The 458534-nt window shown below is 38.0% G+C and overlaps 9 protein-coding genes across 28 annotated transcripts in view; 5 read left to right on the top strand and 4 right to left on the bottom strand.

Annotated features, from left to right (window-relative positions):
• The window catches only part of ABHD12B (abhydrolase domain containing 12B), a 22368-nt gene extending 17452 nt beyond the window's left edge, over positions 1-4916 (bottom strand). Inside the window, 3 exon segments of the mRNA XM_081049047.1 lie at positions 320-353; positions 356-510; positions 4736-4916. Of these exon segments, the coding sequence (XP_080905173.1) occupies positions 320-353; positions 356-510; positions 4736-4797 (251 nt within the window). The 5' untranslated portion in view covers positions 4798-4916.
• Positions 4917-37581: 32665 nt separating this feature from the next.
• On the top strand, positions 37582-130027 carry NIN (ninein). 8 transcript variants are annotated; one of them, XR_013993279.1, is made up of 31 exons: positions 37582-37758; positions 46462-46665; positions 57718-57799; positions 68739-68908; positions 82217-82256; positions 83886-84076; positions 87926-88072; positions 88541-88708; positions 89310-89446; positions 89768-89908; positions 90150-90324; positions 94117-94227; positions 94612-94701; positions 96376-96514; positions 98793-98914; positions 100047-100552; positions 101489-103615; positions 104889-105014; positions 105127-105196; positions 106749-106964; positions 107939-108052; positions 110994-111116; positions 111852-111965; positions 112739-112885; positions 114143-114322; positions 115423-115572; positions 118201-118302; positions 121098-121158; positions 122397-122597; positions 126913-127026; positions 129145-130027. XR_013993279.1 is itself a non-coding variant. In XM_081047321.1 (31 exons), exons 3-31 carry the CDS (start codon positions 46483-46485, stop codon positions 129352-129354), a joined length of 6396 nt encoding a protein of 2131 aa, XP_080903447.1. In that variant the 5' UTR covers positions 37692-37758; positions 38233-38286; positions 46462-46482; the 3' UTR covers positions 129355-129751. The 8 variants fall into 8 exon arrangements, 6 of the variants coding, with proteins under 6 accessions (XP_080903445.1, XP_080903448.1, XP_080903449.1 ...); XM_081047321.1 differs by lacking the exon at positions 121098-121158 and adding an exon at positions 38233-38286 and having other exon boundaries at positions 37692-37758; positions 129145-129751; XM_081047320.1 differs by lacking the exons at positions 37582-37758; positions 121098-121158 and adding exons at positions 38031-38081; positions 38233-38286 and having other exon boundaries at positions 129145-129751.
• A 13534-nt stretch (positions 130028-143561) lies between these two features.
• Positions 143562-144207, bottom strand: LOC308497887 (histone H3.3A-like; the record flags this gene model as incomplete). Its single annotated transcript, XM_081048971.1, has 1 exon — positions 143562-144207. A coding segment is annotated over one exon (381 nt), but the record flags the coding sequence as incomplete, so codon positions are not given.
• Positions 144208-150223: 6016 nt separating this feature from the next.
• Positions 150224-176553, top strand: SAV1 (salvador family WW domain containing protein 1). Its single transcript, XM_081050058.1, has 5 exons — positions 150224-150673; positions 152821-153264; positions 165825-166095; positions 169072-169215; positions 175151-176553. The coding sequence occupies exons 1-5, from the start codon at positions 150580-150582 to the stop codon at positions 175350-175352; spliced, it is 1155 nt and encodes a 384-aa protein (XP_080906184.1). The 5' UTR covers positions 150224-150579; the 3' UTR covers positions 175353-176553.
• Positions 176554-176672: 119 nt separating this feature from the next.
• ATL1 (atlastin GTPase 1) lies at positions 176673-249365 on the bottom strand. Of its 3 annotated transcripts, XM_081050055.1 has the most exons (15): positions 249100-249240; positions 234388-234556; positions 213587-213834; positions 211488-211622; positions 210929-211033; positions 209143-209193; positions 206944-207000; positions 194059-194151; positions 192881-193019; positions 188048-188175; positions 186840-186896; positions 183304-183375; positions 181592-182023; positions 180130-180144; positions 177121-177988 (listed from the first exon to the last, which is right to left on the bottom strand). In XM_081050055.1, exons 2-15 carry the CDS (start codon positions 234419-234421, stop codon positions 177878-177880), a joined length of 1677 nt encoding a protein of 558 aa, XP_080906181.1. In that variant the 5' UTR covers positions 234422-234556; positions 249100-249240; the 3' UTR covers positions 177121-177877. The 3 variants fall into 3 exon arrangements, with proteins under 3 accessions (XP_080906182.1, XP_080906183.1, XP_080906181.1); XM_081050056.1 differs by lacking the exon at positions 180130-180144 and having other exon boundaries at positions 176673-177988; positions 249100-249365; XM_081050057.1 differs by lacking the exons at positions 180130-180144; positions 249100-249240 and having other exon boundaries at positions 176673-177988; positions 234388-234654.
• Positions 249279-340301, top strand: MAP4K5 (mitogen-activated protein kinase kinase kinase kinase 5). 4 transcript variants are annotated; one of them, XM_081050054.1, is made up of 33 exons: positions 249366-249556; positions 249780-249995; positions 268284-268341; positions 282775-282865; positions 283314-283378; positions 285715-285770; positions 292988-293035; positions 293121-293163; positions 293922-293994; positions 297793-297924; positions 299358-299420; positions 301262-301343; positions 302246-302362; positions 306439-306517; positions 311142-311200; positions 312102-312169; positions 313614-313656; positions 314268-314421; positions 315315-315412; positions 315570-315611; positions 316496-316580; positions 319146-319225; positions 319515-319575; positions 322009-322123; positions 322493-322551; positions 324587-324690; positions 325104-325281; positions 328201-328269; positions 330742-330834; positions 331200-331237; positions 333223-333293; positions 335539-335594; positions 338037-339679. In XM_081050054.1, the coding sequence occupies exons 2-32, from the start codon at positions 249888-249890 to the stop codon at positions 335582-335584; spliced, it is 2478 nt and encodes an 825-aa protein (XP_080906180.1). In that variant the 5' UTR covers positions 249366-249556; positions 249780-249887; the 3' UTR covers positions 335585-335594; positions 338037-339679. The 4 variants fall into 4 exon arrangements, with proteins under 4 accessions (XP_080906178.1, XP_080906179.1, XP_080906180.1 ...); XM_081050052.1 differs by lacking the exon at positions 331200-331237 and having other exon boundaries at positions 249279-249556; positions 338037-340301; XM_081050053.1 differs by lacking the exon at positions 331200-331237 and having other exon boundaries at positions 249337-249507; positions 338037-340301.
• Positions 340302-355876: 15575 nt separating this feature from the next.
• CDKL1 (cyclin dependent kinase like 1) lies at positions 355877-405724 on the top strand. Of its 2 annotated transcripts, none has more exons than XM_081047647.1 (10): positions 355877-356014; positions 356738-357038; positions 379611-379732; positions 391707-391779; positions 394437-394527; positions 395104-395304; positions 397388-397470; positions 400345-400401; positions 401548-401703; positions 403417-405724. In XM_081047647.1, the coding sequence occupies exons 2-10, from the start codon at positions 356871-356873 to the stop codon at positions 403522-403524; spliced, it is 1059 nt and encodes a 352-aa protein (XP_080903773.1). In that variant the 5' UTR covers positions 355877-356014; positions 356738-356870; the 3' UTR covers positions 403525-405724. The 2 variants fall into 2 exon arrangements, with proteins under 2 accessions (XP_080903773.1, XP_080903772.1); XM_081047646.1 differs by lacking the exon at positions 355877-356014 and adding an exon at positions 356061-356166.
• DMAC2L (distal membrane arm assembly component 2 like) lies at positions 395440-416571 on the bottom strand (the record flags this gene model as incomplete). 3 transcript variants are annotated; one of them, XM_081047651.1, is made up of 6 exons in its annotated part: positions 395440-396046; positions 397593-397633; positions 408105-408276; positions 408888-409096; positions 410018-410129; positions 416451-416506. In XM_081047651.1, the coding sequence occupies 5 exons, from the start codon at positions 410119-410121 to the stop codon at positions 396030-396032; spliced, it is 543 nt and encodes a 180-aa protein (XP_080903777.1). In that variant the 3' UTR covers positions 395440-396029. The 3 variants fall into 3 exon arrangements, with proteins under 3 accessions (XP_080903777.1, XP_080903776.1, XP_080903775.1); XM_081047650.1 differs by lacking the exons at positions 395440-396046; positions 397593-397633 and adding exons at positions 405325-406930; positions 412640-412707 and having other exon boundaries at positions 416451-416520; XM_081047649.1 differs by lacking the exons at positions 395440-396046; positions 397593-397633 and adding an exon at positions 405325-406930 and having other exon boundaries at positions 416451-416571.
• Positions 416572-416581: 10 nt separating this feature from the next.
• L2HGDH (L-2-hydroxyglutarate dehydrogenase) lies at positions 416582-454754 on the top strand. Of its 5 annotated transcripts, none has more exons than XM_081047643.1 (12): positions 416582-416813; positions 419616-419731; positions 420404-420555; positions 426307-426438; positions 434488-434650; positions 436672-436706; positions 442201-442368; positions 443275-443432; positions 444601-444732; positions 451562-451582; positions 452688-452793; positions 454189-454754. In XM_081047643.1, exons 1-12 carry the CDS (start codon positions 416674-416676, stop codon positions 454195-454197), a joined length of 1332 nt encoding a protein of 443 aa, XP_080903769.1. In that variant the 5' UTR covers positions 416582-416673; the 3' UTR covers positions 454198-454754. The 5 variants fall into 5 exon arrangements, with proteins under 5 accessions (XP_080903769.1, XP_080903767.1, XP_080903770.1 ...); XM_081047641.1 differs by having other exon boundaries at positions 452688-452900; XM_081047644.1 differs by lacking the exon at positions 451562-451582.
• Positions 454755-458534: the final 3780 nt, after the last annotated feature.

Raw genomic sequence — 458534 nt, 5'->3', positions numbered from 1 at the left:
ATGCAGGACATTGACTAACACAGGACTCAGTAGAAAAAAACATGGGAATGTAGAGTCCTACCATCGGCGTCTCTCCCTCGCTCTCTCTTTCAAGGGATAAAGGTAATAAGAGGAAGTAAAAAAGCAGAGAGTACAGTCAGACATCCATATTAATAGCTGATTTGAAGACTGAGCTAAATTGACACGCTACCTACAAGGCCGAGTCTTTCTATCTCCAACAGATTGCCAGGACTCATGTTAGACCCCAAGTCACATTAAATAGGTTTCAGACTGTTTAACTCTAGCAACGATTTTATAACTGACGTCATTTTTGTTATACCACAACTTTAAGGATAGTGAATTCTTTACTTGGGAAAAAATATATAGGCAAATTCATACGTACAAAAATTAAAAAAAATCAGCATGTCCATCAGAGGAGGGAAAATGTGTTCTTTTAGTGATTTACTACAAAAGCTGTTGTACTGAGCAGCAATTTTTCTTCTGAGTGTTGCACAGCAGTGTGGAATAGATCTGCAAGATATTGTGAAACAAGGGATTCAGAATTAGTCAAGGTTTTGTCTTGGTTTATTTTTCTATCTTAGGTCCAAATCAAATTTCTGAGACTAATGCAGGGAATTCCAGGTAACTTGGCATTTAAGCATGTACAGAACTATTTGTGGGCAGGTCAGGACTGGGCAGGGCACTAAAGGACAACCAGGTGAGGACAGCAACGAAAGCAGGGCCCTAACCAGCTGCTGAAAAAGCCTAAGTGGGACCGGACAGGAGGGGAGGGAATGTGGGTGCATCAGAGTCAGGCTTGTCCCTCATGGCAGCCCATAGAAGGCCAAGGCTGGACCCCAAAGGCATCAGGAAACAGGATTCAATTTCACAGTTGCCAGTTTTTAATCATCACAATTCAGTGTTGTATGTATGTATGTATTAATATTATTATTATTCTAAAGCAGTGAGCAAATAGTCATCAGATTCCCACTCTTTTGGCTGGGTCTTAGGAAGAAATGAGCCAATGAGAGAAAACCCCCACTTCTGCTGTGACATCCTTGTTGAGAGGGACCGTGGAGCAGGGGGGGCAGGGGAGGACCTTGAGGGTGGCTCCAGCAGGTTGGGGCCTGGTAAGGGAGTGGGACATAGTGGGGCCATGCATATCTTGTTTATCCCACTGTTCCCTGTGACACAAATCACCCAAACTGAGAGGCATCAGCAGACAAGTTATGATTTGTCCATGAGGGATCACTAATAGAACCTCTGTCTCCATCTCTCTCCGTATCTCTCATGAGGGCTGACTGTCTCCTACCTTTGAGAAAAGAGTCACCACTTCCTGCTTCCAATTTTTGTCCACATCATCCATTAAATAAATCCCTTTCTCTACTGTGAGCAGTCAATGTGAAGACAGCTCAGTGTCATCAAATCGTGAGTTTAGGGAACTGGAGAGCATTTCTGATGGACTGTTTCCCCTGCCCCGGTTCTCTGCTAGACCAGAAGCATTTTAGAAGATAGTTATGATTACCTGTACTTTGCCAATGAGGAGACTGAAGCTTTAAGTAATTTTCCCAAGGTCACAAGCCAGTGAATGCAGAGCCATGTGTACCACAGAGTTCTCTGATCGACTCCAGTGAGCTCTCACACTCGGTAAGTTCAACTTGCCATCCATGAAGCAAAACTTCACCCCAAGAACAAGACTGATTTCTGGCAAACTACAGCTCTTTGAGAAAAGGCTGTTTCTCTCCTTCTGTACCCTTGCCCGCTCAGTCCCTCCTCCCACTTTCTCCCCGCTTCCTGCTCCTGTATTCGCAGAAGCTTTCAGATATCGAAGTATCGAAACAAGACCTCTAAAAAAATTTCTCCCTCCAAGTGTTAATAACTTAAAACTCAGAGCGCTTATATATGTTTGGAAGAGGCATGAAGAGAGAAGATAATGAATCTCAGATGAATTTCCAGCAATTCTGCAGGGAGTGGAAAAGATGCGGTGCCTAGGGGTGATGAAGAGCTCTTGAAATACATCAGATATGGAGAACTGCCTACTCATGAAATCAGCAAGAAAGAAATGAAAATGGCTGTTGCATAATACTTTAAAATAGCCTCCATGCAGGTGGGAGAAAGGAGAGGACATTGTTGTTCTGATTTTAGAGATAAAATTTCAAAACCCAGAGAAGCCACTTGGAGCCACAGATCAAGCCAAACCGGGCAGAACTGAACACACTCTGAATTCTTCTGCTTCCTTCCAGTTAGCCAGCTCCAGCTTTCTTTCTCCTAACTCTCTGAACTCAGGCTACCCTACCTGTTAGGCTCCCGCTAAGTTATCTTTTGAAGGTAGCAGGGTGCTTGGGAGGCAGAGGCAATAGAAGGAAATACGTTTCTGTTTTTAAAGAATAATTCATACAGGACCTTCTCTCAAATAGCTCAAGGTACTTCTGTGAGAAGAGCTATGGGAAGAGAACAGAGTGACCGGACCCCTTGGAGCATCAATAATGCACAGCGGCTTCTTTTAACTAGGGCCTTATCAGTTTGACTCTCCCTAGATCAGAAGGGGATCACAAGTCACCAGTGGCTAATAGACCGCATTTGAGCAGAGGATGCAGTTGCAGCCCGCTCCCTGCTAACAGCCAGCCCCAGCACACAGCCACTTGGTGGGGGCTCCGGTGTTCCTTTGCCTGCTCTTTGGTCAGCTATGGCTGTGACAGTACGGCATCTCACAGGGGCCACAGAACCTAACTGGATGGTTCCTATTGGAGAAACCTGGAGGAGTCTGAGCTGCTGCAGAGCAAATCATTCATGCTTCATGCTGAGAGGTGTCTACAAAGCAGCTTTGGGAAGCCCACATCTAACCACATTTGGCAAGATAGCTGTTCCAAATAGTGAGACAGGCTGTTCACCACCCTCTGTGCTCATTCGTTCAGTATTAATCACCACGTAACATCTGTATCATCCCCTCGTCTTTCCTCCCAGCCGAATCTTCCCCTTCCTTCACATCCACTCAAGTGTCTCTCCTTTGTCAAAGCCTCTGTAGACAGATCTTCCCATGGTGACCTTTCTTCTCTTTTCACCCCTCCCACTAATTATAACCAGGGCCTCAGTTTGGCCCTTAATTGTTCTCTGATTGTTTTCCCACCATTATCCCTGTCTTCCCAACTCTATCCCAGGCCTCCGATGACAGGAACCACATGGCATATAATGCTGCTTTTACCTTCCACCGGGTCTAGCACAGGGATAAGCTCCATAAATATTTGCTGAGCAACAGGTTGAAGCTGAAAGAAAGGGCACACAGCAAGCCCTCCATGAATGTGTGCTGATCGAAACGAACCTGGCTGCAAGAAACAAAAAGGACCCAGGATGCTGGATGTCAGTCTGCGCCTCATCCTCAGCACATCTTAAATTAGATCAGTAATTTTCTGCTCAGATGAAGGGATGCGCTAGTATTTTACTTGTTCAGGAAGCATCTCCTCAGGCTTAATTTTTAGTAATTAGTAAGGCAAATAATAGAGGGTCCCCAACTCCTCATCTCCCATTCTGTTATCAAAAAAGTTCTCGAAAAGCATGAACTGCAGCTTTGATTGTTTGTCAAATAAATGTTAAATAATCAGTCACTAGCTCTACAGAGAGCATAAAAGAGAAAGGCAGTAAATGCCAGCTTTTCAACTGGCTGTATCAGGAAGGTAAGGCTCGTGAATGTGAAACTTGAAAAGTGCAGTCAGTCAGGATATCTGACTGGTAGTCAGATCCGACCCAGAATAGGGGTGCTCCCTGCCCTGAGCTACAGCCAGAAGAGAAAAGAAAGATTGGTGTTTGTCTTCAACACTCAGACATTTTGAAGTGAAATCTCCTGTATCTGGATGTGATTCTTGGATATCTTGTAATCAGCAAAAATTAAACAAAACCAAAGGCATAGCAAGAAGAAAGGTAACCAAAATGCCAACACCTTCCCACACCAGCAAAACAAAACAAGATAACCCAAGTTCCTGGGCCCATGGTCTCCAACCAATACCTGGCTTCATTGTAAACAAGACTGGGAATGTATTGCTTCTCAATTCAGGTAGTTTTTAGACCACTGTTTAAGCCAAGGATTCGTGAGAGGAAGAAAATTGAAAAAGCCACTGCCATAGACATTTCAGATTTAAAGGAGGTAAGAGCTTGACACAGGTGATGCCAGGTTATGGTTTCGAGGTACTAGTATTATTCACCTTCAGCATGAATAAGGGGTTTCTTCTTTACATACACGCCAGAGAGCTCACACTCAGGGCACTGGCTTTCCCATCCTTTTCATCTACCCGCGAGGCCTTTGATCTAAAAGGACGCCATCCAAGACTATGACATTGATTATTATTGTCAATAATTTTCAAATCCGCCCTGCATCTGAGTGAAATCATGGAGGCAGATAAAAGATTCTTACAGGAACCTGAACCATCTTTCTGGAATCTCTATTTCAGAAACCCCAAAGGAATAAAAGTTCCTAAAAAGTCAAACCCATGTGTCTGGCTGGCCAGGGTAGAGGTTGAGGCTGAGGATAAAGATTTGTCCCAAGAGACCCGGGGTTCACAGAGCTCTGGGTCCTCCGAAGCCCGTCTCCCCCGCGTCAGAGCCACAGTGCCCGTCCTGGGGCCCCACGGTGGGCCACTGCGCCCTGGTCCTGGCCCGGCCATTCCCTCCCCTTGCCGCGTCCTCCCCTCCCTCTGCCGCAGCCCGAGCTGTCGCTGCGCTCCCGGGGTGGACGGGGCGCCCGGCCGCCGGCGGCATCCCTCACCTCAGGTTCCGTAGGACCATGTCCCACCAGGCGGCCACGCAGTCCTGCTCGTCCGTCTCCATCCCTCGCCGTGTCCCGAACCGCCACCAAAAGCGCTGCCGCCGAGAGCCACCGTCCGCGCCCCGCCGCCCGTGGCGCCCAGCCCGCCCACCAGCCCCGCGAGGCGGCCGCCCAGGGCGGGGACCGCGGAGCCCGCTGGCGGGGGCGGCGGGAGCGACCCGACCCCAGGGGCGTGGGGGCCGCTCGCGGCGCGTCCCCGGACACACACACACACAGGGGTGTAACAGAAACGGCTTTCCCACGCCTGTAGCTCTCTCTGCAGAGTTTTATTTTGTTCCTTTTTATACATGCGTGTTATGTGTGTGCCATCACCCTGCGAGATGAAGTAGAAGATATTTCCTACTACGCTAGGAGTAAAACACGAGTTTGAAAGTCACAGCTGTAGAGATCTTCCTGCAAAATACAAGCTTTCCGCTGCTTTGACTCTCATTTTTCCTTCTCTCCCTTTTTTCTTTTTCTGAAGCGTCCCCATCCCCAGTCACCGCTTCTCTCCCATAGGCGCACACACACCTGTCGTCATTACTGTACAAAGTATTTCTTTGACTCCTTTCCGTTGAGTAATGGTTTATCTGTCCACGGGGTTATGAACTACACAATTATCAATGCGTCCAAAATTAACACGTTTTTGGTGTGTTGTTTGTTGAGCAGCATGTCACAGACCCCACCCTTGAATCAGGAGTTTACACCTTGAAAGGTTTAGCAGGATACAGGCTTATATAATGCCATGTCACCTAGGAGCAGAACTGACCTCCATCAGAGCTGCTCCAGGGATCTCACCGGGCAAAGTGTGGGGACAAAGGAGGAAGAAAGGGAATGGAGCTCCATTCCGGTGCTATTTGATGCCGGCATCAAGACTTCACACTGGAGGCAAGCTGCAACCTTGGGAAAATGGGGGTTTTCATGGTGCCTTTGCTGTTTGGCTTTGCCAGCTGAGCAGAGGACACAGCAGGAGACTGCCAACCCACAGAAAGTGCACAGGGACCCATCTGGGTGGGGCTAGTAGGCCAGTCTGGAGGAAAGCACCACCCCCTTTCAAGAAAGGACCGTACTCTTCAAGGACTAGGCCATTTCATACAACTGGTCAAGCAAGGGACAGTTCTGTCCACTCCTGTCTGAAACTCCCCGTGGGTTTTCACGGGGCCACACCTGCATGATGAGAAGGTTAAGGTCGGACTCCAGGAGACGGCAGATTCCAGCCCATGAAGTGGCTCTGGGATCTCATAGAACTTTAATCAAGGAAGCTCTGGATGAGAGGCTGGGCCATGCCATGTGGAAGCAGGAGGATCAGAGATGGGGAGCAGCCGGGAGGAGAGAGCAGCAGCTGCATTTGGTCCCACATTTTATTTCCATCTGTTTATTCAGGTGGAGAGGGTAGAGGATCACGTGCTGATTTGAGCAGACAGAGTTGTAAGCCCCAAGTCTAAGGAAATGTTAGAAGTGCTCAGTGCAATCTCTGCAGTTGGAAACCACTATGTCTCCCCTTTTTTTTAAGACTGTATAAGTTAAAATTCTAGGAGAAAACTTTTTCCAACATTAAGAGCCCCTTTTCAAATGGCACATCCTGGAAATCAGAGAGCAGTATCCTCGATATCATTTAGGAGAATCTGAAAAACAAATGATTCATTCGTTTATTCAGCATCTTTTCACTGAGCAACTTTTCGGTGCCGGGTGTCATGTTGGGTACTAGAAGGATAAAAAGCTGGATCCTGCCTGGTGGAGAGATTTATCCAAGGATAAATTATGAAAACAGAATAGAAATTGAAGCGTGTCCTAAGGGCAGAAATCAGATCTGCCAGGGCCTGGATGTGGGAAGAGGGCCATGAAGGAACATTCTACGGTGATGGAAATAGTCTATATCTCAAGTGTGCTGGTGATTACCAGACTGTAAAATTTCACCAAAATTCAGAGAATTGGAAAACTTTCAAGGGTGAATTTGGGGTGGCCAGTTAGTTGGTTAGAGCATGGTGCTAATAACCCCAAGGTTTCCGGTTTGATCCCTGCATGGGCCACTGTGAGCTGAGCACTCCTTAAAAAAATAAAAAAATAAAAAGTAAGTGAATTTGACTGAATGTGAATTATACTGCAACAGCCTGACTTTTGGAAAGTGATCTAAGAACTGTACAGATAAACAATAGAAGCAAACATGTCCTATGCGATGTCATCGTAGAAATGTCAAGACGAAGCTCCACTAACGTCAGAAATGAAAAGATAGATGTTATTTTGCACTTCAAGTAGAAAAAAGATATCTCAATTAGAAATAGATTAATTTTACCACCTATAATTATTCTGGAAAAAGGGAATGGGGTATAAGCGCAACTGTCTCTCAACTACCACACAGCTGTGGAGGTAAATAAAGCATTTGAGGAATGAAGAAGGAGCAAACAGCAAATGACTGATTTTTTTTTTACTATTTGGAGAAAATTTTATCTTGAAAAGAAAGTCCCCATGCATTCTCCTCCCCTTTTTTTAATAACAGCTTTATTGAGACATAATTCATGTACCATGACATTCACCCTTATAATTTAGTGGTTTTCACCTATTCAGAGTTGTGCATTTATCACCACTATTTAATTTTAGAACGTTTTCATCACAGCAAAAGGAAGCCCCATACCCTTTGCTGGATCATACAGTAATGTTTTTCCTTTTGGTTTTCTATTTATTTTTAATTTAAAAATTTTTTTCAATTACAGCTGATATTCAATATTATATTCGTTTCAGGTAGGTCATGTGGTCATTTGATGTGTAATTTTTTGAGGAACGAGGCTGCCGCACTGCACAATCCAGCCAACCCGAGCACTCTGGAAATTACTACTTTGCATTCTCCCTCACTGATCTTTTTTACCCTTTCTCAGCTTTCCATACACAAACAAGGAATTTTTTAAAAACCTGATGCTGTTGAAATTGAAATGAAACATTAAAGGGAAGTTTCAGGAGAGTCCCAGATGGTGAAGAGTGAGTAAGGTAACTAACTCAGCACATTTATCTTTCCTGTTGTTAAGGTTTGGCATTGTCTTTGCCTGTATCTGATCTAATTTAAGACAATGTATGATAGTTGCAAGATTGGATGTTGGGGTATTCTTGGGTGCTTAAACTTGAGAGCGTTAATATGAGCTTTCTTCTGGCAAAAGGTGATTTCTTGGAGAAGAGATGGTGCTAAGAGAGTTGAATCTGGAAGTGCTAGGGAGGACCTTCTTCCTTCCAAAGAACTTCACACATTCAGGAGCCGGTGCCCCCTGGTTCCATGGCAAGAGGTAGGCCTGGGTTTTTCCCTGTATCTGTGGAAGGATGGAGCCAGGATTAAAGCCCAGGATCTTTGCATGCTCCTTTTCAAATTTCTCCGGTCCTTCCTTAAAGGTCAGCTGTTCTGTGGGCTTTCTTCACAGCCCTGCTTTTCTTCTTATGTTATATCAGTGTTTCTAAAACCATGTCCAATTATTTGGGAAGCTTTGGGCTAACCACAGTAAAACATGTTCCTTTGGCCAGGATCTCATGTCTCAGAATTGTTACTTGGCTAATGTTCTTTGAGACTCTCCAAGAAGGAGGTATAGAATGAAACTTTTCACTAAATTCACCTCCTCTCCTTTCTCTTCCAAACATGCTTCCCTTGCAAGATTCCCTACCTTGAAAAACAGCATCATCAGACTCCAAGTGTCCCAAACCACAAACTTGGGATTCACCCTCGATTCATCTGCTTCCTGTCAGCCCAGAAGTCCTTCTGGACAGAATTATGGCTGTTTCTTGATACGATATTTATTTATTTAACAAATATTTACTGAGGGCATTTTGTAGTATCTGGCTTGAGATGCTTACACTCTAATTGTAAGCACAGAACCTACACAGATGAAAAGCTAATAACCTTAGCAGTATCACCAGATAATAAACAAGTGTGTATTACAGATAATATAATGCTGCAGGCTCAGCGAGAAACATCTCTGTGGGCTGAAGAGGTCAGGCAAGGAGCCCAGGGAAATATTGTTCTGTTGCTTAGAAACAGCACTGGGGATGGAAGAGAATTTTAAATGACTATCCAAAAGGACCCCTAGAATGTTAAAACTGGAAGATATATAAGCAATCATTTGCCAATACTCTCAATTTACATAGAGGAAACTGAGACCCAAAGAGACCAAATGGTGGATGATAAGCTGCATTCATACAGTATTGAGTGGACACTGCATGCCAGGCACACCATGGGCTTCACTTGTTCAAAAGAACAAGCAAGGTGAGACTAATTCTCCAAGGGCAACTGGTATCTAGTAAGAAACTGACCTGTGTCAAACATCCCCAGGGGCTGGGCCATGAGGATAAGGTGGTGGGACCAACTGGTAGTTATAAACTGGATTACTAGTCCTTTGTCTCACCATTCAGAATAGAAGAATCAAAATAGTTAATCACAGGTTAGTTATTTTTGCTTTGTGAGTAATCAGGGTGGAAGTATTTACCCACCACCTACAGTGTCCAGTCACCCCATCAGATATCCAGGTGGGAGATACCTGAAGAAGTCTTCACAGTGTCCAGTCCAGGACACAGCCTGAATTTTTGTGAAGTGGAAACACGACGTTTGGTTTGGGGACCATATAGACAGTCTCACCATCTTGACTTCTACTGGAGTTATTTTTTCTAAACACCCCTCTAACAAATTCAGAGTAAGGGCTCTTTCACAGTCCAGAGACCAGCCTTAGGGAAAACAATGACATGGTTTTTTTACTCTGAAGGAAGTCAAACAGGAAAAGCTAAAAGATTAGGCGAGAATAGATAAAAATATCTTCCTGAAAATGAAATCACACACATGGAGAAATTGGAGAAGACAGGAAAAATGTCACAGCCATAGAGAAAGTAAACAGGAACTGGCTTTTCAGTCCGAGGAGACTAAAGGTTCCCAATTCTGGGCTCTCTGGAGAACTGACATTAATTTGAAGTAATCGATTCCTCCTTGTTTGTTAGAACCACCAAAGGTGTTCCTAAAAATAGCCTCGTTTTCTTAGTTCCCCTGTTCATGACCCAAGTGTTTGTGTGCTCCCAGCATAGCTTGAAATCAGTGTATTTTTTCATCTTTGCCTTTATTTTCTAAACAAGCAGGGAGAGACCCCGGACCTCGATGGCGGCACACTGTCTGAATGATGCTGGGTAGCCCGAGGCAGGTCTTCTCTATCCTCACCCCTCCTGGATTTGCTTACATGGAACAACCTGCCCCGAGAGAAGAGTTTTATAACAACAATGTGTAGTGAGTGTGAGGTGAGATCATAGATATGAAAACTCTTCTTTGAAGTTAAAAAAAAAATTTCAGCCTACATGTGCACAGTATTGATATTATTTCTTACTGAATGTGTTTGATGTGATCTTTGTCAGGCACCTAGCCATTTTTATTTAAAAAGACAGTCATCAGCATTATGGCTTATAGACTAACACAGAAGTTTAATTATCAGTAAATACTAATACATACACTAATGTACCAAGGAGGCCATGCAGCCACTCTCTTCTACTTCATCACCAACCAAAAGGAATTAATAATTGACATCAGTAAGAGACTCCCTCCCTTCCTTACAGTGAGAGACAAAGGAATGTGTGAGGGTGGGGGCGGGGATGCTCTTTCTTCCCTCGCCAGCATGCTACGTGTCAAAGAGGACAGCAGCTCCCAAAGGAGCCCTCCCAACGCAGCCATCACAAATTACTTAGCAAACACCAGCTCATTAATGCAGAGGTGCGTATTGAGCAGCTTTGTGAGGTGACCTGCCATACAGTTTTTAAGCAGAAGGGCTATAGTCTTTACTATGCAATCCTATAGTCTTGCACTATATGAATCACAAGAATCCTTGTTGTTTGGTGTTACCTGTCAAGTTTGGGAGACAATTTCATGCATGCAGGCTATGTGTAGCCCCAGCACCCAGCATAATGCCTGACACAAAGAAGCAGGTGCTCAATGAATATTTTGTAAGATGAATGACTAATTAAAAAACTTGAATCTGTACAGCAGCCAGTCCAGTGACACAAAATTCCAATCTCCACATCACATACATTCTCTACAGGCCTCTCTGGCATTCTCTGATTCATACCTGTAAAATTCTGGACTGCACAATGATGGGACAGAGGAAAGTAGGACAAGCAAAAGTGCTGGGAGGGCTACCATGGAGGCCTGCTGCGGGGTCTACTGGCCAGTTCTCACCTTCTCCACCCAGAGCCAAGTTCCAAGCTTAATACAGCCATCCTGCCCTGTGTAAAGTGGGATCCTGCCTCACTCTATCTTTGACCCATCTGAAGATTAGACAGGAATTCCTGCTCTTGTGCAATCCCACTCAACAAGCATTCATCAAATACCAGCTCTATATGTTATGCCATGCTAGGCACTGTGGAGGAGAGTGGAAATATAAGATCTGACTCCTGATCGCAAGAACTAATATTATAATTAGGGAGAGTCTGCACTATTCTTCATTGATCCTACAAACATATTGAGCATATGTCCTAAGTACTGTTCTAGGTGCTGGAAATTCAATATCAACCAAGACAAATACCTTCCCTGCTCATATGATGCTGACATTCTAGATGGGCAAGACCAAAATAACAATCATACAAAAAAACACATCATACAAATTCAAATAAGTGCTATTAACATGAAATCAGGTCATAGAGAAACTATTTTATCTGAGATCTTCATGACAAGACTTGAGAGCAGAGGAAATAGCAAGTTCAAAGTCACCCAGGTGGGAATGCAAGACCCAGCAGGAAGCACAGGGAATGAGGGGGTGTGAGACACAGGTGAGGTTGGAGAAGTAGGCAGGGGCCAGGTCAGGCTACTCAAAAGTGTGGTCCGTGGACCTGTATCAGCATCTCCTGGGAGTTTGTTAACAATTACCCCCGCTCTCCATTTCTCTTCATTTACAGCCATAGGACCATCAGATTTCAGGTGGCAGCCATCTGCCTCCTATGAAGACCACTTCTCAAAGTCTCCCTTGCAGGTATTGTGGCAATGTGACATAAAGGAAGTAATATATGTGACTTCTCGGAAGTGTCCCCAAAGGGACATCCTTTCCTTCCTCCTGCTGTCTGGAATACAAGTCTAAAGGCTACTTCTCCAGCAGCTATCTGGTACCGTGAGAGGTCTTTGAGGATGGAAGCCACTCACAGCCAAACAATAAACAGAGGAGCCTGTGTGCCTGCGCCTCTGGAAGGCCTGACCAGCCCTGGACTGACTGCCCCTCAATTTCCTGAACATAAGAAAAAAGATTTCCATTAGCATTAAGTCACTGACATTCCAGGTTTTTCTATTACTTACAGCTGAACTTAATTCCAACTGATTCACACTCTATAATATGTCATTCTTTTAATAGAACTACACATTTCCCTATCTTTAATAAAACCAACAATCCAAGCAGATAGGCTATATTTATTTTGTAGCTTTAAATAACTCCTTCCCAACCCCCCCTCCACCCCTCCACCCCCACATAAACACATACTCTTCTGTGGACGCACATACGGCAATCAGAGCAGCACGGCCCTGACTGGAAGATGACACAGCAGAGGTCAATGGCAAAGGCAGAGACACAAAGTGAAAGGTGGGCCTGGGCTCCAGGCCTTCTGCTGCCTCCCTCCTAAGGGAGGGAGGCCCTTAGAGAAATGGACCCCTCCGGGCTGAGTTGCCAAGCCTGAGTCTTGGTGACGTTGCCCCCCACTATGCTGAGACTTCTCAAATTGTTAACCAATCACAGATCTCTTGCTCTGTTGAAGAGACTTCAGCCTGGACTCATTAAACTCGAGCCCATAATTTGAAACACTGAAGGACTGACCAACTGATTCCTTTAAGTGGCCCCTCCATTCAATCAGATAGTTACCCCAAAGCTTCTTCCGTACAGAAATACTGGATCCCCTGCTGCCCAGGTTCTCAGATGCCTTTGCAGATGTTGACAGGCATCTTGACTGTTAGGGTTAAATGTCTACAGATGCACCGAACGTAGAAAAACACTAGAAATATAGGGAAGACTGCTCAGAGCAAGTTGAACGGCCCAGAAATACTGGTGTTGTATCTCTGTATCCTATAATTTCTGCCTTACCCTTCACTGTGATAAAGCTGGTCTTGACCCACTTCACAGGAGCCTCAGACAGGTGACTGCAGGAGTTACAAAACATGGTGACCATTCCACCAAGTGCTCCACTTTCAGTAATACTGGCTGCCCACTCAGACCATGCACTTCACGATTTTCCTTTGGGAGTAGACCTGGGGTTCAGTCTCAGAGAATCTGCCCGCGAGGCTCCGAGGTAGGCACTGAATTGGAGCAGAGTTCTTGAATTGCTTTGGGGGAAGTGAAGCCTGAGCCTTGTCCCTCAGAGCTATTTCTGGATGAAACAGTGAGCACTCAGGAACCACAGAAGCCTGCCTAGTGGGTGACTTTGGGAAGTGACACTAAGGCTGCCACTGCAGTTAGAAAGATTCTGGGATGATTATTAGGAGCAAGTGGCTGTCTTCTCCACAGTGTTGAGGAGCCTGCTGCAGCCTTTCTGCCCTAAGGGAACAGCCCCTTGATCTATTCAGCATGAAAGCCACTTTCCAAATTCCACCTAGGACAACACTATATTCTGTGTGGTCTCAGTTTCTCTGAAGCAAGAAGGGAATCAGAGACACTACCTGAATGAGCAAGAAACAGGAAGAACTGGCAATTAATATAAACCCACAGCGGCAGCCTAGTTACACATCAAAGTGAGGATCCAATCTGCTCACTGAAAAGGTACCAGGTGAGCACAAGGAAATTGCGCTTTGATGTGTGTGTGTTTGAGCCATGTACCAAAAATCATCTCACATCAGAGACTCTGTGCGAACTTTCAATCATCCTGAATAAAGGACTTTTACTGAATGCTATAAAATAAAATCCAATGCACATCAATAAATAAGTCATGTGGTTTCTCTGAAAGGGAGTCTTGTTAGCCGGACTTACATCGATGATGAAATCATAATCACTCTCTCTAAGGATTAAATTTATCCCTTCAGCAAAGGCACAATGAACTGCAAGAGGGAAAGAGGAAGGGAGGGAGGGAGGAAGGAAGGGAGAAAGAGGGAGGGAGGGAGGAAGGGAGAAGGAGGGAGGGAGAGAGAGGGAGAGAGGTGATATAACGATGTCTTCTAAAATGAAAGACTTGGTGAAAACTCACCTGGGTTATACAGCTCTTATGAACAATAGAAAACACTGCTTTAATTCCATACCATTTATTGTCATGGGAGCCAGTAGACTGGAGGGAGGTTTCCACCCTTTTATTTGCAAAGCAGAAAATTGACAAGTTCTATGTTGTGGCTTTTATATCAGACACGCGGGGGCAGCCGTGAGCCAATGAGGAGCGTAAACAATACCTTTGAGCCAGAAAGTTTGACTCCAGTCATTGAGATGTCAGCTAGCTAGCTCTGTTTAAAATGACTTAAACCAAACAGAAACATTTTTAAACCTTTTAAAAATTAAATATTATTAGTATTTACTCTTCTAGCATATGCTTTGTTATTTCCCAGATGTTTTTGCTTTTCCTATTGGCAATTCCCTTTTCTAATCCATTTAGGAGTTTGATCATTTTAAAGCTGATGAACCTCTTCCTGATCAATCCAAGTGGAAGCGTGTGGAGAGGAGCAAGATATTCCAACCCCACAGGCACAAACACAAGCTCTGCGGTGCAGAGGTCACAGGGACCACCTTTGTGGAGAACCCACAGTGGGCCGGAGCTGCCAATAACATTGTGAGAGCAATTGGTGTCCCTGGGCTCCTTTTGAGCTGGCGGAAGCAGCAGCACTTCCTCTTCCTCCCCAAAGACGGATTCGGTTCATCCCTGCCTATCTGACAGCTGAAAAACAGCATAGGGCGGGCTGTCCTGGTTTTGCTCTCACTGCTCGCAGAAGATTTTGTAAACAAAGGTACCCCAGTCTGTCCTTTAAACCCTCCAAACGACAGGGCAGTAAGAGAGAGCTGGAAGCAAAGGGCTGGAGCTGGTGATTAAGGGGCTGTTTACTGAGGGCAGGCTGGTCTGCCCCAAGCGGGTGTTGGGCAGTGCTGCCCAGGGGGATGGAGGGCTGGGCTCACTCCCCATGTGGCCTAGGAACAGTGCCTCTTGCTGCACCTGACAAGAGGCCTTTGTTAGGATGTCAGGCCACTTATATTTCTAGACTCGGTCAGGGCTGTCCTCCAGCTCTGGGCTTCCCCTCACTCAGCTGTTGTTTCTGCTTTTTGAAGCCCTAGCCTACAGGTGTTACGCTTCCCTTTGCCTTTGTTTTTGGCAGTGACAAGTTGGAAAAGTGATGATTGTTTTAAAGGGATGAGATGTGGAAGGCTGCCCCTGGGGTTGAAAATCCTCCTCTGTTCTCCCCAGCCCAGCCCTGCAGCAGCATGCCAACCCCTGTCCCATCATGGACGTCCAATCCAGGCTTTTTAAAATCAAACAGTTCCAGCCTGAGGCTAGGTGGCCTCATGTTACTGAGCACCCTGAAATGCTAGACCCTCCTTACTGCTCTCGCTGAGTGTGGGACCTGTCACCTGGCACTGACCTGTGGAGTAACCAATGGAGAGGGCAGAGCCGGAATCAAACACCAAAGCCCCCTTCCATGCTGCTCCTACACCACAGGCCTTCGCTGATTAAAAAAGGGTTCCTTGTATATAGAAGGCGCCAAAAAATGTATACACGTTTTAAGAAAGGAAAAAACTGTATTAATATATACTGATAACAAAAGATGAATACAAGTCACGTTTGATTTCTGCAATTACAAGAGGTGCTCCAAGTGGTTACCATCAGCGTCCAGACTCTTCCGATTACGGCAAACTACTGCTTGAGCAACGTTGACCAAAGTCTTAACATCGCTTAAATTGTGTATACATTTTTTTGGCACCCCCAGTATATTATATTTTAAATAGTTTCTTTCTTGCTGTATATAAAATGTGTGTTTCTTGTGTTATTTCCATGCGGTTTGTCTCTCTGGACAAATCGCAGCATAATTTCATGTTTCTGGGTTTTTTGAGCATGTTTGCAGCCCTGCTGGACATGTGACTGCCAGCATTGCCTGTGTGTATTTTAAAATCTGCATAAAAGCAGAGATTGCCTATGGTGAGTAGGACTGCGAGATGAGGCAGTTTTGCTTTCTTACTTTCTACCCTCCTGTTTAATCTTTTTCCAACAAAGGAATTATTTTGTAATGTTTTAGAATAAAGGAATGAGGACAGCCTCATTGAAGTCAGGGCCATTGCTCTGTTGGCCATGCCCTCAGCCAGGACTCCACACAATAGGGTTTTCTCTTCTGTCCTCAAAAATACACTTACATTCTTGCTCCTACTGGTGTAGTTCTCTTTGCTAAGAGAATATTAAATGGTTATGCTGACCTTGGATACCTGTTTCCTGAGGAACAGGCTGAGGGCTTCCTTCCTTTGCCCAGCATCCTGCCCTCCCCCCTTCCCCCCCACCTCACACACACTACTTTCTTCCTCTTTTTCAGAAGCATGATGCTATCAGGCCCGGGAGTTGGCCAGGAAAGAATTCAATGCAGACAGGACCACTCAGAAAAACAGTAAGATAAGTCCTCATATGATCCAATACTTTAAAAAGCAAATTGTCAGGAGAGTAAAAGAGAACTGGCTCCTCTTTCTTTTAACACTTTGTCCTTTGATTTGTATTCTCTCTTTAATCTATTCAGCCTCTAAACACCTGCTGACCACCCACCCTGTGCCTGGCTCTAGGTGGGTCCTGAGTTGTAAAGGGAGGTAGCCACAGTTCCCACCGGGGACCACACATCCTTGTGAAGGACACAGCTCAGTGGTGAGCTTCCTGTGAGCCGAGCAGGCAGGGGCTATAGCCCAGGCCCACCCGGCCCCACCAGCCCAGATTAGGGAAGGTTCTCAGGAGGAGATGCCTGAGCAGAGAGAGTCTAAGGCCTGCTTGGGCAAGCAGAGAACAGGAGAAAGGAAACATGAAATAATAAAAAGGTTCTTCTGCTACTGAGCTTTTCTATGCCTCATGGCCGGGTTCTGAACATTTCGCATGTATCATATCACTTAGTTCATACAACCCTGTGGAAAGTGCTCTCTTATGGCTCCCTTTATAAAGTTGAGGTCCCTGAGGCATGGACAGGCATGCATTTGTCCCTGAGGCAAGGCCATGCATTTAGGAGTGGTGGAGCCAAGGTTTGAACTGAAGCAATCTCGCTCCAGAGCCCTCACTTCATACCCCTTGATTGTCCTGCAGTTTGGGTAACTTGAAAAGTGAGGGGTGACTAGAATATAGTAGGGCAGGAGCTGGGTTGGAAAGGCGGGAAAAAACCATATGATGCTAAGGAGCCTGAATGTTATCCTGAAGACCATGAGAGGATTGAAAACAGAGGAGTGGCATGATCAGATTTGGGTTTTACATAGAGCCGTGCATCTGAGATGGTCAAGGTGAGTGGAGAGGGCAGATGAATCTGAGCTCTGCTAAGGAGACAAGGCTGGGTCCATGATGGAGTGTGGAGAGAGAAGGCCAATGCTTGGCACCCAGCTTAGGTTACTGGGCCGAGGGTGGTTCCTCTCAGGCATGCTGGGAACACTGCAATAAGAGCAGGCTTAGAAAAAAAGGGGAGGAGTCAATTCAGGTGCATGTGGGGACATAAAGACCCTCATTAGGTCAGTGGCAGAAAGAATGGGAAAGAGGAGGCAAGTGCCAGAGATCATTTTAAAGAAATGTTCTTTTTTGAAAACTGAAATACGATTGACATATAACATTAGGTAAGTTTAAGATGTACATGTTGATTTGACACATTTGTATATTGTAATACGATTGCCATGAGAGCGTTAGTTAGCGCCTCTATCACTTCACATGATTGTTTCTTACAGCAGGTGTTCTTAATTCAGATAGAACTCAGGGGATCTGTAAACTTGTGTGGAAAGAACATGATAGCTTTACTTTCACTTTTCTCTTAACAAAAACTATCATATTCTTTGATTATGAATGCAAAAAAAATGCTACAGTAAAATTAGCAATATCTATGGTTTTGTCTCCAACAGAAATCACAGATTTTTTCATACCACATTTCAGTTGTAGATATCTCTGAGTATCATTTGTGTTCATCACTACTTTAAAATTGCTATAATCAGACCTGGCACTGGATCTGAGTATTTGATATTATGTTAGTGCATTTTTACATTGTTATATCAAAACTTTTTATAATTTTGGAAATTGTATTTTCAAAAAATGATATCCTTCATATTTTGTGCATTATAAAGCATTATTTTGAGAAGTAATCTGAAGTCTTCACCATATTGTCAGGAAGATTAATGATATTTAAAAAACTTTATATGGTGATGGAAGAACTGACTCTGGGTGATGAACACACAATGGGATTTATAGATGATGTAATACAGAATTGTACACCTGAAATCTATGTAGTTTTACTAACAATTGTCACCCCAATAAATTACACACACACACAAAAAAAACCGTAAGAACATTTGACGTTAAGGCAAAGTAAGCAATGTTTGTTAATGGTTGGAGGTGAGGAGTGAGGGGGAAGGAGGAAAATACAGAAACTCCATGAATACCTGACTGGGTGACGGGGTGGTTGATGGTGACACCTCCACCAGGGAGAACACAGAACGAGCAGAGGTTTGGAGAGGACCAAGATGAGGATCTCTTCTGGTGAAGATGCTGGGTGAGAAGCTCGTAGGACAAGCAGCTGGAGGTGTCAAGTGGAAAGATGGAAATATGGCTACAAAGGTCAGGAACAATCATGGAACGGAAACCTCATTTCAGACTCAGTGGCATAGACTCATTACAGAACAGACATATCCGGGAAGAGCATGTTAGATGGGAAGATAAGAGGTCTGAGCTGGAGCCTGGGGGACTGAGGGAACTCAGGGAACTGAGGAGAGAGGGAGGGTAGCAAAGGAGACCAAGATCAAATGGTCAGAGAGGAGGGAGGAGAAGGGGCCTTCAGTGACCAGGGCAGAAAGGATGCAGGTGAGAGTGGTGTCGACACTGTAATATGCAGCAGGGAGGCCAGACTGCATGAGGACCAGAAAGAAGCCGTGGATTCTGGCAGTGGTGACTCTAGGGGACAGTGCCCAAAAGCTGCAAGAAACCAGATCTCAGTGAATTAAGGAATGAGGAAATAGAGATGGTCTATGGACTTCTTTCAAGACATTGTGTGGGGAAGGGGAGGGGAGGGGAGGAGTCAGGAAGCCTCTAAAAAAAGAGTTAGGCAGGGAGTGGCGGGCCAGAATCAAGGAATGACATTTTTAATGTTTGTGGTTTGACAGGGAAGAGAAGGTCATGGCCATCCAATGGTGGGGAGGTCAGTGGAGAGAGGCACTGAGGAGGTAGGTGGGATGTGAGGCCAGCAGCCGTCAGGGCATAGGTGGGGGGAAAGAGTAGGTCCGTCTGGTCCCCTTCCCTGAGGGAAGGCATGAAGTATAACAGAACATACAGCTAAGTGCGGATGAGAGGAGAAGAAAACTGAATGCCTTCCCGCATTCCTGTTTCCTCCAGACAGAAGTAGACTCAGGGCTTGTGGGCCTGAAATGTGCAGTTTGGAAGAAGGGCCTGCTTAGGAAAAAGAACACAAAATTTACCGAATCAAAATTAGAGATAAAGTGAATATTATTTAGAATGAGAAAAGAAATTGTACAAGTCATAAGTTTATAAAAAGCTGACAAATACAACAAACCCTATAAAATTCAGAGAGCACTATGATTTATATTCATCAGCTGGCACACACAATGCTATTTTTCCTGCACATATTTGGCTATAAACTCTGGTCATCTCTAAAATGACAATAATTTTTGGTAATATTTTCTAAAGAGGGAATAGGAGGATAATTCAAGATTTCTTCCAATGTGGCTAGCCGAAGTGTGTTTCTTGATATTGATGGGGTGGTACATAAAGCTTACAACTACACACACACCTGCTTGCCATTTGCAGTGCTGCTGTAAGGTTCTGCTCTGCAAGCAGGAATTATCATTCTAATGTGATTCCCACTAAAAAAAAAGAAAAGAAATGTATGATGTATATCTTAGTCAGCTTTGGCTGCTATAAGAGCGTGGCATGGACTGGGTGGCTTGAACAACGGGTATTGATTTCTCACAGTTGGAGGCAGGAAAATCCAAAATCAGGGTGCCCGCAGGGTTGGGATCCAGGGAAGACCCCTTCCTGGTTTGCAGGCAGCTACCTTCTCCTTGTGTACTCACATGGCTGAGAGAAAAAGAGCAAGCTCACTGGTCTCTTCTTATAAGGCCACTAATTCCATCATAAGGACCCCACCCCCATTTCATGGCCTCATCTAAACCTAATCACCACGCCAAGGCCCCATTTCCAAATATCATCACATGACAGGGTAAGGCTTCAACATATGAATTTGAGGGGCAAACATTCAGTCAGTAATGCAGTAATAACTACTAGTGCTGTGTTGTCTGGTATGTTTCTGACAGGGAAAGACTTCTGTTTTGACTATGTCCTGAGAACCAAATCCTTTACCTACCATTCAGTATACCAGAGGATTACAAGAGCGTTGCACAGACTATCTTGTGGCTCTGTGCATGCAAACACTGCCTTCCCTTTTCCCTGTGCCTCTGCTGCCAGGCTCTGTGGAAACATCCTCCCGCCTTGTTCCGCCCTGCACTTGCGGTATAGAGGGCAGTCGGAGTCCCGGGAGCTGCTTCCGTGCTGGGATGGCCAGCAGTCACTGAAATCGATCTGGAAGTGACCAAACCACATCGATGTTCCCCACTGAACCCAAACTAAATGTGTCTCCAACTTCTTCGTTAGGGCCCCACATGCCCACAGCCACTTCCTTGCTCCCTAACACAAGGGGAACAGACGGCATCTTAACCCTTTGCAATGAAAATATATCACTTTTGCAAATTTGACGAAAGCACCCCATGAACACATTGCTAGGGCCTCTCTCAGGACCTGGAAGCGATAGGCTCCTCCAAGCAAGGGGCTTCCCCTTCTAGGTGAATCTATGTCTGCCTCAGGACATGGGCTGTGAGTGTGAGGATGGGGACAATGAGACAGTCATTTAAAATAAAATAGTTCACACGTTGGTAGTGCTTACAAGGGGAAATGCTATGTGTGTGTTCAGCCATTTAATCCTCATAACAACCCTATGATGTTGGTACTATGAAATCCTTCATTTTACAGAGAGAGAAACTGAGTCACAGAGAGGGTAGGGTCCCACATATAGTAAGTGCCAGGCCTGGGATTGGAACCCAGGCAATCTGGCTCATGCTTGCCCCTAGTACACGGAGCACAGCACACCTCACAGCTGCTACCACCACTACAGGACTCTGCAGTCCCACCAATAAGACTTAGTATATGTTTTACTGATTTGTCTATTTTCTGTACCCTCCTACTAAAATATGGACTCTATGAGGGCGGAGCTGTTTATTTTGTTCACTGCTATATCCTCAGCACCTAAAACAGTGCTTGGCACATAGTGTGTGGGAAATATTTTGTGATTACCTCAAAGTCATTAATGCTCTTCTAAACTTTTTAATTACTCCAAGAAGTCATCTATTTGGAAAACTGCAAAAGAAAATGAAAACAAGAGAAAACACCTACAAAAAATGGGGAAAGTTTGGCCCACATGAAATGCAGCGGGGAGACATGAACTTTATATATTTTGAATAAGGTAGAGAGCTCTGTCCTAAGTGTCTGTGATTCGTGTCATCCAGCCCCACATGTCTCAGATCAGGTGGATTATATAGGGAATCAACTAGAAATAATTGAAGAATTTTAGGTGGTCTTGAGTGCCCAGCTGACGTTTGAAATTCAAAATGTATATTAGCACCTGACTGTATGGTTATGTGTTATGTAATTCTCTCCCATAATGCTCAAGGGCCAAAAAAAACCAGACAGATGGGTGAATCCCAGATTAAGGATTTGTTGGTTGGCTGTGCTAGCAAGTCAAAGGAGTAAGGGGGTTGTATCTGATGATGATAGCATCCTTAAGCCCAAGAGGGCTAGGGGCTGTTAGATGGGGAGATTGAAGGCCAGTGCCTTCTGAAGACTGAAGACAGGTCAGGTGAAGGTACAGGCACGGGAGGGGTGTTAAGTTGAGGTCAGAGTGGAATTTCAAAGTTCAAGATTTCAGAGATGAAGCAGTTCTAGGTGATGACAAGGTCTTGTAACAGGATAGGACATATTGATGGCAAGTGAATAGAGCTCTCAGATGAGTCATAGGACATGAGAAATTTATGTGGGTTATTATGAGATATTATGTAGGTTAGGCATGAATGTATAAGTTTATCAGCTTGAGCCATGATTTGTAAATTATAAAGCCAGCTTTAAATATTACGTGATATTTACATATCACCTCCAGTGGTTTGTTTTGCTTAAAAATACTGTATTTATAATGATTCAAAAATAAAGATCCTCCCCAAAGTAACAAACCAGGATACTAGCATCCTCTCAATTCAGCAGATTCATGAAGTTGGGGGCTGTGAGTTTTGCTTGTTGAAGGTTTGATTCTGTTCACACACACCAAAGAAGTGTCACTTTATAGTACCAGATTAAAGTCCCTTTTGAGACGATACTGAAGAATCCCTATTTGGTGCTACTAAAGATAATGAAAGATCTTTAGTCTCCAGAAGTTCACATTCTAAAGCTACAAGACACTCAGTAAATGCATAAATATAATATTAAACAGTGGTAGGATAGAAAAAAGCACTTAGATCTCCCAGACACCCAGTTCATGCAGTGCTCCAATTACAAATATAGCCAGCTGATTTTCAGAGATACAAAAAACTTTACCAGGTATTGTCCAGTGGCTTAAAAAAACAAAAAGATAATAGAAGCTTGAAATTGGAGGTAATGTCCAATGAGGAGTAAGATTTCAACTTCTTTCCCTGTCAGGGGGCAGCTGGGGATAGGCAAGGAAATGGTTTGTTTTGCAGATTTTTTTCATCCAGTATTTAGCCTGAAACATAAAAGAAAGGTATCAGAAATCCAAGATCAACTGTAGCCAGCAAGTAAATTGATGATATTCTTTTTTAAGGATAGTCACGATAAAAGAACCGATCTGTGTGTTTCATTAAATTCACCTGAAACGATAAGAAACCTTACAGAAGTCTTTCAAAGTAGAGGTTGTGTAAAAGGCTTTCAACCTTGCAAACTTTCTAACCAGGGAGTAACTGAGCAATGTCTCCTTTCCCTGCTTTGGAAGGCAGGTTGACCGGCACCTGGGTAGTGAGTCTTGTGGAAGTCGGAAGCGATGGAACCCATGTGCTAGGTCTTACATGTGAAGTAATTTTTAGACATTTCAGAGAACTATGGAAATGCTTTTGCCTTTTCCATTTTACCCTGCTGAGTTTTCCGTATCTCCAAGACAGATGGAGCACATGTAACAAAGCCAACCAAATGCAGAGGATGCGATCTGGGATATTAAAAATAAAATCTTTTCCAAATCTTCACAAGCTCCTTTAAAAACATTTCCACTCAAGTGTTAAGGCAGCTAACAGAGGTGTCTAAAAATGGAAAAAAGGAAAAGAGGTGCCCCAAGCGTTCCTTTTTCAAAAGCAGTCAGCATTAATATTTACTTCTCAGAGAGGGCTCTTTCTACAATGAGCAAATATGACCAAATTTAGTCATATGTGGATTAAACATGATTGTATCCCAGAGGGCTCTCCATTAAGAATCTTTAAATATAAAAATGTTGAATCAAATCCAGGAATAAGACAAATAGCCAAATGCAATTAATACCCAGGTGTGATATTAATGTTTCCAAGGATTCCAAATAAATATTTAGTACCATTAAATTATTCAGGGAAATCAGTTAAGAAAATATGGTTAGGTAGATTTTAACACTGTATTCTTTAGCCTTACTCTTTATTGTAGCTCTTTAGTATAGAAACATTGTAGCTTATATTTTATATCTTCATAATACTTAAAAACAGGAACCTATCAATTGTGGCTCCTGGGTGTAAATTTTTTTATGTACAAATAATTTATTCTGAGCCAAATGTAATTTCAGATTTTCTGGGGGTAGATTAACCTCACAAAATTATGTGGAGCTATCACTATTCTATTGCCATCTTCCCAAGAATACATCAATATTCAATTAAATGTAAATAAAATTCATTTTTATCGCCTTCTTTTTCCCATTGGGACATCTAAGTAAATTGTTTTAAACGTATTACTGATGGAAATTAAATGTAAATTCCTTATTTTTTAATTTATGGAGCCTCCGTGCCCTGAACACTGATGAAGGTTCTGGGGACACAGCCATGAACAAGATGAACAAGGCCCAGTCAGGCTAATAGGTAAACAAGCAGAACAAAGAACACCATTTCAGATAGCGTTGTGTGCTGTGAAGGAAAGGAAATCTGCTAATGGCATAGAGGGTGGCCGAGAGAGGGCGAGGGGCAGGGGCCAGAGTGATTGGGAAATTGGAGAAGGTGATATTTGGACCAAGACCAGAGGAGGAGAAGGAGCCAGCTATGCAAAGAGCCTGGGGGAAAGCATCGCAGGCAAAGGGGAATGGCTGATGCAGGAAGGAGCTTGGTGTGTTCATATAATAGAAAGAAGGCCCAGAGGCTGGACGGGAGGGAGGTGGGGGTGGGGAGTGAGTGAGAGATGAGACCCAGCTGTTAGGCAGGGCAAGATTATGTAGTAAAAATTTGGGGTTTATTCTAAGAGTGAGAAGAAGTGACAGGAACTGACTGCATTCTTTAAAAGATCACTCCAGTGAGGCAAAGGGATGGGGCAGTGGAAGCTGCGAGACCAGTTAGATTGAGGTAGGAGTCCAGGGGAGACAGTGGTGGCTGGAAGAAGGATGGTGGCCGTGGCCAGCGTGGGGGTGGTGAGAAGTGTTCAATTTCAAAATGTATTTTACAAATACAACCTGAGGACTTGCTGGTAGTTACTTGCATTTCCCAAACTGTTCAGTTCTCTTTTGAGCTACATATCTAAAGCATGTCTGAAACAATCTCAGATCCAAGTTCCTTTCTCTTATCTCCCTACTCACATGCACATCTGTGCACCCCTTTTAGACTTCAGAAAAATGCCCTCAACCCTTTCAAATCCCAGTTGATCCAAATGGTTAACCCAGCATGCCAAGTGCATTTCAGCTGCTCCTCTGTCTACGGACCCGAGCTGTGACTCTCCAGACAGCCTTTCCTATGTCCTGTTGTCACCTTACAATGCGCACTCTCCTACACTGCCAGAGAAGTCCCTAAACGGTCATTTCTTATTTTGTGCAAAACTCTTCACATGACCGTGATGTCTGCACCCTCCGGGGGTCTGTCCTAGAATGCTACAGCAACCCCAATAACATTACCAAAACCTCGCTTGACTCGAAGGCCCTCACTTGCCTCAGCTACTTCACAGAGGACAGAACCCTCAGCAGCGCCATCTTACCATTGAGGAAACCAGGGTACAGATACGGTCTGTGAACTGTGAAACGATACCCAGCTAAGATCTAAGTCAGGTGAAGATCAACTGGTCGCTGGTCGCTGGTCGCTGCTGCCCCAAGAGCGCCCCCCACCCCTCTTGGTTAAGCGTCATAGCTAGAACATGACTCTGGAGCCACATTGCCTGGAATCAAACCCAAGTGTCACCACATTTGAGTCGCATGACCTTGAACAAGACACTTAACCTCTCTATGCCTCTGTTTCCTCCTCTGTAAAAGAGAAAGAATAATAAGACGTGCCTCATGAGATGAGAATTAATGGAGTTACTGTATATATCAAGTGCTTAGAATGACACCTGGTATCGAGCAAGTGCTGTGTAAGTATTGTTACCACCATCATCACTCTCTTGTGACCCGCACTGAGGCATCATCCTCATTTCATATTTGTACAACAGAAATTCAGCTCTATGATCATTGAGGCAGTACTGAAAGCCCCCGAGGTAGGTGTCTAGGTGGATGGGTTGTTAGGGGTGTCCCTAGCAAGGTCATTACAAAAACACTTTGGTATGGGAGGGCAAAGTGATGAGACGAGTGTCAGAAATACTAAGCAGACACTTAATAAGTTGTGATTGATTGACTCTGAATAATGCATTGACATGAAGACATTTTTAAAGCATTATTTGGATTAAATTACCATTCTGAAGCTCATCTCGCTAACCAATGGACAGAGGGGAACCTGTTCTTTCTAGTAACTGTTCAGTTACTCAGTTAAGGGTCTGCATCTCCAGTTCTTGCCTTCACTTTATTGCTGTTAGTTACTACAGCATTTAGGGTGTTTACCAGTTAAAATAGACTAGGTTTATTCATTGGAACAATAGTAAACAACTTTCAGCTGCTTAAAATGATAAAGTTTATTTCTAAGTCAATCATGGAAGGGACAAGGCCCTACTTATTATAGTCACTGAGAACTAGGTTGGCAGAGTCTCCATCTCAACATGCCTCCCTGATTGAACAGGCAGGGAGAGGGCGCATGGCAAACCACATGTTGGCCCCTGAAGCTTCTGCCCAGAAATGACCCACCACGCCGCTCGCATTTCTTTAGTCAAAGTAAGTCATGTATCCATGAATAGGCTTTAAAAAAACAGCATGTACAATGTTTCTGCAGGGAAGTGCCCCAAATCCTTGGGGACAAGCTACCACAAGAAATTAACTGAAAGAAAAACCATCTAAAAGCAGCATGAACAATTAAGGTGTTATTTTCTCACACAACAAATCTGGAGGTGGATCCAGAAAGAACAGTGGTATTTCCTCCCGTGCGTCACATATTACTGAGAAAAATCTTTCCAGAAGCCTGAGCCTATTTTGGTTCCCATTGGCCAGAGGGAAATCATACGGCCATGACTGAGGCAGTAAGTGGCAAAAGGCATAAGATAACCACCTGGGATGAGAAAAGGCCTATTTTCCCTTTTCACAAACAACTCTGATTTCTGTAAGAAATATGCCACTGAACATAAGAAATCAGGAAAATGTAACCTAGTTTCACCTATTATGGCAAGCTCCTTTATTCAGCGTAAGTAAAGAGGAACCACAATGTCCCTTCATGAAAAGCCTTCATTTGTGCTTACGTAATTATTCACAGTAAAATAACTATGGGCAAATAAAGCGAGCAAAACAGGTATTTAATAGGGAAGGATCATTTACCTAAGGGTCAGGGAAATAGAAACTACCTTGGATTGATATTGCATCTGTCTCAAAAGAGCTGACCAAAAGAATTCACCACTCCCTTCTTTGTGATGCCCACCCCCCCCATGATAGCCTAAACATTCTTTCTTCATCATTTTACCCACCACACTTTATTGCCTTTATCTGTGCACCTGTCTGTCTCCACCTGGAAGACTGTAAGCTCCTTGAAAGACAGGTCTGTTTCATCTATTTGTTCTTGGGCATGATAAAAATAATAGTGGGTAACATCAGTTGATCAGTTACTGTGTACCAGAGCCCATTCTAAGTTTTAAATGAATTAATTCTTGTAATACTCAAAACTGTCATATGAGACATGTGCTATTATTACCTATGTTTTATAGATGAAGAGACAGAGGGTCAAAAGGTTAAGTCACTTGACCAAATGCACACAACTAATAAGTGAGAGAGTTAGATTTCACATGCAGGCAGCCTAGCTGGGTTATGCCTAGCACATTTGCTGGACACATTTATTTATATGCAGAATTTATTTATATGTAGAATCTAAAATCCAGTATGAGGGTAGATGTCATGTATGTTTCCCTTGCTCAGTATGTTATCTCTAACTCCTAGAACAGTTCCTGGCACACAGTAGATTCTCAAGTATTCCTGGAAGTAGGCGGGGGAGGAAGGAGAGAAGGAGAGAGGGAGACTGAATGCGTAAACACAGCTAATGTCCTCCTTCTCTTGTGCCTTATGTTTTCTACTTTCCCTTCCTCTGTTATTTCCATGGGTAATCTGGCTTTTGAAATCTACAACATTTTATTTTAGGATAGGAGGAAGTGTTAGTTTCTAGGTACTAAATTTTCTCTAAGTATTGAGTATATGAGTAACATGGTTACAGAGTAGCTAGGACTCTGCTGCCCTATAATTCTTTTGGCTTTTGAAACAATGTGTCTTGTGTAAAGTAGACTTTTCCTCAAACTGAAACTCTTTTTAAGAATCTGGACTTGTGCTTTCTCTTCTGTGTGCTGCCTGAAATGTTGACCAAATGCAGGGATGATCAGTCCCACATGCACATATTGATTCATTTTTTTTTTTTAAATCAATGCAAGGCCATAAGCAAATCAACAGCAATAATTAATGGCCGGGAAATTACTACTGTCCGTTGATGGATTTATTTCTCCAGCAATCCTTTCACCAGCAATGTGTTACATTAGACAGGTAATAACGTTGCAAACACTAAAAGTATTATTTTTCTTCTTTATTTCAGCACCATTGTCATAGGACTCTGCTTTCATAGATTGCTCCAAAGAGCCAGATTTAGTGTATCAGATCTAATCTTTGGACCATATAGATACCCAACTCTAGTTTTAAATGGCAACGTAAAATCATAATGAAAGTGAAACATTGCACTTTGTCACAAATAAATTTCAAGAGTTCTTATACCTGATAGGTGTCCAAATTTCTGTGGTTGATTTTGTTGTTTTGATACCTAAGCAGAAACCTAATTTTAAAAAGTGTCTCTCTTTGGTCTAACTTCGAACTAGAACTCGAGTCTCTAAATAGCCCGATTTGTTGTTGTTATTGTTGTTCTTCTCAAACTTCAATCAAATTTCTTTGAGTTATTAGAGATTGTTTTTCAGATGTCTCCTTCAATTTCAGAACAGCCAAAAATGAGCTCATTGGTTTCTCTGGCTTTTACCTCCTGGCTTCTCTCTGTTGGTTAATGGCACCATCATTCACGCTCTGACCCAGTCCAACACATTAGCCACTTTTGATTGCTCTCACTTTCCCACCTACATTCAGTTAGTTGACAAGTCCGTTTATTAATTCTCTAGATCCATTCTTTCCTTTTCTTTCTCATGCCCCGTAAGTACCCTAGTCAGTCTCTCTTTATTCTTACCCAGAATATTGCAATGACCCCCACATTGGCTTTCATTATATATTTCCTTTCCCTCCAATCCATCCTTTATATTTCCATTGAATTATTTTCTAAAGGAGAGGTGTATCATGTTTCTCCTCTGCTCAGAAACCCACAATGGGTAACTGTTGCCAATTTTTAAAAAGCCTAGATTCTTTAACAATATTTAAGACTCTTCTTCAGTGAATCCCAGCCTACCTTAGCAGCTTTGTCTCCTATCACTCCCCACCATCACCTTTATTATCCCTGCACATATATTTCCCCCAGATTTATAATGGCATTCCTCAATTCCTTCTGCCTGGCAAAATCCAAAGTACCCTTGAAGGCCAAGTTCAGATGCCCTTCCTTTTATGGAAAAGTCCTTGCTTTTCAGGTGAAATGAATCACTCTTTCTTTGCTCTCATAGCATTTTGTTTATATTCTTATTATGCCCCTTGTCTTAGGTCAGGTTCCCAGAAGATGGTCCCCGAGAGGAGGATTTGTAGGGAAGTGTTTTATTGAGGAAATCTTCCAGAAGAGACCAGCAAGTGAATGAGGGAAGTAGGTGAGGGAAGGGGAAGACACTGAGCAAGGGTGAATTGAGGCATAGTCCTAGAGGGAGTAGCTCAGCCAGATTCTCTAGGGGAATCAGTTTATGTTCTGCTGCACCGTAGGGGAGCTGGGCTTCCTTACTCCATGCTGAACAGTCACTGGCTAGGAGCACCTCTGTCTCTGCATATGTACATAGCACCCAAGGGCAGCCACTGAGGAAGAATCCTAGGTGAAGGCTGTTGGAAGCCAAAGCATATCAGAGCTGATGGAGGGGCACATGGAGACGGTAAAGGGATCCCCCAGCCTCTGGGAGGAGGCAGTTGTCAGCTGCACTCCTCAGTATAGCCTGCTTTGTTTCCACCAAAGCATCTCCCACCCACTGGATGGTGAACCTCTGAGGAGCAAAGACCCCTTCCTAGTCACCCTTATGTTGATAAGGCATGGAAGCTATTACTTCACACCTGACAAGTGCTTAAATAGCACTTTCTGGTTCAAATGACATACCCCTTTCCTAGGTCTTATGTGACATTTTGCTGCTATGAATCACATTGCAGAGATTTTGTTCCCTAGCTGGTTATAGTTCAATAATAACAGAGATGGCTTCTGGGGCTTCAACACCTATGGTTCAACTTTTCACCTTGCACTTTTCTTCCTGGGGCAACAACTTGCTCAGCACATCTCTTCCTAAATTCCAAGACAGGCTGTTTGCTCTGTTCAGTCAACGCTGCCAACCCAAGAAACATTTTTGAAAGATCACAGTCAACATCATTGCCAAGAGAAGAAGTTCTTGGCAGACGAAGAACCTAGTTCAATATGAGATGGCAGATGGTGATTTTAACTTCAGCTAAATTTCTGCTGAAAAAAAGTGTTTGAACTGCAGATGAGAAAAGCTTCTGTGACAAATTTCCAAGTGTTAGAAGCTTCAGAGGGAAATGGCAAGTGTTGATACCCCACCCCCAAACACATGCACACATACCATAGAACTACTGTCGGTATCTGATGGCTAATATTCCCACAGAGATGCCTCCACTCTTTATTGATTGGATTTTTACTAACACGAAAGTACATTAACCGAGTCCAGTAAAAGCAAATACTATTTAATTCTGTGCAGTGTTTTTTCAAAGGCTGTGTTCCCTTAGCATCTGCTGGGAGCTTTTTTTGGTATCTGAAGGTAACTTTCTTTCCTCCATTATCAAGCCACCAGTAACTCCATTATTAAGCCACTTAATAATCAGTGTGTCTCCCCTCCCTAAATACTTTCAAATTACAGGGGGTATATGTGAAATATAAATTGATGGTTCTTGGCCTGGGTGCCCTTGGCTCCCTGACTTCCTGGTGCAGGAAATTGACAGCCCAGCTCTCCTGAGTGGAGTCAGGGCAAACTCTGAGATGTGGTGTATGCCCCAGAGCTCCACTCAGGATTCGGCTGAGGCTGGGGCTTTGTGTGACATGGTACCCTTGCTGGCTTCATCTCCTGCTTTCTCTGTGTTGCCCTCCCCGACCCCTTTCTCCACCACACCCCCTTGCAGGTTTCTCCTCGGAGCGTCTCTACAATAGAACTCTTGCACACAGGTGCTCATCTCAGGGTCTGCTTGTAGGGAACTGACCTAAAACTCTGGACAATGAAAAATTCAAGGTGTTTTATGCTAATAGAGAGAAGGGTCATTAGTTCTGGAGCATGGCATGTACACGTAACTACTTTATCAATCAAGATCTCAGATGGAAATAGTCGATGAACTCCAATGAGGTTTTGGGGGAATAGTTAACAAAGGGACTAATGACAAAGGGGTGGGCCAGGTGCAGAGAAACAAGGATAGTCCCTGCCGGGAAGCTGACGTTAGGGGTTTATTACTCATCCTCAGTCTCAGTGGCAAGAGGAGAGCTGGTGACAGAATTGTGTAGGAAGGGCTGTGTGACAAACTGTGATCTTAAGGGACGCAGCCAGGCTACAGAGACGCGATAGGGAGCAAGCTGGGCGAATAAACACCCGGACACCATGCTTCTTCCTCCTTACAATCTTTTGCCGGTGACCCCATAACCTGGACCTAATGGACACCAGGGTGCAAGGGAACCCCTAAAAGCAGCACATCAAGGTTTGCAGCTTTGGGCATAGAACAGGTGGAGAAGGGCATAGAGGGCATCTGGGGGGACAAACAGAAGCTAACCAGCACATCCACCTAACTATTCTCTCTCTCTCTCTCTCTCTCTCTCTCTCTCTCACACACACACACACACACACACACACACACACACACACAGTTGGACCTGTGGCCAATGACACATAAATAGGCACTAATTTTTCCCTTTGCTGATCTTATTTCCTTTTACATTGTTTGCACTTTGGGGGTCCCAGAGGTTGGCTGCATGATGTGGGGAAGATTCCTCAATAATCACGAATCAGACCAAATACATTTTTATTAAAGTCTGAGTATGGCAACTGGACATCTCAGCATTAGCTCCCAAACCTGGGCTTCTAAGAGGGCATTTTATGTGGACTGAAATAGGACTCCCAGAGCTGCCATGAGGTTAATCATGACTTTGACCTCAGTACAACAGTATCTCGGTTTTCTTTTTTTTCTTTTCTTTTCTTTTTTTTTTTTTTTGGTATCTTGGTTTCCAAACGTCTCCGTTGACGAACAGTTTGGTTTAGGAATGCTGTAAACCCAGAAGTACATGCTTCGGTTTTCGAACACGACGCAGAGGTCGAACATGTCACACGACTTCTGCTGAGTGCAAGACCCTGAGGTCTAGCTGTCGGCTGTTTTCAAACATTTCAGAACTTGTGGATTATGTTCAAAAACCGAGGTACCACTGTATTTTGGTACAAAGAGGCCTAAATTATATCCTTGGTGAACCATGCCATTCTCTCCCAACTGAAAATGAAATGCAAACAAAAGATGTATGTTGCTTTTTGTAATGACGTATCTAATTGCTTTCCCATCAATCTAGGTGGGAAGATGCCCTCATTATTTAGTTTGCTCCCAGATGTCCTCGCTATCAGAAGCAATGCTCTTCCTTTCGGTCTCATTTTCTGTTTTTGAAATGGTCATTTTCCCTGAATTCAGCTTTGGCTTGGTTCAGAAAGCAGTAGAAAGCATGTAGAGTGGAAGACAAAAAGTCACTTTGTTATTTCAAGGTTTTTGAGATTAACCGTGGGTCTTCAGGATGCCGGCAGGAGCTGATGTGGGTGGCATGAAGGACAGAAGATGGAGAAGCAGCACTCCCACACATCCCTGGGGGACAGGCAGAACCCCGCAGCACTGCCTTCTTATCCTCCAGCCTCGTTTCTGCTGGGTAGCCTGCAGACTCAGGTACAGCTGAGTAGAAAGCAAGTCGGCTGTGGGACAAGCATTAACAAGTGGCTAACAGGGTTGTCATTTCTAAGTATTAAGATAGTATAGATTGGGCTATTTTCTTCTCAAATTTTATTTTTAGAAATATTTTGGGGCATGCAAAGGTTTTAGAGGGTGGTCATTTAAAACAATATTTTTAAACACTTTCATTTCGAGGCAGCTATTGGCACCACACATGAACCTTCCTCTTAGAAAGCAACTGCTGAAACGAATGGGCCCAGCCTAGGGGTCTGACTCAGTTGTGTCCTCATCTCCATCAAGGCGCCAAACCCTCCTGAACCCAGGTTCCTTGTAACAATAGGCAAGAAGATGAAGGCGGAATCCTCTTCTTGTTCTAACATTGCACTACAACCACTGGTCACATGGGGCTAGTCTGAATTGAGATGTACTGCAAGTACAAATAAATTACACAGCAGATTTCAAAGACTTCCCTGAAATACTAATGTAAATTATCTCATTAATAATTTTTATATTGATTACACGTTGAACTGATAGGACTTGGAGGGTATATTGGGTTAAATAAAATATTAAAAATTACTTTCTGAAAGGTAGCTCCTAGAAATTTTTGAATTACACATGCGACTCACATTATATTTCCATTGGACAGGATTGTTTGATTTACTTATTTTAAGAAATATTTTTAATATGTTTCTGGGTTCCCATTTCTTTTGTGTGTGCATCAAATTCTAGAAAACTTAAAGTAGTCTTGTCTGGGGGGGGAAATGTTACATCATTTTGTAGTCAAAGCTCTTTTTTTCTAAAAAAGGGTAAAGATTTCATGTCATGTTGGCTAATGTTGAAGAGAGTGTAAGGGGAAGGAACACCAATGTTTCTTAAACTAGAATTTCATTTCCGTCTACTTTGAATGAAGCTGTGGTGCCAATCTTTATGCACTTACAGTCTTTAGAACAGAACATTTCCAGATTCCAGCACATGAAAAACGATACTTCTAAATGATCAGCCCCCCAGCCCCCACACACATAGGCCACAGCTCTTCCCCATATGAGCAGCAACTATTTGGAAAGCACCTAAATGTCCAGCCCAGGAACTCCAAAAATCACATGTTCAATAACTGCTGGGTCAAATAAAGAACAGTAGACAGAGACAGGGCATCAAATATGCCTTTGGACTGATGATCTGGGCAGAAGGAGAAGCAGAGGGAAGATTCCGAGGCACATATGAGGTCTGAAAATTAAGTTCACAAACTTTCCACCGTGTAAATGGACATATGAGCAGAGCTTGGAAGGAGGGTTGGTTGTCTGGGGACATTGACAATATATACATTTGCATGGATCAAGTAGGGCCCCGCGTGTTCAGAAGATCTAGGATCTGATATGAAAAGCAATGACCTGATTGAAGCCATGTTTTCAGGAAATCATCGCTCTCTGCCATGCGATACATGTGTGCACCCCCCAGCTGGAGCATCTGATTAGAATCCAATGCCATGTCACATTGTACCCTTACTCTCTTGTGCGTGTATATTTTTGCTTCCCCAAGGGAGAATGATACATTCCTCAAAGATAAGAGTGGAAGTTGATGTTCCCTTTGAGCACCTCATGACTTTCAGGACAGTAGTGGGCACGGAGTATGTGCTCCATGCTTACTTAAAAAAAAAAAAAAATTAAATTGTGCAGAATCCCTGTTTCCTCTTCTTTCATGTATTTCATGAGGGAAAATGAAGACAGAGAATCCTAATTATGAAAAAGGGCCCTTCAGGGGCAAAAGTATGAATCAGTTTGCCTTCTGTCTCTTTCTCATTTCTTTTCTGTGTTTTTCTCCTTTTTTCCTGGCAACTTCCCGGGTCCTCACCACCAGCATTTTGTTATCGAAACTCCTAGTCTTGGACTTACATGTCTGGAACCCCAAATTTCCCCTTCCTCCTTTCACCATCCATTGCCTCAGGGCCGTAGGGGAGAGTATGATGTCTCTTTCACCCTGACAGTCCCTGAGTTGGACCATAACTGATAATCTGCTTTAGCCCGTTGGCCCTCCCTGGTACAGCTTTACAACTGACCTGAAGATTGTTCGGATTAGTTTAAGTGGTCAGAGAAAAGTAAGAGACATTTATTAAAGAAGTGTGGAAGGACCTGGGAGATAGTACAGAGTGACAGGAGAGTTTTCTTTTTTACTATTCTGTAAATGAGAAATAACTTATACCCAACTGTGACTTTGGGGAAGGTAGACTCAGTTTGGGTAAAGCTATAGCCTTTCCCTGACCAGAAAAAAAGAAAAAAGATAATTCTGTAGATGGCAGAAAATTTACAAAGCCTGGCTTTGCTTTTCTCTCTCTCCTTTTATTTTTAAATTTATTTTTGTTGTCCTGACTCTACACTAGTCGTTACAAAGTTACTTTCAGGAAGAAGCAAAGAATAACTTTCTCTTCCTTGGGTTACTCTTTAGTTAACTTCTTAGAGCTTTCAACGACCTGAAAAAGCCAGGCCAATATTGAAAAATGTAGGAGAAAGCCACTTGAAAATGTCATCTACAAATACTTTAAGGATCCTGGGTCCCTCAACAAGGCTCTTTATTAAATGAGAGTTAATATCAGAGGCAGATAAACCGCAACAGACAAGAATGAAATGTGGTTTGTAAAGGGTATTAACACAAGGTAAACATTTATATTTCATTTTCTTTATATTGGTGATAATGTAGAATTGGAGCTTGGCTGTTATTTCTGCTTTTATCTTCATTTTTGTTTAACAGAGAAAGCTCAAGAGATAGGTTCTAAGGTAAGACTTTGCTTTCTTCTAGCGACTCCAGTGGACTAACTTTTCACCCTGTGCAGCCTAAATTGCTGTTAAATTATCTATTTCAGTGGGATTGCTCTTACAAAGCTACACCTTGAAGTAACAATGCTCCACACTTCCCCTCCTTTGTAGGGAGGCTGGAGATTGACTGTAATTTCCGGTTCCTAGTCCCAGCATTAACTCCTCCCCATCCCCTGTTCTCAAGAAAGAGTATCTTATGTTTTTCAAATTATATAACCGTCACCAGTTCTGAACTTTCTCCACAGGGAGTGAGTGAATGCTGCTTCCAACATCGCTACATCCCATGAATCACTACTTTAATGAGCAGTCTCATCCTTAAGAATACTTGCAGGTCAAAAAGGGATGTTTGGAGAGAAACCTAGTCAGGTGAGGCTTCCATGGCAGAGATTAGGTGAAACAAAAACATTTCTTTATTCTTACCTTCTACGACTTGGCTGTTTTAGTCCCTAGCACACATTATTCTCTTATTTATAAAATGACACCTATGTAAGTATTCTGGTAACAAGTTTGCTATTCGCTTAACAAACAGTGCGTATGTGCATTGTATACTGATTACTGGTCTGAACAACCATGCGTAAAGAACATGAGTGTGGATGTACAGACAGAACGTGAACCTCTCCTCTTTCTTATTCTCCAGGCACACTGTGTTGAAGGAAAAAGCGTGAGTTCTGAAATAAGACATCTGCTTTATTAAAAAAAAATACAAAACCAACTTTTTATTTTGAAATAACTGTAGATTCACATTAAGTTGTAAGAAATCATATAGAGAGATCCCTTATAGACACTTTACCCAGTTTTCCCCAATGATAACATTCTGCATAACTGTAGTACGCTATCACAATCAGGAAACTGACATTAATACAATCCTAGGGCCTATTCAAATGTCACCAATTTTACATGCACTCATTTGTGTGTTTACTTAGTTCTAGGTAATTTTATCACATATGTGATCTGCATTTGAATCCCAGCTCTCCCAAGTACTGGCTGTGTGATCCTGAGCAAGGTCTTTAATATCTCTAGGGCCCAGTTTCCTCATCTGTAAAATGGGTATAATATCTGCCTGAAAATGTGGTGCAAGGATTAGGTAAGATCATTTTGTGGAATTTCCAGCACAGGTGGATTCTCAAATGCTAGTTTCCTACCTGTCTGTCTCTTGTTCTCTCAGTAGCAAGGGAGCTCTCTCCAGTTTCTTGCTAGAAAAAAAAATAAAACAGACTTGTGGGTTATAATAAATCAGGTTCTCCTTCTTCAAAGGAAACACATTTAACCCTGCAGCTCAGAGAGTTGTGCCCCAGCCCACAGCTGCTCCCGCCTTTGGGGCTGGTCTTGAAATCCTGTTTGCATCCAGATCAGAAGTGTAGGGATGGAGGAGTGAGAAAGCGGAGACTTGGCGGGGGGAGGGGAGGAGGAGGGAGAGGCTGTGGGGCAGGAGGGAGGAGGGAGGAGGAAAGAGGCGGTAAATGCAGTAGGCTGGAGAACTACCAACTCCAAAGAGTTTCTGTCCTGTGTGGCTAGTGATCGAGGGTTGGATGAACCCGCGGAAGGCTGGATAGGGGATGGGAGCCTATGAAGACCTGGTGGGCAGGTACAGAAGGCAGTCTAGACCGCGTAGGAGGGTTGCAGCCCTTCACAGGGTTCGGAGTCCTTGCTAGAGCCCTTCGGCCCCCTAGACCCTTCTTCCAATGACAGCCAATGGGCGCTCGAGAGCTAAGAAATCCAGGGCAAGAGAGGCACCTGAATCCCCACCTCGGAGTCCCGCTGGCTGGACGCGGGGCCTGTCCTCCACACCTAGAAGTGGGCGGCCGGGTGTGCTGGGTGCAGCGGGGGGTGTGCGGGCGTGACTGGAAGGAAAGGGAAGCGGGCCGGCAGGGGGCCCACGGGTGGACGCGCCAGGCGCGGCCCGGCTGCGACCCCGGGGCGCAGGCCTCCTCCACCTGCACCTCCTAGAGGCCGGGCGTTTCCAAGTTCAAATCTCCGAGACGACCGCCCCAGTGTCACGCGGCAGCCAGGGGGACCGGGCTCCTGCGGGCTCCGGCGACCCGAGCAGTCGGGGCCTGGGACGCAGCCCGGGTGGCGGCGGCGTGGCGGGGACCGGCCCGGCGGGGACGGGCCCGGGGAGCGCTGGGCGCTCCTCCCTCGGCGGCCCCCGAGGCTCGGGCGGGAGGAGGAGCCGCGCTCCGGCCGGCGCCGCCCTGGCTCCTCCTCCCAGCGCGGGCCGGGCCCTTCCAACCCGGCGTCCCAAGCCGCGGGTGGCCGCTGCCGAGCCCGGAGCCGAGCGCGCTGGGCGCGGCCGTCCGGCTGCCGCCGCCGCCGCCTGCGAGCCCTGAGTGCGCCCGCGGCCATGGGCCCCGCGGCGGCGCCGGGCGCGTGAGCCCCGGGAGGCGGTAAGCGAGGGTCCCAAACCCGGGACCTCCACCCCGCGGCCTGGGGGAGGCCTTGTTCTGCCCCCACGCCGTCGGCGGGGCCCTGCGTGGACACGGCCCGGGCCGGGCTGGGTCTCCCCATCGGGGCCCGGGGCTAGGGCGGGGGATGTCCCCGCAGGCCGGGTGCAGCGGGCGGGAGCGAGGAAGCGGGGGCCGGGCCGGGCCGGTCCCGGGGGAGCCGGCGGGGAGGGGGCGGGGCGGGCCGTGGCGTCGCGGGCTGCGCGGGAGGGGGCGGGCCGACGGCGGAGGGGACGCGCGCGGCAGCCCCCGGGAGCCTGGCGTTGGTAAAAGCTGGCCCCTTACATATGGAAATGACGCTCGCGCGGGGCCCCATTCTCGTCCTTTTGAAGGACGCCCTCCCCGAGCCTCGGCGCCGCCTGCGAAGTGTTGTCCGGCTTCTTGCGCCCTAACAAAGCGTCCGTCTTCGCTCTGCAGGGCCGTGGAGGCGGGCGGCCGGCTGTGCGGGCGCCGCGGAGAGGCCGGCAGGAGGTAGGCGAGGACGGCGGGGTCCGAAAGGACGTGCTGCCGGGCGGCACCGTTGGGGTGACTGAGGTCTCCGCGGGCGGCGCTGCGCAGGCGGATGCGGGACGCGTGGGCATCTCAGGTTGCGGGGGACGTCGGCCTCGCGCCCGCCCTCGGGCCTCAGCTCTCCTCCGCGTCCAGCGCGCCCTGGGTCCGGGAGCCTCCGCCACCCGCGTGGTCCCAGCCCACTGCCCCCAGCTGAAAGCGGCCACTGTGTGTTGGTCCAGGAGCAGACTGGAGTCCCGGGGGGAGCAGAAAGGGTGGTGGTGGTGTTGCTGGTGCCACCCAGGCAGACTTGTGATTGAGAAGCTCGAGAGAAACCTGTGTGGGCAAACTCAGGTGTTAGCCCGGGCTGCCTAGCGGACAGTTACCCTTAAAGTGGGGATTTTCGAAGGTGTGTGGGATCGATGCATGTAGAGAGACTTTCCCAGGGCAGTTACTCCTAAGAAAGGAAAAAGAACAAAATGCTACTCGTTTGTTGCCTGAAAGCCTCGATCGCCACACCAGCAGACAAGTGTGGAGGGTTGCAAGAGAATCTTCCAGGGTCCCAGGGGCTGGGCTTCTGCAGCTACCAAACCGGTCCCTGACAAAAGGACAAAGCTGATGGAAACAGTTTACAGCTGAAAGCTCTGTCTGCGAAGTTGAGAGAGAGAGAGAGACAGAGAGACAGAGAGACAGAGAGACAGAGAGACAGAGAGAAAGGCGATTTCCTGGCCTCAGCGCTACAAATCAGATGGGAGCTGGAGAGATTGTTCTACCATGTACCTTGTGTCTAATTATGAGATCTTCTGCTTTCTTTACTTCCCTGGAAACCTCCTGGTGTTGAGCTTGCCATAGAACTCCTCTGAATTTATTAGATCAAAATAGATTGCATAGTTGTCTTTGTGACTAACGTGGTAGCCTTTTAGGATTAGAATCCTAATAAAATCCGCTGTGGCACATGGGGTAAGCGCGGGAGACCACGAAACATTCTCAGTTGGGCTCCCTTACCTGCATTAACATAAATTTTTATGTTACGTGTTTCTTGAGGCTTGACAATCAGCATGCAAGGTAATGTATTTTTTCTGTGTCAGCTTAATTTTATTTTGAGTCTTCTCTAGGGGCTAACACTGGTGACTGACCTGGAATATTGGCAGATCTTGCTCTGCAGCTGAAGGGGGCTGTGACAATTCCCGGGCTGAGTGTAAAAGTAAGATTCCAGGCTGGCTGCAAAACCAGTTTATTGTGATCTCTTCAGCTGTTCTCAGTATCCCTAGAGAGGTCATGTGAACTGCTGGGGAGTAGGGAGTTTGTTTGTAGATTTGTTTATTTTCACGAATTCTCTGGTGATTCTTTAGAGGAAAGCATTCTGAACCGCAGTGGAGATAATAAATGGATGTTCCGGATGAGTTGAACATGGGGCAAAGGAAGGAAAAGGCTTTATAGGGGACAACAGAAAGGAAGCCACCACAGGCATGGTCTTTGCATTAAAATGTCAATCAGTCATTTTAATAGGCATTTGCTCAGAATAGCATGTGTCATAAGAAGATGTCACTTATTCTTATTCTTTTTAAATTCTTTTTTCATTTTAGATATGTGATGACCCTTAATATCACAAGATGTTAACTGTCACAGGGGGGAGAACAGGGCTCCAATGAATTCTGAACAGCCAATCTTAATTTAATAGACAATATTCTTATCATAAGTCAAATGTTGTTCAAGTAAATTGTTTTAAATGCCACTGCAAATAACTTTTTAAACTAACATTTCACCAATCTCGATGCTTCCACTTTCTGTTGATAATGAAAATACGTTTTATCAGGCTTACATTGATAAAGGGTTGGTGAGTCAAATAAGCCTTTTCAGAAGGTTTATTTTTATAGATGTCAACTCATTTGTAAGCCAATAAATTATGTGGTTTGAATTCTGGCTATTGAACTTACATCTGTTGGGCAGGGGCTAATAAAGAGATTTACTAAAGCTTTCAAAAAGATTTTTTTATCCTATTCACAAATAAAATAGAAATTTAAAATGATGATGGGAATATGCAAGTGAGCAAGTTTGTTTGAAATTAGGATGCTTCTTTATTGCAACTTATATCAGCAATTAACCATTTATTCCAGTTTTGGGATGAAAACATTATGAAGTATTTATCCTCTACTGCTCGCTCACTTCAAAAACAAAGTTGAGAAAAATCTATTGCTTATCTATGGAAAAAGAGAAGCTCTTCACTTTTACCCCAGGTAACTGTTCTCATATCTGCAGGCATTCTGCATTAATTTGAGTTAATAAGGCTCAAGAAGTGAAAGTTGTTACAAGCAGGCTCTTTTAAGAAAGTAACAAACAGGCAGCTGTTGTTTGCTTCTGTAACGTTACACAGTAGCTGATTACAGGTTATTGTATCTACAATGTGCTAAACTAAAGATTTTGTTCCTCCAGCTATCCCAAGTTAACAACTTGATTGGGTAGCCTACCTAGCTATCAGGTTTAACAAATCTTGGCTTTTCTACATCATTCAGGATAGTAAAATACTAAAGCTTATTTATGTTTTAGAATAAATACTGACAGGATACCCTTAGTTAAGTTAAATTTTATAGTGTAGTTAGCAAAGGTTATTTCCTTTCAATTTAATGTAACTTTTTGTTTTCCTATGTAGTGGCATTTAAGATTTTGTGTTGTATTTTTATACCATGATTTTATTCTTGGTGATGTTCTTATGCTTTTGGTATCCAGCTAGAAGTGAGGTGCTCTCTCAGCAGGGAGGAGACCGTCTGACAGTAACCAGTTTGAGCAGCAGTAGTTTTTGGCAGAAATAGTCTATATAAATATGTAGATGGGGACAATTGTTTTTTCTATTAAGTTTTTACTAAATTTAAATATATCCTTGTCACTGTTTCATTTTATACTGAAATTAGTCCAAAATGGTAGGACTGGAAATCTTTGCAGCAAATTAAAGTGCAAAAAAAAGAAAAAGAAACACTGTAATTTGATCATGGGCATTAGGAGGCTCTGATCTGCCAAACTGAAAGCTAAAGGCGTGAATGAAAAAGCTTTGCCAAACCAGGGTTATGCATGTTTATCAGTTTAGTTGTAAAGTAACTAAATTAGTCACTTGGTGGTCACTGCCTGGTCTGTGGACCCCCAACAGCTATGTCTGAACGCAGATCCAAAAGCATCTATTATAATACCCAACGAACGAGGCTGAGCCAAGAGGGACATCCAGACATTCCTCGTTGCTGTTCAGCTGCTGGACCATCTGGAGGGGAAATAAAAGGCCTGGGCGAGGGGCTCTGGCATTGTGCTCGTTTATTATTTGGTTTTCCCTGGCCAGGCTTTGTCCCCTTTTCACTCCCTCGGGCCCAGAACAGACGTCCCCTTTGGCCGGGGTACCATTCTTACAAGCTCCTTTCTATATCTTGGATGCTGGAAAGTTCATAAGTTCACGTATCCACTTCATGCTCGCCCTATGTTGGGGACTTCATTATTCCAGCTGCACCTCCACCTATCTCTTTTCTCGTCCCAGTTGGCACTGTGATTTCATCATCCAGGGTTGCCCAGGGCAGCGCAATTCCACAGATCTGTAATGGACATCCCTGTCACGGTCTGCACATTTTGGCAGCCTTGTTTTCAGTTATTTGGAAGGAAAAGTCTCCCAATAGTTCTCGTTATGAGTGGTTACTGGATGGTAACTGTCTTGATTAATGGCTCTGTGCACCTGCCTCGTTAGAACTCCAAAATATTGCTCACACACTGGCCTTTTTATTCTCCAGGATTGGTAAAGGCTCTGACAGTTGGATGGGGAAGGTAGATAGTGAAGAGAGGCCCTGGTTTGTGGCAGGCTGTATAAAACTGGGATTGTTCTTTGCCCTCTGAAGGAAGATTTATCATTCCAAACCCAACTTTATCTCTGAGTAAGATTCCTGTCACCGATGGGTGTCAGCAAGGCTTTGACTCTGGAAAACATTGAATTGCACAGATTAGACATAATTAAGTGTTTGGGGGAATATTTAATAACTGACAATTCCTGGACTGGACCCATTGTTGAAGATATGGGGCTTTTCATTATCATTTTTATATAAAAATTTCTTCCCTAAATCCCACAGCTGCTTTAGTAAAAAGAGATTGCTTGTTCTATGTTTCCCTAGTGCCTTGTGGCTAATAATTATTCAATATATGGATGAAGGGAGGTAGGGTGGAAGGAACCCCACCACTCCCCATTCCAATCTGTAGGAGTTTGTGGGCCATCAAGTGTTCCATGGTGGTTTCCAGTACGTGGTAGAAGTGATTGACACATAAAGGTGGAGACAAGCGATATGCCAGTGTTATTATTTCATCGGTCCCATTCCTGTGTTCTGTGTCTATGTACAGCACTGAAAGACAGTGCAGCTTACAGTCAGAGCAGGGTTCAAGTCTTGGCTCCACCTTCCTATCAGCTGTATCCTTAGACAAGTTGCTTGCTTTTTCCAAGCCCCAATTTCCACATCTTAAATGGGAATATGATACCTACTTGAAAGAATTAGGAGGATTAAATGAGATCATGTGTGTACTCAGTGTAGGCCACACTTACAGTAAATGCTCAGAAGTGAACATACATATTCTCCTGAACTTTTAATATTTCATTCTTTCTGCTTTCCTGTGACATTACATTTATCAGTAATCTGCCTTTAAAGATTGAGGAAGCATTGAACGTTAGCTGATGCTGTTACCATCCCCTGTCTGTTTTTGCTCTCTGCGTTCTGGCATTCCACAGCTCCTGTTCTGTGTCTTTCAAGGCAGCTGTATGGCTGATTGACTTGTGTAAGTTACCTCTCCTCAGTTTTTACTCCTTCTTTGTAAGTCACAGGTATTTTCTTGGTGGTTTTCTCAAGTCCCTTCGTATTTCAGCTTTCTCGGGGATTGGCTACTCTCACTTGCTTACTACATGTAACCCTCCCAGATGGTTATTATTCTTTTGATTCTATAAACCAGGGGACTAGGGAGAGAGTTTTGGTACAGATTCTCCTCCAAAGTCACATCTCATAGCAAGCAAACAACAAAAAAAGAAAAACAAAAAATGCAGCTGACGTTTGTGATGTCATCGGCTCGCTTCCTGACTCCTTGAACCAAACCTCAGACAGCCCTGCGTGGTGCAGTTCGGCAGTGAGTGCTGGCTTTCTACTTCTGCACGGTTATGTGTAGGACGGAAAATGCCTTTGAAAAGTGGTTGCATGGGGAGGTAGAAGTGTGTTTTCTGAAGAAATAAGCATTTCAAAGTCTTCATACGCTCATTTCTATAGCTCTCTTTCAGGTTAAGTTTCCACTCAAGAAATCTCCATACGCTCAGTCAGTCCATGATGGTGACTGTGTCCCGGTGTGAAGAACACACTCCACTATGCATTTGGGGGTAGCTCTAAAAGAAATGGAGGTTGTGGACCTCACCCTTAAAGAAATGTCTGGCAAGTAGGGAGAAAACATTCTTGCACATGGAATTACTGATGAACATTTGGGAAATAAATATCAATCAGTGGAAGTTCATTCTGTGCCAGAAAAGTTCTGAGAGTGTGTCACCATATGTAACATCTTTTGGATAGTTCCTTCCGAATGATCATTTGTTCTGCAGGGGTAGGGCTGCTTTTCCCCTTCAGTCAAAAGAATGCTTTCCTAATCGCGGTGTCTTGGGAAAGAGGGAAACGGAATAGAGATAAAAGAAAGCCGCTGTAAAATGAAAGAGGGTTGAGTTAGTGAGAATCCAATGGCCTCCCAAAGAGCAGGGCATGTGAGCTTATCGATTCAAAACCATGGATAAGATTGGTATTTCTCAGTACACTGTTAGTTTTATGGCTTCCTTTCATTGGTTTAGATGGACAAATTCCCTCCGCCCCCTTAAAAATAATTTTACAAAGGGGAAGTGTTAGAATTCTTTCAGTTTTGAGGTGTTGTTTTTTTTTTAATATTCAAAATCAGCAAAAGCAAAAGCAGAATAGTCTGGCTTTTATGAAGTTGGTCAGACTCCAGCCCAGGGGACTGTTAAACGCAGAGAGCGAGTCCGAGCTATGACAACCATGCAAATCCCAGGGCACCTTGGGGATTGTCCACAGATCTTAGGTGACAATTAACAGGCAGCCTGGTCTTGTCTAAATTCCTGACTTTGGTGGCGTTGCTTATCACCTTGGTGTTTCTGTCCTGATGCTTTGATGTTTGCATAGCACTCTCAACTTATTTTGGTAACATTTGCATAGTGATTAGTTAACCAAACAGACCAACTCTGGGAAGGTAGCCAGCACCAGCAGCACCTTGGTAATAGAAAAACTGATAATTAGGAGAAGAGATCCTCTGAGACCAGGGGTCTGGACCACCAGCTTCAGCTCTGGTGCCATTTCATGTTAATGAGGGGCCCCAGGGAAAATCCCACTGGATGGTGGACTATTTGAATTGATCTTCTGAGCCCCCCTGGTCCTGCTGACACCGTGGCTCTTCTTTAGCTTGTCATGTTTTAAACAGTTGTCTATGGAAAGCAAGCTACACAACCTGGAGCAGCACTGGATTGTTGTGGAAGGCTCTCTTCTTCCCCGTTCTGGCTGTGTTCAACATCGTGCGTTGCGTGTTTCCCATGTTGCAATGGTCTGCTCCACGCAACATCAGCTCAGAGTTTTCTGATCCAGGGCTGGGTTTAGCGAAAGGTACAGCTTTCACACGTAGAATGGTGGTTGCTAGGGCCTGGGGGAGGGAGAAGTGGGGAGCTGCTGTGCAGTGGGTGTAGAGTCTGTCATGCAAGATGAAAAAGTTCCAGAGATCTGCGGTACAACAATGCACATATAGTGAATGATACTATACCGTCCAGTTAAAACTTTGTTCATAGGATGGATTTCATGTTATGGGGTTTTTATTACAATTAAAAAAATTATATTGGCAAGATAAATACATTGGTTGTTTTAAAGGTGCTGCTTTTTATAGTCTAGGGCTGGTTCTGAGAGCCATGCCTCAGATGGCTGAGGTCACCCTCTCAAGGGCATATGTCGTGTTTGGCTTCCATTGCATCATGGTGAAGGTACTTGCAATGTGCAGGTTTCAGGCTGTCATTGGAAAACCCAACCCATTAAAAATGAATTACTGTACAAGCAAAACACCAGATTCATTCTTAAAGTATGATGTACCTAGTATTTTATGATGTATATTTTTAGCAATAAATAATTCTGAGAGTTATTGATGACTCCACGTTTTTATGGATCCCATGGAAATTGGAAAAACAGAAGAGTTTGGGTGGTCAGAGAGATAGAAGACAGAATAACCAGGTGAACAGAGTGAGACGGCCTAGATGGTAGAGTTCCCTGAGAATCTTTATGATTCATATGGTCTGCGGCTCCTTCAAACCTCACTGTCTGAAAGGTTGGAGGAGTGTTTTCCCCTTTCTCTAGGCAACTAAGCATTACCTAAACCTCCCTGGGACTAAAGCCAGCCTCAGGGAGTACTCTTCCTGTCACACCTGTAATTGCACCAATGAAGTTAATTGAGTTGCTTTTTGAGGAACGTGGAAAAGACATTCAGTCTCATGTAAACAGGGAGGTGGTTTTGTACAGACTGTCCATTTCCTCTTGCTGCAACCCTCTGGTCTAACAACAAAGTGGGGCATCTAGGCTGCAGGGTGAGAAACTAAGCAGCTCCTCCAAGCTGGCATATTGCAGCATCTGGGCAGGTAGTCTGGAGCTCACAGACTGGCATGGAAACTCTGGCCCTGCAGGCTATTGCTGCTAACAGGACATTTGAAAGGACAGGAGGTCAGAAGTGGTCTTCACCATCTGTAAGTCCTGCTCCAGATGAGCTGATAGAAAGAGAACCGCTGGCTCTCAGTCTGGAGTCTGATAGACTGGTTGGGTGCCTTTCTGCCTAGAGACTCCCTTCTGGTAACATTACCCCGCGTGGATGTTACCCCCATGTGGATGCATGGGGCAGCTCCACTGGCCAGCGCTGGGCCTGGAGAGACCTGTGGTCTTGCTGAGGGGTGTGCAGTGTTACCTCTTCTGCTGGCCCTTAGCAAGATCTTGATTGATCCGCATGAGGGGGCCAAGGCATACAGAGCATTCCCAAGGCGCTGGCATGGGTGGGGGTGGCGGTAGTGTGCCAAGCAGTGGCAGCAGAAGGGCTCCAGGGGCTGCCACAACTTCTCCTTGTTTCTGTCTCACACAGGTGAGCGCTGTGGGCTATGGGATGGATGAGGTGGAGCAGGACCAGCATGAGGCCCGACTCAAGGAGCTGTTTGACAGTTTTGACACGACGGGCACTGGGTCCCTGGGACAGGAAGAACTCACCGACCTTTGTCACATGTTGAGCTTGGAGGAAGTGGCCCCAGTGCTGCAAGAGACGCTGCTTCAGGACAATCTCTTGGGCAGGGTAAGTAAGGTCTGGGGAAGAGCATCGGCAGTGGGAAGTGGGGGCGGTTTTTGTCTTTCTGTTGGGGCGCTGGGGGTGGGGCAAACCACACATATTGTAACTTGTTTCTAACATCCTGGCTGTCTGTGCCCTTGGCTCTTAATGTGATAAACAGACGAGATGTAATGGGTGTGCCACAGCAGTGCTGTTCGCTCAGGTGGTGAGGCTGCTGTAATTTGTGCACTGAGCATCTTAGATAAAGAGAGAACAATAGGTAACAAGGGGATGTTTTCCAACTTTTTTCTTTGTGGATCATTTTATGGATGCCGCTTTTATCATTGAGACAGCAGGGGGGAGGCAGATTTCCATTGAAGAGAAGGGAAATGCAGTAAGAAAACTGCCATTCACAGGAAAAGCAGATTGCTGTTGTGACTTTTACTTCCAATAAAGCTATTTCTTCTTCTGTGGGTTGTTTCTCAGGCGAAGTATTAATTAAACCCTTCACCCAGGAAATGAGGCTGGAGGGTAAGTAAATACAGTGTAGGTTCATTTAAAACCCAGCACGACTTGCTGCCAGCAGGGAGATGTGTGTGTGTGCTGGTGTTAACTTCTGCATTTGACAACAAATAGTCATGTTCTCCCCATAGATCAAGTCACAGACATGAGTAAGAAGTCAGAAGGGAGGGATCCTTTCCCTCCACTTGCTGTTAGTGGGGAAGATGTTTGGTCCGTTACGACTTGTCTCATAATTATAATTAAGAGCATCATTTGTACGGCTGTGGGTTCAGTCTTGCTGTTGATTTTTTGAATGGCTGAGAGATAAAAATGGGCAACCCTTTTTGAGTTCTGTTGGTGTCATTGCTGACACTTTGTAAACACTGGTTCCTATCATGTGGTGTAAATTGAGGAAGTAGTCATGAAGCTCAACTTTATTCCAGTGATTGAAATTCCTTTTCTTCATTTCATTTTCACTGTCTCTTAGCTGACAAGTTGAGTGAGTGGCCTTAGGTGCAGTAGGTACGATGTGTCAGCTCTCAGTGACATGAGACAGACAGGAGTAGCGATCATCCTGCAATGAATGCACAAAGGATGATGCTTTCAAGGGCGTGGCACTACGAATGTGGTGATAGACAGGGCTCACACTTAATGAAAAAATGAGTTTGCAAAAGTGGGATTATTCTTGGTCACTTTGGGGGCATTAGCTGCTTGTGAATACATGTGGTCCCTAAAATAGGTTAAAAATCTTGCTTTGAGGGGCGGCCGGATGGCTCAATTGGTGAGAGCGCGAGCTCTGAACAACAGGGTTGCCAGTTCGATTCCCACATGGGCCAGTGAGCTGCGCCCTCCATAACTAGGTTGCAAACCACAAGCTGCCACTGAGCTGCTGAAGGGCGGCCAGATGGCTCAGTTGGTTAGAGCACCAGCTCTCCACAACAAGGTTGCCGGTTCAATTCCCTCATGGGATGGTGGCTGCACCCCCAACAATTAAAGATTGAAAACAGACTTGGAGCTGAGCTGTGGCCTCCACAACTAGGTTGAAGGACAACGACTTGGAGCTGATGGGCCCTGGAGAAACACACTGTTCCCCAATATTTCCCAATTAAAAAAAAAAATCTTTCTTTGAAAGCAGTAGGAATGGGAGATTTGAGGATTAAACAAGTAATGCACTCAAGTGGTTTTTAGCTCTGCCTCTATCTCAGAGTCTTTGGGGAACCAAGAGTACTGTTTTGCCCTGTGGTCCTCGGAGAGCTCAGGACTTTTGGCGTCTAAGGAATCGTCTGCAAGAGTGGATCTCTTGTAATGCTTATTAAAGCCTGAGAAGTCAAAATACAACTTAAGGTTTTGTTGAGAGATTGTGTTAAGGTCAGTGTAAATAGGGGACTCGCTGCTGTAGACGGACAGCATCTTGGCAGCAGAGTAGCAGTTTGTGCCCCGGATGTTGCACATTGTTGCCCTCATTTGGCAAACTGAAATGAGGAGCGGCTATCGATTGATTTGTTAACGACTTGGCAATACCAGCCTGCTTTTCACGTTGGCTATTTGCCTGTGCATAATGAATAGCTAAGGGGTCTATAGCGTGATATTTACTTAGTGTGCACAGTACGAAAGTTAAATAGATGTATGCATGTTGGTTTCATGTGGAAGGTCCCTGGCGATTATCTTGAGAGCAAGGTTGACATGAATTAATACGCTACTGTTAAATTGGATTTTTTTATGAAACTGAATTATTCTCCTCAGGTGATCCCATAATCTTGGCCATCTGCTGTTAAGGTACTCTACGTGGCCTATAATTTTGAATTACAAGGGGAAAAAGTTCCTTAAAATTCATAGACGCGATCCAAGTGCTATCACCTCCTTGATATATTGAGTAGGGTCATAAGTTATAAAATTACAAGTTGTTTTTAATGGCAGTCGTCTTTCTTCTCTTTAGATAGTATTTATAAAAACCTTATAAGGGTTAGCAGTTTGGTTTAGTAAAACAGAAAGAAATAGCAGCACGACAAATCTAAATATATTCATCTATTCTTTAATTTAACAAATATGTATTATGTGTGTTTGTCCCGCATGCCAGGCATTCTACTAGTCTTATGGTATGGGTGCAACTTATTTATGTTTATTGTAAAGTTTTCCATTGAATTGGCTTTTAGGTACATTAGTATCCATCAACTTCTTGAATGCTTATGGTTTTAATTTTATCTTTTAAATCTTAATGAGTATAGTTTTTAAGTAAAATAAAACTTCCAAGTTTACCATTGGAATTAAGCTGAATTAATCATTTTCCTTGAAAAACAAGTAAGAAGATAAAAAGCGTTGTACCTCTCAACTAAGAACATGAATAGTCTGTATATTTTTTATTTTAGAATCCATCTTTAATAACTTCTTGTTCTTTTCTCTTGAAGCCTAATGTTTCTTTTGACAGCTGTTAAGGAAAGTAACTTAAGTTGACTTGCCATTTTTATGCATTTTCATAATAGGCCATTTACCCCCAAATTATGTTTAAATTCATCTGTCCAATCTTGAAGCCATATTCCCCTGAGCATGGGGTTACTGTGTAGGTGTTTGAAATGCCTAAAGATTGTGGATCACTGATTTGAAGGAAAGAGAACGTTGTCGATAGGTGTTTCCAACTAGTTTATCAAGAGAGCTCCATCCATATCTTTGTCACAGTTAAGCATCTGCCAGGTGGTGAGACCCCCAAGACAAGGGACTTTTCAAGACACTGAAGAACTTATAGTCTGGTCATGTAATGTACCTGGCAGATAAATAGTACTGGGAGCTAATACTACAGACATTTAAGAAAGGGAACCATGTTAGCTTTTACATTAAACCAAGTTTTCATCCAAGCAATGGATATATCTATTGTAAGTGCTGCCTGTTTTTTGTGTCTTTTAAATGAAGTTTCCATATGCCTCTCTATCCCTTTTATTAGAAATCAGGACATAAATAATGATAATTTACCTTGGTTTTATGGAAGCCTTTGGTGATATCCAGCTTGAAAATGCATTTTCCTTTTTTTTTAAATGGAATATACCAGCTTTGAGACAAAACATCGCCCTGAGTTTCTGTTGAGTTTCCTTGCTATACTCTTTAATATGAATCTGGAGGCTGAAGGGCCCCATGTCCTGGTCACTCTTTAGCATCAGAACAAGCTACCTGGTAGTAGAACTCACCATTGGCTTCCAAAGAGTGCGGTGGGTATGTGGATTTTGGTCATCGAAGGCACTTTGAAATTTTTTAGTATGAAAATTTGATAGCTGTACAAACATATAATTTAGTTCACTTTTCCCCCCTTTCATTTTAAAGTGCTTGAGGTTCTTTTGTAAATGTCAAGATTAATTTTATATGGAGAATTTGCTTTTTTGTTGTTTCTAATTCATTAAAAGCTTTTAAAGATTTCTTTCTCTTACACACACTTTAACCATTTGAAAAGCCAATCAGAAATACAGAAGCAAAAAAAAAAAAAGAAATACAGAAGCACTTTTTGGCAGTGATTATTTGATCTTGTTCTCTGTGTACAAAATTGCGCTTGATCATCAAATAGTGCCTATTTATAACTACCCCATGTCCATGCTTCTGTTTCATACTATTGATCCAAGGCTTTTTGAGTGCATTGGAGGGAATGGTGGAAACATTTCTCATTGCATCTCTTAAATGTCTGAACCTTCACTAACCACTGTAGAGTAACCTAAAATGATAAAGGATGTTTTCTGATTCCTACGTTGCTCTTGTGACTCAGGGTATCTCTCCATCACTTCCTTCCTTTTCAACATTCTCATCTGGGGTTGAATTGAACTCTTAAGGGTCTCTGGTTCCCATTTATAGACAAACAGACATTCTGAGTAAGAGGCTACGAGACTTGTTTCTATTCTGTATGAACACTTCCTTGTCAAATTCAATGCGGAATTATTTTTGGTTTTGCATCCTGTGAACCTTGAGTCTCTCAGAGGTGTTTAGTTTGACAGAAAGCAAGGGCTGAGGGAAGAGCTGTTGGGAAGGCCTTCTACTTTCAACAAGAGTTGGGAACAAGCACTAAATGATTCTTCTTTTCTACCTACTTTATTTCAGTAATGATCATCTCTTTCACCAGAGAAAGTATGCTCAGGAATGCTCACTAGATTCCCATAATATTTCACTGATACTTTTATGAGTAGCTTTTTGTCTGGACAAGGGGACTTAAAATTTTCAGTGTCCATCACAGATTTTAGATTTACCTGTTCATCTGTATGACAGAGAAACATGGAACCCAGAACTTCGAAAAGTGTAGTGACTTGTCCAAGGTCAGGCAACTCATTTGAAGCAGCACTAGAATGAAAACCTAGATTTCTCAATCCCTGAATGTGAATGCATGCCTCCATAGCCTCCTCAGACTCCACATATGCAAAAATGAATCTCATTGTGTCTCCTCCCTTCAACTCACCCCTACCTCCACATCGAGACAGTGTACTATAGGAGCACAGTCTTCAAAGTCAGACCTGGATTTACATACTGACTCTTGCCGCTTTTTAGCCATATAGGCATTTTATCTTAAATATTCTGAGCCTTAGTTTCTTCATCAGTATAATGGGAAAAATAATATCCTCCTTGTAAGATTGTGATGAGGGTTGACTTAGATTGTGTATATCAAAGACATTGTAGAACCAGTACGGTTAACTGCTGTGTTCTATACCTCCCTCCATCTCTTACATACCTAGAATGGGGCTTTAGTACACAATGACTTCCCACTAAAAATTTTCAGAGAAATCTCATTAGAGAATGGATTTGCTAGAAACTCTTATGTGGTGGTGATTTGCATCTATTTCTGTCCATAGGCAGGGCTCCTTGGATCAGTCTTGAGTACAACTTCATACAGTTGCTTTAGGTATTTAAAACCTGCCTTTGAAAATGGCCTTTGCCCGTCTACGTTGTCTGCAGTAAATGACTAGTAAGCTACAATAACCTGAATGCTTTATTTAGAAAACAACATTTCATAATCATATCTTTCATTATGACATAGTTATAATCCAAGTCATTTATCTTTGCATAATGCCATAAACATTATTTTCCTCTACACTGACCTTGTGATGAGTCCATATTTCTATACCCATTTCAACTAACACAATGTTTTGAGTGTTCCCTCATTGATTTCTCTTTGTATTACTAGATACAAACCTCCTAAGAGTGATGATAGTCACGTGGGCCTTTGTCTTGTTTAACAAGCTCACTTTGTTGCATGCTGGCTTGAGCTTTCTCATCTTGGGTCTGTTTGAAGTGCTGCCTGCACACATACGGAAACTATATTCATTTGATCTCCAAGACTGCACGAGATGATTTTATGCAATGCTAGTTTCCTTATTCTACTTCCTGTTGCAGGTTTTTTTGTGGTTTAAAATAGTGTTTCTTGTGTGTGCTTAAATTCTTTTTTCAGAAAGGCAAATTGTGTCTATAAAAAAACATTCATATGAAATTTGGAGAGCAAAAGTGGTGAGGTAAATTTCTATTACGCGGTGGTAACACATGACAAAAAATAACAGACTTGACTAGTCTTCCTGTTAATTTAGTTTAAATGTCATGTGTGTTTTCAGTCAGTCATGTAATTTCCCCCATTGCTGTAAACTGCCCTTTGAGGCATACAAGATATAGGAATGCCTTATAAAATGAATGGCAGCAATTATTATTCAAATGAGGAGATACCAGCCAGGGTACACACAGCTGGGAAGCTTGTTACCTGGTGAGATTTAATTGCATTGTATATCTGTGAAGACGTCTAAATTTTAACATAGTACAATAGTAAAACTCCCTTGGGGGGGGAAATCGTACTTAAAAATTCCAGTTACTGAACTTCGTGAGCCCACGGATGCTCATTTCTTCACAATAAAGGGCATTTATTAACATTTTGGTTCTGCCTTGTGCCCTCAGGGGCTTTTCCGCCACATCAGTATTCATGAGCATTGATGAAAAATAGCAGTCACCTGCCTCTGTTAGAGCACTCTCTTCTTGAAGCATGTGGAATTTACTGTTGTTTAAAGTGGAGGGTCTACTGTCTCTGTGTCCTTGCAAGAAGGAAAATAAAGATCAACTTAAGACTTAAAGTTGCTCCAATATTTTTCTTAATTGAGATGGCGTTGGTTAATAACATTATGTAAGCTTCAGTTGTACAGCATTGTAATTCACTGTGTGTACACACTATTGCATGCTCACCACCAAGAGTCCAGTTTCCATCTGTTTACCACATAATTGACCCCTTTTCTCATTCTGCTGTTTCCCCACGGCTCCAGTTGTTTTGATCAGCTTGCCAGCTTTTTGGGGTTTTAGATTTTTTTTGTCAGGGAGGGAGGGGTTACCTAGATAGACAATGTTGGATTATAAAGAACCTCTGAGTTAGTAATCATGTTTAGTCCTTTTAGAGTCTTCTAAAATGTGGCTGATTTAATACCTTATACGTCCATTTTGGAAATCTTTAAGCTCTGCTTGTGAATATCTTGGAGAAGTCAAATGTCATCAGATGTCGCTATTTTCCTGCCTGCTGGCCCAGTAAGATATGCTTATTTTTCAGAGGCCCCTACCAGCTTGTTTCTGTCTCAGAATACTTAACCAGATTCTACCTAGTGGTTGCTAATAAAAATTCCTCTTTCATTTCCCATTCTACCCTCCCACATTCTAGAATCTAGAATATAGCAGAGGTTATGTATCTTCTTGATGTTATATTCCCTGAAGTCCCAGTGGACTGCTTTATGCCTAGTGGCTTTGTGTAAAGTTGAGGATTTGACTTGGAGCAGCAGAGGGATTTCCCTGAAAGGTTAGAGCAGGAGTAGAGCAGGCCTGGGGCAGGCAGAGTTACTAGACTTTAATGTATCCAGTTAGAAGGCCTGGGTTCTCCAAGTAACCCCATCACTTCAAGATGTGTGGCCTTGGGCCGAGTACAGGTCTTCTCTGAGCCTCTCTCATCAGTTCTAAGGATGGATGCCTGTCCTTAGAGCAGCACACGGACATTGTGAGAACCAAATGACCAAATGTCCAGGAAAGAATGAACCTACACTAACACCCCTGTTCATCTCGTATTTTCCAGGACCCACATTAATAAAATTTTCTAATAACTTGATCTCTTACCCCAATTAGTGGGAATCTTTTTTAAAAAACCGGTTAACCATTGGGAATTAAAAAAAAATTTATTAACGTTTTGCCCTACCAAAGAGTATATTAAACATTACAGGGTTGTTCTTAATTATTTAAATCTTTTTTTCTATCACTTATCCTTCTAGAAGAGTGATACCCTCAGGATTTATTTAGCAGCACATAGATCCTTGCCCCAGCATTAAATAACCTTAGACTTTTAGGTTTTTGAGGGCATGTGCCTTTTTTATGTAGTTTATATAGTTTTAAAAAAACAGTTTGTTAAAATGTAAAATATATTATACTTTATGTTGTTAAAATGTAAAATATATTTTATTATGTTTGTTTGAGGGGGGATAGTCAATGTCTTTCCTCAATCTCACTATGTCGATAGTTACTTCTTATACTTACCTTAGAGCACCCCTGCCTTTTTTGGGGGGGGTGGGTATTGGGGAACAGTGTGTTTCTCCAGGGCCCATCAGCTCCAAGTCGTTGTCCTTCAATGTAGTTGTGGAGGGTGCAGCTCACTGGCCCATGTGGGAATCGAACCGGCAACCCTGTTGTTAAGAGCTCGCATTCTAACCAACTGAGCCATCTGGCCATCCACCCCCGTCTTTTGTTTGTTGCTTCTAATCTGTGGCAGGTTGGGAAGCAGGCCGATGAAGCTTATAATAAATCAAGTAGAGCGAGGGTAAATAGCTCCTGAGTTGCTTCGGCGGCATCTTCTATGAGTAGAGCGTGTGGGTTTTATGATGCCTTCCTCAGCTTTGGGTACCACTTGTTTCCTGATTGTCTGCTGTATTCTAGAGCACTGAGGTGCAGAAATAAGCAACCTCCACATAAATGAGGATAATACTATCTTATTTAGTATTTAGTATTATCTGAGGATAATATTAAAGTTGGTGTGTTTGTATGAGGCCTAAGTATCACTTGAATACAGTATAATAAAGCCTTGGAAGCTGATTAAAAGTAACTTCCCAATTATAGCTGTTTTTGTCATTTTTCCGGGGGAGTAAAACTGAGGTACAGAGATCCCAGGATGATTTTCATGGCTAATAGTCACTGAATTGAACTGTTAGGATGAAATTCAGAAGGGCACTTTCCAATTACCGCTATCAAAACATATCTTTAGAAGACCCTGCAGAGACCCACAGAGACAAGTATAAAAGATGTGAAAGTCTCAAGGCAAACACCTCCCTTTTGAAACAGAAGCCTCTCTCTGTTCAACTCATAATTGGCAAGAAGAGACTTAGGTTTCACTCAGGCCATCTCTATTAATATCCTAAGAGAGGAAAAACCCAGAGTTGGGGTCCCTTCACAAAGCAGACTGACTCAGTTTCTCCAATGCCGGGCAACTGCACAGATCCTGGGGGCACCGTGCTGTCACCACCCCCCAGTCCTGCTTGGTTGTCTTGGTTACTCTCATGGACAGTTGCTTTGCCTGAGAACACGGCCCTGTTTCTGCATAAAAGTGATGGGACCGGTCAAGCCTGCTATTATACCTGTTAGTAGTATTCACGTCCACTTGCTGAGTACCTAATAAGTGCCAGGAAGTTCTACATACTTTACATAACTCTCATTTTGTCTCCCCAACGCTGCTCCGAGGGGAGTGCTATTATAAATAACATAAAGTGCACGCAGTGCTCTCAGCACAGCATCTGCCTCCCTCCCTGTGACATTTCCTGAGACTGTGCTCAGTGGCAGCAGGGATCCTTGTCACTCTCCTTCACAGCTGTATTACCAGGGCCGAGGATTAGTGCCTGGTGCATAGCAGCTGCTCAATAAATATTTGTTGAATGAACCATAAATATTAGTTGTTAGATAGTCCCATTTCCACACACGAGCAGACCAAAGCTCAGAGCGGTGTAGTAATTTAGCCAATTCACAGAAGGAAGTGAGTGACTGAGCCAGAGTCAGAACCTGGACCCAGCTGGTTACCGCGCACAGCCTGTGCTCCTAACCCTTCTGCAGCCCTCCCTGAGAGGGAGGCCTGATTCTGGCAGGAAGTAGTAAATGCCTGCAAGTGCCCCTAATGGGGAGTGCCCTTGGGCATGTGATGTCTGCAGACGGCTGGTTGGGAACTGGAGCTGGGATGGCACAGAGCCTGAAGCCCACCTCTGACTCTGGGACACGGCCCTCCGCCCTCCCCCAGGCTTCTCAGTGATTTGTCATCTGTGAAATCTAATTAGCACAGCCTACATTTCTACAATCTTTTAACCCTTTCATTAATAGCACGGCCCTGGCTTTTTAGTGGATGCCCAGACTCCCTTGACAGATTTCCACTCTGACTCTGTAGATTATGCTGATTTTTAGTCTACATGATCTTAAGGAATATGATTTTGGAGTATGACTCAATCAATCAAAACTAATTGTAATAGAGAAATCACATATACTTGGGGAGAGTGTTGTCAATTGCAAGCATCTACAATTTTATGACATAGGAATCTCAATGGTTTCCTCTCCTTTGATTTGCATGGGTAACACAGTATATGACTTTTTCCTTCCATTGTTTAGATAACTCTTGAGGTTTGTTGCTTTTCCACATTTAATTGAAAGTGTTTTATATCTGTTGCACATGTTTAAACTTCTAGGCCATGTTTTATAAAGATATCCAAAGAGACCCATAAGAGTGTAAATTAAAGATTTACCAACTTTGTATTTATATATGGGCTTCTATATAAATAGATGCCATGTTATCAAAGTAGAATAATGGTGAGAAGAAATATCATCTCTCCCTTCTGCCGCATGGTGAGATCACATAAATTTATGTTATAGAAAAATATACGTGGCCAGAAAGAAAACCATTTTACCCTTTTAACCAGTGATATCCCAATTCTAACTATTTATTTAAAGAAAACTCAGGTTCTTTCCTACTTCAGTCAAGGTAACTGTGTTTTTAAGAATTCAGGAAAATGCTTTCCAAGGTCCTTTTATCCTTTGTGTTTGCTATTGATTTTTGCTTATTTATAGAATCATAGGGGCCTTGGGAGATAAATATTATATGCCTTCCCCAGGCAAAACTATATTTAAGTCATCCTCAAAAGATAACTTACTCCTTTCTAGACTGTGTTAAGAGATAAAAGCATCTTTAGGACATCATTACAATAGATCATTTACTTGGGAAGTTTCGCCTAATATCTAACCTAACATCTTTCTCTTCTGGTCTTATTCAGAAATATAAGAATTCAAAACATATCTTTTTATGAGTTTATAAAGAAGGTTTTGCTATATAGCTTTTCCCCTCAGGGTTGAATAAATATTGATATTAGTATTTATGATACTGGCGTGTCAAAAATAATCAGCCCCCTTTCCCTTTAGTGCTTTAGAGAAATGAAGAAAAAAGGGAACAAAAGCAGGTTATGACTTACTGCTTTGAAGCTCTCAGGATGCTAACAATGGTTCTGGTACCTTAGATGTAGATGGATTTGTTTCCTTAAGACTGTGGAAACAATTTTGAATTTATTTTGAATTGCTTATTTTTAGGTGCATTTTGACCAATTTAAAGAAGCATTAATACTTATCTTGTCTAGAAGTCTATCCAACGAGGAACACTTTCAGGAACCAGGTAAGGACACTCACTTGTCTTCTCTACCTTCCCCTATAAAAGTTGTGCAGGGAAGAATTTGGGGACCTTGAAGCATGTCTGTGAAAGACTTGGGGCATCTGCCTTTCATGGACTGAGCAGTTATTTTCAGTGACTTGTCTTTTGATATTATCATAAAAGCCCTGCAGCTGTTGAACACTAAAATGAGACTTCCCTCCGACAACAGCGAATTATGGAAGAAATAATTGGATTGTTCCTAGGCAATATGTCAGGTGGTATGGCAATAACTCACTCCTGAAATGAGCAGAGTGAAGCTGAATGATACTTCCTTCATTCTTATTTCCTGTGTACATTGAAGGATATGAATTGGGAATTTTGCCTGAAAAAAGAAGGGTGGCTTATCTAGAGATAATTTTATTTAGTCCTGTTGAGTGGATAACCCTCTGCTGTAGACATTATCACATTATAATTGTTTATCTCCCCCTCTCAAGTGATAGGTCCTTGAGGACCAGCTGGTTCATGTCTTTTTGTATTTCCAGGGCCTAGTAGAATGCTTAACACATAGTAAGTATTCGGTGAATGTTATGACTTTCATATACTTTATTGATTTTAGTTAAAGGCACTATAGATTATAAAATGCATCACTATTTTTATATATCTCTAAGAAGAAAAATTGTTGCCAGTTATAATAGTAAAATACCATTGATTGTAAGACACATCCTAATTTCAGTGTTCAAATCTAGGGGTGAGTGTGTGTGTGTGTGTGTGTGTGTGTGTGTGTGAGAATTGATGAAATATGATACTTGATGAAATATGGTAAATATTTAAGGGGAAGTCTAAAGAGTGTTGACATTTGTATTATAATACAGCCCAGTTTTATCAAATCAGTGGTCATTGGGCTGGGGTTAGGGGTTGACTGTAAAGAGGCATGAGGAGATTTTGGGAGTGATGAAACTTAAATGTCTTGATTGTGGTGGCAGTTACAGATTTCATGAGTTTTTCCAACCCATAAAATTGTGCACTAAAAGGGTGAAATATACTCTATATAAATTATACCTTAATGAACCTGACTTAAAAAAAAAACACACATAAAAAATATAGTGCAGTTTCTGAGACTGAAGAAAATCACTACCATTTTGTTGCAACAAGGAGTCATTCAGTGTGACCTATTTAGATGAAGCACAGATGGGAACTCATTTCTTATCCTCACTAGTGATCCAGTTCTTCGTCGCACCTTCTGAAATGCTCCAGATTTGTGTCATGTGTGTGAACACTGTGTTCAGCACTGTTTTGGATTCCGGATTGAGTCTCCTCTTTTTTTGCATATGGTGACCACCCTTAAGAAGGTTCTTGTCAACTCCAAGACTTGCCAGGGCCCTCTGGAAGCCGATAATGAGCCTGGGAAGAAGGTTATTGCCTCCTCAAGATTTTCTAGTCTAACAGTAAAATTTCTGTAGGTGACCTCTGCTGGAACGTGGAATTTTGTTCTTAAGGGGTCTCACATTTTATTGATATTTTTCCTTGTGGAAGGTTGTTTGCCATCTTAATAACAATAGTGCAAGAGCTAGGGACCCTGAATAGAACTATGGTGACGTTACCATAACATTTTAGTTAATATGAGCATAGGTCCCAAACATAAGTTCCGTGTTCTTCTGTAGGCTGATAATGTGCTTTTGTGCAGGTTTGGAGGGCGCAGCCCTGCCACTAGGTAGTCCACATAACCCTTCTGCTGCCCTTTCTTCAAATCCTGCACCGTCATGGGCCAGAAAATTGTCATAATAAAGATATTTATGGTGACTACACATGTGAAGAGTGAGCCCTAGATTTGTGCAGTGTGGGGACATAAATAATGGGACGAGGGCATAGACAATGGCTGGCTGAGCTTGGTAACAGCTAGGAGGTAACATTTATGATTCTGGCTCCAGATGGTGTTTCAGAGTCACGTGTGTGCCTTGCTGCTGTACAGGCCGAAACCATAATTTGGATAAGTCTTCCAGGACAACACACAGAAGGGACTTTTATAGTTTCTCTGTGTGTTCCATCCTTTGCATAGGCTGGAGCAAACCTTTGTTATAGAGCTGCTCCAAATCCATGTGACGAAGCAGCAACATACTTATCGAGAGCATTTCATCTAGCCTTTTTGTCACTTCCCTGATGTTTGGTCTGGCAGGATAAAATCTAGGATTGAGTCTGTGCCTTAAGCGTATTTTATCTCACAGGAGGCAGTGAGTCAGCGGTCCCTCCCACATTCCCAGCTTTGTTCCCGAGCATCTCTGCTTTTTCTATCTTTTGCCCATCTCTGTCTGGCCCTTCCAGTTGTGTCTGGGGATCACACAGTTCTTTCTACTCAAATGTTCTCCCACCTACTCTAAAATGTGACGCCACCCCCACAGGCTGATTGGCGTGGCTCATGAGAGACAGACAGAAGGGTCAGGATTCAAATGCAGCATATCAAGAGGCCACCCGAGTTCACCCCCTCCTTCCACTTTATGAAAATAACTATCCTTTACGGCATAGACCATATCGTTGTCGGGCTACAGAGAATGCTGCCATTTTAACCATGAGCAAATTGAGGCCTCAAGAGGGTCAGACCTTACTTGACGTCTCACAGATAGTGGCAGAGAGGATGCTGACGCTGTATCGCCAAGGGATGTAACTCCAGGAGCCTGTAGTTTAAGGATGTCAGCCCTCAGATGGAGAGCTGGGGCCACCCCGGTCCTCATCAGTGCAGGCTGGCCAGAAAGATTCTGACAAGTGGCCAGAGGCAACTGGAAGGAGTGAATAAGAGCAAGTTCCACCTGATCGTTAGTGACAGGGAAGCCTGTGTCCTCAGCATTTGGCTGTTCGGTACTCAATTTATCTTCTACCATAAGGGCCAGGCCTGTGGTATTTGTGTCTTGACTTTTGAAATCAATGGTCCTACTGGACTTTGAGAGAAAAGATTATCCTTAAACTATGAAAGGTGACTGAAAACATAGGAAGGCCATAGTGCATAGCCTTAGAAACGGAATGGATCCTGAGGTGATATTTTATAACATCTAAGATTTTCATACATTAAAAATTCCAGATACTATACAAGACCATAATATAGAAAAGCCAGCTTGATATGGCGGAAAGAGCCTTGAGCCAGGAGTTATGAAATACTGTCTCTGCCCTTCTCATTGGGTGGCCTTATATGTCACAACCTCTGTGGCCTTTGTTTACCCTGTATGTAAAGGTGGTTGCACAGGAAAATACCTAAAATCCACTCAGCTCAAAGATTTGATTGTGTTGTGTCCTAATATTGAAATGACATTATCTACTTTTATGAAAAAACTTAGCTTTCTGTTTCCGTAAGATTTTTACCTAACATAAATTGACACTGTAAAGTTTTGCTTCCTAAGGACAAATGCCCAGTATATGACATGCTGTCATATTCTCCTAATAAAAGGCAGTTATGTGTAAATAATACATAAACAAAGTTATAATAGGATTTGAGAGGAGATGGAATTAACACATTATTTCTGTAGTCTTGGTTTCCACCATTTATACCTTCTCTGAGGTACAGTTTCTTTATTTTTAAAATTGGAGGGTATGGACTAGACTATTTTCAGCATCTTTTTGACTCTAATATTTATGATTGTAAATCTTAGCAGAGAGTGTTTTCTTTAAAAAGCAAAAATAACAACAATGACAATAACAACAATATAATGAGAAATACTGAGATTCAGATAAGGGTAGAAACATGGATTTGGGTTGTAGGGAATCTTTTGTCAATTCTAAACTGATTAACATTGCCATTGGCCTAACTCCCTCATATCTACATGTACAATTTAGTTTTTAAATTACTTTCTTGGAATAAGTGAAGAATGACAACTTAATTATTAGTCATTTATTCAATTTGCTATGGCCTTGGATTGTGAAATTTTTGTACGTAATAGAAATGGTGGCCCAAGCTCTAAGCTACATGGCATCAGCATGCTGTCTGAATCTGTTCTCCAGAGATTTTGTCCTCATTTGATGCACCTTGCATTAAATTTCTACTCTATAGTTGCATAACACAGGTAGCCCTTTCTTTCCCTGTTATGGTTTGTTTATCTGGTGAGGGAGAACTAGGGTTTGGAAAAGCTAAATCATTAGGAAGATCAGTTTTGGTGGTTTTGGTGCAGATGATTGGTTTCTGTTAATTTGTTTGTTTGTAATAAGCATTCCTAACTCCAGGAACCACCCTAATTTTGATTATTTTCCTGATGTTTTGAAGAAGCTATAAGTACCTATAATAAACAGCACCTTTTCATTCACTCAGCAAATGTGCATTGAAGTGGGTCTGAGGGCGTCTGGCTAGGTCTTGAATTGCGGTGATGGAAGATTTCTGTTTGTAGCTGTATTCAGAAGCTGTGGGCCAGGCACTCCTGTTTTTAGGAGATATTATACACAGATGGCCCAACAGGTGTGTTCTGTTGTCCTCTCTTTGGTTGAGTAAGATAAGTAAGAACTTAGTCTCCTTTTCCCTTCGTAGCTATGAGATGTTGACAGTGAGGACCAGAACATTTCTCCCTAAATTAAAAGCATAATAAAACCACCACCACTATCACCACCACCAACAAAAGCAGGTGTGGGGAGTCAGTTCATGAAGTCAAGAGGAATTGGGAACGCTCACACCCACTGGTGGTCAGGTAAAAAGATAGGACTTCCCTGGAATGATATACAACAATAGGCACCAAAAACTCTAAAAATACCTTTGGCTAATCCGGGTTACCCTCAGATCTTATGCTATAGAAATAATTATGGATGTTCACAAAGATGTGTGTATATGGATAGTCATTTAAAACTGAAATATATATATATGTGTACACATATATATACGTACATATACATATGTATATAAAGCATAAATATTTGACAATGTATTAGGCAAATTATGATGTATCTTTGTAATCAAAGATTAAGCAGTTATGAAACTGTGCTATAGAAGAATACTTATTGTTAGGAAGATTTTACTAAGGGTAAAAAGGCAATTTTAACAAAAATATGTGTATGTGCAAAAAATATAGTCATATTATTTAAAATTAAATAAATAGGGCTGGTGAGAATTTTTATAATGTGAAACAGTTTACTTGGGAGTTCTGCTGATGTTGTAAGTTTATTTCAACTTCAGTGTATGAGAACGTTTCCAAATGGGGGATGAAAAGATGATGGTTTACTACAGGGAGTCTTAGAGAATTGGTGTGTCCCTCTCACATCAGCCCCTTGCTGAAGAGAAAAGAGATAATAAGGAAAAGAAAATGAGGGCAAGAATGAGATGGAGGCAACTCTAGTTTCTGAAATGATGGACTGGAAAATGCCATTATGCTTTTGCCACAGTATGCTTTTACCTACTGCAAAAAATGAGGTCGAGGAAATTTGCTTTGGAATTATGCAAAGCAAAAGACTTTGAGACTTTTTTTGGGGACTATGAGACTCTCCCTGACTCTGCTCCCCTGGGGCCCCACGTGGGTGCCTCTCACTGGTGAGCTGGCTCCTCCCAGGAGAAGGCTGGAGAAATAATCATATCATCATTATCAACTCAAACTTTTTCCTCTTGATTGATCTTCAACTGCTTTAGGGCTTAGACCTATCAGTCCTGGGGGTTGCCTTCCACCACACCCTAGTGGGGTGATAACCTCCCTCCCAGGCAAGGCTGTTTTGAGCTACCCTTATTACCTTTGTGTCGGAGCTGTGTTCCAGCAAGATGCATCATTCAGACTGGTAGGAGCTGATGTGGAGACTCCAAAAATTTTGTCATTGCATCCAGGGACAACCTGAAAACTCCAACTGGACACGTGCATCAAGAGAGGAGTAGTTGGGTAGCACTGTGACATGGGCCCTGAAGCAGCTGCCTTGGGAGAGCTGTGTGCACACATGCATGGGGCGATGGCCCACCTGCCAACACATCCCGCAGAGGCAGGGAGCTTACTGGGAGGCAGAAGGAATGGCATGCTGGAGGGCTTTCCTGATGTCTGTTGTTGTTCATTCTCATGGCCTCTCTTCTCCCCTCCCTTCCTTGGGACATCCCCCTCCTCACCCCTTTGTTTCACCACTCCAACTCACCTCTACCCTCCTCTCCTCCTTGCCCCCTGCCCTCCCCCCAGCACAAGCCTCTAGGTCTCTGACCATCTTCTGTCCCTACCCCCTTCTCTCTTGGTCTCAGTCTCTCTCTTTGTCTCCCCTTTGATTCTTTCTCTCCCTTTTCTCTTTTGTAGTATCAGGTGTGGGTTTGCACTTTCACAGTGTAATGCCGGTGAAACGGTGCAGGTTGGAGCAGACGAGAGGGCGGGGGGGATGGTGGGCTGGTGGTGTTCACTTACTGCATGGCTTCCTTTCCCCAGGGAAGCTTCTGGGCTGCTTGTCCTGAGGTTTGCATGAGCTTCATTTTAGACTCCGTCTTATTTTCACATAGATTTCATGAATCCTGTGAGCTTGGCAGAAATGTAGTTTGGAAAGCCTTGGATTGGCAGTACCCTTGTTCTGAGGTCCTTGGGAAGGAGGTGCTGTCCAGGGAATGATTTCCTGGGCTGACTAAATGGGGCAGGAGAGGAAGCAGAAAGCAGGGCTCTGCATGAGTGATCCCAAAATAAAAATACCAGAATAAAAGCAGGGCTTTCTTTTTCATCCTAGAGATATCCTCAGGTCACTTTTAGGAACAGGGAAATTTGATTTAAAAAATGATAAAATATTCCTCTTATCTCACAACAGGTACAACATAATGCTTTGCCTATGGCAGGCATTCAGTAAATATGAGTAAAATGAATCGGTGCAATACTGGGGTGCCTCTTTAAAATTCTCCTTTAACTTCCCATGTATGTGCCGTGGATGCCACTTCCTTCCAGTTCGTAAGCTTGTGTTTTTGCAAAGAAAGCGTTGATCGAGTAGTGTAGGCTTTCTGGTAACTATTTCAGCTTCCTCTTGGGTCTTCATTGCTTTGTCTTTGGCCATCAGGAGAGCACAACCTTCCAAGTGGGAATCTCTTTCACACTAGTGGCTAAGGTCAGTTCCAGAAAGTACTGCTCAGTTAGAGTTAGGGAAGGGAAGGGAGTTGGGAGAGCGATGGGATGGGTGCGTGTCAGTTGTTTTCCCCGTCAGCAGCTGGCTTATCCCCTGAGTGGTCATTCTCACTTGACAGTGTATTTCAATTTTCCTTTTATTATAAGTGCAAAACCTTCCGATCACAAGGCAGACATGTGTACAGTGATTCCTTCTGATTCTGGAAGGTGAACATTATTACAGAAGGAGTTCCTCTTGGGACAGATGAGATATGGAGTAAAGAATGTGGTGCCTGAGTATCCAGATTTTGTTTAATTTCTAAGGCCAGAAGGAATGGTTTTTCTGTTTTTTTTATCTTTTGAACTCTGATTAGATTTTTCTTTTTTTGCCCACCTGCTCTGCACAGACTGTTAGTTGCTTCTGTATTACTCCAGCAGTCTTTAGGAAATTGAACAAACCAAGTATTTGGTTTATGGAATAAAGCCTAGATCATCCAAACTAGGTCAGATAGGACTGACTCAAAGTCACCTTACTATTCATAATAAGATCTCCAGGGATGGGGTCCAAGACATTTCTCGGCAGGAGTCTTGTCTGTTTTCCTTCAAACCCCAATTTTTATTTTTATGTAGTGATGACAAATAGGAGAAATGGAAAATGGGAAAGAAGGGAAAATGACCCAGAAGATTGACAATCCAGGTAGAATCATAAATATATATTCAAGGAAAGCACAGCAGTGCTTTATATTTTGTTTCACGGGCATTTCATCTCTGTCCTTGGAGCTCATGATTGCAGCAGTTACTTACGCTATAGGAAGCTGTATTATTTATGTAAATTATTTTATTTCTTTAAGATTTTCATTAAAATATAGCTAACATACGATATTATATTAGTTTCAGGTGTACACCATAATTATTCAACATTTATATACCTAAAGAAGTGATCACCATGATAAGTCCAGCAACCATCTGACACCGTACTATGCTATCACAATATTATTGACTATATTCCCTATGCTGTGCGTTATATCCCTGTGATTTATTTGTTTTATACCTGGAAATTTGGACCTCTCTTACTCTTTCACCTCCCCTCCCCTTTTTGAATTGTTCTCTTTTATTTCTTAATAAATCAAAGGACTCTATATTATCTGGCATAGATAAAATTGTTCCAGTATGAAACCCTGAAATATATAAGTTACATCTGGATGAACTCATAAAGTAAATAAACTTTGCCCCAGGCTGCGGTTTTGCAAATCTTGTTGGGCATGGTAGGGAAAGGGGTAAGGCATTCTTTAATCTGGGTGTATAAGAGTGTCTTAAAATCCCCACGGAGACCTCCTGCTTGGTGGACTGCTGCTGTAGATTTCTAAAGGCCTGGCTGAGATTGATAAGGAGAATCGTAGAGTTTTCAGATACATAACACAACTATGGCTGTTGACCATGTATGTTTTCTCTGGACCTCCTTTTGCTGTCTTTTCCCCCCCCTTCTCATCATGCAAGTACAATGATGCTGATACTCTAAATAGGAGAGGGATATATGAGTGTGTAAGTCAAAGAAGTACTTATTTTTAATTGGTGTGATTAATCTAATTCTTTATTGCTTTCATGGATGGTTTGGGAAATTCAGTATGATGAAACCTTATTTACCCCATTTATCCTGTGTGTGTGTTTAGTGTCTCTGTTCCAAAAAGATGATGCAGTTTAATCAGTTTCTCTAGAAATTGACTTTGTCACATATGTACATTCTGTAAAAGATGTTAAAGTTTGCTCAAAATTACTTATGATAATAAAATAAGTAAAGGTTTTTTAAAGTTCCTGGCAATGCAAAAATAAGTAAGTAAATAAATCAACCAAAACCCCATAGGGTTCCTAATGGTTCACAATCTATTACCTTCCGTTGCTTAGAAAAAGAGCTATTTCAAATCTACCACTGTTCCCTACACAGCATGGGGTATTTAGCGGTAAATAGCTAGAGAACCATTTCATCCACAGGTGGGTTTAGGATTAAATCACAGTGGGGTTTTTTAAATGGTTACTTTGTTCCGCTACTTTTTTTTTTTTCCTTGAAAAAGTGCAGCATGCATTAAGAGCTCCTCTGCCACTTCCATCTCCAAACCAAGACTGAGTTCTCACTCTGGGAAAATCCCATGTTCCATTTTCTGATGTTACAGGTTTTCCTTTTAATCTTTTCCAAGCCCCCATCATCACTAATGGTGTATCTCATTGTCTGCCAGTAAAATTTAAGAATATGTCATAAATTAAGGATGGTTCTGCATTGCCTCTTGTCTGACTAGCATCTGTGAGTGTCAGCTGCCAACAAGTAGCTCGGGTGTCTGGGCCGCTCCTGAATACTCACAAGCTGACACACTCTCTTCTGATAAAAGGTACTTTCCAATGTGCATGTGATTTTCAATATAAATTTTGTATACTTAAATGCTTCCTGTAAGAGAATCACTCGACCTAATACAATGACTTGGCTGGGACTTTAAAAAAACTGGATATAGATATCGCTAGACATTAGAGAGCAAGCATAAATACTTCACTCTGAACTTTGCTGAGCATTTTCAGGATGCTTCTGACCACATCGGTGAAATCTGAGCTTATACCAGAGGAAGGGCAGTGGGGGGGAGGGTGGCAGAGTTAGTCAAATACGGTCACCCCTCCTCCCAGAGAAACTATAAAGTAATGGCTAACCTCTAACATGGTTTCATTGATGACAAAGGAAAGGTTTGTTCTTTTAGTTCTACACCCTCATTTTGCTGGTATGTGTATATATCTCATCTAAAAATCGACATGACTGAGTTCAGACATATCTTGTTAGGCTGTCCTGTTCAAACAGAACACATATGTTCTCCAGAGAGATACTATATCTGTGTGGAGGATAAGAATCAAAGCATTGCCAGTCTTTTGTAGCTTAATGAAATATTTTATTCTCCTAATTCTGTACAAGATACTTAAAAAAATATCTGTATCTAAGATGATATTTATTCTCCTTATTCTGTGCAAGTTACTAAAAAACGCATCTCAGATTGACATTCGCTTAGAGTGAAGTATTTATTTTATTGCTTTAAAGCTATCCATTGTAGGAAAGGGGAGTGTGTAGTGGTGGTGGTGATCGTGGTGGTGGTGGAAACCTTGGTGGCGTTGGTGGTGGTGGTGACTGTTGAACCTGCGACATGTTATGTCAGAATGCTGAAGTCCTTCTTTAAGGTCAAGAGATGACTCTCTCCTTCTGCACAATTCTTTTTATTTTTTGCCACACTGAAGCTGATGAAGAAGAAAACATAATATACCATATCTATTAATGCAGTTTCACATTTGCTATTTTATTCCACAGCTTTTAATTTTATAATGAGCTCTGATGCCAGGTTGCATATAAGCGATGAGTTGTCATTAATTGATTAGGATCCACTGTGTCAGTTTCTTTGTTCTGCCCTCCTGATTGTCTGATAGATCAGAAAGTGGGGTGGTTAACAAAGGAGTCACTGAGGTACGCGAGGGGTGTGTTTTAGACTAATCGGTGTGAGTACTGAATTTACAGTGCTGATGCGGTGTTTGTTTTATCATGATGTTCCAAGCCTTCCTCCAACGTGTCTCTCCATTAGTATGATCGTCCCTCTCCCTTTATTTACCTTTCTCTGCAAAACACCAGCTTAATAAACAGAAGAGTACATATGACCCCTCGCTTTGTCTGTATTTTTAAGTCCGATCCCTCCCTGCCGGCATTGTATCTGTCCCATCACGTACAGAGATATATACTCGGGGTGCTGTAAATCATTCCGAATTAGAAAGAAGCTGTGCTCTGCATCTGACCTGGTGGCTCACATACGCCCACCCCAACTGGCAAATGGTGGTGGTTTATTTTGGGACCGGTATAAGAGGCTGCATCTGACGGCTGTGCATGTCAGCTAAGGGCCGAGACTGTAATGTAATGTGGCCTCAACTCTTTTCTCCTTGCCCAGACTGCTCACTAGAAGCTCAGCCCAAATATGTTAGAGGTGGGAAGCGTTATGGACGAAGGTCCTTACCTGAGTTTCAAGAATCCGTGGAGGAGTTTGCAGAGGTGACAGTGATTGAGCCACTAGATGAAGAAGCACGGCCTTCACACATCCCGACGGGTGACCGCAGCGAGGTAAGGAATCAGAAAGGCACATCTATCTGGACCGCAGGATACCAGCATCTCTGCGGTGCAGAAAAGAGAACTGAGGGGGGTTTATGGCTTTTCTCAGTTGCCCACTACTTGCTGATCTTATTACTTGCTTTTTGGATACATATAGCTACTTTTTTTTTTAATTATTTGAATGTTTTGATCTTTGTTTCAACTTTGGGAGAGCTGACATTTCTGTGTATGATTTATGCTTATATGTTTTTGGATTCAGTTATTTTCAGATTATCTGCGGTCTGCCACTTCTAGCTCTTCTTAGAAATAGATCTCTCCTCGACGGCCCTGTCATTTTTAGTTGTGTAAAAAGCTAACCAACCCTACCTTCAAACTATAAAACAGCATCCATGACAGGTAGAAAATGAAAGTAGTGTATTTAGGTATTTTGAGAGTCGGCATCCTAACTTTTGCAGTGGGGTAAAGCAGCTTTAAACCTTAGTTCTTGTTGTAGTACTCAGCAGTTGCCACAATTCTTCTTACTGGTTCTGTGGCACCTAGGCACGTCGGGCTCTCTAGCAGAGATTCACCTCTCTCATCTCCCTTCTTTTCATTTTACACGTTGTCGTAATGTACAATAAAGGAGAAGCAGTAACATTTTCTTTACTCTTTCTTTACAACTCATTTACCAGCATGCCACTTATAGAACATGATTGATAATGCCATGCTGAGTAAGCTGTAAATATTTCTTACACATCCCAGTTCAGCATAGTATACTTCAGATACTTACATAAGCTAGAAAAGAGGGCCTCAACTTTCTTAAAGTAATCTGTAGATGGTAGGTTGGATCTAGAGCCGTAGATTGGAGGTGGCCTGCGCACGCATGTATGTGTGTTCATTGCTCTCTGACATAGACGTTCCGCTTACTGAAATCTACAGGAAGCTTGCTCCAATAATATCCCCAGAAATCAGACATCTGGCACCCTCAACTTTCCATAAAACCCCCCAAATTCAAAGGTAACTGGAAAGAGCCCAAGATCAGAGCATAAATGAAACTGGTCATAAGTACTACAATTTAGAAGACACAAGACTGATCTGCTGATCAGAAGAACTTTGCACCATTTTTTAAAAAACACTGTACCTGTCCTCACACCAGAAGTGAAGGAGCAGTGGCAGAAATATGAGCCTGAAGAGAGGAAGAAAAGCAACTAGAGAAGAGAGAGAAACCACAAAAATGGTGTAAGAGTAGTATGGCTAAGAAGTGAGAGCTGAAAAGAGACAACAAGAAGTGAGAAGGAAAACACTGCCTAGAACGCCATAGCACTGGGGCTAGTCGGTCTGAGGCAAAGGCTACTTCCCATCTTAGTTCAGCCAGTTTCAGACCCTTTCTTGGATCCCTTTGAGAGTTTAGATAGGGCCCTTTCCTCAGTAAAACACATACATGCCCATGCATAAAAATTTTACATATACAATTTCAAGGAGTCAACTATTTGCATACTTTGGTTATTGTAGTGTTCATAATATTTATCTTGCTCTAAGGAAAGGTATAATTTTATTACATAAAGTCTATTTTATAACCCTGAATAGTGTGGAATGTATCTGAGACATTTCTCTGTGAAGGACAAAAAAAGGTTAAAACATGTCTCAATACTCTCAGAAGTAAGCTTTTGTTATTTGAGGTACAACTTTTAAGTCTGGTATCTACCTTCTCCAACTATTTTTAGTACCCGAGTCATTATATGGTCCTAAGAAATTAAATGATGACTTAATTTTGGATGAGATAGTTTCTAGTTACCACCTGGGGATACTCGGAAAGTTCTTGGGCGGAGCTAGTTTTGTTGCTGGCAGTATACTTCTTATACCTTGTTTTATCTTATCTACTGACTTCCAGTGAAGATTTACAGTAAAAAAGTGAGACTTTGTTTTCATGTGTAAATGAAAATAAGAGTTGAAGTCTGAGTCTGGGCAAAATCTTGCTGTTTGTGTCTTAGCAAAAGAGTATGTTGGGAGAATCATTTTCACCCCTGATGTACTTGAGTTTTCCTAACACCCCTGAAACCTCTCAGGTGTGACCTTTTGGCGCTAACTATAGATGCTTTTGTGTTCTACTACCCACCATTAGTAGAACAGCTAATAGAGGTGTGGAGAGGGTCATTTCTCTCTGTCTGTTCCCCACAAGGATTTTTCTGATTCAATGATAATAGTCTGTTATATCCCACCCCAAACAGCCTACAGGAGTACCGAGTACCACCATTTACTCTGTTTTTTTAAATTGCTGAATGTGTGACTCAAACCAAATCTTATCCAGCTGCTCCTTGCTTAAAAATTGTTTCATGAACTGAATTGACCTGTCCGTTTTCAAATCGGGTCACTAATTTAAAATACTAATAGCTCCACGTGTGATGTTTTTGATGTTCCCGTTGGCAGTAAGAAGGGCCAATCCCAGCTTTGTGCTGTAACTGTGATCGTAGGTCATACTCATGGATACGTATGGTCTGGTGACATAGTTTCATCAATATGTCAGTCTTACTGCATGCTGTTGTGTCAAGATAGCAGTCCTGATCAGTTTCCATAGTAACCTCCGGAAGTTGGGGCCAACCTCCTTTAGTTGGCCAACAGAAGAAGTTCGTGCTCCAGGCAGCATGGGCTTATATGCTAGAAATACACTTATCCCTTCTATGGAAGCTGTTTAGGGCTCCTCAGAGTGCGGGGTAATTTCCCCGATTCTAGGGTATCCCCCAAATGGGGACTGGGGGGAGGAAAAAATTCTCAGTGACCCATGGGGTTTATTTATTATTAACCTTTAAAGAGTTCAGAATCTGTCAGGAGTTCTTTATTGTACTGTTGGCTACCTTTTCTCCTTTTTGGTTGCCTAAGGCCCTTTTGTCTGCTGCCCTTGCGTGTTAAGAATTTATTTCTTGGGTGTGTTAGTTACCAGTGGTTCATAATTCATCTCATTGCCACTGGGCAGTATTGAAGGAGGAAGAGGAGCTGGGCCTCTCCCCGGTGTGAATATTTCATAAGGAGCAGTCAGATGGAGAGCTAGAGACAGGCCTTCTTGTTTTTTTTTTTTTTTTTTTTTTTTTTTAAGATTTTATTGGGGAACAGTGTGTACTTCCAGGCCTTTTTTCCAAGTCAAGTTGTTGTCCTTTCAATCTTAGTTGTGGAGGGTGCTGTTCAGCTTCAAGTTGTTGTCCTTTCAGTCTTAGTTGTGGACGGCGCAGCTCAGTTCCAGGTCCAGTTGCCGTTTTCTAGTTGCGGGGGGCACAGCCCACCATCCCTTGTGGGAGTCGAAGTGGCAACCTTGTGGTTTAGAGGACACCAACTCCAACCAACTGAGCCATCTGGGAGCTCAGTGGCAGCTCAGCTCAAGGTGCCATGTTCAATCATAGTTGCAGGGGGTGGAGCCCACCAGGAATCAAACTGGCAACCTTGTGATTGAGAGCCCGTGCTCCAACCAACTGAGCCATTCGGGAGGCAGCTCAGTTCAAGGTGCCATGTTCAATCTTAGTTTCAGGGGGCGGAGCCCACCATCCCTTGCAGGACTCGAGGAGTTGAACTGGCAACCTTGTGGTTGAGAGCCCACTGGCCCATGTGGGAATCGAACCGGAAGCCTTTAGAGTAAGGAGCACAGAGCTCCAACCTCCTGAGCCACCGGGCCGGCCCCTTCTTGGTTTTGATTGTGGGTTTCCTCTGACTCCTGGATCCTGGCTCAGGGGAAGGTGAAATCCTGGCTTGCCTTTGGATTGCAGTTTCTCCTGCTCTCAGACATGCCTGATTTTTCCTAAAGTGGACATTAGAGAGTTTTGATGAAGACAAAAAGGACCTGTACCTGTTATGGGAAATTAAATGGAGGGGAAATCCTGCTACCCAACAGGAGACTAATTTTAGCTCTAGTGTGAATCAAATGATTATTTCTTTTTCACCTGAGGACTTGTGGAGGGATGTGCAATGGAATGGAACCATGTCACAGCGCCTATAAAAGCTGTCCTCAGGGCGGCTTGCTTCCTTCTAGGGACTCATCCTGTAAGGATATGTGAGCAGTCATCTGAAGGGATAAAACAATCCTTTCTACCTCCTCCTTTTCTCTAGGGCTATTCCGTAATAGGGGAGTTGCTACGGATTCATTCCGAGGCTCTGCGGTTAGTAGTTCAAAATGTTTTTCTGTGTCTTTCTTTAGAAGGCCTTCTCCATGCATATAACAAAAATTATAGGTAATTCTTAGTAGTTATACTTCTTTACAGTCTACTTGTAACGCTACCCTTTCCCTCCCACCCAGGAAAACACAGAAAGGCAGGCAAGTGAGAGTGATGCTATTATAGAGATTGCTTTCAAGCAACTAAATTTATTTTTAATGGAAGTCCCATGTGAAACTTCAGGCTTCATCAGTTACAATGCCTTGGAACTCCTCTCATGATGGACTGTTCACGGTATACCAAGGTGACCTGGTGCCTTGGGTGAGACCCCCCCCATTGTTACTATGGGGTAACAAATGCTCCACCACCCTGGGATTCATTCCCTGAATAAATTATATGAGAATAAACCTTGTGATGAGGTGTTTTTTTTTTTATCATGTTCTACTTTTGTTTCAGTTCATATATGTTAAAGCCCTAACATAAATTGTAAACATTTTAATTATCTCCGTCCTACTCACTCCCTCCCAGCTTTCTCCAGGCAATTTTATTCTTAGCTGCTGAAACAGAAAATATCTAACCTAGCTTTTAAGCATGCCTCCCCTACCGAGTTTAGTTCACAAGCCCAAGCCATTCCATGGGGGAAAGACCACTGTAATCTTGCTAAATTTTCAGCACTGAATTGTGAATTACAGAACTTCATTTGGAAACTGTAAAGCAGAATATGCTAATTCACAAGTGACAGGTAGGTCTCCCTCTCCGGCTGAAATGTACATGCACCTTCCAATTTAGTATGTTTATCTGCAAATGGACCCCTTGGGAATCTGACCTCTCATTCTAGAGGGTATTGAAAGGAAAGTAGTGATTTTTTTCTTTTTTTTTCACGGGATCATTTTCACTCAAGGCAATTCAATTGGGCATTCTATTCTGAATTAATCCAGACTAACAAAGGGCACATTCTCGATTCCAACGAAAGGTGTGACTAATGAGAAAGTTTTGGTTGTCATTGTTTTTGCTTTAGTTCATTAAGAAACAGAAGTGAGTTTTTAGATTCCAAAGATTACATTTCCCCCTTTTTGTATGCATATATACAATGGCTGCTGAACTGACCTTGAATTTTTTGCTCACGGTTCTTTTAAGGCTAGGTGGAAGGGGGTGAAAAAAACAAAACTAATTCTCAATTCTACTCTGCATTACTGAGACCTGGTAGGAATGGTTGTTCAATTAATACAATTGGGGCAGGGCCCCTTTGCTTTCTGCCCTCATTGAAAACAGGGGACACCTTGTTAACTGTTTTCCTCCACAGGGAATAAATCGAGTCTAGTAAGATTCTTATCAAGAGCAAGAGGCTTTAAACAATTCTTTCTTCAACTGCAGACAATAATAGGGTAAGCCAAAACCGTGCAGTTTAACTGAGGACCTGAGAGAAAAGTTAAAGCCAATTGCTTCATTCGCCCAAGAATAGAGGAGCAAATCAAGTCTTTGCATTTGGACTATGGGAGTGGGAGGATGGGAGATGGTGGTGGTTTAAACACTTTTAAAAGATTGCTGATTTTACTACCCTACATAAAATCATATTCGCATAACTTTGCAGTTTAACTTCATGAATTCATTTACATTGTATAGAGTAAATATTGAATTCTGGAGCAAACTTCTTACTAACTGAGAAGTTTTGCTAAGAGCTTTTGCAGTTGAAATGTACCTATGTTCCCATCACTCCCATGACATATTTTGTTCTAGTCTTTGACAAAGTAGGTAAGCAGTTTCATTACTATTGCCGTTTATTTCCATCAAACAATATGACATCATCAGGATACATTTTTTATTAATGGAATTCCAGTGTTTCCCTTTATATTTTTTAAGTCTTATTAGATTATCTGGCTGTTCCCAGAGACGAAACAGTCATTTAAGATGCAATTGTAGATCCCTTGAAAGTGATATAGAAAGGCCCCTTCAAAGCCAGTAAGAGGTCTCTCATTCTAACACAGACTGCAGCTTCTAGTCTTGAAGGCTTTCAGGCTTTGCTGTTCTGGTAAGTCTTCCTGATTTGATCCCAGAGGGAATTCCCCAGGAGTCCGCCCCCACCCCGACCTTCTTTCAGGTCACAATTTCTAATATTTATTTTCTAACTAGAAAATAAAGCAGACAAATCAAAAATGAACAAGTTAATTTTAATGATAACAGTAACACTTTCCAAATATACCAGTAAGTGTTTTCCAATGGAAAAGCAGTATTCCCTATCTTTCAGGAATAGCTTGATGAGCAAGATACCATGAGCAGATAGATAGATATAGATATAGATATAGATATATAGATATATAGATATATATAGGTATATATCTATATATCTATATATATATCCCTTTTCTTTAAGGACTTTAAAATCCAGTGAACCAAAACCAGTCCCCAACCTTGGTAGGAGAGGCTTAAGGCTCAGACTCTTTTAAATTCAGCATTTCTTCACATTGGCAGTATACTGAATGCTTTTTGGCAATGTAGCACACTCATCTAAAAGTGTGTACGTTAAAAAAATTATACATTAATTCCTGTTACCCCCCCAATACTTTATTGTAACTTGTAATTGCTTTTAAAGATAAAGGGACTGATTTGCATTCTACTTGAGACAGCCCTGTTACTGAGCCGCTTGTTGTTGGGTTCAGAACAGCCTGGGAGCTGGGCGGGCAGGCCCTCCGTGGCCCACTTTGCCTTGAAAGGCGGGATAGCGGGAAATGAACCAATCTCCCAGGAAGCGTGTCCCTGTGGAAACAGTCACCAGCCCTCCTGGGCACACTTAATTTCCAGTACCTGGCCAGGTGTGTGGGTATTATAAATATTGAAGACTGTTAAATAAGCCATAGATGCTGTATTTTTAAAAGTCCTACAGTTTCAATCATAAGCATTCTCTTAAACTGACTTGGGTTTTTTTTTTTTTTTTTAGGGACTTCCTTTGCTTAGCTAAGGGTGCTGCACTTGTAAAATAGACATTATAGCTCAGTTTGTTTGGGAAGCTTTGTTATTCTAGTAAATTTTCTTCCTCTTCTCTTTGGGATTGCAAGGCTTTCCCCTTTAAAAAAAAAAAGAAAAGAAAAAAATCTGCTTACGGCTGCTGAGATCAACTCAGCAACCTCTGCTGGGAAAGAATAGCCCCGTGTGTGCCCCCATAATCGTTTTAATTAGCCGTACATTCTGCAGGGCACAAGGTCTGCGCTGGAGCAGATGGCTGGTGGGGGCTGTGACTGGGCTATTATGGGCAGGGGCCGGGCCAGGCCCGCAGGCTGCAGATGCTGGCCTGGCCTCGGGGCTGGAAGCCCAGAAGCCAAGAGGCTCAAGCCATCTGCTCTGCAGTCCAGCAAAGCAGGTGTCCCTGCAAAGAAAGCATTCCTGAAAGCAGCCTGTGTGGCCCACGTGTGCGGGGCACCCTTGTCCAGCTCTAGGACAACCAGAGAGCTAGCCACAATGGCCAGCATAACATTGAGATGCACAGCCCACATGGTGGGTGTGGGGTTCCTTTGTCTGCCTGAGGGGGTGAGGGCTGCCTTCTGTAGCAGCCATTTTGGGGCCAGTCAACCTCCGACCCTCTTCCCTCTGCCTGCTCTCAATGGGGCTGTTGGCCAGCACACTTGGCATAGTAATGTGGGAGTGCAGGTCACTCCTGCCAGCTGTCGCCACCCAGGGGACACTGTCCACCATGGGGAGGGCCCCTGGAGAGGATCTGCCCCTCAGTTGAATCAAAAGTTGATTGCTTCATCACAACTACCATGCTCAAAGCTGTCCTCTCTACAAGTCTCTTCTGGATTTGTTCTTAAAGCTGACACTGGTCTGTCTTCTGTTTCTTTCCTGTGTCTGTCCTTGTCCTAGTTTTGGACACCCAGGTAGTAGGAATAGTAATTATGTTAAAAATATGTATTATGCTTACTTAACGGACACTTAGCACTTAATTTGTAGCAGTTACTATTTTAAATGTTTTCCAAATATTAGCACACCCTCTTGGGTAGGCATTGCTGTTCGCTTACCCATAAGGAAACTGAGGCACATTGGGAGTTAAATAACTTGGCCAAGGTTGCACATCTGGTAAGTGGTGGAGCTGAAATTGAACTTGGCAGTCTGGCTCTGGAGTCCAAACCCTTAACCACACCGTTGTTCAGGCTGAAATACTAACAATAGCTAATAATTCCTAAGTGCCTGGCACATGCTTTCATGTCTCCATGAGGTAGGTATCTCCACTTTACAGATGAAGTAAGGCACTGAGGGGCCCCACAAAGTGGCAGAGTCAGACCTCACCCACACAGCTCTGCCAAACCCTCGTGCTCATGCATGCCACCATTTTGCCTCCAGCGTTGGGAGGAGAAGCGGACTTCCCTCAGAATGATTTTTAAAAATTTATTAATATCCATTCTTTCTCCAGTGAGAGGCTACGTAAGATTTCAAGGGACGAAATTAAAAATCTGTTTTTGTGAATTAGTATTGAGCACACATCCTAGCAATTGTCCCTCCCTTTCTCCCCTACTTTCCCAGAGATTTTTGTGATTATCTCCCTTCCAGTGCTCATGGCTGATCTGTGGCTAGAGGCCACCTGCCAGGCTTTCTCTGTGCTGGGTAAACCATCAGCAATTAAATGACCTTGTTCCAGAGTGATGCCTCCTTTTATTGGTGGTGTTCCAGTAGCTGAATGATCTAATCCCCCAACCTTCTAACCTGCCTTCCCCTTCCTCTCCCCCTGCTTTTTAATTGGAACTACTGGCTCCAGGCAGTGAGAATGAAAATCAATGAGCTGTGAATGAATTAAATCCTCCCCCACCCTCCAACTGCAATTTAATAACAAATATTCAGCCACCATGTGCTCACCTCCCTCTTTATCTGGATGGCAAACTTCATCTACAATTGAGGTGGTCTTAGAATTGAAAATGTAGCAATTAGCGTAAGCTTGCTTCTCCTTCTAGCAGGGCCGGTCCTATCTGGATCTGTGTTTCTTACACAGGGGCATGGGAGAAATGCTTGGGAAATTGGTATCCCTAGAGATTTTAAAACAAGTTATCTCTATTCCCACCACCCTTTCCCTTGTTTGTGTGAAATCATCTAAGCTGCTGGTGCTGCCTGGGATTTAGGAGCCTGAAGCGAGTGGGTTAGGTTGTCTCAAGAATGCCTCTTTTGGATGGTCGTAGTCACAGTCCCCTGTGTAGGTCTCCGATGAGGGTCCCTGATCTTTCTTTCCACATTCCGCTAAGCTGAGGAGGCATTGGCATTAGCAGCTCTCACCCGCCTGAACAGCACTGGGCTTCCCTCCAAGCCTTGCCTCTCCGTACCAGGCCACAGTGCTGGAGGACATTGCAGTGGTACGTACCTGTAAGGCGGAGAGAGAAGTTTTCCTTTCTCCGCACTCCCAGGTCACAGGAAATTCATGTAGTGAGAATTTGAGGGCAGGTGGGCAAAAGAAATAGTGAAGTTGGACCTATTTATATTGCATAAACAACATTTATAGCAGTAAAGGAAATAAAATTGTTTCCCATATTCCCTTAACCAACTGTATCTATTTTATTATCTCTATTTCTTTCCAGTCTTTTTCTAATTGTATACATATTTCTGTTAGTGGTAATCATAGAGTAGATAGGATTTATTTTTTATTTTTTTTATTGGGGAACAGTGTGTATTCTCCAGGGCCCATCAGCTCCAAGTCATTGTCTTTCAATATAGTTGTGGAGGGGGCAATTGCTGTTTTCAACCTTTACTTGCAGGGGAAGCAGCCTACCATCCCATGTGGGAATTGAACCAGCAACCTTGTTGAGAGCTCACGCTCTAACCAACTGAACCATCCGGCCACCCAGGATTTTTGTTACATGGTCTTTCATTGAAGGTTTATAAGATGTTTTTCCATAGGCCTACATGGTTTTGTAATTATGCTTTTAATGACTACATTATGATGTGTCATTATACTTTTATACCCCATTGTTGAATACTTAAATTGTTTTCAATACTCATAAAAATGCTAAATGTACATATTTATGCATATATATTTATTCTTTCTTTGATTTTATTGCCATCGGAAATCAGATGAAATTATTCGTTCAAAGACCATAAATATTTAATGGGTTTTGATACATTAAGCCATTTTCTTTACTAAAAGGGTAATACTCATTTACATTGCTACCAGTAACACATAAACAGGTCTATTTTAAATCATAACCTTAATGGTAATAGGATTCATATCTTAAATACTTTGCTAATTTAAAGGGAACAAAGTGATTTTTTGGTTTTCATTTATACTTCTTTGATTGCTGTTGAAATGAATCTTTCCCATATTTGTTTAATTGTGTTGCCTCTTGAGCAAATTGCCTGTTTATATTCTTTGCATATTTCCTGGAGACTTGGCATTTTCCTTATAAATTTATATGAATAACTGATAAATCCCTAGGGCCACCCAAATTAATGCTTTAAGTTTAAACATAGTAATGAAAAAAATTGCAAACATAAATATAATACTTGCTACATAAACACATGTCCAATAAAAACAATATGTTTTATAGTGTTTATTATGTGCCAGGCATAATTCTAAGCATTTTAGCCAGCTCTGTGAAATATATATTACTTTATTCCCATTTTATAGATGGAGAAACTGAGGTTAAGAAACTGTCCACACCCAACCTGGTAGGTAAGCCAGGATTTGGAGCCTGGCAGTCTGCCTCCCATTTCTGTGCTGTAACCCCCACACTCAATCTCTTATTAATTAGGGGTGCGAATTAGGAAAAGAGGGCAGCAGGGAAGTACTGCTCTGGGGAGTGAACCAGACACCCTCAGCCAGTCCCAGGAACTCGGGAGATGTTGGCTACAGTATATTGTGGCCTCCTATTCCTCTTAACTAATTGCTCACTATTATAAAATGAATTGAGAAGTGAGCAAATGTAAGAAATAAACTTTTATGTAGCAAGATACAGACCTTGTTGCTTTAGGAATTGTTACCAATAAATTTTTGAAGGTGTGTGTTTGCATTTTTCTAACTGTCTCTCAGCAGGGGCTCCCTTTATTGTTCAGTGGTACGGAGACCAGTGACACGTGTTCTCTGGCCTTTTCTCCTGTCAGCTTGTGCTGTGAAAAATCATCCCCTGCTTGTAATTTGGTAGGTTTTATTTTGACCAGATGGTTCTTAGATCACAGTAACCTATTTTGTTTGTTTTAGGTGGACTTAATGGATTTCATTTTAGGGTGTTTCCAACTTACATGTTGAATAATGAGCTTCCACATTTGGGGTGCCAAAGTAGTATGAGCATTTAAATTATTTGCTCTGTTGGATGAGGAAATAAAGATGAAGGAACAAACAGGCAAGATGCTTTTATTAGCGGGGCTTTATTGATTTAAGACTTTCTATATAAAAACAGTTGACTTCTACCCAAAAACAATAATGTAAGAAAATCTATGGAGGAATATTTAGTGTACTGCTCCCTCCCCACCCCCAGCATGCCTTATACAGCCACCAGGTTGGAGATATGTCTTTATGTGGAAATATGGGCAAATAAAATTGTAATCACAAACAAACAAGCAAAAATCATACTGTGCACTAATTCAGTTCCCACAGATACCATGTATTAGTAACTTTACCGTGTATTAGTAACTTTCAGTTGTAATCTGAGATGTAGTGAATTTATATATTTTGAGTTACGGCCTTTTATGTTTTGTCTGTATGGTAAGAAGAATCCATCTCAGCATTGTCAGTTTGTGGTTTCAGGTTAGTGTGGCACAATTCGGTGAACTCTCTCACTTGGTGCTATCTTCAGTATCTAAGTAAAATATAGAACCGTGAAACCCTGGTAGATGGTGGTTCTTCAGTTATAAGGAGAGGACTAGCATAAGTGAGTGTGGAGAAGAATAGCGTAGAGGAGCTTAGGTTGCCTGAGAGAAGTACTTCAACTCATATCAACTTGAAGAAAATACTGAAAGTTGACGTCTAATCTAAGAATTTTAGGCGGCACACTGTCTGCCATGAGGAATCTAAGGTCTGGAGACAGGAAGTAATGAGGCTCATTTTCCTGTTGAGTTTACTTCAGGATTCTAAGAAATCAGTTCAGCCATCACAGAGAATGGGTTGGTTATTAGTTGTCAAAGGTAGCTTCACTCATAAAATTGGCTCTTTTTGAGATAGCAGCTGGATTTTGAATGGGGAGATACACCTTTTCTCAACAGGGTTTCCTGTGATGGTTGTCAAACCTTCCAACAGGAGTGATTAGGAAGCTTGCTTGTGGGGCCAAAGGCCACTGCGGACCCATTTGTTGCCACTGGTTGAAGCAGACGTGTGCCTGCTTAGCCAGTGGAGCAAGACATGGATTTTGGCTCTGACTTGTGTCATTGGCTGGGTGCTTTTGTGCACTAACACAAGCCACAACTATATGCTGTGATTTGGAAAAGACCCAGTAGTAACATAGCATGATAAGGGGGCACAATGGCCCAGATAAATTTCACTGCTTTTAATGTAATTTTCCAGTAATGTATATTTTATGTAACTTGAGCTTTCTAGCCTACCTGTTTTGGGTTGCATCTCTATGACTTCACTTTGCTCTTTTTTGCTTCCATGGTTCAGCAAACAGGAATGCTCGTTTCTTTTCACTTGGCTATCCTCTGCTCATCCTTCAGGTCTCAGTGTAGACATTCTTTCAGAAAGTCTATTCTGATCTCTGCAGGATCCCATTTAGATACCCTCATAAGCATCTCGAACTTCCCCATCTTAGCACTTAATACACTATAATATTGTACTTCCTTTTTTGTTTTGTCTGCATGTCTCCGTTAGCATTTAAACTTCTCGAGGCAAGAAATATGTTTGTCTTGTTCATACTTGTGTCCCAATGATATAGTGTGATGCCTGGCAGCCAATAAACATTTATTGAAGAGCGAATTTGTGAATGCATGCATACAAACCCTTGTTGGTTGATGGATTCTGAATGTTTGCTCTGGCTTGGTTTTATTGGTTCTGATAGGTTTCGCTGTTGAGTAAGTGACCTCACCAATGTGAAAGGCAAATCCTTGGTGAAATACTGCAGAAGGCTCTATGTAGTATTTCTTAGGGGTCTCCTGTCGATTGGCTGCTTGACTGATGAGAAAGCACGAGCGGGTCCTGAACTGTGTGACTCACTCAGATGATGATGTCAGAGCAGAGAGTGATCTGGTCTTGGAAAAACTGAGCAAATTCTAAAGCACACTAATCTTTTTCTCTTGCCTTCCATAGCACTGGAAGACGCCACACAGTGAGGAGTATGAAGCGGAAGGTAGGAATGGAGTGTGTCGGGGCTTATCTGGAGGGAGGGACAGCCATTCACAGGGCACACTCCACACCCGCCTAGCTCCATCTCTTAGCCTTCTTCTTATAGCCTCGCATGCTGGGGGCCAGCTACGAAGTAACTTTAAGAACAACAGCAACAAAAAAATTCATTCCCAATTGATAGCTCCTAGTTTTAAAACCCTAACATTTAACATCATGCAAGATATGGTAACTGAGATGTAGATTTTCACTTATGGGTCAATTACTCTCTTATATTGACTTTGAAGTTAATCTGTGAACAGTCCTAAATTAATTCGTGACTATCTCTTGACAAATTTTCTATGTATTAAAGAAGCATCAAAACATGTTGATCCTCTGGCCAGCAGATGGCACTGTGGTTCAGTTGACAGACCCTCAGCTGGCTTCACAGCCCACCCTGGGTTAACTGTACTTAAGTCTATTTGTAACTTGTTCTCTAGGTCTCCAACCTGGAAAGACACAGCAGTAATGGGCTTAATTTCATCAATAAATAGCTGGGGTAGCACTAAATGCTCTTCCCAGGCACACAAAATTGTAACAGTAATTATCTCATGTTTAAGGAATAATTTTACAGAATCTCTGGTAGGTAAGTGGAAAATTGAACTAGAACTGAGAACTTTTAATGGAAGATAAATCAATTTTGATTTTAAAACACATAGTTTGATCCTCAAGTCTTCAAATAGACCTTATCCTTAACGTATAGATAATTAGTAACTTGCAGTTTATGACCATTTATTCTTTCACACTGGATTGTTCTCAGGTCAGGATATTCATATGTGCAAAGATTAGAGAGCAGGCTAATCTTGAGACTTTTCTGATTATTTTATAACATTTATCGTGAAATTATTTTCTTTTTTTTTTAAGGTTTTTTTTTTTTTTATTGGGGTACAGTGTGTATTTCCAGGATGTTGTTTTTTTTTTCCAAGTCAAGTTGTTGTCCTTTCAGTCTTATTTGTGGAGGGCGCAGCTCAGCTCCAGGTCCAGTTGCTGTTGCTAGTTGCAGGGGGCACTGCCCACCATCCCTTGCCGGACTTGAGGAATTGAACTGGCAACTTTGTGGTTGAGAGCCCACTGGCCCATGTGGGAATCGAACCGGCAGCCTTCGGAGTTAGGAGCACGGAGCTCCAACCGCCTGAGCCACTGGGCTGGCCCTATTTTCTTTTCAATGAAAGCAGTCCTTGTGCTCAGACTAGAAAGAAAGTAGAGATAACAAAGTCTGGTAGCTCTAATGGAGGCATATTAAGCTCTTTGGAATGCCTCTCAACCAGCCTTCTCTTCCGATCACACCAAAGCCTAAGCCTGTGCATGTTTTCAGTTGGAATAAAACAAGACTAAAATCTTGGCATGACCGCATAGGAGCTATTTCTTACACGGGTATGACTGCCAGTGAACAAATAAGTGCCTGTTCACTCTAGTAGCAGCCTAAGAACCTATGGTTCCATTTCATTTGAACTTCAGAATCATATCAAAATGGAATCAACATTTATAGTCTTTGTCTTACAGTATTTACTTTCAAAAAGCACATTTTTCTTTGAGAATAGGTCTCTCTGTCTTTGCAATCCCTTTGGAGACAACGCACTATGTGCTTTTATTTCAGGCCAGTTAAAATTTTGGAATCCAGATGATTTGAATGCCTCCCAAAGTGGGTCTTCCCCTCCCCACGACTGGATAGAAGAGAAACTGCAGGAGGTTTGTGAAGATTTGGGGATTACCCGTGATGGTCACCTGAACCGAAAGAAGCTGGTCTCCATCTGCGAGCAGTATGGTTTGCAGAATGTCGATGGAGAGGTAAGCCTGGTATCCTATTTTTATTCAGGAATAATAATTATGATAAAAGATAAACTGGCCACAGGCTGGGAACAGCCATATATTGGCCTCCTGCAGCATGTTCTAGAGACTCCATTCTCTTTTTCTCCTAGGAAGTCAGCCATGAAATTCTGTCTTTGAGGAGCTCATGTGTTTTAAAATAGAAAAATGGACAATAGCTGGCACTTACTAGTGCTAAGCACTTTGCCCCCCATTATTATCACATTAGCTCAGTGCAGCCATGATGCCAGATACATTTGTAGAGGTGGCGTTCCAAATAGGAATGTGGGAAAGGTATAGAGGAAGGATTAAGCAGGGAATTCAGTAGATTTGAGTTGGAAGAATATTTTGAAGGCCAGGAAGATGAGTTTTAAGTTTTTAAGAGAAGATCTCAATATCATCCTTGGGTTTTTCAGAAAACTGACTAATATATAGGAAAAACTGACTTTCTGAGGATGGTCTGGGCTTCTTTTATGGGGCATATTGTATAAAGAGAGCCTCTGGTTAGGAGACCATCCAGGAGCCATCACAACATTCCAGTCGTGAGGAAATGGAAAAGGGTAGGTTGGTGGTTTCGAAGATACGCAGAAGAGTCTTGAAGGAGCCCCCCAAAGATTCTTGCTTGGTACAATTCTGAGCTTTACATTTTCTGAAAAATTAAGTGGGGAACAGGCAGGACCGGGCACATGAATAGTCGTGAAATGTAAGAATATAAATGATTCCAAGATATGTCTTTCAAAGAGCCGAAAATAAGGGACTTAGAGGTTAGGGCTACAGTTGCAGCTTTGGGAATCTTTGATTATAATGATATTTGAAACCATGCTTTCTTTTTGCTCAGGGGATAAGTGGTATTATTTTCCTAAACCAGAAAGAGATTTATCATCAAAAGCTTCCAAGTAGCCTGGCTTGCAGAAACATTTTTTTACCCCTTCTTCCTTGTATGTGTGACCGTTATATAGCTTTTGACTACTTTTCATGGCTTGGTGTTCATTTGTTCTTCAGTGGTGGCTGTGGAATCATAAAATTGAATGCGTCCTCCTAAATTATAAACCCATGCACTATGTAGAACCTTGGGTTGTTTTTGCCAAGAAATATTGCACAAACTTGGATTATTTATCTAAGAACGACTCTTGGAATAAACTATAATCGTTTGCGGGGAGTTTCATCTTTTGTGGTGGAGTTTCCAGGACCTGGGAAAAGAAGTAACACATTTAGTTATTTTCCTCTGATCTAAAGATGAGTAAAGGATTGCTTATGGAATATAGCTTTTATTTAGTGTCCCCCAACACCCCCCCAAAATCATGAAATATTATAGTACTTTGTATTATTAGCTCTGGACCACAGAAGAGCTGAAAGTTCAAGATGATCTCATCAAGATACGTTTTGGAATCTTAGAATTTTACAACTGAAAGCAATTTTAGATTTAGTCACCCTCTCATTTCGTAGATAAAGAGAGTGAGCTCACTGCTGCTTGTTGCCGTTCCCATGAAGGGGGAGCTGGAGTCGCTGTGTTAGACCTGTAACTAGTACTCTGCTTTCCAAAAGCAAGGACATCTGTAGGGCAGGGATGGCAAACTGTCACCCTAGTTGCCAAATATAACCCAAAGGCTATTTTATGTGGCCTGTCCAATGTTTAAAAAATCGAACTTCTTGCTGCACCTTTGAAAATCAGGACATTTTTCTGAAAATCAGAAGATTTGGCTCCATTTTGCTGGCAGCGAGAAGTGCCTCGCTCCTTTGGACACGACAGCGCACTCATGCATTCAGTTCACTGCCTTAAGTGGCACTACTTTCTAAGGTCTCAGGACCATCCTGCCCCATGTGTTTACATCACCTTCCTGGCCTCTCTGGATATTTGGGTTCATGGTCCCTATTCTAGTGCACTATTTTGCAACTTTCTTATTGGGAAATCAACCATCCAAAGACCTGGCTGGTGTATCATGGGGAGTAAGAATGTCCTCACGGTTCTGGGTTTGGCTCCTGCACGGGCTGCAGTGGTGCCCCTGTCGCTTATTTGACTTACATTCCTTTCAGCCCAACCCTGCTCATCCACCCTCTTCTGCGTCCACTTCCTTTTCATTCACCACTTGCCTGCAACCCCACATGCAATAACTGGGAAGACCCGCTCGCTCTCCCGTTTTGAGTGGATGAGGTGATGGGTGTGTAGGTGGTCTGGAAGCTGTGCATTGATTTGGCCAGGGTCACAAGCCCAAGCCGTGTGGCGCTAAGAGAGCCAAGACATGCTTATTAACTGCAGTCAGTCCACCTGGATTTTCCTGTGACTTCTGGTTTAATGCTCCTGAAAGCCTAGTCCTCGGTGGGAGTGTTTTTTTGGTTGATAAGACCAAGACACTAAGGGATCTTGACGTCAGAATCTTGCCCACAGTACCTTTTCATTAGTTTCATGACACAATTCTCTACTAGAAACTGTTGCTTCTGCCAAAGATTTCCATTCTTTAGAATGGTTTTCTTGTTTTAGAGTCCTCTGCAGAGGAAGGGGTATAAACATAAGAATAGAGACAGATGTTTCCTATTGGATATGAATTGGGGGAAAAACATTTGAGATACAGGAAATGCCTCAAGCACTTCACACAGAATAAAACCAACAATTCTGAGGTGACACGAATCCTAGCAATACTCCAGACTTACAAAATGAATATTGAAAATTTGATGATGTCTTATAAAGAGGTCTTTCTTAGAATGGACCAAATTAATTGTAAGCTCTAATGCAACAAGCGTTGATGTGTTGTTTATTCTACTTCCTTGTTACTTAGCAACATGGGCATCACCTGAGAGCTTGCTAGAAATGTAGAATCTCAGGCCCCATTCCCAGATTTAACTGTATCAGAGTCTGCATTTTAACAAGACCGTTGGGTGATTTCTGTCTTGTACATTGGAGACACGTCCCTATAGAACAATTTTAGCCCCCCAAATAAAGAGGAATCTGACTGCCAGGAGGAAGGAGGTCTTTGCCTTCCCTCCCTGTTTTGTGGTGTCAATGATTCATCTGCTTTAATTCCCCTTTCCATTCCTCTCTTGAGCTAAGGAACAAACCATCTCCTAGGCAAGCCTCTAGAAGGGACTGTGTAGTCCAGTCTCCCCTTCCCCAATTATATGATGAGGACTACTTGGTTACTGTCAAAGGGCACAAAATAGCCAGGCAAAATTCCTTTCTCTTGACATCTTTTGGAACCCTCTCTTGCATGCACACAAAATCCTTTTTATCTAAGTTTGGTTTCTCCTGTACTAAAGCATTAAAACAAATAAAAACCCAAAACATACAGTATTATTCCAAGTAACATTCTAAATCCCAAGTCATGGGTTTCAGACCCACACTCTTAGATCATTGCGATCTGTCCAGACTAAGTTCTGCTGTGCTAACACACCAGTTTCAAAAATTCAATATAAACACAATATGGTAGAGTCACCACAGTATAATGGCTCAATTAATGTCTAACGAATTTTTACTGTTACAACACTGGGAAACTGTATCTTTATATTTTTAAGTAATGTTTTACTCTGTGAGAATAATGTGTAGTAACATTAGAGATTACATGTTCGAATGTGAGTAAAAGAGAAAAACAGTTAATTGCTAGATTGTGTAAAGATTATGAAGATGTTGAAAATGGACTTTTGTTCAGTTTGTGTGAGATGGAAGGACGTATTACTGGAAAGGAAAATAAATTCAGTGAAATGAGAATAAAGGGACATGTTATATTTCTGGAGTCCTGGCGATCAACAGTGGTGCCAGTTTCTATTGGCCAGAAGTGTACTTTGGGCCTTGTGTTATTTTTAGTGAAATATTTTAAATATATGGTTACCCTTCTCTAGATGCTTGAGGAAGTCTTCCACAATCTTGATCCTGATGGTACAATGAGTGTAGAAGATTTTTTCTATGGCTTGTTCAAAAATGGAAAATCCCTTACCCCATCAGCATCTACTCCATATAGACAATTGAAAAGGCACCTCTCCATGCAGGTAAGAAATAAATAAGAAGTGGTTTCTTTAGGAGTAGAAGTTAACCCATTTGAATAATTTCTAATGACTTAATCTGTTGTTTCAAGAAAAATACTAAGGAGAAAGAGAAGCAAAAAAAAAGAAAGAAAGACCAAACCATTGGGAAGGAAACGTTGGGTTTTGAGAAATAACCATAGAGAGTGGGAAGACTATTAATAATGCTGGTTAATGTTAGCTGAAGAAGAACCCTAGTGTTAAGTAGAGACACATCTCATTAATGTCAATCAACTCTCTACCAGATCAATCGTTGATAAACTTTGCATTCTTGACTCAACTTGGGAAAAAACGAGATCAAAGGGACTGCATGTCATTTTTCTAGCAGTGTAAGTTAGAGAAATGTGCCTCTGCTCTTTGTGGTCAGGACTGACTAATTTTAGTCTTGACCAAAATCTTGTTGAAATGCCTGCTCAAATCTCTTTCTACTTCCAGTCTTTCGATGAGAGTGGACGACGTACCACAACCCCATCAGCGATGATGAGTACCATTGGCTTTCGGGTCTTCTCCTGCCTGGATGATGGGATGGGCTATGCATCAGTAGAGAGAATACTCGACACCTGGCAGGAAGAGGGCATTGAGAACAGCCAGGAAATTCTGAAGGTGCGGCAGCTAAAGAGGGAGAAAAATGAGAAATTGGGGAAGAGTTGAAAAATTCCAGTTTTTTTCCCCCAGAAAACGTTTATTTCTTTTTTTTTAATTAAAGTTTATTGGGGTGATAATTGTTAGTAAAGTTACATAGATTTCAGGTATACAATTCTGTATTACATCAATTATAATTCCAGGTTTTTTGTTTTGGTTTTTATTGAAACTGTGACTTGATTTGATTTCTCCTTAATGATTCTTCTATTCACAAGATCTCAAAGATAAGAAGTAACTTTTCCTACCCCCTTTAACCAGGAGTCTACTTTCTTTTTTTTTTTTTAACCCCTGAATTACTGACAAACGAAATGCTCTTAACTGATCTCTAGTTGGTAAAGATTAGAATTATACCATTGCATTTATTTAAAGTTCCAGATAGCATTTCCTTAAAGAAAACCTAGTTATATTCTGGATTGAAGAGTGCTCCTTAGCAATCACTAAAGAAATGTAATCATCCATATTCTAGACTGTAAAATTCAGTTTTCTAGGTTTGTTAGCCTTCCCATTTTCTGCTTTCAGAGGATAGAACTTGTGATTGTCTTGAACTTGTTCTGATTTCTAGGCCTTGGATTTCAGCCTTGATGGAAACATCAACTTGACAGAATTGACACTGGCTCTTGAAAATGAACTTTTGGTCACCAAGAATGGCATTCACCAGGCAGCTCTGGCCAGCTTTAAAGCTGAGATCCGGCAATTGCTGTGAGTTGGGGGGAAGGATCACCTGCTCCATTCCCTTTTCTACTTGTCCAGCAGGTCATTCAGATGCCTGTGACATACATTCCTTTATTCTCTATGCAAATGTGGTTAATCTCCTATCATCCCTTTACTGTGAAAATGAGGTAGAGCTTAGATTTGCATGTAGGTTTTTAAAGGAAGCTGTGGAATGTCTGTGTTGGAAGGGTTTTGGTTGTCTTGGTTTTGTGTTTGTATTGAAGCAAGTCAGATGAGAGCTTTTTGGGAGGGGAGTCTGCATGTTGCTGAGAGACGTTTCCCTTTAACTTGATTTATTTCTGATTCTAGGGAGCGAGTTGATCAAGTGGTCAGAGAAAAAGAGAAGCTACGGTCAGATCTGGACAAAGCTGAGAAGCTGAAGTCTCTAATGGCCTCAGAGGTGGACGATCATCATGCAGCCATAGAGCGACGGAATGAGCACAATCTCAGGTGCAACTGTAGCACCAGGCCCCTCCTTTTCCACCACCTTGGCCCAGGCCAGTGGGGCTCAGCCTGCCGGCCTGCTTGGCCACACGTGTCTGCAGTGACTTGGCTGTGGCTAAGCTAAAGGAAAGCAGGATACACTAGATACATTCTCAAGTTGCTTCCCATCTCTGTGACTCTGTGTTTCCATTTTTTGGTGGATCTCTGAAGGATCTGATGGCAGCTTATCGGTCTTTCCTCCTCACAGGAAATTGGACGAAGAGTACAAGGAGCGCATAGCAGCCTTAAAGCACGAACTCCGAAAGGAGAGAGAGCAGATCATGCAACAGGTGGGCAAACAGCGTTTGGAACTTGAGCAGGAAATTGAAAAGGCAAAAACAGAAGAGAACTATATCCGGGACCGCCTTGCCCTCTCTTTAAAGGTAATCACCCTAGTAGCTCTGTGGTCTGTGTCCTGCTGGGGATACCATATGGGAAAGTGCGGCTCTGTAAGAGGGCAGGTCTGCACAGGGCTCAGTCCGAGGGCTCCTGACAGTTTACCCACCTGGGGCATGACCAGAATTGACACTGGGATCTAGATTCCAGGAGTACCCAGACTTCTGGTTTGTCAACAGTGTTGATTAGTGTGTCTTATTCTTCCCCCGCTGAAGTTGCACTGGGTTCTCAGGGCTGTTTGGCACCTGGTTGGTGCCTTCTCCCTCTCTGCCCTTCCCATACCCCTTACTGTTAGCAGATGGCCTTGTTCCTGCCACACTGCCCATCAGCTTTGCTCCTCCGCTTCCAAATGTGCCTTTTCCCTTTTACATCCTCCTCTCCTTTCCTATGCCTCAGTAAAGGACGTGGTCCTTCTCTTTGTTGGACTGTTACACCAGATAATATGTACAGTGTCGTCTAGTGATGGGGTGGGGGGTGGGGTTTCTGGACTCAGACTGCCTGGTTCCACTCTGGATACCACTACTTACTGGAAAACCTTGTTCAAGTTACCCAAACCTGTTTTCTAGTGTACAAAACGGGCACTATCATAACGCCTACCCCATGGCACTGATAGGGGGATTAAATGAGATACTACTTACACAGTATCTGGAATGTAACAATACGTATGGAATATTCACTATCATTGAGGTTGTGAAAGGTTCCCAAAACTCCACATATCAAAAACTGAGCTAATCCTCGCTCCCTAACTGCTTCCTCTCCTGAATTTTCTCCATAGTGGATATCACCAAATGCGGTAAGTCATAGAAGCTAAAATCCTCAGTCATCCTCACTCATCAGCCCTTACGTCCTGTTCATGCTCTGAAATGCCTCTCAGATTTACCCACTTCCTCTCCATTTCCACAGGCTCTAAATAGGTTCAAAATTCTCGTCACAATTTCGCAGTGGTCTTAATGTGCAGCCTTTCTTCTATCTATCCAATCTCCATAGAGCCACCAGTCACCTTACTAAAGAACATTACAGTCACACTGTTACCCTCTGTAAAAGTGCAGTGTGGTAGCCCTGAAGGCCCTGAAACGGGGCTTGTCCTTTCTGAGCCCAGGAACTGGCAGCAACCCCCAGTGCCATGCCCCCAACCCCCTGCACCATCAGTCCTCTCAGTTCCGTAGAGGGCTTTCATACTCCTTCACTGCATTCTCCAACACTGCAAGCCAAATTACTTTTTTGTTCCCATGTCACTTTCTTCTTGCCAGAAATAGGGTATTTTCTATTGCGTCACAGGGAATTGTATCCATATCTGTCTCCCTCCCCTCAGTCCAGACTGCGTTCCCTGCGGTCAGTAACAGCATCTGATTCCTCAGGCCCAGAGTACCTGCACAGGCTCGACACACTGAGATTGCTCCTCAGTGTTTTGACATCTAAATTTAGACATACCTTGAAAGGTGAGAGTTGTATTAGGTTGGTGCAAAAGTAATTGCGGTTTTTGCAATTATTTTTAACCTTTTAAACCGCAATTACTTTTGCGCCGATCTAATAGACTTGGCATTTGGTGGGGGGTAGTATTTTTTTTAATGCTTCAAGCACATACTTTTTTACTCCATATTGCTGTGTGAGGGTGTGAACTGGAATGTATTAAAATATATTGGCTCTATATTCTTTTGGCAAAACGCTCTTTGAAAAGAATGTTCTTCCAATCATCCTTTAACATTGGAATAGAAAACATGTCAAATGGCGCGTCTGTGTGATTTTATTTCATTTCTTTTTTAACAAATGTCAGTGGAAAGCTCTCTAACAAGTATTATATGCACAGAAAAAAACGCCCACATTTTGTGGACTTCAGTTGATGTGTTATTTTATTATTAGAATAATTTAAACATACCAATTATGAAAAACCTATAATATGTAGCTTTTACATCTCTAAACCAAAATAAAATTGTAAATTAAATATAAACTAAACTGTAACATCACTAAATGAAAATTGATTTTATTCTACTTTCTATAGTTTTTCTGACTTCTCTTTTGCTGTCATCTGAACAAGTTGTTCTGTAGCCAGTTTTCTTTCATTTGACAATATGTCGAGAATGTTTTTTTGTGTCATTGAATTTTCCACTGCAATGCTGTCCAATAGAAATATAATGCAAGCCATATATGTAATTTCAAATTTTCTTTTTGTTTTGTTTAAATTAAAGTTTATTGGGATGACAATTGTTAGTAGTTACATAGATTTCAGATGTACGATTCTGTAATACATTATATATCACATTGTGTGTTCACAACCCAGTCCTCTATCACCATATATTAGATCCTGTTTACCCTCTTCTAGAGACCCCCTCTCCCTTACCCTCTGGTAACCCCTAAACTATTATCTATGTCTATGAGTTGTTTTTCCTTCATTTGTTTGTCTTGTTCTTTTGTTGTTTTCAGTTTTATATACCCCATATCAGTGAAATCATATGGTTCTCTACTTTTTCTGTCTGACATATTCTGCTTAGCATTATAATCTCAAAATCCATCCATGTTGTCACAAATGATACTATTACATCTTTTCTTACTGCCAAATAGTATTCCATTGTGAATATATACAACTTCTTTATCCATTCATCTATCAAAGGACATTTTAGTTGTTTCCATGTCTTGGCCACCGTAAGTAAAGCTGCAATGAACATTGGAGCACACATGTCTTTATGGATAGATGTTTTCAGATTTTTGGGGTAGATACCCAGGAGAGGGATTGCTGGGTCATATGGTAACTCTATTCGTAATTTTTTGAGGAAACTCCACACTGCCTTCCATAGCGGCTGCACCAGTCTGCATTCCCACCAACAGTGTATGAGGGTTCCTTTTTCTCCACAGCCTCTCCAACACTTGTTACTATTTGTCTTGTTGATGATAGCCATTCTTGCTGGGGTGAGGTGATACTTCCTTGTGGTTTTTATTTGCATTTCTCTAATGGTTACTGATGTTGAGCATTTTTTCATATGCCTATTTGCCATTTGTATATCCTCTTTGGAGAAATGTCTCTTCAGGTCGTCTGCCCATTTTTCAATTGGGTTGTTTGTTTTTTTGTTGTTGAGTTTCATGAGTTCCTTGTATATTTTGGATATTAGCTCCTTTTTGGAGGCACCATTTGGAAAAATCTTCTCCCATTCAGTTGGTTGCCTCGTTATTTTGTCGATGGTTTCTTTTGCTGTGCAGAAGCTTTTAAGTTTGATATAGTCTCATTCATTTATTTTAACTTTTACTTCCATTTCCTTTGGAGTCATTCATAAAATGCTCTTTGAACCCAAGATTCCTAAGTTTAGTACCTATGTTTTCTTACAAAATTTTCAAATAGCGACATTAAAAGGTAAAAAGAAACAGGTCAAATTAATTTTAAATCACTTTATTTAATCCAGTATCTCTAAACATTATCATTTTGACATGTAATCAATATACAAAAATTATTATTGAGCTATTTTATGTTTTTCTATGAATTCAGAAATCTGGTATTTTCTACTTCCAGCACATCTCAGTTTGCTGTACATATTTCAAGTGCTCAGTATCCATGTGTGACCACTAGTGGCTGCATATGGGACCGCACAGATTGGTAAGATCAAAAAAAGGAGGCAGACTTTCGGGTTATAAGATAAATACCAATTTTTTTATATTTACTTTTGTCTCATCTGAAATGTGCAAAATGAACAAATTTTCTCAATCTAGAGCACTGATTTATGCCTCCTATAAAATGGTACAACGGTTTGCTTATTTTTTAATCTGCACCTATTTTCCCCAAATTTTTTCAGGAAAACAGTCGTCTAGAAAATGAGCTTCTGGAAAATGCAGAGAAGTTGGCAGAATATGAGAATCTGACAAATAAGCTTCAGCGGAATTTGGAAAATGTGTTAGCAGAAAAGGTAAATCTGTGTAAATTTGATTTCCTAATATGCAGCCCCAAGTGTAGTTTGCTCAGAAGAGCAGAAGCAAGGCCACCAAGATGGTTTCTATTAGGGAATTATTTAGGGGGCTAACAGAAGTGGTCATTTTTTGCTGGGATATAATTTAAGAGGTTGGATGTGAGGGAAACACTGCATGGCACTGGGAAATGATCCTGGCCTTAGTTGAACACATTGCTCTAGTATGTTCTTCCCATCATCCTGTTGGTGCGTTTTCTGCTAAAATGTCACATTCTAGCCATACTCAAGAGACTGGGTGAACCCCAGAAACTGGGGTCTTTGGTATGTTATAAGTCAAAGAAGGACACTGGGAAAAATGACAGCTTTGCCCATTTCCTTTTCTAGTTTGGTGATCTTGATCCCAGCAGTGCTGAATTCTTTCTGCAAGAAGAGAGGCTGACACAGATGAGAAATGAATATGAGCAGCAGTGCAGGGTGAGTGGCTGAACAGAATTTCATAAGTGAAGGAGTGCCTGGGGGCAAATCCTGCTTCACCGTTTCCTAGGTGTGTGACCATGAGCAAGTCACTTATCTGTGGGTGCCCCAATTCCTCATCTATAAGATGGTAAAAATAAAGGGTTGTTGTGAAGAGTCAATGAGTGAATATATGTAGACAGAGTGCTTAGAACTGAGCCTGGGACGTAGTATGCACTTAACCCAAATGCTAGTTATTAATATTATTTGTAGTATCCTGAAATATTAGGGAATCATACAAACTGCGTTTAAGTCTGCTTTATCTAGGTTGGAAATTGCCAGGGCTTAGAGGAAAATACAGGTATTTTTATTCCGAGTGGAGGAATGTGTGTTAGTATTGATGTGCTTACACAAAATTAGCCTTTCCTGATTGATCATTAAAGACCTAATCTGATGTAATTTGCTTTTCTCCTGTGAGGTTTTGTTTTTCTGAATACATTCATTATTTTATTTACAAAATGCAAATGAGACAGAAACCACTCAAATCTTTAGCTAGTAAATCATTACAAATTCCTAGGAGAAGAAAAAAAAAGTTGTATAAATAATGGGAATCTGATTATTTTTTTTAAATAACTCTCCTAAGCTTAGGAATTTGATTTTTTTTTTCTTAAACCACAAACACTTATTTATTTTAACAAGGTAAGCATAAAGAGTTCTAACTGCACAGGTGAACATTGCATTTGTGCAGAAATGAGGGAAACATCACCTCCTTATGCGGTTGCTCATAAAGTTGTTCAAAAAGAAACTCCCACTCCTCCTAGCTGTACTCTGTCCCGTGATCCCAGCCCTAGGCAATTGATAATCTTTCTGTATCTATAGATTTGCCTGTTCTTTGTATTCCATGGAATCATACAATATATAATGTTTTCGAGGTTCATCCGTGTTGTAGCATGTATTAGTACTTCATTTCTTTCGGTTGCTGCATAATATTCCATTGTATAACTATATCATATTTTATTTATCCATTCATTAGTTGATGGACATTTGAATTGTTTTGAATGTTATGAATAACACTGCTGTGATCATTTGTATGCAAGTTTTTGTGTGGACATATGCTTTCATTCCTCTTGGGTATATACCTATGAGTGGAATTGCTAGGTTACATGATCACTGTATGTTTGACTTTTTGAGGAACTGCCAAACATTTTCCAGGGGGTTTGCACCATTTAACATTCCCACCAGTATGAGAGTTCTGATTTCTCCCCATCCTTGCCAGTAATTGTTATTGTTTGTCTTTTTTATTGTAGTCATCCTAGCAGATATGAAGTGGTATCTCATTATGGTTTTGATTTGCATTTTCCTGATGGCTAATGATGTTGAGTACTTTTTCATTTGCTTATTGATATATCTTCTTTGGAGAAATGTCTATTCAGATCCTTTGCCTAATACTTAGTAGGTTGTCTTTTTATTATTAAGTTGTAATAGTTCTTTATATATTCTAATTACATGTTCCTTATCAGATACATAATTTGCAAAAATTCTCCCATTCTGTGAGTTCTCTGTTTACTTTCTTGACGATATCCTTTGAAGCACAGAAGTTTTTAATTTTGATGATGTCCAATTTATCTTTTTTTTCTTTTGTTGCTTGTGATTTTTCTGTCACATATAAGACTTGTGTTGTTTTTTAAAATCCAGGTATTACAAGACCAAGTGGATGAACTCCAGTCTGAGCTGGAAGAATATCGTATACAAGGCAAAGTTTTCAGACTTCCCTTAAAGAACTCACTGTCAGAAGAACTTGATGTTAACAGTGGTTGCCTTGAACCTGACCAGGGTAAGCCATTCAGATCCTATCTTTTCAGAATCTCTGCATTGACTTTTCTTTTTAGAACCATGATTGAATGTAAAATTGAAAAACTTCGGCAACTGAAAATAAAAAAGACTTTGGCAATACTATTTTCTTGAGCCGTTTCACTTGTGGTCTGTTTTTTCATTTGTCCTTGAAGTCTTTATGAGAATATTTCCATCTGATTTTTATATGCATCAACAAAGTAAAGGAAAAATCAAACCACAAGGATATTTGATTTGTTTCAAAAAAAACTATGCACAAGTCTGAGAATCCAGGCCTTGGGAGTGTTAGAATTTGGCTGAGCTATTGCTGAATCCTCCCTTTCCAGCCTCCCTTTTGCCTAGCTGGTATGGTGATGGTTTTGGAGAGGAGGCCAGCTAGAAACCACAGAATTTGGTTTTCTTATGCAGGTTGTGCTAACTGTCTGCATTGCCTCTGCAAAACAACAAATCAGATAAATCAGTGTTGCTTGCCTGTGCCTTTGAGGAAGATTTTGAGTGGCAAGTTAGGAAGGCAGAGTTGTTTGGGAATCCTCCTACATTCATTGTCAGCTCTTTTGCTCCCTCCTGTTCGCAAGCCTCTTTCCTTCAATGTGTTTGAATTTCAGAAAGGGCTCCTAATAAGTTTTTTTTCTTTTTTTTTAAGTAAAGCAAATATCCTTGTGGTTTGATTTTTTTCCATTCCTGTGTTGATTCTCCAGTTGTAAATAGTTTTGTCCATTGTTACTTGTTACAGGAATACAGGTTCTTGAAAGGGTTGTTTAGTCTTCTCCTCACGTATTCTAGAATAAATAGGGGGTTGGGGAGGGGACAAGGAGAGGCCTTAAGACCTTTGCTCTGAGTCTGTGGCCTCATTGTAGTGTAAGGATGGAGCTCAACTGATGATATGATACATTTCAGAAGTTTTTCTGAACTTTTCCATAGGTGACCAAGTGTTGGGGGGGTTCTCCTCATGAGTACGTAAAGCTGTACCATCTTGGGGTGGTTTACACCCCAAGTATCACTTCTTAGTTGGGGCTATGCCATGACATCTGAAGCAAAATCTCAATGCAAAACTGTCAATTCCAGATGCTAGACTTACGCCTTTCTCCCATCTGCCTATGTACCCCCACATGAAAACCTTCCTGAGTCCCCTGCCGTAAGAGATTTCTACATGACAATTTGTCTGTGTACTAGCTCAGCCCCCAACTTAACCCTTTACATTTCAGTGTCTTTCTCAGTCATCATCGTGAGCAATAGCAAAAGTGAACTCTTGGATGAGTTGAGAAATTTTCCCCAAACTGCCAATATCTGTGTTCCTGACCTATGCCCTGTTTGTTTTGTTGGCTGAAAAATAGTATCGACTAGGTATTTTGTCACCAAAAAGGATTTATTCAGGGAAAAGAAAGGGTTGCAGCCCAGTGCATGCAGACCTGGCAAGCCATGTACACACGCTGGCCTGCATGCCAAGATGGAGGGTTATTCACATAAAGGAAAAAGGAAGTCAAGGGAAGTCAAGTTGAACCACAGAACTTTACTGTAAACATGGAGTTCTTCCTGTAGTGTTCTTGCTATTATGTAGGGTGCGAGAACTCCTCCGTAAGCCCTAGCTCCTCCCATAGACCCTCCCAACTTATGTTCATTTTAAAGTCCCAGTCAGTCTTTATCAGTTTTAAAAAAAAATATTAGCTGATAGTTTAAGATGGGGCTCCACCTGCACTACAAGAAGTTAATATTACAGTACTCAGTCGTCTGTGATGTTGAGTGGTGGATTGGATATGTTGAGTGGTGGATTGTGATGTTGAGTGGTGGATTGGATATATTGGATATGAAATGAACACCTCAAGGCATAGCAGCAAGTATGCTGGTCATTCATTCTCCTGCCACATTGCCCCTCTGCTAATTTTTGCTATTCAGTATTTGTTGGATGAATAGAAGGCTAGTTGGTTAGACCAAACTACCTCACTCCAGGGCATTTTCATTAGGAGGAGATCACATTTAAGGAACAATTTCCACATCTACCCCCCCACCTACCATTCGAAAAAATGCATTCTGTTAAGGTTTGGTGCACTGCCCGTCCATGAAAGAATCTGTTCACCTTCATTTTTGCTTGTTTTCCCAAGTGCTTGAAAACAAGAGACTTCTCTTGGCTTCTGTTGTTTCCTAGTACAGCTCATCTTGGCAATTTAGCCTGAAAATTATTCCTTTGTTAAACTAGATGTCCCTCCTCAGATGCCAGTTGTGTTATTGAAGGATCAGGGTCAACAGATGTCATGTGTTTTCAGGGCTTGGTTCTGAAGAATGCAACCCACTGAATATGAGCATTGAGGCGGAGCTGGTCATCGAGCAGATGAAAGAACGTCATCACCGGGACTTGTGCCACCTAAGACTGGAGCTTGAAGATAAAGTAAGTCCTTCATATCAATCCTGTTCTCTAATTTCTTTAAGCTCTACAAGCGTTTGTATGTAGGACATTCAAAGTTCTTTTTTGTCATACAGCAGCACTGTCAATACATTTCTTCTTGTGTCTTGGTGGCTGCCAGGAGCCCACTTTCTCAGGATGGTGTCACAGACCAAGCACGAGGCCTTTTCCTCATAGAATTTCTCCAAAATGTAATATGTTTTCTAGCAAACATGGAACCTGATGCCCATTACATTATTTCCAACTTGTTAAAAAAAAAAAAAAAAAGTCTTAACATGAAAAAAAGCCTTTGGATGTAATATTACCTTCTAAATTAGGTACAAGTTCTGAGTCTTCGCCTCCCAAACCCTTCACCTTCTAGCTTCAACTTATTTTTCCATTTTTCTCATTTACCATTTCCTTGAGTTAACTTATTCTGTAGCCAAAGCAGGCAGTTTGCTGTTCTTCATCAGAATGTCCTCTTTGGCTCATGCTGTTACATGCTGTATCATTACTTCCTTCTACCTCTTGAAAGTCTACTTACCCTTCAGAGTTTGTATCAAATATTACCTCTTCCATGAACCAATTCCTGAATTCCCCCACCAAATGTGATTATTCCCTCCTTTGAATCCCCTGGTTATTGTACCTCTTTTTTCTATGCTTTCTATATTTTTTATTCTGCCTTGTAGCATACATGTTTGTATTTGTCATAACCATGTCTTGACTGGTTTCTCCTTAAAGCAGGGACAAGTCTTACCCAACTTTGTGTCCCCACCAGGCCTGCAAACTAAACTGCCTTAAAGGTGTTCAATCAATATATGAGTTTAATTAAGTATGTTAAGACCCTAAGTTTGCAGTTGGAAAGGATGCCTGGGAAGACAAATGCTATCTCTGTGAAGGTTTAGTCAGTTTTCATAGAGTTGTTCAGAAATTAATAAGATTCAGCCAAGTTAAAATAAGGGAAAGCAAACCCTGCCTGACTTAAATATATCTTATTTAATGCGTTTCTGAATTGTTACTTTAAAACAAAATGGGAAAACTGAGGAAGATCTTGTAGCAAAAAAGCACTTCTGCCCCCATCGCATTTCCACGGCCTTGAATTGAATAACACCGTGGTGGTTTTGCTTTCTGACTCTAGGTGCACCATTATGAAAAGCAGCTAGGTGAAACCAAGGCTGCCTCTGAAAAGGAGCAGGAGAACATGAAGCAAAAGTATGAGAATGAAGTGCACATCTTGGAAAAACAAATAAGTGACCTTAAAAATCAAATTGCAGAACTTCAGGGCCAGGCATTGGTGCTCAAGGAGTCACAACATATGACTACCTGCAGACACGAAGAGGAGAAACAACAACTGCAAATGAGGTGGGATGAAGAAAAGACTCTCCTGCAGGAGAAGCTGAGGCTAGAGCATGAGGCAGAGCTCAAGGAGAAACTGGAGCGGGCGGAGGAAAACTTTAACCGAGAGAGGGAAGGACTTATTCACAGTGGTGCCTGGACGGAAGAGAAGGTGAGAGGCTTGACTCAGGAACTAGAGCAATTTCACCAGGAGCAGCTGAAAAGCCTAGTGGAGAAGCACACTCTTGAGAAAGAGGAGTTACGCAAAGAGCTCTGGGAAAAACACCAAAGGGAACTTCAAGAGGGAAGGTAAGAAAACGGGGGAAATGGAGCAACCTGGGGTGCTGTCCCTCAGGAGCGTCAGAAGTTTCAGTCAGTTAAGGAGACTGATGAATCAGAGGCATAATAACCCATTGATTGACTGGATTTGGGTTTTTTAGTTTTTGAACCCGTTTTGCCATTTTGCTGACATAGGACTACCCTGGGGTTATTGAAACTTTTTTTTTTTAAGCATAAAGTATGTCTTGTATCTGACTTGTATCTTTTAAGGTTACACATGAGCATAAGATTATCGTCAATGTGGTTCCTTCCTAGTTCAATCCTGTTGTTTTCTGAGAAAGACTATTTATAAACTAGATTCTAGGTAAAGGAAGGTTTCCTCCCAGAGTTATGAAACACTACTTTGTGCTTGCCTTACTCACATGAAATCTCAGGTACATTTGAGGGCCTTGGCACTTCATACTCTGTTGAATTCAGTGTTACTTCATTAAATAAGAAGCAAAAACATGATGAATTTGTTAATATGTGCGGTTTATATGATTACTATCCTCCAATGTATACTTAATTAAAATGACAGAATTTTATACATTTCCCAAGTGAGAGGTTACATTAATATGCATTGGATCATTTAATGTGAAATATCTGTTTAAGTTTTTGATTAAAAAGTCCAAAAGCAAATACATCCTAGAGTGGGCCAGATAATTTGGTTTCCAATTTTTCCTTCTAAATGCGAAAAAAGGTTAAGTGCTAAGTCTTTTAGATGAATTATGGCTGCCATTCTTGGCTCTCAGAAATGAAATCCCTTCTCAGTATAAATAATCACGTAAGGATTAAGCGAAAACCATCTTTATTTAGAAAGTATTTAAATTGTTGACTTGCAGCTTCTTCTGTGCATGGGAAATGTTTTTTTGTTTGCTTCTGGAATTGATGGCAGTTTTAGTAATACTGTATGTTGACCACATTTAGGGAAAAAATGGAAATTGAGTGTAATAGAAGAACCTGTCAGATAGAAGCCCAGTTTCAGGAGGATTGTCAGAAAGTCACTGAGAGATGTGGAAATGCTCTGCGAAGCCTGGAGGGGCACTACCGCAAAGAGCTTCAGGAGCTCCTGGAACAGCAGCACGAAGAGAGAGCCCAGTGGGAGTTTGAGAAAGATGAGCTGACCCAGGAGTGTGCAGAAGCCCAGGAGCAGCTTAAAGAGACTCTCCAAAGAGAGAAAGCAACTTCTCTGGTCCTGACCCAGGAGAGAGAGATGCTGGAGAACACATATAAAGAACATTTGAATAGCATGGTTGTTGAGAGAGAGCAGCTACTCAAAGACCTGGAAGATCTAAGAAATATGTCTGAAAGTCAGCAAAGCCTACTGTCCAACCAAGTACTTGAGCTGAAAAGCAGTCACGACAGAGAGCTGAAGGACCGCGAGCAGGTCCTGTGCCAGACAGGCCTCTCGGAGCAGCTGGCCAACCAGCGGTGTCAAAGGCTAGAAATGGAACGTGACCAGGAGAGGCAGGAAATGATGTCCAAGCTTCTGGTCCTGGAGAACATCCACAAAGTGACCTGTGAGAAAGCAGATCAAGACAGAGCCAAGATGAGCACAGAAATCTCGCGGCTTCAGAATAAAATTAAGGAAATGCAGCAGGTGGCATCTTCTCCCTCCAGACTTCAGAATGGCTGCCAGGAAATAGGAGGGGAGGAGGCAGAAGGAAGTGGAGCCATGTCCCTGCTCCAGCAAGGAGAGCGGCTGTTGGAAGAGAATGGAGATGTCCTCTTAAGCCTGCAGAGAGCTCACGAACGAGCAGTGAAGGAAAATGTGAAAATGGCTGCTGAAATTTCTAGATTGCAACAGAGGCTGCAAAAATTAGAGCCAGGATCAGTTATGTCTTCTTGTTTAGAGAAGTCAGCTACTGGATTTTTTGGAAATTCTGTGGAACAAACAGAGCCATTTTTACTGCAAAAACGAATGAAGCAAATAGAAGGTGTCCTGAGTGATCTGCAAGATGATGAGGTTCAGGATCTGGAAAGTACAGGAACGAGCTCTGTTCAGAGACAGGAGGTCAAAATAGAGGAGTCTGAAGCATCAATAGAGAGTTTTTCTGAGCTTGAAAATAGTGAGGAGACCAGGACTGAAACCTGGGACCTAAAGAATCAGGTTTGTCAACTTCAGGAACAACTAAGGATCTTACATGCAGACTGCGATCGAGCTTCTGAAAAGAAACGAGACCTCCTGTTTGATGTTTCTGTGCTCAAAAAGAAACTAAATGTGCTTGAGAGAATCCCTGAGACTTCTCCCAAGTACAAATTGTTATATGAAGATGCTAGTAGAGAAAACGACTGTCTCCAGGAAGAGCTGAGAGTGGTGGAGACACGCTACGATGAAGCACTAGAAAACAACAAAGAACTCACTTCAGAAGTTTTGAGATTACAGGCTGAGCTAAAGAAAGTTGAAGAAGTGACCGAAACATTCCTTAGCCTCGAAAAGAGTTATGATGAGGTCAGAAGAGAAAACGAGGATCTGCATGTTCTGGTTTTGAGACTTGAGGGCAAGATTGGGAAGCTGCAAGAAAGAGCAGTGGTCCGGTGTGACTGCTTCTCCTTGTGGGAGACCCACGTAGAGAACTTGGACGATGAACCTGATGAAAAGGCAGTTGAACTAAATCAGACACTGGACGCATGTGTGCCGAAGGTGATGAATGTACACCATATTATAGAAGGACATTATCAAGAAAACCAGTACCTTGAGCAGAATACACAGACCCTGGAAAAAGTAAAAGCACATGAAATTGCCTGGCTACACAGAACAATCCGGACACATCGAGAAAAGCCTGGAGAACAGAACCAAGTTATACTGGAGGAAAACACTGCTCTCCTAAGCCTGCAAGACAGACATTTTCAGCGTCAAGCCATGATAGCAGAGTTAGAACTGGAGAAAAAAAAGCTGCAGGAGCTGACTAGGAAGTTGAGGGAGAGAGTCACTAATTTAGTTAAGCAAAAGGATATACCTTCTCAAGGAGGAAAGGAGGAAGAGCTGAAGGCAATGATGCATGATTTGCAAAGCACGTGCAGTGAGATGCAGCAAAAAGTTGAACTTCTGAGGTAACGTATGTACCTTCTAACCTTCACGGAATCCCACAGAGCACCTGGCCAAATCTAACTTCCGCTGCTTGCTGTACCTAGAGAAACTAACCTGTTAGTCTTCAAGGAGAGAGCAGTACTTTAGACTTCCTTGTGCTTCTGTGTCGTATTAACAAATAGAGTAACCCTGCCTAAGAGGCATTCCCTTCCTCTGTAGGAAATAAATGTCATTTATCTGGGGTGTGTAAGTTCATAATGGAGTGTTTGCTGTTTAACCACATGCATCATCAATGTATGTCAAGTCTTTAGCTGTTCTAGCACTTCATTTGGATAGATTTTTCTTTTTGCTAAATGTTAGTTATTTTCCTTATTTTGATGAAACACGTTATGTGAGAATGAATGCTTTTCTGTATTATTAACTTGCTTGGTAGAAAACTCTCTTCTTATACTAATATAGGACAAATGTGTTTTGTGGCTTAGATTTTCACTTACATCACTTGAAGTACATGCCAATATTCTGTAAACAATGGAAGTTATCCTAGGACATATAATTTTATTGAGGAGCTATCAGATTCTAATAAATATGCTTAAAAATAGAGATAAAAATGAACTACTTGAACCAATGCTCACTTGACTTTATAAAATATGATTGCAATAATCTTCTAGCAAATTTGGTTTTTTAAAAAAACTTTTAAAATGTTAGATCTTGTTTGAAATATCTTAATGAAATAAAACAAAATAATTTAATTCTGGATGTATTTTTTCCTCTTCTTACTTCACACCATTTTTAGTTCTAAAAATCAGAATATAATGAGATGGAAAAAATCCCAAAGTAACCGTTAGTGTGTATATTTCACTGTGGCCCTTCTATTTATGTAGTGAATTTCCTTGCTCTAGGTACCCTGAGGCCTAAAACTAAAACTAATACAACTTAATAATATGGCTTTGGTCTCTTTGAAGCAGGTAGGACTTGAGACTGAGACAAATGAAGTTATTTGCTCAAACCAGTATGCTTACCACTGAGAAAATCAGCAACCAGAGTGGGCATTGTGTCTCCATGCTCAAGTGTTCTGGCTGTACTTCCCTAACGTCTTTTCGTGAAATTCTTACTTCACAAAAGAAACAAGTCAATATGCCATAACTTGATTTCCAAGTACTAAGAGACTACTAATTTAGACTTCTCTTTTTAACTGGCATGGAATACTTGTTTCATTGGAAGTTACTAGAAAGTATTTTCCAAAGATGCCAGATGACTGCCTTGTTGTAATTATTTTTTTTTATATCTCTGCTTCAGATATGAATCTGAGAAGCTTCAAGAAGAAAATTCTATTTTGAGAAATGAAATTACCACTTTAAATGAAGAAGATAGCATTTCTAACCTGCAACTGGAGAAATTAAATGGCTCTCAGGAAGAAATGTGGTAAGACATAGTATATTTAAATATTCTTAAGGCATGTTTGCAAGAACTAAAACTATTTCACCTCAACTTTTAAACCCTGACTCTTAAGTTATATATTTCATTGTCCCTTTAGGCAAAAAATAGAAACTATAAAAGAGGAAAAAGCTGCAGTTCAGAAGATGGTTGAAAATCTAAAGAAACAGGTAAGGAGATACTAAATATTTCCCAGTGTTTCTTAATTCTGAAATTTTTATTTATTTTGAATTTATAAATTTCTAGGACATGCTACTGGAACGACATGTACCTAGTGATGGTGAGATTATAAACCTGGAGTTACAAATGGAAACTCACCTCATGCTGACTCTAAACTAGGTTTCTATTTTTTGTGAGTAGGTGAATTTTTGGTGACTAGAAACTAGGTTCTATTTTTTGTGGATGTAGATGTAATAGTGTATATGTTATTTCTAGACTCTGAGTGCTTAATACAAACTTTATAATCAGTGGGAATAGTGAGGTAATACCTCTAAAACCAAACCCATGTAATACTAGCTCTGTCCCTCGTGTAGTTTCAATTGTTAGCTCCTTCCTCTTTGCTCACCATGACTAAAAGCAGAAAGTTAAAAACAAAATTTCACAGATATAGAATACCAGTTAGTCAGTATATCTTTTCACAGCATTGTGATTTATTCAGATAGCTATGCCATTCAATGCCTAATTTGTATAATCTCACAGCATGCTGTTGTGCAGGGGAAGGCCATTTAAGAATCTGTTTGAAATGGTCAAAAGACAAGAACATCCTGGGAAGAAAGTACTTTGAGTATTTGAAATAGATAAGGTGTTAACATCCAAAATATATTTTCTACACTTACAAACAAATGGTAAAAGACAGCTGAGAAATTAATAATTGATATGAATGGTCAAGTCACAGAAAAGAAGAACAAATGAAAAGATGGTTAGCCTCATTAGTGATTAGGAAGTGAAAATTAAATGAGGTTTCTTTTTTTCCACCTGTCGGATTAGCAAATATTAAAGATTGCCATCATCTAATACTTAAAAAGGGGGTGAGGAAATGAATGTACTCAGCTCTTGTTGATAGGACTGTAAATTGGTAGCACTGTGAGGAAGACATTTTGGGGATATCTATCAAAACAGTAATGTATATACATACCTGGTAACCCAGCAGCCCCACTTCTACAACAACAGAAAAAGAAGATCCTAAATACAAAATGCTACCATGTGTAAATGAATTTTCCAAAAGATTGTTTTAGTTTCTTCATAATTAGGTTCAATGCATTATGGAATGTCTTGACACATGGGATACCCTACAGCCACTAAAAAGTATAGCACGTGGTGATTTCTAAAATGCACTGACTTGGAAATATGAGTCTGTAAGATATTGTACATGGAAAAAGCAGGCTGTCCAAACATCTGAAATAATTCAAACATTTGTTATAAAGAAGAAAAAACATATCTGTGTACATATGGGTTTTCTCTATGCCCAGAAAACCATCTGGAGGGAGGCATATGTATCCAGCTGTGAGCAGTGGCTACTGGTGTGGAGTGGGATTGGACTGTCTATCACTTCTTCATTGATTGAATTTGTAATAAATACTGTGTATTAGTTCTGTTATTAAGTGTGTATGTGTGTGTGTATAACTGTCTATACATAGAGGGGAAAGCAATTAGTTTCTAAATCTATTTTTTTGGCAGAAGTAAGGTAACTAGTTTTTAGAAACTTATCTCAATTTTAATTAGATTTCAGAATTGAAAACCAAAAACCAACAGTTGGATTTGGAAAATACAGAACTTAGCCAAAAGAATTCTCAAAATCAGAAAGAATTGCAAGAACTTAATCAGCGGCTGGCAGAAGTGCTATGCCAGAAGGATGAAGAGCCAGGACACAGCACATCCGAGGGATGGGAAGCAGAAAAGTCTCATCTGAAAGAAGAACTGGAACACTGTAAAGTACAGGTATAGTTTGTAGCCACCATGAGCCTTTCTGGAGGAGATCCCAAGAAATAAAAGAAATGCTTGTGTTAAATTTCTTACACATAAAGTCTTAATAATTAAAACAGTGTGGTACCAGCACATGAATGGACAGATAAGTGAAACAGAAAGTCTAGAATTAGACCCAAGTATAAATGGAAACAGTATATATCGAAAGTAGCCGCTCAAATCACTGGGGTAAAGATGGACTTTTTAATAAGTGGTGTCTGGACAACCAGGTAGACATTTGGAAATAGATAAAATTAGATCCATATCATACAGATAAACTCTGATTGGATTGGGAGTCTAAATATAAAAAAAATTGTGCAAGTCCTAGAAGAAAACATGGGTGAATTCATCTTTAGCCTTGGTGTAGAGAAAGGCTGTAAGGCTGTCTAACTACGACTCATAAACCAGAGGAAAAAAAAAAAAGGTAAAAAAGTTGAATTTTTAAAATTTGCATGGCAAAAAACAAATAAATATCTATGGATCCATACTGATATGAAAAACTGAATAAGTAAATAAATGAAAGAGAAACACTGTCTTCTTTATAGAATTCCAATTAATGTGGAAAGAAAGAAGGAAATAGAAAATCATTATAAGGCAAGCACCAGAGTAATAATTGTTGACAAAAATCCACTGATAGACACTAAAATTAATATGCGAAACTTGAAGGAGAAACATGATTTGCACAGTCTCAAAATATGTCCCCCAAAGAGAAAGATAGCGATTTTACAGTAGAAAAACCTGCAAAAACTACCCAAGAAATCATGTGCATGCCATTTGTGTGGGAAGTCTTTTAAAAAGATAGTTTTAGTTTGTTCCATTGAGTATAAACATGAATGGTCATAAAACCTTGTCATTGAATTTATACCTTAACGCTGCCTTCTGTGAAGGCAGTAAGTTTCCCCAGACGAAATGAATATGTATATTATTTGACTTTTAAATTTTTTCCTTAGTCCTCTACTTTAGTGTCTTCCCTGGAGGCAGAACTTTCCAAAGTTAAAATACAGACTCGTATTGTGGAACAGGAAAATCTCCGTCTCAAAGATGAACTGGAGAAACTGAAACAAGTAAGACTGCTCAAGAAGGGTCCAGGGGAGGCGGGGCTCACAGGCCAGTGTGGACCTGGTGGTCTGGCTTTTCTAGCCACCAAATGTCCTTTCACTGAATCCTGTCAACTAGCTTGTTGCTTAGTAAAGTTGAGGACTCACAGTACAAGTCTATTTATAAAGGCTCCCACTGTTAAGTCTCTAAATAAATATTGTTCTAGTTATGTAACTGTGTTGTAGACTGAAATTCTGTGACTATAAATGAATCATAACTACTTCAGTTTCAGAAATTTGTTGTTCTACTTTCTTCGACCAGGTGATAAAGCATTGTAAGTTTGTCTAAAAGGAAGGTGGCTTTCATGCTTATAACTTTAATAACTATTCACCCAGATTCGTGAGACACAGGTGAAGCGGGTCCTTCTTGTCCCTTTTTCTTATAGCCAGTGTGAAGCGTCTATCTAAGATATAAGAGTAAGTTCTAGAGTATTATCAGGGAAGCAGTCTCACTTATGAATTTGGCTTTAAGAAGCCTATTTCAAATTTTCAAAGACTGAATTTGAAGTATCAAGGAGGGATCACTTTAAAGTTATATTCTTAACATTGTCCTATTTTATTCTTTATTCTGAATTTTCCCCTGAGTGAGTACAGGACTCTCAGTTTGATTTATAATAGAAGTTAGTTCCATGTTATTTATTTGCATCACCAAAGCATTACTTTAATATTATGAGTTCCTTAGATTATACAGCTCTTTCTCATATCTGTTCAGCCTGTGAGCGTAAAGGTGTGCCCCCCTGAGTGCTGAAATATTGAATCTGGACCACCAGATGTTATGTTTGTGCTGCTCTCTAACCGCCTCCTATCAGTCTAGATTTCCTAATAGGCTTATGAGACTCGCAGGAAATGTGTGTCTCTCATAATGTCTAGGACAGTACGGGTACCTAATGGGTGATTTAAAAGAACCTTTTCAGGTCACATGCTGATCAACAGTAACACTCTCTTAGGAGGGGTTTTCAACACCCCACTGACACCAATGGACAGGTCCTCCAGACAGAAAATCAATACGGAAACAGTGGCCTTAAATGGCACATTCGACCAGTTGGATTTAATTGATATTTTTAGAGCATTTCAAGTCACATGCTGCTGTGCAAAGTCCATCTGTTCTGCCATAACAGAAGCTGTCTGTCCATATAAACATTCCGGAAGTTAAAAAACTCATGGGGCACTTCTTTGGTGTATCAGTATCCCAAAGCTGTTGTTACCAACTTCATCTTAATTGGGCCTACTTTTCTCCGTAACCTTTTGAAAGTCTGTCTGTTGGTTCAGCCTTTAAGATGATAATGATGGGTTCCAAATCCATAGCATGTGAAATGTGTGCTTTGTGACTTTGCTAATAAGCTAGAGATCAGAAGAAAAGGGGCAGAGCTGGGAGGAAAGGAGCACGATGAGGACATCATTTGCACATTTTTATTGCATACTTTTGGTAGAGGTGTTGATATAAATCATGAGATAGAAAAACAGTGAGCCCTGTCTGTCTTTGGCAGAAGTTGTTTCCTGGCACTCTTTTGGCTCACGAGAGTAGGATAGTGTCAGCCCATTGTGGCTGCCATAAAGCTTTGACCTAGAAAGCATGTGCTGCTCTATATGACATAATGACTCCTCTTCACTTTTACTTGTATTAGCTGTTGCACTGAAAAGAAACACAAATAGCATCAGCAGAAGTCACATGCCAATTTGTAGGCACCCAAAATGGTACCAGGCTTTGTGAGGGTCTGGGGGTGGGAAGCAAGGTTGTGAGCAAAGGAGAAAGGTTCTTTATTAAACCAGTGCCCAGGTACTTTAAAATACATTTCCTGCATCCTTCTGACGTGTTTAGATTGGTAAGGTAGGCTGGATTTGTTGCCAGTTGAAGGCAATATTCCACCCTTAAAGGCTATTTTGTCATACTATTCCTAGAGCTAAAGGTAGGGTAAAAATAAGTTTAAAAAAATAAATAAACAAATAGGGAAATAGAAAGATGGCCATAAAATTATAATGATAATAAAGAATTGAAGAATTGAAAGCCAAGTGAAGCAAAAGGAAATTAAAAATGTATGAACTGTGGGAGAGTTAAGAAGTGTTAACAGTCTCTTTAAAGTAGAGGTTGGGAGAGGTGAGGGTTGCTCTCCCACCCTGGGACATTTAGCAGTGTCTGGGGACATTTCTGGTTTTCCTACCTGGTGTGGGGTGGGAGGCTGCTCCTGGAATCTAATAAGTAAAGCCAGAAATGCTGTTAACTACTCTAAGTGCACAGGACGGCCTCCCACAACAAAGAATTATCTGCCCCAAAATGTCAGTAGTGCCGAGGTTGATGCTGAAAAGGAACCTGCAAAGTCCTTGGTTTGCTTCATAAAGTGGACAGCAAGAAGCCAGCGTGTCCGCACCAGCAATCTTTTACTGAGCAAGTCAGTTTAGGTGTCTTCCAAGGGAAGGGTACATGGACCACGCTGAAGAAACACTGCTTGTTTTACCTTTAAACATACCCTTGGGTTGATACATTGTACTTGCTTCATGCCAATTCTATAGTCTTGACTGAGATTTTTGAGAAAAAGATTTTTTTTTCTCATTAAAAAGGCATGAGGAAAATCTACTGTTATAAGTACACAAGTGAAATTGATGACAGGATGGCAGCATGTTATTTATTTGACCCTGAAGGTAAAACAGAAAATTGGGACCATTATTTAACAATGTCTGTCTGGTTGAGTACATCTGAGCACACATTTCATCAGTCCATTAAAGAATGGATAGGAGCACACAAGGAACGTTCTGTTAAAGTTAATTATAGTCCACTAGGGTTTCTATATCCTCTGAAATATCTACAGATGGGGAAATAGCAGTAGCCATGAAAATGCCCTGTTTATAAATACCTCTTTATAAATATAGCCATGAGAGGTGATGGGAGGGCTTGTTTGTTTATCTCTTACAGCTGCACAGATGTCCTGATCTCTCTGACTGCCAGCAAAAAATTTCTAGTGTTCTAAGCTACAATGAAAAACTGCTGCAAGAAAAGGAAGCTCTAAGTGAAGAATTAAATAGCTGTGTTGATAAGGTAGTAAAAATAAGACTTCTTCCCGTCAATGTACAATGTGTACCATAATGACGATTTCTCTATGCACAGTGCCATATCGGCCGTCCGTGTTAGCCTGATTGTTCCAAAGTCTCCTGAAACAGGAGGCATTATGTGACCTTAGAGTTCAGCTGGCATTATGTGACCTTAGATTTCCTGAAGCCATTATTTTAACAGAAGTCTAAATTAGTTGTTTAATAGTTATGTTATTAAATACAGTAATACAAAGTTTGTCTCATTTTACTATGTAACCATAGTACTTAATATATAATATTATTAAAATATATCACTATTTTACTTATATATAATATAAATAATATTATTGTATTTAATAATCTGAGATCTATACATAGACAAACACTTTTTTGCTATGGTATTTTCCCTAGCAAATCCAAAAACACTGCTTTTACCCTACCTGCCTTAATAGGTAGTTCATATTTTCCTATTATCATAATACTCTTGAGATTTATAATTGCCTTCCGGTTCCACCATCTCTCACCCACAAAATATGAGGCAATGAGAAAGAAAGATTAGAGACTCCTCAAAATTAAAGTTAGAACAGGGCTAGTCAGTCAGGAAAACATCTTTCTTTTACCTTGCTCTGTTCCCCCATGTGAATGGATGGTACTTGATTTTTCAATATAAGTGGAGGCATAGAAATCGAGGCTTAGATATGTTTGCAAAAATGCCATTACATCTTTTCTTTTCCTGAAACAGTTGGCAAAATCAAGTCTTTTAGAGCACAGAATTGCTACCATGAAGCAAGAACAGAAGTCTTGGGAACACCAGAGTGAAAGCTTAAAGGTGCAGTTAGTAGCTTCACAGGAAAAGGTATGTGGACAATTCTTGTTTCAGCTGCATGGTTAGTATTTTCCTGTATCTTCCAACAGAACTCTCAGTGAAAAGAATATTCTGGATGAACGTATGGCTCAGAATGATTCAATTTGGCTAATATTTGGTACATCCTTGTAGTGTAGTGAAATAATTTGAATATTTCTCTCAAAGTTCATTATTATAAGATTATCTCATCATTATGAGATTACTTATTGATGAAAGCTTGAGAATAGTGTATGAAAAGGACTACTTGTTCCTAATTTAGGAATAGGATTTCTAAGGCAGGTTCATGCCCGATTATAGTTGTCTATCAACATTCCTTTTAAAAATTCAGTTTTTTAATTGAAATAATTGAGATGTTAGTATGGAGTGGGGTTCTACAAATGCATATTTTTATTTTTAACTAAGAGGTCCTTTACAAACCAGCACCAGAGCCTAAAACATAATTTCTATAAAATTAGGTAACCATCTTTTGTGATGCCAGCTGGTACTCATTGGTTCTGTAAGGTGTCACTTGATAATACACTAGATGACTATATCAGCGATATCTTACTCCAGGCATAGCTCATCATTATCCTAAATATAATTTAATATCCTGTAAATATACATAATATATTGGGTTTCCACAGTGACTGGACAGAGCCAGATGTAATAAGCAGAAACAGAATGGACATGGATGTTCTCCTGTCCTAGCTCGTTCATATCTGGACATGCTGTAGGTGACACCACAAGGCTTTGGATCACAGTGTAAGACTGTTTTCATGATGCAGGTTCAGAGTTTAGAGGAAACCCTGCAGGATGTAAACCTGCAAATGTCCCAGATTAAATCCGACCTACGAGTGACTCAGCAGGAAAAGGAGGCTTTAAAACAAGAAGTAATGTCATTACATAAGCAACTTCAAAATGCAGGTGACAAGGTAATTTTCTTTTTTTCTAATTGAGGTATAACTTTATACAGTAAAGTGTACACATTTTAAGTCTATAACTTGATTAAATACATGTATGTGTGGAATAGGGTAGTTTACATACCTGTGTATGTATGTTTGTGTTTGTGTAACGACCACTCCAAGTAGAGAACATTTCCACTTCCCAGCAGGTTCTCTGTGTCCCTTCTGGTTGTTAAGCCCAAGGATCCCCTTCTCTACCCTCTGCCACCATAGGTTAGGGGTGCTCATTTCTGAACTTCACATAAATGGAACCATAGTGGCAAGGTAACTTTTTGTATTGCACAAGTCAAAAGACCAGGTTGAGTTATTTTGTTGCAGTAAAACAAAAATATTTTGATGTTGTAGAAAGTGTGTCTCATCTTAATATATCACAATGCTGCTTCATCTGTACATAAAGAAAGAACAATGTAAGCCTTGGGGTAGATGTTAAGATTTTGTTCTCCCATAAAAGTAGGCATTCATTCAGTTATTTTATCTCCTGGTGATACTTTTTAACGGTGATTTTTAAAAAATAAAATAGTTGTTTCCATTTAAAAAAAATTACTTCTGGGCTGACATTTTTCTCAAAATGGGATTGTACCTTTTTTCCTTTTTCATGTTTTGGCTTAAAGGCAAAAGGCTTATCTAGTTGTGTTACCTTTTTTACTTTTTAAAGCATTTTTCAGGATCCAAAAAATCACTTTGATAGATTAAAACACGTTCCTGTGTTCAGGCCTCAATTACTTGGACAATATGTGCTTTGGAGTCTAAAAAAAGGATATGATTACATATGTGAAAATGGAAGTAGAGTTTAGCTTGTGAAACTTTTCAAGTTAGCCGTGCATTTCAGAGTTCCTTCTGTGTCCTCTGTTAACCAAAGAGCAGTTGTCTGGGTTCAAAGAATAACTTCATAAGAATGAGGCAGTTTGTAAGGCCACCAATCTCTATGCACCTAGGTCCTGTGTGGAACTGGGACTTGCCCTACAATCACCTTTGCTGTTAGACTTGATGGGGCTATTTTGCCAAAGACGGTTTTAAACAGAGAATTTGCAAACCTTTTTTTAATCAAACCCCAATAATACCAGGTTTTCTAAAAATATTTATATGTACATACACTTACTCCCATTAGAAGACAAAGGCGAAGGTTAACATGTGCTTTCTAAGAATTGCTGCCATTAAATAAATATGACACTCAAAAAACAGAAATCAGCTTGTTTTTAAGGCTTAACTCTGCAATTCTCTCTTAAGAACTGGGCCCCAGAAGTAGCCACCCATCCCTCAAGATTCCATAACCAGCAGCAAAGCCTCTCTTGGGACAAGTTGGATCATCTGAGGAATGAGGAACAACAGCTGCTTTGGCAAGAGAATGAGAGATTCCAAAATGTGGTGCAGAACACCAAAGCGGAACTCACACACTCCCGGGAGAAGGTAACTCAGAAAGTGGCACATGGTGGTATATATTTGGAAATGCTTAGTTTGATATGGAAATGAATGTTTGAGATGATTGAAATGGTTCTAGGATATGGATTTCAGTATTCTGCTATGGCAGACGGATTTTAAGACAGTATAATTCATCATTTACTTTCATTTAATTTTATCCTGGTGTGTTTGTACAGTATATTTCATTTTCTATAAGCAGTTCTGTATTAACAGCTGTGAGTTTAATCCTCATTTTCAAACTATAGACTCATGGGAATTATGTTAACCATATATTTGTCATTCAAATAGGCTAGACACCAAGACTAGTGGTACCAAAATGGCAAAACTAGACTCAAATCTGGTTGGTCTAACTCCTTGTAACCTTTTTAAAGGTTATTTCAAGGTTTAGAGATTAGAATGGCCTTTAGGATTAGACTTCAATCTTCCTAGGTTCAAATGGTCTTTAAAGATCCTCTCTTCCAACCACTAAGCTGGTGTTTAAATTCTTTACCTCTGCTAACTATAGTGGCCACCTATGGTTGACCTATACTTACACACCTCTTTCAAGGAGGAACTCTCTGAAATGCTGCAGATACTCATTCTGGCTCCTACGCGGTGCCAGAAACTCTGCCCTCCCTCAAGTTGCAGTGCTGAACAATAGACATGGTTGCTGTCTGCAGGAACTTAGCTGAGGTGAATACATTGCTTCAGGGGTGAACAGCCCAAGACACAGTCGATGGACATGTCACCTCATTCACTCCTTAATAGGCACTGGCTATTACGCTCATGTCAGAGCAGAAGGACCTAGGCCTGTGTCTGTTTCCTTGACTCCTAGCGGGTTGGTAGAGCCAGGAGTCCCCTTCTTCCTTGTCTGTTCCTTACAGTGTTGGGTTTTTAGACATACCAGACTAAAAGTAGACTAACCTAGAAAGGGTCTTTTGAAATCCCCAAAAGTAATCTTCAAGAACTGGTAGACTTGGCTGAAAAAAAAAAGTATTTTTAATACAATAACCATGCACTAAAGAAAACCTTTCCATATGCTCATCATTTGTTTCTCCTGGCTCTGTGATCATATTAGCATTTCTTCCTCTTACATTGGTTCTCCTTAGGTCCGTCAACTGGAATCCAACCTTCTTACCCCCAAGCACCAAAAACATCTAAACTCCTCAGGTACGTTGAAGCCCTCAGAGCAGGAGAAGTTGAGCTTAAAGAGAGAATGTGAAGAGTTTCAAAAGGAACGGTCTCCTACTAACAGGAAGGTGAGTTTTTAAGAGTTTGTACCACGTGTCTATGTTCTGACTATGTTGTGTCCCTAAGTGTGAGTTTCTTCTCCTGTGTGTTTCCAAGGAAATAACTACAGTGGCATAGTTTGGTTATTCCTTATGTCTATGCTTTTGTCGTCTTGTGAAAGCAGTATCGTACTTCTTTTTTATTGCATGATGGTTGAAAAGGAGCAATTAATTTTAAGCTGTCATAAAGAAGACGGCTGATCATCTATCTTCAGTAGTATTAGAGAGCCTGTGTAATTTAGTAAAATCTATAGGGCCTGAATATTAGGAACATCTTAACAAGATCTGTATTATCTGTTGCTGTATAACAAATTAAAACAACCAACATTTGTTGTCTTACGATTTCTGTGGGTCAGGAATTCAGAAGCAGCTTAGCTGAGTGGTTCTAGCTCAGGGTCTCTCATGAGGTTGCAGTCCAGATATCAGCTGGTGTTGTCTTCAACTGAAGGCTTCACTGGAACTAGAAGGTCCACTTCCAGCTTCATTCATATAACTGTTAGGAGGAGGCTTCGTTTCCTTGCTGACTGATTGCCAGAGGCCTCAGCTCCTTACCACCAGGGCCTTTTCTCAGGACGGGGCAGTGAGTGATAGGAGGGAGAGATCGCAATAGACCAAGATGGAAGCTGTACTACCTTTTCTAAGCTATTAATAATTGCAGAGATGACATACCATCATTTCTGCTGTATTCTACTGGTCGCACAGACTAATAACCCTGGTATTGTGTGGGAGGGGATCATGCGAGGGTGTGAGACCAAGAGGTGAAGATTTTGGGGAACCATCTAGGAGACTGGCTACTGCCTGTTTAGACCTCTGTAGCACAGTTCTGTGTGCTTTCTATACTTTGTGCCATGAAGTTAGAGTTCTAGACCAGTTTTGCTCTGCGAGTTTGAGTTTTCACTGGTACCTTCCTCTTCTGGAAATTATGGTATGTTTACAAATCTGGGGAGAATGATGAACGGTCATTTATTTTGTTATAAAAATTTCATTAAATGTTTTTTTAAGTTTTTTTAAGTTTAAGTTTTTTTAAGTGAAAGTGATGATGACCTTTGGCAGTAAGAAGACTGGGTGTGCTCTAAAGCTGAAATGTCATTTAATTTTAGGTACATTCAAGTAAACTTTTCAAGAAAGGTAGTGGGTTTCATCCAGCTGCTCACTAAGGGAAAAGTCTAATGATAGGTTTTCAAATAACAATGAATTCACATATACCTGGAGAGATTACATTCCATTTAACAGTTCTTGCTACTCTCTTCAGCTCTTTTTGATAGAGGTGAAAATCAGCGTTCTAGAAAAGTGTCATATGTTTTCTACTTAGCAATATTGTGAATCACAGTGTTCTTTAGCTCATTAGATTCTTTCTATAATAAGGAGAACTCCAAAAATGGAGACTCATGGAACATTTTGATGGTTTCCAGGTGGAAGGGGGCTAGGGAGATGGGTGAGGGGTAGGGATTATAAAAATTGGTTGTTACAAAATAGTCATAAGAGTGTAGGGTGTAGCATAAGGAATATAATCAATAACATTATAATAACTATGTATGGTATCAGGTGGGTACTAGATTTATCGACGTGATAAATGGGGGTTAGGGGCAGGGTGAAAAAGGTAAAGGCATTGAGAAGTACAAATTGGTAGTTAAAAAATAGTCATGGGGATGTAAGGTAAAACATAGGGAATATTTTTTACTAATAAAATGTACTGCAAAATATTAGAGTAATGGAAAAGTATTATTTCATGAAATTTTTCTTTCAGTGATATGTACTTAAAACTGATTATGCATATATATGTACATGTCGGTGTGGATTTATTCTCTGGGTTGCAAGAAACAACGTATTTCATACAGTGAGTGGCATTGAAGTTTGAAAGCCACCTGCCTTAAGGAATCTGTTCTGTGTGAGGCGCGGTGATTAAAACTAGACTACTTAAATGTAATCAATGCACTGAATATCTTTTTAAATAATTTTTTAACTTTTCAATTACAGTTGACATACGATATTAGTTCCAGGTATACAACATAGTGATTAGACATTTATATAATTTATGAAGTGATCACCCCAATAATTGTAGTACCCATCTGACACCATACATAGTTATTACAATATTTTGACTGTATTCCCTATGCTATAGTTTACATCCCTGTGACTGTTTTTGTAACTGGCAAATTGTACTTCTTAATCCCTCCCCCTTTTTCACCCATTTCACCCCTCCCATCTGGCAACCAGCAAAATGTTCTCTGGATCTGAGTCTGTTTCTGTTTTGCTTGTTTGTTTATTTTGTCTTTTAGATTCCACATGTAGGTGAAATCATATGGTATTTGTCTTTCTCTGTCTGACTTATTTCACTTAGCAAAATGTCTTTTAGGTCCTTACGTGCTGTCACAAGTGGCAAGATTTCATTCTTTTTTATGCCTGAGTAATATTCCAATCAGTGCACAAATTATATTGTTTTGTTTTGTTTTTGAAGAATGAACTCAACTTTCTTCCAAGAGCTGAGATTTCTGACTAGTGTGAACTTGTCCAAATAAAGTAGACAAACTCAGGTGGGTTTGTTTGTTTGTTTGGTTGGTTTGTTTCTTTAAAGGGAATTTTCTGTTTTTTTAACAGGTCAATCAGATGAATTCGCTTGAACGAGAATTAGAAACAATTCATTTGGAAACCGAAGGCCTGAAAAAGAAACAAGTAAAACTGGATGAGCAGCTAATGGAGGTAAGCTTTTAAGCAAATGGCCTTAGCTATGAAGACTATTTTAATCCATGAATGAGCCATTTGTTGGGAGAGACTAGCACAGCGTTGAATTTGTATTATGGAAAAAGTGAAAATCTACGTACATTGCCAAGCTGAATTCTTTGGTCTATCTTACTAAGTTTAATAGACATTTTAGCTTAATTACACAGTCACAGGAATTCATAATTCTTCACGGAGAAAGAAACAATGTTGATTATCCTAAAATGTAAGGACCTGTACCTCAGCAAATTCAAGTGGCAGGAACTGTGTCTGCAACTGGTGCAGAGCTCTCTCCTCATTGCTATGGTTGTGACAGTTTCCTGATACCTCCCTCCCATGTGGCAGTGTTTTGTAGCTATGGATTGCTCTCTAACAACTTCTTTGGTGAGGAGAAAATCCATGCAGGGAATTTGAGAGCATTAGCATGTAGAAGTTTAACTTTCAAGTGTTGCCACTGTTCATTACTATGTTAGTAACTCAGCACTGCCTTGTGAGAGGTACATCTGTTAAATATAAAAACGGATTTGTAAAATGGATCAGCTTGGACACTGGGGGTCTGTTTACTGGATTGCTTTCTGAATACTAAGAACAATTAAAGGCTGTGAAACAACTTGTGTACAAATTCTCCTTAATAAGTTATAATTTCATTGAGATACTTTGCTTTGGATAGATGAAAGAATTAATTCAGTGTTAAGTGAACTGTAAAATTTATATAAGGTAAAAAGGCATGGGTAGAAAAATGTCTTTTTGTGTTCTTAAAAAGTACTATGTATACAAATATTTTTAAGCCAGAATTATAGGAAGGGAGAGATTTAAATATTTTCTTGTGAATCTGGACACACACAAAGGTAACTTGAAGTAGAAGCTTGGATTTTAACTGGGAAATATGGGCAAACATATTGCATTGACATGTAAATAACCACTGAGGTTTCTGTTACTTTTAGGTTGTCTGATTTATCCATAAATAGGGAGTTTAGTGAAACTATAAATAGGAAATCCAAACCATTTGTTTTCTCTGGCAGCATATAATAAATGTGTTCAAAACCCTGAGCTGTGGGCTGTGTTTAGATGTAGATATGCTTTTCTGATGAAATAATTATATACTGCAATGAATAAGACATCTGAATCCGGGCCTGCTGTGTCTAATACCAAATTGAAAAGTAGCGGGGTATGTACTTAATCCCGGCTAGATCCTCTCCAAACACTCTGCCAACAGGCCAGTTCTCCCACCTGCTCTCGCTGGCCTTGGAAGCTCCCTTATCTCCCAGGCCTACTTTGCATTATTAGCTGTCATAAGCAATTTTCCCTCATTATTTTTCTCTCTGATCTCCTAGTAAATATTTGCTAATGGATGAGGGAAATTGAGTGTTCTTGGCACTAGAGCTAAATAAAGAAAAAGCATGAGTTTTCCATTGGAACACTGAAAAGAGCATCTTATACATTACCTATTCTAACAAAACTTTCTTTAGGAAATGAGGCTGAGCTATTAACTCTGTATCGACATATACAAATTAAATTCTTTAGCAGTTTTATTGAAGTATAATTCACATACGATACAATTCACTTATTGAAAATGTACAATTCAGTGGTTTTGGTATATTATATTCATTTTTAAAATTACGTATACATATGTACATGAAATTTGCCATTTTAATAATTTTTAAGTGTACAGTTCAGTGGCATTAATTATATTCACAATGTTCTATAATCATCACCACTTACTTCTAAAACTTTTTCATCACCCCAGACAGAAATTCTAACTATTAAGCAATAACTCCCTTTTCCTCCTCCCACCAGCTCTACAAATTGGATTTTTATTTATGTTATGATATCTATAGATTAGGCCAATTTGAGAGATATACGGTGGTTTTCACGCCATTTTTTGTACCCAGCTCACCTGAGGGATATGTACATTCCTCTCATTCTGAGGAGGATTCTCATGGGGTTTGGGTGAATGGCAAAAGGCAGACAGGAAGATGTTCCTTCATCAGAATCTTTGGGATCAAGGAATTTCTGAAGCTTTCTAGGTGATTCTCATCTTGTGTATACACTCCCTTGGGTGAAGGAGTCTCTCCTCATCCCTATATGCCAGTTTAAAAGCCACTGATCAAAAAAAAAAATAAATAAATAAAAAATAAAAAATAAAAAAAAGCCACTGATCAAATACAATACATACTCCTACCCCAATGTAACTAAAGATCCCAAATCATTAGACAAGGGAATGGAAGAATTTGACTCCCACCCCAGGGCTTATTCAACTATATAAAGCAATGTTCTATAAACAATTCATTTTGAACCTTTAAAAAAAAAGATTACAGACTATATCAGCAGTTCTTCAGTCTGCTGTGTACCTATGATAGCCAACAGTTCAGATACTTGAACAATAAAATTTTTATAGTTTACATTCTGCATCTCCAAATGGCAAGGATTTTAACATCAGATCCATTCCATGCTGGACCTGGAATCTTATAAATAATTATACTGGGATGAGTGGAGGTAAAGGTGGCAGGCTCACAAACCAACCAAATTACTGTACATAAGGAAGAGGTTGTAGGATTAGAGCTATAAGATATTTTAATATCTGTAAAACGTATATACAGAGACATGTAAATGTTGCCCTTTTGTAAATTCTTCCTAGAGCACACACATTCAGGTATATAATATACCCAGTTTGTACTGTTCTTTCTCTTTTTATAACTCATCCTTTTCTTCTTTATATAACCTCTGTAATTTTCTTTTGTTTGTTTTTGTTTTATCTGTGGCTAACCTGTACCTAGAACTCTGTGGTTGGAAGTTGCAGAGAAGGGTGCAGTTCTCTGCCTGAGATAGTGTGTGAAGGTAGAACACTCTCTTTCAATGAATGTCATAGCATGGAGACATCTCATTAAACCCTTTGTTTATGTAATCATTCCTACTGACTATAACAGTTAATAAGTACTTAAGGTAAGAGCCAGTATTCATTTTCATTTTGCTTGAAGTGTGAAATGTGTCTCTGTTCACATTTATATCAGGATTTTCCTCAGTATTTAAAACTCGGTATTTGAAGACGTGTGAAGAAAAACGTCCCACTGTTATAAAAATCATGGCATCATAATTCTCCATACACTTTATTCCTGAAAATAAAGTGATGGGTTTTTTTGAATCTATAACAAATATTTCAAAATGGGTAACGGCCCACCTCAGAAATTTAGATTTAAGGAAATGGATAGTGGCTCTGACGTTTCATGACAACATTTAATTAGAGTTGTGTCTTAGAGGACCGTTTTCCCTTCTCACAAGCCGGGAGATACTCCTTGAGTTTAGTACTTGGACATGTGTGTTGCATGCCTTCCAGTGTCTGCTAATGTGTCGACAGATGTGAACTGGCATGCTTCACTGGCCAGATGCAGGGCAGTCTCCTTTTTCCTCGCCCCAATATGATTGACGTGTGATACACATACCATTTTCTCATTGTCTTGAAGAAATACTTCTATTCCATGTACTTCAGTTCCCAGAGATTCTGGGATATCACCTTCTACCCCAGAATTGCCTTAATTGTGCTATTTAAAAGTATAACATTGATAAACTAAGATAGGTTAAAATAATTTTAGATGCAAGATGAAATTCTTTGAAAAAAATTGCTAACTTGGAAAATATGTAGTCATTGAACATGTGCTTTTAAGAGTCTTTATGAATAGTCAGTAAAGTGGCAAGCCCTAAAGCACAACCACGTTCTCCCCTTTGCCTACTCCAACCCTGGTTGTTGTTTTTTAAAGAGGGATAACTAAATGTTCTAGTGTAAGAAGAAAATGGAGTAGAATTCAAACATATCATGTACATCCTGTCCCTCATACCCGATGGTCACTCAAGAGTGAGTTAAGTCTGAACCATCCAAGAAGGCCTTCTTATTTATTAATGATATTATCTCCTAAGCAAAAGGATTCTTCCCATTTACTTCTTACTCAGGCTCAGGGCCCACCCTGTTTTCCAGTTATCAGTGGGTCAGTAGGCTTGCTTGCACTCTGATTGACACGTCCAAGAGCAGCTGTGTGATTGCAGGCAGTGCCGCTGACCAGGGCTTTGCCCTTTTCCTCCAGATGCAGTATGTGAGGTCCACGGGGACGCTTAGCCCATCCCCTCCTGCTTGGGACCTGCGGCTGCTCCAGCAGCAAGCCTGTGCCGTGGTGCCCAGGGAGCAGTTTCTGCAGCTTCAGCACCAGCTGCTGCAGGCAGAAAGGATAAACCAGCGCCTGCAGGAGGAACTTGAAAACAGGACCTCGGAAACCAACACACCACAGGTATGAGGCTCTTTTTCCTTCTCATTGTAAGCTCAGATCACCTAATTTAATTTTACCTGTTTATTTGAAGTTCTACCAGTTGGAAGGTGGGGATAAAGAATGTAACTCTTCCGTCAGAGAGTTACACCTCACCTGTATTACAAATCCACAGAATGACAGTGCCTGTTTTATTTTTGGTTTTTTTGCAGTGCTGTTTTTGAGCTCTCAACTTCTAAGCCAGGTCATTGTATATTCTGGGTCTACTTTGCACATTTGTAATTGATGACAAAGTAGCAGGATCGCTTGAGCATAGTGCACATTTGACCTAACATTCTTGTCTGATGCCAAAAATATTACAGAATTCAAGTGCAGCTCTAGGATGTGCATTACTAACAAAGCATCCTGGGTTTTCCTGTACCAGAGGGGGCAGCCTGCTGATTTCCATGGAATTCACAAGTAGGGACTTTTCCCAACCAGGTAGAATGTGTAGTCAGTGACTCTGTGTAGTTGACATAGTTCGCTTAACTTAGAGTTTTTCAAACTACATGATTAAAAAAGGTGTATTTTTAAGAAAATAAAAATTTGCCTCCCCTTCTTTTTGAGTTAGCATTATCTCAGCTCGCTACCAGACACAATCTTATATTATCTAGGTTTTCAAATAGTTATTTCTCTTCAGTGCTTCATTCATAATCATCCATTTTCATAAGGATGAACTTATTACTTATTTTCCCATAGGCTAGCATACTACTTGTCAAGAGGTCAAATTATAAGAAAGAAAACACATGGGTCCCTTTCCTTATTCCTGAGGAAGTACAAGAGCACTAAGTACAGCTCATCTATAGAATTGTGAATTTATCTTGTACAACCTCCCCAGATCCCACTGCTGTAATGTGTAATCCTGAACTTTTGATCTGGTGATCTTACATCTTATGTAATAAACAAATTCATTCTTTCTCATTTCTCCTGGAAGAATGTGGGCATCTTTTTCTTATGGTTCTGATCCCTACCTCGTACAGTTCACATATTGGTATTATGATATATCGGGGTTGCCCCCAAAATGTGTACAAGTGGACACTTTGGTCAACGTTGCTCAAGCAGTAGTTCACCATAATCAGAAGTGTCTGGACGCTGATGGTAACCACTTTGAGCACCTCTTGTAATTGCAGAAGTCAAACGTGACTTGTATCATCTTTTGTTGTTGGTATATATTGAGTATTACAATTTTAATAGTTTTTTCCTTTCTTAAAATGAGTACACATTTTTTTGGGACCCTCTGTATATCATAGAATGTATTAAACACAATAAATCATGAAACAAACAAAAGAAATAATAATCATCCTTTTCCAGAGTCTCTGAACTCTTTGGTCTTACCCATTTAGTTTATTCAGAATTACAACTAAAATAAAAAATACTCCTTAGTTTGTAGAATTCTAAATTAATTCTTTCTGGTTTGGATGCTCCTCTGTTGTCTAATGCCTTGCTTGTCAACTGACATTTGATAAGCAATTTCCCAACTTGTTCTGTAATCCCCTCAAAGTGGCTTTGCAAAGTCACGTTAACATTGTAATCATACATTAGAGCAGTTCTCTTTTCCTCTACTAGGAGATAGCTACACTTTATCATGATGTACACCTGTCATCTATTCTTTCCAACAACTCTTAAAAAAAAAGTCTCTTGTGCTTTAATATCTGTTTTTAGAAGCTTCCTGCATTCCACTTCAATTTTCAAATATTAAAATTAAATTCTTGAATTAAAATTGTGAAGGTGGGGTATTGACAGAAGGTGGGGTGTTTCCACCCTTCATTACAGAATTGCATTATAAAACCTTGACCTCAATTTTTTTTTTAACTTTTTATTTAAGTGTGTTTTTCCAGGAGCCATCAGCTCCAAGTCAAGTAGTTGCTTCAGTCTAGTTGTGGAGGGCGCAGCTCACAGTGGCCCAAGTGGGGATTGAACCGGCAACCTTGTTGTTAAAAGCACCACGCTGTAACCAACTGAGCTAACCAGCCGCCCCCTTTGACCTCAATTTTTAATGGACATTTCAAACCAAATGATTAGGCTAAGATTCTACTCATTGCTTTCTCATACACACTATTTTCAAAGCATGTTCTTCTGAACCCACCCACCAATATTTAAAAAAAAAAAAAATCCCAGCACTCCAATTACTTCAGGATTAGGTAGCCAAAAATGTTTAGATTTCTGTACTAAAAAAAATACCCTCCAGTCAGATGGCAGGCTGGACTGCTTATTGCTCTCACTAGAATGACACTATGGGTTCTCCTGTTCCTGGTAGCTGAGCTGACACTCATTTTAAGCTTATTAGAATCTGCACGTTGTCTCTGTGTGTGGAGTGATGTGATTTCTTCTGCCTTTGTGTTGCTTTGCTTGCATATGTGGTGTCAATGTGTGTGCCTAAAAATTGTTTGCATTATCAATGTGTGAACTGAGACTCCCCCCAAAAATATAATCTGGACATCAGGGTGAAGTGTACCACTTGCCTTCTTTCTCTAGGCCTTGCTACCGGAGCAGCGAGCAGTGCATGCAGATTCCTGCAGAAGGATTGGGCACCTGTGAAAACTGGGCTGCTATGGATGACATGTCTTACCATGGCAGACACTCAAATGCACACCCCCACACACCCCCACGCACCACAGAGACATAAGCTCAAAAATATTTTGGAATCAAGTGCTCTTTTGAATTATGAGGATGATGATGATGATGATGCCTTTGCAGTATTATGTCTCCTATTTATTTATGTAGAAATGACAGGTTTTGTGAATAAAATTCACAAATTTCAGCTTGTTACAAATAATTTTATTTATACCATTTAAAGAGTGTGGATTTGAGATTCTTGAAAGGATGTATTCTATATATTTTCTAATTCCATATGTTGTAATTATTTTTAATGAAAGGTACTACTTTTATATATGGAATTTGAAGAAAAATCACGGTTATTTATACTGTTTTGTATATGTACGATACATTTTTGACAGGAAAAAGGAAAATTTTGATGAAACAATAAAATGAATTTTAAATGTATGACTGCCTCTGTTTTTCCTCTTTCCCCACTCTTTTACCACACTCCATGTTCTTTGAATTAATTACCTGTTATTGTGCAATTTTTTTGTTTTGCTTTTTTTTTTTTTTAAAGGCAAGTGGAAATCAGGCATTTTCCATTTATGTTTGAACTTTAAAAAGCCATTATATCTTAAAATATAGGATTTTTAAATGCAAGATGTCTAGGGCCTGATTTCTTGAAATTTACTTTCTGCATTAGACTTTCGCCTACTTCAGTTTTTGTCTTCAAATTAGTCACATTATTGTTTCCTTTATGTTTGAATAAATGCTATTATTTAATAATGAAAAAATATTGGCTTTCAACTCATTTTTGGTCATTCTGCGTGCTTTGTAAAGGATGCCTTTTTGAGAATATTTTAAAAGTCATGATATGCCATCAGCCATTAACACCTTAGTTTTGCTTAAACATTTAAAGAACCATTTCAAATGTGAAATTCCTTACATGGATGTTTTGGTGAACTGTGGGAGGGGCAGTGAGTTTCACTCGAAATCTTTCTCTAGGCCCCTCTACTCTCCCAAACCCCCATATTCTTTAGTCTGTCACTGTTGTGTGAGGAGAGGAAGAGAAGCGAGGCCTCTTTCTGCCCTATTGTTTTATCTAGGAGTTTTTTGTGGGGAGAATATTTGTAATTTTAAATCTGTTCTCATGATAAACCTGTCCTCCAATCCAGATTTTTGCTTCACATCGACAAGTCAAACTGAAAAATAGATAAATAGAATAATTGGCAGGAAGAGGCTGATTATCATAAAGAAACAAACACTAACACCTTTACAGTAACATGCCACTTCAAAGGAAAATCAGATATACATATTGCAAGCTGATTGGGAATTTTAGGCGATCCTGAATAAACTCAGTTTTTGTTTCATTGTTGAGAGTCCCACAGTATAGCAAGACCCAAATCATAGTTGGAAGGTTGATAACCATCTTTTAATTTAATTTGGATACCTAGATTTTACTAGAAGTACACACAGGTATTAAGTTACGGGTTTTAAGAATTTTGCTTTATCTCAGGGGAAGGTGGTAACGCAGGTAAGATTCTTTTTTCTTTTATCTTTGATTTTTTTTCTCTGATAGGGTTACTTTTCTAACATGTACAACCCATGCAGAACTCCCATTTCATCAGAAATCCACCATTCCTGTTATAGAGGCAAACATTTGCTGTCCTTTCTGTAGGGACCTTATGGGGAAAATAAACTACTAGTGTTTTCAGTGTGGCATGATTTTTAATTGATAATGCTTTTTTTTTCTTCCTTTCAGGGAAACCAGGAACAACTGGTAACTGTCATGGAGGAACGAATGATAGAAGTTGAACAGAAATTAAAACTGGTGAAAAGGCTTCTCCAAGAGAAAGTGAATCAGCTCAAAGAACAAGTGAGCCTCCCAGGTCATCTTTACCCACCTACCTTACATTCTACTTTTAACTCCAATTCCACATTCCTTTATTGCCATTAACCTTTGTTATCTAACAAAGACAAATTCTACTATGAATGCATAGGAGAAGTTAGGATTCACTCTCCCTCATACCACTTCAAAAATATGAATTCTGTATTCTACATTATTTCTTCCAAAGCTCTTTAAAGGCATATGTTTTGTCCACAATTTTTTAAATGTATATTTGTTAATAGTGACTCATAGTTTTGTTTTTTTGTGGGGTTTCTTTTTTTGGGGGGGGGGCTCAAGACAGGAAATATCGCTAGTATATTTTTATTGGTAAAAAAATTGGAAGATAATAAATAAACTTTTGCTTTCCTTTTTGTAACACCTATGACAACCTCAAAAAGTACCTTATGGCTATAACCAGACTCAAACGGCTATGCTTTGAATTAGAATTCAGACCCTGAATTCCAAGACCACTAAGCAGCTTGAACTTTCTCACCTGCTGGTGTCAGGTATCATCTCTTAGAAATTATATGTGCATTGACTGAAGAGACATGCAAAAAGGATTACTTTCTAAGGCAGTTTTATAGCTTCTCTGGAAACTGAGATTGAGACTATTTGGTGGGGATGGGAGGGAGGAAATTGTCCACCTTGGATTTCTAGATGCATAAAATTTAAGAATAATCGCAAGAGAGGGTCTTAATACAGAGGTAGTATTTGTTTAATCCTTCATTATTCATTATTCAATACATAATTTCTATGTGCTAGGTACTGTTAGAGATACAGCAGTGAACAAATTCTGTGCCCATATGGAGTGTAGTTTATCAACTAAGTATCAAGCATTTGGCCAGGTAGTAGTTTCAAAAATAAAGGAAATGGGGTCTACTTTATTTTCAGTAGAGGGGAACATAGAGAAGAAATACTTGATCCAACCCAGGTAGTTGAAGGAAAGTTTCCTGAAAGCCTCTTAAACCTAGTATCGCGGGTTGCGTAAGATTTTAACAGGTGAAGAAATGTGGGAAGAGCATTCTGGGCAATGGGAACATCATGAGGACAACATATGGGGTGTGGACATCTACAAACACTTTGGATTTAGTGGTTTGGAATAACACTGTCCTGGGAGAAGCAGAAGAAACGAGAGATAGGGAGGAGGGAGGAGCTGGCAGTAGAGGGCCTTACACCCCAAGCCAAGGAGTTTGAATTTCATTCTGTAGGTGATAAAGAGCCATCAAAGAAAAGGAGAGAGGGAGGGAGGGAAAGTTGTATGCAGGGAGAGAAAGAGAGTAGGTTAGTATGTTACACTTGCCAGTCATCTCGATTCTGGCCTTCAGTGTTATAGTCTTATCATTATCCTATGAAATGCTAATAAATTATTTAGCCACTCTTTAGTTGTTTATCTCTTTAAGTCTTTATCTTTTGAGGTGCCCTGTTTGAAATTGGGTATAAAATGAGGATTTACAGGTATAAGGAGAGAAGGGGGGAGTAGAAGATATTAACAGGAGCAATAATAAAATTACCCCAAGGCTGCTGCCAAGTTTTACCACCTTAGCATACACTATATAGCTTACCCATAAAGATTAGAATATATCTTCTAAGACAAGGCTCTATGCAAAAGAGGAGGAGTTAAGGAAAAGTCACTGCCCAAATCTTATCTCTTTGTTATAATACATGAGCCAAACTTCAAAATAATTGGTTGTAGTTATGAATGGGAAGCTCAAGCATCTGTTAAGAACAGAGTTAAACACAGTTCACACCCTATATCTCAGAAATTTAAGTCGTAAAAGTATTTTGATATTTTTAGAGAATGAATAGAAGAATAATACCTAATTTATTTAGGTGGGAAAAAATATTTTCATCTTTGAATCGTCAAATACCTATTTGTTCTTTTTAGCAGTGACTTCTACCAACGTCTTATGCAGAGAAACAGCTTGGAATAAGTGGATTTGCTCCACTTGTATCTCTGATGCCAGTCTGATGTTAAAGCTATATTGTGAAATAAAAGAATATAATTGATAGAAGCCATTTGCTTTTACAAACAACTATCCTTATGTCAGATTTTAACTGAAAAGAATTACAGAAATGGAGTCAAGATGTTTCTGGTTCTGTTTCTAGCTCTGCAAGAACACTAAAGCAGACGCCATGGTGAAGGATTTGTATGTTGAAAATGCCCAGTTGCTGAAAGCTCTGGAAATGACTGAACAGCGACAAAAAACAGCAGAGAAGAAAAATTACCTCCTAGAAGAGAAGATTGCCAGCCTCAGCAATATAGTCAGGAATCTGACACCAGCACCACTGATTTCCACACCTCCCTTGAGATCATAGCAAAGCCAAAGGATACAGTCATATTGTGCACTTTACTGAAATGGATGGAACATTTCAGTAGGCTCTCTCAACCTTTTTTTGTATTTATTTATTTAAAAAACTTTTAATGGCATAAAGTTAAGCGTAACCTAAAACTGCCAGCAATAGATTTGGAGTCTCCGTTCATTGTAATGAGTTTTACTAAATAGACTCTAATGGGAGTTGCAAACAAACATTCACATTTCACTGTTTCAATTACTCCCAAGTTTTGAATTTTAAAATATTCTAATAGCCACCAAGAAGGTAGATTTTGAAAACAATTCAAGAACCTTAAAACCTCAATTTTGAATGATTTTTTAAAAATCATTACTATATACAAATCAATCTGTAAATTCAAGATATTTTAAGTTTGAGATCTAATTTTGTTGTTTTGATCTTTATTTTAAACCCAATGTATGCCTTCCTCACATTTAAATATGGGAAATTCATTCCGTTTCTAATAATTTGGTTCTTTGAACTATTTGGTAGTCTTTCTATCTGGTAACAGAAACTGGGCTCAATAACTACTGAGGTCAGAAAAGCCAGAGTCTATAGAACTCTACCTTCTAATACCTGTGACAGTATTAGCACTCTTGATGTGTTATAGATACAAAGCTGATTTACTCAACTGCACTGTTAACTACCCTGTTTCCCCAAAATAAGACCTAGCCGGACCATCAGCTCTAATGCGTCTTTTGGAGCAAAAATTAATATAAGGCCCAGTATTATTATATTATGTATATTATATTATATTATATTATATTATATTATATTATATTATAATATATTATATTATATTATATTATATTATATCATATTATATGAGACCTGGTGCTATATTATATTAAAATAAGACCAGGTCTTACATTAATTCTTGCTCCAAAAGACACATTAGAGCTGATGGTCTGGGTAGGTTTTATTTTCTGGGAAACACGGTAATGTTAAAACTTTTCTTTCTTTTAAGAGCCCGTTTTTTCCTCCTTATAAGTTTCCCTTGGGAGTTTGTCTTCTAAAAAATGGATAAAGCCTCATTCTTAAAGCATTCGAACTATAGGGAAAGCACTGTACAAACCACCTCGGAGTAAACAGCTACTCTTAGAAGAGATAAGCACACCCTGTGGGTTTCTTTCTCCTTAAGTCTTGGAGTTCATGAACTTACATTTGGGGTTGCCTCAAGAACTCAGGGAACAATACTTTAAACTGTCTTCCTGAATTACTGGGCCTCTTTCAGAATTTGAAATGTATAAACCATGTGACCTTATTTATTTGTCTTATTTTTAGAGCCATAGTAGGATTTTTATTTCTACACTTTTAGTAAATGTAATCTGAAAAAAGGCCTTGATTATAAAGTTAAAAACCTCTTCTAACTTATGGAAGAGTTATTATTTTCTTGTTTGTCTGTTTAAGTAGGTCAATTTTCACACTTCCTGTTCCTTTACACCTCAGATCTGATAATAAGAGTTGCTTACTGTGAGAAGCATTGGTGTGCCAGCTGAGGTAAAGGAATACCAAATAGGATTTCTTAATCAGTCTCCATGCCCTAACTTTATAGAACACTTAGCATTTTAGATTGGATAACTACTTATCCCCCAACTAAAATCTTAGGTTGTAGCCTACATCAGCCAGCAGTTGATGGAGGACTTCTTAGGTGTAGGATAATTACAAAGCTCATGACAGCCACCTATTTGTTTTTGTGGGAGAGCAATTAGATTTTAAACACTCGCTTTGATGTATCCCAGGAAGGCCAAAACCCATCAATTTACAAGAGGTATGAGAGCAAAATCAAACACTACTTTATGCGCAGGAACAAAAGATGAAGCAAACTGCCTAAGAAGTCATATAATGTCAGAAACTCAATCTCAACAAAATAATTTGCGCCAAGGAACTTGAGACTTCCTCAGGGCCTCCCCATCTACTATTAGTCCCTCTTGCCAACACCGGCATCCTCGCTACCAGAGCCCTGACAAAGCATGGTTGTTTGTGGGACTGGGCGTTCACATTCATGAAGCAAAACCTTTTCATTTTTGGACAGCTCTTATCAGAAAGTCCTGATTTCCCCCTGGAAAAAAATTACTTAATCCTTCCCTATAATTACACTTCAAAGCATTTGATATCTGCTATCATGCCTTCCCTCATCTTTCTTTTCCAGTGCAAACGTTACGAGTAAATGCAACTACTTCTATGGCATTGAATTTAACAGAGAATCCTTTTCACTTAAAACTGTGGATCGGCTTAGGCTAAGCTAAGTATCTGTGGTATACTTACATGATATGCTTCAAGTTACTCAAGGTTCTTGCCATCAGAACTGAACACCAAGCATATTTCTCAAATAGCTTAGCCGGTGATCACATGTATTGTATTTCTTTTTTTGTTTTTTTTTACATTATAAAATGTATAGGTTAATTTGTTTATTTCTTATAAATCTGTATTTATGTGTATATAAAATGTACAATGAATGTGAATATGACTTTATGGAAAGTTTTAGACTACATTTAGGATCTCTTTATCCAAAAATCAAAATTCTGTTCAAATGAAATTTAACTTAACCAATATCTAGGTGCTTAATTTCTTGCTTTATTGCACTGATAAGATTGGGAAAAAAGATCAACATGAGAAACATAGTTACCTTAAATTTATACATTTGTGCAGCAGTTTATTTTTGTAAAGCAGTTTAGAGTGGGAATTTAACTGGCAATGTATAATATAGCTTATAGCTTTAAAAAGGCCTTTTAAAGAGATTAAACTTAAAATTAAATGTTTAGAATTTGCTTTCAGACTTTCTAATAGCAGTCTTTAAAATCACAAGTTATATATCGTTTATAGGCATTTATAGCTGCTTGTTTATTAAAAGCACTGGTTAAACTTCCTTTTGATTGCCTAAGAACAGTTATTTAAATTGTCTTAAAAGATGGGATCTTCGTTGCAAGGAAAGAGAAGCAAGTTTGCCTTTGTGATAATACATTGCGCTAAGATAAGAATAGGGAAATGTGGATAGTAAAACCTACATTGTTCTATTTGGCTTTGCTTTTTAGAAGCCTGGGCTCTTAAACTCAAATTCGTGAAGGGAGAGAAGTAGAAAGAGAGGGGTAGAACCACCACAGTATTTTTATTTATTTTTCTAAAACTCTTAATCAACCCAGATTTTAAAAACTTTTAAATGCAAATCCTTCCCAGATGCTTCAAATGCATTGCTTATATATTTAATCTTAAGCATATTTTACATAAATAGATCACCAAGTCATACACTTCCAAGGTATAGGAGGAGCTGTTACAGGTCTAGTATTTCAATAAAGTACCAATCCCCAGGGCAGGTATTATTATGAGGAACTTTTGTTTAAAGAATGAGTAATACTTTATGGCGGATTTTAACATGTGGAAATGAATTTTTTATTTTTGTGATTTCTTTTTTTCCGAGTGAAGGAAAAGAGAAATGTGTTGCTGTTATCAGCATCTTAAAAGTATTTCCAATCAAGGCAAGGCTAAGTACTTTGAATATTATTAAGTCAGTACTGATTTTGAATTAATTATCATTGGAATGATATACAAGTTAGCCAAAAACCAAGTCAAAACCTAATAACCAAAGCATTCCATATTTAAAACATATACCTAATATCATATTGAAACCTATTTGAACATCGCAGCACTATACAGTTTTGGTTTTATGGCATATGGACAGCTGTTTAATAATAAATCCAAGTTAGCTTTTCGTTTCTCAGCTTTTTTGAAAGATAGTTAATTTATTCTAATGGGAAGACATTATCACCACGTCATGTAAGGGAACGTGGTTTTGTGAAGGAAAGCCTGAGTTCATGTAAAGCCATCTCAAAAATAAATAAATAAATAAATAAATAAGCCATCTCTAGGATTCTTCTCAGATAAAGATTAATATGTATATGTTTATATCGACTTTGTATATTTCAAAAGGATATCTTTTTTAAAAATCAGTATGTCACAAAGGAGAACTATAAAACTGAATTAGTGAAATGGTGTAAACTAAAGAGTAAGCAACCATGTATAATAGACCTGTATACCTTTATGTTAAAATAATACTTAATTCTGAGAAATCATTACATGAGATGTGTTTTACTCGTTATGGCAAAGTAAATGATCCTGAACCATCCTTACAGTCAGATGCGTGTTTACCAATCATTTTTCTTTTCATTTTTCTTTTCATTTTAGCTATTCTATCCTAGAAAGATTTTAATGTGAGCTTAAAATGTAAATAAATAAATTTGCAAACATCGCTCTTGTTTTCTATATACCATGAACAATTTCAGTATTTTCATTGGTAGTAAGAGTGAAAGCATCAAAATATTGCACTAAAAATTCTGCAAATGTATAATCTTAGCCCCCACTCCAGACCTAATGAATCAGATTGTGCATTTTAAAAAGATGGTCAGTATATGATGGAGAGCCTTGGTACTCCATTTCTGTCACACTTTGATAACTTTCACACCAGCCAGTTTGGGGTTCCTGTCCTTATTGTGGTTCATAATTTATTTCTAGAATCCTGACCTAACCCTAAGCCAGACCCTGCTTGGGATTTTGAGTGCTTCAGAGGTGGCTTTATTTCCCTTTGCTGTCTTTATGGATGACTCAGACTTTTTTAGTTATGTTGCTTATGAATAATGAGTTATGTGCAGTTATCGGCACAAAAAGTTAACCTGAAAGCACATTTAAGTTAATATGCTGAATACTGAAATATGAAGTAGAAGTGTTGGCCAAACTAGACCCATCTTCTTGATCTTTGTTTTATTTATTTTCAAAGTTTTTATACCAACTTCACACTAGCTTTATGAGGCAAGAACTATTATTATCCCCATTTTACAGATGAGAAAACTGCAACATAGCAAAGTTGTGACTTACTCAAGGCCATTCAGCTTGCTAAGGATGGGACTCAGGACTCAAGCCCCAGGTTTATTTGTATTAATATGTTGTATAACTCTCGTATCAATTTCTGCTGGCAAACAACATTTAATCAGTGTAGACTGAATAACTGCTATGTGCACTGCACTCTAAAGAAAAATATAAAACATTCGTGGTTTTCTATTCATGATCTGATTGGTGTAGAATAGTAAGATTTATGCATAAAACTTTAGAAAACAATACATTCAGACATAAAATTATCAGGTTTTGTTGATGGACTCTGTTATGGGCACTAAGAAGATTAGTGTCCTCAGGTATTTTAATGTAGAAAATGAGGAAGTTTTTTAATCTAGCATTAAAGATAATTCTGTATTTCATTGAGATTAATGTAACCTGTTTGTTTTTTAGTCTCTTTTATTCATTTTGCATTGAAAAGTCATATTTTCTCTTTACTATATACCTGATATACATTTTCCCATATCACTGTTTAATTTTGTCCAGAAGACCGGAATTTTCACCTAAATTATGCAAAATGTCTATCATCTGTTGATAGAAAACTTCAATTTAGACAAAATGGCATAAATCACAAGAGTGCTTTTTTATTCCTTGTTTGGTTTTGTCTCATTTGTAATTCAGAAAAAAATGGCTAATTTTGACAAAAGGATATCTTTTTTAAAAATCAGTATGTCACAAAGAAGGAGAACTATAAAACTGAATTAGTGAAATGGTGTAAAGAGTAAGCAACCATGTATAATAGACCTGTATACCTTTATGTTAAAATAATACTTAATTCTGAGAAATCATTACATGAGATGTGTTTTACTCGTTATGGCAAAGTAAATGATCCTGAACCATCCTTACAGTCAGATGCGTGTTTACCAATCATTTTTCTTTCTTGTTTGGAGATTTATCTATCTTCAAGATCTCAAGCAATCAATATGCACCAGCCTCGTGCCAGGCATTAAGATGCCATCCAGTATTAAAAGGCTATAGTGGAGCAGGCCAACATAGCAGCACAGGAAGACCCTGAACTCATCTCCTCCCACGGACACCAAATGTACAGCTATATAAGAAACAATTCCTTCTTAAAATGACCTGAAAACGAGCTGAACAGCTCCTTCACAGTCAACAGTAAAAGGGCCACATCAAGATGGGTAGAAGCAGAGACATGCTCTCACCAAAAACTCCACCCCTGGTGCAGCAACTAACAATCTGGAGCTTCTTCCTGAGGAGGAATTTGTACCCCACATCAGGCACCCCATCACTTGGGCCTGCAATGGAGAGGTGAACCCTCAAAATGTTTGAAAACCAATGGGGCTCTCATCTAGGAGTCTCAAAGGGCTATAAAGAACTGAGATACTTCTTTTAAAGGGCTCAGGTGTAGACTCACTTGCCCTGAAATCCAGTCCAAAAACAGAAGTTTGAAAGTGCCTAGACTATATGTGAAGGAAATTCATTTACTAATTTTAAAGTATCTGCCTTGGGGGAGGCCTGTTGACTCAGTTGGTTAGAGCGCAGTGCTCATAACAACAAGGTTGTTGTTGTTATGCATGAGCCAGTGAGCTACACCCTCTACAACTAGATTGAAACAACTTGGAGCTGACAGGTCCTGGTAAAACCCACTTAATAAAAATAAATAAAAAAACTGAAAATAAAAAAATAAAGCATCTGCCGGAGGGGTCTGTTAAAATTCTCTCTGGGGACAGGTGTGCTGCTGTACACCATTTTTGTGCTCTCCCCTACCTTGATAGCACCCACAGGTGTGCCTCTGCCCAGCACTCCCCCGCTGCCCTGCAAAAGCCGGTAACTGCACTCCGGCCCTGCACTATCCCATGGCACCATGAAAACCAGGAGGAACATGAGTCCACAGAGGGGATGCTCCTTGGTCTTCTGGGTGTGGTGGCCAGGGTGGCTTCTGTTCCTGGTTCCCACAGAACTGTAACAATTGGAGAGACAGTTCTTGGCAGGTTGCCACCACCAGGGCTCTACACAGACAGCCGACTAAAACATACCCCCGTCTTTCTGTGAAAAAGGCCTATTTACTTGCTCTGGAGCTTCAGCCTGAGGGGCAGACATCTGATTTGCCACACATCGAGAGGCTACGGAGGTGCTCTCAGGGAATGTAAGCTGGGGGACACCAGCATTGTGCTTTGCCTCAGCCTCACTACACTCACCAGTACCTCCCAGAAAGGAGCTTAAATACTCATCTGAAGCCCTAATTTTTTAACTGACACTGAGGGGCACCTCCGGATCACCTGGTCTGGAGGCCAGCAGGGTTTATGATTGCAGCCCAGAGGACTGTATATATTCACATACTGGCTTCCAACCAGCCTGAAACTAGGTGCTAACTGAGATCCCGCCCTTTGAATCACTGGCCGGTGTTGGCACAACTTCAACAACTAGGACCTATCAAGAATAAATCAGGCTGTTTAGACAATCACAAAAGTTCAAGGGACAACCAAGAGCTATGGCAAGGTTGAAAGACAAGATTCATCTCCTACAGAAATCCACTCTTTCAAAACTGGGAGAGGTAGCTGTTTCACCTAATAAGTAGGAAAAAAAAAATACAGAGTCAAGAAAAATTAGGAAACAAAGGAATATGTTCCAAATGAAAGAAGATAAAACCTCAGGGGAAAAAATACCTTAATGAAAAGAAGTAAGTAACCTGATAAAGAATTCAAAGTAATGGTTATAAAGATGCTCACTGAACTTGGAAAAAGAATGGATAAACAGTGCAAACTTCAACAAAGAAATAGAGAATGTAAAAAAGTACTAAAGAAGTCACAGAGGTGGAGAATACAATAATTGAACTGAAAAAATACAAGAGAGGTGTTTAAAATCAGACTAGATGAAGCAGAAGAAAGGATCAGTAATCTATAAGAGGGCACTCAAACAGCAGCAAAGAGAATAAAGAATTTAACACAGTGAATATAGCCTAAGAGACCTATGGGGGGGAAAATAAAAAAGAGACCTATGGGACAACATCAAGTGGGATAACTGCAATGTCAATGTCCCAGAAAAGAGAAAGCAGAAAAATTATTTGAGGAAACAATGGCTGAAAATTTCCCTAAACTGAGGAAGACAGACATGCAGATCCAGGAAGCCCAGAGAGTTCCAAACGAGATGAACCCAAAAAGAGCCACCCTAAGACACATTATAATTAATATTTCAAAAGTTAGAGATAAAAAGAGAATCTTAAAAGCAGCAAGAGGGGAAAAAAACAGGTACAAGGGAAACACTGTAGGATGATCAGATTTTTCAGCAGAAACTTTGCATATCAGAAGGGAGTGGCACAATATGTTCAAAGTGTTGAAAGGAAAAATTTTCCAACTAACAATATTCTACCCAGCAAGGTTATCATTCAGAAATGAAGGATACATAGTTTTCCAGAAAAGCTAAAGGAATACATCAACTGCTAAACTGACCTTACAAGAGATGTTAAAGGGACTTCTTTAAACTGAAAAAAAAAAAAAAGGCCACTCATTAGGAACAAGGAAACATATAAGAGAATAAAATAAATCTCACTGGTAGAGGTAAATATATAGTAAAGGTATTGGATTAATCACTTATAAATCTAGTATGGTTAAAATATAAAAGTAGTAAAAATAACAACAATAATCAGTTAAGGGATACTGATACAAAATAAACAGATGCATAATGTGACTTCAAAATCATAAAATGTGGGGAGGGGCAGTAAAAATGTAGAGTTTCATGCATTCAACTTAAGTTGCTGTAAACTTAAAATAGATTGTTATATAGATAGGCTGTTATATGTGAATCTCATGGTAACCACAAAGAAAAACCTATAGTAGATACACAAAATATAATAAGAAAGGAATGTAAGTATAACACATAAGAAAATAATCAAACTACAAAAGAGAGCAACAGAAGAAAAAAGGAAAATAGAGGAACTACGAAATAGTCAGAAAACAATTAACAAATAGCAATGAGTATATATCTATCAATAATTCCTTTAGATGTAAATGTATGCTCTAATCAAAAGACAAAGTGGCCAAGTGGATTTAAAAAAAAAACAAGACCCATCTACATGTTGCCTACAAGAGACTCACTTCAGATGTAAAGCAAATATTAACACATAAAGGGAGAAACTGACATCAATATAATAATGTCAGGGGATTTAATATCCCACTTACATCAATGGATACATCACCGAAACAGAAAATCAATAAGGAAACATCAGCCTTAAATGACACATTACACCAGATAGCCTTAATAGATATATAGAAAACATTTATCCAAACACAGAATATACATTCCTCTCAAGAGCACATTGAACATTTTCCTCCAGGATAGATCATATGTTAGGCCACAAAACAAGGCTCAATTAATTTAAGAAGACTAAAATATCAAGTATCTTTTTTTACTACAATGGTATGAAACTAGAAATCAATTACAAGAATAAAACTGGAAAAATCACAAATATGTGAAGATCAAACAATATGCTAATGAACAACCAATGAGTCAAAGAAGAAATCAAATGAGAAATTAAAAAAAAGAGAGAGACAAATGAAAATAGAAACACAACTTACCAAAATCTCTGAGATGCAGCAAAAGCAGTTTTAACAGGGAAGTTCGTAGCATTACAGGCCTGCCTTAAGAAATAAGAAACTCTAATAAATGATCTAACATTACACTTAAAGGAACTAAAAACGAACCAACAAAGCCTGAAGTTAGTAGAAAGAAAGAGGTAACAAAGATCAGAGTGGAAATAAATGAAAGAGACTAAAAAGACAGTAGAAAAGATCCATAAAACTAAGACCTGGCTCTTTGAAAAAGACAAACAAAATTGATAAACCTTTAGCTAGACTCACCAAGAAAAAAATAGAGGGCTCAAATAATAAAATCAAAAATGAAAGAGGAGACGTTACAACTGATACCACAGAAATACAAAGGATAAGAGACTCATATGAACAATTATATGCCAAGAAATTGGACAACCTAGCAGAAATGGATAAATTCCTAGAAACATACAATCTTCCAACACTGAATCATGAAAAACTAGAAAATCTGAATAGACCAATAACTAGTAAAGAGATTGAATAAGTAATCAACAAACTAAAGTCCATGACCAGATGAATTATACTAAACATTTAAAGAAGATTTAATACCTGTTTATCTCAAACTCTTCCAAAAATTTGAAGAGGGAATGCTTCCAAACTCATTTCATGAGGCCAGCATTACCTTGATACCAAAATCAGACAAAGACGCTACAAGAAAAGAAAATTACAACCCCAAATCCCTGATGAACATAGATGCAAAATCCTCAGCAAAATATTAGCAAACCAAATTCAACAATACTTTAAAAGGATCATACACCATGATCAAGTGGGATTTTTTCAAAAGTTGCAAGAATGATTCAACATCTGCAAATCAATTAATGTGATATACCACATTAACAAAATAAAGGACAAAAATTATATCTCAATAGACGCAGAAAAAGCATTTGACAAAATTCAATGTGCATTGTGATAAAAACTCTCAAAAAATTGTTTTCAGTTTTTGGTCATTATTAATAGAGCTTCTATGAACATTCACGTGCATGCCTTTGTATGAACATGTGCTTTCATTTCTCTTGGTTAAATACTCAGGAAAGCAATGACTGGGTAATGTGGCACATATGTTATTAACTTTTTAACTGCCCAACTGTTTTCCAAAGTAGTTGTACCATTTTACGGTCTCACCATCCTTACCCATACTTGTTTTGTTCAGTTGTTTCTTGTTAGCCATTCTAATAGGTATGTAGTGGTATCTCATTGTGGTTTTAATTAGTCTTTCCCCAATAACTAATGATGTTAATTTTTTTTCTTGTGCTTTTTGGCCATTCTTTTATTTAGTACTTGTTCAAATATTTGTCAAATATTATTGGGTTTATTGTTGAGTTTTGAGGGTTCATCATACTTAGTAAAAATCTTTTAAAAGAAAATGTATTGGGGCCGGCCCGGTGGCTCAGGTGGTTAGAGCTCCATTCTCCTAACTCCGAAGGCTGCTGGTTCGATTCCCACATGGGCCAGTGGGCTCTCAAAAAAAAAAAAAAAAAGTATTTATATGACTTTAACATTTTAAATGTATTGAGACTCATTTTATGGCCCAGAACATGGTCTGTTTTGGTAAATGTTCCATGAAAAGAATATGCATTCTGCTGCTATTGACTGGAAGGTGCTATAATACTTCAGATTTGTTGATAAAGTTCAAGTTTGTGGTAGACAAACTAATGGTCCCTCAAAGATGTCTATGTCTTGATCCTCAAAATTTGTGACTATATTACTTTCCATGGCAAAGGGACTCTGCAGACATAATTGAGTTAAGGATACTGAGATGGGGAAGAGTATGTTGGATTGTTTGAGTGGGTCCAATTTAATCACATGAGTCCTTAATAACTGACAATTTTCCCAGTGGTAATCAGAGGAAGATGTGACTATGGAAAAAAAGGGTCAGAGAAATTCAACATTGCTTGCTTTGAAGATGAAAGCAGACAGCCATGAGCCAAAACATTTGTTGAGAGGTTTTATCATACTGCATGTTGAATTTTGTCAAATGCTTTTTCTGAATCTATTGAAGTAGAGGACATAGTCTGCACCCTAGAAATGTTTACAGACTACTTATATGAAAAAGGACATGAACATTAAAAAGTAGAGATTAAACAGACATTCTCATGCACTGCTGCTGGGAAACTGAGTAATCTATTGGCAAACTCTTTGCATTAGTTTCCTGCTGTAAAAAATTGCTACAAATCTAGTGGCATAAAACAACACAAATTTATTACATTTCCAGAGGTTAGAAGTTCAAAATCAGTCTCACTGGGCTAAAGTCCAGTTGTTGGCAGGGCTGGTTACTTCCAGAGGATCTGAGGGGAGAATTTCCTTGACTTTTTCAGCTTCTGGAGGCTACTACCTGCATTCCTTAATTCATGGCTCCTTCCTCATATCACTCATACCTCTTGCTTCTATCATCACATCCCTTATTTCTAGTCTTATAAGGACCCGTGTGATTACATTGGGCTCACTTGGAAAATCCAAGAAAATTTCCCCATCTTGAGATTCTTAACTTAATCACATATGCAAAGTCCCTTTTATTGTGTTAACATATTCACAAGTTCTGGGAACTAGGATGTGGACATCTTCGGGGTGCCATTATCTAGCGTACCCGACTCTTTGACGCAGGGATTCTTCTTCTAAGCCTTTAATCCAGAGGAAATGTACATAGGGATATCCACCTGAGGGGTCACTGACTTGATCGTGGAAGAATGAACTTCATATCCATAACAAAAGCTACAGTACTTCTCCTTTATCTGGACTATTATATCCATGGATCTTCATATTACACTCAGTAACATCAGTAGTTCAAGCATTAGTTATTATTAATAATATTACCATTAGAATCCAACAAGGGGTTAGGGTTTATGTGGAAAGCAGTTTTTATATGTGTGTGTATATTTATATGAGAAATGATGTGTGTGTGTATGGGGTGAGAGAAATGGAGTCAGTAAAGAATGTAAGTTGAAATTCCTTTTTTTCTCCTGCATTCTCAGTCATTGTATCCTAAATTGGAAATAGCATCAAAGTTGTCACTGGAAAGATCAATGCTACTATAATTAAGAAAACTGTCTTGATTGCCAGATATGATCATTCAGTTCTATTAACTCATCATGTCTGAGATAATCGGGCCCTGACATACAAGTCTATACATACTCTAAATGTGGAGGAGACTGTTATGGAAATTCTGAACATCAATTTGTTTAGAGGCCTAATAGCACTGTGACTTTAACAGTGGAGCACATCAGTAAAATACAACATTTGTATGTTACTACTGAGTGATTTAGAATAGAAGTTCCAAATAGTACTTCTCAATAAAGTTCTGGGAATTCAGAGGCTTCTGAGTAATAATACATGACTCAGAAAGAAGAACTCTATTATTTTTATGCCTTTTATTTATATTATTCTTTCCTCTTCCTTTTCTACTGATTTCTGGGACATTCCCTTCATCTTTTTCAATGGCCCATCGTTTATTTTTACTACATTCCAAGTCTTCTGACTTGCTGCCTTCACATTACTTAACTTCCTTAATTCTATCACTTCCACCTCTACTTCAACTACTGGCTAATTTGGTCATACCTGGTAATTTACCATTTAAAACTCTTGAAATTCCTCTCTGACCACAACCTCCTGTTCATGCTCTTTCGATTTCCTCACTCCACTGAATCTGTTCTTTGTCTGCATTGTTATTTCAACTTCCGCAGTCCTGATCACCATGAGATAAACAGCATCACCAGCCAAAGACAAAGGATTGTGATATTTAGTGTCCTGTTCAGACCTGCCTTGACCAAAAGCATTTTGGTTAAGTTTTTAAAGATATTAAATTCTTTAAAGTGAAAAATGTTAAAGATGTATTGACATGGGAAAACACTAGGCAAAATCTGATTTCTTTAAAAAACTTAATTCCCACAATTGTTTAGGCTTTTCTATATTAAAATGTATTTAATGCTTACCACCAGTCCATTGCCAATTACTCCTCCAATCCTGAGTTTTAAATTTTGACTAATCTCTGGTTTGTTGAATTTCATCCTCAAGTATGTCTTTTCAGAAAGGGCCTGCAATGCTGTATTCCCCCAAGTTTTTTCAGGTTTCATCACCTCTCTTTTTTCCTTGAATCTTTAGCTTTTATCATCTTCTTAATTTGTTCCTAATTGTACAGATTTCTTAAATTCCATCTTTTCCTAGGTACTTCCTTGTAGAGTCCTCTTAAATCCAGTTCCAATCTGGATTGAGTTCCAGTTGTACAGCTGTGGTATTGAAACTTAAATTCATTGCTCTCCTGAGTTAGATTCACTATTTCTTTAATCTGTTTTCCTGCTTTTGTATTGTTTGTTCTTTGTGTATAAGAGAGTTTATTCTCTCATTTTGTTAGAATTTATCTTCTGATAACTTACTAGAGGAGGAAATATGGGAAGTATGCTTTCTGAGTTCCTTCATGTCCTTGCTTTTCATTAATATTTTGTTTTTGTTTTTTTTATTTTGTTTTTTTTTGTTTTTTTTTTTTGTTTTTTTTAAGTTTAATGTATTTTAATAGCAAACTTACAGGAACAGTCCAGAAGACAGACAACATTAAAAACATGTACTTGCATGTAGGACAACTCAGTTAGAAAAGTATAGCGAATGGATGGAATCTACTGTATGATAAAAATGCTACAAACACCATTTAGATGCCATCAATAAGAAATTTACTTGTTTTAAAAAAATCCAAATGCTGGCATTGTCCAAAAAAATTTAACAGGTTTATTTATAATTGTTATAAAGTTAAACTGCTGAAACTTGTTCACTGAAACTTTTGACTTGCATTAATGCTTTGTCCCCGCATTTATATTAAAAATTCACACACAAATGAAAATGGAAAAACTGCCAATACCTGATTTCTGTCCCCTATTTTTCCACTTGCAATCATATACTTAGGTACCTTTTGACCCCATGGAAAAAAAAATAACTAACATTCAGAACTACCAATAACAGGAAGAAGAGAATTTTTTTTGTTGTTGTTGTTAAAGAATGAAATGTTTCCCATCATAGTGGATTCTTAAGCACATTCTCCACGTATGCGGCGTGCTAGCTGGATGTCTTTTGGCATAATTGTTACACGTTTGGCATGGATAGCACACAGGTTGGTATCTTCAAAAAGGCCAACCAGATAGGCCTCACTTGCCTCCTGCAAAGCACCAATAGCTGCACTCTGAAAGCGCAGATCTGTTTTGAAGTCCTGAGCAATTTCTCGCACCAGACGCTGGAGGGGAAGTTTGCGAATCAGAAGTTCAGTGGACTTCTGATAACGTCTAATTTCACGGAGTGCCACGGTACCAGGCCTGTAACGATGAGGTTTCTTCACCCCTCCAGTAGAGGGCGCACTCTTGCGAGCGGCTTTTGTAGCCAGTTGCTTCCTGGGGGCTTTACCACCGGTAGTTCATTAATATTTTGGGTGGATATGGAATGCAACAATGAACCTGATTTTCCCTCATTTATTGGAAGGCATTCTTTCATTGTCTTATAGCAGGCCTTGATGATGAAAAATCTGATGCTAGACTCATTCTCATTCCTTTATAATTGGACTTTACTTTCACTTAAAGGGAAGCTTTTAGGAACTTCCCTTTATCCTTGCTGTTCTGAAATTTTACAATGTCCTATTAAGACATGGATCTTTTTTCATTTGAGGGGCACTTGAGACACTCTTTGAATTGAGAAATTTTTTACCTTCATTTTTGAAAAATATCTTGTATTACTTTTTGATGATGTCCTCTCCATTTTCTCTACCATCTCTTTCTGAAATTCATATTTTCAGGATATTGGGCCTCGTATAGAGACTATTTCTCTTATTTTCCTGTCTCTGTCTTTCTGTTCTGTTGTCTGAAAGATTTGCTCAACTTTACCGTCCTTTCTCCTGAATATTTTATTTGGCAACTTGTATCTTTAATTTCCAGGAACTCTTTACTGCTTTCTGATCGTATCTTTTTCATAGCATCCTTTTGTTGATTTATGGATGCAATGTCTACTCTCACATATCTCTGTTGATGGTAGTAAGTATTGTTGCTTAAAGTATTCATCTATCTTCTGAATTATTTCTTTGGGTTCTGTTTTTCTGTTTATCTTCTATATCTCATGTTGCATTTTTTCCTAAACTTTCTAGTGATCCTTGGTTGCAAATTTATATTTAAGAATAACACATTAAAAAAAAAAAAACAATACTTGGGAGTCTGTGTGAGGGATCAGGATTGCCTGGCAGACTTCCCTATGAGATGAGTTTGTTGTTCTGTGGCAGGACCTACAAATGTTAGAATGATAAGATCTTTGTTTTAGGACCAATTTCTCCAGAAATGAGCCCTTACATCCCTTTTCTGGGGGATAGGTGCCTAGATGCCTGAAATTCTGGGGGCAGGGATTGAATAGTGGAGTTTTGACTTTTAATTAATGCCTATTTTCAACTCCACATTTCTTTCCTACCTTCCTTAGTTAAACCAGATACTTGAGAGCCCCTAGCCTCTCCTAGGTCTTTATGTGCTTTCACGTAGTTTAGGCTGTGGCTTCCTCAGTCCTGCTTCATTTATTCTCTTTACCTCCTTTCCACCTCATCTCAATCCTGTCACTCTAGTTGAATTCATTGAGGTCATATCAACCGATGGCCCATATTTTGTTCTCATAATAATTATGAGCTCATTCCCCTTTTAGTCTTTCATTGTCAATGAAATGGGCTTCCAGGAGGAAGAAGAGGTATATTTACATGGCCAGTTTCCATATAAAACAGGACAGTTCTTTGCTTTCCCTTAATCCTTTGCATTCTGGTTCTAACCACAAGAATTCTACTTAAACTGCTCTCTTGAAAATATTTCAAACAAATGTATTTTTTCATTCCCTCCAACCCCATAAATCATGTTTACCTTGCATCCTAAGGCTGAAATCTTATTGTCCCAGAGAAAAAGGTCAGTAGAACCTTCAAGAAAGCAGTTCATAGGATAGGGAAGAGATGATAGAGAGTATATTTCCAGAAGACATGACCTGGAAGCAGCGCATTTTGGCAGGGAGAAGAAAGACTGCACAGAGCGAGTAGTAGGTCCCATGCTGCAGTGAGATGGTAGTGTTACAAGACTTGTGAAATCCCAACAGCTATTGAAGAAGGGGGAATATTTTGTCTCAATTTCCACTTGGGACTCTTCAAGATCATCTTTGCAGGGGCCCTTTGCATTGGCATGGAATAGCTACAGCAGAAGAGAAATAGTGGCCTGGCTTATTTAGGCGGATGGAGTAGAGATGGGGTTCCTGAGTATCCTTTGACTCCCGTGTGGTGTGGAAGGGATACAAGTGTTTCCACATTAAATATACATCAGTAAGCCCCTCCCCCCATAATGAGAGCCCTAAGTAAATTTTTACTGAGTTGTTTTTTTTTTAAATCTTACTATAAGCCAAGTAAAAATGGAAAATTGCAAAGAGTAGTTCAAAATAAAGTTGAGTGGCTGAAGGTAAGAAATTTTGGAAGATAAAATTTTCTAGGGCTAGAGAGGCAAAGACACAGAAAGGCCTAGAAGGACAGCCAACTAAAGTCAAAGGCTAGCATTGCCAAGAATAAAAGACTCATTTTGGCTAGTTATCAAGGCTTCAGAGGACCTCTAAATCCAGGCAATTAACAGCACATAGGAAGAAGAGCTAAAGCTTAGGGAAACCAAATTTCCCAGCTTAACTACTTTTGAACAGACTTATGATACTAATTCTTTACATTATTTGGGTGGGGCGGGGGAGGAGAGAGGGGAGATGATTCATAGTGAAGATTGGTAACCAAACTTAGTTGCTAATATTATATTAAGCATTTATATTTTCAGAGCTGTGTATACATCACGCATCCTTATCCTTCAAAGGAAACAACTAAAGCGTCTGCCTAAAAGGACACTCAGGAATGTATCCTCCCAGATTTTAAGAGCAAAATTTTGGAGGCTTGAAGAGCCCTAGATTCTAGCATAAGTATTATTTCTTCCTGAGATAAAGTTTATTTTGCTACATGACCAAGAAGAGTGTGTTGGAGAGTAGAAGTTCCTCTCCTTTTTATTTATTTAGAAGAAGCTCCATACATAGGGTATATTTACATTTGGTTCTTTCTTGGACAATCCTTTATTTGGTAATTCTTTTAAATTTTACACGATTCTAGCAAGAAAAAGTAAAAACAGTGCAAGAACCTTAGCTCTCTTTGAAAGTAGTAATCAGGCATGAAATTTTATTTTATACTAATGATGACTATATAATACTAATATGTTAACACTTGCTTTAACGGTTTTTTAAATGAAAACATAGCAATAAAGATAAATATTTTTAAAGAAGGGAAATAACCTATATGCTTGTTATCCTACTAGGGTAACTTTTTTATTTTTGTGTATTTCTTTTTACCTATATGGTACAACACTGTAGGCTGAAAGGCACTTTGGAATTCAACTAGTCCAATTTCCTCATTTTCAGATGAGAAAATTAAGGCCCAGAGAGCTATGAGGTTAGCTCAGATTAACACCTTATTGCCTCCTTTAAAATAAATTATGCTAAATTAAAAAAAAAATAGTTGTTGATAAGACATGAGTAACTCCCTGTTACTTTTCTCCACTGAGAATGCAACTGCAAGGGAAAAAATATATATCTCTATTCTGCAATATATATATATATATATATATATATATATATATATATATATATATATACACACACACACACACACACACACACACACACACACACACACACATATATAGTATTAGCCTACCAAGAGCAATGTCTGGAGAACTATAGCTGCAAAATCTGGAGTTTTAATAAAAACTCCCAGAAATCCGGGAATGTCTAGAAAACAGATGTGAATTCAAAGCGTCTATAGGTAAGGATTTGGATTCCAAGTTCATGTATTGCTATGCTATGCATTGCTACTGCTGATGCAGATTGTTGATTCTGGAATGCACACTGTTTGATAAAAAGGCAAATTATAGCTCTTAAAAAGAGCACCTAATTGAGGCTTTCTCTCTGCTGTAATTCAAATTAAAATAGCATTGAAAAAAGGAGTACTTTGTGGGGAACATGGATGGCTTTCAAAACAACTGTGTTAGAAACACTCTGGACTCGCATTAGTAGAATTCTTAAAGTGCCAAAGCAGAAAGAGGCCCAAAATGCAAATAGAAAACTCCAGTTCTGCGACTAGCCTGCCACTAACCAGAAATATAAGTGAAATATTTAATTTTTCTAGTTTTGTTTCCACATCAATGAGGTTAGCCTACCTGGTTTCAGAATTCTTTTCCAATTATAAAATTCTATGTTTCTTTCCCCCATGAATGTGAAAGGTATCCTGTATTTCAGTTTGTGGGAAAATCCCAGGTGTGAAGAGCTGGCTTTATTAACAAGGTTAGGACCTAATATCCTTTTGTTCTCTTATCCTTCTGAGGTTAGCCCTGGGCAGAAACCTGGCACGTAGCTGCATCCTCTTCCCTCCTAATCTCCTGCCTTCATACTCTAACTGTAATGAGACCCTATTTCTCTTCATCTATTTCATTACTCTTTCTTCTCCAGGCACACCAGCACCAGTTTACCAGTACTGGTCCTTGTATCTGAACCACAGAAACAAGTAACTGCTTTTCTACTGTTCCTTTCAGAGTACAATTTATTGTATTCTGTGGAGCTCCATTCTGTCCTACCAAGATTGGCGGGAGTGAGAATGATCCTTGAGTTCTCTCATGCTCTGTATTCAATCCGTCAGCAAATCCTGTTGGGTGTTTTTGTCTGTCCAAAACCTGACCACTTCTCATTATTCCCACTGCAGCTACCCTGGTTCAGGCCAGCAATCGCTTCTGACTGATCTTCCTTTCACCCTTGTTCCCATTGAGTTTATTCTCAACACAGTATCCAAAGCGATCCTTTTAAAACGTTAAGTTAGATGGTACTCAAAGTGCAACTCCTTACAACGCATGACCCCCTTGAGGTTCCCTAGCCGTTGTTACCCATCTGACTTGATTTCCCACTACACTCTTCCTCCGCTCCAGCTACATAGACCTTCTTGACCCACTATCTGCTAGGAACATGGTGACGTGCAGTGACTTTGCGCTTGCCTGGAATACCCTTCCTCCAGAGAGTTGCTTTGCCCATTTCCTCAGTTGGTCATTTAACGCCAGTGTCTCCTTCTCTGGTCATTCTATTACACTAAAGTCGCAAGCCCTCTTTTTATTTTCATCTCAGCACTTATCACTATGTAAAGAAGTATGTTTTCCTTTTTTTCCTTTTTTGTAGTCTCTCTTCCCCCCAAGAGGAAGTATTTGTGTCTGTTTTGATTGTTACATCCCAATCAGTGGTACAGCACCTGGTACAGTAGCTGCTCAATAAATTGTTGGTTATTGAACGAATTGTGAGAACTCTGTACCAAGGGAGCGTAAGAGCCTGCAAAGGTGGAGACAGACACTAGGTAAAATGCCGTTTATTCATGGCAAACAGGTTTCTGACCATCATCCTAGTATTGTGTAGTAAAACATTCCTTGCCTGTTAGTTGTTTTATATCTCTTGATAAGATGATTTTGATCTCAGGGAAAGCTTTCTCCAAAATTAAGGACTTAATTTGGTCACTAAGGGCCGGATCCCACCGTGTTTTCCAAATGTCACCCTGTACATTTGGCAGCTCTCCTAATTTATATAGGTCTGTTTTAGATTAAAAATTGCAGGTCTCGACCTTTAGTGCTCAAGACCCTCAAAATTCTAAGACTGTAATGTCTAACTCCAAGAGGAAGTTTGTGGCTACTACGTATAATACTGGTAATGATTACATAACATATGCTTATATCAAATTTATCTGAAATAAGAGGTAGTAGAAACTCCATTTTGGTATTTTCCGCCCCGTTTCTTCCCCTTAATGAGAAAGACACACTGCCTGGTACACAGGAGATTATAGATTTATATTTGTTTGATTAGTATGGGACAGATGAATGTTTTCAACAAAGAGGCATCTAGACTTTTTTTGGTGCAGCACCAGCCTGGGGGCTGTGGTCCAACTCCGTTCTCATTCTGCGTTAGGAAGGACCTGACTTTACCGGCGCAAGAAACTCCAAGAGGGACGTCTGCGCTCACGATGAAGACGGGAACACGAGGGCGAGCGGCACCAGCTCCCTCAGCGTCCTGGTGAATCACTCCGTGGGACGAGGGAGCTCCACTGCGGGGGCTCACGACGACCTCCCGCGCTCAGTCTGGTCACCCTCGGACTTGTCCTTTCCCATCCTCGGGACGTGCCCCTCACTGAGGTGTCAGTCGACCGCTGCTCCTCGGGGCGGCTGTGGGAGCAGCCCGTTAGCTGAGACTCAGGCCCGCAGTCCCGCAGCCGGAGCCGCGCCCCGGAGCTGGGGTGGGGGAGGGGCGGCGCGGCGCGGCGCCTGCGCGGCGTCGAGCTTCCCAGAATTCCCAGCGGCCGCGGGGAAAGTTTACGGGACGTAGGCGGCGGCGGCGGCGGCGGCGGCGGTAGCGGAAAGGTTACTAGGCGGCCCGAGGCGGACCGTGGCCCCGGCCCGGCGTCCCTGGCCTCTCCTCACGGAGTCCTCGGGCAGCGTTGCGGAGCGAGCAGACTTCCGGGAAGGAACTGACCAGCGACTGAGCGGCGACCGGCGCGCATAGCGCCCCGAACATGCGGCAGTTCCTGCGGGCGACCCCGGGCTGCGGAGAGGCGGCGGCGGCGGCGGTGGTGGGGAGGAGGCGCCGGCGCCGGCGGAGGTGGCGGCGGGGACGGCCGGCGCCCAGCGCGGAGCCCTAGGCAGGCTGCTTGGCGCGGCCTGGAGCCTCGTCGACCAGGATGCTGTCCCGAAAGAAAACCAAAACCGAAGTGTCCAAGCCCGCCGAGGTGCAGGGGAAGTACGTGAAGAAGGAGACTTCGCCTCTGCTGCGGAGTGAGTGTCAGGGCGGGTACACCCCGTCCCTGCCCCGAGCGGCCGCGGCTCCCCGCGCCTTTTCCTTCCTCCTGGTCGCTGAGAAATACGCTTGTTGTCATTTTCATTTCATTATGTCTGAAGTCGTGTTTGTGCTTTGAAACTGACAGATAGTAAGAAACTTAGATCAGTCCCCTTCCTCCTTATCCCCACCCCCCAAAAAATGACAAACTTCCCTGTTCTCTTAAGGCAGAGTGTTCGTTTTACTGGAAGAAAGAGGCTCTTTGGGGGTGAAAACACTTAAATGTCTGATCCCCTGATGCTACAGGAGTGAAAGTAATTAGACCGGGGCACATTTTTCCTCTTCCAGCTACGTCGAGATATGCCTTGTGTTTGCAAACATTGTGGGTATCACTCGCCGGTGCTTGAAGTTGTGCAAACTCGGGGGGAGAAAGAATTCCTTAGCCCAGCTGCTGGATGCAGAGCTCGAGGAGGCGAAAGCCGACCGCCTCGATTGTAGCTGCTGTCCGGAGCCGTTTCACTCTTCCGTCTCCGAGGAGAGGAACCCAAGTCGTGTGTGTTTGGTGTTCTCCTATATTCACGAGAATTGCTTCAGATAAAAAAAACCCACAAGGACAAAGCACTCAAAATGATTTCTGTCATATTTTAGGAGAAATTACCAAAAAGTTTGTGTGGTTTTAACTTTAATAGGATATATTTTGAAGGTTTTATTCTCGCTGTGTGTTCAGAATATCTGTGAGGTTAAGGAGCTCATATGTCGGTGCTCATACTGCATGCTGGCCCTTTGTGTAAAATTTCCTTCTTGGAAGCTTGTGGTAACCTTGTGACTTAAGCATTACCTCATTATAGTTGGGAAAGCTGTTCATAGAGTTCGTAGTATTTGTCCAAGATCACACAGAAAGGGGTGGAGAGCATGTTTTTCCATTATAACCAACCACATCATCAGCCTTCCAGATTTATCCTGTATTTCCAGTGCTTTCTTATAGCACAGCAAACTGGATCAGATGGGTACATCAGTAACCTGAAACTTGATTTTTTTAAACCTTTTTTTTTAACAATTCATTTTTGAGTTAAACATTCGTGTTTGAAAGGCTAAGTTTATGGTAGCTTGCAGTTTGCTGCAAATAAAGTTTATTAAATATTGCTTGAAATCATAAAATATGTTTGCTATACTTTTAAGCAAATAACGTGATACAGCATTTTGTTTTAGTTTCATTAGTGTTTAAATGACTAGTTTCATTAGTTTAGTGTTGAGCCTTGTTTATTTGGATATTAATTTCTGTCTAGAGTTTGCTTCTGAAGCTTAATATGAAATGCCCTCAAAATTTGACGGTCTCCAAATCTAGTTTTCTTCAGGTTTTAGGGTTACTTTGCCTTCTAACCAGGAATGTCAAAGCTATTTAAGTATTCCGAAGTACTATATCCTGAAGAGCCATTGTTCTACTGTTATCTTCTGTTTTGAATTATAATTATTCTTAAAGGAGCCATAGTTTCAGGCTTGGCGGTTTTGTTTTTTTTTTTTTAACAAATTCAACTTTTGTGTGACCGTGAAATTTTTTTATTTTTATAGCTATATTTTTGGCTTTCCAGCTTTTGATTACTGTACTAGTGCTACGTCCAGGAGTAGAAAGACCAGGTTAATAATTTTAAAATGTTTTTAAAGAATTCACCTTTATATGTTTGGGAATAGCATATGTTCTATTTTTATTTTTGAAATTGTGTTTGTTTTGAAGAAGGATTTTTAGGAATTTTGAAAATGACGTTAAATCAATAAAACAAGCTATAATCTTGAATTATGCTGGTAACTATCCATTTGTTAGACTGTTTTCTATTTTTACACTTTATTCTTATTTCATTAATATGTGTTTCATAGTTAAGCGTATGGATATTTCATGTTATGTATGGTCGTAAGAATACATTTGATTCTACACATTTATAATGAAATTATAAATTTCATTTGAATGGAAATATGTTAATCAGCCTCAATTTTAAAATATCCAAGTACTATCTGAAATCACAATTTTAATTGTGTTTTCTTAAGTCCGTTGAAATTTTGCATTTGGGGGTGATAAATGTAAACGGACGACTTTGAAAAAGTGTGTTTGTTACTTATTGAAGTGATCATTTTATTCTTTGTTTCATTATAGATCTCATGCCTTCATTCATCCGGCATGGTCCGACAATTCCAAGACGAACTGATATCTGTCTTCCAGACTCAAGCCCTAATGCCTTTTCAGCTTCTGGAGATGGAATAGTTTCAAGAAACCAGAGTTTCCTTAGAACTCCAATTCAAAGAACACCCCATGAAGTAATGAGAAGAGAAAGCAACAGATTATCTGCACCTTCTTATCTTGCCAGGAGTCTAGCAGATGTCCCTCGGGAAGATGGCTCCTCTCAGTCATTTTTAACAGAAGTTAATTTTGCTGTTGAAAATGGAGACTCTGGTTCCCGATATTATTATTCAGATAATTATTTTGATGGTCAGAGAAGACGCCCACTTGGAGATCGTACACATGAAGACTACAGATATTATGAATACAGTCACGATCTCTTCCAAAGAATGCCACAGAATCAGGGGAGGCATGCTTCAGGTAACTTATAATTAGAACTACTACATTAGTTTAGGTTTATTAACAGTTAATTTAAAAGATGCTTTTTTTCTACATTTTTTTGGGAATCCAACAGATATTCCTAGAGAAATACTTCTCCATTTTGCCAGTCCTGCCAAGCCAGCTTTCAAATAATTATTAACCTACACTAAGTGAAAGAATTTTGTGTCCATTTATTTTATTAACTAATTCTGTAAAAACTTGGTACTTACCTGCAGGTTATCATGACTGTTAACACAGTGAACCTTGAAAACCTAGATAATTTAATATCTACAGCTGGATTGAATCTAGGTTTAGGTTTTGTAGAATGGGTTAGGGTTTCAGAGGAACTGGACTTAAACCTGGGAAAGGGAAGGCAGAGAGGAAGCATTGTGCGTGGTAGGTAATACCATGGCAACTGCAACCTTACTTAGCTAGAACCTGCACTGCTTCTATTAAAACTGTTCTCATAGTTCAATAATTAGTTCCCAAGTTGGTCAAAAAGCCTTATTGTGAAATGGTTAATTGTGTGTTAAGCATGTCTTTTTATTCTTTTTTGGAATACTCAAAAATATTAGATATATAATTTTTTAAAATCTGCTTTCTATATTTGCTGACTTGGGGATACTTGTACAACAATCAGAAGAGACGGGAGGAATGTACAGTTCTGCTTTAGTCCTAAAGTACTGGAATAAACCAAATAAACTGAAGCAAGCTGAAAATTAAACTTTTTCATTTGATTCTTTTTTTTCCTATAAGTTGTAGGCTTTAAATTTTGGTAAGCTAAAAATATAAAATACATGAGACCTTTACCTTTTAGCCCACAACATTTCAAATAAGGTGACTTAAAAACAGTTTGGAGCATGAGTATTTTAAGTGTAGAAGACATTTTTTTAATTTATTATGAATCATATGTCTAGCATTTTCCCTGACCTTCTCAGTACTCCTCTCTGTTATCTTATTTTGGGGAACAAAACCAATATATGCAAAATAATCACAGAACAGTTTGTATATTTTGTGGTATTCTTAGTATAAGTGCAGTAGGGGGTCAGAAGAGGTAGAGTAGGTAGAATATTTAGAGAATGATTTGTGGGACTTCAGCTGTGCTTTAAGCTTGGACTTTAGATTAATGGGGGCTGACAAAGAGCATTTTAGGTGGAAAATTGGAAGAGCCCAGTGAAAACAGACATGATGTAAATCCAAGGAACTGTATAGTTCTGCCTACTGTGAAGAACTAAGATGTAAGATGGCATGGAGATTTGTGGTCCAACAACAGGTTGTAGTATTTAAACGTGAGTCAAGCACAAACTATTGCAAATTTAAAAAAGACAAGTCATTTTATGAAAGTACCATTTAGAGATTAGTCTACTAGTAAGGATATGTTCCTAGAGAAAAGAAGACTGTAGGTACCAGGTACCAATGAGTATTGGAAAGGAAAGGGCAAATCTATGATATTTTTGAAGGAAAATGAGAATTATGGGTTTGGGAGAGTAAATCACTAAAGTTTTGAAAACTGAGAAACAGTGTGGAATGGTTGGTAAGATCAGCTTATTTTGTGAAAGTCGACATGAATCTCACTGGGACATCGAAGAGGAGAGCTTTTCTAGGGTGTCTTTTTAAAAAAACTTTTAGGTTAAAAGATTTGATGATTGCCTGCTGAAGTGTTTATTTTGTCTATTTCAAATGTCATGTGGTTTTAAACCTAGAAATAATTTGTTATCTAACCAAAATTGTAAGTTTTCAAAATAAAGCTCATTTATATGTTTTTAGAGTAGTATCTCCTTATTATAGGAAATTTGCAAAATGCAGAAAAGTAAAGTACCCATGATAGCAGAGATTCTTAATATTTTAGTTGTTTCCTTAACTTTTTCCATGACATTCTTTTTTCACATTGTTACTGAAATCTGTAGTTTTTTTATCCCTGATTTTTATTTACTTGAATGAGTTTTTTTATGTAATGTGCTGTTAACGAGTAGTTTCAGTGACTCTCCTCTTCCATTTGGTGCATGTTTGTTGGTTAATATTTTGAATGTTAATGAGGACCTGACTCAGGCTGGGTACATTTGGAAAGGGGAGAAGTGGGACACATCTACATTGATGGGACTTGGCTATTAATGGGGTTTGAGGGATGAGGGAAAGAGGAGTCATATAGAATTAGCACAGTACTTAGCTATATAGGAGGAACTCCAAAAACAAATGGTTGAATAAGTGAATGAATCCAGAGATTTTAAGTTTGGGATTTTAAGACAGGTTTGGTAGCTGAAGGGTAGCAGGAATAATAGCTTATAACAATCTGGTAATACTAATTATTGTTCTTTGCACTCACCTTTCCTATGTATATTTATATTGCAAACACCACTGATAGTTTATAACACTTTTCTGCCTGAATGGAGTAAGTATGAAGAATTAATAATACCCAGTTAAAATATTGTTTTAAAATTCTGATTCGCGGGAGCGGCCAGTTTGCTCAGTTGGTTAGAGTGTGCGGTGCTCTTAACAAGGTTGCCGGTTCGATTCCCACATGGGCCACTGTGAGCTGTGCCCTCCACAACTAGATTGAAACAGCTACTTGACTTGGAGCTGATGGGTCCTGGAAAAACACACTTAAAATAAATAAAAGTTAAAATAAATAAATAATAAATAAAATTCTGATTCGCAAAATATTGCAAAAATACTTTAAGAACTAAATTTCTACTGATCCTCTCTTAAGAGCTGTCTAACAGTTTTTGTAAGTTTAATGACTTTAAAACAATTTTCCAATCATGATTTAGAAATAAATAAAAGTTAATTGGATACTTTTTCAAATTAAAGAATATCATTTTTAAAAAGATTTGCATTTATTATAGAGTTACACATGCTTGAGAAATTTCACTTAACATTAATTTATGTCAGAGCAATAAGATTTAATGTTTAATTTACCTTTTAGAAAAATACTTCTTTGAAGGAGTCTCTTAGGTGGCAGGGAAGAATTAATGACCAAAAAGAAAAGCCTAAGAACTGTCTTTTCCAGAAGGAAAAAAAAAATCTGAATATGAGACAATAGCTGGGAGCTTCTTGAATTCACCGTGAAGAGACTTGAAACTTACTCTATTTTCAAGATTTGTTTTAGCTAGAACTTGAATGAATTGAAAGGAGAAAGTAAGTTTGTGGGATGGTAAGAATGTGCTATAGACAGATTTATTTTCACTAACTTTAAATTTTGATTGCTGTTACTAATGTAATAAGCATAAAAAGGTATGAAAGGAAATAGTTTTGTAATGAGTTAATGAGAGTAGTAATTCCTGCCAATTAGTTATTACTTAGATTTTACGGAAACACCTATCTCAAGGGTTAACTTCATCTTACTGTATTTAGCAGAAGCACAAAACCAAATTGTATATTATCATTAAGGGTTCTGGGACTTAGCAAGTTCTGCGTTTAGCTGTGAAATTTGACCTTGAACATTTTGGCCAACATAACAGGCACTTACTGTATGTGCCAAAGGAAGGAATCCTGCTGTTAACAGGAAGTCTTTAGTTAGAATACTAAAGGCAGGTTGAATTCCTTTCTCTTGCACTTAAATAATTTAGTTTTATACAGTTTTTAGTACAAGCTTTTAAAGACAACTAAAGACATCAGATTATAAAACTCAAAATGGGGCAGCCGGTTAGCTCAGTTGGTTAGAGCGCTGTGCTCTTAACAAGGCTGCCGGTTCGTTCCCCACATGGGCCACTGTGAGCTGCGCCCTCCACAACTAGATTGAAACAACTACTTGACTTGGAGCTGATGGGTCCTGGAAAAACACACTTAAAAAAATAAATTAAAAAGTTTAAAAAAAACAAAGCTCAAAATGGAAAGTGTCAGGCTTAAAAAGAAAAAACCACTGGAGTTGTGTTTACTCCAGGATATGCATAAATATTTAGTTAACCAGAATCATCTTTTGAGGAAGGGTTAATATTCTTTAGGCACACAACTTTATTTTTAATTATTTTGCCGAGGAGGCAATTGGCTTTATTCAATATTTAGATCTGTCAACATCTCGATTATAACATGGGCTATAAGGTTTAGTATTTATTACCCTGGAGCTCATAGACCTTTATTAGAGTTCCAAATTTTCATTCTCTAGCCACTGCAAAATTAGGAAACGAGAATTTTTTAGCTTTTGTGTGTAAGGTCAGATCTCATAGATACCTGCGTAGTTATATGAGATTAAGTTCTTTGTAGGCATATCTAGGAAAGGTTGGTAGAGAGACAAAATACTTTTTCCGTGTCTTTGGGAAATCATATAAGCTTATGAATGTTTTACTTTATTTTATGTAAATAGAAGGTGTGCAGTTAGTTCCTGCAAATGGAAGTTATTATGAGGATTATGAGTGCCACTCGTTCTTTACTGGGGCTAATTAGAATTACGGAAAACTGATTTTTTTTCCTTGTAGCTCAGAAACAAGTTCTCATTTTTCTTGATTGAATTCAAAATTGGTAGCTTGCTTTTTCTTTTATTAGTGGCAATCATATTTTTCTTTGAAGAATTACAGATCTTTTGTTGGTAAGATTACATGGTTAGTAATATTGTCACTTGATCTTACATCATATGTGTGGCCTTTGGTAAAGTAACTTAATGGGACCTTGGTTTCCTCATCTGTAAATTGGTAGTGATTCTACTACCTCATAGAGCTCTTTTGAATATGAAATAGTACATATGGAAAAGGCTGGGAACAGAGTAGACACTCATAATTGTTAGCGTGTTGCCCTTAGTAAGATTGTTAATGTGCTTTTCTGTTTTTCCCAGTTTTGGCCTTTGAGTAGTGGAGTTCAATTTTCTAGCTGAACTTAAAGTGGAGGTCTGGTGTGTTAAAGCTTGATACAGCTTTTATTTTTTTTTTAGTATGCGAGATACTTTATTACTGTAATAACTTAAATTTTAGATCAGTGGTTTCCAGTCCTTTGTACAGTACATTCGTCTCTCAGTAGGTTTTATAAAATCCCAACTAATGGTTTGAAAAAAATTGAGTGTACATGGCACTTTCTGAAAGTACAGGTAGAATGTGTCATGAAACTAAAAAACTATTTGTGAATATCTTTAAAAAGGTAAAACCATGATTCCTAATAAATGGCATTGGTAAAACCAATGAGTCTATATGGAACTTTGTGGATTTCATTGCTCCCTTATCAAATTGTCAAGGTTTTGTTGCTAGAAATGAGATTTTACAGAGAGGTCTTTGTGTTTCCTCTAAATATGAATTTCATGTTTATCATGCGTTACATCTGGTGTTTGGTACCTAATGTTTAAATGTAGAAATGTGTGTTTCTAGATTTAGATAAGTTCAGTATATAGAATTTTGGATTTTCTCAGCAGATAAATTTGTCACGAACTTTAATATTCTCTAAGCCTGTACAGTTTTTGATTACTGATAGTTTTTGTTTTTAATAATGCTGTATTTAGAAATCTATACATTTCTGGGGCCCTCTGTTAAGCTCAGTGTTATGGTTTTTAAAAATAACTCTATATGAGTACATTGCGTTGACTGTGTGTGTATTTATTTAAAATTGATTTTAAAATTGCTATCCTTGGTTGTGGCTCGTAGTACAACAATTTTAGTGATGAAAGTATGAGAAAGTATAAAGCCATTGCATGCATACACAATGTGATTTTAAAGTTATTTGCTATGTTCATGTCTTTAGTACATTGGCTTATTTCTTCTCTTTTTAAGTATTTTCTCTTTAAGTACTTCAGTTGCAGTTTGACTGAAGCCAAGGTCGGTTTCACCAAAAGGCTTTGTTCTGTTCTATAGTCGCCATCTGTTTTAGAAATGTATCCCTTAGTTCCCAAAGGGTACTAAGCAAGAGTATTTTGTTTTCTTTCTTGCATTTTCTTTTATGTCAGAATACTTTATAGGTGGTGTAGTGTACATTCTGTTACATCAGTTCCAGAGACACATAATGACAGATTTCTCTTGTGATGTTTAAATTGATCATGGGATTAGATGTCAGCCCCATTCATCCATCATGAAATTCTCCTTCAGACTTTTATCTGTTGATTTGGCAGCCATTAATGATCATTAGCTAGATCCAACATTTCATTAAGTGTTGCAAGTGTTGATACTCTAATTCTGTCATTTCTTCTTTAGTAGTTGCAATTCTGTATTGAAGAACTTTCCCTTATCAATTGATTGATGTTCATAGAATAAATGCTAGATCTTTCCTTTTATTTACTATTGTTTCAGAATGATGAATTGGTACCCAAGCCACCCTTCAAAGGTAACCAGTGAGTTTTTATTTTAATATCTTTATGGACTCAGGGATTTAAAAAAAAATTAAACTCTTAAGGTTTATTTAGATTTCACCAGTTTTTTCATTAATGTCCGTTTTCTGTTCCAGGATCCAATCTGGAATACCACATTGAACTTGGTTGCCATGTCTCCTTAGGGTTCTTTGGTTTATGTCAATTTCATAGTCTTTTCTTGTTTCTCATGACCTTGATAGTTTTGAGGAATATTTGTCATATATTTTATAGACCGTTCTTCTAATTGGATTTTGTCTGATGGTTTTTTTCCCCTCCTGATTTGACTGGGCTTATTGGTTTCTGGAAAGAAGGCACTGAGATGCAGCATCCTCATGGTCACATCTGTATGACGTTAGTGATGTTAGCCTGCATCACTTGGTTAAGATTTGCCAGGTTTCTGCACTGTAACCAACACTGTGTGTTTGTTCTTCCAGTTTTTGTCTTCACCTTTTTATTGTCTTACCATCTCTTCTTTTGGGTTCTTGCTCTTCTTCTTTGTGGTCTTCAGAGAGTTGATTTCTTCATTCTTTATTCTCTTAATTTATGTAAGAGTATTTAGTTGCATTTTTTTCTCTGCTTTGGGGCAACATTTTTCTGCACAGTCTCTTTAATAAATTTTGTACTTTTGCTTCTTCAATTTTTCTTACTAAATTAATGTTATGCTGTTCTTATTACACATTATTGAATAAATTGGGTTTTCCTGTGACAGTTATTTGAAATCGCCTTCTGTGGTTGCTGGAGAGGTAGGAGGTTGTGGAGGGAAAAAGAGAAATTACCAGGGTAGAATTTTGGGCTAGCCAGTTTTTCATGGTGCTCTGTTTTTATTTCTGCTGCTTTCTTTACTGATTTTGTTGTATTTCAGCTGCTTTGGGCAGCTCTCATATGTATATTAGATCTAGGAATTATACCACTCTCCTTTTTTTAATTGAAGTTTTTATTGAAATAGTTGTAGATTCATATGCTGTTGCAAGAAGTAATGCAGAGATCCCCATACAGTTTAGTTAGTTTCCCTATTGGTAACATTGTGCAAAACTATAGGATAATATCACAACTGGCTATTAACATTGATACAGTCCACCCATCATGTTCGGAGGATTTTCCGTTTTACTTGAACTCATTTATGTGTGTGTGTTCAATTTTATATTTTGTCACATGTAAGTTACGTGTGCACTATACATAGTTAAGACATTGAACGGTTCCATCACCACAAGAATCCTTTCTGTTGCTCTCTTATAACCACACCCATCTCCCTTCCCAACCTGGGTAACTACTCATCTTTTCCCCACTTCTAAGATTTTGTCATTTTAAAAGTATTATATAAATGGAATCATATAGCGTATAACCTTTTGCAAAGATTGGCTTATTTTACTCAACATAATTCCCTGGAGATTCATACAAGTTGTTATATGTATCACTAGTTTCTCTTTTTCATTTGTCGAGTAGTATTCCATGGTATGTATGTACCACAGTTTGTTTAACCCACTCATTTGTTGAAGGTCTGGGCAGTTTCCAGTCTTGGGCTATTATGAATAAAGTTGCTATAAACATTTGTGTATAGATTTTTTTTTTAAAGATTTTATTGGGGAAGGAGAACAGGACTTTATTGGGGGAACAGTGTGTACTTCCAGGTCTTTTTTCCAAGTCAAGTTGTTGTCCTTTCAATCTTAGTTGTGGAGGGTGCCGTTCATCTTCAAGTTGTTGTCCTTTCAGTCTTAGTTGTGGAGGGCGCAGCTCAGCTCCAGGTCCAGTTGCCATTGCTAGTTGCAGGGGGCGCAGCCCACCATCCCTTGCGGGAGTCGAACCGGCAACCTTGTTGTTGAGAGGATGCGCTCCAACCATCTGAGCCATCTGGGAGCTCAGCGGCAGCTCAGCTCAAGATCCCTGTTCAATCTTAGTTACAGGGGGCGCTGCCCACTATCCCTTGTGGGAGTCGAGTTGTTGAACGGGCAACCTTGTGATTGAGAGCCCACTGGTCCATGTGGGAATCGAACCAGCAGCCTTTGGAGTTAGGAGCATCGAGCTCTAACCGCTGAGCCACCGGGCCGGCCCTGTGTATAGATTTTTGTGTGAACGTGTATTTTCATTTCTCTGGGACAAATGCCTAAGAGTGAAGTTGGCTGGGTTGTATGACAATTTCATGTTTAGTTATATAAGAAACTGCCAAATTGTGTTCCAGAGTGATTGTTTTTTTACCTTCTTTCCTAACAGCAATTTATAAGTGATGCAGCCTCTGCATCCTCACTACCATTTGGTATTATCACTGTTATTTTAGCCATTACGTTACATGTGTAGTGATCGTCATCATAGTTTTCATTTGATTTTTCCTGGTAGCTAATGATGTTAAACATCTTTTTGTATACTTATTTGTCATCTTTATATCCTCTTCGGTGATAATCTCTGTGTCTTTTACCCATTTTCTAATTAGATTGTTTTCATTGTTGAGTTTTGAGTATTCTTTATATATTCTAGATACTGGCCCTTGGTTGGATATGTGGTTTGCAAATATTTTCTCCCAGTCTGTAGCTTGTCTTTTCATCCTCTTCAAATGGACTTTCACAGGATAAAAATTTTTAACTTTGCTAAGATCCAATTCATATTTATTTCCTTTTATGGATTGTGCTTTTAGTATCAAGTCTAAGCACTCTTGGCCAGACCCTAGATCTCAAAGATTTTCTCCTGGATATCCTTTTAAACAGTTTTGTAGTTTTATGTTTTATATTTACATGTACTCAATTTGAATCAATTCTTCTATAAGATGTGAATTTTAGGTCAAGGTTTATTTTTTTTGACTATGGATGTCTAGTTGCACCAGCACCATTTGTTGAAAAGGCTATTTACTTCATTGAATTCCTTTTGCACTTTTTGTCTAAAATCGGTTGTGCACTTAGATTTGTATGAGTCTGTTTCTTGGTTCTCTGCTGTGCCATTGATCTGTGTATCTTTCCTCCACTAACACCACTGTCTTTCCTCCACTGTTTTCATACTGTAGTTTATTTAATGAACACTTACTATGTGCTCTGTTCTTCAGACACTGTTTTAGAGGTTTGTGAGCAAAACGAAGATATCTGTCTTGCGTGCATCTTCCATTCTTGTTGGATAAGAAAGATGATAAGCACACAACAATTATATAATAAGTTTGAAGGTTAAATGACACCAAAAAAAGAATAGGGTAAGTGAAATCTGGGAAGAGGTATTATAGATTGCAGTACCTAGTCAGAGTAAGCGTCATTGAAATACTTAAGAAGATACTTGAAGAGGGTGAGGGAGTGAGCCAAAGAGATATTTGAAAGAAGAATGTTCTGGGGAGAATGAACAGCCAATGCCTGCCATGTTTGAGAATGGCAAGGAGGCCAATGTAGCTGACACTGAGTGAACTGCAGGGATGTAAAAGGAGCAGCTTGGGTCAGAAAGGAATGGATAGCTGATTATCATAGGGCCTCCTAGCAATTATCTCTTGATAAAGCAACAAGGAAAAACACAGACTGAGCTCAGCTTGTCAACTAAACTATAGACTTGTAAACTAAATAAATCTTTTTTTTCTCAACTAAATAAGTCTTGTTTTAAGCTACTGAGTTTTGGGATGATTAAACACTACTACTGTTCTTGTGTGAGAGTAAAACTACACAGCCAGATTATTTTTTTTCCCAAATAACATACAGTAAACTTAATTTATGAGTTTTAATATATGTGTAGATCCATGTAATGCCAGCATAGTCAGTTTATAGGACATTTCCATCACCCCACAAAATTCCCTCATTGCTGCCCCCTTGTAGTCAACCCTGACTCCCCCCTAGTTCCTGGCAACCACAGTTTTCTGTCCTAGTAGTTCCTTGCTTGTGTAGTAATTTCATATTAATCGAATCATACCATTTATATCATAGCCATTTGAGACTGGCTCCTTTCACTCAGCACAGTGTCTTTGAGATTTTTGGTGTTGCATAGATCAATAATTGTTTCCTTTTTACTCCAGAGTAGATTCCACTGTATGGTTGTACTGCAGTTTATCAGTTCTCTTAAAGGGCATGTGGTGTATTTCTACTTTGAAGCAATTAGGAATACAGCCACTGTAAATGTCCCCGTATAGGTTTTTGTGTAAAGATGAATTTTCATTTCTCTAGGTTAAATATTTGGGAATAGAATTGCTGCGTCATATGTAAAGCATATGTTTAACTTTGTAAGACACTGCAGAACTGTTTTCTAGAGTGGCTGTAGCATTTTGCGTTCCCACCAGCGGTATATGAGAATTCCAGTTTTTCACATCCTCATCAGAATTTGTGTTTTCACAGGTTTTTTTTTTTTTTTCAGTTTGGCCATTCTCATAGATGTATACTGTCATTTGATTATGGTTTTAATTTGCATTTTCATGATGGTTAATATGATACTGAGCATTTTTTTATGTGCTCATTTACCATCTATGTATCTTCTTTGGTGAAGTGCCTATTCAAATCTTGCCCATTTAAAAAAAAAAACTGAGTTGTTTTCTTAGTGTTGAGTTTTGAGAGTTCTTTATATACTCTAGATTAAAGTCCTTTGTGTGGTATGCGATTTGCGAATATTTTCTCCCAGTCTATAGCTTGATTTTCTTTCTCTTAACATTGTCTTTCATATAGCAAAAGTTTTTAATTTGGATAAAGTCTTGTTTATCAGTATTTTTCTTATATTGGTTGCACTTTCAGTATCTTGGTTAAGAAGTCTTTTCCTGAGAAAAGGTCACAAAAATTTATCCTACGTTTTCTTTTAAAAGTTGTATAGTTTTATGTTTTACATTTGATATATGATCCATCTTGAGTTCTTTTTTATATAAGGTGGGAGGTATAGATTGTGATTAATTTTTTTACATATAGATGTCCCAATATCATTTGTTCCAATATCATTTGTTGATAAAACTATCCTTTCTCCATTGAATTGCCTTTTCACTTTGTCAAAAATTAATTAACCACATATGTGTAGGTGTATTTCTGGATTCTCTATTCCACTGATCTGTTTGTCTTTTTGACAATACCACAGTCTTGATTATTATATCTTTAGAGTAAGCCTTAAATTAAGGTAGCATGCATGAGTCCTCCGACTTTATTCCTTTTAAAAATTGTTTTGGCTCCTCTAGTTCTTTTGCCTTTTCATGTACATTTTAGAGTCAGCTTGTCTATAACTACAAAAACTTCTGCTGGAATTCAATTGGGATTACCTTAAACCTAAAGATCATTTCAGGAAGAATTGACATCTTAACTATTTTGAGTCTTCCAGTCGATTAACATGATAGGGCTTCTTTCATTTTTTTCATCAGTGTTTTGTAGTTTTCAGCATACAGATCCTGCACGTAGTATTTTGTTAGGTTTATTTGTAAATGTTTGATTTTTTTGGAGCTATTACAAGTGTATATAAGAACTTAAATGTTTCCAATTGTTAGTATATAGATATTTAATTGAGTTTTGTATGTTAAATGTATACCCTGCTACCTTGATAAACTTACTTAGTTCTGGGTCACAGCCAGATTATTTTTAGAAATTATAAATTGGAAATAGTTTATTTATGCTGTTTTAGCTGAAATGTCAAACTTAAATCTTGAATGAGGTGAAATATTCTTTTCCTTTAGCAGTATATATACTTAAGTAGTTTTGCTAGTAGTTAAATGTTTGTATGGCCTGATGATGGAGGCATCAACCAAAAACACCTAATTTCAAAGAGGGAGACTACTTCCTCCCTCTTTTTGTAATTAAATAATAGTAATACGGGCTAATTTTACTTACAATGATAAAATCGTGAATTTTAATACAAGAGTACATACTCAAGATAGTTAATTTTTTTTTTTTAAAAGATTTTATTGGGGAAGGGGAACAGGACTTTATTGGGGAACAGTGTGTACTTCCAGGACTTTTTTCCAAGTCAAGTTGTTGTCCTTTCAATCTTAGTTGTGGAGGGTGCCGTTCAGCTTCAAGTTGTTGTCCTTTCAGTCTTAGTTGTGGAGGGTGCAGCTCAGCTTCAAGTTGTTGTCCTTTCAGTCTTAGTTGTGGAGGGCACAGCTCAGCTCCAGGTCCAGTTGCCATTGCTAGTTGCAGCCGGCAGAGCCCACCATCCCTTGGGATGGAGTCGAACCGGCAACCTTGTGGTTGAGAGCCCACTGGCCCATGTGGGAATCGAACCGGCAGCCTTCGGAGTTAGGAGCACGGAGCTCTAACTGCCTGAGCCACCGGGCCGTCCCCAAGATAGTTAATTTTATAGCTGTTTCTCAGGTAGCATTTTTTTTTAAATAACTTTTTTTGAATAATTGTTTTGTTTCTTCCCTTTTTCTCTTTCTCTTCAGGTATTGGGAGAGTTGCTGCTACATCTTTGGGAAATTTAACTAACCATGGTTCCGAAGATTTACCCCTTCCTCCTGGCTGGTCTGTGGACTGGACAATGAGAGGGAGAAAATACTATATAGATCACAACACAAATACAACTCATTGGAGCCATCCTCTTGAGCGAGAAGGACTTCCTCCAGGATGGGAGCGAGTTGAGTCGTCAGAATTTGGAACCTATTATGTAGATCATACAAATAAGAAGGCTCAATATAGGCATCCCTGTGCTCCTAGGTATCGACCTGTTTTTTTTTAACAACTTTTTGTTTTGAGATTGTCTAATGTTAGATTTTGAGGTCATATTTCCATCAAAGAAAAAGGCATTCTGAAGTTTGATATTTGAAAGCTTTATTTTTCAAACTTTATGATACTTTTCTCTGAACATATATTTAGTAATGAATGACTTTATAATGGGCGGAAAAATCTTTACGGAACCTCTAAAACAGGGTCAGTATTCTTATGATCAGATTCTGCTTTAATATGCCAGAGTGTTTTTGTTGTAGATACCCAGAAATTGAAATAAATAAAACATCTGCCTCTTTACATTTAAATTCCTATAAATAATACAGACCTACCTCCTAATATGTCAAAATATACTTTTGAATTGTAACATCTTGCTGTTTTTGTTCACTTTTAGATATTTTGTGTTCTGTTTCTTTCTGTTGCCAGGCAGGAAAATGAAAATTGGAACTGCACAAAACATCCCAGATCTATTTAATAAATGTAGCCAGTAATCCTTTGGGCTATTTTGATTGATGCTGGGCTTATCAGTAGACCTTGCTTATGGCCAGACTTCTAGCCCTCTGAATACTGTAGCCAGTTGTCACATGTGGCTATTGAGCACTTGAAATGTGATTAATTTAAATTGAGATGTGCCGTAAATGTGAAGCACACATTGGATTTGAAAGTACATAAAAAGCTAATATTAATTTAGTAATGAAGTTGCAAGTATTTCCAATTAACTACATTTGAGCTTTCAAAACTGAACCGTAAGATTAAAAATGGGTAGAATACCATCAGCATGTAAATTGATATTATTTAGTATCATCTAGCATAGCACAGATATTTGATTATAGCAGACATTTGCGTTTTTAGGATCATTAAACTTATGAAAATACGTTTTAATATTACCTAGGAAACAAAGTTTTATGATTATGTTTTAATCATTTTACATATTTGGATTTATTCAAATTTGAAAAGCAGTTTTTTCCAGTGATTCTATTTAGTGGCACTTAGTATTTATTGAACAACTGTGAGGTTGTCATCCCTGCAAAAGAATGAAACCAACTGCTCTGCCTGTGTTGGGCTCTGGTCCCTTCACCTACTGTGTACCATCTCAGGCATGCTGATGCCACCCCGGGGCTCCATTTTCAGGCTTGTGACATGGGGATAAAACTCAGAGCCTCCCACCCCACCCGGCCATGATCCCCACCCGACCATGATCCCCACCCAAGGGCAAGGATGAGTCCCAGTTATGTCTGCTCTGTCCCCAGTGCCCAACACAGAGATGGGTACATAGTGGGAGTGTAGCAGATGATGAATGACTGAATGACGGGGAAAAAAATGTGGTTCCAGTTTCACCAGGTGGCAGAGGACTTTGTGGTCCAGACAGCCAGATTTGAGAGTATATTCAGCTTGCTTTTCTGTTCATCATCAACCTTACGTTATTATAGAATTTTTATAGTTTACAAAGCATTTTCATAATTAATTAATTTGCTTTTCTCAGCAACTCGGTAGACATTAAACAGGAGAGAATAAACACCTTCCTTAAGCTCACGTAGGTAGGTAGTATTAATAGCTATTTGTCTATATAATGCTAATGCTCATACAGAACACTTGACTTATATTAGCTCATTGAATCCTGAGGACATTCATCTTTGGTATGAATTTATTCCATTTTACAAAGAAAGAGGCTGAGGCTTAGAGAAGTGAAGCAGTTTGCCTATATTCATACTATTTCTAAGTAGCCAAACTGAGCGTACTCCCTAACCCCCACCCCCACCCCAGGTATATCTGACGTTGAAATCTGTTTTTCCCCATCCTCCAGTTGTACTGTCAAGGAATATTTCACTTTGTACCTACTTATAAAAGAAGGTAAAATTCAGTGCCATTTGCACACTGATTTTTAAATTGTTAACCACAGTTTTTACACTTAAAAGCCCAGTTCAGTATTGTAATGTCCTTTCCTGATAAACTAAGAATTTCTTTTTTTTTAAACTTTTATTGAAATGTGTTTTTCTAGGACCCATCAGCTCCAAGTCAAGTAGTTGTTTCCATCTAGTTGTGGAGGGCGCAGCTCACAGTGGCCCATGTGGGGATCGAATCGGCAACTGTGGTGTTATGAGCATCGCGCTCTAACCAACTGAGCTAACTGGCCACCCCCTAAACACATAAATTTTAATGTTGGGAGGCAGACCCTTCCTGTTTTGTCTCTAAGACTGGAATAAACCATTTTGGCCTCCCAGAATTCGATCTTTATCTTTCAGGAGGTTCGGTGCTCTCCTTACCTTTTTCCCATGTTAACAGCCCCCTCCCTGCTTTGCTATTCTCTCCCTTGCCCCAACACATACAGGCCATTAGAATTACTTAAAAGTATGGTCGTTTTTTAAAAGTCTGATTTAAAATAGGTTCTAATCAGCTCTAACTCCCATATGCCCTCTTAAGGTGATAAAAGCAAGAAGGAAATATTACAGTTAATGTGGATATTTCAAGCACAATCACTCCTACTGCACTACATGTTCCAAACTCTCTTTTCAACCGAATGGAGGAAGAAAATATCCATTGTTATTTTGAGAGAAATTCAACCTTTCCAACATAAATTTACAGCTAATTACTTGTAATTATTGGAATTTGTCGTTCTAGTTTTACGCCTCTGTATAAAGGTTACAACTTAGCTCCAAGTTTTTAGTCTTCTTTGAAGTCATCCTTGAAAAGAGTAAATACCAGCAGAAGAAATTTCTTAAAAATATGTAAAGATTTAACTTAGGTTAAATCCATCACTAGGGCCTTACTAGTTTCCAAGAGAAGTTGGGTTTTAATTCCCCTATAGCATGATTTTTAAAAAGCTAGTCCTTTATGTTTTTTTATGTGGTAGAAGGAACTCAGTTTGGGCAAGAGGCTCATTGAGAAATGCTTACGTATTATTCTTTCTGATTTCTTGTTTAGATTTAGGGCCTTTATCCTAATGAATGACTATTCTTTTTTTCATAGCGTACCTCGGTATGATCAACCTCCTCCTGTCACGTACCAGCCACAGCAAACTGAAAGAAATCAGTCCCTTCTGGTACCTGCAAATCCATATCATACGGCAGAAATTCCTGACTGGCTTCAGGTTTATGCTCGAGCTCCTGTGAAGTAAGTGAATTTACAGCACAAATTTTTGTTGAGGGGTGAGTGGAGCACTGAATGGAATCTCGGATCTGCTTAACCCACCCAGCACCATTTTGTTTTTCTCTTAATAATGTTGGGTTTCTAAATAAAATTGTATTTGAAGAAAGGATATCACAGTTTATAAAGTTTGAAAATCATTAATTAGAAATATGTTCTGCAAACATTTATTAAATCTTTACTTTGTGTGCAGACGTACTTACTATGTTATGGGGAGATTGAGTTGTAAATAAGTGGTACGATACCTTGTGATAAACATAAGGACCCAGGTGAGACCTAGGTACATGCGTGAAAGAAAGCAGGACACGGGGTTGAGGAAGTTGTATGGGTAGTGGCTGCAGGTTCTGGGATAAGATCTAAGTACATTGATGCTTTTTAGCTGTGTAACCCTGGGTAGGGTGTCTAACTTTGTTTTGTCTTCTGTAAATTGGGGATGGTAATAGTATCTATTCTTGATATATTAAGACTTCAGTAAAATAATGCATCTAACGTATTTATCACAGTGCTTTGCACATTGAAAGAGCTTAGTACATGATTAGTGTTATTTTGGGGGGTAGGAGTATAAAACTGGTTAAGATCGCTCAGGAAGGAAGCGGAGTGTGATTTCTGGCTCCATCACCGACTTACTGAATGACCTCGTGCAATTACCGAACTTAGATTTAAGTGTTTTTCCTCTACTGAAACCTGGGGGGTAATAATCCTACCTATTTTTCTTGGTGTGGTGAGGCTTAAAAGTGATCACGCATTTTAAAGCACATGGCACAGTGGCTGCTGTGCGTAAGCCCTTAGGAATGGTTTCTTAAAATGAGAGGAGCAAGGAAAGCTGCACTGAAGAGGAAATACATGTGTTAGTTTTTAAAGATGGCTGAGTTTGCCAGGCTCGTGAGCTGAGGATATTTATTGGGTGCCATCACAGGCACAGTTGTTGGAATGTTATCATGACTAAATGAAATCTTTGCCTCAAAGAACTTCTTTCTTCTGGGAAAACAGAAGTAGGTAGTCAGATCAATAACCCAACGTAATAAAGATTGGCAACTTGTATACAAAAATGCTGATTTCAGAACAGGGGGTGTTTGAAAGTAAATAGTTACTTTTTGATTATCCAGTGCTTACTGTGCTAAACTTTGAGGTATGTTATCTCATAATCTGCCCCAAACCCATTTTACAGGTGAACAGAAGGAGGCTTTCTCTTTGCTGAGATCTCAAGCTATTAAGTGGTAGATTTCGAACCTTTATCTAACTTCTCAGATTTTGCTCCCAACTTTTGTCATTGATCATTTCTTATTTTAATAATAATTATCATTTACTTAGCAGCTGTTAAATTCCTGGTACTTGTTAGGCATTTTACCTGTAGTAATTATTTCATATACTTTTAACAACTATTTAAGGTAAGATTCAGTTGTTGGTATGTAGCCTTACTCTTTTATTTCCCTTTTGTATTTCAGAAACCAAAATTATCAGCATAAAATAGCCCAAAGAAAAGTTTTAGAGTGTTAAAGATGATTGGACAATGAACTTGGAACAAAATAATTAAATCTTTGATATTCAAATAAAAGGAATGTAAAGCTTTCATATATACTTTTTTGAAATAGTAACTTTTCTGTAATTATAAAGGATGATCACTGAAATAAAATGTCCGGGGGTTAAGTCAACTCTGATCTAACTTTTTACCATCTTACTATGTGTTTACTAGCCGCATGCATGCTTGTGTGTGTGTGTGTGTGTGTGTGTGTGTGTGTGTGCGCGTGCGCACGCACGCATAGGCCTTTAGCCTAGGTATTTAAAAAATTTTTTTTTCTTGCTTAGAGCCATTTGTGTTTATTAGCTTCTTTTCACTTTTAATTTGAATAGTTGGTATGTTACCTAAAGTATACATCTCATTATATTTGACTGTGATTCTGCTCATTTAGGCCAGTTTAGCATTCTAATAATTATTGGTCATTTACTATGAGTTATTAATTTTTGGCCAACATAAACACTCCCACCATTCTTCTCAGTCTGTAAATTCACAGCTGTTGATCTGTGGCTGATGCAGAGAGACAAGATGATCCTTGAGGACTGTAGTCTAAAAATGTCAGTTATTTTTTCCCCCTAAGTCCAATTTATGTAATTTTCAAGAACTTTTCATTATAGATACCATTCTGCAAGGTATAAACAGTGCTTGGGTCATGTTTGGTTTTAGTTTAACTTGAAATGAGGTACACATATATCCATAGAAGTTTATCATGGTTTGGTGTCTTGGCTAACCTACAGAAGCTTCTTTATCTGATAATATCCGTATATTATAGGAATGGGATAAGGAATGTGATAGCAGATGGACATTTCTTCCCTTTTCCCCCTCTTCTTTCACTCGATACCACTTGACCCACTAGTCTGTATACTCTTGTATGCTGATCCTAAGTCAACTATATGTGTTTGTATTTGTATTTTCCTTAAGTCTGGAAGAGTATGTGCCCCACTGTTAACCTTTGTTATTTTGGGGAGTTGATGAGATTGAGAAGGATTATTCTCTCTGCTTTATGTTATTTCTACTCTAGTCATTGTTAGAAAAAAATAACAAAAATCTTTTTTAGAGAAAAATGATTGTATTAGGTTGATGCAAAAGTAATTGCAGTTTTTGCAGTTATTTTTAACCTTTTAAACTGCAATTACTGTTGCATCAACCTAATATTTAAATGGAATTGCTTGCTTCTTATGAAAAGAAAGACTCCCAAAGATTATAGCCCGTTTCATATCTGGTTCTATGAGTTAGCTATAAAACTTTAGGAAACTAGAGACTGTTTTTTTGTTTTGCTTTATTTCAAATAGATCAGAACTCTCACAGAATGGGCCAGCCTGGAAAACAAGAGAGCAAGTACTTCTTTACAGCTTAAAAACTTAAGAGGTCTAGAAACCTTTTTGCTTTTTAGTTGCTCCTAAATTTTTATCCCTGAAGAGTATGGAAATAGTTAATATTGTTCTAGCAACAAAGGGTGAGCTGTTATCTATGAATTAGATAATGGAGAACCAATTACTTATCAAAAAGTTTTAGCCAAAAATTAGCCTGTTTCTTCCAGTTGTTTAGCAATTGACAATCTTCCAAATTCCTGAAATTGTATTCTATGTCTAGCAGTAACTTACCAAAATAATGTTTGCACATAATTCCAGAACTTGACTTAGAAACAGATTATGTTCTAAATTATTTATTAATTTTGTAAAGTTAATGTTTCTAAGTCTTCTCACAAAAGCCTATAATGCATCATATAAATGTAATTAAGTCGAACTATTGGATAAAATTATAAGATTTAATCTTTACCAGGAAAAAGACTGTCAGGAACATACTTACTTTCTAATATTCCTCACATATACCTCAAAGCCAGTCACCAACGGCACTGTGGCGTGGACTTTATTCCTATGGCGTGGACTTTATTCCTATGGCTTGGTGATCTTGCAGTGTCACCATTAACCCAGCTCCGAGTGTGGGTGGAAAGAAAGAGCAGGCACACTGTTATCAGGGGCAGATGCAAGGGACTTAGGCTGCACTATGATACCTGGAGGTGGGAAAAGCAGCACTGGGCTCCTAACGGCAGCATCCACTGGAATGTGAACGTGTGTTTTTTTGGTAGCATTACAGCAGTTGCTGTTGGCATATATGGGTTATTGTAAGTAATGTTTGACTAGAATACTGCCCTAGGAAAAACAGCAAAAGAGATGCTTATAGCATAGGCCACTGAAATGGTTTACAGCCAGTTTCTGAAAGATTTACTTGTGTATTTAGAGTATAACTGGCTAAAAGTTAAGCTTAGGGAAGCAGATTATTTGGCTAGTTAAGAAGGAAAGAATGGAAATTACATACTTTTTGTTGAAGAAAAAAGCACAGGCATATTTGGATGTATTACAGGCAGAAGGGAAATAACTATATAGAAACGCCAGGGGCAAGAATTTGGAAAGGAAATTGGCACATTGCATAATTTTCTCATTTATGCTTTTCCTTAGAGTGCATTTTCTTCTTCCCAAAGGATTTTTCTCTATTCTGATTTTGTTGCTTGTATCATAATCCTATTCTTGCTAAATGCTGCGATTGGGAAGTCAGAAAATTATCTGAAGCTTTTTCTCTTTTCCCTTTTTCAAGAAACTTGAATGCTTATATAGAATATTTATGTCTTAAAAACCAAGTATATTTACCCATTTATTCTTCTCTTTTTTCTTGCTAGAACGTACACAAATGATAAATGAACTTTAATGTTCTTATAGTTCACCACCTGGCATAAATTTAAGCATTTTGAATCAGTAGACATTGCTGAAATGCCCTAAGCTATGGAATTCAGACTCTGGAAGATTAAGATTTTGTTTGTTAGGAATTATGGAATTGTTTCAAATAAGTAAAATTTTAAGCTACATGAATGGCAGAGGTTCTAGAAAACACCTTACAACTGTTTGTTCATGGAGGCTCATTGAGTATTTCTTACGGTATTTCCCCAATTTATGTTGGCGAGTAATTGGAGTTTCCCACTGAAGAGAATGTAGCTTTCTACCAAGTATATCTATTAGTAAATTTGCAGCACTCATTAAGTCATTAAATGAGTAAAATCGGGATCTAACAAAATATATTTACCTTGTGGTTTTGCACATTGTGCTCCTGGAATTTGTGGTGCATACAACACCGAAGTTATACAGAAATGTATGTCAGTGTACCAAGGAAAGTATGTGGCTCATACTAGCTACTCAGTATTTGTTTGCTGTTGTTTTTTAAAAAGCCTTTTAAAATTTATATTAGACAGATGATCTTTTTGGAATAAGATGATCAATTAATTACCAAAGGACCATTGGGTAGGAAATATTATAAACAATCATTAAAAATAAATTTACTAGAATTTATAATCAAAGCTCATTATTATGTCTGCTCGGCAATATAAGTTGAGAAGTAAACCTTCAATATCATATCGGTATATGCCCTGCTTTAGTTCAAGTTCTTTGTTTAGTCTTAGTCGGTATTAACATTTAAAACTATTATATTAATCAAGTATCTTGATCCACAGTTCTCTGCCTCTGATCTTTTCGTTACAACTTGACAAGAGATATATAATCTCTTTGGGTTTCAGTTTTTTCATCTGTAAAATGAGAAATTGGATTGGAGTGCTGTCTTCAGGCATCTTTCGATTCAGAGTGTAAATTACTGCTTCAGTAGTTTATGTCACTTTCATCTCAGTATGTGATCTACGTACCGTTGCAGGCCTTCTGAGATACATACATAATCTTAACATGAGTCCTTCCCGCATTGTGGAGTCTTCTACAGTCTCCTTATTCTCTCATTTTGAGAACAGTTTGATCTTTCCTTTCTGCTTGAGTTTTTCTGTTTGGGTGTTTTTTGTTTTTTGTTTTTTTAAATACTGTATACTCAACATCAGGAAGACGCAACCCATGATGAATGGTGGTTCCTCTTCATTCCTCTTTCTGTTTAGTTCCTTGTTTGGTGTAGTGAACAGCATTCCTCAAAAAGCTCTATCAACACTAATGACACAAATGACTTTGCCCATTTTTATGTATTGTTTGTGGGTACAACGTGGTCTAAAGTGTCCTTAAGTTCCTGAAAATTAACTTTGGATGTACTTATGAATAGCATAAATGTTCTTTAGAAATTATAGAACTACAGTGGTTTGAAATCTGTGCTTATCATTGTCTAATGTTAATATTAGAATAATTGATACTTAAGATTAAGATGAAATGAAATAATGTTAGCAGCTTTCTCTTCTCCTTAAATAGTATATTTAAACAGCAGTTAATAACTCAGTTATTTTTAATTATAGCTTATGGTTTGTTTGGTTTTAATAGAGTTGCAATTTATAAAAAATAGACTGGTTTATTGCCCTAACTACATTTATGTGTGTATTCTGAACATATGTATGATTGTGTTTTAAAACAGATATGACCACATTCTGAAGTGGGAACTCTTCCAGCTAGCTGACCTGGATACATACCAGGGAATGCTAACGTTGCTTTTCATGAAAGAAATGGAACAGATTGTCAAAATGTATGAAGCTTACAGACAGGCTCTCCTGACAGAGTTGGAAAACCGCAAACAGAGGCAGCAGTGGTATGCCCAGCAACATGGCAAGAATTTTTAAGTTAATTTTTTTAAAAATAAAATTTAAGTTTTATAAGGGCTTTAAAATATTTTCACAGATAAAAAACTGCAAACAAGTACTTTTGTTAATAAAGGCAGCTTACTCTTTGGAAATAATATTCTAATTTTACATGTATTTTGTTATTAAAAATACTCTTTTATTGAGCAAAAAAAAAATGAGTATCATTGTAAGAGCCAATATGGCAAACACTTCTAAATGCTGCATGTTAGGAAACTGCTTTGAATAGTCTCAATGGAGACAAATGCAGCAAGAAATCTCATAACTAGATAATAAATAGGAAATGATCACTTGGTAGACACTTACAGTAGCAGTACCTTTCTTTACAAAACAGAGTGAGAGATAACCTATGCAGTATTTTAAAAAAGATGTTTACTGCTTTAGTGTGGAACATTGTCTGGAATCAGATAATTTAAATATTATTGTGTACTGTTCAAAACATAAAATGGCATTTGGGACCTTTATTGGGATAAATTTTTATATATAATTTATGGGGTTTCCCTCCCCCCAAAATATATAGAACCCCTTAAAAATGTGTTAAAGTATTTTTTGATATGAAAGGGTGAAGGGCCTGTAATCTTTCAGGAATAAATTGAGGCATAAGGTCTTAGTCTGTGTGGGAAAGGTGTGCACAGCACTCAAAGTTGCTAACGTCACTTCCTCACTTTCGGCCAGTGTTCTCACGGTGTTGAGGAGCATGACTGATAAGACAGGGGCGGGTTCCCAATAGCATAGCATGCTGCCGTCCTAACAGACTGCCACAAATGACAATCAGGGATTCAGTAAGAAATCTTGGGTCAATAAATTGATTTTACATATCTTTTCTAAGAGTTTGTGACAGAACTTTAAAACCCAATATTTCCTTCCAAATTATTTTTCCTTTTGGTTTAAGTAGTTAAGATATTGTTCATAATTAGCGCAGTACATTTGATTGCAGATACATTTATGGCACTTCTGGCCTATAAAACTCTAGAATTCCGTGAATTTCAACATTAGTTGAAGTAGCCTTTCAGTTATATTTACATGTGTTGTAAATATGTAAATATATTTTTACTTTACGTAATCTTCCAAAATACAAAGCACTCCCAGTTGTAACAGTGAGTTTGACTTGTTGATAAAATGTTGAAAATGTTAAATGTTTGATTTTATACAAGCTTATTAAATATATTTTTGTGGAAACTACATGTGTCTTGTTTGAGTTCATGTTTTATACTTAGTGCTATCAAAACTGGTTTTTTCCATTCAGAAGACCCATAGGCAACGGGAGCAGTATAATGAAAGGGGTATTGAAAAATGAAATTAAGCTAGTGGGATTTTATTAGGAAAAAGTTATTTTGCAGGGCATGTGATCAAACTTTTCGAAGATTTAAGCTTACACATCTTGTGAACTCTCGTACACTCTTCTAATTTTTCTTTCCTGCTACTACTTTCTTTATATTACTGTTTAATTTAATTAAGGCTTAGCCATTTCTAAGAAAATCAGAAACTACTGTTTTAGAGCTCGCAGATAAAAGGCATTACTTTTTTCATTATCACACTTTTTTTTCCTCTAAAAGATATATACTCAATGAAATTCCACTAATTTTAGTAATTAGAAATACAATATAGAATCATTAGTTTAAAAGAAATGGAAGGTACCTAACAGGGATTAGCATTTGTTTCTTAAAATGGAAACCTAATATAATGGGGTCAACATTAAAGAAAATGCATCTTGAATTTATAAAAAAAGAGACAAACCTTAATCATTTCCATATCAACACCTTGCAAACATTTTCAAATTCAGTAAGCATTTGTTTTTAAATCTTAGGAACTGGAGTAAACTTTAATAATAGTTCACATTTTAAAAGAATAAACCTATGAAGAATACATTTTTTGTGTGTACCAAATGAAAAAATATACAATGCAGTGAAACTCAAATACATATACAAAGTGATTTTTTTTGTGCATTTTGTGATCAAGAGGTTTATATTCTATATTAAATCATAATATAAAAAGCAATACATAGTTTTTGCTAAAGCAACTGGAAAGCTCTCTTAAATATCTTTAAAATTAAGAGCTCACAGTATATGTAAGATGATATAGATTGAGTCAAGCCTGTTGAGTTATGATACTGTACTTTAAAATGACTTTAAAATTAAAAATTCTGTAGAAATTAAATGAGCATATCCAAACATGGAATAATATTACTACATGGTTTAATTATAACCCAGTAGTAGAATTTAGTGAATTCAAGCAGAACACATGTACTGTCATCATAGACAAATACTTTAAATTATAACAGCATATTTCAAGACAAAATCAGGAAACTACATGTTAACAAAATGATATAACCATGCATACATACATCTTCTTAAACACTGAAATAAACAGACTAAACCATTTAGCAGTCTTCAGAGGTGGTTGGTATTTTACTCTGTTCTGTTGGAAGCACTTTGAAATGTTTGCATGGAGACAAAACAATATTTAACTGACAGTTGGTCATGCACCTGTATATTTTTAAATTTGGATTAAATTTTCTTCTTTTCTGATTGTTCAGCAGATTCTGACTTTGGTGCAGGAAAAGCTTGATGATACAGGTGTCTGTGGGTTGCTGCCGCACTGTAAAGCTTATATAAAGCCTAGAAATGCAAGAATCCAGATTATAAAACATTTTATTAAACATACAGATGTAAAATTTTTCCTTTTTAGTGTAATTAGTGGTACTGTATAAAATTTAGCATGCTAAATTTGAAATCTGTATCATTAGTCAGCATAGGATATAAATTAATAACTAGTGTCTTAGAACTCAAAAGTATTTTCAACTCTCCAGTGTGTGTATGTTACTACTTTTGTGGATCGATCTTTGTGGTGTTTTACTCTCACACTACAATTGCTTTTACACCTCTTGGAGTACAACTTCCTAACCTCTACCATGTTTCCCCCAAAATAAGACCTAGCCGGACCATCAGCTCTAATGCATCTTTTGGAGCAAAAATTAGTATAAGGCCAAGTCTTATTTCAATATAAGACTGGGTTATAATATAATAATAATATAAAAATATCGGGTATAATATAAAATACCAGGTCATATTAATTTTTGCTCCAAAAGACAGATTAGAGCTGATGGTCCGGCTAGGTCTTCTTTTTGGGGAAACCTCAGGGGTGTGTTGAGAACTCATACTGTGAATATTATCAGTTTTAGAGGAATTATAGAGGAGTTCATAACTTCTGGCTGCCAATAGCTACTTCATTATATACATAGCTAGACTACTTGCTATCAGGGCTTCCTTTTAGGTTTTTCAGAATGGGATCACTGTTTTTTCCATTATTTCCTGATATGGTCATGCAAAGAAGCACATGTCCTCTGCCCCCACCTACTGGGATCCCTCACTTAAATGTTCCCTTGTCTTGTTTCCATTAATTAGTTCGTATCTTACAAAACCTTATTGAGAAACATTACCTCAGAAAGCCTTTCCTCACTAAAACTCCCTCTGTGATTATTCTTTGTGTTATATTTAACAGTATTTGAATCATAGGAATATTTACATATTGCTTTATATTAATCTTTATAAATATTTTTGTTCTTTTTTTTCTCCTGTAGCTAATGTCTAAAATTCATTCCCTTCTCTGACTTGCACATAATGAACATTCAATTAAGACCAACTTGTGTAATTCTGGAGTCTGTAAAAAGTGAATATTTTTAAAAGGTGGACAAAAGCTTAATATCCTTTAATCATTGATGCCCAGGAAATTCCATTGATTTTTATCTTTTTGATTCTGTGTGGCTATTTTCTTTTGATTTTCTAAAGTCTGTACCATCATCAGTACTTGAATGTGTATTGGCGCAACACGGTATTAGTTCTGTTATATTCTAACACACTGCGTTTCATCCCTATTCTCTTAAAAGCTTTGATATTTTCTTAACTTTTGACTTACAAAGATGAAATTTGTTTTTACTTTAGTGAATTTGTTTTACTGAATTTTACATAAAATAATTCCTTATTGAATTATAAATATTAAATATATCATAGGTATTTGATTAGAGGACATAATCCAATTACATGTAACAGCAGAAACTGAGGACAAGAATTATGTGCTGTCTTGTAGTTACTCAGGATCAGTTTTGCTTCCTGAAGACAATGAACTAAATGACTCCAGAGATAATTTTTCTTATGTAACAAATGATTCCTTCCTGGAAGCTGAGATTGTTTTCTTAGATGTAATTTTGCACATGTGGAAAGAGTGACGTGGTAGAAGTAACAATTTACAGGTCAGGTTGGAGGTATGCCAAGAAAGTTATGCTGCATACTGACCTTGAACCTGCTTACAGTGTATAGGTAACTCAAAACCAAAGTTAAAAACAACTTCTAACGGTTGTAACTTCATTTAAATACTCTAGTAGTTAAGTTCCTCAAGATTCATAACTACTCTGTTTCACTCTTCAGTAGTTCAGTAGAGCAAAATGCATAGTGTTGGAGCTTAAGAATTTTGAAGTTTTCTACACATTTAGCAAACAAAATAGGATATTCACGATCTTCGTGATAATCAATTCTTGCATTTCATATTCAGATCAAATCACATGATGTCTGGAGCAAATTAAATATTTTAAAACCATATTAAAAATTCACAATTAAAATTGTAAATGCTAGGAGAACACAGAAGCAGTAGTCACCAAAGATTTTCTAATCTACATTTAGACATCCTTTAATGGCTAGTTGGTTTATAAAATAAAAATAGAATGTTCACAAACATAGTACTTAATTAAAAAAATTTAACTTACCTCATTTGTAGTTCCCTGTGGCAAAGGCAGTTTAAAAGGGAGAAAAGAAAACTATATATCCTGTTTCATTAATAACATGATATTCAACTTTGTAATATTAATTTGTGAGCATTTAAGAACAAATACTCCTATAGAGTTTTTCTGTTTAGATTACATATTTTATATGAATCTTTTGAAGAAGCCAATTTTATATCCTTTATAGGTTTCAGCATCATATTCTAGGAGGGCTTTGGGATTTACCTCAAATAACCCCTCTTCAATCTTTTGAGGTTGAGGGGCTATTTGAGACAGTGGCTCAGAGAACTCAGTGTTTAACTCATTCGTTTCCCATAGTGTTACCATTAGTTTAGCTCTAGATTTTTCAAAGGCATTTGGAATCCATTACTTAACAATTCTGTTTTAAAGACTATATATAAGTATACTCTTAATGCTAGAATAATTATAGTTATTAATTGCTCCCTCAGACCATAAATGTGCAAAAGTTTTAACTCCAAAATTTTGTAAAGAATCTTTACTTAAGCTTTACTAAATTCCCCTAAATTTTCATGAGTGATGTGAAGACATTTCCAGAATGACATAGTGAGTTGGTTATTGTTTTAGGTGTGTTTATAATTGTCTCCCTTGTCTATAATCAATGATTTGAACAAGGGACCATGGTGACTCCACCTCCCTAGGTTATATTAATTGGCTCAAAAAGGACAGCTGACCCATAAGCATCTGATCTAGAGGCTGACCTGGACTCATGACTTGGTATAAATGTCTAGTTCAAATAGAAATAATTTAAGTCATCACATACTGCTTTTAGGAATTTATACTGAAAGAGACAGTGATACGACTTATGATAGTGGGCTGTATATGCTCCTAAAAAAGCCAATGCTAGTCAAATGATATGTTGTAAGTCTGAAGTAAAGTTAACATATAATTGAGCCACAATTAGCTAAATACTCAACTGTGTTTTCTTACAGTTTTCGTAACAACTTTAACTTTTAGGATCAGAAAAAGTAAAAACACTGCCCAATCTATGTATTTTTTAAAAATACTGAAATGTTAACTGAAAAGAGTTTGTATAGGACCTCCTATATTGTAATATAATTACCGTGTTTCCCTGAAAAATAAGACCTAGCCAGACCATCAGCTCTAATGCGCCTTTTGGAGCAAAAATATTAGTATAAGACCAAGTCTTATATAATGTTTTGGTCTTACGACATATTATGTCATATTATGACATATTATGTCATATTAAAATAAGACCAGGTCTTATTAATTTTTGCTCCAAAAGACGCATTAGAGCTGATGGTCCAGCTGGTCTAATTTTCGAGGAAACACGGTTGTTGATTCTGAAGTTCTTGCAAACTGGAATCACGTTCATCTGTATATTTCCAACATCTACATAGTGTCTGGTACGTAGATGGCATTCAAATGTGTACTGAATTTAGTTGAAGAGAATTAAAAGTGTTCCTACCTGGTCCCACAAGGCTGCAGCCACCTGGTCTATGACAGCTCCCAGCTCTCGGTATTCTCCAGAGTACCGGATGTATGCCCAGGTGCACAGGGTGATAAGGGTCAGTCCCATTATCATATTGCACAGGCTAGCTATGATGTCCAAACCAATGAATCCAGTCACACCAGCAATCACATATGTGATAAAGATGACAACAAACAGTGTGGCTGGAGTACGAGCTGCGTGGAAGATGTTTTTGCTATCATTGTGCTTGATATACTGGATGTAAAGTTCATCTATTTCACTCTCCAACTGCTGCAGGTAACGCCGGCTAAATTCCTCCCCACCCATCTTCTTCACCCCTCGGAATAGCTTCACAGATTCTTCCTTAAGCTCCAGATGTTTGGTCTGCAGGTCATTGGGGGCCAGAAATGGTTTATCACCCCCACAAATCTGTCAGATGGAGAAGTATTGTTTATTCAATGAGGATTAAAATCAGCAACTGTATCAAAAATTTTCACTTACCTAGTTAACCAGAAGGAGCCTGCATGTATGTTTTGTCAACCCACATCTTTCCAAAGTTCATATCTATCAGGCATGACTATAAATGGGACTGGTACTTCATAGGTGACTTATATAAAGTCATTCTTAATTTTTATTTTCTTTTAGACACGGGAAAGAATATCCAGAACTTAATTAAAATTCCTCAAGACGAAAAGACATGCAACAAAGTGAACTGCAAACTGAGTTCATTCACAGAATGAGTCCAAATTCAAGAAAACTAGTCCCTTTAGGAAATTTTTTCTGACTGCACTGAAGTAATTTTGACCAATGAAGTTTAATTCAAAACAATGAGCAATGCTATAAAGCTCTAAAGAAAAATTTTTTAAAACATTTTCTTTGGCAGTTTCACTGATTTTTGTTTCAATGGAACTCATTCAGTATGTTCTTCAAGAGACTAAATGGAAACATTACATGTTCTTGGATCACATTTTCAATTTTTTCAGAAGTTACAAGGGAAATCTCAGTTACTGTTACCATTTATTTCGGTTATTTGAGATTTAACTGTATAAAGAATACTCTCATTCCAATTATCCTTCAGTTATATCATAAACACCACTCCATATCCTATATTTCCCTTGTCTCTAAGACTCGATCAATTTTGAATGTAATATTCATTTTTATAACATTTTCAGGGGAAAAAAGACCTATCACACAGTAAATATAGTAGGTGTCCTATCACACAATCATGAGATGCATCGTAATTGAGAATGTTAAAACAAAAAGAGGAAATATGATATGTAGAAATATTGGCCTTACGGTTTAATGTCTTTTTTTCCTAACAGGTTTTTAAAAAAAATTAAGATAGAAATATTGGAATTGTGCAATGTAGGGAGGTACAGTGGAAAGGGTAGCATGTTATTTTAGCCACTAGACCTTATAAATTAATGGGAAAATCTGGCAAAAAAAATAGTAAGTAAAAAATATGTCTATTATAGAGATAACTCATACATTTAAAGTTGTGCATACATAATGTTTTTTTTTTTTTGGTTTGTTTTTAAAATATTTTAGGAGTACAATAAATAGAAGTTCAATACACACAGGCTGAGAAAGAATAAGTGAAAGCCATCTCTTTGCATCTCTATACAGTATAACTTGGAAGAAAAAAGAATGAGCTCATGGAAGAAATACTGATTTTATCTAAAACATCATTTAAAGTATTTTATTCTTACCTCTTCCATTTTTTTGTTGTATGTATCCTTAGCAGTTGCCACGGCCGCTAAATTGTTAGCTTCTGCTGTGGCCTTTGGACAAAGTACAAAATATGATGTAAAATGGAACTCATATTTATTAAACTTCCACAGGCAGCTCTCATTTATGAATATCATGTGCAAGAAATGTGCAAGAACCCAATGTCATAAAATAATTTGAAATTGTTGAAATATTTCCACTACACTTTTAAAAATTAGTAAAACTAAAATTTCAAAATGCATAATACATAGATATTTACTCAATAAACCATCATTCTAAAATGAATCTTCATTTGGAAGATTTTTCCTCTTAAAAAATATTTTTAATGCAGCTGAACTTGGGCTGCAGCAGGGCCCCTCCCAGGAGGTCCCAGGGGCAGGCCCGGTGGCCGGCTTCAGACCCAGCACAAGCACCACCCAGCTGCCTGCAGGCAGCACACCCAAAAGGCAGAGCCTTGCTGAAGCGAATCCTGCTCTGTAGGATCAGCCCCTGCACAATAGTTCTCCACTGTAGTCACCGCCTGTCCTCATAATCAACCAGCACATCCAACTGATATGCAAACAAAAGCCGAGGCTCAATTATAATAGGAGGGCACACAGAACTCACACAAGGTACATAACTGGAACATCTGGGTCAGGTGACCAGGGAGATTGCCACTGGGCACCACAGGTCACGTGTGTTTCCCTGAAAATAAGACCTAGCTGGACCATCAGCTCTAATGCATCTTTTGGAGCAAAAATTAATATAAGACCCAGTCTTATATAAGACTCAGTCTTATTTTACTATAAGTTTTACTATTTTACTGTAAGTTTTGCTCCAAAGAACGCATTAGAGCTGATGGTCTGGCTAGGTCTTATTTTTGGGGAAACAGTACTACATAAGGCCTTTCTACTAAAACTGGGAGACACTTCAGTCCTGCCTAATACATTGAAACAAACACAGGAAGGCAGCCAAAATGGGGAAACAAAGAAACATGGCCTAAATGAAAGAACAGAACAAAGCTCCAGAAAAAGAACGAAACAAAATGGAGACAAGCAATCTACCAGACGCAGAGTTCAAAACACTGGTTATAAGAATGCTGAATGATCTCAGTGAGAACTTCAACAGAGATAGGAAACATAAAAAAGAACCAGTCAGAAATGAAGAGTACAATACTGAAATGATGTATTAGAGGGAATCAACAGTAGATTAGATGAAGCAGAGGATCAAATCAGTGATTTAGAAGATAAAGTAGCAGAAAACACCCAACCAGAACAGCAAAAAGAAAAAAAGAACCCAATAAAATAAGGATAGTTTAAGGGGCCTCTGGAACAACATCAAGCATACCAACATTTGCATCATAGTGGTCCCAGAAGAAGAGGGGGAACATGGAATTGAAAACTTATTTGAAGAAATAATGATGGAAAACTTCCCTAACCTTGTGAAAAAAACTAGACATACAAGCCCAGGAAGTGCAGAGTCCCAAAAAAGATGGACCCAAAGAGACCAGCACCAAGACACATCATAATTAAAATGTAAAGGTTAAAGACAAAGAATCTTAAAAGCAACAAGAGAAAGCAGTTACCTATAAGGGAGCTCCCATAAGATTGTCAGCCAATTTCTCAACAGAAACTTTGCGGGCCAGAAGGGTTTGGCAGGAAATATTCAAAGTGATGAAAAGCAAGAACCTACAATCAAGATTACCTAGCAAAGCTATCATTTAGAATCAAAGGACAGGTAAAGAGCTTCCCAGACAAGAAAAAGCTAAAGGAGTTCATCACCATCAAACTAGTATTACAAGGAATGTTAGAGGGACTTCTTTTAGATGGAAAAAAAAAAAGAATGATAAAAAATATGAATAATAAAATGGCAATAACTACATATCTATCAATTTCTTTCAATATAAATGGATTAAATGCTCCAATCAAAAGATAGGGTGGTTGAATGGATAGAAAAACAAGACCCTTACATATGCTGCCTACAAGAGACTCACTTCAGATCAAGAGACATACACAGACTGAAAGTAAAGGGATGGGAAAAGGTATTTCATGAAAATGGAAACAACAAAAAAAGCTGAGGTAGCAATACTTACACCAGACAAAATAGACTTTAAAGCAAAGGTTATAACAAGAGACAAAGAAGGACCCAGTAATTTTCAAAGAGACATGCACATCCATATGTTCATTGTAGCATTATTTACAACAGCCAATATATAGAAACAACTAGAGTGTCCATCAATGAGTGAATAGATAAAGAAGTGGTACATATATACAATGGAATATTACTCAGCCATAAAAAAGAATGAAATCTTGCTAACATGGGTGGACATAGATGGTATTGTGCCGAGTGTAGTAAATCAGACAAAGACAAATGCCATATGATTTTACTTATATGTGGAATCTAAAGAACAAAATACCGGTAAAACGAACAAACTCATAGATACAGAGGACATTTTGATGGTTGCCAGCTGGGAGAGGGATTGGGGTAGGTGGAAAAGGGAAAAGGATTAAGAAGTACAAACTGGCAGTTACAAAATAGTCATGGGGATGTAATGTAGAGCCTAAGGAATATAGTCAATAATATTGTAATAACTATGTACAGTGTCAGATGGATACTAGATTTATTGGGGTGATCACAATATAAGTCATATAAATAGCTAATCACTATGTTGTATACCTGAAACTAATATAATATTGTATGCCAACTGTAATTGAAAACTAAAATTATTAAAAAATATTTTTAAGCCTCTCATCAAATGTTGGGGGGAATATATAAATCCATACACATAAAGTATGTCAAGTTTAAGGACTGCTACTGATAGAACAATGTCTCATTAATAACAAAAAGGAATTATTATGAACTTAAATTTTTAAAATAAGTAAGGAAAAAGCTACTATTTCCTTTTTTAAGGGTTTATTTGTAGAGACCACTTGTTTAAAACCTGGACCTACTTTTCTTTTCTTTTTTTTTTTTTTAATTAATTTTATTGGGGTGACAATTGTTAGTAAATTTACATAGATTTCAGGTGTACAATTCTGTATTACATCGTCTATAAATCCCATTGTGTGTTCACCACCCAGAGTCAGTTCTCCTTCCATCACCATATATTTGATCCCCTTTACCCTCATCACCCACCCCCCACCCCCTTACCCTCTGGTAACCACTAAATTATTGTCTGTGCTGGACCTACTTTTCTAATTCTTGTTACATGTGTGAATCTAAACCATAGTGTGAGTCTGTTTTCTAAACAAATTTAGTACAAAGAGAATGAAAACTCTTTTGTATCAAGTGTTTGTATCTCAGCACAAGTGAGGCTGCTATGTATGTATTTGAAAATGTTTAGCTGAACACACAAATGGGCAGTTATTAGAAAAATAATTTAATATTAACATCATTTTGTCCACTATTTTTATTTGGCAATTTCTAACAGCCAGAATGGAGCATATCTTTCGCTTAGCATAGCATAAAGCTAAGGAAAGCTAGCTTTAGTGACAAGTATGTTTTAAAATGTTATGCATGCCTCCTGATTAATAATTACCTGTAACATGGATTTGGGGTGTGGTAATTCTTCACCTTGATAGATCTTTATATAAGCCTAAAAAGAAAGAAAGAAATACTCATTCTCAAGTAATTCCATTCAATACTTCTCTAATTCTATTAAATTATATTCTAAGGTTTTGACAGTTCAAACAATATAAGGTCTTGGCAGTTTCAGGAATTTTTTCTCATGCTTTAAATTCCCTCTTAGCTCTGGTTCCCTTTTCCTGAAATCCGCCCCCCTTTTCCCCCTGAAACGCCCTTTTCATACACCTTCATTTGCCAATCATACTCTTTTTAAAGGCTTAACTCACTTCCACCTCCTTTAAAACTTTCTCAGATCCCTCTGCTAGGAGTAACCTTTCTTTTTCAGTTACCCACAGGAATTTGTACGTGTTGATGTCATAAGTTTTATGAAACAGATTTGTGTAGGGGTCCTGAATATCCTACTAAATTCTAAGCTTCTCCACAGTGTTATGCACAGTAAGAATTCAAATTTTAGATAAATAAATAACATGCCATTTATTGCTGAGTGTGATGAAGTAAATAATCATAGAGGAGGTATATGACTGCATTTTAAATGACAAAACGTGTATTTAAAAAATGGATATTTCAGTCCTTGAAGCAACAGTATACAAATTAGATTGGTAACTGAAATTCTCCACTATATATGTAGATTGGTTGGGGAAAAAAAGCATTGTATTCAATGCTACCCGAGGTAAACAGGTAAATGCAAATTTAAAATAATTCCACTTTAAATTGGTTCTTGGTGCAGAGAGTGGGAAATGTGGAAGTATTTTCTCCAGTAGGAAAGCAAGATATAGCCCTGTTGGAAAATCTTCAGAATGAAGGTAAAATGCAGTTTACAGGTCATGACTGAGGATTGTGTGGCATGGACCTTAGGAAACACCTCCCCTCCCAAAATAAGACTTTTCCAGTTATTAGATACACTCATATTTCAAAATATATTTCCCTGAAGATAAAAGGGGACAGTGAAGTTACCTGAAGGAGTTTTCCAAAAAAATTAATTTGAGAAAGTTAAGTTCCTCTTGGGAGTCTAATAATTTTTTATCATTTTTATAGATTACTTATACCTTTGTCCCCATGTTACAGTGTATAATTTTTGTTGTCATGGTTTCAAGGAATAGCTACATTCCCAAACATGTCACATCTAAGTACTCACAAATGCACTAGAAATGAGAGTGATACCTTGAAGTACTCCACCAGACCTCGGCAGGTGATTTTGTTCCCGTTGATCTCTTTAATATCTAGGCTCGCAGGACTAAGTAGCCAAGGAATGAGGATTTTCAAGTTTTTGATGAATTCATCATCTATTTCTACAAGTAAAATCAAATTCATCATTTTAAAAATCCTATCCAGTCCTCCATGCCATACAATAAAACATGATTTGATTTCCTCCATTTCTTCCCCAGTGATAAAGCCATCACTCACTTTCCCATCATCTAAACAACTTCTGAAACCCACTTTTCTCAAGGTGAATGATCCTCCTTGCCCAAACTTCTATTTCTGGTCTTTCTTATCTCCACTTCAATTACACATTTATCTTCTGCCCGTAAAATAGCCTGATCATGGCACTGTACACCAGAAGCTAAACATTAATGAATGCCAACTGTAATTTTATATATATAATGTGATGGCTCGGTGCGAGGTCTGAGGGATAGTGGATGGGGGGAGGGGGGTTCACAGTGTGAGGGATATAAATGATGAACGTCTAAGTATTACCTTGTCTTGTACACCTGAAACTAATAAATTAAAAAAATAGCTTTCTTGATATTAAACATTATACAAATATTTTACACCCCATTCACGTAACCATTTCATATATTTTGATGTCTTTAAGTCTTGTTTGTGTTCATATATATATATATATATATATATGCTCATAATTGGGGTGAAAGCCATATATTGACTAGCTATTAAGATGTATTCCCTCCAGAAAACATATTCAAAAATTGTTCTATGTTAGTGTGCCCACCTTATGGACAGTGCATAGAACTAGTTATGGTATGGTAAGTAGGAACTCAAGAAAGATAGTGATGATGATGCTACCTCTAGTGGTAAAACTCAGCAACATAAAATAACATGGCAAGAAAACTCCATGGAAGCCCAATAGCGAGCAGATGAAAGGTAGTCGGAGTTATTTACCTACTATGTTTAGCTCAAGTGATTACATATAACCCATGTCATAGCATTAGGCTAAGCTTAGTGTGGGGACAGAGCCAGGAGAGCAGTTTCCAGGCTCTCGGCCTCATGTGGAAAGGTGCTGGCTCGGGTAGTAGATGGCCATCAGCTGTGACTAGTTGGCCATCAGCTGTAACCAGTTAGCCATTAGCCACTGATACAACTGCCGTGGCTGCGCTCCCGGGGACGTGCGGGGGTGTTCATTGGTTGGTTGGTTGGTTGGTTGGTTGGTTGGTTGGTTGGTTGGTTGGTTGGTTGGCAGGCAGAGAAGCGGACAGCAGATTGCGGATCATGTGGCTCCTGCTTCCTGTGTCTCCAGCCCAGCTGCCAACGAGACCATAGTGGTATGACTCCCCTCTCTATGGCTCCGTTGTTGTTCCTTTTTGGCCTCACCATATTCTGTGTTCTTGTGTGGGGAGTGGGACCAGAGACCCCGCATGACACTTAACATTACAGATTTAGCAAAGTAACACAGAAAATATATCTTCAGGGAAGTCTGTTGAACAGTGATAATATTCTTAAGTTGTCATTTCAAAACCCCCAAAATGCACATAATATATGTAAAAAGCAGGATATGTCCAGAGACTTGATATCTAAGTAACTGCCTATATTTTTTAAAAAAATCTGAAATTGAGCATAATCACTGACTTTTCAGGGTTTGGGACTGGTGATTTCCAAGGTCTTAAAGGTAAAGATGCAAACCTTATGACTGTGTTTGCATTTTCTCTAGTTGTTTTTATAGCCCCAATATACATTGAAATACCAATTCACATGAGAATTCATGTTTCTCTTCTCTTGTTTGCCACTTTTATGACATGCATGAGCATGTTGGAAATCTATCAGACTTATTTTGCTTCATGTTTTGTACAGCATTGAAATTTTAGTGCCCATGTTTTACGACTACTTGTATAGGAGTTGAAAGTGGAATTATAGGAGTTCAAAATTGGAATGGAATAAGATAGACCTGTGTATCTGCTTCACACAAGTGGTGACTATTAAAGTAACCAGCATATTTGGATTAAAAATGTGTTCCGGAGATGGCATCAGTCATAGTCTAACTCTGTTCTCACTGAGACCAATGTCAGCTATTCCAATTTTAGAATATACGAACAGTGTATTCATAACATATACAAGAGGTGAGCTCTTGCTAACAATATTAATAGAACACAGTAAATACATGACCCAGAACATCTGCAGACCATTCAGATCAATTTGCAGACGTATACTAATCAGTTTTGGCCACTGCAAGTGTTCAGTAAAAATGTATGATCAGATCATTCAGGATGATGTTTTGCTTTCATCGTTTCTTCAGTAATTTTTGCCACCAAAAGTAAAACCTTGCTAAGAATTCAGGGGCTAGGTCAAAGTGGTTATTTATCACAATAACAGAGGACATGATACGTGCTTTATAAGAACTCCACAGGGTAGAGGAACTGGTATATCGCTGCTATGTAAACTAACCAAGGAAGGTATTTTCTTGGGATTACCTAACTGAAAAGTCATTAGAGACACCTTTTTAAAAATAATCACCTTGCAATGGTGTTTAGTTATTTTTCTTAAATGGAACTGCTAAGAATGCACCTCCACAATTTATGGTGCGGTTACCTGGTCGTTCTACCTTGGGCACGATAACACAGAGCAACCTCAAAAAAAAAAAAAAAAGTAACTCCTTATTAATTAAAAGATAGTTAGGGTAGATATTCAGTAGGCACTTGGTAAGAACTGGTTGAATGTAGCATGAATGGATGTGATTCAGTGCTTCTGATTCTTTTGATTTCCTATGTGGGAAGCTATTAAATTAATACCCGTTACATTTAATCATAGTATTATAAGTTTTAAGTAACACTGGAAATATAGTAAGAGGAAATAATAATTTCAATAATGTGAGGGACCATGAACAAATAATAATTATAACAATTATTACTATTGATAATGAACTTGGAAGTTATTTCTGTAAGTATGTGAGAAACTATTATCAAAGAACAATTTTTGCACAATTTTTTATTCAGAGACATTTCTTCTCCAAAGGCAACCACTCAGATTCCAGCCCTCTGGAGAACAGCATGGCCAGCAGACAAGATATCCTGGCTAGAAATCACACCAAATTATGAGATTCAGGAAGGGATGGAAAAATAATGTAGACAGCAGACTGTCAAAACTGCCCAAGGAGAAACTGAGGCAAAGTAGAACATTTTGGCACACAGAGATTCCGCAGCAGATCTACAACACCTCATCAGAACTTTTGATGGGCAATTAAAGCGTCCTTTCATTGCTCTTTCTCTCAGGCTAGCCACTTTGGTAAACTCATAACCAATTGTGTGGGTCAATGTATGTTTAGGCATGAGTAAAATTTTATGAAGAACAAATCTGTTAAAAAGTGGGATTCTACATTTGCACGATTTGTCTTAAGCTCTCTCCCTGAAATCTTCCATTGCAAAATGTATTAGTTAATTTAAGAACTTTAGTTAATGTAAGAACTAGAGGAAAGGAACAAGCCAGAGTAGTTTTTTGTCCCAATAAAGGACTGTTGTTGAAGGCCTGCCCCTCCTTTGCCTGTTTACGGCTCCTCAACTACAGAGAAGAAAGAGAGGCCTTGTGGGAGTCCTCTTTGTATGTAATTTATTCAAAACACATTGAAGCCATTAGGTAACTGCATAGTATCAAGAGGTCTGTGTGCTCACGAGTGGGTCAGAATTCATAAGTGACTGTGAAATTGTAGGATCCTGGAATCCACGCAATAGCCTACTGCTATTTGTTCTGTTGTATAAAGGTAAAATAACTTAAAACTTGTATAAAAACAATGTTGATAATTGAGAAATTTGGGATTCTATTTATGATACTAATTGCCATAGTTCAATATAAGATATCTGAAAGTTAACACTGTGAATACAGGGGAAAAAATGGTTTGCTTTTCAAACCAGATTCATAAAACCGAATACAAGCCATGTTATCCTTTTTTAAAAATAACTTGAAAGACCTTTGAGAATAATTGTGCTGAAAAGTTTATGTTACTGTCTCACCACCTCTGGCACAATGCAGAAAGGCCACAGTAAATTAAGCAAATGTTTGAACTCATTGGTGTTCAATGCTAGGCTTACAAGTAAAAAAAAAAAAAAAAAAAGAAATGTCCTTGTATTACCTTGTGTTACCTACAAAGCAAATAGATAAAGACCTGGTGATTATCTACTAGGAAAGATTAACTTCTGTTTCCTCAGACCCCTACCTCCACCACCCCCTTTTTTAAACAAATTGAGTTGCTTTGGAATCGTAAACTGTTAGACATGCCTCTGTTTCAGAGAGAATTACAGACTGTTAGTATATACTATTTGAAAAACACTCTAATGCTTTTGGTTTTTAAAAAACTGGTCCTCATCCAGAAGATTTCATTTTTAGTGAGGCTTTTAAATAATTTATAATTAAATTCTTTAGTAGCAATTTAAAGAGCTTGAATTCAGTACTGTGTGATAGTTCAATCTCTAATTATGTAACTTAATATAACATCCCAATAATCTAGGTATCTATTTTCCCCGTAAATGTAAATAATAAAAATTAAACAGGAAGACATTAAGGAGCATTTCTCAATGCTCAGAGGTGAGCAGCAATCTCTGTGAAAGAGTGAGGGTTACTACCTCCCAGGTGAACACAGGATTTAGCCTTTCTCCCACAGGTCACCAAGGACGTGCTCTAGCACCAGCCCAGAATTCCCAATTTTCCTGACAATTTCTAATCATCAGCCTCACATCAGTGGATGAACTAAACTACCAGCCAAAAGCCCAATGGATAAAATGACATTTTTATAATCAGAATAAGTGATGTAATCGTATGCATTAAAAGACAAACCTTTCAGTTTTCCATCAAAGTTTGGATTGGTAGCTACTTTTAAGCCAGGATGAGGTAGCAGAAAACAGGAAATTTTGGTGAAACAGGAATGGATGTGTTTTCGAACATTCTGTAGTTCTTCATGCTGGTTCCCTGAGACCTGCAGTAGTAAGTCATTCTGAAGTTTAAACTACTTTCAATATAAATTGAACTCCAAAGAATTTTGTGGCATCTTATATTTGCTGTGTTGGTCTGGTCCCACAATGATAAAAATGACAGGCCATATCTAAATATACCATACATATGGCATTATTATTACAACAAACAAATGTCTATCCTTACACTAACTGAGATGCGCCTTCCCATTTTTTAGTACAAATTGCAGGATTTTACTGTAGCTGACTAGTTCCTATGAATTCCAATTTTAATTCAAAGTACTCAAAGTACTATTCAGGAGACATGAATAGATCATAAAATATTCCCACCTTCTTTTCAGGAGATACTCAAGACAGCTTCTTGTCACCTGATAGGTATACATTTAAATTCTAGAAAGGCATCTGAATAGTTGGGTGTTTATTTATAAGCTAAATTGCTCCCTTTTTTCCCCACATGTATTTGACAGTTAACAATAACTACAAACCTAAAAGGGTAAGCTCAGAGATACTGATTATAAAGAAATTTTTTAATCTTGACTTTTTTTCCGGATTTCTCAGAAGGTATTTTTTGCGTTGTCTGTTCAGTGTAAACAATTCATTCAATATTGAACTATCATGACATAGAAAATGGAAAGTTTTCTAATTTTAATTTCTGTGAACTACTAGCAAAATGTTCTAAGATTGACTTTGGGGACTTTAAAATTAGATATTTCCTATAAATTGACTTTTAAACCTCTACTAAAACATCAATCCAGTTATTTGCGCTGTCAGTTTTGAACTAATTTAATTCTTCAAATTAAAATTTTTGTTTTTAGAAAAAAGATAATTGTTTTATAGATATCTACAAAAGAACTCTTTACCATAATTATTGATATTTGAAAATTGTAATTTTGAAAGTATTTTATTAAATAGCTTTGTTCATAGAGATACTATGAGGGTCAAATGAGACTGTGGCTACTGTGTATCTATTTGGTAAAGCATTTCAAGAAAAATAATTCTAGATAGCTATTGGTGAAATTTCATGCACCTAAATATCTAACAAACCTTGAGGCGTTTTTCCAAGAATTTGGAGCCACCGTCAGATCCATATGAAAATTCGTATGGGAAACTCCAGTCTCGAACAAGAAATATCAGACTCTAAGAAATGATAAGAAGAAGGGGTTGATAAGGAGACTCTAAGTTGCCTCCGTCTGCTTTTTAATTGAAACCAATTAAATTATATTGTCATTTGAATAGTATTCTTTACATTATGGAATTAAAAGCAAACATAACACCTTTGAAAGTTTCCGAGCAATCTCTCCCCTTTTAGATCATCCTACCTGTTTCCAGTAAGTGTAAACAGAAAGCTGCCTGAAAACTGATTATAGTTACATAGAGCCATTCAGCCAGTTTGAGGGTATCTGTGTCTCTCCTCTATCGGTGGGGTGCATTCATGTTGGCAGTTTTCAAATAGCTTTTTATAAAAATTCAAGTTTTATTTGAGGAAAGTTTTCTTTTATTATCTCTTTAAATATTCTCCCTCTATTACGTATGTCCCATTCTCTTCTTCAGGGACTCTCATTATGCATATATAGATGGTATGCAGAGAGGTGGGAATCCAGGTTTTGTGGTGCCTGCAGCTTATACAATCTGGGGGGGGAGGCCTCAATAAGAAAAAGAATGCAAAATTGGGCTTCAAAGTGAGTATTTATTTAGAATGAGAAAAGTAAATTACAAATTCAAAAAAGCTGACACATCGAGCACACGCACGTGCTCTCTTGCTCTCGTTCTTGCTCTCTCGCTCTCTCCAGCAAAATAACATAGCTACTTCTTTTTCCTGCAGTTTTTGGCGGCAAATGATTTGATTACTTCTTCATATGATGATTTTGAAATATTTTCTGTTAGAAAGCTAATTCAGTATTTCCTCTAACAAAGTCACATTTTTTATTAATTTTTTTATTATTGAAAATTTAGAAATGTTTCAGCATCACAACTTGTTATTTGTAACATCATGTACATTTTTAGTTTCCTCATCTGTGAAATAGGGATAATAATGGAACCTACCTCATAGGATTACTAAATGAGATAATATACCAGGGGTGCCAAAAAAAGTACACATTTTAAGAGATGTTATCTACTATGCATTACTTTTCCAAGTTGAATTACAATAGCAATGTGTAGTATGATGTTTGCTCAAAAGATGGCGCTAATCAAACGAATGCTAGCTTCATTCATTGTATTACAATTTTAATACATTTTTCCCCCCCATCTTAAAATGTGTATACATTTTTTTGGCACCCTCTGCATATAAGGTATTTAAACAGTACCTGACACATACTGCTCTGTTAGCTGTTTGATTTTGATTTTAATGGCCACATAGTATTTTAGTACATGGATAGACCATAGTTTATTTTGCCATTCTCCTAGATTTTTTCTAGTATTCTCAGAAATGCATTGATAATCATCTTTGAAGTTGAATATTCGTTCACATCCAGAAGGATTTTATCCGGGACTGTATTTGGCAAATTAGAACAATCATTAAAATCATTTGGGAGGCTTTTAAAAGTACAGAATTCTTGGGCCCCACCCCAGACCTATTGAAACCAAAGTAATAGTAGCTTTCATTTATTGAGTGCCTATTACATGCCAATCACAGTACCAGGAATTGTACACATTTTATGCATTTCTACAATAGCCCCAAAAGTTAGGTTATAATTTATTATTCTTTTCAGACGAGATATACAAAACCCACCTCCACCCTCACCTGACATTAAGTAACTTGCCCAAAGTCACACAGGCAAAGATGGAAAATCTAGTAGTATTTAAACTTGGGTCAGACTTCAAAACCCCTGCTGCACTGTGCCTCAAAGTTAACTATAAAACATATAGTTTATGAACTGAAGGCTGATTAAATCATTCTTTTAAAAATTAGGTGAAGAGATACTTCAAGTTTTAGTTTCTGAAAAAAAGGGCAGGTAATTGAAAAAAATCAGAATTATTTTTATGGAATTAGCTATCTTTAAATGATCTTTTCTAAAAGTTTATATCTTCTGAGTTTTTAACTAAATCTTTTAATCTTGCCCATTAAAAATTATGTCTTTTAATTCTCTTGTAATATACAGGTTCCTCATCCATCCTCTTTTTCCCCCTTACAGGTGTTGCAGAACCTAGGAATTTGACTTGTAGAGTTTCCCATAACTTGGACCTTGCTGATTGCATTTCCATGGGGCAGTTCAAAATATTCTTTTGTCCTGTGGATTTTCTGCAAGTTGGCCGCTGGATACAGAGACCTGATCTGACTCAGGTTTTATTTCTTTGGCAAGACAATAGGAAGCAGAGTGTCCTTTTATCAGGAAGCACATAGTATATGATTATCTCTCCTTTGGTGAAGTTACATCATCTTTGCTTATCTGAAGTTCGTTCTTCACTAGATTTCTCATTAAGGTCTAATGGGAACAATATTTTTTGCATTCTTACACACTGAAAAGTTTGTGCCGGTTATACTTGAAAGTCAATTTTGATGGATATAAAATCCTTGGCTCACATTCTCTTTCCTTCGAAAAGGATGCTTCTTAGTTTGAATTATGGATAGTTCTTGTTTCACTAAGGTGGAGCCTCTCCTCTCCTCCTTTCCCCTCCTTTTCCCTCCCTTCTCTTCTCCACTCTCTTTTCTTGTTTTGTTTTGTTTTGTTTTGTTTTGTTTTGTTTCGTGGAATCTTGTGGGGAAAGGAGAGATTCTTATGGAGAGGAAATTCTAAAAATACCTATACCCATTATCATTAACAGATACCCATTTTTGTCAAAATAAAAAATAGCTTGTATTCAGAACATTTATATCTAAAACATGTATTTTGAAACTAGAGGTTAGCAAGGAAGCAACTTTTACAAAATAGAAGTTCATGAACCAGGATAAATGAAACCAAGTATGTGGATTTGGCTATATTTTGCATTTTTCTTGGGAAATTTTAGTTTCATTTCTTGGTTTTTCCACTGGACATCTTCCCAAATCAACATGAGGACCATGTGTAGAATAGGATCAAATATGAAGTCTTATTTTTACAAATCAGGAATCTACATTCCATCCATCTATAGTGTCAAGTTCCCAAGTTTCCTGCCTAATGCTCCTGTCCAGTGATATGCTGGTAAATTGGCTCTCCAACAACAAAACATCTTAATTTGTAGTATCTGACAATTTCTATGGTGTAAATATGCCCACCATGGCTGATTTCAAGCTTCTGTTTAATAACTGGCTTACATAATTCCTGAATATTAACTAATTAGCTCTCATGAACTGGTATGTCAGCTCAGCATACCCATTGGCCACATCTCCTCCCAAGATAATTTGTATGCTTTACATTTATCATGTATGGAATTCTATGAATCTCAGTCCTTATTTCAAAAGCCATCAGTTTTCCACACTACTGAATCTTGATTTGTTCATATATATAGGTAGGAATAAAAATCAAGAATATAAATTACCCTAATTTTCTCAGATAAAAATATTTGAAGTCGTAAATACTTTTTTTAACACTTTTTTAAATGGCAATTGGGGCAAATGATGGACCTATGCTATGTATATCCTACTAATAGTCATATATATATGTATATATTTATATATATATATAAAATCATGAAAAACACTATAGCCTTTATTAACTTCCCTTTGGAGATTGTATTTCAGGAAATTATTCAAAATGAGTATTATAACACTGCTATGAGTAATAGTGAAAAAAAATCCAAATGCTCACCAATTAGGAAATGGCTGTAAAAATTATGGCATATTAATATGATAATACAATACATAGCTATTAATATTACAAACATGTGGAATATATCAATATGTTTTATGTTGGCTAGAGGTGACACGGGTTGACAACAGTATCAGTAAATTTTCTAGAGTGAGGAAGAGGTTGAAGTGGTGAACTGCTAAGAAAGCTTGTCTTGTTTGTTTGTTTACCCACCGCAGTAACTCTATCAATTGATTGATCTATCTGAGCACTGGTTGGTCTCTTTTGGTTTTTGATTGATTGATCTATCTATTTGAGCACTGGTTAGTCTCTTTTGGTTTTAGTATATCTGGCAAAGTGTAAGAAGCAGTGACTCCTGCTGATAAGACTTATATCCCTTTCCAGAATTTACAGTGGCGTTCCCTAGTCTATGCTCATGGGTCCTGAGAAGAACAAATTCAGAGAAGAGAAAAATCAAAGCAAATAGCCTAATCACCATACAACACTTCAATTATCAACCTGACCAATGTTTTTTTTTAAGAAGACAGAATCTAGTAGGTATTGAAAATCATATACAAGATTGTAAGCAGGGACTGGTTTTATTCTAGCTCGCCTCCTGTCCCCACCCTCTTTCCCAGACCTCAGGGGAGAGATCCATACTCCTTCACTCACAGCATACCATCATCTCTCCATGCAAAGGCCCCCTTTTGCTTTACTTTATGTTTTTCCCAGATACCCACTCCCAATCCTCAACTGTGTATGTAGAGTATTTTAAATAATCATAAATGGTTATCATGTTATAGATCTCAAATTTTTTTCCTGCTTAATTCAGTATGAATTTTAACATTCTACTCATGCTACTCTTTATGCTTCTGGTTCACTGCCTTTGGATGTTGCAAAATATTCCAGGGTATGCTTTTCACTATAGTTTATGTATCCATTTTTCCGGTAATGGGCACCTAAGTTGCTTCCAACTTCCCAGTACTACTTAATGCTCCCATGAATATCCTTATGGATTTACCGTGCCACAGAATGGCTGCTCTAATCTGCACCTTCACCAACAGGTCCTGGTGTTCCCATTGATCCAAATCCTAGCTATCATTTGGTATTAACCCCATGTTCTACTTTTTGCCAGTTTAATGGATGTAAAGTGGTATCTCGTTTGAATTTTTATCTGATCATCAATGAGACTTGACATCCTTCAAAATGTATTAGCCATTCAGGTTGCCTTTCTGTGAACTATTTATACATCTTTTGCCTATTTTTAAACATTAGAAGTTCAGTTTATCATTTTTGAATGTTGTGGCATTGTTAAGACTAATTATTAGAGCAGTTTTAGGCTTACAATAAAATTGAGAGGAAAGCACAGAGACCTGGCATATACCACCTGTCCTTACATATGATGGCCTCCCCTTTATCAACACCACTCACCAGAACGGTGCTTTTTTTTTTTTTTTTTTAAACAAGAATGAACCTATTTCAACACATCATAATCACTCAAAATCCATTGTTTACCTTAGGGTTCACTGCTGGTATCGTACATTTTATGGGTTGGACAAAGGTATATTGACATATATCTATCATTTTAATATCACATAGAGCATTTTCACAGCCTTAAAAATCCCGTGTTATGCCTATTCATCTCGCCGCTTCTCGCTGCCCCCTTCATCACTTGATCTTTGTCTCCATAGTTTTGCCTTTTCCAGAATGTTATATAGTTGGTATCATACTGTCTGTACCTTTTCAGATTGGCTTCTTCCGCTTAGTAATATGCACTTAAGGTTCCTCCATTTCTTTTCATGGACGGATAGCTCATTTCTTTTTGTATGGATGTATGCAGTTTATTCATTCATTTACTGAAGGACATTTTGGTTGCTTTCAAGTTTTGGCAGTTATGAATAAAGCTGCTAAAAACATCTTTGTGAAGGTTTTTGTGTGGACATAAATTTTCAACTCCTTTATGTAAATACCAGAGTGCAATAGCTGGATCGTATGGCAAGTGTATGGTTAGTTTTGTAAGAAAACACCAAACTATCTTCCAAAGTGGCTGTACCACTTTTACATTCCCATCAGAAATGTATGAGAGCAACTGTTACTCCACATCCTCTTTTGTGGAACATTTGGTGTTGCCAGTGCTCTGGAATGTGGCTATTCTAATAGGTGTGGTTCTTTGTGGTTCTTTGTTTATTTCTGATTGGCATACAAGTCAGTTATTTGCAAAACTTCCTTGTATATTCTATATACCAGGGTTGCCAAAAAAATGTATACACATGACTTGTATTCATCTTTAGTTATTGGTATATATTGAGTATTACAATTTTAATAGTTTTTTTCCTCTCTTAAAATGTGTATACGTGTTTTTTGCACCCTCTGTATTAAGCCCTTGTTGACTTTTGACATTGTCAATATCTCCTACCAGTCTGTTCACTTTGCTTATAGAGTCCTCTGATAAATGGAAACACTCTATTTTAATGTAATAATACCCATCAATTTTTCATGACATGGCTTATTTGTTGAGGGTCTTAGTAAATAAGTGTTTCTTCACCCCAGTTCAGAAGGATATTTTCCAGTATTTTCTTCTATTAGGCTAATAGTTTTAACTCTCATATTTAGTTCTTTAATTCAACTGGAGCTTACTTCTATACGCCTACATGGTGTTTAGTAGAAATCCAACTTTTTCTTCAAATAGTGAATTAGTTTTTCCAAACCCCAGCTATTAATCCATCCTTTTTCCACTAGTTTATTACACTACTTTTGTTGAATACCAGGTTTCCATATATACGGGGATATATTTGGAAGCTGTTTAGTTCCACTGGGCCTTTTTCTTGTATCTGTGTGGGACCACACCATTTTCATTTCTATGGTTTTTTTAATGTATATTCAATCCTCCGGTTTGGATTTCCTTTTTGAAAGCTGACTTAAACAAAAATAGAACTTAATTCTTCCCTGTAAGTTATAGAAAAATGAGTTGAGTTTCTTTAAAAACTGGTAATTTTAATTGTAATTATACTGAGTTTATTAACTAATTTGGGGAGAATTAAATTCTCTACAACATTATATCTCTCTGTTTTATACAAATCCCCCTTTATGCTCTTTAATGGAGCTTTGAATTTTTCTCCATTAAAGTCTTTACATTTTGGGAGTTAATTACCAAAGCTTTTTTTTTTTTTTTTTTTTTTGAACGGTATACTTTTTAAAAAACTTGTATTTGTTAATTGCTGGTTTCAAAACATACTACTGATTTTTTAAAGATTTAAAGTTTTTAATGACCTGACACCTATAAAATAACATATACGTATGTTATTACGCACATTAATAAAATGCACACCTGTGGATCCATAAACCCACTTAAATAACTGAACATACCAATAACATTGAAGCTTCCTGGATGGCCCTGCTGATACATCCCCATTTCTCCTCTCTAGTGGGAACCACTATCCTAACTTTTGCTTTCAATATAGTTTTATCACATATGTACAGGTATTCTTCAACAATATGCTGTTTAGTTTCACTCATTTTTGAATTATATTAAAAATGCCATCTGCTGTAGCTACTCTTTAAGAGGCAACTTTTCTCACTCCATATTATGTTTTTAAGACTGATCCATCTTGAAGCATGTAGCTCTTACCAGGTTCTTTTATTTTCTTTATAGTTCTGCTATTTTTTTTCTCTTAATTTGTGCTGATCACAAATTTTCTGTCTTCTTTTCTAATATAAACTTTTAGGGCTATATTTCTTTCCCTCCAAGTACTACTTTTGTTATAGCATTTAATTTTCAATATGCACAATTTTTAAAGCATTCGGTTCTCGGTATTTTCAAATTTTTCTTATGATTTTAATTTGACCCATGACTTATTTTTGAAATGTGTGTTTAAATTTCCAAAACATACTTTTTTAAATGAACACTTCCTTATTAACTTTTTTTAAAAAAAGATTTTATTGGGGAGGGGAACAGGATTTTATTGGGGAACAGTGTGTACTTCCAGGACTTTTTGTTTTTTCTTCAAGTTGTTGTCCTTTCAGTCTTAGTTGTGGAGGGCGCAGCTCAGCTCCAGGTCCAGTTGCCATTGCTAGTTGCAGGGGGCAGAGCCCACCATCTCTTGCGGGAGTCGAACCAGCAGTCTTGTGGTTGAGAGGCCGCGCTCCAACCAACTGGGCCATTTGGGAGCTCAGCGGCAGCTCAGCTCAAGGTGCCGTGTTCAATCTTAGTTGCAGGGAGCACTGCCCACCATCCCTTGCGGTACTCGAGGAGCCGAACTGGCAACCTTGTGGTTGAGAGCCCACTGGCCCATGTGGCAATCGTACTGGCAGCCTTCGGAGTTAGGAGCACAGAGGTCCTTTCTTATTAACTTTTAACAAAATTATTCTGTTGCCACAGAATGAGGTCAGTATGAATTCCACCCTTTGAAATTTGTGGAGACATGCATTGTGGCTTAGTATGTGGTAAATTTTCGTAAATGCACCCTGTATCCTTAAGAGCAATTTGTATTTTCTGTTAGGTACAGTATTTTATATTAGGTTGGTGCAAAAGTAATTGTGGTTTTTGCAATTATTTTTAACCTTTTGAACTCGAATTATTTTTGCACCAACCTAATACATGTCCCAGTATTTAATAAAGAAAGTTTGTTAACTCAATGTTTCATATCTTCTCTGTCTTTACCAATTTCCTATTTATTTGACTGATCAGTAATTAGGAAACCTGTGTTTGAATGAACTGACCCATTTCCTCTTATAATTCTATCAATTTTTTTCTTTATAAGTTTTGAGGCTTTTGACATACAAGTTTAAATTCTTACATCTTCCTGAAGATATGAAGTCAATTTTCTATCATTATGAAATTCTTTATTCTAAATAATTCTTATTGACTTGCAGCCTCATATTAATATAGTTACCCAAATTTTCTTTCACTTAATATGTACCTGGTATATCTTTTTCCATACTTTTCAAATGAGCATTTTTATGTTTTAATATGTTTCTTATGAATAACATATAGCTGGATTTTTCATTTTTATAGAAACTAATCTCTGTTCACTGGTAATTTAAATCTATATTTATTGAAATCATGAATACATATGGACTTTACCACCTTGCCTTCTGCATTCCTTTTGTCCCTCTTTTTCCTTGCTTCTCTTTTTTTTTCTTGTCCTCTTTAGAGTGATTTCAATATTTACATGTTTTATTTGTCCATTTCTAATACCATTTGCACCTTCTATGGCCCTGGATGTAATATTCTCTAGTTCTATTATTCTTGTAGTGACCCTTAAAATTTTAATAACTACATATGATTTTTTAAAGTCTAGGTAACTTTAACACTCCTGTTTGATACAAGGACCAAAATTTACATCCTATTTTGTCCAGTATTTTGGTTCTGTCTTTTTTAAGTATCATAAATTAGAAATTATTATTTTATATATAACAATGTTTGTTTACATTTGCTTATGCATTTACCAATTTGTTGACTCACAACTCATTCTTGTATTATTAAGAAACACTCTTTTGTCTCTAGTAATGCTTCTTTTCTTAAAATTTACTTCATTTGACATTAATGTAGAGCTACATTAGCTTTCTTTTGATTGATGTTTACATGATGATACCCATCCCCTCATTGTCCTCCACCTTCCCTGTGAACACAGCAATTTTTTACTATCTTGTTCATCATTCAAAAAATTTTTAATTTTCTGTTTTTTTTTATTGTTGTCAGAAAGAAGGTTAATCGAAATTACCTAATCTTCTATTACTAGAAACATAAGACATTCATCCCTTATTTCTTAAGAATATTTACTATGCTCATATGGTAGTCTGCCTCCAAGAAGGCCTCCGAGATCCCTACTTCCTAGTTGTCCTATCTTTATTTAGTCCGTTCCCACATTATGCCAGAGTTAGTCTGTATGACAAGTAGAATTTGGTAGAACTAATGGTGTCTTCACTACCAAGATTAGATTGTAAATGATTGCAGCTTTTCTCTCTCGGCTGCTCTCTGGCCATGGGATCATTTGCTCTTGGGGAAGCTTGTTGTGAGCAGCCCTATGGAGAGGTCCATGTGGTGAGAAATTGAAGCCTTCTGCCAGCAGCCATGTGAGTGACCTTGGAAGTGGATCCTCAATCAGGTCTTCGGAGAATGTCTCCCTGGCCAACTGCTTCAGCACAACTTCGGAAGAGACCCTGAGCCAAAACTACCCAGGCTAAGCCACTCGAAATTCTTGACCCTCACAAATTTTGTGAGGTAATAAATATTTATAGTTTAAGGATGCAGCAATAGATAACTAATATAGCTGTAGTGACAGGGCTAGGAGAGCAGTTTCCAGGCTCTGGGCCTCAGGTGGAAAGGTGCTGGTTTAGTTATTTGATGACCATCAGCTGTAACCAGTTGGCCATCAGCTGTAACTAACAGGCTATTAGCCACTATTGTTTTGTATAGTAACTGCCATAGCTATGTTAGTAAGGGCAGATTGCGGTTAGCAAGCATGGTTAGCAAGCCTGGATTGCAGATTGCGGATCCTGTGGATCCTACTTCCTGTGTCTCACCGGCAGCCAGCAAGAATATAGTGGTATGAATCCCCTATCCATGGCTCCATTGTTGTTCCTTTTCGGCCTCACCATATCCTGTGTTTGCCTGCCGGGAGTGGGAGCTGAGTCCCTTCATTATACTTGGCGCAGTGAGCAGAGTCTCAATCAGTACAGGGAACAGGAAATGCAATCTGCCTGGGAGAAATATGACCCCTCGGTAAATTGGTGGTTCTCTCGAGCCTCTGGATGGCTGTGGGGACAGATCTAGAAGAGCAGTTTACAGGCTTTCGGCCTCACGTGGAAAGGTGCTGGTTCGGGTAGTAGATGGCCATCAGCTGTGACTAGTTGGCCATCAGCTGTTACCGGGTAGCCGTTAGCCACTGATATAACTGCCGTGGCTAGGCTAGGGGGGTGGTTAGTTGGCAGAGAAGCAGAAGGCAGGTTGCGCATCATGTGGAGCCTGTTTTCTGTGTCTCCAGCCCAGCCACCAACGGGGCCAAAGTGGTATGAACCCCCTACCTATGGCTCTGTTGGTGTTCCTTTTTGGCCTCATCATATCCTGCGTTCTTGTGCTGGGAGCGGGACCAGAGACCCCGCATAACAATGGCACACCATCCTTTTGGCCACAGCAAGCATTGCCTGCCTTTTGGTAGTCTGCTGTTGCTGTAGGCTCCTCGAGTTGTGGACATCTTACACCGGGGCCACCAACCACTCGGATACCTGGCGTAGCAAGCAAGGTAAGAATGATGTCTGATTCTGGGCAAGAGGACACAGTGTGTGGTGCCTGGTGGCCACTATTCTCAGGAGTTGGACGCCCATGGAGGGGTGGAAAGATGTGGATAGTTCTCCAACCAGCATAGGCTGGAGAAAGAGAAGGTTGTTGCGGCCCTGTGGGCTGGGAAGTGCTTGCTGAGGCAGCCCAGGTGCAAGTGCTTGCTGAGTCCTTGGTGAAGGATGCGGGTGAGTTTGAGGTCATTCCTCACCCCAAGGTTGGGGAGGACTTGCAGCCCTCGCCCTGTGAAGAGGGCACATATTGTGAAGCCAACGCACAGCCCTGGCGAATGACTGTGGACTATGGGGAATTGAATAAGGTGATGCCACCTGTGCACGCTGTAGTGCCTTCCATCCTTGATTTGATGGACTACTTGACTGTTTGCTTGGGAACGTACCACCATATAGTGGAACTGGCGGATGTTTGCTTCCTGTGTCTCACTCAGCCACCATTAAGAATATGTAAGTATCTTGGTTATGAGCCACTATTGTTCTAGCACGGTACCCTGAGAAACCCTGGCTGTGCCCAGAAAGTAGGTAGACATCGAGCGACACCTCCTTGGACATTACTTGAACTGGACTGAAACTATGTCTTGTGAGCTGGGTTCCTTGCATAGGGCCCCTTGTGAAAGATACTGGTTGTGTAGATTGTGAGGCAAGACCCAGGAGGGGTAGAGTGTAGGGTCAAAGTCCCATAAAGCAGGCTCTCGACCTCACGTGGAAAGGTGCTGGCTCAGGTAGTAAATGGCCATCAACTGTAACTCGTCGGCCATTAGCCACTAATATAACTGCCGTGGCTACGCTAGCAAGCGTGGATTTTGGCTAGCCAAGTGTGGTTAGCAGTGGATTGTGGATTGCGGATCGTGTTGACCCTACTTCCTGTGTCTCACCCAGCTGCCATTGAGAATGTGGTGGTGTGACTCCCCTGTCTGTGGCTCCATTGTTGTTGCTGTTTGGCCTCACCATATCACCATATGGGGAGCGGGAGCTGAGTCCATGCATTACAATAGCTTATTTTAAATTACTTGTCATCTGAGCCATTAATTCTACTCTGCCCTTTACCAGTTCAGTTTCGTTGTGTGTTCACATTCCCCTCAGGCCATGATCCATCTTGGCTGGTGATTGATGTGTATCAGGACAGAGGGGTTACATTCTAGGGCTTAGTTTGAGCACCCTCTAATAAGCCTAGGCTGAAGCTGTCATGCTTTAGGCGCACAGTCTTTGGCATTTAAATATGTACCTTCTCCAGGTAACTGCTTTCAAGGGCTGTTTGGCTTAGTTACAATCTCTTGGTTCTTGGCATAATATAAAATAAGAGTAGGAGAAGAAGGGACCACACAAGGGCCAGACTATCTGCTTATACCACCTAATCCAAGCTCAGGCATTGCCCTGATGTTATCCTGCTGTCCCCAGCAAAGGCTGAGCTGGTTGCTGTACTTCTGATACTCAGTGTAATGGAGCAGGTAATGGTTCACGCATGTCAGCGTGTAAGCAAGAAAAGGGGACCTCCAAAAATCTTGCCCCCACCCAATATGCTGTCTTTGGTGCTTGGCCAGCTTTTTCTGTGGCCTGCAACTATCTTACACTGTCAAAGGAGTCTTCTTTGTCTGTTTTTAGGTTTTATATTTGACAAATTGATCAATTTTCTTTTGGTCTCTGTGACATCTCAAGGGTTGGGTTCAGGGGAGAAAAGGTGATATTCTTGCAGGCACCAAATTATCTCATTCATCTTTTTATTTTCCCACTTGTTTTTTAAAAAATTGTTAAATTTTTATTTCCCCATTTCTATCTCCTCCTCGCATCAAATAGCATTAAATAGGTATTCAAATGTGCATCTTAAATGAAATAAAAAGAGAAACATGACCCTCTCAATTAATTAAAATACCTGCTTATGGTCTTCAGGAAAATTTAATTAAGAACCTACCATTATTTTACTCCAACTCACCTGAAATGGCTTCAGGAATGTTTCCTCCATTGCCAGTCTGCCATACTCAGTGAAAAGCTAGAAGGAAAATCACACACACACACACACACACACACACGCAGAGAGAGAGAGAAAGAGAGAGAGAGAGAGGACTTCAGTATCTGTAAAGTTTTACTTCTTGGCTTTCTTCTATTCATATTTTCCCTCTAGCTGTAACATAATACTATATTATTAAGAGTACAATAATCACTTTAAGGAACTAAGTATTAGATAAAAACAGAACTACAGTAATTAGATATTTTAAAATTAAGGGCATAAAGTATATTTTAAAAATAAGTTTCCATTTTAAACCTAACACCTTCTATATCTAGAATATAGGACAATTTTTTTGTAGGGAAGATGGGGAGAAAGAAACATATTAAATGACCTTTCAAAATGGAACTTGCATAATTAGACCAGAGAGCCATAAAGTATGTAGCATACATTTACAAAAGTTGTTGCCTGAGGAAACTTAATGGCACAATGGCCTGAATTATTACAAAGAAATATAGGCATTTGGCTTAAAATGCAAAAAATCAAACACACTGCTGTCTCATGTTTTTACTGCTTCCAATTTAGAGACATCATAGCAGTTTTTGTGTTGCCAGAAACATAAGGTTTGCGAGAACATAGACGTGAGGGGATGACTGTGATTGGGCCTCTGGTGAGAGCTCCACTGTGATGGGCTGAGTGGGCTTTCCCATATGTACACAGAAAGCGCTACTTCATACACCAGAGTAACAAGTGACAGTGACTTCTCAGAGCTGGGGAAGAATGCTGCCACAGAGGATGTCTAGCTCTTGCCCCTTTAGAAGAGCTTCCACAGTGCCACTCTGCCTTTCCTATGGGTGCTATGGGAATCTAGAAAGTAAAGGGTAATTACTAGGCATCTGATTAGAGTGCTTAAATGAAAGTCCAGGATATAATGTCTAAAAGGCAGCTGGTCCAGAGATTAGACACTCTCATTAGAATCATCTCCTAACATTGAATTCACAGTGTTTATTTGAGGAAGACTGAGATATCATTTACTGGAAATTTTTTAAATGATCTCAGAAAAGATAATTTACTCAATATCAAAGTCCAAAATCAGTCCTTTTTCAGAAATCCCTAAACTGGTATTGAACAGTGCCATGTCATTAACTTGGAAAATAATTGGCTAAGTTATGACACATGCCTGAAGAAGTAATTGCACTACTTATTATAAGAAACATCTAACAATTATTTTGCATACTGCCTATTTGTCATAAGTGGTCAGTGTGATGTACAAGAAATATATTTCGGAGTAATGCTGGGTGGGAACTCAAATGATATTTTCAACATCACAGATTACCCCACTTTACCATCCTTTGTTATCTGTTAAATTTGCACATGGTACTTATTGCCGAGATAAAATAATATATTGAAAGCAAAATATACTATAAAATATGTAGAGTTAAACTATCAGAGAAACAATAAATAGGCATTGCTATGTAACCAAGAATCACATGAATTTAAAGAGAGCAGACAGCATTACAGAGATGTGAACTATCTTTAGGAAATATCTCATCTTTTACTTATTTGAAATTTAAATGCTGCTTGGAGAGTAAAAAGAACACTGAGCCCAGTCAGATGACCACTGTTTTATTCCCACTCTACCACTAATTACCCACATGAATTTAGGCAAGTCACTTATTTCTTTCAGCCAAATTTTCCTTATGTATAAAATAAGAAGTATAAATTAGGTGTCACTGAGGTCTTTTTTAGTCTAAAATAGAATTCTTTGAGTTTATCATCGGTAGCCCCTCATCCTTAGGTATCTAAAGTGGTCCACAGGAAAAAAAGTCTGGCATACAACTGTTATCACACTAACAATTAACACCCTGACCTTAAAACTTCAACTTCACATTTTGGGTCATTTTTAAACCTAAGATTCTTTTTTCACTCTAATTTGCCGTATATTTTCACATACATAGGGCCGATAGCAAGTAGATTTACAGAAACAAAAGAATTTAAAAACTGAATTAGAAAGAACATACCCATACAAGACTGGAATAAGAAATCTGGTAATAGGACACCTCCATTTGGTTATGTTTCTAAATCTTTCTGAATTGTTAAGTTTTCCAAGTAAAAGAAGATCCGACAAATCTGCTATATATGCTCAAAAGATGACCAGATGTTAACAAAGAGTACAAGCATTGTTACCTGGAGGTGCTGAAGATCATCTTCCTGGACATTTTGGGATAAGTTATATACCTTGATTAAGAAATAAAATTAAAGTGAGAAATAATTAACGTCATCCTAAGCACTTACTTTGTCATTCTCTATTTTTCTAAATATCAATTATCACAAACTTGAACTCTCTTATACACATTTGTGTATAATGATATCTATAAGACCTTAAGAGAGGAGTAAAAGAAGTTTGAGAGGCAATAAACAATGTACAATGATCATAAAACTGTCCCGGAAGTGCAATAGCCACCTGCTTTGGAGGCAGAATATTAAAATTACTTTATGAACCTAACTTAATAATTAGTCAATAAAATACTTCTTCTTACAAGCACACCAAAATAATGGCAATCTAAATAACCCATACACAAAACTATTTTGAAAAATTATATTTTCTTCACAATTGATTATTGCGATTATCTTAGTTATATCTACATAAAGTTTCATCACATAAAAGGTTCTGACCATCATGCTCACACCCTTATGCATATGCATTGATTCATGAACAGATCACTGCATTAAGGTGATATTTTTGGGCGGGACTTCAAATAAAAGTTAAGGATGTGTATATTTTTATGTACTGATGTAAACAGTATACTTTGTGTAGTTATTTAAATAACTGATCGTTTCTGAGATAATAACAAATAGTCATTACTAAGAACTTAGATTTTTTTCAGTGAGAATATTCAATGTCTTCAGGTAAAATAAAAATAGTAAATAATAAATATTAAGGCAAAGACAATCTGATTTTAATTGGGTTGTATATGTGGCTTATACTGTCAATTATGAAGGAATTAGGTATTAAGTCAGTATTTTAAAGGCTCATTCATTTAAGAAGTATATTGTTAAAAGCCAGTCAATCATAGGTTATAATCATAGCTTTTTATCGTAGTCTTTTATGAAAAAAAAAAAAAAAAGTCAGTCTTCCTTCAATCCACCCTCTCGTGGTTGTCCTAACCAAACATGAGGCCCTCACTGCCGATTCACTGGCTTCATTCTCTTTACCCACTTATAATTTCAGCCTTGACTTACTCATCCTAACCACTTTGCCTTTACTACCTTTTCAAACTGTCTTACCTTTCTTTAATGTTCTGTTTCTTGTCTACTATCTCTTCTTGCTTTTTCCAGTAAATAGAAAATATTTTAAAATTGTTTTAAAAATCTTTTATGTGTTCTCTGGTTATAGTAAAACTCTCCAAGGACCTTCAGGATAACTTATAAAGCCTACAATAACCTCAAAAACAATACTTAAAAAGAAAGAAAAAGAGGAAAGGAAAGGAAGATAAAAATATTTATAAGAAGATATTTACTTTCCTAAATGTATATTAAGATGTTTTAAAAAGATGTGAACACATATAAATGTTGTTTACATTTACATATGTTTCTACTTGCTATGTAAAATAAAAATTTACATTTATAAATCTTGTTTCACTAAATATAACTTATAATAGGTGGTACCAATGTATCTGCATACATTATTAGATTTAATATTACTGAGTTTATTGCATGCTTTAGATAGAAAAAATTATCAATAAGATAATATAAGTTTTTCTGACTAAAGAAGGCAATTTTAAAACTGATCAGAAATTACATTATAGTAACAAAAACAATTCTACTCTTATAGAAATCATAAGAACTAGTATGCTAATTGAGCCAAATAATTTCTGTTGTTTGTCTCATTCCCACACATATGTAGAAATACATATATTCATATTTTTAGTTAAAGAAATATCCATCAAAATGGATTTATTTTATGCCATACCTGTATTGAGCTGATCATTGTGCTAAGGGCAAATACTGTGGCCGAATCTCTCAAAGTTGACTGACTATCGAAGGTTCCCTGAGTATCCATCAATAGCACTGCAACCTACAGGCAATATCAAAATGTATTGATATTTTATACAACATGTAGAATATTAGGGTTAACACAAAGTTAACATTATAAGAACTAAAATAAACCATGAATGATGAGTACTTTATTTTTTACATGTGTTATTAATGCCACAGAAAATAAAAATACTACTAAGCTGCCAAATGCTGTAATGATTAATTTTCACTGGTAATGTGACATAACAGAAACAGCATTGAAGCAAAGTATAGATGTTAGCTTGCTTATCTGCTCTTCTATTGTCTCTGTGATTTTGCCCATCTTGATCCCTAGAAAGGTTAATAAGGAACATGCAACGGAATGCTACCCACTTCCCTTTTAAACTTCATATAAAATGGCCAAAAATTAGTTTTCAAAAGAGCCCTTTCAAGGATTCTGAAAAGTGGTAACTGTTGTAAGTGAAAAATCTATTTTCTTTAAGTTGACAACATACCTTTTTACCATCAGGTTTATTGATAAGGAAGACTTCACTCCATATCTGGATTCCCGTGGTCTCTCGTTCAGACCCACCTCTCCATGAAAAACCAGTCAATGGTTCATTGTAATCTCCAACCCAATCAATTGATTCCTATAAATTAAGACAGTCTATGAATATGTGGTATAGTGTTTTCCATTAATCCATTCTGGTTTGTATCCCGCTCAACTCTGGTCTAAAGGAAACAACATATACACATCTACTGTTTTGATATCATTACTTATTCATCCAAAAAGTAATTACAGAGGAGCAACCATCTGCCCCATTTTATGCCAGGTTCTGGGGATACAAAGATATTCCAGACCAGAAGAAGCTCATAGCCTAACATGGAGATAGATGTACTAACAAACCATTATAGTGCAATCTATGCGTGCCAAAAATGGGATTGTATATTAGACATAAATGAAAGCGTAGGAAAAGAAATAACTAATTCTGGGTCAGGTAAGACTTCAGAGGAGAAGTGATGTTTGAACTAAGATTTGAAGATGCTTAGGAACTTTCCAGATGAGCAAACCTGAGGAGGGCATTCCAGAAACAAAGATATATGAGACAGCATATTATATTAAAATATAAAGACATATACACAAATGCTTTGTGTAGGAAGCAGTGAATAGCAGGGGGAGAGCACCTAGCAGTAGGTGCAGAAAAACAAAAACAAGTCTGTTACACTTGAATCTGAGCAAATGCTATTTAACACAAGCAACATGACAAGTATTTTTGACTATTTCACTCTAATGTTTAACAGTTAATACTCTGAATATGCCTAAAACTATAATCTCAAAGAATGTAAAATATACAAATTTTGTTCATTCGATTTTCCCACCTGTGTTAAATAGCATACTAATGTTGACATGCTAGAAATAGAGAATGATAAGAGGTTTGCTTGCTTTCAAAGTCTGAAGTATTTTAGCAGTTCTGGTCCTGATTTGTTGGAACTGATGCTAAAGATAGAAGATGTTAAAGTTGACAAGACAAAATTGTTCAAAAATAGCCCAACTAGAAAAGATCAATCCAAAATGGATAAGTATGGTATAATTACATTACACAAAATTTCTTTGGGTAGTGTGTCTGTCTATTCTGCCTCAACATCCGTATTTGTATCAGAATTGCTATGGGTAAAAGGTAGAAAAAAAATACTGATATGCTCTCCACTCCCAACCCTTGGTTCCAAACTATAATCTCCTATTTATCGTTCTGCTTTTGGTTTATCTTGGGTCCTTTAAAGTCTCATTTCTGTCCCATACTTTTGTTTCAAATGTTATAACACCACTAGTTGCCTCTGGGGGTGGGGTAAGGGTGAGAACTGAGTTGGAAAAGGTAAGAGAACTTTCTGGGGTAAAGGCAAGATATACTCATAGAATTTGCGGTTATACAGGTATATGCATTTTCAAAACAATAAGCAAATGTATATACTTAAAATTTGTGCATGTAACTGTAAATTTTACAACAAAAGAAAAAAACCAAATACTGAAATATATAATAATGTATACTGAAATCTTTATGGGGAAGTATTTTGATATCAGCAATTTACTTTGAAATGAATCAAAAAAATAAGATGGAGTGTCAGATGGAAAGAAGGAAGAATAACTGGAGATACACGGGATAAAGCAAGAATTTAATATTAATGGCAGAATCTAGGTAGTGGATATGCAGGTGTTCACTGTAAACTTCTTTTAATTTTGCTGCTTGGTTGAAAACTGTCAGAATAAATTTTGGAGAGAAATGATTTACAAGAAAAAAGTTATGACAAGTTATTTGACATTTTAAACATAGCATGTGAAGTTTACAATCTTATCACTATGCGGTGTCTATTTTTAAAAGAGTAGAAAAATAAGTTACATTCTAAGGGAAATGTAGCGAAATGGCTTCAGACAAAAGTGGCCGATATAGTTGGGGGCCCAAAGTGCAGAAGTTGGGATTACACCGCAGGATTTTTTAACTAATTCATATTTATGGTACATAATAATAGAAATGGAAATATTGGACACTACTAAATAAAAACACAAAGTGACGGAAGCTTAGCAATAAGAAACCTTTTTGAAGCACCTCTTACATACCTGGTTGTACATGTATCTCAACATGAAGTCCATTAGGAAGGATTTTCCTTTTCTAAATGCTCCAGCAACAGATACAGCAACGACCTCCTGGTCCCTGACGGCCTCCGAGAGAAGGATTCGATTTAGTGCAGCTTCATCTAACTCAAAGGAATGGTCATCTCTGACAATAAGGACTTGGACGGGGCCTGCCTTTTTCACTGGCTCCTCGTCTTCTGAGCTCCATTCATATGCTTTTTCTGAAAACCCACCTGTTGAATAAAATAGCAGTTTATTCAGGTAATCATCTCAAAATCATCTCAAAATACCAACAAATGCATGTGTACCTCTCACACATCTGAAACAGGAGCACAGGAGAATTAGAAATACTCATTTGAATGACACACAATGCCATTCACATCATATCTCAGAAAGATTTACATCTGGTCTTTCTGGTCATGTGACCAAATGAAACAGAATTTTACTTTCGAAAACTCTTTAAGACAATGCAGCGATCTCTGCTGAGTGAAAAAGAAAATCAAAGGACTCTCAGAGCAGAGGAATAAAATGGCTTTAGTTGACACTTTCTTCACCCTCTAGAAATAAGTTTAGCTATTCACATGAAAAAGGCTTGCAATACTTTTTAAAGCTGAACACACACAGGAGAAGATACATAAAGGGACTCAGAATCACATATTCTTGAAATTGAAATAAATCTCTAAAGCACCTAGTTCAGCTCCCTCCAATGCACGCATTGATCTACAAAACCCTAGACTCTTAATTGTCTAAAATTATAGCCCATAGCAATGGAACTTAACAGATAATTAAATCGGGTAGGACCAGATTACAGAGGATCTTCAAATCATGGCAAAGAGGTCTGGAAATAATTCAATAAAAGAATAAGAAACTTTGGAAAGTTACTTTATATGGAGATCTTACCAAAAAGCTGCCTGACCCTAGGAAATTACTATACTTCTCCGTTTCTTCATCTGTAAAATGGCAACCACTAATATTACGTATTAAATAGGGTTGTTGTGAAGATTAAGGGAGTTACTATATGTAAAGTGCTGAGAACAGTGCTTCGCACATAGTAAGCTTGTAAAGGTTTAGCTAGCATCATCATCACCACCACCACTACCTTGGGACTATTGACTGAATTCAGTATTCTTGGAAGAAATTCTGCATACTTTTTATAAATTTGTGTGTGTATGTGTGTGTGTGTGTGTACTTGTGTGTTTTCAGAGTTTTCCATTAAATTGTCAGAAATGCTATTTTTGACAGCAGTCAACATTTATTTATTTATTTATTTATTTATTTATTTATTTATTTATATTAGTTTCAGGTGTACAAAGCAATATAATAGTTATTTACACCCCTCACAAAATGATAACCCCCCATCTACTACCCACCTGACATCTTATATAGCTGTTACAATTCCATTGACTATATTCCCTATGCTGTACTCCACATCTCATGACTATACATAAACTAAATTACAGTTGACATTCAATACTATTCAGCTTCAGCTTCAAGTGTACAGTGCAGTGGTCAGGCATCTACACAGTGTATGCAGTGGTCTCCCTAGTAAGTCCAGTGTCCATCTGGCACCCTATGTAATCTTTACAACATTTTGATTATATTTCTCAAACTGTATGTGATATCCAGGTGACAATATTGTGGCTACTAATTTGTGCTTTCTAATCCCATTACCTTCTCCCCCATCCCTTCTCCTGTCTAGCAATCATCAGTTTTTTTCCCCTATACCTCTGAGTCTATTTCTGTTTTGTTCATTTATTCTGTTCTTTAGATTCCACATATAAGTGAGATCATATGATATTTGTCTTTCTCCGTCTGACTTGTTTCACTTAGCATAATATTCTCGAGGTCCATCTATGGTGTTGTAAATGGTAAGATTTCATTCTTCTTTATGGCTAATACTCCATTGTATAAATGTACCACAGTTTCTTTATCCAATCATCTGTTGCTGGGCATTTTGGTTGTTTCCATGTCTTGGCTATTGTAAATAGCACTGCAATAAACATAGGAGTGCATATATTTTTTCAAATTAGTATTTTGGATTTCTTGGCATAGATACCCAGGAGTGGAACTGCTGGGTCATAACATAGTTCTGATAGTGGTCAACTTTGAGAATTCATCTTTATTACACAAAAATTTTGGCATTTGTGCTATATTACAAAACAACTTCAGTGTGTTCAGTGACAACTTCTTATATCTACTGTATATTTGTAATGTCCTCCTGCTTTGACTCTGGGGTCAGCCACCCACATGTATGGGTCAGCATACATGTATATGCTTTAGCATACATGCCTCTGCCATTCACCATGAGAATATCCCTAGGCTAGTGTGGTGCCGGATGAGAGACGCTTGGAACAGGGGCAAACTGCCCAGTCCCAGCCAAGCTCTGCAGCAAACTGACCCCCATTCATGTGAGGGAACCAAACCAAGATGAACAGTTGCCTAAAACCATTTCAACATGTGATCAATAAATGCTTATTGTTCTATGCCCCTGAGGTTTTGTGACTGTTTATCATGCAGCATAATAGGCAGTAAACAACTGATACAGCCTATAAGCCCTTCCTTTAGAAAGGCAATATATTGTAGTGGTTAAAAACACAGGCTCTGGAACCAGATTGCTGAGATTTGAATCAAGGCTTCCCCATTTCTTAGCTGCGTCATTTTAGGCAAGTTGTTTAACCTCCCGGTGTATACCTTATAAGATTGCTGTAAATTAATATATACATGTATATTGTACTATATGCATGTATACATATGCATGTATATGTACTATATACCAGCCACTTAAGATAGTGGCTGGTATATAGTAAATGCTATTAATATTATTATAGATTTAGGAAACTAAAGCCAAAGATGTACCTGACCTTGCCCAAGAAAAGGAAATAGAATTTCATCTTTTTTTAATTTTTAAAAATTTTTTATTGGGGAATATTGGGGAACAGTGTGTTTCTCCAGGGCCCATCAGCTCCAAGTCGTTGTCCTTCAACCTAGCTGTGGAGGGCGCAGCTCAGCACCAAGTCCAGTCACCGTTTTCAATCTTAGTTGTAGGGGACACAGCCCACCATCCCCTGTGGGAATTGAACTGGCAACCTTGTTGTTAAGAGCTCACGCTCTAACCAAGTGAGGCAACCAACTGCCCCTATTATCTGTATTTTTGACACATGAGAAAATTAAGAATTAAATTAAGTAACTTTCCCAAGATCACACCCACTAGGAAGTAATATACCCAAGTTCCCCTAGTGACTGTCAATTTGGGATTAGATCCCAGGTAGCTAAATTTCATCCCAGACCTTTCTGCTGTAACATTCTGCCTTTTTCGTGCAAATCAAATAACTCTTGGACAACACATAAATGGGTTCATTTCCTTTGTATCAAAAGAACAGAAAGTCAAAACATACACTACCAATTGATTCCTCAGATCAGATATATGACCTAAATTTAAATAATAGTAACCTCAAATCAACCCTTAATATTAATATTTGAAACAAACTGGGCTCTTAAATAAGCTTTCATCTAAGTTTGTGAAAATATACTTAAATAGACATTCTTCATTACGTCTATTTGATAAGTCTTACAACTAAAGAATAACAAGGTAATTGTATCTCTTGGTATAATTTTAAATGAGTCATCAGATCACACTGATATATACAACATTTGTAACTATATTTATATATACATATATTGCTGTTCATCTATAAAAATGGTACTATTGAAATACTACACATCTAACATGCAATTTGGTTTTTCGTTAATGGAGACAGACATATGGAAATACGTCCTGAACAATAGTACAAAGCATCTGGAGACAACAGAACCATGTCCTACAACCGTGAATCAGAGTTGGTTTCTCTGCAGTTAAGAAAAATGGATTTTATATCCAAAAGATAATAGCTTCTGTATTGTCATATCACAGACACTGAAGTTAGAGTCTTTGTTAAATCCCAGCTTCACGCTAAAATGTATATGAAGCTGTGAAAATTATTTAACTCCCCTACGGCTCATTATCCTGTATCTGAAAAATGAGATTAAGAATGGTACCTACATGAGAGAGGCTTTGTGATAAATGAAATAGTGAAGAGAGAATAAGTGAAGAGAGAGACTGATAAATAGTATATGCTTAATAATGGAGACCACTATTCATACTATTCTCTCTTCATATTTGATTCCAGTACTACCTGCCCACATAATTTCAGCCTCAGCACAAAGGCCCTCTTGGAGGATAGCAACTATACATTTTCTTTGATGAAGCTCTTTGCCCATGCTGTAGTTGTGATCTGAGTACACAACTGATGTGAATCAGGGACCCTGGCTAGACATAATATTCTGGATAGAAAAACATCTTCGGAGCTGAAAAACAGACCACTTTCTAAAGACTGAAATAATTCTCTAAGATTGTTTGTAACAAACTACATATATGCAAGATAAACTGTGAACGGAATTTCTGGGTTGTCATTTTTTTTTCAAATATTCAACATCACAACGTGATGCAAAAATTTTTTTTCTAAGTGGCTGTACCAATTTTTCACTCTCCACCCACTCCCAGCAATTTATTAGACATCCTATTGAGCTATATCCTTTCCAAGACTTGGTTATGTCTGACTTCTTAATTTTTGTCAGTTGCATAGATATAAAATGGCATCTCATTGTGGTCTTGATACACAGTTCTCTAAATGCTAATGAGGTGAGCACCTTTGCTCATTTTTCTAGTAAGCTGTTTGTCTTTTTCTTACTGATTTATAGTGTTTCTTTATATATCTAGAATGCTAGTCCAGTCCTTTGTTAGTTCTATGTATGGCAAAAATCTTCTAGTTTAGAGTTTGCCTTTTCCCTTTCCTTACTATTATTGATGAAGATCAATTCTTAATTTTAATGTATTAGATTTTATTAATAATTTATTTTATGATTAGCACTTTGTACGTCATGTTTAAGAAAGTATTCCTTACACAAGATATGAAAGATATTCATATATATTCTTCTAGGTTTTAAGTTTTGCTTTTAATTCTTAAGTTATTTTTTCTTTGCATTATTTTATTTTATTTTTTCTTTCTTTAAATTAAAATTTATTGGGGCGACAATTGTTAGTAAAGTTACATAGATTTCAGGTATAAAATTCTGTAATACATAATCTATATCTCACATTGTGTGTTCACCACGCAGTCAGTTCTCTTTCCATCACCATACATTAGACCCCATTTACACTCTTCTAGAGCCCCACTCTCCCCTTCCCCCTTTCCCTCTGGTGACCCCTAAACTATTGTCTATGTCTATGAGTTTTTGTTCTTTCAGTTGTTTGTCCTATTCTTTTGTTGTTTTTGGTTTAAATACCACATATCAGTGAAATCATATGGTTCTCTACATTTTCCTGTCTGACTTATTTCGCTTAGCATTATAGTCTCAATTTCCATCCATGTTGTTACAGATATTTCCTATTTCATCTTTTCTTACCACCAAATAGTATTCCCTTGTGTATATATACCACAATTTCTTTATCCATTCATCTATAGAAGGACATTTTGGTTTCCATGTCTTGGCCACCATAAATAAAGCTGCAATGAACACTGGAGAACACTTGTCTTTATGGATAAACGTTTTCAGATTTTTCTGGGTAGATACCCAGGAGAGGTATTGCTGGGTCATATGGTAATTCTGTTCTTAATTTTTTGAGGAACCTCCACACTGCCTTCCATAACGGCTGCACCAGTCTGCATTCCCACCAACAGGGTATGAGGGTTCCTTTTTCTCCACAACCTCTCCAACACTTACTATTTGTCTTGATGATGATAGCCATTCTGACTGGGGTGAGGCGATAGCTCATTGTGGTTTTTATTTGCATTTCTCTGATGGTTAGTGATGTTGAGCATTTTTTCATATGTCTATTTGCCATTTGTATGTCCTCTTTGGAGAAATGTCTCTTCAGGTCCTCTGCCCATTTTTCAATTGGGTTGTTTGCTTTATTTGTTGGTGAGTTGTATGAGTTCCTTGCATACTTTAGATATTAACCCCTTATCGGAGGCACTGTTTGCAAAAATCTTCTCCCATTCAATTGGTTGCCTCTTTATTTTGTTGATGGATTCTTTTGCTGTGCAGAAGCTTTTAAGTTTGACATAGTCCCATTCATTTATTTTAGCTTTTACTTCCCTTGCCTTTGGAGTCAAATTCATAAAAATGCATTTTGAACACAAGGTCCATAAGTTTAGTACCTATGTTTTCTTCTTTGCATTTTATTGTTTCGGGTCTTATGTTTAAGTCTTTGATCCATTTTGAATTAATTTTGGTACATGGTGACAGATAGCAATCCAGTTTCATTCTTTTGCATGTGGCTTTCCAGTTCTGCTAGCACCATTTATTGAAGAGGCTGTCTTTTCTTCACTGTATGTTTTTTGCTTCTTTGTTAAAAATTATCTGTCCATATTTATGTGGGTTTATTTCTGGGTTCTCAGTCCTATTCCATTGGTCTATGTGTCTGTTTTTCTGCCAATACCATGCTGTTTTGATTACTGTTGCTCTGTATTACAAGCTAAAGTCAGGAAGTGTGATACCTCCAGCATTGTACTTTTTTCTTAGGATTGCTTTGGCTATTCGGGGTCTTTTGTGGTTCCATACAAATCTGATGAATTTTTTGTTCTATTTCTTTAAAAAAATGACATTGGGATTTTGATGGGGATTGCATTAAATCTGTATATTCCTTTGGGTAATACGGCCATTTTAACTATGTTGATTCTTTCAATCCATGAGCACAGAATGTCTTTCCATTTCTTTGTGTCTTCTTCAATTTCTTTTAAAAATGTCTTACAGTTTTCAGCATATAGGTCTTTCACATCCTTGGTTAAGTTTATTCCTAGGTATTTTATTCTTTTTGTTGCAATTGCAAAAGGAATTTTTAAAATTTCTTTTTCTGGGATTTCATTGTTAGTATATAGGAATGCAAGGGACTTTTGTATGTTAATTTTACAGCTGGCAACTTTACTGTATTCGTTTATTGTTTCTAATAACTTTTTGGTGGAGTCCTTAGGGTTTTCTATATATAGCATCATGTCATCTGCAGAGTGACAGTTTAACTTCTTCATTCCCATTTTGGATGCCTTTTATTTCTTTGTCTTACCTGATTGATCTGGCGAGGACTTCCAACAATATTTTGAAAAGCAGAGGTGATAGGGGACAGCCCTGTCGTGTTCCTGAACGTAGAGCAAAGGGCTTCAGTTTTTCACCGTTAATTATGATATTAGCTGAGGGTTTGTTATATATGGCCTTTATTATGTTAAGGTATTTTCCTTTTATACCTATTTTATTAAGTGTTTTAATCATAAATGGATGTTGTATCTTGTCAAACACTTTTTCTGCATCAATTGATATAATCATATGATTTTCATCCTTTATTTTTTTTATGTGATGTATCACATTGATGGATTTGCGTATGTTGAACCATCCTTGTTCTCCTGGGATGAACCCCACTTGATCGTGATGTTGATCGTGTATTGTTGCATTTGATTTGCTAGAATTTTGTTTAGGATTTTTGAATCTGTATCATCAGAGATATTGGTCTGTAGTTTTCTTTTTTTGTGTTGTCCTTACCAGGTTTTGGTATCAGGGTAATGTTGGCCTCATAAAATGAGTTAGACTTACTGTCTCATCTTCAATTTTTTGGAAGAGTTTGAGCAGGATTTTAGATCCTCTTTGAAGGTTTGGTAGAATTCACTAGTGAAACCATCTGGTCCTGGACTTTTGCTTTTGGGTAGGTTTTGGATGACTGATTCAATTTTGTTACTGGTGATCGGTCTGTTTAGATTTTCCAGTTCTTCATGGTTCAGCCTTGGAAGACTGTATGTTTCTAAGAACTTGTCCATTTCTTCTAGGTTATTGAATTTGGTGGCATATAGTCCTTCATAGTATTCTTGGATGATTCTTTGTATTTCTGTGACATCCGTGATAACTTCCCCTCTTTCATTTCTGATTTTGTTTATTAGTGTCTTTTTTCTTTTTATCTTAGTGTGTCTAGTGAAAGGTTTGTCAATTTTATTAATCTTTTCAAAGAACCAGCTCTTTGTCACATTAAGTTTTTCTATTGTCGTTTTGTTGTCTATTTCATTTAGTTCTGCTCTGATTTTTGTTATTTCCTTTCTTTTGCTGACCTTGGGTTTCATTTATTCTTCATTTTCTAGTTCTTTAAGGTGTAACGTGAGGTTATTTATTTGGGATTTTTCTTGTTTCTTGATATAGGGCTGTAATGATATAAATTTCCCTCTTAAAACTGCTTTTGCTTCATTCCAAAAATTTTGGTAGGATGTACTTTCATTCTCATTTGTTTCTACGTATCTTTGGATCTCTCTTATTTCTTCTTTGACCTGGTCATTTTTTAAAAGTATGTTGTTTAATCTCCACATATTTGTGGTTTTCCTGGTTTCTTTTTGTAGTTGATGTCCAATTTCAAAGCTTTGTGATCAGAGAATATGCTTGGTATGATTTCAATCTTCTTAAATTTGCTAAGGCTAGTTTTATGTCCTAATATATGGTCTATCCTTGAGAATGTTCCATGTACACTAGAAAAAATGTATAGTCTGATATTCTAGGATGAAGTGCTCTATATATGTCAATTATGTTAATTTCATCTACTGTGTCATTTGGGGCTGCTATTTCTTTATTTATTTTCTGTTTGGATGACCTATCCATAGCTGTCAATGATGTATTTAGGTCCCCTGCTATAATTGTGTTTTGGTCAATATCTCCCTTTAGTTGTCTTAGTAGTTGGTTGGTATATTTTGGTGCTCCCTGATTGGTGGTATAAATATTGATGACTGTATGTCTTTTTGTTGTATAGTCCCCTTTACAATTATGAAATGTCCATCTTTGTCTCTTGTTACCTTTTTATCCTGAAGTCTGTTTCATCTGATATCATTATGGCTACACCTGATTTTCTCTGGATACCATTTGCTTGGAGTGTCAATTTCTACCTTTTCACTTTGAGTCTGTATGTCCTTGTAGCTGAGATGTGTCTCTTAGAGGCACCATATGGTTGGGTTTAGTTTTTTGATCCAATCTGCTACTCTGTACTTTTTTATTGATGAGTTCAGTCCATTTACATTTAAGGTGATTATTGATATGTGATGATTTCCTATCATTCTGTCTTTAGTTTTCTGGTAAGATTGTGTCACCATTGTTTCTTTGTCTTTTTGTTGTTGTCTGTTATTTCTGTGTGGTGATATTCTATGATTTTTCCCTCTGTCTTTTCTTTTATTACATTATATATTTCAGTTCTGGATTTTTTTTTTGAGTGGTTACCATTAAGTTTATGTAAAAGAAAGTTTGATATTTAGAGTATTCCATTTTCTTCAGCATGCTTACTTTCTCCATTTCCACGTTCCAATTCAGGGCTTTACTCTCCCCCCTTTTATGTTTTGGTTGTCACAAATTATCCCTATTGATGCTGGTCGAATAGCCTCTTTCAGTATTTCTTGTAGTGCAGGTGGTCATGTATTAGAAAATTCCCTCAGCTTCTGTATATCTGGAAAGGTATTTATTCCTCTTTTATATCTAAAGGATATCTTTGCTGGATATATTATTTTTGGCTCATAATTTCTTTCTTTAAATAGTTTGAATATTTGGTTCCACTCCCTCCTGGCTTGTAGAGTTTCTGCTGAAAAATCTGATGATATTCTAATGGGCTTTCTGTTGTAGAGTACCATCTTCTTTTCCTTGGCTGCCTTGAGGATTCTTTCTTTGTCGTTGATTTTTGACAGTTTCAATCAGTGTGCCTTGGAGAAGGCCTCTTGGGGTTGAGGTAATTAGGTGTTCTATTTGCTTCTTGGATTAGAGGATCCAGTTCTGTCCACAAGTTTGGGAAGTTCTCATCAACTATTTGTTTGAATATACTCTCTGTTCCCTTCTCTCTTTCTTTTCCTTCTGGTATGCCCATTATTCTTACATTGCTCTTTCTGATGGAGTCAGAAAGTTCTTGTAGAGTTCTTCCATTTCTTTTAAGTCTCGAGTCTCTTTCTTCTTCCATTTGTGTTATTTCCAGATTTCTGTCTTTGATGTCACTGATTCTTTCCTCCATCTGGTCAACTCTACTACCTAAGCTAACTATTTCATTCTTCATTTCTTTTATTGAGTTCTTAATCTCCAGAAATTCTATTTGGTTCTTTTTTAAAATTTCAATGTCTTTGGTAAAATGTTCATTTTGTTCTTTGATTGTGTTTCTGAGTTCATTAAACTGCCTGTCTGTGTTTTTTTGCATCTTGTTGAGTTTTTTAAGAACTGCAATCTTGAATTCTCTGTCATTTAAGTCACATATTTCCATATCTTTAAGTTCCTTTTCTGGAGACTTTTCATTTTCTTTCTGAGCTGTCTTGTTGCCTTGGTTATTCATGGCAATTGATGATTTATTATTTTTCTTCTTAGACATCTACAGGAGTGGGTTCTGCAACAGGTTGCTAGAAAGAGGTCTTTCTTTTGTTTTCCAGTAGGTGTTGGTAGAATGTTTGATTTTCTCTCTGAGTACAGCCTTTTATTCTCTTTCACACTGTAATGTTATGTTTTCTCTGCACTATTCCGGCTTCTCACACAATGGGGGTATTTCCTGGAAGGTGGGCTTCTCCTCTGTGAACAGTTCATCCGTGTCATATGGCACTGCCTTCGTGGGGGGATGTGGAAAGCTTCTGAAGTTCCAAAGCTCTTCCTGCACCAGATTCAGAGCCCGTGTGTTTCAGCAGCTCTGTTTACTCCTTTAGGTGATTTCAGTAGTGCGCCTCTTAGTCTTGCCTGTCTGCTCCGCAGGGAGTCCTTTGTGGAGCTACAGTTGTTCAATTTGTTGCCCAGGGGAGATTTCAAGAGGCTCACCTCACGCCACCATTTTTATGACATCACTTCCCAAAACTTAAGTTCTTAATCCATCAGGAATTTTATTTGTATAAGCTGTGAGATAGAAATCAAATTTGATTTTTTTCTATATGTGTAACAAAATTTTCAGACCTCTATTTATCAAAACCCTTTCTTTCCTCAAATGTTCTACCATATGGTCTTTGTCATAAATAAGAGTTACACACATATGCCATATATATATACGTATATATGACCTTGTTTCTGGGCTCTCAATTCTGATCCATTCACCAATTTGTCTAAAACAGCACCAATAGTATACTATCTTAATCGAAATAGCTTTATTAAATGTCATTATATATAATATGGCCGGCTTTTCTTATTCTTCTAATTGTTATCAGTATTGGCTATTTTGATACTTTCCGTGTAAATATTAGAATCAATATTAATTGAATATTTGAAGTTACATTGAATTATAGATCAATTTGAAAGGAATCAGTACTGTTATGGTACTGTGTTCCAATCCATAAATGTGAGATTATCTCTCCACCTATATTTGCTCTTTAATCCCCTTTAACAAGTTTTTATAATTTGTGAAAGGGAGAGGGAGAGAGAGAGAAAGAGAGAGAGAGAGAGAGAGACCATATTCACATAAATTTTATTACAGTATATTGTTACAATTGTTCTATTTTATTATTAGTTATTGTTTATCTCTTACTGTGCTTAATTTATAAATGAAACTTTATCATAAGTATTTATGCATAGGAAAAACATAGCATACATAAGGTTTGATACTATCCACAGTTTCAGGCATTCTCTGGGGATCTTGGAATGTATCCCTGCAGATAAGGGAAGAATAGCCTACCATATTTTTTTTTATCCATTTATCAGTTGACAGGAATTTGTGTTGCTTCCACTTGGGGCTATAATAAATAATGCTGTTATGAACATTTCTTTGCAAGTTTTTGCAAGAACATATATTTCTATGGCTCTTGGATGGTCAACTGATTTATGACAAAGGTGCTAAGGCAATTCAATTGAGAGAGAATAGCTTCACAGCAAAATGATACTAGAACAATTGGATATCTATATACAAAAAAATAAACCTCAGTATAGCACACCCTGTATAAAATATTAACTGAAAACAGATCATAAATCTAAAGATACAACCTAAAACTACAAAATGCTTGAAAGAAAACATAATCTTTATGACCTTGGATTAGGCAAATGATTTCTTAGATATAATGCCAAAAGCATGATTCTCTGTCTTAGTCAATTTGGGTTGCCATAACAAAATACTACAGACTAGGTAGCTTATAAACAACAGAATTTATTTTTCACAGTTCTGGAGGCTGAAAGCCCAAGATCAGGGTGCCAGCATGGTCACGTGAGGACCCTCCTCCATGTTTCAGAAGCCTTATTGTATCTTCAAATAGTGGAAGGGGCTAGGCAGCTCTGTGGGGTCTCTTTTATAAGAGACCCATTAATGAGGGCTCTATCCTCATGACCTAAGCACCTTCCAAAGATCCCACTTCCTAATGCCATTACACAGGGCATTAGGATTCCAATATAGGAATTTTGGGAGAACACCAACATTCAGACCATAACATAGTCTATATACAAAAAAGGGAATGATAAGGGAATTAAAATGTTACATTGCAAATAAAATCAACTAAACACATAAGAAGACAGTAAGTAATGCAAGAAAAGAGGACCAAAACTGCTATAAGGCATAAAGAAAACAAATAGCAAAATGGCAAAAGTAAATCCTGCCTTATCAGTAATTAAATTAAACGTAAATGGATTAAACTCTCCAATCAAAAAACAGAGACTGGCAGAATGGATTAAAAAAACATGATCCAACCATAAGCTGTCTACAAGAGATTCATTCACTTTAAATCCAAAACACAAACAGGTTGAAAACGAAAGAATGCAAAATATATTCAATGGATACGGGAACCAAAACAGAACAGGAGTGGCTATTAAATAGACTTTAAATCAAAAAGGTTACAAGAAACAAAGAAGGACATTATATATTAATAAAAGTTTCAATAAGCAAGAAGATATAATAGTTATAAACATTTATACACTTAATAGTGGGCCACCAAATTATATGAAGCAAAAGTTGGAGACTTCAGTACCCCACACTCAATAATGGGTAGAACAGGGCTGGCCTGGTGGCTCAGGCAGTTCGAGCTCTGTGTTCCTGACAGTGAGGGCTGCTGGTTCAATTCCCACATGGGCCAGTAGGCTCTCAACCACAAGGTTGCCAGTTCAATTCCTCGAGTCCCACAAGGGATGGTGGGCTGCGCTTCCTGCAACCAGCAACAGCAACTGGACCTGGAGCTGAGCTGCGCCCTCCACAACTAAGGCTGAAAGGACAACAACTTGACTTGGAAAAAGAGTCCTGGGGGTGCACACTGTTCCCCAGTGGAGTCCTGTTCCCCTTCTCCAATAAAATCTTTAAAAAATATATATTAATGGATAGAACAACCAGATAGAATGTAAGCAAGAAACTAGAGGACTTGAACAACATAATAAATCAATTAGATCTAACAGATATATACAGAACACTCTATCCAACAACAAAGTATACATTCTTCTTAAGTGCACATGGGACATTCTCCAGGATAGACCATATGTTAGGCCAAAAATTAAGTGTCAATAGGTTTTTAAAACATAAATTTAATACAAAATATCTTCTCGAGGTGGCCGATTAGCTCAGTTGGTTAGAGTGCAGTGCTGGTAGCACCAAGGTTGCTGGTTCAATCCCGCATGGGCCACTGTGAGCTGCGCCATCCTTAAAATAATAATAATAATAATAATAATAATAATAATAATAATAAAAAACAACTTCTCTAACTACAATGGAATAAAGGTAGAAATCAGTAACAGAAGTAAAACAGGAAAGTTCACAAATTTATAGAAATTATACGACACTCATAAACAACTAATAAATTAAAGAAGAAATCACAAGAGAAATTAGGAAATAAAATGCAAATCAAAACTACAATGATATACTTCCTCACACCCATTAGGATGTCTATTATAAAAAAAATAAAACTGGAAAAGAAGTATTGGTGAAATATAGAGAAACTGCAAACCTTGTGCACTGTTACTGAGAATGGAAAATGGTACAGTCACAGTGGAGTACAGTATGGTGGGTCCTCAAAAAATTAAAAATAGAATTACCATATGATTCAGCAATTCTGGTTCTAGGTATATGTCCAAAGAACTGAAATCAGGGTCTCAAAGAGATATCTGTACACCTATGTTCATAACATTATTATTCACAATTGCTAAAACATGGAAGTAACCCAAGTGTTTATTGACAGATGAATGAATAAGCGAAATGTGGTATATACATACAATGGACTGTTATTCAGCCTTAACAGGAAGAAAATTCTGACATATGCTACAACATGGATGAACCTTGAGGGCATTATGCTAAGTCAAAGAAGCCAGTCATAAAAAGACAAATACAGTACTGTATGATTCCACTTATATGAGATCCTTAGAGTAGTCAGTATCACAGAGAAAGAAAGTAGAACGGCAGTTGTCAGAGACTGGGAGAAAGAGGGATTAGGACTTAGTGTTTCATGGATATGTAGAAGTTTTGTAAGATGAAAAGAGTTCTGGAGATGGATGGTGGTGATGGCTGTACAATGATATGGATGTAGTTAATATTACTGAACTGCACACTTAAAAATGGTTAAGATAGTAAATTTTATGTTATGTGTATTTTACCACAATAAATAAAATGGAAAAAAGGGATGTAAAACTTTAAAACCAAATATTATAGGAAGATATTTTATAACTTTGAGGTAGGAGAGATTTCTTAAAATATAAAAAGTACAAACCATAAAGGAAAATATTAAATTGACTACTTTTAAATGTAAAACTTCTGTTTATTGAAATATACCATCAAGAGAGCAAAGTCATATCACAAAGTGACAAAAGATATATGTAAGATAAATGGCCAACAAAGGACTTGTATCAAAATATTTAAGAGTTGTAAAAAAAAAAAAGAAAAAGATAACCTAATAAAACACTGGCAAAGGGCAAACAGGCACAGATTAGGAAATATGAATGACTAATAAATCCATGGAAATATTCTCATACCTCACTAGTAATTAGTAAAATGCAGAGTTAAACCACAATGAGATATCATTTCACACCTATTATATTACTAAGTGTAGGTGAGGATATGAAATAAACAAAATACTTTGTGGAAAAATGCATACTCTAGATTCCATTTATATTAGGTTCCTAAAAATATAAAACTAAATAGTATACTATATATACTGTTTTATATATATCTACATATTATATATACATAAATATACACATATATACATATATATACATATTATATATAAATATATATATTACAAGTTATCAGGAAATGAGAAACACCAAATTTATGAAAGTGTTTCTCTTTGGAGAGGGATTAAGGAGAGGTAGCCATTAAAGAGGGGCACACAAACAGTGTCAAACTATTGATAAAATATATTTCTTCATCTGGGGAGGGGAGATATAGGTGCTCACTACTCTTTTTAAAACTCAACTCTGTATTTTATTCATTCTTTTGTATACAGGTTTTCTTTATAAGATTTTTTTTATGTAAAAGAGGAAGAGCCTTCAAATTAAAAAATATCCCAAATAATGACTTAAAGTAATTAATTTCCCTGATGATCACTTTCCTGATCATTACAGGTTCTACTTACAGTCTAGTCACTGGTTCTAAAGATAATAAAAGCTGCAGGGTTTGAAATAGAGCAAAGCAATAATCCAGGAGACAGCTAACAAGGTATAAGTAGGTACAAAGTATAAAAAATACATATCTATAGGAAAAATGTGTTTGAAAATGATGTAGGGAAGGCAAATTAAATTAGAAAATGGGGAAGGAAAGAGTAGGGAAGTACATGTATGACCCATTAGAAATTTTATTTTGTTTCCAGAGGAATAGACATATAGAAAATGAGGCAAGTAAAAAGTTACAAATAGTCTCATTTCATGAAAATATCCGATGGGAAAAGAAAGATCAGGAGGTAACTATACTATGTTTAACATTGTTTTTACATTTTTCCAAAGATATACAAATGGCCAACAGGTACATGAAAAGATGATGCTCAACCTCACTAGTCATCAGGGAAATGCAAATTAAACCACAATGAGATACCACCTCACGCCTGTTAAAATGGCCATCATCAAAAAGATATGAGATAACAAGTGCTGGTGTGGATATGTGCACTGTTAGTGGGAATCTAAATTGGCACAGCCACTACAGAAAACAATATGGAGGTTCCTCAAAATATAAAAAATAGAACTAGTTAAAAACATGATCCAGCAATTTCACTTCTGGGAATATATCCAAAAGAAATGAAAATACTAACTCAAAAAGATATCTGCACCCGTATGTTCCTGGCAGCATTATTTATAATAGTCAAGCTATGGAAACAAGTTAACCTAAGTATTTGTTGATAGATGAATGGATAAAGAAGTTGTCATACAGACACACAACACACACACACACACACACACACACATACAGCGGAATATTATTCCGCCATAGAAAACTAGGAAATCCTACCATTTGGGACAACATGGATGGACCGTGAAGGCATTCTGCTAGGTGAAATAAGTCAGACAGAGAAAGACAAATACTGTATAATCTCACCTTTATGTGCAATCTAACCAACCAACAAAACTACCTAATTCATAGAAAAAGAGATCAGATTTGTGGTTATCAGAGGTAAAGGGTGGGAGGAGGGGGGAATTGGAGGAAGGTGGTTAAAAGATACAAACTTCCAGTTATAAGAGAAATAAGTACTAGGGATGTGATTGATGTACAACATGATGACTATATTGAACACTGTTGTATGACACATAGCAAAGTTAAGAGAGTAGATCCTAAGAGTTCTCATCACAAGGATAGTGATTTTTCTTTTCTTCTTATTTTATCTATACGAGATGATGGATGTTAACTAAGCCTATGTGGAAGTCATCACGATATATGCAAATCAAAGCATCATACTGTACAGCATCATACTGTACCTTAAACTTATACAGTCATGTATGTCTATTTCTCAACAAAACTAGGAAAAAAAGAAAAAAAAGTTTTACTCTTTCCTCAAAAACCAAAAACAGAAACCTAAAAATTAATTTTCTATAAATGCCTTTTCAACAAATAGACACAATACACTATGAAGCTAAGATAGTTTTTTTTTTTTTAAGGGCAGTGAAAGCTAACATTTTAGCAAATACTATTTTTCCAAAGCAATATTGCACTGACAGTTTCTGTTACACTGTAGAAAACTCAAATTCCTATGTGGTATCCCAAGTTTTGAAGCAATGTAATTAACAAGAACGAATAAACAAAAAAGGGTATACTTCTGTTTTGTTTCTGGTAGTATTTCAGCTCTTTAAGCCCAACAGTGAAAGACTGCTTTCTGGGCTACTGCTTCTGATATTCATCTGTTCCCTTTATTTTTCACACTAGCACATTCTTTGCCTTCTTTTCTAGTCCCAGGCAATCAATTTTATAGAGCCTTGCTTTATTATACCAGCTGAAGCCTAGATAGCAGGCTTGTTGTGGTACCTTTGGGCACACTATTTTAGTTCCTTGCCTCAGTATATGGACTAGGGAAGCAAACAACCCTAAATGTAAATCCTAGGTCTGTAACTTATACATTAGGGAACCTTTTGCAAGTTACTTAAGCTCTCTCTCATATTCCTTATATATTAAAATAAGGATAACAATGCCGACCTTTGAGGAATTGACTTTTAAATGCTTGAATTTAGTCAAACTTCTAGTTCAGTGTAGATTTTAGGTACAGGTGGTGGGATTCTCAGTCCTACTCACAGACCTGCTTCCCAGTTGTATCTCTGGGTATGAGACTCGAATACCACCCCCAACTCTGAGTGTCAGCAGAGATGCTTTTCCGCTTTCTAGCTTCCATGGTCCTTGTAGCACCTAACAGGTCTCTGACCACTCAGATAATATTAATACTAATACCTGTTATATGGTCTTACAGGGGCTTTATCCGAATTTTAGGTCTCCTGTACAAATTTTACAAATATCTTTTTGTCCTTTTCTTGGAAATCACTATATATTCTAATTCTAGATAGTCTACCTTTGCCCTCCGCCCTTTGCTTTATAACTTGTCTGAAAAATATTTATTTAGGTAGATGATAAGGTTAGTCTTTCACAAGCTATCACTTGAATTTTTTCTCATCAGAGACCTCTGGTTTCTATGAAGGCCTGTCCTCTCTATTCCCCTCAACCATGCCCCATTATCTTATAAAACATTCCATATTCTATAGCATCATGCTATACAAAATAAATTAGACAACAACCCTACATTCTAATCTTAGTCCTCTAACTTACTAAATATGTGGCTTTAGCCAAGTTATTTAACCTACTGAAGCTTCAGTTTTTTTCATTTGCAAAATAGGGAACATGTCCTGCCAATTTAAGAGGCTAAAGATCAAATGCAATAATGCAGGTGAATGTGACTTGAAAACTGTAGTTCATACAATGCAGAAGGTATTATCTATTCAACAAAGAGGCAGTATAGTATAGTGGTAAAAACAAAAGAATCTAAAGTCAAAGGCCAGAGTTTGGAATCCCAGCTCTATCATTTACCTTTTAATAGTAAAATGACGAATCTAGTACCTACCACATTGACATTAGCTCAGTGATGTTAACTATTATTGTTATTAAATGCCTACTGTGTGTTAGGCATTCTACTAACTGCTGGTAATAAAATGGAATCAAGACTGACATGGCTAACACTTAGCCAAAAAACTCTATCTCCTACTCAATATGCTGTATTTCCTAAGTCATTTATGTCATATATACTTTACAGCAAAAAAAAAAAAAAATCTGAGTAGTAAAGCATTTTCATAGAGCATCAAGATAAGATACCACAATTCCACTATTTCTTTACTGTCAAAATTTCCAGTGAACAAATAATGACTCTAGTATTTCTTTTCCTAATTCATCACTTGCATTGAAACTCTCTTGATGACTTCTGGTAAACTGTCTGGGATATGTTTCTATCAAATAAAAATAATCTAAGATAATGTTTCTGAAAGTAACAGCCAAAGACCACCTGCTTCTCAATTACCTAAAATGTTAATTTTAAGGGGGGCAGATTCCTGGACCCCATTTCAGACCTACTGATTCAAAAGCTCTGGCTGGAAGATGTGGGAATCTGCATCCTAATTAGTTCCCAATGTGATTTTTACCTAAATCCCATTTGAGAACCACATTCCCAAGAGAGAAAAACCCTTCACTACACAAGAAATCTGTAACCAAAGGAAGTACTGAAGAATGATGATCCAAAGCTTCATGGAGGAGAAAAATTTTAATCCTCAGAATAAATTTTCACATGCCTATCTCTTCACATGGTAGAGTCAACAAGGCATGGAAATCAAGACCAAAATTGATTTGAACATACACATCTTAACTGCGAGCGTTTAAGAAATTATTATTCTAGAGGCCAAGGGGAGAGGTGGAAATGGGACACTATGAAAAAGCTTACCCATATTTCGGCAGAAGCAAAGAAAACAGTGTTATCGCAATAGTCACACCTACTAAAATGGGGTTTTGGTGATCTCAGAAAATGGCACCACTTTCTCTTAAACTCAGACAACTAAAGACAGACCTCCCTGCTCCAACTCTCCAGATCTACCACAAACCTTGGATAAGCTCTCAAATGTAAACCATTTCTACTGGGAGTTAATTGGTCCTGTGACTAATCAGAGGCAAGGAGAAATGTGGCCTTTTGATAAAAGTAAATTGAAATAACCAATTAAAATTAAATTTGTGCCTCTTGGTCTGATGGACAGTTAGAGGTGAGATCCCACTGAGACATGGAAGAGAATCAAGGTGCTCTGGACTCACAGTCAGCATAAACTTTCCAAATAATAATTCAAAGCTAATGAAAAATATTTCTCTATCGACCAAGCCACAGTGGCCTGCGACCTGCTCTGTCTCAGAGTAATAAAATGCCCTAAAAGGCTTTATTTAGTTCCTAAGATGGTAGTGAGCTTAGCACTGTGACTGGAAGAACTTGGGAGCTCAAGGGGGAAATAGACGCCCAACCTGCCCATACTAATCGTCCAGAACCAAGTGTGGAGCAGCAGAGCAGGCGGGGCCGCGATTTCTCCTGCATCACTGCACTCTCCTTCTCCGCCTGCGTGAGCGCCGCCCACCCACTCGCGGCGTGAACCCACTGGGCCTGGCCTCTCCTTCCCCCGCCCCTCGTCCTGGTGCTGAATCATGAGCCCAATATCTCCAGAAGGTAAAATCAAAGAACAATGCCACCCATATTGCTGGCCTGAATGGGGTACCAGGTCGGGGTGGGGCAGAAGGCTGGAAACCACAACTTTGCTTCCCTTCTTCCCAAATTCCCCAGCCAATCCCCAAATTAAAACCAGCACTGCAGCACTGGAGGACTCCCACACGGGCGCCCCTTCTCCGGGTTTGCTCAGGTCTGCAACGCTGCCACCCGGCCGGCGTGCTCCGCCTCATTGTTCCAGAGCCTCCCGCCCCGCCGGGAGCTCGCCGCTCCGGGGGAAGCGGGGGTTGGGATCCCCGACCCCTCGTCCCTCTCGGCTGAGTAACAACAGCCCTCTGCCCAACCTCATCGCCTTCCTGCCAACCTATCGATCGCAAAAGCAGACCAGCGAGTCCTCCGGAGGAGAGCGGCGGGTGCTGTCCAAATGCTGGGAGGAGTGCGGGGTGCGGGGAGGCGCCCGGAGGCTCCGGCCTGCGCGAAGGGCAGCCCTCGCCCACAGCGCGATTCCGGGTACGCGGGGAGCACTCGGCCGGACAGGGAGCCGCTCGGCGTGGCTGTCCCCAGCCCCGGACGCGGGCGCCGACCAGCCTTTGGCCCGCCTCGTCTCCAGAAGCAGAGTAGAGGGCCAGTCCCCGTACTGGCTGCAGAAGTCCCCGTATACTTACTCACCCCAACTGTTTCTGTCCCTGCAGTTCTTGGCCATGGTGGTCCAGGGACTGGGGGCGGTGAGGCGCTGTCACTGCGCTCGCTCTTCTTCCGGGCCCTGGTTGCAGGCGGTGGGAGGCTCTGTGCCGGCCTGGGCGCCGTCCGCTCAGACTCTGAAGATGTTGCTGTGGCGCTGGTGGGAAGGCGTGGGGAGGAGAAGGGAGGAGAAAACGGATGGACCAAGCTCAGCATCACAAGCCTAAGTCCACACAAATCCCAGCGTCACACCCTCCCTGTCTCGGCCCACCCCTAGAGCGTGAAGACAGTGACTGAGGATGCACTGCAACATGTCACTGGGACACACACACAAATAAACAGCACCCCTACCCCCCCAACACACACACACTCAAGGAATTTAGCAGCATTATCTAGTCACAGAAATACAGAAACCAATATACTGCGTTATTCTGGATGTTCAAATACCTGTTTCCTAGAGCAGTTACCTGTTAGAACAAACATGCTGGCATCATTTACATAGCTAAAGAATTAAAACAATATGCCTTTATATATCAGGCACCATTCCTCCTCCCCCATTTTAAAAGCAAGGTCATGTTGGTAAAGAGGGTATCACAAGTTTTTGTACCTGTGGACCGTATAGGCCTTTTAAAATTAGGTAGCAAAATTAGATCAAGAAGATCAAGATAAATTAAAGCTGAAGATTCATCATAATCTGTAACTAAATGTCTAGTTGGCAAAATTTCCCACTAGATTTGTAGAGGTAAAGTCTGGAGTTATGTTGGCAAATATTGAAGTAAAGTCATACTACATAGTCTGGGTGAGCCTTGGAAGCCACAAAGATTGCAGACAATTTTGAAAGGAAAGCAAAAAGCAATAAATACTTTTTAAAAATATTCTCAGTCTCTCCCTTTTCACTGGTTTCTTTCTTCTCTGCCTACAAACCTAGTTTTCAATATCCTAGAAACATTGTCCCTTCGTGCTACTTCACCCTCAAGATACCACCATCTCATTCCTCACCTCCTCATAGTTGTCTCCTACATTTGGTTGTTGCCCAAACTCTACAGATCAGTTCTGCCTAGGAGATTCCTGCTGGCCTCTTAAGTACCAGGTCCTTAGTCTCGGCTTATTCATCATCATAAACAACTCTTCACTCTGTGTTCTCTCAATATAATTTACTATGGTGTCTTTAGACAAGACTCCATGCTGATGATTCCCAAATATGTACTCTAGTCTTACATATAGAGAGACACAATAGAGAGAATCATCATAACAGACCTAATTTATAACTGCCTGAGGTCATCTTTGTTTTCCTACTGACACTTCAAAATCAACATGTCACAAACCAAACTCTCTTACCTGCCAAATCTTATGCATTCCATATTTCTGTTAATGGTTCTAGCAATCTCGGAACTGTGAATACTGTCTACATTATAGTTTTAAAGGGGGCTGTATTCATTAGAATTTCACTCCGCTAATACTTATGAATCAACAGAGGAGGATAGAAATTATCTTACCCCTGTACCTACAAATTAATTCATAGAACATAACACAAGTGTGTTGTGTTATTCTTGTATTTCTTTACTATAATTCTCAGCTCACATTCCAGACTGATAATCCCTTTAAGTGAATCTCATTTAAAGAAAAAAGAGTATAGTCGATTTTATAAAAACAAATGTGCACAAAAACAATATATAAGGATTATTTATTGTAGAATGTTTTGTAATTGCAAAATGCTAGAAACAACCTAAATACAGTGGTACCTCGGTTTTTGAACGTTTCCATTGACGAACATTTTGGTTTATGAACGCCATAAACCTGGAAGTAAATGCTTCAGTTTTCGAACATGACTCAGAAGTTGAACATGTCACACAACTTCCGTTGAGTGCAAGATCTTAAGGCCTAGCTGTCAGCTGTTTTTGAACATTTCAGAACTTGTGGATTACGTTTGAAAACCGAAGTACCACTATATCCATATACAGGAGAGTGGCTGAATATACTATAAAACATCTACCCAATGGAATACTAGGCAGCTGTAAAAAAATACAGAAAAGCTTTATAAATTGATATAACTGATTTCCAGAATACATTGCTAAATGGAGAAAAAACCCAAAGTGCAAATACTTTTCCTTCCTGTAAGAAAACAAAAGGATATGAAAAAAATAAATATATCTGCTCATCTGTGCAAGAGAAATACAGGAAGGATAAACTAGAAACTAGAAAAGGATGTTTTAAAATTAATTATAAAATCAATTCTGCACAACTGAATATACTAAAAGTCACTAAATTATGCTATTTAATTTGATGAATTATATGGATGTGAATTATATCTCAATAAGGCTGTTTTTAAAAAGTCAAGGTCATGTTTATTTTAAATCAGAAAAAAGGAAGAAGATATCCCTCCATTTGTACTTTAGCATTCTAGTTCCTTTCTCTTCCTGGCCCCTCGGGGATGTTGCTCCATAAATTATTATCATTCTATATCCTCAATTATTTTTTCTTCCATTGATTTCTTCACCACGCTCATTTCCCCCCATCATAGGAAAAGGACTCTTTCAATCAGTAGTTTCTCAATAGCTGATGCTCCATCTTACTCCTTCCCTTTACAGCTAGCAATCTTGAAAAAGTATTTCTATCAGAATGCTTTTGGTTATAACTCATAATGGCTTGAACGAAAAGGATATTTACTGTTACATGACAAATTTTTTTTGAAGATAGGTTGGTTCTGTGGTGGCTAATTCATCAGCTCAATATTACTTAGCATTTAATTTGGCTGCTATAAAAAATTACAGTGGCGTAAGACAGATATTTATTTCTCTCGCATGAAATAATCTGAGCATCAACCATCCAGGGCTGATATGGTGGCTTCAAAAGAGCAAGGAATCCAAGCTGTTTATACTTTCTTCCACCCTTAACTTGGGACTTCCATTGTATAATCCAAGATGGCTGCTTGGGCAGTCACATCCATATTCCAGCCAGATGGAAGAGAAAAAGTGCACATATCTATTCTAAGAGTATAATCCAGAAGTTGCATGTATCACCTCTTCTCAAATATTATTGACCAGTACAAGTTCCACCTACTTGAGAAATATACCATGTATCCATTTAAATTTTAGGGGGTCTAATATTAAAGAAAGAAGGGAAATGGATTTTAGAGAATACCAGCAGACTTTGTCACAAAAACCAAGGTTGCACTCTACCATCCTCAGTATGTTGGCTTATTTTCTAATGAGGGCTCGTCTCATGTTTCCAAGATTGCATCTGCCATTCCAGTCATCAGCGGCAAATGGTCATGTGTACAGACAGAAAAATGCATATCAGTGTCTTGTGTACCTTGTTAAAAGTGAGGAAAACCTTCCTAGAAGTCCTGCAGCAGATTTTCCCTCATGTGTCATTGTCCAAAATTATCTAAGCCTAAACCATTCCTTTAACAAGAGGAATAAGGCTAGGCCAATCAAGATTTATCCCTTAAACGGAAACAACCAAAATGTCCTTCGATAGATGAATGGATAAAGAAGTTGTGGTAAATATACACAACGGAATACTATTGAGCGGTAAGAAAAGATGAAATAGGACCACTTGTGACAACATGGATGGATCTTGAGATTATAATGCTAAGCGAAATAAGTCAGACAGAAAAAGTAAAGAACCATATGATTTCACTGATATGTGGTATATAAAACTGAAAACAACAAAAGAACAAGACAAACAAATGAAGAAACAAAAACTCAGACATAGACAATAGTTTAGGGGTTACTAAAGGGTAAGGGGGGGGCAGAGGCTCTAGAAGAGGGTAAGCAGGTTCTAATATATGGTGATGGAAAGAGAACTGACTCTGGGTGGTGAACACACAATGTCAGATACAGATAATGTATTACAGAATTGTACACCTGAAATGTACGTAACTTTACTAACAATTGTCACCCCAATAAACTTTAATTAAAAAAAGATCCCTTAGGATAAGGGAGTGTCTCAGTCTCCTTCCATGGTCATGGCCACTCAGAAAAGGTTAGCAAAATTGTGGTTCTGATAGTAAGGGTAAAAGAGAGGATAGTGTTTGAGTACAAGGCCCAAGGTGATAACCATAGCTCCCATTTCCCACTTTCCCTCCACTAGTATCTCATTTGGTGGGGTGACTCAAACTTTACTCCTATAGGATTCAAGTTCTTAATGGTCTTATTTTTGCTGGGTTGCTGCAGTTTCCAATTGTCCAGTAATACTGGGTATGTGAATACAAAGAGGTACCCTAGTGCATACCTCATTTCCAGACATAGTCCTTTTTGTTCTCTTTCTGGAACAACAACCAATTTACCCTTGGTAATTAGATAGAATCACTTCAACCAGTATAATAACCCTCTCTCTAACTGTTCGCTCAGTGATCTTAAGACCTCATATCAGCCAGGTGGTAGTTTTTGCTTCCCATTTAATGGAACTGTGATTATGTTATTTGGAAAAAATATCTGTGCCTTAGGCACTAGGGCCTTCAGACCTACCAAGCTTAATGTTTTAAAGACAAAATTGTAGAGACAAAGTTGTAGAGACAAAAATTCTTCAAGTGAGTTATTAGGAATAATAGAAAAGCAATGCCTGCCTCCATGCCCTGGTTCCTAGGTCCATGCATTCTGAATATGGGGTAAATGGCAACATATATTGGCTACTAGGTCAAGTCCTATATCATATCCTCACAAGGGTTATCTCACAGACAGCACCACAACTGATCCCTCAGCAGACCTTTCCTCCGTTCTATCAAACTAGCTGCTTCTAAATGATGGATTTGAGGTAAGACCAGTTAATTCCATGAGCATGACTCCATTGCCATACTTCCCTCAGAGTAAAACGAGTTCCTTGCTGAAATTTAATGTTGTTTGTGATATATGGTACTGTAATAAGGTATTCTATAAGTCCATGAATTGTGGTACTAGTAGAACTTTTCAGGCAGGGAAGGTAAATCTATACCTGGAATATGAATCTATTCCTATGAAGACAACTGGCTCTTTCCTCCATCATGGAAGGGATCTAGTGTAATTAAACTGCCACCAGGTGGTTGACTAGTCTATCTAAGGAATAATAGCATACTGAAGTCTCTGCAATGGCCTTTGTTATAATTAGGTTAAACACTCATACTGGCAGTAACTGTATTATCCTTGGCAAATGGAAGTCCATGCTGTTGGTTCCACATTTAGCCTCCATTCGTATTCTCACAGGGCTCCATTGAACTAGTACCACAGTGACTAGGTAGGGGCTGACATCTATAGGACAGACAGTCTTATAGACCTGATTTTTGCGATAGATGCCCTCTTGCGGACAGTTACGTGGTTCACAAATATTTTCACTTTCTGGGCCAATTTTGAAACTACTGGTTGTACCGTTACCACTGACTTCCTTATCTCAGATCTTCTTTCCAAGTTATTGGTCAAACTATTACCCATAAATCAGTATAGATCCATACCTCAGGCCATCTCTCCTTCCTAATAAAGAGAACAAGCAGATGTTCTATTCAAAGTTATGCCCACTGGGAGAATTGCTCTTCATCACTATTTTTCAAGACCACCTCATTACAAAGTGGGGCTATAAGTCAGTGGCTGTATGGTTCCAGTTGGTGCTAGTATATCATGCAGCCCATTAATAAACCAGGTCTATCTTTTTTTTTCCTCTGCTAAATGATCATGAGCCCATAGGGATGGGTCAGAAAAACAAAAGGTGGCAAAGAAGTAAGGACAAGTACAATGGAAGTTTGTCCATGTAATTTACTTGGGTCTTCCTTCTAAATCAGCTCAGGCCACCCAGTATATACCTTTTCATCAGACAATGGAATTCTGCAGCCCATGTTCAATGTTCAATATAATATTTAGTAAATTAGATAACATCCAGTTTCTAAAGAGCAGTTCACAGTCCATAGTCACTTAATTATCCCATGGTCAGGTGTTTATCGCTGGCCTGGTAGCAAGCCAAGAGTTGCCTTTCAAATGGAAAACATTTGTCAACAGATGAGGGCATGTTCTTATTCCAAAACTCTAGGTCTCTGCTCTGGGGTTTTCCTATTGGGCAGGCAAAAAAACTCCATATAGTATCCTTATTTACCGTCGGGTCCGCTGTATCCTAAAGCCTACCAGTAGAGTTTGAGCAATCACCTGGACATTTTATAGGGTATTCTGTCTTTCCAAGTCACATGAAAAACTTCAGTCATCTAGGTTACTGACAGTTAACGTGGTAAATGAGTCAGAGAGAAGCAAACGCAGTATGGTGTCTCCAAAATCCAAACAGACTAACTAAACACTGTGCAACTTCCTCTGAGATGAGTGATGCCAGGTAGAGCACCATAACTCCACTGGACTGTTAGAAATTTCACTGAAGTGCATGTCTCTGAACTGAGTTTATTTCCTATTCTCTGATAATTAGGGTCTTCGTACAATATCATTAAGCTAATAGACTAACGCGATGTTCTACCGGATATCAAGGAAACCAGGGTCCCTCTGGAATGATGCCATATCAGAAGTGTGGAAACAGCCCTGAGCTAAGACAGTGACAGTGTTGTCCTGGTGACATGAAAGCAAACTGCTTCTGATTATTTCTGTTGATGGGAATTGAAGAAAAAGCTACATTTTAGGTTTCAAATCAATAGCTACAATTAGGTTCCAAGGGATGGGTTGATTTTTCTCTAGTAAAGATTCCACATGTGGAGCTACAATGATTGACATAAACATCTGATTAAATTTTTAATAATCCATAGACATTTTCTAAAATTAATTTGGCATAAGCCAAACAGATTAGTTAAAAGAGAAAGACATATCTATTAGATCTTTTATGGTGGCACTAATTTCTGTAATTCCCCACTGATAGAGTTTAATTTTCATTTTCTACTTTGGCAAAGGGGAGGGATTAGCTGGGGAGGTTTCTCTCGGCCCTTCCATACATTATATCCCTTACACCATGTAAAACTAAAGTAGGGATTCTACTACTTGCTATTAGCCATTCCCACATACATTTTGGGACTGGGAAAATAACCCCACATAGGTCTTCAGACCCACCACTATGAAATGGACCTGTATCAAGACTACGCTTGACTTTCTTAAATCTCAACTCTGATCACTGGAATTTTGGTAGTATTTTGAGATTGCAAGGGTTAGTATTCAAGGCCAGTATTTATTAACTTCTAGAAGGTGTGAAAATTCCCCATTCCTCAGTTTATAATCACCCTGGTAAAAGGTCACAAGTCCTTCTGTCTCAGAGAAGATTCACTATACCTGGCTGCACTGCAGGATCCTTCCTCAAAAGAACCTGGCCTCTCTGTCAATTGAGAGACTCCAGGTTTGTGAACTGGCTTTAGTATAGGACAGGGGTGTCCAAACTGCGGCCCGTGGGCCAACTGCGGCCCGCAATCCATTTTTAATTGGCCCGCAGCAAATTCCAAAAATATATTTAGTTTACTTAAACCAGGTGAGGCAATATGTACTTCACCTCGAGTGAGTGGCCAAGCTGTTTGTATATTTTACCACATATGGCCCTTGGTAAAAAACGTTGAAAAAAGTTTGGACACCCCTGGTATAGGACTTAGGTAATATGTCTTTGTGGGGACAGAGCCAGGAGAGCAGTTTTCAGGCTCTCAGCCTCCCATGGAAACGTGCTGGCTCAGGTAGTAGATGGCCATCAGCTGTGACTAGTTGGCCATCAGCTGTAACCAGTTAGCCATTAGTCACTAATATAACTGCTGTGGCTATACTAGGCGGTTGGTTGGATGGCAGAGAAGTGGACGGCAGATTGCAGATTGTGTGGCTCCTGCTTCCTGTGTCTCCAACCCAGCCACCAGCGAGAAAGAGTGGCATGAACCTCCCCATCCATGGCTCCATTGGTATTTCTTTTGGCTTCACCATATCCTGTGTTCTTGTGCAGGGAGTGGGATCAGAGTCCCTGCATGATAGTCTTGAATCTCCATTACAGTGACTTCAGTTAGATTTCTGCTCATGAGACCTAAAATTTTCTTCTTATATATGTCAAGTAGCACTTAAGTAGGCTGCTGGTTTCATTCATTCTTCAGGACTTGGTGATCACAGGCTACCACCAAAGATCCAGGTAGTCAAACACCCTGATTATCACCTCCTCCTGAGGGTTATCATGGTACTTGGGTTGAACGTGTCTTTGAGTTAAGAATCTCCCACCTGGCCTCTACCAGAATCCCAACATTACAACTGAAACCGTGGATCCCGGTTTCATTCATGGATCACGGATTCATCCTTTTCAACCGAGAACAGCCACCGAAGAATTTTTCAAACGTATTTGTGGCTTTCTACTCAATGCCTTGATGAAAGCAAATTTTATGGGCTCTCTGTCATGCATTAGGGTCACCTGCTTTCTCTGCCCCTAGGTCCCAGAGGTCCTGCCACATGGCTTGACCCCACAGTGGACGGTGTCCTACCAACCAGTTTTGGTGTTTCCACATAGGGAGCCACAACATTAGGCCCTAGAACACCGCCCAGCTGTCAGTACAAATAACTAGGGGTCCAGGCTCGTGGATGATTATCAAACACACAGCCTGTAGCTCAGCCCACTGGCTACTCTGGCCCGTCCCAGGATCAAACCAAATGGTGTCTGTTTTGGGCTGCACACCAATAGCCATCCAAACAGCTGCAGCTCCCCAGCTAGAGCCATCAGTACACCGGGCATCTTCAGGTACTCAGGGCTGTCCTTCTCTGTAGGGCAAGGGCTCCAAGTCCTCCTTCCTAGGCAGAGCACTTGGCTCAGCCTGGGCTACAAGCTCCACAGGCCCTAGGACCTGTTGTAGCTCTGTGCTCAAAGGGCTTGAACTAAGGGTGCTACGTTGCTCCAACTAGGCACCCCACTTGGCAAGGGTGGTGGTCTGTGCCACCCGTTTTTGGTCCCTGGGTCCATGTACGGACCCACCCCTGGACGGGATAGGTTGTTCGAACCAACAACCTTGCCGTTCCTGTGATGGCTTCTGTGGCCACTAGGGCTGCGTACATAGCAGCCGTTTCTCTATCAGAGAGTAGCAGACTCCTGCTCCTTTCCACAATTGGGACCAAAATCCCACTGGCGACCGGAGACGCTCCTGCCGTTGCCAGAGGCCCCAACCGTACCCCTCTTGGGTTATGTGAACATCAAGCTTAAATGGGTGACCAGGGTCTACTACTTGCAGAGCCTGTGCCTGCTGCACTGCCCGTTTTGTGGCAACAAAGGCTTGCTGTATAGCCTCTGTCCAATCCCGGACGAGCCCCCAGGAGGACATGTGGCCCCCACACATTGTGTGGTACCTGGTAGCCGCTGTTTGCAGGAGTTGGACCCCCGAGGAAGGGTGGGAGAACATTGATGGCTCTAAGGCCAGCGTGGAGAGGGCCCTGCAGGTTCTAGCTGAGTGGTTGCCGGAGGAGGTGAAGGGTACAGCGGCCGTGTGGGCTGGATGTTCCTCGCCATGTTGCATCGTAGCACGGGAGATGTGCTTAATGAAATAGCCCAGGTGCCGGACAAGCAGCCCCTGGGGGAGGCACTGGAATCTGGGGACCACCAGTTAGAAGAGATTCTCACCGCGTTGCATCATAACTCGGAAGATTCGCTTGCTGGTATTCCAGGTGTGGGACCAGGTGTCCCCGTGGGAGGCACTGGAAGCTCGGGTTCGCCTGTCAGAGGAGGAGCCCCACAGTGGAGACTCTGAGGCAGAAAAGCAGATGGCGGATTGCGCATCATGTAGATCCTGCTTCCTGTGTCTCGCCCGGCTGCCAGTGAGACTGGGGTGCAAGAAGACCCCTTGTTGGGTACTGGCGGATGTTTGCTCCCTGTGTCTCCAACCCAGCCGCCAGCGAGAATATAGTGGTATGACTCCCCTATCTATGGCTCCGTGGGTGTTCCTTTTTGGCCTCACCATATCCTGCGTTCTTATGTGGGAAGCAGGACTAGAGTCCCTGCGTGACATTCTTCTAGGGATGGTATGGATAGAGCATGACTAAGCAAGGTGTACATAATAGAGCAAGTCTAACATTCCCATCTCCCTGAATCTTCAGTCTTTCATTTACGGTATGCTAGGGAAGTTCTGGCATCTCAGCATCTAGACTACCAGCTTCAAGTAACCAATTTAGAAGTACTACCAGCTGCTCAAGTTAACAAGTCAAATCTGAATCACAGGTAAATATTTGGCAAGATCCCTTCAGTGTATAAGCTCGCTCCTCCAAAAACAGGTCTTGCCCTTTTCCATCAGAGCTAGGCTGAAATCTTAACTCTTGTTCAAAGTTCTTAGCCTAATCTATATCTGCCTAAATGCCCCCAGTTCATGTAGCAGGGTCCCAGCCCTTCTCCACCAATGTTCTTACCTTAGCATAACAGATCTAGGTCTCACATTTAATTGACATTGCAACTCTGCAGCCTTTACCATTAGGCCTAGGTTTGTTCCATATCTGCATTGCAGCTACAAAAGATGATAGGTTTCTTCCAAGATGTCAAGGAAGCTTTTTGATTTTCTACTCATGCCTTACGTATAGAATTAAAGGCTCCCTATTTGTCTTTTTTGCCATATATTCTCACAGAGGCAGTCAGAGAAATAACACAATTTTAGTAATCATTACTGTCAAAGCAGTTAAGTGCTAGAAATTGATCTTCCAATGCTGTGTTCTCGAGCAGCATTCCATCACAGGCCATCACTGATAGTTACTTGAGTAATTGTGATGACACTCCATGCTATGGCATACCATCGTTCCATTTTCTGTGGCAAGTAGTTTGTTTATACAGGTAATCAATCATCATGTATGTGAGTCACACCATCCCAGAAAGCGAAGGTTTCTTTCCTGAGGCTACTTCCAATTCATCTAACTATCAATCAGGGTTCTGGCAAGAAAGAGGTAGCACAGAAAGAGAATCTAATGAAGGGACTTTGTAAAAATGAGGACATGGTTAAAGGAACCAACAAGGGCTAGGGAAGCACCCTGAGACTAGCAACAGTGGGAAGCTATTATCATCCTTGCCCTAAAGGTTAGGTAAGAACGAAGAGCTTGTTAGAATCCTGCAAGAGCTGTTACAGCTGTAGGACACAGTACTAAAGTTTCTCAGAACACTAGCCTATATATAAGGTATAAGCAAACTTTAGACACCTCTTCTGAATATTATACTCATTATGTTATGTAGAAATTGATAATGAACATAAGATTATTTGAAATTTTCTTAGTTATTGAATTTGCAGACACAGGACCAATTTACGAGTTGAATAGAGGAACCTTGATACCAATTCTCATATAAATCTTAAAACTACCATGGGGATCAGGGTAATGGAAATAGCATTTTAACATATCAGGCAAGTAATTCAAGCTGGATGAAAAAGCAATGTGCACTGCCTTCCTCAACTCTTCTTTTTAAAACTCCCATTGTAATGACCTGATACTGATTCTAAATGATATACATGTTCTACAGCTATCCAGAACAAAATAGAATTCTCCTTTCCGTACTTTGAGAATACGATTTTTGCCTCAACAGACAACTGGCCCTAATTAGTAAGAGAAAGAATAGTTTAACTATTTGAAAATTCAAATCATAATTACAGCCTATGTCTTCCAACATTTAATTGATTTATATTTAACAAAACTGTAGAGCAGTCAACTCAATCATATAGTTACATTTTGCAACTAATTTATGTTGGAAAAGTCATCAGATTATACGAGTTCTGACAATTAAGTTTGCGAACCCATCCTAGAAAAAGTGCTACATACCTCATTGCTGAAAATCACTATGGTCACCTTCGAAGTACTCCCCTTGGGAAGCTATGCACTGACGCCAGCACCTAGTCCACCCTTCAAAGCAGTTTTGGAACTCTTTTTCTGGAATGGCCATCAGAGCTGTCCTAGTATTACCTTTGATGTCCTGAATGTCATCAAAATGTCTTCTTTTCAATATTTACTTTATCTTCAGGTAAAGAAAGAAGTCATTGGGGGCCAGATCAGGTGAGTAGGGAGGGTGTTCCAATACAGTTATTTACTGGCTAAAAACTCCCTCACAGACAGTGTAGTGTGAGCTGGTGCATTGTCGTGATGCAAGAGCCATTAATTGTTGGTGCAAAGTTCAGGTCATCTAACTTTTTCACACAGTCTTTTCAGCCTTCCAAATAGTAAACTTGGCTAACTGTCTATGTGGTGCAAATTCATAAAGAATAATCCCTTTGATATCAAAGAAGGTTAGCAATAGTGTTGCAACAAGTTCACGAACTTAATTGTCAGAACTTCGTATTGCTTAAACCTCTATGTTCCATAGACTAAAATTATTGTCTTCATGTTCTGTTCTTTCACACTTGACAGTTTTAATTAGCAATTCTGTCTTGGATAGTAAATTGTGACTCTTACCTACACAGAAGTTAAACATTTTTATGTCCCTTGTTTTTTAAAATTTAGCCTTGGCTAAAGTTAAAACCAGAAGCCACAGATTACAATTAGCATTTTACTAAAGAAGGGAAAAATGCTACAAAGCATAGAACAAACCATTATAGGTTGTTATATAGATTAGAGTAAAAGCTTGAATTTGCATGTCAGATGTTATGAAGACACTAAGAAAATAAGATGGGATGAAGGGCCATATGAAGCCATATTTAGTCTTATTCCAAACCTTGTCATTATAAAATTGAGTAGTTTGTAAGGAACTCTCCTTTTAGCTACAATTTTTTAAATTATTATTATGTAGACTTCACCTATGTGCTTAACTGTTTAGGATATAAAATTAAATTTATACACTGTATGTTTATTTTATGGAAATTGAATTAGAATTTCTTTACCAACCATGTAATATTTAACCACTAGCTATGACTTCACCGATCTTGTTAAAATTAACTCAACCACTAAATATTTAAAAATCCTTAAGATTCTTTTGGAGTTAGTATAAAGCAAATGCTTTCCCCTTTGCATCAACTGTGGTACAAGTAAAATAATGATTATAGCAGACACAGTTTTTAACCATCACGCAGAATTTTGACTTTTTCCATGCTATCTGCCTCTGAGTTCATGGTCAAAGTATATGGATTTGCCATTACTGGCAACATAAAATATCTGCACTCCAGGGTCTTGTTGAAGCCTATGACCTCACTTTTTTATTACTTAATTCATATCAAACATTGCATTTCAAGAATAACACGCTTCAAGGATTATCAGAAGGACATTTATCCTTGTTCCCAACTGGGAATTCAAAGTTTCCACTTTATGAAAGCTCGTAAGGTAAATTTTTCTAAAGTCTTAGAATCAGGGCAAAAAATGTGTGTCTCTCTTGATCAACTGGTTCATTGTGATCTCCAAAACACTATAAAACCCTCTATTTTGGTTAATTTGTTACATTGTTCTGGTATCCTATTTTCCCTCTCCATAACATCATATCTATTTCCTAATTTACTTATTTCTGTCTTGTGTTATAGTATGTATTTTTTGTATGATGCCCCCAATTCTCTGTGGAATAATGGAAGCATAAATAAGGAAGAATAAATATATTTCAGACTAGAGAAAAGATCAATGCTTATAGGGTCACAGGAAAAAAAAAATCTATGACAGTAAACAAGTACTAGGATACCAATAGAACATTTGAAACGATTTTGAGTCATTGAAGCCAAAAGTATGTGCCCACCCAAACAAGTGCCAAGAAGCTTTGAAAGAAGGAACTGTTCTTCAACAATTTTTTCAATGCAGCGAACACATAGGCTTTGTCCACAGAGCATGTAAGTCTGAGCTTACTTATGTTCCCTAAATAAGTGCCCTTTGTGCATGGAACACAAGAAAATACATGTATTCCCTGTCCTGCTAAGGTGTGAATTTAATTCCTACATTATACAATTGATTATAATGATCAACAACAGGAGCATATTGCCCCCCAAAACAGAATTGAATTGGATATTCAAAGCCATAAGCTAACATCTGCAGCTTGCTCTTTTGTGATTTTTTCGGTCACAAATGCATTGGCTGAGTGTTATGTGGCTTTTCTGTTCAAAACCCCTCCTGGGTTCTAGAAAGACCTTTGCCAGTATACCTAAATCGGGCAACTTTATTTCTACCTTCAAAACAAGACTGGCACTGAAACTGCAAACCAGCTTGTGAAATATCAACCACCTTACTTCCCTGAACTTGTTGGACAGTCTGTGTTTTGTGAAGTATTTTAAAACCTCTTATATTTTGATAACCCTCTTTTATAATCCCGTAAAATGCTTTATAAACACTTTGTTGGGTGTCAGATGCAATGCCTCGTCCTCTTGAAGCTGCAGACAAGGATATCAAGATATTGCCAAATACGATGTCTTGTCCCGGATAATACACGGAAGAAGTGGTAGAACCAGAACCAGGTTGTGGTCCCTGACTTTGTTTTAGCTTCTGCAGAACTCCCGATCCAATGACAGGGGCGTATAATACTCCCTTTAGAGAGGGTATCAGGAGACACTGCGTGTGACACACAGGAAGAACGTCCATTGAGACCTCCTAGGAATTCAAGGAACTGGCTCGGGAAACTCAGTGGAAGCCAGGTTGCGCAGGTGTGCAGTGCAGCCTTCAACTGGTACCACTGCGAAAGGTTTGCCAAACAGGAAGGTGCAGTAGGGTGTGCCGCGCTTTCGCTAACCTGGCATGCCCCCGTCTCCTGCCTGGCGCCCCGCTGCCAGGTACCTTCTGGCCCGGTGCCCTCAACGTACCTTTCCCGAGTTGAACCGGGAGGGCTGCGTTCCCAGCCGCCTCGTGCCCACTCTTTCCCCTTACCCGTCACCGAGTTTACCTGACGAACCCGGGGCGGTTTAGCGGCGGCCCGTCGGCTCACACAGGCCCAGGGGCGTCCCTCAGCTCTGCGACAGGGGAGTAACGCCTGGGCCCTGAAAAGACGCGCTGGGCCAGCGGGGGCGCGGGGGCCCGGCCGGGCGGGTGTCGTGTCGCGACCAGGCCTCAGGGCGGCACTCTGGGCCCGCGGCCGGCGCGCTCGGGCTGGCGGCTGGGCGCCGACCCACGCTGGCCGGGAACGTGTCTCCGGGTGACGCAGCCCCGGGTGGGGAACGTGGTGCGGCGGCGGCGGCGGCGACCGTACGCGCCTCCACCGCCAGCTAGAGGGCGGGTGGTGCGGCGGGCGGCGGCGGCACGAGGCTTGGGGCGGGCGGGCGCTGGAAAGCAGGACGCAGGCGCCGGCGAGGAAGTAGGTCCCGGGCGCGGCGCTCAACAAAGAGAGGGGCCGCCCCCCTCAGGTACCGCGCCGGCCCTGGGACCAGGCAGGCGGGGAGGCCGGGACTGGCAGCTTGCAGGCGGCGGGGAGGGGGGAACGGCCGCGGCCAAATCGCGGCTGCGGGGCGCCGGGGACCTTTCCCGGCCGCGTGTCCTGCGGCCCCCAGCGGGGCGGAAGGGAAGGGGCTGGGCCACTCGGGGTCGTAGCCCGCGGCGCCGACCCGCCTTGGCTTGTCCCTCGTGCAGGCGGAGCTGCGGGCGGAGGCTCCATGTTGGGAAGCGGCGCCGTCCGTCCTCGTTAGCGGGAACAGGGCGCCGCGGGCAGGACCGGCGGGGGCCGGGTGCTGAGCGAAGATGGAGGCCCCGCTGCGGCCTGCCGCGGACATCCTGAGGCGGAACCCGCAGCAGGACTACGAGCTCGTGCAGAGGGTCGGCAGCGGCACCTACGGCGACGTCTATAAGGTGAGGCAGACCGAGCCCCGGCTGGCGCTCGGCCATCGGGCCGCTTTCCGGCCGAGGACGAGGCGGGGGGAGGATGCTTTTATTGTTTGCATCTTGGGGATCCGGCGGCCGGGACCCCTTTCACTGCGTTCATGGCTTGCTCAAATCGCTACCAAGAAGCAGAACTAAACATACGTTTGCAAACCACTGTTGTACTGTTTTGGTGGTCGAAAGGCGTTTTTAACGCTTCTTTATGGTGTCGAAGGGAGTTCGAATCTGCTTGTGGGGTTGCACTTGAGGAGGATTTCGTCTTAGCCTGGAGAAGTCCTTCGTGGAAGAGAGCAGACAGGAAAGAATATTGACATACCGACGTCTGCATTTAAAAACAACTAAAATGGATGAGCTTGACTTTAAAAGTCCTACGAAAACCCTGTCTCTCAATGGTAACTGTACGCAGTCTAATACTGGATCACAGTGATCTGTGCACAAACGTTATCCTGTGCAGAAAGATGCTTTTCCTGGCAGAAGTCTTATCATTTGTATCCGGTCAGTGGTGTTTTGTTTTGTTGTTTTGTGTTTTTCTGCTTTAGCAGTTCCTCTCTGGGATTTATGGCATCCCATGCTCGAGAGTGCATGAGAGCTGCTGTGTTTTTAATTGTGGCCTTTTGCATTATTTGAGACCCATGGTGAGGGTGAGTTTCACTTAGTTTGGGACTTAGGAAAAAAAACATCATAGAGAAGCAAGCCCAATGCCCTAAGTCCACTGAGTTAGTTCTTCAAGAGGATCAAGAGGAAGGAGACTGTTTCAGATTGCCTTAGGCTTTTTGTTCTGTTCCCAAAGGGAGTAGTAATGCGACTCATATAGGTATATTAAGGGAAATTTCCTTTGATTTATTGGATTTCATCATGGTGTATATCCCATCATTCCAAAGAACACTCTTGCGTGTATCTGAAAGGGCCTCGTGTGTCATGTGGGTAATTAACCAGGAGAGCCTTCTGGGGTTATGTTGTTTTTGCACAGGTAGTAATGTGGAAGGAAAACATTTCTGCTTTTCTGCTTTGGTTTAATACCATCTCTGTTAATACCAACAGCTCCGAGTGGTGTTATGACAGCTCTAGCACTGTTTGATTCTATTGAGATGGACTGTAATGGGTTGGCTTTTTGTTCAGCAGGTATTTAAATCTTCTGTACTGAGCACTGTTCTAGATATGGAGTGTTGAATTGTGAGGTAGGTCCCAGCTCTTGCCTTGTATACGTCCAAATTCAAAGTAGACAATTATAACACAATCCTCTTTTTCTTCATGTAGAATTAGAGGTAGTTCACTCTTAATTGTTTATCTATGAATTAGTCATGTTGTGGAATGCTCTTTAAAAATTTGAAATTCCTATTTGCCTTCTCATTCTTATTTTTTAGTCATCTTTGTCTTATGATTTAATACATATATAAGTGTTTTCCCCACAAAAAGCCCAAGACCTTTACCCTTTTCCTTTATAAATAACAGCAACTAAAGCAGCTACCTGGAGCAGGATTTTATTTTTGCAAGGGAATTCAAAAGGTTATATTAAAGGGGCAGCTAATTCTTCTTTCACCCTGGTGCCTCCTTGCTCTGTGTCCTTCTTCCACAGCTCCTAAACAGAGGGTCAAAGATTGAATATCATATACCACCTTCAATGGTACCCCCTCCGCATGATCGCCTTCCCTTACATTCATGCTTTCTCTCAGTTACACATACACTCAGTCTACACTAGTCTAGCCTCTGATTCATAAACATCTTCAACTCTGGTTCCTTGTCTTTTGTTTTCCTTTCTTCTAATTACCTGAAATCACCTCCCACTTCCACCTGTTGCGATCCTACCTGTCCATGGAAATCTTACTCAAATGTTCCTCCAGGAAGCCCCAGCCTCTTGATCTCTCCAACCTCATCTACTACTCTTCCCCTTCCTTCACTTTGTTCTGGCTACACTGGTCTGCTAGCTCTTTCTTAAACATAATAAGCATCTTCCCACCTCTGGGCATTTATTCTTGCTATTACCTTTGCTCAGAATGTCTTTCCTTAGACAGCCACATGGCTTGCTCCCTTCCCTCGCTTTTATCCCCTCTCCATCTTTTTTTCCTACTTTATTTTTTCCTTTGCTCTTATCACCATTTAGCATAATGTTTTACATTTTTTAGTGTTTATCATCTATCTCAATCCACTAACATACATACTCCATGAGCGCAGGAGTTTTATCTGTTTTGTTCACCGCTCTGTGTCAAATAGCACCTAGAATTATGTCGGGCACAGAGTAAGAGCCTTCCAAAAAATTGATGAATGAATGAATAAATATCAGTAATTCTATCACCTAGTTCTGTGGGCATATGCTTTTGACGTAACAACACGATGTTGGCATTTAATACTCTGTATTCCTGTAAGGCCTGTTATGATATCCTGTATTTGTACTTTTATTAAAAATTTCAATTATTTGAGTTCTCTAGGAAAAATATTTCTGTAAAACTATTTCATAGCATATCTATTTTCAGCACTCTCAAGTCCTACAGAATTTTGTCAGTTTATATTTACTGTTTAATATGCTTAAAACCTTGTACCATTCAGCTGTAGTGCTGAAGTTTTTAAGCTCAGAGCAGTTGGAGTAATTTTGCTATTTATCATTGTGTTTCTAGTGAGCTGAAAACCCTAGGAAGTTTTAGAAGTATTTCCAATCAGTGATGTAAACTAGTAAAATACAGTGAAGATTAATGAAGGTAAATTAGTCACTGTTCTAATCATATATTATCCCTACTTTTTTTTTCTTTTGCTTTTGACACCTCAGATATGAAGCAGGAGCTTTAAAAGGACTATAGCTTTGAGATTCTTTATAAATTATTTTTATGTTCTTCAAAACGACAGATCCTCTCTGAAGCACCTGTCTCCTGAGAATCCCAAGATGGGAGAGCTCAATCTTAAACTGGCTATTCCCTAGTTGAAAGAAGAGGAATGTAAAGATTCACTTAGATAATGGGGTAAATCATTGAGGGTGAGAGCAGGAAATGGTGGAGGGGAAAGAAACACAAAAGAGAAAAAAACTATGGTTGAAGATGGATGAAAGATTAAATTTCCCCTGAGCAAATTTTATTTTTAATATTGTTAATTTTTAAATCTGCTAAAAGGAAGAGGAAGTCTGGAAATTTACTGTCTCTACTACCTTCTGTCCACAGTGATCTAGGCAATTGTAGTATCATAATACTGTTTGTAATCACAGTACAAGACATTTTGGTGGTCTTCATCCCAATATTTGTATAGAATTGTTTCCAGCCTAGATTCCAGAGAAGTTCTAAACCATTTTTACCTTTCGTGGGATATAAATTTAAGGTGGGCAATCCCATGTATTTTTTTCCTAACCTGTTTTGCGTTTTCTGATTGATTATAAAAGTATATCATGTTTATCTCCGAGAGGACAGGAACAGATAGATGTCTCTTGCTCATTATGTAAAATAGCAGACAGATACTTGTTGAATGACATTAGTTATAGAAAAATTATGCAGATAAACACTGTTAATGATTTAATATAGTTTATTTTAGGCTTTTTCCTAGATGTTTTTAAACCAACATGTTTCTAAAAATGGGTTTTATAAAATTGGGGTCATGATGTATGTCTTTTTTTTCTATGTGACTGGAATGAATACCAGTTTCCTAGTCATTAAATATTCTTTAAAAATACCATTTTAAAAGAATCCTTTGAACAAACCTTCATTTAGTTGGTCATTGTAAATTTCATATCTATTGTTTCCAATTTAAAATATTTTTTGCAGTTATAAATAATGTTATAATTTGTATAGAAATTATTGTTGTATAGTCTTATCACTTCCGCGGATTCCTCTGGATGCTGGATGAACTGGGTCCACTGTAGTGAATTCTTCTTTTATATATGCTATTCTTCCCCCCCAAGCCAGAAGTCACAATTCTGGAATAGCTTTAGGCACTTTGAAGTATATTCCATGATTCTATTATATGGAGACAAAGCTTGAAACATCACAACACTTCTGTAAGCATTCATTTATTCAAGAAATATTTGAGTGCCAACTGTATGTAAGAATATAAGGATGCAAGCAAGAGGAAGTATACTATCAACAAGAAACATATAATTTAGTGAGGAAAACAGACGTGTAAACAGTCATAATTTGGTAAGTGCTATAGTAGAAATGAAGTGGGAAAAATGCCCAACCCTGTCTTTGTTGAGGATGGGGGCAGGGAGGAGAGGAGAGAGAACTATGGTGTGAACCAGGGAGGTTTAACAGGAGGGCATTAACTGGATTTTAAAAGAATTCAGGGCAATTTCCAGGTGTACATAATGGGAAAGATATTCCAGGCTGTGGGAATAGTGTGTGTAAATACCTGGTGACTTGAGAAACCGTGAGTTTTGAGGGATCTGCAACTGCATTCCAGGTCCGGTGTGACCAGCCCCGACGGAGAGGTCGTAGATGGAGGACACGAACTCTTTTCTGGCAGGAAAGGACCAGATCATGGAGCTTCTGTGTCATGTCAGAGAATTTGGACTCTTCCTGTAAATTTAAGAAATGCTTTTAGAGAGTATCTTTCATGATGTAGAGGATGGATTAGACAAATATAAGGAGCAGTTACTGAAATTTTATGCAAACAAATTTACACACTAGTACTAGAGATAAAAGGAAGGGATGGATTTGAGTATATTTAGAAGGTAATAAAAAAATTCCCTGGTGATTGATGGAAAAATAACATTCAGAATTGCTGGCTTGGGTGACTACCTCAGTGCCATCAACAGAATTAGAAAAGACCTAATTTGTGGAGTCTGGATCATGTGTTTGGTTTTGGACATATGTCCTTGCATAGGTAGAGATGTCTGATAGAAGGCAGGAAATGCAGCTCTGGCCTGGAGAGATCTTGGCTGGGGATACAGGTTTGGGAGTCATCGTCACATAGTGGGGTGGTACCTCTGAAGTGTAGGTGAGGTCACACAGGAAAGTTTGTAGGAGTTGAGGAAAGGCTGTATTGTTAGAGTGGCAGAAGAAAATAATGCATATTGAAGGTGTCTGAGAAGAAAAAAAGAGGTATGAGGAAGTTCTTTTAATAGAAATCAACATTTTCCAGAACTGATTTCTATCATCTGCATCCATTCTTGTTGTCTTCTGCTCTGACTACGATACGGCAAATGTATTGATTTTCCAAATAATATAAATCTGAGGTTTTGTGTCATTCCCCCTTTATTCTCATTGTCCGTGGAATAAATTCTTAGAATAATATGCCTTTCAAGGCTCTGTGTGTGTACCAAAAGGCTCGCTGTACTGAACTTCTTTCAGCTCTTTATATGCACTCTACTCTTTGTCCTTTAGGTTTTTGCAGATACTATTTCCTTCTCCCAGAATACTCTTCTCTTTCATTTGTTTATCTTCTACTCTTTGGGTTTATTTTTAAACACTGAATTTTCAGGAAGGCCTTTTCTGCCTCTTAGATAAGGCCGTATCTATCTGTTGCATGATTTCTTACCATAATACTCATTCATCACTCATGATTGTAGCTGTCAGTCTTCCTGCTCTATTCAAGGTGCATGAGAGCAGGGACCTTGTACTTACCAGTGAATCAGCTAGCCTCACTTAATGCCTAGCACACAGTATGTGTTCAGTAAATACATTTTGAAAGCATGAGCAACATAGTGGTCATGTGAGCAAGGAGCTGAAAGAGTTCATTAAGAGCAAAAGAGTTGAGGTAAGGTTGGTAAATAAGGAAGTAGAGGCAATTAGATCACTCCTTGAAGCAGCTTAGCTATGAAGAGACAGAAATGAGACACACAAATGGTTCTTCTACCGTTTCTGGTTTTTTCCTTCCATTGAAATAGGTTACAGCTTTCAGTTATTATTATTTAAGTTTGTCTTACTACCCAAGTGATCAGGAGTGTTGCTGAGTTTAGTGAAGAAAATCAGACAAAGAATTTGGAAGGAATTAGGAATTTAGAAAGGAGATTAAAAGCAAACACTTAGGACGGATTGCTGGGAACCAAGGTAGGGGATAAATTTAAAGCCTTCTTTCCTCCCTTTCTTTTTCCCTCCCTCTTTCCCTTTCTTCCTTTCTGATGTAGAGCCTCTTGATTTCCAGCCCCAGTTGTTCCACTCTGCGTATGGTTAGGATGAGACATGTTGATGAATGGGGAGCTGGGATGGAGCAGGAAGGGGGACAGGGTGAAAAGGAGTATTTAACATTTAACCATTACTTACAGAGAGCCTCTTATGCGCTAGACAGTGGGATACATCAGTGAACAGAGTAGAGCAAGTTCTTGCTGTGATGGATCTTACATTCTAGTGGGGGGAGAGAGAAAGTAAGCAATAAACATAATAAGTTATATGAGATATTAGAAGGTGATTAAAGATATGGAAAGAAAAAGTTGAATAGGTTAAGGGGGATCAGGATTGCCAGCGTGGGATGGTGCAGGCAGATTAGGGAATTATAAAAGGATGGTCAGGAAAGACCTCATTGAGATTAGATTTGAGTAAAGACTTGAGGCAAGTGAAAGAATTAGCCAAGTGGATATCTGGATAATCAGAGGAAGTCTTAAATATCTCTTACTGAATCACTTGAAAACTATCTGTACAACTAAATTGTAAGCTTAGCGTCAGGAATTAGAACTAAGACACAATCATTACTCTGGGGGTGAACACACAATGGGATTTATAGATGATGTAATACAGAATTGTACACCTGAAATCTATGTAATTTCACTAACAATTGTCACCCCAATAAATTTAAAAAAAGACACAATCATTGTTATTTTAATTAAATTAAGTTCAGCAGTAACGGGTGTAGGTTACCCATGCCTGTGTCATTTTATAAAAGCATGATTTTGTAAACAAAGGATATGTAGCTGCTTCTACGTCTCTTTCCACCAATGTTCTCTAATCTTTAAATGCTAATAAAATTAAGTCTGTTGACATAATTTTATTAGCATTTAAAGATTAGCCCCAAATCTGATGGTGATAGAGAATGAATGTATATGCTACTTCTTATTTTTCTGACATTTGATCTCTCAAAATGTCACCCACATTCTTTTTTTTTTTTTTTGAACACAGTTTGACTGAATATATTATACTGTACATTCTGTGTCTTGATAGTCTGACATGAGAGACTACTGAGTTTTCCTGTTAGGGTGAGAGAGAATGAATAATTTGGAAAAATAGGTTAATAGCAGAAAATAAGGACTATGCTTCCAAAATTTTATTTGAAATTACGTTTTTTATTAAGTTAGTAGATAAAACTTGGTGAAGGTAGACATAAAACAGTGCCATCTCTGGTGCATAAATTCTAGTTTCCAAATTGACTTGTGGATACAGCCAGCCCCCGCCTTAGATTTATAATACATCTAGTATTCTAGTTATTTTTATTTACATAGGCTCAGCATTGTCACTTTAACCATGATTTCCGGTGTTTTTGATGGAGACAAATGGGTTAGAACGCAGATTGACTTAGGTTTCTTACTGTAGTTTTGCTTTCGAAATGTATAAATGTTTCACTTCTAAATTTTAGATAAATTTTAGATTGTGGTTTCAGACCAAATCCACAGGAAGAGAAACATGAGGCTTATTAACAAATGATACTTGTGTTGTCAGGGCTTTGTTGTCAATTTGAGAATTTAGTCCAAGATCAGATAAATTGGATCAGGCACTTTCACTGGCAGTATTAGATTATTTGAGTATTTGTACATGTTTGAGTGTTATTAGAGAGCTATTGCTTTCCATTTACGTGAAGAACTATTTAAATTAGAGAGGGTCGATAACTCTGAAAAGGGCAAGATGAATTTAGGTCTAGATGAATTTAAGTCTAACGTAACTCTGTTTCTGTTGAATGTCATAGTCTCCCACTGAGATTTTGAGGTGATGTAGGAAGCCAGGCTGATATAGCCTGGTCTATCTTTGAGGTTTTTGGGCCCATGAGTCATATTGGCCCCTACTTTCTAATTTTAATAAAAATGAATCAGATTGAAATGACTAAGAGTGACCTAATTTTTGTTTAGCTCTTTCATAATCAGTACATTGTTCGTTTGTCACAATAATCCTATGAAGTAGGTGGGACAGATAAATTACCTATAGTTTACCCAAGAAGAAACTTAACTATTTGCTCTAGATCTTACTGTTAGTAGATGGCCCTATGATGGCTTGAATCCGGATCTTCTCACTGTATAGTCTCTGTCCTTTCCACTACAACAAGCTGCCTCAGGACTGCAGCTTTAAATTTATTGCTGTACTCACAGCTGTAAACACATTGCTTAGCACAATAATAAGGTCTGCACAAATTGTGGTCCGATGTCAGATGAGACTTGGCAGCCTCACGCCTCTGCTGAGAAGTGAGAGATTTTTTTTTGCACCGATTTGAATTTGCGTATAAGTAAGCTTCAGGTCTCAGCATCAGTTTTCAGAGGCACTTTTTTCTGGTTACTTGCCTGGTCATTACTCTTACCCTCATATTTTCCAAATCAAAGCCCAGGCTTGATTCGCCTTTACTATGTAGATGACTTAGCTCAAAGCCACCCTACAATATAAATAACTTAAAATTTGAGAACTGTCCTGTTCCTTGGTTGTTGGACACCCTTCCTGCTGTGCCTTCTCTTGCCCTCATTTTGTTAAGAACGTTAGGCTTTATGGTTATTGTTACCTAGATTAACTGACTAGATTCTGTAATGCTATTAAAAATTAAAATGAACAAAAAGCTAATTTTTTCAGGCAAATAGAATAGCCTGCCTTCTGTAGCATTACCTAGTTACTTCTGTTTGCCTCTGCCTAATTTATGGTAAACAGGACTGCCTGAGAAGCATGTGACTTTCAGCTTTCTCCTGTGAACCATTTTGTTACTTCTTATACCCATGCACCCCCTTTTTAGGTGTCTGTGCCTTCTTGCACCTCTTTTTTAACCCTTTCTCTTACCAGTATCAGGAGGAGCCAATGTGAGCATGACTTAATATATTTTAGTAGACAGAATTTTCAATAAATTATTAACAATTTTTTCATTTTAAGCTTTTTAGCTCCTATCCTAATTGTAATAGATGACAGAAGTGCTTGGGTCCCTTACCAGTTTTTCTTTCCCCAGGAATAATTTCCTATTATTCTTTCTGCAGTAGCATAGATACATGGGTAGGACTTGCCTTCCTATTTTGCCTCTCTCCTCCTTGCCTGGGCATAGGTAGCCTTCTTTCCTACCTTTTATTTTTTAAATACATTTTAATTAATATGTGTAGAATTTTAGAGATTTTGATGTACGAATAAATGAAAAATTACCTATATATCCTTTACCAAAATGTAAGCATTGTTGTATATATCTTTGCAGACTTTTTAAAAACTCATGTTAAGGACATGTACATAAATCATAATATATAAACATATATAAAATATTACACACAATATATATGCTATATTGTATATATTTGATAATTACTTTTTTGTTTAACATATATCACAAACCACTTTTCATGTCAGTAAATATATACATTTAGTATTTGTGTATTATTTCCTTGTATTGTTCAATTTTTAATCCATTATTGTTGAACAAGGAGATTGTTTCCAGTATTTCCCTGTTATAAGCAATACAGTAATCAGTATCCTTGAACAAAGTCTTTTCACACATCCTTAATTATTCTTTAAGTAAATTTCTAGAATTAAATTTGCTGAGTTATTTTAAGGTTTTAGTGCGTTTTGTCCTATTATTATCCCCCAAAAGTTGTACCCAACAGTGATTGAGAGTTCACATCTTTCCTACCTCTTTTAACCTTAAGTCAAACCCTTTCCTTCACCATTAAGACCTCCAGATATTTAGTTTAGTTAAGTAATCTTCTGGAAGGAACTCGTTTTTCAATAAAAATCCATTAGGAAAGGGTTAGCAAAACTTTTCAGAGAGAAGTGTTCTAACAGACTAAGGCTTTTGTATGTCCTAAGACATAAGTCATGTGGCCAGATTTGGGGTCACCCTAATGGGAAGGCCTCAGGCTCTGAATGTGTCTGCGGTGTAGTGGGGGGAAACCCTGCAATACAGCCTCCAGCCCTGAAGAGGGAGTACCTCTGCAGAAGCTGTAGTTTGAGATTGCTGTTATGATTGGAAAATAAGACCAGTTAGCATTATTTTGTAATTCCCATCAACATTCAGCTATTCGATACTAGTATGGAATTAATGGATAATTGGTTTTAATTAGATTAGGATTTTGCTAGGCTAACACTATAGAAAAGGGGTTAAGGAAGTTAAGGATGTTTGCAAAAGAGTGATTTTAGAGTAATGGACCGTGGCACTCTGACAGTTTAGGGAGGATGTGAGGAATTGAGAGGTAATGGATAGTCACAGGGAAATGCACTGGATTCATGAGGAGGAAGAATCTCTGGAATGGAAGGATGAGGGTTAAGTGAGGTGAAAGGATAGGAGGTTATGATCAGGAAGGTACAGTATTTGAAATCAAGATTCAGGTAGGAGGTCAAGGAATGAGAAGTCAGAGAGGAGATCTGGATATTGAAGTCTCTATGAATGGTGGCAAGAGGGGTGGAGAGCATGACTGTGCGTCAGGGCGTAAAGTCCTACCTGAACGAGGAGGGGTGACCAAGAAGTTAGTGGATGACAGCTAGGGCGATAGTCTCTCACTCCCCCTGCTTACACTCTTATGTTCCCGAATACAATATAAGTTTACTCTTTGAAATGCCTGTCTTTTCATTATAACCTTTGCCTGGAAGAATTCTGCCATAATCCTTTACCTCTCCTCCCCACCCCCTTTCTTCCAGGAAAGGCACATTAAGACTCAGTTTAGATTTACTTCTTCCTGGAAGCTTTCTCCAGTCATCCTTGAATGGGCTTAGAACCCTGCTGCTCGTCTGGTATCACCTTTGAGAGCATTTCTCACGCTGTGTTGTATGTACTTTTCTCTGTCTCTCCACCTGATACAAGCTCTCTGAAGACTGGAACTGTTTTGTTTCGTTACATCCCCAGTGTCAATAACAATCCCTGGCACCTAGTTAGTATTCCGGAATGTTGGTTGAATGAATGAACAGTCAAAAACAATGTTCCATAAAAGAGTCAGGTACAGAGGTTTTATACAGCCGATGGCATTGACTGTTTACTTGTTTTGTGGACAAACCAGCTACTTTGCATTCCTTCAAACCTTGTAGGTGCTGTGTTGCCACTTTTGTATTGAACTTCATATTCTTTAGTCTGGGATGCCTTATTCTGACTTTGAGGAATAATCACTGTTCACTATAGGTTGCTTGTTAAACATTGAGACGTCTGGATTTTCTCTTATGTTAAAAGAATATTTTTGGAGGAAGGGGGCATATTTAAAACTGATGTCCTCCATTGGCTTCATGGAAAAGTTTTGTGACCCTAAAAATATGCTGGAAAGAAGTTAACTGGACATAGGATGAGGGGGGCCTAATGTGAAGAACAGGAAAGTGGAATATAGGAGCTGACCTCATTTATCAGCGTTGTGACCATCTTTCATAGCTTTCAGATGACTGTTGTTACTTGCCTGTTTCATTTTTTACCCCAGTTTAAAAAAATTAACTTCTAACTTAGTGGCTCCTGAGATGTATTGTGCTTTAAGTCGTATCTTTCTGTTCTTTGTTGAAAACTTACAGATAAAACGTATAAACATAAAACTTTTCCTTTATTTGTCACATTACAAATTTCACAGCATGTAGGAAAGTGCATGGCAGATAAAACTGGCAACTGGATAATACTGTTGAAATAGAAAATGTCTTAGTTCGAAAGATCAGCATCTTTAATTTTTTTTTTCTTGGTGCAAGTGGAAATCTAAGGGTAACTTTTTACTATGAATTTAAAAATACAAGACAGGATAGTAAATTAACTTGGAAATATTAATTAAGAGATTAAAGGGAAATGCATTGGCAATGAGAATAGAAACTTAATTTAACTGGAAAGGCTCTTTTATGGATTTTATAGTGACATGGATCACATTTATTGTTAGTTTATCTTTTTCACTCAATTTCAATTCCTGATTAATAAGAGTTAAATAAGAGATTTATTATAATAAAATATTTTATTAGATTTCTGGGTGTTTAGTCTACTCTGAAGTCCAAATATTAGTGTATACCAATAACCTACTAAAATGAATAGAAATCAGAAATAGATCTTTTTTAAAGAGTGCTGTGGTACTTCTATTAATTTCTTCTGTAAACATAATGCAGGTTCTTCAGATTCTTATGTGTTAAAGTTAAAAACAAAAATACTTGAGAATATCACATTTAATTTGTTGCAGGGGAATGTTGGGTTTCAAAAACCAGTATTACATATGACTGCTTTGGATTTTAGTGTGAAATTATACAGTTAAATTTCTGAAAGATCTCTTTAGTAAATTGAATCTATAAAGTCTCTGTTTAGATTTTTTTTCTGAAAGCCTCTTTGCCTTTCATTATAAAAGAGCCTGGTACTGCTTTCTGTTTTAAAAATCCAGCTGGAAAATTACAGAATATGAACATTTGCCCATCAGTTCTTCATTAGAACAGAAACATGTCTTTAAAATGGAGACTGGCATTTAAGTATTTATCCTATCAATGGGAGTTGTAGCGTATAGTATTTACTTTTTTTTTTTTTTAATTGGGGAAGGGGAACAGGACTTTATTGGGGAACAGTGTGTACTTCCAGGCCTTTTTTTCCCAGTCAAGTTGTTGTCCTTTCAATCTTTGTTGTGGAGGGTGCCGTTCAGCTTCAAGTTGTTGTCCTTTCAGTCTTAGTTGTGGAGGGCGCAGCTCAGCTCCAGGTCCAGTTGCCCTTGCTAGTTGCAGGGGGCACAGCCCACCATCCTTTGTGGGAGTCAAACCGGCAACCTTGTGATTGAGAGGCCGCGCTCCAACCAACTGAGCCATTTGGGAGCTCAGCGGCAGCTCAGCTCAAGGTGTCCTGTTCAATCTTAGTTGCAGAGAGCGCTGCCCACCATCCCTTGCAGGACTCGAGGAATTGAACTGGCAACCTTGTGGTTGAGAGCCCACTGGCCCATGTGGGAATCGAACTGGCAGCCTTCGGAGTTCGGAGCATGGAGCTCCAACCACCTGAGCCACCAGGCCGGCCCTAGTATTTACTTTTTACTTAACTATATGTAATATGTTTTGACTTCTGCATAGTGTAGATGAACTTTAAAAGACCATCTTTATTTTATGTGGTTCTGTGATTGTTGTTCCAATGCTCCAGTGATCTGCTTCTTTCTGAACCCCTCAGAATCTCTAAAAAAGTCAAAGCATCCTTGGTCTTTGCGTCTGCAATTTGGTTCTCTTAAATTGAAACAACATATTTGTGTTGATTCTGATAAAAATTGACTCATAAATGTATCTTAAAGAGTATACTTAAAATAATTTTATATGTATTCTTTTAAAAATAGTTAATAAACTTAATTTTTAGACAGTATTAGATTTACAGAATAATTGAGCAAATAGTGCAGAGTTACATTCATCCACACCGTCTTCTACAGTTTCCCCTTTTATTAACATCTTGCATTAGTGTGCTACGTTTATTGCAATTATTGAACCAATATTGACTTATTATAGTCCATAGGTTACACTAAGGTTCACTCTTTGTTGTATAGTTCTGTGGGTTTTGACAGATATATAATAACATGTATCCACCGTTACAGTTTCATACAGAATTGTATCACCGCACCAAAAATTCCTGTTTCACCTGTTCATCATTCTCAGCCTGAACCCATGGCAGTGGTTCTTTTTACTCTTTCTATAGTCTATAGTTTTGCCTTTTCCAAAATGTCATGTAGTTAGAATCATAGTATATATGTGTGTGTATATATATATATATATATATATATGTGTGTGTGTGTGTGTGTATATATATATATATATATATATAGCCTTTTCAGACTGGCTTGTTTGACTTAATTTGCATTTAAGGTTACTCTGTATCTTTTTATCGCTTGATGGCTCATTAATTGTTATTATTGAATGATATTTCATTGTATGGGTGAACCACAGTTTATCCATTTACTTATTGAAGGATATCTTGATTTCTCCAATTTTGGCGATTATGAATAAAGCTGCTACTATAAACATTCTTGTGCAGGTTTTTGTGTGGACATGTTTTTTAACTTAATTGGGTAAATGCCAAAAGTGGAGAAATGCTGTATCATATGGTAAGACTGTTTAGCTTTGTAAGAAACTATCAAACGGTCAGTAGACGTGTTCTTAAGAATCAATCTAATTAAATGTCTGGAAGGATATTCTCAAAACTATTAACAGGAGTTTCTACCTCAGGGAGATGAGATAAGGAAGGAGGGAGGAGGACTGTCATCTTTAATTATTTGAATTTTTTAAAACAAAATATTTTGTAGTGATTTTTTACAAATACATTTTTCTCCAAAATGCTTTATTTAATTCATAGTAATAAAAATTGAAAATAAATCAACATAAATGAAAATTAGTAGACCATTTAAAACAGTATATCATCAGTTTCATACTGCTTCTGAGTTGTAGAGGATTTTAATATTTTATTCTTAGATTTTTAAAGAGCAGTAACTTTCCTACAATCCTAATTGTCTGTTCAGCAAAGTTATAGCGCATCTGTCGCCCAGTCCTTCAAAGAATCGTGCCCAGGGCTCAGAGAACACACTTAGTCTAGCCCTGGGAAGTTAGGGAAGACTTCCGGAGGAGGTGGTACCTTAATCACACTCTGCATCACTGTCTAAATTCACGAGGTTGGGGGAGCGGGGCAGAGGGCAAAGGGACAATGTGCCACGATGAGGACTGTGCTTGCAAACTAGAGACCCAGTCATTTGCTGCTGACTAACCTGAAACTGGAATTAAGTGTTCCAAACTCTCAGAGAATCGTATTATATCTTTTCATGTTGTTGGCACTTGTTTGATAATCTGTAATTGTGAAATTTAGACTCATATTTTCTTTTGGTTTCTAGTGCCTGGCAAAGTGCATTGCCCTACTGCCTGTTTTGCTTAGAAAACTGAAGTAATGAATAACCTGCATGTATTTTGTCGTTGGAGGTGTCAGCATCTTTCGCTGTCACATGTGTTAACTATTGCATTCCTCACCTGAATTTTAGAACTTTGAATTGTTCAACTACCACTACTTGTAGGGTACATATGTTACTTTCTTGTACCATCTATGTCTTATACTTAAATCTTTCTTCCCAATATGTAAACTTCCGTTCTATGTCTATAGATGTTTTTCTGTTTTCTAGGATACAGTAAGATTTTTTAAATTATCACTTAGGAGGATGGGGAAAGAAGGGAAACCAGGAAATATACCAACATTTGGGGATAGAAGTGGATATGTTCAACTATGAAATTATTTAAGACTTTAAATATGTAAGAGTTAACATTCTGTTACATTGAAAATCATCATAGGAAATAATTGTAGTTTAAAAGATGATTAGTACATTACTTTGTAGATTATTTTTCAACAGAAGTTACCCCTGATATCTGTTAAATATTATGCAATTAATAATTTTCTTTAGTACTTATTTTTACTTAGCGTTTAGCGTTTATTTTTTAAAAACTTTATTTACAAAAACTAGCAATGCAGGAGTATAAGAGATGGGTTCAAGAGATGTTTAGGAGATGGAATAATAGAATTTGCAGACTGATCGCATATGATAACTTTAATAAGTCCTCAACTAGCTCATCTCCACAGGAGCCTGTTGCATTTTCAAAACGGAAAAGAGAATTCTAGTGTTTTGAAAGGACCAGTGAAACTTTGATATCAGAAGAATATCTTGGGTTCTGGGACTGTTACTCTGTCAGCAGGATGACCTGGGACAAGTCACTTAACATTACTAAGTCTATGCTTCTAAATAAATATTAATAGAATTAAGTATTGATTAGAAAGTTCCTCCAGACTATAAAACTACACAAATCTAATTGCCATCATTGTTATGGAACTTGTCTTCTAACACACATCTTATTACTCACTGAAACAAGATCCCCAGGAGATCAGTTATTATTACTTATTCTGTAACTTCTAGCCATGTTTTCTATACCTGAATCTCACTGGCTCATGAAGTGCTGAGCAGTAGACAACCTAAATCTATATGCACATAACTAACTATAACCCGAGAGAGATTGAAATGCCAATGCTAAAAGATTTTAGGAACTGGGACAAGACCAGAAGTTAACAGACAATTCTTTTGTCCAAGGGCAAGAAAGAGGAGTGGTTAGGAATTGTGTGAGACTTTTGGCTGGCTGGCTGTTCCCATTTCTCTAAATCTGTTAACCATTGGGGGAGGAGGAACTGTGGGTGGGGGGAATTAAAATGTATGTTCTCTCTGCCTGAGACCTCTCCTTACCCTGTTTATCACAATATATGAGGAAAATGTGAACTTCCCATCATAAAATATTTGAGACTTTTGCTGTAGAACAATCCTTTGTTCTTCCCATTTCTAATTGTACCTCTGTATTTCTCTCCCCCATCCTATTCTTTTTTTTTCTCACCCTCTATATCTCATTTCTAAAAGTATCCCTTGTAAGGCTGTCTTACCTGTGTACTTTATCGTTCTTCTTTCTGTTCCTTTCCCTTTTTGTTTTCCTATTTCCTCTGGTAACATGATTTATTTAATCCAGCAAATTAGTATATCATACTTTCCTGTTTTATCATGCACTCCTTATTTTTTATGACAAGTATGAAAGTTCACGTTCAAATCTAATATAATAAGTGGTAAACATTGTAAATTATGCAATTGCTTTCCACATATGGGGTGCCCTGGGTACAACGAAAATGAACACCCATGTTAGCAATGACTGTATAATGAATGGTACAGCGCTTTTAGGCTACTTAGGCAGTATGTGTTATGGCCTTAAGTGTTCATACCATACCCTTTGACCCGGTAATTTTGTACCTTAGAATCCATTTGAAAGAAATAATCTTTTTTAGTATTTTTATTTTTCAATTACAGTTGACTTATTATATTTCAGATGTACAACATAGTGATTAGACATTTATATTTGTCCTGATAAATCTCATACCCATCTGATACCACACATAGTTGTTATAATATTACTGATTGTATTCCTTAGGCTAGACTTTACATTCCTGTGACTGTTTTGTAACTGCCAATTTGTACTTCTTAATCCCTTCCCCCTTTTCACCCATCCTCCCAACCCCCCTCCCATCTGGCAACCATCAAAATGTTCTCTGTATGTATGTGTGTGTTTTTGCTTTGTTTATTCATTTGTTTTGTTGAAAGAAACAATCTTAAATAATGAGACGACTACCTTCAATGTCTAGCAGTAAGGGAGGGTGATTATAAGGACTATTTTATAGTCATGTAATATTATGCATAGAATGGAGAAAAGTACATAACTTTAAAAACAGAATAAAAATTTGTGCCTATAATAGAACTTGACAGATGCAGATTTAACCTCTAACGTTGGTGAGAGTTATAAATTCACATAATTTATTTTAGAGCAATATGGAAGTATATCCATTTTAAATCCATATACCTTTTGACCTAACAATTCTTGTAGGTTGTCTTACTGATTAACAGATATGTGGCAAAATATTTGCAGTAATGATCATTGCAGCACTAATTATAGTAAGTCTATCCATAGTATTTTATTAAATGGTAAATAGTTTTTTTCCTAGGAATTTATCTGAAGGAAATAATCCAGGCTGTGGATAGATATAAAGCTAAGATATAGTTAGCCCTCTATTTATAATTACAAAATAATATTAAAGTCCTGAATGTCCAGCAGTAGCAGATTAATTAAATAAATTATGTATTCCATCAATGCAAAATCAGGCAGCATTGCAAATCATGTTGTAGAACAGTGTGATGCCATCATTCACTTCTACAACATACAACACACTTCGTGCACACATGCATGCACACAGGCCAGAAAAGGAAACACACACACCAAATGTTAACATTTTTCTCTGGGTAGTAAGATACAGATGATTTGTTTTTCTATTTTCCTTAAATGACGTATGACTGTATTTATAAAATATATAAAAACCATGAGTATATTTTTTCTTGCTTTCCTTTTTTAAAAAATTTATGGAGGTAACATTGGTTAAAAACTATATGTAAATTTCAAGTGTACAACATTATAATTCAATATCTGTATGCTCTATTGCATGCTCACCACCTGAAATCTAGTTTCTTCATGAGTATGTTTTAAATTAATTTTATGCGTATCTTTTCTGTATTTTTCTTTAATGGAAAAAATGAGTATACTCATTTTATTGCAATAAAGATTTTGTTTTTGTTTTTTAGTTTTGGTTAGGGCATGGTTGATCATCAACTAATTAACATAGTACCAAATAACTTTTATGTAGTTAATGAAGTTTAAAAACATTTTATTTTCATTTTAGGCCAGAAATATACATACAGGAGAGTTGGCTGCCGTGAAAATTATCAAATTGGAGCCTGGTATGTATTAACGCCTTCAAGAAAATTCTTGAACACTTTTCTTACGTAGTTCATAAATATAGGACTTAAAAGCATTTCCATGTTTTCTTCTTCCAAAAGAAATGTTGTCAGGGCAGTAGGATATCTCAAATATGATTAGATTAAATTGCATTGGAGGTTATTAGTTAAAGACAAGTTTGATATAATGGTTTTGTTGCTAAATAAAATTTGAAATTTGCACATTCAAAAATTGGAAGACACATTGACATTGTTAAAGTAATTTTATTTTAAAGTTATAGTGAATTGTTGAACTTAATATTAACCTTTATCAGAGTTTGATTAGGAAAGTCTTCATTGATTTTTGGGGAGATATTCAGTAATATTTGGGAAAATGATATTTTATATTTTATATGGCTGGTTGATTCTGGTCTTAGCGTAATGCTTATTTTTTTAAACACCTGTTTCTATCAGAAGGCTGTTTTAAAACATACTGAGTAATTTACTTCGAAAACAAAAAAGCTGTGTAAAACTTGAAACAATTTTATTATTTTGATATCCTCAAAGTTTCCTTTTTTTCTTAATGGGATCTTTTTTGAAAAAAGTGTTAGAATTGATATTGTGCTCAGATTCACTGCCAAGAATAGGAAATTGAGAAATGTGTAAAGAAGAAAATAAAAATAATCTATTATTCTATCACCCACAGAGAACTATTATTGCCTCTTGGTATGTTTCCTTCCATTTTCTTTCTCTGTATACATATAAACATTTAAAAAGTTCGAATATACTACATGCACTGTGTGCTGTCCCCCACCAACGTTACATAAAGGGCATTTTCTAGGTCAGTAAATGTATATATATTTTTTATTTAGGTATAATTGACATAGAACATTATATTATTTTCAAATAATGATTTATTATTTGTATGTATTATGAAAGCATCACAATAAATCTAGTTAATATCTGTCACAATACATAGTTACAGATTTTTTTTCTTGTGATGAGACCTTTTAAGATATACTCTCTTAGCAACTTTCAAATATGCAGTACAATATTATTAACTATAGTCACTATGCTTTCTATACATTACATCCCCATGACTTATTTTATAACTGGAAATTCCTACTTTTTGTACCCCTTCACCCATTTCACTAACCCCCCAACCCATCACCTCTAATCTGTTCTCTGTGTATGAGCTTGGTTTTTTGTTTTTTTGGGTTCTTTTAAAAGATTCTACACGTAATTGAAATCTATTGAGTTTATTAGGTTGGTGCAAAAATAATTGCAGTTTTTGCTTTTTTTTTTTTTTCCCCTGTTAAACCACAATTACTTTTGCACCAATCTAATAGCATAATGCCCTCAAGGTCCATCCATATGGTCACTACTAAAAGTTTCTAAAAGTAGTAATTCCCTCCAAGTTTTTCACTATGGTAAAAGACACATAATATATAATTTATCATCTAAACTATTTTTAAGTGTACAGTTCAGTGATATAAAATTCACTCACAATGTTCTGCTACCATAATTTTCAGAACTCTTTTCATCTTGTAAAACTGAAACTGTCTGAACTGAAACTTCCCATTCCTGTCTTTCCCCAGCCCCTGGCAACCACCATTCTATTTGCTATCTCTGTGATTTTGACTACTATAGGTCCTTTATATATAGTATTTGTCTTTCTATGACTGGTTTATTTCACTTAGGATAATGTCTTCAAGGTTCATCTATATTGTCACATAGATCAGAATTTTCTTCCTTTTCAAGGCTGAATAATGTTCCATTGTATGCACATATCATATTTTACTTATCCATTTATCTGTTGGTGGACACTTAGGTTGCTTTCACATTTTAGCTATTGTGAATAATGCTGCTGTCAACATGTGCATTCTTCAAAACCCTGCTTTTAAAGTCTTTTGGGTGCATACCCTGCATTGGAATTGCTAGATGATATGGTAATTCTATTTTTAATTTTTTGAGGGACTGCCATACTGTTTTCCACTGTGGCTATACAATTTTACATTCCTGCCAACAGTGTTCAGGTGTTCCAATTTCTCCATGTCCTCGCCAACGTTTGTTATTTTTCTGTTTTGTTTGTTATAGCAGCCATCCTAGTGGTTGTGAAAGGGTGGTATTTCATTGTGGTTTTTATTTGCATTTCCATAATGATTAGTGATGTTGACTATCTTTTCTTCTTTTTTATGTTGTGTATCTTTCATGTACTTTTTGCCGTTTGTATATCTGCTTTGGAAAAATGTGTATTCAAGTCCTTTGTCCATTCTTGAATTGGGTTTTTTTTGTTGTTACTGTTAGGAGTTCTGTATATATTCTAGATATTAATCTCTTATCAGGTAATGATTTGCAAATATTTTCTCCCATTCTGTGGGTTGCCTTTTTACTGTATTAATAGGTTGTTTGATGAACAAAATTTTTAAATTTTCGTGGAGTTCAATTTGTCAATGTTTTTCTTTTGTTGCCTCTGCCTTTAGTGTCATACCCAAGAGATCATTGCCAAATCCAATGTCATGAAGCTTCTGTTCTTTATTTTCTTCTAAGAGTTTTATAGATTTAGGTCTTAAATTAAAGTCTTTGATCCATTTTGAGTTCATTGTTACATACGGTATTAGGTAATGGTCCAACTTTATTCTTTTGCTTATGTATAACCAGTTATCAATCATTTGTTGAAAAGACTGTCCTTGCCCCTTTAAATGGTCTTTGTATCTTTGTTACAAATTATTTGAGCATGTCAACATTGTTTAGATACTGTACCTTTGTAATAGGTTTTGAAATCAGGAAGTGTGAATCTCCCAGCTTCGTTCTTCTTTTTCGAGATTGTTTTGGTTATTTGGAGTCCCTTGAGATTTCATATAAATTTTAAGATGGGTTTTTCTCTTCTACAAAAAAGGTCATTGGGATGAGGAGTGGTAATTTTTGACCAGGTAGGTGAATGGTTGATGATCTGTTTATTTGCTGCTTCCTAAAGTTAGACATGTAATTGTATGGCCGTAATTATGCCAAAGAAGTTTTTTTTAATTTGAGCAATTAAAATGTTTTTGTATTTCAAATAAAATGTTTTTGGTCATTATGTGTATGATTAATTCGAGAGATATTACTGAGGTAATGTATGCTGCAACACTTGAAGAATAAGCTTTCAGATGTTGCATAGTATCTTTTATTCCTGGGTAATAGAAATTGTTATAGTAATACTCTTTCACAGTCCTCTTAATAAGTTCCACCTAATAATTTTACAATTTTTTTTTAAACAGGACTTTATTGGGGAACAGTATGTACTTCCAGGACTTTTTTTTTTTTTTCCCCAAAGTCAAGTTGTCCTTTCACTTTAGTTGTGGAGGGTGCTGTTCAGCTTCAGGTCCAGTTGCCATTGGTAGTTGCAGGGGGCGCAGCCCACCATCCCATGCAGGACTTGAGGAATCGAACTGGCAACCTTGTAGTTGAGAGAACTCGATCCAACCAACTGAGCCATCTAGGAGATCAGTGGCAGCTCAGTTCAAGGTGCCATGTGCAATCTTAGCTGCCCACCATCCCTTGCGGGACTCAGGGAATCGAACTGGCAACCTTGTGGTTGAGAGCCCACTGGCCATGTGGGAATCGAACCGGCAGCCTTCAGAGTTAGGAGCACGGAGCTCCAACCACCTGAGCCACCAAGCCGGCCCAGTTTTACAATTCTTAACAGTGCTCAAGGGTTCTAATTTCTCCACATCCTTCAACACTTGTTGTTTTCCTGTTTTGTTATAGCATCCATCCTAATGGGTGCGAAGGGGTGATATCTCATTGTAGTTTTTATTTGCATTTCCTCCCTAAAATGATCTCCAAAATGTCACTCACACAAATAGAAGAGAATATAACAGAACTATGCAAGCATTTGTCTCTTCTGGAGGAGTCCTTTGAGCAAATATTCAAGTTATGTCCAAAGGACAGTTATAGTCTAGAAAATGAATGGACTGGGTTCTCAGGGGAAACAAAGATGTTTATCTATTTTCTGCCTTCACTGAGGACACTGGGCTTATTACAGCATTTCACTTACTATTTATTTGACTTGAGGGTATCACTTTTGATTATAGTTCATATAATGAATTAATGAGTATGTTTTTTAAATCCTACAATTCTGATTTCTCAGTAAGCTATTAAAAAGAAATATATATCATTATATGATGTTATTAACACATACGGATTAATTACTGGGACCATAAATTAAGACTCTTTGAAAGGTTGGAATTTCTCACTGCCTTGCTGTAAAAGATAAAAAGCTTGTGACTTTATGTTAGAGTTTATTCATATAGAAAGACTAACTAATGTTTAAAATCTTTCCTCCAAAAAGAGCAACAGAAATTCATTAAATGCTTAATGATGTGATGTTAGTGTTTGACCATTTTTATATTCTGTTAATTGCCTGTATTTATGCTCTGCCCAATTTTGTCAGGTTATTTGCCTCTCATAGTACTGATTTTTAAATGCCATGTGCCTTTTGAGAAAAGGGGCTTTTCAGATGTTTTAAGTTTTCTCCCTTTGTCTTCGATCTTTGTACTCTGCTTATGATACTTTTCTGTTTGGAAGTATTTTTTTCCTCTTTGATAAATTAGTTGCTCCTCTTTTCTCTAACCCCTCCTTCTCACACTTAGGCCTTTTCTTACGGAATTCTAAAATCTTTTAACTGTAATTTCTTCTTGTTTTTTCATTTTTTTCTTCCAACATTTATTTGTTCAACCAAGAACAATTTTGTTGTAAGGGGTAAAGAAGAGCTAGGTCTGTTCTTTTTCAAATGGCTGGACAGTTTCCCAAAGCTGTTTACTACAATCTCTCTTTTAGTCATAGGTTCAAAATGCCTGTTATCATAAACTGAATGTCCATGTAAACATGAGTTTTGTTTTCTGTTACAGTAAGTTTTTCCCCCTCCTATTTGTAGTTCAGTACCATCCTGGTTTTGATCACTCTAACTTTTCATTGTGTTTTATGATCTTCATTGTTTTTATTTTTCAGTTATTGCCTTTCTGCTTCAATAAATTTTTCCCTAGGAAACTTTAAAATCTTTTTTATTAAAGAGAAAAAAATTGTGAGATTAATTTAGAAGACTTGGCATTTTGACAATATTAAGGATTTTTTCTTATTCAGGTCTTCAGCTTTTGCCACATAAATTTTCATATTTATGGTATTTCTTGCTATTTCAAGTGGAATTTTTCCCGTTATACTTTGTAGTTGGTTGCTGTTGAGACGTAAGTCATTGATTTTATTGGACTTACTTTCTCTCTACAGTTTTACAGAATTCATATTTTTCTGATAGTTATTTTCTGATAATTTTTTATAGTTTTTCTGATAGAATTGTTATTTTCAGTGTTTTTTGATTTTTTTTTTTTTTACCTTGACTATAGCTTTGTCAAACATTGATATCGTCAATCTACCTTTCTTTTTGTTTATGTAACATATGTCAAGTGGCTAGAGCTGCTGTGGGCTTATCATTTTACTTTCATCCTTTCTGGGTCATTGGTTTTTAGATGTTTCTCTTACAAGAAACCATATTTGAGTTTTATTTTATAACCCAGTCTCAGTCTATTTTTAATAGATAGATCTATTGCTGTGTTATTGTTTATTGAGATGTTTGATTTTCTGTTCTTGTGGGTTTTTTGTTTCTTGTTTTTAATGTTTTTTGAAGCTTTAAAACAATCATGGCCAGAAGTTTACTTTTTACTGCTGATAATTTGAAAGGAACAGCCTGTAGTTTTATCAGAGGGTGGCTTGTAAGACTTTGAATAATATACTTAAATTTGTGTTTTTGATTTATCAATTTACATGAAATAGTCATTAACTTGCTATATTTAAAAATGTTGAACTTAACATATTTATATTCACCCTACCTCTTCATCTTCTCTTTATCAATTTTCAGACATTTGTTTGTTTATTTGGGAGTTTTAGCCTCAGAATTTTTTATTGTACTAGGGTTTAAGTTGTGTGTTAGTTTGTGTATCTTTTCTTTTAAGAATTATAGTATACTTACTATTTAGATTTAGTTTTATATTTAAATAGATTCAGTGCTCACTGTTCTTTTTTCATGCCATGTCCTTGCCATTCTGATTGACTTGTTTTGTATCAGCTATTGATAGGATAGATCATATAAGTATTAGGAATAATGTATTTTGAATCCACAAATAGATTATTCTTGCCAAAAACCTAGGCATTGCCCTTGATTTCTCTCTTTTATTTGCACTCCAGAGTCAATCTGTCAGCAAGTTCCTTTAACTCCACCTCTAAAACATATCTTGAATCCAGTTTCTTTTTAAATTTATTTTTTATTAGTTTCAGATGTACAGAACAATATAATAGTTAGACATTTATCATTTATATTCCTCACAAAGTGATAACACCCCTCCCCCATCTACTACCCCTCTGACATCGCACACAGCCGTTGCGTTTCCACTGTCTGTATTCCTAATGCTGTACTCTACTTCTTGTGTCAATTATAATTGACATTCGTTATTGTTCAGCTTCAGGTGTACAGTGCATCCAATCTCTTCTCTTTACCCTCCTGGTCTTCCTATTTCCCCTCCTACACCTCCCATCCGTCACCATCTAGTTTCACAAAACTACCAGAGTGATATTCTTAAAACACAAATCATAGGGCTCTCCTATTTAAAACCTTCAGGGAGCTTCCAAATCCACTTAGAATGATATTCAGACTTTCAACCTTGCTTATAAAAACCTACATGATGTGCCCTGTTTCCTTCTCTGAGCTCATCATGTATCTTTTCTTCCGTCCTACTCTACCTTTTTTTTTTTTTTAATTTAAATAGTCCTGGGTTAAACTAGCCCTTCCATTATTCCTGAAGTACTATTTTTCATGGTCTTTGCTCAGAAGACTCCTGTTACTCATGTCTCAAATGCCATGTCCTCAGAGAAATGCATTTCTAACTACCTAATTTAAAGTAGACACCCAGCCCCTTGTTATTTTAGTTCTTTGCATAGGACACGGGACTCACGGGACTGCCTGATACTTTTCCTGTGTGTGTGTGTGTGTGTGTGTGTGTGTGTGTGTGTGTGTGTCTGTATATTTGTATTTGTGTAAGGTCTGTTTCTCTTTCCTAGAATATACGATCTATGAGAACAGTGATCTGTCTTTACTGTCATATTTCAGTATCTAGACACATAGTAGGCACTCAATAAGTATTTGTACAAATGAATATTATAAATGTCTTTCTGTTGCCTTTGAATAAGAATGACCAATTGACCAGGTATAGAATTATTGCTCACACATTGTTCTCTCACCCTTAAAAAAATCTATAGACATTTTCAACCTAGAATATCATTAGAGAAAACTGTAAGGCCAGCCTGATATTTTTTCTCTTGTAGGTGATTTGTTGCTTCTGACTGATTGTTTGTGGTACCAATACTGTGAGATGTTCAAAAAATAAGGCCTTAGTATTTATCATATCTTTAGGTTTTGATTCATGGTTAATATTAATTGTAATATTAAAAATTAGTAAGTAACAATTATAAAATTAGTTACCTGAGAAATAAAAATGTTTTTCTTATAGTTTATATATACTTTTCTTTTTAGTAAATAGTTTTACTTATTTTCATCATCTGTACTTTAGAATTTGAGGAATTGATACTCTGTGACTGATTTTATTCATTTGCATTGTTTCATTACATTTTATTTGTAGAGTTGTTTTGTTTGTTTTTTACATTTAAAAAAATGATTTCTATATGACCATAGATGTTTATACCATGGTGTTTTAACATTTTCAGTAAAGCCAGAATAGACGGTGTTTTTTACATTTTTGAAATAGACTTAAGGGAATGTTTAGATCAAAAATATGAATGTATGCTAAAGAATTTTCCCGACATTCAGTTCAGATACTTCAAATAATTCTGGAGACAGCTGTATTTCAGAAATGAATTCTTAACTATATTCAGCAGCTTTTTAAAAAAATTGCACTGAAGCCAGTATAATACAAAAGTGCTTCCTTGTATTCATTTAACAGATGGGCTGGTTTAGAATTGTATTTAGACATGAAAAGATAATTATTTGCCAATATGACTTAGAAAAAGCTTTGTGTCTGATAAAACATAAACAAGACTTTTTTTAAGTAAATGAAATTGCAGCTGTAAACTTAATACTTTTCACCCCAGTTAAAAATAGATTATTGAAGTTTATAGTAATTTTAGAGTTCTGAGTTTTATTACAGATTTACTGACTTGCCCCTGGCAATTTAATTTTATAATATAGTATTTAAAATTTTACTGAAAAACAAATTGCTTTTGAAGCTTTTCATAATACACATAAAAATTCTAAAGGGAACATTAGAGTTAAAAATAAAAATAGATTAGCACAGAGAATGGTTTTTTAATTAGCCATAGAAATAATTGAAAAAGAAAATGAGTCAGCATTCCTTCCTATGCCACTGTATTTTTGTTGCTCTTTGTATATACAGGCAAATAAATGATGATTATCAAGAATTATTTAGCAATTTCTATCTCATTTATTAGTAGATAGTTATTAAATATAGACACCATCTTACAAAATGGTGACATTCAAATAAAGTTTGATTTACTAGTGATTAGTATTGAAAAGGAACAATATCAGTGATACAATTTTGATTTTTATTTTTGTTTTCCATCTCTTTGGTTAGGGATCATAACTGCCCTAGAAAAGCAGGCAGGTATTGTGATGATGTTTGTCACTGTGTTTTCCTGTCTATGTCTGAATTTCAGCCTGCCCTCCAACTCCTTTTACAGATGTTCATTTTGCTTAAACAAGTCTGTAGCTAGTGGGAGCCAACAGCCAGAACAGGAGCAAGATTCTTGGGAAAGTTAATCATCAGAATCCTACTTTACCTTTCCCCCTCTTCTCCTTCCATTATCCCTCTTTTATGGTGAAACTATATGATAGTATTTTAAAGTTATGCAAATTATAGTTTGTTGAAAATTGTGTCTTGCTTACTGGGAAGGAATTTAATAAAGTCATCACCCAGAGTGAATAATGCGTTATACTTTTGTTTGCTTGCTTGTTTTTTAAAATGCTAAATTGAAACATTCATGAAATGGTTCAGTATGTTTAAATAACAAGTTAAATGTATTTCAAGAGTGTAGATAGTTTTCAAAGTAAAAATCTTTAAATATCTTTGAGTAAATGTTTAAATTTTTCTTAGTTTTGTTTTGTAATAACTCCTGGAAGTATAAACAGGAAAGTAAAGTACGGTTTTAAAAAGTCAAGAAGTCTGTAAAGATTTAAACAGCCATTAGTTTGCCTTGTTAATGTTCTTGAAAGAAATCCCAAAGTAGGAGTTTTGGCCAAATAGGACAAATGTTAGCTATTCTGGTTAAGTGTTATGCTCTTGCTTTTCAGTGTTTACTTCTATTTTAAAATCCAATAGTCTAGATTTTTAAAAAATAATATATAAAGTAAAATATTGATACTCTATTTGCACTATTTGGAAAGTTCAGGTCTGAATTAGTGGAAAATGTTAATTTGAGGTCACAAATGCCCACCAAAAAAATTCTTTAATAAACGTTTTCTGCTATTTAATATGTAAAATCACTTGTAATGTTAGGGAATGCTGTTTCAGTTAGATCCCAATTTGCTTTTGAACACAAGATAAAATTCAAATGAAGATATTTTTGTTACTGTGTAATAAAAAAAGTGAACTTCAATGTCGGGTTCTAAATTAGTGAATTTAAAACTGATAGGGTTTTTCTCTCTAGGTGAGTTTTCAGAATCTAAGATATGCATCCCTAAGAAAATGTTTTGTTAGAAATGACTTTATTTACATTCCACATAATTTTGCTCAATGGAAAAAATCATATTTCCTTATGACCAGCCAAAACAATCAAATTTACAAGATTGCTACCATCGTCATTATATTTTCATAGATATTTGAAAATTATCTGACAGAATATTTAGCCTTGGACTAACCGGTTTTCTGAAAATACTGCTAATTGATTAGCTGTACAGTAAAATCAGTTTTCTCTTTGGTGTCTATCTTTACCATGGATTTCATTTCATAAACTTAAGAAATGTATTTAGTAATTACTACTGCAAAAGGCTTTTGCTATTGCTTGATATTACAAATATTAATTTAAACATCTTTTTGTATTGTGAATGATATCAACATTTTTAGGTTACTGGATTTTTATTTTTAAAACATTTTAAAAAGTATTTTTAAACTTGAATATTCATCCAACCATAGTGAAATGTTTAGACAGGGTATATTCATATAATTTTAATTATTTTTTAATTGCGGTAAATCTTTTAAAATACATCAGTACAGTAGAAATAATAATTGCAGATGCTTGTATGGCACTTAATATGATCTTAGAAATAACTTTATTCTCAAAATAATCCTCTGCAGTTTTATTATATCCTTATATATAGATATATAGATGAGGAAACTGAGAGGCTGAGTGTCTTGTAAGAAGATGAAAAATAATCAAATGCTAAAACATAGAGAAATAGGATATTGAGGCTGGCTTAGATCTTGAGGAAATTGTTTTGAACCAAATTGTGATTTGCCTTCTTTAGCTTCTTCACATTTGGCACAATAGAGAGGATACAAAGTCCAAGACGCATCCTAGGTGAAGAGTCATCACTCTGCAAAAGACTGGGACCCCAAAAGGCTTGTTGTCTGGGTAAACTAGAAGTAAACTTTCCTATCCTCCAACCAGGATCACAAAAAATATTGCCTGTCTTTTGTTTTTAATTTATTTTTCAATTACAGTTGACATACAATATTACATTAGTTTCAAGTGTACAATAGTGATTAGACGTTTATATACCTTAGGAAGTGATCACCCCGATAAATTTAGTACCCATCCGACACCATACATAGTTATTACAGTATTGACTATATTCCCTATACTGTACTTTATATCCTTATAACTGTATTTATAACTGGCAATTTGTACTTCTTAATCCCTTTTATCCTTTTACATTCATCCTGCTAGTCCCCTCCCGTCAGTTTGTTCTCTGTATCTGTGAGTTTCTGTTTTGTTTGTACATTTGTTTTGTTTTTGAGATGCCACATACAAGTAAAATCATATGGTATTTGTGTTTGTCTGTCTGACTTAGCATAATATGTCCTCTATCTAGGTCCATCCATGCTGTCAAAAATGGCAAACTTTCATATTTTTTATTGCTGAGTAACATTCCATTGTACGTATATACCACGTCTTTATCCATTCATCTATTGATGGGCACCTAGGTAGCTTCCATACTTGGCTATTGTAAATAATGTTGCAATGAACATAGGGGTGCATGTATGTTTTCAAATTAATGTTTTGGATTTCTTTAAATAAATACCCAAAAGTGGAATTGCTGGTTCTATTGGTTCTATATGATAGTTCTATTTTTAATTTTTTTGAGGAACCTCCATACTGTTTTCCATAGTGGCTGCACCAAATTACAATCCCACCAGCAGTGCTTGAGGGTTCCCTTTTCTCCACATCCTCACCAACATTTGTTTGTTGCTTTATTGATAATAGCCAATCTGACAGGTGTAAGATATCTCATTGTGGTTTTGATTTGCGTTTCTCTGATAGTGAATGATGTTGAGCACTTTTCATATGTCTATTTGCCATATGTATGTCCTCTTTGGAGAAATGTCTATTCATGTTCTCTGCCCATTTTTTAATCGGATTATTTGTTTTTTTGATGTTAAGCTGTGTGAGTTCTTTATATATTTTGGATATTAATCCTCATTGAATGTATCATTTCCAAGTATCTTTTTACCATTCAGTAAGTTGCCTTTTTGTTTTATTGATGGTTTCCTTTGTGGTACAAAAGCTTTTTAGTTTGATGTAGTCCCATTAGTTTATTTTTGCCTTGGTTGTCTTTGCCTTAGGAGATATATCCAAAAAAATATTGCTAAGACAAATGTCAAAAAGTTTATTGCCTATGCTTTCTTCTAGGAGTTTTATGGTTTCAGGTCTTACATTTAAGTCTTTACTCCATATTGAGTGTATTCTTGTAAGCCTTGCAGTATAGTTTAATATCAGGAAGCATGATACCTGCAGCTTTGTTCTTCTTTTTCAATCCTACTTTGGCTATTTGGGTTCTTGTGTGGTTCCATATAAAGTTTAGGATTATGTGTCCTAATTCTGTGAAAAGTGCATCAGTATTCTGATAGGGATTTCGTTGAATCTGTAGACTGCTTTAGGTAATATGGACATTTTAACAATGTTAATTCTTCTTATCCAGGAGCATGGTATATCCTTCCATTTATTTATGTTGTCTTCATTTGCTTTCTTCACTGTCGTACAGTTTTCCGAGTACAGGTCTTCAACCTCCTTGGTTAAATTTATTCCTAGATATTTTATTCTTTTTGATGCAATTGTAAATGGGATTTTAAAAAGTTTCTCTTTCTGATCATTTGTTATTGGTTGTAATGACGAGTGGGGAAAAAATAGGGGAGGAGCACATGCTAGAATGAGGCTAATGAATTTATTTAGCAATGTCTAATCAGTTTATTTAGCAATATGCAATAGCAAAAAACAAAGGCAAGTAATAGAATGTACTAATGACAGAAAGTAAAGGTGGTTAAGCCAAAGCTATATACATTGATAACAATGTCATATCAAAGGAGTACACATACATATAGGTTTAAGAGATCTCAGCATATGTTTACTATTGATCCAATATCACTGGGCTAAATATACAAGTAACATCAGTAAGGAGTATCCAAAACAGTAATAAGCTTTATAGGATAGTAACTATTACAGTAGATGCCAAAAGCTCACCAAACTGGGGGAGAACAACACTGGAAAAGTCATAAATCAAAATCTTGCCACGTCTGTACCTGAGAGAAACTCAAGCGTCTCCTACACCGCTGCTTGTTAGTTCCCAAGAATGCTGCTGCTGCTGCTGCTGCTGTTGTTGGAAGTTAAGAAGTTTTCTGATACTGCAAGCTGCAAACTGCATACAGGTTCCCAAAGATGCTAGAATGATGACAATTCACAAACAAAAGAAATTTCTACTGTCCATTGATACAAGTTCCGATCTCTTACTCTGAAACAATCCAATCCTGAAAAGCAGTCCTGAAACAGCAAATCTTCTGAATAGCAATGTCTTGAAACAGCAATCAATCAATATCCAGTCCACCTGAGGTCTGTCTTATATATCTCTTTAGATGCACCCCAGAGCCAAGTTTTGTGTTTCTGCCTCCCCTCTCAAGGAATAGCCAGTTCCAGAAGGGTCCGACAGTCAATGATATGAATGCTGCCCATCCAGCTGAAGGGCTAGTTCATCCGGATGAGCAGCAAGCCTGGCGATGTGCCTGTCATGCCATCCTGATACAATTTAGCGACTTCTTCACTTCATCTGCTGATGTGGGCGAAACAGACAGGAAGCAACATCATCTCATATCTCCCCTGCCTGGAATGAGACAGAAGGGGAAATTGCAACCTCGTCTTATGTCTCCCCTGCCAGGGAGAGTGAGACCAAAGTGGGAATTTACTCAACCCCCGATCACAGCACAGAAATCACCTTATATGCAGGAACAGACAAAAGCTAACACACAAGTTAACACCAGCTGATGAAGGAAAATTTTCTTCAACATCTTCCCTATATTGGTGTATAAAATGCATCTGATTTCTGAATATTAATTTTGTATCCTACTTTACTGAATTCATTTATTCTAGTAGTTTTTTGGTGGAGTCTGTAGGGTTATCTCTATATAGTATCATGTCATCTGCAAACAATGACAGGAAATATTACTTGTCTTGAATTGGAGCCACACTATGTGTGCGGCTTTAAAAACCATGGTTTTTTAGTTTTAGATATCTCTTAGGATGGTGAACCCAACCACTTAGCATAAGCTAATATAATCTCTCACCTTTCACTCAAGGTTCAAAAAATTCCCACAGATAAAGTTCCAAGAAATAAGAGCTCCAATAAATGGTTTGAAGTGGAAAATGAGTTCTCCTGACCACATGTCCTTATTCCCACTCAAAAATCACAGAAAACCAAAGGTATTAAGGTGCCTTGAGCAAGAGCTAGTGGAAAGACAACAGAACAGACCCATAAAGAATCAGATTTTGGAATTCTATACTCTCTATATATACATAATTAGATAAATAAAGATTTGAAACAGTAAAAAGTAATAAACTGTTAAAAGAAAGACAAGCAGATTTGAAAAATAACCAAACTGAGCTTCTAAAAGTGAAAAATAATTATCAATTTAAAATACAGTAGATCTAACAAGTTAGACATCACTATACCGTAAGTTATTTAACCATTCTTTCATTATTAAGTCACACTGTAGAGAACATTCATCTCTGCACATCTCAAGAAAAAAAAATATTGAAGTGAAATTATGAGTTCAGATATTTTGTACATTTTTAAGGTTTCTGGCTTTGTAGAAAAAAGTGTATTTATCTACTATTTATTGTCAAGTTTTCCTTTTTCCATATATAGAGACTTAAAATGTAACATGGTGATCAAGTTATTCTGTTTTTCAGGAGACGATTTCTCTTTGATTCAGCAAGAAATATTTATGGTTAAAGAATGTAAACATTGCAACATCGTTGCCTACTTTGGGAGCTATCTCAGGTAAAAAACAAAAAAAAAGCATCTGTCTCTCTTTGTATTTTATATTTCTTTGCTACTATTCTCCCTTTCATGTTAGTGTTGTTATGTATATAAATTTTTTAAATTACATTGTGTAAAGTTTCTCAGGTTTTATTGTTTCCCATTATATTAATAGTGACACCTCCGTTTATGCAGTTATACCTTATCTGGGAAACTTAATGAAATTTTATGAGTGATTACAAGTAACTGTTTTAGCTTATGAAAGAGATCATACTCTAAGGCATGTAAGGTGGGAACAAAGCTGAGGTTAATTATGCTTTGCTATAATATCTTGACGAGAGACTGGGAGGGCAATTTCCTGTTGCATTCTGTAATCCATCCTGAATCTTGGCGTGCTGAAGCGCGCCAGCCTTCAGGGTATCTCAGTGACCAGCATTACTAGCTAACGTTACTTTCTCTTTCCTGTTAGTCGGGAAAAATTGTGGATTTGTATGGAATACTGTGGTGGAGGGTCACTTCAAGACATTTACCACGGTATGTACTGTTCACTCATCTTTGTTTGAAAACTGACTGACTTCATAATGGTCGTTTCACATTACTTTCTTCTGTTCTGCTGCTCGTTAGTGTATAAAAGAAATCTAAATCTAATTTTTTTGTTGGTTGTTCAGTTAAATTTGCTGGAGCTTGAACTGAGAAATTCAGGAATACTTGAACAATCCAAAGTTTACTTTTTAAATGTAATCTCTAGGAAAGTATTTTATCTACAGATGAAAACTGCCTAAACTTGCTTGTAAATGAGAATTGAAATGCAAAGAGTAACTTTCACGTAAAGGAAATTATATATCTTAATAGTAATTTAACCTGCTAACTAGGAAAGCAATTTAATTGCTTTTATAATATTTTTGTATTAAAAATCTATAATTTTCTAAAATATGGAGTATTTTATTTAGCATTGTTAACTTAGGCAGTTTTCTGAGTTGAATTTGACTTTGCCTCATAATACTATTTAGATATAGTTTTCACTTTTGCTCTATAGTTTAACTTCTCTAGTTTGTTTTATTGTTGACAATTTCCTGAATTTCTAGAGTTTATGAGACGTAAGCATAGATTCTTATAAAATAACTTCTTTATTTAGCTGTATATGGGATAGTAAAACTCCCATTGCAATTGTGCATTGTATAAGTTATTAAGAATTAGGTATTTTTATACATTTAAGAAGTATTTTTAGACATTTCCATGTTGAAATCTTTATATTAAAAGCCTTATCAAATTTCATTCAATTTACAAATACCATAGTAGATGTAAAAACAAGTACTATTCTAGTTTAATATTTGTAGCTTGTAGAGGTTGAATTTTTAAAATTTCAATCAATAGAGCAGTGGTTAAATATATACTGCATCTATAATATGGAATACTATGAAGCCCTTCAAAAGATAAAGTAGTTCCATTTATATTGACCTGGGGGTATCTCCCCAAAGCCTTTATTTAAATGGAAAAAATGAATCATGAAAAAAATATATATAGCATAATGGATCATACTTAGACTTTTTAAAATTGCATTTCTAAAACTCTATATATGATAGTAAATGCATGGCAAAATGAAAGGATACATATCAAATTTATAAGTCATTAGCTCTAGGGAGGAGCAGTGGGACTCATAAGTAAAAGTTTGAATTAATGAAAATGTATTGATGTACTATTTAATTCTAAATTAGTAAGTATAATAATTATCTAATTTTGTCACAACAAATAACCTATGATAAAAAAACTTGTGACTGATGTCTCAACTCTGGTCACTGCCTCTTTTTATTTAAAATAGTATTCAATACCACATAAATATTACAACTATACAAAGTGTTATAGTTTTAAAGCAAGAGCTAATCCCATTTTTTTAAAAGAGAAAAATGAGTTTTGTCCCTTTATTCAATGATTTTATGAAAAATTATATTTTATATAAAGTTTTTATATAATAATTACAATTGCAATCTATACACATTTACTGAATGATAACTCAATATGGATAAATAAAACTATATAGTTGGCCTTTTTCATTACTTGTTTCAAACTTAACTGTTTTCATGTATTTCTTCATGAAATTTCTACTTTCCATTATTAAAACCTGGTATTTGTTGAATTAAATTGAATCTAAGAAATATCCATTTCTGTAAATAGTATATTAGATAGCATAGCAATCAAGAGCATCTACACTTACAACAAACTGTTAATAAAGTGACTTTCCTTCTTTTACTACTATTCAAGTTACTAAGAACCAAAATGTTATCTTTCTGAGTCGGTGTAGAGAACCGGTGATAAAAATATGCAGTAAAATATTTCTCTTAAGTAAAGATTACATGTAAGTACCTGATTTGGTTTCACTGTCAGCAAGTACAGATTTAAATACTGTCTCATGATGTTGGACATATTTCCAAAATCTCTGGTTGGGTACTTGCACAAGGATTTTATATTTCATAATAGGGAGAGATCTGGTTATCAGAAGTGATGTGCTTACTTTTTAAATTCTTAGAGAACATATTGGATCAAGCCTCCCTGTTTTGATAGCTATAGTAAAGAATTATACTAAAGAAATAATATTTTGACCTTTAAAAAAGTATATGACGCCTTTCTCTACGTTTTATCAATTGATCTCTTTATGGTTCTCCACTTCTGTATAGTTGTATTTATACATGTTTTTCTCATTTGTTGCGAAAAATTTTCTGGATTGAGATCAATGTCCATTGCTTCCTATAGAGCAGTCACCCAACAATATATATAGAAGACGTTTTATAATAGTTTGTCATTTTTAAAGTAGACTGTTTTTAATTTGTTGTATTCAAATGTATAGCAATGTGGTCTCTTTTTTTTCTTTCTAGTTACTGGACCATTATCAGAATTGCAAATAGCTTATGTATGCAGAGAAACTTTACAGGTATTACTTTTGCTTATGTAGCTAGAAAGGCAGTTTTAGTTTTGCTATTGAAAATTATAAAATGGTGATCTGCCCCCCCAAAAAAGACTAAATCAAATTTTTTTCTGTTAAGTTCTCATATTGTAATTCTATAAGTGTGGTTATTCTTTCATAAATGAATCACGGAATTCATTTAAGCTGATACTGGTATACAAAGTGGTTTTTTGCCATTTCTCCCCAAAAGAAAATAAATTAAAATAGTGATAACCCAGAATCTTACCTGGAAACCCTAATTTTATGAGATATTAATAAATTATTGATAGCAGAATCTTTTTTTTTTTGTAAGCTTGGTAAATATTTTATTAAGCAGAGGTTTCTTTATTTCAGATCTGTGAGAACTTTTATTACGTTGAAGTAGTTGTAACTCTTCAGTAGGAGTACAGAGTATGCAGCATTTCTCCCAGTTTGTTTTTTTTTCAGTGTCCTGAAAAACTATTCATTGAGAAAATTAGCAGTTAATAATTTTTTTATATACTTTAAGGCATTTAAATTAGGAAGAGGGATTAAGTAGTACCATGTTTCACCGAAAATAAGACCAAACTGGAAAATAAGCCCTAGCATGATTTTTCAGGATGACATTCCTGAACATAAGCCCTAATGTGTCTTTTGGAACAACAATTAGTATAAGACCCAGTCTTATTTTCGGGGAAACATGGTAGTGCTTGTGTTTTATATTGTGGTAATTTACAACTGATAATTGTTAATTGATGCTTCTATCCCTACATTTCCTAGATTATGTAGTTTGTTTAAAAGTCAGATTGCTGTTCTATATGTTTTTCTGTATTTTAGGAAGTGGGAGATTGACATGATTTAAGAGAAAGCTCAAGTCATTTTGAAAAGAGTTGGTTTCCACGTGATTTCAAAGACATACCGTGCTAAATTTTATTGTTAGATACATGAAGTAAATTTCGTGTGTGTATGTACATACATATATGTTTCTGTAGCATTCACATAACAGAGAAGTCTACTGTTTGTATCCACATAAAATAGAAAGCTAATCATAAACTCATAGCAGAGAATTGACAGGTTAATTTTCTTTGTATCTTAATTTCCAAAGTTGCTTCTAATAAGTAATGGACAGAGTACTGAATATAACAAAACAAAAACTTGAGTTTGCATTCTGTCTCTGATATATGAACATAATCTCTTCTACAGTTCTAGTTCCTAAGAATAAAATGAGTCTTTGGAAGGGATGACCTAAAATAAGTTCCAATTTTAAAATTCTGTTACGCTGACAGACTTCCACATCTGGGGTCTGCCAACAGATGAATGGATAAAGAAGGTGTGGCACACACATATACACACTGGAATGTTATTGAGCCATTAAAAAGAAGGGAATCCTGTCATTTGTGACAACACGGATGAACCTGGAGAACGTTATGCTAAGTGAAGTAAACCAGGCACAGAAAGACAAATACTGTATGACCTCTCTAACATGTAGGATCTAAAAAAGTTGAACTCATAGATGCAGGAGGTAGAATGGTAGTTATTTCTTTTGTGAATGAATCATGGAATTCATTTAAGGGACTGGAATTCATATCACGGACTGGGCCAAGGAGGAGAAGAGAAATGGGGAGATGTTGGTCAAATACTATAAAGTTCCAGTCATGTAAATTGACTGATTACTAATGTATACCATGATAACTATAGTTAATAATACTGTATTAAAGACTGAAACTATGCTAAGAGAATAGATTTCAAGTACTTTAATCACAAAAAAAAACATGGTAGCTACTTTGACTTAAGTAATCACTATGTATATGTATATCAAATCATCATGTACACCTTAAAAACAGGGTGCCAAAAAAAATGTATACAAGTGGACACTGGTCAGTGTTGCTCAAGCAGTAGTTTGCCATAATCAGAAGTGTCTGGATGCTGATGGCAACCACTTTGAAAACCTTTTATAATTGCAGAAGTCAAACATGACTTGTATTCATCTTTTGTTATCGGTATATATTGAGTATTACAATTTTAATAGTTTTTTCCTCAAAATGTGTATACATTTTTTGGCACCCTCTGTATATATAGTTTTATTAAATAATTGTTTTTAAAAAAGAAAGGGCAGAAAATTGTCAGAATGGAAAAAAGCAAGAACTAACTAGATGCTGCCTACAAGAAAATTATTTTATAAAGACACAAATAGGTGAAAAGTAAAACAGATAAACCATAATAACTATTCAAAACAAAACCAGAGTGGCCATATTCATATTAGACAAAGTAGACTTCAGAGCAAAGGCTATTACTAAAGGTTATTTCATCAAAATAACAACCCTAAATGTTTATGCCCCTAATCACACAGCTTCAAAATAAACAAGCAAAAACTGGTAGAACTGCAAGGAGAAATAAATTAATGCACAGTTATAGTCAGATACTTTAGTACCCCTCTCACAATAATTTTATGGAACAAATAGGCAGAAAATCAGGAAGAATATGAAAGACTTGAGCAACACAGTCAATCAACTTGACCTTACTGACATTTTAGTCCAACAATAGTTGGATATATGTGCTTTTCAAGTGCGCAGAGAGTACTTCCCAAGATAGACCATATTCTGGGCCATAATATATGTCTCAATACATTTAAAATGATTTAAGTAATACAAAGTATATTCTCTGACCACATGCAGGTAAATTAGAAATCAATTAACAAATATTTCTGGAATATTTCCAAATATGTGGAAACTAAGTAAAGCACTATTAAGTAACCCATGGGTCAAAGAAGAAATCAAAAGAGAAACTAAAAAATATTTTGAACTAAATGAAATGAAATCACAACAAATCAAAATTTGGGATACTACTACGGCAGTAGTTAGAGGGAAGTTCATAGCATTAAAGAGGTGTTTAACTCTTTTAGCAAGGAAGAAAAGTATGATATCAATATGCTCAACTTTCCACCTTAACAAACTACTGTGTTTCCCCCAAAATAAGACTTAGCTGGACAATCAGCAGTAATGCATCTTTCGGATCAAAAATTAACATAAGACCGGGCCTTATAATATATAAGACCCGGTCTTATTTTACTATAAGACACAAATTACTAATATTACAACAGACTCTATAAATATTAAAAGGATAATAAGGATCGTCAATATTCAAGGTTTAATTTTTGTTCCAAAAGACACATTAGAGCTAATTGTCCGCCTAGGTCTTATTTTCGGGGAAACACGGTAGAAAAAGATGAGCAAATTAAACCTACAGTAGGCAGAGAAAGAAAATAATGAAGATCAGAGTGAAGATCAATTAAATAGAAAGCAGGAAACATAAGAAATCAATGAATCGGGGGCAACCGGATGGCTCAATTGGTTAGAGCACGAGCTCTGAACAACAGGATTGCCAGTTCGATTCTCACATGGGCCAGTGAGCTGCACCCTCCACAACTAGATTGAGGACAACGAGCTGCCGCTGAGCTGCAGGAGGGGCGGCCGGATGGCTCTGTTGGTTAGAGCGCAACCTCTTAACAACAAAGTTGCTGGTTCAATTCCTGCATGGGATGTTGGGCTGCACCCCCTGCAACTAAGATTGAAAATGGCTACTGGTCTTGGAGCTGAACTGCGTGCACCCTCCACAACTAGATTGAAGGACAGTGACTTGGAGCTGATGGGCCCTGTAGAAACACACTGTTCCCCAGTATTCCACAATAAAAGTAAAAAAAAGAAATGGAATCAAGGAATCCAAAATCTGATTCTCTGAGATCAATAAGACTGACAAACCTGTATAGATTGATTATCGAAAATAAAAAGAGAAGGCACAAATTACTAATATTATGACAGACTCTGCAAATATTAAAAGGATAATAAGGATAGTCAATACCCGAGGTATATTATGAACAAAATATGTGGAAACTAAGTAAAGCACTGTTAAGTAACCCATGGGCCCAAAAAGAAATCAAAAGAAAAAAAGGAAAATAAAAGTTAACAAAGACAATCTAACATTATATAAAAAAGATAATACATCGTAAAGGGGTTTTATCCTAGAATGCAATGTTGATCTAACATTCAAAAATCATTTCAAGTAATTGACCATATTAATAAACAAAAAGAAAAACTGCAGGATCATCTGGACACAGAATAAGCATTTAGCAAAATCCAACACTCATTTGTGACTAAAATTCTTAGTATACTTGGAATAAAAAGGAACTTGTTCAACCTGATAGAGTCCTTATGAAAAACCTACAACTGTATCATACTTAATGGTAAAGACTAAATGCTTTTCCACCTAGATCAGTCAAAACAGGCAAGATGTCTGCTCTCATCACTTCTTTTTAATATTGTACTAGACATTTCAGCCATTGCAAAAAGAAAAAACAATGAAATAAAAGGCATCGAGATTAGAAAGTAAAACTGTCTTTATTCACAGACTACACAATTATCTGTGTAGAAAATGGAACAAAATCTACAAAGTAGTAACTAGAGCTAATAAGTGAAGCTAGAAAGGTCGCAGGATTCAAAATCGATATACAAAATCAATTGTATTTTTATACAATGGCAACAGACAATCAAAATTAAAATACCATTTATAATAATAAAAATTATATTCTTAAAGATATATATGACAAAAGATGTATAAACACCTGCGTACCGAAAACTATAAAATTGCTGAGAGAAATTAAAGAAGACCTAAATGGAGAACTATACAATATTCATGGATCAGAAGCTGCAGTACAGTAAGATGTTCTCCCAAAATCCAAGGACCTTTTCTGTTCTATAGGAGCTGATTCTAAAATTCCTGTAGAAATAGAAAGGACCTGGAATAGTCAGTCAAACAACTTTGAAAAAGAAGAACAAAATTTGAAGTCCAATAGTAACAATTTCAAGACTAATCAAATCATAGTAGTGTTGGCGTAAGGATAGATAAGTGGTTCAGTGGAACAGAATAGATAGACCAGAAATAAGTCCATATGTGGCCTATTGATTTTTGACAATTAATTAATTCACTGGAGAAAGGATAGTCTTTTCAATACATGGTACTGGAATAACTGGATATCTGTATGCAAACAAATGAACCTCCAAGTCATATTTTGCACCATATATAAACATTAATCTCATACTGGTAAACCTAAGTATAATGGAAAATCTAAAACTAGAAATTCTAAAAGAAAACAGAAAATTTTGCAGTCTTGAGTTAAAGCAAAGCCTTTTCAGACATAACATGAAAAGCATGATCCATAAAAGAAAATCTTGGTAAATTAGAGTTCATCAAAATTAAAAACTCTCCTCTTCAAAAGACACTGTTAAGAGAATGAAAGGACAAGCTGCAGACTAAAACAAAAAATTTGCAAACTATATATCTGATCAAGGACTTGTATATAGAGTTTATAAAGAACTCTCAAGACTCAATGATAAGAAAACAACAACTAAATAAGTAAATGGACAAAAGATTTGAATAGACACTTAACCAAAGAAGATATATGGACGGCAAATAGGACATGGAAAAGATGCTCAACATCATTAGTTATTAGAAAAATGTATTAAAACCACAGTAAGATACCACTACATACCAGTTAAAGTGGCTAAAGTTAAAAAGACTGAACTTTGGGTGGTTGGTGAGGATGTGGACTAATTGGAACTCTTATTCCTAACTGCCAGTTTCAATGTAAAATGGTACAGCTGCTCTGGAAAATAGTATGGCAATCACTAGAAGTTTAACCATCATATGATCCACCCATTGCACTGCTAGGTATTTACCCAAGAGGAAAAAAAATCCTACGACTGTACATGAATTTTCATAGCGGCTTTATTTATTACAGCCAAAAACCTGGAAACAACCCAACTACTCAAATGTCTTATCAACAGGTGATTGGGTAAACAAATTTGCTATATCTGTACAATGAACTACTAAGTAATAAAGAGGAAGGAATGAACTATTGATATACACATTAACAAGAATTGTCATATTAATTATTGTGAATGAAAGCGCCAAAGAAAGAATGCACTGTGATTTTTGTTTACACAAAACTATAGAAAATTAAAAAATGGTCTACAGTGACAGAAAGATCAGCATTAATGGCTGCTTATATCACTAAAAGACAGCCAGACATTGTGTAATTCTTAATGGACATCAGCACCAGCTGAACAGTGCATCTTTCCCAGAGGTCTGAATTGTAGTTCCACAGAACTCTTCTTCTAGGCTTCTAAGTATTAATGACGCCAGCCCTTTTCTTCCCCTTTCCCCCTCAGCCCTAGAGTTGGTAGCAACTTCCTACAGTTGCTGCTTCTGTAATACCTTAGTTCTCTCTGTGCCTTTTTAGTTCTAGAGTTCAAATAACTCAAGTTATTTCAGTCTCCTGGCTGGACTCTGACTGATAATAGCACCTTCCCATCTTGCCAATATAATTCAATCTTCAATCTCATCAAGCCCCTAGATTTAAGTGCTGCTCATTTACTGGTAATACAGGGGGTCAAAGGACCATGTTAACATTGTTGGGATGTAACTAGCAAAATCTAAATCCTGGGAGATGCACAGGATAAACAGCACTTTTTTAAACAGAAATTTACAGGGGAAAAAATAATAAGATATGGCAGAAGATTCTATAGATTAAAAGAGAAGGAGTCATGTCATCAAATTGCAGCGTACAAACCTTGTTTGGATCCCACTATAAACAATTGTGAACACTGGATGTTTGATAATATTAAAAATTATTAATGATAAGGACATAATGTCGTGATTATATGTTTTCAAAAAGTCACTATCTTAATGAATGAAATTATATGAAATTGGGGACTTCAAAATAATATGGTGATGAAGGGGACGTGTGTAGTATGTGAGGCCAAGATGAAACAAGACTGGCTATGATTTCATACTTGTTCAGTCTAAGTGATGGGTACATAGGGATTCATTGTATTGTTACTCAGCTTTTATATATGAAGTTTTCTACAAAAAATTAATGAAAAAAAGATAAGTATGTGTGGGAGAAACTTTGGTAGCATTGGATATGTTAATTATCTTACTTGTGATGATAGTGTTACAGGAAAATTATTCTAATTTTTACTAGAAAATGCATTTGAAATCTTAAAATGTAGTAAACATTGGTTAGTAAAAAGAAACTCATTGTAAACTCCCCCCCCTAAAAAAAAGGACATTCTGATTTTTCTTATTCAGTAAGAATTCAAGTAGAAAATTTTGATGCCCAGTTCGCAGTTTTGCTAATGCTACCTTTTTTTTTTTTTTTTTAACTTCAGGGGCTTGCCTATTTGCATACTAAAGGCAAAATGCATAGAGATATCAAAGTAAGTTTATTTAATATGTTTAAATTGATAACTTTATGAGAAGGAATTTTATGATCTTAACTAAATATTTTATATTTCTTTTTAGGGTGCAAATATTTTATTGACAGATCATGGTGATGTAAAATTAGGTATGTTATTTCACATTCCTGACGTTTTTTTCCAAATTAAAAAAATTTTAATGAGAATTAACACTATACAAGTTTAATATGCATATCAAGAACTATAACAATGTTCTTTTGACCAAGAAATATTACTTCTGAGGCTCAGTTTAAGAAATTAATTGTAAATATAAAAAATCCATACTCAAAAGTATTATAACGTTATTTATAATAGAAAAAATGAGAACATAGGTCTAGCAGTAGAAAAACTGTTATGCTGTGATAAGTCATCAAAAGTAATAGTTAAGAAGAGTAGGCGTAAAATCCCCTGGTCTGTTAAGTGACAAACATGAACTATGTGTGTATTTAGTTTTTATAACCATATTTAACAGCAACAATAAAAGGTTTATACATAAGAAAACAGGACTTTTTTTTAATAACACCAAAATACTAACCTGGTTGTGTTAAGAATCCAGGTGGGTGTTTTGTTTTTTGCTCTTTTTTTCTGTTTCAAATTAACTTCAATGTACTTGTAATAAAAATATTTTTTATTAACTTTGTTTTTAATAAAGTATGTTTTCCTTCTAGTAAAGTGCCAGTAAATTATTTCCTTTTAATGAATATGTTATAAACCAAGCAATAAGGGACTTAGGTATTCAATTTGTATATATTTCCCTAGCATTAATATCTGAATTATTAACAATGCCATGCCTAAGGGTGAAAGTTAGAAATGTTAGTGGTTTTATTGAAAAGAACTAAAGTTTTCTGTTCTATTTTTTTTCCACTAGCTGACTTTGGTGTAGCTGCAAAAATAACAGCTACCATTGCAAAGAGAAAATCTTTCATTGGCACCCCTTATTGGTAAGACATTATTAAAATTAATTTTGTATGTTTTCATTTCTTCAAGGTTAGTGTTCAGCAGTGATACTTAGTAATATAATTGATACTTGACTGAAAGTCTGACGACTTGCATGCTCCTTGATACCCATAGTTCTGATTGGGTTAGGCAACTTTGATACTCATTTTCATCATCCAGCTTTCCCTGTGTTAAAGTTCTAATAATTTCTACTATCTCTAGTGTTGTATTGAGAGGACTCATATTATGAGATTTTCAAAAGAAAGGCTCATAGTACATCCTTGTCATTTTGTTACCCTCTCGTTTTGCTCTTCCTTCTATTTTAACCTAGGACTTCACTTTCTGGTTGTGAAATCTCATGCATCCTTCCCAACCATTAGTTTTCATCAGCCACCCTACTTCTAATGCATCCTACCAGTTATTGACAAAATAATCTTTCTAGCGCACTGCTTTCATTATTTAAGACAGATAATTGAAATATAATAGAAAGCCTAGTAAGAAACAATATGTGAAATCACTTAGTGAATATTATAAATGGTGTCATTTAAAGTTTTTATGAAAGGTTGGATTCTTTTTTTTTTTTTTTTAATTTATTTATTGGGGTGACAATTGTTAATGAAATTACATAATTTCAGGTGTACAATTCTGTATTACATCATCTATAAATCCCATTGTGTGTTCACCACCCAGAGTCAGTTCTCCTTTCATCACCATATATTTGATCCCCGAAAGGTTGGATTCTTTATTATTTGGATAATTTATTATTTGGAAAGAAATTTAAAGTAGCTCCATACCTCATACTAATATCAAAATAAATTGTATGTGGAAATAGTTAAATATAAATGTGAAACCAAAAGAAATATCAGTAACTATCTGCTTTAAGAGTTGAATGAGTAAGCCTTTGTTGGCATAGAAGCATAAAATGTTAACGGGAAAAAATGATAGATTTAACTACATGAAAATTTAAAGCTACTATGTGTCCACCAGCTTAAACAAAAGTAAAAGGCAAGTAGCGAACCAGGAAATAGTAGCTAAAATATAACAAATTAGGTTTTAGTGTCTTTAATATATAAGTTCTTAATAATATCAATAGAAGTATTTCCTTAGAAGCAACCATATATATATATATATATAGTGGGCGGCCGGTTAGTTCAGTTGGATCGAGTGCAGTCCTCTTAATAACAAGGTTGCTGGTTCGATCCCCACGTGGGCCACTGTGAGCTGCGCCATCCACAACTAGATTGAAACAACTACTTGAGTTGGAGCTGATGGGTCCGGGAAAAACACACTTAACATAAATAAAAGTTTAAAAACTAATACATATAAGATGTCATAAAATATGTAAAACATTTCCCCCAATGATGACTAAAAATGCAAATTAAATAAACAATAACATTCTTTTCTGTCAAATTGGAAAATATTTGGAATCATGGATAATACCTATCACTATCAGTAAATATTTGACAGTGAAAATGGAAATTGGTAGAACAGTTTTGAAAGGTAATTTGGCAATAATGTTTTTCAAGACCTTAATCAATGTTTATGTTCTCTAGTCTCAGTTCTGCTTATATTAATTTATCAGAGACATACAGATTTATATGTGAAGAGCTTTATCATAATACTTTAGCAATGAAAAACTGAGGGAAAATATTGACAAACAACAGGAGTGAGTTAAGGAAATTATGTATATTCATTCAAATCGTTGGAACAAATTTCTGGTATTAAAAATCCTGTTGTAAAAAATGAATGGTCAGTGGATACGCTCATGATACAATGTTAACCAGAAAGGAAGTTTAAAAATAGCGTGAGAAATCTATTACCATTTTATAGAAGATATATATTTGTTTAAGTAAAATCTATGGATGAAAATAGATAAAACAGTGGCTTCCTTAGGGTGGGATAATGTTTAACTTGTGTACTTCCACATTTTTGCATATATTCCAAATTCTCTTCAGTCAACCCATATCACTTTTAAGAACAGAAAAAGGGCCCCAATAAATACCATTTAAATAGTTAAAAGAAAACATAGGTGAGTTTGATTACCTATAAAATTTCCTTCATTGTATGCCTATTTCCCTCCTTGGTCTCTTTTCTGTGACTGTCATCCCCTGTGAACACTCTTCATTAGTCAAAATTATCAATTTTTTGTACTCTACTATACCTGATATCTCCCTAATAATCTGTCTTCTGTGTTTATCTTAAGTCCTGCCTTGTCTGAATTGTGGCACACACTCTGCCTTTCTTCACAGCTCTCTTTTCTATTGAGCCAGGAAGTGCAACAGTCCTGGTCAATTTGGTGCTTTGGATAGCCACCACTAACTCATTCTAGTGGGCAGAGGAGATGAAACCCATATCGTTTCTCTGGATTCCAGCTCAGCTTCTTTCCTCTGTGAAACTTGCCTTCAGCCATCTTGCTCCTTGGTGATCACTTTCTTCTCTTTGCTCCCATGCCCATTACAGATGTAGTACTTGCATAAAGCATGTACATGTTGGCATTTTTAGTATACGTATTTTATATCCTCAACCACACTTAACTTGAGAGAAATTGTTTTATATAACTTTTTGTAACCCAAGTGTATATAAAAGCAACTTCTACCTTGTGGATATTCAATATAAATATAAGTTTTAAAATAGTAAACATTAAAAAAATAAAAGAATATTTCCCTTGAGCAATATCATCTATGCTTTATAACTTCAGATGCCATCATTATATACCACTGACTCCCAAATAGATAACTCACCCTCAGCTACTCAGTTGACCTTCACTCTTGATTATATTTAACAGTCATTGGATAATAGCTCTATTTGGATATCCACAAGCACTTTATACTCAAATCAGTCTCTTTAGTCAACCCCTTTAATTCTGTCCCCTCTGCCACTGCCTTCAAAAAGTCCTTTATCTTTTTTTCCCTTGTATTTTTGAAATAGTCTTCTAACTCATCTGTCTATGATTTCCCCTCCTCTCACATTATCTTTCATGTTTTCCTGAGTTTTAGATCAAGTTTACCCCCATAATTAATCTTTCGTTTCCACTCTAAAGTCTAAACATCTAAACATTATATAATTGGTAGGCCATTCATCACCTAACTAGCCCCACCTCTGAGATTCATTTTCCAAATAACTTTATTGACCTTCCCAAACTACCTGTGGTGAATGACCTTTCTTTAATGTCCTGTCCAACACAAACTGATACTTCAGTAAAATAAATTAAAAATGAAATACTAAAAAATGATCATGTATTTGGACCAGAGTAAATGCATACTGTCAATTCCTGTACTTAAGACAGACTGATAACAAGCAATTTATGTCCCAGATCAGTGTGTAGATCATACATTTAGTAGCACTGTCCTAACACCTATTCAGGTATTCTGTGCTCTCTGTCTCCCGGCATTAACCCTTGTTTCCTCTGATTAAAATGTCCAGACCTTCCACTTGACTTAGCTCCCTACTAATTCATTCTTTAAGTCCCACGTCCTTTGAGAACTTTTCTCTGATCTTCATGGGGTCTTTTCCCATATTATGTAACAAGACTCACAAAGCAAAAACTAAAGTAAGACAACACAGTTTTTCCTCAAAGCGCTAGTATTCAGAGGAGAGGATTCAAGATTTTTAAATAATGAATTCAAAGAGTGCATGTGTCTGTGTATATGGTCTTTATAAGTCTTTTCTAGTAAAGTTTCTTCTTTCTTGGTGAATACCTCTCTGCCTCTTTCCCTCCAAGAAGTCTAGTGACTATCACAAAAGTAGCAGACTCTGTATCATTTTTAAAAAATAAAAATGGCATATTCACTGATTCCTTCTAGGATGGCCCCAGAAGTTGCAGCAGTAGAAAAGAATGGTGGCTACAACCAACTCTGTGACATCTGGGCAGTAGGAATAACAGCAATTGAACTTGGAGAACTTCAACCACCTATGTTTGATCTTCATCCAATGAGGTGTTCTCACTATTTACAATTATTCAGTTATTAATAAAGTTGTCTGGGATAGTAAAATACTAATGACTTTGTTTTCCAAACTCATTTTCAAGTATGTTAAAGTAGTAAAGATACTGTAAGGGACTTAAGGATAATCTCATCTAAAATCTGCTCTCCTGTTGCTGTTTGTAAGACTATGGAGTAATTGTCTATGCTGTCTGAAACTTTTCCATAAAACAAATTGTCCTTAATAATCATAGTAGGATATTGCAGTTATCTTTTTTATTAGTTAGCAGTTATCTTTTAAAAAAATATTTTTTAAGTCTTTACATTCATTCTTCCATCAGTTGAACTTGTTTCTTTTTTTGTCCTAAGTGGAATTATAAACAAATGATAGAATGCAGATGAGATTTTTTTCTATTCTCATTTAATTATGTTTTTTTACTTTGTCTAGGGAGAGTGAGGTAGCTATGCTTAGTATAATTATCATTTACAATTTAAGATAAATTGTCTCAGAAAATAATTTTTGAGGGCCTATGAAAGCGTTTTTAGTATTTTAAAGGAAAATATGAATTGGGCTAAAATTTAAACTTTTAAAATAAATTGTATAAAGTTAAAAAGAAAATCAACAGAATGGGGAACTTGTAACATGGTAGATTAATATATATTACATAAAGAACTCAAAGACTTTATAGGCAAAATATAGATTGTTTATGAGCAAGTAGCAGATACTAAAGAAATATGGAAAGCTGTTTCACCTCACAAGTACTGAAGTTATGCAAGTTAAGAGATACCTGCATTTAGCTGGAATTCCAGTAAGTGCAAACCTTTAGGAAAATAATTTAGACATTATTTGTTATGGGCCATTCAAATGTTTCAGTGGTTCCACTACTTGGAAATAATTCAAGGGAAAAACGCTAAAAATTATCCATTTCAGGATAACAAGGAAAAAATTTTAAGTGTTCAATAGTTGCTGAATTGTTAAGCAAATTATTTAGCAGTCAAGGGCAGCTGTTACCTATGTATAAACCAAAGAAACATGCAAAATTATTAGTGAAAAAAGCAGAACATAATGTTGCCTAATATTGTAGTAATGATCTAGTAATTAGTTAATTTAGATAAAGACTAAAAGAGCAGAAAATTTTAAATAATGTCTTAGGGTGCTTGGAATATAGACCCTTTTTTTCAATTTTTCTTTATATATGAATCATTTAATTTTTTAAAAGAGAAAATATTTTTGGTTTTTTAAAAAAAATTAAGGAATTTGTTTAGAAACATGGAAAGGCTTTTGTAGGAAATACTGAAATGGAGCATTTTAGAACTTCTTCTTAAATCCTCAATTCTTCTATTCCCATTCTCAAAGGTAGATTCTATGACAGAATATTTATTCTGATTATTTGATGTAGTAATAAAAGAGTTTTGGTATTGCTTTTTAATTGAAGTTTTTATTTCAGGGCCCTGTTCTTAATGTCAAAAAGTAATTTTCAACCTCCGAAACTAAAGGACAAAACAAAATGGTAAGTTAAATAACACACAAATTTATAGAATTTTACGGTTGAAAGGGATACAGGTTCAGCTTTCCTGTCTTGTAGATGATGAAACTGAAGCCTAGAGGCATTAAACAGTTTACCTGAAGTTTCACATCTAATTTACTTACAGAGCTATGGCAAGGATCTAGATTTTTCTAGTCAGTGTTTCTTTATAATATACTGCTCTCGTGAAACTCTAATCATTTTCTTATGTTTTGATAGCTTGCATAAGAGGTGTGGTAAGAAAAGGATTTGAAATAAATACATTCAGATTTTGGAGACTCATATGTTTACCCTGTATTCCTTTACTTTCATTAATTACAAGTTTCATGAAAGGTGATAGGAAAAGCTTTCCCAGATAACCATCACACTTAAAATCAATCCTTATTGACTTTTCTCTACCTTCCCTAATATTCAAAAAGGTTATTACTTATTTTCATCCTAATCTCTTCTTTCTCATACAAAGTAAATCAGTGTGGTGGTTAATAAGGATATCTTCAATTAGAGGATAAAAATTGAATATTATTTTTGTGGTAATGTCCTCGCATACGTTTTATAAAAGAAACTGCAAATAAGTTTCCAAATTTTTTAATTCAGTAATTCTTTATCTGGATTACATGGATCTCTTCAGGGATCCATGGGCCTGCCAAATTTAGCATGTACATATATTCATATATCAGGGTGACAGGTCAGATCTTATTTCAGATTCTAAGAGGCCTGTTCCAAAACCAGGTTTTAAGCTACTGTTTTATTTTTTTATTAGCCTTTCTGCATAGTATTATTTAGGAGTTAGGCCATTCTGGGGATGATACCAGGAGCGAAAGGCAAATCACACTGTGGAAACAAAGGAGTTGATATTCTACTGCTAGCTGTATACTTTAGTATTGACACGGGTATCTTCCCATTCCTTCTTACCCCAAGTTTTAAGCAACTGAAACTGGAGGACTTTATGGCAGGAATGACTGAATATTCACTCAGAAATGAATGACTATTAGCTATAACAGGTGAATTCACGGTTAGATTGCAGAGCAGTCATTACCATTGGAGTGGCTTTCCCAGTCTCAGGTATTATCACTCCGTGTTATCTCCTCCACAAGTCACCAAATGTAATGCAGTGATGTGATTTCTTTGAAGAGAACTGTTGTGTGGTTGCTGTCATTGGTAATGACTAAGGTTATTCGCTTTTGTTTCTTACCCCATCCCTGTTCTAGTGGAATCTTGGCAAATATCCCTTTTTGGTATTAATTAATCATCAAAACATTATTCCTTTAATTTGTCTTTTTCTCTTCTCCACTTCAGTAATGCAGATGGCAGGAAAACTTTTCTGGTTGCTAAAATCACTCCCTCTTCCTTGCCCTTGTTTCTAAGAAATTTAGTGACCTTTTAAGTGTTTTAAATAATCTCTTAACATTACTCACTCTACCTCTATGCTATCCAACTCCTTTCACATAGCAAAACATTTACATACTATATAAATTAGACAATGAGAAAAGGTCATTTTGATTACTAAGTTTCATCCCTAAAACACAAAATTATAAATCCTATAAATGATACAGCTACCTGTTTCTACTTTTTAGTGTGTTTTTTAGAGCTTGTATATTACTGTTCTGTTTAACTGATGGCATTTTACTTATGCGATGAAACTGACATGTTTTCAAGGAATATACTGTGCTTTGGGTTTAGTTCTTTGGCTTATACAAACCTAAAGTCCTAAGGAAAAAAACTATGTGTTTCAGACTTTCTAACTAGTTGTAAGTTAATTTTACTTAGTAACACCAAAAAACTAATGTGAGTGAAATGTTTTTGTACATGTCTCTTTTTATTTGAAGGTCATCAACATTCCATAATTTTGTCAAAATAGCACTAACCAAAAACCCCAAAAAAAGACCAACTGCTGAAAGACTTCTGACTGTAAGTCATTGAAATTATAGGGGAATTTTCTGTAGTCATGGATTAATTAGGCATATCACCAGAACAAATGTATTTAGGTTTTTTAATATAAAAATGTTAGTGATCTCTTACAGCAGGGGTCAGCAAACTTTCTGTAAAGGCCAGACATTAAATATTTTAGGTTGTATGGGCCATACAGTCTCTGTTGCAACTATAGTTTTGTCACTGTAGCACAAAAGCAGCCACAGACAGTACCCATGAATGGGTATGATTTTAATACCCAATAAAACTTTATTTACAAAAAGAAGCAGTGCACCAGACTTTGCCCATGGGCTATAGTTTGCTAACGCCTGCCTTTGAGAAAACTCTTAAAAATGTCGCCGTCATCTAAAATTAATTGCTTTTCCTGGCTTCTTATGTGAATTTCTACAATACTCTGTATCTGTTTGTAAAATACTTTTATAGTAGAAAAAGTCAATGATCACACCAATCTAAAAATCTTTATTTAAATGTCATAAAATTTGTGTCTGTACATTAACATAATTTTACTGAATTAAATGTATGCAAATGTAGAATATACATGATGTTTTCTTACTGTGATATGGATTATACCACAATGTTCACTTACATATAAGTATAACAACATGAGTAATAAATTTCATTGTTATGGCCAAGGTTGTAATTTTACCACCTAACATACTCATAAACTTAACCCTCAGAGGTTCCTTAGTTTTATAATATGTAATTATGGATTCTCTGATTAATGTTTTTACTAATACGTTTTCTAATTTATTTGTATTAGTAGGCTCCCATATGCTTGTGTCTGGTAATTACTGAATGGAAATGTACAAATGACATTTCTATAACCCGTGGATATAAAACATACTCATGAAGTTGTTTTGTTTTGTTTTGTTTTGACTTAGCACACTTTTGTAGGGCAGCCAGGTCTCTCTAGGGCACTAGCAGTTGAACTATTAGACAAAGTGAACAATCCAGACAACCATGCACATTACACTGAAGGAGACGATGACGACTTTGAGGTAAGGAGTGTTTGCAGTCTCACATTTGAAAATAAATATTTTAATATGGCGTTAGAGTTTGTTTTCTAATTCACTGTTTTAAGTTAGTTAAAACAGATTTAGCTACAAGGATTAATCGGCAATTTAAACTACACTTAACCTGCATATAATTACCAATCGATACTTTTTAAAATTTTGTTATAATGTACATAACATAATCATTTCTTCATCTTAGATCTTTCCAGATTTGTGTAGTTTCTTTACTATATAGATCATTAACAAAATACAAATATTTTTTTTAAATTGAGGTTCCAATAGAAATTTTATCTTTTTCAATACTTATTCAAAATTATTATATCTTACATAATTACATATAGAACTATCTATAACTATGCTTGCCTTCTCTGAAAACATTGTCTCTGAAAATATTATAAAATTATTTTTTGAATATATCATGTTTAACAATAGTTTCCAAATCAGGAATGAGGGCCTTTTTCCCCTTTGGCAGGTTCCTATTTATGCCTATATATAAGACAAGTGTATTTTTTCACTAGTGTCATTTCCTCTTCTTTTATGATTCCTTTTTATCTCTTGTGTTTCTCTGAATCTGTCTCTTCATTTCTATCTATGCCTTAATTTCGATTTATATCACTACCTTCACTTCTGGGAAAACTATAGAACTAAACTTTATGTTATTCTTTATTGAATGAAAATTTCTACTTCATGTTCTTAAGTTTTAAATTATACCCTGTAAGTGTCTTGAAAACTGCTAACACTCATTGGGTAGTCATTGTGTACCAAGTATTAGGCCAAATAGTTTTCATGTTAATTCATCTAATACTCAAAACAGTCCTTTGCAATAAGTGCTATTACTATCCCCATTTTACAAATGATACAGTGAAGAAAGAACAGAAGTACTTGCCCAAGACCGTATAGCTAATAACTAGTGAAACTGGGATTTGGATCCAGGCAAACTAACTATAGAGCCTACTTACTCTCTTATTTAGTATACCATCATTTCTATATATGTACTTAATAGAAATAGTCATTAAGCAATCTTTGAAAACTAATCATTGCTTAGTATATAACATAGTCTTATGATGAATATTTTATCCAATGTTTAATGAACTTTAATTGAAAATATTAAATAAACCAGCCATATGTAGATTTTTTCTACTTAAACTATCATTGTAGACTTGTAATAATTAATGTTTTAATCCACTAAAAATTCAAAAATTATTAAAATTGTTTTAGCTTAAATGTAGAATTGGCTATTACTTGATTGATTCCTTAGTCTTTCACTGGTTGTAAAAATAACCAAATTCTTTTATTCCCCCACACCTTTTTGCTGGGCTTCACAGATCTACTCTACCTTTGGAGTTCTCTATCTCTCTTTAATGATTATCACCATACTTTTCAATCCTTGAAACATAAAACCTTGTTACCAGGCAGTTTGGGATACAATGATGTATAAGATTTGACATTATCCCTGCCTTCAGAGAATTTATGGTGTAATCTCAAAGGAGATTCAGAAATATGAAAAAGTAACTTACAAGTTTGATATCTGTAATGAACTGGGAAACATAAGGTGCTATGGAGGCATATCAGGGACAAGAAAGAATTCACTATGGAAGCGATGTGTAAGCTGAAAACCTGAAGGATAAATCGGAATTAGAGAAAGAGAACAGACAAAAGTGTTTTGGGCAAAGAGAGTAATTGCATGTTTGAAAACTTGGTTATAAGAGAGAAAGCAGTGTACTTGAGGAATTAAAGATAAGTTAGTCTGGTTAGAGCAGAAAACAAGGAAGGAAGTGGTGGGAGCTGATGTTACGTAGCTAGATACTAGCCATTTCAAACCGTGTGAAAAATTTTGGCTTTAGTCTAAAGGCAGTAGGACCCATTAAAAGATAAGGGAGTGACATAATCAGATATGTACCCTTTTAATGATCTAGAAGTTAAGTTAAAGAAATCTTTAGATTTAGGTGGTGGCATTTATTTTTTTTAATTAGTTTAAAAGGATAATTTTCAAATACTAGTAAAAGTGAAACTAGATTGGAGTGTTTTGAAAGATAAGTATAGCAACTCATTTATAAATTTAGTTGGGAAAACAATAGAATAGAGCAATCACTGGAGGAAAGTGGGTTGGTGGGGGATTCAGTGATTGATTTTTTATGTGAGGCAACAAAGTTTGAACAGGATTAAATGCTTATGAAAAGGATCCAATAGATAGAAACAGAAGAATCATGAGAAGCAAGATGAATAGGCAAAGTCCCTGAGAAGAAGGAAGGAGAGGCTAGGATCTAGATTTTGTTGAGGAACTTGATCTGAGATAAAGAAACACTTCTGTTACATTAGAGAGGGTAGTTGAGAGTATAGCTAGTAGTTATCTTCTATTTGATGATTTCTGTTTTCTCTGTGAAGTAAGGGGCAAAGTCATCTTCTAAACGTGTGAAGGAAAATGTGTGGGTTTGAAGAGTACGGAGAAGGTGTGTTGAGCAGAATGAATGGGTTAAATGACTAGAGAAGTGTTGTGAGGAAAGCTGAAACCTCAGATGAGATGAATTTTCAGTGTGTTCTGCTGTGTATGTTCCTCCAGCAGTGATTGTATCTCAGATGTGAACACAAAGGTAGTTTAATTCATTCGAGGTTGTCATTTGGTCATGCCAGTGTGCTAAAGGACAGTGAGGCAAGAGGAATTTAGGATATAGCAAGAGATTGTTTGAAATTTTGGACCACCAGATATAACCTGGATAGGGAGAAAAGTGAAGATAGGAGAAATGCTGATGGAGAGTGAGAAAGTAATGGATCATTGGACTTGAGATTCCAATGTGGACATTAAAAAAGTGTAATGGGAATAAATAAGAGAGTATGCTCAAAGGATGAGTAGTTTGCAGTGTAGTGTGAACTTATGTATCAGAGCTGTTGACAGGGACCAGGGTATGAACTTAGGAGTAGAGAGTGCAGTGAAGTATGGGAGAATGTCTTTTGAGATGAGATCAGAAAACTAAAGGCCAGAACAGTGGGCTTTTGACATCTGTTGGTATGATGATGAGTCTTGAAGTAGAGAAAAACACATAGGTAGGAGCCACTGTCTGAATCCTCAGGGAATGAGTCGTCAGAAATTTGGTAGGTAGGGGTTGAGCTGAAGGCATAGTTTCAAAAGGATCGGGAACTTACACAAAAAGGTGAAAATAGTTAGCTTCTCCCCCATGATTTACTACAATATTCTTAGTCCCACTGCATCCAGTATTTCTCCCTTTCGTGCTCCTTATCAGGTTACTCTTAAAGCTGACTCTGGTGATGCCACTCACTCCATTTCTGTAAAATCTCCAAAAAACACCTTTTCCGAGAAAACAGAATTGAGAGCCCTGCCCTAACACTCAGAATGGTCCTGCTTATCCTCAGTCTGTCCAGCTTTTCATCTGTTCACTACAACCAAATAATAACCAAGTCCAATTCCCCTAAAAATGCCACAGTTTCCTTTACTTCTTGCATCACTTTGTTCCTGTCCTTCCTGCTGCATTTCCCACTTTGCTGCATATTTGATGCCTGCTTGTCCTTCAAGGTCCCAGATCAGATTACAGCTCTGTTCTGGAGAACTTCTGTACCCTTCAGGTGGAAGTCATTTCTCCTTCCTCTGGGCATTAGCAAGCGGTAAAAATAGAAAATCAGCATTGCCAGTAATCACATCACCCAGTGTCAACCCACAAATAATATTTTGCTAAATTTCCTTCCTGTTATTACATGTAAATTTTTACATGGCTGAATTTATAATATACATAAATTTTTACTTAATGAATGGAACTTACCATTTTCTAACCTTAAAAGTATTTGTGTGTCTTATCTTCCTAGACTGTAAGCTCTTTGAAGATAAGATCGCAATCTGATTTTCTTTGAATCTTTTCAGTATTTTATACTGAAATAAACTTTTAAAGTATCTTAGTATTAATTGTATTTTTTGTTTGTTCTATAGTTTACTTTATTAGTAGGTAGTTATATGTGTCAATAAGTGAACATTTAATTAAAAGAGAAAGTTTGACCTTTTTAGTTTGCCATTGAAGTTTATAAAAGTGTATATATTATGCTTCTGTCCACAGCCCCATGCAATCATTCGTCATACCATTAGATCTACAAACAGGAATGCCAGAGCTGAACGGACAGCTTCAGAAATTAATTGTAAGTGTTTGGTGTACGTTTTCAATCGGTGGTTGTGGTGGTTTGAGCTGGGTGTTCCTGTGGTTCTTTTTTAAATAATAAAATCTCAGATTAACTGAGGCTACCTATTTTAACATATCAGAATACCTCTAAAATAGAGGTTGCTGTTCTGTTTATAATGGAATTCCCTTGGTTTATAATTAAGTAGTTTTTATTTTCTAATTATAAAGGTAATATATGTCCATTGCAGAAATTTGCAAGCGGTAAAAATAGAAAATCAACATTGCCTGTAATCACATCACCCAGTGCCAACCCACAGATAATACTTTGCTAAATTTCCCTCTCGTTTTTTTACATGTAAATGTTTACGTGGCTGAATTTATAACATACACAAATTTTTACTTAACATTTTCAGAAGTATTCTCCACATTTTAGCCTAGACTTTATAACCATTATGTTTGTTGGTTGCATCCTATTTCAAAGAGCAATATTAAGAATAGGGACTCTACAGGTATCATATTTAGGAGATAACAAGTGTCTGTCAACAATCCAAAACCTTCAACTAGCAAAGAGAAAAGAAAAAGATAAGGAAAAAGAAAGAGGACAGAAAGTAAAAAACTGTAGTATGCACCTTAAAGTATGACAGTGTCTCCGGTCATCTTGTTCTATGTCTCTTGGGCAAATAATCCATTTCATGCCGTCATCTTAATCCAATAGACTTGAGTGCAGACTCTTTTTGCATTCATCTGCCTCTGTAGATTCTTTGTCATCTCAAGTTAAAGGTGTCTTACTGAGAGAACTCCCACTGATTTAAGATTGGCCTGTGTCTATAATTGAGAGATACGGGAATCCAAGGATCATCACCCATTTTACCGTTGTGTTAATTGTTAACAGTACCTGGCAAGATTCTGTTTGTTGAGGTTAGAGAGCAGTTTTCCGGAAAGCAGTCTCTGAGTTTAATTAGGAAAAGGTTGTTTCAGGGGAAATGCTTCTTGGACATGTTTGAATATAAAACTGTGTGTACTGTATAAGTCTCAGCTGTGTTAGCCTGTAATAATGTAGAACCTGGAATTGGGGGCGGTATTCCCAGATATACAAGATGCTCGGTTTTTGTTTCATTGGGAGAGAGACAGTGAGCTTCTGAGGAAATTGATGTCATTGTCATTCAGGCCAAAACAAACAAACATTTTAGGCTGAGGAAGTCTAATAATTTCTGAAAGTTTACCCAACTTGAGTTTGGAAATTCCATTTGTCCCTTTTATCTTAACTAAGACTGAGGATGATAAAGACAGTGGAGATTTTAAATTAGATGTATTGCCTTACAAATCTCCTTGGTAACAGTTCTAGGGAAGTAAGTGTTTATGTCACTGGAGAAGTGTTTTCAAAACAGGTAGGACACAAAAACTCCAGCAACTTTTCTTTGCCATTGTTCAAGTTGAGGCTTTTTAACAAACTTTGCTCCATCCTAGAAATAAATGCATAATAACAAAAAATAAAGCTTTGGTTGACAGCAAAACTATAAAAAGTTATCTGAAGTACAACATACCCATATGTTCCCCTACATGAATATTTTTTTAAACTGTTAAATACGCAGTTGGTTACTACCAACTGCATGACATCCATTTAGGTTTTTTCTTTTTTTAAATTGGGGAATATTGGGAAACAGTCTGTTTCTCCAGGGCCCATCAGCTCCACGTCTTTGTCCTTCAATCTAGTAGTGGAGGGCGCAGCTCAGCTCCAAGCCCACTTGCTGTTTTCAGTCTTACTTGCACAGGGCGCAACCCACCATCCCATGTGGGAAATGAACCAGCAACCTTGTTGTTGAGAGCTTGCGCTCTAACCAAGTCATCTGGCCCCCCTTCTGGCAGCGCAGCGGCAGCTCGTTGTCTTCAATCTAGTTGTGGAGGGCGTAGCTCACTGGCCCATGTGGGAATCAAACCAGCAACCCTGTTGTTCAGAACTCACGCTCTAACCAACTGAGCCATCTAGCCGCCCCTAGATTTTTTATTTAAAGACAGAAAATACCCGGGTGCATCATTTGAATCCTTAATAGGTACTGCACTATGAAACTTTTGAGGGTTTTTTGGTTTGTTGATTTTTTCTTTCTTTAGCATTTTGACTGATGTGCCTAGGTGCAGTTTTGTTTCTTAGATCTTCTTAGATCTTTGAGTTGATTTTTTTCATCAAATTTAGGAAATTTTGAACTGTTGTTTCTTCTGTTCTGCTCCAGTTTCTCCCTTTTTTTCCTGGGATTCCAGTTTAAATGTTAGACCACTTGATGTTGTTGCACAGGTCACTGAGTCTCTATTCTCCATCTCCCATATACACACCTGTGTTTTTGTTCTGTGTCAGCTTAGTTTCTCTCACCTTGACTCCAAGTCATTGATCTTTTTTTCTGTGGTGTTTAGTCTGCTGTTTAAGCCCTTTAGTGAATTGTATTTCAGATATTGTATTTTTAAGACCTAGACTTCCATTGATACATATAGGCGCATGTATAAATATACATACATATATAAAGTTTCTGTTTCTCTACTGAGAATTTCCATCTGCTTACTTACTGTGTCCATCTTTTCTCTTAAATTCTTAAAGATACTTATAAAAGCTGTTCTGAAGTCCTTGTGTACTAATTTCAACATCTGTGTCATTTCTTTTCTGACAAACTTCGCATAGTCTTGCTTTCTCCTGGGCAATTTAGTATTCAACCAAAGCCTTAAGGAGACCTCTTAGCATATTTCTAGAGCTCCTTTATACAGCTTTCTCATTTCTGGTACTGTGCCCTTCAAATTCCCACTGCCTAAGCAGCCCCAAACTCCATTCTTTGTTTCCTACACTCAGTGTGATTGTTTCTCTCTCTTTGGGTTCTGCTTTCCTGTGCCCTCGTTTGCAAAGTGCCTTTAGGGAAAAAGCCAGGGTGAGTGTGGATCTTACCACCATGTATTTCTCTTCTCTCGAGCCTTGTGGTGTCTGTTATCCATTGCCTTAGAATAGTTGCTTCCTATAGTTTGTGCACATACACACGTATTTGTATTACATGTATGTAGTTTTTTATAGCAGAAGGATAAGTCCAATTCCTGTTACTTCATTATGGCTATAATCTGCAGTATCTTTTGGAGATAAATGAGGATTATATAATAGAAAACCTCCTACCTTTGTATTTTCATAGGCGAAAGATGCACCCTAAGGTACTGCCAGGATTTTCTTTAAAACAAAATAAAACAACTTGGGGTCCAGTCTACCACACAGAGCAATGGCATTGAAGGCTCTGGCATTCTGTGCCATAAGTCATGGTGGCAGTAACTTTAAGCTAGTGAGAAAGAATTTGAATTGTTTTTTTAAGGAATATTTTTCTTACATGTTAAAACAGCTTTAATATTCATGCTATTATAATTGAAATCTCATTTTCAATCACTGAAACTGGTACATCGGGATACAGTTGACATTTTACTATATCTTTAATACATATTGATGAAACATTTATGAAGCATTATTTCTCTATGAACTTCTTTGTCTTGAAATTTTCTAGATACAGAATTACTATTTAAAAAATATTTTCTTTCTTTTCCATATTTATACCTTCTATAATTCATCTCTAGACCTGCTTGCCAGTATTTCTAGTTGTGACAAAAAAGAAAAAAAACAAAAACCAGCTCATCTCTGTCTCAAATGAGTGAAATGGTTCTTTGTGAATTACAGTAGTTATTGAATTAACATTTTTTAAAAATTATGTTAAGAAACAAGCCATTAATGAACAAAGTCTTTTTATTTTAGGTTATATTTGAAAAGTGGACACTGTATTTTAGGGAATGTCTTCCAATCTTTGTAAATTTTATGACTTAATGTTTTTAATGTAATTAATTATGTGTGTACTTTTTATTGCTTTATAAGTCTTGTTTTTAGGGATATGGACAACTGGATTTTTTGAAAGTGCTTTTTTAAATGTATTTAGTTTACCAAGATTGTATTAGGAATCTTGCATCTCTCTGATGCAAGTGTGAGTATTTTTTGGGAGGAGGTCTTTTAAGTCATTTTAGATTTTAGAATTTTAAGATTCTGTGTACTTTATGAGTAGATAACAAGCCATCCTTTTCCGTGTTTTAGAATATTTCATATAAAAGAAGTACTCTTTGAATATTCATAATAATTCTAAAATCAGTCTGACTAGGCCAAATAAAATATACATTTAGTAAAATATTATATTAGATTCCCGAATACCATTGTAACATTTAATTTGACAAATATCATTTCTTTTAGATAATTATAGGTAATTTTTTGCGGGGGAAGGGTAATCCTGCCATAAAGTTGTAGCTTAAATTAGTCTGAAAACAGCCTGCAGCCTAGATAGAGAAAATTTTAAAGTGTTTTGTTAGTCATCTACTTTTAATTAATTTTTTAAAATCTCATACACAAAAAAGTGCTATTTAATTTTCTGACTTCAACCGAGAATTTAGTTATTAGAAGATACCAGATTGTTACTTTGTTTTAGTAAGCATAAAGAAATGGGTATTCTTTTAGTAACAAAATAAGAGATTTTGTGTTTTCTTCTTTCCTCTCTTCTTTCCCCCCTCACCCCAATACACATGCTTATCATTACATTTCTGAGATTAACCCTTTAAGAGTTTGTGACTATCTGTTATATATTTTGCAGTTGATAAATTACAATTTGAACCTCCTCTGAGAAAAGAAACAGAAGCACGGGATGAAATGGTAAGAATTATGACTTTAAAGTACTTTACACGTTAAAATTTGAGAAAACTTATAGTTAGGTGTACTTTGACTAGGATACAGTGTGTAATATACCATTTTAACCATTCATTTTGACACTTTGGAGACTTTTGAAGAATTTACATGAAGTTAAGTATTGTATATGGAATTTGATTCTCAGCTTTAAGCTCTCAGGATCTTTTTTCTTATTGATTCTGTTAGGTTTGTAGTACATTTTTGCATTGCCTTACTATTTTTAATAGTTATTTGTTAACATAGCTTCTTTTTTAACCATTACTCTTATTCTGAGAGTGCTATTTAGTTAACCCTTTCTTTATCTGAAAGGAAACAAGTAATAGAACAAGATATTATTAGAGATAGCCTCAATGTTATCTTAATCTATTTTATTTTTAAGCTTTAGTAAAAGTATAGTTTCTAGAGTAATTGTCTTCTATTAATGGATTTCTTCCTCCTTAACTTTCTTACTACGTATGTATATTGCTGTTATAATAAACCCTCAATTTCGATGCTAGTAGAAAAAAAATAATAGCACGAATAAATTAATGATAAAATAATATGTTCAATTCTCCATGTTAATGGAGTAGTGATGCAAATCAGTTAGGTTTTTCTGTTTTGCTTTGGATATACTAGCACATTGGTAAAGAGGGCTTGTCACACTTGAAGCTATATTTAGTATGTTTATGGAATTTCTTAAGTTTTAGTCAACTGATAATGAGTCATTGACCTAAATATGTCAAATGACAGCAAATCTAGCGGGAGATTTAAAAATTGATTGACTGCCAAGATGATTAACAATTATGACACTGAACGTTTTCTTGAATCAAATAAAATGATTACTATCTGTTAATAAGGTAACATTTTAATCTATTTTATACCTTCAAAGGGAGTATCATCGGATCCAAGCTTTGTATTACAGTGGAATCCTTTTAGTGATGGTGCAAATACTGGAAAGTAAGTTGTATACTAATATAATAACTTTATTTTACTTGATTATGTAAGAGCAGTATTGGGGGGAGTGATTTATCCTAATAAGGTTTAATTTTTATTCTAAAACGGTTGTACTATGCCTCTTGGCAGTGTAAAGCTTCTGACTTTTTTTTTTTATTACCAGAAGGTTTCATGTGTTGATCTTTAAGGTTTTTGGGTTTTGTTCTTTAAATTAGCATCTAGTATGTATAATGTTAATATACTGAAAGATGAGCCACATGATGTCATGGGGAAAAGAAATACTGTATAGTAGGAGTCAGAAAGCCCCAATTTAATCTCTATAATGTAGTTACTTCATATTCTTGATCTATCTTCCCTCAGCAATTAAGTGATAAGGATAGCCTAGATGAGTTGTTCCGAACCGATTGTGCATTGCAGTGCCTAGAGAGCTTTTTGGAAATACCGATTCCCAGGCCCCCACATTAGGCCTGCAGATCTAGGTAACCGGGCCTATAAGCCACATCTGGCCCACTGCCTACTTTTTATACAGCCCACAAACTAGAATGGTATTTACATTTTTTAATGATTGAAAGAAAATCAAAGAACAGTGATATTTTGTTACACATGAAAATTATGTGAATTTAAATTTCAGTGTTTATAACTGAAGGTGTGTTGGAACACAGCGAAGCTCATTAGTTGATATATTATCTACGGCTGCTTTCATGCTACAACAAAAGAGTTAAGCAGTTGTGACCACTGTATGGTTTGGAAAGCCTACAATATTTACTATCTGGCCCTCTGTGGAAAAAGTTTCCCAACCCCTTCTATAGAATACAATCTTTGGGACTGGAATCTAAGAATCCTGAAAGCTTCCCAGTTGATTGCAATGACTGTGGTAAATGACTGGAACCAGTGGGCTAGATCAGTGATTCTCAAACTCTGAGGTGCCTGGAGGATCACCTGGAGATCCTGTTACAATGCAGATTCTGATTCAGTACGTCCAGAAGATGTGTTTATAAAGTTTCCAGCTGATGCCAAAGTTGCTGCTCTGTGGACCCCACTTGGAGTAGCAGAAGGCTTGATGATATGGCCATTTGAATCTGTGATTCACTGTGGGTTCCTAAAATTCTGTTTTTTGAAATTCACTAAAATTCTGATTCTTTTTTTACTAAATTAAACTTTTTACTAAGTTTAATTTTTATTACATATTAATTGTAGCGAAGCATAACCATAAAGTAAAAAAGTCTTTGTGTTCACTGTATAAAAATCTCTATTTTTATGGTTATACTAATACAGCTTGACAGAATGAGGTCTTAGGTCTTCCTATAGATTTTAAAAATATTGTGTACCATGATCTAATCACCTTTCCTATCCCCTGAATATAAACAGATTTTAATGCACATTTAATGGTGTCACCATGTAACAATCATTTATCACCATCTAAATTGCATTTTTCTTTTTGTATTAGATCAACCTCAAAACGCTCAATACCACCTCCCCTACCTCCTAAGGTGAGCTACTGAAAGATTTTAAACAATAAATTCTTATTTAAATAATAAATTTAAAAAATAATTTGATTGAATTTGTTCAAAATTCTCTTAAATATACTTCAAATAAATAGTGTTCAAGAGGGGAGTATGAAGATGTAAAATATATATTAAAAGAGATTTCATGACAAACACAATGTTTTAAGAGCTATTAGAAAAAGGCAAAAATAGATTATTACTCATTTGAGAAAATACTTGGCTGTGTGTAGAATTAATTTACATTCCTCATTTATTACTACAGTCTGACGTTTCAGCAGAGTCATACTTCATTAAGTCATTTTCCTTGCTTGTTTCTAGGTATTCAAATTTTGTGGATTGTTTAGATAATTTTATCACTTATAAAAATTTTATCAGTTGGGTTTGGCTGGGATTGATTAAAAATCACATGACAAATTCATGGTTGTGTTGGGACAGTAATTCAATTCTTGCTCACTTAGCCTAGTAAATTAAACTATATACAAGAAAGAAAAAAAGGCATGTCCTCCTCCCCCTAAAGTCTTTGATGTGTAATGATAATGAAATATTACTGTTTTATATCCAAATTTGTTAAAGTACTTTTGTCTTATCATCACTAGCCAAGGATAAACAGTTACCTTGAAGATAACCTCCTAGATGAAGAAAAATTATCGACTATAAAGCGCTGTCCTGATTCAGAGAACAGAGCTCCCCAAGTTCTCAGAAGACAGAGTAGCCCAAGTTGTGTTCCTGTAGCTGAGACTTCCTCTCTTGGTATGGCTAGCAGTATTCGCAGCCCTGGAGTGCATACAGCTAGATACTGTGATCTGGGTAAATAAATCAGAGTGAAAACTGAAAAGACAGCCATTTTATTCATATTTTAAAGAATGTCTGTGTTCTTTAGTTAGTATTTAAAGCTTTGTGAAGGTTCTTTAAAATTCCACATGGATGGGCCATAAATAGAGCCCAATTCAACCCTAATTTGATCCCTTACTAAATATTATAGGATCTAGAAAGATGAGTGGATGTTCCTGCCCTTCAGAAGTACAGGATTTATAGCAGAAGTTATACCCATGTACACATGACATTAGCTAAGACAGTTTATATAAGGGTCTCCTATAATAATTAACTATGTAATGGAAAATGAATATGTATATTTCTTAGGAAGATGAGCGGTACGCTCTTGCAGAGTATTAAAGGGCTTGGTAAGCCTTCAGTATGTGGAGCCAGTGCTGACAGGCAGTCTTAGCGAACAAGAGAGACTGAGCAAATGCACTGAAGCAGGAAAGCTTGAATTATGTTTGTATGGAATGATAGAACTGTGAGCTTTTGAAGGGTACGTACTGGGATATATGACTAAGAAGGTAGATCGAAGTTCAATTATGAAAGGCCTTGAATATCAGCATCAGTAGGTCAGATTTCATTTTTCTTTCAATATGAAAAGACATTTGTTGACATGCATTGAGACTACTGCTAAAGATGCCCTGCCACCTCTGTAGAACCCAGAGACAGGCACCAAAGATGCTTTAACTCATCTGACAGTAGAGAGTATTTCCCAATGAACAGTTACCAAGTGGAAAACAAGTATTAGGGGAAAGGGAAAATTATTTTTCAAGGAAAGTACTTGTTTGTATGTTCATTCAAGTTTTAACCATGGTTCTCTTTAGGAAATGGTGATGGTATCTCAAAACTGATGAGTGAAAATACAGAAGGATCAGCACAAGCACCACAGTTACCACGTAAAAAGGACAAGCGTGATTTCCCTGTAGGTATAAGAGGCATGTGGTGATTAGTAGTAACTAATACTGTGTTTATCATATAAGGGGCATAGTCCATTTAATTGAAGAATTTGAATAACTGAATTTCTAAATGTGTAAAGTTTTAAGAGGTCTTACAGTATTAAAAATTATTTTTTCCCACAGAAACCAGTCATTAATGGCCTCCCACCCACCCCAAAAGTGCTGGTAAGGAATATTTTTTATGTGAACCACTTGCCAGTTTTTCTCTATTTAGAAGTAGAGGAAATTTGTTTATTTGCTATCAAGTGTCTTGAGCTATTAAAGGCAAGATTCATAAAATACAAAGGCATTAAATGGATTTCGATATACTATGACGTATCCTAATTTGAGTGAACTGGTTAGAATTAGGAGTTTCACTTTTTAAATACAGGAAGTTGGGTTCTCAGATTAGCCTACAAAGGCCAATTTAATTTTAATGTGATGATATTAATAGTACTTTGTCCTCTTCATTATATGGGTTAAATATCTTTCTACCCCAAAGCCATTTTCACATTGAATTGTGCATGCACAGTAAAAAGGAACAGGGAAGCTTATCTTAATGCTTGCTCTCTGGCCTTTCAGTAGAACTTATCTGTAAGGTGGTTCAGCCAATCACATGAATAGGATACTTTATAAATTATATCTTTCTTCATGAAAAGTCTAGGATGTAATATAAATATTAGTCTTTTTGTCTGTTATCACTATTAAGGAATTATACTGCAGTAATAATCACTACAGTGCTACTAGATAAAATTATCCATTATTTCACATTATTACATGTTAATCCTAAAGATAAGTAGTGACTTAAAATTCCTAGAATGTATCATTGATGTATATAGATGTTTTGATAAATTTGATATTTCTGCCCTAAACTATGGATTTTACAAAGATAGAATATGAGATTCTTAGTAGAAGGAGTTAAATTATATCAAAATAAGAATTTTGTAATGAAACCATAAGTATATGCAAATGAGAGTCAGTTTAACATTTCATAATCTTGGCTATTTTCTAAGAATATATAAAATTATTTAATCAAATAAGTCAAAAAAATTTTTTTCTTTATAAATAAGATGGGAGCATGTTTTTCCAAAGTTTTTGATGGCTGCCCTTTGAAAATTAATTGTGCAACATCCTGGATACATCCTGATACGAAAGGTAAAATTTCTGAATTTTGGTATACATCTCCAGTAAAATATTTGTTATGGGAAAGGATCTTTATGATCAATAAACTGAGGTGGTTTATTTTAAAAATATTATTTAGAGCCTAAATAGTGTAGGTACCTGCAACAATTCAAGCAGGTAAATAGAATTTTTGGGTTAAGGCATTAGAATTTAAGAGGACACAGGAACTGTTCCTGATAAAAGGAGGCCAAAGAGACATCACAACTAATTGCAACCATAATTTGAGATTTTCTTTTACGTAAAAAGACAATACTGGGACAATTGATAATCTCAAAAGTATAGTCAATGGATTAGATAATAGTATCATTTCAGTGTTAATTTCCTGATTTTGATCATTGTACTGTGTTATATAACTTTTTTTCTTTTTGTTTAAGAAATGCGCACTGACGTATTTGGGAGTAAAGGGACATTGTGCTTGTAACTTACTTGAAACAAAACCCAAAAATATTCAGGAAAAGAAAATGTGTGTATGGAGAGAGAAAGAAGGATATAGCCAAAGTAATAAATGTTAATATGTAAAATCTGTGTGAAGGATATTCAGGAATTCTTTGTACTGTTAAAGCTTTTATGTAAGTCTGAAATGATGACGAATAGAATTTATTTTTTAAAAATTTAGACTGTATATTTTTAAATTGAGGTCAAATTTAGACTGTATATTTTTAAATTGAGGAAGTATAATATATAGAGACAAAAAGTTGGAATCAAATAGATTGAGTTTGAATTCCTACTCTGTTCTTACTATGTGACTTGAGAAAGATATTTAACACCTCTAGTTCTCAGTGTAATCATTTAAAACAGAAAAACTCTTAATGCAACTAACTGGTTGCAAGGAAGCAAGGCATCTGCCTGGGGGGTCTGGCAATTAGGACAGGTTAGGCAGTAGAGGGTGTTCAGGAAATGTTTGTTTCCACTTCAACCCACTATTAGAAAGTATAACAGAGAAAAAAATATTTTTAATAGTAAGGAAATGATTTCTTTGTGTGTTTGTAAATTTCATTTTGATGTAATTTCAAACTTACGAAAAGTTAGAAAAATAGTACAAGAAACTCCTGTTTCTATTTTGAATCATCAATTGTTTCTATTTTGCCCCATTTGTTTTATATGTGCATTTTTTGCTGAATCATTTGAGAATGAGTTGAAGACATGATCCTCTTCTCCTTATACTTTAGTTTGTATTTCCTTGGAGTAAGAATCACCTCTTACATAATCATAGTACAATTATAAAGATCAGGAAATTTATCATTGATGTAATACTATTTTATAATCCACAGTCCATATTTAAATTTTATTAATTGTCCCAATAATATCCTTTGTCGCTCCCTTCTCTCCCCCCACCCCTTTTAAAATTCAAAACACATGTCACATTTAATTACTATGTCTCTTTCGTCTCCTTTAGTCTGGAACAGTTCATAAACCTTTCTTTCTCTCGCTTGGTCTTGACATTTTTGAGGCTGCTTACTTCGTAGAATGTCCCTTAACTTGGCTTTGTCTGATGAGTCCTCATGCTTAGATCAGGTTATTTTGGCAGGAATATCACAGATGTGTTACTGTGCTCGTCTCAGTGCATCATATCAGGAGGCATGTAGTATCAGCTTGTCCAAATAATAGTGATACTAATATTGACCAGCAGGGTAAGGTGGTGGGTGTTTACTAGCTTTCTCCACTGTCAAGTTACTATTTTTCCTTTTCTAATTAATAAGCAATTGTTTAATTAATTTCCCAAACTAATTGATAAGTAATTAGTGGGGAGATATATTGAGACTATATTAAATATCCTCTTTCTTATCAGACTTTCACCAACTAGTTTTAGCATCCATTGAAAATCCATTGACATCTATTGACGATTTCCCTTCTTTCCCATTTATTCATTTATTTTTATCAGTTTGAACTCACGAATTTTTTTGTATTCAGTGAGGTATGATCTGTCACTCTTGTTATTTATTTTAACATTTAAATTGTCAGAATTTTTGAGTAGTGGGAGCCCTTGTGTTCTTTGTTTGATATGTCCTCGTCGTGTTTTGAGCACTTCCTTACTTTCTGGCACAGCAAGATTTCTAGGCTCATCTTACACTTCCCTTGCCCCAGAATTGGAATCAGTCTTTAAGAAGCCCTGGTTTTTATTTATTTAAGTGATAAATATTTAGAAACCAAGATCTGGACACTAGGTGTACTCATGGTTTCTGGTGTGTCATAATTTATAATTTCTATTTAATTTGTATTTTTCTTGTCAAAGAGTATTTGAGATGTCTGGCAAAAATATATAACTATAATGAAAAACCTTAAGATACAAAAATTATGTTGAAAGGGAGGATTGTATAGTAAGATAAAGCCAGATGAGTTAGTAGCAGAGAATATATCTGCTTTTTAAAAGAATTGGGGAAAGAGGTCAAAGAGGTGAAATGGATTTTAGAAAATAATTTTTCTTTGGATGGGTGGGTGACTGTGTAACTCTTAATGCCATTAAAACAGAGCCATTACTTTAGTGAATGATTTCAGAAAATGATAATCAATTTCAGTGATTTATCTCAACTATTTTAGATCAGTACATTATATTTGGAACTGAAGATGGTATTTACACATTGAATCTCAATGAGCTACATGAGGCAACAATGGAACAGGTATTTTGGAGTTTTAACTCAAGAAATTAGTTTGGGTAAATTGAGTAAAAGAAATATCTTAATTTTAAACCAATTTATGTGGGCCTCAGTTTTAATTTTTATGATTTAAATATTTAGAGGTGAAATTGTATTTTTTACATGTTCATGTTGAAAGTTTTTCTGTAAGGTTTTGGTAATTTATTGAAAAATGGAAAATAGTTATTTTTATACTATTTCAGACTATTAGAATTTGGAAGTTAAGGGGTAAGAGAATGAAAATTAAAGAGTTTTAATCTTTTTTTCTTTATAGTTATTTCCACGGAAATGTACTTGGCTCTATGTTATCAATAATACTTTAATGTCATTATCAGGTATGTATATGATGAAAATAATGTGGAAAATAAATCATAGACAAGCTCAGAAGTGTGATTTTAATATACATTATTTTAAAATATTATTTGTTCATTTGGGTAACTAGAGTATAGTAACTTTGAGACTTGCATATGTTTTCTACAACTTAGAATGAGAAAAAACTTTGAAAACTGACCCTGTCTTCAGTTAAGGTAGCGCTTCCCAAACCTACCCAGGGTGTAAACACCTGAGAAATATCACAGTGATTGTCACCTGAGGCCATTCCCTTCCACTCAGCTGCCTCCATTATCATTATCCTCATTCCTACCCTCTATTGAGAATTAACAATTGAAGGGAAGAATCAGAGGATCTAGCTGCTTTCTTTTTCTGTGTTCTTGGGCACGTCACCCTCTCTTAGCCTGGAGGATGATGGTAACTAACAATCACTGTCTCTCCCGATGATACCCAGAGTGCTTGGGACACTGAAGACTTCTACAAATGTTTCCTGGTAGAATTCATGTTATTCTGGACCACATAGTAACCAACTATCTTCAACTTCAAAGTCTTATAAACAAGTGGGTTGCAGAGCAACCTATTCTAATTGTATTTTTCTTTTTATGGTTGTTGTTGGAGATGGTTTAGTGGGTAGAGTTGTAGGCTTTTTTTTTCAATTGTTAACCTACCAAAACCTATTGTTTTACATTTTAGATTGAAGTAACTAGAGATTTGCCGCTTGCTTTCATCCTGATAATAGAGCAGAGGATAGTTAATTATTTGTCCCTTAATTAATCCTAATGGTATGTTAACTATTAAAATAGCACTCTCCCGTTTTCCTACTTTGAATAATTAAATAATTTCAATATTTATTAGATTTTTTTCAGTTATTTTGTTTGACACTCTCTTGTGCTCTTCGTCTCAATAAATTATGTGAGGATTCTGTTCCTGCTCTATTTTCTGTACTGTCAGTCTTCTCAGTATTAAGTGTACCTTTCAGCTGCTTACACTTTAAAGCGTCAGGGCTGATACATATTCTTACTCGGTGATAGATTGTTATAAATTGTGGCCTAATAACCAATTGCCCAACTAGAGATTTTTCAGGAATTCATATATTTCAGCTGATGACAGTGTTTACGAAGAGCATATTATTTGATCGTGCATAAATGGTTTCTAAAAAGCTAGGGTCCTCCAAAGAGTACTTAATCTTTTTTATTTTAATTGTGCTTCTACCCAATGGTTTTACTTTTGTTTAACAAAATATTAATATATTAGTGTTATTATGAAAATAAACAATCTAATTCTGTTTCAGTTAACAATTCTGAATTGTATACATATAAGCTCGCTGTTCTCTAACTCTCTTACTGCTTTTATCCCTACTCATACCTCTCTTTGGAAATGAGCTTAAAAACCACGCAGAGTACATCTTACATATTTATAAAATAACTATAGGAAAACAGGGAAAAGTTAGCCTATTAATTAGTTCTTTCCATACTCTTGTTAAAATGGTCCATAAAACTAAATGAAGGTAGATAGCAGAGCTTAATAGGAGAAAATACTATTCTTAAGGGTCTGCGTTTGTGTGGATGGCTGTGTACACATGCATGTACCTGTGTGTTTAGCTGCCTAGCTAGTTAGGTAGCTAGCTATTTATATAGGGGGAATGGAGAGAGGAAGGGTGGTTCAATATTAGGCAGACTGAAAAAATGCAGAGAATTTTGTTAAGGATAAGACTATATATATATATATATATATATATATATATATATATATATATAAAGTTTTCTAATACTAAAGTGATAAATACTATTTTGTGTTACAGTACCATAACATGTATAATAAGGAATCAAAAGATGACCCCCATGAGTAACACAGTTATAATTTTGATTATATGGAAATAATCCTGTGACTTTCTTATAATAATCACTGTTATCCTTATATTATGACATATATTAGTTTGCTTTACTTTTCTTAGTATTTCAATCTGTTGTAAAGACGTCATTCACAATCACTTTTAATCCAAGGTAATTTGAAAAATTATTGATAAATAGGTCTGTCCCAGAAAGTAATATTGTTTTATAGAATTTTCCGTGTTACACTAAAGTAATCCCATGCATATTATTGTAACTCCATTTATTGTACAACAATGTTTAACGACTTCTTTTTCTATCTGGCTTAATTAAAGTTTACATATATTCTGCCCAGATCACCTATTAGTCAAAATATACCTAATTTTTGTATTAAGAAACACAATTGTTTACTTTCTTAAAACTCATTTTACCTATTATCTTTCAAACGGATAATAACTGGATTTTTGTTTGTGGTTTTCTATTTTGCTTGGCTTTTTGAACATTCCTGGACTCCTCATTTTAGAAGGTAATTATGTTTTCTTTTATTTGAAAATTGTTTTTCTCTCCCGGAAATGATTCTAATAAAAGTAAAACATTTCTCTTTTCTAGGAAAAACCTTTCAACTCTACTCTCATAATCTCATAGCTTTGTTTGAACAAGCCAAAAAACCAGGATTAGCTGCCCATATTCAAACTCATAGGTTTCCAGACCGCATTCTACCAAGGTACAAAATATTTTGATTCTGCTGGAAAAAAGAAGATTTAGTGTTTATTTTTAAAACAGCCAGTGTTCCTTGCCCACTAAAAAACTTTCTTTGTGTTAATTTTGAAAGATAGTTTATACAAAAGTACGTGTCATCTAGAATTTGAAAGATCAGTATTTCTTTAACATGGCTCTTGGAGAGAATCACCTGTATAAGTTTTATAATATAAATTCCTAGACCCTGCATAAGTCCCATAAAGTCAGATAGTTAGTCCAAGACAAGTTTTTTTTTTTAAAGCTCCTTGACTGTTCAGATGTACCTGATTTACAAATCACTGTTTGGTTCCCAAACACTGCAACAGAGTGCATTTATATTGTCCTATGTTTTCAGAAAGTTCGCTTTAACCACAAAGATTCCTGACACAAAAGGTTGCCACAAATGTTGCATCGGTGAGTAAATGCTATTTCTGAAACTGGATGGTTAGAACTTTTAACATCTTTAAAATTGTTTTATGGTATCAAATAGGAAGGAAGGTATGTTTTCTTTTGTTTTTAATAAGTTAAGGAGCCATTGAAGCACAAAAACGTGTAGTGGACGTGGCCTAAAAGTGCTTGGAGATAGTAGTCCTAGTGCTTCCTTAGGGCACAGTGTTCCTCGAGTTGTTTAACCATCACCCCTGAGGCCATATCTCTGCTAACCTACTAGCTTTCATTTATTTAACACTCACCATTTATTTAATGTTTTCGTTTACTTAACAGTTACTGCTTAGTGCTTTATGAACATTATTATTGCAGGAGCTTAGCCAACTATGAAGTTAGAGAAAACAGTCCACATAAGACCACCCTCACTTCTGATACCAATTGCAAATTTAGGGGCTTCACAAAATCACCCTCCTGTTCAAAAATTCTCTAGAAGAACTCACAGAACTCACTAAAGGTGATTCTACTCATGTTTATGGTTTATTACAGGGAAAGGATATAGATTAAAATCAACCAAGGCTAGAAGTGCATAGGGCAGAGTCCAGGAAAAGTACCAACATAGAGCTTCTGTTGTCCTCTTCCCATGGAGTAATGGACAGTATTACTTCCTGGCAGTGATGTGTGATAATACATAAAGACTGAGCATTGCCAACCAGGAAAGCTTACTTGAACCTCATTGTCCGGAGTTTTTATTAGGGATCCATCACAAAGGCATGATTGATTGCCCACATGGCTGATCTCAGCATCCAGCCCCTCTGGAGGTCAACGGATACTGCATGACCCAAAGCCCCTAGTGTAAATCACATTGTTGGTCTTTGTGAAATGACCAGCCCCTCCCTTAGACTATCCAGTGTTGACAGCCTCCATTCAGTGACCAAAGGTCCCAGGCAAACTAAGACCCTCCTATCAGGTATGACATTCCTGAGGCTTAGAGAGTATCTCGCAGAAGGAAGGACAAAGTCCAGACCTCTTTGGGAGAGAAGGTTAAATTCTGTACTGTATAATTATCTTATCTCACTTGACCCTAAAACCACCCCATGATACTTATGTCACTAGAAAGTAACAGAAACTGGGATCAGACCCAGTCCATGATTTGAGATTCTGAGCTCCTAACTTCCTGTTTATTCTTTTTGTTTAATCAGTGAGCTTACACATTGATCTTCACGCTACATGGTTCCACAGCATACTTTCTTCTAGTTGTAAGCAAATTTCCTCAGCATTTTTCTAGGGAAAATCAGATTCATATCTGTTACCAGATTCCCAATATCTATGACTCAAGAAAGGTCTAGAAGCTTACAATCTAAGATATAAACTTATAAATATTAAGATAGAGCTTTTGCAGATAACTGCTTTTATAATCATTATGGATGGGAGTCAAATTGTGGAGAAGTAAAGACCAATATGAGTTTTTGTAGATTTGAGTCAAGGAAGTTACATCTTTAGTAAGATGTAGTTATTTGCACCTTATCTTAAGTACACAGCTATACCCAAAATGAAATCATAGATGTCAGTTGCCTCCCAGATCTTCTTGTCTGAAGTCTCTTTTGATCAGATTTCTTAAGAAGCAGCTCTTCGGGTTGCATACTAGTTTAGGTGTTTTAGTGCTTAAAACACTCTTCTTGTAAAAAGTTCCTATGTTTAAGAACCTGGTAAATTAAAGATGTTTAGAATTGTATATAATTTAAAACTGAGATAAGAATGTGAAAAGGAAAGGGTAATAGACAAAAGAAAAAGACATCATCTTTCTTTACTTTCTACCCACTCTTGTCCTACTGAACAGAAATAATAATTTTCCTTTATCGGCTAAATAATCACTTCAAATAGTTTGTCTTCTGTCAATGAAAGGCCACGTTTCATTGTTTTTTTTTTCCATGTGTTAACACTGCTTTATAAAGAAAGCAGACTTAGCTTTTAGGTGATTATGGCTTTTAACTAAACTAATTATGTTTTTATATAAAAGTATTCAGTGTTTTGGGTGTGTCTGTTTTATTTTGTTTCATTCCAGTCAGAAACCCTTACACAGGACATAAATACCTCTGTGGAGCTTTACAGTCTGGAATTGTTTTACTTCAGTGGTATGAGCCAATGCAGAAATTCATGTTGATAAAGGTATATATTACTTTGTTTACATTTTTCTTCTTTAGAAAACATTAGCGTATAACTGAGGCTAAAATTTTAATACTCTGTTACAACTATCTAGGGTCAGCACATTTATAGTAATTAGTAATTTGTAGGTCTTTATTTGGTTTAGGAGGTTTTTTTTTTTTGTTCTTAAGATTTCCTCTCTACCTTATGTTAATAAACTTCCGGAAGCATCACAACCATAAAGATGAGTATGGCCAATTCTATAAAGCATATTTTTAAAGAAAACTCATCCTCATCATCATCATTTTAGTCCTTTTAGTCCTTTTTCAGAATTAGATCAATCAAGAAAATGAAAGCCTTTTTCTTGACTTTATTCAACAACAGTATGACTAGAGAGATTGTTTCTAAATTATACTTATGTTGTTTGTTTTTTGCAGCACTTTGATTTTCCGTTGCCAAGTCCTTTGAATGTTTTTGAAATGCTGGTAATACCAGAACAGGAATACCCTATGGTCTGTGTAGCTATTAGCAAGGGCACCGAATCAAATCAGGTAGTTCAGTTTGAGACAATCAATTTGAATTCTGCATCTTCATGGTTTACAGAAATTGGTGCAGGTAAGTGTTTTTTACCTTATGTTAAAACATTGATGCTTTTGCATATGAAAGAAGCAGAATGGTTTCAGCCTGTGTGGATATGTTCAAATAAAGACTCAGAACAGTTTAGTTTCCCAAGTAAGCCCAGAGACTCATGTGCATATAGTTTGTGATCTCTATTTGCCTGAGGCAACTTGATGCAAATTATTTTACCAAGGAAAAGTTTAATGATTTCTGACATTTAAAGGTCTTAGTTATTATCAGTTAATCTTTGGACTTCCTAAATTATAGTTAAATTTTAAAGATACTTTTCAAATTTTATGAGCTTTTCAAGCAAAGAGATTTACTTTTTTTCCCCATGTCAATTCTCTAACTGCCCCCCACACACACATACACACACACTTAGAATCATTGAGTCCAAGTGTGGCCTCTAAACTTTACCATTTGAAGATACAGGGACATATCTTTTGGCACTTTCTGAGAGTGGTGCATTAACTTAGGATTTTGTCGGACATGTCTTAGTGAAAGTTCTGAAAACGTTGGAAGTTTATTCTCAAACTTTAAAATTCAAACAAATTATTTTTTAAATTTACATAATAAACGAAATGAATGGGGTCTTCATTTTGCCAATTTACTGTTTGTTGTGCCAGTGTATTACTTGATCATTTATAACTAACTCCAGGTTTATGAAGCTGCTATTTTTAAATATGAAATCGAGCAACCTGTAGTTATAGCTACTTCATTACTCACCACTGTTACATTTCTCATCACCCTGTGAAGAAGTTTGTTCTAAGTATCATAAGTTTGATGGTTCTTATTAAATATCCTTAGCTTCTTATCATTTGTAGGCTAAATTACAGAACTCTTCATACAACCCAGCTATTGAAGTTAATTAGAACCAGTAATGCCACTTTCAGAATAAGAATCAGTATCAAGTAGTGATGTTCTGAAAAATGGCTCTTGGGTACAGAGCCTGGTTTGGAGGTTGCCTATTTCTGTAGTATAAATACTCCCACCATGGTCAATTTCAAACTACCAACCTGATGTCAGCTGGCTCATAAAAATCCTGAAAGTTTAACAACCCATTTCAAGCCAGTTACAGCATGCAGTGGACGATGTCACTCTCTATATAAACCAAGTCATCATTTCCAGCAGAATAAAATAGGAATGTACTCGTATTCTGTATTCTCCCACCCCCACTTGTACCCCACATTTCTTTTTAATTGTTTAATATTTTTGGTTGAGTTAGATGCATACCGTGCTGGTATAGCTAACAGGTACAAATTACATTGTTTTATTATCATGAAATATAAGCAGCCCAAATAGAAATGTGTTCCTGTTATGTAGTTGCTGCCAAAAAGAAGGGTGATAGATCAATTTATTTAAAAACCAAAATCATTTTTAGTGGACAGCCCCAACTTTTTTTTTACTGGTTAGCATAGAATAACAGTGTAGAGCAAGTCATTTCATATAATTATCTGATGTGTGCTTGCAGCTCTCTTCTGTATACTAGGAGGTTACATTGCTCAAGGCTAGACATTCAGAATTCAGAATCTTCTTATGAAATTTGGGGCAGGGAGAGTTGAGGGGTTTTGTTGTTTGTTTTTTAAGGCCTGAAGCATACTGTTCTACCCATTTATAAAATTTTCTAGGCTAAAATTAAGGCAGACACAAATTTACTTCCTGAGGAGAGCCAGGACTCTGCCTGAGGGTCATCATCCAAATCATCAAGCAGAGGTTGTCCTGATGAGGCTTTTCCATTTCACAAATGATGGTTAATCCATCTCCCAGCTGTTTTTGTTGTTGAATTGAATTGGCAGTAGTTGTAACAGTTAAAATGAACTCCTTTTCCAAGACTCTTAGTCTGATTTACTATTGCAGTATCCTTATCTCCAAGGGTGCTGCTTAGCATATCGTCAGCTCTCAATACCTATTTATTTAATAAATGCAGGCACATAGATTTACTGAGAAAAACTATTTTTAGAGTGTTGCCTGACGAACCAACAGTTTATCAGTTCTGTAGATCTGAATTTTTCACTATGAGCGTTTGAAGTTTTCTTAAAACACCCCAAAATAATACATAAAACTTTATGTTTTTGTTCAGATGTGCAGTTTTTAAGGGAGAGGATTCATGGGCTTCCCAAAGAAATGTAGTTAAGAATAACTGCTCTAAATAATCTACAATCTTTTTTTCCATTCAGCTAGACCATTCAAGCAGTTAGAGTATCTAAAATGAATTGTTTTATCAAAAATGTTTTGCAAAAATGTCATCACATCTGTTTGTAGATGTTAAAAGCCTGCAAATAATGAGCCCTGCAAGTACTGGCAAAGCTATGAAAGTTGCTTTCTGCAAAGATACTGTTGATAGTATTACTCTGTTACTCAATGTCCTCTTAAAAAAGGAACTGCCTTTTACACACACACACACACACACACACACACACACACACACACCCAGCACCAGGAAATTTTTTCTTTGGTCACAGTTTCATTAATCCTTTTGCATTTTCTGAATTACTGCATTATTTTTATCTTGGATGCTGTGATTCACCTGATCTTGTTTCCATCTTCCCATTGGCTACTGTAAAATGCAGAGCAGAATTGTATAGCATGCATCTTAGACATTGTATAGCATGCATCTTTCTTTTCCATATTTATCCTTTGCTTCATTTTATCTTTGTAACTCACCTTTCTATAACTCGCTAAGGTATTCATTAACTGTAATATTGAGCTTTTCTCAGCTCAGTTAGCCATGCGTAAGATTAACATTTGTTCTCCTACATACATTTTTTTGAAAAGATATCACAAAATGTAATTTCTACGTTAAATTTCAAAGGCTAGTTTTAAATCACAGAAAGAGTCAGAATTTGTATTCTTTTCTAAGCTCTAGTTTTTAAAGCATATTGTATAACTGTAACCTTGTTTTTCTTTCTCCCCAAGGCAGCCAACAGTTAGATTCAATTCATGTAACACAGTTGGAGAGAGATACCGTTTTAGTGTGTTTAGATAGTAAGTACTGTTTTAAAGTTTATTCTGAGTATACTACTCGATATAACAGATATTTTCATGGAAGTGATTTTCTTAAACCAAAATTGAAGATTTTCATTTTTTTCACCTTAAGTTTAGCTTGTTTTATTGATGAAAAACCTAAATTGGCTACAGGTATAATACATATTAATTGATCTGTTTGTCAATACTATTCTCTGTGAGTTTTTTCTTTGTTTGGCGTACTTGGGAACATTGTATTAGAACAGTTTGCCATAACCTTGGGGTAAAATTCTGTATAAAACTGTTCTGAATACAATTCTGTGTAAAAGTATTCAGAGTGTTTTCATATCATTATAATTAATGGAAAAAATAGAAGGTATGTAGATGTGCCACGTAAGGACAGGAAGATTGAATTCTGAGAGGTGCATCATTAGGCAGTTAGTTCTGCATTGTGCGAACATCATAAAGTGCACTTACACAAACCTAGGTAGTACAGCCTACTACACAGGTAGGCCATGAGGTATAGCCTACTGCTCCTAGGCTACAGGCCTGTACAGCATGTACTGCAGTAGATTAAATCAAGCACAAAAGAAAATGATACAATCAAGAGATGCTGTAAATGTGAGATATGTGAATATGTGGCTGCTGCCAGCATAGCACAGTGTACTGATTTTTAATAAGTAGAAAGAGTACACTAAAGTATAATGTAGTAAATACATAAACCAGTAACATAGTCATTTATTATCAAGTATTATGCACTGTACATAATTATATGTGCTATGCTTTTATATGACTGGCAGTGAAGTAGGTTTGTTTACACCACCACCACCACATGTGAATAATTCATTGTACTGCAATGTTATAATGGTTACCTCTCTAGGTGACAGGAAGTTTTCAGCTCCGTTATCATCTTATGGGGCCACCATTATATATGTGGTCATCGCTGACCAAATCATCATCAGCGTGACACCTAACTGCACTAATATGGTCACTTAGAATCATGAAGCGTGAACTTTTATAATCGTATCAGAATGAGATTTTAATGTACAGATAGATTTGACACACTTATCTCTAGTTGTGATATTTTTGATGCAGATGGAAATATATTTTTTAATTAAATTTATTGGAGTGACCTTGGTGGATAAGAATATATAGGTTTCAAGTGTACAGTTCTATAATACATCATCTATATATTGCTGATAGAAGTGTGTTGTACTATAAGCAGTTGAGAAGCAGGAAAAAAACTTTTAAAAACAGGTATTATTTCAGGTTTGTAAACAAAGTACTCTGGTTCTTAAAACCCACCTTACTTAAATTACTGAACTTGCCCATAGGTGTTCAGGGTTATTGTAAAAATTGTTCTGCTACTGAATTTGCCTGTGTTCCCTAGTCGATTTTCCTTATAGAGTCATAAAAATCATTTAATATTATAGATAAGTAAACCAAAACCCAAAATGTTTCATTCACCCATCATCCCTTTTTTAAGTACTTTGATTCTTTGAATACTGATAAGATTGGAGTGTTATTAGATTACTCATAAATGAATTTAATAAATTCTTTTTTGACAAACAAGTGGAAAATTCTATACTGATTAACCAAATAATCAGATCATCAGAATTAACTTTTAATAATGTTGAACCTTTAATATTACTCTCTACTACCTTCTGAGTCATCCAAGGAAAATAAATTTGCTTAGTTTTCATTTTGTTGATTTATATATTTTATCAAAAAAATTTTAAAATCTTTGATTAAGGCTTGATTAACTTTTATTAACTCTCCGTTTCCCCGTTATTCAACGTAATGGAAAGTTGACTTTCTTGAGTTGTTTTTTTGTTGTTGTTGTTTTTAAGAGCAGTTTAAGACTTCAGAAGTGCAATATAAATTGGTTTTAGTAAGCAGCAATAGAGATAGGCCTGAAATCACAAATCATGTTAGACAGATTTGAAAGCAATGCAAAGAGAAGGTATCTTCCAAATCAGAGCTGAGATGGTTAAATTAGAAAACAAATAGATGAAAGGGAAATAGAGCGATGTATCCCAGAGTTGACTTACTGAGAAATTGTGACCCTCGAGAGTACTATTTGTTGCCCCTCTATATAGTAGTACTCGGTCCTAAAGTCATGAATGACTGCAGGTAGTACTGATTATATGTTATGTCATTTGTAAGGGGGAAAAAATCCATTCTTACTGCATCAAGGTAGCCACTTTTAAAGAAACATTGTACTTTTTAAAAAATGAGAATGTAACTGTTCAATCTATACTATATAAAAAAGAAAATAATATACAAACAGAATTACCACTTACCAAAGGAGGCACTCTTACAGTATATGTTAAAAAACATATTAACGATAATTTTTCACTGGGCATGCTTGAATCAAGATAAATAGTTGAACTTTATTAAAAATACTGTTCCATATCCATGTAAAATCTGCATATCAAGTTGTATTTAACAGATTTGGGTTTCCGGTCTTGACATGTTTTTTCTTTTTCTAAGAATTTGTAAAAATTGTGAATCTACAAGGAAAACTAAAATCAAGTAAGAAACTGGCCTCTGAGCTAACTTTTGATTTTCGCATTGAATCTGTAGGTAAGTCTATTTTTTAAATAATGCTAGAATACCTGTTTTTTTGTTCATTCTTTATCGAGGGTTGTCTAGACCAGCACTGCCTCATAGAAGCTTCTGTAATACAGAAATGTCTTCTTTGTTTTTAAGTGTAGTAGTCGTTAACCACACCTGTTAAGGACTTGAAATGTGGCTAGTGCTACATTTTAGTTTTAATCTTTTTAATTTTAATTAATTTAAATTTTAATGTAAATAGCCACATGTGGCTAGTTGCTATCATATTGGATAGTGCAGATCTAGACTGTAATAAATCTTTTATTTTTCCTGAATATTTAAAACGTGAAATCATTTTTAAAATTTCTGTTTATTGTTCCCTTTGCTGCATCAAGTGAATTACACTTCTCCCAATTCTTTCCAAACCATGAAGGTATTTGTGTGATATGATAAATGGTATTAGTTATGCTGTCATTCTTTGTCGTGTAAGATTTTGCTTGGTGTGCGTTGATGATCATTTCTTTGTAAATAACTACTTTCCCACAGGACTTGGAAACTAATATGTCATTTTAATTTGCTTCCTTGTCAATGAGTATTTTACTTGGTAATACTCATTGGTTTTATGATAAAAATCATTGTATTTTATTATTGTTTGCATCCTCATTGATTATGTCAGTATTTTCCCCAGGGGTGATGGAACTTATGAAAAAAATACTGTGGCTGGAAACTTTGTGAACAATTTATGATAATAATTCTACTATAAGTTAAAAATAGTTAAAACAAAGTTGGCAGTTTTTATTTGGGCAATAAAAAATATATGTATTTTATAATTAAATGTATATATACTTTTAAATACGTTTCTCGTTATTTAGACAGGATTTTTATTTTTTAACATTTTAATGGTTTCTCAACAGGAGTTTTACCCTGTTGCAAAGTACATTCATCCCTCTGTGTAAATATCCTACATAAAGATAATTTATGATTGCAAAATCTAATTTATTGAAGCAGAAAACCTAAACTTTATGTAGATGCCAGGACAAAAGAAATTTTGGAACTGTTTTATTTCTTTATGTCCTGGATATTGTATATCAGGTTCTAAAATTTAGCATTTTCAGCAGAGAATCTGACTTAGAGACCTCTAGTTCCTCTTCATTTTAACTGAAACACATTGGCACCTCAACTTTTTCACATGTGCCAGATTTTTTAGAGAATTTTAATTGTTACACAAAAGTTTATTCCTCCTAGGCTACCATATCTCCTTGCCAGTGAACCTTGGAATAATTACAAGGATCTTTCTGGGTAAAAAAAGTCCCTTTAAGTCACATTTTAAAAATAAAACTAGTAACTGGGTTTTGTATTCATCACAGTTAGTGAAACTTGTGTGATTTGTTATTGTAAAATACTTTTTATTTTTATTGAGCTAAATTATGTTTCCAAGACATTCTTACATTAACTTTTTACAGTCAGTATTCTAGTAAAAAATACAGCAAGTTTCAGTCACTTTCTCACATCACCTTTGCTGGCATAGGACATATAGCTAACTCTTCAGCTATTAAATGGATTCTCTCCCTCATTCTTTCCCCCTCCCTCACTGCACTTTAATGATCCCATCCTCTGACAGGAAGAACCCAGAGGCTCCACTGCTTTCTCTAATTATGAGGCCTGCTCACTCTGTTTCTCAAATGCTAAGTGGCCTCATTGGACCCAGGCCTGTGGTTGTCACCAGGCAGGACACTATGGGGTCCGGGTCACTCCTGAATCTAAAGCCATCAGGAAGGTGGGCAAGTTTGGCTCAAATCTGTGAATCCACATGTGAGCAGTGGGCAAAGGCCCAGGGTGCCCCAGAGGCCTGAGGGGCTGGGGACCGCAGCAGTGAGTGTTGTAACCGAGTACCCCTTCGAATAAGAGTGGGCTCAAAGATAGTAAATGTTCAGTGTGTGGTTAAATTTTGGATTGTGAGACAGGGCTGGGGTTTTAATATGTAATTTTGTAATAGGGAAAGTGTGAACATAAATAAAAGACACCTTCTTAATAAATATTTGAATTATATGACAATATTTAAATAACCATGTTTTTATAAAAAAACCAATTGTATATGTTTTTATTATTGTATTCATCTAAGACAAAAGATAATATATGAAAAAAATACTAATATGCTGATATCAACTCATAAGGAGTTAGCCATGTTTGAATGAATGCCTTTTATATGTGTCTTTGACAACTTACGTGACTGCCTCAATAAATTATTTTAGCTTAGGCATGGCTTAGCCACAAAAATGTTGGGAACTAATGGTCTAGACAGTGGAATTTTGCACCAAGCACTGGCCTTATGTTATCATTTATTAAAAACAGTGGAGAAAAATATATGGTGAATTACTCTGCTTTATTTTAGTTTCACTTCTCCCTTACCTTTTTTAGTATGCCTTCAAGACAGTGTGTTGGCTTTCTGGAAACATGGAATGCAGGGTAAAAGCTTCAAATCAGATGAGGTAAGGTTTTTCAGATTACCTCCAGTGATTCCCACAAAAGATTTTAAATGTTGAAACATTCATTTTAGACATTTTCTCTCTGAACCCACATTACCATGTTTAGTACCTTTAGTGCTATGAACTGGTAGAGCAAACTTGCCAGTATTATTCCTTCAGATGTTCAGTTTTGATTTATTGTATAATTCTAGTGGCCACAATTAATTGTCAAACATGAGTTTATACAATTTCAGTCCTTTAATTTGTAATTTGTAAATATGGCTACTAAACTTTTCTAAATTTAATAAGGCTTTTCCATGATCTAGAATTGTGTAGCTTTTTTTAAATATTATATTTAAAATTCTAAATTGATAAGTATTGGATCACAGGACTAAGGAAAATCTAAGAAAATTAACTCATTTAATAAATACTTATTGAGTACCAGCTACGTGCAAGACATTGTTATTATAGCATTGTAAGGCATAGTGAATTATAATTATGCATAATTTTAAACCTTATAACATCTGGGTTCCTGGCACTTTATGAATAGGTACTATTCATATCTCAGATTTTTACAGGCACAGAGTAGTTAAGTAACTTGCCCAGAGTTACATAGCTAGTTAGGAGGCAGAGCCTGCGTTTGAAGGGTCTCCAAAAATCACTTTTAGCTGAGATGATCAGGATACATTTCATGCATTTCATGCAGGAGATGAGACCTGGGCTCCCACCTTGAGAGATGAATCCTAATAGCTAAGACAGAACTAACAGACATCTCCCATCTGTGAGAGTACCTGTGTAATTCTTGTATAGCATGGCCTCACAAATCTGTGGACTTATTTTAAAGCTTCAAGTCTTCTATTTGAATTACCTTTAGTTTTATCTACACTTTTATTCATATATTACTGAATATTTCCACCTCTTATATAAATGAGGAATTAGAATGCTTCCAAGAGAAAATAACATAAATCCTGTCTTTGAATATGTCAGTTTATCTAGTTGCCAACCTCTGTCACCTTGGATTTAATGAAGCCTATAGTCCTACTTACTACTATAAGATTAATTGTCCTTAGATGCTACTTTCATTGTGTCGCTCCTTTGGTTAGAAATCTATAGAGATACCTGCTGCTCACGATGTCAAGTACAAATTTTATTTCTTATTTTTAACTCATCTTGCTTCTTTCTTTCTGCTTACATTCTCACACTTCAGCCTGAGCCGAGCTGTAATATTCTTAAAGTAATGTTCAGCCAAGCGAGTCCATGATGATTGGAACATTTCTGAACTTAATACTCTGAAAATTAGCTCCCCCTAGTATAGCACGTAATTTATTTTCTGATTCAAGTTCATTACTTCTATCTTCCCAGCTAGACTGCAAATTCGTGTTAACAGACAATTTTTATACTTATTTTATATCCACACAGTTGTAATCTGGGTTCCTCCAGAAGCCGATCTTAAGACCAGGACTCAAGTGTGGGTAGTTTATTTGGGAGTAGATCCCAGAAAACAGTGATGGAGTGAGGAATGTAAGATGGAAAGGGGCAAAAAGCCAATATGAAGAGCACATTAAGAAACTGGTTCCCACTATGGGCAACCAGGGCTTAATCCCATACCGACCGCTGAGTGTAGAACACACCTCAAAATTGACTCATTTGAAGGTGGAGCATTTGGTGCATTTATAAACCAACTGCTATCCCTGTCGTTTAACAGTTGCCCCTGGGTGAGTAGAAACTCCCAGTGCTTTGGGATAGTACCTGCCCATGGCTGAGCGCCTTCCACAGCTTTGGAGAAGACAGAGCAGAGCCACACACAGTTAACGCAGGCGGTGTCTGACACTGGCGCAGGGGAACATCCAGCACAGCTCTGTGCAGTGTGATAGGAAGGGAAGAGCAGGGGCCCAGCAGTCCAGCAAACCCGTGTTCCAATCTTGGATCTACCAGTTGTATGACCTTAATTGAGTCATTTAACCTCTCTGAGCCTTGGTTTTCTTCCTCCAGTGATGGGGGATTATAATACACATCACAAGGAGTTCTTCTAAGGAAACAAGTGATGGAGTGAGGAATGTAAAGAAAGTGCCTGACCCATAACAGATATTCCATAAGTGTTTTATTTCTAACAGGCAGTCAAAAAATACTTCCTGAACTATATTTCATTTGAGCAATTGACTATCATAAATTATCATTCTGTTTAATAATTGCTCTATCTAAATGATTTTTAAATTATTTAAATAGTATGGGGCCTAAGGTATTAACTGATCGGTATTTTTTCTCATAGGTTACCCAGGAGATTTCAGATGAAACAAGAGTTTTCCGCTTATTAGGATCAGACAGGTAAATAGTGTGACTATTACAATTATCAAAGGAATTCAGTGGTTTTCTTCTTAATTATGCTGTCAGCCTATGACTGTTTTTCAAAGAAAACTCTTAGAGGGTTTCTCAGCAACTTCATGAAATTTCCCTGTATGTTTATTAAGAGAGAGAATAATATTTCCATTAGTCAACGATGAAGCAATCTTTTGTCAGTGTGAGGATCGTTATTCTAGAGATAGTGATACTCAGCAGACAAAATGTGTTAATATAGGCTTTTATACCTCTGGTACCATGACATATTTTAGCCTTTTTTGTTTTCAGTATTTCTTCCTGGTGTGTTACTGTCTATTAACTATTACTATATACATCCAACAGAATAGGCACCTCCTGACGTTTGCTTTCGTATCAGAAAATATTCAACCCAATTTCTGAGGTCAATCTAAGTTAGAATGAATTATGTGGGTCTCTGTTATCAAAATGAAAGACAAGTTCCAAAATTGTGCCATCTTATGAAAAAATATAGTAGCTTTTATTCCCCAAAGTCTATATTGTCTACCTCTACAACTAATAAAGTACCCATTCCTTCCTATTTTTCCACCAAAAGTTGTTACTGCAGGAAAACTGGCTGTAATAGTATGTGTTAGTCCTGAGGCAAGGATTGAGAACCTCTGGTCTTCAAGTTCAGTCTAATCACAAAATAATTGCTTAACTATTAGACACTTAAGGAAAAGGGGGGCCCATAAAACTTTTAAGGAGACTTTTGTAAGTAGAAAAGAGATTTTTTTGAAAAATGGCAACTACCTTAGTAAGTAGAAAAGGTAAGCCCATAGAGTGTGGCAACTTACTAACTTGTCCTACAAAAAAGAAAGAAAGAATTTGAGGACCACCTGGTTAAAGACTCTAGAATGGAAGACTCTTTACTTCTCCAGGAACAGCTGATAAAAAAATTGTGAATCATCCAGTGGTCCTGGCACCAATAGCACTTTAACAAGACCTAGTATGAGAGAATTCTGCTTAATAGAGGGTAGGTATCAGAAGCCAGTTCTCTTAGTCATTTATTTCCGTCAACCCCTTCCCCCCAGAATTTTCTCCTTCAACTATTCCCTTTTTCTGTCTCCATTCTCTGTCATAATTTGCCCTAAAAAAAAACTACTTTTCTCAGATCATTGCCTTGTTCTGGTTGTCTTACTTGGTTATCTCCTTGAATTTAAGATAATATCTTAACCAAAGTTTTTGTTTTCTCTTAATTTTTAAAGTGGTTTTTAAAATTGTATTTTTTATTAAAATTTATTGGGGTGACAATGGTTACTGAAATTACATAGGTTTCAAGTATACAATTCTGTAATACATCATCTGTCACATTGTGTGTTCACCACCCAGAGTCAGTTCTCCTTCCATCACCATATATTTGATCCCTTTTACCCTCATCTGCCACCCTTCTCCCCCCTTACCCTCTGGTTACCACTAAACTATTGTCTGTGTCTATGAGTTTTTATTTCTTTGTCTTGTTCCTTTGTTGCTTTCAATTTTGTATCCCTCATATCAGTGAAATCATATGATTCTTGACTTTTTCTGTCTGATTTATTTAACTTAGCACAGTAATTTCAAGATCCATCCATTTTGTCTCAAATTGCACTATTTCATCTTTTCTTACCACCGAATAGTATTCCATTGTGTATATATACCACAACTTCTTTATCCATTCATCTATCTAAGGACACTTTGGTTGTTTCCATGTCTTGGCCACCGTAAATAAAGCTGCAGAGAACATCAGAGCACATATGTCTTTACAGATCAATGTTTTCAGATTTTTTGTGTAGATACTCAGGAGTGGGATTGCTGGGTCGTGTGTTAATTCTATTCTTAATTTTTTGAGGAACCTCTACACTACCTTCTATAGTGGCTACACCAATCTGCATTCCCACCAACATTGTATAAGGGTTCCTTTTTCTGCACAGCCTCTCCAATACTTGTTATTATAAAATTGTATTGTTTAAATGTAGATATTTGTGTCTAGATAAAAAACCTAAGTATGTCAAAATATTAATAACGGTTAACTCTGGGCATTTGGATTATATAGTTAATTTTATTTTCTCCTACTTTTCTGTAATGCATAATATAAAGTATATATTTATTTTTATTACGAAAGTAATAAAATGCTGGTTGTAGAAAATTCATACACTCATACACCTTTCGTTGGCATGTATGAGTAAGCCAATTTGTTTTTAGTTGGAATAAGATAAAAGACTGTTTTTTCAAATATTCATAAATTCATCAATTTTACTCAGTTTTGTTTTTAAGCTACGAAATGTAAAGCTAAATTTTTGACTGTGTATCTGTGATATTTGTATAATCTTATGAGAATGTGAACAATGATATTCTTTCCTGCGTTGATGTTAGTATTTGAAGCATGCAGTCTCTGTTTTTACTCTTACACAAACCTTTTGTTTGGTTTAATTGCAGGGTTGTCGTTTTGGAAAGTAGGCCAACAGAAAATCCTACTGCACACAGCAATCTTTACATCTTGGCTGGACATGAAAATAGTTACTAAGCAACAGAAACTGATCTCACATGACAGAAAAATGAATATGCTCCACTGAAAGCAAAAATATCTTAAGGAAGTTCAGTACAAACTACACTATTATTTGCTTTAACTGTTATGGGTTATATCTCTTGTATGATCTGTACTTTAAAGTAGAATTCAATATTTTCTGTAGCTGGAAACAGCTATTTTATCTCTTGCCACTGTGTGGTGGTTATGTCAAGTTTGCTTAATAAAAGCTATGAGATAAATAGTCCTATAGTTCCAGGAAACAGTCTTTTTTTTAAAAAAAAATAATGTTTGTAACAAGGGTGCCATGATATTTTTCGATAACAACTTACGTGATTCTCTTCAAAGAGATAAGTTTAGTGGCATTTTTCTCATTTTATACCATGTTTTATTCCTTTTTAATGAACATAATTTGATAAAGAAATTACCAGATAAGGCTTTCACTTTTACATTGGCCATTCTGTATGTTTTTGTAAAATAGAATATTTAATCTTTATTTATTAATCTCTTGCTGGAGTGGTGGTATCTAACTTTTGGCAAAGGAGGGTTGCCGAGCAGCTTAAATTTTTTTAATAATGTATACAAATTTTGTTTACCTTTTAGGAGTAGTACTTTGAGGGTTTAAAGGCAGTTTGTTTGGAGGTTCAATACATACATGCAATTTTGTTTAACACAAGTATTTTATAATACAATATTATTCAGAATTGCCTTACAGGGAGCTTTGTGTTTTCAACTACAAATAATTATAGGGTGTCATACAGAAGATATTGATGATGGTTGAAATATTATTAGAAGAGGTGTGTATGTCTAGATGTGACTGCCATGCGTATATGGTCTTGACAAGCAGTATATGTACCTGTGATTTATTATTTTTTTACATTAGGGATAATGCATAAGAAATTAATCTTCATATATATTATCATCCCTGATGTGGGGGGGAGTATTTAACTGCCCATGTTATGTATTTTATTTACACTATACCAGAGCGGAAACTATAAAGCAACTATTCGTGTAATCTTGGGTTTTTCACATATGTAAGTATTCATTTTGAATAGGTTTAAGAAAAATACGTTTTAATGAAATTGAATTCCTGATGGGATAGCATAAATAAGTATTATGAAAACCAGTATTTTAAAAATAAGAAAGAATAAGGCCATTTTGAGTTTGCTTCTCTTTTGCTATTGTTAGTATTCACAATTAAAGTGTCACATCGGTACCTGTTGTCTTAATGCCTCTATTGAGAGCAGTTAGCATTGAAATGATGAACAAGGTGGTTAGCAATAGCAAACTAGATTTATTTTGAGCAGTTACTTGGGAAGAAAACAGTATAACTATCTCATTTTGTCTTGAGCAATTCTGTAAAATAGGTATTATCGTATTTCTATTTTTCAGATGAGGAAATAAAGGCTTAGCAAGATTAAGAGACCCAATTCACACAGCAAGTTAGTGGTTGAGCCAGACCATGAGTCTTGTGACTCTGTTATTTTCACTATGCAATATGCAAACAATAAAATGTTATGCAAATAAAGTATTGTCCTTTAAAAATGTACATAGCATTTCAGTAAGTGTGTGGCTGTTTATTTGGGGCATGTTCAATGGGGCCTCTGGCTGGAAGGTGCTGGATATAATAGATAGCAGTAGACTATACTCAAAAACAGGAAATATTTACTTACTGGATACAAAAACCAGTGTCCTCTTCCTCTCACAAATTCTGGCAGTCAGATAGTCCCATCCTAATAGTGTTGGAAGTCTTCTCTATGCAGTCTGGCCAGTGCAAGTGCAAAGACCTAAATAGATCCTGGCATCACAGGTGTCCTAGCTAAAACGCCCAGCTAGATAATTCTACAGTGAAAGTCATAGTTGACAAGCCCACCACCACCTGCATCCCGAGGTCGCAGTTAGTCTTTTAGTCGTATGCTATTACACATGATGAAGCAACTGAGAGTTATAAAATACCTGAGGAAAGCCTCTAATATGAAAGAGAAAACACAGTTGGGAATGAAAAGCACTTAGAGGAAACAGATTCTGCAGTATCAAGAAAATGTTGCAACTATGAATCAAGAGTAGAATATTGAAAATGGGAACTTTCAAAAAACAAAGAGCTCTTAGAAAATATGATAGCATACCTAAATAATTCAACAGAAGATTTAAAATATAAAGTTGAAGAAATTTCTCAGAAAATCAAACGAAAAGAAATGGAAATATTGAAGGAAAAAATGTTAAGAAAATTACAACAGCCCAGGAGGCCCAATATCCAATCTCCCAGAGATCCAAAAAGAACAGAAGAAATCAGTAGAATATTTGAAGAGATTTTTCCAGTACTGAAGAACTTCAGATTCTCGATCGAAAGAACACAGTGGACGGGGAAAAAAACACACAGCTACACCAAACACATCATTATGAAATGTCAAGGACGCTAAGGTCAAAGAGAAGGTCTGCTATGTTTCTGTGTTTCCAGAGAAAAGGGGCAAGTCAGATACCAAAGTAGAATCAGAATAGCTTCAAATTTCAACAGAAGCAGCGCCTTCAAAATAAAAGGAATTTCCAACCTAAAATTGTGGATCCAAGTAAACTACTAATCAAACCTAAGAGTAAAATAAAAACGTTTTTAGTTGTGCAAGCTCTTGAAACCTTTACCTCCTGTTGAGCCTTTCTCAAGAACCTACTAGAGGATGTGCTTCATAAAAATAAGGGCATAAACCAAGCAAAATGAAGACAAGATACAGAAAATAAGCAAAATGAAGACAAGGTACAGAAAATGGGATTCAATACAGGAGATAGATGAAGGAAACCCCTGGTGATGGCAGTGGGGCATTGAAGGAGAACACTACAGCAGGCATAGAAAATACATTGACGCATATCAGAATCTTCTGGAGATACTTTCAGAAAGATTAATAAACAACTGATGCGTCTCAGTATGTTAAGAGTTAGACAACTAGCAGAGTGGGAGGTTCCTCCTAAAACAGCCTGAGAAAAGAACATGGGTAAGGTCATTTTAGAGACTCCAGAAAATTGGAGTCAGGTACTTGTGAAACTGAGGAGGAGAAGGGGGAAAGGATGCATTATTGAGGTCAATTCTGTGAGGACAATGGCAACTTGATGCCACCAAGGTCTTCCAAGAAGCTGTGTGAGAGCTCCCACAGTTGTCTCTCAGAAGGCGAGTGGTTGGAGCATTTATGTACAGACTTTCAGTCCTCACTGGTTGAGTTGCTGCCAGGGGCATTATCTCCTGGAAGTACCAAGCTGCAGCTTGCACTTGGGCCAAGTAGGCTCCTTAAGTATCAAGAGAAGGCCCTGAGGCAGAAAGCTGAAAGAGTATGAGATAAATCTGAGCTTATATTGCACTATTTACTGTCTGGCTGACACCAGAAGTAGGTGGAGGGGTGTTCTTCAGTCAGTGATTATATTGTTTCTAAGCAAAAACGTATCTAAGATTAAAATTTAAAACTTGACAGCTATTAACTGCAGGGAAGGAAAATGTTGTATTAGTAAACTATGACCAGTGGTTGAGTGGCATAATGTTAACAGTAAATATCCACCTAGTAAAAGTTGCAGAATAATTATATTGGGAGAGGACATGTTTGGGAGATACGGTAGAAAAATTACCTAAATGCTCATATTTCACAGTGGGAAATCAGTGAATAGTACCTAAAAATTAAAAATCAAAAGTAGCTTATTTAGTGACAAAATAATATTATAAAAGAAGGAAAAGTGTTTTTGGAGGAGAGAAATTGAGGGTCATGCTTTTTTTGGTGACAAACCTTATAGACTATTTGGTTATTTATGTACATGTCCACATTTGACTTCTTTAAAAGAAAAATTTAAGTGAAAGCATGTTTGTTACGTGACAAACAGCATGCACAAGCATACATAAGTCCAGCTTATATTGTACTTTATGCATAGTAGGCAATAAATATTGATTATAGCTACCATGCATAATGTGGAGGGAGACAGTATTCGGTGAGATGGAGGGTGGATTTGTTAAGAAATCCAGAAGTTCTTGTGAAAAAGCATTTTCATCAAATCACGTTTTGCAATTTAATTTTTTTGTATTAGTTTCAGGTGTACAAAACAACATAATGATTAGACATTTACACCCCTCACAAAGTGATAACCTCCCCAAGTCTACTACCCCTCTGACATCATACATAACTGTTACAATACCATTGACTATATTCCCTATGCTGTACTTTATATCCCGGGGGGGGGGGGGAGGAGAGATATATACATATATAGCTGATGTTCAGTATTCTACATCAGCTTCAGGTGTACCGTGCAGTGGTCAGGCATCTACACAGTATGAAGTAATCACCCTGATAAGTCCAGTACCCATCTGACACCCTACATAATCTTGACATTATTGATTCTATTCCCCATACTGTATTTCACATCCCCTATTTTGTAACTGCCAATTTTTACTTTTTAATCTCCCCTTTTCCCCCATCCTCCAATCCCTCTCCCACCTAGCAACCATCAGTTTTATCTCTGTATCTATGAGTCTTTTTCTGTTTTGTTTGCCCATTTGTTCTTTAGATTCCACATATAAGTGATATCATATGATATATGTCTTTCTCTGTCTCATTTAACTCAGCATAATGTTCTCTAGGTCCATCCATGTTCTTGCAAATGGTAAGGTTTCATTCTTTTTTATGGCCAAGTAATACTCCATTGTACAAATGTACCATAGTTTCTTTATCCAATCGCCTATTGATGGGCATTTTGGTTTCCATATCTTGGCTGTTGTGAATAGTGCTGCAAAAACCATGTGTGTTTTTTGTTTGTTTGTTTTGACTAAGCCTCCTATCCGGCCTTCTCTCACACTACTTCACCTGTCAGCCTGGAACACTGGCACACAGAGGCCGTGATCACTCCACCTCCATTGCTTGACTCATAATGGCTCTCTCAGCCTGAAATTCTAATTTTTCACCAAAAATTTAAATCCTTTATTTCACTCAAATCACAGTTAAAGCTGTAACTTTTATATGACAGCTCTAACTCCTCAACCCAGACTATTTTCTGTTTTTCAGCATTTCTACAGCACCTATAGATTATGCATTTCAATGTGACACTCAATTTTCACTTAACAGCCAAACCACTTAGAATTTCCCACTTAAACAACTCACTGAGGTGTTCAAGTCTCCTGGGTATTAGGAGAGTGAAGTCAGATGTGCTTTAAAGTTTCTTGCTCGTGGTAAGAAAAAAAAAATTGGCTCCTTTATTTTTCACCAAGTAGTTCATGAAGGGCATGAAGAGTGCATTTTTGTTTCTTAGCTGTTAACACGTTAGTAGGCTTATCGTGGGGCTTTCTAAATACAGCTTTTTTCAAGTGCTTTGTATGCTTTTTCATTTGGAGAAATAACTGCTATCTCATGTCAAAGGTCCAAGAAACTCCATACCAATCCTAGTGGAAGAGATCATTTTAGGTTTTACTGAGAATTTTAAAATGTTCCTAATGGATCTTAGAAGAGTAAGAAACATTTGTTTAAAATCTAGTATATTGACATCAGAAATGAGTGAAATATTCTGTCTCACCACTTGTTATTCATTGTATTGGAGATCCTAGTCAGTTCAACAAACCAAGAAAAACTAAGAAAAGAAATGAAAAGATTAAAGATCTGGAAAAGAATAAAAATGCCATCACTTGCAAATAAACTTAGAAATTATAAGTAAATTTCGAAAAACACCTGGATGCATTCTCAACATAAAAAACAATTATACCTATAATAAATGAAATTTTAAAAGGATACCATTTATAATATAGAAAACCATCAAATACCTAAGAAGAAATAAAATGAGGTGCAAGATCTCTATACTTAAAACTGAAAAACATCACTGAAAAAAATTAAAGAAGACCTAAATAAATGGCAGATTATGCCATGTTATTGAATTTGAAGATTTGATATTGTAAAGATGTCAGTTGATTTAAAAATTCAGTATTTTCCCAGCAGATGTTTTATGGAAATTGACACGTTGATTCTAAAATTACATAAAATGGAGAGAGCCAGCAATAGTCTAGGCAATCTTGAATAAAAAAAACAAATCTGGGAGTCTTAGGCTACCAGAGTTTTGGTAAAGCTGCTATAGCACTTAAGATAATGTGACATTGGCACAAAGACAAATACAATTAAGAGCCCAGAAACAGACCCGTTTAATCACCTTATGTGTAATAGATACACTGCAGTGGAGTGTGAAGGAAAAGATAACCTTTTCAAGAAGTTTTATTGAAAATAATAATGGAAAATCTAATGAATCTTGACTATTTCACACAATAAACAAAAATAAATACCAAGTAGCTTATAAATATAAAATATACCGTCAAAAAATGTATACAAGTAGACACCTTGGTCAACGTTGCTCAAGCAGTAGTTCACCTTAATCAGAAGTGTCTGGACACAGGTGGTAACCACTTTGAGCACCCCTCGTAATTGCAGAAGTCAAATATGACTTGTATTCATCTTTTGTTATTGGTATATATTGAGTATTTCCTTTCTTAAAATGTGTATACATTTTTTTGGCACTCTTTGTATAAAACTATATAGCAAACTATAAAGCTTTTAAAAGAAAACAGTATCTTCATGAACTTAGGGTAAGCAAAGATTTCCCAAATAGAACATTAAGCCTTTGACTTTTAAAAGAAAAGGTTGGTTAGGTGGACTTAATTACAACGAATATGCTCTGTTCATCTAAGGACCTCTTTACAAGGATGAGAAGAAAAGCCACAGAATGGAAAAGAGGCTTGCTTGCATTATATATATCCACAAAAGACCTACCCATGAGATATAAAGAACTTCATAAGGACAAGGCAAGCAACCCAATAGAAAAATGACCAAAAGATTTTGAACAGAAGGTAACGTCCAGAAAAGGTAACGTCCAAGTAGTCAAATGTGATTTCAATTTCCTTTTTTATCAGAGAAATGCAAATTTAACAATGCAGTACTTTTACACCAAAATGATTAAAATGAAAAAGACACATGGTGGGATTGTGAAGAAATGGGTGCTTGCACATTGCTAGCGGGAATGTAAAATAGTGCAATACTTTGGCAGACAGTTTAGCAGTTTCTTACAAATGTTAAACATAGATTTATTATGTGACCCAGCAATCCTACTCCTAGATACCTGCCCTAGAGAAAGCATGTCCATACAAAGACTTGTATGCAAATACCCACAGCATCACTATTCATGACAGCCAGAAAGTGGAAGTAACCCAAATAACCACCAACTGGTAAATGGATTAACAAAATGTCATATCCATGCAATGTAACACTATTCAGCAAGAATCCTTTCCAATTAGGTTGGACCAACCAGAGACACTAGGAGGAGGATGGATAGTAGAGGGAGAACAACAAACTTCCTGTTTCTCGTCATTCCTTAACTGGAAGTTCTCCCTAGCTCCAGCTTCCAGCCCTTCCAGAACCGGTCTTATGACACATCGTCAGCAGCGGCCAGGCAGCAGCTCCTCCTTGGAGGTCAGAGCAGCAATATTGCGGGTCTTCTCTGAGCCCCCAGGTTCTATACACTCTTAATATTTATTGTGCATAGTGTGATTCACATAGTAAAAGCTAAATCTTGTCTTCTCAACTTGAAATGTGGTGGTGTGTGTGTGTGTGTGTGTGTGTGTGTTTGTTAGATTAATACATATGCACTCTCCTTTATCAAATATCAAACTGTCTCTACTTGATTAAGATAGTAATGGTAACCAGACTACAGAACACTTGAAGAAGCATTGTTTTTTAATTTTTGGCCTTTACATATATAACTCTTCAAAAATACAAAGAATTTAAAGTAATATAATACCACACTTTGTACTTGCTTGTATTAAAAATTGCCATACTGTATTCTAATTATTTATATTTTTGTCTTCCTTCTGGAATTAATGCCTGAGGAAAGGACTGTGTGTTAATTCAACGTGGTATCAGGAAATTGTCTCTCAATAAATATTTATTTTTCATTACTATCATTATCATTGAGTACAAACAGGGACAAAGAATCTTTTCCCTGTGAATTTATACTGACTGGGTTTTTACAAGTTTAAGAGATCAATGTCCCAATAGGTATTGTATAAAGAACCTATTCTTATGATTTCTGAACATTCTTCTTTTGGCTGAATTAGGGAAATGAATAGCGGGGAGTGAAAAATGCACTAACGGCCTCTCCTAGTGCCAGAACTGACATAGGTATCTACTATGTACCAGACAGTATATTTTTAGACTATTTCTGTTGCACTCAGGGAAAATGAAGCTACGACACTCATGGTAGATCAAATATATAAATAAAGTGGATTATAAAACTACAGAATAGAATATAGAAAGGAAATTACATTTCAGTTAGCAGTGGGAGTCTATGTATATATCCTCTCCATATCGGGAGAGAATTTCAAGATACTCAAGCAATCCACAAAATCCTACCTGCCACTTATTATGTAATGTTTTTAATGAGTCCCATCTTATAGCAGCCATACATATTATACTATGTGTAATTTACTACTATTAAAAAAAAATGATGGGCAGCCAGTTAGCTCAGTTGGTTAGAGCGCGATGCTCTTAACACCATGGTTGCCGATTCAATCCCCACATGGGCCACTGTGAGCTGCACCATCCACAACTACATTGAAACAACTACTTGACTTGGAGCTGATGGGTCCTAGAAAAACACACTTAAGATAAATAAAAGTTAAAAAAAAAAATTGACAGTGCCAAGTGCTTGCATGGATGTGGAGCAACTGGAACTCTCATATATTGCTGATGAGAATGAAAAATAGTAGCCATTTTGAAAAACCCTATGTCAGGACCTTAGAAAGTTAAACATACATTTACCATACAACCAAGCCATTTCAATTCTAGGTATTTAGCCAAGAGAAATGAACATTCATGCCCACAGGAAAACTTATGCACAACCAGGGGTCAGAGATGGGGGGAAAGGCAACCTGAGGCCTACTTGTGGTGAGAGAACTGTTTTGTAGCTTGACTTTATCAATGTGAATATCCAGTTGTGATATTGTACGATAGATTTGCAAGATGTTATCATTGGGGGACACTGGCTAAAGAGTGTATGAGATCTCTGTGTGACTTCTTACAACGGCATGTGAACCCACAACTCCCTCAAAATAAAAAGGTTAATTAAAAAAGCACTTTAAAATATCAACAAAAAAAGACCTCAGACCAATACAGGAAGTAATTGCCCTGGTTTCACACAGCCAAAAAAGGGTAGAACCCAGGTCTGATCCGCTCTGCAGCCCAGGCTGTCTGTGTCCTTCCTTAGAGCTCGTCCCAGGAGCAGCGGCATGATGTGGGGAGAGTGCTGCCCCAGCGGTGGGAAGCATTGGCTTCCTGAATAGAATCCCAGGAGAGTTGCTTAGGACTCTGAGCGACTGAAAAGAAAATGGTTTTCCTTGATTGGTAGGCCAAAAGGGGGTCTATAAATTTACATATGTTTTCAGTTAAGTATGGAATACATTTTCGTACTAAATGAAATTTCCATCTGAACAGAAAAATTAGTATACTGAGATTATTACTATCATGACGATAATAACAGTGAAAGCTAACATGGATATAGCACTCATTTAATCCTCACAACAACGTTAAGAAGTTACTAATTTCTATGTTGCAGATGATGCAAATAAAGCATAAGGAGGTTGAGTAACTTGCTCGAGTTATCACAGATGGTTCATAGCAGAGTGGGATTTGATCCCAGGTCTTCTGGCTCTAGAGTTCATGCTCTGACTGGTGAAAATCAAGTCAGATGATACTGTAGAAAAATACATATGTTGCTGTTTAAGGTGAAGGATTTCTTATTGTTTAAATGAATATTTTTTACAAGGACCTTCACATGGGTTCGCTTTAGATACTTCACAGTAATATCTCACTACTAATATTTGACAATGAGCCATTCCTGTGAAAGCTATTTACAATAATAGGATTTCTGCATGTGGTTGTAACTGTGATCTTCGTTCAATCCTTGGCATGCATGCAGCTTAAAGATGATCTTATGAAACTATTTAGATCTTTTAAATCAATAGACGCCTAAAAATTCAATGGTTGACATGGCAAATGTAGCTAAGGTGCCAGAGGTTTGTTTGTAGTTATTTAGATAACAATGAATAAGCATCACAAAGTTTCTATAAGGGAAGGGAAAGTTGAGAGGACTTTTATTAATCCCACTCAAGAAATGGATGCATTTCTAAAACAATCTATGAAAAGAAATCTCACTGAAGTGAAGAATATTTTTTAAAAGGAAGTAATTTATACTTCCAGTCCTCTCTTCCCTTCCTTCCTCACCTTGTCACACACATGACTATTTCTATTTTACTATTGGTGTGGGGACAGAGCCCCAGAGAGCAGTTTCCAGGCCCTCGGCCTCACGTGGAAAGGTGCTGGCTCGGGTAGTAGATGGCCATCAACTGTGATTAGATGGCCATCAGCTGTGGCTAGTTGGCCATCAGCTGTAACCAGTGAGCCACTGGCCACTAATATAACTGCTGTGGCCACGCTAGCAGCAAATGGGGGCTAGCAAGAAGATGGTGGCTGAACTGGCAACCTTGGATTGTGAGAGGCGGATGCCGCCAGCGAGAATACAGTGGTATAACTTCCCTACCTATGGCTCCGTGGGTGTTCCTTTTGGCCTCACCATATCCTGCGTTCTTATGTGGGGAGCTGGACTAGAGACTCCGCAGGCTGCCCCGCGTGACAATTGGGTTTTCTTAACGCAGGTTTATATTTCTTAATCACAGAATTAGAGCTGTCTGATTAGAAGCCACAATATGATACAGTAGGTGGAAAGAATACAACTAAGAATTGAGACCCAGGTTTTACACTTGCTTGTTGCCTAGAACAAATGTGCTTGTCGACTCTGGGCAAGTCATTGAAATTTTCTGGATCTGTTTCCCCAAATGCCAGATGTGCCCTCTCTCTTTCACAGACCTTTATGAAGTTTTTGCAAAGCAAAAAGTACAATGTAAACACCAGCCCTCCAAGTTCTCCTATCTAGTTTCCTCCTGGAGGAAAACCCCTGGGTGAGGAGGCAGACCTGTCTCTGCACAGGTGCAGCGCTGATCTCGGGGAAAGTCAGTGCTTAGTCTCCAGGGCTCGGCATGGTTGTCTGACGCACATCAGCATTCAAGAAAAGTCTGCTCTCCAATCAGCGCTCCCTCTGTCACAGCTTTAAGCTGAAGTTCAGTAAGTTATCAGTGTTCTTTCCTATTTGTTTCATAAATTTACCTTTGCCGTAGAATATCATGATTCAAAAATCATAAAAGCACAGAAATGTACTAAGATTGCCTTATGAGTAAGTGTGGTTAGCAACTGCCCAAAGTGGCAAAGAGACATACACCTTGAGGTTCTGAGACTTATTTCCGGAAGAAAGATTGTCATGTACATTGACTCACCCTCTGGTAGCACAGGACCAGTGACATAAACCCTCTCGGGGGTTAGTGATAATATCACTGAACTCACATGACATTTGAATTCGTTGGTGAAAGTATTGGAGAGGATGGGGGTTTTAAAATCTGAAAATGCAAAAAAAAATTTTTGAGGTTGCTAAAGGAAGACTGAGAAAGCAAAGTTTTACAAGAAGAGATGCTTTAAAAGGATGGCTTGCCATATATAAAATGCAATAAGTGTTTAAAGGGAAAAATACACACAAAATAACTAAGGTTATGTTAATTAGGGGTGAAAACACTTTATGTTGACTGAGCCCACAGATAAGTCAAAGATGATAGGGGCTCTTATTTTATTTAAATTGATTTTCCAATATTGACATTGATTCAGCAGGCTTTACTATCTCCAGATAAGGGGGAAAGTTTTTACATGCCTGGTTTTGTAACGGGTAGCAGTGAATGGTCAGGACGGACTTGGCTGATACCTGGCTTCTCTTTCGATTGTTAGGTATCAGGACTGGACCAGCAGTTCTGCCTGTTGTCAGCTCTCTGGACACGGATGTTCTTTATTGTCATAACTCCATCACCACTGCCAGATCGTGGGCTTGGAAGTAGGTGGAGTTGGGTTAGAAACCTGCCTTCAGTCCTGGATAGCTGGGTGGTCTCGTCTACTCTGACCAACCTCTCAGAGCCTCAGCCGCTTCTTTTATAAAATGGGGCACTTAATAATTCCAACTACTTAATAAATCCAACCATTGGATTGTTACAAAGATTAGAGATAAGATGATTATTGAGCCTGAAACATAAGTGCCCCTAAATTGTAGTTATTAACTATTTTCTGTATGTGCCCTGGAAACTATTTCCTTTCCAAATCCACTTAAAGCAGGGAAAGTAAATTCAAGTATTTCTTCAAGTGGCTTAATAGTGTCATTTTAAATCACAGTGACTCAACTCCCTTTTCCTTAGAGGAAATATAATTGGCAGGGGGGGAAAGCTTCAATATTGCCCCTAAGTCCAGCACTGAGATGAGGTATCACTGTTCTGCCCAACCTCATGGCGGTTTGTTCTCCAGAGTGTGGGGGCTGCACACAGACAAAGATACTGAGCTACTGTGAGAAGGAAGCATAAGGACAAGACTCACCTTCCTGGCAGCTTAAACAAGAGGAGGAGGGTACTACATTGTGCATTGTAAGTACTTTGGGCCAACTCCCACTATCCTGTACATTAACATAAACGTCCTGACCAACACCCCTCTGCTAGGTAGCATTAGTAAATCAGTTAGGAACACAGGTTCTGGAGTCAGACTGCCTGCATTCCAACCCCCACCTCACAACTCACTGGCTTTGGTCCTTAAGTAAGTTACTTATTCATTGGAAAACTCACTCTCCTCATCTAAACTTCAGGATTATATCGATGCCCCCGTCTTAGGGTTGTGGTGAGGTTCATGTATAAACTATACTTAGCATAATGCCTGCTGTGAAGTAAGCACTAGTTAAATAGTTACTGTTGTTGTTTACGCAATAGTAATTATCTTTCACAAGATCAAACACCAGTAAGAAGGCAGAAATCTTGGTGTTCTGACTCCAAATTCCTGGCTCTTTCTCTTACCATGTGTTACTCTATTGAATGTCTATTGCTTCCTTAAATGATTGCAATACCATGGATTGAAATACCACGGTATTTTTTGTGTTATCTAGGGACATGGAAGTATTCTGATTGTGTAGAGCTGCAAATTAAAGGTCACTACAATTGGGAAATGATAATGTCATTTCACTGTTGCCCTTTCTTGAGAAGAAGAGCGCTCATATCAGAGCATTCCTCAGCTTTCCAAGAACTATACTTCATAGGAGTTATAATTCTTTAATATCAAAATCAATTTCAGTTCTGCCAACTGAACGAACTGCCTGTGGTTAGACAGTATAGAGGCCATAGTATCTTCTCTGTTTGGTGCTAAATGGTGACGTCTACTGTTTGTCTCCCTTTCAAAGTTGTTCTCTCATATTTTAATCCAACTTCCTCCAAACAAAACAACTGGTGCAGCTGCAAGACACGCTAGCTTTCTGGTTCACTGCCCACTTAGGCGTAAATAACTGGTGCACTTGCTCCGTACTTTAACTACCACTGGGCTTGGCACAGTCCCAGGCTCCCTGGGTACTGAGCCATAAAGTTAATTTTCCAGACTAACTTTAACCTGGTGTGAACTTCAGACAAGGTAACTTTGGAAAAATTCACATTGACTTTCCCACCTCATTTCAAAAGATATATTTTTTAATTGACAAAAAGAAACATTCACCAACATATATCATATTCTGGGCCTAAAACAAACCTCAACACATTTCAAAGGATTTAAATCATACAAAGGGATTTCTCTGGAAACAATGGAATTAAACTAGAAATCAGTAACAGAAAGATATCTGGAAAATCTGCAAATATTTGGAAATTAAACAACACACTTCAGAATCACCACTGGGTCAAGTAGGAAGTCACAAGAGAAATTAGAAAATAGTTTGAGCTCAATGAAAATGAAAATACAACATATCGAGATTTAAAATGGTGCTTAAAAGAAAATTTATGGCATTAAAGGCTTATATTAGAAAAGAAGAAAGATCTAAGATCAATGGCCATCTTTTAAAAACAAGGAAAAGCAGCTAAAAACAAGCAAGCAGAAGGAAGAAAATAATAAAGAAATAAAATCAACGAAAGTGAAAGGCAGAAAAACCATAGAGGAAATCAACAAATCAAAAGCTGTTTCTTTTAAAAGATCAATAAAATTGATAAGCCTTAGTCAAACTGATCAGCAAAAAGAAGGGAAAAAATTACTAATATCAAGAATGACATAGGGAACACTACTACATATCCTATAGACATTAAAAGGATAATAATAAGGTAATATTATTATATATGAACAACTTTATGCCCATAAATTCAAATATGTAGATAACAGACAAATTCCTTGAAAGACACAAACTACCAAAGCTCGCTAGAGAAGAAACAGGCTGAATAGGCCTATATTTTATTAAAGAAATAGAATTGGTAATTAAAAAGATTTCAACAATGAAAACTTCAGACTTAGGTTGCTTTACTGGCAAATTCTACCAAATATTTAAGGAATAAGTAATACCAATTTAATGTAAACTTTTCCAGACAATATAAGAGAAGGAAACACTTCCCAACTTATTTTATGAGATCAGCATTACCCTGATACCAAAATTAGACAAAGACATCACATGAAAGAAAATAAAAAAACTGGGGCCAGCCAGAGGCGGTTGGAGCTCCGTGCTCCTGACTCTGAAGGCTGCCAGTTTGATTACCACATGGACCAGTGGGCTCTCGACCACAAGGTTGCCAGTTCGGCTCCTCCGAGTCCTGCAAGGGATGGTGGGCTCGGCCCCCTTCAATGAAGATTGAACACGGCACCTTGAGGTGAGCTGCCTCCAGATGGCTCAGTTGGTTGGAGCACGGGCTCTCAACCACAAGGTTGCTGGTTCAACTCCTCCGAATCCCGCTAGGGATGGTGGGCTGTGCCCCCTGCAACTGGCAGCGGCGGCTGGACCTGGAGCTGGGCTGTGCCCTCCACAACTAAGACTGAAAGGACAACAACTTGAAGCTGAACAGCATCCTCCACAACTGGGATTGAGGGGACAACAACTTGACTTGGAAAAAAAAAAGTCCTAGAAGTACACACTGTTCCCCAGTGGAGTCCTGTTCCCCTTCCCCAATAAAATCTTAAAAAAAAAAAATTAATTAAAATAAAAAAATAAAAAAACTATAGAACAATATATCTCAGTAACATTAATGTAAAAATCCCCAATAAAATATTTTTGAGTATCCTCAACTCCAGCAATGTATCAAAATGATAGAACATCATACCCAAGTTGGTTTTATCCCAGAAATGCAAAGTTGGTTCAATATTTTAAAATCAATGTAATTCACTATATCAACAGACTAAAGAAAAATCATATGATCATCTCAGTAGATGTAGAAAAGCATTTGACAAAATTCAACATCAATTCATTATTTAAAAAAAAGCACCTCTCAGCCAATTGTAATTAAAAAGAAGTTGCTCAATCTAATAAAGGGCTGCTGTATTAATTCTATTTGCTGCATAACAAATAACCCCAAAATATTAATATCAAACATTTATTATCTCACATTTTCTGGAGGTCAGGGATCCAGGTATCACTTAGCTAAGTGCCTCTGGATCAAAGTCTGTGACAAGATTAAACGTATGTTTGTCAGCTGGGGCTACAGTCTCTTGTGAAGGCTCACTGGAGTGGTGGTGCTGAGGGTGGGGGCTGAGGGAAGCTCTCCTTCCAAGCCCAATCATGGTTGTTGGCAGGATTCAATTCCTCACAGAATGTTGGACTGAGTGCCTAAGTTCTTGGCTGTTGGCTTCCTCAGTTCCTTGAAATAGGGCAGCTCACAACATGGCCTCTCTATTCCCTCAGAGCAAGTAAGCGAGAGAGCACAAGAGAGGACCCGAGGTGGCAATCACAGTCTCTCTGTAACCTAATCTTGCAGATGATATTACATTATTTTTGCCACATTCCATCCCTGAGACGCAAGTCACTAAATCAAGCTTTCACTGAAGGAAAAAGGAGCAGAAGGGCATGAAGATCAGTAGGCAGGGATCATTTAGGGCCATTTTAGAGGCTGCCCTCTACAGCATCTGCTGGGAAATCTAGCCAGCATCATACCTAGTGATGCAAGACCGATGCTTAACTCCTATGATCAGTCATAAGGATATCTGCTCTCACCACTCTTAAGATCACACTGGAGGACCTACCAAGTGCAATAAAGCAAGAAAAAAAATAAAACAAACACAAAAAAATGCATACCAGTTATGAAGAACTAAAACTGTTCCTATTTACAGAGGACATGATTGTCTATTGTAGAAAATCCCAAGGAATTTACAAAAGCATTCTAGAACTTGCGAGAAAACACCCAGATGTCGAATAAGCATATGAAAAACTGTTCAACTAGTCATTTGGGAAATGCAAATTAAAGCCACAAGATACTAAGTGCTGACAAAGATGCAGAGTAATTGGAACATTGCTGGTAGGAATGTAAAATGGTAGTCTCTTTGGAAAACATTTTGGTATTTTGGTAGTTACTTACAATAACATATACTTACCATGTGACACAGCAGTAGTCCTCCTAAGTATTATTTTCCAAAGAGAAATGAAAACACATGTTCACACAAACGACCATGCATGAATGTTTATAGTAATATTTTATTTATTTATTTATTTATTTATTTATTTATTTATTTATTTATTTTATTTATTTATTTACATTTTTATAATCTCCTGAACTGGAAACAGCTCAAATGTTCCTCAGCTTGGAATGGATAAACAAGCTATGGTACATCCATACAATGACTACTCAGTAATAAAAAGGAATAAACTATTGATAAATGCAACAAGAGAGATGACTATCAAATGCATTGTGTTAAGTGAAAGAAGCTTAGATTAAAAGGCTACAGAATGTATAATTCCCAGAATGTATATGACATTCTGGAAAAGCAAAACTATAGAGACAGAAAACACATCAAGTAGTTGCCCTTTGCGAACAATTTCATAGACGACTTCTAGTGCACCCCTATACCCTGTCTATATGCTTCTCTGTTTTCAAAGAAGCTACCAGTCCCTCTCCTCCCGGCTCCAGCTCCCACCTGAACCCTATCCAGATATACGTTTTGTGGCATGCTGCTTGGCATGGGATTGGTTGCTGTTTCAAAGACAGCGCGTTCATTTTCTCTCCTCGGGTATTGCTTCCAGGGCCAACACCCACCTCAATGCTGGGAAGATGGAATGGGGTGGATGATAAAGTACTGAGGCAGGCTGCCCTGTGACAAATTACCTTATTTCATGATTTCCACACGTTAATTAACTTCCCACCATTGTGCTCAGACCTGAGCGAATGAAAAGCCAGTTAGGAGAAGGAAGGGAATAAGGAACGTAAAACAAGGCAGGCTCAATAAGCCTCCATCTCCCAACATCAGGAAGCCCCTTTGTAAAGAAAGTCAGTGGTCAAGAAGCACCCTCCCCCTCAAAGCCAGTGGAGGAAAGTGCTGACTTTAACCAATTTCAGTCATACTTTCCTCTTCCTATGTCTCTCATTCACTCATTCACTCATTCATTCATTCACTCATTCACTCATTCATTCATTCATTCACTGGCTGTTACTCAATGATCAGGACAGACACGGAAGCTGCCCTCCAGGCGCTTACGGTCTAGCAGAGGACACGGGGAGAAATCACAGGCGTTACGTGGCGTGGGATCAGCTCTGCCTGTGAAACACAGACTGCGTGGGCGTGGGGGGTACTCCTAGCGCAGGCGTCTTCCCAGCAGGCTCCGCCACGGCTGCGTTTGCCCCGAGCCACTGCAGTTTGCAGTCTCGCAGACCTCCTCCCCCGCGGACGGCCGTGCGCGGCCCCAGGCCCGTTGTCAGAACAGATCCTTCAGCGGCCGAGGGACACCCCCCAGGGCCGTTCCCCGCGGCCAGGCCCGCGGCCAGGTGCGGGAGGGAAGCCGGGGCGCCGCGGCCCCGCCCAGGCCGGCCCGCGGCGGGGGCCGGTTCCCATAGGGATCGCGGGCCCCGCCGGCCGCCAGCGGAGCCGCAGGGGTCGGCGAGGCGGGAGCAAGGCCAGGCCGCGCAGCCGTGGGGCCGTGAGTCCCGGGCGGGGACGGAGGCGCGGGCCGGGCTGCGCGGCCGGGGCCTCCACGTGGCGCCGCTCGAGGCCGCGCGCCGCGGGCCGAGCGCGGGTGGGAGGCCGGGGCAGCGCCGGCGGCGTTTTCCGGGGCCGCGAGTGAGCGGCGGGGCGTGGGGGGGTGGGCCCGCGCAGGCGGCGGAGGCGCGGGGCGTGGGGGCGGCCGCGTCGCGGGGTCGCGCCTCGGCTCCGCCCCAGGCTTGCCGTCGCCCCCGCGCGGAGCCCGGCGGTGTCTTCTTGCTCCCAGGAAATCAGACCCGAAATTAGAACCGGGGAATCCCTTAGCCTTCGCCGGCCTCCAGCCAGCTCGTGTGTCTCGGATCGGATGAACTGTGACATTGAAAAGATAGGTTATCTTACAACTCGGGTGGCTTTCGGATGACAGGTTACATTTTAACTTGCAGGGTGTATAACCTTGGGTTACCGAAGGCAGCTAACGACCAGGCTGTCATCGTCGGTCGCGTTGCCATTGCTGAGGGGCTTTAAAGGCGGGGGTCGATTCCTAATTCTTAACAAGTGCCACTGTCCAGTCCTAGGTCCTTCCTTGACAAAGACCCCTCGTCGAGTGCAGCTCTCGTGCAGTTTGTCGTTCATGCCAGTATTTTATAAGCGACGTTTTCGAACTATGTGAAGATCCCTTTTAAGAAGATTTATTCCTCCGTGATGGAGAAGTATGAAAAAATTGGGAAAATTGGTGAAGGATCCTATGGAGTTGTTTTCAAATGCAGAAACCGGGACACGGGTCAGATTGTGGCCATCAAGAGGTTTCTGGAATCAGAAGATGACCCCGTCATAAAGAAAATCGCCCTCCGAGAAATCCGCATGCTCAAGGTAATGGATTCTTTCACGTGAATTTTCAGGGACTAAAACATTGACGTGAATGGTGTTATGTTAAAGAAGTGCCTTGACATATGGTTGCGTGTCCTTCCTCCATAGACGTTTGTCTTATGATACAAATGGGACATCTCTGAACAAGTCACCAATTATATAGTGAGCTAGAAAGCAGAGCTGTAAACGAGGGCAAGGTGGTTTTCACTTTCAGAGATGCTGTGGGATACTTTATTTTCCTTCCCAGTAGCTTCTCTGCCATGCCACCTGTAGATCGGGTTCTTCAGGAGCCATCAGCATTGATGGTCCAAGAACTTACAACTCAAGTTTGCTAACATTAATGATTTTTAAACTTTAAGGCTATCTTCTCTTGATGTTCTCAGTCCATTAAGAGAATTAAGCATTCACCTGGTTTCAAACTGCTAGGATCCTGACAGGTTTTCATTACACCTCCCATTTGTCTACCACTGACCATCATAATGTCCTGTCTTGAAAAGAAGGATTCTTCTCAAAGAAGTGAGATGATCACTTTTAAAATGTTTATTGGTTAACCCTAGAAGACCATAATAGTATTGCAGGGAAGGGAGGGGGAGTAGGGGATGTTTATTACAGGCTATTTTTTGCCTCTAATGGAAAGAGACTTCTTTTCTGAATTTCTGTGAAGATGAAACCCAAATCGCAAGGTAGCATGTGACATGTAATGAATGCAGTGGAGGCTAACTTAGTTTCAAATAGTTAGGGCCTCTGTTCTGACATGTGTAACTATATGACAAGGAAAGAGCAACCTTGTGGGAGATGAGTGGAATACTCAGGGGATTTTCTCTTATCCCTGCTTCTCCATTTTCTCCAACCTTCTCTAAAAGTCTTCTTTCCCCCCCTGAATTGAGTATGTGGGGTTATCTCTGGACAGGGATCCTGAATGGGAAGTAGCAGGCTTTGGATAAATTAAAATGGATGGATCATAAGAACACTTTCTCTATTTGGATTTAGAATGTTTTTTACGTGCACTTGTTATCTGTTCTGAGAAGACACTTCCAAACTATCACTACCCCCTTCCCAAAGTGCTCCGCTAGGAAGGAGTAAGACCAGTAGTGTTTGCCCATCCTACTGCCACTCCCCAGGGAGAGGTTCTCACAATTTCCCTTGGGCTGATGGACAGTTTTTCACTTTCTCAGGCTATTCCTAGAGGAGAAAGTGATAATTGTATTTCAAGGGTTCATTTATTTTTTAAAAAAGAAAATCTGTTTCTGTTTCTTTCTGATTCTGAAGGTCACCGATGAATGCCTGTCTGAAACCTCTCATCGCTCTTTAGCAATATGTGTTTACAGGTGTAGCTCCCAGAATTAATTGAGTTCCTGCAGGATGGGAACCTCGCCTTTGTATCTCTGTATCAACTGCTTGGCACATAGTAGGCCTCCAATAAATGTTATTGTTGGATAGGAAAGAATTGTTTAAAAAAATAAGCTCTTGGGAAGGGTAGGTGTTGCCAATAAATTAGGCAGTCATACGTGTTCTCTTTAATAACTAAATATTGATATGCTTTAAAGGATAGAGTTGTATGCACAGGAACCTGATTTCAAGGCACCCAGCACCCCATGCTCCACATCAAGTGCACAGATGTCGATTGCCCTGATCTACGTGACATGATGAGACAAGATTTTGGTAGAAATCTGTTGCTTTAAGCCCTAACTTTGCAGAATTCTGTGATATTCTTAACACAGAAAGGATACTTATTTGCTGAATAAGTAAAATGAAGGTATATTAAATAAAGTCAGATTTTCTCCACTTACTCAGTAAATGCTTATTGAGCCCCATTGTGCCTAAAACAATGTTTATATGAAGTTGTACAACCCTGTCTTTCAGAGGCTTATCTTGTGGAAGGGGGAAGTAAGATGAATTTCCCCTCAGCTCTCACTCCTGGTAGACTGGGTTCCTATTTGGCAGGTCCTGTGTCATTCACCTTATGTCCCCATGCCTGGCGAGAACCCTCTAAATGCTTGTTGAGAAATGAAAATGAAGTGTTTGTAGGCACATTCGAATTAGATTTTGAAATGTTAGGGCAGCATGAAATGAGAGAGAAGGCATTCAGGGCAAACAGTCTATCCTAGGAAAAGATGCGTAAGTGGAAAGCAGTAAATATATTGAAGGAACACAGGTAATAACCCCAAAGTCTTGGCCAAGATGCCTGCTGGGTACTGACAGGCCAGAGAGAGAAGGGAAGGAAAGGAAGCCATGGTTCAGTGGGAGGAGGTATGAGCAATTTCCTGGAATACAAGTCTGGCTCTGGGATGTGATGCACCTTGGTCCCAGGTAGCTTTTGGGGTTTGGAGTCTGGCTCCATGAGACACTTAGCCCCGGAGAACAGGAAGTCGGTGAGGTATAGGCAAGTATTTTAGGGCTCTGTCTGACGGGAATTAAAGGTAGAGCTTCAGTGCCCATGGCAAGGAGGAATACCAAGCGTGAGCAAAGCATAGTTCCGTGGGCACGGGAAGGTTGCAGCTCAGTGACTCGGGGAATTTGAGTTCCTAGGGTTTTCCCTGCACATCCCTCACTGAATTATGGCTTTTAATGACCCCTGCTAAGGTCAGGAACTAGGAGCCCGAAAGACTGAGGCTGAAAGTACCACAATGACCCTATTAGCCAAAGCAGGTGAGGACAGGCAGGGACTGCCCCCTGACTGGTCCCATAACAATAAGGAAAACTAGGAGACCAGATGGAGAAGGCATTGAATGCCAGGGTAAGGAGTTTGACTTTTTCCTGAAAAAAAGGGAAGCGACCTAAGATTTTTTTTTTTAATTAGAAAGTTATTATTTGCAGATTTTTGGATTTCATGGATTAATTAAATTTCAAAAAAATTTTTTTTTTATAGATTGGGATAGGGTTGTCAGCATTTTAAAAAACCACCTACTACTGTTACCATCAGTTCATAAAAAAAGGGATATTTAATATTTAAAAAAAACCAACTAGGAAAGACACAATTTTAGAAAAGAGCACAGTCTTCCCAAGAAAGAAAAGTTGACAACTATCAATAACCCCTACATACATATATTTCCCTGGTGTGTGTGAGTCTATGTGTATAATTGTGTGTATGTATCATTGCCCTTATTTTTCTCATTTCACTATCCATTGATGAAAAGAGTGACATCATTTGTTTTGTGTAGTCTAAATGTCGTGCAAGCAGCACTCTGTCTAGGAACAAAAGGATTCCCCAGATCAGGTAATGTCCTGCTTCACAGGGTCTGTATCTGGCACAACAGTATACTCGGACTACAAAAGGATGGCATGGTCCCTTCAATTATATAATAGAATTTAGCCTGTATCCATCCGCAGAGAAGTCCTGGGATATGTTTTTTTAAATCTGTTTATTTAACGATTTAAAGAAACTCCCCAGTGTTGCTATGGACTCCTTTAAAAATTGCATTTGTTTCCTCTTAAGCAGATATGATCATGGGAATGAATTGGCCAGCAGTCAATTGTGTAATAAGGCAGCACATCGACAATGCTTTCCATTCTTGGTGTGAAAGTGTATATGAAGATGCAGCCATCCATTAGTAAATGCTTTTGAAGACAATAACTATTATCAAGACACCTATTTTGCTAATATTTTTAAAAGACATTTTTTTCTGAAAGTTGGAAACACTTTTAAAATAGCAGTATTTCATGCCATTTGTGGGGGGAACAAAAGCATGACATTTTTATGAGAAAAACTCAACGTTTGTACTAATGAATTGCTTCCTAAATTAAATATAATTCACCCTTCACCAAGAAGTCCTACTGTAGTTAGCCCTTTAATGTTTTAATCTTGAGTCATAGTTTTTCTAGGTTACATAATTAGGCTTTTAAACGAAATAAACAACTGCTCCAGTTAAAATCAGCCAGATCTTACTCTACTTTAAGAACAAATTAAGTTCCATTCTAATGACAGTAATAAAATTTTACTGCAATAACTGAGCTCAAAGCAACTATCCTACCCTTTCTCAAATTCATTTTCCATTGTGGAAAAAAAGGGAACAATTCATTATTTTCAGTCAGTGTTTTGATAAGATACCTGTGCATAATATAGTTGGCATGTGTTCATTTGGCAAGTTTTTACAGAACTCCTGCCATGTGCCAGGAACTGTTCTGGGCTCCTGCCCTCAAAGGTGAGGAGAGACTGAGAGTAAACAAACAATGATATGTCAAGTGGTGAGAAGTAAAACAGGATAAGGAGCGAAAGAGTGTAGGGGCTTGCTTTTTTCATATAGGGTGGTTAGGAAAAGCCTTTCTGATGAATGACATTTGAGGAGAGACTAGAAGGAAATGTCTGAGAGATGACTCAGGCAGCTATCCAGGGCCAAGCATTCTAGGCAGAGGGAATAGTAAATACAGAGGTCCCGAGGCAGGATCAAGTGATGTTGTCGTGTGTTTTAGGAGGAGCAAATAGATCAGTGTGTCTGCAGCACAGTAAGTAAGGGTGAGGGTTGTAAGAGATAATGTGAGAGGTAAGGGGGTCAGACACGAGGGCCTTGGGGGCCACAGTAGGGACTGTGGGTTTTACTTTGAATGAGATGGGAGCCCTTAGAGGGTTTTGAGCAGAGGGATGCCTTGGCCTGACTGATATCCTAGAAGGATTCCTCCAGCTGCTGGTTGCTTCAGCTCCACAAGCAGAAAGATCAGATGAAGGACTATTGGAGTAATCCAAGATGAAGGGATAGAGTTTGGGTCAGAGTAGTAGCAGTGGAGGTAATCAGATTCTAGATTTATTCTGAGAGAAGAGCACATAGGAATCTGATGGTTGAAAGAGAAATCAAGAATGACTTGGAAGTTCTTGATGTGAATAACTGGAAGAATGAAGAGATCGTTTACCATGATTGGGAGACCCACGTGCACATTTGGGGAAAGGAAATCAAGAGTTTCATTTTAGATATTTTGTTTAGATGCAAATCCAAGGAGGCTTAAAGGGGCAATTAAATATACAAGTCCGGCATTCAGGGAAAGGTCCAGGTTGCAGATATAAAGTTGGGAGACGTCAGCATAGCAATGATGTTTAAAGGCATGCGACTGGGTCGTCATACTGAATGGAGAGCCCAACACCAAAGCCTGACTCTGCACTCCAGCACCTGGAGGTCAGGAACATGGGGAGGAATCAACAAGAGAGGCAAGAAGTGGCATTTGAGAAGGAATATCCCGAGAGCGATGTTCTTCAAAGCTTAGTGAAGAAACTGTTTCAAGAATTAGGGGATGATCCATGGTGTCAAAGGTCACCATTAGTACAGACTTAGAATTATCCATTGGCTTTGAAAATAGGAGGCTCATCTGAGATCTGGACAAGAGTTGTTTGGGTGAAGTAGTAGGAATGAAACCTTCATCAGAGAGGGTTCAAGAGAATGAGAGGAGCAAAATGAAGATAGATAGTGATACAGACAATTCTTTTTGAGGAATTCTGTTATAAAAGAAACCTGAGTCATGGGGCAGCAGGCACTTGGAAGGATGTGGGGGGGGTCAAGAGAGTGTGTGTTGTTTTTATTATAGTATAAATAAGTATCTGTATTAGTCCACTAAAGGGGGAATGATGCTGGAAGGAAAGAATTGCTAAAGCCATGACCTTGAGTTACTAACTGGACTGTGACCAAAAATAGCCCTACCAGCATAATAAAAGACCAATTCGTGGACCAACTAGGAGATTAGGCTACCTCTTATGTTATTTGGAATGTTGTTAGGTTCTTTATAGACACTATCCTTAATTTTTATGTAACAGGAACCACAGCTATCTCCAAAGTGTGGCTGTAGAACTAATTCCACCAACATGTCTGAAATCATTTGATTTGCATATGACCCATGAACGCTACCGGAAAGAATTCAACCCCTTTTCATAACTAGGGTTCAAGTATATAAAGATATTTTGAACGGGAGGTGGGGTGGTCATGTCAGAAACCAGATTACAGAGAGAGACAAAGTCCCTGAAAGAAAATCACCTTAAATCAAGAAGTCTAGCACAACAGGCTTGAGTTATCACAGGCCCTGTGAAGGGACATGGACATTATTTCTGCATAAAGCAGGAGACTGTACTTGAACCCAGCCTAGCCCCCTGGGGAACAATAATGTGTCCAACAAAAAAAGGCCTATGTGGTTCAAAACAGACACAAACCAACCAACCCAGAATAATTGTGGTACTGTTTCCAAGCCTCTGTGACGTGGAACCTTCTCTCTGTGGAATGAAAATGGTAGAACAATTAGAAGAGGAAGCAAAGAATTCCAATCTACAGTGGTGGAAAGAGTAGACGATCCCAGAGGATTGGAGGTGAAGAACAGGACTGTTCCTCTGAGGTGCCTGGGCAGACCTTCTGCAGTGTGGCAGCTGGGGCAGGGACCTTCTAGTAGATCAGACTGATGTCAATCAAGGGCTGAAAGCAGTAGCTAAGTCATTGTCTTTGACAACCCACCCTCCAGAAGACGAGAATAATGAGAGGCAGCAGGAGAAGAAATCACATACTGCCATTTGGTCACCCGGTAGACTTGGGCAAGTACCTTGTATTGTTATCCCGGATACACAGATTACACTTATACAGCCTTAGAAGGTGCGGGATGGGTTTGAGATGGTTAATGATTTGCCATGGCCTTCTGGTTAGTAAGCTGAAATGGAGACACAGTTCTGTTTGTCTCCAAGTCCATGTCCTATGCTCCCACACATCAGAACCATCACATTACACCGCACACCACACTCTGAAGTCTCCCGATGACGTTGACTGGCCTTAGGTTTATCCTGCCCTTGCTCCAGCGCCCTGCTTAGCTGGGGTACTCATGGCTTCCATGGAAGCCTGGGTGCAGATTCTTACTGAAATAGCAGTTCTTACCAATTCTCATTCCACAACCCTGTGGATTATTTTAGAAGGCAAAAAATGACGGTTTGCCACCAATAAAGATGAGCATAAGCATGGGGGGAGATGCCCATTTAAAACTTTACTGTAAACATAACAGTAAAGCACAAGCATTCTAACAGAGAACAGTATTACTGAAGCTATGCAGATGACACCATCTTACTGGCAGAAAGTAGCAATGATTTGAACCGATTTCTGATGGAAGTGAAAGAAGAAAGTGGCAAAGCAGGACTGCATTTGCACATCAGAAAGACAAAAGCTGTGACTACAGAAGCAATTTACAATGAAGACATTGAAGTTGTTAAAGGTTTTGGGTACCTTGGTTTGGTCATCAATTCAAATGGAGACTGCAGCCAAGAAATCAAGAGAAGGCTGAAACTCCGAAGGGCAGCAATGTGAGAATTAGGAGAGATCAGCAAGAACAAAGATGTGTCCTTAGAGACCATGGCAGGGCTCATCCACGCCCTCATATTCCCAATTGCTATGTATGGATGTGAAAGTTGGACAGTGAAGAAGGCTAATAGGAAAAAATGTGATTCATTTGACATATGATGTTGGAGGAGGGTTCTACAGAGAGCTTGGACCGCCAGAAAAGATGAACAAGTGGGTCCTAGAGCAAATTAGGCCTGAAACATTGTTGGAGGAAAAAAATGACAAAACTGAAGCTGTCTGACTTCGGGTACATCATGAAAAGGCAGGGTTCTTTGGAAAAGACAATAATAATGGGAAAAACAGAAGGTAGCAGGAAAAGAGGGAGACCAAATATGAGACGGATTGACTGTAAAAGAAGCCCTAGGCAAGAGTCCACAGGAGCAGAGCAGGGCTGTTGACAGGGCATTGTGGATGTCACACATTCACAGGGTCACCAGGACTCACAGCTGACTCAAGGGCACGCAACACACACATAAAGATGAAAATTGGTTCTTGGGTGTGAAGCAGAAAGTCTAACTTTTTTAGTGTCTGAAGCTTAGATATACAAACAGTACATATAGAGATAGGCAGTTTATTTGTGGTCTTACAATTTAATTGGGAGGTGATTAGGAAAATAATGTGTAAAAAAGACTCCTTTGGGGGACAAATATGAAAAAAAGGCCCATATGGGAAGGTGAGAGTATGTATTCTCATCTTTGTTGGTGGCAAACCATACATTTTTTGCCCTCTGAAATAATCTGTATGGTTGTGGCATGAGAATTGCAAAGAACTGCTATTCCAGTGAGACTGTTGAGTGTGTACTTTGTGCCAGGAACGGGCTTTTATTTGATTTTAATTAGTTGTGAATAGGAACAACCCACCGAGTGTTCAGAGAGCCCCTTTTTCCTACTGTCTCCTCACTTTCAGTAACCTTCCAGTGAGGCTGTGGGCTGTTTGACTGCACGGGGATGGGAGCCAGTTAGGAATTACTGTTTCTGATGTGGTTCATAGCGATTGGGTGACCTTGGGCAAGCTCCTGCTGGAACCTGACCCATCTTATCACCATGATTTATGTCTCTGTTTGGCGTTGCTTTGCTGACTTTTTGCTGAAGGCAGCAGAGTACTCTTGGGCCAAACATCCAATAGCTGTCAAACCACCTGAAGGTTGCAAGGGCAGGAAAATAGAGGGTCAAAAAGAGCAGTAACGTAGGCAAGAGAAGCACACAGGTGGGAAGGCAAAACAGGTGGGGCTTAAACATGGTGCTAGGACCAGAGGGACGCTGACGGCGAAGCACTTCACCAGTCTCTCCAAGAGGTTCACTACTTTAGAATAGCAGACCAGAAATACTGCAAATTACCATCCTGGTGATGGTAATGAGCAATGGGAAGTATGACCGGCAGGGTTCCCTGTTATCTAACACATTTATTAAATGCTTAATTCTGTGTGCTCTTAGGGCCTCAGGGCCCCGTTCCACTAAACTAACAGTACCATGTAAATGCTCCCTCGCATTGAAATCTAAGTAGAGCTTTTATAATTTTAAACACTTCTGCTTCCCCCAATATTAGTTGAAGGAATATTTCCCCCATGTTAATTGAATAATATTCCCCAACTCAATAAAAGTCTCAATGGGAAATCTTATGACGTCTTTAAGAATTTAGTCCTGCTGTTGCTAATTGGTACTCATCTCTAGGTCCCATCTCTTCAAATTGTTCAGTTGGCTTGTTGAAATGGATTGGTAACGTGTTTCTAAAAACCATTTTAGCCATGATCAAAATTCTGTGTTATGGTTTACATGAGATTATAAATTCAAATGTCGGTGGGAAATCACACTGATACATCATAAATGAGCAAATTTATGTGAGTCATAAATGAGACAAGGTGAAGAGGTGGAGTCTAGGGCGACTGCAGTCTCGTGTCTCATGTAAAGTGGGGGGCCACTGCTCAGCTCCGCAGACTGCAAGCCCAGCATGCTGATTTTCAGAGTCTTTCTTTGAAAAGCCAGAAATCAGAATTTTATGTACAATCTCCTGGATTCCCTCCACTGTACACAAGTTTTTGTTTTGAAAAAAGTTTCAAAATATATAGAAGTGGATATAGAATAATACAATGAATACCTCCTGCATGTTCTTAACTAGGCTCATTAATCAGTTTTTAAAAGTCTTCATTTCCTTTCTGTCTCTGTTTCACACACACACACACACACACACACACACACACACACACTCAACACACACACACACTTTTTTGGATGAAACACTTTCCTAAGTGTACAGTGTGAATCTCCTAGAACAAAGACATTCTTTTTTGTAACCACAATATGATTTCCACACTCAAGAAATTTATCATTGACTCAATACTATTATATAATATACAGTCTGTGCTCACATTTTTTATATTGTCCCAATAATAGTTATATAACTAGATATATAACCATATGTATATATATATATATATATATATATATATATACACATATATATTTTAATCTAGGATCTAATCAATGACCATACAGTGCATTTAGTTGTTCTGTTTCTTTAGGACTCCTCTAATCTAAAACAGTTCCCCAACTTTGTAGTTCTTTTTTTTGGTCTTTGATAATACCGACATTTATGAAGTGTCTAGGCCACTTCTTTTGCAGAATGTGCCTCAACAAAGTATAGGTTGTCTAGTTGTTTCCACATGATTTGATACAGGGTAAATTTTTCAGCAGGAACACTACATGAGTGAGGATATGTCCATCACACTAGTTCTCATCAGGAAGTACATGATGTCTGTTGGTCCCATAATTGGTGCTTTCAGTTTTACTCTCATGGTTAAGATGAGTTTGCCATATTTCTCAACTGTAAAGAAACACTTTCCCCTTTATAATTAATAAGTAATCTGTGGGGTTATAATTTGAAACTGTGTGACTACCTTGTTCCTCAACAACTTTTACCCAATGATCCTTGCCTCAATTGGTTATAATAAGTTATTGTAAAATGGTGATTTTCAACAAGTCTTTCAACATCAATTATAATTTTTTCAGTAAAAAAAGTGCTTTCTTTCACCCCCCCCCCACCTTATACATTTACTTTTTAGTATCACTGTGAATTCGTGGATCTTCTTCTTTCATTCAACATGTTACAGACCATCACTGTCATTCTTCTTCTTGATTCTCAAATTGCACACCTTTGGCCGCTTGCAGCTCCTTGAATCTAGCACCATTGTCATGACAGATGCCCATCATTCCTTGAGTACTTCTTTACAATGTGCACAACAAAATGTCCCAGGCTCATCCTGCCTCATCGCTGGAATCAACCATTTCTGCAATGAGCCCCAGTTCCCTTTTAGTGAGAATGAAATCTGACTTTAAAGCATTGACAAGTAATTTAAAAATTTTTAAACACCATTCAAGCCAAACAACATATATGTGTAGACCGTGTTTGGGCTGCAGGCTCCATTTTGGGCCCTCGGATTATACAGCTTTTCATTATGTGTAGATGTTCTCAGTGGACTGGCAGAGCTGGCCCCTCACTGCCCATTACTAATATACAGATAGATGTTGGGAGTTTATGGAAACTGGTCGTCAACAGCGTAGAAGACAAAGCAGAGCATTCCCTTGCCCATGGTGAGAGAAACCAAACAATCCCCTTATCATCATCTCTCTTTATTTGTTCAACAAGTGGAGACCTGTTTAATTTTATTTTTACAAGATAACATTCTAACTGCAAATAGTAACAGACTTTTTTGTTTGTTTATTGGAAGATTTTTTGCCTTAGCTCATAAGGTGTTTATTTAGAAAGATTGTATTCCTGCTGTGTAGTGAACTGCTAAATAATAAAGCTGCTACGCAAATACTTCAAGAACAAAAGAAGCAGAAATCAAGATTAAACACATACCACCATTCAGTGCCCTAAATGCCCCTACACACATCCTGACACACTTCTTAGACTCCAGAAGATAAAATATAGAGCAGGAGGAGGCAGAAAAAGTGATTTTATAATGCACAGGGACGAAAAATAAATTTTGCTATTGCTTTTTTTTTTTACCACTTAAATTATTTTTATTTCCAGCAAATAAAATGTATAGGTAGACAGCCTGTGTTGCATATAGTTATTATAGAACAGTCAAGCCACACTAGAAAGTAGTACTTTTTATATGGAATGGAAATTTTAAAAAACGAGCCAGGCTTGAGTCTTTCACTTTAAATTTTTTTTAAATGTTTTAATTCACTTTTTTATTTGGCAGGATTTATGTTTCAGGCCACAAATTTACTTTCAACAGGCATATTTTCTTGCTAATTATTAACATTCTTTATTATTTATTAACTTGAAAAGCACTATCATAAAAATGCTGTTGGATAAAATTGCCAGGTTGAAAATCTTTGAACTTTATTTTTCTTTTTGTTAGAATAATGAAAGGTGACTTTCTGAATCAGCTGATGCTATCACCACACATAGAAACCAAACTGTTTGTTTTGTTTTTGTTTTCTGAAGGGGAACAGGACTTTATTGGGGAACAGTGTGTACTTCCAGGACTTTTTTTTTCCAAGTCAAGTTGTTGTCCTTTCAGTCTTAGTTGTGGAGGGCACAGCTCAGCTCCAGGTCCAGTTGCCGTTGCTAGTTGCAGGGGTCTCAGCCCACCATCCCTTGCGGGAGTCGAACCGGCAACCTTGTGGTTGAGAGCATGCACTCCAACCAACTGAGCCATCCGGGAGCTCAGCTGCAGCTCAGCTCAAGGTGCCATGTTCAATCTCAGTTGCAGGGGCAGAGCCCACCATCCCTTGTGGGAGTCGAGGAATTGAACTGGCAACCTTGTGGTTGAGAGCCCACTGGCCCATGTGGGAATCAAACTGGCAGCCTTTGGAGTTAGGAGCACGGAGCTCCAACCGCCTGAGCCACTGGGCCGGCCCAAACAGTTTGTTTTATAACTAACAGTACATTGCTGCACTAATTTTTGGCTGTGTCATTGTTCATGTTCATTTTGATCACTTTTGTACGATTGCTTCTTTCCTGGTACTTTTCATATACTTTATTCATCACAATAAAACAGATCAAGCATCCACTGTGCACACCCTTAGCCTGTGCTGGGTTTAGAGAAGACTCTAGAAGAGATCACAGCCAAGGTCTCTGGCCAGAGGACCAGTCTGGCACATTCTGTTCCATCCATGCTATCTACAGCAAACCTAAAATAAATAAAGTTCAGTAGCACCCAAAATTTCCACCCATGATTCCAGTTTCTTCAGTATTCCTCCACTCCATATGTCACACTCCCTCCTTCTCTACCTGTCCCTGAAACAAAACATTAGCCAGGGTACCTACCTTTGGGGTTCTTAGCATTTGGAGGAAATACAGAATCGAGGCAGCTTTCCTTTACCACAGCTAGTGTTAAAGAATGATTCCTCAGCTATCCCATGATGGATGCCGACTATTCCGCTCTAGGCTGGAAACGGTGGTAATAATTAAACAGCTTTTTTAAATACTGAAAATAGCTGCCCCCCAAGGCTGATGTATTAACTAGCTCTCTGAAACTAACTTCAAAATATCTATCTTGGTTTTACAATATAATGAAGAGACCATTTTAAAACCATTTAAAACCATTTGTATTTCTCCACTGCCGTGGTCCAGCACCTTCAAGATTCCAGCTGGTACATATGAAGCATGTCTTGTAATTCTTTGAGTACAGTTATTTCCTCCTGGAGCATGAACCATATTGTCTCAGGCACTGCTACAACCTCTGTGGGCCCTGGGAGGAGGTAGGGATACAATCAGGAGGCACGTGCCTCAGTGAGGTATGTTCAGGTCTCCGGTGAGAGCAAGCATTTCGTTTGGCAAACGGGCAGAGAGGCTGCTTCTCCCAACCCAGAGAGGTGAGGGAAATTTGAGGGTTTAAGGTTCTCAGGCTCATCCCCATAAATGTCCCTATCCCAGACCACTGGGTTCTTCTCTTTCTCATCAGAGCCCTGACTTGGAGATAAGAGGCCTGTTGCGGCTGTACATTGTTGTTGTTTTTTTTTATCTCTGCCACTCTTAAAATTAAGTCCTGAGCCTGATTTTAGCAATCTGTCCAATGACTGCAGAAGATAAATGTCTCTGTAGTTACCGCCATCAAGGCCTTCTGACTCCCATGGTTGACAGGTGGGTGGCTAACTCGAACCTATCATTACCTCTTTTCCTTTTTCAGTGAACTGAAGGTATTAAGTAAAGCCAGCTCATTCAGTAATCCCCATAATTGCCATTGCCCCATGCTATTCGTGTGCCACTGCTATTGCATAGGCCTACCTGCACCTCATTCAAAACCGCCATAGATGAAAGTCTTGGTAATTGTGTTGCTGCAGCTCCGCAGTGCTGCCTCTTGCCTACTTACCACCAGCTGTAGGGGCTTTGTTGCCATCTGTCTGGTGGTTGGTCCAGTTCCGGAATCCCATTCTGTAGATGTGCTAGTTAGGACCACTTCTGGTACCAACTGTCTTAGCAATCTTAGCCTGTGCACCACCAGAAAGTAAAGTCTGAGATAAGGGACTCTCTTAGTAGCTTATTTTGGGAAGTGAGACTAGGGAGCAGGAGTAGGGGACAAGAGAGAGGAAAATAGGGAAGGAGGAAAAGCCACTGCCAGAGGAAACAGAGACTAATCCTGCCAGGTCTCTCTGGGAGCTCAAGGACCAGAGGAGGGGAGCATTTACCCACCACTCCCTGTCCCCCATTGGTCAAGGGTTCCCTGCATGGAGTATGACCTCCTGCATGTTAGAATCATCCCCCCACCATCCCACACCTCATCACCCCCAAAGATACAGAGTGCAGCTGAGGTGAGGGGCTGCAGGTTACGCCTGCACAAAGCTGGTTGCTGCAGCAATGGTTAAATTAAAAGATGTACTGAAAGTATGCGAAGCGAGACACAAGAAGTGGCTAAAACCCCGGCTTCCTTGCTGTTCTCAAACATTCCAGTCGGGTCCTATACAAGAGCCTCGGGAATGGTAGTTCCCGTGTTCTACCTGGAACATTTTTCTGGATATCCTCATGACCCTCTCCTTCTCCAGATCTTTTTTCATTTGTCACCTTTTCAATGAGGCTTTCTCTGATCATCCTGTTTTAAATTGCACCCTCCCACGATGCTACGCCCCCACCTACTTTCTTTCTTTCCCTAAGACTTATCACCATCTAGCATGCTCAAATATGACCTCCCGGAGAGCAGAGATTTTTGTCAGCTTTGTTAAATATTGTGATCCAAAGCTTAGAATAATGTCCGGCACCGAGTAGGGCTCAGCATATGTTTTAAATAATAATATACAATAAATGAATATGTGAAAATAGAATAATTTTGCATATATTTAATATACTTTCCATTTTCATATATTCTTATAAAATTACTCAGTAATTTGCTTTCTTCATTCAACAATACGTCATTTTCATTAGGTCAATAGGGAGACCTCTATTCATTTCATTCTTTTTAGTAGCTGCATATTATTTACTATTTCATGGTTTGACGATATCACAATTTATTTAACCCATCCTCTTCTATCAAAGGACATTTGTTTGTTTGTGTTGTTTCCATTTTTTTGCCTCCACAAACAATGCTGCAATAACTAGCCTTGTACATATAATTTTATGCAAAAGTGCTTTTATTTATATAAGATATATTTCCAAAAGTGATGTGCTGGGTAAAAGGTGTATGTGTGTGTGTTTCAATAGATTTTATTTTTAGAAAGGTTTAAATTTTAGAAAAATTGAGATGGTCATATAGAGTATTCACATACACCCTGCACCGAGTTTCACCTATTATTACTAGGTTGGTGCAAAAGTACTTGCTGCTTTTGCAATTGTTTTTAACCTTCCAAACTGCAATTACTTTTGCACCAACCTAATAGCATCTTACATTAGTATGGCACATTAGCTACAATTAATGAACCAATATTAGTACACTATATTAACTGAAGTTCATACCTTATTCATATTTTCTTAATTTTTATCTAATGTCCTTTTTCTGTTCCAGAATCCCATCTAGGATACTAAATTGCATTTACTTGTCATATGTCCCTAGTCTTCTCTTGGCTATGACAGTTTTAGACTTTCCGTGTTTTTGATTGTCATGATAGCTTTGAGGAGTACTGGTCAGATGTAGAATGCCCCTCTGTTGAAATTTGTCCGGTGTTTTTCTCATGATTAGACTGGGGTGATGGGTTTGGGGAAAGAAGGCATCACCTGGCCGAGATAGTGTTTGTCAGGTTTTTCCACTATAAAGTTACTCTTTTTCTGTCTCTCTATGCTGTACTTTTTGGGAAGGAAGTCACTATGTGTAGCCCACACTTAAGGAGTGGGGAGTTAGGCTCTCCTCCTTGAAGGCAGAGTAGCTATACAAAATTATTTAGAATTCTTCTACATAGGAGATTTATTTATTCTCCCTAATTAATTAATTCAGTCAGTCAGTCATTCATATCAGTATGGACTCATGGATATTTGTGTCCCCCATCAAAAACAATTGCTTTTGTTTTAGCATCTTGGCACTACAAGATGTTCCAGGCTCATATTGTACTTTTCCTGCCCTATCTAGAATTGTCCATTTTCTCCAAGGAGCCCTGGTTCCACTTATTGGAGAATGATGTTAGAAACCAAGATCTGAGCACTAGGTGTACTTGTTGCTACTGCAGTGTGGTTGCTTCTAGGCCCTTTCAGCTGACAGAGCAAGGTAATATACTGTGTTTCCCCGAAAATAAGACCGCGTCTTAATTTAAGTTTTGCTCCAAAAGATGCATTAGGGCTTAAGTTCAGGGGATGTCATCCTGAAAAATCATGCCAGGGCTCATTTTTCCAGTAAGGTCTTATTTTCGGGGAAACATGGTTTATGTATATACCAACACATGTATAGAAACGTATCTACAGTTATTTTACATATAGTTGTCTGTACCTATATTAAGCTAAACATGATGAGTTCATACTGAGGTCTCCAACTCAAACCAATGGGTTGATTAGATCATGGATTCTGCTAGTTTCCTCTCCTTGCTTATCTGTATATTCAGGGAGAAACCTGGCTCCCATTATCCGGCACTCATTTACTTCATTGTTGTTGCAGTATACATACATAGCAGTGTCAGAATTGTTCATCTATACCCCCATGGGAAAACAACTTATCAATAAGAATACAGGGCTTATGTGTAGTACCTTTAGTCTTACAGACTCTACCTATTTACAGAGTTACTTAGGTCAGTACATTTCCCCTCTCCCCCTTCAGTGAGGTTGTTTCACACATTGTGATAGGTTCTTTTGTCAGAGTCTGCATTCTATCCTATGATTCCCCAATCTCCTCAATGATTTTTTTAAAATTTGCGTATATTAAGGTTCACTCTCTGTGCTTAAGGTTTTGATAAATTCATAATGTCACAAATCCATATCATAGAAAATAGTTTCACCGTCCTAAAAAAAGCCTGTGTTTCATTCATTCTACCTTCCCACATATCCTCTGAACCCCTGGCAACCACTGATCTTTTATTATCGCCATAGTTTTGCCTTTTCCAGAATGTTATATAATTGGAATTATATAGTATGTAGCCGTTTGAGACTGGCATCTTTCACTTACCAATATGCTTTTAAGTTTCATACATGTCTTTTTGTGGCTCAATAGCTCATTTCTTTTAATTACTGCATAATATTCCATTCCATGGGTGTATCACAATTTGTTTATCCATTTATGTATAGGAAGACAACGTGGTTGCTTCCAGTTTTTAGTGATTATAAATAAAGCTGTTATAATCACTTGTGTGCAGGTTTTTGTATGGACATACATTTTCAAATCATTTGAGTAAACACTTAGGAGTGTGAGTACTGGATAATGTGGAACAACTCTGTGTAGTTTTATAAGAAATTTCCAAACTGTCTTCCAAAGTGACTCTCCCATTTTGCATTCCCACCAGCAATGAATGAGAGTTCTTGTAGCTCAGTATCATCACAAGCATTTGGTGTTGTCAGCTTTTTATGAATTTAAGCCATTCTAATACATGTGTAATAGTATCCCATTGAGATTATCTTTTCATATGTTACTTGATTATTTGTATTTCCTCTTCTGTGTGTTACCTATTTATGTCTTTTGCCCGTTTTCCCACAGATTTGTCTTTTTCTTCATAACATATAAAGCTTCTTTTGATATTAGGGCTATAATCCTGTATTTGTCATAATTTGTCATAATTCTGGCAGATATTTCCCAGCTATTTATTTATCTGTTGCTATTGCTTGTAGTGCTTTTTTTTAAAAAAAACAAACCAACATTATTTATTTATTCTTCATTACACTAAAATATACATAAAGCTGATCATTTTAACAATTTTATGTGCACAGTTCAGTGGCATTAAGTAACTCACATTGTTGTGAAAGCATCGCCATCATTCATCTCCAGAACTTTTGTCATCTTCCTAACATTATTTTATTTTTTATGTAGCCAAACTTACATGTCTCTTTTCTTTTTCTTTTTTTTAAGAATTTATTTTTTTAATTTTATTGGAGAATATTGGGGAATAGTGTGTTTCTCCAGGGCCCATCAGCTCCAAGTCATTGTCCTTCAATCTAGTTGTGGAGGGCGCAGCTCAGCTCCAAGAACCAGCAACCTTGTTGTGGAGAGCTCGCGCTCTCACCGACTGAGCCATCCGGCCGCCCCTCCTGCAGCTCAGCGGCAGCTCGTTGTTTTCAGTCTAGTTGTGGAGGGCGCAGCTCACTGGCCCATGTGGGAATCGAACTGGCAACCGTGTTGTTCAGAGCTCGCGCTCTAACTGAGCCATCCGGCCGTCCCTCTATGTCTCTTTTCTTTTGGATTTCCGGTGTTGCTTTTTAGGTCATACAAAGGTCATACAAAGGTCATACAAAGGTTCCCATCCTAAGGTCATACAAAGGTTCTCCTACCCAGTATTTATATTATTTTATATTAGACATTTTAATATATCTGAAATTTATTCTTGTATATGGAATGGTGTGATATGGTTCTAATTTTCCTGATGGAGAGCCTGTTTTCCCAGAATTATTATTAAAGAAAGCACATACTTTTCAACTATGTTGAAGTACCATCTTTGTCATATGTTAATTTTCCTTAAATACTTGGATCTGATTCTAGGTTCCATACTACTTCTGCTTGTTTATTTCTATGCCACTGGCCTGTTGGCCTCCTGATGAGGAGGATGAAGTGGAGGAGAAGGAGGATTACAGGCACTTTATTGAAAATTTTATCAACTGGTCAAGCAAGTTGCCCCCACTAGTTTTTTCAAACTTGGCGATTTTTAGAGAGTTATAGTTCTGTATGAACCTAAAAGTCAGTTTATCTAATTCTAAAAAAGATCCCATGTGGATTCTGATTGGAATTTCATTACATCTACATATTATTTTTATAAGAATTGACCTTTTTGTGATATGAATTCTTCAGTGGTATCATTTTGTCGTGACCATACTTATACTTCCAAAGTCTTTAAATTGGGTGAAGGTGAACTTTAGAGCTTTCATTGTGAATCAAAAGCAAAATTTGGTACCGCAACTATTAACTCTTACAATGAGTTGCATGATTTAGTCGAGAACATTCATCCTGGTGCGAAAGAAGAATGAAAGGAAATATGAAGAACCTTAATTCTTTCTCTGCTTCTTAGTTTGGAGAAGGTCTCAACCTTGCTCAGTCTCAAGACCTTGAGAGTATTATAATATGCTGGTATAGGAATATTTGGGAAGTTTCCAGGATTGTTATTATAAAGTAGGGAGGTGGGTACATTACTTTTCTCTATTCTGGGTGTATGTTAATTGACAAAAGACTCCTGCAAAGATGTCTATGTAACTAAGACCTAGTTTCTTAGTTGATTTTTGAAATCAATTTGATTTTTGAAATCAATTTCAAAAATTATTTTTAAAAAAATAAAAAACATATACCCCCATGTTTAGATAGCTCCCACTTTCTAAACTTTAATCTCTGTTCTTTTGTTATTTAACCCAGTTGTGGGAGAAGGAGAATGATTTTGAAAGAAAACAGGATATGACCATTGAGAAAATGATCTGCTGTTTTTTGTCTAAAGCATAGATAGGATAAATATCCCCCATTCTTCCTACAAATAGACCAGAGAATCCTTGACTCTTGAAGGATAGGAGAGACACAGACGTAACGGTCTCTATGCTAGTCAATCTGGAAGCATGTGACCACTGAAGACCCCCTTGAGTAGAGGTTACAGACCCAATACAGGGGCCAGGCAGGTGTGGGACAAATGATTCACTTCCACAAATGAATACACCTTTTCTCCCTAACTTTTTTGAAATATAAGTGGCACATAACATTATGTAAGTTTATAGTGTGAAACGTGTTGATAACTTTATAAATTACTAAAATGGTTACCACCATGGTATTAGCTACCACCTCGATCCTGTCACATAGTTACCATTTCTTTTTTGTGGTGAGAACATCTAAGATCTACTCTCTTAGCAACATTCAAATATATGATACAATATTATTAGTTATAATCACCAAGCTGTAATTAGATCCCCAAATTGTTAAACTTTTAACTTGGAATTTGTACCCTTTGAGCAGCATCTGCCCAGTTTCTTCACATACCTCAACCCCTGGTAACCACCATTCTACTGGTTTCTTGTTTGTTTTCTTTTTTAGTTCTTTTTAGATTCTACCTATAAGTGATATACAGTATTTGCTTTTTTCAGTCTGCTTATTTCACTTAGCATAATGCTCTCAAGGTCCATCCAAGCTGTCACAAATGGCAGCATTTCCTTCTTTCTCGTGGCTGAATAATATTCCATTGATAATATACTTTTTCTTACTTGTCTTGAAATATGCAGTCATTTCTATTGCTTGTATGTTTTCGTGCTTTTGATAGAAACATGGGTACATTGACTATCTCGCTTTTAACTCTAATATAAGAAAATTAATAATGCAAGAGTGATGATAAAGGCCAGCTGTCACTTGGCCTTCGTGTCCAGCAGTGGTAGGGACTGTGGTGAACTAAAGCATACAGGCCTTATCTAAAGTGAACAGCTGCTTCTCAGCCCCAGCTTACTGATGCCACAGAGACTGCAGGCCCGGTATTTCTAGCATTTTCAAGAGATTTCTAGCATTTTCAAGAGAATCTTGATAACCAGGTTCTTAAAGTAACATTTTCTGGTCTGAAATGTTGCCAACTAGTACAAAAAATGCTGTGGGCTACACAGGCCAAACATTTAACCTTAAAAATTGTAGGTAGGAGCCTGAGCTCATCACCATGGACGGGTGGGCAATGAAGACATAGGGCTGATGATGAGATGAAGGACGCTGTCCAAGAACACAGCATTCTCAGCTCTGCAGGGAACCAAGTAGGGCTCAGGTTAAATTCAACTGATAAAAAGGGAGTCCTTTCCTTAATATAGGACAAAATGTTTCACTTCACAGCATAACAGGAAATACCAGTATTTAAAACAGAGTAAAAATAAAAGGGAGACCAAAGTAAAACAGCAGCCACAAAGAGGGAAACTTTATACATGAGAAACTCCATCTGAGTTGAGCGGCCCAGGCTTCCAGATATAGCATAAGTGAAGGATGTCGTGACTGGCTTGGTAACCACGGAGATCCTCCAGATTGGGCCAGCCCAATTCAGAATGCTGAGGAGTAGCAACAGGCCTGAGGCTTTGGCTTCACATACTCATAAAGAGGAAGGCAGTATACTCCAATGAGCCCTGAACTGCATCTTTGTAGTATATATGGTAATTTAGTCTGTTCTATTACGATTACGTGTATGCATAATAAACGTAGTGAGTAAGCTTGTGAGCATCCATCCTTCATGTTGCTTGGTTCTGCTAGTCTAATTCCTCTGTATATCCCTAAAGAAGCCCATTCAGTATTGAGGTAGAAACATCCAAACCCTCATGAATGCAAACATTCACAGTGTTGAACTATGATTGGAACCTCCAGGCTGCTGATTGCAAACTGGTTTTAAGACCAGAGGTGTCCCTCTGAGTTCTGCCCCTGAGGCCAGAGGAGTTAACAGAGAGAGAGACAGATAATGTGGTTTGAGATGCTGAATGCATAGGACCTCACCGCTTCCAGGGAGGTCACACACCCCTGCGTGGGGAAGCCCGCCACACAGCTCTCGGCAGCATCCGTCCCCTCAGACCACTTCCTTCCATGATATGCCCGTGGCCTCATGGCATCATGCTCTGTTGTCTTCTCTCTTATCTTGGGGGACCTTCTTCCCTTTCTCCTCATGCAATACACATCTGCGTGCCGGGTTCCTTGGGCCTCTTCCCTTCTTCCTCACTCTTCTGGGCAGTCGCATGCATGTATCGCTGCGCGTACACTCATGCAGACTCCCGGCTTTTACCTTCAGCTCACACTGCAGCCAACCTGACTACCCGTCTTGGATATCCGAGTCCTCACCAACCCAATGTGCCAAAAGCGGTAGTTTCTGCTCCCTCAAACCTGCTCCTCGTCTCATTGATGGCCCCACCATCTGCCCCCTTGTACAAGCCTTTGGGCATTCCTGACCCCTCCCTCTCCGTCACCCCTCACCTCCAGTTTATCACTGCATCCTGACTGTGCTAATAACAAAGGACATCTCCCAGCGGGACCTTTCTCACCACTCCCTCGCCTTCACCGGGGCCCATGTTCCAGATACACACCTTCAGGCCCAGCAGATTGGAGAGTCTTCCTCCTTTTTCTGCTTTAAAGTGTTGTATCCACGTAGGAAACATGATTTGCTCACTCATTCATAACTATCAAATGCCTATGACGTATGAGGCCCCATGCTGGGGTCATCATTCCGAGTGAACAACACCATCATTCCGAGTGAACAAGAGAACACGGACCTTGATGGCATGGGTCTTACTTCTATTGAAAGTATCTTTTATATCTGTTGACAGTAGAGGACATTAAACAAGCAACTGAACAGTGATTACTAAGTGATCCTTACTTTGTAATTCCAAAGGATCCTGAAGGACATACCCTTTGGGGAGGAGGGCTATGAGACATACAGGGGCACTGAACCAGTCTGGGGCCATCAGGGAAGACGTCCATAGGAAGGGACATTTCCTCTGAGGCTTAAGGGATCACTTTCTATTAACTAAAAATCCGCCTCCCCTGCCCCTGCTCTTATTCTCCTTTCTTTCCCAGCCTTCTCATATCTCTCTTTGCCTTCACCAGCCACCTGGGTTATAATCACTTCTCACTTACAAGCCACGAACAGCTCATAGAAGTAAGACAATACTGTTTGCAGCCTCCTTCAGGCCAAGACAAGAAACTTCCTAAAGGACAAACAGCTTTCTTCCTACTGGATCCAAACTAGAGGAAACTGTCTCTCCCAACTCATATTTAGCATCTTCCTTTTCCTGTTTTCAGCAACTCAAGCATCCCAACCTCATCAACCTTCTAGAAGTTTTCCGGAGGAAGCGGAAGCTTCACCTGGTGTTTGAGTACTGCGACCACACACTTCTCCATGAGTTGGACAGATACCAAAGGGGGTGAGTGACCCATCCCTGACAAACAGAACACAACGAAACACACTGTGGGAAAACGGCAAGGGAAAATGAGCCATGACTCTTTCTCAGATTAGGCGAGAATAGCCAGTGTGTAGACAGCACACTCTGCTGCTGGGGTTGACAGGGAAGGAGGTACCAAAACTGTTGGGAAAGAGATCATAAGTAATCATTTTCATGAAGAAAGCAGCAGCATTATTAGGTTGAACTTGATTTCTTTGGTGCATTATCTCTGCATAGATGCTGACTCTCAAAGAAAGAAAAGGAAAGATATGAGTTATCTGTGCCTGACTAGGAAAGTGTAAGGACAGGAGGTTGAAAGGAAGAGTCCAAAGACCATGGCTAATAGGAAGTTTACAGCTAAAACGAACATGTTGTTTCATCTGAAGCAATCAGATGTCTGGCCTGCTGTATTGGGCAGGACTCTTTTGGTTACAAGTGACAAAAACCCAGCGAAGCAAGTGTGGGTGAAAAAGGAATGTTGTGGCTGTAACTAGGAAGGACTGAGGGAGACGTTAAAGGCTCCACTGAGCTTCTCTCTCCTCTCTGTAGCCCATGCAACTCTTTTGTGCATTAGAAGAAGGCTTAGTGAGCAGACAGAGCCTTTGTTTGAAAAAAAGGGGGAGTGCTTCCTCTGGTTAAGAGTAGCCTCTTTTTGTAGCCAGAGTGAGCAGAATATAGGCTGGATTTTGGCTCCCACCCATGCTCAGGTGGTTGTCTTAGGTAGAGTACCATAGGTGGTGGCTGTTCTCTGTCTCTGTCTCTCTCTCAACTCTTCTTTGTGTTGGCTTCATTCTGCCTTGCAAATGAGTCTCTCTTATAAGGTAGATTTTGGAGGTGTGTGTGTGTGTGTGTGTGTGTGTGTGTGTGTGTGTGTGGTATAGGATGGAAGGAGTTAGGAGGGGGAAAATATGATAGAAAGCATGGCAACAGGCTTTTATCAACCTATGTAGCCATTCTAGAAGGAAGGAAGTTCTAGAAGAAGGTAGCATCTACATATAAAGTCCAGTGGACACTCTGATTGGCTCAGCTCATGTGATGCAACAATTCCTGGAACCAATCACTGTGATCAGAAGGAGAGGGTAGAATGATCAGCAGGCTCTGGGAGATATAATTCAAAGCAGGTCAGTCAAGGAAGACTTCGTGGAGGAGGTGGCCTTTGAATTGGGAGGTGAGGAGGTTTAAGAGACGTTGATCAAGGTAGGATATCCCATCTTCTCCTTTTGCTCTGCTCCTGGGAACCCAACTTGGCTGAGTGCATTGTACAAAACGCTGGGGACAAAACGCTGAGTGCATTGTAGATCAGAGTGGTAGAGTGGCACCCCATCCTGGCTCACAGGCACATTTAGTAGCTAGAGGCTGGGGCTCTTTCATCAGAGCTTGCAAACCTGGGCTAAGAGCTTGCTCTGCCATGTAGTGGTGGTTATATATGATCTGCTGTGACCTGCAGGCAAATGGGATTAAAGTGGCTCGAGGTTTGTTAGTGACCATGGCACAGGTTTTCTTGTTAATTTACACAACCAGAGTCAAAAAACAGACACCTCCCTTCAGAAAGTTACTGATACAGAGAAATTATGTGTTCAAGAGAGAAAATCTTTAGTATATTGATATTTGCTATTTTGACAGCTTGCAAGTGACATTTCAGGTTGACTTAACACTATAAGCTACTTGTGGCTGTATGGTACAAGGAAGGTATTGCAGGGAGTTTGGTTAATCATGTTACATTGAGTCACTTGGAAACACTGATAATCGGGGGTTGAAAGTAATTGGGAGTCAGTTCTTTTTTTGGCATATAATTTGAACAGAAGAAAAAAAGGGCAGGACGAGGTGTGATTAGAGTTTTGAAAGCAGATTTTTTTTAACTCCACTGTCTAAAAATATGTTATCTATGTTCCAGGAAATAGACAATGCTTTAATATGGAGGTGGATTAAAGAAGGGAAAGATTAGAAGATATGTGTGGTTAAGTACAAACAATTTTATTCCAAATGACAACGTGCTGTGGTTTAAATATAAGATTGACTTAAGGAACGCTATTAATAAATGAGCAAGTTTAAAAAGTAAGATTTATTCTAAGCCAGGTCATGTCCGTTTGTTTTGAAGTTTAAGGATTTTGTTTGCTTGCTTGTTGTAAAGTAAAAGTTACTTTCCCTTATACTATTTGGCAATTCTTCAATCTATTTTAAATTCTGTTTCAAATTTTTGCTTGTCAACACTGAAAAGTAAATGTCATTAAATTGTGTTAACCAAAGATTTTGAAATTCATAGGAAAACTTTTTTTTAATTTTTCATTTAGAGATCTCATACTATAAAACTTTGTAAGTACGCTGAGGGAAAAGTGGGTCATCATCATCTATGTGAGCTTTGGCAAGTTGCCTACAGGTGTCCTCATCCGTAAAAAGGAGAGTTTAGTACCAGATAAAGTGTAAGGGAACTTCCAACTCTATAATGCTATGAATTGATGATCGAATATCCTAGAAGTTAGAAGACTTTGGTTTTCCTTTAGTTTCATATTTGATCTGTCAGGCAATATCAACAAAGGATAATGCTGTTGTTTTCCCTGCCTGGTGCTAGGGTGTGTCCTCCTTAGGTTTGCACACTTACTGTAAGAATGTCCTGTGATCACTGGATTACTAAGTACAAATTTCTAAAACTCGGACTGGATCATGCCACTTCCCTACGTAAAATCCTTTACTAGCTCCCCAAAGCTTTGCTAGCGTGGTAAAAACCCTAGCATGGGATGCAGCTTCTCACTCACTCTACAAGACACCCCTTTCCTACCTAAGTTTCCCACACCATGGAATCATTTGCAGTCTAAAGCTTCAGTACTTGCTGTTTTCTCAGCCTGGGTTGCCTTACTTTGTCTACTTTGCCTACCAAACTCCTACTTCTCCTTCACATATAGCTCAAATGTGACCTCTTGTGTGATAGATAGTCAGAAGTTCCTTCCTCTAGTGTCTGTAACATCTTCTGGGGTCATTTACATCACACACCCCATTTGTCCAGTAAACTATTAATATAAAATCTTCAGCCAGAGCTGTGCCTTCCTCACCTGTATGTCCCCAGTATCTTCTAGCTTAATTGTTGACACTTGTCGTGGAATGACCGCGTTAGCAAACCCATAAGTGGACACTTATAAAATGATTTTAAAGAAGAGGAATCATAACAAAGTTTTGATTCTTTTTCATTTTAAGATAGTTACTTTGATTTTAAAATGCTAAAACTCAATATTGTCAAAGGATATTAATACAACTGCTGGAGCAACCTTTCCAGAGGGCAATTTGGCAACGTGTATTAAAAGCCTTAGAGACATAATCCACACCAAACAATTCTACTTCTAATAACTTAACAGAAGAAAATAATTGAGTATATATGTAAAGGTTTTGTTATAGAAGTGCTCATTGTTAAAGTATTGTTTATGATGACAGAATTGTAAACAACAGAACTGTCCAATGATAGAGGATTGGTTAATTATGGCGTATCTTTGCAATGGAATACAGTGGAGCCGTTAAGAATCCTGCTTATAGATAAAACATACATAGACATGGAAATATGTTCATGAGTGGTTGCAAAATGAAAAAAATACTATGCTATAATAAAAACACATATTTCATTTTCACAGAACTTACATGTAGATAGGAGAAAGAAAAATAAGTAATACACCCATTTTTAAATGATTATCTCTGGTATTTTTCATTTTATTTGTTTTTTTTTTTTCTATTTTCTCCGTGTTCCATTTATTATTATGGTAATATTTTAATTATTAACAAAAATCATTGCCAAATTGGGCTCAAAGACTTCTCTCTATTGTGAATCTGAAATGGACACTAAGTCATCTTCTTATTAACATGTTTGTAAGTTATTGTACTCCTCTGGAAAGCTTTTGAAGCAGATTCAAATCCATGTTGATACTAACAAGCCAATTTATGCCACAAGATGTGTATCCTGCTACAGAGATATAAACATGTCTATCGTGATGCCGGTGCTGTGTCCATGTTCATATTTGCCCTCATACAAGCGTATTACAATTCCTTATCTTCTGTAGGTGATAATATGCTTTGTAATTATTATTACATGAACTATTTGTCTCTCCTATCTCAAAGTTTTGTAAATGACTAGTTTTGGTGTTCTCTCCTCATTTTTCTGTCCCTCTGTAAGTACAGCCAGACACAATACTTCACTGATTCTTTCCTGCACAGATACCATTGCCACCAGTTCCTCCTCTGACTCCCATATAGTTTGTTCAAAGAACATTTGTTGGTTAAAGTTGTTACTACAAGTTTTCAGTTTCTGACAGTGGAATTCCAGAACTTTTATAGAACCCTAAAAATCTCTCTTTTTTCAACTAAAAATGGTTTTTTTGTTGTTGTTGTAAAACTATTTCAGTCATCACAGAACCATATAGAAAGAAATAAAATTAGCTTGAGAAATTGTTTTCTAAGTATTTTTCTATGCACATATATATGTTTACATAGATTATACTCTATATACTGTTCTTTATTTTTTAAGCGTATTTGGGAGTTGTCTCCTTATTCATACATATCTACTTCTATATTTTTAAAGTAGCTATATAGATTTTCATTGTACAAACATACCGTTGTTTCTTTATTCAATCCCCCATTGATAAATATTTAAATTGTTTCTAGTTTTCTACAGTGAACAAACATTTGCACAGATACGTAGTTCTATAGGATAAATTCCCAAGAACATATTATTTCTACAGGAGTTTGGCCAGTTCTCTCTTCTTTTGTTGTAGCCTTGTATAGAAATCAAGCTTTGATGAATGTTGGTGGTTTGGCTTCTTGTAATATCACAAATATTAGAAGAGCAGTAGTGGAAAGGACAGCTGCCACATTGAGAATGCTGGAGAGATACACGTTATTTCGTCATCATCTCTCTTAAAATTTCTAAAATTTTAAAAAATCAGTTTGAGCTCTTCACTTTCCCACAACAGTTGTTTATGTTTCTCTCTGTTCATTTCAATTTTGTTATTAGAACATTAGGGTCACAGTCCATCCTGCCCCAGACACTTGGAGAGACAGAAGATTCCTTTCTGAGAGTTATGTTGTGAAACCAACACAACGCATCAGGGCAGAGATATGGAGAGCAAACTTACAGAGATAGAATGGCTGCTGGGCTTGTTAGAGTTGACTGCATGTTTATCTAATGACAAGACCCTCCTAATTTGGAAATGGCAATTAAGCTATTGCAGCCTAATGGCAAAAATCAGTCAAATTGCCTATTTTCCTTCATCTAGATTCTTTGCTTACCAAACACCATTCTGATTATAACTTGACTTTGTTTATGGAATTGCCTACAAAGAGAGCATGAGCTGGTATTCAGGATTTGAACACGGATGAATAAATTGGCATTCTGGTTTTATATATCAGGCTAGAAAATGTGTTTAATATTCACCTGCCCCTTTGAAATGGGTACTGTCTTGATGTGCTGACAATATTAAGTGTCTGGGTCTGCAAGCTTGAAGACCATTGTAAAAGCAGCCAACCTGCTGGCTGCTTGTCCAAGCAAAGCACCACTTTCTCTGTGCTGCTGTGATGAGATGATTGTTTTCCCCTCAATTCTATTCTTCACTTAATAGTCTTTCATATGCATTTCTATGTATGTTGCAATATAATCTTTAGATCTATTATGAATAACTGTAAGATTATACATGTAGTTACATTACCACCTAACCATTTCTCCATTGTTGAATATTGAGGTTGGTTTTAGTGTTTGATAAATGATTCTGTTATCAGACTCTTGCTACAATAGATTTCTCTTCTTTTGAACTTTTCCCCTAGAAGTTCTCAGAATGGAATTATTGGGTTGTAGGGTTTGCCAAACTGAACCAATTTACCTTACCACCAATGTTGTGCATTTATATATTTTTTCCTGTTACTCATATTGGTTTCTATTATTAAAATATTTGATTAATGAATTCTATCAAATATATAAGGAAGAAAAAAATAGCAATCCTATACAAACTCTTTCAGAAAATAAAGGAGGAAGAAACATTTCCCAAATCATTTTATGAGGCTATTATACCCTGATACCAAAACCAGGTGAGGACATTTCAAGAACAGAAAATGACAGACAAATATTAACTTAGTTGCAAAAATCCTTAGCAAAATTATTAGCAAATCAAATCCAGCAATAGAATATAATATAATGTAATATAATATAATTTAATGTAATATAATATAATATAAGATATATAATATAATATAACATATCATATAATATAATGAATGATGTACTGCTATTTCTTGATTTATCAATTTGGAGATGATCCATAGACTTCCTATTATGATAGATGAGAATTTTGCTTTCCTACACCATTATTCTACTCCCATAAAATAGTTACATTAAAATTTTATTAATTCAATATTCATGGTTCCCATTATTATGCCCATGTAAACATTTCTTATAGCTGAGTATTTTATTGTACTAGGGATTCCTTTTGTACTTTTTTACAAATTAAAATTTGCCTTGCTTTTTAAATTTGCTTAATATTCTTTAATCCTATAGCTAACTTTTCTCACTTTTTTTAATAGCATCTAAATATACTTTCCCACAGGATAATCACACCAGATAATCCATTCATTGCTTCTTTTTTTCACTTTTTTTTTTTGTCACATCCTGCCTCCATCTGCTGCCCCCCGTTCTCCATCTGCTGCCCCCCGTTCTCCACCTGATCTGATCTGCCTGGCTTGTTGGACTCAAAGCCCGCTGTCCAGCTGTCTTCCCGGGACTTCCCTTTGCTGTCATCCTTGGAATCCCCTCTGCATTTCTCTACAGTTGGATTTACTACTTCTGGGATCTTCTGTCTTCCTCTTTCTAGGTTTACTTATTTTAGCCAAGCGGATCCATCTCCAGTCATTCCCAAAGATGGTACAGTCACAAAGAAATCTAGACTACAGACATTTCTAAAGACATCCCATCCCCCAATCCTCATCTCTCCTTGGAGTTAAACAGTTGGGAACCCTTTCTGTTCCTGGAGGTGAAACAAACTCCCAAAGTGCAGGAAGAATGCCGTGAGTTCACACTGGTGGAAGACTAAGGAGTGTTTTCCTCCTCCACCTCTTCCTACTAGTAGAAGAAGGGTTCCATTCCACCCTCCCTAGAAAGAGTGCCTCTGCTGAGCTGAGTGACAACACAGTGGGCTTCTGAGGAACAGTTGTAGCTCTCAATGAGGCAACTGAAGACCCCAAAGAAGACTACCCAGGGAATGAAGACATGCCTTGCTGAGCCCTTCCCTCCTTGGTTTGGGACAGAAAATAAAGCGAGTGTCCTTGCTCAATTTTCTCATACCCTGCCTGGACCCACATTTCTAGGTCCGGAGAGCTGACATGTTTAGGAGTACAAATCCCACCAGACCTGTCCAGCTTGCTGGGAGCCTAAGAGGCCCAGGCTGGATCCTGTCTCACCCCTCTGGAACACTATATGCTAGGAAAAGGAAATGGGGATATGGTTTGTCCGAAGTTCAATAGCCTAGTATCATCTGGAGGAGAACCAGGCCCAGGAGAAAAGCTCAAACACCGCTTCCCTCACAGGTTAATATCAAGTTTATACATGATTCTCTGAAGGGACAGCTTGTCTTTGAGCTAGAATCCCAATGGGGGCTCTTATAGGCAGTAAAGAATGGGAGAGAATTGGGTCCCTTCCCTTCCTCTCTGTTTCAGTCCTTCCCCACTCTGCCCCAGAGCTCAGCCATGACCACCTTTGCCACCAGTTGGGAAACAAACACGATAAAGTGGAGTGAATTCCTTAGCCTTGCCAGCATACGAGTAAGCTGCAACTTTAAGAATGTCTGCTTTAGCCCAAAGGGTTTGGCCAGACACTCAGACGCTTCCAAAGCTTTTAAGTTTGTTTGTTAAATGTTTTCATATTTATTTAAGATAGTATAAGGCAGAGGGCATGGTGATGACAACTGTCAACATGCCTGCCTCTGAGTCACACTGTTCCAATCTGGGAGGGTTGCTTTCTACGCCTGGAACGCAATTATCACCTTGTCATTTTCCTTCACCCTCCTCCTAGGGGTTTCCATTGCTTCCCTCTGTGTCAGGTCTTGCACGTTTCTCTGTTTTATGTCATCTTCTGTGGTAGCTGACTCTTTTTTGGTAGAGTGCATCCTCCAGGGGTTACTGAGAAAAAGTGTATGAGAGGGTAAACATATAGAGAGAAACAGGGAGAGAGAAAGAGAGAGATTGAGACCTCGCCCTTGCATGTTTATAACGTCTTCATTTTCTCTTCACACGTGATTTATAATTTTTGTTTGGGTATAGGTTTGTATGTTTGTTTTCGGTTGAAAATAATATTCCTTCAAAATTTTAAAGGCATCTTTTAAGTGCCTTCGATCTTCTAATTCTCTTCAGAAGTCTGTTGTCATTCTGTTTTCTGATCCTTTGTGAAGCCCTGTTTCTTTTGTGTTTCCAGAAGCTTGTAGAATCCTCTCTTTGCTCACAGCATTCTGAATTATGAAAATCATGAGCCTTGCTTTTCATCCACTATGCTGGCATTTGGTGGACCCTTTCTGTCTGAGAAAAAAATTCTTGAATTGTTTTGTTATTGATTTCCTATACTTTATTTTCTCTGCTTTTTCTTTTCCTGGACCTTCTGTTATTTGGATTTTGGACTCTGGTCCTCTTGTCTTCTTATAGTGTCCCGTTCTCATTTCACAGATGAGCGTCTTTCCTGTTGCTATCCTTTCTGAGGATTTTTTTTTTTTTTAAATGTGCTCTTCACTCTCCATGGTTCCCGTATCTTTTAAGTTGTTTTCTGTATGCTTTGGTCTCTGACTTTCTTATTTGAGACTTTTCTTGGGCATTATATAATCTTGGCTATATGTCTATGGTTAAGAGTAGGGAACTATTGGAAGCTCTGAACTTCACTGTGGGGTTATCTGGCTGGGCCATTTGCTGGGGGAACCCCAATCTTCAGATCTTTCCTTCTGAGCTTCCTCCCAAAAAGTCTTCCAGTACTTTATCTGAGTAAAGTCTGGCTGTCAGCTTTCTCAGAACCTAGTGCGGGAGGAGGACTGGGGAGTCTCAGTATTCAACACGTACATACACAATCATTTAATCCCCTCTTTCAGAAAAGTATCCATGTTCTGAACTGTACCAAATTTCTTCTGTTTTATCCTCCCCAGAAAACAAAACTCCAGCCTTCTGCTAGGTAGGGGAAGTGTTTCCTATTAGAAATGAACAGGAAGAGGATCTAAGGATTTAATTGTTTCCCAAACCGATTTTCCACACTCTTCCTTCCCTCTCACCTACATAGCAATCTTGGCTACTAGTTCTGAGCCTTCTGAGGATTCTTTGGGGTAAGCTGGTTGCTGTTCCCTCTCCTGGCTTAGGTTTTAGCTTTCTAGGATCTGTCATTCATTCGACTGCTTTCCAAATTTCAAAATGTATTGCTATTATCTTTTCTCCTGTTCTCTCTTATCATGTGGGGTTTTGTCTTAAACAAACAAACAAACAAACAAAAACCCTCTTACTGTAGTTCTAGAGGGTTTGAGGAGAGAGTGAAATTAGATGGGTTTGTTCAATCCACCATCTTAATCAAGAAGCCCTTTGAAACATTTGCTTCCGTTGGCTTCAGTGGCGTGTTCTCCTGAGTTCATCTTAGTTCATCCAATGCTCAGCCCCCTCCAGTGCTGGGTCCCCCTCTTCTTTCTGACCTCTACATGTTTCAGCGCCTCCAGACTTCGATTTCCTCTTCTTTTTCTGTATTCACTTAAGTGGCCTCCTCAAGTCCTAGGGTTCTACATACCATTAATATGCTTTTGCTTCCCAAATTTATATTTCCAACTAGACCTTCCTGCTGAATTCAGAATTGCCTACTTAGGGTCTTCCCTTGGATGTCCAACAAGCATCTCGGTTTATCCACCCTCCTCTCCCCAAAACCAGCTCTTCCCCCTTCATTCTCCTCAGTAAAAGGTCCCACCGTGAACCAGCTACTTCTGGTAACCTTCGTGTCATTACGTTCTTTCTTTCTTTTTCTAACATCCAATCACTCAGAAACTCCTAGACTCTGTTTTTAAAAATATAACCCACATCTGGCCACATCTCATCACTTAACCACTGTCTCAGATGTCGTTAAGCAGAGAAGCTTTCTGGAATACTCTATCTATATAAGATAGCATCCCTTCCAGCATAGCACCCTCTGTACATACCTGTATATCCAATTCCAGCCCAACACCACTGAACAGGCTCTATTTTTCTTTCTTCACATATCTGTAACCCCCTTCTCCAACAGTAAAAACCTGGCTCCTATCATCATCAGTTAAAAAGGGTCTTAGAGCCTGAGGCTCTGGCATTTCAGAGAAGAAATAGAGTAATACCTACAGAAGTGAAGTGAGGGGCTAACCCAAGATGACACTAGGAGATGTGTACAGAGTTTTTACGTTTGGGAATTGGGTAGTAATGTGCTCAGCCTTAGAGGAGCATTAATGATAAGCTATTATAATTTATTTTAAAATGCTCCTTTGAAATAATTTATTTTGGGAAATGTTCTTAGAGACGAAAGTTGCCTGGCACTGATAACCTTATATCAATACTTAATTTGTTAAATAATCAAAATATATTCCATTTTTTTCTGGATAAAAGGTAAAGGCTGGGGGAAAGCATCTCCCCTGAAATGTTCCCTTCTTAGTTGTACTTTTTTAGACATGTGAGTTTTTCTAGCACCTGTGCCTATATATACCACTGGAATAAGGAAGAGAATTTTGGAGAGAAGGTACTTCAAGCCTAGGGACATAGTTCTCGTGCAGAAATGTCCCAGCTATTCTTCCTGGAAGTGGCCTCTGCATTTCTTTCACGTTGTCCTCTCATCTGTCTGAAAGGATTTCCTGAACATGTGGTCTGTGACCTTGGAGCCCCTCCTAGAGGCTTTTTTGGATCACCTTAACACAATTATACAAGAGTTTCCTCCCTGGTTTACTTTATTAGTTCTGGCTGAGGACCACAACAACATTGTCGAATGTTTGATTCATAAAAACAGTAAATCCAGCTGGTGTGGGGGTGGATGTCTCTGAAAATAAATGTACTCTTTCTGTAGTCGGTTTCACTCATTGCCTGATTTACATATATATATATATATATATATATATATACACACACACACACACACACACACACACACACACACACACACACTTAACAATGCTCCCCAAGGAAGTGCCTTTTTCTGATACCCACAAAGGACCTGCTGGGGCTACTGGTTTCCTGGTCATATAACCTGAGAGTCAGAGAAGTGCTGGGCACTGTGTCATCCTGTTTAGATGCTATGATAAAGGACAGGCAGAAAGATGAGAGGGGGGTGCAGCTAACTACCAGCAAGGAGCAGTGTGGGCGAAGAACCAGCATGCGATTGTGCGTTTTTATTTATTGTTAGTTTTTGTTACATGGTGCATAATGTAAACCTCTTCCCTATCTTCAGTAAAATCTTCTTTGCCTTAAAAAAAAAAAAAAGTGTGGCCTAGGGAGCCTGGAGAAACCATGTGCCCACACATAGAAGATGAGTTCTGCAAAGCCATTAGTTTGGAGAAACGTGAAAAAATAAACAGCATCTTTTATGCCACCTATTAACTAACTTTCCATCCACAAAAAGCTTCTTATAGGCACGGAGCTCAGGTTCCCAGGCAGGTTCCCAATGGTGTCACAGGTGTTTGAGGTCGCGGGTCATCAATACTTGTTGAAATCCCTGTGGGTCTTCCCTCCCTGTAGAAGTAGCTGGTAGCACTGTTGTTAGCTTGCTGTTCCTAGAGAGAAGCAGTGCGCTGATCACATGTCCTTTACACGTAGGACCTATGAAATGACATTTCGATGAGTTAGAGGACGCTATGTGCTGCCCAGGAGTTTTCACTATTTAAGCCTGTCTTAATTTACTTTTTTCTTTTGTTAACTGGATTCCGTGGCTACACTGAAAAATGTGTTTGTGTTCCTTCTTTATTTTCATTAGGGTACCAGAACATCTCGTGAAGAGCATAACTTGGCAGACATTGCAAGCAGTTAATTTTTGCCATAAACACAATGTAAGTCCCATGATCTCCCTTGAAACATCAGAAGGCTGCCCTTAAGCTGAGGTGGAGCCTCTGCTCAAAGTTATATCATCCTTTTGTGGATGTAATTTTTCACCCAAATCTCCTTAAGCCTGGTTGGGGTAAGTAGAGGCGAAAAATGCCAACCTAGCTATTCCTTCTTGTTCAGGTTACATAAAAGATGCATTTTTATGATTTTGAGATAGTAGTTATAGATGCATGCTGATCAGAAGCGTCTCAGATTGAAGGTAGCCTCCCATTGACTTGGAGCCTGTAGGGGTCTGGTACTCTGAAAACGCTCGGAAACTGGGGAGACCCCCACACGACACATGCCTATTTGGTTGCTGTAGTTAGAGTCCCAGGCACAATACACAAGTGCTAGTGTCTGCTTTGGTGAGATATGAGTGCCAGGTCTGAAACGAAGCAACCCGGTGGCAGCCTGTGACGCTCAGGCCATAGCGAGGCCTGGCAGACGCACAGTGCTCCCACGTGGCGTGACTTCCCAGGTGCTGGGAAGCCTGCTGCCTCCCTGCACGCAGAAGCCACATCCCACTATGAGAGCTTCATTTTGGTCAAGGGCAGTTTGACTGCAATATGTCATCCTACCAAATGCCAGGGTCATTTTAGCTGGTGGGCCTGAATCCCCATCTCTGAGTTTTTCTAAATGATATTTCCTGATGCCACCTTCCCAGGAGAAAATATGGGAGTAGCCAGCACTTCTCCCTACTGAGTCTCTGCCTTGCTGAAGGCTACATTTGCATGTATAGCAAGGAGCATAGACGCCTTATACCCTGTTTCCCTGAAAATAAGACCTAGCCGGACACTCAGCTCTAATGCGTCTTTTGGAGCAAAAATTAATGTAAAACGCGGTATTATATTATATATATATATATATCATATCATATCATTATCATATCATATTAAAGACCCAGCCTTATATTATAGTAAAATAAGACCGGGTCTTATATTAATTTTTTCTCCAAAAGAAGCATTAGAGCTGATTGTCCGGCTAGGTCTTATTTTCGGGGAAACACGGTATTGCTGTTTACTGCGAGTGAGGGTCATTGCTTTCCTGGGAGCAGACTTTAGGATGGGGCGCAAGACAGCTGGTATAAAGGCTCTGGTGGGGAAAATCAGAGACACTGAAGACAAATATAATGCATACTACAGTTCCCTGGAAAGCCCCTGACACTCTATTTGGCCATATGTGCTGATGGGGGGAGGGTGTAGAAACTTGTAAAGAATTCCCAGCACAGAATAGGAGCACATTCTTGCTTACAAGTACTTCTGATCATCTGTCATCATGATATTCACGGGTGTACCCATAGTAATATATGAAGACAGTGGTAAAAGACTGAAATCTCGGGGCCATTAATTGCTGAGAACCCCGTAGATTGTAATAGAATAATTCAGAAATTGTCTCCCCAATTTTTTTCCCAGAGTAATTAGCACCCTTGGGGAAACACTGACGCTGGTCTCTCACCCTGACGGTCCTTTGAAATGAGTGCTAGGCCAGGCCCAAGAAGAACTTCTGTCCTCTCTCCAAATTCTAGAAGGTCAAGAATACCCCAGGGTTTCAGCTGCAAGCCAAAGAGGGTCTCTCATTGCAGAAGGATCCAACATTCTTCTCCAGAGAGGAAAATGCTTGGAAGAAGGGAAGATTATTAAGAACCCTGAAATAGTACTTGAACCCAACTTTTGTTTTTATGTAATTGTTAATTAGGTTGTTGATTTGTTCTTTTCCAAAAAATTTTTTAATAAGAAAATCATTTGAAGCTTCTTAAACATTCGTCTAACATCTGTCTGTTAAACAATGTCAGCTGTGGTTTGGAAACCACAGGTGATTTGAGTCTAAACCATGGAGTGGGGGCCTCTTCCTGTGGGGTGGATGCAGCTCTCAGAATACTTGATGTGTGTGGAATGGAGCTGACATCTAGCGACTCTCTCCAGAGGGCGAACGCTGCCTACTCCTGTTTATCTTGTCAGGACAAATGTCAGAGCTTGAAGGGAAGTCTCTTGGCAAGCTCCTGGTTCCCGCCCTTCTCTTCCCCAGCTTATCTCAGCAGGCCCAGGGCTTGTCCTGTTTACCAGTCAGACTGTGTTCTTTTCTGTTAAACAACCGAATTATGAATTCTGCTTATGCACCAACTTGCACCAGCAGTCATGGTTCAGGCCTTGTCCAGAACATTTTAACATTTTCCCTTTCACCTAGGATTGCCAGATTAAATACAGGGCCCCTAGTTAATTTTGAATTTCAGATAAACATAACTTTTTGGTGTAAGTATGCCCCAAATACTGCATGGGACATACTTATACTAAAAAATAATGTTATCTAGAATTCAGATTTACCTGGGTGTTCTATATTTTTATTTGCTAAATCTGGCTACCTTTCTTTCATTTTTCCCTTCACCCTTGTTGGTGCTTTTGGGCCCTTCAGGAATTTGGGATAATTCAGGCTATAATAGGTATGGTACTAGATTTATTTTATGCTGCTATTTTGCAAACTGTGCTGCTATTTTCCTATTATTCAAAAGGCCAGTAAGAGGTTCAAACAATTTCTTAAATATTTGCTAAATATTCATGTGTTTTATTTATCCCATATCTTATCGTTGCTCTTTAATAATCTGTTTTGGTTTGATTTTTGTGACTAGTGCATACATAGAGATGTGAAGCCAGAAAATATCCTCATCACAAAACACTCAGTGATTAAGCTTTGTGACTTTGGATTCGCTCGGCTTTTGAGTGAGTATTGAAGTTCTTCTGAAGTGTAAAGACGAAAGATTCTTTATATGATTTTGATCTAAATGCTATAGAAAGCTAGTTCTTGTAAATGTAGAGCCTAGGCTTGATATAAATTACAATTCTGTAATTATTCAAAACATGTAGACACATTCAGTGGTTTAAATATGTATTCTATATATAAATTGTACCACAGTAAAGTGGTTACTAAAAAGTATGTTACTCTCCTGGTTTCTACCATTTTTTTGCTAAAGTAGCACTTTTTCAGATTTACTATTTTAGAAGAGTGGTTTTCAACTTTGCAGGTTAGAATCTCGTAGGGAACTATAAACTGTAACTATAAAAACTACACTGATCTCCCCCCAGGGATTGAGGTTTAATTGGACAGGGGTGGGGCCCAAGCATCAGTAATTTTAAAAATATCATATTCCAAGTGCTTTTAATGTGCAGCCAGCATTAAGAACCACTGATTGAGAAAAGCTACAGATGGGGCACAAGCTTGATGCCTTAGGTCCTCGCTGCCCTCTTTTTGATTCCATGCTTCCATCGCTTTGTTTTCCATGGCCCATCCCTGGTCAGCTGGACCGAGTGACTACTACACAGACTATGTGGCTACTAGATGGTACCGCTCCCCAGAGCTGTTGGTGGGGGACACGCAGTACGGCCCCCCAGTAGATGTCTGGGCAATTGGCTGTGTCTTTGCTGAGCTGCTCTCAGGGGTGCCCCTGTGGCCAGGAAAATCAGACGTGGATCAGCTCTATCTGATCAGGAAAACCTTGGGTAAGTGACGTCTGGTGTCTTCGTCCTGCCTTTTGGGAAACTGGATAGATTTACCCTTGTCCGTGTGGGGCAGAGCCAAGTTCCTAGTCTCATCTAATGCCCTTTACAGTTATGAAGGAGGGAAACTCTCAGCATCACATTTAAGTGACTCCATTAAAGGTGTCCACATTTCTTTTAATAAAAAGAATCAACAATTTTGAATATGTACTCATTGTCGTAAAAGACACAAGGTTCTGTCTTCGGCATAGTTTGAATCAAGTCAACTCTGAATAATGATCGTAGCAACACTGAAACATACATTTCTATAAGGGCTTCGCAGTGTACAGAATGCGCATGTATTTTATGTCATTTCGGATGATGTGGTCATTCATTCTTTGGCTGTCCTTGACTCCAGCCTGCCAGGCTAGTTTCAGTTCTTTAGATGCTGTAGAGGAAGTTTCTGAACCTTCTAAGTGTCATGAAGAAAGGCTGGTTCTTCTGATGTCACTCTTCTTATCTTGCTTTCCCACCTCAAAGCCCTTTCTTTTCTTTCTGCTCTTAAAGTGAAGGAGAGGAGGGGAGAGAGGGGGGGAAAGAGACCGATGAGAAGACCTACAAGCAGTAATTGTCCTCTTCAAAAGTCAGGGAATTTAGCCACTACTCCCCTGTGTATTCCAATTTAAAGTGAAATTTTCCTCCTCTGAACTCTTGTAGCACCTGCTGTCACCATGTCTTCTCTTGTACTTTTATCTTCCCAAAGATACTGTAAGATACAAAGATACTGAGGGTGAGATCATGTCTTATTTCTATCCTCCACCAACATCTGCACAAGCTAAGCAGTAAATATTTGCTGATGATTTTTGTTGAGTGACATGTAAGCCACCGTGGAGCTCCTTCCAGGGACACTGAGCCTTCCTTTGCTGTTTTCCCTTGTCATTTTAGGACACTCTCTCTGTGTCCCCCCTCCCACCCACTCCTCAGCTCTCTGATGGAAGAAGGTTATTAAGGTATAGGCACTGCTCTCATGATATCTGGGGCAAGGCACTAGAGAGTATATTTTGGCTGTTCGCCCAAAATGGGGCAGGTCAGCAGTTTTTAGATTTGAGTGAGAGGTAAAGTTCCAAATCAAATCAGTAAAGTTAGGGGTAGGAACTCCAGCCCAGTCCAACAGCAGCATTAGAGGTATTTGTTGTTCACTCTGCTCTGGGAAATGGGAAGTGTGCCCCAGGGGCGCCCTTTGGAGTATCTCCCTATGTTCTCTGAACAAAATTCCTCTTCAAGTGTAATATCCCTAGAAATGTACACAAGGGTGATTTTAGATGATTTGGTTGAAACATGGGCAGAGTGAGCCTCAGATAATCCCCAGAATATAGAAATGCTTTTTGTTTCATTGCTTCACATCATAAGTGCTTCTAAACAGTAGATAAAATTGGATTTTTAGGTGATCGCTACTTGGGGAAATAAGAAAAGATGGCTCCAATTTAGAAATGTAGTCTTTTTAGGTAGATCTTCCATGATTTCCTTCCTACCCTTCCTCCCTTCTTCCTTCCCCCCACTTCCTTTTTTCCTCTTCCCTTCCTCCTTTCCTTCCATCCATCTCCCTCCTTCTCTCCCTTCCTTCCTCAAATATTTATTGAGTACTCGCTATGTGTCAGGTGCTGTTCTAAGTGTTAGGCCAATACACTTTTATCTTGACCAATCAGGATCCAGTTAACATGATTTTGATTTGTAGTTGTTGCACTTTTGCTATTTTAAAAAAGGGTGTTATCTGGTGTGTGTGTGTGTGTGTGTGTGTGTGTGTATGTGTGTATGAGTTGTTCGGTTTGGATTCCTTAAATACATTGTGAGCCTTGGGGGGCAAGAACCTGGTAGCTTTCCATTTCTGTGCATGCCTCCTCTGTGCCTAACGTGGCACTTCACCCACTGTAGATCTGGTGCAGGTTGTTGAGGGTTGTTAAATGCATCTCCCTCAGACTGGAAGAGCAAACTGCAGCCTCTGTAGCTGTAGGCCCAGATGGACGCAGCACCAGAGGAGGGTGTGACACCATAGGTCAGTGCTTGCTAACCGATCTCATTTGACCTTCCTTTCTCTTCTTGTCTACAGGAAACCTCATTCCTAGGCACCAGCAAGTATTTAGCACAAATCAGTACTTCAGTGGGGTGAAAATTCCAGACCCTGAAGATAGGGTGAGTGACCCATTTTGGAAAGAATTCTGCATGTCAGGTCTAAGGTTACCAGGGTGTTTATGTGGTGATCGTTCTGTTTACCTGGGGAGTCGCGGGCTACGTAGGTCTTGGTAGTTACTCACCTGCCTGAGCCCCATGGCCCACTCTGCACTGGAAGGTCAGTCTAAGGGTGAAAAAGAAAACTGGGGCAAGTCAGCTGGCAACACTCTGGCCTTCAGTGCTCACTTAGAGATTGCTGATAGCAAAGGTTAGCCGGCATGCTGGACAGGACTGCAGAATGGCCTGCCATGCCTCACCTGTTCTGCAGCACTTTCAGCAGTTGTAGCTAGGTAGCTCAGAGCCAGTCAACTTGCAGACAATGATTCGTCCAGGAAAATCCCGCACTGTCCCAATCTCCTAGTCTACTGTGCTCTCCCTCCCCAGACCATGGGGGCAAACGGTAATGAACTTGCATGGTCAGCCTCACTCTGGTGTGTGTCCTCTGTGGCCAATGTGGGGAACACACTCATTCTAAAAAAACTGAAAAATTAAAAATGTGCATACCCTTAGCCCACTTTCAAGAATTTATTTCCAATGAAATCATTAGACAAAGGCATAAAGATGTAGCATTCTTTAATAGAAATCATTTCCTTTAGTGTTCCATCAGTAGGGGAATAATTAAATAACTTATGGTATATCTTTATAATAGAAGCAGTAAAAATAGATTTTTATGGCAGTAAAAATACATAGGCAGTAAAAATAGATTTTTATGTATTCACCTGAAATTAAAAGTCCATAACATATTGCTAAATGAAAAAAAAGGTTATAGAACAGTATACATAATTTGACATAATTTTGATAAATATTTAATACACAATACATTTATTTACATATATAAATATAAAATAACATGACAGCTCCTGGAATATCATGCAAAGCTTTTCACATCTGTGAAGTAAATGGCTGCAAGGATATATACAAAAAGTGTTAACAGTGGATCTCTCTCTCTGGTGGGGTAATTTTTTTCTTTTTGTGTAGTTTTTAAATATTTTTTATGTCTCCTAAAGAGCTTTATTATAATCAGAAACATTTCAGAGCACAATTAAAGTTTGTGAAATCCTGAGTTTCTACTAAGAAAGTCACTTTCAAATTGAAACTAACCTTCCTGTTGCTCAGTTTCCACATGGAAGTTCTGTCAAGTTCCATTTGAGCTGTCTGTTCCCTGGGCTTCTGGCCTGTCCCACAGTGAAGGCTTCCACTTCCACTTCCCCACCGCCCCCCTCTCCTGCAGCACTAGCAAGAGGAAAAGTAGGTCATGCTGGGAGCATGCTGGGCAGCAGAGGCAGGAATGACATCTGGCATATGGGAGGTGACCTCACTGGCTCCCTTGTGACCTGGACATTCCCAGTACCACACTAAATATCCCTCAGCAATTTCCTGCTCACTTGTCTACTGGGGAAGCCTCAATAATAACCCAGGTTTCATAAATGTAAAAAGCTTCCCATGGTTTCCCAGAGGTTGTCCTGCAGGGGATTTCCTGTTGACAGAAACACAGGAAGAAACAGTGCGGGGGTTGTGCTGGTAGAACATCTGTGCTGGAGCCCTTCTGCCAGTCAGTAATCCTGCAGGAGGGAGGCCTGCTTGTTTGGGGGGGGGCGGTGGGGGGGGCGGGGAAAACCGGCTAAGCAGGCAGAATGGGCCCATCTTATCACAGCCAAGCAGGCCGCCTCATCCCAGGCGTTGTTGCTGAGACAGCAGAGCGCAGTGACAGCAGTGTCGTGTCAGCCCCCAGCGGTGCTCACGTTCAACACACAGAAATAGCAAGAGAAATATTTAAGCTATGAGGGGGGAAAGGGCTACTCTCAACTGCTAATACAAGTCTGCTTTAGGGTTGTTGTTTTTTCCTGTTAGGGAACTGCAAAAGTGAAGCTCTTATCCTTACTCTTATCAGTGATTAATAAGTGCACACTCAGGAACTGGTGTTTGTTGGCTGGTTCCCTGTCCCAAATAACGGTGTGCTCACAGCACCAGGGATTGTGTGCATTCCATGAGCCTGCAGCTCACACACTGCCATCTTTATACACTCAGTGCACTCGGCTCATTTCTGTTCCTCAGCTTGGCTGGCTCTTACTTTCTCAGCCTCCTTCTTTGATTAGCCTCTTTGTCAGGGGTATATTTCTTTAACTGGCTTGCCTGTCTGACATTGGGCATTCCCCCCACTTTGTAGTGTTTGTTATTCCTCACTGTCTCCAACATGTGACCAGAGCAAAATAGTCTTATATGGCCAAAGGGAGACTGAGGAATGTCTGCTTGGGCGACAGTAGGATTATCAGGGGAACAGCAGGCTCTTCTGGGTAAAGACAACAGTGTTTATTCCAGAAAACCAAGAAGTATCTGTTCACCTGGGTAGCAAAAAATATATATATATTTTTAAACTCCCTTTATGTTAATATCAATAAATGCAAATAATTAGGGCCTCTTTATATAAATGCCAATATAAGTGCCAAAAATTATTCTGAGGCCAGGCAAGTTATATAAATTGAGGCAGAAACGAGGAAATAAGAATTGCTCGATATGTGTTTTTTTTTCTTTCATTAATGTTTTTTCATAATTTGCTACCTATATTATTTCTTCAGGACATGAAAGGAGTGGTTAGGAAGAAAATTTGGAAAAGCATTTTGGAGGTGGAGAGAGAAGAAGCTTATGAAACAGGCGTAGAGAGGTTGTTTTAGGTGAGAGGTATGGTGGGGCAGAGGGTAGAGGAGGAATGGAAGGTGCCAGGAAGATAATCTCACTCAAAAGAAATGCAATCTGAGGTATCTTTATATTTGAATACATGTGTCTATAACCTCTTTTCTTTTTCCTTTTTTTTCTTTTTTTTTTTTGTTTCAACAGGAACCACTTGAATTAAAATTTCCAAACATCTCTTATTCTGCCCTGGGACTCTTAAAGGTAAAATCATGATTTCTAGACAACCAGAAAGTACGCAGCAGCTGTTGTCACTGGGGAATCCATGGATTAAAAAGGGTTCCTTTTAGAATTCCTCTCCTCCTTTGAAAAGTGTATATATTTTCAGTTTTTAAAATGGGTCACATTCTATTACAGTGAAAACATCAGTGTTTTTTACTTTAAATAAACCTAACATTGTATTTGAAATCTAAATTTACACAAAATAGAAATTTCAGAGGAGTGGTGTTTGTTTTAAAAAAAAGGATCCTTTTCTTCAAAAAATGTTTAGCCATAGGATCTTTTTAAATAGACAACTCCCTAGTGTATTTGAAATAGGTTTTGATTTTAAAACTTGATTTATATATACATTTTCAGAAATACATAGGTCTTATATAAATGAGGTACCAATTAAAATATTTGCAAGTTACTGTCAATGTCCCACACATTTCAAAAAGTATTTAATATGTTTACTCGTGTATTTATAATATATTAATAATAAAAAGAATGAGACAGTTCCTTAGGGTATATGGTCATGAGCTTTAATCTACCCAAGTATGAGCCCTATGGCCCACTTACTGGAAAAGCAAATAGATGTAACATAAAGGGATGTATATTACATCTCTTCTCCCATTCAGACACATACATGCTTCTAATGCATAGTCTATTTCTGAAAGAAGATACAAAAAAGCATTGATTTTAGAAAGGGGGAATGGAAGAACCATTCTAGACTGTGCTATATCTTGTGTGTTTATTTTTACCATATGTAGAGATTATTTTTTAAATCAAAGAAAGAACTAATTTTTACAAAGTATATGCAAGGGACCAAACAGGCTAAGTGGATTATTCTAGTTGGACACAAAGGTGAACTCAAAAATTGTATCCTGCCCCCTCTGGGCAGAGCACCAACTGCTTCAAGAACAGCAAATGGTGGGGCAAATGATTTTTTGTTACTATTTCTAGAAACTATTATGTGGCTATGGCTACCCATTTAGGAATGATAATAGAAGGAAATAAAATCATGATTGGGTTTTTTTTTCTACTTTTCTCCTTCCTCTTGTTCCCAACTGAACAGTTTACTCTTACAAAGAAGAAAAAAATGACATTACTAAGTGAATACTATTTTAAAGATGGAATTTCCTGTTCTTTTAGGGCTGTCTTCACATGAATCCTGCTGAGAGACTAACATGTGAACAGCTGTTGAAGCACCCATATTTTGACAGCATCAGAGAAATAGGGGATTTGGCAAAAGATCATGGCAAACCAACAAGGAAGGCCCTAAGACAGAACCGAAAGCACCTGCCTGGGGTAAAAATGGGGCCCTGCTTTACAGAGGCATCGAAGATTGCAGCTTCAAGTGATTTCATACTTGCCATCTGGTGTAGAGTCTAAAGCTATACATGAGGTGGCAGGTGTGGCTTGCAGTTCGACCACCCTCATTCCAGCCCGAGAAGACAAGTTATGTGAACTACTGACCAGGGCCCCTGAGACCACTGCCTCCCAAGGCCCCTTCTCCCTGAATCCTGAAGGTGTCCTTGCGTTGCAGTTCTCAGCTACCCCATAGGGATCAGGACTTTGGGTGTTATGCATGAGCACAGGTCTCAGCCAGGTACACGGCGGACTCCAATTGAGCAAGCTCCTTTTCCTTTGGAAAACGAAATCAGATGTATGCCAGGCAGCTCTCTGCCATCATCGTGTTCACCTTCAGTATTAATTGACATTCCAGGTTTATCCTAGAAAGGAACTGTTTTCCTCCCTGATCCTTCCATCATCAGAGTTGGCTAGAGTCAATGCAATGATGTGTGCTTTCAGTGACAGCAGCGGAACAGTACATTTAACCAAAGAATAGCATCCCAACTGTATACTGGGAGCCTGGGAAGAACCATGATTGGTAGAAAGTGGCAAAACAGCCTTACAGTTAGTGTCTTGTCATAAGACAAAAGCTGTACTAATTTAGAACAGAAGCACAAATGAGATGAGCAGGCTGCCCCTGCTCACTTCTGGATCTGCCTGGGTACCCCTTAGACCTAAGTAATCTTGCCTAGGTCATCCCCTTTGCAGCCTCCTCTGCACAGCATGCTACATGGTCTCTGGTGGTGTGTGAGGTTTGGAGGAAGGAAGACGGGACAAGCCAATAGGACAGGTGCTGCATGAACCCCCGGGCCCTGAGATAGACCCGAGTTTAGAAATTAATGCTTTTATTCTCTGTCATGTAAGACTCAGGTAACAAAACAGGCCAGAAATAGACTTTCCCCCAGTTCCCCTTATCTTGCTGTTTCTTTGTATTCAAGAGTAAAGATCTTGATGGAAATATTTTTACTTGAATGAAAGAATAGGGGGACCTCACTTATGTGTGTATTGCTTGTATTAGGTTGGTGCAAAAGCAATTGCAGTTTTTGCAATTATTTTTAACCTGTTAAACCACAATTACTTTTGCACCAACCTAATAGGTACTGGAGGATTCAAGTATTTGATTTGAAAGTATTAAGAGGTACCCGCTTTTTGGATACCTAAGGCCATATAGTACGATACAAAAAATACATGTTCTCTTTACTTTCATTTGACATTGACAAGAAATTTAAACATTTTCAGGCAGCATGAAGGGAGCAGTTTTGCCTGTTTAAGGCGTAAAGTGGGCAAACTGCCTAAGTGCTGCAGACATCAGCTGTTTTTGCTATAAAACAAGGCATTGGCTTAAATGATCCTACAGTCCCAGGAAGCTCTTAACGCTTGTGACTATATACTTTTTTCCAATAATGTTAACATGTAGATTTTTCCTTTTTCATACTCTCTAAATGTTCATTAATGTGTATGTTTTGCTTTGCTTTTTAATTTAAACCTTTAAAAGGAAAAGCAGAGACCAAATTTAAACATTTTTTTTTCCTTCTCTCAGGTTCTGGATTCTGTGCAGAAAAAGTATTTCTGTGCTGAAAAATTTACTTATTTACCTCTTTTTTTGGTGTTATCAATAATGAAAAAAGTACACGGCATTGAACCTCATTCTGTGTTTTGTATTTTCAGTTGCAGTACCTACCTCAGCTGACTAGCTGCAGTATCCTTCCAGCTTTGGATAATAAGAAGTACTGCTATAATACCAAGAAACTTAACTACCGTTTTCCAAACATTTGAGGAGCTTGAGATTGATGATAAAAAGGCTTGATCAATAATTCAAAGAAAATAATACATTTGATTGAAAACAATCACAGTTGTTGAGAAAACATAACTAACTGGAGGAGGTCACTTGGCAAGATCTAAAAGGAAATTCCAGAGGCTGTCTTCATGCTTGATGATGGTGTCCAGAACAGAAAGGAAACTCGTTTGGATTTTCACTTTTGCTTTTGTTGTATCTAAGTAGCAGAGTTTATGGACAGATGTATAACCGGTACCGACTGCCCAGACTTTGGGCAAAATCAGAGATATAAAAAAGATTTATGCTTTAATTGTATCATATGCAACAAATGAAAAATAGATTGCACAGTGCCCATGTATGTTTCCTTGGACCTCTGTTACTTTGAGCGCTGTGTCCTGCCTTTTCAGAGTCTCAACATCATAAGGAGAATGTTAGTACTTGACATCAAAATATTTAAAATTCCATTTCCTGGTTGCTCTATCTTGATTTTTATATTTTAAAACATTTTGTGGAATATTTAAAGAGTTCAAAATATTTAATATCAAATGGATTATCACAAAAAGACTAACTTATATGCTTATACATTTAATATGTTTATAGATATTTCTTACATATACTTTTGTCTTTACCTTTAGTAAAGGATGCATCTTAGTCCTTTTTTGCAGGCAAGATGGACTTACTGTAATCCATCTACATTTGTTCACCCAGTTCCCACTGCAAACATGAAGATTGGGAGCTGACCAAGGTGATCAAGGGGTAGAACAAGACCTAAAGGCTTGGTAGGAACTCAGCCTGCCATCCTGAAAATAATGAGTCCTTCAGTCTCTCCAGCTCTGCCTCAGACTTGGAGACCAATCTACAAGCAGGACTAGAGCGATCTGGGTTTTGGAAGAAACGGCTTGTGAGCTTTTCCTTGGGTCATGAAACACACTATGTTGTAAACTATTTTCCCTGAAATATCTTTTTACGCTACATATACACACACACACACACACACACACACACACGTATGTATATACATGTATATATGCGTATATATACATATATATATATATATATTATGCTAACAACTAATAATAAAAACATAGTCCAAAATGATATCGAGGATTCCTAGCTTTGCACAGTGATACTTAAAATGACATAAAATTAGCTTTGATTTGGCCTATTGCTCCTATGCAAAAGCTTTTTCATCCTTGTCATGTGGACACAAGGGAAATATAAAATTCATATCAATTTCTTATAACTCAAAGCCATTTTTGGTTGATGTGCTTCTGTTGTTTTCTAGCAGGTCTCAGCTGCGGTTTTTGAAGTTATATTTTACTGTATCTTCACATTTCTTCTGCACTCTCAGTTTACTGCTATGTTAATTTTCTTCATGAGAATATTTGCCCGTATTCACTTACAGCTAAGTAATCCACCAAATTCTGGTAACTGTTTAATAATTTTGGCTACGCCAGCCAGATTAGTGATATCCTAAGGCTTCCTGATGTATGTAGCTTCTTGCATACAGGTGATAGTGGGCTAAATACTAATCCCAGTATTATCTAATTCTTGTTATGCAGCCTTGATTCAAATGACAAAGAAGGACAACCAACTTCTGTAAGTAGTTTACATTTTGTGTTTCATAACCCAAAACAATATATACTTGATGAGGCAGATAACTATAACTGACTAATTCATCTAATAGTTTTATAGAAAACCATGCAGAATAGAAAATTAACTCCAGACTAATTTGTGGTGAACCACTTGCCTCACCACATAGTAATCAGACAAACTCGAGACAGAAGTGCTTATTTTTTCATAAGGAGTTCTATTATATGTATGCTTATGTTTAACTTATCCATATTTGCAATCCTTTCTTCAGCATGTAATCATCACTGTTTTATATTCTTTTCTTCAAATTCAGTATTTTCTGATTTTTTAAAAAAATGACAGTGTCAATTATATTAGTAAATACTGTATCATTTATGGTCTGTGCTAGTTACATAAGCTGGGTTCTAAACATGATTAAAATTCATTTTTCTACCTAATGTTGCATCACATAATGTATTTATTTTAAAATTATTTCTAATCAAGGTTATATTCAACAGCTTAATGTTCAAACTAAATATACAGAAATCCACAAACAAGTTGGCATGTAACTAATAATAGAATCAGGGCCATTTCAAGCAGATGAAAATAAAGATGTTTTTATCTGTTAACGAAATTCTGTATCACTGCCTTCTATATATAAGTTGAATTTTATGCTTATACTTCTTTTTTATGTCCTTTGAGCTCACAGGAATAGCATCCAACATACATAAGGGAATAAAAATTTGTTTCTAATTGATATGTTAAAATATTCTGTTTAAAGCAATTTTTAAAAAAACTTTTTTATTGGGAATATTGGGGAAAAGTGTTTTTCCAGGACCCATCAGCTCCAAGTCAAGTCGTCGTTTTCAATCTAGTGGAAGGCGCAGCTCACTGGCCCATGTGGGAATCGAACCAGCGACCTTGGTGTTCTGAGCACTGCGCTCTAACCAACTAAGCCAACAGGCTGCCGCTAATGCAATTTTTTAATTTAAGCAAAAAGTAAGTACAACTGTGCTGGTCTATGTGCCTGTTTCCTCTGTTCTATTGCAATCAGCAGAACTATTTGAAGTCAGCCAAGTATTTATGTCTACTTTTAATAAGACACCAGACTAAGCTTACTAAAAAGACACATTAGTCAGAAACTATTCATTCAGAGAAAGAGTGTATGTTATAAAAAACACAGGAATGCAGGATCATGAGAAAAGCATGCAAATCCTGGGAAGCGATATGAATGCCTCAACAATTACTATTTTCTATAATTGACTCTATCAATGAATCTGAAATTTGGCTTCCAATGTTTCATCACTGTACATTTATAGTAATATGCTTCAATAACTTTAAAGTAAAATGTAACATAAATTACTGTTAAAATACAGCAAAGAATATCTGTTGTACATTTAAATCACTTTAAAGACCTCTCAGTATCTACATCAAGAGGTATCTATATAGATAGCTAGATAAAATGAGGAATATATTAGAATTAAAATGCTACCTGGTTTGCATTTTTCTTAAAATGATTTAATGTACATGAAACCCTCACTTCCAGTTTAGTAACTTTAGTGAGTCATACCTGAATATTTATTTTCTACATGATGGACTCTGCTTCTAAAATGTCAGGATATCCCTATAGTTCTAGTGTTGATTATATTTGTTGCTGTTTAGGATCAACAATTTTAAATGATACTTTATATTGAATAAGGCACTTATTGATTATTATTTTACTTCAAGTCTAATTTTAGTTCCAGAGAAGGTAGTGCTGTCTTAAAGGCTTCGACAAGGTTCTCTTTATCTCTTATTCCAGGAAGATCACTTAACAACAAATACTTGAGTTTTCTGTAAAAAGAGGAAAAAAAATTACTTCAATTTGGCCTTTACCCTTACAGCACTAAAAATAAACTCGATATATTAACTTTTAGAAAACAATTACACAGAATGTGTATATGTCACCCTATAGTTTCAAAATGACTTTTAGAACAGTAGTCTTGGAATACGACTTCAAATGAAATTCATGCTAGGAACTGGGCCAGACTTGGGAAAGTTTAGTTATTCTGAATTACATCAATAATTCTAGCTGAATCTTTCCAACTAGTATATGTATATTATGGCACAGAACTACTTTGCATGTGAGATATAAAATATGAATCTTAACCTAGAAAGGGAAAACAGATAGGGAAGTTTTAAAGGAACTCAAGTGGCTATTAAAAGATGAAGCCTCAAAGCCTCAACTAATCTAAGAGACAAACAGTCTAGCACTTTTGGTTATGTTTAAAATTTCTCAAACTTCTTGTGATAGGTTATTGGCAGAAGATGGGGAAATTGCTTTAAAAGATAGTGAGGAAGGATACTAGCAAATGCTCATTGAGAGCTTACTATAGCAGGTACCAAGCTAGGTGTTTTATGTAGATTTAATTTTTTAAAAGATGTCCCTAAAACACACAATAGAACCTTGACATATTACAGTTGATAATTATAACTGTTCTAAAGTATTATAGATGAAAGTTAAGTCATTTTCTTTAATTATATTTTTCAGAACTAAAATAAAATACCACCCCTCAACTGTTTTAAATTGTGATTATTCACAATACTGTGTGATCTCACTTATATGTGGAATCTAAAGAACAAAATAAGTGAACAAACAAAACAGAAACAGACTCGTAGATACAGAGAACAAACTGATGGTTGCCAGTTGAGGGCAGGAAGGTGGAGGGTAGGGGGACTGGGTGAAAGAGGTTAAGGGATTAAGTACAAATTGGCAGTTACAACATAGTCACAGAGATGTAAAGTGCAGATAGGGAACACAGTCAGTAATATTGTAGTAACTATGTATAGAGCCCCGTGGGTACTAGACTAATTGGGGGATCACGTGGTGAATTATATAAATGTCTAATCACTATTCTGTATATCTGAAATTAATATAAAAATACTGAATGTCAATTGTAATTGAAAAAAATTCTGATTATTCATCTTAACATCTTTACTAAGTTCCATTTTGGCAATGACTACCTACCTTAAATGATGCAAAGCAATGATGCCTCTGTCTGTGACGTTCCCACATGAAATTATTTCCATTTCCAACATGCTTTTTTGTAAATTTTCAAGTTGACCAAGTCTCTCCAAACAGTCATCCTCGATATAATGACACTTGCATAGCCTTATTTTTTCAACATGCTGTAGGCCCTCTGGGGGTAAAAAAGTACAGTTTAAGAATCTGTTTTACCATTAAGATGACCAATTGTCCTAGTTTGCCCGGGACCGTTCTGGTTTTAGGATTGAAAGTCCTATGTCCCGGGAAAGCTCTCAGGCCCAGGAAGGAAAACTTTAATGGTTAGTCACCTTATTAACTCTACAAGGTATTCATTAGACAGGCTGTACTGATGGACAGGACCATTTTGCAGTCAGACACCATGCATTGGAGGAAAGAAATGCCCACACAGGCAGAAGCTGTGTAGATACAATTCTTCCTACATTACTGAGGATTTCTCAATGACTATTGAGAAATTCTATTCTCAATGACTAACAAAGACTATTTGACAAAGAAGGCCTTGAATTTTAAATCAATAAACCACAGAAAAGTCATGTAGAGACAAGGTTAGTAAGGGGAGAAAGTACAGGAAGGTGTTGTAATCTCCAATTTAAAGATAAATATCATACACAGGAAAAAGCAAACTGGATTAAACTGAAAAAACAAATTGGATTATACTGAAAAAGCAAAAAGGACACACCTATGACTATAATATTCAATAGCAACAAAATGTCACTGTAAATCATAAGCAAATGAAAGGGTAGTTACCCATATGATCAAATCCAATGCTCATGATACACGAGTCTGTGGCATCGATCGCCTGGATCTTGTATTTGTTCAGAGGGCCTGTTGGGAGGTTGTTGTAGTCATTCTGCCACCTCTCCTGGCCATGGTAGCGCACCATAGCCCCACAGCGCAGCAGCCACTCAGAGGCTGCCCTGTCGGGTCCGACATCCCTGATGCGGTCATAATCTACTCTGTTGGAAAGAGAACAAAAGCAGTTAGCTTTTACTACAATCACTAGCTTCTTAACTATATTCACCAACATAAATACAGAAGAGCAACAACTTTTCATTTCAAATGACTGAGGAGGGAGATAAGTATATTAGTGAGATCCATGTAAAAAACATACAATGGCTCTCTCCGTTACCTTTCCTGCTTTTATTTTTTCCAAGGGAACTCTATCAAGGCATATTGTTTTTATATGAGTTTATCAGGCAGACATGAGTCTTCATTGATTTGTTTGTAGCACAGTACTTGACACCAAGAGGTACTCAATAACTATGGAATGAATGACACACTTGGTTATTGCTTTTATTGTTTTATTAATGATAAATGAGGGAATAATTTTGAACCTATGTTCAAATTAAATCTCATTAAGTGATACTTATTAATTTCTACATATGCTTTTTTCTCTAGTTAGTGGTGTCAATGCTATGTTACGCAACAAGGGGATTAGTTTCATCAGTTTCAAAGTATTTCTAAGCACGCCACCCACTTTTTAAAAACTTGAGTTCCCTTGATAGTATTCAAAAGGATAACTACATCCCTTAAGAAGCCATGGAATGAAATATTCTAAAATTACATTTACTGAGATTTTCTGATTATAAAAGTAATAAATATTCATTTTAGAAAACTTGAAAGGCACGGAAAGGCCAAATAAGAAAAAAATCACTGAAATCCTGCAACCCAGGCACATTAATATTTTGTAATCTATTTTTTGTCTTCATTCAATGTTTATGTATATGTTTGTTTTGAAACAAAATGAGGATCATACTGCACACACTGTACCAAAAAACAACAACATTTGAAATACAAGAAATAGTCAAATAGCTACTGGGAACTCATCTATCTTTAACAATTCCCCAAGTTTCTTCACTTTAATTAGAGTAACTTACTTATTAAATACTGCATTCAACCAGCCCCAGAAGTATCTGGAGTCATATGACCATGGGAGTTTCTTTAAGCCACACAGCTGCCGGGAAATTTTTCCAAACAGCATGATTTGATCTAGACACACAAAACAGTATTCATATTAGGTCATCAGCCGGCAATCAGTCACATACATATAGTCACTTCACAACTTCAAAGTCAGTGCTCTTGTGCCAATAAAGCTGATGACTCATTTGTCTCTCAATAGTTACTGGGCAAGTCACTCCAGTCTCAGTTTCCTGGTTTCATTTGCTGCAAAAAAACAGGCTCTATGGTTCCTTCCAGCCTGGACTTAAGTCCCATCGTTCTAGCCTGCAGGTTGCCACCTGGTGTCCATTTAGGCAGTGCACCTACAAATTTATTGAAACCAGCTCCACTCCCAGTGTACATTTCCAGTATCAAAATGGCAAGCTAAAATCACCCAGGGAGCAATGTGTCGAAGTCAAGACACTTAACATCCAGGAGGAAAGAGAAGACTTGGAAACATCTCGCTATGTTAAGGCTGCAAGTAGTGTCACCACAACAGTGCAAGGAACGGTGGTAGAAGGGCAGCTGGAAAAGACTGGGCAAGTACGTAACTTCACCGCTCTGACCCTTGGTTTTCTCATTTATAAAATGAGATGATGTGCTCAGATGATTTCCAGCTGTAAAAATCTATCACCATGAGTTGAGAAAGTGATTTCTGAATTGGTTCTCAATCCAATTGATCTCAATTCAAGTTTCTCTAGTAGTATTCCAGTTCAGGGGGGAGGAGGTCTGGGGGACAACGATACATGAAACTCAGTCTCTGCCTTTGGGGAGCTGACAACTTCAGGCAGGGTGGAGTGAGTTAAAACCAGCTACCAAGTAGTTAAAGCACAGAACCTGATAAATACCTCAAAAGAGTTAAAATAAGAACAGACCAGGATTTCAATAAAGATACCCAGGGAAAGGCCTGTGAGTTGATTAGCTGAGGCAAGAACATTTAAGGCATGTTGTTCAGTTTGGTTAGCACATTGGGGTAATAAAAGAGGAGACAATTTACAGTCACAGCAGGAAGGGTGTGGCGTGCTCAGCCAGGGAAATGACTGTCTTACGCAGGTAGTTGGGAGTCACTGAGGTTTGCACACATGGATTGTGTGGATCTTAGTTTCCTGGTGGTGTTGTGCTATAGTTTTGCAAGATGTTCTCATTGGGGGAGACTGACTGCACAGAACACTGGCATCGTTAGAGGTCTGCTTCAGACAGCAGCATCAAGATTGAGTACAACAGAACAGGTCAGAGAGACAGCTAACAAGGGCTTCCCCGACATGTGGCCATGGGACAGGACCAAGAGGGGGAAGAATGGGAATGACGTCACAGTGGATTCCACCTGATTCAGTAAGTGAGACGTAGAGGCAGGGCTAGAGAAGTTGAAGAGGACACTAAGTTTTGGTCCTGAGTCACCGGTAAGATGATGATGCCATTATCAGAAATCAGTGTCAGGAGGACAGGGTTGTGGGTTCAGGTTTTTTTTTCTCCCAATTTTTCATATTCTAAATAAAAAGCGTTGGCAGAACTTCTAAGTGGAGAAGACCAACAAATCATTAGAATCGGAGTCACAAAATGGTAGAGCTGGAAGGAACTCAGATCATCTAGACTAAACCTCTAATTCAGAGATGAGGAAACCAAAGCCTTCATATTAAGTAACTTGTTGACACCCTAAATCCCTTCTGGAACAAGGCGGGGTTTTAATGCATGTGTTTAAAAGAACTTGCCCAATGTTTCATGGCTAATTGGTGGCAGTGCTTAAACTTGAACGTAGTGCTACCACCAGTCCAAGGCTCTTTCCTTAGCTATTGGATGGTTCTACAACTGGTTGGGGGGGGGGGAAGAGGGGCGGCCGGATGGCTCAGTTGGTTAGAGAGCGAGCTCTGAACAGGGTTGCCGGTTAGATTCCCACATGGGCCAGTGAGCTGCGCCCTCTACAACTGCTGGACTGAAGATGAGCCACTGCTGAGCTGCCAGAGGCGCAGCCAGATGGCTCAGTTGGTTAGAGCGCGAGCTCTCAACAAGGTTGCCGGTTCAATTCCCGCAGGGCGTGGTGGGATGGGCCCCCTGCAACTAAGATTGAAAACAGCGACTGGACTTGGAGCTGAGCTGTGCCCTCCACAACTAGATTGAAGGACGACTTGGAGCTGATGGGCCCTGGAGAAACACAGTTCCCCAATATTCCCCAATAAAATTTAAAAACAAAACAAAAACAGAGGACTAGAAGGAGGCCTGAGTGGGAACCACCTTAGCGCTGAGGAAGTGACTAACGATGCTGAGGTTGTGGAACAGTGAGAGGTGAGGTCTGAGGACAGAACCTGGAATCACCACTTCCTCCCTTTCCCACCATCACTCTGCCTTCATTACTGCGAACCTTACTGCCTGCTGTCATCACGTCCTCAGCCCTCTTCAGCTTTTGGTTAAAGCTCTCGCCACCTGTGCCCCCTTCTGATGACACCATTGACTGCCAGCTGCATCTGGGCTTTCCAGCTTCTACTCAGACTGTTCCCTCTATGTACCGTCCCTCCCCACACACCCAATCTTGTCTGTGGAAATCGTACCCAACCTTAAGACCTTACTCAAATGCCATCTTCATCCATCCATCTATTCGTTCACTCAATAAATATTTCTTGCATGCCTGCTCTACCTAGTGCAAGAGATACAACAGGAAGATCAAAAAATGAAACAAAACAAAGGCGAGACAGAAAGACCGGTTCCTATCCTCATAAAATGTATAGTCTAATGAAGGCAGATGACATAAACATAAAGAAATAACATGCAACATGGTGTCTTAGTAGAGGTATAAACACGTCTGTCAGAGCCTAAAGGAATAAGGGAAAGGCTTCACACTACAGTTTTCTTTTGAGATGGGTCTTAAAGGATGGTTAAGAGTTTCTAGTTAGACAGAAAAAAAAAAGTATGCAGATAAAAAGGAAAAGCAAGGTCACATCTTATTCATTCCCATTGTTCTTAATTTTGAACCTATATTCAAATTAAATCTTTGCACCTAGCACAGTACAGTGTTATACGCCTAATGGAAGAGTTTAATATTTGCTAATTAAGTCTTCAATGGTTGATATATTTCCATGGATAAAGATAAAACCAGAGAAACTGTTATTAAGCAGATAAGGTAGAGTGGTCTGTGAAAATTTAAGTACTTTCACTTGATTCATTTTAGCCTACCTTATAATTCAGCTTACAGGCGAAATTTACTTCAGCTATGATCTCTAAAAATATTCGATATATTAAAGTAATTTAAACATGCAAACAAGTTTTTATTTGGCAATAAAGGTAAAAAAATAAATTGGTAGGTTTTCACATTCTCAACTACAACTTTGCTAATTGATTTTAGGAATTTCGGATGAATTCAAGCAGCTACCTCTGGGAAAGCTTTCTATAGGGAAAGAGGAGACCTCTAGTGGTGAGTTGGTTAATTTAACTCTAATGAAAGAAACCAGTTAAAAGCAAGTTAAAAAATAACCGTTACTAAATTACTGCTTCAATAAATCAGAAATCCAAAATCATGAAAAAACAAACAAAACAAGTTCTTGCTATCATAACATGGCTTGAGCCATAAGTTTTAGCAGATGTTTCTAAAAGTTGCAATAATGTTTGTGACTTAGAGAAAGCCAAACTTCCAATGTGTGACTCAAAATAGGATATATATAAAGTTTTTCTGAATAGGTTTGATTGAGAGTCTTTGCATAAAAATTTTTTTTAAGTAGAAGTTCTGTTTTTACATATTAAATGCAATTACTTCAGTGGGCTATTTAAAGTGATGGCTAACTTAGTGGTCAAAAAGACCGAACAAGCCAATTAGTTCTTAAGGGTGGTAAAAATGTGGAGAGAGGGTGGGGTGGTATCAGAATTGGGGAATTACAACCCCACCTTCTTGCAAATAACCTATTATTGATGCCAATTCTTATTCCAGAGATATGAAGAGTCTAGTGAAATAAACAGCAATTCATTAGGAATTGGAAGCAAAGTTCCCAAAAGCCATTTCTAGGCCAACAACATCACATGACACGCACTGAACTAACATCTTACAGCTTCTGACATAGATGAACATGAATTCTCAGCTGAGGAGGGTAGTATCATGAATATAAATGTCTCTAGCCAAAGACATTACAGGGTGTATAACTGTATGGTGAGCTCTTGATTTGAAATTACTAATTGAAACAAATTCTAATGTACAGTCAAAAGGTGAGAAGGTAAGCAAGAAAAAAACTTATAAAAAGAGCACATGTATTGTGAGTTTTTTCACCTTGCTAAGGAGCACATGGTCAAAATCATAGTAGGCCCATGAAAATCTGACCACAGTCCCTAGAAGTGTGTAATTCTGTATTCAACCTAGTACCAAATCAACTACATCCTGTGCAAACTGAAACATAACCATCTCCACAACATAGCTATCAGAATGGTTCAATTTTTTTTAAAAAGTGACACCACCAAACGCTGGTAATAATGGGAGAAACTGAATCACTCGAATATTGCTGGTGGGAATGTAAAAACATACAGCCACTTTGGAAAAAATCTGGCAGTTTCTTACAAAACTAAAGTATGCTAATCATATGACCCAGAAATTGGACTCTTGGGCATTTATCCCAGAGAAACAAAAGCAAGTTTACACAAAAAAGCTGCACAATTATATTCAAAATAGCTAAAAACTGGAAACAACTCGCATGTCCTTCAATGCATGGTTAAACATACTGAGATGCCATGAAATACTGCTCGGCAATAAGAAGGAATGAATCATTGATATATACACCAATTTGGACGGATCTCAAGGGATCATGCTGAGTGAAAAAGGCCAATTCCAAAAAGTTACATACTGTATAATTCTGTTTATACAAATTCTTGAAATGACAACATTTTAGAAAGGGAGAATAGACTGAGGAAGGGGTGCCCTGCAGGAGGAAAGTGTAGTTATAAAAAGGCAACCAGAGGGATTCTTGTGGTAAAGGAACAGCTATACTTGTAGCTGACTACAAGTATACTTGACTATGTATACTTGTATATTTGACTATGGTGGTGGACACGAGAACCTACACACGTGATAAAAATGATATAGAACTATATATATATGCATACATGTAAAACTGCGGAAATCTGAGTAAGATCAATGGATTGTGTGGATCTTAGTGTCCTGGTTGTGAGGTTGTACCATAGTTTTGCAAGACGCTCTCATTGGGGGAGACTGCGTGAAGGGAACACAGGATTTCTGCTTGTTTCTCACAACTGCTTGGGAATCTACGATTATCTCAAAATTCAAAAATTGAATTGAAAAAATAACCATCTCTTTTCCTTTTTAATGTGTGGAACAAGTACCGGTAGGTAACATTCTACATTGTTTTCACAAATAAAGCAAAATGTGTACAAGTGTCCAAGAGATCACATCATTTGAGCCTAAGAAGAGCAGTCATTTATCGAGTAATTCACGGTGTTAAGGACCTGATTAGCCTTAGCTCACGGAATGCAAACAGCCCTGTGCAGGGGACTGTCACGCCTAGTTCCCAGGGGAGGGTCTGAGGCCCGGAGGTGACAGGACTTCCCCAAGTCACCCGACTAACGCCTGCGACCAAATTCAAACAGGCAAGCAAAGTCCCTCCAGGAATCAAGCCGTATTCTTCTACGTTTCTGGCCAGCTGTTCTGACCCTAAAAACGAACAACTGCCATCAAGCACAGAGAACAGGTGTTACACCGGCACGGCGACTGCATCACGTCATTTTAGTTAAAAGGTCTTTTAGAGATTGCACGGCCCACTTCCCTCATTTTGCAGATAAGGGAACAAGTGAGATGTGACCTGTACAGGGAAGTCGCTGCTCCCCGGCCCGCACTGCATATTTCACAACTGCATGTCGGGCCGGTATTTAAGGAACGATTGCTAGACGGCGGCAGGGACCGAGCCGTCTGGTTCATCCAGGCGCTCGACACGTGCAGGGCCGCCGGTGGCCGCGTGCACGGCACTGCCGGGAGCCCCACAGAAAGTCGGGGAAACTGCAGGCCGTCAGGCGTGGACGTGACGAGGCGTTTCGGCCCCGAGCGAGGGCGGGACGGAGAGCGCCCCTTCAGTGGGCACTCCGCTGGCGGGGGGGGGGGCGGGTTGGAGACAGCGGGTGCCCAGCCGTCCGCCTCCAGCCGACCCGGGACAAGGCCCGCGCGGGCCCGGGCGGGAGACAGGCAGGCCGCGGGGCCCACCCAAGCGAGTGTTCGCCGTAATCACGCCCCGCCTTTCTCCCGCGGCCCCGAGACCGCTCGGCAGTGAAGATGAAAAACGCGTGACTCGGCGGGACAAATTTTCCGTAAGCCCAGCGAGGAAAGGAGAGAAAGGGCCGAGCATAACCACCACCCTAGTCCCGCCCAGCTCGGGGCCGAGCGCCTCTACTCACAGCGTCGACGGGAGGGAGCGAGGAAGCACCCCCGACGTCTGCGGCAGCGCCGGGCCTGCCCTTCGCCCTCCGCCGCGCGCGTCCATTGGTCACTGGCGTTGGGCGAAGGCGCGCGCCTCATTGGTCGCTGCGCGGGGGGCGGGGCTACAGAGTGCTGCCTGAGGCCCCTTCAGTGTCGGGCTCGTGACCACCTCTGGCTGAGGCAGGTTAGGGGACGCAGGCAATGGTTCCCGCGCTGCGTTACCTGGGCAGTGCTTGCGGATGGGTCCGCGGGGGATTCCCCGGGGGCTTCTCCGCGGCGTGGGGGCCCGCGCCGGGGAGGCACAGGCCGCTGTGCCAGGGTGGCCGCAGAGCCAGCACTAGGTGAGTACAGCACAGTGCTCCCCGCTTCTTGCGTTGCATCGTGTCTCAGAGGTGCCTTGTGCTGGACCTGTGCCCCTGCCCTACTTCCCTGTTCCAGGCTTGAGTGAAGGTCAGGATCCTGTGGAGCCCGGGCTCCTACCTTGGATCCTAGGAGCTCCCTGCAGGATTTATTCGTTGTCTGTGAGCGGGAGGAACAGAGTAAGAGAGGAAGGTTGAGTAGAGGTCTAAAACAGTCTGTCTTTGAATACAACCCCTCCGCTTCCTATTTAACTCTGGGCGGGTTAACGTAAGCTCCTTGAAGGCTCAGTTGTGAATTGGATCCTAGTCTCTCTCCGCAGGTGGTCATTTTGAGCATGAAAGGACCTAGCACGCTGTAAGCAATTAAATATGCTGTTTATTAGCTGACATCGCTGGTGTTACTTGGAAGATCTGAAACCAGTTTTAAGTCAGTTCCTGGCAGACATTGCATAGAGTTACCTCTGTGAGAAGCAGCTCAGTTTCTTATCCAAATCTGCAGAATTCAATGTCCTGTGATTTGAAGTTTGGAGGTCACAGTGGAAACCACTGTCTTTGCTTTCTGTAGAGGGGATGATTTACGCGAAGGCTTTCAAGCTGAAAAACCTTTGGCTGTTTCTAGAACTAGAAGGTAGGGAAGATGAGTGTGACTGCAGTTTGGCAGAACAGAGATGGTTTGGAATGACACTGGGAGAGGGGCTACAGCACAGCAGGATTTTTATTTTATTTTAACTACACATTGAATTTTATTCTAAGAGCGCTGTGAGGTTTTTAAAGGGTTTTTAAGAAGAGGGAGTGATTAAACTGATATTTCAAAAGTTGACTCTGGCTGCTGTGTTAGTGGATTGGAGGGGGATTAGAGTGGAATAGGATTCATGATTCATCATGGGGTATGTAGACAATTCTTTGGGGAAGCTCAAGGGAAGAAAAGTAGAGTTAGTGAAGGTTTTGGTTATACTTTTTATATTGAAATAATTACGGATTCATAAAAAGTTGCAACAAAACAGAGATCTCATGTACCCTTCATCCAATTTACCCCAATGATAACATCTTAGGTAACTACAGTACAATATCACAGCCAGGAAATTGACATTGACACAAAGCATAGACCTTGTTCAGATTTTATCAGTTTTACATGCACTCATTTGTGTTTGTGTGTGTTTCTGTGCAATTTAATCATTTGTGTTATTTTGTGTAACTACTACCATAAGAAACAGAAATGTTCCATCAACACAAAGATATCACTTGTGTCACCTGCTGTGTTATAGTCACATTCCATCTCTACACCCTTCTTAACCTTTGGCAACTACTCATCTATTCCCCCAGCCCTATAATTTTGTCATTTCAAGAATGTTCTGTAAGTGGAATCACACAGTATGTAATCTGTTGAGATTGGCCTTTTTCACACAGCATGTCCTTGAGATCCATCCCAGGTGTTACCTATGTGGATAGTGGGTTCCTTTTAATTGTTGAGTAGCATTCCATGGCGTGGATGTTTAACCACAAATGTTTAATCACCGTTTGTTTAACCATTCACCAGTTGAAGGATATCTGGGCTGTTTCCAGTTTTTGGCTATGAATGAAGCTGCTATAAACATTTATGTACAGGTCTTTGTATGAACATAACTTTCCATTTCTCTGGGATAAATGCAGTCACTAAGACATACAGTTAGTACATGTTTAGTTTTTTAAGAAACTGCCATGCTCTTTTTCCAGAGTGACTGTACTATTTTACATTCCTACCAGCAATATGTGAGTGACCCCAACGTGTTGGTTTTCTTCTCATGCTCTTAACAGGATCCTTTGCAGAGCAAAAGCTTTTAATTTTGATGAAGTCAATTTATCAAATTTTTCTTTTATGGATCATGTTTTTGGTGTAAACTCTCCACCTAGCTCTATATCCCAAGATTTTCTCCTGTGTTTTCCTTCTAAAAGATTTATAGTGAATATTTGATGATATAAAATATTTGTTGTTAATTTTAAATATGAATAATGGTATTGTGTGTGTGTGTGTTTGAAGAGATCTTTTAGAAATAACATACTGAAATAAAAATTTAAATAAATAAATAAAAGAAATAACATACGGAAATATTTACAGATGATGTTTTGGATTTACATCAAAATAATATAATACAGGAGGGGGTGAAATAGGTGGGGTGCAGAAGAAGCAAGATTGGCCATGTTCCTATAAGACCGAGATTTGTTCACCGTAAGGAAAGTGCTAAAGGTAATCTTGTACTCTTCTCATTGCAGAGTTAGACTATACAAGTCCTTTCTAATTTTTGAAATAGTTTTGTAATCAGGGTTTGTCATGGCTAAAATTGTGGTTCTGGACCTATTTTGGACCCCTTATTTCCGTAAGGTTTGATGTTCTCACTGGCCGTTTCTTCCTCAACAGAAAAAAATGTACAAATTCTTGCACATTAAGACATTAAAGATTTAATGTGTTAGCTTATGCTCAAGAATACTGTACTTGAATTTTAAAAGAATAGATGGTAGAGAAGAGTGTGATGCTTAGCACAGGATAATCATTGATGCAGCCAGCCCAGGCAGAGTACTGTGGAGGAGAGCAACTAGCCACCATGCCTGCTCAGTGTAGCTGACTATGTGCTGACCAGCAATGCGTGTAACTTTTAAAGGTTTTCTTTGTGAGTATGAAGCCAAATAGTGTAAAGCCAAATGAATATTTGCTTTTAATGATTAGAAATTAATAGTTTAATTATCCCTGGGTGATCAAAATTATGTGAAGTTTGATGAGGTCTACTGTAACCATGCATTACTTTAAAGCTCATTTGATGTAGTCATTATCGGTGGCGGAATTGTGGGGCTTGCCTCTGCCAGAGCACTCATCCTTCGACATCCAGCACTTTCCATTGGTGTTCTGGAAAAGGAGAAAGATTTAGGTATGTATGTTATCAGTGTTGCTCTTCTGGCTTAACCTGAACACCTGCTCATTTTGTCAGTTCTGCATCTGTCATGCTGAATGTCAATCAATGTTAGTACCCTCATTTGAATTCTCCATAAAGCAGAGCCTGAGACTAGGACTTGGGTGTAGATTATTTATTTGAGAGGTTACCTAGGAGACAGGAGTAAGGGGGTGGGGAGAGTAAACAGGGAAGGTGGAAAAGCCACATGAGGTTACATTATCAAAGTTGCTCCTGTGAGCTTGATTCCACTGGGACCTCTGAGGAGCTACATAAACATTTGCCAGGATCCTGCTCATTTATCCACCAGGTCCTGCCCCTATTGGTTGAGGATTGCCCCTAGGGATATTGAGTCCCCCTCCCCATATTAAAAAAGGTCCTGGGGCAAAATGCAGAGAGCTATAGTGGTCCCTTAAAGTGGTTTGCTGGTAGTGATAGGTGAGTTTGTGCACCAAAGTTGTAACTGAAATCAGAGTTGAGCTGGAGGGAAGTGACACAGACATCAGGCACGTCTACTAGAGGAAGTTAACCAGTGCTCTAACTGTAAGACTCTTTAAATAATGTGATCTCTGATAGCTTCAACTGTGTTTGTCCCCCCACTTCTTAGGTTTTATATGAGTCATTACTTTCTCTTTTTCTTTTGTCTGGTAGCTATTCATCAGACTGGACATAACAGTGGTGTCATACATAGTGGAATTTATTATAAACCTGACTCTCTGAAAGCTAAATTATGTGTACAAGGCGCAGCCCTCCTCTATGAATACTGTAACCAAAAGGGAATTTCCTACAAGCAATGTGGCAAGGTATAGTATTTTACTAGGGCCTTATTTATAGCTAGCATTTTCTTATTGATGTTTAATGTTGAGTTAAAAAAAAACCAACCGGGCTTTTCTTTCTTTATATAAATGTAATTTGCAAAATCTTATATTAGGAAATAACTTTAAAAAAGATGGTGTGACTAACTCCATTTAATTTCTGAAGTAATAGCTTTATTTGCATATAATTTATGTACCACACAATTCACCATTTTAAGGTGTATAATTTAGTTTTTATTGAATTCACAGAATGTGTAGCCAGCACTACTGTCTAATTTTAGAAACCCTATACCCATTAACAGTCATTACCCATGTCCCCCTATTTTCTACTTTCCTTCTCCCTAGCCCCTAGCAACCACTAATATACTTTATGTCTCTATGGATTTGCCTATTCCGGGCATTTCATGTAAATGGAAGCATACAGTATGTTGTCTTTTAAGACTGGCTTCTTTCACTTAGCATAACGTTTTCAAGGTTCATTCATCTTGTCGCATGAATCAGTGTTTCATTCCTTTTTATATTTTACTCATATATCATATAGCTATATCACATTTTATTTATCCATTTATCAGTTGATAGACATTTGGGTTGTTTCTGCTTTTGGGCTATTAGGAATAATGCTGCTATGGACATTCATGTACATGTTTGTGTATGGACCTATGTGTTCATTTTTCTTGGGTATATACCTAGGAGTAGAATTGCTGGGTCATATGGTAACTCCATGTTTAACATTTGAGGAACTGCCAAACTGTTTTCCAAAGTGCTGCACTATTTTACATTCCCATTGACAATTAATGAGGATTCTAACATCTCTACATCCTTGCCAACACCTGTTGTTGTATGTCTCTTTTATTTTAGCCATTCTAGTGAATATGAAGAGGTATATCATTGTAGTTTCGATTTGCATTTCCCTAGTTATTATGATGTTGAGCATCTTTTCATTTATTCATTGAAGAAATGTCTATTCAAATCTTTTACCCATTTTAAAAATTGACTTGTCTTTTTATTGTTGAGTTGTATGTGTTCTTTATATATTCTGGATACAGTCCCTAATTAGCTATGACAAATTTAAAAATTTTTTTATTTTAAAAATAATAGTAATAGTGGGCCGGCCATGTGGCTCAGGCGGTTGGAGCTCCTGCTCCTATCTCCAAAGGCTGTTGGTTCGATTCCCACATGGGCCAGTGGGCTCTCAACCACAAGGTTGCTGGTTCTATTCCTCGAGTCCCGCAAGAGATGGTGGGCAGCGCTCCCTGCAACTAGGATTGAACACGGCACCTTGAGCTGAGCTGCCGCTGAGCCCCTGGATGGCTCAGTTGGCTGGAGCGGGTCCTTTTAACCACAAGGTTCGACTCCCGCAAGGAATGGTAGGCTGCGCCCCCCACAACTAAGACTGAAAGGACAACAACTTGAAGCTGAAAGGCACCCTCCACAACTAAGATTGAAAGGACAACAACTTGACTTAGAAAAAGTCCTGGGAGTACACACTGTTCCCCAATAAAGTAATAGTAATAATAGTAATAGTAATGGTAATGGTAATAGTAATTTTTAAAATATTACTAAAAATTTTCTCCCCTTCTGTAGATGTTCGTTTTTACTTTGTTGATGGTGTCCTTTGAAGCACAGTTTTTAATTTTTATGAAGTCCAGTTTATCTCTTTTTCTTTTGTTGCTTATGTTTTTAGTGTCATATCTAAGAAATCATTGCCTAACCTTAGATCATGAAAAATTGCTCATGTTTTCTTCTAAAAATTTTGTTATAGCCTTAGCTCTGACATTTAGATTTTTCATCACTTTTTTTCCCTCCAAATAAGCTGGTTTAATTCCAGGTGATATAGAATCGGGGTAGAACAAAGACTGAAGAACAGACTTCGGCTTCTGGGCTGGGTTTTCCCTGACCTCACAGCTAAGGAAGAAATGGCTGAGTGAGAAGAACTAAAGAGAAAATGAGCCACAGTATGATTTTATTTTTAAGTTTATTCTTAAATGTGCAACAGGCTCTAAGACAACACTCCATTCTAGCTATAGGTGCCAACAGATGGTATGGCAAAGAATCCAGATGTTTAAACAGAAATGGAATTAAGGATCACCATTGTCTCAGGCACAAGCTTATTTTTTGCCAGATTTCTGAATTCCAAATGTGGAATTTCCCCAAATGTGGAATTTCCTTCCCCATAGCCTTCGCTTTTAGCTCCTTGATTTTTTTCTGTTCCTCTTTTTGTTTCTGCTTGAATGCCTTATGTTCCTGGTCCACGTCCTTGGCCTGCTTGTTGGGCTCTCAGGGCATCTTACCACCTTTGCCGCCAGCCTGCCTTCCCCAGCCCCGGCTGTCAGGCAGAGCTCCCTACCCTTTGCACCTGTCCCTCCAGTGGATAATCACTTTTTAATTAATTTTGGTATACGGTGTGAGGAAGGGGTCTAACTTCATTCTTTTGCATGTGAATATCCGGTTGTCTCAGGACCATTTGTTGAAAAGACTACTCTTTCTACATTGTTTTGGCACCTTCATCAAAAATCAATTGAGCATAAATGTAATAGGGTATATTTAGAATTCTCAGTTCTGTTCAATTTATATACAAAGGTCAGATAATTTAGTTCGTGAACTCATCCTAGAAAAAGTGCTACGTACCTCATTGCTGAATATCACTACGGTCACCTTCAAAGTACTCCCCTTGGGGAGCTATGCACCGACACCAGTGCCTAGTCCACCCTTCAAAGCAATTTTGGAACTCTTTTTCTGGAATGGCCATCAGAGCTGTCATCGTATTACCCTTGATGTCCTGAATGTCATCAACATGTCTTCTTTTCAATATTTCCTTTATCTTCGGGTAAAGAAAGAAGTCATGGGGGGCCAGATCAGGTGAGTAGGGAGGGTGTTCCAATACAGTTATTTGTTTACTGGCTAAAAACTCCCTCACAGACAGTGCCGTGGGGGCTGGTGCATTGTCGTGATGCAAGAGCCATGAATTGTTGGTGAAAAGTTCAGATCATTTTTGTCTAACTTTTTCACACAGCCTTTTCAGCACTTCCAAATAGTAAACTTGGTTAGCTATTTGACCAGTTGGTACAAATTCATAACGAATAATCCCTCTGATATCAAAAAAGGTTAGTAACATAGGTTCAGCAAGTTTGTGAACTTAATTGTCAGAGCTCGTATGTCTGCTCTTATGCCAGCACCATACTATCTTGATTACTGTAACTGTTGTATTTTGAAATTAGGAAGTATGAGTCCTCCAGCTTTGTTCTTTTTTTTTTCAAGATTTGTTTTGGTTATTCTGGGAGCTTTGCATTTCCATGTGAATTTTAGGGTCAGTTTCTCCAAAAAGACAGCTGGGATTTTGATGGAGATAGGGAATCTATAGATTCCCAATCTGGGGAGTAGTCCCATCTTAACAATATTAAATCTTGCAAGCCATGAACATGGGCTATCTTTCGATTTATTTAGATCTTCTTTAATTTCTTTCAACAATGTTTTGTATTTTTCAGTGTGTAAGTATTGCATTTCTTTTGTTAAATTTATTCCTTGATATTCTGTTTGAAGCTTTTGTGAGGGTAATTGTTTTTTAATTTCATTTTGGATTATTCATTGTTAATGTATAGAATATGACTGATTTTTATATTGATCTTTTATCCTGAAACCTTGCTGAACTCATTTATTAGTCTAACAGTTTGGTTCTTTTTTTTTGTTTGTTTTTTGTTTTGCCATGTGGATTCCTTAGGATTTTATATGTGCAGGATCATATCATCTGTAAATAAGATAGTTTTATTTCTTTTTTTGTCTGGATGCTCTTTATATTTTCTTCCTGTCTAATTTCCCTGGATAGAATCTCTAATACAGTGTTGAATAGAAGTGGTGAAAGTGAACATCCTTGTGTTTTTCCTGATCTTCCCAAAGGAGGAAGTATTAAATCTTTCACTTTTACTAAGTATGATGCTAGTTGTGAGTTTTTTGTAGATAAGCTTTATCAGATTGAGGAAATTCCTTTCTATTCCTAGTTTGTTGAGTCTGTGTGTTTTTTAACCATGAAACGATGTTGGATTGTCTCAAATACCTTTTCTGCTTCTATTGAGGCAATCATGTAGTTTTTGTTCTTTATTCTAGTAATATGATACATTGCACTAGCTGACTTTTGGATGTTAACTTAATCTTTCATTCCTGTAATAAATATACACTTGGTCATGGTATAGAATTCTTTTTTATGTTGCTGCATTCAATTTACTAATATTCAGGATTTTTTTGCATCAATATTCATAAGGGATATTGGTCTATAGTTTTATTTTCTTTTGATGTCTCTGTCTGACTAATACTGGTCTCATTGAATTAGTTAGGAAGTATTCCCTCTTGTGTTTTTTGGAAGAGTTTATGAAGAATTGCTATTTATGTAAATTTACTAACAATTGTCACCCCAATAAATTTAATTAAAAAAAAAAGAATTGCTATTAATTCTTCTTTAATCATGGTAGCATTCATGAGTAAAGTCCTTGGTCCTGAGATTTTCTTTGTGGGAAATTTCAAAGTTACTAATTCAATCTCTTTATTTGTTATCGGTCTATTCAGACTTTGTTTTTCTTCTTGAGTCAGTTTCAGAAGTTTGTGTCTTTTTATGAGTTTGTCCATTTCATATAGATTATTTAATTTGTTGGCATACGGTTATTCATAAAATCTCTCTATAAGTCTTCTCCATGTAATTTTTAAGAATAAAAGTTCATTGTCGCCATCAAAGATGCTATGAAGATTTTTTTTTAAATGATGTGGGGAAATGGTCCTGACATGCTGTTAAGTGATAAAAAGCAAGATGTAAAACTGTATTTGCAGTTTTTATGATTGAGTTATAAGAGTTCTTTATATATTCTGGTTAGCTAGTCTCTATGTGATTTGCAAATATTTTCTCCCATGCAGTGGCTTGTCTTTTTACTTTCTTGATGGTGTCTTTTGATTCCACTTCTATTTTTAAGGTTAATTATTTGTTAATTTAAATAACCTTTACACCTTGATTTAAAGTATCTTGAAAAATTCTGTTGACTCCTTGTTATGAAATAGTGATTTGTGAATTCTAATTTACCTGTGAATATACATCTGTGTTTTCTTTTGCTGGGAGCTTGTTAAAGTAAAAACTACCTCAAACAGATATTTGCCCAGAAATAAATAGGAAAAGATTCTTCAGTAAAGTTAATAAACTTACCTCTTTTTTCTCTGCAACAGAATGCATTACTGAATACTTTGTAATGTACTTTATTCCAGGAAATAAAATAGATAGTTATGTGTTAGTGATATTCCATTATACTGAATAATGGCTGTCTTTCTAATGTGCTGGTGTTTTATATTCTCTTATAGAAGTAAGAAGGCCATTCTGTTTTTTTGTTGTTCTGTTTTTTGTTTTTTTTTATGTAAAGACTAAGCAACCTGTGCTTCTCTCCCTTCTGTAATTGAGGGAGTGGTAGTGATTAACAGTAGTTTATGACCAAGATGCATGTAGCAACTGATAACGGAGGCGGAAATTGAGGCTATATCTCACCTTTGGGGAAATTTTGTTTTAATGCAGTTTTCTTATGAGAAGTTTTTTCAGAGAGGAAAATGAGGTCATGAAGAAAGGGAGAAGTAGATATAAGAAGAAAAGAAACAACTTAAAAAAAAAACCAACCCAATTTTAGTCATGCAATAATTTACGATTTTCTATGGACTTTATCTTTCATTGTTGATGGTATGTTTAACTCTATCCATATTCTTTATTTTTTTAAGCTTATAGTAGCTGTTGAACAAGAAGAAATTCCCAGACTTCAGGCCTTATATGAGAGAGGCCTGCAGAATGGTGTCCAGGGCCTGAGACTGATCCAGCAGGAGGAAATAAAAAAGAAGGAGCCGTATTGTAGGGTGAGTGGTTCAGTGACTCCACACACATGCATGGGAGCATTTTCATTTAGGGCTCAGTGTTGTGCCACGGAAGCTGAGGGTGAATTTATAGGAGGCAGGAATCCTACTAGAAACAGATAATCCTGTCATAAAAGCAGTGAGGTGCCAAACACAAGAGGGCATTGCCACAAACTGGACACCTGATTTCTCCTTTCCCTATGAAAAATACCAGGACTGAAGAACATAAGCAAAGGCGAGAGGAGGTCTGAGACCATATGATATGCTTGGAAAGCGTTGAGTGGTGAGGTGTGGTAAGATCATAGAGTGTGTAGGGAGAGAGAAAATGTGACACTAGAAAGGCAGGATCAGGCTCGCATAAAGGGCCTAATACTAATGCTAATAACTTTGAAGTTTATCCGGTAGATACAGGAGCCACTGAAAATTTTTGAGGAGAGTGGCTACAATATTGGATCTGTATTTCAGGAAAATAAGGCTGGCATGAGTGTGAATGGTGGGTTGTAGAGTATCTTGCTTAAAACGTGGGGAAAAACATCTTTTTATTCATGAAAGAGACATGAATAATAATAGTTGTTGTGCATATCAGCTTTCTTTGATAGGCTTTCAGAAGCTGTCAGTCCAACCCCCAGTTCCACTTAGTGTTGCAATGAATGGCTTTATTTCCTATTCCCCCTCCCTCACTGTTTTATCGACAGTATGCATTAGTTGGACTCCAGGTACCTGTCTTAGAGAGTGTAACTTTGAACTCACTGCTAAGCAACGCTTGTAAGAAACTTGGTTTAAAGAAACGCTATTTATGGGAGTAAGCCTGGAAGATATGTAGACCATTCCTATACATCTTTCTAGATCAGAGTGGCACACCTACTCTGCAGTGTTTTGCCCTCTTCATCCTTCTCCTTGACCCCAAATCACTCTCTTTGAATTGTTCTTTAGTTTTATGGCATCAGCCTATGGAGGAGGTCATTGTGTCCCTGAGTTATCTACTGTAAGCATATGATCTAGGACATAGGTTGTTCACTGTTACACAATGTCTCTCTCTGAGAATCCACAGGAGAAATTTCTCTCAGACCTCAGTTCTAACAATAATTTTGTTTTCCCTGAGCACCATTGGTTTGTTTTCATCTTATGAACACCATGAATCATTTAATTATTGTCCAGTTTGCCCTGGCTGCAAGGAAGCTTAGAGACACATTTGTGCCCTACTCTTGCCAGATATCTAGGGCCTTAAGGATACATTTTTATTTTTATGTATTAACTTCCCTCTTCATTTCATCTTATCTTTCCATCCTCATTTTCTATATACCCTGATACTTTGGAACTTTTTATTGAATCATCACATATAACAGAAATCATAAATCTACAGCTTGATGAATTTTCGTAAACTGTGACCAACACCCAGATAACATTACCAGCCTCCCAGGATTCACCTCATCACCCCTCCTAGTCACTATCTGTCCCTTAAAGGTTATCACAGTTCTGACTTTTTACAGCACAGGTTTTTGAATTTTATGTAAATAGAATCATATAGTATGTGCTCATTTGTAGCTGGACTTATTTTATTCAGTATTGTTTATGAAATTCATCCACATTATTGTACATAGTTGTAGTTTGTTGTCATTGCTGTATGATACTCCATTGTGTGAATGTTGAGGTCAAGGTATATATTTTTTTCCATATGGATCTCCAGTTGACTCAGAACCATTTATTAAAAAGACCATTATTTCTTTTTTTAAAAATTAAATTTATTGGGATGACAATGGATAGTAAACTTACATAGGTTTCAAGTGTGCATTTCTATAATATGTCATCTATACATCCCATTGTGTGCTCACCACCCAGAGTCAGTTCTCCTTCCATCTCCATATATTTGACCCCCTTTGCCCTCTTCTTCCATCCCTCCTCCCTCCTTACCCTCTGATAACCACTAAACTGTTGTGTCTATGAGTTTTTGTTTAAAAAGACCATTATTTCCCACTGCATTGCAGTGTTTCCTTTGTGATACCAGGTGGCTCTGTATGGGCATAGCATGATTCTACTGTTGATGGATATTTGGATAGTTTCCAGTTTTGAGCTATTCCAGATAGTGCTACTATGAACATTCTAGCACATGTATTTTGGTGTACACATTTCTGTTGGGTATATATCTAGGAGGGAAGTTGCTAGGTTGTAATTTATACAAGTTGAACTTTGGCAGGTTATTGCCAAAGAGTTTAACAAAGTTTTTGTCCCACTTCATACTGTCATCAACAGTTTATGCGAGTTCCAGTTGCTCTGTATCCTCATCAACACATGGTGTTGTTTGTTTCCATTTTAGACATTCTGGTGGGTATGTAGTAGTATAATATTACAGTTTTAATTTGCATTTCCCTGATGATTCATGAAATTGTACACCTTTTCATAAGTGTACTGCCCATTTTTTCTGTTGTGGTCTTTCTTATCAATTATTAATTCTTTTTAATTTTTAGGCAATGTCCTTTTTTAAAATTGAAGTATAATTGACCTATAGCATTATATTAGTTTCAGATGTATTATATAATGATCTGATATTTGTATATGTTGCAAAATGATCACTACAATAATTCTCGTTAACCTCCATCACCATACAGTTGCAATTTTTTTTTCTTGTGATGAGAACTTTTAATATCTACGCTCTTAACTTTCAAATATGCAGTATTATTAACTATAGTTACATGCTGTACATTACATCCCCATGACTTATTAATTTAATAAATAAGGTCTTTCTGGCTTTGGGCAATGTTGCTACATGGCCAGCAAACTACGACCTGTGGGTCAAATCCAGCCTGCCATCTATTTTTTATGACGTGTGAGCTAAGAATAGTTCTTATATTTTTAAATGGTTGAAAAACATTAAAAGAAGAAGAATATTTTGTGACATGTGAAAATTATAAGAATTTTAAGTTTCAGTGTTCATCAATAAAAGTTTTACTGGACTACAGCCACATTTTTTCATTTACGTATTGTCTATGACTGCTTTTGTGCCAAACAGCCGAGTAGTTTCAATAGAGATCATAAGCCCCACATAGACAAAAATATACTGTCTGGCCCTTTATAGAAAAATTTGCCAACCCCTGATTTAAACAGTAGGGAGCCACTAAAGGATTTGGATAGGAGAAAGACAGTGTAAAATGTGCTACTTTAGGAAAGGTAATCAAGTCCTGGTACATAGGATAGAATTTGGACTGGACATGGGAGAGAGGGGAGCCTTGGAGTGGGAAGCCAAAGCCATTTGTAGTTATTTTGAAAGGTAGCTATGCTCACCACTGTACTACCAATGCTACTTAATAGTTATTTTTGGAATATCTGATGCATATCTGGTATCTCTTGTACATCAGAGGTTAGTAATTCCCAGACTTCAGGGAATTTTGACATATTATCCTCTATTTTTATCTCACTATACACTCTTTTTCCCCCCATAAACTGGAATCTAACATAAAGTGAGGAGCATAATGCAGTGGTTGAGAAGTCAGACAGACATAGGTTCTGAGAATTGAATGAAATATTAGGTTGGTGCAAAAGTAATTGCAGTTTTTGCAGTTTTTAACCTTTTAAACCGTAATTGCTTTTGCACCAACCTAATAACATGCATAAGGCATCCAGTGTATGTTAATCCTTAAGAGGTAGTAGGTACTATTACATGCTTATTTAAGGAATTCTCGTGAATTCCCATTCGTTTTGCTTGAAGATTTGGGGATTTTTCGGGATATCTGTTAAGATAAGTAGGTATACTTAGTTAGATATGTTTTTCCCCTTGGTTTATATTTGCCCCTTTCTTGATGTTTTACGTATAACTCATTATTTTATTCTGTTTATTTCCTTTAAGCCATGTCAATAATTTTGGAGAGTAAGATAGACTATTTAAAAACATTGTGGAGAAATCCTAGAATATTGTAAAACCAGTTGAATAGTTGCAACAGAAATGATAAGCTAAATAAGAACTTGTCTTAGTCAGTTCAGGCTGCTATAACAAAGTACTGTAGACTAGGTAGTTTATAAATTACAAAAATGTATTTCTCACCGTTCTGGAAGCTGGAAGTCCAAGATCAAGGCTCTGGCAGATTTGGTATCTGGTAAGAATCCACTTCCTGGTTCATAGGCAGCCATCTTCTAGCCGTGTACTCACCTGGGAGAAGAGGTGAGGGATCTCTCCAGGGTCTCTTTTATAAAGACACTAATCCAATTTATGAGAGCTCTACCCTCATGATCTAATCACCTCCCAAAGGCCCCACCTCCAAATACCATCCCATTGGGAATTAGTTTCAACATATGAATTTTAGGGGCACACAGTCATTTGTTTACAGCAGAGCTGGTTGTTTAGACTGAGGCCATACTTGAAGGAAAAAAATGCTGGTATTAAAATTAAGAGATTAGGAGGTTGTACACATGTAGGGGCAGAAAGTCTATGGGAAATCTCTGTACCTTGTGCTCAGTTTTGCTGTGAACCTAAAACTGCTTTAAAAAATAAAGTCTAAAAAAAGTAAAACTCACTTTCTGTCCCTTATCTATACAGTGCTTTACAAAAATTATTGAGTGCTTTCCAAAAGAATGCTATTCCTGCTGCTGCTTTATAAGTAGCTTTATGTGATTTTGTTGGAATTTGGTTGTCAGACTAAGATGTCAAACTAAGATGTCAGAATCTCACTATTCTGTTCCTATCAAGTGCTACCTTGCCTTTGAGACTAAAACAATTTATAACCTCCTTCATAAAGCATGCTAATTTTTAACATGTTTCTATTTTTATTTGCTAACGAAATGCTTTTTCAAACTTTAAAATTGGTACCCCGAAAAAAGGACATCTGAGCCCCTGACCCACTGTAGATTTGGTCATGATGTAAAACAATATCGATTGTAGATTTTGAAAAACAAGATCACTGGTTTTGTTGTAATACTGAAATTGGGAGGATTTTTGAAGATTTCAGCTAATCAGCTGGAACAACAGTCATTGTCTGTCATGTATCTTTGTGAGGGGCTTTGAAGAGAGAAAAAATAGGAGCAAAAACCCACGATTCTTTATATCATGCTTTCCTGATAAAAAAACAACAAAAAAAACAACCAACCATAACTCTTCACCCATCACATAGGCTAAGGATGAGTCTACATATTGTTCTGTGACCCTGACAATTATCCTCGCAGGTCTTAGAATGAGGTAGAAGAGGTATGTGTGCATAGAAAATCAAATTACCTATCTACACATCTTTTTGTGCCTTTAAATGAAAAAAACTGGTGAGGTTACTTTCCCAAGGTTACACAGCTCTTAAAGAGTCCCCTGCCCCCAGATCTGACTCAGAGCTGGTATTTTTTTCTGTTTAGCTTGAGCAATATTTTCTCCTTTACTATGTGCCAAACACAATGTTAAGCACAGCAGATAAGATGAGCATGACCTGATAGTCACTTAAAGGAAGTTGTAGTGTAGCAGAAGATATCATTTTCATACAGTGATAAGCATGCTGATAGAACTGATAGTCTGACTTGTAGCAGTATAAGGGAGAGCTTTGAGCTTAGTCCGCGAGTTTAGGAAAGCCTTCTCGGAGGGGAACCCCCACTTGAAAGATGAATAAGTAGTAATAAAAATAAGTAGTATAACTTATAAGAAGTATATCCTGCTTTTACAGAAGTGATCTACTTTATATAATGCCACGTTGTAATTATCAATGCCTATTTAAGGGTGGCAATATGTAGTGGAAAAATATAGTCTGGTTATTTCATGCAGGTGTCTCGAGTGAATTTCTGCCGTCTCCCCCAACCTCACCACCGCGACCAAGAATGGTAGGCAAAATTTCCATAGTACAGGGTGACTTCTCTTTCTTTCAAGCTCTCCGAAAAGAAAAAGTTTATTAGGGCAGCTCTAAATGGCTTCTTGGACTAGATCCCTTTAAGAAGGAGGAGGAGGAGGAGGAGGACGAGATGAAATACTCCCAGTGGAGCATCTCGGAAATTTTTAAACTGCCTCTGTAAACTTTGACTTCAGAAGATAGCTCTTGACAGCTGTCTTTCTGGGCAAATCCTGACTGCTTCTTTTCACCCTAGCTATGCGGATCTGTCCTCTTTTGCTTTAATTGTTCAACCACACATTCATCTGTTCTTCTATCTTCCTGACTGACTTCTGACGCCCAGCTTTACCTGTCCTGCTTGCCTGGTTCTTTTCCAGCCACCTGCCTTGCTGTTGGCCCCAGATTTCAAGCTCTGACCTGCTAACCTGGACAGGGTATGCCCAGCTCCTGGCTGACAGCCACCCTGTCCACCAGCCCCGTCCCCGGCCAGAGCATTCAATTGCTTGGCATCAGTGACTCTCTCCGCCTTCCCCCAACATACACGTGTAGGTGGGACACACCAATATCTCATGAGGAGGAGCAAAGCCAAGACTAGAAAAGGAAAGAAAAGAAGGGAGACTTTTTAGGGAAGTTCCAGAAGAGGGGGGAATCTTGTATATTTAAAGACAGCCCTCAAAAGTTCATTCATTCAGTAAATAAATGCCTTCTGTGTGTTAGGCATTGTGCTGGGCAATAGGCATATAACATGAATAAGAAGGATATTTGGGATTCCAAAAAACTGTTGATATGAAGCACTTTAACAGCACATTTTTATCCCTCTGTTATCATACTTGTCACATAGTTTTATGCTAGGTAAAGAAGATTTTGTAACTAAACTCTCAGTTTTATCTTAGATTCCAAGGTTATTGTAACCAAAATACTATTTATAGGTTGAAATTGAATTGTAACTATTGACCTGTGAATTTAGGGATTGTCAGGCAGTATAAGGTCTATATAAAATCTTAACGTGTATCTACTATATTGAAACAGAAGGGATGATTTCCTATACTTGGGCAAATGCTCTTATACTATAGAAGCAAAACTGCCAGGAAAATGATGTTTCCAGATGTTGCTTTCAGTTTGTGAAAAGAGACTGTTGGGTGTTTTCTGAGCCTTTACCCTTAGGTACCACTGGTCAGGAATGGATGGTAAAGTTAAAAGCTTTTCAAGGACAAGCAGGTAAATGTATTGGGGGTAGGGATGAGGCACTGAATACACGAATGAGATGTTTTAAAATAATATTTGACAATATATTATTTAAAACTGCAACAGTGACAGGGCTGTGCTGGCCAAACAAGAGGACGGCAGCATTTACCAGTCACACTCAGCTTCTGGGCCTTAGTTATCCTGGGAACCAGGCTACCCTTTTAGGGAGAATTGATTGGGAAAACTGATATACTCAAATAATAAGGCAATAGAAAATGGTGCTATTATCAAAGATTCCACCAAATGTAGTCAATACTTAGTGTGTGAAATTCTACTCTTATTCTTTTGTTCAGAATTAGAAAAGGCCAATGTTCAGTCAACATTTATTCCAAAAAATTAACTAAGCGTGGTTGTAGATCACTCATCTATAGAGTTTGAACATGTCTTCGCAAAACAAATAAACAAACAAAAAAACAACCCAGGCTATTAATTTCTCATAGTAATTGAAAAGAAAGTTTGAATTAACCATGTACAATCTCCATTCAATATTGCAGTCTTGAAAATAGAGTCTATAGCCAACCAAATCAATGCTCTGCAAACATATGAACAATTATGAGTTCTCACTGAGTGTGTATGACATATGATTCACTGCTTGGAAGATCTCAGTGGAGTTTATTTAAAACAATTGGTTGGTGACACAGAATTTGACTCAGAATCAGATATGATGAGGAATGAATAAAACTGAAAAACTCAGTGTGGCAGCTGGAAGAGCCTGGCAATATTAACTCCTTTAAGAAAGAAAATTATTTTCTAATTGTAAAGATTTTCTTAGTGTTATATCTTATACCTGATATATATATATATATATATATATATATATTCAAGATCAAATTTAGGCACTGAACAGAGCAAGCTTTTATTTTTCTTTAAAACTATCAGGGTTTGCCAGGAAAGGATAATGTATGTTAATCCATCAAAATAGATAGTAAAAAACTTCATCACAAAATAAAATTTATTGAACAACCTGTTCGGTGATTTTTAATTGTGTTGTCTTAACTTTTTCATGATCCTGTCGCAGGGTCTAATGGCTATCGATTGCCCATATACTGGCATTGTGGACTATCGTCAGGTGGCTTTGTCATTTGCCCAGGATTTCCAAGAAGCAGGTGGCTCTGTCTTGACCAATTTTGAAGTAAAAGATATCGAAATGGCTAGAGAAAGTCCTTCAAGAAGTAAAGATGGTAAGCCATCCTTGTCTTTTCTTATGAATACTTGTACTGACTTCTAAACAAACTTGGGACCATTTTTTGCCTGGGGTAGTCCTGGCGGGAGGTCTTCTAGGAGCAAGGCTATGGTAGGGCCCAGACTGGAGGCAGGTACAGAAGGGACAAGGGTGAGACTGGATGTGGGAGAACTGGGACTTCCAGTGAGTCTCGTGCCAATAGAGAACTAGGCACTGATCGGACACTGATCAATCGCACTGGTGCTAAAACCTGAACTGCCATGGCTGTTTATATAAAATTAGCCCCCAGACAGGTCCTCATCCTGTAGGTTACAGTCAGAATCCCTCGGGGATGCTTGTTAAAAATGCAAACTTGAGCATCACCCAGTCTTGATCAGTCATACTGTCTGGGATAGGGTATGACTCAGCCATTCTGCACTACCCCGATACCTTTCACCCACTCTCACCTACCCCTGCCACTGTAGACTGCAGTTTGTTTGTTTTGTTTTGCTTTGGGGACAATATTTTTAAAAAATGAATTGGTTTGTAAGTTTTGAATTTGCTATTGGGAAATTTGCAGGAGAAAAAAAGGAGTGCTGAATTTATTCTTCCTTGACAGGTTTTTAAGGCGATCTGGGTCATCTGAATCATTCTCACAGTATCCTTCTAAATTCTAAGATAGTGAGAAAAATTGTTAAATAATTAAGATTATTATAGCTAGGTAGCATAATCAATCAAATTTATGATACAAGTATTCTTTACGTGCTGTATGTGTGCTTTCTAAGACTTTGAGATCCCATGTATCTAATTGGGAGCTAATTTTATACATGGTTTATTATTGGAAATTTTTGTGTTGGGATAACTCATGCTTCTCTCCACAACCTACAATCTGCAAGGACTCAGGTAACCAACACTTGGACAACAAGTGTCATAGAATTAGTCCTGTGGGAAAATATGTACTGATTTATAATGATCCATTTTATAGCATGGTTTCTAGGATTGTAGTTCAGAGAAAAGCTTGGACTGCCTGTGTTGAAGCTAAGGTGGGAAAAGGTTTATAAGCATAGATTTAATGAATTCTTATAAAATAATCACAAAAACAGGCCATAGTTATATATATATATTGTTAAATATGAGCTAGTTTAATCTTGTTACTGGTAAAAAGCTTCAGAATGAAATGTGGGGAGCATCAGAATGGTTATCATCAACAAGGCAAAGAGTAACAAGTGTTGGAGAGACTGTGGAGAAAAAGGAATCCTCATACACTGTTGGTGGGAATGCAGACTGGTGCAGCCATTATGGAAGGCAGTGTGGAGGCTCCTCAAAAAATTAAGAACAGAATTCCCATATGACCCAGCAATCCCTCTCCTGGGTATCTACCAAAAAAAAAAATCTGAAAACATTTATCCATAAAGATATATGCATCCGATGTTCATTGCAGCTTTATTTACGTTGGACAAGACATAGAAACAACCAACATGTCTTCCATAGATGATTGGATAAATAAGATATGGTATATATACACAATGGAATATTATTCTGCCATAAGAAAAGATGAAATAGTACCATTTGTGACAACATGGATGGATCTTAAGATTATTGTGCCAAGTGAAATAAGTCAGACAGAAAAAGTCGAGAACCATATGATTTCACTGATATGTGGGATATAAAACTGAAAACAACAAAGGAACGAGACAAACAAATAAAGAAACAAAAACTCATAGACACAGGCAATAGTTTAGTGGTTACCAGAGGGTAAAGGGGGTGGGGGGTGGGAGATGAGGGTAAAGGGGATCAAATATATGGTGTTAGCGGAGAACTGACTCTGGGTGGTGAACACAATGTGATATATAGATGATGTATTACAGAATTGTACACCTGAAATCTATGTAACTTTACTAACCATTGTCACCCCAATAACTTTAATTAAAAAAAAAGAAATGTGGGGAGCAATCATGGTTGTGACAGAAGAAAATTATTTCAAATAATGTAGGCCTTCTTTTACTAAAAATAAATGTTTCACTAATTCTTTTTTTTCAGAGATGAAATATCCAGTTGTTATAAGGAACACAAAGGTAAAGATTCTTAAGCAAAACTACTTCCATCTATTTTATCTATTTTTATTCCCTCTCCTTTATTAAAAAGTTGAATTAACCACCATGCTGTATTTTATGTCATTAAATGAAGTTTGTCTAATGTAAAGTTATTCTGAGAGAAATTCTTTGAGAGCTTTCATTCTAAGAAGCGTTTCAGCTTGGAAATGTATTCATATAGTGATTATACACAGCAAAGAATATGATTATAAGCACTTGGAGTGTTTAATTTTAAGGCAAATATGATAGATATTTTATTGTTTTACCTACTTATCTACATTAACTTATTAACTCTCTGCTATTGAGAAGACTTTGGCAGGGGACGGGACGGGGGGGCAGGTTGCACAGAGGGAGATTGACTGCTTTCCTTCATCTTCACATCGTCTAAAACAAGAACTACTGAATGGCATAGCAGTGTTGCATTCACTGTGTGTTTACTGAGTGATCAGAATTCAGTCAGGAAAGCAGAATCATGAATGAGTGTAATAGGATTTATTATAGGAAATTAGGCCTTACACAATTGTGAAAGGATCTGGGGAAGCAAGGTTTCAGAAGGGGAGTTGGAAGATCAGAGGCATATCTAACCAGTCTGAGAAGCCAAGTGTGTCCAGCTCCTGAAGTGGAACTGCAAATGGAAAGCCCTTGAGGATATCTGGGGGAGCTCTTGCCTCCATGCACCCAAGTAGTGGGCTAGTGCAGCGGTTGGTCAGTAGGATCAGTAGTTTGGAAGCAGAGCTGGATGTGGAGCTATAATTCACTTGGCCTTGGCTGTTTGTCACCACCTTGGACTAGAATGACCTTTAGAGAATAATGGCTGCTGCCTTACTTTCTGTCTGCTAAATCATATGTAGTTACTGTTTTGGTCAACTTGAAGTTAGAAGCATACAGGGAAGGGGATTCTGTCAAGCATAGTTCCCAGCTTAACTGAATTGACACAATATAAACCCCGGCAGTCCATCGCTTTTCAACGTGGCATCCATTCACACCCCTTTATAACCACATTTAACTATCAAATTAAAATAGTAGTAAAGTCATGCTTCCACCTACAAGGTGCAACTATCTTTCATACAACTGAAGACAGACTTACTCTCCAAAAAGATATGAAATCTACATTATCCATATTTGGGTGATAGTCATTTCTAGGTGAGTCACACTCCCCCTTTGAGATCCTATAGCTTAAATACTGAAATAAAAGATTCGCCACTATGAACATCTTGTATTAGATCAGTAGTTCTCAACTGGAGATGATTTTGCCCCTCCAGAAGACATTTGGCTGTGTCTGGGGATAATTTGGATTGTCACAGCTGGCGGAGTGGGGCAGTGCTACTGGCGTCTAGTGGGTAGAGGCCAGAGTTGCTGCTAAACATCCTTCAACGTGAGGAACAGGTCCCCACAACGAAGAGGTATCTGGCCCCAAATGTCAATCGTACTGAAGCTGAGAAACTCTGTGTTAGAGAGGAAATGGCAGAGATGGGTGTATTAATCTTCTTGGGCCACTATAACAGAATATCAGAGATTGGGTGGCTTGATCAACAGACATTTATTTTTTCAGTTTTCTGGAGGTTTGAAGTCTAAGATCAAGGTGCCATCAGAATTGGGTTCTGATGAGAGCTCTCTTGGCTTGTAGATGGCTGCCTTCTCACTGTGTCCTCACATGGTCTCTTCTCTTTGCGTGCACCTGTGCAAAAAGAGAGAGCACGCAAGGGAGAGAGCCATCTTTGATGCCTCTTTCTCTTATAAAAACATCAGTCCTATCAGATTAGGGCTTCACTCTTGTGACCTCATTTAACCTTAATTACCTCCCTAAAGGCTCTGTCTCCAAATACAGTCACATTGGGAGTTAAGGCTTTAACATACAGATTATTTTTTTAAGGGGGGACACAATTCAGTTTATAACAATGAAGGAAAAGTAGAATTGGATGATTATAGACAAATACATGTATTTCAAAGTAAGGAAGAAATATTCATAACTACTGCATTCATAACTACCACATTTATGTCACCAATCATGTGGTCATAGCTGGTATTGATAATTTCATTCTTCCACTATCCATTCCATAGTCCCTTTGCCCTTGGCAAGCCTCTCAGCTGGTGATGGTTTCTTGTTTGGTGGGGTAACTCAAACTTTCAGTCCTGAAGTGTCTCTGCCGTTAACAGCCCTGCGTGTTTTGGATTGTAGTGGTTTCCAGTAACTTTTATAACAATTTATGGGGATACTAAGAGATACCCCAGGAACTCTATATCCCAGACATACTCTTCTTTATCATCCCAAGTCATCTGTGTGGTAGCAACTCTATTTCTCCTTGAGAGTCCAGATCAGTTACCCCATTCAGTACAGTAAACCTCTCTGCCTGTTGATTCACTGGCACAGGGTCCCAAAATGGCCAGGTGTGGCAGTATCAACTTGTAGGATAATGGAATCTTTACATATTTTCTAATGGAAGCATTTATCTCGTGGGAACTAAGACTTCTAAGATATTGGAGCCCAAAGTTGTGGGGATAGGAAGCAGAAATTTAGATTAGGAGCAGAAACTAGTGGATTATTGTTAAGGAGCTACTATGCTCCTGTTTCTAACTCTTGATTTCCAGACCTGTGAATCCTGGCTATGGAAGAAACAATACCATATAGTCTCTGATTTAGAGTGTCCTGGAAGACATTGCCCCAGCCCTACAAGGTGTTGCCAGCCAGCTAGTGCTGTTACTGAATCTTCATAAGCCATTCCATTTTGTCACCCAGCATTAAATTAAATCTTCCTCACCCAGCATGATGATTAAATCTTCCTCTGCCACTGTTACTCTTCAGTGAGCATTGATGTGCAACTTAAATATCTTTACCTTCTGAACCTGTTTGGAGAGGTCCGTTCACATACCTTTTCTCCAGAGCTCCTTTTCCTGACCATCCAGTCAAACCATTAGTTATTGCACATGAAACAATGTAAATCCATCCTTTTCGCCATCTCTCCTTCTAGTATGGTAAACAACCCAGTATAGTGTTCAAAGTTGTGCCCACTGGGAGGATTTCTCTTCACCACAGTCTTTCAGGGCTACTCCTAAGTGGAGCTCTGGTGCTGTCGCTGTTCACTTTCAAGTGGTGCCAGAATGTTGTGCAGAACAATTTGTAAACCAGGCCTCTCTTTTCTCTTCCTTGGTCAGCTGATCATAGAGGAGTTCCTAAGGGGTCCCAGTTGAGAAGGAGGAGGTAATTTAGCAGGAACAGGGGTCATGGAAATTTGAGCCACTTGCCTCTGCAACTTATTTGTGCCTACAGGACCTATATAATCGTGTGTATTCTACTTCCTCTTAATGACAGACTGGTGCTGTACACACCCAATTTTGTGGCTCAGTGAGTCAGACAATACCCTGTTAATAATGGGTAGTTCACATGGTAACTTGGTGACCTGTGGTCAAGTGTTGAGTCAAAGCCAGAAGCAGTTTCCCAAAAGGAGGATAGTTATCTGCAGAGGATGGTATAACTTTCCATCAAAATTCTAAAGTTCTGTGCTCTGATTCGCCTACAGGAACCTAAAGTCTCCATACACCATCACACTCTGCCACAGACACTTTGATTACCGTCAAATTTGCCAGGTCATGTGGCCCAAATGGCTAAGCAACCAGGATCTCCATTCAAAGAAGAATTAAAAGTCTGCTTTTACCCCCGCTCTCACCTAAGGGACATTTTTCAAGTGTGGCGTCGTGTGATGGAAGATATGTATCCTATGGGATACCAGTGAATATGTATTTCACCCACAGTTATTATAGTAATTGCCTGTTATTTTGGCATTTTTCTTTAGTTAAATAATATAATTAAAAATTTTGAGTCAACTTATCAGATTGAACATCTATGCTTCTATGAGTTTATTTTAAAAAAGGATTTTAAAAAGAAACTTCTTAGGAGAGGATTTGCAAACTAAAGATTTACACACTGCATATAGGGAAAAAGACTCACTTATGAAATAGCAATAGAGATGCATATTTTAATGTTTGAAAAAATGTATCATTCAATGCTTACCTAAATTTCCATTTTGGATGTGAAATTAGTGTGTTACTGAATTTAACTTTCATATATACCATAAAAAGATTTCAGAGACCTATGACAGTTGTTAATCATTTTTCTTTGGAACTGTTTCATGAGTTTTTTAAAGAGAATATCTAGGTTATTTGCATGCTGATACCATTCTACGCATTCTCTTATCTTTACATTTATCATGGCTTATCTCCATTTTATGTTCTAAGAACAAAAGAACTGCTGACTTTTCAGAGTAGGAGCTAGTAGATTTATACCACATAAAAATATTTCTTGTACTTCTGGTATATAACTGTAGATGAACAGGAAAGATATATTAACCTATTTAGAAGAAGGCATTTTTGTTTTTGTTTCCATAGCCGTTTAATTTCAAGGGTCTTAAAATTATCATGGTTTAGTCTAGCTAACTTGAAGTCACTACAAAGAGGTTTCATCTGATTTTTGCCAGAAGTGTAACTTATATATTTCTTGAAAAGAGGCTTATCTTTGTAGGTAGGCGAAAATAGCATGCATACAGAGATAGAATAAGGATGAATCAGTGAGGGTTGCAAAGAAAGAGAATGTTGAGATACGTGAAAATTTGGAGGCTTCAGAAACAGGTCATTTGGGGAGGAAATCTAAGAACAAGAAATTACCTCGAGCAAGGAGATGCTAGATGTTTAAGAGATGGGTATTAGAGTGTGGTGATGAATTGTGGTTTAATGAAATCATTTAGGAAATAGGGTGGCACATTGACTAACCCCAGCAGGGTAAATCTGAAAATAGGCAGATGATAATTACAAAATAAAATTTATGAGAAAATACAACAGCCTAAGATTAGCAGTCTCTTAGCTGTTAAAGCAAACCTTGACTGTCATGTGTTCTCAGTAAATGTGGATTGAATGAATGAGGTTTTGAAAGTAGTCTCAGTTGCAAAGTAAATATTGATCAGGAAGGAGAATTGGTTGATAATGGGTTACGGTTGGAGTGTGAAGCAACCTGAGAGAAACAGGATAGTTACTCATAGATAAGGCAGGAGAAGCTGTGTGAAATACGGAAGAGGCCAAATTGGAGGGGCTATCTAAATGAAGTTTGCTTCTTCGTGTACCAAATAGTTAAGAAGTTCCATGCTAGATCTTAGTAAAATAAGTGTGTGTGTGTGTGTGTGTGTGTGTGTGTGTGTCTTAAGTGTCTTCACTAGGTCAACCATTATATCCCTAATTAAATTTAAAGTACAAAATTTAACATGACAAACTCTTGTATGCCACTACTCTAGGGTTCTAGCTGCCACCTAAATGCTGAAGAATTTATTTTGCTGATACTTGTATTTAATGTCCTGTTTTAAAAGGAATAAAAAGAAAAAAAGTCCATTCCTGTACCCTTAGTATCTTTTCTATGATCTGTTTTTCTGCCCTTGACATATACTTCTCCTCTCAGTGTCCCACAAATCACTGTTCTTTTCTTTTGCACTAGGGAGAGGAAGTTCAATGTCGGTATGTTGTGACCTGTGCAGGACTTTACTCAGACCGTATTTCCGAGTTGAGTGGCTGCAATCCTGATCCTCAAATTGTACCATTCCGGGGAGATTACCTGCTCTTGAAGCCAGAAAAATGCTATCTTGTAAAAGGAAATATTTATCCGGTAGGTAATGATGCCTCTGCCTTCTCACCCTTTTCGAGATGACTGTGGGCAAAAAGGCAATGAAACAAAAACTTTTATCTGGGTCAGAAGTAAGAGATATTTTGAAGGAATTTTTTTTGCAAGGATTCTACCTGTTTCTCTTATGTTAAATCCCTAAGTCTTTAATCTGATATCATAGTCATTAAACTATACTTAGTTGCCTACAAGTACATGTCTGTGGAAAGCATGAGTGCACCATGAGAAGGGCTAGCAAGAAAGCACCTGATTCTTCTTCCTCTCTGCTGGAAGGAGCACTCATAAGAGAACTTTCCCTTTTTTATGCCCAGATACCCAACCCTCTTTCTCAGTTCGCTACCTCTGTGGTTTCATGGTGTAGAAGACAGAGCCCTTTAAATGAAGAGTTCATTCTTCCATCTGGAACTACTAGGTTGAACCAGATGAAATTACCAATATTCAGTTACTTAATGTTTTTGACATTGCCAAAACATCCATTTCATCTGCTTCAACCTAATACATTCCAACTTTACAAAAACCTGTGCTATGAATGTGTGTGTGTTTCTGGCAGCTCTGATTTTACTTGCCAGCCACATATATCCCTAGTTGGGAGGTGGGGGAGGCACGGGGAGGGCAGGGAATAACCTGAAATAGAACAGTTATTTTTTTCTTTACCCAGAAAGAGGAATAGATAGGACAGTATGTATTAGTCTCAATAGCATCAGTGATTCCTGGGTAGCATTTCTAGGCAGAAGCATGTAAGTAGAAAGGCATATCTGAGTAAAGAAGAAAGTAATGCGAGTTAAATGGATGGGAAGAAAGTTATTTATATTACCAGTTGAATGTTTGCATGCATACCAAAATGCAGTATGCTGTAGGGCTAACAGTATCTTTGCTATGTTAAATCGGTAGGTCCCAGATAGCCGGTTTCCTTTCCTAGGAGTTCACTTCACACCAAGGATGGATGGCAGTATTTGGCTAGGGCCTAATGCAGTTCTTGCCTTTAAACGAGAGGGTTACAAACCCTTTGACTTCAGTGCCAGAGATAGTATGGATATAATTACCAAGAGGTAACATTATTTACTTAAATGATTTTATGTGCTTATATTTGTAATGTGAGACATTTTGTCTTTCTTGATACTCTATTTATTGGATAAATCCTCATATTTGTGGTTGGTATATTGATTCTTCTTATTAATCCAAATTAAGAGTTTTGTGGAATAAGCATAATATTTTAACTACTTCAAGAAAATCCTGATGATTCAGGGTGTTGTCTTGGTTAAAAAAAGCAAGACCAGGAGCCCGTCACACATCTGACAATCCACATCTTGTTTTGCTAACCTTCTAGTTGAGTTTGAAGAAAAAGAAAGATTACTAACAATTATCACCTCAATAAATTTAAAAAAATAAAGGAAAAAAAAGAAAAAAAAATTTCTCTCGAAATCAGTAGATGGCTTATATTGATAAGATCATTTCAAGCCAGTCACCATCATTTTGAAAACCACTGGAGAAACTACTGATAATTAAGGATTTTTCCTTTTGTGGAAAACTAACAATACTATTATGTTGGGATGCAGATTCTTTACTCTTGTAAGAACTCAGTGAGGTTTTTTGGGTGTCCTTTTAGCAGTGTTTCTCTCCAGTGGGTTTCACATCAAAATTACTAGAAAGCTTTTTAAGCTGTACTTGAGTTTCACCTCCCACGGATTCTGAAACAGAAGGTTTAGGATGGGGTTTCCCCAGCATGTGTGCTTGTAAAAACAACACACACACACACACACAAACACACACACTCATCAGAGTCTCACGTGACAATCACTACTAGAGTATCTTACCTCCGGTTGACTAAAGAAAAGTAGGGTGAATGTCTCACTTCTTTAATGCCCAGATTTAAAGATCTGCTAATGCCTTTTAGGTGTATTTTGAAAGCATGTAACGTTTGTATTAGAAAACCTTGCTGTGTTGGCAGTCTTTATAAAATCCTATTTGAAACCAGCATTCCCTGGGAATTTGAGTTTGAAAGGTGTTTACCTTTGGAGTTTGGAAGGTAGTCCTTTGATGAAATTTCCTTCTTATATTGGCCAAAAGTTGATTTTCTTTTAATTTGTGGTTTTTCTGACTTTGCCTAGATTTCTGTGATGCTCCCCCGCCCCCGCTCAAATCTAATAGTTGTAAAGGTGTTTTATAGTAATAAAGAATTTCTTTCTCTCATAGAGATTTTATTTTCTTTGTTTTCAGTGGCTTGATTAAACTGGTGTTCCAGAATTTGTCCTATGGAGTCAATGAAATGTATAAAGCCTGTTTTCTCAGTGTAACAGTGAAGTACCTTCAAAAGTTTATCCCTGAAATTACCATCAGTGATATAATTAGGTAAGGAAAAGGCATAGGATTGTCCATACAGTTGTGACCTAGGTGAACTTGCAAGGTGGGTCTGACTTGGTGATTCTTCAGCACATTTTCAGTCAGAGTGTCCACTGAATCTTTGTGTGCTCTCTTTCCCACAAGTTGATGCGTTCGCTTCGCAGTGCATGTATTGGGCCTTGCCGCATCATGGCTCTTAGTGCTTGAATTAGGTCCTAATTATCTAGACTACCTTACAAACTACCTTACTAAAATCTCCATTGTAGTCGTATTGTGATGCCTCCTTTGCTTTTGTGTCTAGCTATCACTCATGATAAATACAACTTGCTTGAAATTTAAAAAATCTCCCTGGCCTCTGCCTCCTGTGATTCCAAAGCCTTTTGACTTTAATTCTATATAAGATCAGTGATCACCTTGTCAACTAAGTAGGCAACTAAGTAGGCAATAAACACATTAAAACATTCTATTTTGATTGATTCTTAAAACCTTTTAGAAACACACATCATATACCTGACATCTTCGCTTGCTTCTTCTCTACCACTCTTGTTCTTTCTTGGGTCTTACTCCACTCAGGAACTTCACTTGCAGGACAGAAGTGGGAAGTAGAGTGGTAACCATCAGTCTGAGTCCTTATTACTGGGATAACAAGGAAGTGGGGCAAAGGAAGTATTGCTTAAAACAATTCTTTTTCTTATTAAAAGGCTTTCTGGACTTAATCTGTAAATTGTCCTAAATACTACCCAAGCCTATTTCCTTTTATCCTTGGTGATATTTTTAGGGTGTTCACCTTTTTCCCTGAACAAGCTATTATATTTGTTAGACCTAATCAGCAGTGTACTTTGAGGTATTCCCCCTCCATGAATCCGTCCCATGAATCTCTAGAAAACTAAGCATTGCCTCAGTAATAGCTGCTTAACTTTTGGTGTAAAATGTCAGCAACTTGACTCTGCATCTGGGAAGAGAGCAGTAATCATGTCAGCTGTCTTCCTTGGGGGCACATCCTGGTCTAAATCTGACTCTAATGTATCATTCTTAGACCAGCTTTTTTGAATCCTTAGAAGAACTATTAAAACCCAGCTAATGTCTTTACTCTTATCTCTCTCATTCTTCTACTTACCTTCTGAAGTGGAACGGATAAAAATATCTAGGCTTTATTTTTTTTTCACTCAATCAATCAATAAAGGCTTTTAGGTTTTCAGTGGTCTGCTCTAGCAGACTTGTTTTCTGTCTGAAAATAGGTTGGTCAAATCTGGTGTCTGTTACTGCTATTAGTATTCCTTGGAAAACACAATAGGTAGGGATAGTGAATTCTGTGTATAAATAGTTGCAGTGAATTCACTACCCATATTCAATTACCACCCTTTGTAGGAGCCTGAGGAACACTGTAGACCAGTGGATTTCATATGGTAGAACTGGGCTTGGGGCTTGTGAGTTTTGGTGAACACTTCCTCTGTCTCTAGGTGTAAGGGTGTGCATTTCAGTTACCAGTTTCATTAGCATGTAGTAGAGAAAGGTACACAGCACTGTAGGCGGGTGCATTTGGGGACAAATTAAATCCAATTACAGATGAGTTCTGCTTTGGAGACAGAGAAGCTGAACACATTTAGCAATTCTATTTACTCCTTCCCTTTCACTCCATTCCTGCAGCTATTATATGCAGGAAATTATCACTAATAGAAAAGAGGTTATAGAAGATATGTTTGATATGATTTATATAAGTTTAAACAATACCATATATTATTTATGGATTGCATATGTAATGTGAAAATTAAAACAAGTATAGTGACAAACACCTAAATCGGGAGAGTGAGTATTTACCTCTGGGGACAGAAGGGAATGGGATTCAGAGAGATCCACAGGGGGCTATTATCATATCTATAATGCTTTATTTCTGAAGCTGTTTGGTAAGAAAATAGGTGTTCATTATGTTATTCTCTGTACCATGTTATATGCCTGAAATATTACATAATAATAATAATAATAATGAAAAGATCAATAGACTTTCCCACATTTTGAAGTCCAAGTCTTGTCTATCTTGCAACCCATTATAGTAAAAGCATAAATACTGTATCATTAATATTGAGGCAGAAGCACATTAAGCAGTTCTAGATAGTAAAAGAGAATCAAACCAACACTTTTAGTGGGATATTTAGCTCAGGATGGTGTACTTGAATCTCAGTAACCACAAAGGGCATCCAGCTTGACTTTTCATTGCCTAGCCAGGGCGTCTTGGGCAATAACTTCCTGGTGAACATTAGATTGGAACGCAAAGTTATAATCTGTCAAATATATGCATTAAGTGTACAGACTTCCCATTGTTAAATCATGATCTCTAAGGTTCTTAATTTTAGCTCTAAAGTCTTTCAGTTCTGTGATTAATTTTGGCATGGGAATCTAACAGCAGTTTCTTTCTGTTAGCGTTGTAAAGACATAAAAGATGAAAACATATGTGCCCAAATCCCCCCTTTTCCCACTCTTCACTTTGAAAATTTCTTATTTGGGGAATTCTAGAGTAAATTTTTAGGCGAGATGTTTTCATCGTGAGTGACAGCTAAAGACTATTCTCTGTCATTGTGAAATGCAAAGGTATTTCATTTGGTATTTCATTGTGAAATGCAAAGGTATGAAAGCCAAATATTCCTACAGTCAAGGTGACCTAGATCACAGTTTTTCAGTCTTCGCACTGTTGACATTTGGGGCCAAATAATTCATTGTTGTGGGAGACTGTCCATTTCATTGTAGGATACCTAGCGGCATCCCTGGCTCTACCGACTAGGCGCCAGCAGTACTCCGCTAGTTATGACAAACACAAGTGTCCAGACATTGCCACTTGTCCTCTAGGGGGCAAAATCTCTCTCGGTCAAGAACCACTAGTCCAGACAATTTAGTAACCCTCACACTACGAAATACTGAGAGAGCCTGGAAAAGAAATAGTAAAAATCCTTTGAAATGCGTATAGCTGAGAGTGCAGGAAAGTAAGGGGCATCCCAGGAGCAAAAAAACGAGGAGGAAATTGAAAAGCTAGGTACTAAGAGGAATTTATGCTAATGCTGTCCTGGAAGGCTAGGAAAGATTTGCTGGTTTTGATGTAAATGTAACTGAGTTTTATTTTTAAGTGATAAGTGATTTACATGCAATAAAATAATGCAGATTAAGTACTATCCACCACATAAAACAAGATATAAAAGGGTTTTTTATTTTAGTTTTCACTCAAGTGCTGGAAAGGAGGCCTTAGGTCTGTAAAAGGTAAAAAGTTGGAACTGAGACCCCTAGGGAAAGCCAGGGACTCTTGATGGGCTATACTCTCAGTGAAAAGGGAGACTCAGGGGAAAAATTCCCCTTGGCACCAGGAAATGTTAAGGAATTTTGTTTGTCCTGGTCTTGAGGGAAGGGGGATGGAAGCTCCTAAAAATCTAGAACCCTGGGCCTGTTCTCACAAGTGCTTCAAGTGTGAATTTATACCACCAGCTTGATCTAGGAACCTTAAACTCAGAAATTAATTTAAAAAGTAGTTCCAGACTTGTTACTATCTTGCTTCAAACTAACCACTTCTCCCTCCCACACTCACTTTAAACAGATTAGAGAAAGAGAAAGTGAAAATCAGGGTAATTTGACCACAGACTGAATATTATTGATATTAAGCAATTATTGGTTTTGTGTTATTAGTATTTTGAAGAATCTTTTTTAAAGAAGTATACATTGAAGTGAAATGATATGCCATCTGGGATTTGCTCTAAAATAATCCAGTGGAGAGAGGTGGACAGTGAGTGGGTATTTAAATGAAACAAGATTGGCTGTGTGTTGCTTATTATTGAAACTTGGTAATACATAAGTGGGAGTTTGTTATACTATTTGTTTTATTTTTGTACATGTTAAAAAATCCCATTAAAAAAATTGTTCCCAGGATGGTAATATCCTTGGAGCACCTGATAGAAGCAAATGTAAAACCTCTGTGTGGAGGAACAAAACCTCAACCCAATCCTTGCAGTATTCCCTGCTGAACAGAAACTCACCATCAAAAGTTACAGAGCAGCATAAGTGAGAGTAAGCAGATAAAATAAATACCAGAATTAGATTCCTCACAATTTGGGGTAAGAATAATTTTAGAAACCATAAAGTAAATATGCTCTAGTGAATTGAAAACAAACAGGAGTGGAAAACATGAAAAAGAATAAGGCAAAGAAAAAAACCCTAGGCAAATTTGGAAACACACTAATTAGAATTTCTAAAAATGAATAATATAGTTCTTAAATTTTAAAACTCAAATGACTAAGTTAGCTGCTTAGACCTTAAGAGAAAAATCAGTAAATTGAAAGTTAAATCTGAAGAATTTAGACAAAAATGTTATAAGACAAAGAAGCATCATGTGGAAATTAAAAGACATGGGCTAAAAAATTAGAAGATTCCAGCCTAAATCTCATGGAAGTTTCAGAGGAAAAAAGACATAAAATTCAGGATGCACAGTGAGTCCCATCTGAATAAATAAAACTAACTACAAGAATGGAAGCTTTATGTAACTTCTAAATCAGGTAAAAGAGGAAAGAAGAATATATTAATAGAAAACTCAGTAAGTCAGGAAAGGAGGTGGGAAAACCCCTCAAAAATCAAGTTAAATAGCATACAGTGACATGGTAGAAGTCAAACATATCAATAATTACAATAAATGTAAATGTACTTAATAGTTAAGATGGAGATTGTCAGGTTAAATTAAAAAAATCCATTTATGTGCTAGGCAGATGCTTATTAGAAGAAAGATGAGAACTGGATTCATGTCAGATAAAATACACTGTAAGGGAAAAATTATTGTTAGAAATGAAAAGGGTCACCATAAACTTGTTGCATATAATATGAAATACAGAGAACAATAACTGATATAACTGCAAGCAGAAATCAATAAATCCATAATTGTGGTGGGTGATTTTAAGACATGACTATTGATAGTAGAGATCAAGCAGATAAAATATCTAACATTTGAATAGCACTTGATTTAATGGATTTATAGAACTCCTCCACCCCATTACAGGATACTTGTGTTATTCAAGTCCTTAGAAAACATTTACAACAGCTGACAATGTCCTAAACCCTAAACCAAATTCTCAACAAAATTCAAAAATTGAATATAGAAAAATCTTGTCAAAATCCAATTAAGTTGAAGATTAGTAGCCGAAATACCCTTCCTTATTGTTTGGAAATAAGATGATTTGTTTCCTTTCCCCATTCCACCATTCCCAATTTAAATATGCTCATGTGAACTTCTACTTTTAGATTAACAGTAGATCCCATGGTGAGTTTTATAAAATACTAAATTGACCTATTTGGACCTGGCCAAAGGTGTCAGGTACAGCGGGTCATAGCTGTTTCCCAGCCCACAGAACTGCCTGCCGCAGAACAGTAAAATAATAAATAAAAATGCTTCTCAAATGAATTAATGCCATTAGTTAGATATTCAGCTGTTGTTTCTGGACATACTTAAGGGTCTAGGATGTACATTCCCATTAAATTTAGCTACAAATATAGTAAAATACATTGGCTACAAATAGCACTAAACAATTAAATGTAGCTGACTCCATAAATATTAAATTTGCTGAATCATTTGTTCTTTTGACTATTAAAATAAAATTTAAAAAAATTAGAAGTTAAAAAATTAAAAGTGTCTGGCCTTACTATGTACAAGGCACAAATCTATCTGACTTATTTCACTTAGCATTATACTCTCAAGATCCATCCACGTTGTCACAAATGCTCCTATATCATCTTTCCTTAACGCCGAATAGTATTCCATTGTGTGTATATATACCACAATTTATTTATCCATTTATCTATCGAAGGACATTTTGGTTGTTTCCATGTCTTGGCCCCCATAAACAAAGCTGCAATGAACATTGGAGTACACGTGTCTTTATAGAGAAATGTTTCAAGGCACAAATCTAGACATGGAGGTGAAGAAGGGGTGTTGTACAAGATGCTGTCCTGGGCCGCAAGACATTTATGGTTAATTTTACCTGAAATTTCAAATTATAATACTCATCTCAAACTGAGGTATTCTGAGGGGGGGTGCTTATATGTAAAAATGCAAACAAAAACCCTGAATTTGCATTAAGTGCTGAGTAGGGAATATGAAGAGTTTGATAATTTAAACATTTCATATTAGTTACTTTAGTTTGAACTAAAGTGAGATCCTTAGAAAAAATTAACATTGTATATTGTTTTTTTTACAGTTTGGACTATAGGTCTGGAACACTTTGGCAGGAATATAGGGAATATAGGGAAATTGAGAACATAATTGGTGTTTATAAGCAAAATAAATAGACACATTTTAACTGTAGTTAATCAGTATTAACTTCTATTTGTTTTAGAAGGAGTAAGGGGAATGTGCTAACTAAACCTCTGTAGAAAAAGAAGTTTTACTTTGAACACTCAACATCAGTGGCTGGTCAAGCCAATGTATGTCCTCTATATGTTGGCCTTCTGCCAGATAAAAGGAGAGGAATAAGAAACCCATAGAGATGCTCTCAACAGAAGCAGCGCATTGTACAAGAAAAAGGGAGAAATGCTGTTTTAATGAATTGAGATAAGCTACAAATACAGAATGTACAAAATGGACCACACACTGACTGATGATACAGTGTTATGTATCCTTACTCTAAGAAAGTTCAGCTTCGGTCCCATTCTACCTTGTTGTGTTCTAAGTGTTATATCTGATCTTACTCAGAAATCCTTACAGCTCAAAAATCTTTTGTCCAAATTCCCTGCATGAGTCTGTAGAGCAGATTACTCAGCTTTATTATAGAACCTTTCACCCATGTTGTAATCCTTATTTACCTTTCTACAAATGAAGAGTATTGCTGTGTAACTTCAGGTAAGTTACTTAATCACTCTGTGTTTCTTTGCTGTTAAATATAAACTGTATCAGCCACTTAGAGTTGTGAGGATTAAATGAGAGAATTCCTAGCACAGAATAAGCAGTTGGCAAATAATAGCTATTACTATCATTATCTCTTCTCAGCCAGGCTGAGGTCTTAGAGGGCAGTGCTCTCATATTGTTCTTTGTATTTTCCTCAAGTGTGTATGTGCACTGGCCCAGAATCGATAAAAATATTTAATATTGTTGCCTGATTTCTTGAGTTCCAGTGGTGTGTACAAGGCAGCTATTTTCAAATTGGGTTTTCTTGAATAGTTTCAATGAAAGTGCTTTTGGATTCCAAAAATATTTTATTCAAATTTCATCTGTAAAATTTTAAACTATTTAAAAAAATGTTTAAAATCTCATTTGTAAACTTAAGTGTTATAAAACATAACTTTTAGTAGTAAAGGCTCTTACGTATTAACATGCTGCCAAGTGAATTCATTTTTATGCTTTTCCTGTCATCTCTTTAGTTAATTGAAAGTTATCCTGATATTCAAGGCTAAACTATTAAAAATAAAAACAAACTACAAAACATGAACTTGCTGCCACTTGAAAATATTTTTCTCCATAAATTTTAATAGTGTGTAATCAAAACAAAATACACACCCACACATACACACACACAAATACAGTTCTGTAACATGAAAATCCTGCTTTCATTGCTTTGTATTAACCAGAAGAGCTTTATTATTCCCATTGATTTTCTAATAAGTTCATTTTATAAATTTAAATAAAAAATACATCTATTCTAATTAAATACAGATTTATCTGTTTCTTTGGGAAAGAGCAGATATTTATACCTAGCTTACCCATTTGTATATTCATTTGATAAGCATTTATTGGCACTGCTATGTGGCAGGTATTACGCTCTAGATTGAGGATGTAAGTTTTACTGGCTACAACTGACAGCCTTTGGCTGAACACAAACCTGTTGGATTTCCACATGATTGGGCATTTAGAAGAATAAAGACTTTATTGCTTTAAGAATACTTTGAGACTACTGACTTGTAAAGTGTCCTATCTTCCAGTCAGTTGACTGCCACTCTTGGTTTTGCAGAGGTCCAGCTGGAGTAAGAGCCCAAGCCCTGGATAGAGATGGAAATCTGGTAGAAGATTTTGTATTTGATGGAGGAGTTGGAGTAATTGGAAATCGCATTCTTCATGTGAGAAATGCACCTTCCCCTGCTGCTACCTCTTCCCTTGCAATTTCTGGAATGATTGCAGATGAAGTGCAACAAAGATTTAAATTGTAAATAGTGAAAGGAGCTAGGTATGCATTTTAATCTCCACATTCAGCAACATGAAGCATTCTTTAATTTTAAGAAAAATAGGTTTGAAAATATCATTTTTAGATATCTCATTTAGATAACCACTGAATTGTTAAAATGGTGCAACATAGAAATAATAATTTTTTTAAAGTCCATGTTCTTATACTTTGTGAATAAAAGGGAAAGGTACAGTTGTATCTGTCCTGAATCCCTGACTTTGTTAATGACCTGGTCTCACCAGCCATGGTCTAGAGATTTGACTCTTGTACAGTTTGGGGGAATGATGGCATAAAAAATTGCTTATTCCCTTAACTTTTTGGCTTTATAATATCTAAGTTTTTTTTGTCTCTCATAGACAAGAAAATATACTGTAGATTGCAAACCTTTTAATTTTGAAGAATCATAGAAAAGCTCACATTATTTATAGCAACAGTATTTGTATTTGGGAATTTGAAATTCTTCATTAAAAAATACATGAAGTTTCACATTTTTAAGTAGTTTGAATAAAATTCTATCTTAGCTATAATATTTTTAAGAACTAACTTTGCAGAGAAACTCAAAGCCTTTTTTATTCACAGTCTCTTTATATATAGACTTGGTGTGGTATCATCGCTAAATCTAAACAGTAGTACACTATGAATGGTTGTTGCCAACTTGTCAGTTTTCTGTGGTTGAGAAAATAAAAGAACTTAGAATTGACAGGTTTTTATGAGAGCAATTCTAGAATCCTGGCACTGATATACAGAACTCTATAATTTAAAAAATTATTTACCTCTTATGTCTCTGTTCTTCAGTTACACCAAGTGTTTCAAATGTTGGCCAAGATTACTTAGTGATTCATGCCTACATGGTTTTTCAGGGATCCTACAAACTTTTATGAGGATATTTCCTCATTTTTGGAAAATACCTAACTTTGAGGCGTTCACTGTAACCGCAAAAGTGCCTACATTCATGTGTACTTCATGAGTATTTGAAATTGCTGGCCAGTGCCATACTGTATATAAGTATATGGTATCTGTTGAAAATATTCTTGCAATTCAGAAAGTTGGAAAATAGAAATATAAATGAAAATATGGCAGCCTGCTGATAGGGGAAACTTTTATTACAGAACCACTATTTAGATGAGACGTTTTCATCCATTCCCTCATGTATACTCTGTCAGGATTAATCTTCCACTCTTCATTTTTTCTTTCCTCTTATCACTCCAAAGCTGTGTAATGGATGAGTTAGAAGGATATGCATTTTGGTTGATAGGAAACATTTTTCTGTTTTCTTCCTTTTCACTTCAAGCCTCGGTGATTACATTGAGTGAGCTACCTCATCCACTAATTGGAAAGGCAACACATCATCAGCTCATGTTCAAGAAGTAACATATCCCAAGTAAATAGACTAGGCAATTATTCAAAACTTGGGTGAGCATTTTGAAAGCCTTCAGAAATCATTCACAGAAGAAACAAGCACTAATGGTTCTTCATAACAGCTGATTCCTCCAAGAAATGTGACACAGGATATTTTTTTGTTCCATTACAAGATTACTAAGAGATGGAAAATATTACAATTCTCTATTTCGTCAACAGTAAGAGTGTATATGCACTAAGCTGTGAAAGACTGAAATTACAAAAATAATTGTCTTAATTAAAGCAACCCTCATTCTATGTGGGTCTGTACTATACCCCCAAAAAATACAAGTGAAAAAATTATTGAAAGTGTTTTGAATGTGTAGGTTATTCTGTTTGTAAAACATTTTGTATTTATGTCAATAGGGTTTTGTTGTGTAATACTGATATGATTTTTTAAAGTTTTGCGTATTCTGAGAGAAGAAAATGTATATTACTATTAAAAATATTTTGATGAGCCTTGGTGTTGTGAACATAATTTTTAGTTTCATAAAAACTGATTCAAATAAAGTTTTTGGGTGTAAAACTTGAACTATCAAGGCTTTAGATAGCAGACAATCTTTAAAAAAAATCTGTATTTGTGCATAAAAATGACATAGAGTAATTTGAGATTTGGGGTAAAAATTGGAGCTCTTCCCCACTTACAAAAATGGCTTTCCATCTGGTAGTGGTGGCAATATCTGGCTGACCTCAGTGTCGTCATCATACCCCAGAGCACCAAGGAACATTATTTCTGTTCCGTAGCAGAAGGTATATAACATATAAACACACTGCTTTTCAGGGTGAGGGGAGTCTAATAAATAAATCTTTTGGAATTTCTTTAAAAATTACAGTTCTAGGGAAAACATTTTTGGTATGCTGTCTTTTATAGGGGGTCTGTCATCTGGGCATGAGCCTCCTATTACAGGGCAAATGATCTGAGTACCTGCCCCACCTTCTTTCTGGTAGGTGGACTGTAAAGAACCAAAGTTAGCTACATCAACGAACCATGAAAGTGAGTGACAACAACATTTATTGCTTCCTGTGGTGTTGCTTTGGTTTGCTACTGACTGGCAGCACTTGTAGCTTTAAATAAATTGAGGAAGTAGAGAGTAAATGGGAGAAATGTTGAGTAAGACCTTCTCCAAAATGTTTTCAGTGGGAGAATATTAGCGGTAAAATTTTAACTGCCTTTTAAAATTTGAGATGTGCTTGGGTCATTCAAGTTATCTCCCAAAAGCCATTCTAAATTCTAAAAAGACAAAATTACTATCAAAGTATTACTATGATAGCATATTAATTTTAACTCAAATTTGATTGAGCTTTTTGTTATATATCATAGGCCCTTCCTCTTACAGTATCAGTGTGTTTAATATTTCCATTTTTAACACTTGAAGCAGGTGCTTATAATGAGGTTAGAAATTTTTCATTTAAAAAATGACTTTTAATGTTCAGAATAAGTACAGCATTCATATGGTTTAAAATTTAAATGTCACAAAAAGGTACAACCAATCATCCCTGAGGCAACAAGAATTGTCACTACCTTCTGCAGCTTTGCAGAGATACTATATTTATATGTAATAAAATACTGCCTTCCTTTTTTTTTTAACACAAGTGGTAGAATACTCTAAATACTATATTATACATCCTGCTCTTTTCACTTTGTAGTATATCTTTGAGAATGTTCAAGTTCAAGAGACCTGAACACAACATGGTGGTCTGGTTCTTTTTAAATGATTTTATAGGTCCATTCTGTGGATTTACTATTATTTGTTGAGCCAGTCCCTTATTCCTACTGATGATTATTTTAGTTGTTTATTTCTAGGGTATTTTTGTTTTGTTTTTGCTGTAACAAACTACTGCAATGGATAATCTTGTGCTAAGTCATTTCACATTTGAGCAAGTATACCTAGGACATATTCCTAGAATTTACTGGATCAAAGGGAATGTGCCTTTGCAACTTTCATATGTATTGTCAAGTTGTTCTTGATAGAGGTTGAACCAATTTACGCTCTCACCAATAATATATTTTCTCCATACTGTTTCTCCATACTCGTACCAACATAGTGTATAATCCAACTTTCTGATGTGTGTAATTCAAATAGTTGAAAATGATAACAGAATAATTTAAATTTGCATTTTTCATAACACAAGTAAAGTTGAGCATATTTAATATGTTTAAGAGATATTTCCTTTTCTGTGACTGTCTTTTCATATCCTTTATCCTTTTTTTCTGAGTGTTAGTCTTATTAATTTGTAGGAACTCTTAAGATATTAACTCTTTAGGAAATGAGTTGCAAATAATTTTTTTCTAGTTTGTCATTTGCTTTTGGCTTAGCTTGTGGTGTTTCTTGTTTTTGCCATATATATATTTTTTTTTACTAAAGATTTTATTGGGGAGGGGGAACCGGACATTATGGGGAAACAGTGTGTACTTCCAGGACTTTTTTCCAAGTCAAGTTGTTGTCCTTTCAGTCTTAGTTGTGGAGGGCGCAGCTCAGCTCCAGGTCCAGTTGCCGTTGCCAGTTGCAGGGGGCACAGCCCACCAAGGGAGTCGAATTGGCAACCTTGTGATCGACAGGATGTGCTCCAACCAACTGAGCCATCCGGGAGCTCAGCGGCAGCTCAGCTCAAGGTGCGAGTTCAATCTTAGTTGCAGGGGGCGGAGCCCACCATCCCTTGCAGGACTGGACAGTTGAACTGGCAACCTTGTGGTTGAGAGCCCACTGGACCATGTGGGAATCCAACTGGCAGCCTTTGGAGTTAGGAGCATGGAGCTCTAACGGCCTGAGCCACTGGGCCGGCCCTTGGCCCTTGCCATATATTTTTAAAAATAGAATGTATCAATCTTCTACATTTTATATCATAGTAGAAAGGTATTTTGTACTCAAGTTATAAACAAATTATTCTATAGTGGTTTTTTTTTTTTTTTTTTACATTTAAATCTTTGACATCTGGAATTTATCCTAATGTTGTGTGTAGAAGGTATGGATCCAACATTTTTTTCTAGATGGCCCATTTGTCTGTTTGGAAACTTTTTACTGGTGTCATTCTTGGATTATCTTCCACAAGCACGTGGATCACATTTCTGTTTGCCTAGCCCAGAGATCACAACTCAGATGCCTGTAGAGACTAGGCAGGTTACATAAAAGGGTGAAGAGTGCCAGGTGGGGAATATAGCCAACTGGAAATGGGATGGCATACTTTTCTAAAGAGGGCAGCCTCTACCCACCGCCTGCTGATTATTCCCTTGTAGGAATGCAGCAGGGCCCAGTGTTGCCAGATCTCTGTCAAGAGAAGCTGGAAATAAAGATATGTGAAATCTCTTGATTTTAAAATGTTAACAACAATTTAAAAAATTTAAATACAGCCTTGGCTAAACAAAATGTGTCTTCAAGCCAGAGTTGGCCTAGAAAAGGCTTCCAATATCTTTGGCCAAGAATGAAACTTCCCACTAACAATTTTATTCTCCTATAAGAAAATACAATCAGTCTAGTAGTTGGACACCTTAGTAGTTTATGGTTGGAGTTTATGGTTGGAGAAACAGGAGAGAAAAGTAAAGATTATCTAAACCAAAGTTGTTGCCTTCACTTATTGATAGATTAATTGGAGAAATACAAGCATTTCACTATCCTACTTCTTATCCCTGGTGTATGGGAATGTGGATGTTGTTATTAGGAGACATTCTTGATTCACTAGATAGTTGGATTAGAAAAATGATCTCTTAAATTTTCCAACCGTAACTCTGTCATTCTGATCTTGTCCAAATCACAAAATGGTGCGTGTTATAAGGGAGGATAATTGCTCAGCTACTGATCCTGGAACTGAAGTGAGGCTCATTTTTTTGCACCATATTCTTTCTTTCCTTTCCTCACTGCTGGTAGCTTCACGCTATTGTAATTTATGTGCTCAGCATCTTTGGTGGGATAAAATTTATGCTAATGATAAAGTTTTCAGAGTCTGTCTCCAACTCAGGAAAGCTTCCAGTCTGGAGATCTTTTTTGAGTGGCTGTTGAATATGGCTGGGCCCCCAGTGTGGATTCAGGTTTTTGGGGACCTGACGCCTACACAATTTGAAGGACACCATTAAGAAAGCAATTCAAAAATACCTTTCGAAAGTCTTACAAAAACGGTATGATTTTGTGAACACATAGGGGACCGTGCAAGCGAAGGACCTTTAAGTTCAAGCTTCATTAACGTCATTGTCACCTTCCTTTTCTGACCCTACGGTGTGGGAAGCGCTTTCCACGCCTCACCTCC

Source organism: Rhinolophus hipposideros (genome assembly GCF_964194185.1).
Source record: "Rhinolophus hipposideros genome assembly, chromosome: 5".
Classification (NCBI taxonomy): domain Eukaryota; kingdom Metazoa; phylum Chordata; class Mammalia; order Chiroptera; family Rhinolophidae; genus Rhinolophus; species Rhinolophus hipposideros.
This window is presented reverse-complemented; position numbering and strand designations above follow the sequence as displayed.

Excerpts from the sequence above, each read along its gene's own strand:
- SAV1 (XM_081050058.1), top strand. The coding sequence starts at position 150,580 with ATGCTGTCCCGAAAGAAAACCAAAACCGAAGTGTCCAAGCCCGCCGAG. Across the intron at positions 153,265-165,824 it reads TCAGGGGAGGCATGCTTCAG|GTATTGGGAGAGTTGCTGCT; the intron begins GTAACTTATAAT and ends CTTTCTCTTCAG. Across the intron at positions 166,096-169,071 it reads AGGCATCCCTGTGCTCCTAG|CGTACCTCGGTATGATCAAC; the intron begins GTATCGACCTGT and ends TTTTTTTCATAG.
- ATL1 (XM_081050055.1), bottom strand. The coding sequence starts at position 234,421 with ATGGCCAAGAACTGCAGGGACAGAAACAGTTGGG. Across the intron at positions 211,623-213,586 it reads TGAGATACATGTACAACCAG|GAATCAATTGATTGGGTTGG; the intron begins GTATGTAAGAGG and ends CTTAATTTATAG. Across the intron at positions 194,152-206,943 it reads CATTCCTGAAGCCATTTCAG|AGTCTGATATTTCTTGTTCG; the intron begins GTGAGTTGGAGT and ends ATCATTTCTTAG.
- MAP4K5 (XM_081050051.1), top strand. The coding sequence starts at position 249,888 with ATGGAGGCCCCGCTGCGGCCTGCCGCGGACATCCTGAGGCGGAACCCG. Across the intron at positions 306,518-311,141 it reads GACAGCTTCAGAAATTAATT|TTGATAAATTACAATTTGAA; the intron begins GTAAGTGTTTGG and ends TATATTTTGCAG. Across the intron at positions 314,479-315,314 it reads AGCTAGATACTGTGATCTGG|GAAATGGTGATGGTATCTCA; the intron begins GTAAATAAATCA and ends GGTTCTCTTTAG.
- NIN (XM_081047319.1), top strand. The coding sequence starts at position 46,483 with ATGGATGAGGTGGAGCAGGACCAGCATGAGGCCCGACTCAAGGAGCTG. Across the intron at positions 68,909-82,216 it reads CGACGGGTGACCGCAGCGAG|CACTGGAAGACGCCACACAG; the intron begins GTAAGGAATCAG and ends TGCCTTCCATAG. Across the intron at positions 127,027-129,144 it reads TGAATCAGCTCAAAGAACAA|CTCTGCAAGAACACTAAAGC; the intron begins GTGAGCCTCCCA and ends TTCTGTTTCTAG.
- CDKL1 (XM_081047647.1), top strand. The coding sequence starts at position 356,871 with ATGGAGAAGTATGAAAAAATTGGGAAAATTGGTGAAGGATCCTATGGA. Across the intron at positions 357,039-379,610 it reads GAGAAATCCGCATGCTCAAG|CAACTCAAGCATCCCAACCT; the intron begins GTAATGGATTCT and ends TCCTGTTTTCAG. Across the intron at positions 395,305-397,387 it reads TCTGATCAGGAAAACCTTGG|GAAACCTCATTCCTAGGCAC; the intron begins GTAAGTGACGTC and ends TCTTGTCTACAG.
- L2HGDH (XM_081047641.1), top strand. The coding sequence starts at position 416,674 with ATGGTTCCCGCGCTGCGTTACCTGGGCAGTGCTTGCGGATGGGTCCGC. Across the intron at positions 420,556-426,306 it reads CCTACAAGCAATGTGGCAAG|CTTATAGTAGCTGTTGAACA; the intron begins GTATAGTATTTT and ends TATTTTTTTAAG. Across the intron at positions 442,369-443,274 it reads TAAAAGGAAATATTTATCCG|GTCCCAGATAGCCGGTTTCC; the intron begins GTAGGTAATGAT and ends TTAAATCGGTAG.